General features: G+C 35.3%; 2 protein-coding genes, 1 long non-coding RNA gene and 2 other non-coding genes across 6 annotated transcripts; 2 read left to right on the forward strand and 3 right to left on the reverse strand.

Annotated features, from left to right (window-relative positions):
• Nucleotides 1–332: 332 nt before the first annotated feature.
• Nucleotides 333–290,515, reverse strand: LOC118184774 (uncharacterized). Of its 2 annotated transcripts, XM_085807619.1 has the most exons (13): nt 289,943–290,515; nt 285,249–285,372; nt 182,531–182,700; nt 171,179–171,267; nt 170,985–171,074; nt 142,799–142,901; nt 127,213–127,368; nt 115,330–115,474; nt 108,172–108,278; nt 97,187–97,337; nt 91,395–93,178; nt 50,663–50,741; nt 333–28,769 (listed from the first exon to the last, which is right to left on the reverse strand). In XM_085807619.1, the coding sequence occupies exons 2-13, from the start codon at nt 285,335–285,337 to the stop codon at nt 28,766–28,768; spliced, it is 2,967 nt and encodes a 988-aa protein (XP_085663745.1). In that variant the 5' UTR covers nt 285,338–285,372; nt 289,943–290,515; the 3' UTR covers nt 333–28,765. The 2 variants fall into 2 exon arrangements, with proteins under 2 accessions (XP_085663745.1, XP_085663746.1); XM_085807620.1 differs by lacking the exons at nt 285,249–285,372; nt 289,943–290,515 and adding an exon at nt 228,791–229,153.
• Nucleotides 290,516–550,148: 259,633 nt separating this feature from the next.
• LOC146993485 (uncharacterized) lies at nt 550,149–565,807 on the reverse strand. Its single transcript, XR_015038509.1, has 2 exons — nt 561,729–565,807; nt 550,149–550,319 (listed from the first exon to the last, which is right to left on the reverse strand). It is a non-coding gene; the product is annotated as an uncharacterized LOC146993485 (long non-coding RNA).
• Nucleotides 565,808–565,951: 144 nt separating this feature from the next.
• On the reverse strand, nt 565,952–569,802 carry LOC146993486 (uncharacterized; the record flags this gene model as incomplete). Its single annotated transcript, XM_085808268.1, has 2 exons — nt 565,952–566,204; nt 569,497–569,802. Coding segments are annotated over 2 exons (411 nt in total), but the record flags the coding sequence as incomplete, so codon positions are not given.
• LOC146993487 (5S ribosomal RNA) lies at nt 566,488–566,606 on the forward strand. The gene has a single exon (XR_015038815.1). It is a non-coding gene; the product is annotated as a 5S ribosomal RNA (ribosomal RNA).
• Nucleotides 569,803–575,596: 5,794 nt separating the features above from the next.
• Nucleotides 575,597–575,715, forward strand: LOC146993488 (5S ribosomal RNA). Its single transcript, XR_015038816.1, has one exon. It is a non-coding gene; the product is annotated as a 5S ribosomal RNA (ribosomal RNA).
• The last annotated feature ends 914 nt before the right edge of the window (nt 575,716–576,629 follow it).

Here is a 576,629-nt window from a genome sequence, read left to right on the forward strand (position 1 = left end):
CTCTCAATAGGAGTTTGCAAAAGGAATAATACATTCTCGCGTCTGGAATCTAAAAGAGACTTTATATTTTCAATAGTAAAAAGTGGTGATATTTAGTAAGTTTAGATACGGTCTCACCTCATATAATTTACCAGTATTGTCAATTTGACTATTGTCAAATGCAAATTCTGCTTCATATTCCTGTACTGCAAACGTGATATCAATTCTCGTACAACAGGAACAGAAATGTCCTTATCAAAAGAACAATACATTTTTTCTTGAGGTAAAGAATGATATCCTGTAAGCAGTAATATTCCAATAAATCATCTCATATAGGCTTTAGATGCAATAAATTCTGTTTTTTTTTTTTTTTTTTTTTTTTTTTTTTTTTGCTGAGCGTATATATTTGTCTGTTCAACAAGAAGAGAATAAATGTCTAAACCAAAAAGAAAATCGAAAACCTGTGCACTAGTTTTACCTTCTGTTTTGTCTTTTATAATTTCTATTCTATCTCTTTCTTCATGTTCTTCCTGAGACATAACTAACAGTTCCTTTTTTATCCACTTCAAGATCTAAGTCTTCTGCTTATGAAACTTTTTAGTATGAGTATAACTTCTTTTAGAAGGCTGAAACTTACTTCTTACGTGAATTTCAACTTCCCCAGAAGTATCATTTGGTAAAATATCATTACCATTATTTAAAACATTGCTATTCCTTTCTTCTTCGTCACTAGCCTCTGCAATTTCTGGGGGAACAACAACAATATCAGTTTTATTCTGGTCATTATTAACATTATCATCATCTGTTTCTTCATCAAAAAATCTTTGAAGGGCTTCTTCTAATGTAAGATACCTCGTTCTAGGTATTTTTAAACAACCAGAACATGAAGCAGAATATCGAAAGGAATGAGTGAAACAGGAGATTGACTACCCGTTTCCTGCTGACGTTGCGTCAACCCAACACCTGCTTTCCATTCCTTCCCAACACAAATATAAACATCTGACTGGTGTAATGTTCTGATAAGCGGTGACCTTGATTAAAAATAGATCACTCATAAAGACTGCAATTCGTTCGTTAAATATTTTCAGCAAAAATATCCGGTCGAAAATTTTGCTTAAAGTATGAGATTAATTATTATAAACAAAATGATTGTTGCAGGCAAATATTTTTTACAGAAATAATCTGCATAATATTCCCTACACAAAATCATCTGCTGGTATAAAATATCTTTGGTAGTTATATTTATATACGCATTTATTTTGACCGTTGCGTTAACGCAACACCAGCGGCTAATGGGTTAAGCTTGATAGCTAGAGGGAAAGTGGAACCGGATACGGAGGGTTACTCAGAACTGTAAAAGAACAAAAGCTTTACGACTTGAAAGTGTCACCTAATCTTCGAAGTATTTTCCCGCCTCTTGTTTGCTGAGGAAGGATGACTTTTTCTGATCTTACTTCTAAATTGGAAATCGCACTTTCCGTTCATTCTTTGTTAGTCACGAAATTTTTGGGAAGCTGGAAAGCAATATTTTAAAAATTAATTAGCACTGCTTTTAAGTATAGGTAGTGGTGAAGCGTGAGGGTGCCCGGGCGCCCAGGGCCCCCCCCCCCCGGCTACGCGCCTGCATTACATACGTTTTAACAAAGTGGAAATGCGTAAAACAGCTACAATATCGTCTCTCAGTCACTTAAAACAATCCGACTAAACAAATTTCAGACAACTTGGACAAAATACAAATACATTTTATTTAAGATTACACAACATGTGTTTCACTTTTACAAAAAGCAAAATATAATTCACAAACTGCACTTTTTTATCAGTAATTTCTGAGCAATTAAAGAACAAACAAGTCTAAAATTCAATCAAAATATCTCATCTTCGAAACAACTATACTCCTATATAGTAAGAAATAATACATTTTCCATATAAACAGCTATATTATAGCTAACGTCTCATATAAATACTGGAATTAAGAATGGTTCGCATGTACTACATATTTTAAAAGTTGGTCCTTTGAAAACTGGACAATACATCCATTGATTGTAGCGAAGATGAAGTCTATGAAAATAAGAAAATTAATTAACATGAATATTTTTCCTGGCTACCGTCTCATCTTCGATAATCCAGAAAATGCATCTTGTAACTCTAATGTCAGCAGCGAAAACATCAAATTTTACATCAAATCAAAACATGAAATTTACATACTGACATAAGTAAAATAAGGAACTGCAAGTAATAATTTTCAGGAATAGAAAATAAGCAATTAGCCAAAATAGTATAATAAAAAAAGTAAGATACAATAATATAATAAAACAAGTACAGAAATTAAAGACAGAGAAAGACTCATTACTTTCGGAAGGGATACAACTTTTTTATATAAAATATGAATGCAAGAGATTTGGTTGGAGTTCATTAACATTTTTTATATAAAATTTATAATATAAAAATTAATGTAGGATAACCACATTTATTATAACCTGTGATACTGCTTCATAAGATAATAATCTAATTTTATTATGAAATTTATTACCCCAACTACATCATTTAGTTCCAAATTAATGTAATTAAACTAAAATGCATGTAAAGTTTTTACACTGATCCTCAAAACTAAACAAAAAATTCCAGTTTAATAAGAATACATACTTTATAGCACATTTTAAAGATTAATCAATTAATTTACTTCGTATATTTTCAAGCTTGGTACTGTACATTTAAAATTTAAATTAAAAGCATGACTGGTATGTGCCAAAGACGTTACTGAAATGCAGAACATATGCTTCTACGGTAAAGATGCTGCTAAGTACTTGGAAATGCAAGACCTGAATGTAAATCCAGTTTTTAAGCGATAATAAACTTCAGATGGGCTTTCACTGACAATTATAAATTTATATTTATTAAATGACTGTCATTCATTTAAATAAACAATAATAAAGGAGGTATGCATCTTTATTCTTGTCACTTTTTAGATGGATCACCTAAACTTCATGCAAATATTTTTGGCATGCGATATTTTAAACATTACGTGATTAAAAAAACACAATGATTTCTATTAAAGCCATTTTAAAATTTTTTCACGGTTTAAGCTTAATTTTTCTTGTAACCTCAAAATAAGGTGAAGAAAATCATTATTCCAGAATTTTACACCAAATATTTCTCATACACCTATCTTTTTCTCTTTCATAATTTTAAAATACAGTAATTTTCAGTAAAGCTTAAGTAATGAATGTAATAAGTTACATTTCATTCTTGAAATTTTGGTACAACTGAATATTAAATGTTAATTACTGGTAAAGAACAGTAGTTATGTAACACATGTTGAAATTTTGCATTCTGCTGCAGTGTAAGGTGTTTCTTGGAAGCATTTTATCGCGACTGCAGACACTTCCTTTAAATAACATCCAAGTGTCTGCGATTAGGCAATATAATTTATTTATTTTTAGAGGATGGCAATAAGCCTTTGTGGTAACATTTAATAAACACAACAGATGCTGCAGGTTGCCTTAATATGCAAAATATTTTAGATTGGCAAACACGTGTCCTGGGGCTCTTTTCAACTGATTCCTCAATTAAAAATGTAAATGTGTTGTGAAATAAAAAATTAACAAAATGCAAGAAAAACAAACATTACGGGAAAAAGAGAAAAATAAGAGGGAAACAAGGCTGCCTTCTCAAACTTTTGCACGAGTATGCCCAGACGAGGCATGCATAACTGAGAATTGGACGCAACATGGTTTTGTAAATGAGCAACTTATTATCAATAGATAGAACACTGTTTCGAGCAATTAAGGGGAAGAGTGAAGCTTTACTAGCTCGAAACTTCCTGAAAATATGTGTAACGTGTGGGTTCCATGTAAGAGATTTACTGAGGATCACCCCAAGATAAGGGACCTGCTTGACCCAGGGAATATCCACACCATACATTTGCAGGTGAGCCGGGAAATTCTTCTTAGTAGTAAACAGTATGGCATGTGTCTTGTCGACATTCATTTTGACTTTCCATTTGGTCAGCCAAGTCTCTAGCGAGTGGATGTGGTGTTGTAGTTGGTGAAATTCTTCTTAGTAGTAAACAGTATGGCATGTGTCTTGTCGACATTCATTTTGACTTTCCATTTGGTCAGCCAAGTCTCTAGCGAGTGGATGTGGTGTTGTAGCTGTTGTATTGCTGAACTAACAAATGCACTTTGCGTAAGAATCGCTGTGTTGTCTGCATACATGGCTAGTGTTGTGTTGTGTGTAGTGGGGATGTCGTTCACGTAAATATTGAATAGGGTAGGGCCCAGAAAGGATCCCTGTGGAACACCAGCCCGTATAGGCCGGTTTGTGGATAATGAACCAGAAACATGAACAACAAAGTGTCTACCGATTAGGTAGGATTTAATTATGTTTGTGATGTAGCCTGGGAGTCCCAGGTTGTATAATTTGTATATGAGGGCATCCAGCTATACTCTATCGAAGGCCTTGGCGACATCTAAAAAAAGCCCACCAGTGGCACGATGTTGTTGCATCCCACTGCTTATTAACTCAACAACTCTGTAGAGTTGATGCGTTGTCGAGTGCTTACACCTGAACCCAAACTGATAGGGTTATGAGGATCTTCTGCTCATCCAGAAAGATGTTTAGTCTATGGAGAATAACTGCTTCCACGATTTTGCTAATTGAGCTTAGCAAACTGATTGGTCGGTAACTCTCAGGAGCAGTCGCAGGCTTGTTTGGCTTTAGCAGAGGGACAATCTTGGCAGTTTCCCAACAGGTTGGGAAGTATTGCCATCGTAGTATGATATTCATTAACTTGGTGAAGTAGAGTATTATCTTGACAGGGAAGTGCTTGATCATCTCATTTGTGACCCTGTCTACTCCAGGGCTCTTCCTTTTTGCAATTCGCATGATATAGAGACAGACCTCCGATGGCATGGCTGAGATAATGTTGTCTGTGCATGGCTGTGTTGTAAAATTGGAATGGAAGTCAGCAATAAGCTGTTCAGTGTCTGAGTCTGAAATGTTGTTAATGCAGAACTGAGATTCCAGATGCTGATTAAAAGGGAAGTGGTTTATTAAACCACGAACGGATAAAATAAACTTGAAACATTTCTCAATCAGTGAAGCCCATTATAATAAACCTGATGAAATATGGTTTTCACAAATAAGCCAGATGTAACACATTTCTCACAAAGGAATTTTTATGAATACATCAAATGAAACACATTTGAGTCGAAATTGTTTTTTAATTCCCGGTTTTAAAAACTGGATTTAAACAATTTAATTTCTGAATTAGGTTATTTGTTACTCAGTTATTTTTAATAAAAAAAGGAGTTATTACAAAAATAATCAGATGAATCTTAAAATACTACGATTTTTCATCTTTACATGATATAGCAATATTTATCACAATAGGAAGATAATATTTTGCTAATCAACAATTACACACAGCCATTAAAAGTCTTTCATCGTTTAGATAAAATTTACCCCCAAAATTTTTTAAGCATAATCCCCTCCATACACACTTAATAAGAAGGGGGCTACTTTTCAGAAAAACATTTCAAAATCAAATACTTAGATGAAAACAGAGCTTTAAATTGAATAGTCGACTATAAGATACTATTGCTTATCAATATAATTTTAAAAATTTCTATTATTTCATAACAGCTGTGTGATAAAGTAAGTTAACATGCAGTAAACACTTTAATAGCAATATATAATGACATAAAAAAGCTTTATTCTAAACAATTCTATCATTGAAAATCTGATTATTAATACTTTTCCTAATGCTTTGCACTATCTACCTTTCAATTTTTGTACATAAGATAGACAATTATATTTGAGTTGAAATAACAAGCCTAAACATTTATACTACTAAAATTAGTTTCATACATCATAATTAAAACCTGATTACAAGAAATTTACAGAAATTAATATTTTGGGGTTTTAGTATATTTCCAACCACATTAAAATCTCTCTTCAATACATATTTTATCCAACTTTTCTTTCTGAAAAATTCTTTCCAAAGAAGGGAACAACATATGATTTCATAAATGCAAATAACAGAATGAGACTAACCATTTTTCCCAATGAAGTAAAAAATAAGTAGCCATAGAAAAATATCTTTTCTATTACTTGCCATTTCTTTCACAATATAAATTATCAGTAAACACTTACAACTAATAATATTTAAACATTTAAATTGTAAAAAATAAGAATGCTTTAAAAGCAGACATGTAAAAATACATGTGAATGCATACTCATTTATATTTATAAATATATAAGTATATATATGTGTGTATATATAGACATATTTGCCTGAGAAATTAATTCTACACTTACCCTTGAGAGTTTACCTGAGTTGTCAACTAAATCTTCAAGAAATATTTCACAGCAATATAAATAACAGAAAACGAAACATGTAATAAAAGTCAAATTTATTGTTAATTTTCATTCTCAATTTAAAAATAAAATTAAAAGGAGAATAATTTTGCACTTAAATAATATATTACCTAAATATTTGAAAGTGCAAAAAGAACCTTCTTCAAAATTACCTAAAAAAATACACAACAGATTTGCCTGGATCAAGATTTATGAAAAAATATATTTCCATTATGAGTTGGTAAACTGCTGTTTGTTACATACTGCATTATAAGTTACAATGGAGATCATTATAAACTACATCCAGAGATACAAAACTTAAACATTCCTTTTTTATTACAATTATTAAATGCTTACAGATTCATATGGTCTGTGACACCTACTTTAGTTATTAATGAATAAAATATGCATACGGGATTTCACTACAGTGTATGGCGTGTACATACCAAGACTTTGAACATGTAACGCATTTGATCTTCAGAGCATCTCTGTAGGTAAATTCCCATAATGCATGATCAAATGTTATATGAAACAGCTAACAATGAATAATTCCTATGTACCACTACTGCCAAAACTTCTGAATTCACCAGATTTATCACCCACTGATCATCATATGATTCCATGATCGCACGGCGATTAGCTCGCCAGACACCAGCATTAGTTATCCCAAATAAATTTCTGCATCATGTTGACTTTCATAGACTGGCATACAGTAAACATATTTGACGTCTCTATATATCTGGAGCCGCGTAGCAGTGATTATTGCCACCTACGATGTTCACTTCGTCCTTGCAATTCAAGTTATGTCTTCAACACAAGTTATATGTACCTTTTAAATCTCTTCTTTCCTGATGTTACATTTATAATAACCAGCGTTGTATAAAAAGGATGCCAAACTATTCATAAAAGCAATAGAAACTACACATTAAGTCACTGACCTTTAATCTTACAACTAACTTTCCATTGATCATACTATAGAATTAAAGAGGTATTTCCTGTATTAATTCGCAGAAAAGTAATTGAATATCAAAACTTCAGAAATTTTCAAAATTATTAGCACACACTATAAGGCAATTTTTTTTTCCATTTACAAGGAAAGAAACCCTACAAATTCACATGAATAAATGTTTTCATCCTTTCTATCATAAGTATACATTTGAATTTTAAAATGTGCATATGATTTTATTTTTTAGCAAAGAACACTCCATATTTTGCTAATAATAATTAAAAGATATTTCCTTTCGCATACAACTATGATATATGTTACTGAAATACTTTTGATTGATTTATTATTATTTGTGGGATGATCTTCCTTCCCAAAATTCAACCCTTGATACAATTATTTCATTTCAGTATGAACTTTAAAGTTGCACGTTTAATTTTGTTTTATTTCGAACGATCACTGTGTGCTTCATGATTTATTACATGACTCTTATTGTTATTGTATGCTTTATTCTCATAGCAAATACAATAAAACTGCTGATTTAAAACAGAATATAAGTGTAAATAAACTACAATACATTGAATTATGTACTATTGTAAAGTTTCATTGCATTTTCTTTTAGATCAGGGATTGTCATTAAGAAAATATCTGTTCCTGAATAGTCAATAACTAGACAGGAATATTTTTGGCAAAATATAATAAGTTGATATTTCATGCATAAAAAATTTAAACTTTGAACACTTATCATATTTTTTCCTCATATCTCACTAATCCAAAGAGCCTTTTAATTTCTTTTACTGTTTAATACATCAGTTATAAGCATGAATAAAGAACTTACATATGAGTCACCTTACAAAAATCATGTAGGACTTTTTTAAGGCAACTCAGAACACTAACACAATTAGTTTTAATAATATAATTCAATAGTTCACATCTGTGGATATCCTAAATGCCGACACTAGTGATGTATTTTTTATTCATGCATCCAGTAACTGCCACTTCACAAACTTCCTGGTTAATAAAATGAGTCGTTTATTAAGTTCAAATTTCCAAAAGCCAAAACAAATATATATTAATTGATATAAAAGCCTGTGTTTATGAAACTCCTCTTTGAGGTTTCTTTAACATATATTGGAGGGCGGGGGGATCAATTCTTCAGAGACAAAATATTCTATTAAATCCCCTCAAGGTTGTTTGTAGGTCTTCCATTTAAAAAATGATACACAAATATTCTAGTGTTATCATACACTTTCGCACTTTGATTCGAAACGGAATGGTCAATGTAGGATGAAGAAGGAACACTGAAAACATCGATCATGCCTACACGAAGCAAATCCTATAACTTATAAGAGAAAAGTGCAAACATTTAGCTGGAGAGAAATATGAATGTGGAATGCGAAATTTAATTCAACAGAGAACTAAAACTGATAAAGAACTAATTAAAAATTTAAATAACTTTAAAAAATGTAAAAAGGAATTAAAAACCGATAGACACTGAAGCTGCTCTTCCAGAACGGTTTCAATATATGTGACTGAAATCTCTCTATTAGAGCCCTTAATAGGAAAAACTGAAGAATTCGGTAAAATGCTAATAGAATTTTGATTCCAACAGTTGAACAAAACAAGTTCAAGAATCACAAGATGAAAAGAGAGAAACAACATCATCAGTGTTAAAACTGTATTAATAAAGCATGAATATATGTTTATATATTAATTATTTGAACAGTCATTTATTGTTATATGGATACATAACATTAATGTTGACTTCACAATTTTCAATATACAAATTACTCTCTATTAAACTTAGCCACTAACTAAAATATATTTGGAATATGTATAAGGTGGTACTTTTCCGTTTCACCGGCGCAAATCTCGCCAAGCAGACTTTATTGCCGACAACATACAGTATACACATAAAAAATTTTAACAAATGTTAGTTCTAAGAATTTTTAATTTTGAAGGCATAAACATTTTAATATCGTTTAACATTTGTAAAAAGCCAATAAATAAAGAAAATAAATTTGTAAACTAACATTAGTTTAAGAATTTACTATGCTTTCATAGTTCAACATCCTGATTCACCGGTTCGTATCACGTGACCCCAAGTGATCTCATCTCACGTAAACTACTTAATTTCAAGTTAAATCTTAATTTGGAATACGAGTTTAAATGCAATAATTACTTCAAATTCGTACGAATAGTTTATGTAAAACCGCAGTGCTTTATTTCGCTGGTGCATTCTCATTAGAATTGATGAATTTAACACTTGACTTTGCCTTTTCTATATTTTCGCCTTCGGGTGAGCGGTGTGATGACATCTTAATTGACTTAATTACCGCGAGTGGCTATAGGGCATAAAATTTAACTATCTGGTAAAAATTCTATGTAATTATATGCCAGTATTGAAAGAAACAATGGCTAATCTTTGGAATATGGTAACAGGTAGTTTGGCGACATTTTGGTAAGGCGATAAAGGTTACTAGCTAGGACTTTAGCCGTGTAGATGGATAAAGTCAAGAGTGTGCGCAATGCCATTTTTGTGAAATTCTGGAATGTTTTTTTAAGTGAAAATAGGTCGACATGTACATGGATGATACCGTGTATATGCAATTCTTAAAAACGTGGCAAGCAGTGAGCGATTCTGCCCTTTCTCCCAATTTCGCACCTAATCTTCGTCATGATTAAGCACTTTTGTTCCATAAAAGTTCTAGCATAAGCGTAATTCGGCTAGCAGATTGTTGGAAAAAAATGTTGTGTAAAAGGGGGAAAAAAATGCCTTCGTGAACCAAAAAAAACTAGCAAGTTGCTGTAGCAGGGTTGGTCGCCAAACTTTCGCCAAAAAATCTCCAAGTTACCATAATCTGAAGATTAACCGAAACAATCATTCTGATAAGAAATGACTGCGACTTGTTTTGAAAATAAGGTGTAAAAGGCTAACAGCGAGGATATTCCGTTTGGCATCAGTTGTACCATTATTGGAGACTTTATTGCCTGCGCCGGCAAAATGGAAAAGTAGCTATAAGGTATTTCTCCCGCCTTCCTAGCGTGCCTTCGTGACGTCGTGGTTCTGCACGATGGGCCGATATCCAGAGGTCCGTGGTTAGATTCCCGGCGAAGGCGAATGCTAATTTTTCATCTCTCTGCTTTTCCAATTAACCTAATGTGTCTACATATGATCTGATTTTTATCAAGCAGAGGGCACTCTACAACTAAAGCAAGATCAATAACAATAAATACAATATTCCATTATAACATTACCAATTACACTACATTAGTTTTATGATGACAAGTTTGCCTTTTTTTTTATTTTTTATTTTACTTATTTATTTAATTTTTTTTTTTTTTTTTTTTTTTTTTTTTTTTTGGGAGACAGCTAGTTAAAAGTTATACACCTGTAAAATATTTATAAGCACGTCTTACAAAAAATTCTTATTTTCACCACTTTACATCTATAAAAATGCATGCGTCTGTGTTGGGGGATTTTAATATTTTATTCATAGAAAAAGCACTGTTCATAAACATAAAGCTATGCTGGCTGAAAGAAAATGAAGCATTTTGCTAATCACTATTTTAAAAAAAATCACGCAGAAGTTAGAGATATAAAAAACTTAGCTGATCAAAATAACTGCAATAATTTGTTCTAAGTTAGATTTTTTATTCTTCAACTTATCACCATTTTCCATTAATCAACTAACTTTCTAAGCTAGTTTATTAAATTGCCCTATTCAAATTGCTGATTCATATATTTTATATCCAATGTCTTTACTATAAAATATAAAAGAACACTTTCTTACAGCATGAAGTTCTCATAATTATATATCAAGCAGAAAGAGCAGCAGAAATTATTTTCAGCTGCATCCATATACTAAAACACAATTGAAAATATTTTCATATCATTTCAATCATGCAAACCTATATCATAGAGAAATTATGTTGCCTTAGCGAAATGCACTGCACGACAGAAAAAATTTGCAGTGATTATTTATAAAGGCCTATAAATTATTTCTAACATTAACAGCAAAATATAGAAGACTCATTAATAATTCAAATTAAAATCTTCTCATAAAGCACATATAGATTCCAAGAAAATTAATAACATCAATTAAAGATGAAATTTAATATATGATTTTTTAAAATTCAAGCAGCAAAGCTAAAACTCAACATCAATTTTTTTCAAAAGATTGATTAGCAAAAGTTAAAATTTACAGAAAATTACACAGCTTTTTTTTTTTTTTTTTGTTAATGTCAATTTTCATTTTTTAAAAAAGTATTCATAAAAATTTCAAAATCTGCATTATCTGTCAAGAGGTTTTGCTGGTTTAAAAAAGCACTTCTAAAAATAAGAGAGAGAGAATGAAAAGAATTCTAATTGCTTTCATTATCCATAATCCTTTTATTTGGCTATTTGAATTAAAGGTTAACAATATTCTATTATGAGATACACACGGAAATTTTAACACTGAACAACTGCAGCAAAATAATAAAAATTAAAATTTCTGAATAGTTGTAAACAAGCTGCATACAACACATCTTATGCAAATAGATCTAAACTGAAATCTGACCTTATTTATGTAAGTAAAAATGGTCGCTGTCGAAAATATCGTGGTAAGAAATAAAGTATCTACAAAGCATCGCATGACATTAACATTGCAGACATGCTCTTTTCAGGTTTTAATAATTGTAAATGGATATTCTCATAATGATTTGAAAGCGCAAGATGGAAAGAAGGATAATTTTTACTTTCATATTTTTTACTCACTAATAAATTTTTGCTGATAAAGTAAGAAGGAAACTTAAGCATAGAAAATTAATGCGATTTATAGCACTTAATAGAATTTTAAACCGACATAGTCAACTAAAAAAGGTCATTAATAAATCATTTTTTAAAAAGTTTTTACTGGTAATTTTTCATGAAAAGTATAATCTAAAAAAGATTAGAAAAAGGGGGTGGGTTCCAAATGCGCGAATGGAAAATCCACCCCCCGTCCTGCTATGGTCCAACTGCGCGAATCAGAATTTCGTTCTCCCGTTGCCTACAGGGTTACAACTTAACTTTTCGAAGCCAATTGTAGCTAAGAGGAAAATAAAAATAAAGAAATAGAATTACATATCAACAATCAGAAGAACAAGTAAAGAATATCTAACAAGCAGGCTAATTACTTGAAAAACAGCAATAAATGGGAGAGCTAACAAAGAAAATAAAAGGTATCGGTACGCATACATATTAGCATTACAAGCATCTTTCATTAGTTACAATATTAGAGCAAAGAGTATTATAATAATATCATAAATTAAATAATTATAAAGCATACCAATTATATTTTTTTATAAATTGCATCAATAATAGTCAAGCTGTCTGAACTAGACTGGAAAATTTAATATAGTTCACTTGCGTGCAAAAGATTATTCCGAATCAAAGTGTCTTAAAATGTGCTTGAAATATTTTTCGTTAATTAAAGTAATCATGTAAATGTTTGCAGAAATTAAAAGTTAAATTTAAAAAAAGCTTAGCATGAAATCTATTATAACAACATTACTATGCATTTGGGACACTGACGTATAAATTTAAATTATTATGCTAAGAAATTTTTTCTAAAATTTATCTAGAAGAAAAGAATTAAATAAACAAAACTGCAAATTAATATAATGAATCAGGCATCTCAATAAATGAAAGCTTATTTCTTTAACCAAAAACTAAAAATTGGGATGCAAAAGTTTGTGTAATATACTTGGAAATATCTGAACATATAATTAATTAGAAACGTACAATTAAATAAATAACAAGCTAGTTAACAGTAACATTAAGCTTAATTTCATTCAATCTAAAACAAGCAATTGATCAGGAGCTCCGCATAACTGAAATTTTATTGCTATTTTACGTAGATTTGTGCACTAAATAAATATTTGCACTTGTGAGAGAAGTGAATAATATACTGATAGTCAACAGGAATTAATATACAGTGTTTAAAAATAATATAACTACTTGTCAGAAGGTATGCAAAGTTACCACAGCCACAGAAACTGGATGACTATAGACAACTCATAAAGTTAAGCGCTACAGTGTGAAAAGAAAATTCTGGAATAAGCATGTTAAGAAAATTAGTTTGAGAAACAATCCTTAATTTATTGATATCCATATAAACTCTAAGCTTCTGGAAACGGTTACATATAATTTGGCAACCAGGTATCAATCACCGAATCCGAGTTAATTTCTTTCCTTATTTTTTCTTATTAAAGGGATTTTTTGCAATATTTTTAAAGAATAAATTTAAAAATATTTTTGCTTCATGAACTGAAATTTTTATGATACATTTTTATGCAGTAAATAAGTACAAAAAAAGAAAGAGCTTGGGGATTTCTGGAATTAGAAACTCGGGTCGAACTACCAATGTTTAGTGACTTTTCCACTTGATCATAAGACCTTTTGAAATTAGGTTGAACGTATTGCGTAGCAGCTACAAAGTCCTCTTCCGTAAACTTGTCCTTAAACACAATTTCTTGCCAACATGGATCCAAAATCACATTTCCATAATTGAGCGCATCCACCGAAATATTAAGCATGAGGGCATCCGACGAAACCGGAGCAGTATCCATGACTGTAGGTAGCGGGGGGTATTCATTACCCTCCATAATTACACAGTCGAACTTTGCACGAAACACAACACAATAATTCACTTAAAATCGCAGAAATCAGTTCGCGAAAAACACACCGCACAGATGTCGAAAATACTTCCAATAATCACATCTGAAATGACACAGCAGTCGCAGCAAAATAATAATTAATTCGAGATAATCCATGCACATTCAAAATGGCGGCGAAAATGGCACTACAAGAGCTCAGAAAAAACGTGTCATACTATATTCACGTACACCAGTCGACTTCTCCAATCCTCGATCAGGAACCTGAGGCCGGGATATCGCACACGGCGCGATGTGTCCGGCTCATGAAGCAAGGCCCAGTGGGCACGTGATGATAAAGTTTCCTGACAAGTCGGTAAAGTGATTAAGGTGGTAAAAGGGGGTGACCATGCGTCATAAAGGCATAGAAGAGCCTTAACACAAGATAAGCCAAATTCAGGAGCTGTGAGGTACACTGTGGTGTATGTTTGTATTGATGCAGTGAGGTACACTGTGGTGTATGTTTGCGTTGATGCAGTGAGGGAACAAGGACAAATCAGACAAGTGATACAAGAATAATTTAAGGAATACATGTGAAAGTAGCATAAATAAATACTAAGCTATATACAATAAATGACGTAGTATGCAGAATAACATAAAATACAAGTTCACAATATTAAATGCGTAATAAAAGTACTAACATACAAGGCGGTGAGATAACTAAGTAGAAAAATTTAACTCCCGAGTGTGGTGGGCCGCGAGCGGTTTATAAATGGAGTCCTTCTCTAGAACAATATATTAAGGTCTCCCATGTGCCTACAGTCCTGTGCTGTTTTGAAGAATTTTGCATTCATTCTGTGCAAATACTCCTCTACTGTCTCAAGTTTCCAGTCCCTGTGAAGCGTCTGATTCGATACAAAGTAATGCGCTCTGGTCATCATCCTGAGCAGCTTGTTTTGCGTAACTTGCAATTTATTGAGTTCTCTTTTATGAACAGAAGTCCAGGCAGGTAACGCATAGGCAAACATCTTCAAGGTGCGGCATTAGACTCTGTAGTTTAGTGATTGCGAAATTAGGTGATGCAGACTTGACAGCAAGCGCCGTATCGTCCGCATAACAGCCCATAAAACAGTTATGATCCAAGCTTTCTGTAGGCAAATCAGCCACGTAAACCAAATACAAGATGGGCCCTAAATTGGATCTCTGTGGGACGCCGGTCATCACTTTCTTGTAGTCAGAGGAGTCTTTACCCATGTGCACGAAGAAAGTCCGATCCATAAGAAAGGAGTTAATTATCTGAATCAGCTCTCTACTGAAGTTACGTTCTATTTGGTATTAACAATAAGGAGATTTTTGAAAAATTCCTATCATTTAAAATTTTATTTCGTTTCATTTTTCAGTTAACTCATGTTTGCGTGAGAAAATGACTTTAGGATATTTGTTTATAGTGGATAAATTTTTAGTTTAATAAGCTATCTATATTTTAATAAAATTCAGTTAATTTAATACCATTGTGGCTGCATATAAGACGAAATTTTTAATATCTATGCCTTTCTGAAATCCTGATCAGGCAGCTAAATATTAAAGAATACGTTTAAGAGTATTTTTTTAACTCGTAAAGCAATGGGAGATATTTTAATTTTATCTCAAATCATAAGATTAGACTTTTAATGGCTTTTCTTGTAACTTACTTTGATATATCAAATTTATATACGTGGGCACATCTTATACACAAGCCCCTTTGGTCGTTCTGAAAAATTTTTATAAGACAAACCTATTTTATATATGACACAATTATGTTTTGAGACAATACGGTATTTTATTACATATCTTAGCATATTTAAAAGGAGGAACATTTGAAAACTGATTTGAAAAGAGATTTGCTTTTAAATTCCTAGTCATTTCAATTTTGATCATAACTGACGTATAACATAATTTAAAAAATAATTTATTGTATAACAATAATGTAAATTTAACCTTATAAATTCTTAACAGCAGTTTTTCATTTGCTAAATATAAAGTGGTACATAAATAGAAGTTTAATTTGATAAATATGAAAGGTATTTAGAGAGTTTCATGTCTTTCTGTAATGGATAACACTATAAACATCGGTCTTTTGTTAAAAAAATATATTCTCAAAATATGCTTAGGGTTTTAGACGCATAGCTAAATCGCAAATATTTTTGAAACTATATTAAATATTATTTCTACCTTAGGCGGAAATTTCTGCTAAATTTACAATTTTCTCACTTTCCTAATTTTTTAATGTATACAATGAAGTATTTATTACTTTTTAATTAATTTTTATAACTGCATTAACAGATGGTGCATTATTTGCAAAGTTTTGACATGATATCACCTTTTAACGAAATGAAGGAAAGTAAAATTGTTTATTCTTAAGCTACAAATTTTGAACAAGGCTGAAATATCTACGCTAAATTTTATAAGGGTGCCATAAATATTTTTCATTATTCAACAAAAACTATAAATTTTTATAATTACTTAAAAATCATAAAAAGAGTGGATTATAAAGCAGTGTAAGAATGTCAACTTTTGATTAAAATATAGATTCAAAATATTATTTCCTGACGCACTGCAAAATCTGAAAGTAGCATGGGCTATTTTAAATGAACTTTTCAGGATGCCCTTTTAGATATAAACTGATCTGAGAAATAAGCATTAATATAAGGTGATTATGTAATTCAACAAACAATCTCTATATTGCTTCATAAAATAGATGACTTATGATGGGAGTCTTCTTTTATAAAACACTGTGGTTTAATGTTACAAACGAAGTTTCAGCTTAAGTTTGGAAATTAATATAGAGGAAAAGTTAAAAAAAGTCTTTCAAAACTAACAAGTTAGTATATGAATAGCATGAGGAAAGAATATAAAAAACATTTCAGTATCTATTCGGTATTTATTTCAGAATAAGGAAACATTTTTCACTATATGAGTAGCATGAAGAAAGACTTCAATATATGAATTTCAATATTTTCAATATATGAATGTAAAAAACCTATTTCAGTATATATCCATTACTTATTTCCGTATAAAAAAACCCATATGAGTGTGTGAATAGCATAGGGAAAGAATTTTTCAGCATATGAATATATCGATTTCTTTAAAAATTATTAACATTTAAGAACTAATCAACAGAAAAATACAAATAAACAAAAAGTAAACATATTTAGTTAAAATAAAAATGCATTTTTTATTCACGAGAAATGCCTTTGGCAGGAATTTTTATGTTTGTTATGGAACTTGAAGTGCATCAAAAAAACTTTTGAAATCTGCATTGAGATTGAACTTATTGAGATCTGCAGCTTTCAAAGCTGTATTTATTTTATATGTGAAAAGGTTGGCTTGTGTTAAAAAAAAATATATCTACAATGAGAAAAGATATATATTTTCTTTACTTTTCAAACGGGAATATCGAATGCTCTTCAGTTGCCTGCCTCCTATCTAACCTTTTTCCTATTTTAAATGATTTTTAAAATTTTTTGGACGATTAGTCCAGGAATCACACCTTTTTAGAGTAAGATTGGTCAAGAGTACGCAGTTTGTCTAGTAATGTGATAAAAAAAAAAAAAAAAAAAAAAAAAAGAAAAAGAAAGACATGAAAGAAAAATAAGTTATTTACACCAGTATTTTTTAAAAATAATATTGTAATTATTTGGTAAAATTATATCTTCTTCTATAATGTACATCACATTACTTCATTTTGTTTAAGATGTATATTAATGTTAAATAAAAACTTCAAATTACCCTTGAATGCCACTTCCAGATACTTTAACAGCAGGTAAACAAGAAAACAAAAGGGTAACATTTCTAGTCTTCTCTCCTGCAATTAAGCTCAAACTCTATAAATAATTGTTAATAAATGAAATGAATATTGTAGAAAAACTAGAAATCTTGCTCATTAAAACTGCTGAATTTATTTGTTCTTTGATGCTGGACTGGAGAAAGAAAATCAAAAATTAAGATTTTGTATGTGTCATTCAAAGTGCTAATTTCATACATATGCAAGAAATTCATATTATATTTAATTGTAGGGAGTTATGAAACTAGCATTATTTTCGGTATAAAGACCTACATTCATTTAAGTCATAAATGCAAGGACCTTAAGTCAATCAGATTTTTAAGTCTGCTTTCTAAACATTTGTCAATAAAATAAATATAAAGCAAAAATTTTTTTATACAATTCAGAAAGACCTTACACAAAGATGTAACCAGATATCCATTATCTATATTGTTTAAATGATTTTAAGCATCATAATATTATGCATTTTGTAAGACTTATTTGATAACACTGTAGTTAGCTAGGTCATTAGTGAAATAATCATACATGACTCAATACTAAACAAAAGATTCAAGAATTATGAATACAGATGAGAAAATTCATAATTATCTGATTGTTTAATAATTCTACATTTCCTATGAGCTATAATTTTATAGCAATTTTCAACCATTACAGCATTTGACATTCATTTAAAAGAAATTCAAAACAATTTAGAAAAACTGCTATTTTTTACTTTTATATGTATTAGTTTTCAAATTTCAAATTCAAACAAGAGGATTTCCCAAAACTTTTGGTCCAATATAATGGAAAATTAGAGCATAAAATTCAGTTCATATTTTTCGTGCCAAAATCCTAGCGCTAAATATCCATAAAAAATAATTCAGTATGAAAAACATTCCCCTTCTATGATAAAACTGAAATATTCGAAGTTTATTGCAAAAGTAACCTTCAAGGAGAAAAATGATCGTGTCACAGGATCAATGCGAATTTGTAAATATTACTAAAATGCGTTATTGTAATATGTAATATAATAAGGACTACTAAATACGGACAATATAGAAAATGAATAAGGACTATATAAAAAAATTAGTCATGCTGCAATAATAAAATGAAAAAAAAGTATTTTTTTTTAGCAATCCAGCACTCAAAAAAAAGCATGTGACTCGAGGATAAATATATAGTATTAATCACAACCAACATGCTAACTAAGCCTTACATGAATATTAAAGAGAATGCATATCCCATATAAAAATGGTTAACTCCATGAAGTTATAAATTTATATGTAATATTTTGTTCCTTTTGTTTCATGCAGATGCAATAATGAACATTGTAGTAGAGCTTTTATAGCTGGGAAAAGAGATAGAGAAGCCTTTTTTTCCTCTCTGTAAAGTGAAAGATGAAAATGCCTTGAGGTAAAGAAATCAGACAAGCAATTAGTACATTTGTTCTTTACAGGAATACATCTTTACATGGATAAATTGAATTCTACATTTACCTAATAACACACCTCTCATCGATTTACATAATTCACAGTATTTCTTTGTTTATTATTATGAACTGTGAAACTAAAACTACAATTAATTACAGATGAAGAAAAACTATAAAACTTGTAAAATTATTAAAAGAAAAAGATACTTTTGTTTGATTTAAAACACAAACTATGGAAATTAACATGCTTTCTTTCAAGATATCTTTTTCCAATAGTTTAATGCATAGAAGCCTTAAATACTTTCAATTTATTAAAAAAATATTCTTTCTGGTTACTTAAATTAAAAAATAATCATGCAACGAAGCGAACCCGGATCTTAAAATTTAGTTATGATTGATATTCAAAATCATCTAAAGCATTTAAAATGATACATAAAAATGCTACATTTTCTTATTCCAAACAGTTTGTCATTTAAATGCAAAAAAAAAAAAAAAAAAAAAAAAAAAAAAAAAAATAGTCGCTTCAAAGTTGCTAGGCAAATAATTCCAAGGACAAAGAATCGCCACAAAATAGAATCTCAGAAATATTAATTTTAATTTCACTACATATTTCTGGAGGGCATAAACTAAAATATTCTGAAGACTAAGAAACATGGAAGAAAAACATTAAAAATTGTCTTAGGAAGTTGGCCACTGTAAGTTCAATAATTAACTACGAAATTTTCGAATAAAATGTATATGAAAAATTAAATAATACTTTTAAAGTGCTAATAAGAAATGTCTAAATCTAAAAGTAAATGTAAGCAATCCAATTTAAAGCGACCACTCAAAATTCCATATCTTTTTAATCTTGTGTGGATGTGGTGAACTTGCATAATGATTAAAACCTATTGTTCTCAAAAATATTGTTCGTCTTAGGGAGATAGTCACCAAGAAGTTTCACTACAAGTATACATTATTTCTAAAAAAAAAAAAAAAAAAGGCTGCATGAAGATTTTCCTGAAGTATAATGTGTATATGAACCAGTTCCTGAGAATGTACTCCACAAAGGAATCTCACCCCTTAAGCAGATAGCTGTAGTGTACTTTGGCATAATATAATAAATCAGAATCATCGTTTCAATTATGGCACCAATTACTATGAGTTTTGTCCATTAACTCAGGTGCACCTTCGGCATATCACGTGTAATTTTAAAAATAAACGGGTGTATGAGCACCACTGCCCGCAGGCGATAAAAAAAGGTCAAAAGTGGCTAGTCCATGCGATCCAGCATGCCAAGGCCTCTCTCATGCTGCAAAAGTGCTCTGAAATCAGTTGAACGTTGATTGGAAGGAGCCAGTCACGTGGAAGGTCACCCTCCCAAGAACTGACCCTGTCATATGCTGCTTGAAACAGGCTACCTGTTACGAAGGGAAGAAAAATTTTTTGAAAATGAGTTTGTCCTAATAAGTTCTTCACGAGTGAGTAGGATACTTAATCTTGACATTCTGCAAATTTCATAATATACATGGCTGCCTTAAAGCCAGCAGCAAGTTTTTTGGCAGTGCTTTTAGCTTTCCTGATTTTCTCCATGTGCGCTATACTGTTTTCCATAAAATCCTGAATTTTGGGATCCTGCAACCAGGACATCGTCTCTCTAGCTTCCTCCGGGATTTTAGTAACTTCTTGCTTAACTTTCTCACTGAAAGAAGGTCTACTTTCTTTTCTCACCTCATCCTTCACCTCTCCAGTTAGCTGAGGAAAATCCTCTTTCTTACTGATGAATTCCTTTGCTTTACTCTGAGACGATCTTTTCTCTTGTTTCTCAAATTTTTCTCAAACTTGTAACGTTTCTGTGATCCTCTGCATTCATGACATTTACGAAAATCGCTTTGGATTTCATCTGTGTGTCAAGCTCTTCTTCACAAGTATTTCTCAGCCAGTCTACTTTCTCTCATTGGAAAACAATAGATGGGGGCTTTTCATCAGGGATCACGCCTACTACTTCATCAATATTATCTGCATCCAGGGCATCGAATTTGTTTTCACTCGTTATTTCCATTATAATAAATCCAAACACTACTGAAATATTATATAGCTGACTTTTGTCATAACTAGCTAATCGAGTAACTGACCGCCCGCTGTGCGTAAAAATTTTGCTATGCAAAAAAATTGAAAAACTGGAAAAAAAAAAATGACACTTTAAGAATAAACTGAAACAAAACAGAAAATAATTTTCACTATAAGAGTATTAGATTAACAAAAGTGAAGAAAATAGTCTCATAATTAACTTAGCAATTCTTTTATAGATAAGGTCATGCAGTTTCTTACCTTTCTTTTTTTTTTAATCTTTTTTAGATTATACTTTTTATGAAAAATTACCAGTAGAAACTTTATAAAAAAAATTTGCTAGTGACCTTTGTTAATTAACTATGTCGGTTTAAAATTATATTAAGTGCTATAAGTTGCATTAATTTTCTATGCTTAAGTTTCCTTCTTACTTTATCAGCAAACATTTATTAGTCAATAAAAAATATGAAAGTAAAAATTATCCTTCTTTCCATCTTGCGCTCACAAATCATTCAAGGAATATCCATTTACAATGATGCCTGAAAAATGCATGTCTTCGATGTTATCGTCATGCGATGATTTGTAGATACTTTATTTTTTACCACAATATTTTTGACGGCGATGTTTTTAAAGTGCGAAGTTTTTTAACCGCTTCATTTTCGACGACGATATTTTGTACCATGATGTTTTAGAACTGTGATGTTTTCTCCCAAGATGTTTTGTAGCACAATGTTTTGGCTTGCGTTGTTTTCTCCGCGGTGTTTTTGCCGCGATGTTTTCGGCTGTAACCAGTAAAAATATATATAGATGCAGGTGTGTTAAAATATAGCATGCAAGTTGTAAGCATTAATATTCAGGAATTTAAAAAATAAGCAAGCAGAAGAAAATATACTAATTTCATATTATATAAAATATCAGCTTTGTTTAGTATATTTTGAAATCTTAAATATATTCCATATATAATAATATTTATGGGCAGTGTTAAAGAATTCTGTGTTTTAAAAGCAGTGACTAGAACATGGTCACAGTTGGTTCACATATATGATAATGATGAAAACATGAAAGATCAAACATAATAGCACTTGTGAAAAAAATTATAAATAATTTTATACTTTAAAATACGTGCATAGCAAACAAAAAGAATACAGATTTTCTACATATAATATAAAAAGAGGTAAAAGCAATAATGTGACAATTACATATTTATTGCAACAGCAGACCAATTTATCAGAACATCAGCTGTTAAATAAGTTCATATTTACACCTCACTCCACTAAAGTATAGTTAACAGATAACATTTATAAACTGCACTACCTCATTAAAAAAGAAGGAAAAACCTGCATTTAAAATCTATATACAATAGTCAACACATAAATATAAAACTCTGAACTGCAGATGCAAACTGACTGCAAACAAAATACCAAAATGTTACATAATCTCGTATTACACAATTTAAACAATCAGATCCGCATTTCTAAATATAATGAAAACATATGTATGTAAATAAGTTTATTATGCTGTCAGTTGCAAATACTTTATACCATGAAAGTGAAGTTAAAAAATATTGAAAGGCAGAACAGACATAAATTACAGACTTATGTGCATATGTACTTTTTTCATAATTATATACATACAGCCTACAAATATTTATTATCAGATATTTTACTGAGAGATTTAAAATATGCAAAATTTGCATTGTTCGCCTTTGAATGTTTCTTAAGCTCTCTGTTTATCAATTATTTTTTCATAATACCTCTACATTTCTTGCCAAGAAACAAAGCATTGTAGATGTGTTCCTTAAAAATACTCTATTAAGAAACATGGCAAGAAATATACCAATGGTGATAATTTAAAAGCATGCTCGAATGCAAAAAGAAAATAATGTAGCCAAAAATATCTGAACAGAATAATGCTATACTAAATCTTTATCTATTATTTATTTAACTGAGATATAATTAAATGCATGAAGAAATAAAAATGAATCATCTTCAATACACAAAACTGCTTGGCATGAAATAATAAAATAACAGTCAGTTATTAATACTTTTCCAAAGTTTAATAATTAATTAAGTTTAAATACATTCAAAATTATAGTTTCTAAAGAAATGCACAGTAATCACAACAGAAGAAAAATTGTTCTTGATATAAATAAATCCATTTGTAATCATTCTACCCTCCAAAAAAAAGTTTTGTTTTTTATAAAAAAGGCTTGAAGGTGAGACATACCATAGCAAGAATGATGTTAATGAAGCAGCCAAAGTCATTAGGAAATAAATGCTAAGCCTTTGTCATAATATTTAAGCTTACATTAAAATTAATTATTCTAAGTTGTATTTATTGTTTCTTGCTAATATCTTCAAATTTTCCTATGTTTAGACTAGGTTATTGTTTAAGGCAATCTATTCGCACTACCAAGGTAGTTTCTTAATCCAAGTATTATACGTTTTCGGTGTAGCATTAACTGTTGCAGGATTCCATTCTTAGTTGCTGTGCTTCTAAATTTTATTCCAAGTAGTTAATCAATTAAAATTTCATTGATTACAGTGTTTATATTTAACTCATATTGACCTTTATTTCACTAAAGATAAAGCAAAATTTTGAAATACTGGTAAACAAAATGAAAAAAAAAAAATGAAATAAATAATATCTACAGTTACCTAAATGCATGGATATTAATTGGTTTATTAATTTTAAACTGAAAAAAAATATATAAATTTCCTTATAAGTTTCAAACAAGGATAACTGTCACACAAATGCAAACAGAAAACACTCTGCAAAGATGAGTTAACTAGTTAGTTAACTGCACAGAGATACAAGAACATCAGTTAAAGATCAGAAACGTTTTAAAAATTTGAATATTTAATACTAGAAACATATTTATCACTTTATCATTCACTCCACAAAAAGAAGTCCAAATTTCAAAGGTGCTGCATTATATGCCATTTAAAGTTTTTAATGCACCATCTATGACCTGGCAAATTGCCAGTTCTTAGAGGTACTGCCTCTGATCACAGCATAAAGCTTTCATCCTTCAACGCATCTGATACATTGCTTAAAAAATTGAGTGATTTAAAAGCAATATATTTAACAGCAACAACACTTTAATAATTTATTATCTTTTTAACAATATACTGGGGATGTTTCCAAAGTTCTATTTTTTTATTTTGTCAATTTTCATTAATGTTATAATGCAGTTACTTAAAGTAATCCCCATTTAAATTAATACATTTTTCAATTAGTACACAATGAACTAGGTTCTTTTTAAAGCAACCCTCAAGGAATTTTTCACTCTCTTCAACCTACCTATGGGTGGTATGGTTAAATTCTCAAACTGAAAAACCCCGTAAAGCTCCTCCTCCCTAATGGGGGAACAGAAATGTGAGAGCAGGATATTCCTCACAGATGTTGAACAGTATCTGAAGTTTTCACACTCTCTTTCTACAAAAAGAAAATGACTGCTCTTTATATGTTCCATGGTTGCAAATCCATCAACACTGCATCAGTCACACAACTGAATCGGATTAAAAATGTTGCATGGGATAGCTGCATAAACATGAAAAGGCTTGTCTTTGGATGACAGCATTACCTAAAGTTCTAGGAATCGAACTTCCTACTACAGTTCACTTCCTAGAGCTTTGGAAAACACCCAAAAAATGATAGTTTTAGATGTAATGTTTGATACATTTATATATTTAACCCTCTTTCAGCTATTTACAATATAAGTGGAATTATTACTAATGTACCTCATGTGCAAATTACCTTGGAACAGATAACAGTTTATGTTCTGCCTGACAATAATTTATTTTCTTTTTTTCTGAGAAATACTTTCTCATAAAATTTTATTACAACATTCATAACAAGAATTCTGAAACTTGATTGTCACATTGATAATAAATCAGCTGAAGCAATAATAGCAATCAGAAATGAAGTCTTTGGGCTAAACTTGGTGAATACATCTTCTAAGGCATCATTTTTACATAAAAATAAATTTTGAAATTTTTTTAATTCCAGAGAAATATGCTTCACTGAGCTTAACATCTTTCCCTGGTAAAAGTATTTGCAATCAACATCTAAAAAACAAAATGTTATGAAGTTATAATTAGAAAGTTAGTTAAGAAAAAAAAATAGTCTACCTCTTATTCCTTTTAAGGCATAACAGTGTTTTTCACACTTCAGGCACTTTACTCTACAGTGCACAAAAAGAGAATAAATAATTCTCTACTGTCTATGTTTTCCATCACTAAATATTATAAATTATGTGATCAATCAATCAAAATAACAGCAAAAATCCTTTAAAGAATACTATTCATAAGTTCTCAATGCACTTCAGATCTATTATTTTAAGCTCAAACTTATCAGGTTTAGGAACAGCTGCCTCAAGATAAATGCTACTATTTTATTTGATAGTAAATAGAATACAAATCTATGACCACAAAATATTCTTCATATTTAATTCGACAGTAGATGATTTCCTTTACACACACACGCATATACATATATATATATATATATGGGTATGTATACATATACAGGGTGATTCTAAATTGTTTTTACAAATTAAGAGGGCTTTCAGCTTTTGATTAGGTAACTAACTTGTTGCAATCGTTTGTGAGGTTGAGACATTGTGAACCAAAGATGGGCATTTGAGTGTTTGTCATCAAAGTCTCCCAACACTGCTGCAAGTTCAGATTGGAATTCTAATATTCCTCTTTTCTGCCTCTCAGAGTGGAATGTGACCCTATGTTCTATGATAATTATTGCTCATCTGGATGAATACTATCAACCCTCTTAATTTGTAAAAAAAAAAAAAAAAAATTAAAATCACCCTGTAATACATGTAAACGTATTCCTTTACACACACACACACACACACACACATATATATAATAAATTTACATTTATAATTTTTAATACTTAAATTTTATTGTAAATTTAATACTAATTTCAACTTTTGCTTTTCACAATATGCACCACCTCTAATAAACCTGTAAAAATCTCCCATTTCAATAGCATTTCTTTCTAAGTAATTTATTTATTTCCCAGGAGATAATCATATCGAAATTTATAATTAAAATTTATATATGTGTATATATATATTTCCACAGAGAGAGGAAGAGATAAACAAACATGCACAAATTTTGCAATCAATATATGTAAGAAAGTATATATAAGTATTAAATAACATAGTTAGAGGCAGAAACATAGTACACAACCCCACAAATGATGATATCTGGGGTAAGATTTGACGATGAATATTTCAGATATGCATATTACTTTAGTTAAATCTAAAATTAGAAACTGTGTCTGACATAAACATGTATGTCAGGAGGAAAGGTGAATGACAAAAAAACAATATATAAAATTAGCATAATTAATACACATTCAAATTTTTTATGTATCAAAATTTCAAATTTAAGAATGGCAATTCGAATAAATAGTGTACTTCCACATACATTCTTACATTGATTAAGAGATCACGTAATGCTAACTTTGAAATATAAAAATATAAATAGCATATTAATATTAACAGAACAATTATAACCACAAGAAGGACCCATTTTCACACATAATTAAAAATATTCTTACATGATGTAAATTTTGAAATAAAGACCGTCAATTTCTGTATGCAATGGCCACATTAAGGAAAGTATTTTAATCGTAATACAGGGATTAATTTTCAGACCGATTATGACATGCTTATCAGCAATGGAGTGTTACCATCAGAATATAACACAAGAAGAGAGTTTTTTCTCCACTAGGAACAGTCATGTATGTTATTTCATAAAACCTAAGCACAATTTTCTCCTCTCACAACATAGCTGTTTCCTCACAAAAGCACTTCTGAAGTATATATAAATTTAAATATTTGAAAATATCAAATTACTTTTAAAATTAGTATAACTCAGAGTTGGTATTTACTACCTTAAGAAAGATACCTACAACACAATTTCAATTAGGACTCAAAGAAGGAATCAACTAATTAGTAATTTCAAAATTTAACAATGCCAATTATCTGTTTTTATAACTCAAAACTGTCTTAAATTAAAAAGCATTAAATACATCTCAGCTTCAATTTTCTAAACTGAATTTTTAATTATAATAATTAACACCACACACAATTAAAATTGTGAAAACCAATTCTAACATATATTACTCATAAAGTATTTTGCCAGAAAACTCGTAACTGAACTGCTGCTTTATGCTTAACATTTTAAATTCTAGACTGTAGAAGATAATTGTAATTTTCTATTTTACCTGCAAAAAACTAAAATTAACATGAAGTTTTTAGTAAGAAAAAATTTATTTTCTTTTCCTTCCACTCAATCTGAATACTGCCAGAAATTTTCAGAAGTAGATTTTTCATTAAAAGGTAGTACATACAAATCAAAAAATGGAACTGCTTCATGCAGCAATGTGCTTAAATAGCATATTTAACACTGAAAACTAATTTGTTCACAACTATTGTAAAGGTATTTTTTTAATAAACATCTTTTCTGTTACTTTTTTTTAAAGGAAAATAAAATGAAAGAAAGAAAAAAGAAAACAGGCCAGCCTCTTGTCAGCCATTAGGTTTCTTTTTACATACACGTTTTAAACCATCGTAACAAAATCACAGCAATAACAAAATTTCATATATACATCTATGGACAGTGTCACAACATCGCTGAACAAATAGTATCTGCAGTTATGCTAAGAGTTAAAGACAGCTAGATTTATACCTATAAAAATTTAACCTTACAAAATTTTAAAAACTGCATTCACACACAATGGATACAAAATACGGTATTCATAGTTTCATCATGTTTTCAAAATATTTTTATTATTTTCTTTCTGAAGAGTTACTAAGATAGAACATTTTCAGCACTGTAATATATTCCCTAAGATAGAAACATTCCACTTGTTACAAATGATTTAAACATAATTTCCAGAGAAATAAGTTCTGAATTTTTAACAGAGGAAGAAATAGAAAGCATATATTACTACACAATATTTGTTCCCTAACAAACTCTTCCTCAAAACATTTATATGGAAAAATAATACTTTATGTTTATTAATGAGGTTATTAATGTAGCTTTCATTGCAGTTATGAATTGCAATTACTAGCAATATCTATTTACTCATGAAATGAAATATAAGAAACTTTTACAATGTGTCAATACTCACAAGAATACACTGGCTTAAAACATGTTTTCATGATAAACGAAGACTTGAGAAAGAAGGATGGCAGATGATTAAGTAACAACTTCGATTTTTATTGACAAGAATTCTTTATATGCAAAATGCCTCACAATAAACTTTATAAAATTGTCACAACTTGACTTAAAAAAAAGTTTAATCCACCGGTGCTGTAAGGTAGGTGCTTTTAAAGCTTACAATATTTAAAATATGACTAACATTTGTGCAAATGGGAATAATAATGTGGCTTTTCAAAAGCCAAGTTCAGTACATGCACTTGAACATGCATGAAGCCCACATGTGTGTGTATAAATAAGTATATATATATATATACTTATATATATATATATGCATATATAGGAATTTTACCCATCTATCTATTATAGGAGTTGAAATACTTCATTGTCTTCTATCACCTGGAAAATGAGAAAACAAAATTGTTCAGAATTAAGTAAAATTTTGAAATAAAATGACGATATATGTTTAAGAATATTCTGCTTTAATTAGAGATATTAAAATGGATTTAAGCTTTTAAAAGCACATAAATAAAAAATAATAGTACTTAAATTGCAGCAAAACTTCAGATATTTGAACTAACAGGGACATTAATACATATGAATATTTGTATGTCAAATGTACATTTAATGCAGAAAAAGAAGGTATCCCAGAAAAATTATGGATGTTTGTAAATGTATAATGTATGCCCAGCATGGAAACGCTCTAAATATTATGCGGTGAGCCGGAAGTCCTCTCTAGATGTTGCTGGTAGGGCAAGAGGGGTAGGAGACCATCGGACCCCTCCCCAGAGTGCTCTCCATTAAAATTGGGGGTGGAACTGAGCAAAATCGTATTCTCACCTGTATGGTGCTCAAGGCTCTTGCCAACAACAGGCGAAGTCTCTCTCTCTCCTTGCCACAATATCAAAGTCAGAACACAAAAACAGTACTTTTGATAAATCAGGTCTTCGGCATTTTTCACTAGAAAAGAAATTTCAGTTTGCGAGTTCAGGTATCGGTAGTCCACACATAATCTTACAGTTCAGTCTCTCTTTGACACACAAACCACTGGATGCACATATTCACTTTCTGATTCAACAATTATTCCAAGCTGTAACAGCTCATCTATTTATCGATCTAATTCATTTATTTAGTTTCGGGTATGCAGTATCGCTTTTGCTTCATTTTTATACTTTCAGGCTTACTTTGATGTTATGTTCTTCAATAATGACAATTTTTGGAATAGCAGATCTTAGACTGGCATGCTTTTTTAAAATTCCTCTCTTTCATGCACTGGAACAATTCTTGAAATGTTTACAACTTCTCTGAAATGAATGTCTGTATCATATCTCACACCGACATTACTCACAGCAGTTTTGAACTTTGGGAATAATAATAGCCACCATTTTACAGATATTATATTTAACCTTTTAACTGTCATGCCCGAGATCACTGGTGTTCGAAAATGTCACGCCCGAGTATTGCTCGGGGTAATTTTTTTTGAGTGCATCGTATTGTTATACTCGAATATATATCGGGAGACGTTTATTTCGGCTTCATCTCTTTGTCAAACCCGACTGTATCTCGGGAAAAGTTAATGTCGCTCAATTGAATATCGCTCAATTCAATAGATGACAGCACTTTACTGAAGATTTCAAAAGGTAGAGGTTACAAGTTCTTTGGTTCAAAGTGCACGGGATCTTTTTGTTGTAAAATGGCGTCCAGTTCTTTGAAACGTTATATAGATGATTTAGATTCCTCAACCGAAGCTGAAGGATGTGTGTTTGATGAGCAATATTCATGATACTTCCATGGTCAGCCTCAAAAATAAAAAAATGGAGATATACTCAAGCCGAAGATTGTTTCTAATTAGAGTATATCTATGGGATGTGTAGATCGCTGTAATCAGGAAATATCCTTTCATCCAACAATCCGGAAACGTCAGAAAAAATATTATAAAAAGATATTTTTACATTTACTAGACAAGGTACTCTGGAACTCATATTTGCTCTATAAAAATGTAGTTGGGAAACGTATTACATTTTTAGAATTTCGAATCCAAGTTGTAGAAGAGCTTTTACATAAATATGATGATGCAGCTTCTGGACAAAAGAATGTTGGCAGACCACCTACAATAGATAACCCTGCCCGTCTTACTGAACGACATTTTATATCCCATATTCCTCCTACTCCTGCGAAACGTGAGCCTACAAGACAGTGCAAAGTGTGTTGTTTGAAAAAGGATAAAAATGGGGAAAAGATAAGGAAGGAAACACGATTCAGGTGTAGTGATTATGGAGTTGGTTTGTGCTTGGAAAAGTGTTTCCATTTGTACCACACAAGACTGAATTACTGAACTACTAATAGGTATTCGCCTATATTTATTTATTTTTTAGAAAATAATTAATTTTTTTCATTTTTAGAAAATAATGCTTCACTAGAAGCGAACTTTATAACTGCCATGTTGAGTGGCAACCGCCTCAAGCAAATATGCAGTGGCTACAAAACTTTAAAATTTTACCCATGTACTTCAAAATATCAATTTTTAACTACTTAAGTATATTTTATTTTGTACTAAACATTTGAATTTTCCAATAAAAAAAATTGACAATTTGTGTACCCAAATCATCAAAATAACTTGACAGTTAAAGGGTTAAAATATAGTGTAGACATATTTTCATGAATTGTACTGAATGTTAAGAATGGGAAAAAAATGTTTAAGCAAAGAAATCTTATTCACTATTGTAAGCGAATGTCTTCAGACTGCAGTTAATGCACTTTTTGTCCATCACAGGCTCAAGTCATATTGAATACAGTACAAAGTCCAAAATCCGGACATCCATTATCTGGAATGATCTAAAATCCGGACCTCAAAACCACCAACCTTTTCTCATAGGCTTTATGCACGTGCATTTGATTCCCCCACGCGCATAATAAAACAGCTGCAGAGTCCCGATTCTTAATTTCACTTCGACACTAAAAAAATACCTGTTATTGGCAGACATCTCAAATCGAAACATTCCACATAGATACGAGGCGTATTCGGAAACTAAGTACCGTTTTGAAAAAAAAATAGTAAAACAATTTTTTCGAAACCAATTTTATTTTTACATAAAAATACATGTCTTAAACTATTTTTCAACATAGTTTCCGCGAAAGATCAAACACTTGTCATAGCGGGTGACCAGTTTTTTTTTATACCATCGTCAAAGAAACTTCCCGCCAGTTTCGATAACCACGACTCCACAGCATTTTTCGTGTCATCGTCAGATCCAAAGCGCTTGCCACCAAGCTCGCGCTCCACGTGCAGGAACAAGTGATAGTCGGATGGCGCCAATGGGGCCGAGCATTGTCATGGAGCAACACAATTCCTTTACTGAGCATTCCTCTTCGTTTGTTTTGAATGGCACTCCTTAGTTTTGTTAAAGTCTCACAATATCGTGCCTCATTAATGGTTTCACCTCTGGGAAGAAATTCAGTAAGCAAAATGCCTTTCCTATCTCAGAAGACAGTGCACATGATTTTTTGTGATGACATTGTCACTTTGAACTTTTGTTTTTTCGGAGAATGAGTGTGTTTCCACTCCATCGATTGTTGTTTTGATTCTGGTGTGAAATGACACACCCAAGTTTCATCACCTGTCACAATTTGGTTTAAAAAGTTTTCTCCCTCATCACTGTACCGTGTGAGAAATGTCAGGGCACTACCAAGTCGCTTTGTTTTGTGAACATCAGTGAGCATTTTTGGAACCCATCGGGAACACAGTTTGCGATAATTCAAGTGGTCAGACACAATTTCGAACAAAACAATACGTGAAATTTGTGGAAATTCCTCTGAAAGAGCTGTCATTGTGAAGCGTCTGTTCTCATGAATTGCTTCATCAACTTTCCTTACCAAATCATCGGTGACAACAGAAGGCCGACCACTCCGAGCCTCGGCATGGACATTTGTTCGACCTGCATTAAACATTCTTACCCACTTTTTCACCATTCCATCACTTATCGCGTATTCACCGTAAACATCTGTCACTTGACGATAAATTTCGGCCGGTTTAACATTCCTTGCATTCAAAAATTTAATCACGGCACGAATCTCACAGTCTAATTGTCTTACTAACTAATTGTCTTAAACATTTTGAATGTGCACAGCAAACTGAAAACACAACATAGAGCAACCAAAATGGCGACAATTGAAAGTCAGTGAACAAGAAAGACTAATGCGCATGTGCGGGACGCCTACCACAGCACTGCGACGGCGCTAGAATGAAACGGTACTTAGTTTCCGAATACGCTACATACATCGTTGATCTGACACCAACCTGACGAATCATCATTTATTATACTTTCCTTTCATCACCGCATGTTTATCAAGACATGACAACTTGAGTAATGACTCATGTAGCGATGGCTAAACAATTTTTTTATGTTAGCAATTGAATAATAAAGGAGTATGGTAACTTTTTATGTTGACATTACGCTTGCAATGACTACAGATTTAAGTTAAATGCGCTGAAAAACGTTGACAAGGAAAAATTTACCAAAATTTTCTTTCCATATGCTAAAAAGAGGTTTTGTTAATGATACTCAGAGAGACAACGATTACATTTAGGGCTATTTGAATTAAGAATAACTGATTTGTTATTCACATAACCCGGAACCAGCACTAGGGCTCGTATGGCTGCACCGGGTCACAGAATTTAGGAGCGCTGGCCCTCAATATGGCTTAAGTATATGTGGGAATTTATTTTTCAGAACTCTGATAAGCCTTAAGCATGTGCAAGAAATACACATAAGTATAATAAATGACTAAACTACTACAATTCAAACTTAATTGCCTCAGTGCACAAGATAGAAGCAAGATAAAATTTAACAGAACAACTTGTCGTTAGTCGCCAAGCTCATGATGCATAGCCAAAATATATATAGTGAAGGATAGCTAAATTTGATGATTGTAGCCGCTAATTTTAAAGGTTTTCGGATATTGCAAAACAAAGGTGACATTTTCCAATTAACGGATTTTGTAAAGAAATGTGGAGAAGCAGTAATAAATGAAGATGATATAAAAGAAGTTTTTCATTGTGATGACAATGCTTCTCAATCATCAGTCAATTAATGAATGGCGAAATCTGTAGTATGGTTCTAGATCCAGAAAATACTGCTACGGATAGTGAAGAAAGTGACAGAGAAGTTACTGAAAACGAGAAAATTTCGATTGATAAGTTAGTCAGAATTCTCAAAACAGCATTTACAGAACTTCAACAATGTAACTAAACAAGAAATTATGTCTGTCTACAGAATTAAAGAGAAAGTAATAGCACAAAATCAAAGCAACTTAAACAGCTTACATTGAAAGAAATGTTTAAATAAAAATTAAGCTTTCTTTTGTAAATTTTGATACCCTTTAGATCATAAATACTTCATTATTTCAGAAATCACGATTTCAAATTTTTAATTTTATAATTTCTACATGTCATCTTACTATATTTAAATTGATGATCTAATATCTAGAAAACTCACAAATCCGGAATCACCAAAGTCCGTTAGCTTGTCTGGTGTGGACAGTAGCAAGACGCATAGAGGATCTCGCAACAGGTATAATCAGCAAATTAAAATCAAAATACAAAAAATTTGAGTTTTATTCTAGAGCGATGAATAAATCAACAGATACTGCACAAGTAGCCATTTTTATTCGTGGCGTTGATAGAGACTTCATACTTATACAGGAATTAGCCAGTGTCGTTGCACTCAAAGGTACAAGACAAGGAACAGATTTGTATTCGAGTCTGACACAAACTTTGGATAAACGTTAGTTATACTTCAGTAATATATCTGCTATAACCATGGATGGTGCTAAATCTATGACTGGAGAGAAAATATGATTAACAACATTACTCAAATCTGATGTGAAGGCTAGTGGAAATAATACTATGGTGACTTTCCACTGCATCACCCACCAAGAAATTTCTGCAAGAAGTCCGGCTGATCTTTACAATATGGTAACTGGTAGTTTGGCGACATTTTGGAGGCGATAAAGGTTACTACCTGGGACTTTGGTAATGATGTGAGCAGTACTCAGTTCCGATTACGCATTATTTTGTGTGAGGGAAATGAGAGATCATGTGATATGTCATGTGATATTAATGGACGAATTACGGTTCTTTAATCGGAAAAGGGGGGAAATCTGGAAAAAATCTGGAAATTTTGTATTTGCCTTTATTCTGTGTTGTGTGAAACAGTGTTCGTTAACTTTTGGATCCCATGGCCCTAACTAAAGTGAATTCGAAATGCGTATTTAGTGGGATTGAAAGGGTAACAAGTGTTTCTTTAAGGTTGTGCGAGATAGAAGTAAAGATGTTTTATTAAGTTATTTATTTTACCTGGTACCTTGGTGTGAACTATAAGTATGATTTTAAAGATCCTGAAACAGAAATAAGAAAAGTTTATCGGACACGTAATCAAGATTCTGAAGAAGAATAGGTAAGTTAGTATTTTTAATTATTTTAGGATATTATTTTTATGCATTGTTCTAAATGTAAGGTGGAAGTAAAGTAATTTGCGTAAACGTGCATGGAAATAATTTAAATATTTGACATTAAGTATTTGTAACCATTTGTAATGAAGTAAAGGTATGAATTAGTTAGTGACGTTTGTAATATAATAGATAATGTAGAGGTAAAAGTTTTTGGATATTTTATTTATTTAATACGGGAAATGTTCATATTTGGAAAGGGTATGTACTTTTTCGTGATCAGGTAATTTCATACATGTTCTTTTTACCGGGTTTAAAGATTCAGAAAATTACTAATTCAGAAGTCAAACAACAAAAATCAGCGTTAATTTACAAAATTTTCACAGGACTAGTTTCGATGGTTTTACCGAACCATCATCTTCAGCTGCAAAACCGCAAATGAACAAGATAGGAAATAATGTTTAGATAAGATAAGAAAGCCTGGACAAGAATAAGCAAGTGGCGCCATCTGTTGGCGAAACCAGAACTAAAACGTAATTTCTCTAAAAGCCGAAGGCAAATTTGGATTGGAATTAGGATCGTTAACTAGAACAGAAAGATTTTTATGAATGTGAAATGCCTCTAGAAAATCCAGTTCTCCAATGGAAGATGTTTTTTGAATAATTTTGGTAGCAGAAAAATTGAAAGTGTGATTTTCAGACCAACAATGTTGAGCAACAGAAGACTTCTGTGTTTCCTTTTTTCTAACATATGCCTCATGTTCTTTGATGCGAAATTTTAAGGCTCTCTTAGTTTGGCCAATGTAAATTAAACCGCACTGGCAAGGAATCCTATAAATACCCCAGGAATTCATATCCGGAATGGGGTCCTTGAGTATAGAAGTTGGAATTTTATTGATGGGAGAGTAAACAACCCGAAAGTTAAATTTCTGCAAAATATGTGCAACTTTATAGCTAATTGATGGAAAGAAGGGAATGACAACAGAATTTTTATAATCTCCTAAAATAAGAGTGTGGCTTTTAGTGTGTTGAGATGAGAATTTTTTAACTGCTTGATTAATAATGTTGGGTGAAAAGCCCCTGTCAATAGCTATTGCTTTTAAATAATTTAGTTCTTCATCAAGGGCTAGTTTGGAGGAGCAAACTTGAAGAGCACGGAAAACATAGGAATAAAATGAAGCTAACTTTTGTTTAGTCGGATGACATGATTTAAAGTGTGGTGGAAGGCAAACCGATGAAGGTTTACGGTAAACTGTAGTACTGAAGTTGGATGTGTTACGTGTGACCAGAATGTCAAGAAACGGAAGAGAATTGCAAGTCTCAAGTTCAAAAGTGAACTGAATAGCAGGATCAACAGAATTCATTGTTGAAAGAACTCTATTTAAATCATCTTTATTACCTTCAAACAGGGTAAAAGTATCGTCTACGTAGCGGAACCATGCCGGGAAGTTTAAAGTTTCAAATAATTTTGATTCAAAATAATGCATGTAGATATCAGCCAGGATGGGACTGAGGGGGCTTCCCATGGCTAATCCCTCAGTTTGCTTGTAATATTTATTTTGGAAAACAAAATGTGTTTGTTTCAAACAGAGTTGAGTGAGAGAAATTAGCTCATCAATTTCGATGCAAGAGAAATGAAATTCGCGAAGTCTCGTTTCTAGACATCTTTATGCACCCTCCACTGGGACATTGGTGAATAATGATTTTACATCAAAAGAAACCATGAGTAAATTACGAGGAGAAATGTTTTTAACCTTTTTTACAAACTCTATTGAATTTTTTATGGTGTAAATGTTATTGTCTAATAGAGTGGAAAATCTAGAAACTAAATATTTAGCTAATGGATACGAGGCAGTACCTAAATTTGATACAATAGGGTGGAAAGGAATACCACTTTTCCAAAATAAATATTACAAGCAAACTGAGGGATTAGCCATGGGAAGCCCCCTCAGTCCCATCCTGGCTGATATCTACATGCATTATTTTGAATCAAAATTATTTGAAACTTTAAACTTCCCGGCATGGTTCCGCTACGTAGACGATACTTTTACCCTGTTTGAAGGTAATAAAGATGATTTAAATAGAGTTCTTTCAACAATGAATTCTATTGATCCTGCTATTCAGTTCACTTTTGAACTTGAGACTTGCAATTCTCTTCCATTTCTCGACATTCTGGTCACACGTAACACATCCAACTTCAGTACTACAGTTTACCATAAACCTTCATCGGTTTGCCTTCCACCACACTTTAAATCATGTCATCCGACTAAACAAAAGTTAGCTTCATTTTATTCCTATGTTTTCCGTGCTCTTCAAGTTTGCTCCTCCAAACTAGCCCTTGATGAAGAACTAAATTATTTAAAAGCAATAGCTTTTGACAGGGGCTTTTCACCCAACATTATTAATCAAGCAGTTAAAAAATTCTCATCTCAACACACTAAAAGCCACACTCTTATTTTAGGAGATTATAAAAATTCTGTTGTCATTCCCTTCTTTCCATCAATTAGCTATAAAGTTGCACATATTTTGCAGAAATTTAACTTTCGGGTTGTTTACTCTCCCATCAATAAAATTCCAACTTCTATACTCAAGGACCCCATTCCGGATATGAATTCCTGGGGTATTTATAGGATTCCTTGCCAGTGCGGTTTAATTTACATTGGCCAAACTAAGAGAGCCTTAAAATTTTGCGTCAAAGAACATGAGGCATATGTTAGAAAAAAGGAAACACAGAAGTCTTCTGCTGCTCAACATTGTTGGTCTGAAAATCACACTTTCAATTTTTCTGCTACCAAAATTATTCAAAAAACATCTTCCATTGGAGAACTGGATTTTCTAGAGGCATTTTACATTCATAAAAATCTTTCTGTTCTAGTTAACGATCCTAATTCCAATCCAAATTTGCCTTCGGCTTTTAGAGAAATTATGTTTTAGTTCTGGTTTCGCCAACAGATGGCGCCACTTGCTTATTCTTGTCCAGGCTTTCTTATCTTATCTAAACATTATTTGCTATCTTGTTCATTTGCGGTTTTGCAGCTGAAGATGATGGTTCGGTAAAACCATCGAAACTAGTCCTGTGAAAATTTTGTAAATTAACGCTGATTTTTGTTGTTTGACTTCTGAATTAGTATTTATTCGGCGTGTTATTGTGTCTTAATTATTCAGAAAATTGTTATGCATTTTCGTGAAATTTTTCTAATTTATGAGAAAAAAGCAGTGTACATGGATATAGTGAACAGTGTGCGCAATGCCATTTTTGTGCAATTCTGGGATGTTTTTTTAAGTAAAAATAAGTCGACGTGTACATGGTTTAGAGATATTTTAATTAAATGATAGTTATTTTGTGAATTTTATGTTTGTAGGAATTTGGTATACGTTTAAGTTGAAGTAAACGTGCATGGAAATAATTTAAATATTTGACACTAAGTATTTGTAATGCTTGCGGTATGAATTCGTTGGTGGCATGTATAATATAATAGATGATTTAGAGGTAAAAGTTTTTGGATATTTTATTTATTTTATATGTGGAAATGTTCATATTTGGAAAGGGTATAAACTTTTTCGCGATCAGGTAATTTCATATATGTTCTTTTTACCGGGTTTAAAGATTCAGAAAATTGTAATGTATTTTCGTGAAATTTTTCTAATTTATGAGAAAAAAGCAGTGTACATAAATATAGTGAAGAGTGTGCGCAATGCCATTTTTGTGCAATTCTGGGATGTTTTTTCAAGTAAAAATAAGTCGACGTGAACATGGTTTAGTGATATTTTAATTAAATGACAGTTATTTTGTGAATTTTATGTTTGTAGGAATTTGGTATACGTTTAAGTTGAAGTAAACGTGCATGGAAATAATTTAAATATTTGACACTAAGTATTTGTAATGCTTGCGGTATGAATTCGTTGATGACGTGTATAATATAATAGATGATTTAGAGGTAAAAGTTTTTGGATATTTTATTTATTTTATATGTGGAAATGTTCATACTTGGAAAGGGTATAAACTTTTTCGCGATCAGGTAATTTCATATATGTTCTTTTTACCGGGTTTAAAGATTCAGAAAATTGTCATGTATTTTCGTGAAATTTTTCTAATTTTTGAGAAAAAAGCAGTGTACATGGATATAGTGAAGAGTGTGCGCAATGCCATTTTTGTGTAATTCTGGGATTTTTTTTAAGTAAAAATAAGTCGGCGTGTACATGGTTTATGTGTATGTGTTATTTTTAAAAACGCGTAAGGAGTATGGTATTGTGCACTTTTTCCCAATTTTGCAGTGAATATTTGTCATGATTAAGCAGTTTTGTTAGATAAAATTTCTAGCATAAGTGTAATTCGGCTAGTAGATTGTTGGAAGAAGTGTTCAGTAGATAAAAAGAAAAGAAACATGTCTTTACTTCGTGAAGACAAAATGGCGACGGGAAAAAAAAAATAGAGGGTTGCTGTAGGAGAGTTGGTCGGCAAATTTTCGCCAAAAAAACGGAAAGTTACCATAATGTAAAGATCAACCAGAAGTCCTTCTCAAACTTTGAACATGTGATGAATGTTGTTGTAAAAGTGGTTAATTTCATTCGGTCTAAAGAACTTAATCACAGGCAATTTCAACAGTTCTTGAGTGATTTGGAAGCCGAATATGGTGATGTTGTGTAATACACAGGATTATGTTGGTTGAGCAGATGTTTCAGTGCCTGTTTTCTTTCAAGAGCAAAGTTCAACAATTCATGGAATCTAAAGGGAAATCCATTCATGACTTCAGTGATGAGAAACGGTTGGCAGACTTTGCATTTCTTGTCAATATTACAGGTAATCTCAATGATTTGAACTACTGCTCACTGGGAAAAGATCTACTTGTTCATAATCATTATTATTTTGTGAAAGCTTTTGATATAAAATTAATCCTGTGGGAAAGTAAGTTGCTATATAAGAATTCCACTCACTTTCCAAAATTGATGGAGCGTGTGAAGAACTCTACACGCCATTTTCAGTAGATGTTGGAAGTGTTCCACCTGAACTTCAGTTACAATTTACAGATTTACAGTGTGACTCTGCAGTAAAATGCAAGTTTCTTGAAAATCCTACATTAATTGATTTTTAATCAATTAATGTAGGATATCAATTAATGTATATTGAAGTATGTGACCAGTACAAGTATCCAGGAATTCGTAAACAAACACTCTTCATGTCTTCTATTTTTGGCAGTACCTACATATGTGAACAGATTTTTAGTAAAATGAAAATCCTAAAATCAAAAACAAGAACACGATGGACAAAAACACCCTTGGAGGAAACTTTACAAATTGCAACAACACAGATTAAACCAGATATTGAAGCTTTAATTAAACAAAAACAATGTCAAATATCACAGTAAAACTAAAGTAACTACCATCTCCCGCCAGTAATATAAGTTTTTTTTTTTTTTTTATTGTAAATGCATTTTGTAACATCGTTCTGTACAATCAATCATCTTTACCCTTTTTCTAATAGTTAAAAAAAGTTGCAAAACATTTTAATTCAATTTCCATTTGACTTTTTGGAACAAATTTATATATATACAAATCTGTAACACTATCTCTTCGCTTAGAATCAATTGTAAATTTTCAAAACAAACCTCCCTTTTTTTTATATAAATTTTCTGACTACACTATTTTTTGACAGACATGTGGCCTGCGGATCTTTGTGAATTTATTGATGTTTCCCTCGGGCATGAAAGGTTGAAGACCCCTACTCTAAAGCATGGGTTCTCAAACTTTTTCAGGCTCCTCACCCTTTAAACAATTTTAACATGCTCTCCTCACGCAAAACCTAAAGTAGTTTCTAAAAAACGGTGGGGGGGGGAAGAAAGGAAGTTTTCTATTCAACCTAAAAAGATAGATCAAATTGATTGGAAGAAAAATAACTATAGATAAGTAATATAACAGAAGTATACTCGCAATTTTTTACAAATAGAAGAGAAATCAGCCGGGCGCAAACACAGAATCACCACAGAATGCATTCAGAATGAGCTAGCATATACATACAAAGTTTCAAAGTGTAACTGACGGTAACAATCAGAATCACTACAGAAAGCACTTAGAATTATTGCAAAATGTGACTGATGACATGTTTCCTGCAATCTACACATGTTTTGCACATGCATCAATGCCATGTGTGTAATTTTTAAACAATTATTTAATTTATTTTTTAAAAATTCAATTTTTATCTCACACCCGCTAGATACTCCCACACCCATTTGGAAACCCCCTACTCTAAAAAATCTCACACAATGGAATTTAGCTTCAATAACACTCAATGTTTAATATCCAAGCAAACAGAAAAAATGAAATATTCTCAATATGGAAGCAAACTTTTCAACTGCAACTCTAAGAAGGAAACTACCAGCTATCCAAGTAAGCCATACAGCGCTGGATCTTTGATTTTTCTGATGTGGGACAAAAGCTAAAACTGCCGCCTATATTATTATAAGGGTACACTTTTACCTTTCAGAAACTATTTATTTACAATCTTAGAATGTATAATCACAGAGAACTCCAATACCAGCATAGTTCTATTTTTTATATCCGTGTCCAAAGTGTTGCCAATTACAAGTTACTAAATATTAAATGTTACCATTTACAAATTATTAAATGTTACCATTTACAAATTATTAAACATTACATCTTCCGTTTTTTTAAAGAATTCAAACGTTTTAACAGTCTAAAATCAGTCCAAATTTCTATTTCTTCTCAATACTGATCCACCTGATCTAAGTATATATGATCTAGGCATCTTATGCACTTCTTCTACAACTGCTGGTTTCCAGCGATTATCTTGATATACCCGAACACAATCTCTTTTATTTAGCGATGGTAATGTTTCTGTATGATGATCATAACATGACTTCTGTTTAGTTCTCTCTTGGTTGATTTTTTCTTTTACATTTTTCACAACTTGAGGTTTAAGTAATTCTTCAGATGTAGGAAGAATCGTTCTTGTTCTTCTACTCATAAGTCGTTGAGCTGGTGATCCTAGCATCTCATTAGTTGGAGTGTTCCTATGAGCTAACAATGCTAAATAAGGATCAGCATGATCTGCTTGAGCTTTCTTTAACAATTTCTTCGCTGTTTGTACTGAACGCTCTGCTAATCCGTTCGACTGTGGATGGTATGGACTGCTTGTTATATGTTTAAATTGGTATTTCTTTGCAAACTCTGCAAATTCTTTACTTGCAAACTGAGGTCCATTATCAGATATCACTATTAATGGTATACCGTATCTTGCAAAATGAGATTTCATGTAACTGATCAATGTCTGACTGAGTATCCGGTTGTTTGGAGATTTCAAAAAAGTTGGAATAGTAATTACAATTAATAAATATACATCTTTGTTAATCTCAAATAAATCTGTCGCAACTTTATACCAGTTATTGGGAATTTCATGTGGTATCATAGGCTCTCTTATGTTTTTGTTCTGGTATTCATTACATATAAAACATTTTGAAATTTTATCTTCTATCTGCTTGTTCATAAGTGGCCAAAACAAAACATCTCTAGCTCTTTTCCTACATTTTTCTATACCAAACTGACCCTCATGAATTAAATTTAACATTTCCTTTTGCATAGATAAAGGAATAATTACCCTTCCTCCTTTGAAAAATAAGTCATTTTCCATTGTCAACTCATCTCTGTAGTCCCAAAATACTTTGACTTGAGGTTCTACCTGATGTTTCCTTTCTGGCCAGCCTCTTAGAATAGATTTCTTTAAGCACTGTAGTGTAGCATCACATTCACTTTCTTTCTTCAATTCATAAATTTTGTCATCAGATGCTGGAATCAGTGTACAAATTTCTATATCTTCATCATTATCTTCATCTGTTGTATTCAAATATGCTCTACTCAAAGTGTCTGCTATTAATAAGTCTTTCCCCTTTTTGTATCGTACATCTAGATCATATTTTTGTAAACTTAACAGCATTCTTTGCAATCACTGAGCAGCTTTAAAAAGAGGTTTCTTAGTTATGCTTTCTAATGGTCGATGATCAGTTTCAACAACTGTAATACGTTTGCCATATATATATTGATGAAATTTAGAACATCCAAAAGTAATAGCTAAAAGCTCTTTTTCTATCTGAGCATAATTTTTCTGACTTTTTGTTAGAGCCCTGGAAGCATAAGCAATTGGTTGGTTTTCTTGTAGTAAAACAGCACCTAATTCTTCAGAATTTGCATCTACTGAAAGAGTTGCATCCTTATTAACATCATAGAATTTTAATACGGGTGCTTTTGCAATCAATTCTTTAAGTGTTTCGAAAGCTTTTTGATGCTTTTCAGTCCAGTGCCGCAGTAATAGTAGTTAAGTTAGGAATAAATTTGGCTAAATAATTAATCATTTCCAAAAATCTTTGTAGCGAAGGCACATCTGTAGGTTCTGGCATTTTAACAATTGCTTCCACTTTAGAAAAATCAGGTTTTAGTCCATTTTCACTTAACTCGTGCCCTATATAATTCACACGATTAACTTTTATTTTACATTTAGCCTTATTGAACTTCAAATTTTTTTCTCGTGCTCTCTGGAGTACTTTTTTAAGTCTTAGTTCATGTTCCTTTTCATTAGATCCCCATATTAAGATATCATCTATAATACATTCAGCGCCTTCTAGACCTTCTATTATTTGGCTTAATTTTTTTTGGCAAATTTCTGGAGCTGAACATATGCCAAAAGGTAACCTTTTAAATTTGTATCTGCCAAAAGGTGTATTGAATGTATGCAAATTACTACTTTCTTCGTCAAGCTGGATTTGCCAAAAAGCACTATTAGCATCTAAAACAGAAAATATTTTTGCGTTAGGCATTCTAGTGACAACTTCGTCAATGGTTAACATCGGATAATGTTCTCGTTTTATAGCTTTATTTAAATCTCTAGGATCTAAACATATTCTTATTTTGTTCGGTTTGACAACTGTGACCATTGAATTTACCCATTCAGTTGGTTCTCTTACTTTCTCAATAACATTTAAATTTTCCATTCTTTGTAATTCTTTCTTAACTTTATCACGTATAGCTATGGGTATTTTTCTTGGAAGATGAATGACTGGTGTTACATCTTGTTTTAACTGGATTTTATATTCTCCATTCAAACAACCTAAGCCTTCAAATACATCTTTGTATTCCTCCAGTAAGTCTTCAGTGTAAACAGACATTACTTTCTGAATCAAACCTAGTTGCAAACATGATTTTAATCCTAATATAGAAGGTAATTCTTTGTCAATAACTTGGAATTCCACAACATAATTATTTTTTCCATATTGGCAGTTAAGTACTACTGTTCCTAAAGTATCCATTTTATTCCCAGAGAATGTAACTAATCTTTTAATTTCAGACTTCTGTATCGGAACATTTAGCAATTTCACTTTGCTTTTAGAAATAACACTGCACATTGCTCCAGTATCTATCTAACTGCAAATTTAGTTTACTTTTATTTACATTAATGTCAACAGTCCATTTTTCTTCCTTGTTATCTGAACTAAGGTTTAATGTGCAAACATAAAATTCTAACTCTTCCTCAGAGTCATGATTTATTAATTTAATTTTTTTTATCTTTTTTGTTTACCTGGACTGCTTCATTTTTTATTATATAGCTTTTACACTGATTCGCGAAATGATTTGCCTTTTTACATTTATGACAGATTTTTCCATATGCTGGACACATTCGATACTCATGAGATGTTCCACATTTAGAACAAACTTTTGTCTTTTGTTTATCGGTATTTACCTCTTTGTAGGTATTCTTATTATGTTTACTTAGTTTCTTTTTCACTAAGTTTACAGCAGTTTCCTCTTCTTTTATGATTTTCATTTGATGTGCACTTATTTCAGCAGATCTGCATATATCAAGAGCTTTTTCTAATGTTAATTCTGTTTCATGTAACAATCTTGCTCTCACTACATCATCTTTAATACCACAAACAATTTTATCCTTTATTAAACTATCCGTTAATTGTGCAAACTCGCATGTTCTAGCTTTATTTCGAAGGTCAGTTACGTATTCATCTATGGTTTCTGATGCAGTTTGATTTCTAGTAAAGGTTTGATTTTCTAGTAAAATGTTAGATTAGAAAGTAACAACTCTGTCATCTTGGACAATGGTCAAGTACAGTTCTAGCACCTTGAGTAACAATTCTGTTTGTCTTGGTGCTAGTGACTGCCACATACTTCTGTGGTGAAGGAGTGGCCAACATTCTGATACTACGTGACTGAGCAGCAGATACTGTGATAGTTTAGAAAGCCACTTTTTGGGCCATCTAATTATTTATAGATCTATCAAGGACATCACAGCTGAGTGCACTCATTATGCTGCTAAGGCACTCAGGTGCCAACAAGGCAATCCTCGTTTGCATACTGCAGGACTTCCTTACAATATCTTTGTGGGCATAAAATCCTTTCATTGTCATACCAGCCATTTGGGAATATCACTGATTTAGCTGAGCAGTTGCAAAATTCATAGTAGAATCTTCTGCATAGGAATAAAAAACTTAATTATATACCACATTGAATATTGGGTTGTATAGTTGCCATGAGTTAGATTTATCATGCTATACTTAAAATGCAATCAAATAGTCATGATCATTTCTTAATGAAACTTTTTTTCCCATTCTTCCTCAAAAATTACAATCATTTGCATATTTCCTCAAATGATAACGTTCATGCTAAGTTTAATGACTGTAATTCAGCTTTTTATGAGTGCAAATCTAATCCTCCCAATATATGTGCTGGTGTGCTTATTTTTATTCTGCATTAATTTTTTTAAATTAAACTACCAAATACCCACACGAGTTTATTCTCAAACTTTAGTTCTTTACAGTTTAGAACTACTGGCGGTTATGCACATTGTTTCAATGGTGCAATATTTACAGGGAAACATTGACACTTGAAGTATCTATTCTAAGTGCATTATTCTGAGTACAGTGTATATTTACACATAGTTTCATTCAACACCCATGAATTAGTATTCAAAAATGGAGCTATATCAAGCAGCAATGTAAAAAGGAAGGACTCCATTTCACATTAAATGTTGTTTTTGTAATTCGCTTCTTTAAAGATGCATTGACAAGGGAGGCAAAATTTTACAGTATTCCATACAATTATATATAAAAAACTTTCCTTCCAGTAAAAAATAAAAAAATTATGTGACACCAAAAATAGAACCAGAAACTTTGCTTTACTTTGGAAAGTTAGACACCACCCTAAAAATCATAAAAATATGTGACGGAACAGCATGCACAGCATAAAAACTGCAGTCAAGATACAGAAATAATATTGTTGTGTGTGTGTGCAGGTTCATATTGGTCTGAATGAACACAGAACCAATGAACGCTTGATAGAATTTATTTTCCCAAAAGAAACACTTTACAGTTCCAGAACATTAAACAAAAAAAACCTCATACAGCTTTTCTCAGTATAACAGGTCACAGTCAGTAGTTACCACATTAAACTACTAAGAACATTCAAAGCAATGCTAAGTGCATCTGAAGAGCGAAGCTCGCATAGTGATCTCTCATACTCCGAAGTCTACTCTCAACTGAAAAACTGAGAACTGATGCTCTATCCAGTCTTATGTAGCTTGCACCCCAGCCATTGGGAAAGCCATTGGGAAAATGTGAGTGACTTCCAGTAATTTCCCATTTCTCGAAATTACTGGAAGTCACTCACATTTCTCGAACTTACTATTAATTTCTTTCCCGCTTTCTGGATGGGGAGTTTACAAAGTAACTTCTTGAAATCTTGCCAATCACCAACTTTGTTGATAAAAATTAGTCGCCAAAGCAATTGCCAGTTAGGTGACATCTTGCCAATTTAGCGAGATAGCCGTTTACTTGAATGTTAAATAGACTTGTCCCTGTAACCTTACTTTTCCAGTAGAGTTTCATTTTTCAAGCATTTCACGTTACTTTATAGGAAAGACACTACAATTACATGTATAATTTCATAAAAATTATTTATATATATACAAAATTCATAAAATTCCTCCCTTTCCTAAGTCTGCACACTCTGGGTAGTACAATTCTTGGACAAGAAACCATACTTACAACTAAGGAAAATCAATTCAATACAAAAATAATAATTTCAAAAAATAACACACAACAAATATAATACTATATAAATTCTTGAATTTACAAATAAGACTATGGTCTTAGTATACTATTCACATTCTACAGCCTATGGGGACTACATACTATGGCCATAGTAAGGAGATAGCCAGTTGTAATGATCAACTTCAGACTTAGAATTTGATGACTTATGGATCTGAACAATGGCATCATTCAGCCTGTTTAGAACTGTGTAAGGTCAGTCTCAGGGTGCAAAACTGTACATCACTTCAAACTGTACCTGGAGATCTTCAAAGTACTCCTCAACAGATGAAAGCACATTTGAAGGGCAAAAAAAACAAGAGATCACAAGGCAGATGAAAGTCATGAGTGAAGAGCATCTAGGATGAGGAATAGCCAGTAGTCTCATGGACAGCACTGGGATAGACAAGCAAAAACAGAAGTAACTTCTGGTCAGAGTCCTGTTGGTTTCTGAAAACCATCAGCGACAGGTCATTAATATTGTTTTGGCATATGACTATAAATAGAAATATCAACAGTTCTCCAGACAGGGTAGTGATGTTTCCATGTCATAGCCCTATCTTATGACATATACTTATGTCATATTCATGTAGTCTCTGTATCTGTCAATTTGGCCTTCTAGATTCTTGAAATTTAATACTCAGGTCAACAATACATGATGTGTGCAGAACAGGAATATTCTACCATAGAAAGGTAATGGTGGATAAGCTTTACGGTTAAAAGTATGGCAAGAAACTCTTCCCTGGTAACACATTAATCTCTCTCCAGTTTAGATAGACATTTGCTCCAATATGTCCTGACACGTTCCACGTTCTTTACCATTTACTTCTCGGCGGGAAAGAACACCGATACTCTCATTGCATCCATGTCGAGGATAAATGGTTTGTAGAGCTGAGGATAGGGTAGGATTGTCATAGATGTTAAAGCCTCCTTTGCTTTGTTAAATGCATCCTCACATACGTTTATCCACAAGAACTATTCCTTGCCCTCTGTCAGCTTGTGATGGGGTCTTATGATGGAAGAAAAGTCCATAAATCTCCTATAGTAGCTGCAATGCCCCAAGAAACTTCTCAGCTAACGGCCATTTTAGAGGCGTCTCCAATCATTACTGCCAACACTTTTCTGGATTTGCACATGCACCATTGGCAGAAATGACAGGTTCGAGGTAAGTCACTTCCTGACTGAACAATTTACATTTGGCGAGATTTAAATTAAGATTGGCATTCTTCAACTTCTGAAGCAGCTTTCTAAGATTTTTAAAATGCTGCTTAAAGCTTTTCCTGATAATGACAATTTCATACTGATACCTGTCTATGATGAAACTTTCCTGAAAATGATGATGTCAAACAGGCTTCATAGGAAAGAACTCTCATACACTCTTCTGTTCATGACTTAAATGAACATTTGCTTCTCTCTTGGGGGGGGGGGTTCTTTGCAGTCTCACCCACTGTGTCTAGTTTTTCCCTAGAACAGGATTGCAACTGTGTTTATCAGTTAACTGTATGCTGATTCTAAACAAAGGAGAGGGGAAGTGAATTTTTAGTCCCTTCAAAAGAATGACTCCCATGTTATTAAGCAACCAACAAAAACCACATGCACATTCTCTAATAACTCCAATGTTTCTCAATATCCAGCAACCTCGCTATGCGAGATGGCAACTAATTTTCCCACTTTCTCGATGGGGAGTAGTCTTATTTTCCATGCCTTGGGGTATTCTGCACTTCCTTCGTGCGTGGTCTTCACTACTGCCATACCAGTACTTTAAGAGTTGGTTTGTTGTCACTTTTCTTCCACTTCAAGGCATTGATTTGCCTGGTTTACTTCTTCACAGTAAAATTGCCCAAAATGCCTGAGCTTTATACATTGGCAGGTTGCCTAAATGCTTGACTCCATTATGGTTCATTGGTTTTTGTTGGTTGCTTAATAACATGGGAGTCATTCTTTTGAAGGGACTAAAAATTCACTTCCCCTCTCCTTTGTTTAGAATCAGCATTCAGTTAACTGATAAACACAGTTGCAATCCTGTTCTAGGGGAAAACTAGACACAGTGGGTGAGACTGCAAAGAGCCCCCCAAGAGAGAAGTAAACGCTTCACTTAAGTAGGTTATTTTTAATGCTGTTGCATTCTACTTGTCATGGGGGGATGAAATCCATTCCAACGAAAATTCATATACATGGGCATTTTAGATGCTTTAGAGACTACAAACAGTTAGTTGATTCTCTGGCTCTTGAACACAAACAGCTCTGATTGGATGGCAGTCTTTACGGATAGTCTGATCCCAAAAGAACAACTTTACAGTTCTGCAACTTTCCATAAAGATACTCATACAGCTCTTCTAAGTATAATAAAGCACAATCAGTAGTTTATCACTTCCAACTATTAAGAACGCTAAGAACAATGAAATGCAAATGAGAATGAAGAAAGAAGCTCGCATGGAGACCTCTCAGTATTCTCAAGTCTACTCTGAACTGAAAAACTGAGATGATACTCTCTCTGGTTTTATACAGTTCTCCCCTCATCACCACAATATCTCCAATATCTTCTATTTCTCGAAATTATTGGAAGGCCTATACAATTAACTTATACATTATATATATTAATTTATAAGAGTCGGACACAGTTACAGTTACATAGGGCCCGGACCTTTTGAGGCTTTTGACAATTTCTTGCCAAATTTGGCGACAAAAGATATTTGCCAAAATTACTGGTGCCTTGGCGATATCACGCCTATTTAACGAGACAGCCATTTATCTCAATGTTAAATAGACCTAGCCCCTTTAATCTTAAATCTCTGCCAAAGGTTTGCTTTCTTAAGGCATTTTATGTTACATTACGTAAGACATACTGCGATTTTTATGCACAATTTCACTATTATTCACTATTATGATATTCGTAACAGTATTTAAATGAAGTGTCAACAGAATTTCTGCATAAAAATACAAAAATTAGAAGCATAAAACAATTTACATAATAGTTTAGTTCTTGCCATTAAATCAATGTGTTACCAAACACAAAAATCGCATGTTAGATCCTTTCATTAATTCGTCAGATACAAGCAGATACCTGTCTGTCCGTCTGGTTAACTGAAAATGGCAGAACACTCAAATGCTATCTGTTGCAGGGAAAAGATGCCTACATGAAGTATTTTCTAAAGTAAATTCGTTTGTACTAATGTTACACATGATGAAAAGTACAAAAACAACCAAACAGCTAGACTGTTTGCCACAATTACACACAGGTGCAAATTAAACTACAGTGCAGTTTCTTATGACAACTAGCTATGAAAGTGACCAGTATTTGTAAGAAATCACATAAACATAGGCAGTGCACATAATCATTAGTCATGTTCTCTATGATCACCTTAATGGAAGACCAAAGTTATCTTAAACTACAGGTACTTATCTCAGGCAAGATTCACTGTATGTATGATGTTCGGTAAGATTTTACAGAAATTATTAACGCATTGTGTTATTTTATGGTGAAGTTCTGATACCTACTACTCATTATAATAGCATTGCTAATGCATTTACTTATGGCAAGTTTTTCAACAATTTAACACACCTTTATTTGTGAACATGCAAGTAATTACTACATTACATTACATTACATGCGCTAAATTACAGTTTATAAATAACAATTAAATTACTTATTTATAGCAATATCCCTCTGAATGAATGTTCAACCTAATTTGAAAATATCACTATTAGATACTGCTATAATCCAGTTAGTAAATAAATCACTTACCAGTGGTCCACTGATTTATCTAAAGGAGTGATATCTATTGAAAACTCTTCATCATTATTTAGAGGTACATCAGAATCACCTGAAATAGAATATACAAGCATTCATATCTTAATGACAAAAAATTCTCCCATAATGAATTAAATTAAAAATAACACGACAAACCATATTTACACTGACTGAAAACAAAATTGTACATGCAAATATTTCATGCTTAAATACACCCAAATTTGCTGCTACTCAAATATAGAACACAAATACGGTCTGTAAATACAGCTCTCTGTAAAATAAACAGAATAAAACCTCGCCCTGCATATTTTTACTATAATTTCCTTGCCTAAATGTCTGTTCCATTTCATACTAACATTGCCAATGGTGAAAAACATGATTATGATATTGTAAATTTTCATGCCAATAGTAAAAAACATAATTCTGATATTGTAAATTTTCAATCTCAGAATCACAGATCACTTCGCAGTAAAAAGAAGAGTGGCAAGAAATTAATAATTAATTTAAGAAAAGTGGCAGATTTTATCTGTAGCATGAAAACATGAGGCAAAGAATTTTCCCTAGAAAGTTAAATGTGCCAACATGATATTTCCAGCCATACAACATAAAAACTTTCTAAACATAAGAAATACATTTCTTAGTTACTTCAATAATCAACGAAACAAATAGAACAACCCACTTAAAAACTATTTATTGCCAATACTTACGTTGAAAACAAGAACACTATTATCAGATACAAGAACAAACATTTAAGAGCTGAATCGGCAACACTGGTATACATATATTCCTATGAAAAAAATAGTTTGGTGCATGTTGCCTTATATTGGACAAGAACCAAAGCAACTTTATTTACATGGCTTGCACTTTTATTTAAAAGAATGAACAAATTTCACATTAGCTAATTTAGTTTAGTTATAGTTCAGCAGCAATGAAGAATGTTTGTTTTCTTCTATGGAAATGTAGCTAGACATAAAAATTTTGAAAATGCATGGATTCTTCGTTCTAAATTTTGTTATTCTGTCCTGTCCCATCTTAGAAAAATCATCCAACAGGAAAATGTAACGATGCTTTCTAAAACTTCCTAGATGTTCAAAACCCATGTAAAAAGACCAAGCAAAGTGGCAGCTCTTTGGCCTTTCTGCCAACCCTTTCGTGAAAACAGCTGTCAGCACTGAATGTTCTACCTGCCAACTGAAAGGTCCAGAGGTCAAATCCCAATGAGGGTATCTCAGACCATTTTTTACAATGGACTTTTAATACATTATGGATTTTTACACATTTTTTGTCCTAATTTGAAATATGTATTTGTTCTAGCAAAGCAGGGCCTATCGTTCAAGGACTTAGTATTGCATAAATTCCTTATCGGGACTATACAAAGGGTTAGTTGGTTAATACATTTACCACAGCAAAACCAAAAAAATTATTATAAAGCACTGAACACAAGTTATATCAAATATATTTAGTGACAATCACATAATTAAAAAACCAATGAACTGTTGAATACAAAAAGATTAACATGATGATTAAAACTTAGCGCATGAATAAAATATAAAACCAGGTAAAATCAAAAAACCATGATATTTATTTTAAATATACTAAAATACAATAACCCATACAATTTAAATTAAATAATAATAACCTGTTTCTTTTAGATACTTAAATAGATTAGAAATGAAGTCTTTCCCGATTAATTGGTCAACAGGCAAGTCGTAGACATTAAATTGCTTGAAATGAAGCCCCTTAAAATATGGACAGGCAGTTAGGATATGACATACAGAAAGTTCAGTACTGCATTTTGAACACAAAGGCTCATCTTTCTCAGCTTTCAAAACATAATTATGGGTAGCTCAAGAGGGACTGACTCCTAGGTGAGAAACGACTTTTCTGTGATGTCTGCCTGCTTATTTCCTTTTATTCCAGTACCCCAGCAACCCAGCAGTAAAGAATAGGGTATTCACGTTCCTCAAAGTTAAATTTACTTTTAGAATTTCTACGACAATTGGATTCTGGGTGTTCGAGAAAGTTTTTAAAGCTTTTAGTGGTCTACATGAGTAAAAACAAATTACAAATCTTCTCCACCATAGTTCAGATAAATATACAAGCACATAATATAAAGAAGTTAATTGAGAAGTAAATACCTAGGCAAGTATCAGGAAACCTTTCTTCTATATGATTATCAATTACAAATGTATTTTTTGATTTTTACTTTCACATTTCAAAATTTAGGTTAATTGCAAATAAAATTCACCCATATTTTATGTTTTATTTTTTAAATTTCTATTTTTAAATAATTTTTATAAATTTTTCAAAAAAAATTTTGAATTATAACCTATAAAATTTTTACCATCATCTTAAAGTAGGTGTATTTCTAAGCCTACCTGTAAAAAATTAGTTTTTTATTCAAAATTATTAAGATATACATGAATTCATATATTTTCGCGTTTCGAAATTTGGCATCTTTTTTTTGAGAGATAATAACGCTAAATGTGGTTTATGGATTTTTGTTACAGTGAATTGCCACAGCTATTTTTAACCTTAAATTTCAAATAAATTTTTACAGAGAATTAATTATGTGAAATTTTTTCCCTCAATGATACGTAATACATATTTATTAATACTATGTGAAAAATTATTCTTTTTTAAATTATAGATCATATTATTCAAATTTTTAACTTTTTAAAAAATTTCTTGCTTTCTTCCTTTTTTTAAAAAAATATTTGTAAAGTAAATTTTTATCTTCGGTGTTTTATCGTCTGCTACTTTACTTTAACTTCGTTTAAATCGAATTGTCTAAAACTGAGAACTTTCATTTGATGTTTATTTGAATTTAATGAAAATATTTTATGACATTAACTACATAATTTATTTCTAAACCAGCTGTTGCTTATGAAGTGGCTGAAAGAGCAGCTGATACTATCATCCGTATTTTTAAAGCACAGTATATTTTTATAGAAACATAAGATTAAGAATAATCATTCTTATAAAAGTCAAATTATGATATAAACATACAACCCTCTAGAGACCGAATTAATGGAACTTCAATGGTTATGTAGAAATTATCTGCAGCTACTTAATGCCTCAATAAGTCAGCAGGTTCTGTGGACAAGTAAGAATAATTATATAAATGACACTCAACATTCTAGATTCAATTACCAACGAGGGTACGATGTTTATTAAATGAATTTAAGAAGTTTTTAAACATAAAAAAAATCGACTAATTTTTTTATCCTAAAATGTATTTTTGTGCGTAGCGTATTTTCATTATATCCTTAAAATTCTAATTTAGAATGTAATTGTCAAGAACAGAATTCTAATCATCAGCAATAAGTAATTATTATGGTTATTAATAAATCCTTCTTATAAAGTAATTGCAAATATTTCAAAAACATTTCTGTCTGAATGCAAATATTTTTCTATGCAAATATTTCTAATTTTATATTAATCAAGATTGCACAAGCTATTATTTATTTGCACTTCAATTCTTACCATCAGCTCTAGTAGAAGTTACAAATCAATTCTATTTAATTAAGAAAAGACCATCTCAGTTTTGAAACGGTGTACCGTAACAGCAATTTAATTATTGATGCCGTATCTTTCATGTTACTCCTGATTGGCAAGCTACATGATTTTTAATGAGTATTCGGGTTTCGCTAGTAACTTCACTTGAAAATCGCGCTTAAACTAGGCTAGTTGGTTATTTGAACATAGAAAGAACATGGAAGCTATTTGGTAAAGATGCTTTCATAGAGGACCTTTGTAAAGAGAACCTAGGAAACTACGAAAACCAACCACGCAGCCTGGGTTAGACTTCGCAACAAACAATTAGTATTTAACAATCTTCAAATGCTAGGCAACTGGTAAGGCTCCAATTAAATCTCCAATTTAATATTTTATTTGTAAATATTTACAATATTGTTGTATTCTCAGAACCAAAAGGCAGAATTAAAGTTTTGTTAACTCGTTAGTAAACTACCAAGCCGTAGTTCAAATGAATATTCAATTTCTTTTGCAATAATTGTATTCACTTAATATTCTTGGAATATGAGCTAAAGAAGGAATTTTCTCGGAAGATTAAAGAAGTGTTTAAATTCAGTGATATTAGGTTTGTCTTACAAGCTCAGGTATCAAAACGATTCTGCTATTGCCCGAGTAGTTGATTTGTAAATGGCTGTGAATTAAGCAGATGACTTTTATGTTATTCAGTCAGAAAACGTATTATAAATGTTTTGTATTACATGACAATGCATCTTTTCATTATTCAATAACCAATCGGAGAACCGCTTGTGTTCCGAAAATAAGTATGTGTACTCAATCCTCCTGCATGTTCTTCAAATTCTTCTTGTGATTTGTTTCTTTCGCAAAAACTAAAGTTGCCTCTCAGAGGAAAGTTTCTTGACATTGAAGAGACAAAAGGAGTATGACATCTACTTTTAGAGGCATGTCAAAGACAGATCTCTACAAGCCTTCTCTTCCATTACATGTTGTGCAGTCAGACAAAAAGTTGCATCAGCGTAAATTCTATAATCTATTTTTATTACACTCTGATTACTTTATTAACATACAGTGAATATATACTAAATCTTTTACTTTAGCTTAAGAAATTCGGAATTTTTGACGGAATTGTTGTCGGAACTAGGACTTAGAAGATAAGTCAAATTAAATATTTCGATAACCAACCAGACCTCAACCTCTGTGACTTTTGGCTATGGGGTTATCTCAAAAGCACTGTTTATGGTGATAATCTAAACAATTTGGCAGAAATGAAAAATGTGATACACCGACATGCCAGTAACATTCCTCCTGATATGCTAAGAGCTGCTGTCGAGAATGCAGTAACAGGATTTAACTTGCCTTCGGAAAATGCTGAACACTACATTGAACATGCTTTGTAACACGTTTCGGAAAGGATTAAGCACATTTTAAACCGATATTTTCATGTCTTATTTCATTTAACAATATCACATACAGTGCCATTTTTTCCCTGGTGGTGAGTTTTTGAACTCTTTTTTTTTTTTTTTCACAGGGAAAATAAATTCCCAAAACCTCTTTTACACGATTCCCAAGTTTGATAACATTTGGTCCGGTAGTTTTCCATTTCAAAGTGGAACTTTAATTATAACCACCATGTAAACTTTAAAATTTTGACAGTTTGGTTCAAGTCCCAGCTTTAAATACATATACAGTCAAAAGTCGTTAATTCGGACACCCATAATCCGCAATGATCTATAATCCCGACCTCAAAGCTACAAACTTTCTGCACATGCGTCACGTTGACGCATGCGTGTAAGACCTTTATGGCTGCGAATAGGCGTGTGCGCAAAATACGTTTACGAATGCACGTTTAATGTATAACGGACGGTATAAGCTAAGCTAAAATTATCTAATTCAGTTAATGTTGCAGATTGCGCTGTTCCTTAATCTTCTAATTGGATCCGGCTTATTATTTTTTGCAGACTGTTAGAGCAATTTTATAAAAGTAAGCTTGAACTTTCAATTATGTCAAAAAGAATTTCCGATTCTGGAGCTATCAAAGGATCTACAAAGCGAATGCATTTTCCGATGTCCATCAAACAAAAAGTGGAATTGCTGCAAAAAATGGATAAAGGCATATCCTTTGTTTATCTAAACTTTAACGTTTGTTTATCTTTAACGCCGCAGCGCGCAATGAATTGGAAGTTGATCTGTCAGCACTCTCCTTATCTTCAGGGAAGATGTTTTTATTTTATTTGGCTTATAATTCCTTACTAAATGTATTATTTCATCTCGATGTACTTCGTCTTTAATATGATTTAAATCAAATAAAAAACGAAACAACTTACATTGAAAGAAATGTTTAATAAAGTAAACAAATAAATATTAAGCTTTTTTTTTTTTTTTTTTTGTAAATTTTGATACCCTTTAGATCATAATTGTTCTTTATTTCATAAATTACGGTTTCATATTTTTAATTTTATAATTTCTGCATGCCATCTTACTAGATTTAAACTGATGATCTATAATCCGGAAAAATTGATAATCCGGAATCGCCGAAGTCCCGACGAGTCCGGATTAACGACTTTTGACTGTATATAAATTTTTATATTAATTCTCATACAAAGAATGTTTCAAGAAGCTAATTTTTCTCTCGCATTATAGATTGTATAAAAAAACATGATCTTTAATATGATTTAGATTGTTTCAGCCAATATAAGAATCGGGTCACTCGGTGGTACAGTATAAACACTGCTGGACCGTTTTATTTCCTTGTCATTTAGGAAAATATCTTTTAATTAAAATATTTATCCTTTGGACTTTGCTCTATACTTCGTTTATAAACATTTTATACCATCTAAACCGTCATTTTAAACCGTAAAATGTCTAGAAAATGAAAAGCTGTCTTCAACTGAAACACAGTTGATGCAATAAATATGTTTAAAAAATTGCCAAGAATGCAACATTTATGGAAGTGTAACAATCGAAAAATCTTAATTTTCTTGTGGTGAGCACTGAAAAGAAATGTAGAAGGAAAGAAGAAAATGAGGGAGAAAAGTAAGCAAAAATTTGAAGGCAAATTTGGCTGTCAGACATACCAAGATGTTTGAAAAGGTTGGATGCTTTTGAATATACTTTCAGGATACTTTAAAGAATTTAGGTGTTCAAGGAGAAAACACTTGGACGTGTACACCAGCAAATAACCATCAATTCAGCTTGTGTTAACAGAAAAGACAAAAACGATATCATAGCAGATTAAAATGAAGAGCGACTGGTTTTAGACTATATGGTTCAGTTTTAGACTGGTAGTTCGGTCCGAGGTTCGAATCCCGCGAACAGGCTGGCTGTATGGGCGTTTTGGTGGTTTTCCCCATGTGTAATGTGTATACGAACCAGTTTCCGTTAGAAAATCCTCCACGAAGGCATCCCTCCCCTTAAGCAGATAGCCCTAGTTGCTTTACCATAATTACATTAACCAAAACCTCATGATGAAACCAGCCTTTCTTTTCATCTCATACCTTCAAAATACTAACCTCTAAAGATTGATAGAGGCTCTGCCTTAAATACTGACGAAATGGGCTGAATTGTATTATTAAGATACGGCAAAGCAGGGCTATCTGCCTAAAAGAAAAGATGCCTTTGTGAAGAGCTTTCTAAGGGAAACTAGCTGGCATACACGTTACACCTGAGAAAATCCACGAATGTGCCTATGCAACCAGCCCGTTTACTGGGATTCAAACCCAGGAGTGAACTACCATTGTTCAGTGACTTTACCGCTTTGCCATTTGTAGGCCTTTATGAAATGGAAGGCGATAACTTTATTTAAAATGATTTTTAGAAATCCCAAAATGTTTTGAAAATTTAGATGATTTTTAATATACCGTAATTTCGCACGTATAGTCCGCACCATCGTATAGTCCGCAGACACGATTTTATATAAAAAAAATTTCAAAAATCGTCAGATAGTCCGCACCACCGGATAGTCCGCGGACTATACGTCCGAAATTACGTTTTTTTAATACGGCAATATTCCCATGCTTTTTAAACACATCCTTTTGTTTGCGCCAATTTCTCACTGCTTTCTCGTCCACTTCAAAATAACAGGGTAAAATCCTAGTATACGATGCAGCCTTAGCGCGACTTTGAAAATTATCGCCAACACCAAAAATGATCCAAAGAACGTCTATATATATAATATACACACATAGTAGATGTATATACACACATAATATATATACTATATACTATGTTTAACTATATATTTTCTTTGAATGACCCGTTAACTACTCATCGTATATCTCCCGTTTTCACTGCTCATCATAAAGTCGCCAAAAGTAGCCAAATCCCGTGTGCACCGAATACTAGGATATAAACCAATAACGGCCCGCTTCTCTATTTCCATCTTTGTCAACTACCTTGAGTTTAACTCAGCAGTAAAACTCCGGCGATGTTTCATCAACGTTATCGAAGATGAAAGACAAAATACGAAAACAAAATACTGTGCAACGTGCTATACTCGTGATAAGTGGTAATGAAATGTGACCTTCGACCCCACTCACTCGGTGTTGCCAAACCACGCTATAAGTAAACGAATCACGCTTTTTTTTTTTTCGTACTCCAGGTACTTGCTACTATGGCTCCTAAAAACCGAGTTGACGCATCAATTACTTTTCCCCCTCTCGGCAGTTGCGCTAAAGCAGTGCGAAGGATACTGGGATACAACACTCTGGTTGCGCTAAGTGAGTGCTCATACAAGACTTTCTTTGGCTCATATCTCGGCATCGCTTGATGCGCCAGCCTGGATTTTAGGAGCTCTACTTGCTACTACTTATTCGTTCAGCACTATGCTCTATGGTTTACTATCGATACGATACATACGAATGTTTTCTTGGAATCTCGCGCTTTTTTTATATTTGATCATCGGCAGTTCACGTGTGATTTCAAAAATAAAATATGAATAACAATTTAAGAAACCAAATGTGGGATGATAAAATTGTGTAAAGCAATGGACACAATGATAAAACTGTTTAAAGCAGTGTATGCAAGTCATCCTAAATTAAAATGTCAGTTATAATACATCTCACTTATTTATACATCTTTTCTGAATGGAACATTGAAAGGCGTGTTAAGTGTGCTTTACTGTATTTTCTCTTTTAATATATGCATTTTTCAAATGCACCGTAGTCTGGGTTACAAAGTATTTGTTGGAGACGGTGGATGCAGACAGACGATTACGTAACGGCTGTGCAAAGTCGACAGAAGGAGCGCCGCATTTGATTGGACTATTTTTTATTATTCTTATTCTTTTCTTTAACTGCGGACTAAGCGGGGAAATTCCCTTTTCACTCCATTATATGTATGCACTAGTTAGAGTAATGTAACGTTTTCAGCTTGTGTGAGATATCCATATTAAATCTTTATATAAATAATCCCTGCTGTGATTATTTAATTAGTAACCTGCACGTTGTAGCCCTGAGAATTGCAACGTATTAAATCTAGCATCCGCTACTTTATATTTTTGATGAAATATGGATATAAAAGTTTTGAAAGCAAAACGAACGTTGCTGAGAACAGCGGTTACGGTATGCTGCAACGATATAGTTCAAAAAATCGAAAACAAAAGTTTAATAAGTGACGAAGTCAGTATGTTGTTTAAACAGATTCAAGACAAATTCACACGTTTGGAAACAACTCAAGAAGAACTTTCGAATTTGTTGCTAAGTGATGATGCCCTTCAAGATGAATATTCCGAAGATTTTTTTAAAGCAGAAGAATACCGAGACAAGTTCTGCTTAATTTGTTCGCTGTTAGAAAATTCAAAGAAGGAAAATTCGGTTACGGAAGGAACAACAACTGAGCAAAAAGGGAAATTCAAGCTTCTGAAACTTGAATTGAGGAAATTTAGTGGAGAACCAAAAGACTTTCTTGCTTTTTGGTCCCAGTTTGAAAAAATTCACACGTACACTTCAAGTCGATGAAGACAAATTTCAATATCTTTTACACTGTGTGGTAGCAAATTCTAAAGTGTCAAGACTGGTAACAAGTTTTCCGCCAACTAAAGAAAACTATTCAAAGGTGATTGCACAACTTAAAGAATGCTTTGGGAGAGATGAACTTTTGGTTCAGATTTATGTACGGGATCTACTTTCCATAGTAATGAAAAATGCTGCTGATAGGATTAAAGTAGATTTAGCTGTTCTTCGTGTGTGGGAAAGAAGCCGCTCGATGGAAGATACTGCATCACAGCAAGATAGTGCGTGTTTTTTGGATAAACTTTTGTGCTTACTTCGAAACGAAGTGCAAAGTGAGGAAATGGTTAAGCTCGCTCGTACCGGGTTGGGAGCTTCACGTTCTGCACATTCGCGTCCCCATTGTGACGATCCAGGTTGCTCTACAGCTGCTGCCTTGGTAAATGTTCAAGACAATACAGGTAGGCGAAATTTACGTTGTATTTTTTGTGAGAAATCCCACAATTCTGCCGAATGTTTTTCTGCTCGCAAAATGTCTTTAGAAGATAAATGAAAGCTTTTGGTACAAAAGCGCATCTGTTTTCGCTGCCTACGAGTTGGACATAATTCACGGGCATGCAAAAATAAAGTAAAATAAATAACTTGTGATAAATTTCACTATACTATTATGTGCTCAAATGGCGAACCTGTAAAGCCAAATGAAACTGACAGTACTGTTATTTCAAGCAATGTCTTGTCTAATCAGTCAACTGGTAATGAAAATGTGTATTTGCAAACACTTGTTTTAAAAATAGTATTTGAGGGTAGACAACTTACAGTTCGTACGATTTTGGACAGTGGTTCTCAGAAATCTTATCTCTCAGAAAGGGTTATCGCGTTTTTGCAACTGTGTCCTAAATCGAAACAAACCATTATACACGGTTTGTTTGCGCGCGGGGGGGGGGAGAGACAAGTTCTCATTCCCATTTAGTGTTTGATTAATTTAAAATGATTCCCATTAATTTAAAAATTTTGAGGGCACTTATGACCATAACTTTGAAGTACTTTCTCAAAACAAAATATGTGGATGTGTTCCAAAAGTAGTTGATAACAATACCCTAAAAGAATTAAAAGAAAGGTATATTACCTTGTCTGATTTACAAGCTAAAGAATATGACATTGAATTGCTTTTAGGAGCAGATGCCATTGGGGACATTATTACTGGCAGTTCTCTGAAACTGAACTCGGAAATACTAGAAAATTATTAGAAAATAATTTGTGCAATAATGTAGTTTCGCTGTATTGTGCTAATCTTAGCGCAACCGAACTCTGGAATTTAGATGCCATTGGCATAACAGACTCAACTGAAGATGTTAAACATAAACTTGCTCACTCTGACAACGTTAAGCAATTTTAAATGTTCTTCCTGATGGCCGATATGAATTGCCACTACCCTTTAAATCTGAAATTCTGTTACCTAACAATAAATCTATGACTTTTAAAAGGCATCAAAGAATGTGTCAACGAATTTATGAGGAAAATTAGTTAGATGACTATAAGGTAGTTTTTAAGCAATGGGAAGACCTAAAAATAATAGAAAAGGTTCCTGAAACTGAAATTGATAATTTGAGTTATTATTTGCCCCATACACCTATTATAAGGCATACTAGCCAGACAATGAAGGTAAGGAAGGTGTTTGACGCTTCAGCCCGAGAGAGAAATCAACCATCCCTAAATGACTGTTTAAATACAGGGCCGAACTTAATTGAACTCATACCTGATATAATTGACAGGTTTAGATTGTATCTGTTGTTTTATCATAGGACATAGAAAAAGCATTTCTTCAGCTGAGTATTATCCCAGAACACCAAGATTGAGGTTTTTTTCTTATAACTCTAGAAAAAACTATGATTTACAGACACTGCAGAGTGGTGTTCGGAGTTTGTTCGTCTCCGTTCCAAATCTCTGCATCGATAGAGCATCTCTTGGATAATTCCCCTGCCGAGTTTGGCGATGTGACCTAAAAATTAAAGCATTCGTTTTATGTTGACAATTGTGTCATTGGTGTTCACAACATCAGACAGCAAGAAAATTTTATAGTTATAGCTACAGAAGTAATGGCTCGGGGATGTTTTAACCTACGGGGTTGGGAAAGTAATGTTCCAGGTCATTGTATTTCCCGTAGTTCAGGTATAACTTATCTTCTCGGAATCTTATGGGATTTGGATAACGATACATTAAAATGTAATCTTAATTATTCAATGGATAATGATATAAGTAAACGTAATATTTTGGCTAAGGTACATAAAATTTTTGATCTGCAGGGTTTTTTGTGTCCAACTACCTTGTTACCTAAGTTACTATTATAGGAAGCTTGCACTATGAAATTAAATATCTTGAGCAAATTAGTATTCCGCGATATGTAGAGATAAATGAGAATTCAGAGCTACATCTATTTGTTGATGCATGTAAGAGCTCCTATGGTGCATGTGTCTACATTAGAACTGTAATGGCAGTGGGAGTCAAAATTCGATTGATCAGAGACAAATCCAGGGTAGTGCCGTTCTCTGACAATACCCCGGTTAGAATTGATGGCCTGTTGCATTGGTGCGAGACTGGTTCACTCAGTATACACTGCCTTAGATTTGCCTGATTTGAAAATTATTGCATGGAGTGATTCTATGGTAGCACTATGGTGGTTTAAGAACTGCGGTGATTGGTCAGTGTTCGTTGCGAATAGGGTAAAAGAAATAAACAGTCTGATTCCTTCTCAGTGTTGGCGCCATCTTCCAGGTGATTTAAACCCGGCAAATATGATTTCAAGAGGCTGGTGGGAGAGGTTAGTTTGTGTAGTAAAGGAACAGTTGAGAAGGACACTCAGTAACACGGTTCTTACAACCGAGGAGTTGTACACAGTATTGTGCGAGTCAATAATTAACTCTAGACCTCTTACCTATATGTCGGAAAATCCGGATGATTTAATCCCACTTTCCCCAGCCATGTTTCTCATCGAGAATCGTAGTTTAGGTATTCCTGATGTTGATTTCTGCGATTCGAAAGGTCTTCAAAAAAGGACTAGACATCGTCAAGAACTGCTTAATGATTTAAGGCATAGAATTAGGAAAGAATATTTAGGCCTTCTGGTTCAAAATAAGAAGGATCCATCGTCAGAGCTACGGCTGGGTGAAATTGTCCTAATAGGAGATGAAATAAAAAAACGGATGCATTGGGCTTTAGCTAAGGTCATTCGACTAATTCCTGGGAAAGATGGCAAGGTGAGAACTGTAGAACTGAAGACTCAAGCTGGTACGCTGCTTCGTCCCATTCAGCGAGTCTTTTCATTGGAAGTGCAGTTAACGGACACACACACTGATCCCATACACGATAACTCCTTTACTAATCCCATTTCTTCTATTTCTAGTGATGAGCATTCAGATTCTAATGACTCTTCAAATGACTCTAGTAACATCCTGCAAGGTGCTAAAGTGTCAAGATTTAGACGTGTGATCAAGGTGCCTTAGAAATTGGATCTCTTCGACCAGGTACTGTATGTCTTTGACCCAAGCTGAAGTTGACTCAAAGAGGGGGAGAATGTTGGAGACGGCAGCTGCAGACAGACGATTACGTAACGGCTGTGCAAAGTCGACAGAAGGAGCGCCACATTTGATTGGACTATTTTTTATTATTCTTATTTTTTTCTTTAACTGCGAAGTAAGCGGGGAAATTCCCTTTTCACTCCGTTATATGTATGCACTAGTTAGAGTAATGTAACGTTTTCAGCTTGTGTGAGATATCCATATTAAATCTTTATATTAATAATCCCCACTGTGATTATTTAATTTGTAGCCTGCACGTTGTAGCCCTGAGAATTGCAACAGTATTCTAAACTGTAAATCTAATATACATCCGAAGTCGCACTTGAACATAAAGACATGAAGAACGCAATTTGAATTTCGTGAATCAGCCCAGTAGAACGGGAGATAAAGAACTGTCCCATTTTTTTCTTTTGAGCAGTGTATATGGTGCATATGACCGGCAAGTTAAACTTTTGATTCAATGCTTACCTCCGTGCCTTTATCTTCTTGATTTATGTTAGACTACTACAAATGAAATGGAAACTGGCTATGCTTGATACAAATTTGCTAATATTTGCTAGGATTACAACTTTGATTGACAGCATTGGATACGCTTTTGAATTCTCGAAGATTATCTGCCACAGTTTTTTTTAATTGTGATGAGACAGGCCTTTTCTGAAAAAAGATACCAAAGTAAAGTTATATTAGAGCAGAGGAGAAGGAACTGCAAGCGCTACAAGCCAATGAAAGACTGTCTCAGACTGTTGTTGCTGTCACATGCACCTTCAAGAACTATTGTGTTTTGCTTTGCGCTTGTGGCTTATCCCACCCAATCGACAGTAACATCAGATCAGGTTTCTTATATCAGAGAAGGCCAACATAATTCATCGTGGCAAGGTGTCAAGATTGTGCCTGTCATTGGCAAAAGCCTTGGGCACTATACAGGTGACAGTAAGACTTTGCTCAGTTCTGCTCCCAATTTTGAAGCAGAGCACCCTGGGAAGAACGGGTCCGAGGGTCTCCCACCCTCTTTCCCTACCAGCAACCTCGTGAGAGGACTTTCGACTCACCACATATTAAGAGTGCTCCCACGCAGCACAGACACATACATTTACAAACATCTATGCCTTCTTTGGGATTCGAATCCACACCCTTCAGTACAGCAATCAGCGTTGCTAACCACTATCCTGGTTAGGCAGCTCAAAAACTCAAGAAGTCCAAAAAAAAAGCAGGCTACAGCTCACATGAAGTTCCAACTAAAAGGCTTAGGTGGCATGAGACCTTTTTACAGATTGGATCAATAAAACGTTGCTTTCAGGTAACAGAAAGAACCAATCTCACTCAGTTTTGGAAAGCCCATTTTCACATCATTCACTGCTTCAAGATGATTGACAAGGCATGGAAGGGAATCAAAAAGGAAACCCCTATTTTCACATGGAAGAAAGTCTGGCCTGACAACGTTGTCAAAAATGACTGCAATGGATTTGAGAAAGTGCCTGTGGAGCCTATAAATGACTAGATTGTATCTCTGGCCAGGATTAAGCTAGTGGTGGACAGCAATGACACAGCTAGCAGATGACCATCAAAGAACTTACATAGCTGCAATCTGTATCAAAGGAAGAAATTCTGAAGAAGATTTTGCCTGGGGAGGAGGATATAATAGTATCAGAAAAGGAACAACCTTTAGGTGATATAAGAGAGACACTGAAAGCATGGAAAACTGATGCATCATATGTTGAGCAGCAGCATCCTAAAAAGGCAAAAGCTATGTTAGCTACAAATTTATTTAACAATAATGCTGGGTCTCATCTTTGCCAAATTTTGAAGCATAAGCAAAACCAAATGTCATTACGCAAATTTCTTTCAAAAAAGGATATACTATAAATAATAAGCAACCTTATTATTTATAGTATATCCTTTTTTATTGAGTATATTTTTTGGAATGAAGTGCATTATCCTATTTTACATTGATTTCTAGGCAAAATATTGTTTCACATTACAAGTAAGATTTAGGAGCAAATTATGCTCATTAAGTGAGGTTCTACTGTACATCAGAAGTTCACAAGAAAATTCAACTTATTAAAAAGTAACTTTTATAACACTGTAAAAACAATTATTCTGTAATGGCATTCTGCTGGTTTAAGTTCTTTTGCCAATTCATGCTTCTGGGTAAATTTATAATTTAAATTAAACAAATGAGTAAAAGGAAAGGTCTTTCAAATACAGTAAAATATAAATCCTTCTTGGAGCATAATCTTTTGTAAAAGTATTGTTGAATAATTTTAGTCATTCCAAACATTTCCTTGAATCAGAAAGCATCATCCACATGAAAGAAAAGGTAGAAAATCACTAAGATAACACTTCAGTAAAAAACTAATTCAAAGTTAAAAAGTTAACTGTTAAGTACTGCCTAAGATTATTCTATCTTTTCTTTCTTTTTTCTTATTAAGCTACAAATAAAATTTATGAAAGGCAACTGAAAACAGTTACATAAATTTACATCATTACCATGGATATAATCTGCAAACCAAATGGACAGAAGGATAGTTGCTGCAGGTTATTTGCAGTATGTGGACATATGAAACATCAGTGACTGAATTAACTTATAGTTTCAAAACAGACTATAAACAAATAATATCAAAAGGAAAAAAAGAAAACGGGGAGTTGCAAAATAGAAGTCATGAAAAATGTGGGGTTTCTTTGTCATATTATATTAACTGTACAGAATTTTTTGTAATTCCTACTCGTTTAGTCATTAATTAACTGTTAATAATTACATATACTTATATATTATTAACCTAGGTCTTTCTGATTTTTTTTAGAATAACTATATGCTTATGAATCATGAACAGTAATTATATGCAAGTGAAATTTGATGCTAAACAGACAGGGAGACACTAGATAAAAACACTTCAGGCAGGAACTATTACAAAAAGTTAGCTTTTGCCCACCAAAGCTGTACAGATATCGACCAAAGATAAGTTTAAAGAAATTACACATACTATAACCAAGTTCATGCAATAAGAAAAGGCAATAAAGTCAAATAATATTTTCCTCTTAACAACTATTTCTGTTTTAGCTACTTACAGCCCACATAAATAATCCCTGAAACATACTAGAAAAATAGTAATAAATGTTATAGATATTAAATTAGTTTCTTTCATAACTGGCAGTGATAAGAAGCACTCTATAATACATTAAGAATGTAAGATTTATGTTGTTTTTTATATATGTTGGGTATGTACTCAGTGATGATTACTAAGATATACACAAACATCATTTATTCTACATTGCACATCCACTATTCTATATTACAGTTATGATTAAAGATATTAGATACAGTTACAGTTACATATATAACACCTCCCTTTTTTTATAAAAAATAATAATAGTAGTAAAATTAAACATGTTCTTTTAAATAATAAGGTTTCTTAACAGTCCTACCAGATCAAGTAACATAGTTATGTCCATTTAAAAAATTTGATGATACTATACCTCTTTCACTATTTGGTGACACAACACTTCTGTTAGGTTTTGAACAGGCGCGCAGCTAGAGCTTCCAGCGCCCAGGGACAACTGAACATTTGCGCCCCTTTCTGTGTGCCAAGAATAGAAAACATTTCATCAAAAAATTTCGTAGCATCAATTTGGCGCCCCTTGGATGCTGCGCCCGGGGACAGATGTCCCCCTTGCCCCACCCTAGCTACGCCACTGGTTTTGAAGGACTTACAGGCACATCTAAATTTGTAGTGCTCCTGCTATTCTCAGGTATCTCGGGTTCATCTATAACTTCATTCTCATAGTTGTTTTGTATTCCAAACTCTTTCTGATTAATTCCTTTAAGGTCTCTTCTGTTCCTTTCTACAATTCTTCCATCTGTTCTTATAATCCAATATGAACATGGTCTTTCTGCTTCTTCTATAATTTTCCCTCTTTCATTTAGTTTTTTCCCTTTCTCATTTATGTAAACATGACCTCCTATTTTCAGTGGTTTTAACGGTCTTGCATTCCTATCATACTAACTTTTTTGTAAGGTTTGTCTCTTCAATAAATGTTGTTTATGGTCTTCATATTGTTTACCTTGGACGAAATTCTCTTTTATGGGCATCAATCCATTTACTTTTCTTCCAAACATCAATTCTGAAGGTGACTTAATTTCATCTGTGTGTATTTAATTATGGCAAAGCACACGAGGGCTATCTGCCTAAGGGGAGGGATGCCTTTCGTGGAGGACTTTCTAAGGGAAACTGGCTCGTATACACGTTACACATGGGGAAAACCACGAAAACACCCATGCAGCCAGCCCGTTCGCGGGATTCGAACCTCGGACCGAACTACCAGTGTTCAGCGACTTTACCGCTCGGCCGCTGGTGGGCTAGTTTCATCTGAAATAGGAGAGTTACGACATTCCACTAATACTAAATATGGATCCTTGTTGTCAACTATAGCTTTTTCTAACATTCGCTTGACAGTTTGAATATGTCTTTCAACCATTCCATTAGATTTTGGGTAATTTGGACTTGAAGTTCTGGTTTCAAAATTCCATCTTCTTGCAAAGTCTTTAAATTTTCAGCAATTATATTGTGGACTATTATCCGAATATACTATTTTCGGAATACCATGTCTTGCAAAAATTGATTTCAATTGCTTTATCACTGCTACACTTGACAAATCTTCCAAATGTCCAATTTCAACATATTTGCTAAAATAATCTGTAACTATTAGATAATCACTTCCTTGAAAGTAAAGGAGATCTATTCCCAATACTTCCCATGGACCATTAGGTATTTCTTTAGATATCATTGGTTCTTTAGTATTAGCTTTTTGTAAACTTAAACATGTTTGACAATTCAGTATCATATCTTCAATTTCTTTCAACATTCCTGGCCAATATAATATTTCTCTTGCTTTGATCTTGCATTTTACTACTCCTAAATAACCATAATAAATTCTGCTTAACATATCTTTTCGTAAACTTCTTGGTACAACAACACAGGAATTTTTAAATATGAATCCATTTGCTTCTGATAGTTCTTCTCTGAAGTTAAAATATGGTTTTGCCAGTTCTGGAACCATACATTTTTCATCTGGCCGTCCAGTTTTAATTAATTTTCTTAAAACTTGTAGTTCTTCATCTTTCTCTGTTTCCAGTTGAAAAACTTCCATTTTACCATTAGACATTGGTATACATTCTACAACCAATCCAACATGAGCTTCTATGTCTCCTTCAAAGAAATCAGATCCTTTATCAGTGAATGATCTTGATAATGCATCCGCTATAAAAAGTTCTTTTCCTGGTTTATATTTTATCTCAGACTGATATGGCTGTAATCTTATACGCATTCTTTGTAATCTTACAGGGCATTTATTTAATGGCTATTTGAAAATTTATTCCAGTGGTTTATGGTCACTTTCCACAGTAATATATTTTCCAAATATATACTGGTGAAATTTCTCACACGCAAACACAATAGCTAAAGTTTCCTTTTCAATTTAAGCATAATTCTTCTGTGTATCTGTTAATGCCTTAGATGCATATGCTACTGGTAAATTATTCTGCAGTAAGACTGCTCCTAGTCCTTCTTGAGATGCATCTACAGATAAAACTACTGGCATGTTTATATCATAATATGGTAAAACTGGTTTATTTTTATATGTAATCATTCCTAGGAAAGTTTCTAATTCTTTCACATTTTTTGGTGGTTTTATATCTAGAATAGCCTTAATTTTGTCTTCATCTGGTTTTAAACCATCTTTAGAAAATATATATTCCATATATTTCACTTCATTCAGCCCAAATTTACATTTATTTAAATTAAATTTAACATTCTTTTCTCTGGCTCTGTCCAACAACTTCTTTAATCTTGAATTATGTTCTTTTTCATCTTTACCTCAAACTAATAAGCCATCTATATATATTTGAACTCCTTCTAAATCACTAAAAATTTCAGAAAAACTTCCATGGAAAACTTCTGGTGATGAACTCAGTCCATATGGCAACCTCAAAAAACAATATCTACCAAACGGAGTGTTAAATGTAGTAAATTCACAACTTAAATCTGATAGTTTAATTTGCCAAAATGCTTTGTTTGCATCTAAAATACTAAAGACCTTTGCATTTGTCATTTGAGACGAAATTTCTTCAAAGGTTGGTATGTGATAATGTTCTCTCAGTATATTTTGGTTAAGGTGCTGGGGATCTAAACACAATCTTAAATTACCATCCTTTTTCCTTACTACCACTAATGAATTCACAAATTCTGTTGGTTGGTTAACTTTCTTTATAATACCATCTTTTTCCATTCTTGCTAATTAACTTTTTAATGGATTTAATAAGCTAAGTGGAATTTTCCTACAGGGTTCTATTTTACCAGCAGCTCCTGGTTTTAATATAATATGATATGTATAGCCAGTTAAAGTTAAATGATATGTATATCCAGTCCTGTTTTAATCATATTAATCTTTATTGATCTATAATTAAGTTCATTCCAACACTCTCACATAGCACATTGTTTATTCCAAACCAACATCAACTGACAATTACTTCACTTCAGTTCGACCAGCAACTAGTGTGTTGCCATATATATGTAACATCTCCCCTCTTTTGAGAAACTCATAGGAATGAATGCATTACAAAATTATCATAGTTGGATGGTCGATATACATTACGACCACTTCTTGCTTTATATACACAATCACGATTAATATTATTGCTATTATTTTGATGGTGAGGATCATTATGTATTTTTGGATGTTCACTACTTATATTTTCCTCATTCTCATTACATAGATCATAATAGTCTAATGTCACTAAATTCTGATTTTTAGTTTTTCTTAAATGGAATTTAGTCTGTCTAATTACCCTATTATCTTTTGTTCTATTAGAAACTCAATATAGCAGAGAGTGGTTACTTGCATGCATGAGAATAAATAATACATAACATACCTGTTGGGAGTTTTAGAACACAAGTGAAGTTTTATTGGAGCGCACAGTTATAGAATATAAAAACAGTGGCGCCATCTATGGGCCAAGAACATATTTAAAGCTAACCCTTTTTACACTCCCACTTTAGGTTTAAATATCATCCTAATTAAATACAATGAGAAATTACATCAGCACACATACATATAATAAAACATTAAATTACATTGGTCTTCATTTTAAACCCATCATTTTTGCACACATTTCATGTTTTGCACTGTTTACATTTTTTGTCAAAAAGTCTGCAATCATATCATTAGTAGTCTTATATTGTATGTCAATGTGCTGAAGTTTCACAGCTTCTCGCACGAAATGATGTTGTATATCAATATGCTTTGATCTACCATGATACACACTATTTTTGCTGAGATTAATAGCACTGTTGTTATCGCAGTATAATAATACTGGCTTTACAGTAATAATCCCAAGTTCTTTAACAATTTTATTGAGCCATATGGCTTCTTTAGTAGCTGCAGAAAGAGCCATATATTCGGCTTCTGTTGTACTAGTTGCAATGGTTGGTTGATGCTTCTTACTACACCATGACACTGCACCACCTCCGATGAGGAAAACATATCCAGTGGTTGATCGTCGATCCCCAGCATCACCTCCATAGTTTGAGTTGCTGTAACCAAGGACATCAACACTATAGTCCTTTGAAAAGACAATGTAGCATCTGTAGTGGCTCGAAGATACCGCATGATGCACTTGACAGCATTCCAGTGAACCCTTGCCGGATTGGAGAACTGGCTAAGGAAATTCACAGCATAAGTTATATCTGGCCGTTTTGCTTGAGCTGCATAAAGAAGACTCCCAATGGCAGCCTGATAAGGAACAGGTAGCTTTTGTTCCTCACTAGTTGTTATCTGCAGTTTAGATAACACTTGATTTTGGTCTAATGGTGTTTTTACACCATGAGATTCATGCATATTATATTTGCAAAGCATACTCTCTACATACTGAGTTTGACTAAGGCTAATGGCCCTTTAGTTCTATCTCGTTCAATTTTAATTCCTAAGCAATAATTTGCTGGTCCCAAGTCTTTCATTTCAAATTTTTCTTTAAGTTGTTGTTTTACCCAATTTTTAAGTTCTATGTTATTACTAAAAATCAATGGTTTTCGGTTCAGAATACACACCATTTGTTGCTGCTGCCAAAGCTTTAACAAAGCACATTCGATCTAAATTTGGCATTGGCATTTCTGGCATCCCATGTGTGTCAAAGTCCTGATAACTATTTGGGAATCTAAGTTTTCTGTTTCTAGTCAACATAGGTAGCTCATCAAATACACTATTGTTATCATGGCTATCATTTTGAGCAGTATTATGTTCATCATGATTAGATTTAATACTAGTATTAACTAATTCATGATCAGACTGAGTATTATCATTAACCATCCCTTCCAATTCACCGTTCTGATCATCAGCTATTGCATTCTCAGTATCTGAAAATGTCGTAATCACGCTCCCACTGAATGAGGATTCATCATAGAATTTTGGCTTATTACTTGCCTTTTTGTAGTACATTTCATTTTCCAAAAATTGTACATCTTGTGCATTTATTATTTCATAAGTTTTGGGATCTATTAATCGATACCTTTTCTATCCTGACAGTACCCAACAAGCATTAATTCCTTTGCTTTTATATCCCACTTTTTACGTTTTTGTTTTGGAATGTGAGCAAATGCACGACATCCAAATACTCTCAAGTATTCTAAATTTGGCTTATCCCCATACCATTTTTCATAAGGGGTCATACCTGCAACTGCAATAGTTGGAGATATATTTTTACAGTGATTTGCAGTCTGCACTGCTTCAGCCCAATAATTTTGATCAAGGTGAGCATCCACCAACATTGATCGTGCTCGCTCTACAAGAGTTCTGTTACTACATTCAGCTACACCCATTTGCTCTGATGTAAATGGAATAGATTTTTGATGCTGAATTCCATTTGATGCTAAATAGTTATCCATCTCATTGTTTACATACTCAGTACCATTATCTGAGTGTAAGATTTTGATTGATTTGCCAGTTTGCCTTTCAACAAATGCTTGAAATATTTTGAATTTTTCAAAAACTTCAGATTTATTTTTCAAAAAATAAACAAAAGTCATTCGCGACAAATCATCAATAAAACTAATAAAGTAGCGAGAACCACCAATTGATGTAACATTCATAGGCCCACACAGGTCACTGTGTACTATGCCTAATAACTCTTTTGCACGCTTAGCTTTTTCCTTGGGAAATGGTTGTCTATGCATTTTGCCTTTAATGCATGACACACAATTTAACAATTTTCTGTTAAATGTAAAACCTTCGACCATATCTTTTAATCTGGTCATTCCTCCTTCACTTAAATGGCCCACTCTTTTATGTAATAATTCATTTGAAATATTTTTATCAGTAATTAAAGCCCACTCATTACATAAATCAAGAGAATACAAATTATCTCCCATACCTGTTCCAGTAGCAACTAAATGTTTACCATCATACACAAAACATCTTTCACTTGTAAAAGTACTAACCATTCCAAATACTTTATTTAAATACTTAATGGACAGCAAATTGGCTGTTAACTTCGGAACGTGTAAAACATTACTAAAAGTTACAGACTCCCTTTTTTTATTTCTAGATAAGAGGAAAGTTATTTTACCCTTACCCTCTACTTCTATTACTGAACTTCCTGTTTTTAGTATTTGATGAATACTAGCATCCTGATAATCATCTAATAATTCTTTATGTGGAGTCATGTGGTAAGAAGCACAAGAATCCATGTACCAAATATTGGGATCTGGATTAGAATTAGCTACACTAATTTCCACTACATAAGCTTCTTCCCTTTTTTATGTTTTAATTCAACATTAGGCCTTTTATTAGGCTTGTTTTCATTATATCTATCCTTTTTGAGAGGTGACTTCTGACAATCGGAGCCTTTGTGGCCAAACAAATTGCATTTAAAAATTTTAATTTAAAGTACCTTTTGCCTCCAATATTTTTATGAACAAATGCGTATTCCTTACTTTCATTGACTAGGGGTTTTGAATCTTCGGCTAACAAGCGATTTTTAACATTGTCAACTGTTATTGCCTCACCACAATTTTTCAAAGCCATTATAAGAGGTTCAAACCTATCAGGTAAATTAGCTAAAATTATTCCTGCAATTAGTTCTTCATCAGGTTTAACACCAGTAGATTTTAACTGCTGATAAGCTGAAATGGCCCTATGTAAATAGTCAGACATATCCTTACAATCAGTATAACGGGTATTCACTAATGTTTTAATTATTGAAACCTTTCTTGTGATTCCCTTATCCTCATATGTTTCAGCTAATACTTTCCAAGCTTCCTTTCCACTTGTTAAATTCCTTATATCATTGAAAATAATTTCACTTACCCCTTCAACTATATATGACAGAGCTTTGGTATCCTTTACTGGATCTTCTTTTGTACCCTCTACATAAGGCCATAAATTCAATTTAATAAGATGCATTTTCATGGAAAATTTCCAATCCATGTACTAATTTTCCCTTCCACTCAATTGTTTGTGACTAAATGAACCTCCCCCAGGCATTTTTCCTTTTTTTAACTTTAATCAACAAGAGACAAAAAAATTATAATTTGAGATAAATTCAAATAAATTTTCTATTGAATTAATTTTATTCTCAAAGAAACATTTGCCCAAATAATTAACAGTCAAAAATATTTGTACTAGTTAAGCTTTTGCAACCATGTGCATTGGCTAACCCTAACATAACCATGTGGTCAATTTTGGTTAAAGTAATTCTAAAAATTTACAAATAGAATTAAATAAACAAACTAACTTAACTAGTCATTAGATTATTTATCCTCATTTCTTAATCTGTCCTGGGCCCATAACCTATTAGAAACTCAATATAGCAGAGAGTGGTTACTTGCATGCATGAGAATAAATAATACACAACATACCTGTTGGGAGTTTGGGAACTCAAGTGAAGTTTTATTGGAGTGCACAGCTATAGAAGAATATAAAAACAGTGGCGCCATCTATGGGCCAAGAACATATTTAAAGCTAACCTTTTTTACACGTTCTAATCCAATATGATCTAGAAGTTGAATGCTTTTCTAAAACAATAGCAGGCTCCCATTTATTTTCCCATCTCAACATTACCTTTTCCCCAGGAATAAATTCAGGTCTTTCCCTTGCATGCTTATCATAATACATTTTAGCCTGTTTCTGCTTACTCCTCACCTTTTCTCTATATTGATCTTTTACAGTTGGTTTCAATTCTGTTTGTGTAATTGGTAATCGTGTTCTTAAATTCCTACTTAATAGCATTTGGCTTGGTGATAAATTTATAACTGAAATTGGAGTATTTCTATATTCCAGAAAAGCCTCATTTAATTTCTCTAATCCTGCTTTTCTAAATAAACTCTTAGCTATACCTACCAACTTTTCTGCAAATACATTAGATTTAGGATATCGAGGTCTGCTAGTGATTATTTCAAATCCCCAATACCTTGCGAAACTCGTCATTTTCCAACTATTAAATGGTATGTTATCACAAATTAAAGTTTTGGGTATTTCATGAGTTGCAAATATCGATTTCAATTTACTAGTAACTTCCACTGCACTTTTATTTTTTAGAGGAATTATGTCTACCCATTTAGTTAAGTAACAGCCTATTACTAGATAACTTTCCCCGCATACTCACAGATATCAGCACCAAACTTTTCATAATGTAAGCTGGGAATTTCATGAGAAACAAGAGGTTCTTTTACTGTTTGAGGCCTGAACCTATCACAAATTAGGCATTTAGAAATCATATTCTCAATGTCACTGTTGATTCCTGGCCAAAATAGTACTTGTCAAGCCGTAGCTTTTGATTTTCAATCCCACTGTGAGCTTCATGCAATAATGTTAACATACACTTTTTTAATGCAACAGGTACTACAATTCGATTATTAAAAAAAAAAAACTAAATCTTGTTTAACACTCAACTCATTTTTAAATTTAAAATAAGATCTTGCTTCTTTAAGAACTTTAGCAACTTTGTGTGTGTATCAATAAAGGAACATGACAGTAAATCTGAAATATACATATATTTCCCAGGCAAATATTTAAGTTTTAAGTTATATTTTAAGAGCTTAATTTTTATCCTTTGCAATCTATTTGACAACACATTAGCAATATTTTTGTTCATAATTGAAACTGATGGTTTATGATCAGTAAGCACTTCTACCTCTCTACCATAAATGTAATAGTGAAATTTATTAACAGCAAATAAAATACTAAGAAATTCTTTCTCAATCTGAGCACAGTATTTTTCTGCATGATTTAAACTCCGAGACGAAAAAGCAGTTGGTTGCCCATTCTGCAATAAGCAGCAGCCTAACCCATCTTTAGAACTATCTGCCTGTACAGTTATAGGTTTACTGCTGTCAAATATTCCTAACACAGGTGCATTGGAAATTAAATTTTTTAATTCCCTGAATGCTTTAGAATGTAGCTGTAACCACTACCATTCTACTTTGTTTTTCAAAAGTTCCCTTAATATGGCTGTTTTCTCTGAAAAATGTGGTACAAATTTCCTCAAATAATTACACATTATCAAAACATGCTGTAATTCATGCTTATTCTGAGGTTCCTGTAACTCAGTAATGGCTTTAATTCGATCAGGATCAGGTCGCATGCCTGATGCATTAAATAAATGACCTAAATATTTAACCTCCCTAACCCTATATTGAAGTTTTTGCTTGTTGAATTTAATATTGAGTTCTTTAGCTCTGTTGATGACCTCTATTAAAATTTTATATTCTTGTACAGTGCTAGCAGCAATGAGGATGTCATAAAAAAATTTTTAAAAAAAACCAATACTCCTGGTACATTACCAAAGTTTTCAAGATTGTGTTTCTGAAAAATTTCAGGTGCACAGGAAATACCCATTGGAAGCCTTAAGAATTTATAGCATCCAAATGGTGTGCGAAAAGTACAATCACTACTATTCCCATCTAACGCTATTTGAAAAAACCTATCCTTTAAGTCCAAAACAGAGTAAATTGATTTATTACATAGCTTTGGTAAAATCTCCTCAATTGCTAGAATCAACACATGTTCTCTTTTTATAGCTTTATTAAGATCTTGAGGATCAAGGCATTATTCTTAGGGATCCATTAGCTTTTGAATTATTACTAGATTGCTAACCCAGTTCAAAGGTTGATCAACTTTTGCAATAATGCCCTGTCTCTCTAATTCGCTTAATTTTAATTCAAGTTTAGGTTTTAAACTAAGTGGTACTCTACGTGGTGGTCTCACTACAGGAGCTATCTGATCATCAACCATGATTTTACACAATGCATTAAATTTTCCCACACCTTCAAACACTTCTGAATTATTAATAATAAATTGATCTTCAGATGGAGGTAAAACAATTGTATACTGATTCAACTTACCTTTAATTGATATTCCAACCTTATTTATAAACTGAATTAAATTAAGTTTAACACATGCATCAATTCATAATGGACGTATATGCTTGCTAGAAGCAATTAAAAACTCTAGAGTATGATCCACACCATCTGAGGAACAATATAACATTAATGATCCATCAGGTTTAACCTTGCCCCCCCCCAAATGCTTCTAATACAACATTACACTTGTTTAAAATAAGATTAGAGTTTTTAGCACTCAGTGTTTCTTAAGTTTTCACAGGCAAAACATTCACTTCAGAACCTGTGTCCAACTTAAAAGTCACAGTTGTCCCTTCAACAATTATAGTTTTAGTCCACTCTTTTGTAGACGATGTTGAGCACACACTTTTAGTTCTTTGAACATTTATGGAATTCACAAAGAATTCATCATTAGATTCCCTATATACATTTGCGTTATCATGCTGAGAAACATTTTGGACGTGCTTCAGTCTGCACAGAGTCGAAAAATGATTTAGTTTGCCACAATTAAAGCATTTTTTTCCATATGCCAGACACTGTCCATTAACATGATGTCTGTTGCATTTTTTACATAAAGATGTCTCAGTATTTGAAGCATCATCACGCCATCCTCTGTACTTCCTCACTGCTAAAGCTGCATTGGCTCCTCCTGCAAGATGTTGCTTCACCTTCCCTCTAGTTACACTGTCAACATTGTGTTCTCCTAACGTTTGAGCATGAGCTTTGCTCAATTCAGCTGCTTTCCCTAATTCAATTTCTTTTTCAAACTCAAATTATTTTCTTGCAGCATCCTCTCCTGTAAATTGGCATCTGATACTCCAAGGACAATGTGATCACGTATGACAGAGTCACTCTGCTCACCAAATTCGCAAGTTTTTATAAGTTTTTTCAGGTCAGTCACGAAACAATCAAAAAGTTCCCCTTTTTCTTGTTTTCTCTTATTGAATAAAAATCTCTCCACCACAACATTTGTTCTAGGCGTTGTGAAAGCTTCAAACCTCTCAAGCACTTTTTCACAGTTACCCTGATCTCCTGTTGAAAGATTGAGCATGTTGAACACTTCAACTGCTTCTTCACCAGTGGCATTTAAAAATAAAGCAACTTTCACATCTGAATCTTTTGAAACATTTCCTGAGGCTTTCATATAAATGTGGAACAGCTGCTTGAATCTGCGCCAGTTTTCAGCCACATTGCCGTCGAAACTTAGGCTTTGCAGTGGGCGACAAAATTCCATCTTGCGTCTGCTGAGAGGAAAAACAACCAAAGGGATTGCCTGGCAATTACTTGTAATACTATTCCACACGACTACGCCATGTTTTAATCATATTAATCTTTATTGAACTATAATTAAGTTCATTACAACACTCTCACACAGCACATTGTTTATTCCAAACCAACATCAACTGACAATTACTTCACTTCAGTTTGACCCGCAACTAGTGTGTTGCCACATATATGTAACAGTTCCTTTACACAAATCTTGATATCCTTTTAAAGATTCTGGTAACTTTTCATTGGAATCAGGATTTACTGTACAAACCCTTTGTATTAGGTTTAATTTTTGCAATGTAGGTAAACCTAAAATAGCTGGAACAGATTTATCAAATGCTAAGACTTGAAATTCTACTTCATCCTTGTCCCCTTTCGATGTTTCAAATAATAATTTACATTTTCCGACTACATCACGTGTAGTACCATTGTAATTATTTAAAGTTACTTTTGATTTAGTCAAACATTTAGCTCTTAAACTTAATTCTTTAAATTTAGGCAATGGTAGCACATTACACTGAGCTCCTGTATCCAACTAACAAATAAATATTTAGATATGTTTACTTCTAGTTTTTCAAACCATTCTGTTTTATTTTTAGAAAATGGATTTGTATCTTCTACTGACCCTAAAATATATTCATTACCATTATTATGTAACTCATGCTCTAAATTATTCTGTACAACATTAACATTTTTATAAGTGCACATTTTAGATAATTTTTCTTTTTACAGTACAAGCAAATCTTATTATAAGCAGGACAGTTGTATAACTTATGAAAAGTTCCACATTTTCTACATGGTTTTGGATTATTGTACTGATTTCCTTGATAGTTTGAAGATTTAGTACTTTGTTGCTTTTGTTTTACATGATAGTTTTTCTTACAAGGCTGACCTTTTTCCACTGAAGGTCGAAATTTATTACATTTGATTGCTTCTATTTTACTTTCTTCAGTTAAAGTTTTCAGCTGAAGTTTTGCTAATTCAGAAGCTTTACACATTTTAATACATTTCTCCAATGTTAACTGATCTTCCCTTAATAATCTATCTTTGAGATTTTTATTTAGAATTCCACTTACTATTCTATCCCTTATTAAACTATCTTTTAATTCTGCAAATCCACAGTTGCTACTTAATTTCTTTAAATCGGTTAAGAAATCATCAAACAATTCACCTACATGTTGTGTTCGACAGAAAAATATATGTCTATCAAAACTTTCATTTGCTTTCGGTATGCAAAAATTTTTGAAAGCTTCAATTACTTTGTCAACATCCTTCTTATCTTCTTCACTTAAATTAAAAGTATTAAACCTTTCAAGTGCCTCTTCACCAATAATATGCAATAAAATAGCTACTTTAATTTCAGGTGACTTAGTAATACCACCAGACGCTAACATATAAATTTGGAATTTTTGTTTTCATTTCTTCCAGTTTTCGCTTAAATTACATTCGAAATTTAGATTACTTGGTGGCTTTAATCCATCCATATTTAATTTAAAACTTTAAATAGTTTATATATATGTATTTTTAGCCCCTTCAAATAAAAATAAACAACGCACTTACCAGCAATAGAAGTTTCGATTTCACTGTAAACAACTTCCCATCATGTTTTTGTTTAGAATATCTTTATGGACACTGCATGGTTCTTCAAAAAAAAATTTCTTTTTTAATCTATGACCGACTCGACTGCACCATGTGTTTTTTTTTTTTTTATATATGTTGGGTATGTGCTCAGTGATGATTACTAAGATATACACAAACATCGTTTATTCTACATTGCTCATCCACTATTCTATATTACAGTTATGATTAAAGATAATAATAGATACAGTTACATATATAACAAGATTCTGTACTGTGTACTTTTAAGTTACAGTTGAATGCGAAGAATCTTAAGAACTAGTAAGCAAATAATTGCTTGAGTTCGTGGGATAGGAAACAAAAAGTAAGAAGGGTGAAATAACCCTTTATTATCCCAATAAGGTATAATAGAACTCTGTCTTGAGAGTTGTACAATAAAGCCGACACTTGGGCTTGAACTTAAGAGACTAAGAACTAAACTAAACTAACCTTAACTAAAAAGATATAGCTGAAGCTATCAAACTTCTAACGAAGTTGGCCCCTTAATGCTAATAAACTGCAAAGCTATCAAGGGCCTAAATTACGGCCGAGCATAATAATAGCTTAAGAGAGAGTAGCAGCCTAAAAAGGTGGACGCTTGCTAGCCAGAATCTCTGGTTCTCTTTCACTAAGACAATAGAACTTTGCGGTTAAATATCGCTCTTCCTCATTTGCATTCAAATGTGATTCTAACGTTTGGAGGTTGGAATTCAGAAATAATAGGAAAGGAAGTTCAAACTCAAAATTTAACTGTTAGATAAATTAATGTAATCCTTACAAGATATACACTATATCCACAAAAATGCTTATACAGCCTAATTTGGGCAACGGTTATACTACAAAAATTGATGAAAATATTTAATTTTAAATCTGAGATAATATTCTGTGGTCATCCCCAAATTGAAGAGCAAACTCTTTGCAATTCTACACAACTAAGAATGAAATACTAGTTTAGACAAAGGTTTCTGATATTAAGTGACCAGCATTGTTAAGCAGACTGTCATGAAAAGTATTGATCAATATCATTTTTTTTTTTTTCAAAAAGCATATCTTACAGAATTTTAAACATTTACGCTCTAGAAAACAGCAGCAGAGTTCAGTACTGGCACATAACTAGCCCATAACATTATTTGCATAAATTGAAAATAAAAATATCCCTATCCTTAATGGATTTTTTGCATATTACTAGATTAAGACTCTGAAAAATTAAAACTTCATGGGAATATTAATTTTAGTATTTGAAAACTGTTGTGGAATGAAAACACTTAGGTGAAATTCTTTCTGCTTATCATCTGTAAAAAAATTATAAATTAAATAATGTTACACACTTGTAAATAACAAAAGAATATCATTAAGTGATACTTAAGAAGGAAAATTAACCTCAAAATATTCTAATTTATACACCCTTTTTCAAAAAAATTGAAGCACCAGGAAGGAAGTGGTTGTTCTTGATGAAATTGAATATGTGTATAGCTTATACACACATAGTAAAATGATTAAAAAATCAAGGTCATAGTACCTGTTCACAGCTCACAATCACTCACTGAGTATTCAAATTAGTAGTTGGTTGAACTGTCCCTGGTGGCAATGCATGCTTGAATTCATCGAGACAAGGAGTGGTAGAGGTCCCTAATGTCATCCTGAGAAGCGTTCTGCCAGGCATTCATCAGTTGTTGCTCCTGATCAGCGATATTTTGTGGTGCCCGAATCTGGCATCCTATCATCTCCCAGACATGCTCAATTGGTGAAAGGTCTGGTGACCTTGCTGGCCAAGGAAGAGTATCAACCGCACGTAGACAGTCCACAGCTATGCGAGCGGTATGTGGCGTGGCATTATCTTGTTGGAAAATGGCCCCAGGATGACGTGCCATGAAGGGTAATGCAACCAGCCGCAGGATGGTATCAATATATTGTTGAGCTGTTACAGATGTACGCAGGATGACTTGCAGTCATAAGAAATACCGCCCCACACCATCACACCAGGGGTTGATTTTGAGTGCTGGCCCCATCCTCTGCAGATACGAACACGGTGGTCATCAGCTTCAAGAGTGAAGAGGAATTACAATGACAGCAATTACAATGGCAGCAACAAAAAAGATAAATTTTCCACCATTGTTACTGGTTTTATACTTTGCGAATTGCGCACTAGAAATGCGTGCAATGATCGCAATTCCTGTTCATTTGCGTTGAAACTTTGATCATTTGCATGTTCAATCAAGATGTTTTTGTATACCAAATTTCGTCACAATCGCAAAAGTTCTTGGTGCTTCCATTTTTTTTTTTTTTTTTTTTTTTTTTCCTTTTCGAAAAGAGTGTATTTAATTGTTCCTTCAAAGCAAGCCAAAAATGACATCTAAAATCCCAAATTTTGAAATTACATATCTCTGTCAATTTTAATCACATGGAAGACAAACACTATGGGTTTTATTTTTCATAATGAGCATAAACTTTTTATAACTATTGGGACTAAATTACAGAATAAAAAGGCAGATTTTGTAATTTTTAGAAAACTGAATTTTTTTTTAATTAAAAACTGGCATGATATGAATATTTGCATCATTTAAAATATTTTTGCAACTCTAAGTATATGTCTGCAACTATTTTTTGAGAAAGTAAAGATTGCCAAGAGCAACATAATAGCTGTGTAAATGCTATTAAGTTTTCCTTAAATTATCATTCATGCTTTGACAACACTGTATTTTAGAATTAAAAAAAGACAGGTGGTAATGCACCATATTTTCGTAGTGATGTGGACTGCCTGTTTTATTTTGATTACTTAGGTGGACTGCTTGCATTATTTTGATTACTTATTCCCTTTTTTGTGGTAGTTACTGGAGAACCAACTCAATGAATAAAATTCAGACAGTCTCACAACATGGTGACCAATTTGAAGCGATCATTTTAAAAATAGTTTAGTGAATTACATATTATTTTGAAAATAGAACTGGTAGTTAGAAAGCATACACCTTAAGAGCTCATTTTACGAAGTCCTTTAATGGTTTGAAGGGTTTATTTAAGAGAGATAATGTTAAGGAACAGAGCATTAGATCTAATTTTGCTAGAATGTATTCTAAACTAACTGAAACAAATCATGAAATAAGGTCTTTATTATTAGAAGAAGAAGATAATAAAAAGTATCAAAATGAGTGAGAGATAATAAAAGAATACTGTGATATCTGGCGACTGTTTGGCGATCAACAGAGCATGCTTGGCGCAGGTAGCTCTTCTTCGAGAAGGGTTAATGTATTTATTAGGAGTTGCATGTTAGCCTCGGAAGAGGAAGGTAGTAGATTGTACTATACGGTAGGAGCGACGTACTGCTCTGAGTAACTATTATATTATGCTTTGAATTATATATTTAATAAATGTTTGTTTTGTCTTGCTAAATGGTGCCTTATTAAACCACGAAGTCATCACAACACGCTCTCTTTCGAGAAAACCAGAGAGGTTAGAAGCTTAGAGCGTTGAAAACGGAAGAGGCGTAAAGTTAAGCCTAACTAACGAAAGAAGTGTTCATTTGCAAAAGAGAGTAAAAACGTGAGAATTATTTAATCGAGAGTTTGAAAGGCTTGATTCTAAAGGAAAATAGAAGAAAATGTTCAAAAACGCAAAGAAAGAGGATTTAGTAACAGTTCTATTGGAAATTGGCGAAGAAGCATCCCCAGATTTGAAGCTGGTAGAACTGAAACACAAACTCCAGAATAGCAAGGAATACATCGAAGATGCTGATTTCGTGAAAGAAATTCTGATTACTACAGTGGAGAATAGAAAAAGAAAAGAAGAAATGGAAAGAATGCAAATGGAAGAAGAAAGAATAAGAACAGAAAGAGAACACGAAATAGAACTAGCGAAGATTCGAGCAACTCAAAATGAAGGAAGTAGAAGTCCAACACCTTTAATACAAAACACAGAATGAGAAACCGAAATTTCCCTGGACAAGCTGATCAAAGGAGTAGAAACACTGACTATACCAGTACCGAAGAGAGCAGAAGAATGGAATATATTTTTCGATTCTATCGAAAGAGCATTTAAGCACAAGAAGGTTCCTGAAGAATACAAATCAGAAATATTATTGAAATTAATTGGAGAAAAAGCTTCAAATGTTCTTGTTTATATAAAGGAGGAAGATCTGCAAAATTACGAAAAAGTGAAAACTCTTGTTCTGAAGAAATATCAACCTACTCCTCAAACCTGTTTAGAAAACTTCAGAAAAACTAAACGTTATTCCGGCGAAACGCATATCCAGTTCGCTTCAAGACTAACAGCTACATGGGACTATTACTGCAAATCAAGAGAAGTAAAGGATTTCGAAACACTTAAGGAGTTAATTATTTCCGATAAATTATTCCAAGCATTAGATGAAGAAACAGCTGCACACGTCGCAATACGCCAAGGAAATAAATGGCTGAAGCCTCAAGAATTAGCTACAGAATGTGATATTTCACGGCCAAAGGAAAATCTTTCGACGAAGTTCGAAATGGAATTAAGCGATCACCGAGATTCCTGGATACAACATGTGCACACGACAAATATATTCCACCACCCATGAGAAAAGAATATCCAAAACACGAAAGATTTCACGCGAGAAGAAAAGAATGTTGTATTTGTGGAAATTATCAACACATCGCGACAGATTGTCCAGACAAAAGAAGAAAGAACGAAACTGCAGTAAATAAGAAGGGAAAGGAATGTTCCAAAACTCAAAAAAATTCAAACAGAACATCAAAAGAAGAAGCCATCGTAGCTAAAGTAGACTCATCCCATCTACGATCTGAATTCGCAGAACGCATCGTTCAACCACTGCAAAAAGTAGATATTTTTATTAACTCTGAGAAAATCAAAGCTATCGTAGACTCTGGAACGCAGATAACGATCGTACATTCATCGCTCATTCCAAATTTAGAGGAGAGAGAAGGAGGTAAAATATTGCTAACACCTGCTTTCGGACAACCAATTGAAGCAAAAGTTTGCCGTGTACCTATTTACCATAAAGATCATGGAAGCAATATATTTAATTTTGTGGATACATTAATTGCAGTGACTGATAAGCTAAATGTGCCTTGCCTAATAACTCCAGAAATATACGAACTGTTGATTAATCCTGCGGCAGAAGAACCAAACGCAGAAAGAAATAATTACGGAAGCGAAAACTTACAAACTTTATTCGCCAATGCACAGTCAAACGACAGCGTTGATTCCCCCCCGCTAATGCTTATGGAGGAGAAAAACGAAGAGGAGGAAGGGAAGAAGGCGAGTGTTTATGTAAACACAGACTTATCGTCTGCTGAACGCCTAAGCGAAGAGCAAGTTAACTGTCCCTCGCTGAGAGAAGCATGGAAGCTAGCAATAGAAAAAAAAGGAAATTATTTATTTATTGATCATCTTTTACATCACCAAGAAAAAATATTAGGACAGAATGTTTTTCAGTTAAAGCTTCCACTTAGTAGAAGAGCACAAGTGTTGGAATTAGCACATAGTTCCATTTTCGGTGCACATCTTGGGATAAGAAAAACAAAGGAGCGAATACGATATTCATTTTATTGGCCTGGATTAGCACAAGATGTTGAAACCTTTTGTAAAACGTGCAAAGATTGTCAGTTGAAAAGTCCAGAAAAGCGATCTGACAAGATTCCCATCACACCGGTCAGAAGGCCAGGATTACCTTTCGAAACAGTTAACATCGACATTATTGGACCTATTGAACCTTCCTCTGCTAGGAAACATAAATATGTGTTATGTCTGGTAGATCAACATTCCCGATGGCCAGAAGCCATTCCACTGAGAAGCTTGACAGCAAAAGCCACTTGCGACGCGCTTTTGGAGATTTTCATGAGAACAGGAATCCCTAATACAATAGCTAGTGACAACGGAAGTAACTTCGTTTCAAAATTAACTAAAGAATTCCAGAAAAGACTAGGTTCTCACCCTAGGTTCTCTACACCTGCTTACAGTGCTTCAAATGGATTAGTAGAAAGATGGAACAAGTCCTTCAAGCAAATCTTACATCATGTCATCAGGACTGATCCTTCGAATTGGGATAAGCACATCCCATACCTGCTCTTTGCATACAGAGAAGTACCAAACTGCACCACGGGTGTCTCACCATTTCAGCTGATGTATGGAAGACAACCAAGAGGTCCTTTAGCAGTACTGAAGTCTTCATGATCAGGAGAAATACCTATACCACCTAATCTAAGTGAATCGGCAGTGGATTACTTACAACTTTTAAAAATAAGGTTAGAACAAGCAGCCGAACAAGCCAATTTAATTGCAAGTGATAAACAACAAAAATATGCTGAGTACTTTAATCGGAGAACAATACCAAAAAATTTCAAAATCGGAGAACAAGTTTATTTACTCATACCAGATTCAAATAACAAACTCTATGCACGATGGACTGGTCCAGGAGAAATCGTGAATCATTGCCCACCTCATTCCTATAAAGTAAAACTACCTGATGGAAAGATCAAACATGTTCATGCAAATAAAATTAGAAAATTCCAAGCTAGTGTCAATGCAGTTGGAGTGATATTTGAAAATGAAGAAGAATTTGGAGAAATTATAACTTTACCAGGAAAAGATCTCTCGACCCCCCTGGAAGATTTTAAAATAGATGCAAATCTGAATTTAGAAAATTTGAATCCACAGCAGAGAAGAAAATTGATAGCTCTTATCAACAAACACCGAGCACTATTCACCGGAAAGCTGAAAATAGCTAAAGTTGAAGCTCATAAAATTAGATTAATACCCAATATGGAGAGGAAGAAACCTTACATTTATAGGATTCCTGAAGCATTGAAACCCAAGGTCGATGAAGAAGTAGAAGAATTATTGAAATCGGGACTAATAGAAGAAAGTAATGCAGAAATAGCTCATCCAGTAGTTTGTGTAAGCAAAAAAAATGGAGATATCAGATTGTGCTTAGATTATCGAGCTTTGAATGCAGTGACGAAGCCAGATGACTTTCCTATGCAAAATGCCATTGATTTAATGTACAGTATAGGAAGAGCCAACGTCATAACGACTTTAGATTTGCTGAAAGGATATTGGGCAATTCCCATGGAGGAACAAAGTAAAGAGTACACATCGTTCAAAACTCATCGAGGTCAATATCAGTTTAAAGTGCTACCCTTTGGATTAAGGAACGCAGCAGCAACTTTTCAGAGAGTAATGAATAACGCGCTGAAAGAATTTTAACAATTTTCAAGAGCCTATATTGATGACATAGCTATATTTTCCACGGATTTGACACTCATCTCCGACATCTGGATAAAGTTTTTACCAAACTAGAGTCACTTGGATTTACTATCAATTCGAAGAAATGTTCGTTTGCAAAACCTCAAATTAAATATTTAGGACACATCATTGGATCAGGAAAACATCAACCAGATCCCGAGAAAATAGAGGCAATCAAGAAGCTAGAAACGCCGAAAACGAAAAGAGATCTTAAAAGTATGTTAGGACTATGTAATTATTATCGCGATTATATCCCAGGGTATGCAGAGATCGCCTACCCACTCACAGAACTCACAAAAAATAAACAACCGGAAATACTCGAATGGAAAGAAATTCATGAGTCAACATTTCAACAACTGAAGGAACGATTAGCGATGTCAACGGAGCTGATCACCCCAACACTGCAGGATCCGTTTGTCATTCATTCTGATGCATCCCAAATCGGAATAGGTGCATGTTTGTCACAGCAAAGGGGAGAGAAGCAATTTCCCATCTGCTACGCGAGCAAGAAATTATCGAAACCTCAACAGAGCTGGCCGACGATAGAGCGTGAAGCTTATGCTATAGTATGGGCATTGAAGAAGTTTGAACCTTGGATATTCGGTTCATCGGTGAAAATTGTGACTGATCATAATCCTCTAGCCTTTATAGTGAGAAATGCTCCGCAATCGTCCAAATTACAACGATGGGCCATAGCTTTGCAGAAATATAATCTCGAAATAGAACATTGCCCTGAAAAAAAACTGTCAAACGCGGATGCATTATCCAGACTTCCCACTTGTGAACTTTGAACATTAATTTACTGTTCATCTTCACGAACATTTTGTATAGTTAATAATTAGATAGTTTCTTTGCTTTTCATAATCATTTTACAATTTTGTGCAAATAAGATGTTTATGTAATTTGAAATAGATAGAGAAATTATTGGATAACAAATATTCGAGGTAAGTGGTAAATTTAGATATTTGTCTCCCAAGGATTTAAATCATGCTGCAGCATCATTAATTAAAAGGAATGTTAAGAATATAATTTTATATATATATAAGAAACTTAATAATTTTACTGTCATCATTGGAATAATACTAGGGTATATTTTAACATGTTTATAAAAGAAAATATCAACTTGGTTTCTTTGAATTAAGAATTGATAAATTGTTACAATAATAATAAGGTTCGGAACAAGTGAAGTTAAAAATGATTTATCTATGTTTATATATAAAAATGTGTTATCTATGTTTATGTAGTAAATTGAGGTATGTCTAAAGTAATTGAGATTTGAAAATTAGGAGAGAATGTATAAAAGTATATGTAGTTTTTTTTTTTCTTTTTCACGTTGATCGCAAACAGTTGCTAGATTTTAGTTTCCAGATTGCTGATTGATTTGTAAATAATATCAACAACAATCTTACGACGGGGGTGTGATATCTGGCGACTGTTTGGCGATCAACAGAGCATGCTTGGCGCAGGTAGCTCTTCTTCGAGAAGGGTTAATGTATTTATTAGGAGTTGCATGTTAGCCTCGGAAGAGGAAGGTAGTAGATTGTACTATACGGTAGGAGCGACGTAATGCTCTGAGTAACTATTATATTATGCTTTGAATTATATATTTAATAAATGTTTGTTTCGTCTTGCTAAATGGTGCCTTATTAGACCACGAAGTCATCACAAACACAACGAAAATTTCATAACAAAAGAAATAAATGTAGAAATTTATTTTAACAGAATTTTTAAAGCCGAAAGTTCTGTTAATGCCTTGCCCGTTCAAAAATGAAAGTTAAAATTACTGATGACCAAACTTTTGGATTCTGATGTAAAAATCAAAGACTGGCTTGCTTTTTGATGCCAATTCAAAAGAACACATGAAGACAGTTATTACGACAAATTTCCAATTTAAAAAAAAAAATTGTGAAGAGCATTTGTTTAAAGTTAAAATGTTTATTTTAATTATCATGAGAAACTTTGGATTAGAACTTGTGGCAAAGCTATTAAGCATTAAATATGTTGCTGAGTATCATTAATTTTATTTGTATGAATTTCATGCTTAGAATTTCTTCTTCTTTCATCGAATTATTGATGTTGAATTAGTTGTCGCCCTGAACTTTTTGTAGTGCTTTAAAGTATTCTGAAGAGCTGTGATATAACTTTATCAACCTTTTCCACTGGATTATTTCTGCTGAATTTTGCAAAGCACAGATAGCAGTTACCTTTTGAAGATGCTATAGAAAACTGGAATTTATTCAAGACTGTAAATGAATTTTGTTGAATGTTTCTAATTTTAATTATTTTCAGAAATATATGCAATTGCAAGTGCTAAACTGAAAATTTTTATAATTATTATTGGATTTTATCATCAGACTATTTAAGTCGAAAAGAACATATGGACTTAAAACGGATTCTAAGCATTTGATGCTTCAAGCATTTTATTTTTGATCAAGAATAAGGATCACTGGCAAACATTTGTTAATAAATGATGGAGGAAACACAATGTTTAACATCAAAGAAGCAATGGTAGCATATCCCTGCAAGGTACAATTTTGCTGTCCTCCCTTTTAGAGGTTGTTCTGCGAAAGTTTTGCTCAGATCTACATGGTGAGAGGGCTCACCATGGCTTAAACAAATAGAAGAAAATTAGCTTGTTTCTAAAATTCAATTAGATTCAAAAGAAGTTTCTAAAGAAAGATGAAAAAGGAATAACAGCCTTAGTTACTTCAACTGCTTCAAATAAAAAATAGTAATTGCATCTTTTTTCCTTCTTTTTTTTAACATTTGCAAATTATTCAACTGACAGCTTGGATATTGTGATTCTTTCAAGATTCTAGGAATCCAAATCACAAAACAAGGAAGAACTACCTGCTTAGGAGATAGAAGCAGCTGAGAAAAAGCATTTCTCTGTTGTTTAGAAAGAATTTTTCTTCAAAAATCTAAGTTGCAAATTCTCTGTGTTTTTTCTGATAAAGAAGGTCTAATGAGACTGAAGACAAGAATCCTTCAAAGAGAAGACATAGATAATTTCATGTGCCCTATATTTTTACGTTCTGACCCTCAAGTTGTGAAAAATTGTTTTTGTACTGGGGTATACTGCCTGTTTTATTTTATTGTATAGGTGGACTGCCTGCTTTATTTGATTATTTAAGTGGATTGCCAGCTGCCTGTTTTGTTTCGATTACTTAGGTGGACTGCCTGCTTTATTTAATTACTTAAGTGATTTGCCAGCTGCCTGTTTCATTTCATTACTTAGGTGGATTGACTGTTTTATTTTATCTCTTATGTATATAGGCTGCTTTATTTGATTACTTAGGTGTATTGGCTATTTTATTTGATTATTTAAGTTGGACTGTCAATTGGGTCCAGGTTATTGAACCGTTTCAGAGTCAAGATAATTGTGTTAAATTTGCAAAGGTGAAAACAGCTGCAGGGGAATATATTCCTCCTGCACAATGATTGTATCCTCTAGAAAGAATTGATGATGATAGCTCTTTTTTATCTAAACAAAAACAATTCAATATTCATGCTGGTAAAGATATTAACTTAGGTTTCTTATAAGACAGATAAAATTCAATGTGGTAGGATAGCTGCAAAACTTTCACATTATGACTAGTTTTTTGCATAATTGTATTAAATATACTGTTCTCTAGTCTCATTGTTAAGTGCATTGTACTTTATGTCCCACACAACTTAAATCAAAAGGTAGAAGCTGTCACGTGCAACTCCATAGTTCAGTAAACGCACTTGTTCCTTAAATTATTTTCCATGCTTTGGCAACACTGTATTTTTATCTCATGTCTAAAATATTAAAAAGAAAGGCCGAAATGTACCATGTTTTCATGCTAGGTGGATTGCCTGTTTTATTTTGATTACTAGGGAGAACTGTTTGTTTACTTTGATTACTTATTCCTTTTTTTTTTTTTTTCCTTCAGTCATTTATTGGAGAACTGAATGAATGAATGAAATTTAGAGTCTCACAGTAAAAGCCGTACAAGGACTTTAGTGGACAAGGTACACACTAAAGCAACAACATTTTATGTATCATTCTGGAATTATATTATTCGAAACACAATATATTTAAAACAGAAGGTTTACTTCACATTTATATTACAAAACATGTAAGTTACCTTATTTCTGAATAACATAAAAGCCAAAGAATGTTTAATAATTGTAAAATGTTTAAAAAGTTATTTTATAAGAAAGAGGGGAAAAAGCATACTTAACATGTCTACATCAAGATAGTCAGTCCAACCATTTGCAGTGAGTAAAGATGGGTCATCTAGAGGCAGTGTTGAATCTAATAAAGATGATAAGTCTTCCTGAACTAAATTGGTTTTAACTTCATTTTTGGTGCCTGTATTTATATACTCTGCTTGTATATTACCACTAAAAGTTCCTGAAGATACTGTAGCTTCAGATGTTCCTTCATTCAATATTCCTTTTGGCAGGTTAAATTCTGAGCAGTCTTCTGAAGACCATAATGAATTGTCAAGAAGTATAGCTTCTGCATCACTAGGTTTGAGTAGTGAAAAGTCTGTGGTTATATTGTCTATTTCAAAAATGTTCTCAGGAAGAGACACATGATTCATAGGAATAAATTCACCAGCATTTTCACCTGCATGGCTCACCTGTACTTGAACATCATTCACAGGATCAACATGCATTAGCTGAATAGAACTGAAATCAGTTTTGTTTGAGCTGTAGAAATCTTGCAATTGGAAATGGCACTCAGCAGCAGAAATATGATTATTATCAAAAGATTGTTCATTTACTTTTCCACAGCATTCAATGCTTTTACAGAAGTGATCTTTTGAACACAGTGACTGTATGCTATTTCTGGTCCCCTTCTCATCAGTTTTAAGAAGCTGCTGGCAACTTTCTGGAATAGTTTTTATAGTTTCAGAAGAATTACTGTTGTAAATCACAGTACAATCTAGCAAAGCAAGGCCAGAACTACTACTACAAGCTAGGCTTTCATTAATAGAATACTCTGGTACATTCGAAACTAAATTATCATTTATAGATACGTTATGTTTTTGCATCATATCAGCTTCTTTAGATGCTGAATATGATGCTGTATTACTATTTGAATATACACTGGTTATAGTTTGAAGATTTAGGGATGGATTCATACTCAGTACCTGATTTATATCCACAGATTCATGAGTTGGATTACGAAGATTAAAGGATGGATTAATGCCCCGCATCTGATTGACAGCAGCAGTTTCAGTAGTTGGACAATGTAGATTTAGGGATGGATTAACGTTCAGTATTTGATTGACAGCAACAGAATCATCTTTTGGACTATGAAGATTTAGGGATGGAATAACACCTGCTATTTGACTGCCAGCAGACTCAGTTACAGAACTACAATGATTTAAGTGTACACTAATATCCGATATCTGACTGACAGCAACAGATTCATTTTTTAGAGGATTACAAGCAATAGAATTAATGTTTATTTCTTGGAAATGGTCTGCAAAAACAACTTTTTTTAATTTCTTAGGAATTTTAGATACATTATCTTGAGCACAAACAGAAAATGAAGAGCCTAAATAGTCAAGATTTTTAAGATGTAATGGAAATGTAGGAGGTACACATGATTCATTATCCAGCTTGGCATTAGAAATAGCAAGTAGTTTCTTATCAGAAAACGTATTGCCTTTGCCCGATTCTGACTTGAGATTTCTACGCCTTCTTTTTTTAATATCACATTTGGAAACAGTACCAATGTTGTTGTCATTTGCATTTTTGTTTCTGCTAATTTTTTTAGAATTCTCACTTTTATTGAAATTGTTGTCCACTTGGCATACTTCAGAAATCTGAGTATTTGATGATTTATTCTCAACTCTTGAGGATACTAGAATTCCTTTATCAAGTTCCTTTAAACTCGCTACCTGAAAATTTTTCACAGATTCAAATAATGATGCTGTAGAGCTACCTTTGATATGTGGGATGAAACGATCAACAAAATACTTAAGCTGGGCCCCACCATCAGCATCACTAAAATAAGATAAAAAAAAAGTATTAAAACTATTATTCAAAACACTAATGAGCATGGCTTAAGAATAGACTGAGAACACATGCAAATTCTGATATTCTTAACATAAAATGTATATAGACCTGAAATAATAATAAATTTTAAAAAGACATACTACACTTACATAGCAAATGCTTGCATTTTCATACTGTTAAAACCATTTTCAGTGTATTATACATAAAGCATATGCTATTTTTACTAACTCAAGTGAGCTAAATAGAGTACCTTAATTTAAAATATTCAAATAATTATGTTGGCAAGCAATATGGTTCATGGGCAAAATTACAATAAACAGAAAAACCTTGATTATTGAGGTAACTGAGACCATACCCACATCGAACAATCAAAAACTTAATTAACAAAGAATTATGCTTTTTTCAACATAGGCTTTGTGAAACTGTTTATCTGAAATTCTAAAATATACACAATTAACTTATTAGCATTAAAAAAATATAAAAAAATAAATAAAAAACATTACTGACAGATAAATATTTTATCTTCTTTTAATTAAGCAAATAATACATTTTACATTTGTTTTATGAAAAAAAAATATTCATGATAAACAGGAATAAACTCTATCAAAATCTAGGCGAATTGTAAAATCCAGACAATTTTTTAAGCATTTTTATTAGACATTATTATTATTATTTGAAAAAGTCTGTTACCTTTTTTGTGATAATGCTATAACTAAATCAGCTGCTGCATGAACATGTGATTTTCTGTTCAACAAAAGATTTACAAAAAAATGCATCAAGACGTTGTTCTAAATACTGAAGAACTTTGCTGAGCCTCTGAGCATTGTCAGCATGGCTAATTTTCACACTGTCTATTTTGAAATCACTATCAGCACCATTTTCATATGAGAGATAAGCCCCCCCTTCAGTAGTATCCCTTTGCAGTTTCAGTTATGCCTCAATCTACTAGTTGTACATCAGAGGTGACATTAGAAGGCTAAAAATCTTTGTTATTTTGCCTGACAATGGCACCTTTTGATCTGGATAACATGGGGCTGTTTGCTAATCAATATGGCTTATTCAATCAAATCTAATCTAATTTTATTAAATGCTGTTTAATATGTGGAACAAAATATGAACAGAAGCACCTTTCAAAAACCTTTTCACTCTTCCCAGAAGACGTGCTTTCTGTAGTTAACCGACAGCAATATTCAGTAATGACCTGGAATACTGATGCAGATTTTCTGATTAAAACAACTGCAAAAAAGTGAAACTTGTTTCTTATTTTTTTAATATCTTATATAACCACACACAGCACATTAAGAAAGACATTTAAAGACTCATTAGTGATGAGAAGGTCAAGAGATCAATCACTGATAACAGAAATTGTAAGTGTTGCTGATTTTTGCTGCCCTTTTTCTTATGCAACTATATTTTTCCAATGATTTTTTTTTTAAACAGATTCTCAGATCAGTTAACAGACACCTCGGATGATACATATGATAAATATCCAGTTACTAGAAGTTCCACTGTATACATATACAGATAGATCAAAGTTTATAATTTTAATGTTAAATAAAATAAAAATAAAATATAGCTTATATATATATATATATATATTATTATTATTATTAATGTTTTACAAACCTCTCCTGTGAACTGAATGCAACTGAGGGCTTACCCATGAACCAACTCCGTATTAGGTGGGAGGGCCGGTTGTAAGTCTGCAACACCTCTTTAAGAGGGGAAAAAATGTGTCGCCTTGCTACACTGGGTGCCTCAAATCCCTACAAAGACTTTAAAATGAACCCTCTCTCTCCATCAGTGCTGGAAAGAGGCACTGGGCACTTACACACCTCAGTTCTCAGAGACCACCCCAGAGGGAGGCTCACAACGGACACTGTGTCCACTTGGCAATCTGACTGGTCGTTGGTGTGTCCCCCCTCACCAGTACTATGCAGCTGCTCGTCACTGAGCAACATAAAATATCACTTCTGATAGTGAAGAAAGTTACAGAAATGCTGCTGAGAATTAAAATATTTCAACTGACAATTTAGTGTAATTTCTGGACACAGCAATTACAGGACTTGAAGAATGGAACATAGTACCCTGAATAAGAAATTATGTCTGTCTACAAAATTAAAAAAAGTATTAGCACATAAAATAAAGCAACTTACTGTGAAAGTAGTGTTAAATAAAGCAAAAAAAAAAAATAAATAAATAAAATAAAATAAAATAAACAAAGATCCTTTTTTGAAGATTTTGATTCCCTTAAGGTCCTAAATGCTTCATGATTTCATAAACAACTAGTATTTCATATTTTTAATTTTATAATTTCCACATGTCATCTTACTAGATTTAAACTGATAATCTAAAATCCAGAAAATGCTGAAATTTAAAATTGCAGAAATCCCAATGAACCCGGACCTCGGACTTTGTACTGCACTGCATCTCTAAATTTGAACATGAATTTCCAAGGCTATGTAATTGTAATTATCACGACAATTACCTACTTAATTATGGAACTATGATTACCTGCTGCAATTAATATTACTTGGTAATTTGTATAAAAATGTAGAACACACAGCAATTACAGGACTTGAACAATGAGCATAGTAACTGAATAAGAAATTTTGCCTACCTATAAAATTTTTAAAAAGTATTAGCACGAAAATTGAAACAGCTTACCGTGAAAGTGGTGTTAAATGAAGCAAAAAAATAAATATAGATCCTTTTTTGAAAGTACTGGTTCCCTTAAAGTCCTAAATGCTTCATTATTTCCTATACAACTGTTTCATACCTTTAATTTTATAATTTCTATATGTCATCTTACTAGACTTAAACTGATGATCTAAAATCCGAAAAATGCCGAAATTTGAAGCTGCAGAAGTCCCAATGAGCCCAGATCTCGGGCTCTGTACTGTACTGCATCTCAGTGTAAATTTTAAAGATTTTCCAAGACTATGTAATTGTAATTATCAGGGCAAAAATCTATTTAATTGTGTAACTATAATTACCTGCTGCAATTAAAATTATATAGTAATTGGTATTACAATTGAATTTGCAATTACTATGATTAAATTATATAATTCCAATAACATTGTAATTTTAAGTAGAAAACTCCAATAACTTTTTAAATACAATTTGGATGTAATCGTAATAGTAATTTGATTACACAATTACTTTGTCATTGCGATTACACAGAGCAATAATACTATTACAGTAGTTACAAAGTAATTGTGTAATCTATTACAATTAAAATGTAATTTGAATTATGCAATTTAAATACAATCTGTAACTGCTACTATGCTTTGCCAACTATACTTCAAAGTAATAGCTATTTATTTTCTTTACCTATTTCAACAAAATATTGAATTCAAAATAAACTTATCATTGGTAATTCGTAAAAAAAATAATGCAATGTTAAAAAATAAAAAAATAAATAAACTTCACTGTTTTCCACATGATATACAGTATGAGCTAAAATGTTTAGATCTAGAAATCACAGCCAACAGACTCATAGGTCTCTCGAGCTTTGTTGTGTTCTGGAATCGTCTTCTATATCAACTTTCTGAAGAACTGCATGAGCTATATAATAGTATGACTTTTATAATTACTCGGCAGCTTGGAAATACACATAAAGACCACACATTAACACAGTACTGGTGTTACTACTAACAAAGTTGCTAAGTTTGCAACAAAGCTACCCAAAATTTCTTAGACTGATTTATCATCATTAACTACAATAAAAAAATACATAATGACATTGGATGATAAAACAATTTAAGAAGTTTTACTTGGACATAACCAAACCATTAATGAACTATGCATGCATAAATTAAGGGCTATCTCACTGATTACCCTTTAAAATGTTTGTAGCATTTTTTAAAAAAATGTTGGTGCTATTTTTTTACATTTATAGGCACTAATGTTTCACTTTAATAAATTAAATACATATATATGTGTATTGTCACAATAAATTACTTTAAAGTGAAGCAACAGTAAAAATTCACGAACCTCAGTTGCTGATTGACACAAACAAAGTGATCGACTTTTGTTGATGAACTATTCATTTGAAGACATCCAACACTTTTTAAGTAAACGAATTTATTATCTCTTGTGCGTAGTCTGTACACTATCATGCCAGTTCCATTCTGATTTGAAAACACTTTAAAAAATAGAATTAGCATATAAGTATGAAACCAAAAATATGCAGGTATAATACATAAGAAAACACAGGGTGCTTCACAAGGTCAGACAAACATTACTAGCAAAAAAGGAATACAAAACACTTTATACAGGAATATGTAGCCACAAATGCCACTTGAGTGTGCCAGAAGTATGAAAAGAATTATGATGAAGGGGGAAAAAGGCAACACAATATATTTACAGTAAACATGCAAATATTTAAAGATGGGATTGTTTCTATCTGAGAACTATTCACGGTATAATTATGTCATAGCTTGCTTCCATTTGTTTTTCCATAACCAAAATGTGTATTAGTCATTTCAGTACAATTAAAACAATGTATCTTATACCTGCAAAAGTCAGTACCTGAAAAATAGTACCTGCCCAGCACAATTTCTACAAAATTACACCATGTGATACACGCAGGTCGCATTTGTGGCTACATGTTCCCATGAAAAAGTGATTTATTTTTCTATTGATCTACATTTAAAACTCTTATAAGAGCTTCTGGGTCCAAAAGTAACCAGTAAAAATTTAATAATTTTAAAAATACAGACAGTACCACAACAAGGTTTTTCAAAGAAATACACAGAAAAGCATTTTTTTTTAATAATGAGATATTTTATTGGAAGAATAGCTATTTGGCATTTCATATGGGACTGTAAGACGATTATTCAGGATCATCATCAATGATATATCCATAATTGCCATTCATGAAATATAAAAAATTGGGAGTTTTGTGGGAGATTTTCATGCTGCATGGTAATACATTTCAAAGGAGCTTCAAACTGACCTAAATTCATTTTATGATGTATGGTTTAGGTTACTGAACTAATTATAAAGTAATTTTTGTGTAATATATATCAGTACATTATTAGATATTCAATAATCTTTGGCTAATTTCATTTTGAAATTTTCTCCTTTTTCATACTGAGAAAATCCTGAGAAGGGAAGAAATTTTTATTTATCAAATTACAATTCAATACAATGAAAACAAAATTAATAATTAAGGCACATACTACTGCATTCATAAATTTAGTAATGTGCCATTAACTTATACAAAAAGTTATTTGTCATACTGCAACCTGAATTACAGCTGAATTCTCACTGATGTTAGGCAAAATATCATGCCACCTTGAATGACCATTCTCATGAATGATGGATGTCTTATTCAACATTTGTAATCCTAGCTGCATTGCAAATTACACTACGCTTCTACACGAAATTTTTGCAAAACTGAAGCATCTCCTGTTGATGAAAATTTTAACTATTCCGCCAAGAAAATATTCCATTATTAAAAGAAAATCCCATGTCGTTATGGGAAATTGTGTGAAAAAACACAGCATGCTACCTTCTATACCTTCTGAATTATTTTTTCTGATACTTTTGGATTACCAGCTGAATGCATAAAACATTTCAAAGAAATCAAGAATGAAAATAAAGTAATACAAGTTAATACAATAATATCATAACATAAACAAATTCACCAATGTTCATGGGTCATTTGTTTCATTAGATTTAACAAAGAATCGCAATTTCAATTTGGTTGCATAAGGGAAGAATGTGGTAATCAAAAACCTGAATTTTTTTAAATTTCAGCTTGGATTTTTAGATATGCAGTTTACAAACAAACCATAAGAAGGGTTATTTATATCAATAACACCTGCTTATCAAATGAAGGTACACTTAGTTGATTGTTTTTCCACAGTTATAAAAAAAACTTCAACTGATATATTCCAATGCATGACATAATTTGTTTACTTATATAAAATAAACATTTATGATCTACATTCCTTACGTTAAGTACACAACATCTGAAAGCTAATATGTGATATTTATTCAATGTACTGCTACTTTCAAAACTATAAGTAAGATAGTTACGATTTTGAAAATCCTTTCAAATATTGTCAGATAAATATCCTGAATGTATGACGTTAATGTAAGTTTATGACATATTAATGCATTCGAGAGTTTAAATGGCTGTTAAAATTATTACATATTGTTAAAATTATCAATAAAAAGTTCTTGATGCACACAATTAATAAGTTGAAATTAAGAGTGAAGTGCTTTGAAGATGACCTATTTGCTTCATCAGCCATGAATGATCTTGTCATGTTCACCTCTTTTTAGGATTGATGTACTTTCTGAAATGATTTTCAGGTATACAAAAGTTTTAAAAGTAGTTCTCTTTCATGCAAGACATGATGGTGATTTCAAAAGGCCCTTGAAGAGCAGTATTAATGCATTCTAGGGCTAAAATTATTGTTCTGGTGTGTTCTATTACTTCTAGAACCCTGTACACATTGTATCCACATAACTTCTTAAAGATTCTTTATTTTAATAATCGTTGATCATTGACATACACATCCAAGCACAAAAATGCTTTAAATAATGCAAATATTTATGCTTTGAACTTTTAAATTAAAAAAAAATAAACTTTGTAAAAATTACGAAATATAACATCTCATATAGTCCCCCTCGTCCCAATAGTTATATTTAGAAAAATATTATACTTATTGTAAGAAACAGAACACAAAAGTTTTGGAAATGTCAAAAACTGACAGAGAAATTTAATTTCAAAATTTCGGACTTGTGACGTCATTTCTGAGTTGCCTTGAATGGGTAAGTTAATGAATCATTTAGAATAACTTCAGGTCTATTTCCTCCTTTATATTTCAATGCCATTCAATGAAATTTTTTTTGTGATTTACTAGAATGTAGTATTAAATAACTTATACTTTGGTTACAATTAGTATGTCATAAAATTATCACACAAGTACGTTATAAGTAATGTAGATTCGAAATATGTAATAAAAAATAATGTAATTTTTTAACCTATTTTGATAAAAAAAAGTATGCAGTGAGAGGGTTAATCAATGCTAATAATTTTATGAGTTGGTTATGTGTTGATGTCACTTGCATACGGGTCCGTAATAGAATGAATGCGCACAGAACAGACCATAGTTGGATAAAACTTATTTTAGCAAAAGGAAATCTTTACAGTTCTGAAAGTTTCCAAGTAAATACTCATACAGCTCTTGCTCATTCAGTAGTTACATTGCTCAGTGCTCAATTCAGTAGTTACACTTTAAACTATTATGAACATTAAATACAACACAATGCAATGTGCATCTAAGAGGCAAAGCTCTCACGTACAGGGTGTCTATAAGTAAAGAACCTTATTTCAAAGCTGCATACAAACGAAACCAGTGATCCCAAAATTGTGAAATTTTGTGGTCGACTTAATGAAAAGATGACAATTTTATTCAGGTAAAAAAAAAAAAAAAAATAGTTACAAATAGTGTCACCACAGACTGTTTTACTTTGAAAATCTGTAGTAAAAATGCAAATTTTTGTCAACAGCTGTTATAAAACCTAGAAACCTTCTTGGATACTTGGAGAAGCCAAGAAGGTGTCCAGGGAGTAAGACATTATGACTGTGCTCTTCTTCAACCTCATGCTTCTAGGCTTAATTTGTGTACACGAGCAAGCAATCGTGTTTTTATGGTGATTTTTGTTGAAAGTATTCTACTTCTTGACATTTGATGACAAACGAGGATGTTCCGCCCGCTATTTTGGACAAAACCTTTTCACTTCTCCTGAATGGTGATAGTGCACATAATGTGCATTTGCAACCATGTGAGGATATACCGGGTAATTTTGTTTACAAATACGTGCTAGAATGTTATAGTGATGATTACCGGAACTTGTTTCTTCAAAATTCTTCCAATTTGGATAATGATAAGGAAATTGCATTATATCTTTCTCTTGCTGTGAAAATTGAAAGTGACATAAAATATGCTTTGGACTTGTGTCTTCGGTTAGGCACCGAAGTTTTCAATCATGTGTCGCTTGAAAGTGTGAATAAATAAAAAAGATTTATGAAGCAGAGCAACAACATAAGAGAAATCTACTCCAGTTTGTTAGAAGTAAGTGTGAATTACTTAGAGCTGATAGTGATGAAGTTATTGTTGCATATGAAACAACAACAGTACGTTCCGAGAGCGACATTGATAACTCGATTAATGAATTCACGAATGCTATTATCTTTGCCCATAAAAATTATTTCACGAAAATATTGCAGCCAAAGCCTGCTAGGAGTTGGGAGTTAAAACAACTTGTTAAAAGGAGAAATGCAGCAAGGACTTTTCAAAAGCACCAGACATCCAGATGATAAATCAAGACTCAATGATGCAGTTTGGTCTCTTTCTAATGCACAAGCACAATTCAACTGGGCTAACTACCTCGAATCACTATAAGCAGATGATTATTCTGTTTGGAAAGCAGTTTCTGTACGTAAAAGATGCAATAATAACATTCTGCCCCTCAACCCATTCAGTACAGGCGTGTCATATGTGCATCAGCAGCGAACATTACCTCACGGCCAGGTGTACCACATTTGCCTTTTTAGATAGAACGTTTAATTAATATTTTTTGTTGCCACTAGATGTAGCTGTATGCTTGTTATGGGGAAATATATCGAAAGTTAAGTATGCTTATCTTCATTCCTATGCAATGATTTTTAGCATAGGGCAATGTAATGTCTCTTTAACTACGTCATTTTATATAAACAAATGCACGTGCTCTCGCTGCATTGAGGTAATTTTTATTTTTATTTTTGCGATACAGTGGGATAGACGTTCTATCATTAGAGTATTTTTTATTACTCTTATATTTTTCCTCTTTTTTATTACTCTTAGATTTTTCGTGCTTTGAGATAAATATTTTTAATCATTAGCGAAACGTATCTTTTTTAATGGCAAACGAAAGCAGTATCTAAATGTAGAATATACACAATGACTAATTCGTTAGTTTTGAGTAATGTAATGACTCTTACTGCTTCATTTTATATAAACAAATGAACATGTTCTGGATTTTGTTTAATTTTTTTATTGGTTATAGTGGAATAGATGTTCTATCATTAGAGACTTTTCTGTTTCTCTTAATATTTTGTATCGCTTAGTGACAGGTTTTTTTTTTTTTTTTTTTTAATGGCAAAACGAAAGCACTATCTGACCATAGAACATATACAAATGCTAAATGAGTCAAATTTGCTCAGTAAAATAGCAGCAGATATTATATTCCTGTGACTAATGCAACGTTGAACTTTGTGTACACCCAGGTTTCAAAGAATATCATACACTGTCTCATTTTGAAACATTGCTTACTTTTTGTTGTTTGCTCATTGAATTTTTATGAAAGACAGTTTTAATATCTTTAACTTTTAATTGTCTGTTGTGTTAAATAAAATCTGCGATTGTTTGGATATTTTTCCATATATATTTATTTGTGGGATAAGGGGAAAATTATAATATTCTAGAATGCGTATTTTATAAAATTTTTAAGGAAAATATAATAAAAAAAATTTTAATTCTGACGACTACCTGAATGTTCTCCTCATAATGTACCCAAAATTGGATGACAAATTTCATTTATATGAATTTTTTTGCAAAGTTAGGCTTAGCAGCATAAATTGCCTGTCCCCACAGGACGACACATCAGGTTAATGCGGTGTCCCAAAAGAATGCTTTGGTAACAGAGGTGCCTGTCGCAAACGGGCTAAAGGCCCCAACAGGATCCACTACGCTGAAACTGAGAAAGCAGAACTTTCAGCTATGCACTCGGAATCTCAGTTTTGCATTACCAACATTCACAACCCAATAGAAGAACACACTGCCTCTGACTTTCATGACAGGTATTCAACAAATCCACTCACAAACAACTGAGTTTTAGTCCATCCATCGGAGGTACATGGTTACATAAAAAACTCAAACCCAAGGAAAGTTGTGGTATGAACCAAGTTAGGAATAAGATGTTGAAGCACTTACCACTGAAAACGGTTTTCTTAGTAACAAAAATCTTCAATGTTGCAATACGATGGCAACATTTTCCATCTGACTGGAAGACTGCATCTGTTACACCTATTCTGAAGCCAAATAAACCTGCCTCTAATCCTGAATCGTATCGCCCTATCAGTCTACTACCCTCTCTTAATAAGATTATGGAAGTGGTCATATTGAAAAGAGGATCACCTAGAGAAAAGAGAATCATTATTCCCCAACAATTTCCATTTCAGAGTAATCTGTCTATGATGCATCAGCTCTACAGGGTAGTCAAGCATATTTCTCAGAGACTCTACACCAAGAAGGTTACTGGCGGACTATTCATCGATATAACCAAGGCCTTTGATCATTTCTGGTTGGATGCACTCATCCACAAAATACACAATCTGGGCTTCCCACATTACATAACACACAATTCAATCCTACCTAACAGGTAGAGACTTTGCCATCCACCTTTCTGACACCTACTCTACACGACAAGCTATTTCTGCTGGTGTCCCACAAGGGTCACTTTTAGGTCCCACACTATTTAACATACATGTGAACAACATTCCTTGCACACCCAGCACTACACTAGCAATGTAAGCTGATGATATATTGATCGTTACCCAAAGTGCACCTGATAATCCAGTAATCTAACTACACTGAATGGCAACAGTCATTGTTAGTTTAAATACTGTTCTTACAACGTAACAATTGTTTTATGTGCAATTTTAGTTGATTAAAGCTTCAATTGAGCTTATCTAGAAAAGTCATTTATTATATTTATAACAACATGGAACTGACTCCGTTAGCTCAGATAAACCCGTGTTAGGAGGTCCAATGAATGTTAAAAAAAAAAAAATCCAAATTTAAAAATAATCCCCAAATTTAAAAATAATGGGAATGACTGTTTCCTTTGAGAGGGGCAAAGCAATCATAAAAGATCCAAGGCAACAAGATAAGGTCATCCTCACTGCACATAGGTATCAAAGATTATACAAAATTGAAGAGAAGCAAACACACAAAATATACCTTTCCAGACATGAAATTATACATTGAAGATTAGGACATTTCCACCATGATGCAGTGAAGAAACTTATGAAAAGGCATGATTCGAATATGACGTGCGAAGAAATCCATGAAAAGGACACTGTTTGCTCAACATGTGTTTTGTTGAAAATGAAGACTCCATTTCCCAAGGAAAGAGCTGAACGTTCAACTAGATTACTTCAGTTGATACATAATGACGTAATTGGACCTATCACACCTTCATCAAAAGGTGGATCAAAGTGCATTGTTACCTTTGTTGATGACTATTCAAGGTATGCTGTGGTTAAAACTATGAAATCTAAAGATCAAGTCCTTGAAAAATTCATGGAATATAAAACAAAAGTTGAAAATTTCCATAGACTCAAAATCACTACTCTACAAAGCGACAATGGAGGGGAATATGTCAACAATGAATTTGATGATTTCCTAACTAAAAAATGGAATAACAAGACAACTCACAATTCCATGGACACCACAACAAAACAAAGTTGCAGAAAAAATGAACCATACTCTATTTGATATTACTAGATGTCTTCTAGATCCAAACACTCCATAAGAATTGTGGGCAGATGCTGTGACTACGGCCTGCTATTTGTGCAACAAGTGTCCATCAAAAGCTATTGAAGGAAACATACCTGAAGAACTCTGGACCAAGAAGCCTGTGTAAACTGTCACCTGAGAATATTTGGCTGTTGAGTTTTTGCTCAGACTGATTGAAAACATTGCAGAATGGAAAGCTAGGGAAGCGTGCTCAAGAAAGTGTCCTTATAGGGTATCCCGAAGGAGTAAATGTATACACACTATGGAATACATGAAGATAAGTTTTTAGTGAGCGGAAATGTTAAATTTGATGAGACAGTTTTTCCACTGAGGTGGAGCAAGACAGCTATTCAAGCAAAGAAGGAAAATGAACTGACCTTTAACTTAAATCATGAGTACAATTCTGCCAGTCAAGTAAATGTTGTTCCATTAGAAGTACCCATCAGTTGCACCACCACAAGAGTCAAAGATGTTGAAGCCCCATTAAATGACACAGCAGAAGAAATTAAAGGCACAGAATCAGACATATACATGGTACAACCTGGAGGATTTCAAGAACAAGGTAAAGAGCATCTAGTGTGCCATTAAAAAAAAAAAAAAAAAGGCTTGTATGGCTTAAAGCAATCAGGAAGAAAATGGAATTAATGCTTTGATACTTTCTTGAATTATTGTGGACTGTCACGCTCAAAATGTGATCCATGCATTTATTACCATCCAAACAAAGCAGTGTATCTTGGTATCTGTGTAGATGACATGTTAATTGTTGGGACCCTAAAGGAAATACCCACATTTAAGCATAAGGTTGTGCAAAGATTCAAAGTGAGAGACCTAGGTGAAGCAAATGAAATACTATCTATCAGGATCCAGAAACATATTGATGGCAACTTAACATTAGATCAGACAGCTTACATACGAAATTCTGGAAGAGTTCAAATTAGAATCAGTCAGGGAAGCATCAACACCCATGGATCCCACTGTAAAACAACAAAAGGTGAATGATCAAGAGTGGAGAGATATAAAAGCAGAAAGTGACCAAATTCCATATACGCAAGTAATAGGTAGCCTATTACACCTTGCTTGCGGAACACATCCTGATATTGCATTTAGTGCAACCTATATGAGCCATTTTAATGAGAGGCCATTTGAATTACACTGAAGGAGTGTTAAACATCTTTTCTGCTACCTTAAAGAGACCAAACATCTATCCCTTACATTTAGAAAGACAAGCAGATCCCTTGAAATATTCTCTGATGCTGACAAGGTTGACAGAAAGTCCTTCAGTGGATAAGTTCTGATCTTAGGTGGTGCTGCAATATCTTGGTGCAGTAAGAAGCAGTCTACTGTTGCCTTATTGTCAGCTGAAGGCGAATATGTGGTTGCTGTATTTTCTAATTGCTAATTGCTAAATATTTCTATCAATTTTTTGCCATACATGTGTCAAACATTTTGTAGTTTGTTTTTCACAAGAAGATAAACTGCAATTTACACAAAAATGTCATTTTTATATAAAAAATGCCCTAATATTAATATTTGCATCATTTCAAACATTTTTGTAACTAGAACCATGTATCCTCAATCAATGGCTGTGAAAATAAATGCCTTGTAAGGACCTTTATAGATATGGTATTGTTGCTTTTTTTTTTTTTTTTCTCTGACACCAGTTGCTACGTTATTTTCTTCCTTCACATTCGTACAGGGTTCCTGAGGATTTGGAGTGAATAATAGCAATACTACTTGATGGAGTATCGAAACACACTTAACTTAGCCAGTACTAATCAGGACACCTCCAAAATCACGTTACAGTCATCAAAGAACTACTAAAAACACGCTGACACAACCAGCAACACAGCCTTCAGGTTATCAGGCTATAACGAAGAAGAAAGCTTCACTGCAAATCACCAGAGTACAGCTCCCAGCTCTGGTTGGTCGTTCTCGGAACTCCACATACTCTCTAGACTCTCCATGCTACAACTCGTGATGCACTCGAAGACACACAGAGCACAGCTCCTGACTCTTCGATCCAGTCGTTCCTGGAGCTCAACGTGCTCTCTCGACGATGCACTAACCAGGATACACTAAGAGACTCCTTCGGCGCACTCGATGACCCACTCGGCACTCGCTGCCCAGCTGTCAACTCGATCGACTCTGCACGGACTAACTCGCTAGACGAGACACACACTCAATTGGGATTGGGGATTATTCAATTATGGCAAAGCACACGAGGGCTATCTGCCTAAAGAGAGGGGTGCCTTCGTGGAGGACTTTCTAAGGGAAACTGGCTCGTATACTAGTTACATATTGGAAAACCCACGAAAACGCCCATGCAGCCAGCCCGTTCGCGGGATTTGAACCTTGGACCGAACTACCAGTGTTCAGCGTCTTTACCACTCGGCGACACACACTCGATACTACTGACTGCAAACCAGCAGGGTTTATATATCTTTCGGCTTGTGTTCAAGAACATTCTGTGCTAAACCGGTAAGAATTCGTTCACACAAGGTTCTCTACCCGTCCATGGCTTGTCGCCAAATGGGCGATTCCTCGCCAAATGTGGCAATCCTGCCTCCCTTTGCCATTTTATGGCAACCCTAAACCTGCTTTGCGGGGTAGCTATCTCACAGCGCCTGTACATTGCATAACAGTATATATTCAACTCATTATACTACTTGAAGATAGATTAATATTCGTTTATGCATTAACTTACTGTTTTAGGATGGCCCATGTTGTTGCATTTTTGCAACATTTAGTAAATTAATAAAAAATATTAACAAATCACTGATCACAGCTTATTACAGTATTATATTTTACAGTAAACAATCAAAACATTCTTATGGTTATTTTTATGGCGACATGCATGATTACTTTTATTATACCATGCATGAAAAACATTTTAAATAAGTTTAAAAAAATTCGCAGATTTCAGACATTCATTTAAAAAAGTCTAATTAATTAACTCATCCTAATATATTTTTAAAAAAAAGCACTGAACTGTGCTCTGTGCGAAGCCTTTAGTCTTTGAAACATTCTAACCAAGCAGGCATATATGATTTTTTTATTACTATTAAATTTTGAGAAAAACTATCATCAAAAAGTTCGTTAAAAGAACAGAAAAATCTCATATTTAAAGAGCTAAGAGCATAATTATTTTCTCATACTCATTTAAAAAATGTGGAAGAAATGTAAAACATATTCAAATTTTATTCATCATATATAAAATTTCATCTCATATTTATGCATTCAACTTAACCATAAATGAAACACAAATGCTTGAAATAACTTGAAATATATAATTATTATTTAATGAGAGTTACATTATATAAATTTTGCCTCAAATCCTCTGAAAAAGCCTTTAGTTTAGAAAACTATAAAAACAAAGTTTCAAATAACAAAACTGCATACTCAGATGATGAGCGAATAAAGCAATAGAAATATCTTCGTCAACAATATATTTATATGCAGATTTTCCAAGAACTTCTTGAGGTAGATGCCCAGTAACAGTAGATATTCTAGACAAAAAGAAAAAATGCATATAATACTTTATAAGAATCTTCTAACACATGCTGGGTTTCTGCATTAATCTTAAAAAGAATATTCTCAAACTTACACAGATGTAATGCCCATGAGAATAAAATTATAATATATAAAGGAAATATACATTATAATACATATATAATTACAAAACAAATTTTTTAAAAACAAAATATAAATATGCCATAATATTCTTTATTCAAAATTTTTGTTTTAAAAAGAGTCAGAATTTACTTCAATTTCATTCAATTTATAAAGTAATCTTTTTCTTTGTCAAAATAAAAAACTTTCATTGAATTATCTAAAAGTTTTTCTTTTGGTTTCAAAATTCCATCTTTTGTTCCAAATTTTAGCCTTTTGAGCAATTATTTTCTTGCCAAGATTTTTTAGTTTTGCAAATGAATAAATAAAACTAAAATGGCAAACCTGTACGTCACTACTATAATGATATTATTAGTTTCGATTGTAGTCTATTGAATGTGCTCGAAGTTTTTAATTAATTCTTATGAGTTTTAATTAAGTCTTTTCACCTAAGTTTTATAAAGTTTTAAATTCTTTGGATTATGCATAAGTTTAAAGGTAAAAATTTTGATTTAAATTTTTCACTGAAGTATTTTAGTTTTTCACTTACGTTTTCAATTCCTTAAATAAAATAAATTCACTTTATTTAAGGTTCAGGATTCTAATTAGAATTTACTTTGTTTTTTTGAATTTTCGGGTGAACTATTATAATGTGCAAAAATACTATGCATGTTTATGTTTTGTTTTAAAAAAACCACTTTGTAATTATAATACATATATATTATATAATTTATAAATTATAATATAGAAAGGAAATATTACTTTGTTCATTTCATTTTAAAATTTAGCATGACATAATACAAAATTTTTTAATTTATATTAAAATTCAAAAGGTATATGCGGAAGAGAATTAAAAAATAGGGCATAACAAATCTCTCGATGAAATTATTATTATCATCATTTTAAAATTTTCTGATAAATAACCATCTAAAAAATTGCACTTTATTAACATAGTATTTATAAGAATAAAATATCATATACTATTTACAGAACAGGTGTCAATTACCTTCAAATATCCATTCTTTTCACTGATCATGGAGTTACATGTGTTAAAAATTTAAAAATAATGAAGGAATGCAGTGACATTCAACAATATGAACATATTGCCACTCTTAATTCTGAACATAAAAAATGGCTTCTCCCTTAGGGTATTGTACAACATTATTATTAAACTGAAACTCTTTGAACTTAGTTTTTAATTTTACAGCTATAGTTATTTACATTTTTACAACAACAACTAATGTCTCGCGATTACTCTATTTTATATCTACTCTGAAAAGAATACTAAAATAATATTCTTACTGAAAAAAATGGTGAAATTATTTTAATAGGTAACTATCAAGATTATGAACAAGTTGAATTGGCAATTTTACAAACAGTTGGAAGAAAATTTTCAAAATATTTTCTTTCACATTATTGATTTTTAACAGTTCAAAATTGCAAAATTAAAACACGAAACTGCATAACTGTTATTGTCTGTGATTCGCTCAGACTTCAAATCATAAATATGGATCAATGATTTTACAGCTTTTGCACAAAAACTTTAATAAGATATTTAAAAAAAGTGCAAAATTAAATTCATTTTGAGGAGTGGGAAAATCTCTGATCTAAACAGTACACAAGTAATTAAGAGAATACAGTTGTCAAATACAGATAGTTTCTTCTCCTGTGTAGTTTTGAAAAGAACTGCTCAGCTATACAAGATTTTTTTTCACATACGTTATAAATATGAGGATATAACCTTAGAAAGACCAACATAATGCCATTTCTCCTGAAATCAGATAGTTTGCATATTTATTTGTTTCATACACATTTCATTTTTTTGCAATTTTATTTATTATTTTATTATTATTTGGAACGTCCCACTTAAAATCTGAAGTACAGGGTGGGGGATCATAAAAACTTTAAAAAAACATGTAACATCCAAAAATGATCAAATTTTATAGTAAAATAAAATAAAAAAGTATACTAGGTGGGAATTGATTGGAATTTTTTCCTCGACAATGCCAAAAAAGTTATTAAAAAAAACACTGAAAGGTGGCGCTGAAATTAAAAAGTCAACAATGAATTATACAAAAAAGCTGTTTATTACGCTAGCATTTGACATGAACTCCACTATATGGTAAAATGCATTTTAAATGAGTAACAACACAGCAATAGGAGACTGCAATAAGTCTGAATGTATAGATGACACCTTAGCAAATGGCATTTTTCACCTCCAATAACCAGAAGGACCTGAATGATGCACATGGAATTTCAAATGTTTTTACAAGCAGAAGTGTGTTGGAGTTAAATTTGGAGACGGGCCATGGGAAGGTGAAGTGGATTCTGAGTGATGTCTTCTTTTAAGATCTCCATCAGGAATGCCTTGCCTGGATTTGCAATGGATTGTTTGCCATATTGTGTGCATAAATGTTACTGTAGACAATGTACTTCTTTACTGCAAATAAAAACATTTCATACAGAAGCGTTAAATACTGCTCTGCATTCACTGTAACCTTGTCCAGCTATTTATTAGATTTGACATTCGAAAGTAAAATGATCCTAAAATCAAGGAATCTATAAAACTGGACCACCTTCTCAACTTTTGGGAATGAAATGGTGTCTATGTGTACTTATGGGAAATTGACGTGGACTAGATACAACAGTTAAGGATATTGAAACAGAAAAAATGAGCTTATCCACAGAAATACATATGCCAGTAAATGTTCATGGCATCACAACAATTCGAATGGATACAGATCCAGGTTTCCATGAAAAATATTGCTTCAGACACTTATGCTTCTATTTTACATGAAACAGAATGCAAACAAAACTAAATGGAACATGTTCTTCTGGATCCTGCACAAACTCTATATTTGGGCTTTCATAACTTAAACAGTATGTTTGAAATTTTAATGAAACTACTTTCATTCTTCCCACCAAAGTGACCTTCCACTTTAACTAAATATTTTTGTTACTGAAGATCAGAGACCTATCCCTAATAACCCACAAAATTGACAAAGTTTTATTCAAAATCTAAGCATTACTAAGGTTGCTATTTTGCTAAATTTTAAATATTAAAGGTTATGTATTCTATAAAAATTCAATAATTGATTAAGATTTTTTCCTTTGAGAGTAAAAATGACACTAAATTATCTCATATATTTCCCTGAGTGGTCATTCAGAAACACAAAAGGTTATTCCATACTTCATTGATGTTACGCTGAAAATAAAATGCTGATGTATTATGGTTTAGGAATAGGAAAAATCATTACTATTCCATGATGACTATTTCACAACAAAATGGAGATAAGTCAGAGCATACACCAGCAGTTACCAACCTGAGAGTAAAATGTTCCCTTAACAAGGACTGATAAGGTAGACAACATCAGTAGTTACTAACCTGAGGACAAAATGCACCCTTACCAGGGCTAATGGTGTAAACCTTCTAGAGGCAGAAAGTAGCAGACATGGCAGTTGAACATATTAAGGGACTGTAATTGTTTGTATCTACAGTACTAAAGGTCTTTTTAGAACTACAGATGAATTTTCAACAAATTTCCACTCAATCCTGGTACTTATTTATTTCCCCCCCCCCTTTTTTTTTTTTTTTGTCAAATTGAAAGGAATAACAGTTTTTTTTAATCAATTAAAGTATACAGAAACTATCCACCTATGGGAAAAGGTGACTTTCATGAGAGAGGTGCCTCATATGTATATAACGCATGAGGAAAGCTCAAAAACACCTATGCAGCTAGCCAATTCACCAGAATTCAAACTCAGATCAAATTACCACTGTCAACTGTCTTATCCACATGGATACAGGTGGGCCTATTTCACATACTGAATTCAGGATTATTGATGCTTGCCAGCAAATGAACTAAGATTTACAGTTCACAGAAACAACATTTCCTCTGGAATGATACTACAGTGTACTGAAAAATTAATCCACAGTTTCATAGCTAAAAATCTAAGATACCATTTATATTTAAAGTAACGGCTTATTTATTTATTTTTCTCTCCTCACAGGTTAGAGATAACACTGTTTTGTAAGAAGTCAGAATAATGCTAACTTTTGATAACGATACCAATAGCTATATAAACATTTTCTGAAGCCTTTCACTTGAGGAAGATATTATTTGCTAGTAGTAAGTGATACAACAGAAGGCACAGCAATGGATCAGCACCATTTTTACTATTAAGGCTCCAGCTTTTGTCATAAATAAAGGAAGAGCAGATTTTTTTTTTCAATTTTTCAATTGCAAATAGTAATATCAAATATAAAATAAACATTATTTGTATTGCAATTAAATATAAAGCAGGCTTAATAAAAATACAGACAAAGATATATCATAATTTGTGGTAATATGACAGCTGATATGCTGGTGAAAAATTCAAGCACAATGTACAGGGAATGGACAGTTTAGTTTTATCTTAAATACATATAAAATGCAGGATTTCAATTCAGCAAAATGACGAAAAGTATGCTTGATAATGGAAAAATTAAACAAAATTATAAAGCTATTAATGGCATATATTTAATTAATGAGTGGTTACCTAAGCCATCGAATGCAAGCTAATGGTCAATCGTGTTGCATTTTTGTATTGACCACAAGCTGCCTACATATTGTTCTATAAGATTATTATTTTATACTTTACTGATAAATAACATTACTCACAAAAATGAAACTAGATCATATTCACAAAATGTTTGGGAAGCCGTGATCCAATGAATTACAAATAACACCTACAAGAGTTTAAAGAAATTACTTCTTCACTAGAAGTCAGCCAAGCACGAAGGTATCCAAATGTGCTTATTGCAGAGAATTTATATGATATTGTTATTACTAGTGGCATGTTCCCATAGGAGTTTTTCAAAATTACAACTTGCAGAAACATTCAGTCGGTCTATGAGGCTAATTATTTTAACAGTAACATCTGTAGACAAATAATTGCATTTATAACTGACACAGAAGAATTATTTTAAAATTTTGCCAAAATAGAATCAAAAAATTAATTTTTGTATTTTAAGATGCAATACTTTTCTTTACATACAGGTTACACTGATATACTCATACAAATATATTAGTGTCAATGGATAAAAGCTTCTAAATCTCATTATTTCATACTTTTATAATATTCATATGAGTATGTACCTGTTTGTGTGATAGACAATGTAACAAGATTAAAATTTTCTTTGCTTATAGGCATCAGATACTTTTGTGCCACCCCTGCATCAAGCAAAAGACAGAACTAAGACAATAGAAAAGATCACTGTCTCTAACATGTAAAGTCATAAATAGAGAAGTAATACCTAAGACTTTTAGCTGGGTTGAGCAACAAAATAAAGACACAAAGAGAAGCAAACAAATGAAAGAATGATCTAGAAAAAAAGCTACTACTTTTGCTTACAACAGTGATGACAGTGATAGTTTGGTAGTAAGCTGGTTGACTGTTTAAAAGACACACACACCCCACAAAAAAAAAAAAAAAAAAAAAGCTATCCATTTAAAGAAAAATGCATATAATACTCATATTTACATTACACATGAGGAAAACCATAAAAATCCCACACAACCAGCCTATATATCAGAATTTGAATCTACAGTTGCCAGCATCATATATTCAGGGATGTCTAGGTACATCATCATCTAATATATATGGTTCTAGATTATTTAATATGGTAAAGCTATGAGGGCTATCTGCCAATGAGGAGGATGCTTTCATAGTACTTTCTGAAGGAAGCTGGCTCACATTCACAGTACGTGGGTAAACAACAAAAACTAACCAAGGTGATATGATAAAGGCCTATTAAACAACAAACTATGTTATAATTTTGCATATTATCTGCATAATGATGATTTTTACAAGAAAATGGCTTATAGTCACAAAATTAACTAAGTTAAATACAGTACATACAGTACTTCAAAAGTTCAGATCCTTAATGAATGAAAATTTCTGATCATAGTCTGCTTTCTTGATGAGTGCCATTTTTTCGTTACTAAGTCCCGCCATTTTTGCAGTGTCACTAACTTTCCTAGCTAATTCCTGTAACTTTTTTTTGTTGCTCAATGTATTCCGTTGCAGTTTCTAGAGCCTTAACCTTGTTGTTATGTGAAATTCTGCAACATTTAACAGCTGGTGCTCGATCCTGGCCTTCAATTTTGTTTCCATCTCAATGGACAAGAGTGAGAATTTTTCATGAGTTATTTCATACTGATTCAAACACCACAATATTTGTCACACATACACATAATGCAGGAATAGTAACAGAACATAAGTTGATCTGTATAACAAAATGATCTTTCAGTGATAAACTGCACTGCACTGAATGACAGACATGAGTTGTCATGTTATGAGTCTGCAGTAGCAACAACAACAAAGACTATGTTTACAACTTGCCGTTCTTGCTGCCAACTGATGGTATATTTTTGTGATGGTATGTCGGACAATGCTAAGCATTGGATAAGCAAAGGTCAGAAAAGCAAGACTCTACTGTACCAGTATTCAGTGGTCTTAGCTACTTGGCCATGCTGCGGCTCTTCTAATGGACATAATTATTGCAATTAAAGAACAAACAAAATAAAACTGCTTAACTCCTGTATTTTGATGAATTTCTATGCTAACTACATTAGCATAGATCATAAATTGACTCAAACACATTTTTTTTTTCCCCATTCTGACTTTTGGATGGTGCTAAACATTAATTATACAGTCTCCCCCTTTTTTTTTTTTTTTTTTTTTTTTTTGTGGGGAGCTTAGGGATATCAAATGCTAATGTACCAGCTTTGAAACAATATAAATTATGACGATTCTGACAACTATTATTACATGTAGAGGTAAAAGTAGGAAAGCAAATGGTTATGTAACTAATAAAACCTACTTTTCATATAGAAGGATTTAGTATCAGCTGCAGTAGTGTATAATTAGTTTGTGCAATGAATTTTACATATATCACGTACAAACCTATGATCTGAAAATAGTATTGTTCCATCTAAACTATGTCTTGTTACATATTCATCAGCAGTAGCTTCTTCTAATGAAAGTTGATTGTAAGGATTTGGATCAACAACACGAACAAATGCTTTAAACATATGAGTTACTATGCAACCTGAAATAAATATTACATATTACTTAAGACTTACAAGGCATTTAATATATAAAATTAAACAATAAATATTCAATAAAAAAAGAAAATACTCTAATTAAATGAAAACTAATGCTGAAGCACATGAAAATAAACAACAATTAAACTGTGCCGCAGCTTTACTACACATATTGAACAAGCATATTAAACTATTACACAATGTTTTTAATGTATAATGATCAAAGAAAATTATATTTGAGGAATTATAGTGATCAAAGAAAATAATATTTCAGAGGAATTTGTGAAATTACTCTGTTCCGAATTCTTAATTTCTCAAACACAAGATAAGACAAATTAAATATAGATTAAAATAACTGACCTTACAAAATATTATATAACTTATAATTTAAAAATAAAAGAAGATAGTTTAGAGGAACACAAAATGAGAACACAATGAAAAAAAATCCTACAGCACTTAAAATTCTGGTGATTTTTACTGGTTACAAAGCAAATATTTTAAAACAGGTTCGTTCCACCATTTTAAGTTTCAGATGTTTCAGAGAAATAATTTTCACACTGCAGTAATGAACATTTTCAAAAGTATCAATAACAGTAAAGTTCAATAACAGTAATAGGAATATTTATAAGTAATTTTTACACACATGCTGACACTTTTTTTTGTATATTTTAAATAAAATTAGGCAAGAAAGAAACTTGAGACTAGCATAGATTTTGAGGATGATTTCTAATAGTTCCCTCTTCTTCAGAAGCAAAAATTTTTTGCTGTGGTCAGGAGGATCAAATAAGCAAGTTTATAAGTAAATAAATGGATCGATGAATAAGAAAATTCATGTAACACTATCTGTTATGGAAAACATTAATGAGATGTGAAATTGTTAAGATAACTAAGTTATGATATTAAAACGTTAATCATGTGTTTGCAGCTTAAAAAGTAAGAAATAAGATTTAAGCAACCAATTTACAACAGAAATATCCAAAACGAAGAGAGTTCAAGAAAGAGGCACCAACACTGCACGATTTTACTGTCATGCAGCACACATGTGAAGACACAAGAAAAAAATTTATGTAAATTCATATAAATAATTTCCAATGAAATTAGGTGATTTGGTTTTAGAAATTTATAAGATAACACTATGAAATCATGAAAAGGATGGAAGTTTTATTTTGTTGCAAAATATAGTACACTGGGGTTTATTTAAAAAAAATGTGCATGTTGAAATTTGTAAAGGTGCTGTAATTTTGAGTTATGTGAATATAAGCTTCATATTTACGTTCTGTTTCATTAAAATTATTGTACCCTTTAATTTATATTCCATTAGCACTGCATTATGGTTTTCTACATACTTATAATAAATCTGGTTAAGGTAAATTAACAAATTTTGAAAACTGTTATTTAAAAAAAAAAAGTATTATGTATACAGAGTGTTCTGTTAATGAAGTGACAAACACAAAGGGGTGGCAATAGATGTTGAGAACAATATCTGCCAAGGAACACATTATCACAGGGGTTCTCAATCAGGTGAGATCTTTTCTCTTAGGGCAGATTTCATAGCTTCAGGAGGATGTAGTCAGCCTTTTATTTACCTGTTAAATATTTTAGTTTATGAATATAAAAAATTAATTTCAGTCAAGTTTTGCTGCTAATAAAGCCTTTCTATACTTTTCTTGTTTCATTTATATAACAAATTAAAAAAACAATCATAATTTAAATAAATACATGTGTTGCACACAGCTGTACCAGTTGCAACAATAAATGTATGTACAAGCTTTGGCAGATTTTTTAATGATAAACTAGAGACATGAAGCAATAGATTAATTTTAAAATAACCATTATGCATTAAATTAACATAGATGATAATTGCATAGGAGGAAAAAATCAACGAACCATGGCGATAACGTAACTTGAAGGATTTTGGGGTCTATTTGTTCACTTAGTGTTGCCACAGTACTCCCCCTCTATTGGCAGCGAAATTAAAGGTACCAAAATTGGACCCAAAGTCCAGAACGTGTATGCTGGAGAACACTCGGTTTCGGGGTTCCAAGCTCAGGTGATGATGCAGAGGCAATTGGAGGTGTAGACATTAGTTGTGAAGGTGTATAAATGTTCAACATGCCTTTGAAGATGGTGTGCAAGTCCAGTCTTGACAGCTTCCAGTGTAAAAAGAAAGGCTGATTTAAGATGAGCAATGCTCACCACTGTCTCTATTTCCAACAGTTCTTGGATGTGCCACATAGAACTAGATGTAGGCCTATATAAGTGGGCTCCTATATTTTGTAAGATATTTTTTTTTATCACAACTTAAAAACACATGCAAGGATGTAGTGAGTTTTTTGGGAATAAAAAACCTCTTGAAGTAATAGATAATGTGACCATGGTTTCACATAATTGTCTAGAAATGCATGAGACTTAACATTGTTCGAGTTTTTTGCTGGGTTTATGAAATCTCCAAGTAAACGTAAACTGGCACTGTAACCATTTCAGATATAGAAGAACCCAAGTCCTCTCATAATGTTGTTTTTAATCCTAAAAATACAGTGGGAAGAACATCAACCCGGTAAACAGTATGGCATCTAATGGCCCGTTTAAGAGATCGGTGGAACCTCTCAACGAGTCCACTGTAACTTAGGTGGTACAGTGATGAGGATAAATAACTGGGACTCGAACTGCGGTCCCTGGTAACACAGACTCCAAACTGTGAAATCCAAGCATAAAATATGTTTTGGCCACTGTGTCAGGTGACATATCCACAAAAGGGACAGCCTCTTGTCAACGTACGTATCTGTCGACACACGTAAGAAGGTATGTATAACCTTGTGATGGGGATAAGAATTCAATTAACCAGGGTTCGTACACATTTCCTTACATGAAAATTAAGGACTTTTAAGGACCATCAAAGAAAAAATTAAGGACCTATCAGCAAACAAAAAAATAAATAGAATAAAGCAATTATCCGTACAACCGACTTCATGCTTGTAATTTCAATTACCATAAAACAATTTTGAAAATTAAACTAACTCCCTACATGTTATGAAGTAGATAACATTAAATTAGGAACATAATTTCTTGAAAAACATGTATAAGTGTATTTTACACTAATAACAGTCACTATTTTAGAGATTTACATGATTATTATTTAACTTATTTGATATTTATTTAAACACAGTCAACTACTATTATAATCACAATGTAAGAATATTTTGCAGATTAAAATAACTGATTTGTAAACATACAATTTATTTCCTTGGTTTTTTGAAAGATACTAGAATAATAAACTGTACAATAAAAGATACAAAACATTTGTGCTTTTTTTTTAAAAATCTGAAATCGTTTCAGCTATTTTAACATCTAATTTATTTATGTCTATTTCCTTTTCTTTAACTATTCTTCTAAGTTCATTTGCTTTGATAAACAAATCAATGTTCCTGCTGGTCTCAGCTTCATCTGCTAAAGCATCTACTTCTTCATTAATATCTTTAATGTCCCTTTGAAGAAATTTTTTCTTCTGCTTCATATAATCAATTTCTTCCTCAATAATATTTCTTTTCCTCTTTGAATTTTCAGATTTAGTTAAAGATTTTTGTTCTTCTAAATACTGAACGTTCTTCTAAATACTGAACTTCTAAATAACGAATTCCACTTCTTGCAGAAGCTGCTGCTGATCTCATTTCTTTATTAATTTCGATATTAAGAACACCTCCAGAAAATTTTATGTAATCAAATACTGTGCGTTGAAAAATGTATGATGAGTCACTTAAATTTTCAATTGCTTTATTTACAGAGAAGCCCCTTTCCACAGAGGCCTGTTCATGTGACAAGATAAGAATACTTGTCACAGTGAATACTTGAATAGTGAAAATATACATTTTTACTAGATATATATATATAATTTATTTCCTAAACAATATTGATTAATTGATTATATTATCTCCTAAGTTTAATTAAAGTAGAATTATTTTAAAAGAGTGAATCCATACTGGTAAGTTATATTTTGAAAGATATATATATATATATACAGTACAAAGTCCGAGATCCGGACATCCAATATCTGGAATGATCTAAAATCCGGACCTCAAAGCCACCATCAACCAATTTTTTAGGGCTTTTTTGAAGGGAAGGGGTATGCTTTACGCACACGCATTAGATTTTTTTTTTTTTTCATCATAAAAAAACATGTCGGAAATCTCGATTCTTAATCTCAGTTTGGCGTTAAATAAAAAATATCATTATTGAAGAAATAATTATTTTAGCATAAATTTGTGTGATTAGTAACTTGACTCCATAGCTGTGTATCTGCTTGGCATAATCTCAAACCGAAACATTTGTTAATTTTACACCAACTAATATTTTATATCCTTGATGCCGAAATCGCGAATCATTATTTATTGTATTTTGCTTTCATCACCACATGTTTATCAACGGATGACAACTTGAGTGATGACTCATGCAGCGACGCCAAATAAGAGTATTATCCGATTACAGATTTAAGTTCAATGGGCTAAAATGTTGACAAGGGAAGATTTAGCAGAAATTTCTTTCGTTATGCTAAAAATAGATTTTGTTAATGATACTCATAGGACAAATGATTATATTTAGTGCTATCTGAATGAAGAATAATTGATTTGTTACTCACATAAAGCCAGAACCAGTGCCAGAGCTCGCATGGCCGCACCAGGCGGCAGAATTTAGCGAAGTTAAACAGAAGTTTTTCATTGCGATGACAATGCCCAATCATCAATCAGTTAACGGAGGGCGAAATCTGTAGTATGGTTCTAAATCCAGAAAATACAGCTACCGATAGTGAAGAAAGTAACAGAGAGGTTACTGAACGAGAAAAAATTTTGATTGACAAGTTATTCGGAATTCTCGACACAGCAATTACAGGACTTGAACAATGGAACTCAATAACTGAACAAGAAATTATATATCTATAGTATTAGTCTAAAGTATCAGCAGAGAAAACAAATCAAACAACTCACATTGAAAGAAATGTTTAATAAAGTAAACATATAAATATTAAGCTCTTTTCTTTTGTAAATTTTGATACCCTTGAAATCCTAAATGCTTCATTATCTCATAAATCACGATTTCATATTTTCAATTTTCTAATTTCTAAGTGCCATCTTAGTAGATTTAAAATGATCTAATATCCGGAAAAATCTAAAATCTGGGATCGCCGAAGTCCCGACGAGTCCAGACCTCGGACTTTGTACTGTATATATATATATATAATACGGAATGTATATTTTCAGTTAAACTTCTACCCAATAACTTTAGTAATTCATGAAAGTTAATTTTGCGTCTAGTTAATTCAGGAAAATTAGTTTCAATTAGTTGTTTTCAGCTTTAAAAATATTAAAAATTTTTTAATTAGTTAGTTATTTTCAACTAATAATTGTATCGCCATTAGCAAAAATTATGCATTACTATCAACAACATAGGTTTAAACCAAATACTTAATTGTCTATTGAAGCTTCAAAACGTATTTCCGAACTTCACTTTTTCTCGGCTAGCGTTACCGAATTTGCCCTTGGCGACCTAAAATCGAAATGGAGCAACAGATTTCCCGCGAAATCGATAACAGACCCTCTGCAGAAATAAACTCATAATCCCGATATCCCATACGTATAGTATGTGCAAAAGAGAATAAACTCCGTAGAAAGTGATAAAAAATTAATTTATGGCTTAATTGAAAGAAACACAGAAATTAAGCTAAGCAAAACCATGTAAAAACAAATTGAAATAATAAAATGAAACTTAATTTTCATGTGATTTTCAGCGCTGACTCTCCCATTCTGAAATTTCAATTTGTTTCAGACAAAGACCACATTTAAGGATTGCCATCCATCAATATCCATTCTTTGTAGTCAGCTTGATGAAGCCACAGTTTATTGAAAATGCACTTTCCAGGCATCTCGTTCCTATTGGCGTCGGAAGGGTTGTGGCTTTCCAGGTTGGGATTGCTCTAATTTTGGCAAATATTTTTAGAATCCCCCCCTTTTTTTTTCTCGAGCACCTTCATCATCACTTTCGCCTCTTAAAGAACTTCCGGCTTCACGCTTTCATCACAATCTGTCTAAATTTATGGAGAACACCTGTTTCGAAAGATTGGGTGAATAGCCAATCAGACACCGATACTTTTGTTCGGGTAGCTAATTGTTCTTTTTTTTATCGTTTGCAACGCAAATCCGCAAACAGATTGGTTAAGAGCCGTGTAATTTTAATTCCATATTCATGAGAAATAGTCATTCACACTTAGAATGGCAATCATTAGAAATGATAAGAAATGTCAAATGAGCAAAATTAAGGACCGTTTATTCATTTTGGCCAAAATTAAGGACTTTTAAGGACCAAAAATCATTTTTGAAAAAATTAAGGACTTTTAAGGACCGTACGAACCCTGTTAAACTGATATATACACTGCGAAAAATTCTATACTCTCGTTTTACTGAGCCAACTGAAAAACAATTTTTGTATGAACGAGATAAGATATAATGATATCTTATTTCATTCATCTGCGCTTTTGCAGCTGAGGATGATGGTTCGGTAAAGCCATCGAAACTAATCCTGTGAAAATTTGAAAATATAATGCTGATTTTTGTTGTTTGACTTCTAAATTAATATTTGTTCGGTGTGTTATTGTATCTTAATACACGCATAATGTTCAAAAATAATCTCTTCAAATGATAAAAAGTACCAACTTACCTAATCTTCTTCAGAATCTTGACTGTATGGCTGATATTCTTTGTGTACATTCAACAAAATCATTGAATGATATTTTATGGGAATTTTTCTGCCATTCATGCGCTGCTAAATAAAATGTGCAATTCTGTTTATTGGGGTTTGTTAGAATAGCACTTTTGATGGCACCCCATGTGCCTTTTATCCTATTTCTATGTGCATTTGTCTCAAGATCCTAGAAATTTTATTGATGGTTAAGGCAAGTTGTTGAAAACTTTCATCTTCCAAACAGGCTTATGATTATCAGCAGCTGAATATTATTGTAGTGCCTGGTAGAAAATACTGTTTAATGAAACTTAATAAGCAGACTTTATTTCTGTCTGCCACCAACCTGTCAACAAAATGCTTGTTACTTCCTCTTTCATCCCCACCAAACACTCATTTTCCTTCCACTCTCTGGCACTTGCACTTGCCAAATTTACTTTCATCAGTTTCAACAATTACATCCACACTACCAAGCATACTCGTATTATTCTCGCTAAATTCTATGCACCCTTATCTATAGTAACAGTTCCAATCCGCTGCAGTACTACAGCTAATTCCTAAACCTTAAATCCAGCAGTTAACTTGCAGTCAATTGAGCCAGTAAGAAATGCATAAAATTTCACCTATACTCAAATGACTTTCAGCAAATGAAGTACCCTTCCTTACAATCCATTTCACAAAATGTCCATTTTCACTAGATTTCTTCCATTGCCATTCAGACTGATCTGTAATGTCCTTCCTTTCACACAATGTCATTTCATTCCGTCATGCTGAAGATTTATACTTATTTGAAATCAAAACGGCACTCATGATGCAATCAAGCAAATCTTTTAGATCATTACATAAACGTAGCAAAAATTCACTTTTGAGATGGCCATAGGTTCCAAATGTTTAGCAGTGCTTCACTAGTATTCAATGCAACAGTGCTTCACACAAGATACACAGTAATGTGAAGTACCACACATGTTGTTGCAAATCCCCCCATTTAGACTCAAGAACTGTGATTCGTCAATAAGTGTTCCATGAGATGTCTTCAGATCTCTGATTCATCTATAGCAAAATAAACTCTATTTGGAAATATGTTTTCAGGTTATTGCTGGTGTCCCAGACAGTAACATTTATTGTCTTACAGGCTGTCACGAAAATCGGCAAACTACCTGTTACCATACTCCCAAGATCCAAAGATGTTTTCAAACTCCCAAATTGTGCAAAAGAATTCGATAAAATTTTTATTGGGGTTAGTGTTGTTAACTGTTTCTGAATAAGATTTAAGTTTTAAGGTAAGAATAAATTTGGAATTCCTTCTTAGAAGATGTTATTTTGTTCTGTTCAGGAGGAGGGTTTCTAGGATTGTCCATTTTGTGGCTAGCATTATTATTATTATTTTGAAAATTTATGGATTTGAAGTTTCATTTTGGGATATTTTGGGCAGCCAGAGGTTTTTTAAAGTAAGGTAGAGAACCTGCATTGACTAAGAAAACTTTACAGATATACTGTCAGACGTTTTTGACTTCTTAAAATAGTCTGAATTATAATTTTGAAATAAAATGCTCCAATGAGTTTCCATTCCATTGTTCATAAAATATGATTTTCTGTTACATTCTCATGTCATGACATGGATTTTTAACATAACACTGGCAACTTAAATGTATTTCTAAGATTAAAGAAGTTAGTAACAGTTTCGTGCACAGAATTCACTTTTTTAAATCATACCGCTGTGACAGACTCTCAGATACTGCTGGTGGTTTTGGATCGCATTCATAGATGAATTTCAAATTATGTCTTTGCACTTCTAAAGTTAGTCAATGCCTTTCAACTCAGCTTTTCTCCATGGCATTGCTGTATCATTGAAGCTTTACTTCTTCTCAATGCAAATTCTTTGATGCTAATAACTGAGGTACAGATATAAAGTTTCTGTACAGTTTTTAGATATATGAAATAACACAGGAAACAAATAAGAATTCAAAAGTCTAGTTATAGTCTAGTATTCTTGGGAAGCATTCACTACCAACTCTAAAAGACTGTAGAAGAATTATCTACATGTTTAATGATTACAGAAGCAAAAGTCAGAATAAAGGTGTATAAGACCCTTTTATTTGAACACAAAGAAGTAAAATTGACCCAAATTTGGTTTACACAAGCCAATACTTCTGGCTTAACTTAAATACATAATGCTGAAATAAAATGTAATAGATCAGTCTAACAGCTCACAGGATAAAGTAAGACACAGGAAAGTTCTGGTTTCTAGAAAACCATCTAGACAAGCTTAATGGCTAGAAACACTCAACGCCACAGAACCAAATTACTCTTAAGTCATGGTACAACATGGCCTCAAGTAAGCAAATCATGCTCTAAAGTCAACTTGTGAAGCCTTTGCTTAAATAGCTCTTCTTTCTCCTTCAATCTAAATAAATGCTCGCTATCTCATTTACATTCTGGCATGAAAAGTGTCGGTGAAAAGAAAATGACAGAAAAGAACTTCAACTTAAAATTAACTATTGGTTAAAAATAAATAGATAAATCCTCACAAGTTTAAAGTCTAATGCAAGTCATGTAGTCTGTCATGTTGTATCCGAATGAAGCAGACAAGTTAACTGTTCCACTTCCCTTTTTACTAATAAAAGGGACAATTGCTTTTCAAAGATGTGCAAAGACTGTCATTTTTTTTTACTTTCTTTTTCTGCTTCTTTGGGCCAAAATTAGTATTAATCAAAATTATTGCGTTTAAAATCATTCGCCATTTTGTTTCTTAAAATGACCTTGTACATTCTGATGCCATTTTGTATTTCATTAAACTAGTAAAAAAAATTCCAGGAAGTATACCCCACCTCTATTTAAGATTTCTACATGAATGAACCAAGCTTATTCAACCAAGACCCGTCAAAATGCACAAATGGAAGCACCAATTTTTGTTAGCCTTATGCCATGTACTTGTGCCCCCTATCCCCCTATTCAATGAGAATTTAATAATTAGTGATAGAATTCAGCCAATTTGAGGAACAAGTCTAGATATGTCAAACTTTTTCATCTTCTTTATCCGTTTTATATATCTGTTTCATTTAATGATTTCTGCTTCATATTTTTGCATCTTTTGATTTTAAAGAACCAAAACAGAGCTAAAAAATGCCGCCTAGATGGTATAGCGGTTAGAAGAGCCTGATGGCAATACCGAAGAGCCCACGTTCGAATCCCAGAGAAGGCATGGATTTAAAATTGTCGCAATGTCGTTCTCAACGCTGTATTTCAGGGAAGACTGGTTGTCAGACACTATACAAACATCCATGCTTCCTCCGAGATTCAAACTCGTGCCCTTCGGTACGGCAATCAGAGCCACTATTCCATCTGAATAGCTTGGACAATAATAAGTGAGGGGGAAATTCAATATATAGAGAAGTGGAAATAGCTTATTAGATAGCGTGATGTTCATATTATTATTAGAATGGAAGCAGGGCTTGGGCCACAGCTGGTGCACCCTGTGCAAATTGCACACCAGGTGTCAGAATTTAGGAGCAGAACAACTTTTAGAATTTAGGAACAACTGGACAGCAAAATTTAAAAGTTAAAGGGTTAAATGTTACTTTTAAAAGTTATAGAGCCTTTTCTGCCTACCTCAGTCATAAAATCAGCTTTCAATCCATGATGTAACAAACTGAAAATATTTTACAAGCAAAAATTTCATTTATTTTCTTATTGAAAGAATGTTATTCCTTACATAATTAGTTATACTGACCATGTTTTTCACATACAAAAATATACGAAAGATCTTGATATATTAAAATGCAGCCTTTGAATGGAAAAATATTCCTACTCCTAAAATTAAACCAAAAGTAGAGAATGCTTGGAAGTAGTTATGAGCATTTAAGGGTTTATCTCAGTTTCTATTAATAATATTTACTTTTGGTGTTAATAATGTTATTTTTGGCTAAATTAAACTGTTAATATTTTAATTGATAAGTTTAATATACTGACATAAATTAATTGCCTCTTTAAAAATACATATTTAATTGCAATTTCAAATACATTTTCAAATTTATTTGACTTTATGTCTCCAGAATAAAATTATTCATTACAGAGATTGCATTCATAAAATAATTGCACACCACTGCATCACAGATATCTGATGCACATCAAAAAGTCAATTCACACAAAACCTGCATATAACATCACCTTAAACACACTATGGTAGTGAATAACAACTAATGAAGAGAGAATTGGATTTTATGACTACATAAAACATAATGTAAGACTATATATGTATATTTTACATCTGCTGATAATAATCACTGAACAAAAGAAAATCAGTTCTCAATGAAATAAAATTATATCAGATTTTAAAAATTTTATCCAAGTTCAGAACAAAATGTTCTGCCGCATATGCTAATTTTATTTTTAGCATTATACAAAAGATTTAACTCGAAACTGATTATCTTAGTTGAAGAATTCAATTCCAAATACAATTTCCTTTTTTCCCTCATCTGGCAATAATTAGGATAAAAATGCATTGAAAGAACAAAAAATGCTGGAAAATAAAAGAGCACAAATTTTGTCTCTATAATGCTATAAGAAATCAACATAATTAATTTCTTTCAATAATCTAGATTTGTGATATGTAGATCAAAACTTATTTCAGATCAGAGCCCAAAAATGTGAAATGATCCACAAGATACTGAAGCAATTCATATGTTTTGAAAGTGTTACAATTAATTTAAAATATGACTATAATTTAAGATAGCATTTATTCTTTATGAACACATTCAATCTGAAAAGATATCTGATAATCTGTTATTATACGCTTGTCAAGCTTGTACCATGAGGGTCGCATGCACACTTTGATTCAATTTTGTTCAGCCCTCGGCCAACCCCGAAAAAATAAGAAATTGTAATAATAAATACATTGTTTATCATTAAAATTTATCAAACAAATTTATATATTCTGTTTTTTCAATACAGCCTGCATGTAAATATATACATGCAGTAGTTTCATTATCACAAAAAACTTAACCAGGAGAATACTGACTAGGTTTTGGATGTTTTGCACTATTTTCATCTTCCTCACACAGAGATATATCTCCAGTAAAATGAACAGATTGATAAGTAGCTGCTTCAGAACGAGGTTGAGATTTTTCCTTCATACGGCAATGAAAAGAGCAACGTGGAGGTGGACCTGAATTACCTGGAAAAACATAACCATTTAAATTTAGAGAAATACTTTAAAGAAAGAAATATATATATTCAAATTCAGAATTCAAAAAACATTTAAGTTATTTTTGGAATTAAAACAAAATGTTTCATTATTGCCTTTCAGTTCTTCACAACAGCAAAAGAAAAAGGATTATTTATTTTCAATTTGTACTGCAGTAGAACATATTATACCTTGTTTTTAGGTCCAGGAACTATTTTAGAAGAAATATGACATAATCTGGCAAATAATCATGTAATTCAAGAATGATTACTCACAATCAGAATAAACAAAAATAGCACATTTATACTAGAAGATAATTCACTAAAAAAGATGTGCAGATTTGTTTTATGGGAGTCCACATAAATATAATCAATTCATGCAAAAATTATACAGGACAATTTATAAATGGTATTGGGCTGTGAAGAACAGATACTGTACAAGAGTGGTTCTCAAAATGTAGATCACAAAAAATTTGAAGTATGCTTTTTCTTACTTATAATAGTATGTTACCGCTAAAGTGCGGAAATCAGTTATTCGGCAGATTATCTAGCTAATCTTCAGATTAAATAGAATGATCCCCTAAAGTGTGGAAAATTGCTTCATTTCTTATATTACCTAAATAATCTGCAAATTACCTAGATAATCTGCATATTACTTACTCGGCACTCATTAAAGTGAGAATAAGATCCTTGCTGGAACAACAGCAATGTTTCTGCAAGCTTAAAATAGCTGCCACTTACACTTTTAAATTGTTGATCAGGCACGGTTTCAGAAAGTTACAGCAACTCTAAATTTACCTCAAATAGGTGTGCTTGTCACAAAATCCAACTGCTATGTAATTCAAAAGGTCACCAATCTTTAGATTTCACTAATAAGTGAGCATAATTTTATCATATATTTTGCAAATTCATTTCCTTAATTGTAATAGTATTTTAAATCGTTTTATTCTTTGTATAATAGCATACTTGTCAACCTATGACACTCAAAAATCAGGAGATTTTTCACAATGTTAAAAAGACTTTTTAAATGATAAAAATATAGTTTTTAATAATGAATTAATTTTAAATAGTAACTAATTCTAATTCTTCAACACAAAAATACCTTACACATAAAAAACATTTTTATTATTTGCATCGTTTAAAAAAAAAAAAAAAAAAAACTTTCATCAGTTTTTGAACAAATGTTATAAACAGTAGCAGATTTTGCTTTCTTTAAGAAAGAAACTTCATAATTTTGTTCATAGCAATTGCCACATAGGCCTGGTTCCATCAGCATCTTTCAGTTTTCCAATTAAACTCCATTTGGTGTCAATCCTAGCTGATTTTATAACTTCATCTAAGTTTTCTAATTGTAAACTGCTGTTATGCAGTTGTTGGAACTGTTTCAATTTTTCCTTCCTTTTAGAACTCCTTTCAAGATAATAATAAATATCAACAATGTGTTCATCCACATTTATTGGTAAAGAAGCTGTCCTTTTTTTCAGCTGTTAGCACAGGGGCAGGTTGTGCTCCAATAAAAAGGCAGAGAAGAGACATTCTGCATATATAACTTTTTGGTCCTTTGTTTCCTAAGAAACATTTAATTTTTTGCTTTTTACAAAACAACTCATGTTGTCCTTGTGTTTTTGTGTACGCACATGTTTGAGAACATCCGCCCTTCCACCATGCGAAATCGAAAAACAGCAACGACATGTGGTACACATCGCAAATTTATTACATTTCCTTGAGGAAATAATGGAAGGAAAGTCAACTGTGTACAATTTTTGAAACGTACACTAGTATTTCACCTTTCTCGCAGACATAACAAAAGATGATAATTTCTAAAACTATTTCCCGAAGGCCCGTGTACTCACAGAACTCAGGACAAGATGAACGAAATAACTAAAGAACATCCAAATAACAGCCTTGAGCTTGCTTTGTGCTCATTTGCGAACACATGCCAGATGACACATAGTGGAGCACGATGCCCATTGGAGAACTGGAGAACGATGTTTCTGGTTATGTATATGCTCTCACTCACAAAGCAGAAGTTATCTGATTCGCAAGGTTTTGTTTGATATAATCTAGAGAAATTTCTTTCAATTGCTTTCAGACGTCCAAAATTACTTTTTTTTTTTTTTTTTTTTTTTTGTTCACATAACAAAGTATTAAGCCAAGTTCCATAAAAATCGTGAGAAATTTTAAGAATAAGAAAAAGTCAGGAGAAATATATTGTAAATCGGGTTGGCGGGAGAGCAGTCGAAAATCGGGAGTCTCCCTCTTAAATCCGGACAGTTGGCAACTCTGTAATAGTTTTTAAATTGACTGACAATTGATTCTATCAACTAATCTGTTGAATGCTTGATTGTATTAACTTGACTTTTAAGATATTGAAAAATAAATAAATAACATTACGTTAATTTAAGCGGACAGAAACGCTGCTATTGTTTCAGAAAAGATTTTATTTTCAGTTTAAAAAGGGCTTAGTAGACTATCTGCGGATTAGAGAGTGCCTAGTAGGTAATGGGCAAAGTGGAGGGAGAGGGAAAAGAAATGAGAGAAACAAAGTTTTGAAATTTATTGATATGGAAGCCGTTAATGTTCATATTACCTAGGGGAAATGTGGAAAACTTCCGATTCCGTACTTTAACAGAGCAAATCTGCAGATTAGCTACGCAATGTGCATATTAACGCTTTTTGCTATTTAGCAGTAACACATATATTTACCTGTAGCTATATATGACTTTGATAATGATTTTGATCTTTGTTTGATGTAAACTCTGTGACACAAAATAAAAGTCACTGTCACGTTGCATTGGTTTCATTCGATATCAGTAAACCTTTTGATAGTGTTTACTGGTTCTCCCTCATGGGAACACTGCTTGATCTAACAATCCCACTGGAAATTTTTCAATTATCTCTTTTCACAACAGAAGGCGTTGAAAAATCCCCCAAACAATTTTTGTATCGCCGTTTAGAGGGCGCTCTTCTTCTGAGAACAGAATGTTAGTTTAGTTCAATTTGCGATGTAGTAGATGATAACCATCGATGCACTTCTTATTGTTACTGTAAAATTATTATTTTTGTGAAATGTTGAAGTGTTGGGTTCTATTAGTATTAAGTATGACCAGAGCTCTCTCGATAATGGAAGTCAATATAATACTTTTATTTACATTTCTAGAGATATGGCCCGGGAGGGCCAAATATGCTGTTTTGTGCTTCGAATAAAGAATATAGTATACAAGTGTTGCTAACTCTGGATTAAATATGTGCTGCTATCTTTGGATACATTGTTCCAAGTAAGACTCCTTTTGTTAAGAAATGATTCTTATATAGCAAATTACTTCTGTTTTTATTCGACTGATGACCGAAAAAGTTGCAAATGACTTCTAACTCCTCTTCTTTATGTAATTAAAATAAGAAGAGAAATTTTGTTAAATGAAGATATCAAGTTAATTTGAAAGCATTGTTAAAAAGTGATTTCGAAATGGAAATCGCAAAGGCTAAAAGAGCTACACTTAGATCTCCTACAAGAAGATTAATTTCTAAAATCAAAGCTAGAATTTTTAGAAAATGAAACAGACGAAGAGTTGGAAGAGCTTTCAAAATAGATAAATTTAAGATTTAAACAGTTAAAAAAATAGATTCTGAAATTCAAAGTCAAATTAGGGATGTTAAAGAAATCAAAACCGAAATTATTAAATGTGATGAGTATTATGAACAATTGATTAATTGCTCATGCAAGTTGAAAACTGCTATAAATAAATATAAACCAAGTACACAAAGAACGCAACAACAACCTATTAGCTTGTTAAAATAAGAAAAACAATTTGTTAAATTACCATCGTTAACAGTAAGAAGATTCGATGGCGATCCTGCTGATTGGCAAAGATTTTGGAATCAGTCTGAATCCCTAATACACTGAAATGAAGATTTACTGTATTCAACAGCATATAAGACGCACATTTTTTCCTAATTTTGGTCTCAAAAAAGTTCCCTGCGTCTTATACGTGAAGGACACAGGTTAACTTTCAATACTGAATGCAATTTTTAGCCCAGATAAAGGTCTAGACACACATAACTTTTTCTACACCTGCCATAATTATTTTGCGCATGCATGAAATATCTGTCACCAAAAAGTTCCAAAGCTCGAAGCTGATGTCGAAGTTTGAACAGGTTCGACGGTTACATTACGTCTATGGAGCCTTTCCTTCTTTACATAGACTTTCTTTGACTCAGTCGACACACATGTCGGTATCGGTGCTACTCTGTATAAACGTGTCGGTTCGGTGTTTAAAACTATTTGTTTTAAAAAAATACCCTGGAAAATATGACTACAGGAAACAAGAGATTAAGCTATACAATTCAGTATAAACTAGGAGTGTTAAACTACGCCAAAGCGCATAGAAACAGAGCAGTAGCAATGTATTTTGGTCCACCACCTACCGAAAAAATGATACGTACTTGGCGACTGCAGGAAGATCAACTGAAGACAGCTAAAGAACAAAAATATAACCTTCGATGCCCAGCTCCATCTTGGCCTGAACTTGAAATTTACATTTTAAGTTATTGTGATACCGTGCTATCGCGTGGACTATTGAAACTTTTTTCCTTGTGTGTGGTCTTCTAAATAAGGGTGCATCTTATATGCCAGTGCGTCTTATATGCCGTCAAATACGGTATCTAACGTAGACAAATTTGATTACTTACACTCATGTTTAGCTGGAGTAACTGCAAATGCAATTAAAGGAATTACACTGACAAATAAAAATTACGAAGCAGCAATAAAAACCTTAAACGAAAGATTTGGACAAAAAACTTCGGTCGTAAATTCTCATTTAAATAAACTGTTAAATCTAACACCTGTTAGGAAATCGACAGACGTCTCTCTGCTTAGAGAATTGTTAGATACTTGTCAAACAGAAGTTTGCAATTTAGAAGCCTTAGGTGTAAATTCAGAAACTTGTGGTTTTCTATTATGTCCCATGCTGATTAAATTAATATCGCAAGATATTGTTCTAGAGATCACTAAAAAATGCTAAACAGACAAAGATTGGAAGGTGTCGAAAAAAATTACTATTCTAAAAACGAAAGTTGAATGCAGAGAAAGAAAACCTTATTTTTGACACGCAACAAATATTCAAATGAACACGAAGCAAAATTTCAAACATCGGTGAGAAGCACTAATGATTTGAATGCAAGGCTTCAAAAACCGAAACACGTTCATGAAAGGAATTCATAAAAGTACACCATCAGCATTCAATCAATATGACACAGTCTTCATACATTTTCTATTCTGCACCACATGATTCATTTAAATGTTTAATGTCACCACAAAATAAAATAGAAATTTTAAAGAATACTAAACGTTATTTCAAATGTTTCAAAATGTATCACATTGGTAAAAACTGCTGTCTAATAAACTTTCTTGTTTCAAATGCAAAAGCAAAAGTCATCATAGTTCCATTTGTCTGGGTAATAACCAAAATAATACCGGAAAAATTAATCAAATGAATAATATTGAGAACAAATGTAAAGAATCATTGAATTTAAATTGTAATGCTAAAGATACTCAAAAGTTAAATAATTCTAATTCTGAAACTGTCAGTTCAGTTTCACAGTGTAATGCAAGTATCACATGTTCTAAAAATGTTTATTGACAAACGTGCAGTTGTTGCAAACTCGGAATTTAATTCTAAAGGTACCAGGCCTTCTACTCGAAAGAAGTTTTTGCAGTGAACATTTAGCGAATATGCTCAAGTTAAAACCTATTCGCTATGAATTACAGTCTGTTTATTTTTTTGGAATGCAGAATGCAGCAGAAAAGAAGTATCCAGTAGTAGAATTTGAAATCAAAGCTAGACATAACACGCAGTATTCAATTAATATCGAAACTCGTTATTCCAAACATTACTGCCGCCATAATTTCTCCTCCGGATAAACAAGTGTCAGAATTCATGACTAGTCATAAATTGCTGCTCATTGACTCATGCTGCGGAGATAAGTATTTGGATGTTGAAATTCTAATAGGATCTGATATATTTTGGCAATTTATCTTAGATAAAAAAATCGCAATTAATAAATATTTAGGTGCATTAAAAACTGTCTTTGAATAGGTAATTACAGGTTCAAAATTTGGAAAAGCAGAAGCTTGTTTACAAAATATTACCGTTATGAACAATGTTATGATGAATGACCTAAGAGTATTTTGAGAATTAGACTGAATTGGTATTTCAAAAGAAAACTTACACTTCTCTGTTAAACAAATAATTGATCAATTTGAAAACTCTTTATCCTTCTATAAGGGAAGATATCAAACTAAATTGCTTTGAAAATCCAACCCTGATTAATTAAATAATAATTTTCATATTGCAAAGAAGTGTTTTGAGATTTCGAGAGACTGGATAAGGATGTAGAAATGCGTAAAGAATACACAAAAATAATTGAAGATCAACTTGATGACGGAATTGTTGAAGTATATCAAAATAAAGACTTTGAATCAGGTTATTATATGCCCCATAGAGCAGTGATTAGACCAGATAAAGAAACTTCTCATGTTAGAATTGTTTTTGATGCATCATGTAAAGGACAAAATTCTAAATCCTTAAATGATTTGTAACAAGTTGGCCCTAATATAAATCCTAACATTTTAGATGTCATTCTTAAATTCCGAGAACAAAATATCGCTTTTCCCACCGATATAGAAAAGGCATTTCTAATGATAAGTATTGCCCAGGAAGATTGCAAATATTTAAAATTTCTTTGGTTTCAGAATGACAACAGTGAATCATTCAAAATTATGAACATGACACGTTTACCATTTGGTATTAGTAACAGTCCATTCATTTTAGCAGCCACAATTAGCACCGTAGTAGAAAATACACAACTAAAAAACCTGAAAGTTATGAAATGTTGAATTCATCTTTATATGTCAATGATTTGTATCATGGAGCGAGTACAGTAGAAAAGGCATACCAATTGTCATCTACCAATTGTCAATGCAGTTATGATTTTAAAGCACGTGAGTATGAATCCACGTAAATTTAATTCCAATTCTAAGGAGTTAAAAGACGTGGTTAAAAAACAGTTTATTAATGTATGATTCCTTTGCACAAGCTAAAATTCTAGGTTTTGACTGGGATACAGAAAATGATACTATTAAATTAGATTTAAAATCATCTTGAACTAGTTATGTATTATATACTAAAAGGACAGTATTACAAGTTACTACTAAAATTTATGATCCAACTGGATTTATATCACCATTCGTGACCAGAATTTAAATGATACTACAGCAGATATGGGTAAAGGGTCTTTATTGGGACAAACAGCTTCCAAATTATATTGAAGCTGAATTTAAGAAGTTGCTTGCAGAAATAATTCATTTACAAAAAATATCAATATATGGAAAATACTTTCAAAATGTTGACAAGCAAAATAGTGACATTTCCTTACACATATTCTGTATTGCAAGCAATAATGCATATGGATGTGTAGCACATTTCAGGTATACAAATAAGTTTGGTGAAATCAAAACAGGTTTAATTTTATCAAGAAACAGAGAACCTCTCAAAAGCTTAATATTACCCCGATTAGAATTGACGGGCGCAGTAACGGCAACTAGACCTTGCAAAATATCTAACTATTAATCATATTTGTCAACAGATACATTTATGGACAGATTTGTAAATCGTATTACACTGGATCAAAGGATCTTCTAGCAACTGAAAACCTTTTGTCTCTAATAGGGTTGCAGAAATTCAAGAATTGCAAATACCAATAACTGGACACACTGTAGCGGTAGGAAAAATCCTGCTGATTTACTAACCAGAGGTTTAAATGTAAATTCTCTGAAGACTTGTTCACTCTGCTGGTTTGGACTAGAATGGTTATAAATCCAACATATAAACTGGCTAGTTTCAACCGAATTCTATCAAAAGGAATCATTTGGCCTTCAAAGAATCTTTGGCCAAGCGTCCTGCATATGTTTCGGAAAGCTAACAGAAATTTGGGTGACCGTGTGGCGACTACCACCACTTAAACGCTTCCCAATCATTATCCTGTACCCTACATTCAAGATTGCACTCAAATGTTTTCGGGCAAAACTATATTTTCAACCCTTGATTTAACCCATTCCTTTCATCAGGTACCTGTAAACCCTAACAACATCCAAAAAAATGCTGTCAGAACAGCTTTTGGAATTTTTCAATTTCTCGCCATGCCTTTTGGTTTACATCACTCAGGCCAGACTTTCAAACGTTTCAGACACAAAATTAGCTATATTCCTATTGGAATTTTGCATCCCGTATTTTGAAGACATTCTTATTGCATTGACTAATGAAGAGCATGCAATCACCGTCAGTATTCGATAGTTTGAATAAATATAGTTCAAGATTAAACTCTAACAAATGCGTACTCAGAAAATTATTTGTTTCTTCTTAGGTTGCCTCATCATTGCCTCAGGTGTCCTGAAGAAACAAAAACTATCACAGACTTTCCAAAGCCTACCACTATAGTCAAGCTTAGAAGTTCTCAGCTATAATAATCTTCTATCGTCGCTTCCTACCAAAGGCAGCTGAAACCGAAGCACCATTACATAACCTCCTAAAGTATCTAAGGAAAAATTATAAATGCCAAGTTCCTTAGAAAAATGAACTCTAGGTTCATTCTTATGGTTAAAAGTTGAGTATTATGGTCCATGCTTCTGGCACTTCCATCCAAGCTGTCTTAAATGTTCGACATGCTAACAACTCCCACCAGTAGCATTTTTATTGTGAAAGCTATCTACCACTGAAAAAAATGCAGCACGTATGATAGAAAGTTACTCACTACTTATAAAATATTTCACGCATAATCCCGAAGGTCAGTACTTCACTATATTTACAGACCACTGACCTCTAACTTGTTGGTAATGTGCCACTGATTTTACTTTTATTGCTAATTTGCGAGCTACAGGAGAGAAGTTGAAACATCTCACTCATGACTCAAACTGCTCACTGAAATTTGAGTCATTACAGCTTACTCCAGACCTCTAACTATTGTGTGACTCTTCTAATAACAGACTTTGACCTTATGTACCACTTGACTTTAGAAAAAAAGGTTTTTAACTCATTCCATTAATCCAGTGCTCTGCAACCGGTGTGTCGCGGCACACTGGTGTGCCATGAGTAGGATATAGATGTGCCGCAATCAAATACATGTATTTGACATTTTGCAATTTTTTATCATGTATTTAATACACAATGACAATTTTTCCCCCTTAATAATGTCTATTTTAAATGTTTTTATATATTTCACTGTTGTGTGGTTATGTGTGTGATTGTAAGTGTGTCAGCATTTGAATTTTTTCGCCACTTCCTTGATAACTCGGAACTCTTTGGTGTGCCACGAAATTCCAGAAAGATTTTTTGTGCGTCGCAGGTGAGAAAAGGTTGTGGAGCACTGCATTAATCTATCGCACCCAGGTATTAGGGCTTCCAAAAAGCTCATACAAGAAAGATTTGTCTGGATGCCCATGCTTGCCAATTGCACTCATTCCTGCATCATGTGCCAACGTTCCTAAGTTACCGACACAGTCCTTTGGAAAACGTCTGCACGATTGGGAAGACCTGTGCACTTCAACACCAGATTTTTCGGAATCAGACTCGTCAATTTCACTAATAGTACCAACCACAGAAAGAATATTGACTAATAAATCAACCCAGTGGGCTCACGATGATTTTAAGGATTTAGTGGACGCATGAGCACCGCTGCCACGAGGAATGAAAAAGTGTTGGTCAAAGCCAACATAAATCATCAAAACTAGCTAAGTAAGGGTGATAAGCTGTAGTTCAATAGAGTTCATGCATAAATGCAGTAAATCTTATTACCAGTCCTGCAGGCTCCAAGACCTGAGGTGGATCAGCGATTTCTTACTCTTTAATTTTGGCAATTTTCATCATTAGCACGGCTGCGTTGAACCCTGCAATTAGTTTCTCCGCTGTGGATTTTGCAGCTCTGATCTTTTCTATCTGGGAAATTATGGTCTGAGCTGTTAACTTTCTCCTCTCTTAGTCATTCAGTGGCTTCGCTGGGAACTTTCAGAGGGTGCTTGATTCTTGCTTTCAATTTCTCGCTTTACTGAGACCCTTGAAGTTTCTTCTGCTTAACGTTATCATCAGTTTTGATAAGTTCAGGGAAATCTGCCTCGGTTGGTGGTGTAATAATCTTCTTTGGGGGTAAACTTCTCTTCTCTAACTTTTTTCTATATGCCTTACATCCATGATAACTGCAGACATGGGATTCTCCGTAGAAAATACAAGTTGAAGTCTCTTCTTGTTTCAGAGTGCATTGGTTGCTCCTGTGATTTTTACCGCACTTACAGTAGTGAACCATGTTGTTACGTAAGTCCTGTGAGTGACCTCACTCCTGGCATCTATAGCACTGAGTGGGATGTTTCTACAGAGTGAAATTTTAAATCTTAATGTTCACGCTGAACATACAGTTCAATTTGTGAATAGCGTATCCGGTTTCCTCCAGCTCTAGTAGGAAGATTGGTAGCTTTTCTTGATTATTTTTCTCTGATCGTTGGAATTGCTAACCTTCTTGATTGGGAATTTTCTTGAAAAATCGCATCTTCCGTAATTTTATCTGGTAAATTTTTCAGTACCACCCAAATTGGCTTTTCGAAATTCATTTGGAAAGTATGAAAAGGGATGCCTCTTTTCTGCAACATGAAGTCGTCTAATGATTGTACCTTTACAAAAATTGATTTCGCCTTCATGTCGGCCTCGAATTTGTCTTTGCAAACGTTTAATAGAATTTCTTCCATTTCCATCTAGTCCACTGCTTGGCTCTGGAATATAATAGGTGGGGGCGTCTCATTCTGAACAGCTCTTCCCTCTGGCTCCTCCTCTCTCTGCATTTCAAGTATCTTGAACCTGTTTTCATGCGATTGTGATAATTCCTGCGGTGGGGTACTTTTCATCTTTTTTGCCAACTTTTTCGGTGTAATCCAAACTTTTTTCTCCCTTTCATTGTTTTTACCTTGTGGGACTGGGCCATCTGAGTCCATAGCTGTCTGAGTAACTTCTTCACTGCAGCTAGCGACTGCTTCTTTTGGGGGTTCTTCAGCTATCGATTCCACTTTTTTAAGTTCTTTAGCTTTTCCTGCGCCAATCATTTGCTCATTCCATATCAAGGTCTCTTGAATTTTCTCCGGGCTGAACATGTCTGCCATTAATATCACAAACAACCTCAGACTGGGAGTGACCAGATGTTTCTGAATTGTTTCCCTTCATAACTTTGGTACTCAGGATGGGGAGTACCGTAGAAAACTCTCTAAATAGCTTCCAATTCAAAAGATGGCACTATCAGCTTCGTGCCCTTTGTTTGGTAGGGGGCAGAATTTGGATTGGCTCAACACACTCTCACTGGCAGCCATCGCTGAAAGCCATGGACTTACTTTATTCTGGTCACATGATACTGGCGGACCTTCCTAGCAACTACAGTCAAAAGTCGTTAATTCAGACACCCATAATCCGAAATGATCTATAATCTGGACCTCAAAGCTACAAACTTTCTGCGCATGTGTCGCATGCGCAAGACCTTTATGGCTGCGAATATGCGTGTGCACAGGCCCAAAATACGTTTATGCATGCGCGTTTAATGTATAACGGACGGTATAAGCTAAGCTAAAATTATCTAATTCAGTTAATGTTGCAGATTGCGTTGTTCCTTAATCTTCGAATTGGATCCGGCTTATTATTTTTTGCAGACTGTTAGAGCAATTTTATAAAAGCAAGCTTGAACTTTCGATTATGTCAAATAGAATTTCCGATATATATTTACTAATATGTAAAGGATCAAACATCATATACAAAGCAAAAGTATGTTTTGAAGTCCCTTAAACAAAAAGTGGAATTGCTGCAAAAAATGGATAAATCCTTTGTTTATCTAACCATTCCGAAATCTGTTTATTAATTTCACGCTGCTCTGCGGCAGGGGGGACACCGTGGCACACAATGAATTGGAAGTTGATCTGTCAGCCCTAACTTATCTTCGGGGCAGATGTTTTTATTTTATTTGGCTTATAATTCCTTACTAAATGTAGTATTTCATCTCGATGTACTCCATCTTTGATATGATTTAAATCAAATTCCTTGTCATTATAATTCGCTTCCGATAGCGAAGAAAGTAAAGTAAACAAATAAATATTAAGCTTTTTTTTTATATATAAATTTTGATACCCTTTAGATCATAATTTTTTTTTATTTCATAAATTACGGTTTCATATTTTTAATTTTATAATTTCTGCATGCCATCTTACCAGATTTAAACTGATGATCTATAATCCGGAAAAATAGATAATCCGGAATCGCCGAAGTCCCAATGAGTCCGGATTAACAACTTTTGACTGTAGTATGCTTACTGATAGATCCGTGTTTTCAGAGTTCGTAGGTGCCACTTTTGTGGTCTATTTTTATGGTGTAGAGATAAGTAATACAAGGATTAAATTGCAGATATATAATTCAGTATTTCAGGCTGAAGTACAGGCCATTTTTTATGGCTTGAGATGGATAGAAAGGTAGACATACACCTTTTATATACTTTGACTGCCTTTCTGCACTTCAGGCTCTCTCCTGACCAGATAACTATAATTAAGCCTTCAGTGACATTAAAGATTTATACGCAAAATTAAAAGACCAAAATGATACATTTTTTCATAGGTCAAGACACAAAGATTTCCAAGGCAGCGAGAGAGCAGATGCTTTAACCAGCAAGGCCAAACATGCTGTGGGTGATAATGAGATCGATGTTCTGGGTTCAAGACAAAAGGCAATTTCTATCATGTTTAAAAATATACTGCAATCTTGGAATACATGTTGGATGAAGTCTAACAGAAATAAAGATCTCTTATGTTTATTAAAATAGAACAAGAAAATTAAATTCATGAATGATATCAACTTCACTCAGCTTGTTACGAGCCATGGTTGCTTACCACAATATTTATCAAGCCCTGGTGCCAAGGGCAATCCATTCACTAAAACTTGTAACGTAATAGGTGATAATAGGCACTTTCTGGAATCGTGAAATAACTGCTCATCTCAGAGAAAATTTCGAAATTGCTAGTGAATCTGATTATTACTCTAATAGAAATATAAAAATATATATTGCTTGGCCATTGTAATCAGGACAGCTTACTTGACAATGTTGCTTGAATTAGTAAATGAAAATGCTGCGAAGAGCAACTAATCAACTAACCAATTTCACAAGATACCAAAGGTGGCATCATCTTCAGAGCAGCGGGCTGGTTGTACTGACAGATTTTCTGGCATAAAAACGAAGTGATGAAACTATAAACAATTACTGATTCAAACAAAGGTGTAACAACTTCTCAGGAGGACTGTGCAATAATGGTAGCTGCTGTTATATACATTGGCAGTTTCCTCATCTTTCTCATCTTCTTCACCTGTGAATGTATGGCTTAGTGTTCCTTCAGCCAAAAAAATAATCAAATTTGCAAGGCCTAGTGAAATTACATACATCAAGAAAACTGGTTTAAAAAAAGAAGCTATCAGTGATGTCATTACGAACAGAACAGTTAAGAATCTCCCAAGTAATGTGATTTCACAAGATAACAATATTTATAATTATTGCTTCTTTAACCCCTATTCCCCCGTATGTTGGAAAAAGAGCATATTTTCAATACAGAAATTGGAAAATCACCTGAAACCATCTTGCTGGCCATAGGTAGATAAGCCTTCTTACCTTTCTAGCTACCAGTCATAAAAAATAAAATTGGTTAGGCAAAGTAAAAATAAACCTGCCCTCGCAAAGGAACAATATGGGTTCTGGAAAGGTTTCCTGGTGATTATTCAAGTAGTGAAATTAACAGAATTTACTGATTTTGCCATCACATTAAAATGAATACCATGTTTCTATAAAAGACATAACCAAATGTTCTGACCACAGTTTCCATGACAGAGCTTGATTTACAAATTAATTCATATTAACTTTAAAAAATTGTTTTAATATGCAAGTCTTTTCTAGAAGAAAGGTTGTTTTCCTGCAGGCAAGGTTATTTATTTCTGTTCCAATCCAAGAGTTTTTAATTGCTGATGTCTCACATAGGCCTGATACTGACAAATTACACGTGGCCTCGCTTAAATTGGGTCTAATTTTACTGTGTAAAAACTGTAAGATAAGAACTTTGTCACAGAAAATTAGGCATTATAAGTTCATGGATACCATAGGTAACAAATTCATCCTTTTTGGGTAACAGGTCCCACTTGCAATATGGTTAAAGTATAGGGTGTTAACACTTAACAGGTCTTTTACATGGTGAACAACCTTTCACTGCATCAGGGATAAAACTTATATGATTATGCTCAAATTTTACTCACTTTGCCCAGTAACTCTGGCCTGAGCTTTGCAAGAAGAAAGAAAATATACACCTTCATTAACAAGACTATCATAGTCTAATGCTAAGAAGAGTACGATTAATAAACTGAGATCACTGTAAAATAATTTTCTGGTGCTCATAAGAAGAGCACAGTACTTCATCTATAACAAGAACCTCAATGAAGATCTCAAAACTGACTATGTCAGAGATCACTTAAATAAGATTATAAGGTATTTAGGTATGGCATGGTCCACCCTCTTAGCAAGCCCAAGCTCACCTTATGGCTTTACTAATTTTCTCCATCCCTTCAGCATGCCTTTGTGGTGTAATGATAGCACACTCGGCGCATATTCGAGAGGTCCTGGTTCGAATCCTGGCTAAGGCATTGCACATTTTTCACATCTTCTGCTTCAAAATAACCTAATGACTCTACAAAGTTGATAATAAGCTTTCTAACAAGAATTCCAATAATACTACAGATAAATTTTTCTTGCACCTCAGTTAAGAAATCCTGATGGATAACCACAATATTTCCCCATATGCTTCCTAAACTCCTCAGAAATTTTGATTAGATGGAAGGAGCTTCCTTCCATTTTTAGCAATGTGTAAGTGCTTCTTGGTCATGTTTATTCCAGAGTGCTGGAGAACACAACTACCTTCTCCAGTGGTCTCTTAATTTGCCACATCTTCTTAATATCATGTGCTCCTTTCTTTGGAAGTTTGTTCTAGTGTTTTATGTATCTCCATACCCCTTATAGTACACTGAGTTAGAGATGAATTTTATTATTCCATGGATGTGTGTTTAACGAACCAGATTTCTCTAAAGAAGGACTCTGTGATAAACATGTGAGAAACTTGAAATTTGCCAATGTTAATGGTATGCGACGTGTCTTCGAGAGGTAAGAAATAAAATTTGCATTAATTATTTTAACCTGCAAAACTTTTTTGTGTATGTCTCATATGAAAGTAAATATATTTAATGAATTTTTTTAAGTTTTAATTAGAATTTTCTTAAGTGATAAAATTTAATTTGAATAAAGCATCTATTAAAAATGCTTACCTCTTTTCAATGAAGCCGCCAAGAGTCTTTGCATTTCTGCTTTCACAGAATCTAGATCATCCGGATGAATAAAAATATAAAGAGAGTGCCCAATCATATCAATCTGGAAAAAGGGGGAAAACGTATCTATTACTAAAACATGCTAATAAAAAACTTAGGGTTACCATTCTTCACATTTTACCAAGGACAGTCATGTTTATAAATGAAACGTTTCCATGCACTGAACTTATTCTAAATGTCATGCTGGAGGATGGGTCTATAACACATTTTACTCTTTATTCCAATACTATAACAATTTCCTGATGATTTGTTGCCAAATTCCATCAGAATGTTTTCAGTCGGATAATAATTCTACTTTTCTATCACTAAATGCCGCTAGTGTAAAGGGAGAGTTTACAAGTCACTTTTTCAGATTTGTCTCAATTTCACGTCCTCAAAATCGCTTTTGTTACCTTCAGTTACTTTTGTCTCTGCTATTAGAATGGTGCGTAAATGGTAAATTTGGAAATAAAATTTTACACAAAATTTTTGCCAAAAAGTCCATTAAAAATAAATATACAGTGCAAAGTCCAAAATCCGGATGTCCATTATCCGGAATGATCTAAATACCTGACCTCAAAACCACCAACAAAATTTTTCTCGTAGGCTTTACGGATTACGGAAAACGAGAAAATTTCGATTGAAAAGTTAGTCGGAATTCTCGAAACAGCAGTTACAGGACTTCAACAATATAACTAAACTAGAGATTACCTCTGTCTACAGAATTAAAGAGAAAGTATTAGCACAAAAAAAAGTAACTTAAAACAACTTACATTGAAAGAAATATTTAATAAGTTAAACAGATAAATATTAACCTTTTTTCGTAAATGTTGATATCCTTTAGATCATAAATACTTCATTATTTCATAAATCGCGATTTCATATTATTAATTTTATAATTTCTACATGCCATCTTACTAGATTTAAACTGATGACCTATTACCCGGAAAATTTCCAAATCCAGAATCGCCGAAGTTCCAACAAGTCCGGATTTCGGACTTTGTATTGTGTATATATATATATATATATATATATATATATATGTACAGATAATAGAGTCGATATTTAAGTTCCACCTACAAACACACTTCATTCTATGGTGTTTGTTGTTTGTAACCTTTGTAATAGAGTGATGCTTCATTCCTCTATTTTAAGCTAATAATAAGTAATTCGTCTCATGATTGTAGGATTAAAAATCTTGAATTTAAATACACAGTTCTATAACATTTTTACTGACTATAATATCTATAATATATCTATAATTGTTAATTAAAGTAATATGTGTATTACATTTTTCAAGTCGTGATGAGTATTTTCAATCTAATCTGTTATATGAACTTTTTTCATGTAAAATGTAACTTTTGTCAATATGTGTTAAGATTTTATAAATATTCATGCACTTTATCAGCAAAAAATATGTTTTGAAAGTAAACAAAGTTGAGCATTTGCAATAGACAATTTAAAATTAGTAGTACAAGCTTGATTTTGAACTAATTTCTTTTGTGAAGTTTGTGAGAATGAAATCATTTATTTCTTTAATCATTGGTTAACCAATGAATTGCTCGTTATTGAACAACAAATATTTCAGGGACATAAGTTCGAATTTACTTATTTTTATTAATTTTATTTAAGATATCAATTTTTTATTTCTTCGGGAAGTTCTTCAATTATGCTGATTTGTTCAATTTCAGCTACAATTCTCGCTTGACTGTTATGGTAAGCGCCCATGATACCAATCTTAGGAAAGCTGCCTTTAGATTAGAAAAGTTTATTAACATTTGTTATCCCATTTAGGCTGTATGGCTTCAAGCATAGGGAGCTGCATTTTATTTCTGAGTTTTCATTTGACTATATTTATTCTGCTAAATAACCCTTACACTTCTGTATTTCAGTTGGTAAAATTGACATATTAATTTCAAGTTCTGCAATATTCTGAAAAGGATTTTCTCCACTACCAACAATCTTAAGTACTGATGATATTTCTCCATTACTTGAAATGGATATCATTGCATTGAATTTTAATACTGGAAACTTTTTCTTCATTGGTAGGAGCAAAACGATTTTATAAGGAATGTAGCACAATGTGATGAGTAAAACAGTAATGAAACATAAAGGTAAGATTGGAAAATTACTGTCATTAAGTAAACAAGAAAAATTATTAATGATGTGAAAGCATTCAAAGGATCTCAGTTGATTAAATGAAGAAACTGAAGGGCAATTTTTGCAGATCCCATATTAAAATGTAACTAAATGTCCGTCGTACTTAGCTAACAAATTCTTTTTTTCCTTTCGAAAATTAATTTATATTCCCCGATAGGAAATTTCAAAGCTTTTTTCCAATTTGGCCAATATACACCAAGCAGCACCATATGTATCAAACTATGCAAATTACACAAGAATTAAAAGCACATATGGTACCTTTAAGAATCGAAAAATGAATTTTACTGATAGGTGAAAAAGTACTTAAATATTGAACTTATGTAGAAGTCGAGAAATTTTGTAATTAATAATAATTTTAAATAATTATTGGGTACGTTTCAGCTAAACGTCACTGTCGGCTTAATGTCCGGTTGACTAAATGTCTTGACAGTTAAATGTACCATAGCTAAATGTCCTGACAGCTAACTCTCTGTGTCTGCTAAATGTCCTGTCAGCTAACTGTCTGTATCGGCTAAATGTACTGTCGACTAAATGACCTGTCAGCTAAGTGTCTGTGTCATCTAAATGTTTTGTTGGCTAAGTGTCACAGACCCGAGGAAGATTATATATTTCATAAGAATAATTGAGATCCTTATGTTATGTTTTCAGATGGAACACTGGAAGTGGAAGAGAGCAGACATGCTTTCATGCAAGCGAAGCCAACGGCCTTAGAAATTGCAAAAAAGAGAATCCCACTAACAAGCCTTTGAGGAGTATTGGAAGAACTGTAGTCTTCCAGTTATGTAACAGTGTCCGGCCAGCATTTGTCAAGCCCTAGCTTGATCCCTGAGATGATTCATTACAAAGACTGTGCAAATTATGATGTGAACTATTCGTGTACTATGCTATAATCATGAGGTTACCTAGCCTTAATTTCATACTTTTATCAGCTTTCATATCATCATAATAGTTTAGTCAATAAAGTAGTATAGTTTATACTTTCGCCTTGTGCTCCTGTAATCCATTATAACCCCACATATAATATGCATTTTTTAATGCTATTGTCTTGTAGGATCTAGCTTTCTTGGCTATCATAAAATGTAACTAGATTTACTTAAGTGTTATACTTTGTGAATTCTCACACAGGCATTAAGATGAAAACAACCACGAAAAGGGTGTAAAAGACCATTTTATTTATACAAAAAGTTTAGCAGTTGACACGGACTTACGTGCTTACACAAAACATCGGGCACTCGTGGTGAGAACTTAAAAGATAATGCAATACTAAATTTAAAGGTAAAGAGCAGTTCGAGATTACACAATTCAATTTAAACTAACAGGTTGTCTTAGAAAACCTACACTGGGAAGATACTCACTTGACGGCCAGAATGCATAGCCATTATTAATAGCTGGTATTAACTAACAAATGTGCGATCACAATAGCGAAGTCATGCTCTGTCTGATCTTTTCGCTCCAACAAGTTTAAATACTTTTGTTCACTCTACTTAATTTACATCCTGGCGATGCAACATGAGGGGGAATAAAAGAATTCAGGAAAGGCTCAAAAAAAAAAAAAAAAAAAAAAATAACTGTTAGTAAAAATAAGCAGAACCTACATGTTTCCCAGTCAGAATTTAACAATTGTTATTAAAAGCCTTTAATTAGCCTTAATAAAGATATTTAAATTCTAAATGTAATGTAAACATTTAGAATTTGTTCACAATTTGTTCATTCTTCACAAATTCTTAAGTCTCAAGATTAATTTGCTTTATAGATAATTTTCCTCCTTCAATTCAATTACATATAAAATTTTCTTCTTATAATTGTTTCCTCTGGTCTTTCTTCCATACCGCTGGAAGGAAAATAGCTTAGAAAAAGATTGACTACATTTAATACACTTGCATAACTTTAAAGTTTTAACACAATTACATATCTATTTTCATTTAATATCACATGGGGAAACTTTTATTCGTTACATTCTTTCCAAATTTTAAAACGTTTTCTACACTCTTGTCTAACCGACATTCTACTCGCTAGCACCTAGACATACGAGACTTCAAAATTACATCTTACATTCAAATCTCAGCCTTGAAAAGCTAATTCTAGTGAAAAATTAACTTGGTACTGGCTGGGGAGCATAACTTTAATTTTCTTGCATTCTCAAGCTAGCTTTTACTTTTAACGTAAATTCTACTCTCAGATTGACTGAACACTTTCATCCAATCACATTTATTTTTGTTTACGAGCATGCAAAACTTTTGGCTTTAACATAATTTCACAAAACTTTTCCATTTACAATTACTTTACTTTGACTTTTTACTAGTGTAATGGTAGCACATTCCGCATGTATTTGGAAGGTCCAGGTTCTAGTCCTTGCGAGGACATTGCTCTTTTTTTCACGTTCTACACCATCAAGATAACCTAACAATTCTACAACTTTACTGAAAACAATATCAAATAATTTATATGCAACAAAATTTTCCAGATTAAAGTAAAACGAACTTGCTTCGCTTAATTGAAAACACGCAATCATTTCTAACTCAGTTTCTGAGAATAAAAGCCAATAGCTTGTTCTTATTTAAAAATATACTTCTAGAACTGAAAAAAGCTTCTTGCTCAATACAAAAATAAAACTGTCCTCTATAGAGGCAAGAACTAACTTTGTACTTAGAATTAAAATAAAACTTAGAGTAATTCCCACTTATCTTTTGTTTGTTGAAGTCTGCCATTCTTTTCTGTATGAACTGTTCCCAAGAAAAAAATTTGTTATCTGATGGACCCTTATTCTTTGCTGTGAGCCCCCATTGTTCTCCTTGTCCATCTGCTTCTTACGTTTGTGTCCCATTCTTTTCTCCCAAGGCAGCTTCTTCTGGTGTTGATTTGGGCTTGTAGTTGCTGACTGTTTCTGGGATCTAGTCATTGACACTTCTCGTTTAGTGCCGGAGCTTTTGACCTGGTTCACCAGAGCGTTCTTCTGCCTCCTAAACAATTTGGTTATTGGGAGGTTATTCCTCTAACACCTGCTTCCATCGTGGGTGCTGCTGTATCGTCTGTTCGATGCCCTCCTTTCTCTGTACTTGTAATTTGGATCACAGGTTCCTTGACTGGTGTTTATTGTCCTTCGCATGCTCATTGTATCTTGTAGGTGCTTCCCTTCTACTTCAGATTCTCATCAACTTGTTCCTCTTTCATGCAGGCCCTAGGCTGTCTGTGCTGTTTCCTTTGGGTTCCTGGCAATTGCATCTTTTTACTTCAGTTTTTTCCCCTTTGGCATCCTTTCTTTTCTTCTCTGGAATCTACATCTTTGAAGTAGAAGGCCCACATTTAGTCTTTGGTGTTGGTGCTTTCTTTCTGCTAGAATTTCATTCCTGTAAAACATCTTTGAACAGTTTTATATTAACGTGGTCATAATATTTTCCACTTGATCCACGTTTGCAGTGATATTCTCCATGTTATTTCCTTGGAAGTAACATACAGTACCTCAAATTCTTTATATAATGAACAGCCCTTCTAATTTTGGATAGAATTTAGCTACTTTTTGTTGTGGGGTTCAAGACAATGAATGTTTTAACTTTAGAATCTAATCCCGGTTTTAAAGTCAGAATTATTTCCTTTCCGGTTGTAATGTGTGTTGTTTTGCTCTTGCAATATCTGAATTTTTTACCATTTCATTAATAATTTTCTGAATATCTTTAATTTAAATTATGCCTCCATTTTCTGCACAAAAACAATTTGCCCTATTTCCACCCCCAAAATAGTTCTCACAATGTTTTTCAATAGTGTCGTATTTGGCTGTTTTTAGGGAAAAGACAATTCGTTGATGCAGTCAACCCAGCGTCAAGGGCAAGTTTTTACATAGCTATGAATAATATTCATTATATTTCTGTTTATGCATTCTGGAATATTTGATTGTGGCTGATAAGGAACCATCTCTAAATGGCATGTGCCAAGCCCTGCACATAGATTTTTGAAAATTTTATTAATAAATTGGGGGGCCATTATCTGATATAACGCTATGTGGTGCACCAGATTTTAAGATATATTAATTTAGAAAAAAAAAATCAGATACAGTTTTAGCTGAGGCTCTTTTAAGGAGAAGTATTTCTACCCATTTCGAGAAATGATTGACAATAACAAGTAAATATCTATTTTTGTTACTTTCACTTCATGAGTAAGGAAAAATATTTAAAATTAAGATTTACAGATTCATTTAAATTTATGCCTAGAAGTACATTTGATTTAACAAAATTTTTAAATAATTTTAAAGGTCATGAATATTTGAAATCAGTCTTTAAAGAAACTGCAAAACATTTTTATGAATTCGCTTTAGATTTAATTACGGTTTCGATTTAGTTGACTATGGCAAAGGACATTAGGGCTATCTGCCTAAGGGGAGGGATGCTTTCATGAAGGACAATCTAGAAGGTTTAATAATGACAAAAAGGTCATTATCATTATGATAATATGGATTCCGAAGAAAAATACTAAAAAAAACTAAACTACCCAGGGTTCGTACATATTTCTGCACACTAAAATTAAGTACTTTTAATGACCATTAATGAAAAAAAATTAAGGACCTACGAGAAAATGGGAACTGAATAAATTCAATTAAAAATATTATCTATGCCTGAATTTCACTTTTGTTATACCATCCTAAAAATAAAATAGATCCCTAAGTAGTATGCATTATTACTAAACATGAATTAATTAGCATAATTATTAATAAGTTTAAGAAAAATTAATTTATGCAATTTATCAAGTAGCATTAAATATTTCACACTTATACAGTCAAAAGTCTTTAATCCGGACATCCATAATCTGGAATGATCTATAATCCAGACCTCAAAGCTACAAACTTCCTGCGCATGCGTTAACGCATGTGTTGGAAAATATGACCTATTGTAACCCTTTTTCTGCATCATCTCTCCTCCTTGAAATATTTCTAGCTTTTACATAAGGTTTAGTTCTTATTTTAAAGGGAAATAGTAGTTACTTCGTTTTTCACTGCCACTGTTTGTATTAAGAACGGACTGTTCCAGCCTAATTAAAATGCAAAAACGAAGTTTGATGTTACGTCATCTGGAAAGCTGAGTCGTGCCGATAGCTGATTGGTTGCCGTGAGATGACGTCATGTCTACTTCAGGTATAAGTATCTCGCGTCGCTCTGTTTCATTCCTTCTGGTTCCTGTTTCTTTGCTCCTTGGTGTGCCGTTCCAGCCCCCATTGGAAGACGATGTTGTGATGCGTGCCAACCAGCAACTAGTGCTGTGGTTCCAGTCTACAAGATGACTTTTCCTGGATTCTCAAAAGAGGCTACGATGTGAGCGACTGCCGTGGCCGGCATCCTGTCTTCATGAAGGCGGCATGTTTTTCCCGAATTAGCGGCGATGATTTCCCAAGCTATGACTTCTCATGTGTAACTACGGTGAGCGGCGTTTTGCGGGTTTAAGTGCTCTCAAGGATTTAATTTTAATTTTCCAGGTGCCTTCTTGACCACGAAGCATGGACTTATTGATAGTGTAGCAAATTTCATTAAAACCGCGTAGTTTCTGTTTAGTGATATGTTTTTCGCGTATTGAATGCCAGTATTTGGAGATCAGGTAAAATATTATTTAATAGTGTAACATTCTTTAAAGGAAAAACCCTTGGGGTTAATGGATGATCAATTAAGTGTAATTTTTTTTTATAATGATTATGTTATACTCTTTAAGTTTCTGATATTGATTAAATTTATTCATTGTGTTTTTATTTTTATATATTGTTAATAAATTGGTTAAGTTTAGAACTTTTTGTCTTCAATGTCTGTACAGTACATAACCTTAGGGAGCTTCTATTGCTACTCTTGTTAAAAGTTTAATTTTACAACTTTAAACTTTGTTTTTGCATCAGCATGCACATAATACCTTTACGCATGCGCATATGCGTCTACGCATGCGCATAATACATTTACGCATGCACGTTTAATGTATAATGGACGCTATAAGCTAAGCTAAAATTATCTAATTATCTATTTCAGTTAATGTTGCAGATTGCGTTGTTCTCTAATCATCTAATTGGATCCAGCTTATTATTTTTTGCAGACTGTTAGAGCAATTTTATAAAAGTTAGCTTGAACTTTCGATTATGTCAAAAAGAATTTACGATTCTGGAGCTACCAAAGCATCTACAAAGAGAAGGCATGTTGCGATAAAACAAAAAGTGGAATTGCTGCAAAAAATGGATAAAGTGGCAGAGAGGTGGTTTGTTCTCTAACTATTCCGAAATCTGTTTAACAATTTCACACTGCTCTGCGGGAGGGGGGCGGACGACGCGGCGCGCAATGAACTGGAAGTTGATCTGTCAGCACTAGCCTTGTCTTCAGGGCAGATGTTTTTCTTTTATGCGGCTTATAATTCCTTACTAAATGTAGTATTTCATCTTGATGTACTCCGTCTTTGATAAGATTTAAATCAAATTCCTCATCATTATAAATATCACGAATGCACATCAAATAGTTTTCTGGTTTCAATTTTCTAATTTCGACTATGCATAATGTATGCTTTATGAATGCGCACGTTGAAAGAAATGTTTAATAAAGTAAACAAATAAATATAAAGCTTTTTTTTTTTTTTTTTTTTTGTAAATTTTGATTTTACCTTTAGATGATAATTGCTCTTTATTTAATAAATTACAGTTTAATATTTTTTATTTTATAATTTCTGCATGCCATCTTACCAGATTTAAACTGATGATCTATAATCCAGAACCGCCGAAGTCCCAGCGAGTCCGGATTAAAGACTTTTGACTGTAATAATTGGACAAATTTGAAAGAAGATAAGTGACATAAAAGAAGATAAGAAGATAAGTGACGTTTTACTAACAGTTAGCTTTATCGATTTTTTTTTTATGTCTCATTTTGACACATACTTGGCCAATCTAGAGGTTTAGTAAATAGCAGGTAGATTTTATGTCAAACGGCATAGGTTAAAATGAGAAGTAAGATCATAATCAGCATGATTCATAACAACAGACTGAATATTGACACTGCTGCTTGTCTAGAGAGAGACCTGCTGATTAGAGCAAACCTGAAAGCCCTGATCTAGGCACGACTGGCAAGTGTTGAAAGTTAGTCCGGCTCTGTTTGATGCAGTTAGTGTCGTAGCTTCATGTAGAGTTCCAGGGGTTGTAACCCAGTTTAAGGTTCCAATAAGCCATTAAAGCACCAGAGGTGATAAGTTATTTTGTATCATTTTAAGTCTAAGTAGATGCATAGAATATGTTTTACTTGAATTTTGACATTTTTGTATTTTATCTTGTGACAACATTGAGTATTAATGAAAGGCAATAACTGTTTATGGATTGTAGAGATATTAGGTATTTTTTGGAAGCACACAAGATGAAAAATATGCAACGCCTTTGCCAAGAATCGAACCACGGACCTCTCAATTACGTGCTGAGCATGCAGACCATGACACCACAAAAGGCATGCCAAGAAAGCGAGAGAAATACCTTATATATTACCCCTTTTAAAAGGAGACTGGGGTTTTTAGGGGACCCAATCGCCAAATCCTGTGTGAGGAGAATCATCATCTGACCCCTTTTTAGTTCGGGAGCCCCAGTAGAGAAATTAGGTATTTTTTAGAAGCAGGCACGATGAAAAATATGCAATGCCGTTGCTGGGAATCGAACCACAGATCTCTCAATTACGCGCTGAGCATGCAGACCACCCCACCACGAAGGAATGCCAAAAAATGGGAGAAAAACCTTATAGGATAAGCAGTTAGTTATAAATAATTAAATTAGGTAGTTAGATAATTTTAGTCATTATGGATTTACATGGCCACTATTAAATTTTATTTCTTAACAATATTTGTTAAAAAGTCCTATTAAAATCAAAATCTAATAAAATTTCACAGTTTAAAATACATATAATTTATGACATTGATTCTTGATAATATTAGGATAATTACACATTAAAAGATACAAAGCATTTATCCGTCATTTTAATGTGAAGCCTTCCCAAACATTTTGGCTAGTTTATATAGATTTCCTTTTCTTTAAGAATCTTTTCTAACAATTAGAGATTTGTCTCAATATGTAAACCAATGCTCTTGCTAGTTTCTGTGTGTTTTATCTCCTAACTTGTCAACCTTTCCACAATGTACCTATGAAGATTTACTTGATCTGGTAAAAGTTAAATAGCCCAAAATCCCCCTACACATGTGAAGTAAATTATTGCTGTGTCTGAAAGTAACTATAATGTCACACAAAGGTTTAAATAAGCCTCGTATTTAAAAAAGAACTTGGAACATAAAGGCATGTTCTGATGCTAACAAAATCAATTACAGCTCACAGTGACGTAATTAAACCAGAACAGTCAAATTCAAACTAAAAATGTAGACCAGTAATCAAAGATTATACAATTTAATTTAAATTTAATCTGGCTTATGAGGAAATAGAAACGGGAAATTATAGTAAAGGCTGAAATCGTAAACAATTGGGTAATTTACGTAATAATAACTACACATATCTTTGAACAATAATTTTCTTTATGTATTCAGTTTCTTTCTGCAACATGTTTCCTTTTCATTTTAGAATTTTAGGATTTAATTAAGATTTTTTTATTATACTTAAAAAATAACTAAACCCATTTAGAATGTATAAAAAAAGCTGCTAATTTTATTTCTTTAGTAATATGAACATTCAGAAGTGCCGAGTGGGTAGTCGAGTGCACCGAAAGAGTCTTGTAGTGTATCGCGGTCAGTGCATCATCGAGAGAGCGTGTTGAGCTCAGGGAACGACTGAACCGAAGAGTCGGGAGCTGTGCTCTGTGTGTCGTCGAGTGCATCGCGAGTTGGAGAGTGTGTGGAGAGTCTCGAGAGTACATGGAGTTCTGAGAACAACCAAGCAGTGTCAGGTGCTGTACTCTAGTGCTTTGCCATGAAGCTGTCTCCACCGTGATAGCCGATAACCTGAGGGCTGTGTCGCTGATCATGTCAGCGTGTTTATAACAGTTCGACAACTGTAAACGAGATATTGGAGCTGTCTCGATTAATACCGACCAATAAAGTGTATTTCGATACTTCATGCAGTGTCGTCGTTACTCACTCCAAATCTACGAATCTCGTACGAACGTGAAGGAAGAAAATAACATAACGAACTGGTGTCAGAAAGAAAGAAAAATGGAACAACTGGTGTCAGAAGTGGGATTTGCGAGTGAATGCCAGTGGCCCTCCTGCAGAGGAAAGCTATGGCGGAGGAAACGAAGACTTTGATGGACTTCTTAGCCGAGATCAAAGCCGGACAGGAAGAGATGAAAGCCGAATTCAAAGAGTTAAAAGCTGGAAGTTTCGAGATAAATGCAGGATATGTCGTGATAAAATCTGGATATACAGAGATGACACCTGAGATCAAAGCTGCACTGAAAGAGATGAAAGCGCAACTGGAAGATAAGGAAGCCTGGTGAGAAGAAATAAATGTCAGCCACGAAAAGGTGCGAGAGCAACTCCAACAGATGAAAGTGGAGCTTACAGAAGAAACTGGAGCTATAAAAGACGATGTGAAAATGAGAGATGTGGCTTCTGAAGAATCAAAGGATGAAGAAATGAAGGAAGTAACTAACAAACTGCCTGAGAAAGATCAAGAAATGATGGATGAAGCATCTAATGGGATTAACGAAATAGAACGAAAACATGAAGAAATAAAAGACGGTAAAGAAACTTTTGATTCTCAAGTGCCTGAAACGAAGGCGGAAGAAAGTGAAAATGCGATTGTTAAATTCTTCGAAACTGATAGTGAAGTTATGAAAGCGCAGTCAGCAAGTGTTGAACCATCTGAAAGTTCACGTGATGTGGAGATTGAAGAAGCTGACGTACAGCTGAAGCAGTGGGCTCCAGTATTCCAACAAAATTCACCCACCTCACAAACTGGGTGTATGCCTCATAATGCAGGTGTTGCAGACAAGAACTTGATTCTAAATCTGGACTCTTGTGTTTGTGAAGAACTGGGTTCCTTCATGACTCTGATGCAGAATTTGGAGCTAGTTTCCAGGAAACAGAGGGAAATAAGCATATACCAATTGCTAAAAATACCGAGATGAAATGTACGCATGCTGCGAATGAACTACAGAGTGGGGAACGAACTGTTTTTGACCTTCCTGTGGAAGAAAAGTCTGAAAGGACTATATCTTCAGACTGTGATATGCAAAACAGAAATGCATCGGAGAACTGCAGTGGAAAAGTATTTGACCCGGGTATGAATGAAAAGACTGAGACTGAAATTCATGCAGAACTTTAATTTGTATAATTTGAAATTGTTTTGTGTTTAATTTGTGTATATAACTTGTACATAGTGTAAATATTTGTTTCTTTAGTTATGTCACTTGTTTGTTTTATTACATTTTGTTTGTATCGAATTATGCTTCAGACCAAAGGTTGTACTGCCCAGGACGTGCAGTTCTAGGAAGGTGGCAGTGTTACGAAATGTACAGGCACGGTGAGATAGCTTCCCTGCAAAGCAGTTGCAGGTTTGCCATAAAATGGCAAGGGAAGGCAGAGTTGTCACATTTGGCAAGAAATAGCCCATTTGGCGACAAAATTGGTGATATACCATGGATGGTTGGAGACCTTCTGGAACGAATACTTACTGGTTTAGCCCAGAATGTTCTCGAACACAAGCCGAAAGCTATATAAACCCTGCTGATCTGCAGTCAGTTTAGTTTACCTCGTTGAGAGGGTGAGAGTGTGTGCATCGGCTAGCGAGCTGATAGTTAGTATCAAGTTAGAGTCTCGTCTAGCAAGTCAATCCCTGCGGAGTAGATCGAGTTGACAGCCGGGCAGCAAGTGCCGAGTGGGTCGTCTAGTGCAACGTCGAGAGAGCGTGTTGAGCTACGGGAACGACAGAACCAAAGAGTTTGGGAGCCATGCTCTGTGTGTCGTCGAGTGCATCGCGAGTTGTAGCGTGGAGAGTCTCGAGAGTATGTGGAGTTCCGAGAACGACCAAGCAGAGTCGAATGCTGTACTCTAGTGCTTTGAAGTGAAGTTCATCCAGTGTCTTCGTTATTCACTATAAATCTATGAACCTCGTACAAACGTGAAGGAAGAAAATAACGCAGCGAACTGGTGTAAGAAAGAAAGAAAAACGCAACAATATACTTCCAGTTCTGATTTAAAGCTGAGAAATGCTGATCTAAATCATTTAGTAACGATCAGAAGAATTTTTACTAATGTCAGGAAAGTTGTTTTAGCCCCAATAGAAAGAAATACCCTCAATTCTTGTAATTTCAAAATTTAATCGGCTGATTTTAAATGCTTTTATTTTAACCAAAATGTGTGATGTCACACTTTTTATTACCCTCCTTCCACCTTGTGACAATTGCACAAACCCCCTTCCCCCCTCAGAGCACGACATTATTTTTGGATGGCCCCGTATCATGCACCCTAAGATATAATGAATACTTGCTGAGAAATTTCAAAATGTAATAATCAGAGAAGCATGTCTAATCAAATAATTCTTTAAGGAAATGACATGCAGGATGCTATGTCACAGATTGTATTTCCATTAGTGTCATGAAAATATTGCATCTGTAGGTGTTTTTTTATATCTTTGAGGTGACCATTACATAAAAGTGCTATAAGTTTTGCTAAAACTCGTCTATGTTTGTTTTATTATATTATATTTAATATTTTTATTTTTAATATATTAAAATCTTAATTTTTTTGCTCCCTTCCTCTAGTTGTCTGGAGCTGCAGGGGACTTTATAGACAGACTTGAATGCAGTAATTCAAGAGCTGAATATTCAAAAGACCTCCGAACATTTGCCATGACTTTAAATTTTATTCGGCAAAAGCATATAATTATGTCAGACAAATGTTCGATGACAATCTTCCCCATCCTTCTACCTTAAGAAGATGGCATAGTAAAATTAGTGGTTCTCCTGGATTTATGAAGGAAGCCCTACAATCATTGAAACTTAAAGCAGAAGAAGCTTTAAAGATAAACAAAACCATTTATGGAGCTATTGTCGATGAAATGGCAATAAGACAACATATTGAATGGGACAGAACTCATTTTACTGGATATGTTGACTTCAGTACTGACACAGATGATGATGAGCTGTCTCATGCAAAAGAGGCTTTATGATGAATGCCATTAATGGAAGCTTGAAGGTTCCAGTTTCGTATTTTTTTATAAACAGGTTAAATGCTCTAGAAAGAGCCAATCTTATTAATGAGACCCTTCATTATCTTCACGAGACTGACATTAGGATTATAAGTTTAACATTTGATGGTTGCAGTAGCAATATTGCAACTGCAAATGCATTACGTGCAAATTTACATAGCAATAATTTGATCAATTATTTTCCGCACCCTGTCACCGGAGACAATGTGTATGTCATAATGGATACTTGCCATATGTTGAAGCTTGTTAGAAATTGCTTGGCATCAAAAGGATCCATTTTTGATGGTGACAGTGGCTTTCTTTTGTGGGAGCATACAACCAATTTAGAAAAATTTCAAAAGAAGCAAGGCCTTCATGCTGCAACAAAGTTACAGACATGGCACATAGAATAATATTGCGAAAAAATGAAGGTTAAACTTGCAGCCCAGGTTCTTAGTAATAGTGTTGCTGATGCTCTTTTATATTTAGAAAACGATTTAAAATACCCCAGATTCATTGGTTGTGCTCCAACCATAAAATGTTTAACAATATTCAATAGCCTTTTTGACATCTTAAACAGCAAAAACCTATTAAGTAAAGATTTAAAATTTCCAATTCAGCCCCAAAATAAAGATACTATATTCACTTTCTTAAATACAGCACAAGAATATGTAAATAACTTAAGAACGAGCAAAATTAGAGAATGCATATTGCATAGCAACAGGAAAACAGGATTTTTAGTTTGCATCCATAGTATTAAATCATTATATATTGAGCTGTGTGAAATTTCACCTCACCCATTAAACGTTTTCCTCATATACAAATTATCACAGAGTCACCTTGGTCACCTTGAGTTATTTTTCAGTGCTATACGCACAAAAGGTGGTCACAACAACAACCCTACTGCAAAACAATTTAAAGCAGCATATGTTCGCTTACTGATGCACCATCATATAATGACTTCAGGTAGTGCAAATTGCATTGTTTTAAATGATACAAATATTTTAAATGTAAGCAATTTCACTAATATATACTTGAAGTCAATTAATTTTAACTCCACAGATATCTTTAAAGGTGATTTTGATTTTTCTGAGAATTCTGTTACTGAAGATCATTCTCTTGCATTAACACGCTGTAAACAATTCTCAGACTTTGTTAGTGATGTTGTTGCATACAGTACCGGTAATGTTGTTAAAAAATTGCAAAATGCATTAAAATGTGATACTTGTATACATTCTCTATCTGATGTTGGTTTAAAAGTTGATTATACACAAAGTAAATTAGAAAAAATAGGGGAGGATTAACAGTTCCATCTGGTAGTGTTGTGAAGATATGTAGAGCAGCTGAGAAATCTTTTCGAACCACCCACGCTTCTGGAAAACTTAAATAAAACAAAATTATGGCTTCATTAATTTCAGATAGTGTTAAATGTGTAATAGAAAACTCTCCAAATATATTTTAGACATGCATGAACACATTTTAAATTATGATCCTTTTGATAACCATAGAAGTTCTTTGATAAAAGCCATTCTGTTTGAATACCTGAAAATACGACTGTACTATGCAGATAAAATTGAAACAGAAAAACTTCAGAACAAAAAAGTACACGGTCTTAACACAAAAATTACCCTTTTTAAAGGGACAATAATATTTTAGTAATTTAAGAAAAGGGAGAATCAGATTTATTCAGCATTTTACTAGCAACTTTAAAACTCTTTTATATAACTCACACTGTATCTAAGGGATTATAATTTAAAATATGTTTGGGTCACATTTTATAATTCACTTTTTGCTAATTCAAAATCTATAAATGAGCAGAAAATTTGTATACTAGTGTATCTTAGCTAATAATGCATGAATCAATCCTAATTTTTTTTTTTTTAAGCTAATGCATAAGAATGATCTGATAAAGCAGGAATAAAGTGGCAGTGAATTGAAACTTACCAAACATTATAAGTATAAGGAATAAATGGTATTAACTCCTAATGTCAGACATCAGAATTTTTACTAATTCAGAAGTCAAACAACAAAAATCAGCGTAATATTTGCAAAATTTTCACAGGACTAGTTTCGATGGTTTTACCGAACCACCATCTTCAGCTGCAAAACCGCAAATGAACAAGATAGGAAATAATGATTAGATAAGATAAGAAAGCCTGGACAAGAATAAGCAAGTGGCGCCATCTGTTGGCGAAACCAGAACTAAAACATAATTTCTCTAAAAGCCGAAGGCAAATTTGGATTGGAATTAGTATCGTTAACTAGAACAGAAAGATTTTTATGAATGTGAAATGCCTCTAGAAAATCCAGTTCTCCAATGGAAGATGTTTTTTGAATAATTTTAGCAGCAGAAAAATTGAAAGTGTGATTTTCGGACCAACAATGTTGAGCAACAGAAGACTTCTGTGTTTCCTTTTTTCTAACATATGTCTCATGTTCCTTGATGCGAAATTTTAAGGCTCTCTTAGTTTGGCCAATGTAAATTAAACCACACTGGCAAGGAATCCTATAAATACCCCCAGGAATTCATATCCGGAATGGGGTCTTTGAGTATAGAAGTCCGAATTTTATTGATGGGAGAATAAACAACCCGAAAGTTAAATTTCTGCAAAATATGTGCAACTTTATAGCTAATTGATGGAAAGAAGGGAATGACAACAGAAATTTTATAATCTCCTAAAATAAGAGTGTGGCTTTTAGTGTGTTGAGATAAGAATTTTTTAACTGCTTGATTAATAATGTTGGGTGAAAAGCCCCTGTCAATAGCTATTGCTTTTAAATAATTTAGTTCTTCATCAAGGGCTAGTTTGGAGGAGCAAACTTGAAGAGCACGGAAAACATAGGAATAAAATGAAGCTAACTTTTGTTTAGTCGGATGACATGATTTAAAGTGTGGTGGAAGGCAAACAGATGAAGGTTTACGGTAAACTGTAGTACTGAAATTGGATGTGTTACGTGTGACCAGAATGTCGAGAAACGGAAGAGAATTGCAAGTCTCAAGTTCAAAAGTGAACTGAATAGCAGGATCGATAGAATTCATTGTTGAAAGAACTTTATTTAAATCATCTTTATTACCTTCAAACAGGGTAAAAGTATCGTCTACGTAGCGGAACCATGCCGGGAAGTTTAAAGTTTCAAACAGTTTTGATTCATAATAATGCATGTAGATATCAGCCAGGATGGGACTGAGAGGGCTTCCCATTGCTAATCCCTCAGTTTGCTTGTAATATTTATTTTGGAAAACAAAATGTGTTTGTTTCAAACAGAGTTCAGTGAGAGAAATTAGCTCATCAATTTCGATGCAAGAGAAATGAAATTCGCGAAGTCTGGTTTCTAGACATCTTAATGCACCCTCCACTGGGACATTGGTGAATAATGATTTTACATGAAAAGAAACCATGAGTAAATTACTAGGAGAAATGTTTTTAACCTTTTTTACAAACTCTATTGAATTTTTTATGGTGTAAATGTTATTGTCTAATAGAGTGGAAAATCTAGAAACTAAATATTTACTAATGGATACGAGGCAGTACCTGAATTTGATACAATAGGGCGGAAAGGAACACCACTTTTATGAATTTTGGGAAGAGCATATAATCTGGCACAATTCGCAACAGATGGGATAAGAGAATGTTTTAAGTTGCTTGAAATGATTTGCGAAGATTTGATCGCAGTTTTTATTTTGGACAAGTCCGAAGGTGAAGGATCTTTAGGGATCGGATTATATGGTCCTTCGTTTAAGAGTTTAGTGACACCATCGATGTAAGTGTTCTTATCCATGACGACTACCTGGCCACCTTTGTCGGCCTTTGAAATGATAATATCCGGGTTAGAATGAATTTCGCGCATTGTAGCTCTTTCTCTCGCAGTTAGATTTGGTTTCAAAGGTTTATTATTGAATTTCACATTATGAGCGATAAGATGCCTAATCATTTCTTTCTGTGAATCTGAAACTTTACTGAACTTGAAATCGAAAATCCTATCGAAAATCCTATCGAAAAAGCTTTCAAGTTCAGTAAAGTTTCAGATTCACAGAAAGAAATGATTAGGCATCTTATTGCTCATAATGTGAAATTCAATAATAAACCTTTGAAACCAAATCTAACTGCGAGAGAAAGAGCTACAATGCGCGAAATTCATTCTAACCCGGATATTATCATTTCAAAGGCCGACAAAGGTGGCCAGGTAGTCGTCATGGATAAGAACACTTACATCGATGGTGTCACTAAACTCTTAAACGAAGGACCATATAATCCGATCCCTAAAGATCCTTCACCTTCGGACTTGTCCAAAATAAAAACTGCGATCAAATCTTCGCAAATCATTTCAAGCAACTTAAAACATTCGCTTATCCCATCTGTTGCGAATTGTGCCAGATTATATGCTCTTCCCAAAATTCATAAAAGTGGTGTTCCTTTCCGCCCTATTGTATCAAATTTAGGTACTGCCTCGTATCCATTAGCTAAATATTTAGTTTCTAGATTTTCCACTCTATTAGACAATAACATTTACACCATAAAAAATTCAATAGAGTTTGTAAAAAAGGTTAAAAACATTTCTCCTAGTAATTTACTCATGGTTTCTTTTCATGTAAAATCATTATTCACCAATGTCCCAGTGGAGGGTGCATTAAGATGTCTAGAAACCAGACTTCGCGAATTTCATTTCTCTTGCATCGAAATTGATGAGCTAATTTCTCTCACTGAACTCTGTTTGAAACAAACACATTTTGTTTTCCAAAATAAATATTACAAGCAAACTGAGGGATTAGCAATGGGAAGCCCTCTCAGTCCCATCCTGGCTGATATCTACATGCATTATTATGAATCAAAACTGTTTGAAACTTTAAACTTCCCGGCATGGTTCCGCTACGTAGACGATACTTTTACCCTGTTTGAAGGTAATAAAGATGATTTAAATAAAGTTCTTTCAACAATGAATTCTATCGATCCTGCTATTCAGTTCACTTTTGAACTTGAGACTTGCAATTCTCTTCCGTTTCTCGACATTCTGGTCACACGTAACACATCCAATTTCAGTACTACAGTTTACCGTAAACCTTCATCTGTTTGCCTTCCACCACACTTTAAATCATGTCATCCGACTAAACAAAAGTTAGCTTCATTTTATTCCTATGTTTTCCGTGCTCTTCAAGTTTGCTCCTCCAAACTAGCCCTTGATGAAGAACTAAATTATTTAAAAGCAATAGCTATTGACAGGGGCTTTTCACCCAACATTATTAATCAAGCAGTTAAAAAATTCTCATCTCAACACACTAAAAGCCACACTCTTATTTTAGGAGATTATAAAAATTCTGTTGTCATTCCCTTCTTTCCATCAATTAGCTATAAAGTTGCACATATTTTGCAGAAATTTAACTTTCGGGTTGTTTATTCTCCCATCAATAAAATTCGGACTTCTATACTCAAAGACCCCATTCCGGATATGAATTCCTGGGGTATTTATAGGATTCCTTGCCAGTGTGGTTTAATTTACATTGGCCAAACTAAGAGAGCCTTAAAATTTCGCATCAAGGAACATGAGACATATGTTAGAAAAAAGGAAACACAGAAGTCTTCTGTTGCTCAAAATTGTTGGTCCGAAAATCACACTTTCAATTTTTCTGCTGCTAAAATTATTCAAAAAACATCTTCCATTGGAGAACTGGATTTTCTAGAGGCATTTCACATTCATAAAAATCTTTCTGTTCTAGTTAACGATCCTAATTCCAATCCAAATTTGCCTTCGGCTTTTAGAGAAATTATGTTTTAGTTCTGGTTTCGCCAACAGATGGCGCCACTTGCTTATTCTTGTCCAGGCTTTCTTATCTTATCTAATCATTATTTCCTATCTTGTTCATTTGCGGTTTTGCAGCTGAAGATGGTGGTTCGGTAAAACCATCAAAACTAGTCCTGTGAAAATTTTGCAAATATTACGCTGATTTTTGTTGTTTGACTTCTGAATTAGTATTTATTCGGCGTGTTATTGTGTCTTAATCAGAATTTTTGCTTTCATAGTAATATTTGGTTAAGATTTTTTAAAAATATTTTCCTTTAAAACTATTTTTAGCAACATAAATACATCATAACTATAGAATTTTTTAAATTTATAATGAGGATTAAGTGTGCATTAATATTTTTAGTAGGAGTTAAATTTAAAAAATAATAATAGTCCTTGAAAACAGGCCTTGTTTTTGTTGCATACAAACAGTATAAATATAGAGTTTGTCAAAGAAAACCATCAGAACTATATCTGAGTGAACTTTTGCAGGTTTGAATGAGGCTTTCATCATTATATCTTTACTAGTTTTCACTTCTATTCATAAATGCTCATTTTTTCTTTTCTCTGAAACAGTCAGTTTTATTTAAGCGCTGTATTTGTTAACTTTCTAAAACCGGTCCGAAATTCTCATAATATAGCCTTCAGACCGGCGCAATGTTTATATTTCACTCACTATTTCTAATCAATCTCGTAAATAATTTGTGAATTTTTAACTTTGTTTTCACTCTTCATTTATATTCACGTATTTTTGTATTAGAAATTAGAAAGCGAGAACAAAATTTAACAAAATATAGTAAATTCGAACTAGATTTGTAAGTCTGCAGGCTGGAATGCGATTTTAATAACATATTTTCATTAATAAAATAATGATAATGACTAATTTATTGAAATAATAATAATAATATTTATTACCATTAGATGATTAGAATGAGATTCAATACAATTAGATTTTGAGATGAACTTAAAGCAATAATAAAGCTTTACATAACAATAACAGAGATTTAAATCTGCTTTTTTTTCGATAATTTTGTTATTATAATATAAAAAACAAAATCCGAGATACATTGGTTGCGTTTAATCATTTAACTTTAACAAATATTACATTGGACTCTCAGGCAAAGAAGGTATATCTTTATCGAGAATTTTTCTTTGTAAAATTGGCTTTTGTTTATGTTAGCAAACAAAAAAATCCGTGACCTATACATGCAATCATCAAAAGAATTTTGAGAACAGTTTTAAATGTTCATGAAGAATTAATTCATTTCCTTTCATAGGTAGAAATTTCGTCTAAAACCATCGTTATATCCAAAGGTTGAAGTCTATTTCATGTTAAACGAATATTCTATTTGCACATAATATATTTTCTAATTTATTTTAGAAAGAGTAATCTTTCACGTTTTCAAAAGAATAAGGACATACTGGGTGTTGAAACAATGTAATAAAAATGTAATGTTTCGTCTAAAACCATCGTTATATCCAAAGGTTGAAGTCTATTTCATTTTCAACGAATATTCTATTTGCACATAATATATTTTCTAATTTATTTTAGAAAGAGTAATCTTTCACGTTTCCAAAAGAATAAGGACATACTGGGTGTTGACACAATGTAGTAAATCTGTTTTTCATATTTCTTCCAGTAATGAAAACGATTACCCTGGAATATTTTCAAAGCAAAATTAAGAAAACCGTTTACGCCAAATTTTGCATAAAGTATCTTCTCATGTATTTTTTTATTTAAAGTGTGGAATTTTCTCTTTGAAAATATCAAAAATCATGAACGGAGCAAAATTAATTCATGAGAAATAACTTTGAAATGCAATAATTCCATCGGAATATGAAATAGTGGAGAAAAGTGCAATACAGTTTATTTATTCACAAATAATCCCCCTCATATGCGTAATTTATGTACTGTCGATTGAGAAATATAGGTTAGTAAATTAAACCGTTTATTTCAATCCTTTTCCTTTATCAATATTTTTTACGTGCTCTTCAGTAGAGCGGTAAAGGTGGCTGAACACTTGTACCTCGCTTGGGTTTGAATCCGGGATAAATAGTTGGATTCACGGTTTTTGTGTAACGTAAATGCAAGCCAGCTTCTCTTCTTAGAAAGTCCTCCGCGAAGGCATAACTCCGTTTATACAGGTAACTGTTGTGTGCTTTGATGTAATTCAGTAAGAGAACAAAATTAATCCAATCAAACCCGAAGAACGGGTTGATTACATGTGGAGCTTTCCACCAGGAATGTAAATGCGAGCAATTTTCTCTTAAAAAGGTTTACACGAAAGCATCCATCCCTTTAAGCAGATAGCGTTTGCGTGCTTTTCCGTAATCCAATCCTAATTTTCATACATTTAATAGTAAGTTTACATACACCTTATTACAGACAAAATAACAACCTTATTTTAAGATATTTTTTTATTAACTTGTCTGAATTTCCCTTTATCTCTTGAGGAGTATAAGAATTTCAGCGAATAAAACTGGCCGAAATTTTATACAATGTAACTGACGTTTTGATTCAATTTAGAAGTAACGTGAGCTTTACTGATATTTAAATACTTTTTTGGCAGATCTCATCCTAAAAGAGGGTCTAAAGATAAATTGATTTTATTTAATTTACAATCAATGAAAATCATTGAAAGCAATCACTGAATGAATGAAAATCACAAAAACTATCATGCATACAATTGTCTCTTATTTATCTCCTGATAAATCAGACAAAATTGCCTACATAATAGAAGCACTTTGAAAGAGTTAACAGTTCTTAAGGGTTTTATGGACTCCACAAAAAATGTCAAAATAAAATCTTATTATTCATAAGTATGAAAAGAAAGTAAACGATAAAAGCGGTTTTACCTATTTTATAGAAGGGCATTAAATCTAAAATATTAATCTATTCTTATTTGTTATGATTAAAAAACATTAAATATGGTAAGCTTAAAGAGCGTGCAAAATTGCTGATGCTTTAATCATAGCAAAAGTCAGTACTAAAAAAATTAGCATTAAAATTATGAGACAGATTGAGAAAGAGATGGCCTCTATTTGATTTGCAAGTATATTGGCGCGAGACGAAACCTGCGGTTTTTGCCAAAATGTAGCCAAACTGATAAGAAGAGGGAAATAATGCATAGCCAGCAGCTACTGTGAGCAGCGACAATGGACCACCCAGAGATCTACAGATAGGTGATTCTCTGAAATGGGGAGGGCATGGATGGTACGACAGTTGTACCAATGCCAGCGTCTGAGAAAGTCATTCTCCTGGTACAACTGCTGCACCAGCCGGCTTCAGAAAGTTAAAATAAAAGTATGTATTTTTAATTTGTAGTTTGTATTTTATTTACACTGTTTTATGTATTTATTTTTTAAAAGTAAATATCACATTCTTTGTTCATCTATAAAGATTTCCATGGTTTTACAAGCTAATTTTTTTTTTAAATTTATACCATCTCCCTTCTCCCCCCAAAAAAGATAAGTCAAATTTCCCATATCATAGCCATATATAGGGTACTGTATTTCATAAAGTTATTCATGCAGTATATAATAATACCTAGTTTCTATATTTCGTCCAACTTGTGTGTTTTTGTTTTAAAAAGCTCATTACTTATTCACAAATCAAAAATAGGAAATTTGGAATATTCTTGACTACCATTTTGAGTAGGTGATTTTTGGTACATGTTCCTCGTATACCTTAGAAAAAATAATTTTAATAAATAAAAAAAAGCATTAATCTACTTAAAATAAAAATATACTACTTTGTATGAACACCAAACTTTTAAATATGAGCTTTTCAAATGAAAAGCTTTATTTCTTCATCAGATGCAAGTTGGACCTTTTGCAGCTGGTGAAGCACGAAAGCTTTTTGTTCAAAATGTGCGTCCTGCTTGCATTTAAAAGATTGGTGTTCATTTGTAATTAATCTACTAACTTTATAGTAAATACTATTTTTAAATGCACATTTTCATAACATGTTTATCTAATTGGGATACAGGAATAAAATAGAATATGTATTGTCATGTTTGAATTTATAATTCAAAAAGAAAATTTTATCTTGGAAACGTACATTTTACAGCTGGTCTGCAAAACATGAAATCTTACTAAAGTAAAATATTTTTCTGTAATTTTATTATTAGAACTTAATTTTTCAATGTGTCTTGTCAAAGCATTTCCTTGACATGCTAAAAAACTACAGTTTCACAGACTTTTTTCCAAATATCTGTGGTTTTCATCAATTTCTTTTGAATACTGCTTATCAAGCTTAGCACAGATGGAATCCGATGATAAATTTTCAGTACAATTTACCAAACAACTTGCTGAATTTTTATGAGAAACACAAGACTCATGAGAATCTTTCATAAATTACAGGCAAAATTATAGAACTTACTTGACAATCTTGGGATGGCACAATTTTCAATTCATTATCATCCACTCTCTTTTAAATGAACTTCTTGTGGATTTTCTCCACAGAGTCCAAAGGCACATTAACATTTTCAACCATATTAGGAGTTTTTGCGAAAAAGTTCCCAGTTGTCAAACCATGTTTTTTAGAGTTCATGATTAATGAAGTTGAAGAAAAAAACACTTTTTAACATAATGGATTATTGCAGCAAAATCATGTTTGGCAGCAGCTTTTCTTAAGCAATGGGGAAAGACTCAGCCAATAAGGGTCAAGAGCCTGTTTGCCGCATTCCTTACTAGTAGCTTGGTGAAGTCGTGCACTGTGATGTCACTTCTAACAATAAAGGAAAATTTATCCTTATGATGACATCAGACAGGTGTGCATTCCTGGACTGGTAAAAAAAAGTATAATAAGCCAGGAAGAATAGCTATTGTGACTGAAGGAAGGGTGCCGGTGGAATGCTTGTTAGGCCATTGTGGTATTCTAGCGACTACGTCATATTCAGTCGTATGCTACCGAAAAGGATGGCAGGGTGGCTGGCTGAATGCTTTTGACATTTATTATTCAAATATACAACAATCTTTCAAAGTGAAAATGGAAAATAAGGAGAAGTTGAAATTTCAAAATCATTTTTTCATCTCATATTTTAAATCAATCATTTCTTCATATTAATCACCCAAAAGTTTCAGGTTGTGCCCTGTATTTCCCGCCTATGAGCACTGAAACTTACCCTGTATAAATAAACTAACGCAAAACTAGATAAAAAAAAACGTTATATTTCACATAATATTTGTTGAATTTTTGTCAGTCTCCCAAGAGTAGATTCTTGCCTTTCAGTAAGCCACAGAATTTGTGAATAAGTGAGCCACTACAATTCATGATGCATAGTTCAAACACAAAACTAAAACATTTATTTAAAGACAAGCAACTGATGAAACTCTCATCACACATAAGAGTTTTTTTGCACACTGATCAAAATATTAATCCAATGCTATTTGGCCATAATGCCATCTATGCATAAAAAAACCTTAACATTTATAGTATTTATTTTTATTGAAATGAATTACTTGAGCAATTTGCAATACCTTTTTTTTAACCTACCAAGCTATGCATTTCATAAACTTGTTACGATTTCATTTATTTTTGCTAATAGTTATTACTATGTGTTATTTTACAGTGCTCGGTGAATGTATTAACTTGTGAATTTTTTAATGTTGATGTCTGGGAAATAGATTTTTAATACAGTATTGTTTAATCCCCCCCCGCTTGAATACAGTACGGCTCTTATTAAAATAGCAGAAAATTTTGGTACAGCGAAAAGACAGGTTTCCCCCCCCTCGTTCCCACGAAGCGATCACTTTACAGTCAAGGGTCGGTGGCCAGGCGCCTTTAACTCCTCTTATCTTTCTGAGCTTAACATGTGGTTTACTTGCTTTGAAGGCTAAAATTTCTAGCAGGAGTTGCAACTTGACAGAATTATGGTTGAAAACATTCCTTGTTGTTTGCACGGACGGGAAAGTGTTATGTCACTTTAAAAATAGGGGTCTGATTTTCTTCGAATTTTGGAGGTCAATTATTGCCTTTGTTCTAATTGGTTTGTGTTGGATCAGATAGATATAATCTCATAGATATTTTGAGCCAATGGTGAATATAGAGGTAGTTTGTATTTTGAGCATCACTGAGGTTTTAAAAATAGCCTCTAGGGCCGACAACGACCTGCGAGTTTAGTTTTCAAGCAACCAAAGAATGGGGTGTGGTACTAGTACAGGAAATTTCTTGTTTGCTCAAAATGCTGGAAAAAAATAGCAACATTCTGTCTGACAATTTTGCAAACCAACGACGCTCAATTATAATCTTGCAACCATCTTAAGGACGATCATTTCTAATTTTGTTAACATCTTAAGAATGATCATTTTTAATTTTGTGAATACCATAAGGACGATTATTTCTTTGAGATTCTTGAAGGTGGTGTATTTGGGCCTGCAACATGCACAAATTTCCCATGAGAGAAAAACTCAACACATTACCACCAGCTAAGATTCCACTGAAGAAAGGAAAGAATGATCATTTATCGTACTGTTTTACCTTATTAATCTCGAGGAATGAACGAGCAGCCCAAGCGTATCAGTTCTAGGACCCTCTTTATGTAGATTTGGAAACCACAGTCCTCAGCGGGTGAGATTCCTCAGTCACATTTATGGACCCTTGTTTTCTGAAATCTGGGAGCGATTTATTTTCATTTGCTTTTTTCTTTAATAATTAATTATTATGATTTTGGAATGTTAATTTCTAAAGTATGAGCAGTCATTTTTATGTTAGATGAAAATCTGGATTGTTGCTGGAAGAACGTAACTAATAATTTGGATACAATATTGATCGTTGCTCCGAATGTCAAATGTAAAATTCTGAATAAATTTTAGATAATGTTTTGTAGGGGTAGTCTAGGCAGCTATGAAAAATTATAATTTTTATGGATAAATGTTTTTATTGATTTATTATTGTATATTTTGAGTTCTTCTAGTGGTCTACTGTAGGTCACCCATGTGATCCTTGTTCAAAACCTGGTTATTTCCTTTTCAATTCGAACCTGAGTAACTTAGCAGCTAGTAGGGAAATCAATTTTAAGTTAGTTGTAATTATAAGATTGAATTAATCTATCTGAGCTTGGTGTTTTGATTTCTTACTTATAGGCTTTATTCTTCCCAGGTGTTTTGAGGTGCTCTGTGTTATATTTAAATGGAAAGTGTTTGTGGCTATCTCAAAAGCTGTACTGAAATTTATGTGTTTTCAGGAAAGTCAGTGGACTTAATTTTAGTGAGAGAGAGCATTTTTGATGAATTTATTACTGAAATGCATTTTCACATTTTGCATTTTGTTTGAAAATTACTCTTTTTGGATTTTTGTTATATTTTTTTTTTCCTGCCTGGCACCAGAGAGAAAGTTGTAAGTAAACAGGCAGTTTAAAAGAAAATAATATTAACAGCTTTAAATGTAACATTATTTTAATTTGTTGTCCTTTTCTGTCTACCTTTATTCCCCTCGTGTTTCCTCACCAGGATGTATATTAGTTAGAATGAACGGGTGTATTTAAACTGATGTAGCAAAAACATTAGTCAGAGCGTGGTTTCACTGTCTTGAGCACACGTTGTTAATTCTTCCAGCTGTTAACTTGAACATTGGCTTCGCATTCTTGCCGCCGAATTGTTATCCTGCCAGTGTAAGTTCGGAGTCAATCTGTTAAATTAAGCTAAATTGTGTAGTTTTGCACAACTCTTACCTTTAAATTTAGTGTTACATTATCTTTTAAGTTTTGCACCACAAATGGTTGTTGACTGTAAGCACGTACGTATATGCTGTCTGTAAAGTATTGTGTTAAATAAAAGGATCCTTTACACCCTTCCCCTGTTTTGTTCATCTTCAAGTCTTAGCAAGAAGTTGTAACACTTGAGTAGATCTAGCTACATTGTATATAGCCAAAAGATCTAGATCCCACAACATAACATGTTTTTAATAAGTATAAGAATGCAACTTTATCCCATATGTCAATGCACATAATTCAAAAAAAGGAAAAATGTTAAAAAAAAACTGGCAAAATATCAGTATATATTCCCTTCCCTCAAAAAATTTCAAGAATTAGACAATTTTTTTACTTTCACAAAATATGCATCGGAATTTAATGCAAGAGGGATGACTTACATCTAAATGGCCAAGATATCGCTCCACACTTCGTGATGTAAACAGAATTTTTCCACTTGGTGTAGTTACAATTAAAAAACCATCAACTGACTATATAAAAGAAATATTCGGTATCAAAATGACATATTTAAATGTAGTTAATTTACTAATAAAAACAACTAATCTAAAAATATTTAAAACTGAAAGACACTTGCCTCAAGAATATCACGAACTTGCTCATCAGATAAAAAACTTGGACACCATTTGAAAGATGTTTTCAGCTTCATACTTCCTCCTAATGGGCCTTTTAAAAGAGAAACATTTTCATATAAATGTCGAGAGTTAAATATACTCGATTATCAAGATTTAAAAACCATGTCTTGTAATAAAATTATTCATGCAACAATTTTGACAAGGATAAGAATACAATAACTTAAAAAATATTTCTATTGTAATAATCCCACACTACTATACATTTTTTGTGTTTCACAAACCTATTCAGGGCTTCAGTAGTTATTTGCTGCGAATGTTATTCTTACGTAAACATAAAAACATGCAAGGAGGTTAAAACTGCAGAATGAAATATTTCAATTTCTCAAAATTTTCTATGGAAGATGTTACATTATGCACAATTATACATGTCACTTTCTTCTAGTTTTCAAAAGTTAATTTTAAGTTGTAGAGTCATTAGGATCTTTGATAGCTGGAAATGAGCAATGCCCTCCGCAGAATTTGAACCTGGACCTCTCGAATGCGTACGAAGTGTGTTACTATTATACCACGAAGGCATAAAGAAAGGAGGGAGATAATAACTTATATACTCCCCCTTTTAAAGGGCGACTGGGGATTAGGGAAGTCCTGGAGTAAGTGCTGAAGGCAAAGAATCATCATCCACCACAAATGATATTAGCAAAATCAACAATAAATTTGTGCAGTGCCATGTTTCTTTATTAATCGCTAATTTAATTTCTGATATTATGCATATAAAATTTTGATAGATTCCAAAGTCCACTGCTGGCTTGTTGTCAGAGCAACAATTACATAAAATTACCAATAATTCCGTTTCTGGTAATTGCTATCCCGGTTATGTTACTTTTTAAACAGATAATGGTTATCAGAATACACTAAGGTGAAAATAATCTAAAACACAATGCTAATATTTTTATTTAATTATTCTCCCTAACATTTTTTCTCTCAAGTTAATTTTACTTCAGGCAGTATCTTGCATTCCTGTCTGATCCCACTGTTCACAACAGTTGTGATTCACCAGGAAAATTTGCTATTCATTTCAGGGTACTACTTTTATTCGGTCCTTGAATGGTGTGCGTAACTGCCGAAGGAACCTGTTTTGCATTGCAATAGATATTGAGCTTTTTTAATCAGTGGAAGAATTTTACGAGGATTTTGTTTTTGGTGCAGTGAACCTTCAGCCTGTTACTTGGTTAGTATTTCTTACTTAGTTGTCTCAATTTTCTGTGAAACTGCTTCAAAATTAATTTCCTATCCTTAAGCAAGTCAGGCATTTTTATGCAGTTGCTGCACAGATTTAGCAACCATTCACAATGATATGTTTAATGAACACTTTTCCCACATGAAACTCTTTCATAATAATTTCTTGGTAATCCTAGGTAAAGATCATAATTTATTTCACCAATGGTTGTGGATGCTGAAATATTTGGGGTCAAAATGTTTACTTCCCATTTTATGAAATACTGTTATTCCTGATAGAGATATTTCACCTTAATCATCAGATCTTCATATCAATAATGTTGCATCAAGCAATGAGGGATCAACAGAACACAAATGTCTTTCTTCTCTAAAGTTTTTATCAAAACAGGCATATTGATATTGGTGAAATCTCTATCTTGTGATATTTTCTTGTATTTTTCGATTTCTTGCTTGATGATCTTTCTTTCTACCTCGCACTAGGTTAGAGGCATTTTGCTACATGACATATCTAAAATTTTTCATCTCTTAGTACTGCTGCTCTGCAGCTGCCCCAGCTCTAATGCCAGCATTACACTTCTATTAATGTGTTGATATTTTTTGTCTTCCTAATTTTCGATCCTCATGTACGTCTGACACGTCCTTCATAAAAGCCTAGTATCCAAATGAAATGTTATACAACGATCTACTGCTTGATCACTATAAATTTCAGGTAATAAGGTGAAATTTTGCTCCCATAAACGTTTATTCCGATCTTTTATTTTCCAAAATATCATCTACTTACAGACTCCATTTCAAACTCAATTTGAAATTTATTTTCTGTATACACAGGTTAGGTAACCCAATGGAAAATTATACTATGTAACCGTTAGGCTGAAAATAATTTATTTTAAACTTTTTTCCGAGTTATTTTACTATAAAATTCAAGTTGCAACGTTTCATTTGACCGCCTTTATGGGTCTAACATTTAGAATATGATTGATCCCTACACCTATTTGGCAAGAGTTTAGGAACTAAACTATTGTGCAGATATCTGCCATGTTATAAAAGACCTCCACATCGAACATCTGTGTATGCCCATAGAAATATGAACAGTTTATGTGTTAATCTTATAACTGTATTTGTGAAATACATTCATTATACTAGTGACAGATAGGCCTTTCTTTCAGTTTTGATTTGCCATGCATTTGAAAAACAGCTCAGAATTAAACAGCTATGTTGAAGAGTTCGGATGGTAGACAGAGAGAATATGTGCTCGATGAACTGTTTATATAGCCAGACATGCACGAGAAGAACAGTATCAACATAATATTAATTTTTTTGTGTTTTGTAATAATATATGTATATGTTGTAGAGACATTAGCTTATTTTTAATATGAGAGACATGAAAAATGAGCAATGCCCTAACTGGGAGTCGAACCACAGACCTCTCGAATACGTGCTGAGTGTGTGTATTATCGCCCTGTATTATATTTAAAGAAATTAAATAAGGAAGAATCTGCATAAATGTATGTATGCTTCTCGCATTGTGATAAAACAACGTACCTAGAGTCATCGAATTTTGAATGATATAATCCTCCTACGAATATGGCCATTTGGAAGATCAAATCTGAAATTTGGAATTTGTTTTATTATCGCATTCATATTTTGTAAAACTTCAACGAATTTTTTATTAACAAACTCAAGGATTTCAAAGCGAGCAACGGCAACACTCTACGGGAGGGACCTTTTTATCTCCAGCGTGCAGAACTGTGCATCGAAAATTCTAAAGATATGCTCATTTTTAAATTATTTTGCGACATTGCTATTTTAACTGAATTTTATGGTTTAAGTGCAAAGAACATTATATTTAACAAATAAAAGTAGCATACAAAACGTTAAAAAAAGTCCCTTTAGACGTAATTTAAAATCTGAAACCTTTCAGATTTTTTCTCCCACTTTATTTGAAAGGCAACTAAAAATTTTGAATGTACGTCAAGGAAAATGGGTAGTGTACCTCTTAGATTTGTTATCTAATAACACAGCAAAACTAAGGCTAAAGAATCAGCTAGTGATGCCTAAGATTATGACAGTGTTCGTACACATTTCTGCACATGGAAATTAAGTACTTTTAAGGACTTTTAAGGACCTATGAGCAAATGGAAACTGAATAAATTCAATTGAAAATATTATCTATGCCTGAATTTCCCTTTCGCAATACCATCCTAAAAATAAAATAGATGCCTAAGTAGTACGCATTATTGCTAAACGTGAATTAATTAACATAATTGTTAATAAGTTTGAAAATAAAATAAACTTTATGCAATTTATCAAGTAGCATTAAATATTTTACACTTATAATTGTCGGTCATATTTGAAAGAAGATAAGTGACATTTATGTTTTACTAAAAGTTACTTTACGTCGATTTTTGCTACGTCTCATTTTGTCACACACTTGGTCAGTCTAGAAGTTTAGTAAATAGCAGGTAGATTTTATGTCAAACTGCATAGGTTAAAATGAGAAGTAAGATCATAACCAGCATGACTCATAACCAAAAGACTGAATGTTGTCACCACTGCTGCTTGTCTAGAGAGAGACCGGCTGATTAGAACGAACCTGAAAGGCCTGATGTAGGCAAGGTTGGCAAGTGTTGAAAAGTTAGTCAGGTTCTGTTTCATGCAGTTAGTGTCGTAGCTTCATGTACAGTTCCAGGGGTTATAACCCAGTTAATATAATTTAAGGTTCCAATAAGCCATTAAAGCACCAGAGGTGATAAGTTGTTTTGTATTATTTTAAGTCTAAGTAGATGCATAGAATATGTTTTACTTGAATTTTGACATTTTTATAATTTATCTTGCGACCAAAGTGAGTATTAATGAAAGGCAATAACTCGCTTTAATATGTAGAGATAATTTTTAAGGGTAAGCAGTTATTATAAATAATTAAATTAGGTAGTTTGATAACCATTATGGATTTACATGACCACTATTAAATTTTATTTTTTAACAATATTTATTAAAAAAGCCCTATTTAAATCAAAATCTAATAAAATTTCACAGTTTAAAGTATATGTAATTAAAGTATAAGTTTAAAGTTTCTTAAACAATATTAAGATAATTACGCATTAAAAGCTACAGAACATTTATGTTTTGTAACAACAACAGTCAACAAAATATTTATCCGTCATTTTAATTTGAAGCCTTCCCAGACATTTTGGCTAGTTTATATCGATTTCCTTCTCTTTAAGCATCTTTTCTAACAATTATATGAGGGCTATCCAGAAAGTAGATTACGTTTTGGAATAAAAAAATAAAGTATAGGAAACAAATTTTATTATATACAGATGAAAGCCACACTCAAATACTACTTTTCTACATAGTCACCATACAAATTAAGGCATTTATCGTAGCGATGTACGAGCTTGGAAATTCCTTCGTCGAAAAATTCGGCCGCCTGCGCCTTCAACCACTTCGTTACCTGTTCTTGCAGCTGTGCGTCGTCATCAAAACGCATTGATCGCAATTTCGTTTCACAGTTCACATGTTTCACCCATGTTTCGTCACCAGTAACGATGCGATCGAGTAAAGAGTCACCATCCTTATGGTAAGCGTCCAAAAAGTTCAACGCTGCAGCCATTCGCTGATTTTTGTGGTCCTCTGTCAAGATTTTTGGAATCCATCTTGCACAAAACTTGTGGTAACCAAGCTTTTCGCTGATGATTTCGTGCAACAAACTTCGCGAAATTTGTGGAAAACTCAAAGAAAGTTCCGTTATTGTGAAATTTCGATTTTCACGGACTTTAGCATCGACTTTTTCGAGAAGTTCGGCGGTCACTATGCTGGGTCTCCCACTTCGATCTTCGTCGTGAACACTGGTTCGGCCATTTTGAAATCTTATGACCCACTGACGCACTCCACCTTCAGTGATAATGTTGTCCCCATACACTTCACGAAGCTGCCGATAGATTTCTATCGGTTTACAGTTTTTTGCAGTCAGAAACCTTATTACTGAGCGCACCTCGCAGCTCGCGGGATTTTCAATTAACGCAGACATTTCAAACCGTCACAGTATCTGAACGGAGCACAGCACGAACCTCTCACTAGCACGGCTAGATGCAGACTGAGCTGCGCAACGCTCTGACCCCAAGATGGCCGCGCTAGCCCCGCCCCTAGCGGACACAGACGGAAACGTAATCTACTTCCTGGATGGCCCTCGTAGATTTGTCTCATAGGTACATTGTGCAAATCAATGCTGTCGCTAGTTTCTGCGTCTTTATCTCCTAACTTGTCAACCTCTCCACAATGTACCTATGAGGGTTTAATTGATCTCGTAAAAGTTAAATAGTCCAAAACTCCTGACAGGCGTGAAGCATATTATCACTATGCCTGAAATTAACTACAATAATATTAGAAAAAGGTTATAATGAACCTCTTATTTAAAAAGAGCTTAGAACATAAAGGCATGTTCTGATGCTAACAAAATCAATTACATCTCATGGTGATGTAATTAAACAAGAACAGTCAAATTAAAACTAATAATGTGGACTAGTGGTCAAAGATTATACAATTTAATTTTAATTTAATCTGGCTCAATAACTCTTATCATATGAGGAATAGAAATGGGGAATTATAGTAAAGGTTGAAATCATAAACAATTGGGTAATTTACATAATAATAACTGCACATATCTTTAAAGAATAATTTCCTTTATGTATTCAGTTTCTTTCTTAAACACATTTCCTTTTCCTTTTAGAATTTTTGGATTTAATTAAGGATTTCTGTTATTCTAAAAAACACTAAATGCATTTAGAATGTACAGAAAAAGCAGCTAATTTTATTTCTTTAGTAACATGAACATTCAGAAGCAATATGAAATATATATAGTAAAGGCCAGTTAGAGCTGATGTGGTAGAATTTCTAGAATTTAGTGACACACCGAACAACAAAATCTAGAAATGGCAAAACATTTAGGATTTACAGCAGGCATTGGAAGCAGAATTTAGAAAGGCACTAGGCAACAGAATTTAGGATCCACAGAGATTGCATCAGGTGGGAAACTGCCTAGTGCTAGCTATGTGTATGATGCATTAACCCCTTCGCGCCAACTGTCACGTATACGTGACAGCAACGAATACACTTATCTACCGGCCGACACGCAGGCGTGCCAGAGCATTGTTGCATTTTCTACCGACTGTCACGTATTTGTGCCAATACCTTGGAACGTTTTTCAAACTATAATTTCTGCCACAAGATGGCACTGTATGTCCATATGGTTTCAGATACATGTACATTAGACTTTCTACTCGAAATGAGAGAAGCATGACTCACATACACGTGTTTTTGATTATATAAACAAACGGGGAACTAAATGTTTCCGAATGGCGTGATTTATGATGTCTCTTTAAATCGCACGTGGTAATTGTTTATTGTAAATAGAAGTTTTATATGTGCTAAAGCGTTGAGTATTTCCGTTTACAGTTCAGTTTTTAGAAAATAATTAAGATCTTTTTAGACGTGAATTCTTTCTGTTTTTACCGTTTCAATGTCGAAGCGTCGAAAATGTTTAACAGAGCATGAAATAGCAGAAATGATGCAAAATATTTCAGATATTGATTCTGAAATTCTGATATTGATTCTGAAAGATTAACTGAAAGACATTTTCCAAAACTTTGTTCAGAAGAGACTGATAAGAAAATAAGATGACGATGCTTCGTTTGTTCACATTCCCGGAAAAATCCTCCAAAACGGCAAATGAGTTATTACAAGTTCAAGCAATGTAACGTAGGACTGTGTGTAGATCCCTGTTTTAAAATTCTTCATACAAAAAGAGAATTTTAAGTAATATATTTAGTTTTCAGATGTATAATGTTAAAAGTCATAAAATGGTGAGTAATTAAAATAAAATGTGTAAAATGTGCATTTAAACAAGAAATAAGGTAATTAAAGTATATATATAAAAATATTTATAAAGCATAAGCCGATTAAATACTTTATAGAACATTATTAAGCAATGCGTTGATACTTCGGAAAATTTCATGGATTTAGGCTTAGTAGCAAAAAAGCCCCCGGCCCTGGAGAGACGCTCGCGGAAGACACTGCCGGCCTCCGCGATAAGCGCGCGTTTTCGCTACCCGGCTCAAAGGGGTTAAGAAATATTAGATGAATTTTTTAAATTGTAAGTTTTCAATTTCTTTATTAATAAAAAATCCCTTTCTATAATGCCTGGCCATGTGATAATTTCAGAAGCATTTTTGATATTTTCCATGCATCTGTCTAGTGAAAAGTAGAGAAAATAAAGAGAAGATAAATATGTTAAGATTCTAGTATCAAAAGTAAAACATTTAAATATTACGTTTTCATTGTTCTTCCAGATGTTCTCCAAAAATTAAGAAATTCATTGCAAACCTTCTGTAAAATACAACCATTACGTGTTGATACCATGGAGACATTTTTCATTATGTCATACATTTCTCGAACCTTCTAGAATCGTGGGTCTATAAATCTCGCCTTCAAATCCTTCTAAACTTTCCAAGCTGCAATGTCTAAAATTCTAAAGAAAAATTATCCCTACCAATTCTGTAACAGCAAAAAGACAGAAATATTTTGGGAAAAAAATAGAAGGGAAAAGTATAAAACTAATTTTATAGAGAAAACTGATGCACATTCTGAGAATTTTGAATATTCTGAGACAATTACATGGGAAAAACTCTTACTATGAAAAAATTAAAATGAAGACATTTTTTAATTAATTACATAGCTAATTTTGCATTTGCTAAAAGCTGTTTCGTAAATTATGCTTTATAGCATTATACCTTGTTTATTTTTCAGATTTAAAATATTGTATAATAAGTTGCCAAAATGAAACTTTATAATATTACAGCGAAAAATAAAAATGTCTTATTTCAATGTTATTTTTTAAATATAATTTCAATATATTACCATTACTTTAATGAAATTTATTAATGTTACGATGTTTTAAAAAAAATCGTCGAAAAATTCTCAGAACTAAAAAGTTTCTATAGAAACTAATCTTAAAATCGCCAAAATGTTGAAAAGTCGCCAAATTTAGAACCATTTAATAAAAGAATTGACATCCCCAAAAGCAAAAAGTTGTTTAAGAGCTCTTTACTACAAAAAAAGAATTTCGAAAGGCTTATGTTTCACTTCTTGCTTAGAAACTTGAGTATCCTACCATTCATATTAGAAATAGAAACAAATTATAACTCATGAACCCATTCAAAAGATAATCATATATATGGCAGTGACTCGCCAAAAATATTCCTCAAAATGCTAATTCACTCTCAAAATGACAGTCGTAAAAACAGACAGACATTTCAGATGATAAAAATTAAGGACCTTCTGCTGATTTTGGCCAAAATTAAGGACTTTTAAGGACCAAAATCGATTTCAAAAAATCTAAGGACTTTTAAGGACTCTTAAGGACCGTACGAACTCTGTTATGAGGAAATCAAACAAATCCTCTTAAAAACGCTTCAGATTAAGTACTAAAAAGTTCCGACAGTTATTTTCGCAGTATCGCAAAAGTCCTGATAGTATATGGTGAGATTTTTATTTCAATTTGAGAAATTTCATTGATGGCTGGATCGGAGAATTAAAAGTCAAAACTTTTGAGAAGTTAAAGGGTTTCATGATATTCAGTCAAATTTTAAAAAATCCCAAACAGAGCATTTTGTGGATCACTGGACCAAGCGAACTGACATTCTTCAACTTGCTGATAAATTGGATTTGTATGAAGAAACTAAAAACATAAGAGGTAGAAATGTCAGTAAGGAAACTCCAAAACTTTCTCAAGATAATGGTCCCAAACATTATAAAAATAGCCCTCAAATTGTTAAAAATTCAGTGATAAGGAATTCTGGCATGTCAGAAGACTGACCAACCTGCTCTCCTTCTCTAAATAAAGAATCAGATGACTTCAAAGCTAAAAACTTACGTACATTGTTTGCAGAGACACCTCACAGGACTCTTTTAAGGGTAAAAAATCAATGGATTTACTGGTATTGTGCGTGTTAAACAATTCTCATTAGAAAATCACTGTGGTTACCTGTTCAAAACTCATTACAAAATTACCACAGTAATCTGTTCAAAAATTAACTAGCAAAAAGCAGAGGACAAGTACACTGAAGTGACAAAAGTCATGGAATACCTCCTAATATTTTGTTGGTCCTCCTTTTGCCCGGCGAAGTGCAGCAACTCGACGTGGCATGGACTCAACAAGTCCTTGGAAGTTCCCTGCAGGAATATTGAGCCATGCTGCCTCTATAGACTCCATAATTGAGAAAGTGTTGACGGTGCAGGGTTTTGTGCACGAACTGACCTTTCGATGATGTCCCATAAATGTTCGATGGGATTCATGTTGGGCGATCTAGGTGGCCAGATCATTTGCTGGAACTGTCCAGAATGTTCTTCTAACCAATCGCGAACAATTGTGGCACGGTGACATGGCGCACTGTCATCCATAAAAATCCCATCGTTGTCTGAGTACGTGAAGTCCATGAATGGCTGTAAGTGATCTCCAAGTAGCTGAAAGTATCAATTTCCAGTCAATGATCGGTTCAGTTGCACCAGAGGACCGAGTCCATGCCATGTAAAAACAGCCCAGACCATTATGGAACCACCACCAGCTTGAACAGTGCCTTGTTGACAACTTGGGTCCATGGCTTCGTGGGGTCTGCGCCACACTCGAACCCTACCATCAGCTCTTACCAACTGAAATCGTGACTCATCTGACCAAGCCACGGTTTCCATTCGTTTAGGGACCAACTGATATGCTCACGAGCCCACGAGAGTCGCTGCAGGCGATGGCGTGCTGTCAGTAAAGGCACTCGAGTCGGTTTTCTGCTGGCATAGCAAAAGGAAGACAAATTTCACCGCACTGTCCTATTGGACACGTCTCTCGTACGTCCCACATTAATTTCTGCGGTTATTTGATGCAGTGTTGCTTGTCTGTGAACATTGACAACTCTACACAGACGTCGCTGGTCTCGGTCGTTAAGTGCAGGTGGTCGGCCACTGCGCTGTCCATGGTGGTATGTTATGCCTGAAATTAGATACTCTCGGCACACTCTTAACACTGTGGATCTCGGAATGTTGAATTCCCTAATGATATCCGAAATGGAATGACCCATGCGTCTAGCTCCAACTACCATTCCGCGTTCAAAGTCTGTTAATTCTCGTCGTGCGGCCATAATCACGTCAAAGCCTCTTCACATGAATAACTTGAACACAAAGGAAAGCCCTGCCAAAGCACTTTGCATTTATACATTTTCTACGTGATACTACTGCCATCTGTATATTTGCATACTGCTATCCCATGACTTTTGTCACTTCAATGTATTTCAAGGCAGTGTAAACACCCTTACAGCAAATAGCCCAAAAGTCATGTCGCACATTATTTATAATATTTCAGTAGGTAGAAATAATCATTGCCTCTATATGGCAAGATTCCCGCTGGGGGGGTGTGTTGCGGTGCACCCTTTTTATCTTTGACACCCAGTTTTATATTTAGTTTATGGAATTTTATCATTAACTCCGAATAACTGGTTAAATCCACATTTGACTGTTTTTTTTTAATTAAGAAGTTGATTTAATTTTTGAACTAAGACAAGCAAAAATCTAAACGAAAAAGGTTACAAATGTTCTTATGGCTTTATTCGGAAATCAATCCATTTCCATCATGCCATTAAAAAAAAAAAAAATGTATTCAGTAATATTTTGCTATCAAAGAAATCAATGAAGTTAGTTGTCTACCGAAAAGAATTGGTTGCTTTAGGAAAAATAGGATTTAAACTCACGACTTTGGACTTAACTTGCTTACACTCATAATTTCAACTCTTTTCAGAAACCCTCATGAGTACAAAAAAAGTTTATCTTACCAATTGCAGTTTAGCTAAGAGAGGAGAGAAAAATCAAACTGCAGAGCTATTTCTCAAAGTGGCTTAAACATTGTAAAATATCTGCCCTAGCACAAGTGCATTTATACTGAAATCACAATGCACAAGAACTAAATTATTGATTCAATAAAAGTTGTTTTCCCCCCTAAATGTTAAGAATACAAATTAGCTAGATAACGTTAATTTAACATTTCTTCAAAGAATACTGCTTATAGAGTTTATACATACTTTTGACAAGTCGCAAATGAGCAGCACTCAATCGTAAAATACTGGTTTTGTCCAGCCGTTTAGAAGACATTGAGACCATTGGCACTATATTGGCAAGCTCACTTATGTAGCCATTCAGTTTATCTCTCCGTTGCTTTTCAGCTACATTCCTTTGAATTCTGGTCAGATTGCTGAAAAAGAAACACACATTTCAAAATTCCAGATAAAATATTCTGTATTTTTAAATATTTCATTATAATATTGTACATGTGTACGGTTGGTAATAGACTGAATGCACACCGGTCCAATGTTAGATTGATAAAATTAACTTTATTAAAAGAAACACTTCAGAGTACTGCAAATTTCCAGAAAGTCATCCAATGAATCTCACAGTACAATGAGTAGTTAACAAACGTTAAACAAAGCGCAGCTACAGAACAAAATTTAAACTAGAGACAGTACTTGGAACTCACACAGACCTAAGGGCTAGCAACAACTACTGAGGGCAGATACTTTGATACTTATTTGTTAGGCTGGCAAGAGCGCAATATCTATAGAAAATGGGAACTAAATAAATTCAATTAAAAATATTATATCTATTCCTGAACTTCACATTTTAACACCATCCTAAAAATAAAAGAGATCCGTAAGTAGAATGCATTATTATTAAACATAGCTTAATTAAAATAATTATTAATACATTTAAGAATAAAATAAATATTATGAAATTTATCAAGTAGCATTAAATATTTTACACTTATAATAACTGGACATATTTGAAAGAAGATAAGTGACATTTAAGTTACGTTTTATTAACAGCTTTTTTTTTTTTTATTTTTAATGTCTCATTTTGTCACATACTTGCTCAGTCTAAAAGGTTTAGTAATAGTAAGTAGATTTTATGTCAAGCAGCATTGGTTAAAATGAGCAATAAAATCATAATCAGCATGATTCATAACAACAGACTGGCTGTTGTCACTGCTCCTGCTTGCCCAGAGAAAGACCTGCTGATCAGAACAAACCTGAAAGGCCTGATGTAAGCACAGTTAGTAAGTTTTGAAAGTTAGCTGAGCTGTGTCTGATGCAGTTAGTGTCGTAGCTTCGCGTAGAGTTTCAGGAGTTGTAACTCAGTTAATATACTTTAAGGTTAAATTAAGCCACTAAAGCACTAGATTATTGCCTTTTAACCCTGTGACCACTGTAAAGGTTAATGAAAGGCAATAACTCGCTTTAATATGAAGATGATAATTTCCAAGGGTCACTTAGTTATAAGTAATTAAATTAGGTATTAGATAACCTTAGTCATATAGATTTACATGAACACTATCAAATTAAATTTATTTTTAAACAATATTTGTTAAAAAAAAACCCTATTAATATCACAATCTAATAAAATTTCACAGTTTAAAATACGTGTAATTTATGACATTCATTTTTAAACAATATTAAGATAATTACACATTAAACATTTATATTTTGTAGCAACAAAACTCAAAAAAAATAATTATGCATCTTTTTAACTTGAAGGCCTGCCCAGACATTTTGGCTAATTTATATTGATTTCCTTCTCCTTAAGCATCTTTACTAACAATTAGAAATTTGTCTCAATACACAAAACAACGTTCTCATTAGTTTCTGCCTGTTTTATCTCCTAACTGTCAAACTTTCCACAATGTACCTATGAGGGTTTAATTGATCTGGTAAAAGTTAAATAGTCCAAAACTCCCGACAGGCATGAAGCATATTATCGCTATGTCTGAAATTAACTACAATAATATTACAAGAAAGTTTAAATGAACCTCTTATTTAAAAAGAGCTTAGAACATAAAGGCATGTTCTGATGCTAAGAAAATCAATTACAGCTTATGGTGACATAATTAAACCAGAACAGTCAAATTCAAACTAAAAATGTACACTAGTGGTCAAAGATTATACAATTTAATTTTAATTTAATCTGGCTTCATGAGGAAATAGAAATGGGAAATTATAGTAAAGGCTGAAATCATAAACAATTGGGTAATTTATGTAACAATAACTACACATATCTTTGAATAATAATTTTCTTTATGTATTCATTTCTTTCTTCAACATGTTTCCTATTCATTTTAGAATTTTAGGATTTAATTAAGATTTTTTTTTTTTTTTGTTATACTTAAAAAAAAAAACTAAACCCATTTAGAATGTATAAAAAAAGCTGCTAATTTTATTTCTTTAGTAATATGAACATTCAGAAGTGTCGAATGGGTCGCCGAGTGCACCGAAAGAGTCTTGTAGTGTATCGCGGTCAGTGCATCATCGAGACAGTGTGTTGAGCTCCGGAAACGACTGAACCGAAGAGTTGGGAGCTGTGCTCTGTGTGTCGTCGAGTGCATCGCGAGTTGGAGAGTGTGTGGAGAGTCTCGAGAGTACATGGAGTTCTGAGAACAACCAAGCAGTGTCAGGTGCTGTACTCTAGTGCTTTGCCATGAAGCTGTCTCCACCGTGATAGCCGATAACCTGAGGGCTGTGTCGCTGATCATGTCAGCGTGTTTATAACAGTTCGACAACTGTAAACGAGATATTGGAGCTGTCTCGATTAATACCGACCAATAAAGTGTATTTCGATACTTCATGCAGTGTCGTCGTTACTCACTCCAAATCTACGAATCTCGTACGAACGTGAAGGAAGAAAATAACATAACGAACTGGTGTCAGAAAGAAAGAAAAATGGAACAACTGGTGTCAGAAGTGGGATTTGCGAGTGAATGCCAGTGGCCCTCCTGCAGAGGAAAGCTATGGCGGAGGAAATGAAGACTTTGATGGACTTCTTAGCCGAGATCAAAGCCGGACAGGAAGAGATGAAAGCCGAATTCAAAGAGTTAAAAGCTGGAAGTTTCGAGATAAATGCCGGATATGTCGAGATAAAATCTGGATATAAAGAGATGACACCTGAGATCAAAGCTGCACTGAAAGAGATGAAAGCGCGACTGGAAGATAAGAAAGCCTGGCGAAAAGAAATAAATGTCGGCCACGAAATGGTGCAAGAGCAACTCCAACAGATGAAAGTGGAGCTTACAGAAGAAACTGGAGCTATAAAAGACGATGTGAAAATGAGAGATGTGGCTTCTGAAGAATCAAAGGATGAAGAAATGAAGGAAGTAACTAACAAATTGCCTGAGAAACATCAAGAAATGATGGATGAAGCATCTAACGGGATTAACGAAAACATGAAGAAATAAAAGACGGTAAAGAAACTTTTGATTCTCAAGTGCCTGAAATGAAGGCGGACGAAAGTGAAAATGCGATTGTTAAGTTCTTCGAAACTGATAGTGAAGTTATGAAAGCGCAGTCAACAAGTGTTGAACCATCTGAAAGTTCATGTGATGTGGAGATTGAAAAAGCTGATGTACAGCTGAAGCAGTGGGCTCCAGTACTCCAGCAAAATTCACCCACCTCACAAACTGGGTGTATGCCTCATAATGCATTGTTAAACAAGACGAGTCAAATTCAAACTAAAAATATGGACTAGTGGTCAAAGACAAGTGGTCAATTTAATTTGGTTCAATAACTCTATCATTATAATAAACTCAAATGTTAGCAGCAGTAATGGAAATTATCAGAGCTGATAGTAACTAATACAGGGAGGAAGTGGAGGTCAGAAACACACTCTTGTCTTACACTTCAAAAACTGCAGTTGAAAAACTGTCTCAGTGATTTGCATTCTGGTGAGGAAATAGAAATGGGAAATTATAGTAAAGGCTGAAATTGTTAACAACTGGGTAATTTATATAATAATAACTACATATCTCTGAAAAATAATTTTCTTTACATAGTTAGTTCGTTACTTCAACACATTTCCTTTTCACTTTAGAATTTTTGGATTTATTTAAAGATTTCTGTTATTCTAAAACACAAAATGAATTTAGAATGTATGGAAAAGCTGCTAATTTGATTTCTTTAGTAATACAAACATTCAGAAGAAATATGAAACACATATCGTAAGTTCCGGTCACACAGCCTGGTGTGGCATACTTTTTAGAATTTAGTGATACACCGAGCAAAAAAATCTAAAAATGGCAAAACTTTTAGAATTTAGGGCAGGCATTGGAAGCAGAATTTAGAAAGGCACCAGGCAGCAGAATTTAGGATTAAGACATATTAGATGAATCTTTTCAATTGTCAGTTTTCAATTTCTTTATAAATAAAAAAAATTCCTTTCTATACTGCCTGTCCATATGATAAGATTAGAAGCAATTTTGATATTTTCCATGCTTGTGTCTAGTGAAATGTAGAAAAAGAGAAAACTGATCCATATTCTAAGAATTCTGAGAAATGGGAAAAACTCTTACAATGAAAAAAAATTAAAAAGACGCTTTCAATTAATTACATAGCTATTTTGCTTTTGCTAAAAACTGTTCCATAAATTGTGCTTCATAGCATTATACCTTGCTTATTTTTCGGATTCAAAACATAATATAATAATATGTGGCCAAAATAGAACTTTATAATATGACAGTGAAAAATAAAAATGCTTTATTTTAATGTTATTTCTTAAATATAATTCCAATACATTACCATTATTTTAATGAAATTTATCAGTGTTAGAATGTTCTAAAAAAGTCGCCAAAATTTTCCCAGATTTCAGAATTAAAAATTTTCCATAGAAAACGAACTTAAAATCGCCAAAATGTTGGTAAGTCGCCAAATTTAGAACCATTTAATAAAAGAATTCATATCCCCAAAAGCGGAAAGTTGTTTGAGTGATCTTCATTACAAAAAATGAAATAATTTCGAAATGCTTATGTTTCACTTCTTGCTCAGAAACTCGAGTATCCCACCAGTTATATTACAAATAGGAACAAATTATAACCCCTGAACCCATTCAAAAAATAACCATATTTGTCAGTGAATCGCCAAAAATATTGCTGCAAAATGCTAATTCACACTCAAAATGGCAGTCGTAAAAACAGACAGAAATTTCAGATTATTAAAATTAAGGATCTTCTGCCGATTTTGGCCGAAATTAAGGACTTTTAAGGACTCTTAAGGATTGTACGAACCCTGTCTCTCCGGCCTTATATAGTTTTCACCTGGCCGCCGCAAATTTTCCAGTACTTTATGCTTTTCGGAATTACTGGGAGGATAGCAATACTCTGAGTACATCTAATGTTGCCAAAGGTAGATCTTATGCCTCAGTCACTGATAATTCTACAACTGTCATGCAAAAGAGCAGAAGTATTCAAAACAGAGCAAAATGTACGAATTCTCAATGTGTACCTGAACCTAGTGACTTTACCGATATCATTAAATTCTTTAAAGAAATTGCCAACATGTTCAAAGGACTTTCCTTTACCAATATTATTCGTAAAATTAAAAATCAAACTGCCTGAATTACACACTGCCACAAACAATATTGATAAGTCATTCATTTTATTCAATGTATGTGAGGACATTTTTGGTTCTACTGAAAACTAGAATTGTATTTTACTGTACGACTCCTTGCTCAATCTTGCTTTTTATTATTATTATGTGTATTCTCATCTATATGTATTTTCACTCATTATTACTTGTAATATGTTCACACACACCCTCTTCAGTCCACTAAAGCCCCGTTCACATGCAACGCTCCTTCGCACAGCTGCTGTTAGCAAGGGGAGAAAAAGGAGACATGAAAGAGTTTCGTCTTTAGGACCCGTTCAGAAGACCATCGTCTTCCTTCCCCTTTACACCTAAAGCCTCTGTGAACAATCACATCTCTGAATTGGCAGATTTCTAATACTGTTTACACATTTTTAACATGTTTTAATGTTGTTAATTTTTGTAATCTGTACTTTCGCAACTGGTACCTGAAGTTTCGTAATGGTTCCTGAAAAATATATGCTTTTTAATTATTATTATTATTTTATAAGCTGTTATTTAGTTCACTCTTGGTGCTTGTCGCTATGGTTAAAAGATGGTAATGGCTTTTTAAACTGCTTCCTGATAAGATATAAAACTCAAACTTTGTACATACATTGCTTGTGGATGTGGTGTCACGCTTTTGATTTTTAGAGGATTAGATTTTTTTTTTTTTTTTTTCAAATTTAAAGTTGAAACGACTTTTTTCAAATATTAACAAATAAACTGAGAATCTCAGAATATTATAGTTTGCACCATAACACACTGTGGAAGGGAAAAAAACAAATGAAATTTTTACCATAAATTTTTTTTTAAATATTTTGGGAGAATTTTTGAAAATCATTCATATTTTTAGACTTTTTGACGCCCATTAATTTTAAAATTTCATACCTAAAAATATATCGGTTACAAACTTCCCACATTTTCACAGCTTATAAAACAAACTTTTCGCATTAAAAAAAAAATGATAAAGGAAATTAATTGGATGATTTTTTTACTTTTTTGAAAGATATGCAATGAAGCAGAATGGGAAATATTGGTTCTTCTTGGGCATCAATTCGAAACATCGGTTTCAAAGTAATAATCTCATTATACCACACTATTTTTATGACATTATTTATGCTATATAAGTTGCTATTGTTACCAGTTGTTAGTTCAGCGTGAGATTGGAGATATTTCTGAGTTAACTTTCTCTTAAGATGGGTTTTGCATTCCGTTGTGTTTAACGTTCTTATTAGATTGAAGTGTAACTACTGATTATACTTAGTGATATTCTAAACACTTGTACGAGTATTTCTGTGGAAAATTGCAGAACTTTGAAGTGTTTATGTTGATAAAATAAATTTAATTAAGCTATCATCGGATTTGAGTGCAATGACAATCATTTACGAACTATTATCAATCTATTACAAATCCGTATGCACGCAACAATATTATAATTAATTAATGTATTAAAATTGTTTTGAACGTGTTTTACAAAACAAAAAACAGGTAAAGAAAAATTCTGCTTGCGTTTTATGAGTTTTTGCAATTTTTCCGGCCACATGAGGTTTTAAAAAAAGGTTTGTAATTTATGTTTATATTTACCAATTGAATAAATAGCACTAGGTTTGATTTATATACATATGTGTGTATTGAAATTCAGTAATAAAGTTTTAAAGATCTGAAATGATTAAATGTCTATTTAGACAGTTTGATTCTTTAAACTGCAAATGCAAACTGAGAAACCTTTTGTACTTTTTTCAATAAATTCTTTTACTTAAAGTCCTAAAACATATACAGGTATGGACTAAATCTTTTATTATTTTTACTGCTTTTATAAAATTATATACTTTATAGAAACAAGGATGGGTTTTGCAAAATACTGAAAGGAAAAAATTTTTTGAAATGAAAATGTGACTGAGATCATATTTGTTTTAAAGATTTTAGATAAAAGTGTGTTTTTCCCCCTCAGAAACTAATTCATTAATTGCAAAATCATTCCTTGGAGTTATTAAGAACACTCTAATAAATACAATAAAAAACTGGGGGGAGACATTGAAAATTGTAGAAGAAAGACATTTTAATTGTAAAATTTTTCTTCAAAAATTTAAATTAAAAAAATACTAGCAAAAACTTTTTTTCAGCTTAAAATTGTTTTGTCTCACAAAACCATTTAATAATATTCATAAAAAGTAGATGAAAATGCTTAAATTTTTTTTTAAAAAAAATCATTCAAAAGGTACCGAGTCCCTTTTCGCGTTGAAGCCGATACTTGTCTTAACTTTAGTTTTAATTTGAACGATAATTCTGGAATACTTAGCATCAGATAACCTTGTCTGTATTTGTCTATAATTTCCGTATCTTGTACAGTTCTATCTAATTTTTGGGGGGATGCTACATCCATCAGCGCGATTGTTTCGCTGACAGTCCAGCGAGTAGTAACTAAAATGAAGTGAACAGCACAGTATAGTACGGGAGATCTCCCCATTTGCCCTGCTCCCGAGAGGTAAGGAACATTCAACCAAGTTCTACCTCCAATTCGGCGAGGCAGTTAATGCTTGTCCCATGTGAACGGGACACGTTGGAAGAACCGGTTTTCACTACCGGTCGAATCTGCTCTTGTGAACGGGGCTTAACTGTTATGTACCACCACTTTCTGACACTTTTGTTTGTTAGTAATCTTGGCACTCATATTCTGCAATTTGTATAGTCTTATTGTATAGTGTACTAGAATATATAGTGGAATTATCGGCGCTATTTTTCGCAATCGAGTTTCAACATTCCGTTAGATGGCGCTGTGATCACATGTGCCCCATAAATCCGAGACATTTACTGCAATTTCACTTATGTTTAAAGGTCTAAATTAACATATTTTACACGAAATTTTTCTCATCTTTTTTTTATGAACTATATTTATTTAATTTTATGGCGCCTTTAACAGGTCTACAGAATTTTTTTTTTTTTTTTTTTTTTTTTTTTTGCTTGCATATATTACAGAAATTATATATTTTTAATGCTCATCTTGTATGACCATTTTAAGTTTGCCATTTCCTAAATATTATGTTGCATATTTCTCCTTTAAAATTTGAATTTTGGCTTAAACAAATTTCTTGGCAAAATGGTGCATCTATATTAAAAACTTCATGAATATATCCCAAACACGTTTTTGAAGTAATAAACATTAAAATTTCTTCTATCAAGAAATATTTGATAAATTCTTTATAATTTGCACTATACAAAACTCAATACCTTCTACCTTTTATCAAGTAATATAGCAAATGAATTCAGATAGAACAATGGACTCACACTTTCATTCAAAGCTATTTACATAAATGCTAAAATTTATGGGTTTTTTTTAAATATATATATATATATATAAGCATGTTAATATGAAACTATGATATATCACTTAAAACTGAATGGATCTATAAAAACCATAAAAAGCTAGCAAACAGGCTGGTTGCATGTGATTTTGTATGATTTCCCCCCAAACCTAATGTGAATCTCAGTCAGTTTCCCTTCAAAAGCCTTCTACAAAGGCAAACATAAAACCTCCTCTTAAGCAGATAACTTTCATGTGCTTTGCCTAAATTAAACAACCTAACCTTAATAATTTCTAAGTTATAACGTAAATTATTATATCTCAGATGCTAATTAACTTAAAAGCAAAATAAGTAATGCTAATTTTTATTGTGGAACTGCATTTGAAATGCAGGCAACTTACATATAAATTAAATTTTACAAAAAATGTCAAAGCACTATCGTATGAATGAAATGAAAATGCATGCACAAAATTTATGTATTTGTTATAAAAAATGTATTTTTACCTTAATTTCATGGTTCTTAGAGACTTTTTGATTTTATCATCACTTTAGAATAGAAAGTTTTACATGACTTCTACATCATTATAGCAATGTATATACTTATAAATATTATTAAATCAAACTGAATCATGCAAGTAAGGCAGTTTGATTGAATAATATTTGAGAAATGAATTGGCACCTTAAAATGTACTCAATGAAAAATTATTCTTCTTAGTTTAATTTATGTAGTGCATCATATGTTTTGCCTTAATCAAACAACCTAATTTTCATTTCGAAATGATAATGAAAATTATTAACATCTGATCTGGTTAACTTAAAATCAGCAATGTAAATTTTTTATTGTTTGAATGTAGTCAAATAATGTGCAAATTAGTTTTCAAAACATTATTAAATTAAATATGAATGAAATAAGAGAAATGACAATACACACACACACACACATATATATAAAATCCATTTATTTGGTGAAAAAAATAAAAGAGATACTTTACCTTGATATAACCCTAAATTTATTTTGAAAGTTTTTTTATTGTTAGTTGCATATGTGGACAATAAGATGCCACAAGATAGTCACTGTTTAAAGCTTCTAAATTTTATTCTAATTAATGAAAAAAGAATTTTGAGGGAATACAGAGCTATCAAATCAGGATTCTATGTGCAAACTGCATTTCGAAGAGCATTTTATCGATAAATTTTACAGCCATAGGATTATATGTGCAAACTGCATTTCAAAGAGCATTTTATTGATACATTTTACAGCCATACTGTTAGAGTTGAGGAAACAAAAATTTTATGAGGCAAATCATTACATAAACCTGAAGCAATACTTATCATATTTAACGAATCTTACGCTATTCAGAACTACAATGATCAGCTTTGATCACTGAAATAGTGAAAGATCTTGATCACATTTATTGCATTGATTGTTTGACATTGTCGTACAATAATGGCAAAAATGGTTTGACAAAATATTATTAAACATGCCAATGTGAACTGTCAGTGCAGATGATATTTGCAGTGGGGGGGGGAGTTTTCATTAAAAGGTGATATTTCTTGTATCTTGAAATTCTAGCTTAAATTTAAGTACAGCTTCTTTTCATCGAGTTCTATTAAGTTTTAAAAATTTACCTTTCTGACTTGTGTTTGCTTGCTTGTTTAAAGCTTTTCTGTAAAAATGAAATCGTGAGATAATATAAAATCTTAGAATTTTTTGGTCAGCATTATTTTATGTAAATCACAACCTACATAATGACTTAATTTGAGCGATGATACAAATTATACAACACTGCTTCTTTCTACTATATTTACATTAAAAAAATTCACAAAACACTTCTCAAGATATTCAATCAATGCATATAAACTATTTGAAGGATGTGTAAGATTCTTTTTACTAACTAAAGAAATAAATTCAGAATTTACTGTGCTTTCTAGCCCTACATTTCTTAAAACTTCTGAACATTTCTCCACTTTAATCCTTTAATCCACTTTCTAGCAACATATCCCGCAATGTAATAAATTATACGTGAGTCACTTTGTTGCGATGTGTATGTATGATCAACAACTGTACAATAAAAATCAAATGATGAGCATGCATCAACCAACTGACCTTTTTCAATCAGTTGGTCAATTACATACTCAATATGTTGACTATTTTTTACAGCATGCATTTTATCAATGGAGGGTGCAAGAAGTGCAGTTATAACTTCTTCTGATACATTTCCATGCTTTGGTTACTTGGCGAGATTGTAAAAATGCAGTGTTTCAACAATGTTAAAAAATTCACTACGTGTTGGATGATCATTACAACCTTTATACTGCCTGTTAATACCAAATAAATTTTCTAATGCACCTTGACTTAGTCTTGAAGTTAAAATGTATTTCAAATTTAATTCTTCTGTCATGTAATGAAGTATAAACAATGTTGATTTTAACGTTACACGTAACGATTCAACAGTTGAATGATTAATAAAACCAAGTTTCATATTTTGTTCTTTAGTAAGCTTTTCCCATTCATCCGGAAATAACAAAAAATTTAAAAATGCTGTGTTCTTGTCGGAATTTAAAAATAAAGCTTCTGGAGTATATCTAGATGTCATTATATGAATTAATGAATTTATCTGTTTCAAAAACTGTATTGTACCTTCTAAATTCCCGTACAATTCTTCTATTTCATCATGGAAGAAATTAAGGCCATTGACTACTTCATTTCCAAACAAATGAAATGCTAAATCCACTCGCATCTTCTCAAAATTATTCGGAAAAAGATGCTTTCTATTAATATGTGGCATTGCTTTTAAAGTAACAGCACCACAATCTTTCTTCCATGCACAAATTATATGCTCTGGGCGCACTTCTACATATGGTATGTAAAATCCATGTTTCAAAAAAGCATTTTGCATACATTTTATTAAATGCGGAAAGTCAGATATAAAATTTAACTTGTGCATTTCATCACATGGATGATTTATCTGATATTCAGTTGTATTAACTGATTGAATACCTATACCAAATTTCTTCCACATTACTTTATTCCACGTAGCACTATCACAAGTTATAAAATCTACATACAGACCTGCATTTTCTAACAAAATTGTTGCTTCTATTATCAAGTCAGCAAGCAAGGTTCCTTTAATATTGTTGCATGTGGCAAAAACTGACACAACCTGCTTCCAGTCACCCACAAATGGTTGAAATAGGAATACTAATCTATGATTACTTTGCTGTTTTTCATTTTGAAAATTTCCTAAGTCCACAAATCCTTCAATTTGACCATCTGAACTCACGTGCAAATTTTCAGACAACTTCATTTCATCTATCAATATACCACCATGGAGAAACTATGGTTCCATACTTTGAGTTTTCACTTTGATTGCCTGAAAAACAGAATCACAGAAACCAAATCCACTGCGGTAATTTTTAACATATCTTTGTAGACAGTTCTTTCCAGGCACAATCAGAATTTTATTTTCACAGATATGTTCATAAAGTTTTGGTCTTTTCATTCTCATTATTATACATTCAATTAACCATTTTGGATCATAAATCATACCTTGAGTACTTTTACGTTTGGAGGCATTATTATAAGCATTTATAGCTAAACAACATATCAGTTTGTTTTTTCTATTATTGCTTAATTTTGATTTCAAATAATTATTTTTACAAATTTTTCTTTTCAGTAATCTATTTACATATTTACGATGCACACATGTTGCAGACTCATTAATCTTAATTGTACACTTTGTACTGTACATCTGATCATGCATAATATTTACATATTTATGATAGTGCTGATTATATTCCAAAATGGTTCCAACTCCACTGCAGACAGGTATAGCCTCAATATTATAAAGTAAAATTACAAGCTCGCTCACAGCATTAAAAGTAACAGATTGAGTTTTTTGGCCACACATGAAAACATCTGCAGTGAATTCATTACTTTTTTCAATGATACTGACTAATTTTATAACCAAAGGGTACGGAAAATTTTTATCAGGTTTATTGAAATACTTTGGAGCATTCGGAAATATGCTAGGTATTGCTTCAGGTTTAAGCAGTGGTTTACCTCTTGGAATTTTTATTTCCTCACCGTTAACAATATGATGGTAAAATTTCTCAATAAAATGTTCTTCAAAATGCAGTTCACACACACTGTGGTGGATCGATAGTTCTGTATCTCCTCTGGAGATTCTTTTCGCCCATTCTCGATAAATTTTTCATCTTTGGGAACTTTAAACAGTGATGCTTTTGTGACATTTTAGTGAGCAGATATACAGCCGGGAACAAAACACTTTCGTGAGAGCTTTGCTGACATATCAAATTATGTTTTAGCCGCTCACAACAAAAAAGAATACCCAAGTTTATTTTGTAAAATTATTAGCTCACTTACAACATTAAAAGTAGCAGTAATGATTCAATCTTTAATATATGTCGAATACAGGAAGATAGCAAGTGACAAATGTCTACCGGATTTTGATGGAGCATATGTGCTCACAGCGCCCTCTATTATTTGTACGAAAAAGATTACCATGTTTTAACACAGGGTGTATGCGGTGATAATCCCACTATATCATCTAGTACACTATACTTATTGTATTACACTGTATGTTTTCTCCTTTAAGTTCTTAAGTTGTTAAATTTTGTCTGGATTCAGACTGCTTTTATTTGCATTTACTCTTAAGTGTGTTTGTTTTTAACACCAGCTCGACGGCCTCTGGCGTCACCACCTTAACAGCTTATTACTTTCCCAGCTTTTCCTTAATCATTGAGTACCTTAAATCTTATTTTTTAAAAAAAGTAAATTATTATTTTTAACTGGTTATTTGATACTACCTTTCGTAATTTCAAATTTGTTCTACAAGGGGTAGAGCCTTGGTTCAGGCACCCTGGTGTCGCAAACACCGTTCCACAGGGAGGCGAATTACTGGGAGACATACGAGGGCCGAATTATGGTTACAGCTACACAGAACATCAATTATTCAATTACTATACTTGCTACGATGATACAGGGACCTGACCAAAATGTTGCCAACTTTGGCAACTTTTGTGGATTTCTCATCAAATTTGGCGACAAAAATTATTTGTGAAAACCGCTGTTAGCTCAGCGATGTCTTAGCTTGGGTATTCTAAATTACCGAGATAGTAATTTACTCAATAATAAACACTTTCCCCTGTATTCCTAATTTTTCGGAACAGCTTATCTTGCCAGATTTTTTCATGTTACATTGTTGAAGGTACGCGTGGTTCATTTGTTTACTATCGCAACTTTGCTAATTCGAGACGAGCAGATATGAGATTGGTAACTAAAGACATGTTGCTATTCCATTATATTCTGTCACGTTGCAGAAGTTAAACCTTAATAAGAAACTTGAAGCATTGGACAAGTTAAGCTGTTACTGATTTCTTATATTTAGCGTGATTAGTATGGAAGATAATTTTGTATGTCTGGAATGTTCGAAGACCTATTTTGGATTGTAAACCTTATAAAGATTTTAAACGTAGGAAAAAAAAACAGAAATGGAAACGACGCATTTATATACTATTTCACCGAGAGTGTTTGGAATGTATGTATCTACTTTATATACTTTTTTTTTTGTTATGCCTTTGTGGCTTGGCCTGTCCCCTCATAGCCATATGGCAGGTTTCGCCTGCTAGGTGGGCTGGGGGCCAGTGCTCAGAACTAAGTAACTAACCTATTTTGGATTATCTTTTAGATTACCATTAAGGTAAGATAATGTAATCACGAATACAAAACGAAAGGACCAAAGTATGTTATTTTGCTGAATGCCTGTTAAAAGGTGAACTTTTATGATAACTGTAAATATGAAATAAAAAACAAATTTGTAAAATGAGGTTAAATTAATTGATTATGTTAAGCTCTCAAGAATTATTTGCTTAGGATGAGACATGACTTTGTCGTAAGCATGAATTTGAAAAGAAATTTTATGATAAACAGTAAGTATAAGATGAAATACTAAACAAAAACACATTTGGAAATAAATGTATAACACGGTTAAGTGATTATTGCATGTTACAAAAAACCTATGGTATTAATTTAAGCAGTTCATAAACATCGACACGAGTGAAAAAAATAATAACGTCTATTTCCCCATACGCCTTTTTCAAGTCCCTAGTAAATAAATTCTTGCATATTTGGACACAAAGCTCACCCCATATGCTTTTTTAATCCCCAGTAAATAAATTCTCACATATTTGGACACAAAGCTCACCCCAAATGCTTTTTTAAGTCCCCAGTAAATAATTGCTCGCATAATTGGGCACAAAGTGAACAAATTCATACATTTCGCAGCACTTCACTTATGGATCCCTGAAGACTGAATTGTAACTTCATCACCAAAGCGACAAAGGTTACCATGCTGAAAATATGCCTACTGTGCATGTGTGAATCATAAATCATGCTAAGGCTAGACATCACTTAAAGAGAGAATGTTTCTCCTTTTTGGAGAGCAGGCTATAGACTCTACTTTAATTAGCGTTGTGTAAAGAATTGTGTATCGTGCGATCTCACTACGCTCAACGCCGTAGTTCAACTTCTGATTCGCTGCTAGTACTGCTACAAAAATTCTCTCAGTAACCTTACGCTACTAATAAAAAACAAATTTGAAAAATGAGGTCCAGATTGAACGCTTTAAGCATGAATTTGACAACTGGATGCTTTTTGATTTATTCTACGAACTAATTTCCCTTTTCGCTAATTTTCGTGGGTACAACTTGACTTTGCCACGGACTGATTGCACTTTGTTTCACTGTCACGCAACCGGGTGCGTTGCAGTAGCACCCCAATGATTTTAATACTGCGAATGGCCTTTATAGGCGAATACAGATGAACAGGTTAGAACTCTTAGTAGTTGCACACCTGAGGTGGAAAAGACATAAAACCTTCTTTTCGGATCAAGTCCAATTCCAGGTAGCGGGGGTGAGGGGGAAATTAACAACAAAGAGTACAGCTCCATTGCTGTTGTTATAAATTGCTCCACAATCTCCCACTCAATGAGCTGTTCCGTCCGGAGTAAGATCAATTCCTTTTAACAAAAATTCCCTGTGTCTGGGCAAGGGTTTCGTAAACATGTCTGAATACATCATTTTGCTGTTGCAGTGTTGTAATTTAACAATTCCTTGATTTTGTAGATCACATAAGTAGTGATATTTCACACCGATGTGTTTGGTGCAACTGCTCCCTTTTTCTTTTCTGGAAAGGTTCATGCCTAAATTTTCCATCATCCGAAGAATAATTTTTCCATCAGTTGTCTCATCCAATGTAGCTCCTGCAAGATTAAAGCTAGAGCAATGTATTCGGCTTCTGTTGAAGATACGGCGACACAATTCTGTTTCTTGCTTGTTCGTGATACTGTGCTGTTTGCTATTTGAAATATATATCGACGTGGATTTTCTGTCAGAGGTATGTCCTGCCTTTAAATTTTAGATGTAATTTGTAATTAATTGTAGCTCTCAGATATCGTATGCTTTTAATAATGCCGTTCCAGACCAATTCTGATGGATTTTCTACTTTTCTGCTAAGTATTCCAACAGAATTCAGTATGCCGGTCTTGATTTTTACTGTTGCTAAATATAAAAATGCTCCCACTGCTTTCCTGTATTTCTAATTATCAAAGAAAACATCATCTTGGTTGTTTTGGTTCTTCATAAAATTCGTAGTCAGGGGTGTACAGCTTAGTTTATTTCTGACTCTCCGTCGAATTTTTCGACATACTCCTAATCTTGTTAGCTTAATGAAGTTTAACCGTTCCAGCACGCTACCTTTTAAAGTTGGCGTTTTGATAAAAAAAAAAAAAAAAAGGTAGACAATCTAATTAGGCCTAGAGGAGTACACAAGTAAAATTTTGTGAAGATAGCACTTATCAAATTTAATTCTTTGGGTGTGCCCAAAGTGGGCACACTAACTGAATACAGCTTCCAAAAGAGTGCTGAAACGAGCATTGTTGTCAATGAACTGACTGATGAGATGAGGAGAATCAAAGAATACAGACTCTCAGTTGTCCTAGATTATCGGTGAGCAGGGTCTGGGCACACCTAGGGTTCACCGTTTGATTTTAAGCAAGATTTCAACATAAAAATTTAAAACTAATGCAGAATAAGGAAATTAACATACAGACAAAAAATAACATAGAAATTTTTTTTTCAAACAATTTCTTTTATACCCTAAACAAAATCTGGACGATTTCTTTGAAAAATGAGGGTCTTAAAAAACTAAATATGGCTAAAATATATGGACTGGTTTGTGTTGAGCTGTCATCTACTATAAATAAATAAGGTTCAGAGTAACCTATAAATCCTTTTTCATTCAATTTTTCTGTGCGTACAGAAGGAAATATTTAGGTGTGTACAGACCGGACACACTGTGCCGCAAAGGGTTACAGCTTCCATCTTTTCTCTTTTGATTCCTAGATATTTAGATACGTCTCCAAAATTTCGAATGTCGAAATATTCTTTGAGAATTCGTTCAACTTCTTGAATTGATTCATGCTTGTCGCTCGTGACTAATATGCCATCAACGTATACGATTATATAAGGTTTTGCACTGTTCTTGATTAATGTGAAGGAACATGAATCAGCCTTTCCTTGAACGAATCCTTGTTTACACAGGATTTCAGCTTATCTTGCGATTCCAGTTTCTAGCTGCCTGTTTTAGTCTGTAGATACTTTTATTTAATTTACAGGCTTTGTTTGCTTCTGAAGCAGAGATGTAACCTTCTGGTTGCTTCATATATATATCTTCTTTCAGATCTCCATATAGAAAATCTGTTTTTACATCAAAGGGGTTTACGTGCATCTTCTTTTGAGCTGCCTATTGCCAAGATAGTCTTTATGGTGGTATACTTTACGACTGGTGTGAATGTTTTGTCGTAGTCATGCCCAAATTTTTAGCAATATGCTTTAGCTACTAAACGAGCTTTATATCTGATAACATTTCCTGAAGTGTCAGATTTTGTTTTAAATGTCCATTTGTTTCCAATTGCTTTCTTTCCTTCTGGAAGATCGACTAGTTGTCATGTTTTGTTTCTCTTCAGTGTTTCCATTTCTTCTTTCGTGGATTTTCACCACAGTTCCTTTTCTTTGGTTGGAAATGTTTGCAGTTCTTGCCAGTCTTTAGGAACATTGATTTCTTCATTCTTAGCCATGTATGAAAATCTGTTTCGTGAGATTCCCTTAGTCATTCTCTGAGATCTTCTTGGTAATAGGGGAATTTCTTCTGTTTCAATTCCTCAATTCTGTTCAATGGCCTGCTTACTCCCTGGACCTAAAACCTATATAGCATGCCTGGGATGCCCTCAGCAGACGTGTTTCGCAAAGAACACTCCCTCCCCGAAACATGCAAGAGCTGAAAACCGCCTTGAGAAAGGAGCAGGAGAATATTCCCTAAGCACTCCTTGAAAGTTAATTGGAAAGAATGAAAAACATGCAAAATGTGCACTAGTGTCCGAGGTAATCACACACCTTACTGGGGTACACATATCTGTTCCATTCTGGCAAGAAGACTCATTTTTAGTTGGCTGTTTGGAAATCGTTCAAGAAGCAGCTTTTTTGATTTTAATTTCTTATTTTTCGATATTATTCATATTTATTATTCATATTTTCTTATATTTCGTGGCCATATCTGTACCATTTTGCATAATGATAAATAAATGTGCACTGTAAATATGTACTTAGTTTCATTTCTTCAGTCAATGTCTATTATTAATTACTCCCAAAAATGTAACTGTTCCTTAACAATTCTCAAGCAGTGCATTTACGTCATATACATTATGGGGACTACTTAATATGGCCATGGTAAGAGGCTAGCCTGATGTAATGAATGACTTTACGCTTAGAATTAAATGTCCTCCGATACAAAATACCACGTCATTCACCCTGTTTAGGACTGTGTAAGGACCATCCCAGGGTTACTGTAGTTTAGGACAGAGTCCTTTCTGGTGAATCAGATTCCCCAACCACACCTTTGTCGTAACTCATGTCTTATAGCTCTCGTGTCATATTGTGTCTTCATCTTCAGTAGACACATTCTCATACAAAATTGTGCATCACTTCAAACAGTGCCTGGAGATGTTTGATATACTCGTCAGGTGATGACAACACACTCGGAGGGAGATAGAACTAGAGATCACAAAGCAGACGAAGGTTCCGACTGAAGAGCATCTGCGATGGGGAATAGCCAGTAGTTTCATCGACAGCACTGCGATATGCCACTAAGAACAGTGGTAACTTCTTATCCCATTACAGAATAACTCTGCCACCATGAAGAAATTGCCCGCCATAGTTAGAGACAGAAAATTTCCACTCCGCACAGATCATGCATCGTTGATCCGGCTCTTAAATTTCAAGAATCCCGAAGGTCAAATAGCAAGGTGGGTAAACACACTCCTGAGATATGACATAGCTATCCGTCATCGGAAGGGATCATCAGATGGAAACGCTGATGCCCTGTCTTGAAGACCCTGCAAAGAAAGCTGATGGTATTGTTCCTGGGTCGAAGTGAAATACGAGCTGCTTAGTCCAGTCGCACGCCAAGTTTCGAATTCAACATCATCTGAGTCAGACCCATGGAGTGATGAAGTACTCAAGAAATACCAGGTGGAAGACAGTGACACTAAAACCATAACTAACTTAATAATAGAGTTTTCAAATAGAAAACCTACCTGGGAGGATATTTCTAGCTATAGTCCTACAACAAAATAATATTAGGCTTCCTGGGACTCACTCCATATTCGAAAAGGCGTCTTGTACAGGAAGTTAGAAACGGATGATGGAAAGGCATTCTGATGGCAGTTGATACTTTCAAGATCCCGGCCGTCCTTAAAGAATTACATAGCAGTCCAAAAGGAGGCCACTTCCAAATAATGATGACTGCATAGAGCTCTAGAGTGCTTCTACTGGAGTTAGGCAAGGGCTTATTAAAGTATGTTAATAAAAAATAATAATAATATAATATATAGTTTAGATAAGTTCTGGCAACAGTGAGTGTTGTCGTTATCAGGAGATCGTGCTTTGCGATACTGTCGTTCAAAAAATAGATATACAGTAAACTCTCGCTACAACGATACCCGATACAACAATAACTCCCTCTACTACAATAATGTTTTGTGGTCCCGGTGATTTTGCATATAAACTAATGTTAATCTCCCCTCAATATTGCTATATTCTCTAGAACAATAAACCTCTGTAAAACGATTTTTTCAATCTAAATTTCAGTATTATTTTCTCCCTTTATAATAATATTTTGATTTTCAAATGCTTTTTTTTTTCGTTTTCTTTTGTTATTTTTTCTGTCTATTAAGACTCATTGTGGATATTCAACTTATCCCTGAATAAATAGCTATTGTTCAGATTTCAAAACAGATGAAGACCACCCTTTTGGGAATTGGAGTGGGTGAGGGGGTGAAGTGTAAATGTATGCCTAGTCTCATTTCCCACTAAGCTTTGGAACTCTGATAATGTTTAAGGACATCTAGACCTGTCTGGTCACCTTGTCACAGAACAAGTGCCCTTTGTTAGAGGAACAGGAGGAGATGGAGGCGGGGTGTTGTTAAGTGACGTACTGAAAAGTGAGTTCAAAGGTTGTCTTATAGTCTTTAACGATTTTGAGTTCTACGCGAAACATTTGGTTTAAACTTTTCTTTCTTTCACGCGATATTGTTCCCTAAAAGCATTATCATATTAGATGTTTGTTGCCGGAACAAAACGTTTGCAGCAACAATTCTAAGAAACGGCCTTTGGCGAAATAGGGTTACCATCTTCACTTGGCAAACAGGCTGAAAGCCAAACAAGAATCAGTTATCGCTCAGAGTGGCGAAAGTGAAGTTTCCTTTCAAGTGACATTCGCTTCTTCGTGTTGTTTTGTATCGCTCACACGCTTTTCATTTTAAACGTTATTGTTAGTAATGGAAGATAATAGAAAGGTGATTGCTATCAAGTTAATCACTTTGATCTCCACTCTGGCACTTCATGTAACAGATAAACACACTTCTGGTTATAGCAATCAATTACATCAGTAATAGCCAAATTCTGTATACACTCAAAATAGTTTAAAAACATGTGCTGGATAAGTCTATTTATCACACATCGCTTATGTGTATTTTCTGTTGTCTGCATTTCAATGAAAATATGATGGCTCACTGGAAAATTTGTGACCTGGTGAAAGCATTTTCTGACTAACTTTATGGCTCATAATTACTGTTCTGTCCATTCAAATGACAAAAATCTATATGGCTGATATTTACCTCCTCACAGCCAGCAGATACTATTCAGCAAAATGAAGATCAAATAAAGCATATGAATACATGAGCAATCAAACATGTGCGAGTTGTTTACTGTCCCATAGAACACTCGGTAATATACCTAAAACACATTAATTATACCAACTCTAGAAATTAGGTGTTCACGTCATGAGTTTGTTTTATGGTTTGGTTTATTGAGATTACAGCAAAGCACACTAGGGCTATCTGCCTAAGGGAAGGGATGCCTTCGTGGAGGACTTTCTAAGGAAAACTGGCTCGTATACACGTTACACATGGGAAAAACCATGAAAGCGTCCATGCAGCCAGCCCGTTCGCGGGATTCGAACCTCGGACCAAATTACCAGTGTTCAGCGACTTTACCGCTCGGCCGCTGGTGGGCTCAGTTGGTTTTATGTGATTACCGCAAAGCCCCGAGGGATAACAACAGGAGGGATTCCTTTGTAGAAGATTTTTTAAAACTGGCTCGTATACCAGTTACAAATGGGGCAAACCAAGGAAATGTCATGTAGCCAGCCCATTCGCGGCATTCTAACCTGAGACAGAACTACCAGTGTTCAACGACGCTTCGGCCACTAGTAGGCCCGTGCACTTAATTGGAAAGTGCCATTCATTATGTAAACAGACATGAAGGTGATAATCAGTTGTGCGCTGTTAAGTAATCAAATGTTATAAATCCACAGCTGTTACATTTCTTATTATTTATTAGTCATGTTTTTATTACGTAGATCATACGTATGATATAATTATGAATTAACCCAATAACAAAATGTGTACACTCTTTAGTACTCAAATACTCATCAATTATTTTTCAACTGATTATTACATACCCATAATAATTTGCAAAGAACTGATAACTATAGTTGCTGCCAATTACATAATCGTTATCTGAATTAAAAGTAACTTCAAATAAACTTCTTGGCAATGTTCATTTTTGTATTTATATATATATACACATCTAATAAGTCATATATTTACATACAGATAGAGAGATGTGACGTTTTAGAAGTTGTTAATATATATTTATTAGTATTAATGTAATGAATAAGATTTATATTAATGAATGTATATACAAATGTTTTTCATCATGCATAATAATAAATCCATACATTTCCAATGTTTCAATATGTAGCATTTACAATAAAAGTATAGTTTCTAATGTATTTATAATCCAAAAAGTATTTCATTAATAACATGAAAATAATAGACAAATTTAATGAGTATTCTCATTATTACATAAGCTATGCTTTTCTTTTTTATGCTGTTTAAAATGTGTCACTGATTATGCAGTTAACAATTTAAAAGAAAAGTAATTAGGAGAAAAGCCGCGCATATACAAACTGATTTTAAAAAATTATTCAACTTAAATTCAAGAAATAAAATTCTATTATATAACAGTGTTATAATACACGATCAGCACGAAATACGACAAATTTGGCGAACTTTTGGCTACGAACAATTTGTAAACAAATCCGAACTGCAAGAACTTCGTAAAATACTGTCAACTCTGAAATTTCCACGATTATATATTTAATGAATATATACACATTTAAAAAATGACTCAGGCAGTTGTATTACAACAAAAGAGCAATAATTAAATCGGCCTCTATTTCCACCGTCCATCACTTCACAGTGAGAGCCATCGCCATATTGAAAGTTACCCGTGATCCTTCAGAAGCTGACCTTTCGTCTGATTGGTTGAACGTTCGAGGAACACGTCTCCAGCCGGAACATTTTGGGAAAAGTTTTAAAATGTTGCTCGTAGCCGGGACACGTTCTTCCTAGCTAGACGAAACATTTCTCGGAAGCCTGCCGCTTAAAGCCGTACTACTAGAATCTCGTTTTTCGGAATTGTCCCGGGTAAGCGCGTGCGTCTATAGATGTGATAACAGCATATGATGGCAGGGCGAAAGCAACTATCTTTTCGAGATAAACTGAATGTTATCAATGATATTGATGAGGGAATGAAGCAGATTGATGCGGCTAAGAAACATGGATTATCGCAATCTACAGTTGCAACGTTCCTAAAGAAGAGAAAGCAAATCGAAGATGCTGTAACTTCAAATGAAATTAAACAACTGAAACGACTGAAAGTTGCGACAAATGAAAATATTGATGCTGCTGTTTTAAAATGGTTTCAAGAGATGAGAGCAACAAATGTCCCAATAAATGGAGCTTTATTATGTGCAAAAGCACGGAAATTTGCAGCAATGCTAGGGAACGAAACTTTCAAAGCTAGCAATGGTTGGTTAATGCGTTTTCGAGATCGTCATGGAATAACTTTCCAAGAAGTTCACGGAGAGAAAAGGTCAGCCCTGATAAACGACGCAAATGAATGGCGGCAAAACAAGATGAAAGAAATCTTAGAAAAGTATGCTCCAGAAGACATTTATAATGCAGATGAAGCTGGGCTGTTTTTCCAACTCCTACCCGATCGAACATTGGCATTCAAGGGTGAAAATTGTTATGGAGGGAAGAAATCAAAGCAGAGACTGACTGTTCTTCTGTGTACAAATAGCACAGGAATGCATAGAATACAACCTCTCATCACTGGTAAATCATTGAAGCCAAGGTGCTTTAAGAACGTGAAAAGTCTTCCCGTGGAGTATAAAGCAAATAAGAAGGCTTGGATGATGTCTAAATTTTTTTCCGAATGGTTACAGAAGTTAGACAATGAAATGAAGAGAAAGAAAAAAATCGTTTTGTTGATAGATAACTGCGGTGCTCACACGTCATTTCCAAAGCTACAAAATATTGAAATCGCTTTTTTCCCTGCCAATTGCACTTCAATTTTACAGCCTCTTGATATGGGCATAATTAAGTGCTTCAAAGGATATTACAGAAAACGGTTGGTGGACTCCATACTTGTAAACTTTGAAAATAAAGTAGAAGACCCTTTCAAAGCTGTAAATGTCAAGGAAACGTGTGACAATATTGCTGGAAGTTGGTGGGAAGTAACAGAAAAAACCATTCGGAATTGCTGGAAAAAGGCCGGTCTTTGTGTTATGGAAGATAAGAAATCTGATAATGATGAAAATTCCATAGACAATGATCTCTCAGATGATCAAGAATGTGTTTTGCACATCAAAAAATCCGTATCCCAACTTGAGGAAACAAGCGGTAAAAAGTTTGGAATTAGTATAGAAGACTATTTAACAGCAGATGATGATCTTATGGTTTTCGCAGGAGTTACTGATGAAGATATTCTCTCTGAAATTACTGATGAGATAGGAAACAATGATGAAGATATTGATGATGATGATAATACAGGTCCATCGCAGTCCTTATTGTCATCTCAGGAAGCTCTTCAATCTGTGAATTCTCTACGGACATTTTTTTCAAGCCTTCCGTCGACAAATGAAGAACATTTTCGTGCACTAGACTCAATACATACAGTATTGGTGAACTTAACAGCTATAAAAATCAATAAACAAACAAAAATATTGGATTATTTTCAATAAAAAGTGTTTTCAGGTATGTGAATACTTCTGTGCTTATTTTCTGAATTTATCTTATTTATTTATTTTTTTAGTATTTAAACCACTATTATTAGTATTTTACAAATTAATTTCTTCTAAATATAGACTTAAAAGTAGTATGTTATGCACCTTAAACTAATAATAATAAAAAAAAAGAAAATACTCTTATTAAATGCTCAAAATATGTGGGCCCTCGATATAACAATATGCCTCTCTACAACAATATATTTATTTGGTCCCTAAAATATTGTTGTAACGATGTTTCACTGTAGTTTGTAATTCCAATAAAAAGCATCGTATTTTTGCTCTGCTATTTGTTTTCTCTTTATTTTTAGAAATACCTTTTTAGGTTATATATTTTTAAGAAATACTTTTTCATGTTATGGGTCAAGCAAGTTCCCATATTGCGTCAAATGTTTTCAATTGATGTTTTCTCGAAGAAACGGAACTCGTTAAGCCTAATCAAGTAAGTGTTTTGTTTTCGTTATAGCAATCAAAAGTTGTTTAGAAATCAAAGTATGGAATTATCTAAGGTCCAAGTAAAGCCTTTATCAGGTGAAAGCGATTGGCTTATATGGAAATACAGGATAAAATTTGTTTTAATTTATCATCCTTGTGCTTTAGAAATTGTAGAATGAACTATAGTGAAACCAGAAATTCTTCCTGTAGATGCTCTGACTGCTCAACAAGAGAAATATAATGAAGCTAAGAAGTTTCAAAATGCAAACACTAGTGCTATGATGGTATTAACGAATTCCATGACGGAAAAAACTCTGCAAAAAGTTATGAGATTTCAGACTGCTAGAGAAGTGCAGTTGGAATTACATAAGTTATTTGAAGCATTATCAGAAAATCAATTGTATAATATATGCATGCAATTTTTTTAATTCAAGTGGAATGAAAATGATAATATGGCAGCTCATCTTTCCAAATTAAAAAACTTATGGAATGAGTTGAATTCAGGACTCGAAAAGAAAAATGAAAATAAGTTACCTGACATGCTACTCAATTGCAAGATTTTAGGTCTCACCAGGACAATACCATTTGTTTAAGTCAAGTTGGTTACACTTGGGTGAAGACAAAAGAACAGTTGATGAGTTAACAGCACAGCTTTGCTCTCATGAAAGAGAATTTAAAAGTCATGAGAAAGGCAATACAAATGAACAAGTGGTATTAGTAATGTCAAAATCTGAAAAACAAAAGCAATATAAAAAAGACAAATTCAGAAGAAAACCAAGAAAAGAAGATATTTGCAATTATTGCAAAAAGAAAGGACACTGGGTAAAAGATTGTAAACAGTGGATTGCTGATGGAAGACCACCCAAGAATAGGTTAACGAAAACCAATGAAGGAAATACAGGCAGTGTAATACTGATGTCCATTGACGAAGAGGCTAAGACTGATCAAACATCTTTTTGAATTGATAGTGGAGCTACAAGACATATCATGAATTGTTTTCACATACTTTATTGACTTTATGAAGTTTGATAGTCCCTGTAGCATCAAGGCTGCTGGAAAAGAAACTTTAGTTGCTCTTGGTAAAGGTACAGTATGTGTCAAAACAACTATTGGTAGTAAAATCCAAAGAATTTACCTTAAAGATGTTTGATATGTCCCTGAGAAAAACAGAAATTTATTTTCTTTACTTGCTGCTCAAGATAGAAATCCGAATAGTAAATTTATTTCAACAGTTACAGAATGCTGCTTAAAGGTTAATGGTCAAGTAGTGCTTTTTGGAACTCGCAAAGTATATGGTACTTTATACAAGGCAGCTATCGAACCTATTATGTCTGATAAAATTATAAAGTGCATGCTGCTGAAGCAGACAATTCCTTATTAGAGTTATATCATCAGAGATGGGGACATCAAGATAAACGTCACATTAAGAACATGCTTGAAAAATAATTAGGAATTAAAATCCCATTTGAAAGAAAATTGTGTGAACCATGCATTTTTGGCGAAGCACACCATTTACCATTTGGCATAAGAAAGCCAGCCAGCAAGCCTGGTGAATTAATTTCAGCTGATGTCTGTGGACCTTATGATGAATCTTTCCAGAAGAAAAGATACTTAGTTGTGTTTAAAGATAGCTACACAAAGTTTCGTTATGGGTATTTTATCAAGGAAAAATCTGCTGTTGTAAATATGTTACAATACATGCTTGCACACGCTAAAATTTTAGGACATTCAGTCAAAGAATTTCTCAGCGATAATGGAGGCGAGTTTGACAATGACAAAGTGCGTGCTATTTTGCATTCTGAAGGTATAACTCAAAGACTAACAGCACCTTATTCTCCTGAACAAAATGGCTCTAGTGAAAGAGACATACGTACAATAACCAAAATGGCAAGAACATTTAAGTACTTAAATTCTGAAGCTCATTTTCCTGCAGCAACGTGGGCTGAACTAGTCAACACTGCCATATATGTACTAAACAGAACTGGCAAATCATCAGTAGAAGGCTTGAATCCTTATGAGTTATGGTTTAAAAAGAAACCTCGAATTAAGCATCTTCGTATAGTAGGATCTATGTGTTATGCCCATATTCCTAAACAAAGAAGAAGGAAAATGGATAATAAGGCTAAAAAAGCTTATTTAATTGGTTATGATGGAGACGAAAGATACCGACTATGGATCAAAGAAACCAATAGTGTGACCTGTTCACGTGATATTATATTTAACGAAAAGCTCACAAATTGTGAAGAAAGTGTGCAGTTACCTATTCAAGATCAAGATAGCCTAATTTCTGGCTCTGAACATCAACAAAATTCAGAAAAAGATAAGTCAGAAAAGTTTCTTTGTGAAGAAGATAATTCAGAAAAAGAATACAACAAAGAAATATCTGGAAATATATCAGAAGAACATTTTGAAAGACAAGAATGTGAAGATATTAATTTGCAAAATAATGCACAGTCAAGATACCTAAGAGATAGAGCTGACTTGAGAAAGCCAAAGCGTTCTGAAGATTATATAATGATAAGTGAAGCTTTTATTATTGATTCTGAAGAGTCCAAATCTTATGAAGAAGCGATCAACTGTAAGCAAAGTGTTAATTGGAAAGAAGCTATGGATTCAGAGATGAAATCATTGATAGAGAACGAAACATGGAGTTTAGAAAAATTACCAAAAGATGCTAAAGCTATACCATGCAAGTGGGTTTATAAGATCAAAAGGAATCCTGAATTTCATTATCCAGAAAAAGAGAGAAAGTTTTTGGATTCATCATTATTCATTTTATTTAATTCACCACCTGAGATTCAAACCTACATAATTTCCTTAATTTTGAGAGTTTCGCTAAGTAGTAATTCAAATAAATTTCTTTTGCAGCTTGATAGGATTCTTGCCATTACTTTTTTAATATTACTGACACATGAACAAAACTAAATATTCCTTTCAGGTACGCGTGCTTGCGATTTTGAAAATTTTATATCTTGATTCTAAAGTTGGAAATCGAAGATTTGCTTTTCTGTACGCTCATCAGTGTTCAGTAAACATTTTGATTGGTATTCTGTTATAATTGGTTATTCTATCGTGCTTTTACAAATGATCATGACGATGGTTTTAATAAGTCATTAGTTTGAAGTATAAATGTGATACGTGACATGTAAAAAATTCGATCAGCTACAGCTAGCTATTTCATTTGATGACTGTCTTATCTATAGTTAGTGATAATTTTAATGTTAGATGAAACGATGAAATAGAGCTCATAGCTTCCTGAAAATATTAAAACAGAAAATGTAATTAATGATGTGAGGTTTCTGGTTCTAAGTGTCATTAAACAGGTTCCTAAATTAAAAGACAGCATCGTTTCTCCTTATGTGCACAAAGCATCTTTTTTCATTATGTGCACAATCTCAATATTTCAGCCTAACGAATATTTTCTAGAAGAATATCTTTATTAATATGGTGATATTATATAAGCTTAAGCTGCAGATGTTTTAATGTTAATAATATTGACAGAAAAAAAAAAGAAGAAGCACAAGTACAATAATAAATTAAAAATATGGAGTCAATAAAATTAAAGAGTTTTTTAAACAAGTTAATAAAGGCTTAGTGCGATAACTATTCAAACAATATTGTTCTGTGTGTACGGGTTCGTAACAGATTGAATACACAAGTCTGATAAAAAGTTAATAAAATTTATTCTGATCACAAGAATAAAAAAACGCAGGATTTTTTCAATATCACGCAATATAATCAGTAGCTATATTTTAAACTAAGTTAAACAGAACACAATCCAAAATGCAGAGAATGCTAATCCGATCAAAATTTACAGCAGCTAAGTAAACAACAACAGCTCACTAAAACAACTGAACTGAGACATTTTTCTCCGGTTTTTATAGCTTTTTAATTCGGCCACGCGAGATAATTCTAGCAATTTCTGGAAAGCAAAAGAGTAGAATTACGAGATATCTATTTATTAAATGTGCGTGCTCCTGTATTTTTATTTTCCGGCGTAGCTTTCTCTTAAAATAAGTCTCGTGCTGCATTGCACGGGGATATAAAGCAATTTTAATGATAATTCCACTAAAATAGCAAACTAAATACAAAATCCGTAACAATATTATTATAAATCCTGACTCATTGACTTAAAATTGTAAATTTCATCTAATTAAAGCTGGAAGATTTGCTAATATTTACCAATAAAGCAGAATAAAATAAACTGGACTATAAAATTGACATAAATATTTTCTCTCAAATCTCTTTTAACATTAGCTAAAAAACTGTGGAACATACTCTTGTTAGAAATCAATAGATAACATTAAGATGATGCTTAGATACATGTCTGTTTTAAACCCGGAAAAAAATAAAAATACAGATAAACTCTAATTTTACTGTATTTTGATTTGTATTTTTTATGCAAAATTTTCACAACATTTTAAAAATGCAAACGACAAATTCGAGCTTCAAATGAACGTCCGTTTAGAGACAGATAATGGCCTTTTATAGAAATAATGTTCTTGCTTGGGAATTCACACCCTGACGGAAAAGGGGAGGGAAATGTGAAGGCTTGCATTTCGTAACATTTGCCTTATTTGGATTACCTACAGCTATTAAACTAAGGGATGATAGCCTTTCTTAATTTAAGGTTGTTCAGTCAATAGATACTAATCTTCGGTTTAGATGGTGGGGAAACATTTAACGGGTGTGGAGTTAAAAAAGATATATAACAATGAAAAAATTTTAAGTGTAGTAATTATAGTATTTAACTTACATACGAATTGAAAATTATACTTTTCGTACTAACTGGTACAAAAATGCAACCTACAACGAAATAATAAAGACGGTATTTTGACAACTGTGGACACTAATGGCTACAATGGTTATTCCTCTCTGACACCAGATGTCGCTATCTGCTTCAAAGGACTATCGAGTGCAGCCGAACGGAAAATACCGTATTTAATCGCGCTTTTACTACTTTTATCATATGAAAATCGAGGGGGGAAAGTTATGCGCATAATTTAATTTAGTAAGGACGCGGTTATAGCAAGAAGAAAACAAATAAAATGTAGTCATGAATTAACTACCGGTAACTATCATAATGCTATTAATTTAAAAGATGGGCACGGTCCCAAAAAAACACATAGTAATATTAAAATTACACTAAGATGCTTTCATTTCTACTTCCCTATGTCGTGGAATCTCGCCTGCTCTTGAGGCAAACTGCTAATTTAGTGCTGCAGGAAGTGTTGTCTGTATAGTTTGCAAAGAGTCTCCATCATCACCATTGTCTTCGTCAACGTTCTGCCTGTCTTCCCACAAGCAATAATCTTCATAACCATCAAGAACATTAAATATCTCCGTTTTCCTTGATGCTCTTCACTGTTATTGCTTCGTCAATCAGAGACTTTGCCCCCGAATTCCATGAGAAAATCAGTTAATAAGATGAACACAATCATTTAGTGGAGAAATTAATATTAAAATTTAAAATTCAGAGAAGCTCATCTTCCGAACGTCTAAGGCTCCGGAAGCCTTGTGGCCTGCGGCCACACACAACTACGGAGAAAATTACGTGAAGTCTTTAAAAGTTTTGGGAAAATCGTGTTAATGCTAGGGGGGGTTACTCGAGTAAATATGGTAATTTACCAATGCGGCATGTATTTAAAAAAGGTGTGGTTATTAAATGAAACACATTTTAGTACATATAATTTCATATTTTTATGAATTGAATTCTGAAATGGAAAAATTGAAAGATTAAAGTTTTTAGTGAAATACATTTTACGAGAAATAAATTGGAAAAAGAATTTAGTGCTTTGAGTTAGAATGGGAAAATGCTTTAATTTGCTTATCAAAACAAAGAAATCAACAAATTGTTGGACTTCCTGATAACGCTTTCTATTATCCCAGAATTACCCACGCACCCACTGATTAATACTAAAGTATTGTAATACTAATAGTAATGTAATATTGTTATACTGTTGCAATACTAATAGTATTATCAATATTAATATTCTCGTATACAGAAACGAAATTATTAAACAGGTTATTTTTATATTAACAAACTTTGGGATCGAAATAATAAATAGGACTGGATGGGATTTATTGGATTATTATGAAGCATACTACGGTTATCAGTTTAAGGGATGGGATGCCTTCCTTTAAAGAAAACTCGTTTGTATTCACACTACGCGCAAGGGAAAACATGCTAATGTAATGAAATCAATTTTGACTCTTTGATACAATCAGCAGGAAGGCGTGCAAAATACATTATATCCAATACAATCGAAATCTATTCAGATCTACTTTTTCAAAATTGTCTACACATGTTTGAAATGTGTCACTAAGAGATAGCATATAAGCAATACATTTTGCAGTGACTGTTTTTTGATTATTTATTACACTGAATCAACCTTTCTGAAATAATCTGTACTAGTAATCCACAGAAAGCTCGTCCGTCGGTATTTGAAGCTGGGTTGAATCACCAATGTTTAGCGGCCCTATCCACTCCACCACCAGAAGTGCAATATTAAACAAATAAATCGTTTTTAATGCAATTATTAACATATAGTGTAAATTAATTACATACAAATGTTAGACACATACATATATACGCACTACGAAAAAGTTAGATAGCGTTGAAAGAAAAAGTTCAAACAAGGGAGACTTGCTGCATCAGGAGTTAATAAGTTAGCGAAAGAAACGCTTTCATATATTACACGTAAACGTCTAGGGGTCATGTGTTTTATGTATTAGATTCATTTAAAGTTTATCAAATAGTAATAATAAATAATAATAATAATAAAGGTGAACATTTTAGATATAAATTAATTTTGCATGAAGTGAAATTGAGGATAGATAACATTTCTAGAGTATATTTACATAATCACAGAAACAATCAAATTTTTGCCTGCAATTATTCTTCTCAGAATTGGTATTTATAGGAAGTATCTGCAACTGCAATTTAAAAAAGAAAACATTCCAATGCGCGACGACAACCGGTGAAAAGTTTTCAATCGGAAAGACTCAATTTACTCTTGTCTGCACATCAAGTGTATCGAAAGATTTCCGCAGAAATAAAGCAAAAAGTGGGCCTGCGCACATCAGAAGTCACCGTGAGTAGAATAAAGAAAGAAAGTATGATAGGTCAAATCCCATTCAAGAAATCTTACGCAACAGGTTACGTAACTCCGAAAACCTTGGAGTCACGTGACGACAAATGAACTATGAAAAGAACAAAGATACGAAACCTAGGAAAGGAAAAGACGCGTGAAAGATGGTAGAGCCGGCAAATGCCGCACAATCAGAAATTGAGCAAACTGATTATCATATCACGTATAATAATGATAAACATATTTTGGCAGGCGGATTCTCACACAAGACACCAAGTAACAAAATGTGATCGCGTCTCTTCTTTCAAAGGTGCAGATTTTTAATAACAAATAAATGAATAAGATAAGATCGATAATCAAACAAATGCGAAATATGATTTTATTTACTGTTTTCAATGCATTAAAGAAAACACTCGATTGATCAGACTTATCAGAATGGGTATACGTACTTAGTTTGACGATCATATGATCTTCGTACTGTACAGCATTTCCTTTAAGCAATAATACCAATCAGATGTATAAGGAAATATCTAACATAATTTAAAGCGAGGAATTCAGACTTTTAATCTTGTATCTATAATTTAAAAGAAATAGATAGTGATGGATTAAGTGGATGGCGGCATGACATCATAGGGTCTCTAACCAAGAATTAGACACACATGTCCAATCAAAAGTCATAATGAAAGTTAATTAAATCTTTTCTTTGTGTATGGCAATATTTAAATTTGCCCCGGGGATAACATTCAGTTCCGCATGGTTCGAACCAAAATGGATGTCATCTCGGAGATATATTGTATATGGTAACATCCCCCCCCCCTTTTAACAGGTGATATATTATGAGAAAACATCAACGTGAATAGTGTAATTCAATGATATTTAAACATACAAAACAATATAAAAACATCTTTTGATTTCTTAAAGAAAATATATTGTTTTAAAATCTATGATAAGAATTGAGAATATGAAACAGCACAATCCTGATTAACTCCAAATAAAAACGTAAACTGAATTTCTAAACCAAGATACAATTTTCTATTATTTGTTTTCAAATACTTACAACGGTAATTGAGTACCCAGAAACAATTATGGAAGTTATTTTGCATTTAAAGATTCTACAGAAAAGATTCTACAGAAAAGATCTGGAGGAAGACCTACTTAGTTAGGAATATCTGAATTCAGCTTATCGAGAAAAAAAGAAAATTTCAGCTTTATTTTAGGCTAATAATTCGAAGTATGGAATACCTTGAGTTACAAAACTTCAACTACGAATACCTTGAGTAACACAACTTCAACAACCTGGAAAAAGATAACATACATCAATTACAAATTTCGTCCTTGGGAAACATTTAGTTCAACCTTATTTGCAAACTTCGAAGTACTGAAGTTGAATAATGATCCGGACTAGTCAACTCGACCACCAAACCACAGCACATCACTGTGAATACCTGGGATTGCACTGGATTGAATTACTTGATTTAGAAAAAATACATATTAGGATTATCTTTTACAGTAGAACTTGCTAGAGAAAACTGGCTCTTATGACACACAAGGAGGGAAACCAGGAAATATCCATGAGGGCAACCCGTTCATGGCCAATCGAACGGTTTGTGTTTTGTGATATTACCCGCTTAGACACTAATAGACGACTTTCTTCAGGAAATTATCTCGTATTTACGTTGAACATGATATAAAACTCATGCAGCCACACCATTTTATAATACTTCTGAAAACCAAAACCAGAGAAACTACCACTGTTTCGCAACTCTGGCTACTGAATCGCTGCTAAGTCGAAGAATATCTAAGGACGTCTGGCCCTCAAAACCTGAAAAAAAGATTGAAAAGTATATGGGCAAAGTGCAGAAGGGCTGGATGCTTTCGTGGATGATTTTATAAAGCAAACTGGCTTGTTTTTACGCTACATATGGGGAAAACCACGAAGACTTCCACGCAACCAGCCCATCCGCTGGGATTTTAATCTGGGTCAAATTACCACTGTTCAGCGGTCTTAACTACTTGGCCGACGGTGGGTCCTGTCGCTAAAGGACAGCGTATATCAGTCAAATATACATTTCTGATATTAATTAGACCTTTTTCTATAACATTCGTCTTTTTTAGCCTCATTAAGCAAATTTTCAAAAACTTGTATCCATAAATATTTAAATATACTTTACATAAATTCCAGCAAAATGCCAAGGAGAAACCTAAAAACAAAACACACGTGCGACGTACTTATATTTTGAAGTCAGCCATTCGAAGATTTTTTTCAGGCGTTCAAACAATGGTACACTGAATTTACAAGCGATAAGGGAACAATACGTATGTGTGGGGAATGCTTGAGGAAGTAAATAATTCTGCAAAGAGGGTGAGTTGTATTCAGTGCAGCTATGCGCAAGAATGCCATTCTAGGATTTCGAGTAAATGAGGACAAAATTTGGGTTGCCCTTTCCCACCCGAATGAATTTGCGGAATTAGAAGTTAGATGTTTTCTCTTTCTGTAATCATTTAATGTCACGATTTTGAAGTGAAAATCGAAGGCTTTAATTGACGTACACTTGATCTAGTATTCCTTCCGGTAGTAAATATGGCTTCTGCCAAACGAAACAACACAACGTTGATTTCAGATGGAATGTCATTCAGTTTGCGAAAGAAAATGGAAATCGTGCTGCAAGCAAGGATATTTGGTGTTGGTGCAAGAAGGAACGGATGGTGATTATTTATTTACAGATCAAAGTACCAATGATGGCGAAGATGAAACAGAATTCGATGATGAGCACGAAGATATTTAGGTCGTACAGAAATGAATGATACAAATGCTGCCACAGAGTGGAATACAATTTATTAACAAAAAAAAAAAAAACTGATAGTGCACCCGTTAGAAACAATCCCCGCCCATGTCAATACACTTCTGCCATATGGCTGAGAGGTTCCGAAGGGCTTTGGCAAAACAGTCTGTGGGGGTGTTGGTGCACCACCTATGAACAATTCCATGCAATTCGGCAGAAGATTCAACATGTTGGCTTCTGACTGCGTCCTTTATCTTGTCAAGCAAGGCGTAGTCCGAGGTCTTGCTTCGAGGTCCACCCACTTTGCACACACATTTGTTAACTCCAAATCACCATGCACAATCTCATGCAATGTTCCTTGCGCAAGCCCTGTCTCTTCCTGCATCTTGTTGAACGTTATGCGCCAGTTTGTCATGATCAAATCCGACACGGCTGTCACATTCTCTGCTGTATGCGGTGTTGCTGGTCGTCCCGCGCTGATACTTTTGGCTGTGGTCTCCACTCCACTGCTGAACTTGGCCAATCAACGGGATACAATACGCCTTGAGGGTGCGTTGTTCCCGCACACCGACACCATGCAACGATGGATCTCATTATCCTGTATCCCTTCCTTCCATAGGAACCACGCTGTCTAACGCTGACCGTGATAATCACTGTGAGAGCCATTATGTCAATCAATTCTGTACGATCCAAGTATAACGGATGACGAACTTTTTCATGTTATCCGATAATGAAAATTTGGCTAATCTTTGGAATATGGTAACAGGTAGTTTGGCGACATTTTAGTAAGGCGATAAAGGTTACTAGCTAGGACTTATGCAGTGTACATGGATAAAGTCAAGAGTGTGCGCAATGCCCTTTTTGTGGAATTCTGGTGAAAATAGGTCGATGTGTACATGGATACCGTGTATGTGCAATTCTTAAAAACCTGGCAAGCAGTGGGCGATTCTGCACTTTCTCCCAATTTCGCACCTAATCTTCGTCATGATTAAGCACTTTTGTTCCATAAAAGTTATAGCATAAGCGTAATTCGGCTAGCAGGATTGTTGGAAAAAAATGTTGAGTAAAAAAAAAAAAAAAACACATGCCTTTACTTCGTGAAAACAAAATGGCGTCAAAAAAAAACTAGCAGGTTGCTGTAGCAGGGTTGGTTGCCAAACTTTCGCCAAAAAATCGCGAAGTTACCATAATCCAAAGATTAACGGAAAATTTTAAAGTTCATCAGGTATTAATTTAAAAGTCAAACAACAAAAATCAGCGTTATATTTTCAAATTTTCACGGGACTAGTTTCGATGGTTTTACAGAACCATCATCCTCAGCTGCAAAAGCGCAGAAAAAAAATATTTGTTCGACGTGTTATTGTATCTTATTCATAAGATATGTCAATTCTTTTAAATAAACAGCATTTAAGTAAACGTAAAAGATCTAATTTTTGTATGCTTATTTTTTTTCCTTATTTTTAATTCTTTCATTTCTATATCCGGCATATAATGCGCACCCTCAAGTATCGATATTATTTTTTGTATTAAAAGTGCGTGTCATTCGCCGGCATATACGGTACATATTTCCATAGTATCTTTCGAAAGTTCTAAGGAATTTAGGTATTTTTTTATTTCTTTAATTTTTATCAATATTACAATGCAGTTTTCAACATAATTCCTATTTAATTGAATACATAGATCCCAATAGAAAACTAGGCCCACCAGCGGCCGAGCGGTAAAGTCGCTAAACACTGGTAGTTCGGTCCGAGGTTCGAATCCCGCGAACGGGCTAGCTGCATGGGCGTTTTCGTGGTTTTCCCCATGTGTAACGTGTATACGAGTCACTTCCCCTTAGAAAGTCCTTCACGAAGGCATTCCTTTCCTTAGGCAGATAGCCTTCGTGTCCTTTGCCATAATTAAATAAACCAACCAAACCAAACAACCAGAAAACTAATTTTTTTAAGCCGTCTATAAAGAATTTTTTCGGTATCTCCTCTCTCTATCCTTATGGCATGGTTACTCTCAAATCGAACACCTCGTAATGGTTTTTTTCAAATATGGGTTAAAGAATATTGAAGTTTTCACACCCTCTTTCCACAAAATGAAAATCACTGTTCTTCGCATGTTACATGGTTGCAAAAACAGTGCTATGAAAATGTGACTGTGTCAGTCAAACACCTGAATCGGACTAAACAGTATTCTATAGGATAGCTGTAATGCTGCTAGCCGATAGCTCTGCGTATAAGTCCTAGGAATTGAACAAGATCTCTATTCCTAGAACTCTGGAAACAACCCACGTATTTCTAGTTGCAATTGTAATTCAGCTATCTTTAATTTAAACAAAAGTATAATTTCGTGCAAAAAGCCGCTTATCCGAAGTATTAAGCGAAACCACTTCAGATAACTCAGTCTAGCTGTCGCACACCAGAAAACATTTGTTTTCGCCAATAATGCTATTTTTGAATATACCGTAATTCTTCGATTCAATTACGCAACCCTTATTTTCACGCCCCTTTCTTCCTCAAGAAAGAAAAGATTTTGATTCTAAGAAAATCGAACGAAAGCAATGCTAAATTTAATCTAATAAATACGTTTTAACTAATCGACTTTACTTCATTAACAATAATACTAAAAGCAGTATAATGAAAAATTCTGCTATTCCAAGATCTATTCTGAAGTGCATTCTGTTTTTAGCGACTTTCATTCGGGGGAAAAGTTGCGTAGAAATGCGGTTTTGAATAAACTCCAGAATTTCCTTTTTAAACTTTTATTTCCATTTAAATCATATAAAAGAGGGTTTCTTAAAACTTTTTTCAGTCGCGACCCCTTTCTATGACTGAGATTTTTTCGCGGCCTCCAGAGCACCATAAGCATTGCGCAAATCCGACACAAGCGTGAGTGAAACTGTCAATTTTTTCACTAGTACTGTAATATACTACTGCAGTTTTAGGTCATTAATTTCTAATTTTAAGACTTAGAACAATGTGAAAATTTTAAATAAGTTACAGACGAAATGACAGCGTCAAGTGCAAAGCAAGGAAAATAACCGTTTATATTATTAAAAGAATGCGGCGAAACGCTTTCTTTTTTTTTTTTTTTTTTTTTTTTTTTTTTTTGTCTGTATTGTCTTATCTTTATCTATTTTCAGATACATTGTGTAAAAATATTTGGTAATTGTAAAATTATTATATTAAGTTAAAGAAATATCAAAACTGCTGAAATTTTTGGCGACCCCCTGCTGCAGGTCCTGCGACCCCTTTGGGAGTCGCGATCCACAGGAAAGGAAGTAATATACATCTAAATCTTAAAATATAAAAGAATTTAATTTTTATTATAGTTATCATTTTTACCAATTCTTTAAAATCGAATCAGAAGAGAAACACGCCAAAGTGAAACTTAAAGAAACAACCTTAACAAATTATAAAGTTAGTTCAATTAATCCATAAACAGGACTGGGTTCGATTATTTAGTTACAGCAAAAGCGTACCACGGTGAGGTTAAAAGGTGGGAAACGAACGGAAAAATTTCTTTGCGGGGAAAACTTATGACAAAGCATGCTAGGGCCATCTGCTTAAAGGGAGAAATGCCTCGTTGAGGACCATTTTTGAGAAACTCGAAAACGCCCATGCAACCAGTCGGTTAGCCTAGAATCGAACTACTAGAGTTCAACAATTTTACCGCTTGCCTTTTGGGAAGAAAGATGTCTTCGTAGGGGATATTCTACGAAAAAAAAATCAGCTGTTTATGTTACACATGGTGAAAACAACAAAAATCTCATGCAGTTAGGTGGTATAAACTACTAGTGGAATTAACCAGTGTTTTGCGTCTTTAGCTTTTCAGCAACTAACTGACCACAACTGATAAGTAATACTGCATGTATAAGTTTCTATTTTCAGAAATTCTCTTTTGGAGTATTATCATCACTGATTATTTATTTTAGATTGTGGCAAAGAAAACTAGGGCTATCATCTGAGGAAGAGATGCCGTAATGGAGGCTTTCCTAAGGGTAATTGGCTCGGATTGACGTTACACATACAGAAAACCAAGAAATTCTGATACAACAGCTCGTTCGTCGGGATGTGAACCCTTGGTGAACTACCAGCTTTCAGAAATTTTAGAACTTGCCACTTGTGGTGAGCCTTTGTGTCATCTTGATTGGTCGTCCTCAAACAAATTTCTTTAACCGAGTGGGCTTTGTCGCATTCCAAATAAATTTGGTAGGTTATAGAAACACTTGATTAAGTTACAGATAGTTTATTCATTTTGGGGAAAACTCTTAAAGCAAAGCAAATTCTAACTGAAAGCATCATCGATGGATGTAGAGACATGAAAATCACCTCTTAATCATCTCTTGCAGACATATTTAAAAGCTGTTTCTGCAAACAGTATACTGATATCACTTGTTTACATTAAGAAATATAGATTTACCTCTAAAAAATGAGACGGTGAAAGAAAACTTGATTAAAAAGAAATAAAAACTGTAGCTGCATATAAATGGTTTCCAAACTCCCCAATTGAATATTTTCTCTATTGTTTTAACTAAGCGAAGTTCAATTATGTGGGAATTTAGTGCACATTTGCGACTGGAATGAACTAAACAGAAAAAAAAAAAAAAAAAATTCTTTCTCCATAATATTTTACATATTTAATGATACACCATTTACTTTTTGGGAGGGCTGGAGGTGATTTGTTTTAATGCTTTTAGACGTTTTAAAAAGAAAACATTTTTAACGATATATAACTTTTAATTTTAATCCATAAAAAAGTCTAACGTGAAAATAATGCACAGAAAATTATAAATGAAATTCATATATTTTTTTTAATTATTCTATGATAAATATGATAGCATCAACGGATTTCCCTTTCGTTACAGAAGCCCCACCACCGGCCAAGTAGTTAAGTTGGTGTATTTAATTATGGCAAAGCACACTAGGGCTATCTGCCTAAGGGAAGGGATGCCTTTGTGGAGGACTTTCAAAGGGAAACTGGCTCGTATACACGTTACACATGGGGAAAACCACGAAAACACCCATGCAGCCAGCCCGTCCGCGGGATTCGAACCTCGGACCGAACTACCAGTGTTCAGCGACTTTACCGCTCGGCCGCTGGTGGGCTGCCAAGTAGTTAAGACTGCTGAATACTGGAAGTTCGACCCGACTTCTGTATCAGGCGAACGGGTCGGCTGCAAGGTTGGTTTTCGTAGTTTTCCACATGTGTGAGGTGAAATGCGAGCCAATTTCCCTTAACCGCTTCCTTACAAATTTTTTTGAAAAAAATTGCAAAAAATCATCACATTTTTTTATTTTATTATTAAATACAACAAAACGAAACAAATCAAAATATGTAGGTTTTAAGTTGAATTTTTAATTTTTTGAAGGTGTAAAAGCATTTATTTTTAATATTAGTTTACTATCACGAGTTATCTCGGGCAAACGAAAATAGTTAAATATTAATCTTTGTATGATTGTTTTTGAAACAAGGGACAACACAGAGTGGGGTTACTAGCTTACCGCTGGAATCTCTTCCACGGGAGCACAGAGTACACTGTCTCGTTGAATTTGATTTCCCCTCCCCAACCTCTTCATAATCACTATCTGAAAAATCATCGCTTTCGCTATCTTGCATCATCGTCATTATTTTATTTTTTTCCCAACGCATGCATCCTTTTTTATACATTACTAATCCACAAGCCAACGTATACTATACAATGGGGAAACACGCGACCAGTCCCTCCAAATGAAGCGCGCAACCAACAAAATTTGGCAAACTGCCAATCAAAGCTGAATATTTCCTTTCATTTCCTCCACACCGAGTAAAACCGTGATAAAAGAAATCGTACTAACAAATTCTGCTTCGCCCGAGTTTTCTCGGGATAATAATTAACTGCAATATATACGAACCCGAGATAACTCGTGTTATGTAAATTCTTATGTATTTTAGTTTTGTTGTATATAATTATTGCATGTTATTTTACTGTGCATAATGTATTCTTAGTATTATAATATTTTACTGTGTTTAATGAATTTGTATTGAGCTTATTTTAAAATTGATAATATTTAATATTTAATATTGTTAAACTTTACGGCAAAGCTCCCTTTAAGTTTGGCAGAATTGTGTTACAGTTAAAAGGGCGCGGGTGTATTTCCGTTTCTCACGATTCGGCTTTCTTTGGAGGTTACAGGTCACTGTCCAGCTGCATTTTCCCCTTTTTTCGCGGGGGTTGAAAACACGTGTTTTTCTCGTTCAGAGGCGAAAAGTTCTAAGGGGCAGCGATTTTTTGACAGAGTTATAGGTTGGAAACATTCTTCTGTTGCGTGGGAAAGAAAGGGTCTGTCTTCTTGTAGAAAGTTCTGAATTTCTGAGAATTTCAGTGGCTATTTATTACCTTTCTTCTAGTTGGCGAAAGGGAGTCCAAGTTTCCTTAAGATTGGCTAAATTTTTTAATTTTAGTTTTGTTTGAACCAATAGTAATTTTGAGGCGTTTCTTGGTGTGTGTAAACCGAGGTTTCTTAAGCCGTTGCACGGAAGGCAGAGGGGATCTTCTTTTGGACTTGGAAAAAAAAAAAAGATTTTTTAGAGAAGACTTTTAAGAGGTTTTTGGAGCCTTAGGGGTTTGCTACTTTGACGGCCGGCCGCGGTCAGTGAGGTGCTGAGATGGACAGACAGACAAAGTAGACAGATGTCTTGTTTTGCACCGACGCGGCGGTTCTTCGGTGGTCGACCGCGGTATACAGTTAAGTTTTTATCTCCGAGATTTCTGGGTACGGAGGGTCCGAGACAGTGTGGGTGCTCGACATGTTTGACAGCGGCAATTCTTGCGGCCTATTATTTTCAATTTCGTCGCTGAGATTTCTTTTTTCCATTTGTGGAACAGTCTGAACTGCTCGTTCGTGCAGGAATATCTATTTTGCTTTCGAAAAGATGGAAATATGGCGAGTCGTCATCGTCTGAGGTCTGCTTTGGTCTTTTGTCTCCAGTTTCGACCTCGTTCTCTTATCTTCAGTGGAACTTCGAAAACGGGAAGATGATTGAGTGAAAGTGCTGCTTAACGGAGGAATTTGAAAGCTTTAAACTGGAACTATGAAAAGGCTCCGGTTCCGGAAAACAACGATGAAGATTTGGCAGTTATTGTTTCGGGATTTGTAATTATATCGGGGTAGCTCCCTGAGTCTCTCAAAGGTGGTACGCCGATTTCGTGAGTGACTTTTTAATTTTCATTGGTGTTTTATTTTGATGCATAATCCTTTTAAATTTGGAAATGTTTAATACTAAAGCAAGAGTTGACATGTTAAGTAGATAAAAATTGAATATTTTTCCCAAATTTCTAGCTGAGAAAGTAATTTTTTATTTAATGTTTAATAGTCAGAAGTCAATTGAACTAATTGGAGAAAGTGAATCTTTGTTTTAATGTTTAAGTGCTATGTTCAATATGATTTATTCTAAATTAGTCTTTTTAAATAAATTTAATCTTCTGGGTTTCCTGCTTAAAATGATTAAGAACTGTGACGTGTTTCACGATGATTTTTGTATTAATGGAATAATGTTAAATATGAGATTGATATGAAAAACAAAACTATGAGTAACTTTAAAAGATTTTGTAGGGGTAGTCTGGCCAGCTATCTTAAATTATAATGTGTGGGAATTGTCAATAAATGTGTTTATTATCTTTAATATTGTATTTTTTTTGTGTGTGTGTGTGTGTGTGTATTAATTGTGGTCTATTGTAGGTCACCCATGTGATCCTAACGGAAACATGGTTTTTCAACCGAACCTGGGTAATTATATTGCGGTAGTAGAAAAAAAAATCAATTTTACTGTTGGTGACTATACGATCTGTTTACAGAATTTATTTTGATTTTGTTGAGTAGACTTCTTAATTGTGTGTTTGTATCTTTCCCCGGTGTTTGAAGAGATCTGTGTGGTATTTGAAATGTTAAAGGTTTAAGGCTATCTCTAGATTTTGTACTGAAATTTATGTGCTTTCAGGTTGGAGATATAAATTAGTTTTAATTTAGTGAGAGATAGCCTGTAAAAGATTTTGTTGTGGATGTGCATAATTAATCGTGATTCTACCAAAACACCAGGGAGGATATCTATCTTTGATGTCTCTTTTAGATTTTAAATGTTTTGATTATGTATGTACAAAGTTAGATTTAGTTGTCGCGGCACCAAGCAGTTAGTTTTAAAGAGATAAAAGTTAAATGAAAAATATTATTTTTTTTTTTTTTCTACGTAACACTCGGGATAATCAGGCAAGCGGTTAAAAAGACCTCCAAAAGGCATCATTACCCTTAGGGCAGATAGTCCTAGTTTGCTTTGCCATAATCAAATTACCTAATCTAGCCTTTCCGTTACGGCCCATGTTTCCTGCCCCTCTCTTCTTTTTTAAGAAGTTTTACTTAGAATTGCATTTGTCCTTAACTTCGACTGTTTTTTCTGAGATTGTACAGGGTGTTTATAATTAAAAAACCCTATTTCAAAGTTGCCTACAAGCGAAACTAGTGATAGAAAATTATGAAATTTTGTGGCGGTCTTAATGAACAGCTGGGAATTTCTTTCAGGGGGGAAAAAATTAGTCACAAACAGCGTCACCAAAGGGAGTTTTAACTTTGAAAACTTGTAGCAAAATGGAAATTTGTTTTGACGTCATACAGGAGTTGTTATAAAACCTAGAAACATCTTGAAGACTGTTCAATGTGCTTGTTGCTCACAATGACAATAAGTTTACCAGATCGAGCTTTGTTAATAAAATTGTTTTACCAAAACAGTAATTCCGCAGCAGCTGCTCAACGGAAATTTCGGACTTTGAAGAGGATTCTAAGAGGCCTAATGAATGTTAAAAACCTTCGGAAAATGAAAACGAAATTTGAAGAAAGGATCGTTTTCTGTTCATCTTGGAAGAAGATGAAAACTTAGAAGCAGTACACAAGGTTGCGCTTCAAGTCGTACAAGATACAGCTTCAAACTTCTGGTCTAGTACCAGGGTCCGGCATATAGTAGAGGCGCTGGATCGACCACATTTAATTGTCCATAAGATCTTGCGGAATATCCTCTGTTATTATCCTTACAAACTTTCACTAGTACATCGGTTGCTTTATGATTTTGAAGCTCGACTTCGGTTCTCACTTTAGGTTCTTGCTCACTTTGAGGTCGATTCAGAATGGCCTTGGAATATCCTCTGGACAGACGAAGAGCAGTTCGTTTGGACGGTGCAATGAATACTCACAAGCTCATAATTTGGAAATCAGAAAATCCGCTCCCTGTCTTAGAGGTTCTATTGCATTCACCAAAAGTGACGGTATGGCGTGGATTTTCGGCCCGTACTTCTTCGAGGAGCTAAGTTCCACAGATCCAGCGACATGCTCCATCACCGGGCAGCGGTATGCATCGCTGATAAAGAACGAAATTCTGCAAGCACGTCAGTGCATTGCATGTACAATCTTTATGCAAGATGGAGCTCCTCCACACATTGCACGGTGTTCTACGAATGTTCTTAAATGTCATTTTACAAAAGAACGTGTTATTAGCCGCCACTTCGTAATGTGTGGGCTCCCCGATCCCCAGAGCTCAATCTATACGATTTTTAGCTTTGAGGTCATTTGAAACATTTGTTAAGTCGTGAAAATCCACGAACTTTACCTGATTTTAAAGCCAGCATTTCACGTTACGTGCTGAACATTTCCCAGCATTCACTTCGGTCAGTTGTGGAACATGCCTTCTTGTGATTTCAGATGGTAGCTAAAATTAATGACCGTCATGTGAAGCATGATTTTTTTAAACACAATTTGTACAATTATAAAACTATGGTAAAGGTGTGTCTACATGTATAATTTATTAATGTAATTCCCTCCGGTGACGCTATTTTTAACTTTTTTTCTTTCGTTGAAAGAAATTCTCATCCCTTCATAAAGTCCGCCACAAAATTTCATTTTTCTGATCACAGGTTTCGCTTTGAGGCAGTTTTGAAATAGGGTCCTTTCATTACAGACACCCTGTATATTTAAACAAAAATATAGGTTTTCATAGTTATTATATTATAGTCAGTAAAGACCGTTACAATGCAAATTTCCATGTTAGTTCTTAAAAACGAACACGAGTTTCGAAACAAAATTATAAAATTCTTTGTATATTAATTACTATTGCAGAAGAATGAACAATCTAACAGACGGAAGTATCTCAGAGCATCAGTAAGATAAACGGAATAAACTGCAGAAAAGCAGCGTCAGGGAGGTGGCTAAATAAATATTACTGAATTAGCACACAGAAATCAGTTTAAAAAGATCTACAATGAAATAATGATAAGGACAAGCATCGTATATGACTACAACTGCGCTCTTAAGTAAGATCATAAATCAATAAGCAAAATATTTACTTAATATATCTTCTAAACATTACATAAGAAGTTCATTTAACTCCTTATGTTATCTTCCTTCCTTTGACAGGCGGCCTCCGACGCAACTGCAAAGCCTAAAATGCTGGATCTTTTCTTTTTTTAAAGCAAAGTCGAGTTTTGTTTAGAGAAAACCATTTCGCAATACTTTACTATCAGTGCTAAATTAACTATTCACAACAAATCTGAGTCAAAAACGCGATGAGTAAACATTATTTTAATCGTTAAGGCTGGTCGCTGTCATATTTCAATTTTCAATCTCGTGTCTTTTAAAACCCTGCACTACACAGCCTGTAGTGTGAATGGGTTATGGAGCAGAACAACAGTAAATATTTGCAATCTGCAAATTTTGCATTCATAGTTTATTAAGTTTTTATATGAACGGACTTAAACTGAATACTACGGGAAAAATAAAAGATAAGTTAAAAGAAAATGCCGATTAAATAAAAGCAGTTTTTCTAACTATAACAAAGACCTCGAACTTAATTTTTTTTTTAAATCTAAAAACCCCCAGACTTTCCCAATAGGTAATAATGCGCTTTTCATCAGAACGAAAATAACCTACAATCCACTTTCAGAAATAAATCCTTTGTAAAGCGTGAAAAAAATTACAAAACAAACATAGAATTGGTTTTCCTAGTAGTTCTAGAGTATCGGGATCAGTTTTTCCCCAAAACTAATTTTTATTGTTTCAGACCAAACAGAGAAGAAAATCTTTCGCAACATGAAAAAAAAATAAACTAGAAATTTTAAGAAAAGTTATCATATTTTAGTACTATATCATACTTTTTTGGGGCGGGAAACGAACAATATCTTATATAAGAAATGCATGTGTACTCTAAAAAAAAATATGCAACACACCGTTTGTTTAATTTGAACCATGTTCCTAAATTTGATAGTCTCTTCTTGCAATCGTCAGAATTATAATTTTTTAAAAAATCACGCATGTTGAATGTTAAGTCTTTGGAATTTTGAGATATAAAAATCACACGTGTGGAATTTTCCTGCTCTGTCAAAATGCTTCAATTACAATTCTAAAAGCTGCACTTCTTGCCTCTGATAACGAAAAATGAATAATTCTGACATTGTCTACTATACAAGATAAGAAGTTAATGAATTTATTACCTCGAAACGCTAAAAGACTTACGTGGGAAACTAGTTCAGATACCTTACACCCGAAGGGGGGAATGAAAACATTTCCAAAGATATCAAGCCACTGGCACGCTACTTTGCTAGAAAAAAATACTTATCTTGTGCGAGAACAGAATACTAAATAAAATTACTACTGTTCAATAATTCCATCCATTCAACTACTACACTTCACGACCAGCTAAAACCTGAGAACACATACAAGGCTAGAACGACCTTTTCACCCTGTTCTTCAAGTTATCCATCCACACGCACCAAACCGCCCTCGGAAATTCAATTCCTCCAATTCGCTACACATTTGGCGACTTCTTGCCAAATCCAGCGTATTTTTATGTAAAGCTGCAGTTGAAATTGTTAGTTCATTGTAGTGTAAAATGTAGAGCATGTTATTGGTCTTAATTTATATGAAATTTTTCACTATAATCTAAATATGACGCATACGAATTTGATAACATTTAAAACCCGAACGAAACATTACTTAAAACGGAAGAGCTAACAATGTATTCCTTGTAGTTTGGGTTAAATGGTTTTCCACAAGACCGTTCACTTAATTAAAAGTAAAATATATAAATTTAAAAAATCTGGTAGAAGTTATTTTTTTTTTCTTAATTTTTAAGAGTTTAAGCAATTTGTTGCTTCCGAAACAGTGAACCAGAGAAAAATGTCGATTTTTATTTTCTAAAGGTGTTAATTTGATTTTAATTTCCGATTATTTAAAAACTCTGATCATATTTTGTTTGGTTTGGTTTGGTTTATTTAATTATGGCAAAGCACACTAGCGCTATCTGCCTAAGGGAAGGGATGCCTTCGCGGAGGACTTAAGGGAAACTGGCTCGTATACACGTTACACATGGGGGAAAACCACGAAAACGACCATGCAACCAGCCCGTTCGCGGGATTCGAACCTCGGACCGAACTACCAGTGTTCAGCGACTTTACCGCTCGGCCGCTGGTGGGCCTGGTCATATTTTGTAGCAGACATCAATAAAAATTATATCCTGTGTTGTCTCCTAAGACATACTCTTCCAGTCGGTGGCTTGGCAAATGCGGTCAAGAGCAAGAGACTGACGTTAATTACGGAAGGGGAAAGTAAACGGCTGTGTCAGGGATCATAAGGGGAGATATATTTAAAAAAAAGTGTTTTTAGGTCTCATTCAGTATCAGTATATCAGTTTTTAGGTCTCATTCAGTATCAGTATATCATGATGCACATGGTATCAGAATGGAGACAAATTACATAATTTACGAAAAGTTATATTTATTTGTTTATTAACATTTCATTATTACATTGTTTTCGTTCAGGAATTTCCTTCCACCCCCTCTGAGCAATACATACAGGTACATGTAAGTCGGCTGAAAAGCACTGCTATAAACAAATAATTCAACCCAATTCCAGCTGAACAGCGCTTATTAATACTAATTGCTTACAGAAAGCATCCTAGTTTTTGAAAAGCTTTGTATCATCTAACATAAAATTAATTAATTAATCATCTTAAGAATGATTTTGTGTTGAATATGGCAAAACCTATGAGGGTTGGCTAGGCATGATTTCATGGAGAATTTTCTAAGGAAAATGGGCTCATATTTACATACCTTAAGGAAATCCACGAAAATGCTTACACAAAGTGGTACGTTGCAGTAGGGTTCCTTCAATCCATCTTTTAAATTTGTATCTAATTGTCAAGTGCTCACATCTGTTAAATTTGCATCTAATTGTCAAGTGCTCAATTTTTTTGGCTAGTTTATACATTCAAAGGAAAATACAAGTTACTCACTGAACTTCGCACGTTAGTCTGAATAACCTTTAAACCCGATGAACAGTATATTTCTGTGACAAGGCGAGCTTTCTGACTGTACAATCTGTTTTACATTTAGCGAGCTTGTGCCGAATAAGTTTATTCGCTATTTTATGTAATTTCTGCAATATTTTGTAATTCTTTTATTTTTCCATTTAAATTTTATTTTTTAAAGATAATTCTTTTTATTCACAAATATTTATATTTTCTATTTTTCTAATAAGTGAAACATTTAATTAGATTCTGATATTTTGTTTTCATAAGATAAAGTACGAAACCTTTGTTAAAATTTTCATTGCTCACTGTAGTTCAGTGACCGTATTTTAATGTGCTATTTTATTCACAAGTCCATTCATCCGATTTGAAACTTGGAAATGAATTAACAAATCGATCTTTCCATTCAATTGGTCCTATCGACTTGAATACAGTGAGCCTGAGTAAACGGGAAGTATCTTTCGTAAATATAAAAACCATTATAAGCGCATTTCTAAATAATAATTTTAAAATATAATTTTGACAGCTGTTTGACGCTGCTTTCAAAAGATTTCTTAATTATAAATATAAATATATATACTGAAAATTACGAAGAAAATAACATATACGCATCTGTTATTACGAGAATAAGTATTTCTAATGTATGCAATAGGGCAATTTATTTACTGTATCGATTTATTACTTATTGTAATGGATTGTAATATTTGAATATGAATTAGCTGAATATTTAAGAAAAATATTATGACTGCGAGAATAGGAAAAAAACACATTTTTTGAACATTTACTTTCTTATAGAATGCAGATGAATTCATTTTTACTCAACGAAAATCAAAATTTAGTAGCTAATTAATCTGTCTTGTATCGAGCACTTTAGTTCAGTGATCTGTATTAATGTACGCTTTTTTAAAAAAAATTTAAATGCTTCAAGAATAATTAGAAAAGGGCATAATTCTCTTCTTACCCTTAAATTCTTCAATAAAAAAAAAAAAATGCATTTTCAGCTATAACCAAGTGAAATAATTTTCTAAATATAATTCAAAGCATGAAAAATAAGGTACATAAACAGCTTGGAAATGGAACTAGCATTGAGATTCTCTTTAAGAAATATGGTGAAGCTTAACAAAAAGTCTACGAAGTGAAGTAATTCCGTAGAATATTTTCTCCTTCTTTATGATTAAATTGCACTCAATTATACTTTATAAACGACATGTAAATACTATTTAATGTAATGTGTGGATGTGTGTGTGTGGCTCACTAGCGGCTGAGCTGTAAAATCGTTGAACTGTGGCAGGTCGATCCGGGGTTCGAATCCGGATCGACGGGGATGGCTGTATTGGCGTTTTCGAGGTTTTCCCCACGTGTAACGTGCATAAGAGTCAGTTTTGCTTAGAAAGTTCTCCACGAGGCACCCTTACCTTTAGGCAAATAACCGTCGAATGCTTTGCTATAATCAAACAAACCAGACCAAACAATAGATATATAAATAAGTAGCTTAAAAAACTGCTATATTTTATGTATACTTATCAAGTAGTATTTCAATATATATTGTGGGTATACTTGTGGGTTCTTTGTACTGCGTTCGAGTATTATGACGAGATTGACTCCTGCTTCGGGCACGAAATTTATTATGTGGGCCCTGATTTGATCGATTGTATCTCCGTGAAGCATGAAGACTTGTAGAGAGTTCAGATACTTTTTTGGTCAATTCAGCCACTTGTTGTTCGAGGGATGAACTGGAAGGTGCAGCATTAGCAGCACTGACATAAGCTGGAGTAACAAGTTCATTAATTTTGTCAGCCATTCCTGCTAAACGGGTTAGATCTTCATTGGAAGCAGCAAGAATTATTTGTATGTTATTAGGGAGACGCGAAAGCCATAGTGACTTCAACAAGTCGTCACTAAAATGGCTTCCTGCCAGATCACGCATTCGTGACAGCAAGTATGAAAGTCGCTGATCTCCAAGTTCAAGTCCTTGTAGTAAAGTACGTATTTTTGAAGATTCACTTTCTGAATAGATTTCAATGAGCCGCTGTTTCAGTTTGGAGTATTTATCACAATCAGGTGGTTTGAGAATTAAGTCATGCGCTGAATTCAGAATATCAGACTCAATTGCTGCAACTACATGGTTGAATTTTGTAGAATCCTCACTAATGCGAGCGATAGAAAATTGTGCTTCGATCTGAGCGAACCACAATGAAGGATTATTTTTCCAGAAAGGCGGTTGCTTCACCGCAACGCGTGTGATTTGTGGCTCTGGTGGAATATCGTCGGGCATACTGATAGATAATTTTCACTTTAAATAATAAACACTTAACAGCACAAATATTGTAGCATGAGGATACACTATTGATATTTTACCATGATAACAATAAATATTTTAACCATGCAGAAAAAATTTACGTAACGATACACACACAAATAATACAGGGTCAGCAATTACACACACAAATAATATTTTACCGAAATGCATTTGAAAAGAAACCCTTATTTGAGAAAAAATGATGCGTTAATTTTGTATTGCGCACGCACAAAATCACCACTTCACACTGCTAAGGCACTTTCGAAGGAAAAAGGAAATAAATCACTCCTGTAGCACGTGGGAAAGAAATTCACTACTTTCGAACACTGAGGGAAGAATTTTGCCGTAGCACGTTGCACAAAAGTTACTGATGTAGCACATTTGTCACAAAAGTTGAATGATCAAAGAATTATTGCACGACGGCGAAGTCAGCGGAACGGAACAGATCACATTGATGATTTGCTGAAGCTCCTTGGGATGATATGCACGACTTGAAAAAAACACAAGCAATATATATCGATACTTCTAGAAATAATTGAAGGGGTACGTTGTAGCATAAGTTTAATGTCCATATTCGTTGTTATTTTTAGTCAGTTCTTCAGAATGCCTTGGATGCACGTGGCTTAGGGTCGTTGAAAATCCATTGTCAGTAGCGTGCTCAGTCAAAAGGTCACCACTTTTGGTGGTCGTGTGTGCTTAATGCATGGAATAATTAAAGAAAATAAGAGTAGACAATCTCCTATAACAAAAGAATATATTAAATACTAAATTACAATTTAAATTACATTGCAGAGATCAACACAGAGCTCGGAACGCAGTTCGTGCTAGCGTCGCGTACACTTCTCCGACGAGAAGTCTGAGTGAGTAAAGATGTCGCTTTGCTGCTCCGATTAAGAACTGGATTTTACACGTGGCGCCATCTCATGAATAGAAGTTGAAGTATCTGTCGGAACGCCACATATATAATGATTAAAAGAAAGGAAAAGTCGGATCCTAAATTGATTGTATATAATGTAATCCCTATGAAGGCCCTAGCAATTCTTTCTCACTTAAAGTCGTAACCCAAAAAGAGAATAAATTAAACTTCAGATACGTATACAATACTGAATCTAATACAAAATATAAAAATAAATTATATATGTAAGAAACCTAACTAACTATTTATATTGATATTACGTAAATATACGTATGGTAATGAACATTGTATAATAAAGATATTTTATACCTTGTTCTATATTTGGTTCCATTTATATATACCTATACATACTCGTAGATATATATAATTTAAGGATTCCATTTAAGGATTATAGTAGTAGTTAATACTACTATATATAAAACACAAAAGTGCATCAATAATGTATTTTTCAGTATTATTTAACTTCATTCTTAAGAATTTTCTGCAGTCTAGTTTGCGTTATTTTATTCATAAGTCTCAAATAAAAACAATTATTGTTTATATGTCATTAGAAAATGCAGCGACCACAATATAATTGAGAAACAGTCCTTAGCCGTGAAAAGGTTGAAAGCCATTCGGTTATGACTATTATCTCACATACTCAGCTACTTCGCATACATGGAACATAGCATTTGAAATGAAAAACTCAATATTTACTACAAATTCATTCGTGTAACAAATATCTGTCTTTCTACACCTATGGCTTTAAAAAAAGATGTTATTTATCTTACAGTTTATCGTTAAGTAATACATTTTCATTGTACAAAATTGCATTCATTCGAAGAATTCAATTTGTATTTTCCTCTGTATGAAACTGAATGTAGAGAAGTTAGATGTTTGAACGACCCCCACATTTTTTCCAAGAGCAGGAGCAAGATTATCCACTGCTTTTCAGCCTCCCCCCCCCGTGAAAAAAGGGGTTCTAAATTTACGACCTGACCGCATATGAGGGTATTTCTTCCAGTCACACCCAGACAATCACTCTCCTACAGTATGTCCAATCCTATTTTTTTATTACTGTTTAAAATCAAAAATAAAATAAATATAGTGATCGTATGGTACTGAAATTAGACGCAAGTCACTATATAAACAGAATTATCATTCTAATACAGTGATTCTCAACTTTTTTTTTTTTTTTTTTTTCTTTTTGTCGCGGCACACTTTAAGTGATTTCAAAATTTGGCGGCACAAAAAGAAAAAGATACGTTTAAAAGTTGTTAACTTACCTATAATACACTGTATAAAATAGTTTATGATGATAACTTTGAATGTAAAATAAAATAGTATGTACTACGAAAACAGCAGTACGTTTATTACACGTTAATAATAAGAATACTTTTAATGAGAAATCTGAGCTTGATGTTTTTTAATAATTTCATTTACATTTGGTCGTAAAAATGGCAATGCTACTTTTATATCGCCTTCTACATTTAACAAAAGTCTCGATCTTTTTTTCGTTATGTTGGTTAATACTGAAAATCCGAATTCACACAAATAAGATGTAGAAAACTGTAATAATATTTTTAAAGGTTTTTTTTATCATTATTGGAAATCTGCATCTAATATTAATCCAAAATGAATTAATTGATTCTTCCAAATATTTTTAAATTATATCTCGATTAGTTGAAAGCGAAATTAGTTTTCCCTCTTCATTCAAAGTTAATTCATATACAGAAGTATTCGTTATCACAAATGGATTACGAACTCAGTAAAATTTTTTTATATCTAAATTTGGGAAATAATGAATAATTCTCTCCTCTAATTTTGTCAAATGGCCTATAAGAATTTTATTAATAGTTTTTATAAAATCTTTTGGGACTGACTCAAACGTTTCCAAATTGCCTTCCTGAGCTTTATTCTTCCATAAAGTTATTTGCTTTCGGACCTTGCATACTTGAATTTAAGTTATTAAAAATAACAACAATTCCTGTTAAGTAAGCTAGTTTAGCACACCATATTTTATCTTCCAACAAATAAACAAAATCTTCCCCCCCCTCAAAAAAACACTTTTATTTCGTCTTTTAATTCCAGCACACGAGACGTATGCAGTAACAAAGATTCGTACTTAGCTTCCATAGCTTTGCATAAATTACTAAAAATGCGACTTTTTAATTGTCTTAATTTTATATAATTAACAATTTTAACACACTGTTCCAGAACTATTTTCAATTCTGATTTCAAATATTTTGTAACAAGTCCTCCACGATGCAAAAAACAATGGGTAACTAATATACCCTCATTCAGTTCTTTAACATGTGCTACAAATCCTTTTAGATGTCCAGTCATTGTTGGGATACGTGATGTTTCCACCTTTGAATTCAATTTTTCGCATGAAAGCACGTAAGAGTAAACTGAAAGGAAAAAATTATGAAAGTTTTCATCGTTTTCGAGGATTTATGATGTAATGCATGTTCTTTTTGTTGGTTTAAAAATATTTAAGAAAATAGATGTCTAGTTTTGATATTTGTTATAACTTTTCTTTAAAAATTTGTGCACAGATTAAATATAATAGAAAAAGCTGATCCTGAACTCTTGATATTTTAAGTTGAATAAATAGTTTCTTCGAACACTTTAGATAATCCGGAAACAAACACTGACATATCCCAATGATTCAGGTAAGCGCTGTTTTACTTAACTCCTATCAGAATACTTTCGCCACAGAGAGAGAAAGTACAGATGAAGGAAAAAATAATAGGAACACCTCTGAAATAATGGAAAATCTTTATTAATTTATTAGATTTTAAATAAATTTTCTGTAATTCCATAAAACAGTGTAAATTTTATAGTTATATATCATGATACACGCTGTCAGCCAGCGGCGGTCGACCCGGCCTAAACGGAAAGTCGAGTGTCGGCCACAGATGGCTGACGCGGCCTAAACGGAGCGAGATGTTCAATTGCATCGTCATGCTCTTCGAACCATTCTTGAATACACCTAGCAGTGTGGATAGGGGCGTTGTCGTCTTGAAAAAGCGGTCGCTCCCCAAAGAATACAGTCTAGACGAAAGGATGGACTGTCTAAGCCTAGAATGCTTAGATAGTGATTGGATGTGATCTTGCCATGCAGAATAACAAGTGGCCCAAGACCGCACCAAGATATCGCACCCCATACCATAATGACGCCACCCCCCATGCTTCACAGTCGGCAAGAGCCAGTCAGGATGAAACGCTTCTTTGGGCGTTCTCCAGACATAAACGCGTCCGGTTGTCTGAAATAGGATGAATGACAATTCATCTGACCCTATTACCTGTTGCCACTGCTGTGGGGGGCCAGCCTTTATGATCTTTGCACCATTGGCGTCGCTTGAAAGCATTAGTTGCTGTCACCAAGGATTTACGAATTGCCACTCTAGCATAAATGTTCTCAGCATGAAGTTCCCTTTTGACAGTTTTTGTTGAAATGGGGTCCTGGAGCATGTCGGATGTTATCTCGGATAACGATTGCTTGTGCTTTCTGGCTACTATGCGCTTCAAGACCCGTCTATCCCTATCAGTCAGCTTAGACTTTCGGCCACTGTTGTGCTTTGAAGACGTCGTCTTACCCTCTTTCGTGTACGTTGTCATAACGGCTGATACCATACTCCTTGCACACCCCACAAAGTTTGCTGTTTCCGTAACCGATGCTCCACTTAAACGCACTCCAACTATCATTCCTTTTTAGAACTCTGACAGGTCTGACATTTCAACTTCTCACAGGCAGTTCGATCGAAGCATACAACGCAGGTGACTGCTGTTGAGAGCCTGATACCTTTCTCTTCATGCTCACTAGGTAGCAGACTCCTGTTGCAGGAGGAGCGGCTGAACTGCAGGTGTGAAATACGTCATACTTTTCATAGGTGTTCGCATTATTTTGTCCTCTATCTGTATATTAATATTGCCTTGGGACACAATATTAATTTGGCATTCCTGCCGGGACGCCAGTTGTTTTGAAGCGAAATCTTGTATATTATATTTATTACTAGAATTACTATTTGAGTGTCATGGATCAGTCAAATAAGTTAAGAACACCTCTTAGCGAATTTAATCTTACGGAAAGGGAACTACAAGATCTTCTAAAAAATGATAATTTCTCTCAAGCGGATTTTGATAAAGAATACGAAGGTTTTAGTTTGTATGAAGAGCGACTTGTTAGATTCAGGACAAAAGTGCACAAAGTTTTAAAAATGTTAAAATCGAAAATGATTCTTAAATAGTTAAAAGTTCATTGAAATGGAAGTTTAAGCTTCCTAAAATAAAATTTAAGTTGTTCGGCAGTGATATCAAAGAATTATTGTCATTTTGGGCACAGTTTGAGAAGATACATAACGCTAATGAAATCGCGAATGAGGATAAATATCAGTATTTATTACAAACGACTTTAAAGGGTTCAAGAGCGCGAAAACTTGTTGAATCATTTTTGGCCACAGCTGGTAGTTATGGAAACGTAATACAATGTTTAAAGGAGAGATTTGGCCGAACTGGCATGTTAATCGAAGTGTAGTGGAAGTCCATTCACTGATAATGAATAACGCAATCGGTCCAAGTTCTAAAATGCCCCTTTTTAAATTGTACGGTAAGACTAAAACTTATTTAAGATCTTTAAATATGTTAGGTGTTTCCAGAGCAAATTATTCTTCAATTTTGTATGAGTTGATTGAATCTTGTCTGCTTGCCGACATATTGAGAATTTGGGAAAGAAATTAGAATTCCATATTCCTAACATCTAAAGAAGAATCCGTTGATAATTTAGATAAACCTGATGAAATTTTTAATGTCACGAGATTGAAAGCGAAGAGAAAGTGCGTCTAGCACATACCGGATTTAACGTGAAACCGAAGTCGTTAAGTAAAACTATTTCACCCACGTCAACACGACAGGAAAGATTTACTCCGACAGCTGCAGTTATGTAACTCTTCGAAAATTAAAAGAGAAACTTGTGTATTTTGTTAACAAGGCACATTTAAGTAGCCAGTGTACGTTCGCTGATAATTTGCCTTATGAAGAGAAAAAGCAAATATTATTAAAAAAAGGGGGCCGCATGTTTCAGATGCTTGGCAGTAAGAAAACACCTCGATTTTGTAAAATGAAAGTACCACCCTGTAAGATTTGCGGTAAGGGTCATTTTAAATTAATGTATACTGAAAAATGTAATCTCGAAAATTCGAGCCGATCGCTCCAGGTTGACAGGAAAGAAACCGAAATTAAGGAGTCCGCTCTATCCAACAAAACAGCTACTCGGTAGAGTTCTCTTGCAAACACTTATTGTTGGTCTTAGGAATAAGAATAAAACGAGGGTGTTCAGTAAATCCTATCAAATTTCGTAATAACGGAAATGGGATATGAAAGCATTAGTGAAGAAATTTTGACACATAGTTTATTCAGCGGTATAGAGACGCATAAGAGATATTTGATTCGTCTTAATGTCCTTTCGGATAACTATCGATGTGATTTCGAGATGTTAAATCAAGAATAAATTTGTTTCGCAATCCCGAAAATACCGAGTGGAAAATTTATCAGTGAAATTAAGAAAGCAAAATTGTCCTGTCTGATTTGAATGATGAAGTAGATCTGTTGAATCAATTCTCTCCTGACGAGATTCACGGACTTGTGGGGGCTGATGTAGCAGGTAAACTGTATACCGGAAACATAAAACAGACTCAGGTCTAGTTTCGATGGAAACGCGGCTTGGATGGACACTAATGGGTAAGGCTGATACGATCGAAACTTCGTATAGCACGAATAGTGTTATGTCATTACATGTAAACGATGCAAAAATTTCAGACCTATGGCGACTTGATACACTTGGAATTTTAGATCCTGGATAAAAGGGAAGACGACAAGAGCTTGAGATGGCAGCTGGAGAACACTTTGACATAAGTGTGAAATTAGCTGTTGATGGAAATGTACGTTGTAAGCCTTCCGTAGAAACAAAGCCATCCTCCTTTGCGCACTTGCAGAAATCTTGCAGAACGAAGGCTAAAGGGCTGCAGTGATTCAATGAAGAGTGGAAACTTATAAGCATACGAAGAAGTGTTTAGAGAGTGGCTTTAAGAAGTCGTTATTGAAGAAGTAAAGAACTCCTGTAACGAAGAAAGTGAACAATACCTACCTCTCAGGGCTGTAGTGAAAGAAAATTTCCACTACAAGAGTGCGACCCGTTTTTGATGGATCGGCCAGAGAAAATAAATCATCTCCCATCAACGATTGTCTGGAAAAGTGCCCTAGCACCGTCGAGCTCATTCCAGCAGTCATGAATCGATTTAGATTAAAGAAAATAGGCGTTGTTCCGGACATTCGTAGAGCCTTCCTACAAATTGAACTGAGTGAGAGTGCCATATCTAAAGTTTTTATGGCGGACTGTTGGAATCCTTTTACGTGGATGACTGTTACCAGTGTAGGAAATCCCGAAGAACTTGAGAAATTTATTAAGGAATCCAAACTGGTTCTTAATATTCTTGTATTCTGTGACGCGAGTAAGATAGTTTAAGCTACAAGTGTTTTCTTACAAAGTGAGACCAAAACTTCAACGACCTGTCAGCTTGTTCAAGCACGATGCAGAGTTAAAATGAAAAATGAATAAAATCTATTTCTATTCCGAGAATGGAACTTCTCTCCTGCAACATTGGAGCTAGATTAGCTCAGAGTGTGACTAATGACCTAAAAATGGAAAATGTGCCGAAGTTTTTCTGGGCTGACTCAGCAAACGTTTTGTATTGGATCAAGGGAAACGACAATTCGGCTCCCTCTGTTTTTAAACCAAGTGGAAGAAATTTGCTGAAGATAATTGATTGGGACGTCATTTCCCAATACAGCGGATTTCGAAAGATCATTTGAAAATTTAATCCCCCATCTTCCCCATGGTGGGGTGGGTGGTGGGAAAGTTTGATAGGTATAATAAAAGAAATTCTACGGAAGGTTCTAGGAAGAAGTTCATAAAATTTAGAAAAAATGAACACCGTTATTTGCGGTGTGATTAACCAACGACCTTTAACCTATATTTCAGAAGATGTTGATGATTTATCTCCACTTACACCTTCTATGTTTTTGCATGACCTTAAAGAAGCAAAATCCCAGATCTTGGTGTTTGTTCTAGATTCGTCATCTCTAAATAAAAGACATGTTTACCGACAACACGTGAAACAAGATTTACGAAAACGATTTCATACTCAGTATTTGAGCCATTTACGCCAATCATCGAAATCTCCTAAGAATCAGAAATCCATCCAAATTGTTCTGGTTTATAGTGACAATGTCGAGAAAATGGAATGGCCTCTGGCCAGGGTGATCGAGCTCTATCCTTCTAAAGATGGATAAAAGTTTTAAAGTTCATCTGGTAAAAATAAAAAATGAAAAGCGGAGAATTTCTCCACCCAGTGCTCAGGTTAATACTTATTGAAAAGACTAATAAAAGTGACCCCGTATAACCTGTAACCGAACAGGCTTCCATTCCCATTGAACCGAAGACTGTAGAAGATCGTCCTTCAGAGACCGCTTCTGACAAGCCAGTAGTAGCTCAAAAGCTAACTCCTTTTAAGCAAAGACCTGTTAATGACATTTTCCCAGAGACTGTTCCTGAAAACAAAATCCAGATATAGACGATTAATTAAACCTACAATTAGGGTTTGAGATTCCCTGGTTCGAATCAAGGAAAAAAAAAAAAAAAGGTGAGAAAATGTTCCGATACGTGTTGTTTCCCCCTTTCAATTCAGTTTTTCACACGTAACGGAATAAACTGAAAAGAAAAGATTATGTAAGTTTTCGTCGTTTTCGAGGACTTATGATGTTCTTTTTGTTGGTTTAAAAATATTTAAAAAATAAGATGTCCCGTTTTGATATTTGTTATACTGTTTTCGTAAAACTTGTGCACAAATTAAATATAATAGAAAAAGCTGATCGTGAACTCTTGATGTTTTACGTTGTATAAACAATTTCCTCGAACACTTTAGATAATCCAGAAACAAACACTGACGTATCGCAATGATTCAGGTAAGCGCTGTTTTACTTACCTTCTATCTGAATACTTTGACCACAGAGAAACTATATTGATATTGTCTTGGGACATAATAGTCATAGCTGAAGCACCATCTGTGCAAATGCCAATACAAGGAATTCCACGAAACTTTAATTTCTTCTAAATATGAACTAATTACATCAAAAATATGTTTGCCAGTTGTAAAATTAAAAGTAACTCATGACAACATACAAATTGATTAATTATATCAATTTCGTGAAAATACAGAACGGATGCAATTAATTGAGCTTTTCCCGTAATATCTGTTGTTTCATCGATTTGTAGATCAAAATTTGAATTTGCAAGAGTTTTTGCAGTATTTTGTTCAATATTTTGCGACATATCTTTTATTCTGCGATAGATTGTGTCATTCGAAAGTGGTACTTGAAATGCATTTTTAAACACAGTGAAGCTTTCAAGAAAATCTTGATAAACATTTAATTATAATGACTCGTTTCTAAAATCATAAAAATGTAATGCAGCGTTTATTATCAGTATTAAGTATTCGGCACGGTTAAGCGCAAAATATGTAATTATATTTGCGTTTGTCATCTGTCTTCCACTATATTATAAATTTGTACAACAAATGACATTTTATTTTTAAAGTTTTCCTTTTAAAAAAAGTTACATTTTATCTTATAGTTTTGTTTACTTTCTATATTTCTATGTTGTTTCAACTAAGAACTGTGTTTTATTCATTTAGTGTAAGGAATTTATTTCTTTAGAAGGTAATTCTTGACACCACTCAGATTACGAATTTGGGAATCTCCAATTTAAAAGCAAAACACGTTTTCGAAACTCCTACAGCAACCAAAGGGATGACAGAGCTGAATATCAACTAGATAACAATTTTGTATAACTATGAATACGCAATTAAAATTTCAGACGCATACATTCTAACAAAAATTCATATATCCATTTGTCTCTGCTTTCCTGCTTGCCTTTAGGCTAACCCGTTTGCAGTGAGAGAATGGCAATTAGCAATGAATCTACCTCCCACAAAGTCCACAGCAGCTATAACTACGGTGAATGGTTTATTGATAGACACATCTAAAGGCTGAACTAATGGCGTTAATCCGCCTGGAATGTCTGTATTACACTCTTTTCAACAATTTCTTCGTATAATAAATTAGATGGGATCTGAATATGTCCCAAACTAAAATACTTTATGGGTTCTTTAAGGCAGCAAGATGATTCTGCAAAACATTTCTTATCCGCAATTCCACAACGTTTTCGTGCATCCATCATTTCTCGTAAACACGAATGAAAATACCATATGAGAAAATACAATTCGGCACCGTCTTTTTTTAAAAAGTAACCATGAATTTTTATTTTGTATCATCCGCTGGAGCAGGAAAGCATTATGGTGAAGTGAGATTTTCGTGACCTCTTGTTTTTATGTGAACCGTTTTTGTTCATTTCACGTCAAATATTTTATTTCCTATCCAATCAAACATTACTGGAATTTCATTAAAATTTCCAATATGTGACAGTATTTCCCCCCCCTTCGTAGGTCAATGCCATTACGGAAGCATTTGCGAAACTTTTGTTTGTTCTCGTAGAACTAAATTATTCTGCGCCATAAACCGACTACACCAACTCAAAGTTGCTTTAAAGTTTTCACTTTTATGTGCATTCTTTTTTGCCTACTTAAATAAACGCATGCCCTTTCTTGTCGTAATTAATACCTTCTGGGAATTTCTAGGACCCAGTTCGCAACACTTCCTTCTAGGATAGGCCATTTTGTTACTCCTTAATGCAAAGCATATTTATTTTTTGGCATATTAATTATTGTGATTTCATTTTTTCCCACTCATGTATAGAGCTTTCACTAACCCCAAACACCCTTGCAACAGCACAATTTTCATTCCATCAATTCAATTTTCTTCTACAAATTCTATGACTTTGCATTTGACACCAGCACTGTGTTTTCTTAATTTGGCAGGAACTAACCATATTTACTACTAAAAGGAACACACACGGCTTTAAATGATTATAGAGAGAAAATATCTGACTACTAAATCCGTGAATTCATTCAGATCGAAAGTGCATTCTTATTCCTAAATTATGTCCCCTTTTTCTCGAAACTCTAGAATAACATTCTTGCACACCAGCACTGAATACAACGAATCCTCTTCGCAGAATTATTTATGTCGCAGAATTATTTATGTTCCCCTTGTCGCTTGTCAATTCAGTATACCATTCTTCGAAAGTTTGGGAAAATCTTCGAATGGATGACTTCAAAGGATAACAACATAGCGCATGTATCTTTCAGTTTTCTTTCTAAAAAGAAGGGTGACCGTTATTCGGCGAGTATACCTAAAAATTAAAAAAATTAGTTTAAAATTAGGGGTTTCCGTTAGAGTTAATAGGGGGACCGGAAAGTAATGTCGTTTCTGCGCATGTCGAAAACAAAATGCTAAAAGCAGAAGTGGAAGCAAATCCATGTCAAACACTCTTAACCAACCTCGGTCGACCATCCAAGAACATTTAAAGCAGAATAGAAAAATAAGCAAAGCAGGTGTTTGAGTCCCCCATAATCTGAAAGAACAAAGCCAACCTATCCATCACATGCAACGTATTGCTTCAACGGCACCATACAGAACCGTTTTTTGATCGTCTGATTAGTAGAGACAAAAAAAAAAAAGTCCTATATGATAATCCAAAATTCAAAAGGCAGTTTTAATAGGGGTTAAAAGGATTTACATCCCGAAAAGACGCTTCTGGGTGTTTGGTGGAGTATTCGCGGAATTGTTCATTTTGAATTGCTGAAACCTGGAAAAACTGTTAATGTAGACCTTTATTGTGAACAACTAGATCTAGTGAACCAATCTTTAACCGAAAAATATCCGGCGATTGTCAACGGAAAAGGCGTCATTCTGCAACACGACAATGCAAGACTGCCCTGTGCAAGACGAACACTGGAAAAATATAATGAATTGGGATCGGGAGGTACTGCATCACCCACCATATTCGCCCGATATCGCACCCTCGGATTTCCATTTATTCCGATCCCTACCACATTTTCTTAAAGACAAAAAATTTGAAAATTTGGATGATGTCCAAAATGCCATCTCGAGATATTTTACTCAAAAACCAATTGATTTTTATCGGTCTGGGATTGAAATCTGCATACTATATGGAAACGGTTGCTGATAACGAGGGTGATTATATTATTGATTAAAAATAAAAACTTGTTGCAAATTTATTCGTTTGAATTTAATGTAAAAAAGCGACATTACTTTCCGGTCCCCCTATTAGAATAACAGAGTCGTTTAACTCTACCTTACTGCAATAACAAAAGATGTAGCAAAATACTCAAGTAATGCTTTCAAAAAAATTTTTTTTTTCATATAATACAACATTTTTTAATCTCTTATTTTAGTAGTTCAGAATAAGCATATCTAGTAATAACTGTAGATTTCTCAGCGATCTGGTTATTTATGTCGGCTATGGTAAAGCAGCTGATCAACGAAATAGTCATTTACATAAATATGAAGAACAAGCATCTAAGCATCTTCATGTTTACATTACCTCCGATAAGTAAATGTGAAGGTTAGCGGTTTCAGAACTTGGTTCATTACGGTAGCCATTGTTAATATCTTCAAGATTGGGTATCGAAAGATTAAAAAGTTTGGTCTAATTATGGCAAAATACTCGAGGGCTATCTGCTTAAGGGGACGGATACTTTCATAAACGACTTTCTATGGGAAACCAGCACGTATACACGTTACGCACGGGGAAAACCACGAATACGCCCATGAACCCAGCCCATTCTCCGGGATTCGAACTACTACTGTTAGGCAACTTCATCACTCGGCCGCTGAAGAGTAAAGATAATAGTTATTGGATTAAAATAATGCACACAACAGGTATCTATACGCTTAAGGAATGAATGCTTTCGTGGAGGGCTTCTTAGAATAAACTGGCACGTTATATGCGATACATATGAAGAAACCGTGAAAATTTCAGGAAACCAGCCCGTTCACAGCGATGTGAAGCCAAGTCGAACTACTAGCGTTTAGCGGTCTTATTATGGGTCTCCTGGAGCGAAAACATAAACAGACAGCAAGATGTACATTTTGAATTAATAACTCTTACCTAGGGAAGACTAATTTTAGCATTTTAAGCAAATAAAAGAGCTGTTAAAATACAATGAAGTATATATTTTTTGACACTGAAAATTCCATATTGATAACATTTATAATACTTCAGAAAAATGATGAGGGTCAACACCTGTCGGCACTGGTATCCCTAACGGAGTTGAAGGATTGCCTACTCATATTAGCACCATGTACCAAAGAAGCAATTTTAGAAAAAGACTTCCCAATGTTCATGATTCTCCCAGTAAATATTGTTTTGAAAGCTCATGGAGGATTAGTCTTGCATTAGATCGTCAAAATGTGATGCAAATTGCAGACATTTTTGGAAGGATAATATTCTAAATGTTTCAGTTACTACAAGCCCTTTAAAAACCTCTTCACGATATATTACGGCACACGAGTAATTCTGCGTCTAATATATCGTATACAATCCCACAAGCAAGAGGAAATATTTATTTATTCATTAAGAAATTAAAAATTGAAAATAAAGTAAAAAAAACATAAATCCAATCAGCTGTACATACGTAATATTAGTTCTTGATTTCTAACCGATACCAATAATTTGATTCTATGAAGCCTACAAATAAATCCGTTAAGAGTAATAATGGAAAAGCTCAAATGATAAAAGTCCATGTTATCATGCAGACTGAAGTACGTAGAATGAACTGAGATAACTTCCGGTCAAATTTGCATGCGAGATCTTAGCTTCTTTCTTCCTCTTTATCTCCGCGCTACTGAAATAAGTTAAATGATAACAACATAATACTGCGTAATCCTTTATCAAACCGATGCCCCCTCACACACAGTTCCTCCCTTTTCGAAGTTTACTGACACTGCTCTCTAGGTCAAACCGCGATTATCGCTTAGAAAAATTTTTTCCTTAAGCGAACGTCTTTTCGACACGGAGTAAAGTTTTATCAGCGAAAACGTAAAACAAAGGCAGTAAGAGAGGGTGAGAATCTAAAAAAAGTAATTTGTCTAAACCAGGGGTTCTCAACTGGTGGTACGCAAAGAACCAAAGTATTTAAATTCAAAAATTAAAACCCCAACATCCTGATTGAGTTTTTTCTCTGACACTCGTAAATTTATGCGATCTGAGCTTTGTTCAAGAGTGGCGGTGGTAGTAGTACTTTGTAGTGGTGGTACTAAAGGTTTTCTATTTTTGTGTAGATGGTACGCGTTAGTCAAAAGGTTGAGAACCGCTGGTCAAAAACGATAATCTGTGGTTGCATAAACGAGATGCTTTTTAATTTAGCAGGAACTCGATCATCCAAGGTAATTAGGATCGTAAACTTCGCTTAATCGGATTAGTTAATGCATTAATAGTTAATAATTAATAAATTAATAGAGAAAGTATTTTAAATAAAGCCAATTTTCCTTTCAACAAAGTTTTCCAAAACTTTACTTGAAATTCTAAAAATAAGTGTATAGGATTCTAGCTAAATTAAAGTTACCTGAAGCTAGAATCTACTAGAATTGTGAAGCGACTACTCGGTAAGTTCTATTGTATCAGTATTCACTTAAAAAGAAGAGTAAAAGGACCCTTTTATTCACTCAAGAACAGTTCAAGTTCTCGTGCTTACAAATACCTTATCAACACTTTTGACTGTCACTCAAACACAGAACGTAAAATTAAAACTAAATTTAACCTGAATATTCAGCCGAAGTTAAACAGAGCTATTTAACGCGAAGTTGGCTCTTGGCTAATACCACCGACGCAGATTAACAGGCAATTAATATGCTCGGCCGGTAAAATAGCACGCTTTAACCAGTAGCGAAACAACGTGGTCGAAAGGCAGAACATTCTCTGTGTGAAGTAACTCAGACCTCGACTTAAATAGTAGCTTCCTACCCTATTTTGCATAATGCGCGAAACTGAAATTTCATTCTGGAAAGAAAGTGTGGGTTGGAAAATGAGAGTTTAAAGGAAAGGCTGTTTCCAAAACAAAATTAACTGTTAGGAAAATAAAATAAAACTTCACAACTGTACAAATATTATTATTAATATTTTAACAAATTCTTTCACAAGATAAAATTATTTCCTAAGATCAAACAAGTAATCCCCACAAGATTCTCTTTCATGACAAAAATATTCATGAAAACAACATAATAAATAAATTCCATCAAAAATTTAGCAAACTATACGATTTTGCCCAATTTCTTGCACATATTTTTATGATACTTTTTTTAACAAAGTTAATCACCCATTTTTGTAACAATCCTATAATTCTATCATCTGCCACACAATCACGCCAGTGTTTGATCAACAGAAGATCTACAGGAAAAGTATCAGGGCGTTGTTAAGTACAGAGTTTCTTAAACTGTGGATCGCGACCCCAGTTGGGGTCGTGGGACCTGCAGCAAAGGTCGCCAAAATTTTAGCAATTTTGACATTTATTTAACATATTATAATAATTTTATAATTACCAAATATTTTTACACAGTGTATCTGAAAATAGATGGAGGTTAGAGAATACAAACAAAGAAAAAATGAAAACGAATTTCTCTATAATAGAAGCTTCCATCTTATTTGCTCTGCACGTGACGCTGTCAGTTCGTCAAAGGGCCTGCGTATGCAAGATCCGAGTGTTTTAGTAACAAATGCGCGCTGCGCCGTCTTCGACTTCAACCGCTGCGTTCAGCCGTCTCGCCATGATCAGATGAGGATCGTTTTCACACGTTTGAGCGCCCCTTCACTCCGAACAGTGGCGTAAGTAAGGGTATGCAAGAAATGCCGTGGCATAGGGGCCCGAAGGCTTAAGGGGCCCTTGAATGTCCTGCTGAACGACATTTATATGTCGCAGATAGGGGGTCCTTGTAAGCAGATATAACAGCTGAATTCCGTGTTAAAAAAAGAAATGGCTGTATGCTTTAATTTTGATTCCCCTTTCAAGTCATTAGCTATAACCGAGGCCAGACTGTTACTCGGGTTTATTGTGAGAACAAATTCTGAATTTGCTGAGGCGAGTACGTGACAATGGCTTCAAAAATTAAGATACAAAAAAGTCAGTCCCCCTGAAGTTCACTATAATGCGCAGTAATTCCAGTTTCAGGAAGTGATTTTACACTGCAGCCCCGTGTCAAATTTTGTTGTATAAGAAAAGAGTCAGTTGGCTCAGGTAAAAATGAGTACTGTTCTGGTCATTGTAGACTTCATACCAGTTCTTGTTTTAAAACTTTGTTATACAATTAATTTATTTACATATATCTCATAATAATGGTTCATTTCGGAAGAAAATTAAAAATAAAAAAATAAAATAAAATAAAATAAAAAAAGATAAAAATCTCTCAATAGTTTTTGTGTATATATATAATTTGAGGAAAAAATATCAAAGCCTCTTTGCTTAATTATTTTTTAAACTCACAATAAAATCTTAATCGATATGATTCATATGATATATATTTTATTATTAATATCGAATAATCAATAGATATATTTTTGAAGTCTAAATCAAAGAAGTAACTAGGCATGATTCTGATACTTAATTTGGAATGAACTTTGCAAATTAAAAAAGAAATCGTGGTATATTATTTGCAGTTCTCAATATTCAAAACATATCATTTGGAGTGTTTAATTTTGTTCATATATTTAATCTTGTTACTAGTATTTCCATTATCCAACTCCAGAAAATCCACCCGTGTAGTGACCGGGTGTGAAAGAATAGTCCCAATGTAGCTCATGCATGTCGTAAAAGGCGACTAAAATGGGTACCCAGCGTCTGGGGGTATAACCGGGCACCCTGCCCCTGGGGATTATATCAGGGGACTGGTCCTCCAGGTTGGGGGTTGGGCGTTGGGCTAACTACCCCACCCCGGTTAAGAAATCCAAAGATAGAATTAGCCGGACTGCTTCTACTGGAAAACGACTTGGAAATGGCCTAGGGACTCTCCGTTTTGGAACTTGGAATATCCGAACACTGTACTACAGTAAGGAGCTTTCAATTTCTTATAGAAGAATTTGACAAATATAATATGGATCTACTTGCGATTCAGGAAATGCGACGGCTTGGGGAAGGTACCATTGAGAAAAGAAACTACACGGTTTACTAGAGCTATGATGCGAAAAACCATGTTTTTGGTACTGGTTTCTTATTGAATAAAAGTTTAAAACACTTAGTGATTGATTTTGTTCCTAAATCACCCCGACTTTGCAAAATTCGGCTAAGGGGAAAGTTTTTTAATTATAGTGTTATCAATGAAGATGCACCTACAGAGGACAAGGAAGAGTAGGAGGAGATTTTTACAAGGAACTTTCTATGTTATACAGATCTCATCCCAAGCATGACATTAAAATTGTCATGGGAGGTATGAATGCTAAATTGGGTAAAGAGGATGAATTTAGACCAACAATTGGAAAGCATGGCTTACATGATAGTACTAATGACAATGGACGACGACGACTAGTACTTTTTGCTGCTCAACACAACATCATAATTTCAAGCACTATGTTCAGCCACAAGAGAATACACAAGTTGACTTGGCGTTCACCTGATGGAGAAACCTGGAATCAAATTGATCACGTACTCATCAATTCTAGACATTCTTCGGATATCCAGGATGTTAGAACTTATCGAGGCGCCACAAGTGATTCCGACCATTTGTTGGTTATTGCTAAACTAACTGCTAAAATTTCAAACGCTCGAAAGATACGGGGAGAAAGGCAGAAAAGATTTGATTGTGAAAAGCTGAAAATTGAGGCAATTGAACGAAATTTCCAGTCCTCACTCAGGGGAGACCTAAGATCTAAAAACATGATTGAACTGGAAACCGTGGAAAATAAGTGGAGCTTGCTCAAGGACTCGATCATACGTTCAGCTGACAACACACTGGGATATATGGTAAAACCCAAACCAAGGGATTGGTTTGATAATGACTGCTTCCTCGTTAACTCAGGCAAAAAGAGCTGCTTATAAAAATATGGTCCAAAAGCAACATTCAAGACTCTCTGTTGAGAAATATAAGAGATCTAGAAAACAGGAGAAGATCCACCGGATTAAGAAAAGACTTTTACACGACGACCTATTTAAGGATGTTGAACATCTGAGGGGGTCCAACGAAAGCTGTGCTTTCTATCGTGAAATTAATCTTGGCCACAAAGATTTTAAGCCTAGAACTACTGCCTGTAGAGATAAAAACAACATCATCCTAAATGACAGAAAAGAGGCACTCCACAGGTGGATGAGCACTTTAGTAATTTGTTGAATGACCATACACGGGATGGGTCTTCAACCTACCCAAATAGCTCTGTAAACACCGAGAGTATCCCGCCACCATCTTTGGCAGAAGTTAGAGAAGGAATTAAAAAGCTCGAAAATAACAGGGCCGCAGGCACTGGCTTAATTACTTCAGAACTCATTAAATGTGCTGCAGGTCAAAACATTGAGGAAATACATCCCCTCATCGAATCAGTTTGGAACCAAGAAGTTTTACCCGAAGATTGGAAACTGAGCATCATCTGTCCTATACATAAAAAAGGAGACATTTTGGAATGTACCAACTACAGGGAAATCAGTCTCCTCTGCGTTTTCTACAAAGTATTTTCCAATATACTTTTTAGTAGACTTATACAGAAAATGTTGTGGATGATTACCAATGTGGTTTCCGCAAAGGAAGATCTACAGCAGAACAAATCTTTAACATTAGGCAAATTTTGGGAAAAACTAATGAATATGGCATTGCAACGCACCACCTTTTTGTTGATTTTAAGACTGCCTACGATTCAATAAACAGAAAATGTTTAATTGAAGCTATGAGAGAATTTGCAATACCTGAAAAACTTATAAATTTGGTCACCATTACTCTTATTGAGACAAAACTTAAGAGTTAAAATACAGAATAATCTTTCTGAGCCTATTGTTGTTTCAAATGGGCTCAGACAGGGTGATGCAGAGGGCTGCTTGCTTTTTAACCTTGCCCTCCAAAAAATCATAAAAGACTCCAACATTAATACTCGTGGAACTATAACAAATCTGTTCAGATTTTTGCGTTTGCTGACGATATTGACATAGTCGCACGCAGTCCCGAGTCACTTAGAGAGGCTTTTACATTTCTAGAGGCTGCAGCCAGCAAAATGCATCTAGCAATCAACCAAAATAAAACTAAATACATGCCATGTGGTAATAACAGCAATCATTATTTTGAAATTGGGAATTACAAATTTGAAAATGTTAGCAAATTTAAATATTTAGGATCAGAGGTTAATACTCTCAATGATTTAATGCCCGAGATCCGTAGTAGAGTCACAGATGCTAACCGTTTTTTTTTTTTTTTTTTTTTTTTGGGGGGGGGGGGTCTAAAAAAAATACTTGAAGTCTAACTTCATTAGCAGAAAAACGAAGATTTTTAATTTACAAAAGCTTAATCAGACCCATTCTTACATACTCTGCTGAGACCTGGACGATGACAGTAAAAGATAAAAGTATTATTTCTGTCTTTGAAAGAAACATTTTGAGTTGGTGGCATAAAATGAAGCAATATCTGGAGAAGAACAACTAACTCTGAAATCTATAAATGCTTTAAAGAAATAGATATAATAAAATATATAAGGATTCAGAGAATTAAATGGGCAGGACACCTGTGCAGAATGGATGAAAATCGAGTAACTAAAAAGATCTTCTCGGTTAGACCATTCGGCACCCGAAAAAGAGGGAGACCTAACTTAGGAGGCTCGACTGTTTGGAAACAGACTTAAGAATTTTAAAGATAACCAATTGGATGTCCATGGCTAGGGATAGAAGAGCTTGAAATTCGATTCTGAGGAAGGCAAGGGCCCATCCTGGGCTGTCTGGCCATTGAAGAAGAACTCCAAAAAATCAGTCCTAGTAATAAACTTAAAATTAAATTCATCAATATGAGTGATTCTTACAGTTTAATCTAATACGCATTGCTTTGGTTCACTATAAACGGCGTATCTCTTATCAAATTGTTGCCGTCAAATTTTATCGCCCTGTATTATTTAAAAATAAATAAATAATGAAGATTCTGATTATATGAATGTATATTTCTTGCATTATTAAAAAACTAAGGTACCTAGAGCCTTTAAATTTTGAATATCATAGTCTTTAACCCAAACATGTGCACCTGGAAGCCCGCATTTTTAATTTGAAATTTGTTTTATTATTTATTTTATATTTTGTAAAACTGTAATGAATTTGAAAGGGAGCAGTGGCAATACTGTTCGAAACAGAATACTTTTATCTCAGCACATGAGAGTGCTGCCAATCGTAAAAGATGTAACATATTTATTTATCTTTTAATTTTAATTAATGAAGTCGTCTCTATAAAAGCAATGTGTTACCGCTGCTAGAAGTAAAATTCTTTTACCTTTCTCACGTTAACGTGTTGCTATTCAGTAAAGCCTAAGATACTTTCTTACTTGATCTAGAAGGTCACTGAAAAATAAACTAAGCGTTTAAAAAGCAACAAGCACAGTTCTTCAGAAAATTTTTTTACTACCTCCTGATGTGATTAATTTAAGTAAACATTAATTCAGAAGTCAAACAACAAAAATCAGCGTTATATTTACAAAATTTTCACAGGACTAGTTTCGATGATTTTACCCAACCACCATCTTCAGCTGCAAAACCGCAAATGAACAAGATAGGAAATAATGATTAGATAAGATAAGAAAGCCTGGCCAAGAATAAGCAAGTGGCGCCATCTGTTGGCGAAACCAGAACTAAAACATAATTTCTCTAAAAGCCGAAGGCAAATTTGGATTGGAATTAACTAAAATTGGATTGGAAATTTTTCTGCTGCTAAAATTATTCAAAAAACATCTTCCATTGGAGAACTGGATTTTCTAGAGGCATTTCACATTCACAAAAATCTTTCTGTTCTAGTTAACGATCCTAATTCCAATCCAAATTTGCCTTCGGCTTTTAGAGAAATTATGTTTTAGTTCTGGTTTCGCCAACAGATGGCACCACTTGCTTATTCTTGTCCAGGCTTTCTTATCTTATCTAATCATAATTTCCTATCTTGTTCATTTGCGGTTTTGCAGCTGAAGACGGTGGTTCGGTAAAATCATCGAAACTAGTCCTGTGAAAATTTTGTAAACATAACGCTGATTTTTGTTGTTTGACTTCTGAATTAGTATTTATTCGGCGTGTTATTGTGTCTTAATTAAGTAAACATGTTTAATTAGAAGTATTCAATATTTTTATGAAATTATATTAGCGGACTCATTAAAATCATTACGCACTTTTTCTTTTTTATGATAACTATATTATGCGGCTTGCCGTACGAACAGCTAATTTTAAAAAAATAATATAGCGAATATAAATATGCTGTTTTTAAAAATATTGCGATTTTGCTGTTGAACTGAGTTTTATATGGCGTAAGTTAGATGAACGTAATACTTAATAAATAAACTTGACACATAAAAACTTAATTACGAAAAAAAATTGTTAGCTATCTTACTGAGAAAACTGGATACTGAACGAACTGGGGGGGGGACTAAAAAGAATATAAAAATGTATGCTAACACTTAATACTGCACTAGAGTGCTAAACATATGCTGCTATTCAGCTTTTAAAAAATTTGTGATTTTGATGTTGAACTCTATGTGGCGTAACTGCGAAGAAAACGATGCTTAGTAATAAAGCTAAACAGAGGGGGAAAAAAAAAGGCGCGCTGGAAATAAAAATGCTTTATTCCCTAAAGTGTTGCCATTGCTCACTTTGAAATCGTTCAGTTTCTTACTCAAAAACTCATAAATGCTTTACAAAATATGAAATAGATAATAAAACAATTTCCAAATTCGAGCTTCCACATGCCCATTTTCGGTGGGGATTACGTTATTCAAAATTCGATGGCTCTAGGTACCGTTGTTTTATCACAATGTGACAAACATACATTCATTTATGCAGATTTCTCATTATTTAATTTATTTAAATATAATACAGGGCGATAATATTTGGTGGCTACAATTTGAAAAGTGAATCGGACATTTATAGTGAACCAACGCAAAATGCCAAAACGAAAATAAGAGTCCTTCAGAGCAAATTGCCCCTTTCGACTTAGAAGAAGGAAAAAAAGAAAGAAAAAATTGGTTAAGAGGAATGAGTACAACAGCAGACTGGTAGACTGCGTGCTCAGCGAAAGTGTAAAAAAACCTAAACAAACCCTTTCCTTTTGGTTAACCGTTATAATCTACAACCTTTTAGTTTTTTTTTTTTTTTTTTTTTCCTTTTCTTTTTCCACCTTTTTTTTTTGGGGGGGGGGGAATACTGTACATTTTTTAGGTGCCCCCAAGAAAATGTTTTGCGTAGGGGCCCAAGAGTTCTAGCTAAGCCACTGACTCCGAATGTGTATACGGCAACAATTCTCAACTGGTGGTATGCAAGAGAAAATAGGTTGTATGCAAACAGAGTATTTTTAACTATTAAATTCAAAAATTAAATGCCCCAACATCCTGTTTAAGTGTTTCTATAACACTCGTAAATTTATGAGATCTGACCTTTGTTTAAGGTCAATAGACTTGACAAAGTAATCCGTTTTTATTTTCACAAATATTCTTTTATCCAAAGAATAATAAAATTTGTCACCAATGATGTTTTAAAAATTATTAATAGAAATGAATGTTGCATTTAATAGGAAAAAAATGTAAGTTCCTATAAAAAGCGAATAATATCTCATTCATTCTTTTCAAGTTGATCGACTTCCTAGCACGTCTACACTTTACATTGCCACCATTTCCGGGCTCATACTGCTCTATTTTCAATTAGAATCGTTTTTTAAGTCGATTTGCTGTCTCTAACAGCAAGTATATTGTCTTCTTGTTGCTTTGTATTCCTTAATTTTCTACGCGATTTGAGAATAATGTCGTGTGTTTTTGAAGAATTCGTAATATATTGCGCATTTAAATATTTGTGAAAAGTAATAAAACAAATCTAGATTTTCAAAATGGAAAAATGGCTAGGACTGACTAAGCGGAAAAGTGATGATTTACAGGTGATGGATTCAGGACAATCTACTAGCACTACGAATATTGAAAAGAAATGAAAAATTGCTTTTAGAAAATATAATGAAAGTTATTTATCATTTGGGTTTATATTGTTACGGATTTTGTATTTATTTAGCTATTTTTAGTAGAATTTGTAATTAAAATTGTTTTATATTCCCGTGCAATGCAGCACGAGATTTATCTGAAGAGAAAGGTAGACCGGAAAAATTACAATACAGGAGCGCACATTTAACATTTTAATAAATACATATCTCGTAATTGTACTCTTTTGCTATCGAGAAAATACCAGAATGTTATCTGCCGGATTAAAAAGCTTATAAAAGCGTAACTTAGTGCTATTATTGATTGTGGTCGGATTAGCTTTCTAAGTGTTTTGAATTGAGTTCTATTCAACGTTTTAGTAGTTTAAAATCTAACTACTGTGAGATATTGCGATATTGTACGAATATCTCTGAGGAAGTTTCAGCATTTTATTTTATTTGTTACGATAATAATAAATTTTATTCACGATTCATCGGACTTGCGCATTCAAGTTATTACGAACCCTTACTCATGCAACACTTTTTGGTGTCAGGCGTAGGGTTTTGAATGACAATCACAAGAGCGATGGAAGAACGAATGAGGCAGTTGATGACTGCATTTGCTGCATTCCAAGAAAAGATGGAAGGGGCCGTCAACTCAGCTAGAGGAGATGAAAGCTAGCCAAGCATCTGTTAAAGTAAAAGATGCAAGTTGGCCAAGTAACTTTTAAAGAAGAGATGAATGTTGTTCAGGAATCTGTTACAGAGCAAATGAAAGTCGGTCAAGAGGAAATAAAAAAAGGACATTACCTGTATAATATAAAACAAATTTGAGGCTATGGAAGGCAGAATTGACGCTGTTGAAAATGAAGTTGCACACCCTGAAGAAAAAGTTTCTTCCGTAAAAGAACAAGTAGAAGAAAGAGTTTATTCTGTGAAAGAGCAAATAGAGGAGAGCGTTTCGGCCGTGGAACAACAAATAGGTTACAGAGTTTCTTCTGTCAAAGAAGAAATTGAAGGAAGAGTTTGTGCTGTTCAACAACAAGTTGAAACATGTCACAAAACGGCATATTTTCACGAAAATGTGTCTTGTTTTAATATTTATAGAAGATTTTCGTATCGCTCAGTGACAACAAGTTGATGACAGGGTTTCATCGGTCGCCAAGGAAGTTGATGCCTTAAAGAAATTCGTAGCGAAGACAGGGAGCAATTCTGATGGTTTTAAATTTTTAACCATGCCTGCTCGTCCCTTCCTGAAGCTATCCACATATGATGGGAAGAACCTCTTGGCAAGTGTATAAGACACAATTTGCTCCCTTCAAACTTTAGGGCTGATGAACTAATGTGGATTGTGAAACCATTCGGAATTAATGTGGAAAATATCACTCATTTGCTATTAAAATCATAAGAAGAACTTGCCCAATTATCAAATGATTTGGGGTTGAAAACTGATTTTAATACGAAGTCCTTAGAAGACTTTTGGCTAGGAATCGCAGAAGAATTTCCAACAATTTCTGAAAGTGCGTGAACTTTATTTTACCTTGTCTACGACATATTTGTGCGAAACGACATTTTTGCCTTTAACCATCATAAAATCAAAGTGTCGACCAAATGTACAGAATACTGAAGAAGTACTTCGTCCAGGGGTATCATCTGTTTTGCCAAGATTTGGTAATATAATTAAAAATAAACAAGCACGTCCTTCCCATAGATACTTAATCCTCGCATATGCGCTGTTAAGAAATAAATGGGTATTCTCAGTAGTGATCTTCCAAGCTGCTACACTTAATGGAGAGGGTTAATGTTTGAATTTGCCCAAGTAATTGAATTTACTTTTATTACTGTATTATATTTTTAAGTTTGTTACATATTTAAAATTTTAACATTGTTTTATGGCTTAAAATTAAAAATTAAAGTTAGTGACCTAACACTGCAATAGTATATTACAAAACAAGAGACAAAATTTATAGTTTCACTCACGCGTGTGTCGGATTTACGGAATGCTTAATGGGGGTCCCACAAGATTTTCGTAACTATTATGGGGTCCCCACACCAAAAAGTTTAAGAACAACAACTGGTTCAGGTTTCAGCGCTTACCAGTGGCCGAGCGGTTAAACTTCTGAACACTAGTAGCTCAATCTGGATTCGATGACATAAGAGTTTTTGTGATATTCCTCATGTATAATGTGAATGCGAGCCAGTTTCCCTCAAAAATTCCTCCAAGAAGGCATCCCTACTGTAGGCATAGAAAAATATTCACCCTTTCAATTTCCGTTTCATTGCATTCACAACATTACTGTAGTCTCACGAAATGCAAATTTTTGTCCTCCAGATATACGCAGCGAAAGATTTCGTCTTCGCTCGAAATTTGAAAATTTCATTCCTGTTTTCTACATTTATCTATTCCGCAGCAACGTTTGCAAACCCTTTTAATTATACCTACGAGTTCATTGTAAGTTACAGTTACTTTTACGTTTAATAATTTTTTTTTTTTTTTTCACCGTAATGCACAACAGGAAAGCTGTTGAATTTCTCACTGCTAATTTTCTTTTTTAAATCCAAAAAATCAGTCACTCATTAGAGAAACTGGGGAATGCTATTGACTTTGCTGTAGATTTTCTTGATGTTACTACATTTTTCCAGTGATTTCTTTAAATTAATTGCCGGCTCGATTAACAAAGATCTCAGTTGATAGAAACCTGGTTAATAGAGGTTTTACTGCATATAACAAATGAGGCTTGTCTTTATGTATTTAAGTCAAAGACAAACATCAACCGGCGGGGGCAGGCATTCTGTTAAGATTAGGATACAGATTTTCAAGTATCCCAAATTTCAATCCAAGAGACCCAAAAGAAAAGAAAAGAAAAAAACCGCATAGAAAATGCACTTTCAAACACTGATTTAATTTTTCAACCGCAGCAAATGAAGCACACTTTTCTCACATTCTCCTAACATGTCGCATCTTTCTTACACAACCAAAGGCGAGGTTTTAATTAAACATGAGATATAGCACAATTGTACGAAATAATGTTTTATAAATGGGAACACAAAATATTCAACCGTTAAGTTACTGATGAATGACAGCAGAAAAAAATTATATCTGACTGCTCCTTTTTTGCAATAGCTTAGTTCGAAACATACTGTTATCAGTCCAGGTAAAGACAAGTCAAACAATTACATGAACGGCACATGAAATCGATTTAGTTTTTGAAATCGTGATTTGCTTCGTATAGTAACTTTTCTGGTTTACTCCTAAATTTAAAAAGAATGCATTTAATAATCAGCCAACTGTCTTCCCTTCTTCAGAATTATGAAATTAATTATTTCTATCCAAGTTACAAAAATAACACTGCATGACATATTTAATCATAAAACGCTAGTTCATTGCCTATCACTGATTTTAATTTGCCTTGTCAACATCTTACGTTATTATAAATGAAAAATCTTCCATGCGGTTGAGTCCATTAGCGCTAAAATGTGTGTTACGGAAAGATTCAAAACTAAACTAATTTAATACTTCTTACACATTACTCCGAAAATTCTGCAGGCATTGTACATAACAAATCTCTTATCACAAGCATCGCTTATTTAGTCGCATATTTCCATATACGACAAATAATGTCTGAGAAACCAAAAAAAAAAAAAAAAAAAAAAAAAAAATTACCTGAAACCTTTAAGCATTTCAGTCGGCATTACTTGATTTGGTAGTGTACGAACTCCGCGAAATTTGCTCGAAGATCAACTCCCCACTCTTATCTAATAGACGAACTGCGCGACTTTTTCCTGTTCCCTCTTTCTATGAACTTGAATTCCCAAGAAGATTGGGTGCTACAAAAAGTCATTTATCGCCATTAATGGTTCATTTTATTGAGACCGTAAGCCTCTATTTTCTTTTATCAATACTGTAAAAAATTGTGCATACAAAACAAATATTAATTTAAAGTCTGGCGTCTGCTAAAGTAAAAATGAGTTTCTTTTACACTCATTTTAAAGTTCTATGATGCTTAAAAGAATAATGAGCCAGATCCTTTTTTATTCTCTGTAAGAATTAAAAACTTTCCAAAATTTAGATTTTAGTCGCTGATATACACATCAGTTTTGAATATTTAAATTGATAAGCTAATGACATACACAAAACTGATACATAATCAACATATCACATATCGGACTTGCAGCGCTCCTTAAACAAGTTTCTTGTCTAGATAAATATTAACAAATTTTCTTCCACACCCATTATATTACAAAATAATTATTATTATATACGAAAAAAAAGTGGGAGCCTTCAAAGTTTATGTCACTTCATTCTTAAAATGATTAGAAAATTCTTTCTTAGAATTCAAATTTTTAAACAAAAATTTCTTTGTTAAAAATAATAAAAAAATCAAAAGTATTTAAACAATAATGCAAAAATATATTAATCATGTTAATAACATTCCATAAACAAAATCTTTACTAATCTTGTAAATTCATTATTAAACATAATTATGAAAATCAAATTTTTGATACCATACAATTCTACTCTTCATAAAAGGATGCAACATTTTAAAAATTCTATATAATACGAAAAACACCATATCTATATTTCAAATATAACAGCATTGATTAGCAATTTATATATGATTATAATGTACAAATTCCCAGCTACGTTAATTTACTTTATTCATAAAAGATCTTATATGAAATTTTAGAATCCATAGTACTATTTATTGTCCATTGCAAACGAACCTAAGATAATAAGTTTCAGTTTGCGTTTTACAAATATGCGATTAACAAAACGAAAGTAAATTGCTCATGTTTGCACACTAGTATACTGCTAGTAGTATAAGTAGACTAACGACCCTGGAATTGCTCTAATGCTGAAATAATTTGGAACGTTGATATACTATATCATTAAGAAGACGCACCAAATCACTTTTAATCCAATACGAGAAGAAACAGCAATATGTATTCAGATTTTCAATATAAATCAGAAATTGATGAATAAATCGTTCAAGAAAAATCATTCCCATTTTTCAATTCAGCTTGGACGAGAAAAGCAACTTTGAACTAACTTTCCATGAAGGAGATTGCTGACGCATAAATTTTACACGATGAAATAAATAGCTGTAGTAATAAATTATTCAGAGAAAGAACGATGACCTCGATAATCATTAGATTGCGTTGTTGAAATAAACTCGGAACCTTCGTACACATTAATTCACTTTCATTACTTTATATTAATTTTTAAGAACTAATTTCTTTTCACTTTAAATATTTATACTTGAGGCACAATGATTTTGCTGATGGAAATACTTTTCGACGGCACATTTTTTAATCACAAGAAGACCGTTACTCTTGGTTCCGGAATCAACACATTTCGCTGACATTATTATTATTATTATTATTTCAGGTACTTTATCCATTGGAGTTAAAAGCAGAGATTTATCCTGTCGGTTCTTTAATTTGTCATATTTTGGCAGTAGGGACTTTTGAAGAATCACAAAATCACTTGATATTCCAAATATATCTTTATTACCTGTTGCACTTCAGATTGGATGTCAATTTGCATCCCACAATTTTGATGATGGCACATTACATTTTTAACCAAAGAGAAAAGCAAAAGCCGTCCTTCAGCAAGCATGCACAAGCAGAGAAAGGATGGATTGGATTTTTCAATTATGGCAAAGCACACGAGGGCTATCTGCCTAAAAGGATGGATGCCTTCGTGGAGGCCTTTCTAAGGGAAACTGGCTCGTATACACATTACACATGGGGAAAACCACGAAAACGCCCATGCAGCCAGCCCGTTCACGGGATTCAAACCTCAGACCGAACTACCAGTGTTCAGCGTCTTTACCGCTCGGCAGCTGGTGGGCCCCTTCAAGCAGAGAAAGAGAGTAGGATTGTCACGATATTTATAGTAAAATATTTCCTTAATCTGATTCGCTAACACTTATAGGCAATGCAGTAGTTTCAAGACGACATAATGCGGAATACCGTTTTCAGATATGAAGCAGTTTAGAGAAAGTTATTACTAGAGAAATTAAGACGCATTTTTAATTATAACTTTGATATGCATTTTTTTTAATCTTACAAATATACTTTACGCACCAAACTTTCCGAGCGCCGTAGCGGCGCCGCTCGGTGCAAAGGGTTAATTCCCTAAGAAAATCCTTCATGAAGGCATTTCTGCCCTTAGGCTGGTAGCCTTAGCGTTCTTTGTCGTAATCAAATAATCCAATGATTAACCCAGTGTAAAATATTTATATAAGTTTAAGAAATTATTAACAGTAAAGGATGAGGTTTAAAAAACTAAACTGGCGAAATTCGCTTCATCATGAAAAGCCTACATCATCAGACCTTTTCCGTCCGGTGGAATTCTAGAAAATAGCTTTTCACTAATTTATAATATGGAAACACCTTTAAAAAAACATGTTTCTTTACTTAATATGGTGTGCGAAACCCGTTGGCATCCAAAACAGCTTGCGGTCTTCTCAGAATGGATAAATACAGTTCCTGTATGTTTGCCAAGGGAATATTATACCATTCTTCCTGCAAAACGGTGGCAAGTTCAGATAACGATGTTGGCGGTGGATAACACATCCTCGTGCTCATAAAACCAGTCCTGGACAATGTGAGCTGTGTGAACAGGGGCTTTGTCGTCTTGGAAGACACCATCACCATCGGGAAACAAAGTTTGTACCATGGGATGAACTTGATCGGCCAAAATGTTCACATAAGTCTTGGCAGTCATGTGCCCTGACACAGTTATCATGGGGCTAGCAGAGAACCACGATATGGCTGCCCAAACCATAACAGAACCCCCGCCATGTTTCACTCTTGGCAACAAGCAGTCTGTATTATAGGCTTGAGATGGCGTTCTCCAGACATAAACTCGGCCAGAAGTGGGGAAACAATGTGAAAGAAGACTCGTCAGACCATATTACTCGCTTCCACTGCTTTATAGTCCAGGCTTTATGACTTAAACACCACCTTTTCCTGTTACAGGCATTAGCATCACTGATGAGTGGCTTCTCAGTTGCAGCACGGCCAGCAATTCGTTTATGTGTGTGTGTGATTATGGCAAAGTCTCGAGGGCTATCTGCCTAAAAGGAGGTATGCCTTCGTGGAGGACTTTCTAAGGGAAACTGGTTCGTATACACATTACAAATGGGGAAAACCACGAAAACGCCCATGCAGCCAGCCCGTTCGCGGGATTCGAACCTCGGACCGAACTACCAGTGTTCAGCGACTTTACCGCTCGGCCGCTGGTGGGCCCCCCTGTTTATGAAGCTTCCTTTTAATTGTTTTGGTACTCACAGGGTTCGGTAACACAACATTCATTTCAGCAGTAACTTTTACAGCTGTGGTCTTCTTATTTTTCATCACAATTGCTCTTAATGATCGTCTGTCACGATCACTCAGGACACACTTTCGTCCGCGCTGTGATTTAGCAGATGATGTTTTTCCGCTTTTCGAATATGCGGAATAAATCTTCGATACAGTACCTCTTGAAACACTAAACACCTCGGCTACCTTGCTTACGGAAGCACCTACCATACGTGGTCCAACAATTTGCCCACATTCGAAGTCTGTTAACTCTGACATAATGCAATGACAACCTCACATAACAGTACTCCGACAACAAGTGAACTGTTTAGCACATTTACGAAGTTGTATAGGTGGCGTCAGTAGTCAAAAACGCCAGCGCCACCTACATATTTCATTAAAATCAATCTTTCTTTTCAAACATGCATTTCACAAGGTGTTTCCATATTTTTGTCCACCCACTGTATATACGAATCAATTACCCATAGAAAGTCCTCCAAAAAGGCATCCTTTCCATTAGGCAGATAGCCCTGGTGTGTTTTGCCATCATCAACTAAAACCAAACAAAACCTTAGGCAGCTAGCTCAAGCCGTGACCTTCGAGAAGGAGAACGCCATGATACTTAATAAACATGGCAGAGCTTTCCGTCCGATGTTATCGTCGGAAAGTCATCTGGAGTTTTAAATTTTCGTCGGAAATATAACTTTATCATGTTGCTTAGTTAATTAAAATAGACGAAAGAAAGGAGGCTTTATATACGCACACACTTTTTAAGCTTTTTACAGATATTTTAATTAACTTTGTTCATAAATATAATTGAAAGAACCGAAAAACAAATGAGCATTTTACAAAAATTTAAACGCTGACTGAAAATTGCTACAGTCATGATAAATTGGGAAGGGGTTCTTAAGATAATAATTAATATTTTATCTAGGCTCAAGTATTAATTTATTTGCGTTTCAGAGCAAAATATATAACCATCAACTTCTATATCTCCAGCTTATCCCTGTGATGGGTGTCCAGCAAGAAACATCCGGTCTTTAATAGGGGATATGATCTCCCCTGACTGCTAGGCAGGTTTCACAGCATCTGCCCATGGTGAGAATGAGGGTGTCAATGAGTTGTTGAGGCATTGCTGCCCATTCGTCTTGCAGCGCCAATCGAAGCTCCGGAATCGTTACTGGTGGTAAGGTACGAGCTGCCAAGCGTCTGCCTAGAAAACCCCATACATGCTCGATGGGATTGAGATCCGGAGATCGTGCCGGCCAATCCATACGTTCAATATCCTCACTCTCTAAGAGCTGTTCGGCAGCTACTGTGCAATGACATGGTGCATTGTAGTCCATGAAAAGGAACTGCGGACCCATAGCGCCTCTAAAAAGACGCGCATATGGAAAAAGAATCTCGTTACAATAACGGGTCCCGTTGACTGAACCTGCGTCAAAGATGTGAAGGTCTGTACGACTACCAAGCATGATGCCTCCCCAAACGAGAACACAGCCACCTCCATACTTGTCCCTTTCAATGATGTTCGAGAGATGATTGCGGCTTCCCCGCTCTCTCCAGATGAGTATGCGATGAGAATCGCTACTCAGACTGAATCTGCTCTCATCTGTAAAGAGTACTCGTCCCCATTCATTGTCTCTCCAATTCCGGTGTTCCCGGCACCACAGAGAACGCCTTCTCCGATGGGCAGGCGTTAGAGGTACACACCGTACAGGGCATCGTGCAAACAGACCACCGCCGTGCAGTCTTCTGGCCACGGTAAAACGCCACGGTCATCCAGTCGCCTGTGTCGTGTGTCTAGCCAGGACTTAGAAGAGAAGGGCTAGTTCATAGAGCTTTCCCCCCTGAAGCAGAAAGTGAGAAGTGATGACGTAGCCATGATGACGCTGAGCGCGCCAATATAATTCACAGCTTGGAAATTAGCGCTTTTGAACCAGCGTTTAAAATGAGCTGTGTGTGAAAGATAGCTATAATTTGGAAGAGGTAATGTTACTGCTTTATGAATTTTAGACTGAACCATTAAAAAATTTAATAATGCTTACTCAATTTTAAAATAATAGATAAAATGTGCTACTCTTTTAACATAAAAGTTCCGTGGTTTTTTTAATTTTTATTTGCAGGTTTTTTTATTTAATGCACGTTTATTTCTAATCATTTCTTTATTTGCATGCTAACTGAGAGAATTTTTATGCTGCTTCTAAGATAACTATAATAGCAGCTATTTAAATTTACTCAAAAAACAACTTTACATTGACATAGGTTTAAACATATATGACATATATGGCAACATTTCTGCTAACCTACGTTTGATTCTTTTGCCTAATTGTAAATTTTACATTGTTATAATTCTCTTCCGATTCAATATAATAGATATTTTTTAAATAATTTTGTAATTTATACTTATATCTATATTACAATTAAATAAATGTATATAAGATTGTTACCTTAATTTTGACAAAATAGCTTTATTCAGAGTACCTAAAACAGTTATTTAATTTTTCAAAAGTGCGAGTAAAGGAAGCAGGTCTTTTTATGCCAATTACTTTGATGTTTTATACTTATTATATTTTATCTAGAATGCTAATCTAGCACAAAATCTAATCAATAATTAGTTACAAAGGATACAATAAGAATAACTTTAACAAGTACTTTACAAAATTAGTTTGTTAAATACTTGTTATTCTTGTTGATACTATTTTGGTACTATTCATAATACCGAAGAGGCCCACCAGCGGCCGAGCGGTAAAGTCGCTGAACACTGGTAGTTCGGTCCGAGGTTCGAATCCCACGAACGGGCTGGCTGCATGGGTGTTTTCGTGGTTTTCCCCATGTGGAATGTGTATACGAGCCAGTTTTCCTTAGAAAGTCCTCCACGAAGGCATCCCTCCCCTTAGGCAGATAGCCCTAGTGTGCTTTGCCATAATTAAATACACACATACACATAATACCGAAGATATTATCGATTAACTCATAGAAGTCAGATGCTTTCTGATTTCCTGTGGGGTAGAGTATACCTTTTGTGGTACTTTTTGAAAATAATGTTTCGGGTGAAAGCATCCAGAAAATCCTAACGAAATAAACAGAACCGCCTGTTACCCTTTAATTCACAGGTGCACTTATAAAAAGCTGTGATTTCTCGTTTATTTCTTTCAATAAACCTCCCAAAACCAGAAACTAATGCCAGTATATGAAGGTCAAATGCCGTATAAATTAGCCCATGTGAAAACAATTACCACTTAGCTCCATTTACCGGCTTTTAAAAATTCAAATAAATCGTTCCATTTTAATGTCGCGTGTACGCGATGCTGGGCTGGTACGAACAGAATCATTACGTGGCGTATATGGGACGCTGGGCTGGTAGAAATGGAATCGTTGCGTCGCGTATACGTGACGCTGGTCCTGAACGGGTTAAGAGCCTTACTTCATTTACGTGTTACCTAAATAGCCGACCTTCGATATCCCGGAAATAAAAATTTTTCAGATAATGTGCCCTTATTTCCTCGTGAGAGCTACTATCCTGGCTGTATGAAAGACATCTTTTGTCTTAAAATAACTCTGAAAATCATATTTCCAAGCTTATATTCGCATTTTAACATTCAGAAATTATAGCATGATCATTTGCCTAAACATTTACGTCAACATAAAACGTATTTATTTAGCTTGAAGGTTTCATTCGGTCATTCTCAATGTATGATATTTAGATATTTTAATAAACTACTAAACTTTCTTTCAAAACACCTTACATACCGTGCTTACGCACATAAAAAACTGTTGCATGTAAACACCTTAAAAAAATTATAAAAAAAAAAAAGAGTAGGAAAGGAAAGAAAAAAATTATTTAAAATCGCACGATCTTCTTACATGAGACACGTCTTATATTCACATTAATCCAGCATTCTGAAACTATCCCTAAGTTCTAAGCACATACGATTAAGGAATGATGAAAATTAATCTTTCTAAACCTATTGTCAAAATTTAGGTTAAAACATCAGGCCGAATAATAATAATAGTAGAAATCAAACAAGAGCATTTGCCTTCTGGCAGCTCATAAAGTTGGTTAGGGTTAGGGTTATTCAATTATGGCAAAGCATACGAGGGCTATCTGCCTAAAGGGAGGGATGCCTTCGTGGAGGTCTTTCTTAGGGAAACTGGCTCGTATACACGTTACACTTGGGGAAAACCACGAAAACGCCCATGCAGCCAGCCCGTTCGCGGGATTTGAACCTCGGACCGAACTACCCGTGTTCAGCGTCTTTACCGCTCGACCGCTAGTGGGCTGGAAGTTGGTTTGATAATTAAACTACCGAAACTAGTCCTGGAAAATTTACTAATACAACGCTGATTCTTGTTGTTTTGACTTTTCCAATTATTCTCGTAAAACTATATTATAAACTATATTCTCGTAAAACACTGACTTGACCAACACCAGTCTATGTATCAGAACAATTTTGCACTATACGATTCAGAATTAAAAAATGGAAATAATACGCATTTTGTATTTTACATACAGTATGCCACAAGATACTCCCTTCAAACCTTCTAATTACAATTTTCAATACAATGTCAATATACGTATGTGTATTTTTTACTTCTTTATATTATTTATTTTAATTATTTAATATTGCACTTTCTTTTTTCTTTTCAATTATTCCTAACATCTATTTAAATTATAAATCACAAAAACAACTAAATGTCCTCAATATTTTAGTAAATTTCTCCCCCCCAAATTCCATGACCTTAGTCAGGTCGGGCTAAATGGCTCCCAACATCAAGCTAAACGGAGTCTCTATAAAAGAAGTCACCAACCTTAAAATACCTAGGTATTATAATTAACAGCAGGCTTTCTTGAGTACCTCACATTAAAGAGCTTAAGGAGAAAACAAATCAGCTTAGCAATTCCATGGTTAGAACATCAGGACCTCATTGGGGCACTCCAATCACTATGGTGAAAAGCTGGTACAGAACAATCTCAGAAAAAATCATGTTATACGGGGCTGACATATGGGGAAGAAAGCTTACCACCCATATGAGGAGGCAGCTTCTCACCATCCAAAGAATGCAACTTTTGATAATGCGCAAAAGTTACAGAACATCCCCAACTGCGGCACTGCAAGTGCTGGCAGGTATCCGTCCAATGGACCTTCTAGTGGAGAGAGAATCATTATTAGTAAGGACATTGCGCCAGGAAAATAACGGCTCTCTGTAGCAAAAGACATTCTACCACACAGACTATGAGAAGCGCAAGCCGATCATACTTGGACACCCAGCAAATACAGATTTATCGCACACAGTACACCTGCAATACACCCCGCCAAATGAGAAAGCATTTGCTATATATACAAATGGCTCAAAGACGGAGAAGGGAACAGGCTGCGCCTACTGTGTACTCCAAGAAGGAGAAGTGGTTCAAACTTGGGAAAGACAACTGGCAGACAAAAATACCGTCTTTCAGGCGGAGCTTCTTGCATTAAAAGCAGCCATCAAGTTGGTAAAATATCAATTAGGCATAAAAGTCAATATACATAGCGACTCTACCTCAAGTTTGGAGTCCATCTGAGGGCATAAGACAAGGTGTCCTTTGGTGCAAGATATACAAAAAATTCTTCTAAGGATTCCGCCAGATGACAGACCTATCCTGATCTGGGTTCCAGCTCATGGGGGTATTACTGGCAATGAAGTGGCGGACTTGCTTGCGAAATCTGCAGCCAATGACTCCAGTAGACTGGAAAACGCAGTAAGTGTGCCGCAGTCCTATTTAAAAACAATCGCGCTCAATAGCCTTTAACATGAATGGCAGAAAAGATGGGAAACGGAAAGCACAGGGAGGAGAACCTACAAGTTCTTTCAGAAAGTTACATGCTCAGTTAAAACATGCAGCGGAGCACAAACTCAATCCTACACTGGCCATGGTCCGTTCCCACATTATCTTAAGAGATTCCGCAAACGAGTATCAGAATTGTGGGAAAATGGTGCGGTAGGTGATGCAGATCACTACCTCTTCAACTGCCCACAAACCGATCAATTGCATTTAAAAATACCAAGCGGTGAATACTGGCCGCAATGGGTGGAGAATACCTGCGGCAACAAGCAGCCGAAAACTGTAGGTAACTGTAGAGGAGGTAATCAGGCTATGCTCAGCAAGGTACTAAGAAATTCTCCAACTCCCTTGAGAATTGTGCCTCCGCATCATAATTTCAATAGCAAATGTGGTTGGGAGAGGCCTTACAAAAGTGGAGTACATTGAGCTGATAATTCGCAATTACCGGAGCAGCAGATTAGTGTAGTTGGCTCTTGCAGTAATATCAAAATTTAGTCCCATAACTCCCCACCCAGTTTAAGCAAATTGTACTACAACAACTGAAAATCAACATCAGAAAAATAGCTCAGCCCATTATTGTAAGAGCAAAAACTAGTGTAATGTAAGCTTATTACTATCCATTTTGTATGTACTTGTTAAAAATAATGCTATAAAAGCAGTTAAAAATGACCCCCGACAAAAGGGATGAAGAAGGCCAACTTTGCCCTGCCTGAAACTGAGGTGAACGACCTGACACTGCTTACTATAGACAAGACGCAGTTGTCTGATCTACAGAAGAGAAGTACAGATTTACAACCACTTTTCAACCTAGCTGCATCAGACGATCAAAGTAGCTCTCCGAAAAATGTTTACAAATTAGAAATTTCCCTTTTGGTTTGGCACGAACAAGAAACTGTAGATATGCCAAATGACGTTTTGTACCAACCAGACTCGGTAGGTTTGCAAATGCCTAAAAATTCCACAAGAGAATTGCCCAAGTGTTAATTTACCAAGGAAAATAGAAGAATCCCCTATTCACCATTTATCTAGGTTAGTGCCTGATACTGAAGGGTCAAAAGGGAATAAATATAGCTATTTCATGAATGATGTAAATCCCACTTGTACTGAAGTAGTTTTTTTCTGATGTTAATGCCAAATTAAATGCATATATTTATTTTGTAGTAGCTCTGGACCAGGTGTGGGTTTACTTTTGAAAGATTATCACAAACTGAAAATTAAACATCTGCAAGGTCTCCCTTTTCAGCCTGGCTGGATCCCTAATTAATATTAGGATCCCTAATTAATATTAGACTTAGGATTCTATATTGTATATTACACATTTCAAAAAACTGTACGTTCTTTATCGTATGTGTATGATTATGTTTAGTTCTTATTATTATGTTGTTTATATGTTTATTTCCTGGCCTCATATAAGTTCTTGTTGTGTTTATCCTTGGTACTTAACCCAGCATTGTGAAAAAAAACAGAAATTAGTGTTAACATTTATTAATTAATGTTTATTTTTGAGAACTTGCTGTGGTAAAAGTACGAGGAATTGGAGTTCTGACCCCCCCCCTCGGGGACGAGAAGGGTTGTGACGACATATGCACACCTCGGACACACAGGTGCTTAATGAGAAGAACTTCCTGTTTTGTTCAGAGACTAATTGACAGAGAACTTTGAGGAAAGGTGTAGCAGAAATCCCTTGGTGCGGTTTCCGGACAGTAATTACCCCATTCCAGGTATTTTCAGACAATGCTTGAATAAAACGAAAGAGAGGATCTTTTGTGAGAGCTTTTTATGTAGTAAAAGACTCAGAAGAAGACGCAATCCTGCATCGTGGCTGCATCCAGCAGCCATTGTGTGAGTATTGGCTGTAATGTTTGATTATGTTATTTATTACTAATTTAGAATTTTTTATTAAGTTTATTAAAATAAATAAATATTTAAAAGACAACAGTTCTTTTTCTTCACCCAACATGGGTGTTTTGATGTTGCACCTTCTGCTACCCGATAAATTATCATTGTTCTTTTATACTGCTTAAAGTTAATTCAAAACATAAGTTTAAAATAAAAGTCAGATACAAAGTTACATACTGAAATTTTAAAGTTTTCTGCAGACATGCACAATATGAAAATTTACTATTTATAATGCTAGACCATTGTAATAGTAAACTGTGGCATGCCTACTTTCAAACTGTTATCTTAATTTCTGGTTTATGAGTCATTCTCCCAATTCAGGCACTTTCTTGAAACTCAAGTCTATTAACTGCTCTAGTAACACAATATCCACGTAACAAATTGTATTATGTGGTTTTAGGTGGGTACTAATTAGTCCCCTAAAATTGGAAATTTATTTTATATTGTTTTTGCAAGATAAAAATTCCAAATATGTGAAAAACATCAACTCTGTGGACTGCAACCAGCCCACAGTTTACTTAAACATGTTGACATATTATTAGAACTACATGAAATATAATTTTTAATTTAGTTAAATTAAATACATATGCATTGGAAATATTTCTACCTATTGAAATTATAATAAATATGGTAAATTTAGAAAGTTTTGTACATCTAAAATTTGCAATCAGGTTCAAGCAACATCTTCATGGACAGAGAGATTTTTTTTTTTTTAATTTATCACATGGCAACGCTGCTCATTTCTTACTAGTGGTGCTGAAGAGAGGCAGCTGTTTTGTGTGCATATCCATTGAATACATATATGACTAAAGATTTGTTTGTACACAGGAAAAAAAAGAAAGTTTCAATTCTAGGTGAGTGTGTTTGTTTACTGGCTCTCAACTCCAAGACTTCTATAAAGCTTATAAAATGTGAACTGTTGCATGTTTTTTTTTTTTTTTTTTTTTTTTTTTTTTTTTTTAAATCATGTTAGATGTACATGCATAGACTCTAACCTTCAGCAAACCTTGTCAGTAGTCAACGCGCGAACGACATTTTTACAACTTTGAAAATGTGCGCGTAGCGTATGTTGTAATTAACCATTCATTAATTTTAAATTAATAATTAATTGTAATCAATTTTATTACATTTAAAATCCATATACATATAAAACTGAATAATTAAAAATATACCTTGTAAATTATATGCACATTTAATTAGAAATTTTCTTTTAACTCCTCAAGCATTCACTAATAAAAAGTACTTCAAATCACTACTAATCATAGAAAAAATCAGAAGCTATAAATCATATCTTTATTCTGGATATGATTTCTACAGGGAAATAAAATTTAAATAACCAAGAATGATACATATAAGTATTAAACAAAATACGCATAATTTATGAATGCAAAGATTTATATGTAGCATGCTTAGCAAGCTTAAGTTCTGATTTTGAGAATGTTTTTTTATAACACAGTTCTTCATTTGCCTGCATATTTATTTTTTCAATCAAAACTGCTTCAAGAGTTTTAAGACCTAAATTTGGTCGAAATTCCGTCTTATTTTTTTTAACAATAGAAAAAATTCTTTCGCAAGCTGCATTTGAATGAGGTATTATTAAGACAGCAAGCATTACAGAAGGCAATACTTTGTATTTAATACACCCATTCATATTTTTTAATTTGGCAATTTCTCCCCATGCTATATCAATACGCAAATCTACAATTTCTTTCAAATCATCTACTTGATACATGGAAAATTCAATTTCTACTTGATTAAGACATTTTTCATCAATAATGGATGGAAAAGTATTCATCAAGTAAAGAACAGATGAAAATGAGACTTCAGTTCTCAAGTTGATGTCAGCAACTTCAGCATGTTTTAGAAATGGATCACTCAGTGGAAATTTATCAATTATATATGAACATGCAGTTACAAAAAAAGCTCGCACAGAATTGAAAAATGATTTCACTTGACTTTCATTCAACTTGGCATTTTTTAAATATAGTCTTGTTTCCGCACCAATCACTAAATTTTCATTTTCTTTTTGTTTACTATACTTCTGAAATGGAATAGACGTTAGAGTAACATCTTCATTTTCTTTAGAAATTACTGATGGTTTTACGAATCTAACAAATAAATTCATTAAAAGTTCAAAAAGTTCTCTTCTCAATTTATGTATATAAGGAGCTTGTTGTTGCAAATTAATATTTACTGTTATAAACAAAGGCAAAGTATTTTTCAAAAATAACAAGTACAATTTGGTGGTCGGTGACTGTAAAATTTTTTTAATGTTTTGCAATCTCTTTCCTTCATTCTCACTGTTATCTGGTTTATCTCCAAAAAAATTTATCACAGCATCCCACTGTTCCAAAATCCTTGTTATAGATTCTAAAAGAGACAACCATCTCGTACTGCAATATTTCAAAATTTTATGAGATTTTGCATTCTGTCCCAAAATTTGTTGAGCAACTTTGAAGCTATGCTTCCGTTTCGAACTTTTCTCCAAGTAAAAATATATATCTATTATCAACATTTCAATTTCTGAGCCAATTAATTTTTCAGTAGCTTTTTTTGCAGCTATATGCAAGAGGTGGCACGGACAACCTCGGGTGATTATACTTGGTTGATGCATTTTGAGAAATGATGCTACACCTTTAAACTTTCCAATCATATTACTAGCATTATCTGAAGAAAATGATAAGCAATTTTTCCATTCTAAACCTTTGTTTTTAAAGTTTTCATTTATACAATTAAAAATACCTTCTCCTGTATTATTCGTGCATTCTAAAATAGAAATCAATGAAGTAATTATCACTCCCTTTTCTTTACTGTAGTATGTTATAACCAATGGGTACAGTTTGTTATCATTGTTATCATTACTTCCATCAGTACTTAGAGAAAATGATGTACTGCACACTGATTTTATAATATCAGCAACAGTATTTTCTGCAAGCGTTTTCACAATAGCAGCAGTTTTGGTATGACCGCAGCTAAATTTTTTTGCTATGGCAGAATCCGGAAACATTGCTTTGAAAAGCTCTTTGGAATGATCCGAAACAGAAAGCGGTAGATTATGTTCAATTAAAAAATGAACAAAATAGCATTCGGCTTTTATAGGATCTGTTTCATCATCTTTTATTAAGAAATTTGTTATTTCTTTAGATTTTACGGTGCCAAGTTCTATATGCTTTTGAGAAAACACATGCCGTTTACAGTCATCTTTTCCGCCATGAGCAACTGAGAAGTCTTTGTTGCATACACTGCAGTGTGCGTGATTCACAGAAATTTCGGACGCTTTAATACATGGAAATTCTGAAGAATATGAATCTTTAAACTTCTGCTTTGATAATTTTGGCTTCCTCGTTCGAGGCAGCATTATGATTAAAAATCTTTCACCTGATTCACAGTTCACAAGACACACGCTAAGCTCTCGCCGTAAACTACACAATGCAGCCGAATGCAGCCTAAACACGCATCAGCGAGGAACCTGGGAGACAGACAATTGGGTGGAACTATTGATAAGTCGTTAACGGTTGGAGTTACTGATCTACGATTGGCTAATTCTTCAAAACTAGGAACGCACTCAACACGTGATATATGATAACACGAGTATTCAGCCAATCATCGGATGAATTAGTTGGTTCCGTTTTGCGTACTGGTTCTCCTGCTCTTGTTTCTGTAAAATCCGTAGTTTTTTCCATACTTTTCGTAGCTCGTAGTTTTTCATGAATTTCCGTAGAAACTACGGAGAATCCGTAGTAGTTGGAGTCTATGTGAAAAGACATCAAAAGCTTTAACACCATTTTATATCATTAAAACTGTGCTTACCCTAAAAATGTAATTTCATCATCTCCATAAGCATCGTGTGGACAGCTTTGCCCATGGAGTTGATGATGTGCCCATAAAGTTGCTAGGCCTAACTATGAAGTTAAAATTTCTTTTACAGTAATAAATATATTATGTCAAGTGTACATTTACTGGCACCCAGTTCCTAGGTTTTACATATAAATTAAGTTATATTGCAATTTTTTTGTCTGATACCATTATAAAATATTTAAGCAAACAAAACAGATTTCCATTTCATTGATGTGATTCTACCGTAAATAAATTAACAACAAAAATTTTTTCTAGGTGCTAAACATAGAGATACACCTAAAAATGGCAACAACGAACCATGTTTCAACCAATTAAAAAAAAAAAAATCAGTTATAATGACTAGAGATGTATATAGCTAGCAGTAGGCCTATTTGATTTTAAAGTTACATAGCTAGTAGATAGTTGGTAATGCTATGAAAAGTTTATCAAAAATTAAAGAGTTACATTACACAAATATGATAGTTAAAAACTTTTTTTTAATTTTTGATATAGCTAACCAAGAAAGAATGTGAAAAGTAATATTTAGCAAGGCAGAAACAGAAAGGTGAGAGAAAAAGACGGGATCATATTAAAAGTGACCCCAAATTATATGAAGAACCAAAAAGAAAAGAACGTGAACGGTACCATGTTCGAACAAGAAGGAGGCAAAATAAAATCTATTCATGAAATGATATCAGTCTGAGAGCAAAGAGCCAAGCGAAAAAGTTAGAAAGTATGTTCAAAGAAATACTGTGCAGCCAAAAAAAAAAAAAAAAGACAAGTCACTGATATTAAGTGTGCACAGCCCTCCTTCTTGTCCTGTATTACCTGTAGCCCTAAATGAACCTACAGAACATCAAGACAATTTATCATGCCCACAGTCACAGTGTGCAAGTTCTGAAAAATCTAGAAACAGTTACTCTTCAGGAAAATCTAGAAAAGAAAGTGATACGAAAAAAGTAAAAAACAGCAGGTCAGTTATTTACAGTTAGAACTAAAAACATACAAAGCAAAATGTAGCAAATATAAAAGTAGATATTATAAGGAAAAGAAAAACAGAAGGAAAGATGATACACCGAATCCTAAAGTCAAGAAACTGCAAACAGGTGTGAAGGTATCTTCTCCTATAAAAAGGAGATTAGTTTTTAATGAAGTTGTAGTGGCCCAAGTATTGCATGAGAAATAATTATTTTTTCTTTAATATATTTGTTCATGCGTTTCATTATTTTATAAAATTAACTTTAATATTTTGTTAATATTCATATTTATATTTCTTTTATGCTGAATGGCAACAAGTAGTTCATATTTATATTTAAATTTCTTTATGCTGGATGGCAACTAGTTATTCATGATTGCTTGGTTTTGGTTTCCAAACGTTGCTATTCTAGTAGGGTTGCATTTTGATAGCTGGAAAATAAAAAGCAATAAACTTAGCTATTTGTTTGTAATTCATGCTGTTCCTAATCATAATTTAGTTTTGAACATTAGTAGCCAAGGCCACATCGTGGTGACCCTGATTAATTTTCAAAATGTCAACAGATGACTCTTCTGAAACTGCTACGAAAGATACGATGCAGTCACCAGAGCTTCATAAGGTGAGTGTAAAAATTCCTCCTTTTTGGACTGATAAACTGTAAATATGGTTTTTCCAAGTTGAAGCTCAGTTCAAAATTAGTAATATCGTTTCAGAAGAAACGAAATTTAATTACTTAGTTTCACAGCTTGAACCTAAATTCATCGAAAATATTTGGGACATTGTAACGAACAATAGTGCCACAAAATATTTGGATGCTAAGATTAGGTTATTACATTTATTCAAAGAGAGTGAAAATGTACAGATTAAACGCTTGATTACTGGTATCGAGCTTGGAGACATGAAACCAAGCCAATTCTTGCAGAAGTTGAGATCAGTTGCTACTACAGATGTGTCTGAAAATCTAATCAAAACATTATGGCTAGAGAAGCTACCTGATTCAATAAAAAATATATTAATTAGTGATGAAGAGGTAACCAAGTTAGCAACTATGGCAGATAAAATTAGTGATATAAATCGGAAACCAGAAGTATTTAGTGCTAATGCCACTTCCGTTCCCGTAAATGATTTGTTTCAAAGAATTACCTCTCGAACAAAAAATTGATCAAATAACCATTCGCTCAAGACGCAGGGACTCGGAATTACGTAATTCACGTTCCCGATCTCGTAAACGATATGACCCTACCGGCAAATTTTGTTTCTATCACTTTCGATTTGGAGCAAAATGTATTCCAGAGAAATGCCGCCTCTATGTCCTTGAGTAAACAACAATTCCAAAAACCAGGAAAACTTGAATCTGCAGTAGGTTCAGAGACAAATGCTTCTGCAGAAATTATGAAGCATTGTCACAAATTTCGTTTACTCATTCGTGACCGAAGATCAAATTTGCACTTTCTTATTGATAGTGGAGCTGACGTAAGCATAATTCCTGCTACTTCACAGAATAAATGTAAAACTGAATACAAACTGTATGCAGTTAATGGCACAGATATTTCCACTTATGGCATAAAAATGCTAACTCTTGATTTGGGATTACGACGTGATTTTCAGTTTCCATTCATAGTTACATATATTGATGTCACAAAAGGTATTTTAGAAGCTGAATAAATTCATAAAAATTTTCGATTTACTGTCGAAATATACCGAAATTTCTAAACCTAACCTTTTTCCTACACAAATTAAACATGGTGTTACACATATTATTACGACTGATGGTCAACCCGTTTATTCAAAAGCATGACAGCTCAATCCAAAACGCTTAGCTATAGCTAAACAGGAATTCAAATTTATGCTTGACAATGGAATAATTCGTCCATCAAACTCCCAGTGGTCAAGCCTGTTGCACCTTGTTACGAAAAAAGATGGTTCATATCGTCCTTGCGGGGACTACCCACGATTGAATGCGCAGACGATACCTGATCGATACCCAATTCCTCGCATTGAAGATTTTCATCATATTTTAAGAGGTACAAATATTTTTTATAAAATTGATTTATTCAAAGCTTATTTTCAAATTCCCATTGCAGAAGAAGACAAATGTTAAACGGCCATCATCACTCCTTTCGGTTTATACGAATTTAACGTAATGAGTTTCGGTTTAAAAAATGCTCCTGCAACTTTCCAACATTTTGAAAGATTAAATACAGTTGGGTTAAGAATTAATATTTCAAAATCTGTATTTGCTGTTCAATAAATCGAGTTTCTAGGCTACCTAATTACACCTAAGGGTTATCATCGTTACATAAAAGGTGCAGCGAAGACTCAAGCATTGTTACATGTGTATCTTAAGGGAGCTAAAAAGAGGAACAAATGTAAAATCGAATGGACTGAAGAAGCTGAAAAACAGTTTGAAAAGTGCAAGAATGACCTGGTGAACACGGCACTTCCTAATTCTGAACTACCTCTGGTGTTATTTACAGATGCTTCAGATATGGTGATTGGCTCAATGTTGCAACAATATGAAAACTCCTCGTGGAAACCAATAGCATTTTTTTCTAAAAAATTAAATGATACTCAGCAAAAATATAGCACCTATGATAGAGAACTATTAAGCATATATCTTTCAGTTAGACACTTTAAGTATTATCTAGAAGGAAGGCTCACCAACTTCAATACATCTCCCAGTTTTCGACTGATATCAAATATGTAAAAGGTGAGAATAGTATTGTGGCTGCTACATTATCTAGAGTTAATGAAATTTCATCGATAGATTATGATAAAATAGCTGATGAACAGACTCAAGACAAAGAACTGAAGAGTTTGCAAACCACTACTTCCTTGAATTTCAAGCAATGTTCTCTACCTTCTGGGAAATATTTGTGGTGTGATACATCAACTAAACATATTCGGCCGTATATTCCTCAGGCTTTCAGAAAACACGTCTTTCAGCAAAGCCATGGTTTATCACATCCAGGAATAAAATCGACTATGAAATTAATGACATCAAAATTTATTTCGCCTAACATAAAAAAAAAAAGATGTACAGTTGTGGACAAGAACCTGCATTCCTTGCCAAAAAGCTAAAATCAGTCAGCATACCAAAACAAAATTAGGCGAGTTTGAAGTACCACCAGGAAGATTTCTCTCATCCATATCGATCTCATAGGACCACTTCCCCCATCTAAAGGGAATATTTATTGTCTTACTTGCATAGATAGATTTTCGAATTGGATGGCAGCAATTCCTTTAGAGAATATTTCAGCTGAGAATGTCGCAAGAGCCTTTTATAGCAACTGGATTGCGTGTTTCAGAATGCCAAGTAAACTCATTAGTGATCGTGGATCCCAATTTAAAAGTGATACATTAGGAGCTTTGTCCAAAATCTGTGGCATCAATTTACAACACACTACTGTCTACCACCTCTCGTGTAATGGCAGAGTTGAGCGCCTTCATAGAACATTAAAAAAAGCATTAAAAGCCCACAACAACATATCTTGGACAGACACATTACCAACAGTACTTTTGGGTTTGCGTACTGCTATTCAAGAAGACACAAATCACTCTATTGCATAAGTAGTTTATGGCCAGAGTCTCAGACTTCCTGGAGAGTTTTTCAGCGAACCAAGTATCCAGACAGCATCGCAGACTTTTTCTAATAACCTCCAGAAACAGATGGAAGTTGTTGGACCTAGACTAATTTGTAAAAATTCATCTGAACAGATATTTGTACATAAAGACTTAAAAACTTGTTCTCATTAGTTTCAGCGAATAGATCTAGTAAAAAAAACTTTTGGAACCTCCTTATGAAAGACCATTTCCTTTACTGATTGCAAGAACAAATATTTTATTATTAGCATAAAAGGAAAACATGTTAATGTATCCCTGGATCACTTGAAACCAGCATATATTTTAGCTGAGGAAAATTCCCAGTTGACACAACCTGACTACAGTAACTTGCAGAGACCGGACTCAAATTCAGATGTGAATCAAAAACATTCTCGCACAGGCAGAACTATACGTTTACCTATTAGATTAAAGGACTGACTGTAAATTATTCTTATTAATTAGTGGTTAACACTGCAATCCTAGTTACTACCTATTTCTCCATCTTTGTAACGTAACTTAGTTACTGGTGGGGGAGTAGTGTAGTGGCCCAAGTATTGCACGAGAAATAATTATTTTTTATTTCATATATTTGTTCATGTGTTTAATTATTTTATAAAATTAACTTTAATATTTTGTTAATATTCATATTTATATTTCTTTTATGCTGAATGGCAACAAGTAGTTCATATTTATATTTAAATTTCTTTATGCTGAATGACAACTAGTTCTGATTCATGATTGCTTGGTTTTGGTTTCCAAACGTTGCTATTCTAGTAGCATCGCATTTTGATAGCTGGAAAATAAAAAGCAATAAACTTAGCTATTTGTTTACAATTCATGCTGTTCCTAACCATAATTTAGTTTTGAACATTAGTAGCCAAGGCCACAAAGTAATGATTTCCCAAATGACTAATAATTTTCAGAAAGCATGAAATAAAGAATCTAGAAAATCTTTACTCTGTTAGGTAGCTGGAAAAATTATTAAAAAGTATAAGAGCATGAATGAATTTTAAAAAATACTCAAATCAAAAAATCTTAAAAGTAGAGATGGTGAAGTAAAATCCATGATTCAAGCCAAGTTGGAGCTGATTGAACAAGATATTCAGGATTTTTGGAAGATGATTCTTGCAGCACATTTTGCCCTGGTAAGAAAGACACAATAAGTAGAAAAGGAGTGAAGATTTTCTCCAGTAAGTGTATGCAATATTTTATACATTACAGTACATTTTGCACACTTCAGACATTCTGGTGTGTCCAGAAAAAAGTAGATAAGCAAGACCCATGTTTATGTAGCCTTCATGAGAACATGAAACTCATAGCGAGTGCATTAAAGCAACTGAAGATTATTTTTGAGAGAACCTCAGATGAACTTTATAAAAGTTTGTGCTGTGATACTAGAGACAATATTAAGAAATGTTTAGAGAGGAACTGCTATGAATGTAAAAACAACAAGATTAAGTTCTTATTATATTCAGAAGACATATAGTCAAATGAGAAATAGGTTTTGAAAAAAGTTGATATTGTAGCCAAAGGAATTCCTAAAACAGTTAAAAAGCATGCAAAGGATCAGATTAACTGTTCTGCTGCAGAACTGCAGAAATGGTGCTGGTGTATTGAGAATACGGCAAAGCACACTAGGGCTATCTGCCTAAGGAGAGGGAGCCTTCGTGGAGGACTTTCTAAGGGAAACTGGCTCGTATACACGTTACACATAGGGAAAACCACGAAAATGCCCATGCAGCCAGCCCGTTCGTGGTATTCGAACCTCAGACCGAACTACCAATGTTCAGTGATTTTACTGCTCGGCCGCTGGTGGGCCCTTACTACAGAAATGAATTGTCTACTGCAATACTTACCATATCATTCTGTACATTACCAGAAAATCTGAAACACGATCCTGTTGCTATCTGTACCCACTTGAGTCCAGTACTTAAAAATATGAAAACCATGGTTCCTAGCTTAAACACTATTCATTTTTTCAGCGATGGATTAAGTACACGATATCGCAACCGAAAGACGTTTCATTTAATCCGCCACACACTTTCCATCTGTCCTCTCATCTGTGAAGGAAATAACCTGGAATTACAGTGAAACAGGACATGGAAAAGGTGCACCAGATAAGCTCTCGGGCAGGGGGATTTTGAAGCATACTGCTCCAGGGAGAAAGACATTTTATGCTTCAGTTAACTTGTCTCTGAATTATAGAAAAATATTAAAAATACTGAAATAATACCCATAAAAGAATATGAATTCAGTATACTTCATGAAAGTCTAAAAGAAGAAGTAGAAAATTTTATAGGTTCAATGAATGTGCACCAAGTTTTGTGGGCTATAGCAGAACCTAATGTTTCGTGTTTCAGAAGATTAAGCTGTTTTTAGTGTACGTATGCTAACTGATATTTGTTCACACAAATATGATAAAGGAGTCCAATTGGTATCTCCTGATCATCCTGGATGTCCAGCCTAAATCCTCTTTTGAAAGACTGAAAGTCAGTGATGTCTACTCTGACACAGATGATGAAATTCCTAGCGAAATTCCGAAATTGGATGAATGTAGTACAATGAAATTACCTTTGACAGAAGATAGCTTAATAAATACATATGTGGTTGCAGAATTCACGGGCCCGTAAAAAACTCGTCACTTTGTAGGGACAATTTTAGAATAAGATGACAGTCAGCAGCAGGGCTTAATTTCTAAGATTAGAAGTGCCGGAGCCCTATGGAAGACCGTTAGCAGAGAGGAACAAGAGTAAATAAATAAATAAAATGACTATTAAACTCGTTAATAAATTTAAAATTAAATAGTTAATTATTATCAGATTAATTAATAGCTACTTAATTAATGTTTATTAATTGTTATTTAATCAATAATTATTATATCATTAATTATAATTTAATTGATAATTATTAGATAATTAATTATTATTTACTGAAATAATTAAAGATTGAAGTAATTAACTAATTAAAATTAAATAAAATGTAAAGAGATCTATTGAAATTTAACACGCGATTTTTAATATAATTTTATTGTTAAAATAAAATTTCTACTGAAATTGTTATTCAATTACATAAAAGAAGTGCCGTAGCCTTCTTATTCAGGGCTTCGGTGCGTTCCAGCAAGAATTATGATTTATTACAAAAACTAGAACCGGAAGCAGAGATAGGAGATCTCTGCTCCGGTGGGCCGGAACCCACCGGAGCAGAGATCCGTTGGGTTCCGGCCCAATTTAAGTTCTGATCGTAGGGGGGAAGTTCTTTTTATCATCACAAAAATTAAATAAACTTAAAGTATAGCTGATGAAAATCCCAGGGCGGAAACAGAATGAGGGTACGAGTGGGTGGAAACAAAAAATGAGGGGAATCTTGGTGAGAGAGAACGTTTTCTTTGACCGCGGCTCTCTGTTGATATAATTATAGCCATCAAGCAGATGAGTGTCACAGTCCCCCCCATTAGTGGATACTGTGGGAAGTCGGTGTATAGGACGTGCTTGAGCAGTTTATCTCAGTATTTCACTCTTATTCTACTCGCTGTCACTAAACGCACATTTAAGAACACAAATTTTCTTTCCTGGGAGGATAACTAACTGTAAGCATTGGTTACAATACACTAGATACAATGGCATGACGAGAAATTTAGACATTCCTTCCCCCAAATTTATTGCTTTTCTTAAAGGGAAAGGTTTCCTCATGTGAGTGAGGGGACTTTACTTGAACGTCTCCTGTTCTCATAAGTTCGTATTTCTAGGGAAATAGAGTATTGCAAGGTCTGCTTATTGTTAAACTAAAACGTTAGGAATTCTAAATTTTTTTCCTTTAAATTGTGGTTCAGTTTTAAAAAGAGAAGTACCAGAGCTCCTCTTATTTAGGGCTCCGGTGCGCTCCGGCTAAAATTGTAATTTATCTTAAAAATTGAGAAGCGCCGGAGCCCAAGCACTGGTCAGCAGAGTGGAAGCAAAATGTATCATGGCGACTTAATATCTAAAAATGCAGACAATACCTTTTCATTTCCATCTCAGAGAGACTTATCTTGGGTTTACTCTAGAGATATGAAATAAGTGTTAAATGACCCTGTGCTTATCCGCCGACATACATATTTCTTTAGACTTGGATTTTAAATTTTTCCTTAATTTGGAGTAAACTGTTTTAAAAAGATTTTTTTTTCAAGTGTTTATTTTCTAATTAAATATCTATTCTGTGTTAAAGTTGTACTATATTATTTCTTTATTAAACTCTACAATGTGAATTTTAGTTAACACATTTGGTTACACTGAAGCTGAAGGTGATGTTAAAAAATGCTTAATTTCATATTTCAATCCTAAATTCCAACATAATCTGTTGTATGTCAACTCCATGTCCAGATACGTCAAATCTGTGGGCAGTGAAAACAAATAATTTTTCCTTGAAAAATATTTGTCAGCAATCTCGACCATACACTGGAATGTATTAAGAATCATATGGGAATTATTTTTAAGATATAAAAAATATTTAAAAGATAAAAAATAAAATAAAATTGACATCTAAAAGTACTCTGTTTTTGGAAATGACCCTTATATTTAATAAAGGTTAATTTCACTATCTACTACATATACATTTAGCACTTTAGAACCTACGCTATTTTACGTTACAGGGTGAATGATGACATGCAGCACCTAAATAAATCCCAGCAGCAGAATATCAATAAATTTAAACACTGATGTGCTTTCACGCTTCTTTTTTTTTAATTTTTTGTTAATTCACATACTGCTGGAATAAATGTCTTCAAGGTAAAACAGACACCCTACAGGGGAAAAAAAACTAAAAGGTTTAACCCACAAAAACTAATAAAACTGCTAACAATTATCCTCATTCAAGTACTTCATAAAAAAATATACCCATTAAAAATTATCTAGCTAAATATTTCCAAAAAGATAATACTTATTTTCATGGAGTGGAGATAGACAACGTAAGAATGAAACTTAAACCAATGAATTCGGTTTATCAAGCAGAACTATAAGCATTGACACAGGCTTTGAATTGGATTAATAAAAAATTAACAGTTCGATGTTTTATAAATATTTATACTGATACCCTATCTGCACTTCAGGCACTTGCCTAACCAGATCATAAAAATCAAATGATTAATGAAATCAAAGATTTGTTTACAAAGGCTGAAAGAAAACATATTGTCAAATTACACTGGGTGAAAGCATGCAGTGGAATTGTCGGAAATGAAAGGGTGGACCCGATGCTAAAATGGCAGCACTTGGGGATGAAACCGATAATTCTGATATCCAAGATTCAAGAAAAAAGACCATTGCTGAAATGGAAAACTGGATTTATACAGAATGGAATTTTTGCTGGGAGTCGTCTAATAAGAATAAAGAGTTAATGAATCAATATAAAGTTAAACAAGAAGATGAATATTATAAAGAATGTTGATATAAATCAAGTACTGACTAATCATGGGCATTTCCCAGCTTATTTTAATCAGTTCCATCTACAGAATAATGATAAATGCTTAATATGTGATAGGTTTGGGGACTCGGGCACTTCGCTGATGAATGTGCGCTTACCCGGAGTGCAAGAGATTTTAATTACGATTTTAAAAGATAATGAAGATTATAAACATAAGATGGAATTGGAATTCGGCACTGAGACTCAGATTTTGAACTTGTATGTTTTTCCTTATGTTTGTTTTCTTCTAGCCAGTCCCATTTTTTGATCAAACAGCCAGCTTGTGCAGGCTAGGAGGATCGGGGCTGTACCCTTATAATGATAATGATCAGACACTTGTAAAACTATACATCTAACACTTAATTTAATATATGCATAGAATAAACTGCTTAGAAAAATTAATTCAGTACAGCAAAATATAATATGGAGTAGCATACATCTAAAATACATACTTTACTGCTTTAGACGTTGAAGGCCCAGGTGTGCCTCCTGGTGTAGAAGCAGAAGTACTTGGTACAGCTTGATTACTCTTCCCAGCCATCACCAAGATGACTACTTCAGCTGGCTTCAAAGCACCTATGTCAATAAAAAGAAATACATCTGATAAAAATGTCTCAAAAAGAATTATTACAGCCTTTTATTTTCAAAAGTAAATAACAAGAATTTGGCTCTACTCCCTAAGATCACCAAATGTGGCAATATGTGTTCTGCACTGGTTTTTGGCGTGATTGCATGTTGTATGGCAACCCTTTTGACGTTGAATACTCTTTTGCTGGAGTGTTTTAATTGCTCGTTGGTTCGTGCCGTGCATGTTTTGAAATGGCCTATGTTGCAATGAGACATGGTTGCAAGAGGGTCTGGGAGATTATTTTTAGTGGCTGTGCATGATAGAAGTAAGGAATCGCTGATGCAGTGTATTAAAGAGTGGATTGAGCCGTTGTGCATCTATTTTTTTTTTAATGGCTGGAAATCTTACAAGGATTTAGGAAAAGAAAGTTTTGAACATTTATTTGTGAACCATAGTATGAATTTTCTGGATAGTGTGTCTGGCTGTCATATAAATACGATAGTGATTACGTGGCAGCATGAAGTTAGTATTTCTGCTGTTCGAAAAAGCATTCATTCATCGTAAGTGCATTTTATTTTATTCTTGTTCTTATTTTGTAGAATGCTATCTTCATTGTTTTTTCTAGTATGAATTTCTGTCGTTATTGTTGTTTTTTTGAATTGTTTGAAATTTATTTTGTTGATTAGTGCATAGTGCCTAGATTGTGCAATTCATAGGTATTTTTCAAAGTTGAAACAGAATGCTCTGTACATGCTATTCTTTGAAACTTATTGTTGTTATGTTAATTTATTAGAGGGAGGTGTGTGTAGTTCGTAGATTCTTTCGCTGCCTAGATTGTGCAATTCGTAGATATTTTTTAAAGTTGAAACAGAACACTCTGTACATGGTATTCTTTGAAATTTACTTTTGTTAATTTATTAAAGCGAGGTGTGCATAGTTCGTAGATTCTTTTGCTGCCTAGATTGTGCAATTCATAGATGTTTTTTAAAGTTGAAACAGAATGCTGTGTACATGGTATTCTTTGAAATTTATTGTTGTTATGTTAATTTATTAAAGCGAGGTGTGGGTAGTTCGTAGATTCATTGGTTGCCTAGATTATGCAATTTGTATGTTTTAAATTAAAATATATTACTGTGTACATGGATTCTTGTCAAGTATTTTTGGTTAAAAACTTTATTTTTTTGCTTTTGTTTTAGATTTTTAGCTTAAATTGTGTGTTCAAAATTCATTTTAGGCTTAAAGTTCGAAATGTAGACAAAAAATTTAGATTGTAATATGGCACTATGGAGTTTCTCGCCAAAAATGTTTGGTGAGAAAATTGGCGACTTGAGGGCACATAGAGTAGTTCCGAGAATTTTACAGAAAATTACTCAGAATTTTCATAACATATTCAAATTCTATTAAAAAGCTGCTTGCTTTCGAAATATCTCAGGGTGCTCTATGTATTTCTTCGAAAATCAAAAACCAAATGGACTGATGATCAGATACCATATTCAAATATGGAGAAATAAAATAAAATGAAAAAGAAGCAACCACTATAGTGCCAATCTATCAAGCAAAGCTAAGATCAAAGAGGCTAACATTATGAAACCTTCAAGAAAAGCTTTAAATTTTGTTAGACATGTAGAATTCTGATAGGCTTTTGATAAATGAAATAAATCATATCAAAATAAGTTACTATTGCTACGTTCAAGAAATTAGCACAGAAAATTAAAGAATTTACAAGTCATAACTTACTTCTCTGGATATCATCATATTTACATTTTGATGAATTAAAATTTTAAGACATTACAGAGCAAACAAAAAATAATTTTAATTACTATGGATACTAACTCATAAAACTAACATTAAATTCTAGAAGCACGCGAAAGACACTTGCAACAGGTAAAAAATAAAAGGGAGGGTACAACTCTAATATACGCCCTAATTTCACCAAATGTGGCGATATGTGTTCTGCGCTGGTTTTTGGCTCGATTGCGTGTTCTATGCCAGCCCTGCTGACGTTGAAAAATCTTTCGCTGGAGCTCGTTGGTTCGCCTCTGTGTCTGAGAAGATGGGAGGGAAAGATAAAATGGTAGTTGTTGAATTGAAGTTCGGCAAAAGGAAATATGATTGTGGCTATCCTGTTGAGGGGTAGTGGGTATTTGGAAGTGTGGAAAGAGGGTCTGGGAGATTATTTTTAATGGCAGTGCATGATAGAAGTAGGGGTTTGTGATTTTATTTATTTGTGAACTATAGTATAAATTTTCTGGATAGTGTGTCTGACTGTCATGTAAATACGATAGTGATTACGTCGCGGCATGTTAAAGGCGGTATGAAATTTATATTTCTGCTATTTGAAAACGCATTAATTCATGGTAAGTGCATTTTATTTTATCCTTGTTCTTATTTTGTAGAATGTTATGTTCATTGGTTCTTTAGTATGAATTTCTGTCGTTATTGTTGTTTTTTTAAATTGTTTGAAATTTATTTTAGTTTATTTTGTTGTTTAGTATCTAGACTACAATTCGTAGATGTTTTTTTAATTTGAAACAGAACGCTGTGTACATGGTATTATTTGAAATTTATTGTTGTTATGTTATCTTATTAAAGCGAGGAGTGCGTAGATCGTAGATTCCTTCCTTGCCTAAATTGTGCAATTCGTAGAATTTTTTTTAAGTTCAAACAGGATGCTATGTACATGGTATTCTTTGAAATTTATTGTTGTTATGTTAATATATTAAAGCGAGGTGTGCGTAATTTGTAGATTTGTTCGTTGCCTACATTGTGCAATTTGCAGATGTTTTTTAAAGTTAAAACATGTCGCTGTGTACATGGATTCTTGTCAAATATTTTTGGTTAGAAACTTTACGTTTTTGCTATCTAAATTTTTTGTTTTTGTTTCGGATTTTTAGCTAAATTGTGTGTTCAAAATGTAGTTTTTGCATGTGCGAAAACCGCGTTTTTGGAGACATTTTAGGCTAAAAGTTCAAAATGTAGACAAAAAATTTAGATAGTAATATGGCAGCGTGATTTTTGGCGAGAAATTTGGCGACTTGAGGGCGCATATCAGAGTAGTTCCAAAGGGAGCACTAAACCAAAATATAATACATATTAATGTGAAGCAGATAAATATTTAGGAAGAAACATTCAGATATTTACTGTAAGCTAGAACACATATAATACAAATGCAGACAAACAGGAATTAGATTAAAATTTAGAAGAAATTTTCAGGACTTTTGATATACTACTAAAAGTGCAGAATTTTATGATGCAACTTAGCTTGCATGTTATATAGTTTAACATTAATAAAATATAAAAAATTATTTATATTTATATCAGTTAAACTACTAATATGAAATAGTTAAACTACTAATGTGAAATAATTATAAGTCTAATAGGTATTCATAAATGGTCTCCTTTTTCAATGTTACCTAGTAATTCCTCAATACATGTTACACATTTTGTTTAATCATTCACACACCTTCATATTTTTATTAACAAAATAATTCAGATTACAATAAAAGTTTAACAAACCTATCAAGATTTCTTATACAGATAAGAATCCAAGCTGATTCTTTAAAATATGTAACCTATCACACAGAAGATTCCACTCTATGTCATTTTTATATAAAGGTGGCAACTGCAGTGATCATGTATGTGTATACAATGCCCAGGAAGAAACAATCAGTATTATGTCTACACTAACATTTACTTCTAGACATTTGCAAGGAATAGGTACGAGGTACTTTGTATAAATTTATTATTCAGCAAAATAAAAAGAAGTATACTGCATTTGTAAAATTTAACCATGATTTCTTTACCCTTTAAAGTTATTTTTAAATTTCTTTAAATGGCAACTACAATGAAACAGCTTTATGCAAACCATACTTAATACATGCTTGAACAATATACAGTATGTTCCTAATACAGAATTTTTGTATTTCTCTTTCAAAACACACATTATAATTTACAGCTTGTTTTAAGAAAAGGTTCATAAAAGCTTCCTTCAAAATCTTTTAAGATTCTTATTTATATATAATTAAAAAGCAAAATTACAGACAGAAGGCTGTATCAAATACTATACGTAACAATCATTTCTTAATACTGAAAAATCATTCATCATGTTTTTACGTTTCACTTTTAAAACATAAACTACAATTTAGATCTTGAATCCCAATAATGTTAAATGAAGGTTTTTGTTTTTTAAATATGATTACTGGACATACATTAACAAAGAAAAGTAAATATACTTAATAGCTCAGCTACTAGGTTATAGCTATAACCTAACAAGCTTCAGGAAGGAATTGCATTCTGTATCAAATCATTAAAAACACCAGTTTTCTTTTTAACGTAGCAAAATCTCTGCTTGTATATAACCCAACAACTCAGCTTCAGAACTATATTTTACAACAAATATTCTAAACAACAATATTTTTTTAGCAATGCAAAAACACTTCATCATAAAATTGGCCAATTACTAAAACTACTATTCCAATGTGACAATTACTCCTTAGATTTCAGATAAATGAAATATTTAAATAATTAAACAACTTCCCCAATGTAATTTTTACTTAGTAGATTAAATATCATACTTACTATAAAATTCTTGACAACTGAGCTTCAGGAAATCGTAACCAGATGATCATAAATTGTTCAAAATGAATATTCGTAAATTTGTATTAACAATAAACATCAAAATGCCAAACTATCTACATCACTTAAACCTGTTTACGATGTAAATGCACATAATGCTTATACGTTCAGACACAGAAAATCTAACGGCTAAATTTGATCTTAGTTTTCTCAAATAATGAAACTAATAAAAAGAAAAGTAACTCATCGGTAGATGAAACTTGAAACACGAAGAGAAGGAAAATGAGGGAAAAAGTTCTCTGGTAATCATGAACTTCTGAAATTTAGATCAGGAAATGTCAATAAACTGCTGATCAACAAACGTTTTCCGAAAGCAAATGAAAATACGGCCTCAGTCAATGAACCTCAATTTTATCATTTTACTAGAATTATTCTGCACAATTCTAATGCTGCTCTTAAACACACCAATTTTACTAGAAACCTCACTTTCGCGAAATCTCACGTCTTAACACTACAATCATATTCGAACTGTACAACGATACCAAGGTATTGAAAAGGTGTGGCGCTGATATAGTTTTTCCCTTTTGAAAAATTGTGCTGCCATCTATAGGGAAAACCCATAAACAGAGGACAAATTCTAAAAATTCTGCATGCCGATCAATGCCTTCCCAAAATTCTAAAATTTTGCCATCCTAATTTTTTTCTTACTCGATGCTTCTGTAAATTCTAAAAATTTCGTCTCCTCTTAATTCTGCCTCCTGGTGCTTGTCCACCAGTTCCACCAGCTCTAGCGCCCGCCCTGATTCTAAACATTTTACGGCTCCCTAAATTCTGCTTCCCAGTGCCTCTCCTAAATTCAAACAATTTAAGCATTCCTAAACTTTGCTGCTGGGTGCTTCTCTAAATTCTAAAAATTTTGCCTCCCTGAACTGACGCATCAGCGTCTGTGGAGCCGGCCCGTTTTTTTTTTTTTTTTTTTACGTCATGGAAACTGGAACTGGAATTATGGCATGGTCTAGGTGGCATGTAGCAGCCTCTACTGCTCTGCCCACGAAGTTGAGTGCTTGCCCTAAGGCGTTGGTAAAATTTGTAATAAAGCCGATTAACGACACGCGCATGTTCCTAAAACGTACTCGCTGTACCTCCTGCTGAGAAAATGCTGAATCACTATTGGCTGATCGGCGTGCTACGTAATAACGTCACTTGTTTGGTCACGTGACAAGCCGATTGCATGGATTCTGAAGAAGTGCTATATAAAACGTCCCGTACTAAAATCCCACCCATTACTCTCAGCGAGACTGATTTGAACTGGGAAGAAATTAGTAAAGTTTTTCACAAATAAATTTAAATTTTTTGGTCGGCAAATTCCAGATGGAATTAAAGTTATTGCAGAATCCCCCGATGATTACAGGGGTATGGTAAAAATTTTAAATGATCTAGGAGTTGAACATCACTCATTTAAACTGCCAGAAGAGCGCAACTTAAAAGTTGTAGTGAGAGGATTAACTTACAGAACTCCAATTGAGGATGTTAAAAGAGAAATGCTAGAATTGCACTACAAAGTAGAGGATACTAATTCAGAAGTCAAACAACAAAAATCAGCGTTATATTTACAAAATTTTCACAGGACTAGTTTCGATGGTTTTACCGAACCACCATATTCAGCTGCAAAACCGCAAATGAACAAGATAGAAAATAATGATTAGATAAGATAAGAAAGCCTGGACAAGAATAAGCAAGTGGCGCCATCTGTTGGTGAAACCAGAACTAAAACATAATTTCTTTAAAGGCCGAAGGCAAATTTGGATTGGAATTAGATCGTTAACTAGAACAGAAAGATTTTTATGAATGTGAAATGCCTCTAGAAAATCCAGTTCTCCAATGGAAGATGTTTTTTGAATAATTTTGGCAGCACAAAAACTGAAAGTGTGGTTTTCGGACCAACAATGTTGAGCAACAGAAGACTTCTCTGTTTCCTTTTTTCTAACATATGCCTCATGTTCCTTGACGCGAAATTTTAAGGCTCTCTTAGTTTGGCCAATGTAAATTAGACCACACTGGCAAGGAATCCTATAAATACCCCAGGAATTCATATCCGGAATGGGGTCCTTGAGTATGGAACTCGGAATTTTATTGATGGGAGAATAAACAACCCGAAAGTTAACTTGAATAGAAAGATTTTTATGAATGTGAAATGCCTCTAGAAAATCCAGTTCTCCAATGGAAGATGTTTTTTGAGTAATTTTGGCAGCAGAAAAACTGAAAGTGTTTTTTTCCGACCAACAATGTTGAGCAACAGAAGACTTCTCTGTTTCCTTTTTTCTAACATATGCCTCATGTTCCTTTATGCGAAATTTTAAGGCTCTCTTAGTTTGGCCAATGTAAATTAGACCACACTCGCAAGGAATCCTATAAATACCCCAGAAATTCATATCCGGAATGGGGTCCTTGATTATGGAACTCGGAATTTTATTGATGGGAGAATAAACAACCCGAAAGTTAAATTTCTGCAAAATATGTGCAACTTTATAGCTAATTGATGGAAAGAAAGGGAATGACAACAGAATTTTTATAATCTCCTAAAACAAGAGTGTGCCTTTTAGTGTGTTGAGATGAGAATTTTTTAACTGCTTGATTAATAATGTTGGGTGGAAAGCCCCTGTCAATAGCTATTGCTTTTAAATAATTTAGTTCTTCATCAAGGGCTAGTTTGGAGGAGCAAACTTGAAGAGCACGGAAAACATAGGAATAAAATGAAGCTAACTTTTGTTTAGTCAGATGACATGATTTAAAGTGTGGTGGAAGGCAAACCGATGAAGGTTTACGGTAAACCGTAGTACTGAAGTTGTATGTGCTACGTGTGACCAGAATGTCGAGAAACGGAAGAGAATTGCAAGTCTCAAGTTCAAAAGTGAACTGAATAGCAGGATCAATAGAATTCATTGTTGAAAGAACTTTATTTTCTCAACACACTAAAAGGCACACTCTTGTTTTAGGAGATTATAAAAATTCTGTTGTCATTCCCTTCTTTCCATCAATTAGCTATAAAGTTGCACATATTTTGCAGAAATTTAACTTTTGGGTTGTTTATTCTCCCATCAATAAAATTCCGAGTTCCATACTCAAGGACCCCATTCCGGATATGAATTCCTGTGGTATTTATAGGATTCCTTGCCAGTGTGGTCTAATTTACATTGGCCAAACTAAGAGAGCCTTAAAATTTCGCGTCAAGGAACATGAGGCATATGTTAGAAAAAAGGAAACAGAGAAGTCTTCTGTTGCTCAACATTGTTGGTCCGAAAACCACACTTTCAGTTTTTGTGCTGCCAAAATTATTCAAAAAACATCTTCCATTGGAGAACTGGATTTTCTAGAGGCATTTCACATTCATAAAAATCTTTCTGTTCTAGTTAACGATCCTAATTCCAATCCAAGTTTGCCTTCGGCCTTTAAAGAAATTATGTTTTAGTTCTGGTTTCACCAATAGATGGCGCCACTTGCTTAGTCTTGTCCAGGCTTTCTTATCTTACCTAGGGGCCTAGTCTGGACACCGTCGAGATAGAAGAACGGGTCGTTTTTTGCGATCTACTCGACAGAGAGCGAGTCTGGTGCCATCGTCTCGATCATTACAGAGGTCGACGCGTCGGAAATTTTTCCGTCAGCTGGACAGCTGCCGTTTAAGTTTCTGACTGTCGTTTTAGAGCTAAACTGAGGACGGCGGAGGTCACGGATTGTTTTTGAAAGTGTACGTAATAGATATTTTAATTTCTTAAGATTTGTGAAAAACTCGTGTATTTCGCTATAGAAATAACGCATTTGATGCTGACGATTCTACATTATTTATTTATTCTACATTACCAATACCTTAATTAAATTTTAGTGAAAATAATATATTTGGTGTTTTCCTATTTCACATATAAAGAAGGGGTGCATACTTTCAATTTAAAATTGTAATTTTTAAACTAATGTATATATATCAATGTACTTAATTTCATGTTTTGATGGGTAATTTATAAATTTTTAAATTTTATGTTTTAAATTAAAATGTATTTCTCTCTACTTTTATTTGAATTTGAAGTATATAAAAATGTAATACATTAGATATGCATTAAAGACTATGCAGTATATAATTCAAACTATGCACATCCTAAATTCAACATTTACATTAAATTGCTTTGAGTTAAAAAATTTATATAAGTAGTTTTAACTGTACCGATATCAATGTCAATTTCCAATAGTTTCTAGAATCTCCTGTATAAAACAAGTTAAATTCCTGTATAATTTTCGGTTAAATTCTTGTCAATATTATAATGCAAGATTTATAATTAGTTATCAGATTTTTAATGTGGTCTACTTTTAGATATAACATCAGTTTTGTGTATATTTATTCAGATCTAAAAAGTGCTTAGTTTTGGTTTTATGTAATTACGGCACAGCCTCGAGGGCTATCTGCCTAAAGTGAGGGTTGCCTTCGTGGAGGACATTCTAAGGAAAACTAGCTCGTATACACTTAACACATGGGGAAAACCACGAAAACGTCCATGCTACCAGCCTGTTCGCGGGATTCCAACCTTGGACCGAACTTCTAGTGTTCAGCGATTTTACCGGCCGCTGGTGGAATCGATTTAAAAAGGGTATAAATATATATGTACTGCAATTTCTTTCACTGCATTTGTTAATATATTTATACAGTTAATTATATATATAACTGTATAAATATATATATATAAATAAATTTAAATTTTAAGAAACACGTAAAAAAGGAAAAAAGCAAATTTAAAGCCAAAAAAAATTTTTTTAAATATTTTTAAAAAAATGTGTAAACTTATAAATGATTTACTTCTCGAACTAATCTACAATATTATTTAAATTCAGAAGCATAAGCAAATCAAGGGCATAACCAATGAATGAAAATAAATTCACTAATTTAGCAAATTAAAATTAATCCAAACAACTTTTTAAAAATGCGTAAGTGAATGACTGTTGAGCAGGCAGGAGACAGACTTATCAAGCGGAAGTTGCCTCCAAACCTAACTCTAAAATCATTCAATATATATATACATTTAAAACAGATTTTCTGTGCCTTAAACTTCTATGCTTCTGGAAGTTACCAATGATGTATCTGTGATTACCAATGATATGTTGGTAATGACGCTCACACGTCCAGCCCGTTCACGCGATTCGAACCTCGGACCGCACTACCAGTGTTCGGAGATTTTACCGCTCGGCCACTAGTGGGATCGACTTGAAAAGAGCATAAATAGGAATATGTACTGCAATTTACTTTCACTGCATATATTAATATATTTATAATACATTTATATATACATACAGTTATTTATTTAAAACAGGTTTTGTATGATTTAATTTGTTATGTTTTTGGAAATTACGAGAAATATGTTGGTAATGACAGATATATTGGTTATCAAAGATATGTTGGTAATGCAACAAACCGTTAGCTGTATTTGGACCTCGGACCGAACTACCAATGTTCAGCGATTTTACCACACGGTCACTGGTGGAATCGATTTAAAAAGGGTATAAATAGGAATATGTATTGCAATTTCCTTTCACTGCATATGTTAAAATATATATATATATATATATATGTGTGTGTGTGTGTGTGCAAGATAATATGTTTTATGATTTAACCTATAGTTATTTAATTTTTTTTTATTTTTCTTCCTATTGCTTTTGTTAAAAGTTTGTTATATTTTTACTCATTGCTTATTGGTATCTACGATACACAGTATATTTGTAGCTACATGATAGGTATAATTCCTGAATAAATAAAATTATTGATATAATCATGGGTTGCTAAAAATTAAATTTTTTTTTGATTCAAATTCATTACTAATATTAAACACGCGTACGCGGTGCTATATTTCAATGATTTGACTTATGACGTTATTGCATAACCTTTTCAGACAAAATAATGTATTTTAATCATAAAATCCCTGTTAACAAATAGTTTACAAACGTGTAACCTATTAGAAAATTTCCATTTTGCAAAAGATCATACGTAAAATTATGTTTACGTTTCTTCACACCTGAAGTTTTGAAAAGGCCATTCCTTTCTGCGTTTAAAATATCCATTAACGTTCCCCATTTCATTTTCCCATACTCTTTACTAAATCCAGCACCGTGTTTTTTCGAAAAAATTCACCATTTACTCGAATTCGATTTTTTTTTTCTACCGCCATCCTCAGTAATATGCACGTGCGAAACAGCCCCCTTGACAACAAACAACCCTCTCCCCCTGAGCCTGGAGCAATTTAGAGGTGAGATAGACTGGTTGCTATGCAGTAAACGTCACTTCCGCACGGAATTTCCACTTCACTTTCCGCCGACGGAATTTGAAGGGGCCAGACTCGCTCTCCCTTCTGCTGTCGAGTGGAAAGAGAATGCCGACCGGTTTTCCGATATCGATATCGACCGGTGTCCAGACTAGACCCCCTAATCATTATTTCCTATCTTGTTCATTTGCGGTTTTGCAGCTGAAGATGGTGGTTCGGTAAAACCATCGAAACTAGACCTGTGAAAATTTTGTAAATATAACGCTGATTTTTGTTGTTTGACTTCTGAATTAGTATTTATTCGGCGTGTTATTGTGTCTTAATTATAGAAGCCCCAAACAGGCTTATTTTTTGCTTTCTTTTTTGCACGTGGTGTGGCCGCCATTTTGTGATTGCATGAGTTTCGGTAAGTACTTTTTTGCAATTTTCAAGTTATGTTTATATTTTGTATATTTGGATATTCTGCTTTGCTTGTCTGATTTCATGCATTTTGCTTACAAACGTTTTGTTTTCTATTAATTTCTGTGAGGGATTTTTTTGCTGTTTTATGTGTGCTTTATTATTGTTTAGTTAATTTAGTTTGATTTTCTGTATTGTTTATCATGCCTTCATCCGTTAATCGTTTCACTAAATTACGCCTGAAACGGCAAAAATTCCTGAACCATCTTGGCTTTTTACTTAAATGTAAATGTAAAAAATTGATCCCCAATTTTATTCAAACCAAATCTAATCAAAAACCTTCGAGTCGCGTTTCAAGAATTCTGTTAAATTGCAAGCTTGCCTTACTTCGGTCCGTCATAAGGGATACACGTCAACAATTGTCCAAAATTGAGCGTGAACTCTATAAGCTTCATCTGGAACTCGCTAAATCATATCCAAAATTCACTGCCCTTGAACAAAAGTCTTGGTTTAGAACGGAGAATGCAGTTAACCGTCATAAAAACACCCTTGCAGTTAAATTCGAAAAACTTGTTTTACAATCTTCCAGTTCAAGTAGTTCAAAAAATCTTCCCATTGTAAACATCAAGCCAATAGTTAATATTTCTAATGTTAGTCTTTCAGAAGAACAGGAGTGAATTCTAAAATATAATTTTAACTTCTCACAAACCTGTAAACCCTCGATTCCAAAGATTTTGGCTCCTATCGAAAAAGCTTTCAAGTTCAGTAAAGTTTCAGGTTCACAGAAAGAAATGATTAGGCATCTTATCGCTCATAATGTGAAATTCAATAATAAACATTTGAAACCAAATCTAACTGCGAGAGAAAAAGCTACATTGCGTGAAATTCATTCTAACCCGGATATTATTATTTCAAAGGCCGACAAAGGTGGCCAGATAGTCGTCATGGATAGGAACACTTACATCGATGGTGTCACTAAACTCTTAAACGAAGGACCATATAATCCGATCCCTAAAGATCCTTCACCTTCGGACTTGTCAAAAATAAAATCTGCGATCAAATCTTCGCAAATCATTTCAGGCAACTTAAAACATTCACTTATCCCATCTGTTGCGAATTGTGCCAGATTATATGCTCTTCCCAAAATTCATAAAAGTGGTATTCCTTTCCGCCCTATTGTATCAAATTTAGGTACTGCCTCGTATCCATTAGCTAAATATTTAGTTTCTAGATTTTCAACTCTATTAGACAATAACATTTACACCATAAAAAATTCAATAGAGTTTGTAAAAAAAGTTAAAAACATTTCTCCTAGTAATTTACTCATGGTTTCTTTTGATGTAAAATCATTATTCACCAATGTCCCAGTGGAGGGTGCATTAAGATGTCTAGAAACCAGACTTCGCGAATTTCATTTCTCTTGCATCGAAATTGATGAGCTAATTTCTCTCACTCAACTCTGTTTGAAACAAACACATTTTGTTTTCCAAAATAAATATTACAAGCAAACTGAGGGATTAGCCATGGGAAGCCCCCTCAGTCCCATCCTGGCTGATATCTACATGCATTATTATGAATCAAAATTGTTTGAAACTTTAAACTTCCCGGCATGGTTCCGCTACGTAGACGATACTTTTACTCTGTTTGAAGGTAATAAAGATGATTTAAATAAAGTTCTTTCAACAATGAATTCTATTGATCCTGCTATTCAGTTCACTTTTGAACTTGAGACTTGCAAGTCTCTTCCATTTCTCGACATTCTGGTCACACGTAGCACATACAACTTCAGTACTACGGTTTACCGTAAACCTTCATCGGTTTGCCTTCTACCACACTTTAAATCATGTCATCCGACTAAACAAAAATTAGCTTCATTTTATTCCTATGTTTTCCGTGCTCTTCAAGTTTGCTCCTCCAAACTAGCCCTTGATGAAGAACAAAATTACTTAAAAGCAATAGCTATCGACAGGGGCTTTCCACCCAACATTATTAATCAAGCAGTTAAAAAATTCTCATCTCAACACACTAAAAGGCACAACGGCAAAAATTCTAAAAGGCACACTCTTGTTTTAGGAGATTATAAAAATTCTGTTGTCATTCCCTTCTTTCCATCAATTAGTTATAAAGTTGCACATATTTTGCAGAAATTTAACTTTCGCGTTGTTTATTCTCCCATCAATAAAATTCCGAGTTCCATACTCAAGGACCCCATTCCGGATATGAATTCCTGGGGTATTTATAGGATTCCTTGCCAGTGTGGTCTAATTTACATTGGCCAAACTAAGAGAGCCTTAAAATTTCGCGTCAAGGAACATGAGGCATATGTTAGAAAAAAGGAAACAGAGAAGTCTTCTGTTGCTCAACATGGTTGGTCCGAAAACCACACTTTCAGTTTTTCTGCTGCCAAAATTACTCAAAAAACATCTTCCATTGGAGAACTGCATTTTCTAGAGGCATTTCACATTCATAAAAATCTTTCTATTCTAGTTAACGATCCTAATTCCAATCCAAATTTGCCTTCGGCTTTTAAAGAAATTATGTTTTAGTTCTGGTTTCACCAACAGATGGCGCCACTTGCTCATTCTTGACCAGGCTTTCTTATCTTATCTAATCATTATTTCCTATCTTGTTCATTTGCGGTTTTGCAGCTGAAGATGGTGGTTCGGTAAAACCATCGAAACTAGTCCTGTGAAAATTTTGTAAATATAACGCTGATTTTTGTTGTTTGACTTCTGAATTAGTATTTATTCGGCGTGTATATTGTGTCTTAAAGTAGAAGATGTTAAACAGATGACCCGCCGAAGGGAGGGTATTGTCACAAAACTACCTCTGTTCATTATCACGTTGCCTAAGTCGGAAGACTCAAAGAAGATTTATCATGAGCAATTTCTTTGTGATGTGAAAAATTAAAATCCAAGAGTATAAAAGGCGTCAGGGGCCCTTGCAGTGCTTCCGATGTCAAGGTTTTAATCATACTCAGGAAGGCTGCAAGTATCCTCCAAAATGTGTCCGATGTGCTAAGGATCATTTCTTTCGAGATTGTCCTGATAAAGGAAAACCAGATGTACCATTATGCTGCGTAAACTGCGGAAAAGAACACACCTCAAGTTTTCGCGGATGCGAAAGTTTCCCTAAACCAAAAATAGTCAAGGAGAAAATTTTCAGCAACAGAGTTGTAGAAAATAAATCTTATGCTAAGGCTCTCTCAGCTGGAATCTAGGAAGAACAACTCACCAAGGCTAAAAAAGTCTTCGCTGATCTGGCGGAATTGGTGACCGTCATCAAAAGCGCAGGCTTCCAACTTGCTCAACAGGTCAAACAGTTATCGCAAATAAGTGAAGAGAACATTCCCTCCAAATCTTCTAACAATGAGGAAAAATAGGAATTTAAAAGCGCCTTTAAACGTGATGATATAGAATGCTTGTAGCATTCATCAAAAATTATTGGAACTCACCGATTTTATCCAAAACAATGATGTTGACATTGCTATGGTAACAGAGACACATGCAAATTCTGGTATTAGTATTAACATAATGAATTTTAGATGCTATCGCACAAATAGACTCAGTCACCGTGGTGGGGGGGGGTAGCGATATACGTAAACAACTCTCTCCAACCATGCATGATTAAGCAGTAGAGAAATAATAGACAAGAGTACGTCACTGTCTTCGTGTTTCTTCCAGGTTATGGAAACACTTATTTCACAGCCTTCTCTAACCCACCCAGATACCCTTTAGAAGCTGAATTATTAAAGGACATCTTATTCACAAATATTCTTGTTATATTAGCAGGTGATTTTAATGCGAAACATGAGGAATGGAACTGTCGTAAAACAAACCCAAATGGAGAACAACTCTTTGAATTTATAAACAACGAACTTGTTTATTTCTTTGCACCTGAGGAATACACTTATCTCGCACACGACACGAACAGAGGGGACATTCTTGATCTACTACTTACCTCCGCTTCAATTCTATTATATCTTGAAGTTGTTAATTATCTAAGCTCGGACCATTTACCGGCTCGGATAGCTCGGATAGACTGAATCGTGACATCAAGCAATCAATTCTTCAGCTAAAAAATGACCTTTGGGACGAGAGAAATCATGAATTTTAATGAACCAGACAAAGCTTTCTGGTCATTTGTCAGAAATCTAAAAGGAAACGCTGTAGCGAAGAAACCACTTCACTTCAATAATTGCATGGCTCTCACTAACAAAGAAAAAGCAAACGCCTTTGTGTAACATTTTGAAAATCAGTTTAAACCGAATGAGAGTCCTTGTGACATAGACTCTGATGTAAGATACTGCATTAATGACTGGTTTACTTCACAGGAGGACTTAGAAGACAATCTGGAACTCACCTCTCCACATGAAATCCAAGAAATCATAAGGAAACTAAAAAACAGGAAGGCACCGGGCTATGATGCAATAACCAACCTAGCGATCAAGAACTTACCGAAAAATTGTATTGCAAGGTATGCCAGTATTTTAAATGCTTGCTTAGCTATCAGATACTTTCCGCTTGCCTGGAAAAGAGCCAAAATGATTGCTTTACCTAAAGCCGGCAAGGTTACCACTCGCACACAAGGATTTAGACCTATTAGTTTGCTTCCCGTTTTGGGGAAAATTTTTGAACGCATCATTTATCATAGAATCCATCCATACTTAGAGAAACTACCAGAAGAACAGTTTGATTTCCGGAAAACGCTTTCCACCACGAAACAATTGGTCAGACTTTCTGAGTTCACCGGCAGTAAGTTACGTAACAGACAAAATGTTGCTTTTCTCATGCTAGACGTGGCCAAAGCCTTTGACCGCGTCTGGCATGAGGGTCTAATTTTCAAGCTCCGTTCCCTTGGCTTCACCAAAACTTTAACGTGTCTCATCTACTCATTCCTGAAAGGGCAGAAGTTTTCATGTTTCTATTGGAAATGAGATTTCTGAAGTCAAAAGAATTCACGCCGGCATCCCGCAAGGGTCAATTTTAGGTCCGATCTTATATCTCTTCTTATGACTGACTTCCCTAAAACAAGCTTTAACTACAATTACTTCATTGGCTGTTATGCAGATGATACGGTGCTTGCTGTAAAATCTATGTGTCCTAATCAAGCTGTCAGGAAACTTCAACAAGTCATGCCGCAAATAGAATTTTGGTGTACCAAATGGCGTATTTAAATTAACGCAGATAAATGCAAGCCGCTCATTATCCGAAAGAAGAAATCTGCCACTGAAATCACAGAAAAGCTTAAGCTATTTGACACAGAAGTTCCTAGAGTACGCAAGGCGAATTACCTTGGCGTTATTATTAATGATAAATTTTCCTGGAAGGATCACCTGACTCATGTCAGGGGAAAGACACTAGGAGTCGTTCAGAGTCTTAACCCACTTATTAACGAGCATTGTAAACTGGACTTAAGAAGAAAACGGCACTTATACATCTCTGTTATACGGCCAATCTTCACGTATGCTCCCCTGCGTGGGCATCAGTAAGAAACAGGGACATATCTAAATTACAAATTACACAGAACAAGTTGCTGCGCACCTTCACGAATGCGCATTATTTCGTATCTAATAGGACTTTACGCAAGGATTTGAAAATTAAAACTGTCATAGAGCATCTTCATCGCTTAAACTCCAGCTTTTTCCAGAAAGCAGTTACATGCCCTCACATGACAAAATTACATGTATTTGAATACATTCCACTACCGGAAGATAAAGAGTTACGACCGCTGGCAGCCCACCTAGCCAGAGATCTGAACTTTCCTACATAAAGTAGAACATTCCTGTATATATTTGTACATATTATATATAGCTTTTATGAATACTTTTCTTATTATTTCATCGAAACTTCTATATGATTTCTGATCTTCCAAACTGCATTTTTGTCACTGTGACTCTATATTTGCAAATGTATGCCTTTGAGAGTTTGTATTCTTACAAACTCGTTCTGTCATGTACTATTATACTTTCACAGTATCTTATCTTAAAAACTCATTATTGCTTTACCTTGCACAGCTCCGTCTGCGGCGCGTCTTCTTGTCTGGCCTAATTCCTAGGCTTGCGGCATCTTGCTCGCGTCCCTTCTGCCTCACCTCATTCTCTTAACTCCTACCACGTCAGACTTCCTACCGTCATGTGCCTTCTGGGTCTCCTCATGAGCTGGAAATAGCGCGCTTAGCAAGCTACTCCAGCCATACTTGTTCGGATCGGAATGGATAAAACGTAGGTGATTGTCAGGGACCTTGCGGGAATTTTCGCCAACACATCCGCCTGTTAGGACACTTTTGAGTGGGCCTAATTCCGGGGTGTTGGAATCCTATATTCAGGGCGCAGGATTTTGATATTCGATGCGAAGATGGATGCAGTGCTAGATGCAGTGAAAGCGCAGATTAGCGAGCTCGACCATGTCAAAGAGCAAAATGGAGAATTCACTGACATAGAAGGCAAACTTTACACATTCTTGCATAGTATTGTTGATATGTTGAAAGTGTTTAATGAACAAATTAATCATGAAAATGAAACACTAACAAAAATACTAATACCGTAGTAGATATTAGAAATACGAGTCCAACTTTAGAGGATAATGATAGGGGCAGAAGCCCAGTCAAGATTAATGATTTCTCACACCTAAACTCAGATAATGAAAAAACGCTTGATCAAGAAACTAGTTCAGAAGACGAAACACAAAACAGGCGTAGAGGAGATCAAACTGTAAGGACTAGAAATCACAGAGTGCAGTATAAAAAGCAAAAGACAAGTGATAGTCAAGTTAAAACGTCCAATGTCACCACTGCTTCAGATAAAAATGCACAATCAAGCACAGGTAGCTCAGTTACTAAAATCACAGAGCAAATTAACAAAACTCATATAGATAATCAAGATATGGACACAAATGATGCAGATAGTGTTCAAAATGACACTTCAAATATTTCTAAAACCTCAAATAATAGTGTAAATTCATCTCGTACTAAAATCCCACCCATTTCTCTCAGGGAGACTGATTTGAACTGGGGAGAAATTAGTAAAGTTTTTCACAGAAATAAATTTAAATTTTTTGGTCGACAAAATCCAGATGGAATTAAAGTTATTGCATAATCCCCCGATGATTACAGGAGTATGGTAAAAATCTTAAATGATCTAGGAGTTGAACATCACTCATTTTAAACTGCCAAAAGAGCGCAACTTAAAAGTTGTAGGGAGAGGATTAACTTACAGAACTCCAATTGAGGATATTAAAAGAGATCTTGTAGAATTACACTACAGAGTAGAGGATGTTAACCAGATGACCCGCCGCAGGGAGGGTATTGTCACAAAACTACCTCTGTTCATTATCACGTTGCCTAAGTCGGACGACTCAAAGAAGATTTATCATGAGCAATTTCTTTGTGATGTGAAAAATTAAAATCCAAGAGTATAAAAGGCGTCAGGGGCCCTTGCAGTGCTTCCGATGTCAAGGTTTTAATCATACTCAGGAAGGCTGCAAGTATCCTCCAAAATGTGTCCGATGTGCTAAGGATCATTTCTTTCGAGATTGTCCTGATAAAGGAAAACCAGATGTACCATTATGCTGCGTAAACTGCGGAAAAGAACACACCTCAAGTTTTCGCGGATGCGAAAGTTTCCCTAAACCAAAAATAGTCAAGGAGAAAATTTTCAGCAACAGAGTTGTAGAAAATAAATCTTATGCTAAGGCTCTCTCAGCTGGAATCTAGGAAGAACAACTCACCAAGGCTAAAAAAGTCTTCGCTGATCTGGCGGAATTGGTGACCGTCATCAAAAGCGCAGGCTTCCAACTTGCTCAACAGGTCAAACAGTTATCGCAAATAAGTGAAGAGAACATTCCCTCCAAATCTTCTAACAATGAGGAAAAATAGGAATTTAAAAGCGCCTTTAAACGTGATGATATAGAATGCTTGTAGCATTCATCAAAAATTATTGGAACTCACCGATTTTATCCAAAACAATGATGTTGACATTGCTATGGTAACAGAGACACATGCAAATTCTGGTATTAGTATTAACATAATGAATTTTAGATGCTATCGCACAAATAGACTCAGTCACCGTGGTGGGGGGGTAGCGATATACGTAAACAACTCTCTCCAACCATGCATGATTAAGCAGTAGAGAAATAATAGACAAGAGTACGTCACTGTCTTCGTGTTTCTTCCAGGTTATGGAAACACTTATTTCACAGACTTGTATAACCCACCCAGATACCCTTTAGAAGCTGAATTATTAAAGGACATCTTATTCACAAATATTCCTGTTATATTAGCAGGTGATTTTAGTGCGAAACATGAGGAATGGAACTGTCGTAAAACAAACCCAAATGGAGAACAACTCTTTGAATTTATAAACAACGAAAATGTTTATCTCTTTGCGCCTGAGGAATACACTTATCTTGCACACGACCCGAACAGAGGGGACATTCTTGATCTACTACTTACCTCCGCTTCAATTCCAGTATATCTTGAAGTTGTTAATGATCTAAGCTTGGATCATTTACCTGTAATGGCCACGCTTGGAATCCTAAAAGACAAAATGACGCAGGAGAAAAATATTACAGACTGGAAGCAATATAATCTGATCTTAAGTAACAGTACCTTCCTGAACACAGCTTTAAGAACCGAGCAGGACATAGACTTAGCTGGGCACCTGTTTACTAACAGTATCATTAATGCAGTCAATACTGCCACCAAGAAAATTCCCATAAAACAGATATCTGGAAGATTCCCCCCCCCCACACACATCAAAGATAAAATCAGAGAAAGAAATAGATTAAGGAAAGCCTGGAATCGAACATGGAACCCGAGTACAAAAACGGAAATTAATAGACTGAATCGTGACATCAAGCAATCAATTCATAAACTCAGAAATGACCTTTGGGACGAGAAAATCATGAATTTTAATGAACCAGACAAAGCGTTCTGGTCATTTGTCAGAAATGTAAAAGGAAAGGCTATAGCGAACAAACCACTTCTCTTCAATAATAGCGTGGCTTTTACTAATAAAGAAAAAGCAAACGCCTTTGTGTAACATTTTGAAAATCAGTTTAAACCGAATGAGAGTCCTTGTGACATAGACTTTGATGTAAGATACTGCATTAATGACTGGTTTACTTCACAGGAGGACTTAGAAGACAATCTGGAACTCACCTCTCCACATGAAATCCAAGAAATCATAAGGAAACTAAAAAACAGGAAGGCACCGGGCTATGATGCAATAACCAACCTAGCGATCAAGAACTTACCGAAAAATTGTATTGCAAGGTATGCCAGTATTTTAAATGCTTGCTTAGCTATCAGATACTTTCCTCTTGCCTGGAAAAGAGCCAAAATGATTGCTTTACCTAAAGCCGGCAAGGTTACCACTCGCACACAAGGATTTAGACCTATTAGTTTGCTTCCCGTTTTGGGGAAAATTTTTGAACGCATCATTTATCATAGAATCCATCCATACTTAGAGAAACTACCAGAAGAACAGTTTGGTTTCCGGAAAACGCTTTCCACCACGAAACAATTGGTCAGACTTTCTGAGTTCACCGGCAGTACGTTACGTAACAGACAAAATGTTGCTTTTCTCATGCTAGACGTGGCCAAAGCCTTTGACCGCGTCTGGCATGAGGGTCTAATTTTCAAGCTCCGTTCCCTTGGCTTCACCAAAACTTTAACGTGTCTCATCTACTCATTCCTGAAAGGGCAGAAGTTTTCATGTTTCTATTGGAAATGAGATTTCTGAAGTCAAAAGAATTCACGCCGGCGTCCCGCAAGGGTCAATTTTAGGTCCGATCTTATATCTCTTCTTATGACTGACTTCCCTAAAACAGGCTTTAACTACAATTACTTCATTGGCTGTTATGCAGATGATACGGTGCTTGCTGTAAAATCTATGTGTCCTAATCAAGCTGTCAGGAAACTTCAACAAGTCATGCCGCAAATAGAATTTTGGTGTACCAAATGGCGTATTTAAATTAACGCAGATAAATGCAAGCCGCTCATTATCCGAAAGAAGAAATCTGCCACTGAAATCACAGAAAAGCTTAAGCTATTTGACACAGAAGTTCCTAGAGTACGCAAGGCGAATTTCCTTGGCGTTATTATTAATGATAAATTTTCCTGTAAGGATCACCTGACTCATGTCAGGGGAAAGACACTAGGAGTCGTTCAGAGTCTTAACCCACTTATTAACGAGCACTGTAAACTGGACTTAAGAAGAAAACGGCACTTATACATCTCTGTTATACGGCCAATCTTCACGTATGCTCCCCTGCGTGGGCATCAGTTAGAAACAGGGACATATCTAAATTACAAATTACACAGAACAAGTTGCTGCGCACCTTCACGAATGCGCATTATTTCGTATCTAATAGGACTTTACGCAAGGATTTGAAAATTAAAACTGTCATAGAGCATCTTCATCGCTTAAACTCCAGCTTTTTCCAGAAAGCAGTTACATGCCCTCACATGACAAAATTACATGTATTTGAATACATTCCACTACCGGAAGATAAAGAGTTACGACCGCTGGCAGCCCACCTAGCCAGAGATCTGAACTTTCCTACATAAAGTAGAACATTCCTGTATATATTTGTACATATTGTATATAGCTTTTATGAATACTTTTCTTATTATTTCATCGAAACTTCTATATGATTTCTGATCTTCCAAACTGCATTTTTGTCACTGTGACTCTATATTTGCAAATGTATGCCTTTGAGAGTTTGTATTCTTACAAACTCGTTCTGTCATGTAGTATACTTTCACAGTATCTTATCTTAAAAACTCATTATTGCTTTACCTTGCACAGCTCCGTCTGCGGCGCGTCTTCTTGTCTGGCCTAATTCCTAGGCTTGCGGCATCTTGCTCGCGTCCCTTCTGCCTCACCTCATTCTCTTAACTCCTACCACGTCAGACTTCCTACCGTCATGTGCCTTCTGGGTCTCCTCATGAGCTGGAAATAGCGCGCTTAGCAAGCTACTCCAGCCATACTTGTTCGGATCGGATCGGATAAAACGTAGGTGATAGTCAGGGACCTTGCGGGAATTTTCGCCAACACATCCGCCTGTTAGGACACTATCGAGTGGACCTAACTCCGGGGTGTTGGAATCCTATATTCAGGGCGCAGGATTTTGATATTCGATGCGAAGATGGATGCAGTGCTAGATGCAGTGAAAGCGCAGATTAGCGAGCTCGACCATGTCAAAGAGCAAAATGGAGAATTCACTGACATAGAAGGCAAACTTTACACATTCTTGCATAGTATTGTTGATATGTTGAAAGTGTTTAATGAACAAATTAATCATGAAAATGAAACACTAACAAAAATACTAATACCGTAGTAGATATTAGAAATACGAGTCCAACTTTAGAGGATAATGATAGGGGCAGAAGCCCAGTCAAGATTAATGATTTCTCACACCTAAACTCAGATAATGAAAAAACGCTTGATCAAGAAACTAGTTCAGAAGACGAAACACAAAACAGGCGTAGAGGAGATCAAACTGTAAGGACTAGAAATCACAGAGTGCAGTATAAAAAGCAAAAGACAAGTGATAGTCAAGTTAAAACGTCCAATGTCACCACTGCTTCAGATAAAAATGCACAATCAAGCACAGGTAGCTCAGTTACTAAAATCACAGAGCAAATTAACAAAACTCATATAGATAATCAAGATATGGACACAAATGATGCAGATAGTGTTCAAAATGACACTTCAAATATTTCTAAAACCTCAAATAATAGTGTAAATTCATCTCGTACTAAAATCCCACCCATTTCTCTCAGGGAGACTGATTTGAACTGGGGAGAAATTAGTAAAGTTTTTCACAGAAATAAATTTAAATTTTTTGGTCGACAAAATCCAGATGGAATTAAAGTTATTGCATAATCCCCCGATGATTACAGGAGTATGGTAAAAATCTTAAATGATCTAGGAGTTGAACATCACTCATTTTAAACTGCCAAAAGAGCGCAACTTAAAAGTTGTAGGGAGAGGATTAACTTACAGAACTCCAATTGAGGATATTAAAAGAGATCTTGTAGAATTACACTACAGAGTAGAGGATGTTAACCAGATGACCCGCCGCAGGGAGGGTATTGTCACAAAACTACCTCTGTTCATTATCACGTTGCCTAAGTCGGACGACTCAAAGAAGATTTATCATGAGCAATTTCTTTGTGATGTGAAAAACTAAAATCCAAGAGTATAAAAGGCGTCAGGGGCCCTTGCAGTGCTTCCGATGTCAAGGTTTTAATCATACTCAGGAAGGCTGCAAGTATCCTCCAAAATGTGTCCGATGTGCTAAGGATCATTTCTTTCGAGATTGTCCTGATAAAGGAAAACCAGATGTACCATTATGCTGCGTAAACTGCGGAAAAGAACACACCTCAAGTTTTCGCGGATGCGAAAGTTTCCCTAAACCAAAAATAGTCAAGGAGAAAATTTTCAGCAACAGAGTTGTAGAAAATAAATCTTATGCTAAGGCTCTCTCAGCTGGAATCTAGGAAGAACAACTCACCAAGGCTAAAAAAGTCTTCGCTGATCTGGCGGAATTGGTGACCGTCATCAAAAGCGCAGGCTTCCAACTTGCTCAACAGGTCAAACAGTTATCGCAAATAAGTGAAGAGAACATTCCCTCCAAATCTTCTAACAATGAGGAAAAATAGGAATTTAAAAGCGCCTTTAAACGTGATGATATAGAATGCTTGTAGCATTCATCAAAAATTATTGGAACTCACCGATTTTATCCAAAACAATGATGTTGACATTGCTATGGTAACAGAGACACATGCAAATTCTGGTATTAGTATTAACATAATGAATTTTAGATGCTATCGCACAAATAGACTCAGTCACCGTGGTGGGGGGGGTAGCGATATACGTAAACAACTCTCTCCAACCATGCATGATTAAGCAGTAGAGAAATAATAGACAAGAGTACGTCACTGTCTTCGTGTTTCTTCCAGGTTATGGAAACACTTATTTCACAGACTTGTATAACCCACCCAGATACCCTTTAGAAGCTGAATTATTAAAGGACATCTTATTCACAAATATTCCTGTTATATTAGCAGGTGATTTTAGTGCGAAACATGAGGAATGGAACTGTCGTAAAACAAACCCAAATGGAGAACAACTCTTTGAATTTATAAACAACGAAAATGTTTATCTCTTTGCGCCTGAGGAATACACTTATCTTGCACACGACCCGAACAGAGGGGACATTCTTGATCTACTACTTACCTCCGCTTCAATTCCAGTATATCTTGAAGTTGTTAATGATCTAAGCTTGGATCATTTACCTGTAATGGCCACGCTTGGAATCCTAAAAGACAAAATGACGCAGGAGAAAAATATTACAGACTGGAAGCAATATAATCTGATCTTAAGTAACAGTACCTTCCTGAACACAGCTTTAAGAACCGAGCAGGACATAGACTTAGCTGGGCACCTGTTTACTAACAGTATCATTAATGCAGTCAATACTGCCACCAAGAAAATTCCCATAAAACAGATATCTGGAAGATTCCCCCCACACACACACATCAAAGATAAAATCAGAGAAAGAAATAGATTAAGGAAAGCCTGGAATCGAACATGGAACCCGAGTACAAAAACGGAAATTAATAGACTGAATCGTGACATCAAGCAATCAATTCATAAACTCAGAAATGACCTTTGGGACGAGAAAATCATGAATTTTAATGAACCAGACAAAGCGTTCTGGTCATTTGTCAGAAATGTAAAAGGAAAGGCTGTAGCGAACAAACCACTTCTCTTCAATAATAGCGTGGCTTTTACTAATAAAGAAAAAGCAAACGCCTTTGTGTAACATTTTGAAAATCAGTTTAAACCGAATGAGAGTCCTTGTGACATAGACTTTGATGTAAGATACTGCATTAATGACTGGTTTACTTCACAGGAGGACTTAGAAGACAATCTGGAACTCACCTCTCCACATGAAATCCAAGAAATCATAAGGAAACTAAAAAACAGGAAGGCACCGGGCTATGATGCAATAACCAACCTAGCGATCAAGAACTTACCGAAAAATTGTATTGCAAGGTATGCCAGTATTTTAAATGCTTGCTTAGCTATCAGATACTTTCCTCTTGCCTGGAAAAGAGCCAAAATGATTGCTTTACCTAAAGCCGGCAAGGTTACCACTCGCACACAAGGATTTAGACCTATTAGTTTGCTTCCCGTTTTGGGGAAAATTTTTGAACGCATCATTTATCATAGAATCCATCCATACTTAGAGAAACTACCAGAAGAACAGTTTGGTTTCCGGAAAACGCTTTCCACCACGAAACAATTGGTCAGACTTTCTGAGTTCACCGGCAGTACGTTACGTAACAGACAAAATGTTGCTTTTCTCATGCTAGACGTGGCCAAAGCCTTTGACCGCGTCTGGCATGAGGGTCTAATTTTCAAGCTCCGTTCCCTTGGCTTCACCAAAACTTTAACGTGTCTCATCTACTCATTCCTGAAAGGGCAGAAGTTTTCATGTTTCTATTGGAAATGAGATTTCTGAAGTCAAAAGAATTCACGCCGGCGTCCCGCAAGGGTCAATTTTAGGTCCGATCTTATATCTCTTCTTATGACTGACTTCCCTAAAACAGGCTTTAACTACAATTACTTCATTGGCTGTTATGCAGATGATACGGTGCTTGCTGTAAAATCTATGTGTCCTAATCAAGCTGTCAGGAAACTTCAACAAGTCATGCCGCAAATAGAATTTTGGTGTACCAAATGGCGTATTTAAATTAACGCAGATAAATGCAAGCCGCTCATTATCCGAAAGAAGAAATCTGCCACTGAAATCACAGAAAAGCTTAAGCTATTTGACACAGAAGTTCCTAGAGTACGCAAGGCGAATTTCCTTGGCGTTATTATTAATGATAAATTTTCCTGTAAGGATCACCTGACTCATGTCAGGGGAAAGACACTAGGAGTCGTTCAGAGTCTTAACCCACTTATTAACGAGCACTGTAAACTGGACTTAAGAAGAAAACGGCACTTATACATCTCTGTTATACGGCCAATCTTCACGTATGCTCCCCTGCGTGGGCATCAGTTAGAAACAGGGACATATCTAAATTACAAATTACACAGAACAAGTTGCTGCGCACCTTCACGAATGCGCATTATTTCGTATCTAATAGGACTTTACGCAAGGATTTGAAAATTAAAACTGTCATAGAGCATCTTCATCGCTTAAACTCCAGCTTTTTCCAGAAAGCAGTTACATGCCCTCACATGACAAAATTACATGTATTTGAATACATTCCACTACCGGAAGATAAAGAGTTACGACCGCTGGCAGCCCACCTAGCCAGAGATCTGAACTTTCCTACATAAAGTAGAACATTCCTGTATATATTTGTACATATTGTATATAGCTTTTATGAATACTTTTCTTATTATTTCATCGAAACTTCTATATGATTTCTGATCTTCCAAACTGCATTTTTGTCACTGTGACTCTATATTTGCAAATGTATGCCTTTGAGAGTTTGTATTCTTACAAACTCGTTCTGTCATGTAGTATACTTTCACAGTATCTTATCTTAAAAACTCATTATTGCTTTACCTTGCACAGCTCCGTCTGCGGCGCGTCTTCTTGTCTGGCCTAATTCCTAGGCTTGCGGCATCTTGCTCGCGTCCCTTCTGCCTCACCTCATTCTCTTAACTCCTACCACGTCAGACTTCCTACCGTCATGTGCCTTCTGGGTCTCCTCATGAGCTGGAAATAGCGCGCTTAGCAAGCTACTCCAGCCATACTTGTTCGGATCGGAATGGATAAAACGTAGGTGATTGTCAGGGACCTTGCGGGAATTTTCGCCAACACATCCGCCTGTTAGGACACTTTTGAGTGGGCCTAATTCCGGGGTGTTGGAATCCTATATTCAGGGCGCAGGATTTTGATATTCGATGCGAAGATGGATGCAGTGCTAGATGCAGTGAAAGCGCAGATTAGCGAGCTCGACCATGTCAAAGAGCAAAATGGAGAATTCACTGACATAGAAGGCAAACTTTACACATTCTTGCATAGTCTTGTTGATATGTTGAAAGTGTTTAATGAACAAATTAATCATGAAAATGAAACACTAACAAAAATACTAATACCGTAGTGGATATTAGAAATACGAGTCCAACTTTAGAGGATAATGATAGGGGCAGAAGCCCAGTCAAGATTAATGATTTCTCACACCTAAACTCAGATAATGAAAAAACGCTTGATCAAGAAACTAGTTCAGAAGACGAAACACAAAACAGGCGTAGAGGAGATCAAACTGTAAGGACTAGAAATCACAGAGTGCAGTATAAAAAGCAAAAGACAAGTGATAGTCAAGTTAAAACGTCCAATGTCACCACTGCTTCAGATAAAAATGCACAATCAAGCACAGGTAGCTCAGTTACTAAAATCACAGAGCAAATTAACAAAACTCATATAGATAATCAAGATATGGACACAAATGATGCAGATAGTGTTCAAAATGACACTTCAAATATTTCTAAAACCTCAAATAATAGTGTAAATTCATCTCGTACTAAAATCCCACCCATTTCTCTCAGGGAGACTGATTTGAACTGGGGAGAAATTAGTAAAGTTTTTCACAGAAATAAATTTAAATTTTTTGGTCGACAAAATCCAGATGGAATTAAAGTTATTGCATAATCCCCCGATGATTACAGGGGTATGGTAAAAATCTTAAATGATCTAGGAGTTGAACATCACTCATTGAAACTGCCAGAAGAGCGCAACTTAAAAGTTGTAGGGAGAGGATTAACTTACAGAACTCCAATTGAGGATATTAAAAGAGATCTTGTAGAATTACACTACAGAGTAGAGGATGTTAAACAGATGACCCGCCGCAGGGAGGGTATTGTCACAAAACTACCTCTGTTCATTATCACGTTGCCTAAGTCGGACGACTCAAAGAAGATTTATCATGAGCAATTTCTTTGTGATATGAAAAATTAAAATCCAAGAGTATAAAGGGCGTCAGGGGCCCTTGCAGTGCTTCCGATGTCAAGGTTTTAATCATACTCAGGAAGGCTGCAAGTATCCTCCAAAATGTGTCCGATGTGCTAAGGATCATTTCTTTCGAGATTGTCCTGATAAAGGAAAACCAGATGTACCATTATGCTGCGTAAACTGCGGAAAAGAACACACCTCAAGTTTTCGCGGATGCGAAAGGTTCCCTAAACCAAAAATAGTCAAGGAGAAAGTTTTCAGCAACAGAGTTGTAGAAAATAAATCTTATGCTAAGGCTCTCTCAGCTGGAATCTAGGAAGAACAACTCACCAAGGCTAAAAAAGTCTTCGCTGATCTGGCGGAATTGGTGACCGTCATCAAAAGCGCAGGCTTCCAACTTGCTCAACAGGTCAAACAGTTATCGCAAATAAGTGAAGAGAACATTCCCTCCAAATCTTCTAACAATGAGGAAAAATAGGAATTTAAAAGCGCCTTTAAACGTGATGATATAGAATGCTTGTAGCATTCATCAAAAATTATTGGAACTCACCGATTTTATCCAAAACAATGATGTTGACATTGCTATGGTAACAGAGACACATGCAAATCCTGGTATTAGTATTAACATAATGAATTTCAGATGCTATCGCACAAATAGACTCAGTCACCGTGGTGGGGGGGTAGCGATATACGTAAAGAACTCTCTCCAACCATGCATGATTAAGCACTACAGAAATAATAGACAAGAGTACGTCACTGTCTTCGTGTTTCTTCCAGGTTATGGAAACACTTATTTCACAGCCTTCTCTAACCCACCCAGATACCCTTTAGAAGCTGAATTATTAAAGGACATCTTATTCACAAATATTCTTGTTATATTAGCAGGTGATTTTAATGCGAAACATGAGGAATGGAACTGTCGTAAAACAAACCCAAATGGAGAACAACTCTTTGAATTTATAAACAACGAACTTGTTTATTTCTTTGCACCTGAGGAATACACTTATCTCGCACACGACACGAACAGAGGGGACATTCTTGATCTACTACTTACCTCCGCTTCAATTCTATTATATCTTGAAGTTGTTAATTATCTAAGCTCGGACCATTTACCGGCTCGGATAGCTCGGATAGACTGAATCGTGACATCAAGCAATCAATTCTTCAGCTAAAAAATGACCTTTGGGACGAGAGAAATCATGAATTTTAAAGAACCAGACAAAGCTTTCTGGTCATTTGTCAGAAATCTAAAAGGAAACGCTGTAGCGAAGAAACCACTTCACTTCAATAATTGCATGGCTCTCACTAACAAAGAAAAAGCAAACGCCTTTGTGTAACATTTTGAAAATCAGTTTAAACCGAATGAGAGTCCTTGTGACATAGACTCTGATGTAAGATACTGCATTAATGACTGGTTTACTTCACAGGAGGACTTAGAAGACAATCTGGAACTCACCTCTCCACATGAAATCCAAGAAATCATAAGGAAACTAAAAAACAGGAAGGCACCGGGCTATGATGCAATAACCAACCTAGCGATCAAGAACTTACCGAAAAATTGTATTGCAAGGTATGCCAGTATTTTAAATGCTTGCTTAGCTATCAGATACTTTCCGCTTGCCTGGAAAAGAGCCAAATTGATTGCTTTACCTAAAGCCGGCAAGGTTACCACTCGCACACAAGGATTTAGACCTATTAGTTTGCTTCCCGTTTTGGGGAAAATTTTTGAACGCATCATTTATCATAGAATCCATCCATACTTAGAGAAACTACCAGAAGAACAGTTTGATTTCCGGAAAACGCTTTCCACCACGAAACAATTGGTCAGACTTTCTGAGTTCACCGGCAGTAAGTTACGTAACAGACAAAATGTTGCTTTTCTCATGCTAGACGTGGCCAAAGCCTTTGACCGCGTCTGGCATGAGGGTCTAATTTTCAAGCTCCGTTCCCTTGGCTTCACCAAAACTTTAACGTGTCTCATCTACTCATTCCTGAAAGGGCAGAAGTTTTCATGTTTCTATTGGAAATGAGATTTCTGAAGTCAAAAGAATTCACGCCGGCGTCCCGCAAGGGTCAATTTTAGGTCCGATCTTATATCTCTTCTTATGACTGACTTCCCTAAAACAAGCTTTAACTACAATTACTTCATTGGCTGTTATGCAGATGATACGGTGCTTGCTGTAAAATCTATGTGTCCTAATCAAGCTGTCAGGAAACTTCAACAAGTCATGCCGCAAATAGAATTTTGGTGTACCAAATGGCGTATTTAAATTAACGCAGATAAATGCAAGCCGCTCATTATCCGAAAGAAGAAATCTGCCACTGAAATCACAGAAAAGCTTAAGCTATTTGACACAGAAGTTCCTAGAGTACGCAAGGCGAATTACCTTGGCGTTATTATTAATGATAAATTTTCCTGGAAGGATCACCTGACTCATGTCAGGGGAAAGACACTAGGAGTCGTTCAGAGTCTTAACCCACTTATTAACGAGCATTGTAAACTGGACTTAAGAAGAAAACGGCACTTATACATCTCTGTTATACGGCCAATCTTCACGTATGCTCCCCTGCGTGGGCATCAGTTAGAAACAGGGACATATCTAAATTACAAATTACACAGAACAAGTTGCTGCGCACCTTCACGAATGCGCATTATTTCGTATCTAATAGGACTTTACGCAAGGATTTGAAAATTAAAACTGTCATAGAGCATCTTCATCGCTTAAACTCCAGCTTTTTCCAGAAAGCAGTTACATGCCCTCACATGACAAAATTACATGTATTTGAATACATTCCACTACCGGAAGATAAAGAGTTACGACCGCTGGCAGCCCACCTAGCCAGAGATCTGAACTTTCCTACATAAAGTAGAACATTCCTGTATATATTTGTACATATTGTATATAGCTTTTATGAATACTTTTCTTATTATTTCATCGAAACTTCTATATGATTTCTGATCTTCCAAACTGCATTTTTGTCACTGTGACTCTATATTTGCAAATGTATGCCTTTGAGAGTTTGTATTCTTACAAACTCGTTCTGTCATGTAGTATACTTTCACAGTATCTTATCTTAAAAACTCATTATTGCTTTACCTTGCACAGCTCCGTCTGCGGCGCGTCTTCTTGTCTGGCCTAATTCCTAGGCTTGCGGCATCTTGCTCGCGTCCCTTCTGCCTCACCTCATTCTCTTAACTCCTACCACGTCAGACTTCCTACCGTCATGTGCCTTCTGGGTCTCCTCATGAGCTGGAAATAGCGCGCTTAGCAAGCTACTCCAGCCATACTTGTTCGGATCGGAATGGATAAAACGTAGGTGATTGTCAGGGACCTTGCGGGAATTTTCGCCAACACATCCGCCTGTTAGGACACTTTTGAGTGGGCCTAATTCCGGGGTGTTGGAATCCTATATTCAGGGCGCAGGATTTTGATATTCGATGCGAAGATGGATGCAGTGCTAGATGCAGTGAAAGCGCAGATTAGCGAGCTCGACCATGTCAAAGAGCAAAATGGAGAATTCACTGACATAGAAGGCAAACTTTACACATTCTTGCATAGTCTTGTTGATATGTTGAAAGTGTTTAATGAACAAATTAATCATGAAAATGAAACACTAACAAAAATACTAATACCGTAGTGGATATTAGAAATACGAGTCCAACTTTAGAGGATAATGATAGGGGCAGAAGCCCAGTCAAGATTAATGATTTCTCACACCTAAACTCAGATAATGAAAAAACGCTTGATCAAGAAACTAGTTCAGAAGACGAAACACAAAACAGGCGTAGAGGAGATCAAACTGTAAGGACTAGAAATCACAGAGTGCAGTATAAAAAGCAAAAGACAAGTGATAGTCAAGTTAAAACGTCCAATGTCACCACTGCTTCAGATAAAAATGCACAATCAAGCACAGGTAGCTCAGTTACTAAAATCACAGAGCAAATTAACAAAACTCATATAGATAATCAAGATATGGACACAAATGATGCAGATAGTGTTCAAAATGACACTTCAAATATTTCTAAAACCTCAAATAATAGTGTAAATTCATCTCGTACTAAAATCCCACCCATTTCTCTCAGGGAGACTGATTTGAACTGGGGAGAAATTAGTAAAGTTTTTCACAGAAATAAATTTAAATTTTTTGGTCGACAAAATCCAGATGGAATTAAAGTTATTGCATAATCCCCCGATGATTACAGGAGTATGGTAAAAATCTTAAATGATCTAGGAGTTGAACATCACTCATTTTAAACTGCCAAAAGAGCGCAACTTAAAAGTTGTAGGGAGAGGATTAACTTACAGAACTCCAATTGAGGATATTAAAAGAGATCTTGTAGAATTACACTACAGAGTAGAGGATGTTAACCAGATGACCCGCCGCAGGGAGGGTATTGTCACAAAACTACCTCTGTTCATTATCACGTTGCCTAAGTCGGACGACTCAAAGAAGATTTATCATGAGCAATTTCTTTGTGATGTGAAAAATTAAAATCCAAGAGTATAAAAGGCGTCAGGGGCCCTTGCAGTGCTTCCGATGTCAAGGTTTTAATCATACTCAGGAAGGCTGCAAGTATCCTCCAAAATGTGTCCGATGTGCTAAGGATCATTTCTTTCGAGATTGTCCTGATAAAGGAAAACCAGATGTACCATTATGCTGCGTAAACTGCGGAAAAGAACACACCTCAAGTTTTCGCGGATGCGAAAGTTTCCCTAAACCAAAAATAGTCAAGGAGAAAATTTTCAGCAACAGAGTTGTAGAAAATAAATCTTATGCTAAGGCTCTCTCAGCTGGAATCTAGGAAGAACAACTCACCAAGGCTAAAAAAGTCTTCGCTGATCTGGCGGAATTGGTGACCGTCATCAAAAGCGCAGGCTTCCAACTTGCTCAACAGGTCAAACAGTTATCGCAAATAAGTGAAGAGAACATTCCCTCCAAATCTTCTAACAATGAGGAAAAATAGGAATTTAAAAGCGCCTTTAAACGTGATGATATAGAATGCTTGTAGCATTCATCAAAAATTATTGGAACTCACCGATTTTATCCAAAACAATGATGTTGACATTGCTATGGTAACAGAGACACATGCAAATTCTGGTATTAGTATTAACATAATGAATTTTAGATGCTATCGCACAAATAGACTCAGTCACCGTGGTGGGGGGGTAGCGATATACGTAAACAACTCTCTCCAACCATGCATGATTAAGCAGTAGAGAAATAATAGACAAGAGTACGTCACTGTCTTCGTGTTTCTTCCAGGTTATGGAAACACTTATTTCACAGACTTGTATAACCCACCCAGATACCCTTTAGAAGCTGAATTATTAAAGGACATCTTATTCACAAATATTCCTGTTATATTAGCAGGTGATTTTAGTGCGAAACATGAGGAATGGAACTGTCGTAAAACAAACCCAAATGGAGAACAACTCTTTGAATTTATAAACAACGAAAATGTTTATCTCTTTGCGCCTGAGGAATACACTTATCTTGCACACGACCCGAACAGAGGGGACATTCTTGATCTACTACTTACCTCCGCTTCAATTCCAGTATATCTTGAATTTTGTTAATGATCTAAGCTTGGATCATTTACCTGTAATGGCCACGCTTGGAATCCTAAAAGACAAAATGACGCAGGAGAAAAATATTACAGACTGGAAGCAATATAATCTGATCTTAAGTAACAGTACCTTCCTGAACACAGCTTTAAGAACCGAGCAGGACATAGACTTAGCTGGGCACCTGTTTACTAACAGTATCATTAATGCAGTCAATACTGCCACCAAGAACATTCCCATAAAACAGATATCTGGAAGATTCTCCCCCCCACACACATCAAAGATAAAATCAGAGAAAGAAATAGAGTAAGGAAAGCCTGGAATCGAACATGGAACCCGAGTACAAAAACGGAAATTAATAGACTGAATCGTGACATCAAGCAATCAATTCATAAACTCAGAAATGACCTTTGGGACGAGAAAATCATGAATTTTAATGAACCAGACAAAGCGTTCTGGTCATTTGTCAGAAATGTAAAAGGAAAGGCTGTAGCGAACAAACCACTTCTCTTCAATAATAGCGTGGCTTTTACTAATAAAGAAAAAGCAAACGCCTTTGTGTAACATTTTGAAAATCAGTTTAAACCGAATGAGAGTCCTTGTGACATAGACTTTGATGTAAGATACTGCATTAATGACTGGTTTACTTCACAGGAGGACTTAGAAGACAATCTGGAACTCACCTCTCCACATGAAATCCAAGAAATCATAAGGAAACTAAAAAACAGGAAGGCACCGGGCTATGATGCAATAACCAACCTAGCGATCAAGAACTTACCGAAAAATTGTATTGCAAGGTATGCCAGTATTTTAAATGCTTGCTTAGCTATCAGATACTTTCCGCTTGCCTGGAAAAGAGCCAAAATGATTGCTTTACCTAAAGCCGGCAAGGTTACCACTCGCACACAAGGATTTAGACCTATTAGTTTGCTTCCCGTTTTGGGGAAAATTTTTGAACGCATCATTTATCATAGAATCCATCCATACTTAGAGAAACTACCAGAAGAACAGTTTGGTTTCCGGAAAACGCTTTCCACCACGAAACAATTGGTCAGACTTTCTGAGTTCACCGGCAGTACGTTACGTAACAGACAAAATGTTGCTTTTCTCATGCTAGACGTGGCCAAAGCCTTTGACCGCGTCTGGCATGAGGGTCTAATTTTCAAGCTCCGTTCCCTTGGCTTCACCAAAACTTTAACGTGTCTCATCTACTCATTCCTGAAAGGGCAGAAGTTTTCATGTTTCTATTGGAAATGAGATTTCTGAAGTCAAAAGATTTCACGCCGGCGTCCCGCAAGGGTCAATTTTAGGTCCGATCTTATATCTCTTCTTATGACTGACTTCCCTAAAACAGGCTTTAACTACAATTACTTCATTGGCTGTTATGCAGATGATACGGTGCTTGCTGTAAAATCTATGTGTCCTAATCAAGCTGTCAGGAAACTTCAACAAGTCATGCCGCAGATAGAATTTTGGTGTACCAAATGGCGTATTTAAATTAACGCAGATAAATGCAAGCCGCTCATTCTCCGAAAGAAGAAATCTGCCACTGAAATCACAGAAAAGCTTAAGCTATTTGACACAGAAGTTCCTAGAGTACGCAAGGCGAATTACCTTGGCGTTATTATTAATGATAAATTTTCCTGGAAGGATCACCTGACTCATGTCAGGGGAAAGACACTAGGAGTCGTTCAGAGTCTTAACCCACTTATTAACGAGCATTGTAAACTGGACTTAAGAAGAAAACGGCACTTATACATCTCTGTTATACGGCCAATCTTCACGTATGCTCCCCTGCGTGGGCATCAGTTAGAAACAGGGACATATCTAAATTACAAATTACACAGAACAAGTTGCTGCGCACCTTCACGAATGCGCATTATTTCGTATCTAATAGGACTTTACGCAAGGATTTGAAAATTAAAACTGTCATAGAGCATCTTCATCGCTTAAACTCCAGCTTTTTCCAGAAAGCAGTTACATGCCCTCACATGACAAAATTACATGTATTTGAATACATTCCACTACCGGAAGATAAAGAGTTACGACCGCTGGCAGCCCACCTAGCCAGAGATCTGAACTTTCCTACATAAAGTAGAACATTCCTGTATATATTTGTACATATTGTATATAGCTTTTATGAATACTTTTCTTATTATTTCATCGAAACTTCTATATGATTTCTGATCTTCCAAACTGCATTTTTGTCACTGTGACTCTATATTTGCAAATGTATGCCTTTGAGAGTTTGTATTCTTACAAACTCGTTCTGTCATGTAGTATACTTTCACAGTATCTTATCTTAAAAACTCATTATTGCTTTACCTTGCACAGCTCCGTCTGCGGCGCGTCTTCTTGTCTGGCCTAATTCCTAGGCTTGCGGCATCTTGCTCGCGTCCCTTCTGCCTCACCTCATTCTCTTAACTCCTACCACGTCAGACTTCCTACCGTCATGTGCCTTCTGGGTCTCCTCATGAGCTGGAAATAGCGCGCTTAGCAAGCTACTCCAGCCATACTTGTTCGGATCGGAATGGATAAAACGTAGGTGATTGTCAGGGACCTTGCGGGAATTTTCGCCAACACATCCGCCTGTTAGGACACTTTTGAGTGGGCCTAATTCCGGGGTGTTGGAATCCTATATTCAGGGCGCAGGATTTTGATATTCGATGCGAAGATGGATGCAGTGCTAGATGCAGTGAAAGCGCAGATTAGCGAGCTCGACCATGTCAAAGAGCAAAATGGAGAATTCACTGACATAGAAGGCAAACTTTACACATTCTTGCATAGTATTGTTGATATGTTGAAAGTGTTTAATGAACAAATTAATCATGAAAATGAAACACTAACAAAAATACTAATACCGTAGTAGATATTAGAAATACGAGTCCAACTTTAGAGGATAATGATAGGGGCAGAAGCCCAGTCAAGATTAATGATTTCTCACACCTAAACTCAGATAATGAAAAAACGCTTGATCAAGAAACTAGTTCAGAAGACGAAACACAAAACAGGCGTAGAGGAGATCAAACTGTAAGGACTAGAAATCACAGAGTGCAGTATAAAAAGCAAAAGACAAGTGATAGTCAAGTTAAAACGTCCAATGTCACCACTGCTTCAGATAAAAATGCACAATCAAGCACAGGTAGCTCAGTTACTAAAATCACAGAGCAAATTAACAAAACTCATATAGATAATCAAGATATGGACACAAATGATGCAGATAGTGTTCAAAATGACACTTCAAATATTTCTAAAACCTCAAATAATAGTGTAAATTCATCTCGTACTAAAATCCCACCCATTTCTCTCAGGGAGACTGATTTGAACTGGGGAGAAATTAGTAAAGTTTTTCACAGAAATAAATTTAAATTTTTTGGTCGACAAAATCCAGATGGAATTAAAGTTATTGCATAATCCCCCGATGATTACAGGAGTATGGTAAAAATCTTAAATGATCTAGGAGTTGAACATCACTCATTTTAAACTGCCAAAAGAGCGCAACTTAAAAGTTGTAGGGAGAGGATTAACTTACAGAACTCCAATTGAGGATATTAAAAGAGATCTTGTAGAATTACACTACAGAGTAGAGGATGTTAACCAGATGACCCGCCACAGGGAGGGTATTGTCACAAAACTACCTCTGTTCATTATCACGTTGCCTAAGTCGGACGACTCAAAGAAGATTTATCATGAGCAATTTCTTTGTGATGTGAAAAATTAAAATCCAAGAGTATAAAAGGCGTCAGGGGCCCTTGCAGTGCTTCCGATGTCAAGGTTTTAATCATACTCAGGAAGGCTGCAAGTATCCTCCAAAATGTGTCCGATGTGCTAAGGATCATTTCTTTCGAGATTGTCCTGATAAAGGAAAACCAGATGTACCATTATGCTGCGTAAACTGCGGAAAAGAACACACCTCAAGTTTTCGCGGATGCGAAAGTTTCCCTAAACCAAAAATAGTCAAGGAGAAAGTTTTCAGCAACAGAGTTGTAGAAAATAAATCTTATGCTAAGGCTCTCTCAGCTGGAATCTAGGAAGAACAACTCACCAAGGCTAAAAAAGTCTTCGCTGATCTGGCGGAATTGGTGACCGTCATCAAAAGCGCAGGCTTCCAACTTGCTCAACAGGTCAAACAGTTATCGCAAATAAGTGAAGAGAACATTCCCTCCAAATCTTCTAACAATGAGGAAAAATAGGAATTTAAAAGCGCCTTTAAACGTGATGATATAGAATGCTTGTAGCATTCATCAAAAATTATTGGAACTCACCGATTTTATCCAAAACAATGATGTTGACATTGCTATGGTAACAGAGACACATGCAAATCCTGGTATTAGTATTAACATAATGAATTTCAGATGCTATCGCACAAATAGACTCAGTCACCGTGGTGGGGGGGTAGCGATATACGTAAACAACTCTCTCCAACCATGCATGATTAAGCAGTAGAGAAATAATAGACAAGAGTACGTCACTGTCTTCGTGTTTCTTCCAGGTTATGGAAACACTTATTTCACAGCCTTGTATAACCCACCCAGATAGCCTTTAAAAGCTGAATTATTAAAGGACATCTTATTCACAAATATTCCTGTTATATTAGCAGGTTATTTTAGTGCGAAACATGAGGAATGGGACTGTCGTAAAACAAACCCAAATGGAGAACAACTCTTTGAATTTATAAACAACGAAAATGTTTATCTCTTTGCGCCTGAGGAATACACTTATCTTGCACACGACCCGAACAGAGGGGACATTCTTGATCTACTACTTACCTCCGCTTCAATTCCAGTATATCTTGAAGTTGTTAATGATCTAAGCTTGGATCATTTACCTGTAATGGCCACGCTTGGAATCCTAAAAGACAAAATGACGCAGGAGAAAAATATTACAGACTGGAAGCAATATAATCTGATCTTAAGTAACAGTACCTTCCTGAACACAGCTTTAAGAACCGAGCAGGACATAGACTTAGCTGGGCACCTGTTTACTAACAGTATCATTAATGCAGTCAATACTGCCACCAAGAACATTCCCATAAAACAGATATCTGGAAGACTCCCCCCCCCCACACACATCAAAGATAAAATCAGAGAAAGAAATAGATTAAGGAAAGCCTGGAATCGAACATGGAACCCGAGTACAAAAACGGAAATTAATAGACTGAATCGTGACATCAAGCAATCAATTCATAAACTCAGAAATGACCTTTGGGACGAGAAAATCATGAATTTTAATGAACCAGACAAAGCGTTCTGGTCATTTGTCAGAAATGTAAAAGGAAAGGCTGTAGCGAACAAACCACTTCTCTTCAATAATAGCGTGGCTTTTACTAATAAAGAAAAAGCAAACGCCTTTGTGTAACATTTTGAAAATCAGTTTAAACCGAATGAGAGTCCTTGTGACATAGACTTTGATGTAAGATACTGCATTAATGACTGGTTTACTTCACAGGAGGACTTAGAAGACAATCTGGAACTCACCTCTCCACATGAAATCCAAGAAATCATAAGGAAACTAAAAAACAGGAAGGCACCGGGCTATGATGCAATAACCAACCTAGCGATCAAGAACTTACCGAAAAATTGTATTGCAAGGTATGCCAATATTTTAAATGCTTGCTTAGCTATCAGATACTTTCCGCTTGCCTGGAAAAGAGCCAAAATGATTGCTTTACCTAAAGCCGGCAAGGTTACCACTCGCACACAAGGATTTAGACCTATTAGTTTGCTTCCCGTTTTGGGGAAAATTTTTGAACGCATCATTTATCATAGAATCCATCCATACTTAGAGAAACTACCAGAAGAACAGTTTGGTTTCCGGAAAACGCTTTCCACCACGAAACAATTGGTCAGACTTTCTGAGTTCACCGGCAGTACGTTACGTAACAGACAAAATGTTGCTTTTCTCATGCTAGACGTGGCCAAAGCCTTTGACCGCGTCTGGCATGAGGGTCTAATTTTCAATCTCCGTTCCCTTGGCTTCACCAAAACTTTAACGTGTCTCATCTACTCATTCCTGAAAGGGCAGAAGTTTTCATGTTTCTATTGGAAATGAGATTTCTGAAGTCAAAAGAATTCACGCCGGCGTCCCGCAAGGGTCAATTTTAGGTCCGATCTTATATCTCTTCTTATGACTGACTTCCCTAAAACAGGCTTTAACTACAATTACTTCATTGGCTGTTATGCAGATGATACGGTGCTTGCTGTAAAATCTATGTGTCCTAATCAAGCTGTCAGGAAACTTCAACAAGTCATGCCGCAAATAGAATTTTGGTGTACCAAATAGCGTATTTAAATTAACGCAGATAAATGCAAGCCGCTCATTATCCGAAAGAAGAAATCTGCCACTGAAATCACAGAAAAGCTTAAGCTATTTGACACAGAAGTTCCTAGAGTACGCAAGGCGAATTTCCTTGGCGTTATTATTAATGATAAATTTTCCTGTAAGGATCACCTGACTCATGTCAGGGGAAAGACACTAGGAGTCGTTCAGAGTCTTAACCCACTTATTAACGAGCACTGTAAACTGGACTTAAGAAGAAAACGGCACTTATACATCTCTGTTATACGGCCAATCTTCACGTATGCTCCCCTGCGTGGGCATCAGTTAGAAACAGGGACATATCTAAATTACAAATTACACAGAACAAGTTGCTGCGCACCTTCACGAATGCGCATTATTTCGTATCTAATAGGACTTTACGCAAGGATTTGAAAATTAAAACTGTCATAGAGCATCTTCATCGCTTAAACTCCAGCTTTTTCCAGAAAGCAGTTACATGCCCTCACATGACAAAATTACATGTATTTGAATACATTCCACTACCGGAAGATAAAGAGTTACGACCGCTGGCAGCCCACCTAGCCAGAGATCTGAACTTTCCTACATAAAGTAGAACATTCCTGTATATATTTGTACATATTGTATATAGCTTTTATGAATACTTTTCTTATTATTTCATCGAAACTTCTATATGATTTCTGATCTTCCAAACTGCATTTTTGTCACTGTGACTCTATATTTGCAAATGTATGCCTTTGAGAGTTTGTATTCTTACAAACTCGTTCTGTCATGTAGTATACTTTCACAGTATCTTATCTTAAAAACTCATTATTGCTTTACCTTGCACAGCTCCGTCTGCGGCGCGTCTTCTTGTCTGGCCTAATTCCTAGGCTTGCGGCATCTTGCTCGCGTCCCTTCTGCCTCACCTCATTCTCTTAACTCCTACCACGTCAGACTTCCTACCGTCATGTGCCTTCTGGGTCTCCTCATGAGCTGGAAATAGCGCGCTTAGCAAGCTACTCCAGCCATACTTGTTCGGATCGGATCGGATAAAACGTAGGTGATACTCAGGGACCTTGCGGGAATTTTCGCCAACACATCCGCCTGTTAGGACACTATCGAGTGGGCCTAATTCCGGGGTGTTGGAGTCCTATATTCAGGGCGCAGGATTTTGATATTCGATGCGAAGATGGATGCAGTGCTAGATGCAGTGAAAGCGCAGATTAGCGAGCTCGACCATGTCAAAGAGCAAAATGGAGAATTCACTGACATAGAAGGCAAACTTTACACATTCTTGCATAGTCTTGTTGATATGTTGAAAGTGTTTAATGAACAAATTAATCATGAAAATGAAACACTAACAAAAATACTAATACCGTAGTGGATATTAGAAATACGAGTCCAACTTTAGAGGATAATGATAGGGGCAGAAGCCCAGTCAAGATTAATGATTTCTCACACCTAAACTCAGATAATGAAAAAACGCTTGATTAAGAAACTAGTTCAGAAGACGAAACACAAAACAGGCGTAGAGGAGATCAAACTGTAAGGACTAGAAATCACAGAGTGCAGTATAAAAAGCAAAAGACAAGTGATAGTCAAGTTAAAACGTCCAATGTCACCACTGCTTCAGATAAAAATGCACAATCAAGCACAGGTAGCTCAGTTACTAAAATCACAGAGCAAATTAACAAAACTCATATAGATAATCAAGATATGGACACAAATGATGCAGATAGTGTTCAAAATGACACTTCAAGTATTTCTAAAACCTCAAATAATAGTGTAAATTCATCTCGTACTAAAATCCCACCCATTTCTCTCAGGGAGACTGATTTGAACTGGGGAGAAATTAGTAAAGTTTTTCACAGAAATAAATTAAAATTTTTTGGTCGACAAAATCCAGATGGAATTAAAGTTATTGCATAATCCCCCGATGATTACAGGAGTATGGTAAAAATCTTAAATGATCTAGGAGTTGAACATCACTCATTTTAAACTGCCAAAAGAGCGCAACTTAAAAGTTGTAGGGAGAGGATTAACTTACAGAACTCCAATTGAGGATATTAAAAGAGATCTTGTAGAATTACACTACAGAGTAGAGGATGTTAACCAGATGACCCGCCGCAGGGAGGGTATTGTCACAAAACTACCTCTGTTCATTATCACGTTGCCTAAGTCGGAGGACTCAAAGAAGATTTATCATGAGCAATTTCTTTGTGATGTGAAAAATTAAAATCCAAGAGTATAAAAGGCGTCAGGGGCCCTTGCAGTGCTTCCGATGTCAAGGTTTTAATCATACTCAGGAAGGCTGCAAGTATCCTCCAAAATGTGTCCGATGTGCTAAGGATCATTTCTTTCGAGATTGTCCTGATAAAGGAAAACCAGATGTACCATTATGCTGCGTAAACTGCGGAAAAGAATACACCTCAAGTTTTCGCGGATGCGAAAGTTTCCCTAAACCAAAAATAGTCAAGGAGAAAATTTTCAGCAACAGAGTTGTAGAAAATAAATCTTATGCTAAGGCTCTCTCAGCTGGAATCTAGGAAGAACAACTCACCAAGGCTAAAAAAGTCTTCGCTGATCTGGCGGAATTGGTGACCGTCATCAAAAGCGCAGGCTTCCAACTTGCTCAACAGGTCAAACAGTTATCGCAAATAAGTGAAGAGAACATTCCCTCCAAATCTTCTAACAATGAGGAAAAATAGGAATTTAAAAGCGCCTTTAAACGTGATGATATAGAATGCTTGTAGCATTCATCAAAAATTATTGGAACTCACCGATTTTATCCAAAACAATGATGTTGACATTGCTATGGTAACAGAGACACATGCAAATCCTGGTATTAGTATTAACATAATGAATTTCAGATGCTATCGCACAAATAGACTCAGTCACCGTGGTGGGGGGGTAGCGATATACGTAAACAACTCTCTCCAACCATGCATGATTAAGCAGTAGAGAAATAATAGACAAGAGTACGTCACTGTCTTCGTGTTTCTTCCAGGTTATGGAAACACTTATTTCACAGCCTTGTATAACCCACCCAGATACCCTTTAGAAGCTGAATTATTAAAGGACATCTTATTCACAAATATTCCTGTTATATTAGCAGGTTATTTTAGTGCGAAACATGAGGAATGGAACTGTCGTAAAACAAACCCAAATGGAGAACAACTCTTTGAATTTATAAACAACGAAAATGTTTATCTCTTTGCGCCTGAGGAATACACTTATCTTGCACACGACCCGAACAGAGGGGACATTCTTGATCTACTACTTACCTCCGCTTCAATTCCAGTATATCTTGAAGTTGTTAATGATCTAAGCTTGGATCATTTACCTGTAATGGCCACGCTTGGAATCCTAAAAGACAAAATGACGCAGGAGAAAAATATTACAGACTGGAAGCAATATAATCTGATCTTAAATAACAGTACCTTCCTGAACACAGCTTTAAGAACCGAGCAGGACATAGACTTAGCTGGGCACCTGTTTACTAACAGTATCATTAATGCAGTCAATACTGCCACCAAGAACATTCCCATAAAACAGATATCTGGAAGATTCCCCCCCACACACACATCAAAGATAAAATCAGAGAAAGAAATAGATTAAGGAAAGCCTGGAATCGAACATGGAACCCGAGTACAAAAACGGAAATTAATAGACTGAATCGTGACATCAAGCAATCAATTCATAAACTCAGAAATGACCTTTGGGACGAGAAAATCATGAATTTTAATGAACCAGACAAAGCGTTCTGGTCATTTGTCAGAAATGTAAAAGGAAAGGCTGTAGCGAACAAACCACTTCTCTTCAATAATAGCGTGGCTTTTACTAATAAAGAAAAAGCAAACGCCTTTGTCTAACATTTTGAAAATCAGTTTAAACCGAATGAGAGTCCTTGTGACATAGACTTTGATGTAAGATACTGCATTAATGACTGGTTTACTTCACAGGAGGACTTAGAAGACAATCTGGAACTCACCTCTCCACATGAAATCCAAGAAATCATAAGGAAACTAAAAAACAGGAAGGCACCGGGCTATGATGCAATAACCAACCTAGCGATCAAGAACTTACCGAAAAATTGTATTGCAAGGTATGCCAGTATTTTAAATGCTTGCTTAGCTATCAGATACTTTCCGCTTGCCTGGAAAAGAGCCAAAATGATTGCTTTACCTAAAGCCGGCAAGGTTACCACTCGCACACAAGGATTTAGACCTATTAGTTTGCTTCCCGTTTTGGGGAAAATTTTTGAACGCATCATTTATCATAGAATCCATCCATACTTAGAGAAACTACCAGAAGAACAGTTTGGTTTCCGGAAAACGCTTTCCACCACGAAACAATTGGTCAGACTTTCTGAGTTCACCGGCAGTACGTTACGTAACAGACAAAATGTTGCTTTTCTCATGCTAGACGTGGCCAAAGCCTTTGACCGCGTCTGGCATGAGGGTCTAATTTTCAAGCTCCGTTCCCTTGGCTTCACCAAAACTTTAACGTGTCTCATCTACTCATTCCTGAAAGGGCAGAAGTTTTCATGTTTCTATTGGAAATGAGATTTCTGAAGTCAAAAGAATTCACGCCGGCGTCCCGCAAGGGTCAATTTTAGGTCCGATCTTATATCTCTTCTTATGACTGACTTCCCTAAAACAGGCTTTAACTACAATTACTTCATTGGCTGTTATGCAGATGATACGGTGCATGCTCTAAAATCTATGTGTCCTAATCAAGCTGTCAGGAAACTTCAACAAGTCATGCCGCAAATAGAATTTTGGTGTACCAAATGGCGTATTTAAATTAACGCAGATAAATGCAAGCCGCTCATTATCCGAAAGAAGAAATCTGCCACTGAAATCACAGAAAAGCTTAAGCTATTTGACACAGAAGTTCCTAGAGTACGCAAGGCGAATTTCCTTGGCGTTATTATTAATGATAAATTTTCCTGTAAGGATCACCTGACTCATGTCAGGGGAAAGACACTAGGAGTCGTTCAGAGTCTTAACCCACTTATTAACGAGCACTGTAAACTGGACTTAAGAAGAAAACGGCACTTATACATCTCTGTTATACGGCCAATCTTCACGTATGCTCCCCTGCGTGGGCCTCAGTTAGAAACAGGGACATATCTAAATTACAAATTACACAGAACAAGTTGCTGCGCACCTTCACGAATGCGCATTATTTCGTATCTAATAGGACTTTACGCAAGGATTTGAAAATTAAAACTGTCATAGAGCATCTTCATCGCTTAAACTCCAGCTTTTTCCAGAAAGCAGTTACATGCCCTCACATGACAAAATTACATGTATTTGAATACATTCCACTACCGGAAGATAAAGAGTTACGACCGCTGGCAGCCCACCTAGCCAGAGATCTGAATTTTCCTACATAAAGTAGAACATTCCTGTATATATTTGTACATATTGTATATAGCTTTTATGAATACTTTTCTTATTATTTCATCGAAACTTCTATATGATTTCTGATCTTCCAAACTGCATTTTTGTCACTGTGACTCTATATTTGCAAATGTATGCCTTTGAGAGTTTGTATTCTTACAAACTCGTTCTGTCATGTAGTATACTTTCACAGTATCTTATCTTAAAAACTCATTATTGCTTTACCTTGCACAGCTCCGTCTGCGGCGCGTCTTCTTGTCTGGCCTAATTCCTAGGCTTGCGGCATCTTGCTCGCGTCCCTTCTGCCTCACCTCATTCTCTTAACTCCTACCACATCAGACTTCCTACCGTCATGTGCCTTCTGGGTCTCCTCATGAGCTGGAAATAGCGCGCTTAGCAAGCTACTCCAGCCATACTTGTTCGGATCGGATCGGATAAAACGTAGGTGATAGTCAGGGACCTTGCGGGAATTTTCGCCAACACATCCGCCTGTTAGGACACTATCGAGTGGGCCTAATTCCGGGGTGTTGGAATCCTATATTCAGGGCGCAGGATTTTGATATTCGATGCGAAGATGGATGCAGTGCTAGATGCAGTGAAAGCGCAGATTAGCGAGCTCGACCATGTCAAAGAGCAAAATGGAGAATTCACTGACATAGAAGGCAAACTTTACACATTCTTGCATAGTCTTGTTGATATGTTGAAAGTGTTTAATGAACAAATTAATCATGAAAATGAAACACTAACAAAAATACTAATACCGTAGTGGATATTAGAAATACGAGTCCAACTTTAGAGGATAATGATAGGGGCAGAAGCCCAGTCAAGATTAATGATTTCTCACACCTAAACTCAGATAATGAAAAAACGCTTGATTAAGAAACTAGTTCAGAAGACGAAACACAAAACAGGCGTAGAGGAGATCAAACTGTAAGGACTAGAAATCACAGAGTGCAGTATAAAAAGCAAAAGACAAGTGATAGTCAAGTTAAAACGTCCAATGTCACCACTGCTTCAGATAAAAATGCACAATCAAGCACAGGTAGCTCAGTTACTAAAATCACAGAGCAAATTAACAAAACTCATATAGATAATCAAGATATGGACACAAATGATGCAGATAGTGTTCAAAATGACACTTCAAGTATTTCTAAAACCTCAAATAATAGTGTAAATTCATCTCGTACTAAAATCCCACCCATTTCTCTCAGGGAGACTGATTTGAACTGGGGAGAAATTAGTAAAGTTTTTCACAGAAATAAATTAAAATTTTTTGGTGGACAAAATCCAGATGGAATTAAAGTTATTGCATAATCCCCCGATGATTACAGGAGTATGGTAAAAATCTTAAATGATCTAGGAGTTGAACATCACTCATTTTAAACTGCCAAAAGAGCGCAACTTAAAAGTTGTAGGGAGAGGATTAACTTACAGAACTCCAATTGAGGATATTAAAAGAGATCTTGTAGAATTACACTACAGAGTACAGGATGTTAACCAGATGACCCGCCGCAGGGAGGGTATTGTCACAAAACTACCTCTGTTCATTATCACGTTGCCTAAGTCGGACGACTCAAAGAAGATTTATCATGAGCAATTTCTTTGTGATGTGAAAAATTAAAATCCAAGAGTATAAAAGGCGTCAGGGGCCCTTGCAGTGCTTCCGATGTCAAGGTTTTAATCATACTCAGGAAGGCTGCAAGTATCCTCCAAAATGTGTCCGATGTGCTAAGGATCATTTCTTTCGAGATTGTCCTGATAAAGGAAAACCAGATGTACCATTATGCTGCGTAAACTGCGGAAAAGAACACACCTCAAGTTTTCGCGGATGCGAAAGTTTCCCTAAACCAAAAATAGTCAAGGAGAAAGTTTTCAGCAACAGAGTTGTAGAAAATAAATCTTATGCTAAGGCTCTCTCAGCTGGAATCTAGGAAGAACAACTCACCAAGGCTAAAAAAGTCTTCGCTGATCTGGCGGAATTGGTGACCGTCATCAAAAGCGCAGGCTTCCAACTTGCTCAACAGGTCAAACAGTTATCGCAAATAAGTGAAGAGAACATTCCCTCCAAATCTTCTAACAATGAGGAAAAATAGGAATTTAAAAGCGCCTTTAAACGTGATGATATAGAATGCTTGTAGCATTCATCAAAAATTATTGGAACTCACCGATTTTATCCAAAACAATGATGTTGACATTGCTATGGTAACAGAGACACATGCAAATCCTGGTATTAGTATTAACATAATGAATTTTAGATGCTATCGCACAAATAGACTCAGTCACCGTGGTGGGGGGGTAGCGATATACGTAAACAACTCTCTCCAACCATGCATGATTAAGCAGTAGAGAAATAATAGACAAGAGTACGTCACTGTCTTCGTGTTTCTTCCAGGTTATGGAAACACTTATTTCACAGCCTTGTATAACCCACCCAGATACCCTTTAGAAGCTTAATTATTAAAGGACATCTTATTCACAAATATTCCTGTTATATTAGCAGGTTATTTTAGTGCGAAACATGAGGAATGGAACTGTCGTAAAACAAACCCAAATGGAGAACAACTCTTTGAATTTATAAACAACGAAAATGTTTATCTCTTTGCGCCTGAGGAATACACTTATCTTGCACACGACCCGAACAGAGGGGACATTCTTGATCTACTACTTACCTCCGCTTCAATTCCAGTATATCTTGAAGTTGTTAATGATCTAAGCTTGGATCATTTACCTGTAATGGCCACGCTTGGAATCCTAAAAGACAAAATGACGCAGGAGAAAAATATTACAGACTGGAAGCAATATAATCTGATCTTAAGTAACAGTACCTTCCTGAACACAGCTTTAAGAACCGAGCAGGACATAGACTTAGCTGGGCACCTGTTTACTAACAGTATCATTAATGCAGTCAATACTGCCACCAAGAACATTCCCATAAAACAGATATCTGGAAGACTCCCCCCCCACACACATCAAAGATAAAATCAGAGAAAGAAATAGATTAAGGAAAGCCTGGAATCGAACATGGAACCCGAGTACAAAAACGGAAATTAATAGACTGAATCGTGACATCAAGCAATCAATTCATAAACTCAGAAATGACCTTTGGGACGAGAAAATCATGAATTTTAATGAACCAGACAAAGCGTTCTGGTCATTTGTCAGAAATGTAAAAGGAAAGGCTGTAGCGAACAAACCACTTCTCTTCAATAATAGCGTGGCTTTTACTAATAAAGAAAAAGCAAACGCCTTTGTGTAACATTTTGAAAATCAGTTTAAACCGAATGAGAGTCCTTGTGACATAGACTTTGATGTAAGATACTGCATTAATGACTGGTTTACTTCACAGGAGGACTTAGAAGACAATCTGGAACTCACCTCTCCACATGAAATCCAAGAAATCATAAGGAAACTAAAAAACAGGAAGGCACCGGGCTATGATGCAATAACCAACCTAGCGATCAAGAACTTACCGAAAAATTGTATTGCAAGGTATGCCAGTATTTTAAATGCTTGCTTAGCTATCAGATACTTTCCGCTTGCCTGGAAAAGAGCCAAAATGATTGCTTTACCTAAAGCCGGCAAGGTTACCACTCGCACACAAGGATTTAGACCTATTAGTTTGCTTCCCGTTTTGGGGAAAATTTTTGAACGCATCATTTATCATAGAATCCATCCATACTTAGAGAAACTACCAGAAGAACAGTTTGGTTTCCGGAAAACGCTTTCCACCACGAAACAATTGGTCAGACTTTCTGAGTTCACCGGCAGTACGTTACGTAACAGACAAAATGTTGCTTTTCTCATGCTAGACGTGGCCAAAGCCTTTGACCGCGTCTGGCATGAGGGTCTAATTTTCAAGCTCCGTTCCCTTGGCTTCACCAAAACTTTAACGTGTCTCATCTACTCATTCCTGAAAGGGCAGAAGTTTTCATGTTTCTATTGGAAATGAGATTTCTGAAGTCAAAAGAATTCACGCCGGCGTCCCGCAAGGGTCAATTTTAGGTCCGATCTTATATCTCTTCTTATGACTGACTTCCCTAAAACAGGCTTTAACTACAATTACTTCATTGGCTGTTATGCAGATGATACGGTGCTTGCTGTAAAATCTATGTGTCCTAATCAAGCTGTCAGGAAACTTCAACAAGTCATGCCGCAAATAGAATTTTGGTGTACCAAATGGCGTATTTAAATTAACGCAGATAAATGCAAGCCGCTCATTATCCGAAAGAAGAAATCTGCCACTGAAATCACAGAAAAGCTTAAGCTATTTGACACAGAAGTTCCTAGAGTGCGCAAGGCGAATTTCCTTGGCGTTATTATTAATGATAAATTTTCCTGTAAGGATCACCTGACTCATGTCAGGGGAAAGACACTAGGAGTCGTTCAGAGTCTTAACCCACTTATTAACGAGCACTGTAAACTGGACTTAAGAAGAAAACGGCACTTATACATGTGTGTTATACGGCCAATCTTCACGTATGCTCCCCTGCGTGGGCATCAGTTAGAAACAGGGACATATCTAAATTACAAATTACACAGAACAAGTTGCTGCGCACCTTCACGAATGCGCATTATTTCGTATCTAATAGGACTTTACGCAAGGATTTGAAAATTAAAACTGTCATAGAGCATCTTCATCGCTTAAACTCCAGCTTTTTCCAGAAAGCAGTTACATGCCCTCACATGACAAAATTACATGTATTTGAATACATTCCACTACCGGAAGATAAAGAGTTACGACCGCTGGCAGCCCACCTAGCCAGAGATCTGAACTTTCCTACATAAAGTAGAACATTCCTGTATATATTTGTACATATTGTATATAGCTTTTATGAATACTTTTCTTATTATTTCATCGAAACTTCTATATGATTTCTGATCTTCCAAACTGCATTTTTGTCACTGTGACTCTATATTTGCAAATGTATGCCTTTGAGAGTTTGTATTCTTACAAACTCGTTCTGTCATGTAGTATACTTTCACAGTATCTTATCTTAAAAACTCATTATTGCTTTACCTTGCACAGCTCCGTCTGCGGCGCGTCTTCTTGTCTGGCCTAATTCCTAGGCTTGCGGCATCTTGCTCGCGTCCCTTCTGCCTCACCTCATTCTCTTAACTCCTACCACGTCAGACTTCCTACCGTCATGTGCCTTCTGGGTCTCCTCATGAGCTGGAAATAGCGCGCTTAGCAAGCTACTCCAGCCATACTTGTTCGGATCGGATCGGATAAAACGTAGGTGATAGTCAGGGACCTTGCGGGAATTTTCGCCAACACATCCGCCTGTTAGGACACTATCGAGTGGGCCTAATTCCGGGGTGTTGGAATCCTATATTCAGGGCGCAAGATTTTGATATTCGATGCGAAGATGGATGCAGTGCTAGATGCAGTGAAAGCGCAGATTAGCGAGCTCGACCATGTCAAAGAGCAAAATGGAGAATTCACTGACATAGAAGGCAAACTTTACACATTCTTGCATAGTCTTGTTGATATGTTGAAAGTGTTTAATGAACAAATTAATCATGAAAATGAAACACTAACAAAAATACTAATACCGTAGTGGATATTAGAAATACGAGTCCAACTTTAGAGGATAATGATAGGGGCAGAAGCCCAGTCAAGATTAATGATTTCTCACACCTAAACTCAGATAATGAAAAAACGCTTGATTAAGAAACTAGTTCAGAAGACGAAACACAAAACAGGCGTAGAGGAGATCAAACTGTAAGGACTAGAAATCACAGAGTGCAGTATAAAAAGCAAAAGACAAGTGATAGTCAAGTTAAAACGTCCAATGTCACCACTGCTTCAGATAAAAATGCACAATCAAGCACAGGTAGCTCAGTTACTAAAATCACAGAGCAAATTAACAAAACTCATATAGATAATCAAGATATGGACACAAATGATGCAGATAGTGTTCAAAATGACACTTTAAATATTTCTAAAACCTCAAATAATAGTGTAAATTCATCTCGTACTAAAATCCCACCCATTTCTCTCAGGGAGACTGATTTGAACTGGGGAGAAATTAGTAAAGTTTTTCACAGAAATAAATTTAAATTTTTTGGTCGACAAAATCCAGATGGAATTAAAGTTATTGCATAATCCCCCGATGATTACAGGGGTATGGTAAAAATCTTAAATGATCTAGGAGTTGAACATCACTCATTGAAACTGCCAGAAGAGCGCAACTTAAAAGTTGTAGGGAGAGGATTAACTTACAGAACTTCAGTTGAGGATATTAAAAGAGATCTTGTAGAATTACACTACAGAGTAGAGGATGTTAAAGAGATGACCCGCCGCAGGGAGGGTATTGTCACAAAACTACCTCTGTTCATTATCACGTTGCCTAAGTCGGACGACTCAAAGAAGATTTATCATGAGCAATTTCTTTGTGATATGAAAATTAAAATCCAAGAGTATAAAGGGCGTCAGGGGCCCTTGCAGTGCTTCCGATGTCAAGGTTTTAATCATACTCAGGAAGGCTGCAAGTATCCTCCAAAATGTGTCCGATGTGCTAAGGATCATTTCTTTCGAGATTGTCCTGATAAAGGAAAACCAGATGTACCATTATGCTGCGTAAACTGCGGAAAAGAACACACCTCAAGTTTTCGCGGATGCGAAAGATTCCCTAAACCAAAAATAGTCCAGGAGAAAGTTTTCATCAACAGAGTTGTAGAAAATAAATCTTATGCTAAGGCTCTCTCAGCTGGAATCTAGGAAGAACAACTCACCAAGGCTAAAAAAGTCTTCGCAGATCTGGCGGAATTGGTGACCGTCATCAAAAGCGCAGGCTTCCAACTTGCTCAACAGGTCAAACAGTTATTGCAAATAAGTGAAGAGAACATTCCTTCCAAATCTTCTAACAATGAGGAAAAATAGGAATTTAAAAGCGCCTTTAAACGTGATGATATAGAATGCTTGTAGCATTCATCAAAAATTATTGGAACTCACCGATTTTATCCAAAACAATGATGTTGACATTGCTATGGTAACAGAGACACATGCAAATCCTGGTATTAGTATTAACATAATGAATTTCAGATGCTATCGCACAAATAGACTCAGTCACCGTGGTGGGGGGGTAGCGATATACGTAAAGAACTCTCTCCAACCATGCATGATTAAGCAGTACAGAAATAATAGACAAGAGTACGTCACTGTCTTCGTGTTTCTTCCAGGTTATGGAAACACTTATTTCACAGCCTTCTATAACCCACCCAGATACCCTTTAGAAGCTGAATTATTAAAGGACATCTTATTCACAAATATTCCTGTTATATTAGCAGGTGATTTTAATGCGAAACATGAGGAATGGAACTGTCGTAAAACAAACCCAAATGGAGAACAACTCTTTGAATTTATAAACAACGAAAATGTTTATCTCTTTGCGCCTGAGGAATACACTTATCTTGCACACGACCCGAACAGAGGGGACATTCTTGATCTACTACTTACCTCCGCTTCAATTCCAGTATATCTTGAAGTTGTTAATGATCTAAGCTTGGATCATTTACCTGTAATGGCCACGCTTGGAATCCTAAAAGACAAAATGACGCAGGAGAAAAATATTACAGACTGGAAGCAATATAATCTGATCTTAAGTAACAGTACCTTCCTGAACACAGCTTTAAGAACCGAGCAGGACATAGACTTAGCTGGGCACCTGTTTACTAACAGTATCATTAATGCAGTCAATACTGCCACCAAGAACATTCCCATAAAACAGATATCTGGAAGACTCCCCCCCACACACATCAAAGATAAAATCAGAGAAAGAAATAGATTAAGGAAAGCCTGGAATCGAACATGGAACCCGAGTACAAAAACGGAAATTAATAGACTGAATCGTGACATCAAGCAATCAATTCATAAACTCAGAAATGACCTTTGGGACGAGAAAATCATGAATTTTAACGAACCAGACAAAGCGTTCTGGTCATTTGTCAGAAATGTAAAAGGAAAGGCTGTAGCGAACAAACCACTTCTCTTCAATAATAGCGTGGCTTTTACTAATAAAGAAAAAGCAAACGCCTTTGTGTAACATTTTGAAAATCAGTTTAAACCGAATGAGAGTCCTTGTGACATAGACTTTGATGTAAGATACTGCATTAATGACTGGTTTACTTCACAGGAGGACTTAGAAGACAATCTGGAACTCACCTCTTAACATGAAATCCAAGAAATCATAAGGAAACTAAAAAACAGGAAGGCACCGGGCTATGATGCAATAACCAACCTAGCGATCAAGAACTTACCGAAAAATTGTATTGCAAGGTATGCCAGTATTTTAAATGCTTGCTTAGCTATCAGATACTTTCCGCTTGCCTGGAAAAGAGCCAAAATGATTGCTTTACCTAAAGCCGGCAAGGTTACCACTCGCACACAAGGATTTAGACCTATTAGTTTGCTTCCCGTTTTGGGGAAAATTTTTGAACGCATCATTTATCATAGAATCCATCCATACTTAGAGAAACTACCAGAAGAACAGTTTGGTTTCCGGAAAACGCTTTCCACCACGAAACAATTGGTCAGACTTTCTGAGTTCACCGGCAGTACGTTACGTAACAGACAAAATGTTGCTTTTCTCATGCTAGACGTGGCCAAAGCCTTTGACCGCGTCTGGCATGAGGGTCTAATTTTCAAGCTCCGTTCCCTTGGCTTCACCAAAACTTTAACGTGTCTCATCTACTCATTCCTGAAAGGGCAGAAGTTTTCATGTTTCTATTGGAAATGAGATTTCTGAAGTCAAAAGAATTCACGCCGGCGTCCCGCAAGGGTCAATTTTAGGTCCGATCTTATATCTCTTCTTATGACTGACTTCCCTAAAACAGGCTTTAACTACAATTACTTCATTGGCTGTTATGCAGATGATACGGTGCTTGCTGTAAAATCTATGTGTCCTAATCAAGCTGTCAGGAAACTTCAACAAGTCATGCCGCAAATAGAATTTTGGTGTACCAAATGGCGTATTTAAATTAACGCAGATAAATGCAAGCCGCTCATTATCCGAAAGAAGAAATCTGCCACTGAAATCACAGAAAAGCTTAAGCTATTTGACACAGAAGTTCCTAGAGTGCGCAAGGCGAATTTTCTTGGCGTTATTATTAATGATAAATTTTCCTGGAAGGATCACCTGACTCATGTCAGGGGAAAGACACTAGGAGTCGTTCAGAGTCTTAACCCACTTATTAACGAGCACTGTAAACTGGACTTAAGAAGAAAACGGCACTTATACATCTCTGTTATACGGCCAATCTTCACGTATGCTCCCCTGCGTGGGCATCAGTTAGAAACAGGGACATATCTAAATTACAAATTACACAGAACAAGTTGCTGCGTACGTTCACGAATGCGCATTATTTCGTATCTAATAAGACTTTACGCAAGGATTTGAAAATTAAAACTGTCATAGAGCATCTTCATCGCTTAAACTCCAACTTTTTCCAGAAAGCAGTTACATGCCCTCACATGACAAAATTACATGTATTTGAATACATTCCACTGCCGGAAGATAAAGAGTTACGACCGCTGGCAGCCCACCTAGCCAGAGATCTGAACTTTCCTACATAAAGTAGAACATTCCTGTATATATTTGTACATATTGTATATAGCTTTTATGAATACTTTTCTTATTATTTCATCGAAACTTCTATATGATTTCTGATCTTCCAAACTGCATTTTTGTCACTGTGACTCTATATTTGCAAATGTATGCCTTTGAGAGTTTGTATTCTTACAAACTCGTTCTGTCATGTAGTATACTTTCACAGTATCTTATCTTAAAAACTCATTATTGCTTTACCTTGCACAGCTCCGTCTGCGGCGCGTCTTCTTGTCTGGCCTAATTCCTAGGCTTGCGGCATCTTGCTCGCGTCCCTTCTGCCTCACCTCATTCTCTTAACTCCTACCACGTCAGACTTCCTACCGTCATGTGCCTTCTGGGTCTCCTCATGAGCTGGAAATAGCGCGCTTAGCAAGCTACTCCAGCCATACTTGTTCGGATCGGATCGGATAAAACGTAGGTGATAGTCAGGGACCTTGCGGGAATTTTCGCCAACACATCCGCCTGTTAGGACACTATCGAGTGGGCCTAATTCCGGGGTGTTGGAATCCTATATTCAGGGCGCAGGATTTTGATATTCGATGCGAAGGTGGATGCAGTGCTAGATGCAGTGTAAGCGCAGATTAGCAAGCTCGACCATGTGAAAGAACAAAATGGAGAATTCACTGACATAGAAGGCAAACTTTACACATTCTTGCATAGTCTTGTTGATATGTTGAAAGTGTTTAATGAACAAATTAATCATGAAAATGAAACACTAACAAAAATACTAATACCGTAGTGGATATTAGAAATACGAGTCCAACTTTAGAGGATAATGATAGGGGCAGAAGCCCAGTCAAGATTAATGATTTCTCACACCTAAACTCAGATAATGAAAAAACGCTTGATCAAGAAACTAGTTCAGAAGACGAAACACAAAACAGGCGTAGAGGAGATCAAACTGTAAGGACTAGAAATCACAGAGTGCAGTATAAAAAGCAAAAGACAAGTGATAGTCAAGTTAAAACGTCCAATGTCACCACTGCTTCAGATAAAAATGCACAATCAAGCACAGGTAGCTCAGTTACTAAAATCACAGAGCAAATTAACAAAACTCATATAGATAATCAAGATATGGACACAAATGATGCAGATAGTGTTCAAAATGACACTTCAAATATTTCTAAAACCTCAAATAATAGTGTAAATTCATCTCGTACTAAAATCCCACCCATTTCTCTCAGGGAGACTGATTTGAACTGGGGAGAAATTAGTAAAGTTTTTCACAGAAATAAATTTAAATTTTTTGGTCGACAAAATCCAGATGGAATTAAAGTTATTGCATAATCCCCCGATGATTACAGGAGTATGGTAAAAATCTTAAATGATCTAGGAGTTGAACATCACTCATTTTAAACTGCCAAAAGAGCGCAACTTAAAAGTTGTAGGGAGAGGATTAACTTACAGAACTCCAATTGAGGATATTAAAAGAGATCTTGTAGAATTACACTACAGAGTAGAGGATGTTAACCAGATGACCCGCCGCAGGGAGGGTATTGTCACAAAACTACCTCTGTTCATTATCACGTTGCCTAAGTCGGACGACTCAAAGAAGATTTATCATGAGCAATTTCTTTGTGATATGAAAAATTAAAATCCAAGAGTATAAAGGGCGTCAGGGGCCCTTGCAGTGCTTCCGATGTCAAGGTTTTAATCATACTCAGGAAGGCTGCAAGTATCCTCCAAAATGTGTCCGATGTGCTAAGGATCATTTCTTTCGAGATTGTCCTGATAAAGGAAAACCAGATGTACCATTATGCTGCGTAAACTGCGGAAAAGAACACACCTCAAGTTTTCGCGGATGCGAAAGTTTTCCCTAAACCAAAAATAGTCAAGGAGAAAGTTTTCAGCAACAGAGTTGTAGAAAATAAATCTTATGCTAAGGCTCTCTCAGCTGGAATCTAGGAAGAACAACTCACCAAGGCTAAAAAAGTCTTCGCTGATCTGGCGGAATTGGTGACCGTCATCAAAAGCGCAGGCTTCCAACTTGCTCAACAGGTCAAACAGTTATCGCAAATAAGTGAAGAGAACATTCCATCCAAATCTTCTAACAATGAGGAAAAATAGGAATTTAAAAGCGCCTTTAAACGTGATGATATAGAATGCTTGTTGCATTCATCAAAAATTATTGGAACTCACCGATTTTATCCAAAACAATGATGTTGACATTGCTATGGTAACAGAGACACATGCAAATCCTGGTATTAGTATTAACATAATGAATTTCAGATGCTATCGCACAAATAGACTCAGTCACCGTGGTGGGGGGGTAGCGATATACGTAAAGAACTCTCTCCAACCATGCATGATTAAGCAGTACAGAAATAATAGACAAGAGTACGTCACTGTCTTCGTGTTTCTTCCAGGTTATGGAAACACTTATTTCACAGCCTTCTATAACCCACCCAGATACACTTTAGTAGCTGAATTATTAAAGGACATCTTATTCACAAATATTCCTGTTATATTAGCAGGTGATTTTAATGCGAAACATGAGGAATGGAACTGTCGTAAAACAAACCCAAATGGAGAACAACTCTTTGAATTTATAAACAACGAAAATGTTTATCTCTTTGCGCCTGAGGAATACACTTATCTTGCACACGACCCGAACAGAGGGGACATTCTTGATCTACTACTTACCTCCGCTTCAATTCCAGTATATCTTGAAGTTGTTAATGATCTAAGCTTGGATCATTTACCTGTAATGGCCACGCTTGGAATCCTAAAAGACAAAATGACGCAGGAGAAAAATATTACAGACTGGAAGCAATATAATCTGATCTTAAGTAACAGTACCTTCCTGAACACAGCTTTAAGAACCGAGCAGGACATAGACTTAGCTGGGCACCTGTTTACTAACAGTATCATTAATGCAGTCAATACTGCCACCAAGAACATTCCCATAAAACAGATATCTGGAAGACTCCCCCCCCACACACATCAAAGATAAAATCAGAGAAAGAAATAGATTAAGGAAAGCCTGGAATCGAACATGGAACCCGAGTACAAAAACGGAAATTAATAGACTGAATCGTGACATCAAGCAATCAATTCATAAACTCAGAAATGACCTTTGCGACGAGAAAATTATGAATTTTAATGAACCAGACAAAGCGTTCTGGTCATTTGTCAGAAATGTAAAAGGAAAGGCTGTAGCGAACAAACCACTTCTCTTCAAAAATAGCGTGGCTTTTACTAATAAAGAAAAAGCAAACGCCTTTGTGTAACATTTTGAAAATCAGTTTAAACCGAATGAGAGTCCTTGTGACATAGACTTTGATGTAAGATACTGCATTAATGACTGGTTTACTTCACAGGAGGACTTAGAAGACAATCTGGAACTCACCTCTCCACATGAAATCCAAGAAATCATAAGGAAACTAAAAAACAGGAAGGCACCGGGCTATGATGCAATAACCAACCTAGCTATCAAGAACTTACCGAAAAATTGTATTGCAAGGTATGCCAGTATTTTAAATGCTTGCTTAGCTATCAGATACTTTCCGCTTGCCTGGAAAAGAGCCAAAATGATTGCTTTACCTAAAGCCGGCAAGGTTACCACTCGCACACAAGGATTTAGACCTATTAGTTTGCTTCCCGTTTTGGGTAAAATTTTTGAACGCATCATTTATCATAGAATCCATCCATACTTAGAGAAACTACCAGAAGAACAGTTTGGTTTCCGGAAAACGCTTTCCACCACGAAACAATTGGTCAGACTTTCTGAGTTCACCGGCAGTACGTTACGTAACAGACAAAATGTTGCTTTTCTCATGCTAGACGTGGCCAAAGCCTTTGACCGCGTCTGGCATGAGGGTCTAATTTTCAAGCTCCGTTCCCTTGGCTTCACCAAAACTTTAACGTGTCTCATCTACTCATTCCTGAAAGGGCAGAAGTTTTCATGTTTCTATTGGAAATGAGATTTCTGAAGTCAAAAGAATTCACGCCGGCGTCCCGCAAGGGTCAATTTTAGGTCCGATCTTATATCTCTTCTTATGACTGACTTCCCTAAAACAGGCTTTAACTACAATTACTTCATTGGCTGTTATGCAGATGATACGGTGCTTGCTGTAAAATCTATGTGTCCTAATCAAGCTGTCAGGAAACTTCAACAAGTCATGCCGCAAATAGAATTTTGGTGTACCAAATGGCGTATTTAAATTAACGCAGATAAATGCAAGCCGCTCATTATCCGAAAGAAGAAATCTGCCACTGAAATCACAGAAAAGCTTAAGCTATTTGACACAGAAGTTCCTAGAGTACGCAAGGCGAATTTCCTTGGCGTTATTATTAATGATAAATTTTCCTGGAAGGATCACCTGACTCATGTCAGGGGAAAGACACTAGGAGTTGTTCAGAGTCTTAACCCACTTATTAACGAGCACTGTAAACTGGACTTAAGAAGAAAACGGCACTTATACATCTCTGTTATACGGCCAATCTTCACGTATGCTCCCCTGCGTGGGCATCAGTTAGAAACAGGGACATATCTAAATTACAAATTACACAGAACAAGTTGCTGCGCACCTTCACGAATGCGCATTATTTCGTATCTAATAGGACTTTACGCAAGGATTTGAAAATTAAAACTGTCATAGAGCATCTTCATCGCTTAAACTCCAGCTTTTTCCAGAAAGCAGTTACATGCCCTCACATGACAAAATTACATGTATTTGAATACATTCCACTACCGGAAGATAAAGAGTTACGACCGCTGGCAGCCCACCTAGCCAGAGATCTGAACTTTCCTACATAAAGTAGAACATTCCTGTATATATTTGTACATATTGTATATAGCTTTTATGAATACTTTTCTTATTATTTCATCGAAACTTCTATATGATTTCTGATCTTCCAAACTGCATTTTTGTCACTGTGACTCTATATTTGCAAATGTATGCCTTTGAGAGTTTGTATTCTTACAAACTCGTTCTGTCATGTAGTATACTTTCACAGTATCTTATCTTAAAAACTCATTATTGCTTTACCTTGCACAGCTCCGTCTGCGGCGCGTCTTCTTGTCTGGCCTAATTCCTAGGCTTGCGGCATCTTGCTCGCGTCCCTTCTGCCTCACCTCATTCTCTTAACTCCTACCACGTCAGACTTCCTACCGTCATGTGCCTTCTGGGTCTCCTCATGAGCTGGAAATAGCGCGCTTAGCAAGCTACTCCAGCCATACTTGTTCGGATCGGATCGGATAAAACGTAGGTGATAGTCAGGGACCTTGCGGGAATTTTCGCCAACACATCCGCCTGTTAGGACACTATCGAGTGGACCTAACTCCGGGGTGTTGGAATCCTATATTCAGGGCGGAGGATTTTGATATTCGATGCGAAGATGGATGCAGTGCTAGATGCAGTGAAAGCGCAGATTAGCGAGCTCGACCATGTCAAAGAGCAAAATGGAGAATTCACTGACATAGAAGGCAAACTTTACACATTCTTGCATAGTCTTGTTGATATGTTGAAAGTGTTTAATGAACAAATTAATCATGAAAATGAAACACTAACAAAAATACTAATACCGTAGTGGATATTAGAAATACGAGTCCAACTTTAGAGGATAATGATAGGGGCAGAAGCCCAGTCAAGATTAATGATTTCTCACACCTAAACTCAGATAATGAAAAAACGCTTGATCAAGAAACTAGTTCAGAAGACGAAACACAAAACAGGCGTAGAGGAGATCAAACTGTAAGGACTAGAAATCACAGAGTGCAGTATAAAAAGGAAAAGACAAGTGATAGTCAAGTTAAAACGTCCAATGTCACCACTGCTTCAGATAAAAATGCACAATCAAGCACAGGTAGCTCAGTTACTAAAATCACAGAGCAAATTAACAAAACTCATATAGATAATCAAGATATGGACACAAATGATGCAGATAGTGTTCAAAATGACACTTCAAATATTTCTAAAACCTCAAATAATAGTGTAAATTCATCTCGTACTAAAATCCCACCCATTTCTCTCAGGGAGACTGATTTGAACTGGGGAGAAATTAGTAAAGTTTTTCACAGAAATAAATTTAAATTTTTTGGTCGACAAAATCCAGATGGAATTAAAGTTATTGCATAATCCCCCGATGATTACAGGGGTATGGTAAAAATCTTAAATGATCTAGGAGTTGAACATCACTCATTGAAACTGCCAGAAGAGCGCAACTTAAAAGTTGTAGGGAGAGGATTAACTTACAGAACTCCAATTGAGGATATTAAAAGAGATCTTGTAGAATTACACTACAGAGTAGAGGATGTTAAACAGATGACCCGCCGCAGGGAGGGTATTGTCACAAAACTACCTCTGTTCATTTTCACGTTGCCTAAGTCGGACGACTCAAAGAAGATTTATCATGGGACGGCAATGAGATCCTGCATGCCGTTCAGTATAATCCTCAGCATTCTACACATGTCATATTCGCTTAACAGTGGTTGGATGTCGACTAGTGCAACAGGCGATATCACAGAACGATAATCCACACACTCTATAGGCAACAATCCTGGCTCTATTGAATTCTGACCCTTGCTGGTAAGCATTTCTTCTTATTATTCAAGGCACACCATGATATTCTGAGCACATTCCAACCTTGCAAAGTGCTTCCCGAACGACAAATCCACTACACAACTTTTTGAAATTATTAATTCACCATGCCAAACTTCGCCTAGAAATACCATAATGACTGTTTCCAAGTTTTTGAATGCTTATTTTTTTCCTGTTATTCACATAAATTAGTATGCAACTGAATACCCACATCCAAAACTGAAACAATGTTTTTGATACATTACTTGTGACAATGACAAAGTAGTGTTCTAGTTTGCCTTTTTGTACCTTTTTAACCTCTCGAAGCCGGCTGGTACAGCAGTTGTACCAGGAGAATGACTTTCTCAGACGCCGGCATTGGTACAACTGTCGTACCATCCATGCCCTCCCCATTTTAGAGAATCGTCTATCTGTAGATCTTTGGGTGGTCTATTGTCGCTGCTCAGAGTAGCCGCTGGCTACGCATTATTTCCCTCTTCTTATCAGTTTGGCTACATTTTGGCAAAAACCGCAGGTTTCGTCTCGCGCCAATATACTTGAAAATTAAATAGAGGCCATCTCTTTCTCAATCTGTCTCATAATTTTAATGCTAACTCTTTCAAAGTGCTTCTATTATGCAGTCAATTTTGTCTGATTTATCAGGAGATAAATAAGAGACAATTGTATGCATAATAGTTTTTGTGATTTTCATTCATTCAGTGATTACTTTCAATGATTTTCATTGATTGTAAATTAAATAAAATCAATTTATCTTTAGACCCTCTTTTAGGATGAGATCTGCCAAAAAGTATTTAAATATCAGTAAAGCTCACGTTACTTCTAAATTGAATCAAAACATCAGTTACATTTTATAAAATTTCGGCCAGTTTTATTTTCTGAAATTCTTATACTCCTCAAGAGATAAAGGGAATTCAAACAAGTTGATAAAAAAATATCTTTAAAAAAGGTTGTTATTTTGTCTGTAATAAGGTGTATATCAACTTACTATTAAATGTATGAAAATTAGGATTGGATTACGGAAAAGCACGCGAACGTTATCTGCTTAAGGGGATGAATGCTTTCGTGTAAACCTTTTTAAGAGAAAATTGCTCGCATTTACGTTCCTGGTGGAAAACTCCACATGTAATCAACCCGTTCTTCGGTATTGATTAGATTAATTTTGTTCGCTTACTGAATTACATCAAAGCACACAACAATTACCTGTATAAACGGAGTTATGCCTTCGCGGAGGACTTTCTAAGAAGAGAAGCTGGCTTGCATTTACGTTACACAAAAACCGTGAATCCAACTATTTATCCCGGATTCAAACCCAAGCGAGGTACAAGTGTTCAGCCACCTTTACCGCTCTACTGAAGAGCACGTAAAAAATATTGATAAAGGAAAAGGATTGAAATAAACGGTTTAATTTACTAACCTATAGTTCTCAATCGACAGTACATAAATTACGCATATGAGGGCGATTATTTGTGAATAAATAAACTGTATTGCACTTTTCTCCACTATTTCATATTACGATTGAATTATTGCATTTCAAAGTTATTTCTCATGAATTAATTTTGCTCTTCATGATTTTTGATATTTTCAAAGAGAAAATTCCACACTTTAAATAAAAAAATACACGAGAAGATACTTTATGCAAAATTTGGCGTAAACGGTTTTCTTAATTTTGCTTTGAAAATATTCCAGGGTAATCGTTTTCATTACTGGAAGAAATATGAAAAACAGATTTACTACATTGTGGTAACACCCAATATTTCCTTATTCTTTTGAAAACGTGAAAGATTACTCTTTCTAAAATAAATTAGAAAATATATTATGTGCAAATAGAATATTCGTTGAAAATGAAATAGACTTCAACTTTTAGATATAACAATGGTTTTAGACGAAATTTCTACCTATGAAAAGAAATTGACGTATAATTAATTCTTCATGAACATTTAAAACTGTTCTCAAAATTCTTTTGATGATTGCATGTATAAGTCACATATTTTTTTTTTTTTTTCTCTGCTAACATAAACCAAAGCCAATTTTACAAAGAAAAATTCTCGTTAAAGATATACCTTCTTTGCCTGATAGGTCAATGTAATATTTGTTAAAGTTAAATGATTAAACGCAACCAATGTATCTCGGATTTTGATTTTTTATATTATAATAACAAAATTATCGAAAAAAGCAGATTTAAATCTCTGTTATTGTTATGTAAAGCTTTATTATTGTTGTAAGTTCATCTCAAAATCTAATTGTATTGAATCTCATTCTAATCATCTAATGGTAATAAATATTATTATTATTATTTCATTAAATTAGTCATTACCATTATTTTATTAATGAAAATATGTTATTAAAAATCGCATTCCAGCCTGCAGACTTACAAATCTAGTCCGTATTTACTATATTTTGTTAAATTTTGTTCTCGCTTTCTAATTTCTAATACGAAAATACGCAAGTATAAATGAAGAGTGAAAACAAAGTTAAAAAATTCACAAATTATTTACGAGATTGATTAGAAATAGTGAGTGAAATATAAACATTGCATACATTTTGTTCTAAATAAAGTGTGCACTAGATATGCATCCAGTATTGTACTGCATATTTATTTATGCACTATATATTTAGAACTTCATTTAAATGAAAGCAAAATAATCATCGAAAAAATTGCAAATCTAGCAACCCCTCTACTATGGGACGTAAGCGTGCGACAAACATGTAAATTTTACTTCATCCATGGAGGGGAACTAACGACTTTTCTCATTAGGAAAATGTCAAAGAGGGGGCAAAATTGTTTCGGATCGCGCCGGTCTGAAGGCTATATTATGAGAATTTCGGCCCAGTTTTAGAAGGTTAAAAGACGGACATCATCAGAAGTTGCTCTATATTTTTAAATAATCGAAAACAATATTCTTTTTCAGAATATCGGTTATTACTGCAAATATTAACAGTCCTCCATTTTTAAATTTTAGTTTCAGAAAATATTAACATACCAATGAAATATTAAAAGATTAAACTGTTCTTCTGCCAAAAATTTTCAAAAATACAAAACCAATCTTGATTTATTATAAAATAAATAAAAAATCCCTTCATGCAAAGCTCCAACTCTCTCAAAATTTAATCTCTAATGTTAAATTAAAATTCTCTTACATTATATCACAACCTCTGATATTTGAAAATCTAAAGTACAATAATAGATACTTTTATGCTCCGGTAACGAAATTTCTTTTGCATAATTATATATTTTGTTTGCCGAAATTTGTCTTCCTAGTAAACATATCTTATGCCGTCCAAATAAAATACTTCAAGCGTTATGTCTGAAGAGGTTTGTGTTCTATATCTATATTCTTTACCAGCTGTACCTTTTAGTGGTTTATTATTAATTCAGAATTGTATATGCATACAAAATTTATTACGTCTTATACAACAAACTACAAATTACACTTTCACAACACTTCAGAATCCATGCAAGCGGCTTGTCATGTGACCAAACAAGTGACGTTTTTTACGTAGCAAGTCGGTCAGCCAATAGTGATTCAGCATTGTCACAGCAGGGGGTACGGCGAGTACGTTTTAGGAACATGCTACCGAAACGACCTTGTTCAGCTGCAGCTAGCTCAACGTCTTACCCTTAAAACTTTTCTTAAGAGATCCCGCTATAACCCTGCCCGTTAAATTAGAATTTGGTAGGTTTCCCCAACTCCAATCGGCGACATTATTTGGCGAGACTTTAGAGTTCCTTTTTTTCCGTTCCTTATTTTCCGAGTGACATTTTTTTCCGTTTCTTATTTTCCGGGGACATTCTTTCTGTTTCCCTTTTTTCCGGGTGACATTTTTTCTGCACACCCAAAATTTATATTTTCTTAGATCCAGATTTTCCAACTTGATGGAAATAATGCTTATTCATCATGAGAAGTAAATTTCTGAGAAGAAAAAAAAAAAAAAAAAAAAAAAAAAAAAAAAAATCTTATGCATGCATTTTAATGAAAAATTAATAATAAACACCAAACAGCAATACTAGTTTTTCAGGAAATGCTGAATAAAGTGAAAGAAATATTAATTAGGAAATATGTAAACTTACGTGTACATGTATGTTAAAAAAGTGCATAAAAGCTAACAAGTTAGGTAAAATGTGTAGTAAGTAAAATCAAAGAGTAAAATCTTCTGTTAATGATTTACTATGAATAAATTATTAGTAGATATGTGTACATTTGAGAAAGAGTATGAAAATCATCAGTGCAGCGAATATGTTCTACTGATATTAACACTTAACGCACTTATCATATGACTGTTAATGGACACAAATGTAAAAATTGCCACAGTTAGTTTGCGGAATGAGTGTGGATGAATCTAAACAACATGGGGGCATTTCTTTAGATCAGGGGTTCTCAACCGGTGGTACGCAAAGAAGCAAAGTATTTTTAACTATTAAATTCAAAAACTAAAACCCCAACATCCTGATTTTTTTCTCTAACACTTGTAAATTTATGCAATCTGAGCTTTGTTCAAGAGTGGTGGTACTAAAGGTTTTCAATTTTTGTTTAGATGGTACGCATTAGTCAAAAGGTTGAGAACCTCTGCCTTAGATCAAATATGAGAAGAAAATTATAATTGCAGTTTCTCTAATTTGTATATTTCCACAGACAGTGATTTAATATTTTGGGGGGGTTAACATTAATATAAATAACTGTTGTAATCATAAAACACTGACGGCCATTAAAAGCATAACATTATTGAAGACAGGAGATAAAGCCATATTTATTATACAAATAACTTTTAATACATGGTTTAACTGTACATGTGTAAGCAAATCAGTTAGACTTAAAATACATGGTTTAAAAAACAATTAAACTCGGAATATACCACCTCGTACAGCCATTACATGAAGATAAACAGATCCTGGATGTGTACCTAGAATATGTGAGAAAATGAGATTTCAATTATTACCAGAGTTCAGCTGATATAGCCATGGGTAGACTGTGGTGCTTTAGTTTTTTTTTATAATCATAGGCCTGATATATTCAGTAGATAACAGATCTGATGAAATCATAGATCAAGGGATAAATAGACCAATAAAAAAAAAAAATGGTGGGAATTTAGGAGTTGTTCTCTGTTATGTGCCAGACATTCCTTGTTGATCACTAGTTCTAGACAACCTCTAAAGATAGACAGCAGTGAGCTTCGAAAACATCAGAGTAATAATAAATGATTCATCAGATTTTAAAAACACCGCTTTTTCATTAGTAGTATACATACAATAATCAATTTATGGAAATGAACTAGAAACTAAAAAATTACCTCGGACATTTTATAAACATTTTAGAGACATTTTATAAACATTTTATAAACATTGATCACATAGCACACTTCCAAATGGCTATTGATTTCACATTTTCTGTACCCCAAGTTTCCATACTGCATCATCTATCACATTTGAAGTCTTCCATTAGGCAAACATTAAGGAGTGCATTTTGTATGTAATGTACTATTAATACATTATGTACAAAATGTACCTGGTGCTCACATGGTTTTTTTGTACATAATGTACTTAGTGCTCACATAACATACACAGCAAGAAATTTGTTGTACGTAAAGGAAATCTGGATATTTTCTGCCACTGAAAATCTGGATTTCTCATTCTTTACTTGAATAAAATCATTATACTATGCATAATGTTTTCAATATTAGAATTTTTAAATCTGATAAATCATTTACAGTAGCCCTAAACAATGGCACCTGTTCAACTGCACATTAAACATGGAGGCTGTTTTTTTGGGGGGGGGGGTTAATTTATTTGATTACAGTTTAGTAACTTGGCTAAAGGTAGAGATACTTTCATGGGGTACTTTCAAAGAGAAGTTAGCTTATACATATTTCATATATGCGGAAAACTATGAAAACACATGTGCAGCCAACCTGTTCGCTAGAATGTAAACCCAGGTCGAATTATCAGTATTCAACTACTTTACTGCTTGGCTGCTAGCGAAGCCAGAGCTAGATATTTTATAACCTAATAGAATAACTGCTGCTTGCAAATTATGCCTTCCAGTTCCTGCCAAAATTCTAAAAATTTTGACGCTCCTAAGTCTTGCTGCTCATTGCACTCATACAGGTTGCCCTGGCCACCGATGAGCATTAAACGTGAAGGCAACTGGAATGTAATGGACCATACGATTACACTTGGTTTCAGACCTGTATGGGGATGCATAATGCATGACATAATGTGGCATTTTGTTGATGCACACCATGGATGAGATCCTTGATGGTGTTGATGTATTAAGATTCATCTGGAAAAAATGAATTTATATTATTTATCCTTCTATTTGTAAAGTTCTATGCACAACTATAGCTGTAGTCACTTATAATGCTCTAACGAGGGTTTGGTTAGGTTATTTGAATATGGCAAAGCACCTAAGAGCTGCTTTTTTTCTACCAAACTTAGCTGAAACAATGGTCTTTAAAAAAAAACTACTTTAACTTTTTGCTATGTAGCACCTACTTAGTTCTGAACTGAAGAATAATATAACTGTAACAGCCATACATATAGATTATGTTATCTTAATCAATGAGTCAAACTAGTGAGTTCATAGCTTAAGCATTGACTAGCTTTAGGAAAACCATATCAAGTAGTATAGTGCTTTTTTTTTTCTTTTAACATAATTAAGTATGAGTGTGCTTTAAAAAGGATAATTCAAATTGTGACAAAGGTACCTATTGATTATTTATTACATCTCAGATTTTTAGAGGTAGCTATTTCCCAGCAATGATGTCTGTGCGTTTTCTTTGGTGGTAAAGTGCCAATAAATAGTACTATTTAACTGTAACAGTCATGTATAATCATAACTGACTTCTGATAATAGTGTATGTAATTTTATATTTCATTTTTGTTAGCCATGTTCTCATTTTATAAATATGGGTCTTTTTGATTTGCTAAAAATAATGAAAACAGAAAACTGTTCGTTTTTTCTAGTTTCAGTCTGCTATGTCATGGGATAGTAAAAATCTCATAGAATGAAACAATAATCATTCCAAAAGCATATTGCAATAGTAAAGTCCTGATATATGCAAATAAATCATTATGTGGAAGAAAGGAAATTGGTTTCATATCACAGTTCACAAAGTGTATAACTTACTCAAAATAATTCTAAAATGATGAATTTTGGTACATTCTAATTTTCTGAACCTCACCAGAATGCTATGAAAAAGTATTGATGGTCTAAACCATCTTGCGAAGAAACATTTATGTGGCTACACATGTCACTAAAAATAATTTATGTGGCAACCCAAGTATACACATAGCATTCTCCCAGACAGCACTTCTCCAGATATTTTCACCAGTGTGGTTGCGGATTATGATCCCTCCTATGGGAATTTCAGTACTTCAGCATTGGGGTGGACCATATACTGCAGTTTCTGTTGTCTCTGGTAAAATCTTAGGCGACGTAGCTTTCTGCATGCATACAACATAAAAGGCATCACATGCCTCTCTTTCCTTTCTCATTTTACCATTCTCGTGCCAAAATTTTGTAATTTTCTGATTTTTTTTTATTAAAAAGTTTTATAGGGAGAATAACGGTGGAAAAAAAAAAAAAAAAAAAAAAAAAAAACTAGAATTGTGCGTGTCTTGTATTGAAGAAAAAGAATGTAAAATAATGGGTGGTGGTGGATGCATCGTTGAAATAAATTTAAAGATATGCAAACAAACATCCCTCTCCTAACTCATCAACTAGTTTGCAAATGCTCTTCAAAGTTGCCAATGAATTCATGACTTTTCAGTGCCAATGAGTTCATGACTTACCACATCTGTGGTAAGAATGTAAATTCCATATATTTTATGGCTGTTGTTAAAGATGAAATTAAACACAAGAATTTTAATTTAAATATAGGAATTTTAATTTAATAACTTTTAATTTAATAAGCTATATTGATCTAATCCCCTAAGGACAATCAGAATGTCAACTATCAGCTAGTTCCCAGCCAGGAAATCGGAGCGGGTAAGGAAAAGAGGGCCCATCGGCCATAGTGACAAAGTCCAATCATCAAAATAACTTAACTCTTACCCCTGAGACAAGAGTACCCCTGAGTACCACGAGGAGCAAATGTTTCTCTTCTGTTAAATACCAATGATTGCCGGCCTTGAAACAAAATTTCATCCATCCCTAACTGGAAGCTAACAGTTTGTTCACATTAAAGAGTTGATAAATGACGAATTGTCAGTAAAGACGGCACGCGAAAGCTGCTTGTTTGCAGAACTAAATAGCTTAATAATTTGACAAGCTGTAAAAATTTAAACAGAACTATTCGCGTAGTATAGTCTGTTATTTTTTATTACGGTTTAACGAATCTAGCAATAATATTATATTATGCATTCCTTTATTATTAATCTATGCGTTATATGAAATATAATTTTCTAAATACTAACGATTTATCATCAGTTAATTTATAAAACGACAGATATTTTATAGTGTCAACATTTTTTTCACTTTAATGGTTTGTCATTAGCTTATTTTTTCCCCTCCCTTTCTTTCTTTCTTTCTTTTTTTTTTTTTTTTTAAGTCCAAAGAGACTTTGTTCTTGAAGGATTATTCTTTTCGTTTTGCGATTTTGCGTTGAATCACTATAAACGGCGAATCACTTTTCAAACTGTTGCCACCAAATGTTAGTGTCCTGCATTATATTTGAAGAAATTAAATAATGAAAAATCTGCATAAATGTATGTATATTTCTCGCATTGTGATAAAACAACGGTATATAATCGAATTTTGAATGACGTAATCCTCCTGCGAATATCGGCATCTTTAAGCCCAAATTTGAAATTTGTTTTATTATCTATTTCATATTGTGTAAAACTTTAACGAATTTTTGATTAACAAACTCAACGATTTAAAAGCGAGGAATGGCAACACTATATGAAAAAAAAAATTATCTCCAGCGCTCGAAACTGCGTATCGGAATTTCTAAAGATATGCTCATTTTAAAATTATTTAGCGACATTGCTATTGAACTGAATTTTATGGTTTAAGTGCAAAGAACATAATATTTAATAAATAAAGGTAACACACAATCGTTTTAATGTATTTTCATTTATAGAATAATGCACTTCAGAATGTGAACAGTGAACTTTCTTCTGATGATTATCTTCCTATGATGATCAGTATTTCTGAGAACTTGGACATCGGCGCCGAGAGCTATTTCTTAATTCGCAAAAGCCCAAAATCTTATGAACCTGTGTTCCCTTTCTAAGCATCTTAGAAAGGGTTTACTGTACTTTCCGATTCTAACGGTAGCAATTTATTGGTATGAAAACATTTCGTGTAGTAGAATATAATCCATTCATGCGAGCCCTGTCATAAGAATAATTTAATAAAGAAGCAAAATTATCATTGTATTCAAAATTGCATTTTTCGTGCGAGGTAGTAAGGAGTTCTGACTTTCTTATCGGTTAAATGTTGCTATTTCCGATTTTTAACTTGCTAATTTAACATTTATTTATTTATTTTTAGGCCAAAAGGGCGTTAGACCCAAAGGGCTATTAGTCTCAAAACGACATTTTGCGTGGTTTCACTTTCTGCGTTTATTCACTTTTCAAACTGTTGCTACAAAATATTGCCTTACATTATATTTAAAGAAAAAAAAATAATGAAGATTCTGCATAAATCCATGAATGTTTCTCGCATTTTCCAAAAACAACGGTACCGAGAGCCATCCAATTTTGAATAACGTAGTCCTCCAACCGAACATGAGCACTTGGAATCCCGAATTTGGAATTTGTTTTATTAGCTATTTCCAATTTTGTAAAATTTTAGCGAATTTTTTTTTAACAAACTTATCGATTTAAAAGCGTGCAGTGGGAACACTGTACGAAAAAAAAATGTATCTCCAGCGCTCGAAACTGTGTATCGGAAATTCTTAAATTATGCTCTTTTTAAATATTTTGTGATATTGCTGTTGAATTGAATTTTATGGTTAAGTGCGGAGAACATTATATTTAATCAATAAAGGTACCACACAAAATGTTGCAGAAACATCCTTTTAGGCGTAATATATAATATAAAGCTTTCATATTTTCCTTTATTCTCTCTCTCTCTCTCTTTTTTCATCCAAATATAAACTGTAATATTAACAAAACTGACGTGGGTTCCTACTTACGAAAGGAGTTGAAAATTCATTGATTAATTGGTAGAGGATTTCTGCTTTGGAAAGAATGCTTTTAAGGAGTCTTTATAAAGGAATTCTCGTAATTACTTTGCGTACTTGAAAAGCACGTAAACTCTATGCACTTATATGTATAACTTCCGATTACAGTGTCTAATCAACACATTGAAAGAACGGTAGTGGTACTTACTGGATAAAATTGTATCTCCCATTAAGGCTTTTATTTATGGAATCGACATTCCACATCGATACTGCATATGATCGACAAGGCATAATGTCGACGCACGTAAAGTTAACACTGACATACGAACGATAGTTATCAGCACAAACGACATGGTAAAAAAGAATTTTAATAATGATATAATAATAAGTAAAAGAATTATTGCACATTTTTTACGTGCCCAGAATTTTCACAGGCATACAGTCGACACCACATACAGTTTGCCTATATATAATCGGCATTTTCATAATGGCCAACCGTATGTAACCAAGAAAATAAGAATTTGATAAAATTAGCAATTTCCAGGGTAACTGCATAAGATCGACAACGATGCAAATCGAAACCGGTTATTGAGCTCTTGTTTTGATCGTACACATTACCGATCGTAGGCGCCATTTTCGTCATTACGAAAGAAAGATTTGAAATATTAGAGGTAACTATTATGTGTCCACAAGAGACAACATTTTTCGTTTATTTACCAGTTGTAAAAGTGGGCCACTTGTAACCGAGAGCTCAGCTCTAGTAGTTCAGTCTGAATCAATCCCTGCGAATGAGCTGGTTGTATAGATATTTTCAAGGTTTTGTCTTATGCGCAATGTATACAAGCCAGCTTCTCTCAGAAAGTCCCCCATGATGCAACCCTCCCCTAAAGCAGACTTCTCGCAATTTTCTAATAAACATATTATTATAAAAGTTTTCTCTTTTTTTATATATATATAGTCCAAAGAAGCTTTGTCCCTGAAGGACTATTGTTTTCGTTTTGCGATTTTGTATTGAATCACTATAAATGTCCGTTTCTCTTTTCAAACTGTTGCCACCAAATGTTAGAGTCCTGCATTATATTTAAAGAAATTAAATAATGAAAAATCTGCATAAATGTATGTATATTTTTCGCATTGTGATGAAACAACGGAACATAGAGCCATCGAATTTTGAATGACGTAATCCTCCTACGAATATGGGCATGTGAAAGACCAAATTTGTAAAACTTAACAACAAATTTTTGAGTAACAAACTCAACGATTTAAAAGGGAGGAATAGCAGCACTGTACGGGAAAAAAAAACCTTTTTGTCTCCAGCGCGCGGAACTGAGTATCGGGAATTCTAAAGATGTGCTGCGACATTGCTATTGAACTGAATTTTATGGTTTAAGTGCAAAGAAAATGATATTTAATAAATAAAGGTAACACAGAAAACGTTAAAAAAACGCCCCTTTGGACTTAATTTAAAATCTGAAAACTTTCAGAATTCTCCCCCCCAAATGGGGTGGTAAAATGAATTATTAAAAACGAAGCTGAGCTTCTTAATATCATTTTGCAGCTTTAGAATGATACCGCTAATTTGATTATCCAGAACTAGAAATATTGGATAAATTTGAGTTAAATAAAATTCAAAACTAATGCGAAAGAATTTGTTTTAGCAAATTTCATATGTGTTTTCAGTTATAAACTAAATTTTTTCTTTCTGCGTTTGTTGAGAGTGAAGCAGGTTCTGTTCTGCTGTTCTGTAATTTTTAATTAGGATCGTCACAGAAATGTTTCTTGATGAAGAGGTGAAAACTGTTGAAAACAGTCAATTTTCTATTTATGAGAAAACTTTATTATGACTTTGGAGATTAAAAAGTACATATAAATATTATATTTCTCATTTTTCATATTTTAAATAAGTAGCAAGAAATATGGATTCGAATGCAGCAATTTCGTTAAAATATGCTGCCTGAAACTTTTCGTGGTTACAATACTTCCTTTTTACTTCGTACAAGAAAGTAAAAATGAATGCAAAATTCTATTCTTGTTGTTTTGAGCTCAAGTTCTATCTTTCAAAAGCTTTCAAGTCTGAATTAATTACTTTTCAGACTTAAAATTCCAGTATAACTTTTGTATTTTCAATTTTGTACGCAGTTTCTTAGCAGTTCCAAAACAAATATCATGCAGAATTTTAGCAGTATTACAATAGGACTCAAAAAGAGCTGATAAGGAAACTTCTGCCTATCTTTTGGGTTTTTTAATTGTTGAAGTGTATGGAGTCAAAATTAAAGCAACCAGTTTTGAAACAACCAGTTTTGAAGGTTGTCATTACTTAAAACATTTGTAATTTTTAATAAGCGTCATGTTTATGAGGAAATGACAATTTAGATAATAAGTATAATAACGTCCACTGGTAAGACAAGATTCATGATGCGAAACTTAGCTGAAAATTTCCTAGTCCTATTTATTTTCATGGTTTAAAATTTTAGCCATTTATGCTGGAATATTTTCAATTATAAAGCATTCGTGGCAGTTATTAATTATGAATGAAATAAATCCTAATAAGCAGATTTCGTAGCATTGCCCGCTTTTGTATTTGAATACAAATACGAAAGTGTTGCGTTAGGTAAATATTTGATTAAAGGTATAATTTACAACTAAGTGAGAACCCATGAATCAAAAGTAATGTTATACAATGTCGCTTCTCAGTTGTCTTATACAATGTCGTAAGTAGAACGGAATGATTTCTGAAAATCACATATATTTACAAGTTATTCTGAAAATGTTTTCTACAACCAAATTTACTTGACTGCTGACATAAATGCTGCTTATTATTAAATTGTCATTTTAAGGAATTGGATTAGAATTTCATATTTCTTTTTCATCAGTGGCATTTTGTTGTTCACCTTATGTCATTTGGTGATCAAAATATTTAGACCGAGTTTAGAGTTTTTGACAAATATTCAGTGATTGCCATAAAACTTGGCCAGAGAACGGGAGACCACTAGAGAGGGAAAATAAGCAATGAAAAGAGTCACACTGGCAAAAATTATTATGGAATTCACCCCTTAGAATAATTAGAACTGATTTATATGAATTTAGCAAAACTACGCTACAGTAACATATCATTGATAAAAGTATATCCCAAGAAAAAATATTCATATTATTATATAATGTTCCCTTAAAAAGAATGTAATATTTAGCAATCATACTTAGTATTGCCGATTTTTCAAGAAACACAAAATTCACAAGGTTTTGCAAGCAAATACACCATTGAATACTTTTCAAATGAGTTGCACTTGATGAAACAAACCATAGGCTTATACACAACCGTCCAGCAGTAATTTAGTCAGGTATTTTTTTTAAATGTCAATATGCAAAATATAGAATTAGTACTAAATATGCATACATTTTAGACTTGATTTTATTTTAATTATGTTATAAGATCAAGGACACTTATAACATAATATTCACCTTGACGTGATGCTTTCGTGGTGTAGTGGTCTGTACGCTGGGCGCGTATTCCAGAGCTCCGCGGTTCGATTCCTGGCGAGGGCGTTGCTCATTTTTCAAGTCTCCTGCTTCCATAAAATATCAAATGTCTCTACAATGTAAGTAAAGAAATATTCGACATAACAGACATTTAACTTTTTCTTATAATATAAATTTTGCGTGGGAACAGTTTTACATTGAGCTGGAAATACGTTTATGTATTCTGCAGTAAAAATTTACATTAATTCAATTAATTATTTATATGTACTGAAAATTGTTTTTTCATTTTATGTAAAATTTATCTGGCGAAATTGAATTTATAAATTTTCTGCATTGGTTATAATTTTCTTCCTTCTGCAGAGATTGGTATATAAACGAGACATATTTTGTCGAATGCCGTAGCACAGTGTCCATTTATTTATACCATGTTCCCATTATCGCATTTTTTTGCGATCCTTTTATGTTAATATATTCAAAAATTTAAAGTGCTATTACGTAAATTACAGCTTTATATGTTACATGAAGGGTATTAAATTGAATCCAAATTCAAAATATTTACATGTCTTTTCATTCATATTTCTAGCAATTTTATTTCCATAGGGAAAGTTAAACACTGATGATATAATAAGATTGACAGTCATATTCTTAAGCAGAATACATAATGCAGCTCATCAGCACTCCAGCGGTAGCTTAACACTGATAGTTCGATAAGAGCTTAAATCCCAGCAAACAATCAAGTTTCCTTTTCTCATACTTCAATAAATCATAATACTCATACTTCAATAAATCAAGTTTCCTTTTCTCATACTTCGTGAAAACCCCCACGAAGGCATCCCTTCTCTTAGACAGACAGTTCACGTGCTTTGCCATGATTCAAATAACCAAAGAAGAAATGAGGAGAAAATGCAGTAGATACTAGCTATTCAAGGGATAGAACAATTAATAATAGTTGTAGAAGAGCATTTTTGAAATCATTTGAGTATCAATTCCGGGGAGTTCTAAATCACCGAGAGTTCTTAAATGTAAATAACTTCAGTAGATTTTATTGAGTCTGAAAATTGGAATGACGGAGTTGAATTTTTTGAATTTTAAAACTTGCAATTTGCTAGGAAAGACAAATCTTCTGCTCAAGTGCTTGCAACAATTTTGAAAATTCAAAATTTGCTAATCTATGGGCGACGTGCGTGATTAATTACAAACGATTCTAATAATTGACATAGAAACTCTAAAATTGCGGGGACTGTAAATAATCTAAAGACATTTAGAAATACAATAATATTTGACAGTTTAGGAAAATAGAAAAATACACTAATTATGATAAAAGATGAACAGAAAATAATTATAATGTAAGAAAGAAAAATTTTCTTCTTTCTTTTTGTTTATTTTCACAAATTAAAAAAAATAATATAAATCTAAAATTTGGTTACTCAGGGAAATTACTATAAATTAAGCATAAAACAAATCAGTGCGAGAATGGTTTTGCATACGAACTGAGACTGCAACACATTTCAACCAGTCTTAACCAGCTTCAGATGTTAAAAAGTTCCATAATTAAGATCTTCTTATTGTAAATGCACAAAGTTTAAATCTTGGCATAAAATTAAATAACTTGGGCATTTAAAGCCTGAATATTGGAAAATATCATAATTAAGAATTTTTAAATTTTTGCAATAGCATACGTACAAAATAATGATCAACAATTGATTCAAGGCTTTCATACGAATACAATAATCCGAATGGTATGCAAAAGATTATTACTATTCTAATTTATAGTGAAAATTGTTACACGACCTTGAAAAATCAATATTATAATTTATAAGGGAGACATGTAACTGAAATTATTAAATGCCGCAAAAATGCAAATATAATGAGACTTTTCTAATACGACCACTAACGGCGGCTTCAAGCGATTTAGGTCACTTATATAGATGGTTGCATTAGAAAAGCAAATGTATAAAAGCCTATTTATTTATGTTGTATGAAACACTTTTAGAGTTCGCCGTCATGAGATTCTCTGTACTTATATGTAGAACAATTACAAATAATACGTCTTAGTAAAACGATCTGACATATTTAGGCTTCTAAAATGATGTCAAAAATTTAAAAAAGGAAATCTAACAGAAAAAAATCCTGATTTGGTTAATTTAAAGCAGTTAACACAGTTTATGATAAATAAAATATTAATTAAAGCATCACAATATTCAGTATGATAAAAGATTAGCATGATCATCAAATCAGATTATTTAGGTTATGGCAAAGTACCATAAGATTATCTGCCGAAGTGGATATGCATGCTTTCATGGAGGACTGTTTATACCGAGGCGTTGATACAAAAATTGTTTCATACGTCTGATAGAAACTGACTCGTATTTATGTTACACATGGAGAAATTTCCTGATAAGCAAAACATCCGCCATGGTTTGAACGCCAGTCGAACTACCCATATACCATTTGTAATATGTATACGAGCCGTTTCCCTTAGAAAGTTCTCCACGAAGGCATCCCTCCCTTTAGGTAGATAGCCCTCGTGCGCTTTTCCATAACTGAATAATCCTAATCCATCCATGTTTCTAGTTAATTTTTGGTATTCTGTGAAGATCATCACCCTAGAAAGATGATATTCAGTGCAAGTGTTTGTTTATACCTATAGAAATGTCTATCGCTTTTGGAAAAGATCGTCTTAAGGAGATGGTCGCCAATCGTTTATGAGCTACTAGATAGTCCGGCTCTGAGTAGGTTGCGCATTAGTGCATTGTAAAATGCATTAAATCCTCTCTAAGACGATCATCCCCGTTTCTAATTATTTAGGTCTTTGATGGAAGTGATCGTCTTAAAGAGCTAATGCTCGGTACAAGTATTAATTTCTACTCTGGGAAATTATTTTGGAAGAGGTCGCCATAAGAGGGTTCATTGCATATTAAATGTTTAAATCCAGATAACGTGATTATAGGATCCATTTTCACTGGATTTTAAAATTTTAGTAAAATAAAAAATTTGAAAGGTTTCAGATTTTAAATTACGTCCAAAGGGGCCTTTTTTTAACATTTTGTGTGTTACCTTTATTTATTAAATATCATGTTCTTCGCACTTAAACCATAAAATTCAATTCAAGAGCAGTATCGCAAAATAATATTAAATTGAGCACATTTTTAGAATTTCCTATTCCCAGTCTCGCTGGAGATAAAAATGTTTTTTCTGTACAACGTTGCCATGGCTCGCTTTGAAATTCTTGAGTTTGTTAATCAAAAATTCGTTAACGTTTTACAAAATATAAAGTCGATAACAAAACAAATTTCAAATTTGGGCTTCCAGTTGCCCATATTAGCAGTAGGATTACGTCATTCCAAACTCGATGGTTCTAGGTACCGTTGTTTTATCACAATATTTGGTGGCAACAGTTTGAAAAGTGAAACGGACATTCACATTCGACGCAAAATTGCAAAATGAAAACAATAGTCCCTCAGGGACTAATAATTTTGAAATAAACCTCTTAATTTTAATAACTGTGGTGTTCTTGTTTTCAAACTTAAGTGCAAAATTAAACAATTGTTTCCTGTGCAGATACGTTACTTTTAATTAAAATCAAATGAGAAAAAAAATTATGCGAAAATTAATTAGCTAAAAAATTTAGTACTATTCTTATCGCAAACCGTAACTTGAAATTACATCTACAACTGTTCCTTATACCAAAGATCAGGATGAATTAGTTTTCTGTTGTACGTCAATAAATGTTTCACTAAACCGCAGCTTAAGGCTATAACTACATGCGGTGCGAGGAGAGCAATTACTAAAGACCTGGCAATGACTGACGCTGGACAGCCCGCCTTCCCCGCTGGCTTCCATTGCAAAAGCTTTCCCCGCTAAACACCCCTCTATTTTTACGCAGTGGCTAATCGCACCGACGGTGCGAATAGCTAACAGGCTATTCACACCACCTACGTTCGCGCATGCGCACAAGGAGCCCAGGTACAAGGCAGGCGGTAGTGAGAGCGAAGGTTGTTAACCCTAACTCAGCAATAGAAAGGGTTGTTAATAGTTCAACAGCAAGAGAATAATTTGCAAGTAATAATTATCAGTTACAAAGACGAAGTCAATCTATATACATGATAATGTTCAGGAAATGATTAGATAAAATAGGGATTTAATGATCGTTCTTATTGCAAGCGAGGACGAGTAATAGTTTAAAAAAACTCTAGTGTATTGACAAAAAGGCTACAGAAATTAATTAAATTCTTTTATTTAACAGAGGAATTTTTATGCAAACTTAGACCCTAGTCTTATAGCATTGGACTGTCAGAATTTATTAGTCAATAAGAAAACTTAGTGAAATTTGTAATATTCTTATATATTCATCACTTTTTCAGTATCCACTCATGTTTATAGGTTAAAATGCCATATTCAATACCAAAGTTATTTATGAAATAAAAACCTTATAAAATTTGATAAATCATTTGTGTGTGCAAATTTTTAAATCTAAATCTCTTACATTAAATTATTTCTGTCTTTTAAATTACATCCCATTATTTATTTGAATTCAATTGATTAATGTGTTTGTACCATGGAGGTAGGAAGTAAGATGGAGTCGCCCTAAACAAGTTTCTCCCGTACCCTGCTTTGAAGCACCGGCGATCCCTACGTGGTGACCAAAACATTGGGTCATTTACCATTGAGTTCTATGGGATTTGACGCGTTCGGATGTAAATATTTTGTAATTACGTCGTAAATATACATATAAATGTATATATTTTCTTTTTCTACAACACTTCAGAGTCCTAAGTATGTGAAAACAACATATTTTTAAACAACATTTCATTCTGAACGGAATTAAATGCTATACTTTTCACAGGACAGTTTTCTCAGAATGGTTTAATTTGAATGAAACATTTTCACAAGTTTTCGTTAATTACATTAGAAAAAAAATTAAGGTAATTCGATTTTATTCGGTTAAGGTACAAAAATTAAGATCAAAGTTTATTGTATTATTAATATTAAAATTATGCATTATTTCTTTTCGATTTATAGAGCTTCTTCCTAAAATACTATCTTAAATATGACATGATTTTTTGGCTTCTGAGGCATCTTTTAAATCGAAAAATGTAAGTCAATTTATAATTAATGCTCTATTCGGTTCATTTTAAATTAGAGAATTATTAGGAATTAGCGAAATACTTTAAATAAGTATTTCGCTAATTCCTAATAATTAAATAGGTATTAAATAGTACTTGACTTTCTCTGAACATTTCTGAAAGGGAATAAAATAAGTTTTTTTTTAAAAGTATTATTTAAAACTTGTAACTGAGTTATTATAAAATGTAAGGGGAATAATTCTTTTAATTATACTTATCAGATTTTTTTTAACCCTTCATTTCAACAATACATATTCCAAAACTCTTGTAACGTCGTCAGCTATTTTCCCACGGACTCCCACGAAGTCTGGGAAAAGGAGACTTCAAATGGGCGCCAGATGACCACCCTGATGACACTTACGAATTCTTGAGGTCGAACGTAACCCCCAACAAAGTGCGGAAAGCATATTGTTTTACGAAAGGAGAAAACTTTCATACAAGTTCTCACGGGTTGTGGAGTGTCCATTGTGTGTATGCGATAGACTGTCGCCAACTGCCTGTTTCTCGAAATAATTTAGATAGACCTCCCAAAAAGACATTCTGAATTTTCCCACGGAAACATCTCAGTTTCTCAGGCTGTCAAGACAGTATCTGAGAACAAATCAGCGCCTGTTAACCAATGGAGAGATGCTCCGAAAAAGACGTTTAGCGAATCACTGCAGCAGACGCACAAGACACGCCCAGAAAACCTGGACATAAAAACAGTGAGTGAAAATAATTAGAGAGATTAGTCTGAAGAATACGCAGTCGTTGCGTAGAGAGGAGAGAGCCTTTCTCTTGTATTTTACGGCTCGTCCCGAGTCGCTACTAAGCTCTGTCAAGAGCGAAAAAAGAAACTCTCAAAGAAGCGTAGCCGGACTTTTTCTCCGCTACCTCTGTTTGGACTTTGTTTGAACTCAAGTGATTATCGTTTCCTATTGTAAACGGACTATTTTGCTAAGCAAACTACTTTGTTACGATAAGCAGTTGAACTTACCTTAAAATTCAACTTGTGTAATTTAACACTTATCTTTATTTTATTTACGCTACCCAAAATAAAAATCTGACTGTTCTCAAATCGCTACAGCTAGAAGGTATGTGTTAATTGGTGGCAGCGGTGGGATCGTAAAAACCCAATAGACAAACAAAGACGTGATCGTTTTGGAGAACCGTCCCGGTTCTTATCTTCATTCAGAATCAGCCGATTCTAGCAGTGGAAAAGAATTCTTTCGCAGTAAAGTTTGGAGAATTTAACCAGCAGCTAAAAAGGGATCATCGATGAGAAGCGTTCGTGAAGAATCAACTACTACAAAGACTAGTTCCGGAAGTGCCTGGGAAAGAGTGTGAAGTAAAATTCTCCCTCGGGTGTAAAGACAAAACATAAGAAGTCCAGACAAGAGTGAAGTGTTGTGAATTCGCGTTTGGTGTTTACCACCCTCTGTGCAGTGAAAGTGCTTTTGGTGTTTAGTGAAAGAAGAATCGCCCAGTCGACTATTGTTCAATTGGTTTCCTTCTTCGGTCATTGAATTGCGTGTGCAAATAGAAAAGAAAGGAAAGAACAGCTGTTATTTTTTTTTTGTCTGCAATGGGTAAGTTGATATGGCATTATCTTTTTAAAGAGGCATTTTAATGGAGTTTGTCTTTCGTGTATCGAAATTATATGTTTAAATGGTTACTCGTAAATGTTTTGTTTTTGATGAGTAGAGAATTTTATAATAGTATTTTCAACCTTTAGAAAGCACGCATCAGTTGTAAATTGAGTCAATAAGTATTGCTTTTTGTGACTAATATTCTTTTGCCAATAAGTATTTAGCAATTTTTTTTTATATACTGCATTAAGTATGGTTATGTGTTAAGCTGCAACAGATTATTTAAGAAATGCTTAATTTACTTTAATTTTTTTCCCTATGTTGCTAATGGTACGTATTTTATGTCATACATACCATAAATTGCATTGCTATGTTGTTTTACTGTAGTATTTCTGGATAGTGTGAAACTTTCAGAGTAGACAAACTGGTACCTTTAGTTTTATTTTATTGTATCATTTTAAAATTTTGTCACTGGCAAAATGTCATATCTTGGCAAGGGTAGAAAGCAAAACCTCATAAATTTGTCTGTAGAATTAGGTCTAGAAGTTCCCCCAAATGCAAAAATACAAGATCTTAAAAACCTCATTGTACAGAGCCCTCAGTATGACGAAAAATTCGTCGAGGCAACACTAGAGTCGATTATCGAAGCGCGAATCGAACAACATAGACTCGAAGAAGCCGAAGAGCGTAAACTTGAAAGGGAAAGGGAGAGAGAATTTGAATTAGAACGTCTAAGGTTGACAAACGCCAATAATGGCAGAGAAAATTCTCAAAATAATATTCCGAGATCTATGAGAGATTTGCAAAATTTAATGCAGAGATATAATCCCGAATCATCGGATATTTCGCTTTACTTAGCGATGTTTGAGCGTCAGGCTCGCTAAGCGAAGGTACAGGAAGGAGACTGGGTGTCACATTTGATGGCTCTATTGCCGATGGACATTGTTTCTATTATTCTACGAGAGCCGGAACAGGAGCTAGATAATTACTCCTACGTAAAGAAAATTCTTTTGCAGCGGTTTAAGTTGAACCCAGAGGCGTTCTGCGTCAAATTTGTTCAACACCAGCGTCGTGCGGGTAGTTTATATAAAGACTTTGCTTTTGAGTTAAAAAACTATCTAGATGAATGGTTAAACGGAGTAGACGTACGAGATTTCGATGCGCTAAAAGACTTAATGTTGACGGATCAAATTAAACGTCGAGTAAACAGCGAAATTCGCGAACACTTCGTGGATGAGTGGCCGAGTATAATATCTTCTGCCGAACTAGTGAAGAAATTAGATGAATATGAAGCAGTACGAAAGTCCGTAAAAAAACGAACAGGTTTTACTAAAAATACCGAACAGGATTCAAATATTAAAAAAAGGAAAAAAGGAGAATTTTCAGATCGAGTACGTCGCCATGATAATGTTTTGAAAGAAAAAACTGCGGAGAAATGGAAGTCAAGTGTTTTCGAAAAACGGAGAATACCTAGATGTTATGAATGTAATTCAGATAGTCATCTCCGACCTCAGTGTCCTCGGTTAAAAAGACAAGAGGCCGCTGAAGCTGTAAACAAACTAGGCACTTCAGTATCTCCAGATACATGGCTAGCTCCCTATATGAGTATAGCGAGAGTAAATAATCGAGAAATGCCTGTACTCCGAGATACTGGCTCCACTATCGATCTGATCGGATGGGACCAAGTAACACATCAGATGCTTCTAGGAGAGACAGTGTGGGTTAAGCAGCCGCTAGATTTACATTCCTTGTGTTTACCCTTGGCTCGAATTGAATTAGAGGGAGAGGACTTTGGGAAAGTCATTACTAAAGCCGCAGTGATTAGCTCCGACCTGAATCAAGAATATTATCTGCTGGGAAATCGAACAGCCCGATTGATAGAACAGAATAAAATGCAGCCCCATAAAATCAATGCTGTTATGACTCGCAGTCAAACGAAAGCTTGCAGCAGGAAAGAAAATTCCCCTAGCCAAGGTCCAGAGAACAACGAAGTTGAGCGCCCCGCGGGGCGAATGAATGACGAGGAGGAGGGTGAAATTTCCCCCGTTGGAAGGGTCAGCGCGGGATGCGCAGAAGGAGAAAACTACTTACCCCCCCCCGGTCGAATGACGAGCCGATGAATACTCTATTAGGAGTGACAAAGGAAGATTTTATCAAGGCTCAAGACGAGTGCAATACCTTAAGCGATCTCCGAAGGCAGGCAGGTACAAGAACAAAGGACCGCTGGAAAACGAGAGTTTGTCCGAGAAGACGGTTTGTTTTTTCGAATTTCCGAAGATCACCATGGGAATAAAAGAAAACAGCTAATCATTCCTGAAAAGCTGCGGGAAAAGGTTAAGGTTTTGTGCCATGAAGGAACGGCTGCAGCACATTTAGGGGTTACGAAAACGAAAGATAAACTTTTAAGGTATTTTTATTGGCCAGGTTGCTTTAAAGAGATAGAAGAGCATGTTCGCACGTGTGACCCGTGTCAAAAGGTGGGAAAACCCGGAGAAAAGAAAAAGGCACCTATGAAATTAGTACCCATTATAACTGAGATTTTTTCTAAAATCAATATCGATGCTTGCGGACCCCTACCAGTCACTCCGGACGGAAATAAATATATCATAACTGCCATCTGTATGTCCTCCAAATATCCTGATGCAGTCCCCGTTGCAGATATCAGTTCCGTGACGGTAACGGACGCGTTGATGAAAATTTTTAGCAGAATGGGGTATCCCAAAGAGGTCCAATGTGATCAGGGAACTTCCTTCACGAGCAACCTAACAACCGAGTTTTTCACAAAATTTGGTATCAAAGTGACTCACAGCTCTGTTTATCATCCGCAGTCGAACCCCGTAGAGAGACTTCACCGCACAATCAAGAGACTCTTGCGAGTGCTGTGTTTAGAGGCCGGATCGGAGTGGGAGAAACATCTCCCATCTGTTCTGCTAGCATTGCGTACGGTTACACACGAAAGTATGGGATTTAGTCCCGCCGAATTAGTCCATGGTAAGAACCTAAGGACCCCAGAAACACTATTGTATGAACACTGGGTTGAGCCCCAAGAGGAGAATGTCACTGTTACGGATTATGTTCTCTCGTTAATAAATAGACTGAAAAGGTGCCAGGATCTAGCTTTTGAAAGGTTAGGAGAGTTGCAGGGAAAACGTAAACTCTGGTATGATAAGAAAGCAGTTAAGAGACAATTTAAAGAAGGGGACTGTGTGTTAGTCGTTGCCCCCTCGAAAGCAAATCGATTATCAGTTCAATGGTTCGGCCCTGGTATTATTGAGAGTCAACTCTCAGAGACTAATTACGTAGTGAAATTACCGGGAAAAAAAGAGCGTTCTCAGATATATCATGTTAATATGCTGAAGCCGTACCATCAGCGGCCGGAGACAATTAATCTACTATTGCAAGAGGTTGATGATAAAGGTTTAGAACCGGAAGTTGATATTCCATACTTCACTGCTGATCCAAATGTGTACGACTTTGAAGATATAACTCGGGAGAGTAAACTAGAAGAAAGGTTGAGTTCTGAACAGATAGCTCAGTTGCAGACTTTGCTAAATACATACATGTCAGTGTTCTCTAACGAACCTGGGATAACCAATTTAGTAGTTCACGACATCGAATTAATCAATAATCAGCCCGTGAGATCGAAGCCATACCGCACATCACCTAGGAGAAATGATATTTTAAAGTCAGAAATCCGGAGAATGCTGGATATGAAAATAATCGAAATCGGCGAATCGGATTACACCTCTCCTATGATTTTGGTGGAGGCTCCGAACAAAGACCCCCGGCCTTGTATTGATTACAGACGTCTGAATCAAGTAATTAGGACCGAATTTTTCCCGTTACCGAATATTGAAGAAAGGGTCGAGACGGTAGCTTCGGCTAAATATATTACTATATTAGATTTAGCAAAGGGTTATTGGCAGATTCCGCTCAGCCCCAAGGCCCAGCGTCTTGCCGCGTTTGTAACTTCCTTTGGCACTTACCGTCCGCTAAGAATGCCCTTCGGGCTTAAAAACGCTCCGTATTTCTTCAGCAAATTAATGACACAAATACTTCAGGGATGCGAAACATACGCAATTCCCTATCTAGATGACATCGCCATATTTTCAAATGACTGGAGTGAGCATTTAAAGCACTTAGGCCAAGTGCTACTACGAATATTGCACGCAAATCTTAAAATTAAATCGTCAAAATGCAAGTTTGCACAAAAGCATGTAAAATACTTTGGGCATGTGGTAGGAAACGGTTTCCGAACGCCTACGGAAGTGAAAACAGAAGCGATTCTGCAGTTTCCTCAACCCACAACAAAGACTCAAGTCAGAGCGTTCCTTGGTTTAACAGGATATTACGGACACTACATCCCCAAGTACTCTATAATAGCTGCACTCCTCACAAACTCACTGAAGGGGAAATCTAAGAAAGGAGCTATAGACTGGACTGAAGAATGCGAACTAGCCTTCCGGGAGTTAAAAAGGCTATTAACCGAAAAACCTGTGTTATTCGCACCTGACTATACAAAGGAATTCATTGTACAAACAGACTCCTCCGATGTTAGAATGGGAGTCGTTCTTTCGCAACGGGATGATCTCAACAAAGAGCATCCGATTTTATATTTAAGTAAAACGTTCTTAAAGGCAGAACAAAACTACAGCACTACGGAAAAGGAGTGCGCGAGTATCATTTTTGCCATAAAAAAATTGCATCATTATTTAGATGGGCAAAGGTTCAAAATCGAAACAGATCATAACCCCCTGGTGTGGCTAAACAAAAACGCAAGTTCAAACCCGAGATTAATGAGGTGGTCTCTAGTGTTGCAACCTTATAACTTTTAGGTAGTTTACCGCCCAGGCAAATTGAATAAAAATGCTGATGGGCTGAGTCGTTTCGAATCGGGCGAAACATAGAGTGTAAAGAGGTGATCATGCCAGTTTCTTATCTGAATAAGTATTTTGTATACAGTAAAAGTGTAATATAAGAATATATCATCAGTTATTTTGTCCCTTTGTTAAGAATATTTGTGATGTGTATGTGTATATATATATATATATGTGTGGGATTCTGATTTTAAATATTCCATTAATTTTCGCCTCTAAAGTTAATGCCTGTTAACCAATGGAGAGATGCTCCGAAAAAGACGTTTAGCGAATCACTGCAGCAGACGCACAAGACACGCCCAGAAAACCTGGACATAAAAACAGTGAGTGAAAATAATTAGAGAGATTAGTCTGAAAAATACGCAGTCGTTGCGTAGAGAAGAGAGAGCCTTTCTCTTGTATTTTACGGCTCGTCCCGAGTCGCTACTAAGCTCTGTCAAGAGCGGAAAAAGAAACTCTCAAAGAAGCGTAGCCGGACTTTTTCTCCGCTACCTCTGTTTGGACTTTGTTTGAACTCAAGTGATTATCGTTTCCTATTGTAAACGGACTATTTTGCTAAGCAAACTACTTTGTTATGATAAGCAGTTGAACTTACCTTAAAATTCAACTTGTGTAATTTAACACTTATCTTTATTTTATTTACGCTATCCAAAATAAAAATCTGACTTTTCTCAAATCGCTACACTCTTTATTACGTTCTTAAAAGCGCATCTCATAGCATTTGCTTTACAATACCTTTTAACAGATTGCTTTCCAATACGAACAATTCTTGCTTAAATAGTTTTATAACGTATTTGTCAACAGGATTTCAATTTATGTTTACAATTCAATATTAAGGTTATTATATATTTAGATAACATTTATAATCATTATAAATTAGATACATTTAATAATTAGATTTCTTCACAGTACTTTCACAGTTGTTTATAAGTGAATAAATTCTTCATTTCAAATACATTTATAAATAATTTAATGAATATTCAAGTATTTTGTCAAAGGCAGATACATGCTTTTTGCAAGCACATGCATAAATACCCATACATATTTCCTATTTTTCATTTCCGGCATGTGCAAATTTTTAATTTCTGTGCATTCACTATATTTTTCGTGTAAAGTAATTTACACTAATTTAGCATACACCCGAAAGTTTTACATAAAAAATATATATGAATATAATTTGAATGAAAATTATAAGTATTATTTTTAATACCCACTCAAAGATCAGTTTTTCTTCAAAATTCCTCCGCGATGGCATCTCTCTCTTTAGGCAGATAGCCCTTGCATGCGTTACTCTATTTAATAAAAACTTAATCTGACCTATGTACCTAATTACAAATATTTTAACATACATAATTTTATATTTATAAAACGTCTAAGCCCAAAGTGATTATTTTTCAGATATATAAAATTAAAACGATGGGTTTAAAATGAGCAGCAGTAAAGCCTCTCCTCTAAAAAATTTTAAAAGGTACATGTTACAATAATATATGGATGTGAAAAAAATTTGTTTTATTTAAAACATTTTGACGTTTGGAAAATAAAATAAAAGTAGCGAATACTCTATCAAGGGTATCGAAAGACGTATACAATTTTAAATGTACCGTAAGGTATTTTTCATTCTTTAAGCATAACATTTTTCTTAAAATCTATATTTTTGTAGTGCAACAGCTTATAATTTTATAAAAGAAATTCATAATCAAAATCGCTGTTGTTAGTTATCGAAAAATAACCAAGATGTGATTTTTGCGTAAATGTCACTAAACTATACAAATTGCTATTATCCATCACACTATGAATGTTTCTTTCATGCGAAAGTGTCCCTTTTTCGATTTCTATGGAACTGTCGTGTGTCGAAATACTATCAGAATCTTGTCGAGCGAGCTTCTGAATGTAAACAAAGAACACCCCCTCTGGTGACCCAAGCTTCAAAGCAGTGCTTCACTTTTAGCGCGGGTTGGCCCCTCCTCCCTTTCCTACCTCCATGGTTTGTACTACTATTTCAAAGTTCTTTCAAGCACTTTTTGTGTCCTGAAAATGCCAAGTATTTCTATAAAAAAAAATAAGCAGGCATACAGAATAATTCATTTAATCGTTCATATAATCGCTTTTAATTAATTTCATGTCTAAATTTTCTACACAGAAATCCGCTGTCTAATTTTTAGTATCTTTTATCGGACGAAATTTTTCAAAGAGGAATGAATTAACATTGAGCAAAACACATCTTTAAAGCTAAATGTATTCTAAGACGTACAAAAAATGTCAACACGATTTTGCCCCCCCCTTCAAATCAGTCATTTAAATTATTCAAACCGTTCAGGAAAAGGATAAACATTGCGAACATAAAAATCTGCCCTTTTTTATATATACTTTAATAAAAGGAAATGTGTTCCTTCTTTTTATAATAAAAGGAACCCATTTTCCTTTCTAAGCTTTTGAAAGTCGCCAACGCTTAAAAAATGATAAGCTACGCCAAGGTAGAAACCCGCCTTTGACAACTCAATGCGCATGCGTGATTAATTTTGGTGCGAATAGCTTAAGCGGCTAATCGCACCGGTGGTGCGAATAGCATCGGCCCTATTTTTACCATGGAGGTACTTCCTACCTCCATGATTTTTACCACCAGCCAACACATCTTCTTGCTTCTACTCGCACATGTTTCCGGTAATCCGAAGTTACGGTTGTTGAGATAAAACTTTTATGACCCAGCTTGGCAATCTTTCGCAACATGCCCTATATTTCCCATTGCAAACGAATTGTGACATTCTTTCCGTTCCTTATTTTCCGGGGACATTCTTTCCGTTTCCCTTTTTTCCGGGTGACATTTTTTCCTACAACCAAATTTTGTCCAGTTTTGTCAGACATCATTCTAAATCTCAAAACAAAGCTATAGAACATTATTTCAGAGACAATTTTGATTAAAATCTGTCCAAAATAACATCAACAAGAGAAATTATCCTAGCTGTTTCTAAGCAAATATTCTGTGATACATATTTATGTAGGTATAATATATTTATGATATATTTTATTATAAAGATTAAAAGTTTTACTAAACATGTATCACTATTACGTAGCTCCATAATTAAAGCCTCAAAACATTCGTACGCTAATCTCAGGCAGGTCATGGCTGGCTTGGTCTTTCATGTATTTTTTAATCGGAAAAGCAGATATGAGACAAATATGATTTAGTAAGATAATCTACATGGGAGCATCTCTCAAGCAAAATACTTACCAGAATTAATTACCTTTTAAAGGTACATTAAAAGCATGATGTTATGAAGAACAGAAAAGTTCTACAAAAAAAAAAAAAAAAAAAAAATCTAAAGTACAAATTAGCAGGAAATCTAGCCCTAGTCCTATTTATTATAGCATTATTAAATTTATCGTTTTAAACTCTAATTAATTTACTCAGAAAAAATATTCTATTAAGAAATTTTATATTCTCATGATTAAGGAAAAATATATTGTTTTAATGTTTTTATATGGTTGCTTCATTTTACACAATATATTACTTTACGAAGGCAAGTAATAGATACGCAAGCTTTAGTTAAAAATCAATTGTGTAAACCATGTTTTGAAATTTTAATATATAATTAGGTGCTTTATTAGTGTTACTGATACTAAAGCATTAATTTTATATCATTATGCACAATGGCAAATGGTATGAGGACAACTAACTGATTAGTCAATAAGACAGTGATTATTTCTGGTGCTTTTTATTAAATCAGATCTGAAGATTTTATAAGCATAATAAAATCTGAGATAGAGTTAATAATTCATCACGAATCAACCTTACTGCTTTATATAATCTTAAACAATGCCTGAGACTTATGGAATAGCCACTTAAATGAGGAACTACCGAGTGTCTAATTTTACAGCTGATATCACTCAAAACAGTTTTATGTATCTTATCATGCACATGAAGTATATTATGATGTAAAATTTTTGAACAACAAGATGATAATGTAAATCGAGCCTCCAGCAATGGACACTTCACATTATCAGATATACCCCATTAAATAGACAGTTCCTTATTTCCTTGATTTCGAAGCAGAGAACCATTGTACACATACCTAGTGATCCTGTAACTGTCCAGTATCGGGTGGTTTAACTATACTTCAATTTGTTGTAATGAGCATACATGATGCCATTAATTATATCCTCAACGATATCCCTGCCACTATGATAATGAAAAACTGCAGTTGCTTATCATAGTGTTGAACTTAATTTCCCATCTGTGAAAATATTAATTTGATCCAAGACACTCTGATATTGATAAAACAAAGTATCATGCACATATTTCATGCGAATATAATTATTTTTGCTTTGCACGTATTGCTAATGTTTACTTCAGTACAATCTGGCTATTTTGTAATTGTAAGTCACTTCGTTTTTTAATTGCAATCTACTGGTGAGTGGGAAGAGTATAAAAGAAAATCGGGGAAAGTGCAGAATCACACACTGCTTGGCGCGTTTTTAAGAATTCCAAAAAATCGGTATCCATCAACCTATTTTCACTTAAAAATATTCTCAGGATTGCACAAAAATGGCATTGCGCACTTCCTTGAATTTATCCATGTACACATTGACCTATTTTCATTTAAAAAGTCAAGTAAGTAAGTATTTAAAGTAAAGAAAATTGACAAAAATCCAATTCTAAGTAAAAAGCCAAAGTAATGGACACAATGCTGATAAGTCGAGGCTGATGCAAACGTTGATGCACCATACGAGCAGATAATAGGCGTGCTGCAAACATGCCCATTTTCTGATTAATGGTCCATGATGTGGTTGTCAATTTCACAGGGCTAACCTCACAATATGTCTGTCCACTCGGGCGTTAGTCATAGGTGCATGCCGTTCAGTATAATCCTCAGCATTCCATTGATGCCATATCCGCATAACAGTGGTTGGATGTCGACTAGTGCAACGGGCGATATCACAGAACAATAATCACACTCTCAATAGGCAAAAATCCTGGCTCTATCGAATTCCGACACTTGCTGGTAAGCATTTCAAATTATTATTCAAGGCATAACATGATATTCTGAGCAAATTCCAACTTACAATGTGCTTTCTGAACGACAAATCCACTACAAAACTTTTTGAAATTATTAATTCATCATGCCAAACTCTACCTAGAAATATCATAATGACTGTTTCCAAGTTTTTGAATGCTTATTTTTTTCCTGTTATTCACATAACTTAGTATGCAACTGAATATCCACATCCAAAACTGAAACAATGTTTTTTGATACATTATTGGTGACATAGTAATATTCTAGTTTGTCTTTTTGTACCTTTTTAAAAGGCGGACATCTTCAGAAGTTGCTCTATATTTTTAAATTATCGAAATACTGTTTTTCAGAATATCGGTTATTACTGTAAACATTAACAGTCCTCTATTTTATAATTTTGGTTCTAGAAAATATTAACATACCAATAAAATATTAAAAGATTAAACCGTTCTGCCAAAAATTTTCAAAAATACAAAACCAGTCTTATTTCATTATAAAATAAATAAAAAAATCCCCTTATGTCACCCCCAAAATTAAATCTCTTATCTTAAATCAAAAATCTCTTACATTATCTCACAACTTCTGATATTTGAAAATCTAAAGTACAATAATAAATACTTTTATGCTCCAGTAACGAAAAAATTTTTTTTACATATTTATATATTTCGTTTGACGAAATTTGTCTTCTTAGTAAATATATATTATGCCGTCCAAATAAAATACTTCCAGCATTATGTCTGAAGAGCTTTACGTTCTATATTCTTTACCAGATATGCATACAAAATTTACGTTTTATATCAATTGATCCGAACAAGTATGCAGAGTTGCCAACTCTCCCGATATAGGCGGGAGACTCCCGATTTTCAACCGCTCTCCCGCCAACCCGATTTACAATATATTTCTCCCGACTTTTTCTTATTCTTAAAATTTCTAATGATTTTTATGGAACATGGCTTAATACTTTGTTATATGAACAAGAAAAAAAAATGATTTTGGACGTCTGAAAGCAATTGAATTTTCTCTAGATTATATCTAAGCATCAAGCTCCACTGCGTGTCGTCTGGCATATATTAGCCAATGAGCACAAAGCAAGCTCAAGGCTGTTATTTGGATGTTCGTTAGTTATTTCGTTCATCTCGTTCTGAGTTGTGTTAGTACACGTGCCTTCGAGAAATAGTTTAGAAATTATCTTTTTTTGTTATGTCTGCAAAAAAGGTGAAATACTCCTGTACGTTTCAAAAATAGTACACAGTTGACTTTCCTTCCATTATTTTCTCAAAAAATGTAATTAAATTTGCAATGTGTACCGTCTGTCGTTGCGATTTTTTGATTTCGCATGGTGGAAGGGCGGATGTTCTCAGTCATATGTGTACACAAAAACACAGGGACAACGCAAGTTCTTTTGAAAAAAAAAAAAAAAAAAAAAAGAAACCTTAAATATTTCTTCGGAAACAAAGGACCAAAAAGTTATTAATGCAGAATGTCTGTTATTTGCCTTTTTACTGGAGCACAACCTGCCACTGAATGCATAGGATCAAAATCAATTGCAAGGACAAAAACAGGGGCAATTGTTAAAGAAATGGGTTTAAGAAATAAATTTTCAGTTATTGATTCCATTAAAACAGCTCCGTTCTGCCTCTCTATGGATGGAAGCAATAATACCGATTCAAAACTATATCCAATTGTTGTTTCTTTTTTTTAACCCAGAGTCTTCAGAAATTGAGTTCAGTTTACTTTCTGACCCGACTTTAGAAGGACATTCGACAGGCTTTAATATAGCACAGCTAATTATTAAAACTTTAAAAGAAAATGCAGTCCCTCTGGATAATTGCATAGCACTTGGTGCCGATAATGCACCAGTAATGGTAGGCTTGAAGACTGGTATTGCAGGCATCTTAAGAAAGGAAAATTCAGATTTGCAGGTTATGAGGTGCACCTGTCACCTCTTAAATTTAGCAGATGAAAAAGGTGCAGCTTCTTTATCAATAAATATGGATGAACACATTGTTGATATTTATTATTATCTTGAAATTAATTCTAAAAGGAAGGGAAAAATTGAAACAGTTCCAGCAGCTGCATAATACTGAAATGAGAAAAATTTTTGAAATATGTGTGTACACGCTAGCTCTCTTTAAAGAAGTGCTTATCTAGAATCCTCGATCAATGGAATCTTCTTGCATTTTTAAAGAAGTAAATGCTTCGAGAGTTAACACGTTCCCTGCCAGACCGTTTTTTGAAGACTTCCCGTTCAGGCCGGGTGGGGCATATACGCCCCACACTTTATATTTGTATTATTTTGTTTCTGGCGTATGCCTTACAATAATTAATATAGCTCAAAAATCATAATTATCAAGGAAAGGTTGTACAGTTTAACATGCATAACACAACAAACCAATAAATTTATTTTTATAGGAATTAGTTTAACAAATACCTGGCTGAACATTACTATGCCAAGCAAGTTGCATCCTCACATATATATTTTTTTATCGTACGTATATCAGTTTTAAATAAAACATTTTAGTTAAATTCAAGTTTGTATGCAATTACAAAGGGATGTTACTATGAATTTTATTAAACATGGCAAACATAAGTGTGCTTTATCCACACAACTATCGCAGAATGTCGCAACTTTTACAGTACAGTTTCTTGCCGATTGGGAACTCAAATTTTTAACATTTCTTTCGTAACAAATTTTACAGCGCCTTCTTATCGAATTAAAGTGCCCATCACGCCCACAATTAAATGAGGGCATCAGCAGTAGTATTAAGATGCCCATAATTGAGTGCTAAAAAATTCTTCATTTTACAATGATAATACCAAATGGCTTGAACGGAAAGTTTAGCGTGGGGCGCATACGTCCCACGCGGCAGGGAATGTGTTAAGATAAAAGGCTCTATTGAAAGTTATAAAATACCTAAAGTAAATGGAGGTGTAGTTACTACTTCCATTGTTAAAAACAGGTTTGAGAAAAGTAAAGTAATTTCTGCACCCTTCAGCAATTCAACTGGCAGTTCTCAAAATAATAATCTGCCACTGTTCATAAGATTTGTAAGAAAACTGATTAAAGTTATTATTAATATTATTATTATTACGATGCAAGTAGTAAAAATGTTTTTTATGTGTAAGGTACTTTTGTGTTGCTTGCATTTAAGAGTTAGTAACTATTTAAAGTTAATTTATTATTAAAAACTATATTTTTATCATTTTGCGAAAAATCTCCTGATTTCTTAAAAAAAAAACTCCTGATTTTTGAATGTCATAGGTTGGCAAGTATGAGTATGGCTGGAGTAGCGCGCAAGGCGCGCTGTTTCCAGCTCATGAGGAGAGCCAGTAGGCACATGACGGTAGGAAGTCTGACGTGGTAGGAGTTAAGAGAATGAGGTGAGGCAGAAAAGGGGCGAGCAACATGCCGCAAGCCTAGGAATTAGGCCAGACAAGAAGACGCGCCGCAGACGGAGTAGTGCAAGGTAAAGCAATCATGAGTTTTTATGATAAGCTACTGTGAGAGTATACTATATGACAGAACGAGTTTGTAAGAATATAAACTCTCAAAAGCATACATTTGCAGATATAGAGTTACAGTGACAAAAGTGTAGTTTGGAAGATCAGAAATCATATAGAAGTTTCGATGAAATAATAAGAAAAGTATTCATAAAAGCTATATATAATATGTACAAATATATACAGGAATGTTCTACTTTATGTAGGAAAGTTCAGATCTCTGGCTAGGTGGGCTGCCAGCGGTCGTAACTCTTTATCTTCCGGTAGTGGAATGTATTCAAATACATGTAATTTTGTCATGTGAGGGCATGTAACTGCTTTCTGGAAAAAGCTAGAGTTTAGGCGATGAAGATGCTCTATGACAGTTTCAATTTTCAAATCCTTGCGTAAAGTCCTATTAGATACGAAATAATGCGCATTCGTGAAGGTGCGCAGCAACTTTTTCTTTGTAATTTGTAATTTAGATATGTCCCTGTTTCTAACTGATGCCCACGCAGGGGAGCATACGTGAAGATTGGCCGTATAACAGAGATGTATAAGTGCCGTTTTCTTCTTAAGTCCAGTTTACAGTGCTCGTTAATAAGTGGGTTAAGACTCTGAACGACTCCTAGTGTCTTTTCCCTGACATGAGTCAGGTGATCCTTCCAGGAAAATTTATCATTAATAATAACGCCAAGGTAATTCGCCTTGCGTACTCTAGAAACTTCTGTGTCAAATAGCTTAAGCTTTTCTGGGATTTCAGTGGCAGATTTCTTCTTTCGGATAATGAGCGGCTTGCATTTATCTGCGTTAATTTAAATACGCCATTTGGTACACCAAAATTCTATTTGCGGCATGACTTGTTGAAGTTTCCTGACAGCTTGATTAGGAGACATAGATTTTACAGCAAGCACCGTATCATCTGCATAACAGCCAATGAAGTAATTGTAGTTAAAGCCTGTTTTAGGGAAGTCAGTCATAAGAAGAGATATAAGATCGGACATAAAATTGACCCTTGCGGGACGCCGGCGTGAATTCTTTTGACTTCAGAAATCTCATTTCCAATAGAAACATGAAAACTTCTGCCCTTTCAGGAATGAGTAGATGAGACACGTTAAAGTTTTGGTGAAGCCAAGGGAACGGAGCTTGAAAATTAGACCCTCATGCCAGACGCGGTCAAAGGCTTTGGCCACGTCTAGCATGAGAAAAGCAACATTTTGTCTGTTACGTAACGTACTGCCGGTGAACTCAGAAAGCCTAACCAATTGTTTCGTGGTGGAAAGCGTTTTCCGGAAACCAAACTGTTCTTCTGGTAGTTTCTCTAAGTATGGATGGATTCTATGATAAATGATGCGTTCAAAAATTTTACCCAAAACGGGAAGCAAACTAATAGGTCTAAATCCTTGTGTGGGAGTGGTAACCTTGCCGGCTTTAGGTAAAGCAATCATTTTGGCTCTTTTCCAGGCAAGCGGAAAGTATCTGATAGCTAAGCAAGCATTTAAAATACTGGCATACCTTGCAATACAATTTTTCGGTAAGTTCTTGATCGCTAGGTTGGTTATTGCATCATAGCCCGGTGCCTTCCTGTTTTTTAGTTTCCTTATGATTTCTTGGATTTCATGTGGAGAGGTGAGTTCCAGATTGTCTTCTAAGTCCTCCTGTGAAGTAAACCAGTCATTAATGCAGTATCTTACATCAAAGTCTATGTCACAAGGACTCTCATTCGGTTTAAACTGATTTTCAAAATGTTACACAAAGGCGTTTGCTTTTTCTTTATTAGTAAAAGCCACGCTATTATTGAAGAGAAGTGGTTTGTTCGCTACAGCCTTTCCCTTTACATTTCTGACAAATGACCAGAACGCTTTGTCTGGTTCATTAAAATTCATGATTTTCTCGTCCAAAAGGTCATTTCTGAGTTTATGAATTGATTGTTTGATGTCACGATTCAGTCTATTAATTTCCGTTTTTGTACTCGGGTTCCATGTTCGATTCCAGGCTTTCCTTAATCTATTTCTTTCTCTGATTTTATCTTTGATGTGTGTGTGGGGGGAGTCTTCCAGATATCTGTTTTATGGGAATGTTCTTGGTGGCAGTATTGACTGCATTAATGATACTGTTAGTAAACAGGTGCCCAGCTAAGTCTATGTCCTGCTCGGTCCTTAAAGCTGTGTTCAGGAAGGTACTGTTACTTAAGATCAGATTATATTGCTTCCAGTCTGGAATATTTTTCTCCTGCGTCATTTTGTCTTTTAAATTCCAAGCGTGGCCATTACAGGTAAATGATCCAAGCTTAGATCATTAACAACTTCAAGATATACTGGAATTGAAGCGGAGGTAAGTAGTAGATCAAGAATGTCCCCTCTGTTCGGGTCGTGTGCAAGATAAGTGTATTCCTCAGGCGCAAAGAGATAAACATTTTCGTTGTTTATAAATTCAAAGAGTTGTTCTCCATTTGGATTTGTTTTACGACAGTTCCATTCCTCATGTTTCGCATTAAAATCACCTGCTAATATAACAGGAATATTTGTGAATAAGATGTCCTTTAATAATTCAGCTTCTAAAGGGTATCTGGGTGGGTTATAGAAGGCTGTGAAATAAGTGTTTCCATAACCTGGAAGAAACACGAAGACAGTGACGTACTCTTGTCTATTATTTCTGTACTGCTTAATCATGCATGGTTGGAGAGAGTTCTTTACGTATATCGCTACCCCCCCACCACGGTGACTGAGTCTATTTGTGCGATAGCATCTGAAATTCATTATGTTAATACTAATACCAGGATTTGCATGTGTCTCTGTTACCATAGCAATGTCAACATCATTGTTTTGGATAAAATCGGTGAGTTCCAATAATTTTTGATGAATGCTACAAGCATTCTATATCATCACGTTTAAAGGCGCTTTTAAATTCCTATTTTTCCTCATTGTTAGAAGATTTGGAGGGAATGTTCTCTTCACTTATTTGCGATAACTGTTTGACCTGTTGAGCAAGTTGGAAGCCTGCGCTTTTGATGACGGTCACCAATTCCGCCAGATCAGCGAAGACTTTTTTAGCCTTGGTGAGTTGTTCTTCCTAGATTCCAGCTGAGAGAGCCTTAGCATAAGATTTATTTTCTACAACTCTGTTGCTGAAAACTTTCTCCTTGACTATTTTTGGTTTAGGGAAACTTTCGCATCCGCGAAAACTTGAGGTGTGTTCTTTTCCGCAGTTTACGCAGCATAATGGTACATCTGGTTTTCCTTTATCAGGACAATCTCGAAAGAAATGATCCTTAGCACATCGGACACATTTTGGAGGATACTTGCAGCCTTCCTGAGTATGATTAAAACCTTGACATCGGAAGCACTGCAAGGGCCCCTGACGCCCTTTATACTCTTGGATTTTAATTTTTCATATCACAAAGAAATTGCTCATGATAAATCTTCTTTGAGTCGTCCGACTTAGGCAACGTGATAATGAATAGAGGTAGTTTTGTGACAATACCCTCCCTGCGGCGGGTCATCTGTTTAACATCCTCTAGTCTGTAGTGTAATTCTACAAGATATCTTTTAATATCCTCAATTGGAGTTCTGTAAGTTAATCCTCTCCCTACAACTTTTAAGTTGCGCTCTTCTGGCAGTTTAAATGAGTGATGTTCAACTCCTAGATCATTTAAGATTTTTACCATACCCCTGTAATCATCGGGGGATTATGCAATAACTTTAATTCCATCTGGATTTTGTCGACCAAAAAATTTAAATTTATTTCTGTGAAAAACTTTACTAATTTCTCCCCAGTTCAAATCAGTCTCCCTGAGAGAAATGGGTGGGATTTTAGTACGAGATGAATTTACACTATTATTTGAGGTTTTAGAAATATTTGAAGTGTCATTTTGAACACTATCTGCATCATTTGTGTCCATATCTTGATTATCTATATGAGGTTTGTTAATTTGCTCTGTGATTTTAGTAACTGAGCTACCTGTGCTTGATTGTGCATTTTTATCTGAAGCAGTGGTGACATTGGACGTTTTAACTTGACTATCACTTGTCTTTTGCTTTTTATACTGCACTCTGTGATTTCTAGTCCTTACAGTTTGATCTCCTCTACGCCTGTTTTGTGTTTCGTCTTCTGAACTAGTTTCTTGATCAAGCGTTTTTTCATTATCTGAGTTTAGGTGTGAGAAATCATTAATCTTGATTGGGCTTCTGCCCCTATCATTATCCTCTAAAGTTGGACTCGTATTTCTAATATCCACTACGGTATTAGTATTTTTGTTAGTGTTTCATTTTCATGATTAATTTGTTCATTAAACACTTTCAACATATCAACAAGGCTATGCAAGAATGTGTAAAGTTTGCCTTCTGTGTCAGTGAATTCTCCATTTTGCTCTTTGACATGGTCGAGCTCGCTAATCTGCGCTTTCACTGCATCTAGCACTGCATCCATCTTCGCATCGAATATCAAAATCCTGCGCCCTGAATATAGGAGTCCAACACCCCGGAATTAGGCCCACTCGATAGTGTCCTAACAGGCGGATGTGTTGGCGAAAATTCCCGCAAGGTCCCTGACAATCACCTACGTTTTATCCGATCCGATCCGAACAAGTATGGCTGGAGTAGCTTGCTAAGCGCGCTATTTCCAGCTCATGAGGAGACCCAGAAGGCACATGACGGTAGGAAGTCTGACGTGGTAGGAGTTAAGAGAATGAGGTGAGGCAGAAGGGACGCGAGCAAGATGCCGCAAGCCTAGGAATTAGGCCAGACAAGAAGACGCGCCGCAGACGGAGCTGTGCAAGGTAAAGCAATAATGAGTTTTTAAGATAAGATACTGTGAAAGTATACTACATGACAGAACGAGTTTGTAAGAATACAAACTCTCAAAGGCATACATTTGCAAATATAGAGTCACAGTGACAAAAATGCAGTTTGGAAGATCAGAAATCATATAGAAGTTTCGATGAAATAATAAGAAAAGTATTCATAAAAGCTATATATAATATGTACAAATATATACAGGAATGTTCTACTTTATGTAGGAAAGTTCAGATCTCTGGCTAGGTGGGCTGCCAGCGGTCGTAACTCTTAATCTTCCGGTAGTGGAATGTATTCAAATACATGTAATTTTGTCATGTGAGGGCATGTAACTGCTTTCTGGAAAAAGCTGGAGTTTAAGCGATGAAGATGCTCTATGACAGTTTTAATTTTCAAATCCTTGCGTAAAGTCCTATTAGATACGAAATAATGCGCATTCGTGAAGGTGCGCAGCAACTTGTTCTGTGTAATTTGTAATTTAGATATGTCCCTGTTTCTAACTGATGCCCACGCAGGGGAGCATACGTGAAGATTGGCCGTATAACAGAGATGTATAAGTGCCGTTTTCTTCTTAAGTCCAGTTTACAGTGCTCGTTAATAAGTGGGTTAAGACTCTGAACGACTCCTAGTGTCTTTCCCCTGACATGAGTCAGGTGATCCTTCCAGGAAAATTTATCATTAATAATAACGCCAAGGTAATTCGCCTTGCGTACTCTAGGAACTTCTGTGTCAAATAGCTTAAGCTTTTCTGTGATTTCAGTGGCAGATTTCTTCTTTCGGATAATGAGCGGCTTGCATTTATCTGCGTTAATTTAAATACGCCATTTGGTACACCAAAATTCTATTTGCGGCATGACTTGTTGAAGTTTCCTGACAGCTTGATTAGGACACATAGATTTTACAGCAAGCACCGTATCATCTGCATAACAGCCAATGAAGTAATTGTAGTTAAAGCCTGTTTTAGGGAAGTCAGTCATAAGAAGAGATATAAGATCGGACCTAAAATTGACCCTTGCGGGACGCCGGCGTGAATTCTTTTGACTTCAGAAATCTCATTTCCAATAGAAACATGAAAACTTCTGCCCTTTCAGGAATGAGTAGATGAGACACGTTAAAGTTTTGGTGAAGCCAAGGGAACGGAGCTTGAAAATTAGACCCTCATGCCAGACGCGGTCAAAGGCTTTGGCCACGTCTAGCATGAGAAAAGCAACATTTTGTCTGTTACGTAACGTACTGCCGGTGAACTCAGAAAGTCTGATCAATTGTTTCGTGGTGGAAAGCGTTTTCCGGAAACCAAACTGTTCTTCTGGTAGTTTCTCTAAGTATGGATGGATTCTATGATAAATGATGCGTTCAAAAATTTTCCCCAAAACGGGAAGCAAACTAATAGGTCTAAATCCCTGTGTGCGAGTGGTAACCTTGCCGGCTTTAGGTAAAGCAATCATTTTGGCTCTTTTCCAGGCAAGCGGAAAGTATCTGATAGCTAAGCAAGCATTTAAAATACTGGCATACCTTGCAATACAATTTTTCGGTAAGTTCTTGATCGCTAGGTTGGTTATTGCATCATAGCCCGGTGCCTTCCTGTTTTTTGGTTTCCTTATGATTTCTTGGATTTCATGTGGAGAGGTGAGTTCCAGATTGTCTTCTAAGTCCTCCTGTGAAGTAAACCAGTCATTAATGCAGTATCTTACATCAAAGTCTATGTCACAAGGACTCTCATTCGGTTTAAACTGATTTTCAAAATGTTACACAAAGGCGTTTGCTTTTTCTTTATTAGTAAAAGCCACGCTATTATTGAAGAGAAGTGGTTTGTTCGCTACAGCCTTTCCTTTTACATTTCTGACAAATGACCAGAACGCTTTGTCTGGTTCGTTAAAATTCATGATTTTCTCGTCCCAAAGGTCATTTCCGAGTTTATGAATTGATTGCTTGATGTCACGATTCAGTCTATTAATTTCCGTTTTTGTACTCGGGTTCCATGTTCGATTCCAGGCTTTCCTTAATCTATTTCTTTCTCTGATTTTTCTTTGATGTGTGTGGGGGGGGAGTCTTCCAGATATCTGTTTTATGGGAATGTTCTTGGTGGCAGTATTGACTGCATTAATGATACTGTTAGTAAACAGGTGCCCAGCTAAGTCTATGTCCTGCTCGGTTCTTAAAGCTGTGTTCAGGAAGGTACTGTTACTTAAGATCAGATTATATTGCTTCCAGTCTGTAATATTTTTCTCCTGCGTCATTTTGTCTTTTAGGATTCCAAGCGTGGCCATTACAGGTAAATGATCCAAGCTTAGATCATTAACAACTTCAAGATATACTGGAATTGAAGCGGAGGTAAGTAGTAGATCAAGAATGTCCCCTCTGTTCGGGTCGTGTGCAAGATAAGTGTATTCCTCAGGCGCAAAGAGATAAACATTTTCGTTGTTTATAAATTCAAAGAGTTGTTCTCCATTTGGGTTTGTTTTACGACAGTTCCATTCCTCATGTTTCGCATTAAAATCACCTGCTAATATAACAGGAATATTTGTGAATAAGATGTCCTTTAATAATTCAGCTTCTAAAGGGTATCTGGGTGGGTTATAGAAGGCTGTGAAATAAGTGTTTCCATAACCTGGAAGAAACACGAAGGCAGTGACGTACTCTTGTCTATTATTTCTGTACTGCTTAATCATGCATGGTTGGAGAGAGTTCTTTACGTATATCGCTACCCCCCCCCACCACGGTGACTGAGTCTATTTGTGCGATAGCATCTGAAATTCATTATGTTAATACTAATACCAGGATTTGCATGTGTCTCTGTTACCATAGCAATGTCAACATCATTGTTTTGGATAAAATCGGTGAGTTCCAATAATTTTTGATGAATGCTACAAGCATTCTATATCATCACGTTTAAAGGCGCTTTTAAATTCCTATTTTTCCTCATTGTTAGAAGATTTGGAGGGAATGTTCTCTTCACTTATTTGCGATAACTGTTTGACCTGTTGAGCAAGTTGGAAGCCTGCGCTTTTGATGACGGTCACCAATTCCGCCAGATCAGCGAAGACTTTTTTAGCCTTGGTGAGTTGTTCTTCCTAGATTCCAGCTGAGAGAGCCTTAGCATAAGATTTATTTTCTACAACTCTGTTGCTGAAAACTTTCTCCTTGACTATTTTTGGTTTAGGGAAACTTTCGCATCCGCGAAAACTTGAGGTGTGTTCTTTTCCGCAGTTTACGCAGCATAATGGTACATCTGGTTTTCCTTTATCAGGACAATCTCGAAAGAAATGATCCTTAGCACATCGGACACATTTTGGAGGATACTTGCAGCCTTCCTGAGTATGATTAAAACCTTGACATCGGAAGCACTGCAAGGGCCCCTGACGCCCTTTATACTCTTGGATTTTAATTTTTCATATCACAAAGAAATTGCTCATGATAAATCTTCTTTGAGTCGTCCGACTTAGGTAACGTGATAATGAATAGAGGTAGTTTTGTGACAATACCCTCCCTGCGGCGGGTCATCTGTTTAACATCCTCTAGTCTGTAGTGTAATTCTACAAGATCTCTTATAATATCCTCAATTGGAGTTCTGTAAGTTAATCCTCTCCCTACAACTTTTAAGTTGCGCTCTTCTGGCAGTTTAAATGAGTGATGTTCAACTCCTAGATCATTTAAGATTTTTACCATACCCCTGTAATCATCGGGGGATTATGCAATAACTTTAATTCCATCTGGATTTTGTCGACCAAAAAATTTTAATTTATTTCTGTGAAAAACTTTACTAATTTCTCCCCAGTTCAAATCAGTCTCCCTGAGAGAAATGGGTGGGATTTTAGTACGAGATGAATTTACACTATTATTTGAGGTTTCAGAAATATTTGAAGTGTCATTTTGAACACTATCTGCATCATTTGTGTCCATATCTTGATTATCTATATGAGGTTTGTTAATTTGCTCTGTGATTTTAGTAACTGAGCTACCTGTGCTTGATTGTGCATTTTTATCTGAAGGAGTGGTGACATTGGACGTTTTAACTTGACTATCACTTGTCTTTTGCTTTTTATACTGCACTCTGTGATTTCTAGTCCTTACAGTTTGATCTCCTCTACGCCTGTTTTGTGTTTCGTCTTCTGAACTAGTTTCTTGATCAAGCGTTTTTTCATTATCTGAGTTTAGGTGTGAGAAATCATTAATCTTGATTGGGCTTCTGCCCCTATCATTATCCTCTAAAGTTGGACTCGTATTTCTAATATCCACTACGGTATTAGTATTTTTGTTAGTGTTTCATTTTCATGATTAATTTGTTCATTAAACACTTTCAACATATCAACAAGGCTATGCAAGAATGTGTAAAGTTTGCCTTCTGTGTCAGTGAATTCTCCATTTTGCTCTTTGACATGGTCGAGCTCGCTAATCTGCGCTTTCACTGCATCTAGCACTGCATCCATCTTCGCATCGAATATCAAAATCCTGCGCCCTGAATATAGGAGTCCAACACCCCGGAATTAGGCCCACTCGATAGTGTCCTAACAGGCGGATGTGTTGGCGAAAATTCCCGCAAGGTCCCTGACAATCACCTACGTTTTATCCGATCCGATCCGAACAAGTATGGCTGGAGTAGCTTGCTAAGCGCGCTATTTCCAGCTCATGAGGAGACCCAGAAGGCACATGACGGTAGGAAGTCTGACGTGGTAGGAGTTAAGAGAATGAGGTGAGGCAGAAGGGACGCGAGCAAGATGCCGCAAGCCTAGGAATTAGGCCAGACAAGAAGACGCGCCGCAGACGGAGCTGTGCAAGGTAAAGCAATAATGAGTTTTTAAGATAAGATACTGTGAAAGTATACTACATGACAGAACGAGTTTGTAAGAATACAAACTCTCAAAGGCATACATTTGCAAATATAGAGTCACAGTGACAAAAATGCAGTTTGGAAGATCAGAAATCATATAGAAGTTTCGATGAAATAATAAGAAAAGTATTCATAAAAGCTATATATAATATGTACAAATATATACAGGAATGTTCTACTTTATGTAGGAAAGTTCAGATCTCTGGCTAGGTGGGCTGCCAGCGGTCGTAACTCTTAATCTTCCGGTAGTGGAATGTATTCAAATACATGTAATTTTGTCATGTGAGGGCATGTAACTGCTTTCTGGAAAAAGCTGGAGTTTAAGCGATGAAGATGCTCTATGACAGTTTTAATTTTCAAATCCTTGCGTAAAGTCCTATTAGATACGAAATAATGCGCATTCGTGAAGGTGGCAGCAACTTGTTCTGTGTAATTTGTAATTTAGATATGTCCCTGTTTCTAACTGATGCCCACGCAGGGGAGCATACGTGAAGATTGGCCGTATAACAGAGATGTATAAGTGCCGTTTTCTTCTTAAGTCCAGTTTACAGTGCTCGTTAATAAGTGGGTTAAGACTCTGAACGACTCCTAGTGTCTTTCCCCTGACATGAGTCAGGTGATCCTTCCAGGAAAATTTATCATTAATAATAACGCCAAGGTAATTCGCCTTGCGTACTCTAGGAACTTCTGTGTCAAATAGCTTAAGCTTTTCTGTGATTTCAGTGGCAGATTTCTTCTTTCGGATAATGAGCGGCTTGCATTTATCTGCGTTAATTTAAATACGCCATTTGGTACACCAAAATTCTATTTGCGGCATGACTTGTTGAAGTTTCCTGACAGCTTGATTAGGACACATAGATTTTACAGAAAGCACCGTATCATCTGCATAACAGCCAATGAAGTAATTGTAGTTAAAGCCTGTTTTAGGGAAGTCAGTCATAAGAAGAGATATAAGATCGGACCTAAAATTGACCCTTGCGGGACGCCGGCGTGAATTCTTTTGACTTCAGAAATCTCATTTCCAATAGAAACATGAAAACTTCTGCCCTTTCAGGAATGAGTAGATGAGACACGTTAAAGTTTTGGTGAAGCCAAGGGAACGGAGCTTGAAAATTAGACCCTCATGCCAGACGCGGTCAAAGGCTTTGGCCACGTCTAGCATGAGAAAAGCAACATTTTGTCTGTTACGTAACGTACTGCCGGTGAACTCAGAAAGTCTGATCAATTGTTTCGTGGTGGAAAGCGTTTTCCGGAAACCAAACTGTTCTTCTGGTAGTTTCTCTAAGTATGGATGGATTCTATGATAAATGATGCGTTCAAAAATTTTCCCCAAAACGGGAAGCAAACTAATAGGTCTAAATCCCTGTGTGCGAGTGGTAACCTTGCCGGCTTTAGGTAAAGCAATCATTTTGGCTCTTTTCCAGGCAAGCGGAAAGTATCTGATAGCTAAGCAAGCATTTAAAATACTGGCATACCTTGCAATACAATTTTTCGGTAAGTTCTTGATCGCTAGGTTGGTTATTGCATCATAGCCCGGTGCCTTCCTGTTTTTTGGTTTCCTTATGATTTCTTGGATTTCATGTGGAGAGGTGAGTTCCAGATTGTCTTCTAAGTCCTCCTGTGAAGTAAACCAGTCATTAATGCAGTATCTTACATCAAAGTCTATGTCACAAGGACTCTCATTCGGTTTAAACTGATTTTCAAAATGTTACACAAAGGCGTTTGCTTTTTCTTTATTAGTAAAAGCCACGCTATTATTGAAGAGAAGTGGTTTGTTCGCTACAGCCTTTCCTTTTACATTTCTGACAAATGACCAGAACGCTTTGTCTGGTTCGTTAAAATTCATGATTTTCTCGTCCCAAAGGTCATTTCTGAGTTTATGAATTGATTGCTTGATGTCATGATTCAGTCTATTAATTTCCGTTTTTGTACTCGGGTTCCATGTTCGATTCCAGGCTTTCCTTAATCTATTTCTTTCTCTGATTTTTCTTTGATGTGTGTGGGGGGGGAGTCTTCCAGATATCTGTTTTATGGGAATGTTCTTGGTGGCAGTATTGACTGCATTAATGATACTGTTAGTAAACAGGTGCCCAGCTAAGTCTATGTCCTGCTCGGTTCTTAAAGCTGTGTTCAGGAAGGTACTGTTACTTAAGATCAGATTATATTGCTTCCAGTCTGTAATATTTTTCTCCTGCGTCATTTTGTCTTTTAGGATTCCAAGCGTGGCCATTACAGGTAAATGATCCAAGCTTAGATCATTAACAACTTCAAGATATACTGGAATTGAAGCGGAGGTAAGTAGTAGATCAAGAATGTCCCCTCTGTTCGGGTCGTGTGCAAGATAAGTGTATTCCTCAGGCGCAAAGAGATAAACATTTTCGTTGTTTATAAATTCAAAGAGTTGTTCTCCATTTGGGTTTGTTTTACGACAGTTCCATTCCTCATGTTTCGCATTAAAATCACCTGCTAATATAACAGGAATATTTGTGAATAAGATGTCCTTTAATAATTCAGCTTCTAAAGGGTATCTGGGTGGGTTATAGAAGGCTGTGAAATAAGTGTTTCCATAACCTGGAAGAAACACGAAGACAGTGACGTACTCTTGTCTATTATTTCTCTACTGCTTAATCATGCATGGTTGGAGAGAGTTCTTTACGTATATCGCTACCCCCCCCACCACGGTGACTGAGTCTATTTGTGCGATAGCATCTGAAATTCATTATGTTAATACTAATACCAGGATTTGCATGTGTCTCTGTTACCATAGCAATGTCAACATCATTGTTTTGGATAAAATCGGTGAGTTCCAATAATTTTTGATGAATGCTACAAGCATTCTATATCATCACGTTTAAAGGCGCTTTTAAATTCCTATTTTTCCTCATTGTTAGAAGATTTGGAGGGAATGTTCTCTTCACTTATTTGCGATAACTGTTTGACCTGTTGAGCAAGTTGGAAGCCTGCGCTTTTGATGACGGTCACCAATTCCGCCAGATCAGCGAAGACTTTTTTAGCCTTGGTGAGTTGTTCTTCCTAGATTCCAGCTGAGAGAGCCTTAGCATAAGATTTATTTTCTACAACTCTGTTGCTGAAAACTTTCTCCTTGACTATTTTTGGTTTAGGGAAACTTTCGCATCCGCGAAAACTTGAGGTGTGTTCTTTTCCGCAGTTTACGCAGCATAATGGTACATCTGGTTTTCCTTTATCAGGACAATCTCGAAAGAAATGATCCTTAGCACATCGGACACATTTTGGAGGATACTTGCAGCCTTCCTGAGTATGATTAAAACCTTGACATCGGAAGCACTGCAAGGGCCCCTGACGCCCTTTATACTCTTGGATTTTAATTTTTCATATCACAAAGAAATTGCTCATGATAAATCTTCTTTGAGTCGTCCGACTTAGGTAACGTGATAATGAATAGAGGTAGTTTTGTGACAATACCCTCCCTGCGGCGGGTCATCTGTTTAACATCCTCTAGTCTGTAGTGTAATTCTACAAGATCTCTTATAATATCCTCAATTGGAGTTCTGTAAGTTAATCCTCTCCCTACAACTTTTAAGTTGCGCTCTTCTGGCAGTTTAAATGAGTGATGTTCAACTCCTAGATCATTTAAGATTTTTACCATACCCCTGTAATCATCGGGGGATTATGCAATAACTTTAATTCCATCTGGATTTTGTCGACCAAAAAATTTAAATTTATTTCTGTGAAAAACTTTACTAATTTCTCCCCAGTTCAAATCAGTCTCCCTGAGAGAAATGGGTGGGATTTTAGTACGAGATGAATTTACACTATTATTTGAGGTTTTAGAAATATTTGAAGTGTCATTTTGAACACTATCTGCATCATTTGTGTCCATATCTTGATTATCTATATGAGGTTTGTTAATTTGCTCTGTGATTTTAGTAACTGAGCTACCTGTGCTTGATTGTGCATTTTTATCTGAAGCAGTGGTGACATTGGACGTTTTAACTTGACTATCACTTGTCTTTTGCTTTTTATACTGCACTCTGTGATTTCTAGTCCTTACAGTTTGATCTCCTCTACGCCTGTTTTGTGTTTCGTCTTCTGAACTAGTTTCTTGATCAAGCGTTTTTTCATTATCTGAGTTTAGGTGTGAGAAATCATTAATCTTGATTGGGCTTCTGCCCCTATCATTATCCTCTAAAGTTGGACTCGTATTTCTAATATCCACTACGGTATTAGTATTTTTGTTAGTGTTTCATTTTCATGATTAATTTGTTCATTAAACACTTTCAACATATCAACAAGGCTATGCAAGAATGTGTAAAGTTTGCCTTCTGTGTCAGTGAATTCTCCATTTTGCTCTTTGACATGGTCGAGCTCGCTAATCTGCGCTTTCACTGCATCTAGCACTGCATCCATCTTCGCATCGAATATCAAAATCCTGCGCCCTGAATATAGGAGTCCAACACCCCGGAATTAGGCCCACTCGATAGTGTCCTAACAGGCGGATGTGTTGGCGAAAATTCCCGCAAGGTCCCTGACAATCACCTACGTTTTATCCGATCCGATCCGAACAAGTATGGCTGGAGTAGCTTGCTAAGCGCGCTATTTCCAGCTCATGAGGAGACCCAGAAGGCACATGACGGTAGGAAGTCTGACGTGGTAGGAGTTAAGAGAATGAGGTGAGGCAGAAGGGACGCGAGCAAGATGCCGCAAGCCTAGGAATTAGGCCAGACAAGAAGACGCGCCGCAGACGGAGCTGTGCAAGGTAAAGCAATAATGAGTTTTTAAGATAAGATACTGTGAAAGTATACTACATGACAGAACGAGTTTGTAAGAATACAAACTCTCAAAGGCATACATTTGCAAATATAGAGTCACAGTGACAAAAATGCAGTTTGGAAGATCAGAAATCATATAGAAGTTTCGATGAAATAATAAGAAAAGTATTCATAAAAGCTATATATAATATGTACAAATATATACAGGAATGTTCTACTTTATGTAGGAAAGTTCAGATCTCTGGCTAGGTGGGCTGCCAGCGGTCGTAACTCTTAATCTTCCGGTAGTGGAATGTATTCAAATACATGTAATTTTGTCATGTGAGGGCATGTAACTGCTTTCTGGAAAAAGCTGGAGTTTAAGCGATGAAGATGCTCTATGACAGTTTTAATTTTCAAATCCTTGCGTAAAGTCCTATTAGATACGAAATAATGCGCATTCGTGAAGGTGGCAGCAACTTGTTCTGTGTAATTTGTAATTTAGATATGTCCCTGTTTCTAACTGATGCCCACGCAGGGGAGCATACGTGAAGATTGGCCGTATAACAGAGATGTATAAGTGCCGTTTTCTTCTTAAGTCCAGTTTACAGTGCTCGTTAATAAGTGGGTTAAGACTCTGAACGACTCCTAGTGTCTTTCCCCTGACATGAGTCAGGTGATCCTTCCAGGAAAATTTATCATTAATAATAACGCCAAGGTAATTCGCCTTGCGTACTCTAGGAACTTCTGTGTCAAATAGCTTAAGCTTTTCTGTGATTTCAGTGGCAGATTTCTTCTTTCGGATAATGAGCGGCTTGCATTTATCTGCGTTAATTTAAATACGCCATTTGGTACACCAAAATTCTATTTGCGGCATGACTTGTTGAAGTTTCCTGACAGCTTGATTAGGACACATAGATTTTACAGCAAGCACCGTATCATCTGCATAACAGCCAATGAAGTAATTGTAGTTAAAGCCTGTTTTAGGGAAGTCAGTCATAAGAAGAGATATAAGATCGGACCTAAAATTGACCCTTGCGGGACGCCGGCGTGAATTCTTTTGACTTCAGAAATCTCATTTCCAATAGAAACATGAAAACTTCTGCCCTTTCAGGAATGAGTAGATGAGACACGTTAAAGTTTTGGTGAAGCCAAGGGAACGGAGCTTGAAAATTAGACCCTCATGCCAGACGCGGTCAAAGGCTTTGGCCACGTCTAGCATGAGAAAAGCAACATTTTGTCTGTTACGTAACGTACTGCCGGTGAACTCAGAAAGTCTGATCAATTGTTTCGTGGTGGAAAGCGTTTTCCGGAAACCAAACTGTTCTTCTGGTAGTTTCTCTAAGTATGGATGGATTCTATGATAAATGATGCGTTCAAAAATTTTCCCCAAAACGGGAAGCAAACTAATAGGTCTAAATCCCTGTGTGCGAGTGGTAACCTTGCCGGCTTTAGGTAAAGCAATCATTTTGGCTCTTTTCCAGGCAAGCGGAAAGTATCTGATAGCTAAGCAAGCATTTAAAATACTGGCATACCTTGCAATACAATTTTTCGGTAAGTTCTTGATCGCTAGGTTGGTTATTGCATCATAGCCCGGTGCCTTCCTGTTTTTTGGTTTCCTTATGATTTCTTGGATTTCATGTGGAGAGGTGAGTTCCAGATTGTCTTCTAAGTCCTCCTGTGAAGTAAACCAGTCATTAATGCAGTATCTTACATCAAAGTCTATGTCACAAGGACTCTCATTCGGTTTAAACTGATTTTCAAAATGTTACACAAAGGCGTTTGCTTTTTCTTTATTAGTAAAAGCCACGCTATTATTGAAGAGAAGTGGTTTGTTCGCTACAGCCTTTCCTTTTACATTTCTGACAAATGACCAGAACGCTTTGTCTGGTTCGTTAAAATTCATGATTTTCTCGTCCCAAAGGTCATTTCTGAGTTTATGAATTGATTGCTTGATGTCACGATTCAGTCTATTAATTTCCGTTTTTGTACTCGGGTTCCATGTTCGATTCCAGGCTTTCCTTAATCTATTTCTTTCTCTGATTTTTCTTTGATGTGTGTGGGGGGGGAGTCTTCCAGATATCTGTTTTATGGGAATATTCTTGGTGGCAGTATTGACTGCATTAATGATACTGTTAGTAAACAGGTGCCCAGCTAAGTCTATGTCCTGCTCGGTTCTTAAAGCTGTGTTCAGGAAGGTACTGTTACTTAAGATCAGATTATATTGCTTCCAGTCTGTAATATTTTTCTCCTGCGTCATTTTGTCTTTTAGGATTCCAAGCGTGGCCATTACAGGTAAATGATCCAAGCTTAGATCATTAACAACTTCAAGATATACTGGAATTGAAGCGGAGGTAAGTAGTAGATCAAGAATGTCCCCTCTGTTCGGGTCGTGTGCAAGATAAGTGTATTCCTCAGGCGCAAAGAGATAAACATTTTCGTTGTTTATAAATTCAAAGAGTTGTTCTCCATTTGGGTTTGTTTTACGACAGTTCCATTCCTCATGTTTCGCATTAAAATCACCTGCTAATATAACAGGAATATTTGTGAATAAGATGTCCTTTAATAATTCAGCTTCTAAAGGGTATCTGGGTGGGTTATAGAAGGCTGTGAAATAAGTGTTTCCATAACCTGGAAGAAACACGAAGACAGTGACGTACTCTTGTCTATTATTTCTGTACTGCTTAATCATGCATGGTTGGAGAGAGTTCTTTACGTATATCGCTACCCCCCCACCACGGTGACTGAGTCTATTTGTGCGATAGCATCTGAAATTCATTATGTTAATACTAATACCAGGATTTGCATGTGTCTCTGTTACCATAGCAATGTCAACATCATTGTTTTGGATAAAATCGGTGAGTTCCAATAATTTTTGATGAATGCTACAAGCATTCTATATCATCACGTTTAAAGGCGCTTTTAAATTCCTATTTTTCCTCATTGTTAGAAGATTTGGAGGGAATGTTCTCTTCACTTATTTGCGATAACTGTTTGACCTGTTGAGCAAGTTGGAAGCCTGCGCTTTTGATGACGGTCACCAATTCCGCCAGATCAGCGAAGACATTTTTAGCCTTGGTGAGTTGTTCTTCCTAGATTCCAGCTGAGAGAGCCTTAGCATAAGATTTATTTTCTACAACTCTGTTGATGAAAACTTTCTCCTTGACTATTTTTGGTTTAGGGAACCTTTCGCATCCGCGAAAACTTGAGGTGTGTTCTTTTCCGCAGTTTACGCAGCATAATGGTACATCTGGTTTTCCTTTATCAGGACAATCTCGAAAGAAATAATCCTTAGCACATCGGACACATTTTGGAGGATACTTGCAGCCTTCCTGAGTATGATTAAAACCTTGACATCGGAAGCACTGCAAGGGCCCCTGACGCCCTTTATACTCTTGGATTTTAATTTTTCATATCACAAAGAAATTGCTCATGATAAATCTTCTTTGAGTCGTCCGACTTAGGCAACGTGATAATGAACAGAGGTAGTTTTGTGACAATACCCTCCCTGCGGCGGGTCATCTGTTTAACATCCTCTACTCTGTAGTGTAATTCTACAAGATCTCTTTTAATATCCTCAATTGGAGTTCTGTAAGTTAATCCTCTCCCTACAACTTTTAAGTTGCGCTCTTCTGGCAGTTTAAATGAGTGATGTTCAACTCCTAGATCATTTAAGATTTTTACCATACCTCTGTAATCATCGGGGGATTATGCAATAACTTTAATTCCATCTGGATTTTGTCGACCAAAAAATTTAAATTTATTTCTGTGAAAAACTTTACTAATTTCTCCCCAGTTCAAATCAGTCTCCCTGAGAGAAATGGGTGGGATTTTAGTACGAGATGAATTTACACTATTATTTGAGGTTTTAGAAATATTTGAAGTGTCATTTTGAACACTATCTGCATCATTTGTGTCCATATCTTGATTATCTATATGAGGTTTGTTAATTTGCTCTGTGATTTTAGTAACTGAGCTACCTGTGCTTGATTGTGCATTTTTATCTGAAGCCGTGGTGACATTGGACGTTTTAACTTGACTATCACTTGTCTTTTGCTTTTTATACTGCACTCTGTGATTTCTAGTCCTTACAGTTTGATCTCCTCTACGCCTGTTTTGTGTTTCGTCTTCTGAACTAGTTTCTTGATCAAGCGTTTTTTCATTATCTGAGTTTAGGTGTGAGAAATCATTAATCTTGATTGGGCTTCTGCCCCTATCATTATCCTCTAAAGTTGGACTCGTATTTCTAATATCCACTACGGTATTAGTATTTTTGTTAGTGTTTCATTTTCATGATTAATTTGTTCATTAAACACTTTCAACATATCAACAAGGCTATGCAAGAATGTGTAAAGTTTGCCTTCTGTGTCAGTGAATTCTCCATTTTGCTCTTTGACATGGTCGAGCTCGCTAATCTGCGCTTTCACTGCATCTAGCACTGCATCCATCTTCGCATCGAATATCAAAATCCTGCGCCCTGAATATAGGAGTCCAACACCCCGGAATTAGGCCCACTCGATAGTGTCCTAACAGGCGGATGTGTTGGCGAAAATTCCCGCAAGGTCCCTGACAATCACCTACGTTTTATCCGATCCGATCCGAACAAGTATGGCTGGAGTAGCTTGCTAAGCGCGCTATTTCCAGCTCATGAGGAGACCCAGAAGGCACATGACGGTAGGAAGTCTGACGTGGTAGGAGTTAAGAGAATGAGGTGAGGCAGAAGGGACGCGAGCAAGATGCCGCAAGCCTAGGAATTAGGCCAGACAAGAAGACGCGCCGCAGACGGAGCTGTGCAAGGTAAAGCAATAATGAGTTTTTAAGATAAGATACTGTGAAAGTATACTACATGACAGAACGAGTTTGTAAGAATACAAACTCTCAAAGGCATACATTTGCAAATATAGAGTCACAGTGACAAAAATGCAGTTTGGAAGATCAGAAATCATATAGAAGTTTCGATGAAATAATAAGAAAAGTATTCATAAAAGCTATATATAATATGTACAAATATATACAGGAATGTTCTACTTTATGTAGGAAAGTTCAGATCTCTGGCTAGGTGGGCTACCAGCGGTCGTAACTCTTAATCTTCCGGTAGTGGAATGTATTCAAATACATGTAATTTTGTCATGTGAGGGCATGTAACTGCTTTCTGGAAAAAGCTGGAGTTTAAGCGATGAAGATGCTCTATGACAGTTTTAATTTTCAAATCCTTGCGTAAAGTCCTATTAGATACGAAATAATGCGCATTCGTGAAGGTGGCAGCAACTTGTTCTGTGTAATTTGTAATTTAGATATGTCCCTGTTTCTAACTGATGCCCACGCAGGGGAGCATACGTGAAGATTGGCCGTATAACAGAGATGTATAAGTGCCGTTTTCTTCTTAAGTCCAGTTTACAGTGCTCGTTAATAAGTGGGTTAAGACTCTGAACGACTCCTAGTGTCTTTCCCCTGACATGAGTCAGGTGATCCTTCCAGGAAAATTTATCATTAATAATAACGCCAAGGTAATTCGCCTTGCGTACTCTAGGAACTTCTGTGTCAAATAGCTTAAGCTTTTCTGTGATTTCAGTGGCAGATTTCTTCTTTCGGATAATGAGCGGCTTGCATTTATCTGCGTTAATTTAAATACGCCATTTGGTACACCAAAATTCTATTTGCGGCATGACTTGTTGAAGTTTCCTGACAGCTTGATTAGGACACATAGATTTTACAGCAAGCACCGTATCATCTGCATAACAGCCAATGAAGTAATTGTAGTTAAAGCCTGTTTTAGGGAAGTCAGTCATAAGAAGAGATATAAGATCGGACCTAAAATTGACCCTTGCGGGACGCCGGCGTGAATTCTTTTGACTTCAGAAATCTCATTTCCAATAGAAACATGAAAACTTCTGCCCTTTCAGGAATGAGTAGATGAGACACGTTAAAGTTTTGGTGAAGCCAAGGGAACGGAGCTTGAAAATTAGACCCTCATGCCAGACGCGGTCAAAGGCTTTGGCCACGTCTAGCATGAGAAAAGCAACATTTTGTCTGTTACGTAACGTACTGCCGGTGAACTCAGAAAGTCTGATCAATTGTTTCGTGGTGGAAAGCGTTTTCCGGAAACCAAACTGTTCTTCTGGTAGTTTCTCTAAGTATGGATGGATTCTATGATAAATGATGCGTTCAAAAATTTTCCCCAAAACGGGAAGCAAACTAATAGGTCTAAATCCCTGTGTGCGAGTGGTAACCTTGCCGGCTTTAGGTAAAGCAATCATTTTGGCTCTTTTCCAGGCAAGCGGAAAGTATCTGATAGCTAAGCAAGCATTTAAAATACTGGCATACCTTGCAATACAATTTTTCGGTAAGTTCTTGATCGCTAGGTTGGTTATTGCATCATAGCCCGGTGCCTTCCTGTTTTTTGGTTTCCTTATGATTTCTTGGATTTCATGTGGAGAGGTGAGTTCCAGATTGTCTTCTAAGTCCTCCTGTGAAGTAAACCAGTCATTAATGCAGTATCTTACATCAAAGTCTATGTCACAAGGACTCTCATTCGGTTTAAACTGATTTTCAAAATGTTACACAAAGGCGTTTGCTTTTTCTTTATTAGTAAAAGCCACGCTATTATTGAAGAGAAGTGGTTTGTTCGCTACAGCCTTTCCTTTTACATTTCTGACAAATGACCAGAACGCTTTGTCTGGTTCGTTAAAATTCATGATTTTCTCGTCCCAAAGGTCATTTCTGAGTTTATGAATTGATTGCTTGATGTCACGATTCAGTCTATTAATTTCCGTTTTTGTACTCGGGTTCCATGTTCGATTCCAGGCTTTCCTTAATCTATTTCTTTCTCTGATTTTATCTTTGATGTGTGTGTGGGGGGGAGTCTTCCAGATATCTGTTTTATGGGAATGTTCTTGGTGGCAGTATTGACTGCATTAATGATACTGTTAGTAAACAGGTGCCCAGCTAAGTCTATGTCCTGCTCGGTTCTTAAAGCTGTGTTCAGGAAGGTACTGTTACTTAAGATCAGATTATATTGCTTCCAGTCTGTAATATTTTTCTCCTGCGTCATTTTGTCTTTTAGGATTCCAAGCGTGGCCATTACAGGTAAATGATCCAAGCTTAGATCATTAACAACTTCAAGATATACTGGAATTGAAGCGGAGGTAAGTAGTAGATCAAGAATGTCCCCTCTGTTCGGGTCGTGTGCAAGATAAGTGTATTCCTCAGGCGCAAAGAGATAAACATTTTCGTTGTTTATAAATTCAAAGAGTTGTTCTCCATTTGGGTTTGTTTTACGACAGTTCCATTCCTCATGTTTCGCATTAAAATCACCTGCTAATATAACAGGAATATTTGTGAATAAGATGTCCTTTAATAATTCAGCTTCTAAAGGGTATCTGGGTGGGTTATAGAAGGCTGTGAAATAAGTGTTTCCATAACCTGGAAGAAACACGAAGACAGTGACGTACTCTTGTCTATTATTTCTGTACTGCTTAATCATGCATGGTTGGAGAGAGTTCTTTACGTATATCGCTACCCCCCCACCACGGTGACTGAGTCTATTTGTGCGATAGCATCTGAAATTCATTATGTTAATACTAATACCAGGATTTGCATGTGTCTCTGTTACCATAGCAATGTCAACATCATTGTTTTGGATAAAATCGGTGAGTTCCAATAATTTTTGATGAATGCTACAAGCATTCTATATCATCACGTTTAAAGGCGCTTTTAAATTCCTATTTTTCCTCATTGTTAGAAGATTTGGAGGGAATGTTCTCTTCACTTATTTGCGATAACTGTTTGACCTGTTGAGCAAGTTGGAAGCCTGCGCTTTTGATGACGGTCACCAATTCCGCCAGATCAGCGAAGACATTTTTAGCCTTGGTGAGTTGTTCTTCCTAGATTCCAGCTGAGAGAGCCTTAGCATAAGATTTATTTTCTACAACTCTGTTGATGAAAACTTTCTCCTTGACTATTTTTGGTTTAGGGAACCTTTCGCATCCGCGAAAACTTGAGGTGTGTTCTTTTCCGCAGTTTACGGAGCATAATGGTACATCTGGTTTTCCTTTATCAGGACAATCTCGAAAGAAATAATCCTTAGCACATCGGAAACATTTTGGAGGATACTTGCAGCCTTCCTGAGTATGATTAAAACCTTGACATCGGAAGCACTGCAAGGGCCCCTGACGCCCTTTATACTCTTGGATTTTAATTTTTCATATCACAAAGAAATTGCTCATGATAAATCTTCTTTGAGTCGTCCGACTTAGGCAACGTGATAATGAACAGAGGTAGTTTTGTGACAATACCCTCCCTGCGGCGGGTCATCTGTTTAACATCCTCTACTCTGTAGTGTAATTCTACAAGATCTCTTTTAATATCCTCAATTGGAGTTCTGTAAGTTAATCCTCTCCCTACAACTTTTAAGTTGCGCTCTTCTGGCAGTTTAAATGAGTGATGTTCAACTCCTAGATCATTTAAGATTTTTACCATACCTCTGTAATCATCGGGGGATTATGCAATAACTTTAATTCCATCTGGATTTTGTCGACCAAAAAATTTAAATTTATTTCTGTGAAAAACTTTACTAATTTCTCCCCAGTTCAAATCAGTCTCCCTGAGAGAAATGGGTGGGATTTTAGTACGAGATGAATTTACACTATTATTTGAGGTTTTAGAAATATTTGAAGTGTCATTTTGAACACTATCTGCATCATTTGTGTCCATATCTTGATTATCTATATGAGGTTTGTTAATTTGCTCTGTGATTTTAGTAACTGAGCTACCTGTGCTTGATTGTGCATTTTTATCTGAAGCAGTGGTGACATTGGACGTTTTAACTTGACTATCACTTGTCTTTTGCTTTTTATACTGCACTCTGTGATTTCTAGTCCTTACAGTTTGATCTCCTCTACGCCTGTTTTGTGTTTCGTCTTCTGAACTAGTTTCTTGATCAAGCGTTTTTTCATTATCTGAGTTTAGGTGTGAGAAATCATTAATCTTGATTGGGCTTCTGCCCCTATCATTATCCTCTAAAGTTGGACTCGTATTTCTAATATCCACTACGGTATTAGTATTTTTGTTAGTGTTTCATTTTCATGATTAATTTGTTCATTAAACACTTTCAACATATCAACAAGGCTATGCAAGAATGTGTAAAGTTTGCCTTCTGTGTCAGTGAATTCTCCATTTTGCTCTTTGACATGGTCGAGCTCGCTAATCTGCGCTTTCACTGCATCTAGCACTGCATCCATCTTCGCATCGAATATCAAAATCCTGCGCCCTGAATATAGGAGTCCAACACCCCGGAATTAGGCCCACTCGATAGTGTCCTAACAGGCGGATGTGTTGGCGAAAATTCCCGCAAGGTCCCTGACAATCACCTACGTTTTATCCGATCCGATCCGAACAAGTATGGCTGGAGTAGCTTGCTAAGCGCGCTATTTCCAGCTCATGAGGAGACCCAGAAGGCACATGACGGTAGGAAGTCTGACGTGGTAGGAGTTAAGAGAATGAGGTGAGGCAGAAGGGACGCGAGCAAGATGCCGCAAGCCTAGGAATTAGGCCAGACAAGAAGACGCGCCGCAGACGGAGCTGTGCAAGGTAAAGCAATAATGAGTTTTTAAGATAAGATACTGTGAAAGTATACTACATGACAGAACGAGTTTGTAAGAATACAAACTCTCAAAGGCATACATTTGCAAATATAGAGTCACAGTGACAAAAATGCAGTTTGGAAGATCAGAAATCATATAGAAGTTTCGATGAAATAATAAGAAAAGTATTCATAAAAGCTATATATAATATGTACAAATATATACAGGAATGTTCTACTTTATGTAGGAAAGTTCAGATCTCTGGCTAGGTGGGCTGCCAGCGGTCGTAACTCTTAATCTTCCGGTAGTGGAATGTATTCAAATACATGTAATTTTGTCATGTGAGGGCATGTAACTGCTTTCTGGAAAAAGCTGGAGTTTAAGCGATGAAGATGCTCTATGACAGTTTTAATTTTCAAATCCTTGCGTAAAGTCCTATTAGATACGAAATAATGCGCATTCGTGAAGGTGGCAGCAACTTGTTCTGTGTAATTTGTAATTTAGATATGTCCCTGTTTCTAACTGATGCCCACGCAGGGGAGCATACGTGAAGATTGGCCGTATAACAGAGATGTATAAGTGCCGTTTTCTTCTTAAGTCCAGTTTACAGTGCTCGTTAATAAGTGGGTTAAGACTCTGAACGACTCCTAGTGTCTTTCCCCTGACATGAGTCAGGTGATCCTTCCAGGAAAATTTATCATTAATAATAACGCCAAGGTAATTCGCCTTGCGTACTCTAGGAACTTCTGTGTCAAATAGCTTAAGCTTTTCTGTGATTTCAGTGGCAGATTTCTTCTTTCGGATAATGAGCGGCTTGCATTTATCTGCGTTAATTTAAATACGCCATTTGGTACACCAAAATTCTATTTGCGGCATGACTTGTTGAAGTTTCCTGACAGCTTGATTAGGACACATAGATTTTACAGCAAGCACCGTATCATCTGCATAACAGCCAATGAAGTAATTGTAGTTAAAGCCTGTTTTAGGGAAGTCAGTCATAAGAAGAGATATAAGATCGGACCTAAAATTGACCCTTGCGGGACGCCGGCGTGAATTCTTTTGACTTCAGAAATCTCATTTCCAATAGAAACATGAAAACTTCTGCCCTTTCAGGAATGAGTAGATGAGACACGTTAAAGTTTTGGTGAAGCCAAGGGAACGGAGCTTGAAAATTAGACCCTCATGCCAGACGCGGTCAAAGGCTTTGGCCACGTCTAGCATGAGAAAAGCAACATTTTGTCTGTTACGTAACGTACTGCCGGTGAACTCAGAAAGTCTGATCAATTGTTTCGTGGTGGAAAGCGTTTTCCGGAAACCAAACTGTTCTTCTGGTAGTTTCTCTAAGTATGGATGGATTCTATGATAAATGATGCGTTCAAAAATTTTCCCCAAAACGGGAAGCAAACTAATAGGTCTAAATCCCTGTGTGCGAGTGGTAACCTTGCCGGCTTTAGGTAAAGCAATCATTTTGGCTCTTTTCCAGGCAAGCGGAAAGTATCTGATAGCTAAGCAAGCATTTAAAATACTGGCATACCTTGCAATACAATTTTTCGGTAAGTTCTTGATCGCTAGGTTGGTTATTGCATCATAGCCCGGTGCCTTCCTGTTTTTTGGTTTCCTTATGATTTCTTGGATTTCATGTGGAGAGGTGAGTTCCAGATTGTCTTCTAAGTCCTCCTGTGAAGTAAACCAGTCATTAATGCAGTATCTTACATCAAAGTCTATGTCACAAGGACTCTCATTCGGTTTAAACTGATTTTCAAAATGTTACACAAAGGCGTTTGCTTTTTCTTTATTAGTAAAAGCCACGCTATTATTGAAGAGAAGTGGTTTGTTCGCTACAGCCTTTCCTTTTACATTTCTGACAAATGACCAGAACGCTTTGTCTGGTTCGTTAAAATTCATGATTTTCTCGTCCCAAAGGTCATTTCTGAGTTTATGAATTGATTGCTTGATGTCACGATTCAGTCTATTAATTTCCGTTTTTGTACTCGGGTTCCATGTTCGATTCCAGGCTTTCCTTAATCTATTTCTTTCTCTGATTTTTCTTTGATGTGTGTGGGGGGGGGAGTCTTCCAGATATCTGTTTTATGGGAATATTCTTGGTGGCAGTATTGACTGCATTAATGATACTGTTAGTAAACAGGTGCCCAGCTAAGTCTATGTCCTGCTCGGTTCTTAAAGCTGTGTTCAGGAAGGTACTGTTACTTAAGATCAGATTATATTGCTTCCAGTCTGTAATATTTTTCTCCTGCGTCATTTTGTCTTTTAGGATTCCAAGCGTGGCCATTACAGGTAAATGATCCAAGCTTAGATCATTAACAACTTCAAGATATACTGGAATTGAAGCGGAGGTAAGTAGTAGATCAAGAATGTCCCCTCTGTTCGGGTCGTGTGCAAGATAAGTGTATTCCTCAGGCGCAAAGAGATAAACATTTTCGTTGTTTATAAATTCAAAGAGTTGTTCTCCATTTGGGTTTGTTTTACGACAGTTCCATTCCTCATGTTTCGCATTAAAATCACCTGCTAATATAACAGGAATATTTGTGAATAAGATGTCCTTTAATAATTCAGCTTCTAAAGGGTATCTGGGTGGGTTATAGAAGGCTGTGAAATAAGTGTTTCCATAACCTGGAAGAAACACGAAGACAGTGACGTACTCTTGTCTATTATTTCTGTACTGCTTAATCATGCATGGTTGGAGAGAGTTCTTTACGTATATCGCTACCCCCCCCCACCACGGTGACTGAGTCTATTTGTGCGATAGCATCTGAAATTCATTATGTTAATACTAATACCAGGATTTGCATGTGTCTCTGTTACCATAGCAATGTCAACATCATTGTTTTGGATAAAATCGGTGAGTTCCAATAATTTTTGATGAATGCTACAAGCATTCTATATCATCACGTTTAAAGGCGCTTTTAAATTCCTATTTTTCCTCATTGTTAGAAGATTTGGAGGGAATGTTCTCTTCACTTATTTGCGATAACTGTTTGACCTGTTGAGCAAGTTGGAAGCCTGCGCTTTTGATGACGGTCACCAATTCCGCCAGATCAGCGAAGACATTTTTAGCCTTGGTGAGTTGTTCTTCCTAGATTCCAGCTGAGAGAGCCTTAGCATAAGATTTATTTTCTACAACTCTGTTGATGAAAACTTTCTCCTTGACTATTTTTGGTTTAGGGAACCTTTCGCATCCGCGAAAACTTGAGGTGTGTTCTTTTCCGCAGTTTACGCAGCATAATGGTACATCTGGTTTTCCTTTATCAGGACAATCTCGAAAGAAATAATCCTTAGCACATCGGACACATTTTGGAGGATACTTGCAGCCTTCCTGAGTATGATTAAAACCTTGACATCGGAAGCACTGCAAGGGCCCCTGACGCCCTTTATACTCTTGGATTTTAATTTTTCATATCACAAAGAAATTGCTCATGATAAATCTTCTTTGAGTCGTCCGACTTAGGCAACGTGATAATGAACAGAGGTAGTTTTGTGACAATACCCTCCCTGCGGCGGGTCATCTGTTTAACATCCTCTACTCTGTAGTGTAATTCTACAAGATCTCTTTTAATATCCTCAATTGGAGTTCTGTAAGTTAATCCTCTCCCTACAACTTTTAAGTTGCGCTCTGCTGGCAGTTTAAATGAGTGATGTTCAACTCCTAGATCATTTAAGATTTTTACCATACCTCTGTAATCATCGGGGGATTATGCAATAACTTTAATTCCATCTGGATTTTGTCGACCAAAAAATTTAAATTTATTTCTGTGAAAAACTTTACTAATTTCTCCCCAGTTCAAATCAGTCTCCCTGAGAGAAATGGGTGGGATTTTAGTACGAGATGAATTTACACTATTATTTGAGGTTTTAGAAATATTTGAAGTGTCATTTTGAACACTATCTGCATCATTTGTGTCCATATCTTGATTATCTATATGAGGTTTGTTAATTTGCTCTGTGATTTTAGTAACTGAGCTACCTGTGCTTGATTGTGCATTTTTATCTGAAGCAGTGGTGACATTGGACGTTTTAACTTGACTATCACTTGTCTTTTGCTTTTTATACTGCACTCTGTGATTTCTAGTCCTTACAGTTTGATCTCCTCTACGCCTGTTTTGTGTTTCGTCTTCTGAAATAGTTTCTTGATCAAGCGTTTTTTCATTATCTGAGTTTAGGTGTGAGAAATCATTAATCTTGATTGGGCTTCTGCCCCTATCATTATCCTCTAAAGTTGGACTCGTATTTCTAATATCCACTACGGTATTAGTATTTTTGTTAGTGTTTCATTTTCATGATTAATTTGTTCATTAAACACTTTCAACATATCAACAAGGCTATGCAAGAATGTGTAAAGTTTGCCTTCTGTGTCAGTGAATTCTCCATTTTGCTCTTTGACATGGTCGAGCTCGCTAATCTGCGCTTTCACTGCATCTAGCACTGCATCCATCTTCGCATCGAATATCAAAATCCTGCGCCCTGAATATAGGAGTCCAACACCCCGGAATTAGGCCCACTCGATAGTGTCCTAACAGGCGGATGTGTTGGCGAAAATTCCCGCAAGGTCCCTGACAATCACCTACGTTTTATCCGATCCGATCCGAACAAGTATGGCTGGAGTAGCTTGCTAAGCGCGCTATTTCCAGCTCATGAGGAGACCCAGAAGGCACATGACGGTAGGAAGTCTGACGTGGTAGGAGTTAAGAGAATGAGGTGAGGCAGAAGGGACGCGAGCAAGATGCCGCAAGCCTAGGAATTAGGCCAGACAAGAAGACGCGCCGCAGACGGAGCTGTGCAAGGTAAAGCAATAATGAGTTTTTAAGATAAGATACTGTGAAAGTATACTACATGACAGAACGAGTTTGTAAGAATACAAACTCTCAAAGGCATACATTTGCAAATATAGAGTCACAGTGACAAAAATGCAGTTTGGAAGATCAGAAATCATATAGAAGTTTCGATGAAATAATAAGAAAAGTATTCATAAAAGCTATATATAATATGTACAAATATATACAGGAATGTTCTACTTTATGTAGGAAAGTTCAGATCTCTGGCTAGGTGGGCTGCCAGCGGTCGTAACTCTTAATCTTCCGGTAGTGGAATGTATTCAAATACATGTAATTTTGTCATGTGAGGGCATGTAACTGCTTTCTGGAAAAAGCTGGAGTTTAAGCGATGAAGATGCTCTATGACAGTTTTAATTTTCAAATCCTTGCGTAAAGTCCTATTAGATACGAAATAATGCGCATTCGTGAAGGTGGCAGCAACTTGTTCTGTGTAATTTGTAATTTAGATATGTCCCTGTTTCTAACTGATGCCCACGCAGGGGAGCATACGTGAAGATTGGCCGTATAACAGAGATGTATAAGTGCCGTTTTCTTCTTAAGTCCAGTTTACAGTGCTCGTTAATAAGTGGGTTAAGACTCTGAACGACTCCTAGTGTCTTTCCCCTGACATGAGTCAGGTGATCCTTCCAGGAAAATTTATCATTAATAATAACGCCAAGGTAATTCGCCTTGCGTACTCTAGGAACTTCTGTGTCAAATAGCTTAAGCTTTTCTGTGATTTCAGTGGCAGATTTCTTCTTTCGGATAATGAGCGGCTTGCATTTATCTGCGTTAATTTAAATACGCCATTTGGTACACCAAAATTCTATTTGCGGCATGACTTGTTGAAGTTTCCTGACAGCTTGATTAGGACACATAGATTTTACAGCAAGCACCGTATCATCTGCATAACAGCCAATGAAGTAATTGTAGTTAAAGCCTGTTTTAGGGAAGTCAGTCATAAGAAGAGATATAAGATCGGACCTAAAATTGACCCTTGCGGGACGCCGGCGTGAATTCTTTTGACTTCAGAAATCTCATTTCCAATAGAAACATGAAAACTTCTGCCCTTTCAGGAATGAGTAGATGAGACACGTTAAAGTTTTGGTGAAGCCAAGGGAACGGAGCTTGAAAATTAGACCCTCATGCCAGACGCGGTCAAAGGCTTTGGCCACGTCTAGCATGAGAAAAGCAACATTTTGTCTGTTACGTAACGTACTGCCGGTGAACTCAGAAAGTCTGATCAATTGTTTCGTGGTGGAAAGCGTTTTCCGGAAACCAAACTGTTCTTCTGGTAGTTTCTCTAAGTATGGATGGATTCTATGATAAATGATGCGTTCAAAAATTTTCCCCAAAACGGGAAGCAAACTAATAGGTCTAAATCCCTGTGTGCGAGTGGTAACCTTGCCGGCTTTAGGTAAAGCAATCATTTTGGCTCTTTTCCAGGCAAGCGGAAAGTATCTGATAGCTAAGCAAGCATTTAAAATACTGGCATACCTTGCAATACAATTTTTCGGTAAGTTCTTGATCGCTAGGTTGGTTATTGCATCATAGCCCGGTGCCTTCCTGTTTTTTGGTTTCCTTATGATTTCTTGGATTTCATGTGGAGAGGTGAGTTCCAGATTGTCTTCTAAGTCCTCCTGTGAAGTAAACCAGTCATTAATGCAGTATCTTACATCAAAGTCTATGTCACAAGGACTCTCATTCGGTTTAAACTGATTTTCAAAATGTTACACAAAGGCGTTTGCTTTTTCTTTATTAGTAAAAGCCACGCTATTATTGAAGAGAAGTGGTTTGTTCGCTACAGCCTTTCCTTTTACATTTCTGACAAATGACCAGAACGCTTTGTCTGGTTCGTTAAAATTCATGATTTTCTCGTCCCAAAGGTCATTTCTGAGTTTATGAATTGATTGCTTGATGTCACGATTCAGTCTATTAATTTCCGTTTTTGTACTCGGGTTCCATGTTCGATTCCAGGCTTTCCTTAATCTATTTCTTTCTCTGATTTTTCTTTGATGTGTGTGGGGGGGGGGAGTCTTCCAGATATCTGTTTTATGGGAATATTCTTGGTGGCAGTATTGACTGCATTAATGATACTGTTAGTAAACAGGTGCCCAGCTAAGTCTATGTCCTGCTCGGTTCTTAAAGCTGTGTTCAGGAAGGTACTGTTACTTAAGATCAGATTATATTGCTTCCAGTCTGTAATATTTTTCTCCTGCGTCATTTTGTCTTTTAGGATTCCAAGCGTGGCCATTACAGGTAAATGATCCAAGCTTAGATCATTAACAACTTCAAGATATACTGGAATTGAAGCGGAGGTAAGTAGTAGATCAAGAATGTCCCCTCTGTTCGGGTCGTGTGCAAGATAAGTGTATTCCTCAGGCGCAAAGAGATAAACATTTTCGTTGTTTATAAATTCAAAGAGTTGTTCTCCATTTGGGTTTGTTTTACGACAGTTCCATTCCTCATGTTTCGCATTAAAATCACCTGCTAATATAACAGGAATATTTGTGAATAAGATGTCCTTTAATAATTCAGCTTCTAAAGGGTATCTGGGTGGGTTATAGAAGGCTGTGAAATAAGTGTTTCCATAACCTGGAAGAAACACGAAGACAGTGACGTACTCTTGTCTATTATTTCTGTACTGCTTAATCATGCATGGTTGGAGAGAGTTCTTTACGTATATCGCTACCCCCCCCACCACGGTGACTGAGTCTATTTGTGCGATAGCATCTGAAATTCATTATGTTAATACTAATACCAGGATTTGCATGTGTCTCTGTTACCATAGCAATGTCAACATCATTGTTTTGGATAAAATCGGTGAGTTCCAATAATTTTTGATGAATGCTACAAGCATTCTATATCATCACGTTTAAAGGCGCTTTTAAATTCCTATTTTTCCTCATTGTTAGAAGATTTGGAGGGAATGTTCTCTTCACTTATTTGCGATAACTGTTTGACCTGTTGAGCAAGTTGGAAGCCTGCGCTTTTGATGACGGTCACCAATTCCGCCAGATCAGCGAAGACATTTTTAGCCTTGGTGAGTTGTTCTTCCTAGATTCCAGCTGAGAGAGCCTTAGCATAAGATTTATTTTCTACAACTCTGTTGATGAAAACTTTCTCCTTGACTATTTTTGGTTTAGGGAACCTTTCGCATCCGCGAAAACTTGAGGTGTGTTCTTTTCCGCAGTTTACGCAGCATAATGGTACATCTGGTTTTCCTTTATCAGGACAATCTCGAAAGAAATAATCCTTAGCACATCGGACACATTTTGGAGGATACTTGCAGCCTTCCTGAGTATGATTAAAACCTTGACATCGGAAGCACTGCAAGGGCCCCTGACGCCCTTTATACTCTTGGATTTTAATTTTTCATATCACAAAGAAATTGCTCATGATAAATCTTCTTTGAGTCGTCCGACTTAGGCAACGTGATAATGAACAGAGGTAGTTTTGTGACAATACCCTCCCTGCGGCGGGTCATCTGTTTAACATCCTCTACTCTGTAGTGTAATTCTACAAGATCTCTTTTAATATCCTCAATTGGAGTTCTGTAAGTTAATCCTCTCCCTACAACTTTTAAGTTGCGCTCTGCTGGCAGTTTAAATGAGTGATGTTCAACTCCTAGATCATTTAAGATTTTTACCATACCTCTGTAATCATCGGGGGATTATGCAATAACTTTAATTCCATCTGGATTTTGTCGACCAAAAAATTTAAATTTATTTCTGTGAAAAACTTTACTAATTTCTCCCCAGTTCAAATCAGTCTCCCTGAGAGAAATGGGTGGGATTTTAGTACGAGATGAATTTACACTATTATTTGAGGTTTTAGAAATATTTGAAGTGTCATTTTGAACACTATCTGCATCATTTGTGTCCATATCTTGATTATCTATATGAGGTTTGTTAATTTGCTCTGTGATTTTAGTAACTGAGCTACCTGTGCTTGATTGTGCATTTTTATCTGAAGCAGTGGTGACATTGGACGTTTTAACTTGACTATCACTTGTCTTTTGCTTTTTATACTGCACTCTGTGATTTCTAGTCCTTACAGTTTGATCTCCTCTACGCCTGTTTTGTGTTTCGTCTTCTGAAATAGTTTCTTGATCAAGCGTTTTTTCATTATCTGAGTTTAGGTGTGAGAAATCATTAATCTTGATTGGGCTTCTGCCCCTATCATTATCCTCTAAAGTTGGACTCGTATTTCTAATATCCACTACGGTATTAGTATTTTTGTTAGTGTTTCATTTTCATGATTAATTTGTTCATTAAACACTTTCAACATATCAACAAGACTATGCAAGAATGTGTAAAGTTTGCCTTCTGTGTCAGTGAATTCTCCATTTTGCTCTTTGACATGGTCGAGCTCGCTAATCTGCGCTTTCACTGCATCTAGCACTGCATCCATCTTCGCATCGAATATCAAAATCCTGCGCCCTGAATATAGGAGTCCAACACCCCGGAATTAGGCCCACTCGATAGTGTCCTAACAGGCGGATGTGTTGGCGAAAATTCCCGCAAGGTCCCTGACAATCACCTACGTTTTATCCGATCCGATCCGAACAAGTATGGCTGGAGTAGCTTGCTAAGCGCGCTATTTCCAGCTCATGAGGAGACCCAGAAGGCACATGACGGTAGGAAGTCTGACGTGGTAGGAGTTAAGAGAATGAGGTGAGGCAGAAGGGACGCGAGCAAGATGCCGCAAGCCTAGGAATTAGGCCAGACAAGAAGACGCGCCGCAGACGGAGCTGTGCAAGGTAAAGCAATAATGAGTTTTTAAGATAAGATACTGTGAAAGTATACTACATGACAGAACGAGTTTGTAAGAATACAAACTCTCAAAGGCATACATTTGCAAATATAGAGTCACAGTGACAAAAATGCAGTTTGGAAGATCAGAAATCATATAGAAGTTTCGATGAAATAATAAGAAAAGTATTCATAAAAGCTATATATAATATGTACAAATATATACAGGAATGTTCTACTTTATGTAGGAAAGTTCAGATCTCTGGCTAGGTGGGCTGCCAGCGGTCGTAACTCTTAATCTTCCGGTAGTGGAATGTATTCAAATACATGTAATTTTGTCATGTGAGGGCATGTAACTGCTTTCTGGAAAAAGCTGGAGTTTAAGCGATGAAGATGCTCTATGACAGTTTTAATTTTCAAATCCTTGCGTAAAGTCCTATTAGATACGAAATAATGCGCATTCGTGAAGGTGCGCAGCAACTTGTTCTGTGTAATTTGTAATTTAGATATGTCCCTGTTTCTAACTGATGCCCACGCAGGGGAGCATACGTGAAGATTGGCCGTATAACAGAGATGTATAAGTGCCGTTTTCTTCTTAAGTCCAGTTTACAGTGCTCGTTAATAAGTGGGTTAAGACTCTGAACGACTCCTAGTGTCTTTCCCCTGACATGAGTCAGGTGATCCTTCCAGGAAAATTTATCATTAATAATAACGCCAAGGTAATTCGCCTTGCGTACTCTAGGAACTTCTGTGTCAAATAGCTTAAGCTTTTCTGTGATTTCAGTGGCAGATTTCTTCTTTCGGATAATGAGCGGCTTGCATTTATCTGCGTTAATTTAAATACGCCATTTGGTACACCAAAATTCTATTTGCGGCATGACTTGTTGAAGTTTCCTGACAGCTTGATTAGGACACATAGATTTTACAGCAAGCACCGTATCATCTGCATAACAGCCAATGAAGTAATTGTAGTTAAAGCCTGTTTTAGGGAAGTCAGTCATAAGAAGAGATATAAGATCGGACCTAAAATTGACCCTTGCGGGACGCCGGCGTGAATTCTTTTGACTTCAGAAATCTCATTTCCAATAGAAACATGAAAACTTCTGCCCTTTCAGGAATGAGTAGATGAGACACGTTAAAGTTTTGGTGAAGCCAAGGGAACGGAGCTTGAAAATTAGACCCTCATGCCAGACGCGGTCAAAGGCTTTGGCCACGTCTAGCATGAGAAAAGCAACATTTTGTCTGTTACGTAACGTACTGCCGGTGAACTCAGAAAGTCTGATCAATTGTTTCGTGGTGGAAAGCGTTTTCCGGAAACCAAACTGTTCTTCTGGTAGTTTCTCTAAGTATGGATGGATTCTATGATAAATGATGCGTTCAAAAATTTTCCCCAAAACGGGAAGCAAACTAATAGGTCTAAATCCCTGTGTGCGAGTGGTAACCTTGCCGGCTTTAGGTAAAGCAATCATTTTGGCTCTTTTCCAAGCAAGCGGAAAGTATCTGATAGCTAAGCAAGCATTTAAAATACTGGCATACCTTGCAATACAATTTTTCGGTAAGTTCTTGATCGCTAGGTTGGTTATTGCATCATAGCCCGGTGCCTTCCTGTTTTTTGGTTTCCTTATGATTTCTTGGATTTCATGTGGAGAGGTGAGTTCCAGATTGTCTTCTAAGTCCTCCTGTGAAGTAAACCAGTCATTAATGCAGTATCTTACATCAAAGTCTATGTCACAAGGACTCTCATTCGGTTTAAACTGATTTTCAAAATGTTACACAAAGGCGTTTGCTTTTTCTTTATTAGTAAAAGCCACGCTATTATTGAAGAGAAGTGGTTTGTTCGCTACAGCCTTTCCTTTTACATTTCTGACAAATGACCAGAACGCTTTGTCTGGTTCGTTAAAATTCATGATTTTCTCGTCCCAAAGGTCATTTCTGAGTCTATGAATTGATTGCTTGATGTCACGATTCAGTCTATTAATTTCCGTTTTTGTACTCGGGTTCCATGTTCGATTCCAGGCTTTCCTTAATCTATTTCTTTCTCTGATTTTATCTTTGATGTGTGTGGGGGGGGAGTCTTCCAGATATCTGTTTTATGGGAATGTTCTTGGTGGCAGTATTGACTGCATTAATGATACTGTTAGTAAACAGGTGCCCAGCTAAGTCTATGTCCTGCTCGGTTCTTAAAGCTGTGTTCAGGAAGGTACTGTTACTTAAGATCAGATTATATTGCTTCCAGTCTGTAATATTTTTCTCCTGCGTCATTTTGTCTTTTAGGATTCCAAGCGTGGCCATTACAGGTAAATGATCCAAGCTTAGATCATTAACAACTTCAAGATATACTGGAATTGAAGCGGAGGTAAGTAGTAGATCAAGAATGTCCCCTCTGTTCGGGTCGTGTGCAAGATAAGTGTATTCCTCAGGCGCAAAGAGATAAACATTTTCGTTGTTTATAAATTCAAAGAGTTGTTCTCCATTTGGGTTTGTTTTACGACAGTTCCATTCCTCATGTTTCGCATTAAAATCACCTGCTAATATAACAGGAATATTTGTGAATAAGATGTCCTTTAATAATTCAGCTTCTAAAGGGTATCTGGGTGGGTTATAGAAGGCTGTGAAATAAGTGTTTCCATAACCTGGAAGAAACACGAAGACAGTGACGTACTCTTGTCTATTATTTCTGTACTGCTTAATCATGCATGGTTGGAGAGAGTTCTTTACGTATATCGCTACCCCCCCCCACCACGGTGACTGAGTCTATTTGTGCGATAGCATCTGAAATTCATTATGTTAATACTAATACCAGGATTTGCATGTGTCTCTGTTACCATAGCAATGTCAACATCATTGTTTTGGATAAAATCGGTGAGTTCCAATAATTTTTGATGAATGCTACAAGCATTCTATATCATCACGTTTAAAGGCGCTTTTAAATTCCTATTTTTCCTCATTGTTAGAAGATTTGGAGGGAATGTTCTCTTCACTTATTTGCGATAACTGTTTGACCTGTTGAGCAAGTTGGAAGCCTGCGCTTTTGATGACGGTCACCAATTCCGCCAGATCAGCGAAGACATTTTTAGCCTTGGTGAGTTGTTCTTCCTAGATTCCAGCTGAGAGAGCCTTAGCATAAGATTTATTTTCTACAACTCTGTTGATGAAAACTTTCTCCTTGACTATTTTTGGTTTAGGGAACCTTTCGCATCCGCGAAAACTTGAGGTGTGTTCTTTTCCGCAGTTTACGCAGCATAATGGTACATCTGGTTTTCCTTTATCAGGACAATCTCGAAAGAAATAATCCTTAGCACATCGGACACATTTTGGAGGATACTTGCAGCCTTCCTGAGTATGATTAAAACCTTGACATCGGAAGCACTGCAAGGGCCCCTGACGCCCTTTATACTCTTGGATTTTAATTTTTCATATCACAAAGAAATTGCTCATGATAAATCTTCTTTGAGTCGTCCGACTTAGGCAACGTGATAATGAACAGAGGTAGTTTTGTGACAATACCCTCCCTGCGGCGGGTCATCTGTTTAACATCCTCTACTCTGTAGTGTAATTCTACAAGATCTCTTTTAATATCCTCAATTGGAGTTCTGTAAGTTAATCCTCTCCCTACAACTTTTAAGTTGCGCTCTGCTGGCAGTTTAAATGAGTGATGTTCAACTCCTAGATCATTTAAGATTTTTACCATACCTCTGTAATCATCGGGGGATTATGCAATAACTTTAATTCCATCTGGATTTTGTCGACCAAAAAATTTAAATTTATTTCTGTGAAAAACTTTACTAATTTCTCCCCAGTTCAAATCAGTCTCCCTGAGAGAAATGGGTGGGATTTTAGTACGAGATGAATTTACACTATTATTTGAGGTTTTAGAAATATTTGAAGTGTCATTTTGAACACTATCTGCATCATTTGTGTCCATATCTTGATTATCTATATGAGGTTTGTTAATTTGCTCTGTGATTTTAGTAACTGAGCTACCTGTGCTTGATTGTGCATTTTTATCTGAAGCAGTGGTGACATTGGACGTTTTAACTTGACTATCACTTGTCTTTTGCTTTTTATACTGCACTCTGTGATTTCTAGTCCTTACAGTTTGATCTCCTCTACGCCTGTTTTGTGTTTCGTCTTCTGAAATAGTTTCTTGATCAAGCGTTTTTTCATTATCTGAGTTTAGGTGTGAGAAATCATTAATCTTGATTGGGCTTCTGCCCCTATCATTATCCTCTAAAGTTGGACTCGTATTTCTAATATCCACTACGGTATTAGTATTTTTGTTAGTGTTTCATTTTCATGATTAATTTGTTCATTAAACACTTTCAACATATCAACAAGACTATGCAAGAATGTGTAAAGTTTGCCTTCTGTGTCAGTGAATTCTCCATTTTGCTCTTTGACATGGTCGAGCTCGCTAATCTGCGCTTTCACTGCATCTAGCACTGCATCCATCTTCGCATCGAATATCAAAATCCTGCGCCCTGAATATAGGAGTCCAACACCCCGGAATTAGGCCCACTCGATAGTGTCCTAACAGGCGGATGTGTTGGCGAAAATTCCCGCAAGGTCCCTGACAATCACCTACGTTTTATCCGATCCGATCCGAACAAGTATGGCTGGAGCAGCTTGCTAAGCGCGCTATTTCCAGCTCATGAGGAGACCCAGAAGGCACATGACGGTAGGAAGTCTGACGTGGTAGGAGTTAAGAGAATGAGGTGAGGCAGAAGGGACGCGAGCAAGATGCCGCAAGCCTAGGAATTAGGCCAGACAAGAAGACGCGCCGCAGACGGAGCTGTGCAAGGTAAAGCAATAATGAGTTTTTAAGATAAGATACTGTGAAAGTATACTACATGACAGAACGAGTTTGTAAGAATACAAACTCTCAAAGGCATACATTTGCAAATATAGAGTCACAGTGACAAAAATGCAGTTTGGAAGATCAGAAATCATATAGAAGTTTCGATGAAATAATAAGAAAAGTATTCATAAAAGCTATATATAATATGTACAAATATATACAGGAATGTTCTACTTTATGTAGGAAAGTTCAGATCTCTGGCTAGGTGGGCTGCCAGCGGTCGTAACTCTTAATCTTCCGGTAGTGGAATGTATTCAAATACATGTAATTTTGTCATGTGAGGGCATGTAACTGCTTTCTGGAAAAAGCTGGAGTTTAAGCGATGAAGATGCTCTATGACAGTTTTAATTTTCAAATCCTTGCGTAAAGTCCTATTAGATACGAAATAATGCGCATTCGTGAAGGTGCGCAGCAACTTGTTCTGTGTAATTTGTAATTTAGATATGTCCCTGTTTCTAACTGATGCCCACGCAGGGCAGCATACGTGAAGATTGGCCGTATAACAGAGATGTATAAGTGCCGTTTTCTTCTTAAGTCCAGTTTACAGTGCTCGTTAATAAGTGGGTTAAGACTCTGAACGACTCCTAGTGTCTTTCCCCTGACATGAGTCAGGTGATCCTTCCAGGAAAATTTATCATTAATAATAACGCCAAGGTAATTCGCCTTGCGTACTCTAGGAACTTCTGTGTCAAATAGCTTAAGCTTTTCTGTGATTTCAGTGGCAGATTTCTTCTTTCGGATAATGAGCGGCTTGCATTTATCTGCGTTAATTTAAATACGCCATTTGGTACACCAAAATTCTATTTGCGGCATGACTTGTTGAAGTTTCCTGACAGCTTGATTAGGACACATAGATTTTACAGCAAGCACCGTATCATCTGCATAACAGCCAATGAAGTAATTGTAGTTAAAGCCTGTTTTAGGGAAGTCAGTCATAAGAAGAGATATAAGATCGGACCTAAAATTGACCCTTGCGGGACGCCGGCGTGAATTCTTTTGACTTCAGAAATCTCATTTCCAATAGAAACATGAAAACTTCTGCCCTTTCAGGAATGAGTAGATGAGACACGTTAAAGTTTTGGTGAAGCCAAGGGAACGGAGCTTGAAAATTAGACCCTCATGCCAGACGCGGTCAAAGGCTTTGGCCACGTCTAGCATGAGAAAAGCAACATTTTGTCTGTTACGTAACGTACTGCCGGTGAACTCAGAAAGTCTGATCAATTGTTTCGTGGTGGAAAGCGTTTTCCGGAAACCAAACTGTTCTTCTGGTAGTTTCTCTAAGTATGGATGGATTCTATGATAAATGATGCGTTCAAAAATTTTCCCCAAAACGGGAAGCAAACTAATAGGTCTAAATCCCTGTGTGCGAGTGGTAACCTTGCCGGCTTTAGGTAAAGCAATCATTTTGGCTCTTTTCCAGGCAAGCGGAAAGTATCTGATAGCTAAGCAAGCATTTAAAATACTGGCATACCTTGCAATACAATTTTTCGGTAAGTTCTTGATCGCTAGGTTGGTTATTGCATCATAGCCCGGTGCCTTCCTGTTTTTTGGTTTCCTTATGATTTCTTGGATTTCATGTGGAGAGGTGAGTTCCAGATTGTCTTCTAAGTCCTCCTGTGAAGTAAACCAGTCATTAATGCAGTATCTTACATCAAAGTCTATGTCACAAGGACTCTCATTCGGTTTAAACTGATTTTCAAAATGTTACACAAAGGCGTTTGCTTTTTCTTTATTAGTAAAAGCCACGCTATTATTGAAGAGAAGTGGTTTGTTCGCTACAGCCTTTCCTTTTACATTTCTGACAAATGACCAGAACGCTTTGTCTGGTTCGTTAAAATTCATGATTTTCTCGTCCCAAAGGTCATTTCTGAGTCTATGAATTGATTGCTTGATGTCACGATTCAGTCTATTAATTTCCGTTTTTGTACTCGGGTTCCATGTTCGATTCCAGGCTTTCCTTAATCTATTTCTTTCTCTGATTTTATCTTTGATGTGTGTGGGGGGGGGAGTCTTCCAGATATCTGTTTTATGGGAATGTTCTTGGTGGCAGTATTGACTGCATTAATGATACTGTTAGTAAACAGGTGCCCAGCTAAGTCTATGTCCTGCTCGGTTCTTAAAGCTGTGTTCAGGAAGGTACTGTTACTTAAGATCAGATTATATTGCTTCCAGTCTGTAATATTTTTCTCCTGCGTCATTTTGTCTTTTAGGATTCCAAGCGTGGCCATTACAGGTAAATGATCCAAGCTTAGATCATTAACAACTTCAAGATATACTGGAATTGAAGCGGAGGTAAGTAGTAGATCAAGAATGTCCCCTCTGTTCGGGTCGTGTGCAAGATAAGTGTATTCCTCAGGCGCAAAGAGATAAACATTTTCGTTGTTTATAAATTCAAAGAGTTGTTCTCCATTTGGGTTTGTTTTACGACAGTTCCATTCCTCATGTTTCGCATTAAAATCACCTGCTAATATAACAGGAATATTTGTGAATAAGATGTCCTTTAATAATTCAGCTTCTAAAGGGTATCTGGGTGGGTTATAGAAGGCTGTGAAATAAGTGTTTCCATAACCTGGAAGAAACACGAAGACAGTGACGTACTCTTGTCTATTATTTCTGTACTGCTTAATCATGCATGGTTGGAGAGAGTTCTTTACGTATATCGCTACCCCCCCACCACGGTGACTGAGTCTATTTGTGCGATAGCATCTGAAATTCATTATGTTAATACTAATACCAGGATTTGCATGTGTCTCTGTTACCATAGCAATGTCAACATCATTGTTTTGGATAAAATCGGTGAGTTCCAATAATTTTTGATGAATGCTACAAGCATTCTATATCATCACGTTTAAAGGCGCTTTTAAATTCCTATTTTTCCTCATTGTTAGAAGATTTGGAGGGAATGTTCTCTTCACTTATTTGCGATAACTGTTTGACCTGTTGAGCAAGTTGGAAGCCTGCGCTTTTGATGACGGTCACCAATTCCGCCAGATCAGCGAAGACATTTTTAGCCTTGGTGAGTTGTTCTTCCTAGATTCCAGCTGAGAGAGCCTTAGCATAAGATTTATTTTCTACAACTCTGTTGATGAAAACTTTCTCCTTGACTATTTTTGGTTTAGGGAACCTTTCGCATCCGCGAAAACTTGAGGTGTGTTCTTTTCCGCAGTTTACGCAGCATAATGGTACATCTGGTTTTCCTTTATCAGGACAATCTCGAAAGAAATAATCCTTAGCACATCGGACACATTTTGGAGGATACTTGCAGCCTTCCTGAGTATGATTAAAACCTTGACATCGGAAGCACTGCAAGGGCCCCTGACGCCCTTTATACTCTTGGATTTTAATTTTTCATATCACAAAGAAATTGCTCATGATAAATCTTCTTTGAGTCGTCCGACTTAGGCAACGTGATAATGAACAGAGGTAGTTTTGTGACAATACCCTCCCTGCGGCGGGTCATCTGTTTAACATCCTCTACTCTGTAGTGTAATTCTACAAGATCTCTTTTAATATCCTCAATTGGAGTTCTGTAAGTTAATCCTCTCCCTACAACTTTTAAGTTGCGCTCTTCTGGCAGTTTAAATGAGTGATGTTCAACTCCTAGATCATTTAAGATTTTTACCATACCTCTGTAATCATCGGGGGATTATGCAATAACTTTAATTCCATCTGGATTTTGTCGACCAAAAAATTTAAATTTATTTCTGTGAAAAACTTTACTAATTTCTCCCCAGTTCAAATCAGTCTCCCTGAGAGAAATGGGTGGGATTTTAGTACGAGATGAATTTACACTATTATTTGAGGTTTTAGAAATATTTGAAGTGTCATTTTGAACACTATCTGCATCATTTGTGTCCATATCTTGATTATCTATATGAGGTTTGTTAATTTGCTCTGTGATTTTAGTAACTGAGCTACCTGTGCTTGATTGTGCATTTTTATCTGAAGGAGTGGTGACATTGGACGTTTTAACTTGACTATCACTTGTCTTTTGCTTTTTATACTGCACTCTGTGATTTCTAGTCCTTACAGTTTGATCTCCTCTACGCCTGTTTTGTGTTTCGTCTTCTGAACTAGTTTCTTGATCAAGCGTTTTTTCATTATCTGAGTTTAGGTGTGAGAAATCATTAATCTTGATTGGGCTTCTGCCCCTATCATTATCCTCTAAAGTTGGACTCGTATTTCTAATATCCACTACGGTATTAGTATTTTTGTTAGTGTTTCATTTTCATGATTAATTTGTTCATTAAACACTTTCAACATATCAACAAGACTATGCAAGAATGTGTAAAGTTTGCCTTCTGTGTCAGTGAATTCTCCATTTTGCTCTTTGACATGGTCGAGCTCGCTAATCTGCGCTTTCACTGCATCTAGCACTGCATCCATCTTCGCATCGAATATCAAAATCCTGCGCCCTGAATATAGGAGTCCAACACCCCGGAATTAGGCCCACTCGATAGTGTCCTAACAGGCGGATGTGTTGGCGAAAATTCCCGCAAGGTCCCTGACAATCACCTACGTTTTATCCGATCCGATCCGAACAAGTATGGCTGGAGTAGCTTGCTAAGCGCGCTATTTCCAGCTTATGAGGAGACCCAGAAGGCACATGACGGTAGGAAGTCTGACGTGGTAGGAGTTAAGAGAATGAGGTGAGGCAGAAGGGACGCGAGCAAGATGCCGCAAGCCTAGGAATTAGGCCAGACAAGAAGACGCGCCGCAGACGGAGCTGTGCAAGGTAAAGCAATAATGAGTTTTTAAGATAAGATACTGTGAAAGTATACTACATGACAGAACGAGTTTGTAAGAATACAAACTCTCAAAGGCATACATTTGCAAATATAGAGTCACAGTGACAAAAATGCAGTTTGGAAGATCAGAAATCATATAGAAGTTTCGATGAAATAATAAGAAAAGTATTCATAAAAGCTATATATAATATGTACAAATATATACAGGAATGTTCTACTTTATGTAGGAAAGTTCAGATCTCTGGCTAGGTGGGCTGCCAGCGGTCGTAACTCTTAATCTTCCGGTAGTGGAATGTATTCAAATACATGTAATTTTGTCATGTGAGGGCATGTAACTGCTTTCTGGAAAATGCTGGAGTTTAAGCGATGAAGATGCTCTATGACAGTTTTAATTTTCAAATCCTTGCGTAAAGTCCTATTAGATACGAAATAATGCGCATTCGTGAAGGTGCGCAGCAACTTGTTCTGTGTAATTTGTAATTTAGATATGTCCCTGTTTCTAACTGATGCCCACGCAGGGGAGCATACGTGAAGATTGGCCGTATAACAGAGATGTATAAGTGCCGTTTTCTTCTTAAGTCCAGTTTACAGTGCTCGTTAATAAGTGGGTTAAGACTCTGAACGACTCCTAGTGTCTTTCCCCTGACATGAGTCAGGTGATCCTTCCAGGAAAATTTATCATTAATAATAACGCCAAGGAAATTCGCCTTGCGTACTCTAGGAACTTCTGTGTCAAATAGCTTAAGCTTTTCTGTGATTTCAGTGGCAGATTTCTTCTTTCGGATAATGAGCGGCTTGCATTTATCTGCGTTAATTTAAATACGCCATTTGGTACACCAAAATTCTATTTGCGGCATGACTTGTTGAAGTTTCCTGACAGCTTGATTAGGACACATAGATTTTACAGCAAGCACCGTATCATCTGCATAACAGCCAATGAAGTAATTGTAGTTAAAGCCTGTTTTAGGGAAGTCAGTCATAAGAAGAGATATAAGATCGGACCTAAAATTGACCCTTGCGGGACGCCGGCGTGAATTCTTTTGACTTCAGAAATCTCATTTCCAATAGAAACATGAAAACTTCTGCCCTTTCAGGAATGAGTAGATGAGACACGTTAAAGTTTTGGTGAAGCCAAGGGAACGGAGCTTGAAAATTAGACCCTCATGCCAGACGCGGTCAAAGGCTTTGGCCACGTCTAGCATGAGAAAAGCAACATTTTGTCTGTTACGTAACGTACTGCCGGTGAACTCAGAAAGTCTGATCAATTGTTTCGTGGTGGAAAGCGTTTTCCGGAAACCAAACTGTTCTTCTGGTAGTTTCTCTAAGTATGGATGGATTCTATGATAAATGATGCGTTCAAAAATTTTCCCCAAAACGGGAAGCAAACTAATAGGTCTAAATCCCTGTGTGCGAGTGGTAACCTTGCCGGCTTTAGGTAAAGCAATCATTTTGGCTCTTTTCCAGGCAAGCGGAAAGTATCTGATAGCTAAGCAAGCATTTAAAATACTGGCATACCTTGCAATACAATTTTTCGGTAAGTTCTTGATCGCTAGGTTGGTTATTGCATCATAGCCCGGTGCCTTCCTGTTTTTTGGTTTCCTTATGATTTCTTGGATTTCATGTGGAGAGGTGAGTTCCAGATTGTCTTCTAAGTCCTCCTGTGAAGTAAACCAGTCATTAATGCAGTATCTTACATCAAAGTCTATGTCACAAGGACTCTCATTCGGTTTAAACTGATTTTCAAAATGTTACACAAAGGCGTTTGCTTTTTCTTTATTAGTAAAAGCCACGCTATTATTGAAGAGAAGTGGTTTGTTCGCTACAGCCTTTCCTTTTACATTTCTGACAAATGACCAGAACGCTTTGTCTGGTTCGTTAAAATTCATGATTTTCTCGTCCCAAAGGTCATTTCTGAGTCTATGAATTGATTGCTTGATGTCACGATTCAGTCTATTAATTTCCGTTTTTGTACTCGGGTTCCATGTTCGATTCCAGGCTTTCCTTAATCTATTTCTTTCTCTGATTTTATCTTTGATGTGTGTGGGGGGGGGGAGTCTTCCAGATATCTGTTTTATGGGAATGTTCTTGGTGGCAGTATTGACTGCATTAATGATACTGTTAGTAAACAGGTGCCCAGCTAAGTCTATGTCCTGCTCGGTTCTTAAAGCTGTGTTCAGGAAGGTACTGTTACTTAAGATCAGATTATATTGCTTCCAGTCTGTAATATTTTTCTCCTGCGTCATTTTGTCTTTTAGGATTCCAAGCGTGGCCATTACAGGTAAATGATCCAAGCTTAGATCATTAACAACTTCAAGATATACTGGAATTGAAGCGGAGGTAAGTAGTAGATCAAGAATGTCCCCTCTGTTCGGGTCGTGTGCAAGATAAGTGTATTCCTCAGGCGCAAAGAGATAAACATTTTCGTTGTTTATAAATTCAAAGAGTTGTTCTCCATTTGGGTTTGTTTTACGACAGTTCCATTCCTCATGTTTCGCATTAAAATCACCTGCTAATATAACAGGAATATTTGTGAATAAGATGTCCTTTAATAATTCAGCTTCTAAAGGGTATCTGGGTGGGTTATAGAAGGCTGTGAAATAAGTGTTTCCATAACCTGGAAGAAACACGAAGACAGTGACGTACTCTTGTCTATTATTTCTGTACTGCTTAATCATGCATGGTTGGAGAGAGTTCTTTACGTATATCGCTACCCCCCCACCACGGTGACTGAGTCTATTTGTGCGATAGCATCTGAAATTCATTATGTTAATACTAATACCAGGATTTGCATGTGTCTCTGTTACCATAGCAATGTCAACATCATTGTTTTGGATAAAATCGGTGAGTTCCAATAATTTTTGATGAATGCTACAAGCATTCTATATCATCACGTTTAAAGGCGCTTTTAAATTCCTATTTTTCCTCATTGTTAGAAGATTTGGAGGGAATGTTCTCTTCACTTATTTGCGATAACTGTTTGACCTGTTGAGCAAGTTGGAAGCCTGCGCTTTTGATGACGGTCACCAATTCCGCCAGATCAGCGAAGACATTTTTAGCCTTGGTGAGTTGTTCTTCCTAGATTCCAGCTGAGAGAGCCTTAGCATAAGATTTATTTTCTACAACTCTGTTGATGAAAACTTTCTCCTTGACTATTTTTGGTTTAGGGAACCTTTCGCATCCGCGAAAACTTGAGGTGTGTTCTTTTCCGCAGTTTACGCAGCATAATGGTACATCTGGTTTTCCTTTATCAGGACAATCTCGAAAGAAATAATCCTTAGCACATCGGACACATTTTGGAGGATACTTGCAGCCTTCCTGAGTATGATTAAAACCTTGACATCGGAAGCACTGCAAGGGCCCCTGACGCCCTTTATACTCTTGGATTTTAATTTTTCATATCACAAAGAAATTGCTCATGATAAATCTTCTTTGAGTCGTCCGACTTAGGCAACGTGATAATGAACAGAGGTAGTTTTGTGACAATACCCTCCCTGCGGCGGGTCATCTGTTTAACATCCTCTACTCTGTAGTGTAATTCTACAAGATCTCTTTTAATATCCTCAATTGGAGTTCTGTAAGTTAATCCTCTCCCTACAACTTTTAAGTTGCGCTCTTCTGGCAGTTTAAATGAGTGATGTTCAACTCCTAGATCATTTAAGATTTTTACCATACCTCTGTAATCATCGGGGGATTATGCAATAACTTTAATTCCATCAGGATTTTGTCGACCAAAAAATTTAAATTTATTTCTGTGAAAAACTTTACTAATTTCTCCCCAGTTCAAATCAGTCTCCCTGAGAGAAATGGGTGGGATTTTAGTACGAGATGAATTTACACTATTATTTGAGGTTTTAGAAATATTTGAAGTGTCATTTTGAACACTATCTGCATCATTTGTGTCCATATCTTGATTATCTATATGAGGTTTGTTAATTTGCTCTGTGATTTTAGTAACTGAGCTACCTGTGCTTGATTGTGCATTTTTATCTGAAGGAGTGGTGACATTGGACGTTTTAACTTGACTATCACTTGTCTTTTGCTTTTTATACTGCACTCTGTGATTTCTAGTCCTTACAGTTTGATCTCCTCTACGCCTGTTTTGTGTTTCGTCTTCTGAACTAGTTTCTTGATCAAGCGTTTTTTCATTATCTGAGTTTAGGTGTGAGAAATCATTAATCTTGATTGGGCTTCTGCCCCTATCATTATCCTCTAAAGTTGGACTCGTATTTCTAATATCCACTACGGTATTAGTATTTTTGTTAGTGTTTCATTTTCATGATTAATTTGTTCATTAAACACTTTCAACATATCAACAAGACTATGCAAGAATGTGTAAAGTTTGCCTTCTGTGTCAGTGAATTCTCCATTTTGCTCTTTGACATGGTCGAGCTCGCTAATCTGCGCTTTCACTGCATCTAGCACTGCATCCATCTTCGCATCGAATATCAAAATCCTGCGCCCTGAATATAGGAGTCCAACACCCCGGAATTAGGGCCACTCGATAGTGTCCTAACAGGCGGATGTGTTGGCGAAAATTCCCGCAAGGTCCCTGACAATCACCTACGTTTTATCCGATCCGATCCGAACAAGTATGGCTGGAGCAGCTTGCTAAGCGCGCTATTTCCAGCTCATGAGGAGACCCAGAAGGCACATGACGGTAGGAAGTCTGACGTGGTAGGAGTTAAGAGAATGAGGTGAGGCAGAAGGGACGCGAGCAAGATGCCGCAAGCCTAGGAATTAGGCCAGACAAGAAGACGCGCCGCAGACGGAGCTGTGCAAGGTAAAGCAATAATGAGTTTTTAAGATAAGATACTGTGAAAGTATTCTACATGACAGAACGAGTTTGTAAGAATACAAACTCTCAAAGGCATACATTTGCAAATATAGAGTCACAGTGACAAAAATGCAGTTTGGAAGATCAGAAATCATATAGAAGTTTCGATGAAATAATAAGAAAAGTATTCATAAAAGCTATATATAATATGTACAAATATATACAGGAATGTTCTACTTTATGTAGGAAAGTTCAGATCTCTGGCTAGGTGGGCTGCCAGCGGTCGTAACTCTTTATCTTCCGGTAGTGGAATGTATTCAAATACATGTAATTTTGTCATGTGAGGGCATGTAACTGCTTTCTGGAAAATGCTGGAGTTTAAGCGATGAAGATGCTCTATGACAGTTTTAATTTTCAAATCCTTGCGTAAAGTCCTATTAGATACGAAATAATGCGCATTCGTGAAGGTGCGCAGCAACTTGTTCTGTGTAATTTGTAATTTAGATATGTCCCTGTTTCTAACTGATGCCCACGCAGGGGAGCATACGTGAAGATTGGCCGTATAACAGAGATGTATAAGTGCCGTTTTCTTCTTAAGTCCAGTTTACAGTGCTCGTTAATAAGTGGGTTAAGACTCTGAACGACTCCTAGTGTCTTTCCCCTGACATGAGTCAGGTGATCCTTCCAGGAAAATTTATCATTAATAATAACGCCAAGGTAATTCGCCTTGCGTACTCTAGGAACTTCTGTGTCAAATAGCTTAAGCTTTTCTGTGATTTCAGTGGCAGATTTCTTCTTTCGGATAATGAGCGGCTTGCATTTATCTGCGTTAATTTAAATACGCCATTTGGTACACCAAAATTCTATTTGCGGCATGACTTGTTGAAGTTTTCTGACAGCTTGATTAGGACACATAGATTTTACAGCAAGCACCGTATCATCTGCATAACAGCCAATGAAGTAATTGTAGTTAAAGCCTGTTTTAGGAAAGTCAGTCATAAGAAGAGATATAAGATCGGACCTAAAATTGACCCTTGCGGGACGCCGGCGTGAATTCTTTTGACTTCAGAAATCTCATTTCCAATAGAAACATGAAAACTTCTGCCCTTTCAGGAATGAGTAGATGAGACACGTTAAAGTTTTGGTGAAGCCAAGGGAACGGAGCTTGAAAATTAGACCCTCATGCCAGACGCGGTCAAAGGCTTTGGCCACGTCTAGCATGAGAAAAGCAACATTTTGTCTGTTACGTAACGTACTGCCGGTGAACTCAGAAAGTCTGATCAATTGTTTCGTGGTGGAAAGCGTTTTCCGGAAACCAAACTGTTCTTCTGGTAGTTTCTCTAAGTATGGATGGATTCTATGATAAATGATGCGTTCAAAAATTTTCCCCAAAACGGGAAGCAAACTAATAGGTCTAAATCCCTGTGTGCGAGTGGTAACCTTGCCGGCTTTAGGTAAAGCAATCATTTTGGCTCTTTTCCAGGCAAGCGGAAAGTATCTGATAGCTAAGCAAGCATTTAAAATACTGGCATACCTTGCAATACAATTTTTCGGTAAGTTCTTGATCGCTAGGTTGGTTATTGCATCATAGCCCGGTGCCTTCCTGTTTTTTGGTTTCCTTATGATTTCTTGGATTTCATGTGGAGAGGTGAGTTCCAGATTGTCTTCTAAGTCCTCCTGTGAAGTAAACCAGTCATTAATGCAGTATCTTACATCAAAGTCTATGTCACAAGGACTCTCATTCGGTTTAAACTGATTTTCAAAATGTTACACAAAGGCGTTTGCTTTTTCTTTATTAGTAAAAGCCACGCTATTATTGAAGAGAAGTGGTTTGTTCGCTACAGCCTTTCCTTTTACATTTCTGACAAATGACCAGAACGCTTTGTCTGGTTAGTTAAAATTCATGATTTTCTCGTCCCAAAGGTCATTTCTGAGTTTATGAATTGATTCCTTGATGTCACGATTCAGTCTATTAATTTCCGTTTTTGTACTCGGGTTCCATGTTCGATTCCAGGCTTTCCTTAATCTATTTCTTTCTCTGATTTTATCTTTGATGTGTGTGTGGGGGGGGGAGTCTTCCAGATATCTGTTTTATGGGAATGTTCTTGGTGGCAGTATTGACTGCATTAATGATACTGTTAGTAAACAGGTGCCCAGCTAAGTCTATGTCCTGCTCGGTTCTTAAAGCTGTGTTCAGGAAGGTACTGTTACTTAAGATCAGATTATATTGCTTCCAGTCTGTAATATTTTTCTCCTGCGTCATTTTGTCTTTTAGGATTCCAAGCGTGGCCATTACAGGTAAATGATCCAAGCTTAGATCATTAACAACTTCAAGATATACTGGAATTGAAGCGGAGGTAAGTAGTAGATCAAGAATGTCCCCTCTGTTCGGGTCGTGTGCAAGATAAGTGTATTCCTCAGGCGCAAAGAGATAAACATTTTCGTTGTTTATAAATTCAAAGAGTTGTTCTCCATTTGGGTTTGTTTTACGACAGTTCCATTCCTCATGTTTCGCATTAAAATCACCTGCTAATATAACAGGAATATTTGTGAATAAGATGTCCTTTAATAATTCAGCTTCTAAAGGGTATCTGGGTGGGTTATAGAAGGCTGTGAAATAAGTGTTTCCATAACCTGGAAGAAACACGAAGACAGTGACGTACTCTTGTCTATTATTTCTGTACTGCTTAATCATGCATGGTTGGAGAGAGTTCTTTACGTATATCGCTACCCCCCCCCACCACGGTGACTGAGTCTATTTGTGCGATAGCATCTGAAATTCATTATGTTAATACTAATACCAGGATTTGCATGTGTCTCTGTTACCATAGCAATGTCAACATCATTGTTTTGGATAAAATCGGTGAGTTCCAATAATTTTTGATGAATGCTACAAGCATTCTATATCATCACGTTTAAAGGCGCTTTTAAATTCCTATTTTTCCTCATTGTTAGAAGATTTGGAGGGAATGTTCTCTTCACTTATTTGCGATAACTGTTTGACCTGTTGAGCAAGTTGGAAGCCTGCGCTTTTGATGACGGTCACCAATTCCGCCAGATCAGCGAAGACATTTTTAGCCTTGGTGAGTTGTTCTTCCTAGATTCCAGCTGAGAGAGCCTTAGCATAAGATTTATTTTCTACAACTCTGTTGATGAAAACTTTCTCCTTGACTATTTTTGGTTTAGGGAACCTTTCGCATCCGCGAAAACTTGAGGTGTGTTCTTTTCCGCAGTTTACGCAGCATAATGGTACATCTGGTTTTCCTTTATCAGGACAATCTCGAAAGAAATAATCCTTAGCACATCGGACACATTTTGGAGGATACTTGCAGCCTTCCTGAGTATGATTAAAACCTTGACATCGGAAGCACTGCAAGGGCCCCTGACGCCCTTTATACTCTTGGATTTTAATTTTTCATATCACAAAGAAATTGCTCATGATAAATCTTCTTTGAGTCGTCCGACTTAGGCAACGTGATAATGAACAGAGGTAGTTTTGTGACAATACCCTCCCTGCGGCGGGTCATCTGTTTAACATCCTCTACTCTGTAGTGTAATTCTACAAGATCTCTTTTAATATCCTCAATTGGAGTTCTGTAAGTTAATCCTCTCCCTACAACTTTTAAGTTGCGCTCTTCTGGCAGTTTAAATGAGTGATGTTCAACTCCTAGATCATTTAAGATTTTTACCATACCTCTGTAATCATCGGGGGATTATGCAATAACTTTAATTCCATCTGGATTTTGTCGACCAAAAAGTTTAAATTTATTTCTGTGAAAAACTTTACTAATTTCTCCCCAGTTCAAATCAGTCTCCCTGAGAGAAATGGGTGGGATTTTAGTACGAGATGAATTTACACTATTATTTGAGGTTTTAGAAATATTTGAAGTGTCATTTTGAACACTATCTGCATCATTTGTGTCCATATCTTGATTATCTATATGAGGTTTGTTAATTTGCTCTGTGATTTTAGTAACTGAGCTACCTGTGCTTGATTGTGCATTTTTATCTGAAGGAGTGGTGACATTGGACGTTTTAACTTGACTATCACTTGTCTTTTGCTTTTTATACTGCACTCTGTGATTTCTAGTCCTTACAGTTTGATCTCCTCTACGCCTGTTTTGTGTTTCGTCTTCTGAACTAGTTTCTTGATCAAGCGTTTTTTCATTATCTGAGTTTAGGTGTGAGAAATCATTAATCTTGATTGGGCTTCTGCCCCTATCATTATCCTCTAAAGTTGGACTCGTATTTCTAATATCCACTACGGTATTAGTATTTTTGTTAGTGTTTCATTTTCATGATTAATTTGTTCATTAAACACTTTCAACATATCAACAAGACTATGCAAGAATGTGTAAAGTTTGCCTTCTGTGTCAGTGAATTCTCCATTTTGCTCTTTGACATGGTCGAGCTCGCTAATCTGCGCTTTCACTGCATCTAGCACTGCATCCATCTTCGCATCGAATATCAAAATCCTGCGCCCTGAATATAGGAGTCCAACACCCCGGAATTAGGCCCACTCGATAGTGTCCTAACAGGCGGATGTGTTGGCGAAAATTCCCGCAAGGTCCCTGACAATCACCTACGTTTTATCCGATCCGATCCGAACAAGTATGGCTGGAGTAGCTTGCTAAGCGCGCTATTTCCAGCTCATGAGGAGACCCAGAAGGCACATGACGGTAGGAAGTCTGACGTGGTAGGAGTTAAGAGAATGAGGTGAGGCAGAAGGGACGCGAGCAAGATGCCGCAAGCCTAGGAATTAGGCCAGACAAGAAGACGCGCCGCAGACGGAGCTGTGCAAGGTAAAGCAATAATGAGTTTTTAAGATAAGATACTGTGAAAGTATACTACATGACAGAACGAGTTTGTAAGAATACAAACTCTCAAAGGCATACATTTGCAAATATAGAGTCACAGTGACAAAAATGCAGTTTGGAAGATCAGAAATCATATAGAAGTTTCGATGAAATAATAAGAAAAGTATTCATAAAAGCTATATATAATATGTACAAATATATACAGGAATGTTCTACTTTATGTAGGAAAGTTCAGATCTCTGGCTAGGTGGGCTGCCAGCGGTCGTAACTCTTAATCTTCCGGTAGTGGAATGTATTCAAATACATGTAATTTTGTCATGTGAGGGCATGTAACTGCTTTCTGGAAAAAGCTGGAGTTTAAGCGATGAAGATGCTCTATGACAGTTTTAATTTTCAAATCCTTGCGTAAAGTCCTATTAGATACGAAATAATGCGCATTCGTGAAGGTGCGCAGCAACTTGTTCTGTGTAATTTGTAATTTAGATATGTCCCTGTTTCTAACTGATGCCCACGCAGGGGAGCATACGTGAAGATTGGCCGTATAACAGAGATGTATAAGTGCCGTTTTCTTCTTAAGTCCAGTTTACAGTGCTCGTTAATAAGTGGGTTAAGACTCTGAACCACTCCTAGTGTCTTTCCCCTGACATGAGTCAGGTGATCCTTCCAGGAAAATTTATCATTAATAATAACGCCAAGGTAATTCGCCTTGCGTACTCTAGGAACTTCTGTGTCAAATAGCTTAAGCTTTTCTGTGATTTCAGTGGCAGATTTCTTCTTTCGGATAATGAGCGGCTTGCATTTATCTGCGTTAATTTAAATACGCCATTTGGTACACCAAAATTCTATTTGCGGCATGACTTGTTGAAGTTTCCTGACAGCTTGATTAGGACACATAGATTTTACAGCAAGCACCGTATCATCTGCATAACAGCCAATGAAGTAATTGTAGTTAAAGCCTGTTTTAGGGAAGTCAGTCATAAGAAGAGATATAAGATCGGACCTAAAATTGACCCTTGCGGGACGCCGGCGTGAATTCTTTTGACTTCAGAAATCTCATTTCCAATAGAAACATGAAAACTTCTGCCCTTTCAGGAATGAGTAGATGAGACACGTTAAAGTTTTGGTGAAGCCAAGGGAACGGAGCTTGAAAATTAGACCCTCATGCCAGACGCGGTCAAAGGCTTTGGCCACGTCTAGCATGAGAAAAGCAACATTTTGTCTGTTACGTAACGTACTGCCGGTGAACTCAGAAAGTCTGATCAATTGTTTCGTGGTGGAAAGCGTTTTCCGGAAACCAAACTGTTCTTCTGGTAGTTTCTCTAAGTATGGATGGATTCTATGATAAATGATGCGTTCAAAAATTTTCCCCAAAACGGGAAGCAAACTAATAGGTCTAAATCCCTGTGTGCGAGTGGTAACCTTGCCGGCTTTAGGTAAAGCAATCATTTTGGCTCTTTTCCAGGCAAGCGGAAAGTATCTGATAGCTAAGCAAGCATTTAAAATACTGGCATACCTTGCAATACAATTTTTCGGTAAGTTCTTGATCGCTAGGTTGGTTATTGCATCATAGCGCGGTGCCTTCCTGTTTTTTGGTTTCCTTATGATTTCTTGGATTTCATGTGGAGAGGTGAGTTCCAGATTGTCTTCTAAGTCCTCCTGTGAAGTAAACCAGTCATTAATGCAGTATCTTACATCAAAGTCTATGTCACAAGGACTCTCATTCGGTTTAAACTGATTTTCAAAATGTTACACAAAGGCGTTTGCTTTTTCTTTATTAGTAAAAGCCACGCTATTATTGAAGAGAAGTGGTTTGTTCGCTACAGCCTTTCCTTTTACATTTCTGACAAATGACCAGAACGCTTTGTCTGGTTCGTTAAAATTCATGATTTTCTCGTCCCAAAGGTCATTTCTGAGTTTATGAATTGATTCCTTGATGTCACGATTCAGTCTATTAATTTCCGTTTTTGTACTCGGGTTCCATGTTCGATTCCAGGCTTTCCTTAATCTATTTCTTTCTCTGATTTTATCTTTGATGTGTGTGTGGGGGGGGGAGTCTTCCAGATATCTGTTTTATGGGAATGTTCTTGGTGGCAGTATTGACTGCATTAATGATACTGTTAGTAAACAGGTGCCCAGCTAAGTCTATGTCCTGCTCGGTTCTTAAAGCTGTGTTCAGGAAGGTACTGTTACTTAAGATCAGATTATATTGCTTCCAGTCTGTAATATTTTTCTCCTGCGTCATTTTGTCTTTTAGGATTCCAAGCGTGGCCATTACAGGTAAATGATCCAAGCTTAGATCATTAACAACTTCAAGATATACTGGAATTGAAGCGGAGGTAAGTAGTAGATCAAGAATGTCCCCTCTGTTCGGGTCGTGTGCAAGATAAGTGTATTCCTCAGGCGCAAAGAGATAAACATTTTCGTTGTTTATAAATTCAAAGAGTTGTTCTCCATTTGGGTTTGTTTTACGACAGTTCCATTCCTCATGTTTCGCATTAAAATCACCTGCTAATATAACAGGAATATTTGTGAATAAGATGTCCTTTAATAATTCAGCTTCTAAAGGGTATCTGGGTGGGTTATAGAAGGCTGTGAAATAAGTGTTTCCATAACGTGGAAGAAACACGAAGACAGTGACGTACTCTTGTCTATTATTTCTGTACTGCTTAATCATGCATGGTTGGAGAGAGTTCTTTACGTATATCGCTACCCCCCCCCACCACGGTGACTGAGTCTATTTGTGCGATAGCATCTGAAATTCATTATGTTAATACTAATACCAGGATTTGCATGTGTCTCTGTTACCATAGCAATGTCAACATCATTGTTTTGGATAAAATCGGTGAGTTCCAATAATTTTTGATGAATGCTACAAGCATTCTATATCATCACGTTTAAAGGCGCTTTTAAATTCCTATTTTTCCTCATTGTTAGAAGATTTGGAGGGAATGTTCTCTTCACTTATTTGCGATAACTGTTTGACCTGTTGAGCAAGTTGGAAGCCTGCGCTTTTGATGACGGTCACCAATTCCGCCAGATCAGCGAAGACATTTTTAGCCTTGGTGAGTTGTTCTTCCTAGATTCCAGCTGAGAGAGCCTTAGCATAAGATTTATTTTCTACAACTCTGTTGATGAAAACTTTCTCCTTGACTATTTTTGGTTTAGGGAACCTTTCGCATCCGCGAAAACTTGAGGTGTGTTCTTTTCCGCAGTTTACGCAGCATAATGGTACATCTGGTTTTCCTTTATCAGGACAATCTCGAAAGAAATAATCCTTAGCACATCGGACATATTTTGGAGGATACTTGCAGCCTTCCTGAGTATGATTAAAACCTTGACATCGGAAGCACTGCAAGGGCCCCTGACGCCCTTTATACTCTTGGATTTTAATTTTTCATATCACAAAGAAATTGCTCATGATAAATCTTCTTTGAGTCGTCCAACTTAGGCAACGTGATAATGAACAGAGGTAGTTTTGTGACAATACCCTCCCTGCGGCGGGTCATCTGTTTAACATCCTCTACTCTGTAGTGTAATTCTACAAGATCTCTTTTAATATCCTCAATTGGAGTTCTGTAAGTTAATCCTCTCCCTACAACTTTTAAGTTGCGCTCTTCTGGCAGTTTAAATGAGTGATGTTCAACTCCTAGATCATTTAAGATTTTTACCATACCCCTGTAATCATCGGGGGATTATGCAATAACTTTAATTCCATCTGGATTTTGTCGACTAAAAAATTTTAATTTATTTCTGTGAAAAACTTTACTAATTTCTGCCCAGTTCAAATCAGTCTCCCTGAGAGAAATGGGTGGGATTTTAGTACGAGATGAATTTACACTATTATTTGAGGTTTTAGAAATATTTGAAGTGTCATTTTGAACACTATCTGCATCATTTGTGTCCATATCTTGATTATCTATATGAGTTTTGTTAATTTGCTCTGTGATTTTAGTAACTGAGCTACCTGTGCTTGATTGTGCATTTTTATCTGAAGCAGTGGTGACATTGGACGTTTTAACTTGACTATCACTTGTCTTTTGCTTTTTATACTGCACTCTGTGATTTCTAGTCCTTACAGTTTGATCTCCTCTACGCCTGTTTTGTGTTTCGTCTTCTGAACTAGTTTCTTGATCAAGCATTTTTTCATTATCTGAGTTTAGGTGTGAGAAATCATTAATCTTGATTGGGCTTCTGCCCCTATCATTATCCTCTAAAGTTGGACTCGTATTTCTAATATCCACTACGGTATTAGTATTTTTTTAGTGTTTCATTTTCATGATTAATTTGTTCATTAAACACTTCCAACATATCAACAAGACTATGCAAGAATGTGTAAAGTTTGCCTTCTATGTCAGTGAATTCTCCATTTTGCTCTTTGACATGGTCGAGCTCGCTAATCTGCGCTTTCACTGCATCTAGCACTGCATCCATCTTCGCATCGAATATCAAAATCCTGCGCCCTGAATATAGGAGTCCAACACCCCGGAATTAGGCCCACTCGATAGTGTCCTAACAGGCGGATGTGTTGGCGAAAATTCCCGCAAAGTCCCTGACTATCACCTACGTTTTATCCGATCCGATCCGAACAAGTATGGCTGGAGTAGCTTGCTAAGCGCGCTATTTCCAGCTCATGAGGAGACCCAGAAGGCACATGACGGTAGGAAGTCTGACGTGGTAGGAGTTAAGAGAATGAGGTGAGGCAGAAGGGACGCGAGCAAGATGCCGCAAGCCTAGGAATTAGGCCAGACAAGAAGACGCGCCGCAGACGGAGCTGTGCAAGGTAAAGCAATAATGAGTTTTTAAGATAAGATACTGTGAAAGTATACTACATGACAGAACGAGTTTGTAAGAATACAAACTCTCAAAGGCATACATTTGCAAATATAGAGTCACAGTGACAAAAATGCAGTTTGGAAGATCAGAAATCATATAGAAGTTTCGATGAAATAATAAGAAAAGTATTCATAAAAGCTATATACAATATGTACAAATATATACAGGAATGTTCTACTTTATGTAGGAAAGTTCAGATCTCTGGCTAGGTGGGCTGCCAGCGGTCGTAACTCTTAATCTTCCGGTAGTGGAATGTATTCAAATACATGTAATTTTGTCATGTGAGGGCATGTAACTGCTTTCTGGAAAATGCTGGAGTTTAAGCGATGAAGATGCTCTATGACAGTTTTAATTTTCAAATCCTTGCGTAAAGTCCTATTAGATACGAAATAATGCGCATTCGTGAAGGTGCGCAGCAACTTGTTCTGTGTAATTTGTAATTTAGATATGTCCCTGTTTCTAACTGATGCCCACGCAGGGGAGCATACGTGAAGATTGGCCGTATAACAGAGATGTATAAGTGCCGTTTTCTTCTTAAGTCCAGTTTACAGTGCTCGTTAATAAGTGGGTTAAGACTCTGAACGACTCCTAGTGTCTTTCCCCTGACATGAGTCAGGTGATCCTTCCAGGAAAATTTATCATTAATAATAACGCCAAGGAAATTCGCCTTGCGTACTCTAGGAACTTCTGTGTCAAATAGCTTAAGCTTTTCTGTGATTTCAGTGGCAGATTTCTTCTTTCGGATAATGAGCGGCTTGCATTTATCTGCGTTAATTTAAATACGCCATTTGGTACACCAAAATTCTATTTGCGGCATGACTTGTTGAAGTTTCCTGACAGCTTGATTAGGACACATAGATTTTACAGCAAGCACCGTATCATCTGCATAACAGCCAATGAAGTAATTGTAGTTAAAGCCTGTTTTAGGGAAGTCAGTCATAAGAAGAGATATAAGATCGGACCTAAAATTGACCCTTGCGGGACGCCGGCGTGAATTCTTTTGACTTCAGAAATCTCATTTCCAATAGAAACATGAAAACTTCTGCCCTTTCAGGAATGAGTAGATGAGACACGTTAAAGTTTTGGTGAAGCCAAGGGAACGGAGCTTGAAAATTAGACCCTCATGCCAGACGCGGTCAAAGGCTTTGGCCACGTCTAGCATGAGAAAAGCAACATTTTGTCTGTTACGTAACGTACTGCCGGTGAACTCAGAAAGTCTGATCAATTGTTTCGTGGTGGAAAGCGTTTTCCGGAAACCAAACTGTTCTTCTGGTAGTTTCTCTAAGTATGGATGGATTCTATGATAAATGATGCGTTCAAAAATTTTCCCCAAAACGGGAAGCAAACTAACAGGTCTAAATCCCTGTGTGCGAGTGGTAACCTTGCCGGCTTTAGGTAAAGCAATCATTTTGGCTCTTTTCCAGGCAAGCGGAAAGTATCTGATAGCTAAGCAAGCATTTAAAATACTGGCATACCTTGCAATACAATTTTTCGGTAAGTTCTTGATCGCTAGGTTGGTTATTGCATCATAGCCCGGTGCCTTCCTGTTTTTTGGTTTCCTTATGATTTCTTGGATTTCATGTGGAGAGGTGAGTTCCAGATTGTCTTCTAAGTCCTCCTGTGAAGTAAACCAGTCATTAATGCAGTATCTTACATCAAAGTCTATGTCACAAGGACTCTCATTCGGTTTAAACTGATTTTCAAAATGTTACACAAAGGCGTTTGCTTTTTCTTTATTAGTAAAAGCCACGCTATTATTGAAGAGAAGTGGTTTGTTCGCTACAGCCTTTCCTTTTACATTTCTGACAAATGACCAGAACGCTTTGTCTGGTTCGTTAAAATTCATGATTTTCTCGTCCCAAAGGTCATTTCTGAGTTTATGAATTGATTCCTTGATGTCACGATTCAGTCTATTAATTTCCGTTTTTGTACTCGGGTTCCATGTTCGATTCCAGGCTTTCCTTAATCTATTTCTTTCTCTGATTTTATCTTTGATGTGTGTGTGGGGGGGGGAGTCTTCCAGATATCTGTTTTATGGGAATGTTCTTGGTGGCAGTATTGACTGCATTAATGATACTGTTAGTAAACAGGTGCCCAGCTAAGTCTATGTCCTGCTCGGTTCTTAAAGCTGTGTTCAGGAAGGTACTGTTACTTAAGATCAGATTATATTGCTTCCAGTCTGTAATATTTTTCTCCTGCGTCATTTTGTCTTTTAGGATTCCAAGCGTGGCCATTACAGGTAAATGATCCAAGCTTAGATCATTAACAACTTCAAGATATACTGGAATTGAAGCGGAGGTAAGTAGTAGATCAAGAATGTCCCCTCTGTTCGGGTCGTGTGCAAGATAAGTGTATTCCTCAGGCGCAAAGAGATAAACATTTTCGTTGTTTATAAATTCAAAGAGTTGTTCTCCATTTGGGTTTGTTTTACGACAGTTCCATTCCTCATGTTTCGCATTAAAATCACCTGCTAATATAACAGGAATATTTGTGAATAAGATGTCCTTTAATAATTCAGCTTCTAAAGGGTATCTGGGTGGGTTATAGAAGGCTGTGAAATAAGTGTTTCCATAACCTGGAAGAAACACGAAGACAGTGACGTACTCTTGTCTATTATTTCTGTACTGCTTAATCATGCATGGTTGGAGAGAGTTCTTTACGTATATCGCTACCCCCCCCCACCACGGTGACTGAGTCTATTTGTGCGATAGCATCTGAAATTCATTATGTTAATACTAATACCAGGATTTGCATGTGTCTCTGTTACCATAGCAATGTCAACATCATTGTTTTGGATAAAATCGGTGAGTTCCAATAATTTTTGATGAATGCTACAAGCATTCTATATCATCACGTTTAAAGGCGCTTTTAAATTCCTATTTTTCCTCATTGTTAGAAGATTTGGAGGGAATGTTCTCTTCACTTATTTGCGATAACTGTTTGACCTGTTGAGCAAGTTGGAAGCCTGCGCTTTTGATGACGGTCACCAATTCCGCCAGATCAGCGAAGACATTTTTAGCCTTGGTGAGTTGTTCTTCCTAGATTCCAGCTGAGAGAGCCTTAGCATAAGATTTATTTTCTACAACTCTGTTGATGAAAACTTTCTCCTTGACTATTTTTGGTTTAGGGAACCTTTCGCATCCGCGAAAACTTGAGGTGTGTTCTTTTCCGCAGTTTACGCAGCATAATGGTACATCTGGTTTTCCTTTATCAGGACAATCTCGAAAGAAATAATCCTTAGCACATCGGACATATTTTGGAGGATACTTGCAGCCTTCCTGAGTATGATTAAAACCTTGACATCGGAAGCACTGCAAGGGCCCCTGACGCCCTTTATACTCTTGGATTTTAATTTTTCATATCACAAAGAAATTGCTCATGATAAATCTTCTTTGAGTCGTCCAACTTAGGCAACGTGATAATGAACAGAGGTAGTTTTGTGACAATACCCTCCCTGCGGCGGGTCATCTGTTTAACATCCTCTACTCTGTAGTGTAATTCTACAAGATCTCTTTTAATATCCTCAATTGGAGTTCTGTAAGTTAATCCTCTCCCTACAACTTTTAAGTTGCGCTCTTCTGGCAGTTTAAATGAGTGATGTTCAACTCCTAGATCATTTAAGATTTTTACCATACCCCTGTAATCATCGGGGGATTATGCAATAACTTTAATTCCATCTGGATTTTGTCGACTAAAAAATTTTAATTTATTTCTGTGAAAAACTTTACTAATTTCTGCCCAGTTCAAATCAGTCTCCCTGAGAGAAATGGGTGGGATTTTAGTACGAGATGAATTTACACTATTATTTGAGGTTTTAGAAATATTTGAAGTGTCATTTTGAACACTATCTGCATCATTTGTGTCCATATCTTGATTATCTATATGAGTTTTGTTAATTTGCTCTGTGATTTTAGTAACTGAGCTACCTGTGCTTGATTTTGCATTTTTATCTGAAGCAGTGGTGACATTGGACGTTTTAACTTGACTATCACTTGTCTTTTGCTTTTTATACTGCACTCTGTGATTTCTAGTCCTTACAGTTTGATCTCCTCTACGCCTGTTTTGTGTTTCGTCTTCTGAACTAGTTTCTTGATCAAGCATTTTTTCATTATCTGAGTTTAGGTGTGAGAAATCATTAATCTTGATTGGGCTTCTGCCCCTATCATTATCCTCTAAAGTTGGACTCGTATTTCTAATATCCACTACGGTATTAGTATTTTTGTTAGTGTTTCATTTTCATGATTAATTTGTTCATTAAACACTTCCAACATATCAACAAGACTATGCAAGAATGTGTAAAGTTTGCCTTCTATGTCAGTGAATTCTCCATTTTGCTCTTTGACATGGTCGAGCTCGCTAATCTGCGCTTTCACTGCATCTAGCACTGCATCCATCTTCGCATCGAATATCAAAATCCTGCGCCCTGAATATAGGAGTCCAACACCCCGGAATTAGGCCCACTCGATAGTGTCCTAACAGGCGGATGTGTTGGCGAAAATTCCCGCAAAGTCCCTGACTATCACCTACGTTTTATCCGATCCGATCCGAACAAGTATGGCTGGAGTAGCTTGCTAAGCGCGCTATTTCCAGCTCATGAGGAGACCCAGAAGGCACATGACGGTAGGAAGTCTGACGTGGTAGGAGTTAAGAGAATGAGGTGAGGCAGAAGGGACGCGAGCAAGATGCCGCAAGCCTAGGAATTAGGCCAGACAAGAAGACGCGCCGCAGACGGAGCTGTGCAAGGTAAAGCAATAATGAGTTTTTAAGATAAGATACTGTGAAAGTATACTACATGACAGAACGAGTTTGTAAGAATACAAACTCTCAAAGGCATACATTTGCAAATATAGAGTCACAGTGACAAAAATGCAGTTTGGAAGATCAGAAATCATATAGAAGTTTCGATGAAATAATAAGAAAAGTATTCATAAAAGCTATATACAATATGTACAAATATATACAGGAATGTTCTACTTTATGTAGGAAAGTTCAGATCTCTGGCTAGGTGGGCTGCCAGCGGTCGTAACTCTTTATCTTCCGGTAGTGGAATGTATTCAAATACATGTAATTTTGTCATGTGAGGGCATGTAACTGCTTTCTGGAAAAAGCTGGAGTTTAAGCGATGAAGATGCTCTATGACAGTTTTAATTTTCAAATCCTTGCGTAAAGTCCTATTAGATACGAAATAATGCGCATTCGTGAAGGTGCGCAGCAACTTGTTCTGTGTAATTTGTAATTTAGATATGTCCCTGTTTCTAACTGATGCCCACGCAGGGGAGCATACGTGAAGATTGGCCGTATAACAGAGATGTATAAGTGCCGTTTTCTTCTTAAGTCCAGTTTACAGTGCTCGTTAATAAGTGGGTTAAGACTCTGAACGACTCCTAGTGTCTTTCCCCTGACATGAGTCAGGTGATCCTTCCAGGAAAATTTATCATTAATAATAACGCCAAGGAAATTCGCCTTGCGTACTCTAGGAACTTCTGTGTCAAATAGCTTAAGCTTTTCTGTGATTTCAGTGGCAGATTTCTTCTTTCGGATAATGAGCGGCTTGCATTTATCTGCGTTAATTTAAATACGCCATTTGGTACACCAAAATTCTATTTGCGGCATGACTTGTTGAAGTTTCCTGACAGCTTGATTAGGACACATAGATTTTACAGCAAGCACCGTATCATCTGCATAACAGCCAATGAAGTAATTGTAGTTAAAGCCTGTTTTAGGGAAGTCAGTCATAAGAAGAGATATAAGATCGGACCTAAAATTGACCCTTGCGGGACGCCGGCGTGAATTCTTTTGACTTCAGAAATCTCATTTCCAATAGAAACATGAAAACTTCTGCCCTTTCAGGAATGAGTAGATGAGACACGTTAAAGTTTTGGTGAAGCCAAGGGAACGGAGCTTGAAAATTAGACCCTCATGCCAGACGCGGTCAAAGGCTTTGGCCACGTCTAGCATGAGAAAAGCAACATTTTGTCTGTTACGTAACGTACTGCCGGTGAACTCAGAAAGTCTGACCAATTGTTTCGTGGTGGAAAGCGTTTTCCGGAAACCAAACTGTTCTTCTGGTAGTTTCTCTAAGTATGGATGGATTCTATGATAAATGATGCGTTCAAAAATTTTCCCCAAAACGGGAAGCAAATTAATAGGTCTAAATCCCTGTGTGCGAGTGGTAACCTTGCCGGCTTTAGGTAAAGCAATCATTTTGGCTCTTTTCCAGGCAAGCGGAAAGTATCTGATAGCTAAGCAAGCATTTAAAATACTGGCATACCTTGCAATACAATTTTTCGGTAAGTTCTTGATCGCTAGGTTGGTTATTGCATCATAGCCCGGTGCCTTCCTGTTTTTTGGTTTCCTTATGATTTCTTGGATTTCATGTGGAGAGGTGAGTTCCAGATTGTCTTCTAAGTCCTCCTGTGAAGTAAACCAGTCATTAATGCAGTATCTTACATCAAAGTCTATGTCACAAGGACTCTCATTCGGTTTAAACTGATTTTCAAAATGTTACACAAAGGCGTTTGCTTTTTCTTTATTAGTAAAAGCCACGCTATTATTGAAGAGAAGTGGTTTGTTCGCTACAGCCTTTCCTTTTACATTTCTGACAAATGACCAGAACGCTTTGTCTGGTTCGTTAAAATTCATGATTTTCTCGTCCCAAAGGTCATTTCTGAGTTTATGAATTGATTGCTTGATGTCACGATTCAGTCTATTAATTTCCGTTTTTGTACTCGGGTTCCATGTTCGATTCCAGGCTTTCCTTAATCTATTTCTTTCTCTGATTTTATCTTTGATGTGTGTGGGGGGGGAGTCTTCCAGATATCTGTTTTATGGGAATGTTCTTGGTGGCAGTATTGACTGCATTAATGATACTGTTAGTAAACAGGTGCCCAGCTAAGTCTATGTCCTGCTCGGTTCTTAAAGCTGTGTTCAGGAAGGTACTGTTACTTAAGATCAGATTATATTGCTTCCAGTCTGTAATATTTTTCTCCTGCGTCATTTTGTCTTTTAGGATTCCAAGCGTGGCCATTACAGGTAAATGATCCAAGCTTAGATCATTAACAACTTCAAGATATACTGGAATTGAAGCGGAGGTAAGTAGTAGATCAAGAATGTCCCCTCTGTTCGGGTCGTGTGCAAGATAAGTGTATTCCTCAGGCGCAAAGAGATAAACATTTTCGTTGTTTATAAATTCAAAGAGTTGTTCTCCATTTGGGTTTGTTTTACGACAGTTCCATTCCTCATGTTTCGCATTAAAATCACCTGCTAATATAACAGGAATATTTGTGAATAAGATGTCCTTTAATAATTCAGCTTCTAAAGGGTATCTGGGTGGGTTATAGAAGGCTGTGAAATAAGTGTTTCCATAACCTGGAAGAAACACGAAGACAGTGACGTACTCTTGTCTATTATTTCTGTACTGCTTAATCATGCATGGTTGGAGAGAGTTCTTTACGTATATCGCTACCCCCCCACCACGGTGACTGAGTCTATTTGTGCGATAGCATCTGAAATTCATTATGTTAATACTAATACCAGGATTTGCATGTGTCTCTGTTACCATAGCAATGTCAACATCATTGTTTTGGATAAAATCGGTGAGTTCCAATAATTTTTGATGAATGCTACAAGCATTCTATATCATCACGTTTAAAGGCGCTTTTAAATTCCTATTTTTCCTCATTGTTAGAAGATTTGGAGGGAATGTTCTCTTCACTTATTTGCGATAACTGTTTGACCTGTTGAGCAAGTTGGAAGCCTGCGCTTTTGATGACGGTCACCAATTCCGCCAGATCAGCGAAGACATTTTTAGCCTTGGTGAGTTGTTCTTCCTAGATTCCAGCTGAGAGAGCCTTAGCATAAGATTTATTTTCTACAACTCTGTTGATGAAAACTTTCTCCTTGACTATTTTTGGTTTAGGGAACCTTTCGCATCCGCGAAAACTTGAGGTGTGTTCTTTTCCGCAGTTTACGCAGCATAATGGTACATCTGGTTTTCCTTTATCAGGACAATCTCGAAAGAAATAATCCTTAGCACATCGGACACATTTTGGAGGATACTTGCAGCCTTCCTGAGTATGATTAAAACCTTGACATCGGAAGCACTGCAAGGGCCCCTGACGCCCTTTATACTCTTGGATTTTAATTTGTCATATCACAAAGAAATTGCTCATGATAAATCTTCTTTGAGTCGTCCGACTTAGGCAACGTGATAATGAACAGAGGTAGTTTTGTGACAATACCCTCCCTGCGGCGGGTCATCTGTTTAACATCCTCTACTCTGTAGTGTAATTCTACAAGATCTCTTTTAATATCCTCAATTGGAGTTCTGTAAGTTAATCCTCTCCCTACAACTTTTAAGTTGCGCTCTTCTGGCAGTTTAAATGAGTGATGTTCAACTCCTAGATCATTTAAGATTTTTACCATACCTCTGTAATCATCGGGGGATTATGCAATAACTTTAATTCCATCTGGATTTTGTCGACCAAAAAATTTAAATTTATTTCTGTGAAAAACTTTACTAATTTCTCCCCAGTTCAAATCAGTCTCCCTGAGAGAAATGGGTGGGATTTTAGTACGAGATGAATTTACACTATTATTTGAGGTTTTAGAAATATTTGAAGTGTCATTTTGAACACTATCTGCATCATTTGTGTCCATATCTTGATTATCTATATGAGGTTTGTTAATTTGCTCTGTGATTTTAGTAACTGAGCTACCTGTGCTTGATTGTGCATTTTTATCTGAAGGAGTGGTGACATTGGACGTTTTAACTTGACTATCACTTGTCTTTTGCTTTTTATACTGCACTCTGTGATTTCTAGTCCTTACAGTTTGATCTCCTCTACGCCTGTTTTGTGTTTCGTCTTCTGAACTAGTTTCTTGATCAAGCGTTTTTTCATTATCTGAGTTTAGGTGTGAGAAATCATTAATCTTGATTGGGCTTCTGCCCCTATCATTATCCTCTAAAGTTGGACTCGTATTTCTAATATCCACTACGGTATTAGTATTTTTGTTAGTGTTTCATTTTCATGATTAATTTGTTCATTAAACACTTTCAACATATCAACAAGACTATGCAAGAATGTGTAAAGTTTGCCTTCGGTGTCAGTGAATTCTCCATTTTGCTCTTTGACATGGTCGAGCTCGCTAATCTGCGCTTTCACTGCATCTAGCACTGCATCCATCTTCGCATCGAATATCAAAATCCTGCGCCCTGAATATAGGAGTCCAACACCCCGGAATTAGGCCCACTCGATAGTGTCCTAACAGGCGGATGTGTTGGCGAAAATTCCCGCAAGGTCCCTGACAATCACCTACGTTTTATCCGATCCGATCCGAACAAGTATGGCTGGAGTAGCTTGCTAAGCGCGCTATTTCCAGCTCATGAGGAGACCCAGAAGGCACATGACGGTAGGAAGTCTGACGTGGTAGGAGTTAAGAGAATGAGGTGAGGCAGAAGGGACGCGAGCAAGATGCCGCAAGCCTAGGAATTAGGCCAGACAAGAAGACGCGCCGCAGACGGAGCTGTGCAAGGTAAAGCAATAATGAGTTTTTAAGATAAGATACTGTGAAAGTATACTACATGACAGAACGAGTTTGTAAGAATACAAACTCTCAAAGGCATACATTTGCAAATATAGAGTCACAGTGACAAAAATGCAGTTTGGAAGATCAGAAATCATATAGAAGTTTCGATGAAATAATAAGAAAAGTATTCATAAAAGCTATATATAATATGTACAAATATATACAGGAATGTTCTACTTTATGTAGGAAAGTTCAGATCTCTGGCTAGGTGGGCTGCCAGCGGTCGTAACTCTTAATCTTCCGGTAGTGGAATGTATTCAAATACATGTAATTTTGTCATGTGAGGGCATGTAACTGCTTTCTGGAAAATGCTGGAGTTTAAGCGATGAAGATGCTCTATGACAGTTTTAATTTTCAAATCCTTGCGTAAAGTCCTATTAGATACGAAATAATGCGCATTCGTGAAGGTGCGCAGCAACTTGTTCTGTGTAATTTGTAATTTAGATATGTCCCTGTTTCTAACTGATGCCCACGCAGGGGAGCATACGTGAAGATTGGCCGTATAACAGAGATGTATAAGTGCCGTTTTCTTCTTAAGTCCAGTTTACAGTGCTCGTTAATAAGTGGGTTAAGACTCTGAACGACTCCTAGTGTCTTTCCCCTGACATGAGTCAGGTGATCCTTCCAGGAAAATTTATCATTAATAATAACGCCAAGGTAATTCGCCTTGCGTACTCTAGGAACTTCTGTGTCAAATAGCTTAAGCTTTTCTGTGATTTCAGTGGCAGATTTCTTCTTTCGGATAATGAGCGGCTTGCATTTATCTGCGTTAATTTAAATACGCCATTTGGTACACCAAAATTCTATTTGCGGCATGACTTGTTGAAGTTTCCTGACAGCTTGATTAGGACACATAGATTTTACAGCAAGCACCGTATCATCTGCATAACAGCCAATGAAGTAATTGTAGTTAAAGCCTGTTTTAGGGAAGTCAGTCATAAGAAGAGATATAAGATCGGACCTAAAATTGACCCTTGCGGGACGCCGGCGTGAATTCTTTTGACTTCAGAAATCTCATTTCCAATAGAAACATGAAAACTTCTGCCCTTTCAGGAATGAGTAGATGAGACACGTTAAAGTTTTGGTGAAGCCAAGGGAACGGAGCTTGAAAATTAGACCCTCATGCCAGACGCGGTCAAAGGCTTTGGCCACGTCTAGCATGAGAAAAGCAACATTTTGTCTGTTACGTAACGTACTGCCGGTGAACTCAGAAAGTCTGATCAATTGTTTCGTGGTGGAAAGCGTTTTCCGGAAACCAAACTGTTCTTCTGGTAGTTTCTCTAAGTATGGATGGATTCTATGATAAATGATGCGTTCAAAAATTTTCCCCAAAACGGGAAGCAAACTAATAGGTCTAAATCCCTGTGTGCGAGTGGTAACCTTGCCGGCTTTAGGTAAAGCAATCATTTTGGCTCTTTTCCAGGCAAGCGGAAAGTATCTGATAGCTAAGCAAGCATTTAAAATACTGGCATACCTTGCAATACAATTTTTCGGTAAGTTCTTGATCGCTAGGTTGGTTATTGCATCATAGCCCGGTGCCTTCCTGTTTTTTGGTTTCCTTATGATTTCTTGGATTTCATGTGGAGAGGTGAGTTCCAGATTGTCTTCTAAGTCCTCCTGTGAAGTAAACCAGTCATTAATGCAGTATCTTACATCAAAGTCTATGTCACAAGGACTCTCATTCGGTTTAAACTGATTTTCAAAATGTTACACAAAGGCGTTTGCTTTTTCTTTATTAGTAAAAGCCACGCTATTATTGAAGAGAAGTGGTTTGTTCGCTACAGCCTTTCCTTTTACATTTCTGACAAATGACCAGAACGCTTTGTCTGGTTCGTTAAAATTCATGATTTTCTCGTCCCAAAGGTCATTTCTGAGTTTATGAATTGATTGCTTGATGTCACGATTCAGTCTATTAATTTCCGTTTTTGTACTCGGGTTCCATGTTCGATTCCAGGCTTTCCTTAATCTATTTCTTTCTCTGATTTTATCTTTGATGTGTGTGGGGGGGGAGTCTTCCAGATATCTGTTTTATGGGAATGTTCTTGGTGGCAGTATTGACTGCATTAATGATACTGTTAGTAAACAGGTGCCCAGCTAAGTCTATGTCCTGCTCGGTTCTTAAAGCTGTGTTCAGGAAGGTACTGTTACTTAAGATCAGATTATATTGCTTCCAGTCTGTAATATTTTTCTCCTGCGTCATTTTGTCTTTTAGGATTCCAAGCGTGGCCATTACAGGTAAATGATCCAAGCTTAGATCATTAACAACTTCAAGATATACTGGAATTGAAGCGGAGGTAAGTAGTAGATCAAGAATGTCCCCTCTGTTCGGGTCGTGTGCAAGATAAGTGTATTCCTCAGGCGCAAAGAGATAAACATTTTCGTTGTTTATAAATTCAAAGAGTTGTTCTCCATTTGGGTTTGTTTTACGACAGTTCCATTCCTCATGTTTCGCATTAAAATCACCTGCTAATATAACAGGAATATTTGTGAATAAGATGTCCTTTAATAATTCAGCTTCTAAAGGGTATCTGGGTGGGTTATAGAAGGCTGTGAAATAAGTGTTTCCATAACCTGGAAGAAACACGAAGACAGTGACGTACTCTTGTCTATTATTTCTGTACTGCTTAATCATGCATGGTTGGAGAGAGTTCTTTACGTATATCGCTACCCCCCCACCACGGTGACTGAGTCTATTTGTGCGATAGCATCTGAAATTCATTATGTTAATACTAATACCAGGATTTGCATGTGTCTCTGTTACCATAGCAATGTCAACATCATTGTTTTGGATAAAATCGGTGAGTTCCAATAATTTTTGATGAATGCTACAAGCATTCTATATCATCACGTTTAAAGGCGCTTTTAAATTCCTATTTTTCCTCATTGTTAGAAGATTTGGAGGGAATGTTCTCTTCACTTATTTGCGATAACTGTTTGACCTGTTGAGCAAGTTGGAAGCCTGCGCTTTTGATGACGGTCACCAATTCCGCCAGATCAGCGAAGACATTTTTAGCCTTGGTGAGTTGTTCTTCCTAGATTCCAGCTGAGAGAGCCTTAGCATAAGATTTATTTTCTACAACTCTGTTGATGAAAACTTTCTCCTTGACTATTTTTGGTTTAGGGAACCTTTCGCATCCGCGAAAACTTGAGGTGTGTTCTTTTCCGCAGTTTACGCAGCATAATGGTACATCTGGTTTTCCTTTATCAGGACAATCTCGAAAGAAATAATCCTTAGCACATCGGACACATTTTGGAGGATACTTGCAGCCTTCCTGAGTATGATTAAAACCTTGACATCGGAAGCACTGCAAGGGCCCCTGACGCCCTTTATACTCTTGGATTTTAATTTGTCATATCACAAAGAAATTGCTCATGATAAATCTTCTTTGAGTCGTCCGACTTAGGCAACGTGATAATGAACAGAGGTAGTTTTGTGACAATACCCTCCCTGCGGCGGGTCATCTGTTTAACATCCTCTACTCTGTAGTGTAATTCTACAAGATCTCTTTTAATATCCTCAATTGCAGTTCTGTAAGTTAATCCTCTCCCTACAACTTTTAAGTTGCGCTCTGCTGGCAGTTTAAATGAGTGATGTTCAACTCCTAGATCATTTAAGATTTTTACCATACCTCTGTAATCATCGGGGGATTATGCAATAACTTTAATTCCATCTGGATTTTGTCGACCAAAAAATTTAAATTTATTTCTGTGAAAAACTTTACTAATTTCTCCCCAGTTCAAATCAGTCTCCCTGAGAGAAATGGGTGGGATTTTAGTACGAGATGAATTTACACTATTATTTGAGGTTTTAGAAATATTTGAAGTGTCATTTTGAACACTATCTGCATCATTTGTGTCCATATCTTGATTATCTATATGAGGTTTGTTAATTTGCTCTGTGATTTTAGTAACTGAGCTACCTGTGCTTGATTGTGCATTTTTATCTGAAGGAGTGGTGACATTGGACGTTTTAACTTGACTATCACTTGTCTTTTGCTTTTTATACTGCACTCTGTGATTTCTAGTCCTTACAGTTTGATCTCCTCTACGCCTGTTTTGTGTTTCGTCTTCTGAACTAGTTTCTTGATCAAGCGTTTTTTCATTATCTGAGTTTAGGTGTGAGAAATCATTAATCTTGATTGGGCTTCTGCCCCTATCATTATCCTCTAAAGTTGGACTCGTATTTCTAATATCCACTACGGTATTAGTATTTTTGTTAGTGTTTCATTTTCATGATTAATTTGTTCATTAAACACTTTCAACATATCAACAAGACTATGCAAGAATGTGTAAAGTTTGCCTTCTGTGTCAGTGAATTCTCCATTTTGCTCTTTGACATGGTCGAGCTCGCTAATCTGCGCTTTCACTGCATCTAGCACTGCATCCATCTTCGCATCGAATATCAAAATCCTGCGCCCTGAATATAGGAGTCCAACACCCCGGAATTAGGCCCACTCGATAGTGTCCTAACAGGCGGATGTGTTGGCGAAAATTCCCGCAAGGTCCCTGACAATCACCTACGTTTTATCCGATCCGATCCGAACAAGTATGGCTGGAGTAGCTTGCTAAGCGCGCTATTTCCAGCTCATGAGGAGACCCAGAAGGCACATGACGGTAGGAAGTCTGACGTGGTAGGAGTTAAGAGAATGAGGTGAGGCAGAAGGGACGCGAGCAAGATGCCGCAAGCCTAGGAATTAGGCCAGACAAGAAGACGCGCCGCAGACGGAGCTGTGCAAGGTAAAGCAATAATGAGTTTTTAAGATAAGATACTGTGAAAGTATACTACATGACAGAACGAGTTTGTAAGAATACAAACTCTCAAAGGCATACATTTGCAAATATAGAGTCACAGTGACAAAAATGCAGTTTGGAAGATCAGAAATCATATAGAAGTTTCGATGAAATAATAAGAAAAGTATTCATAAAAGCTATATATAATATGTACAAATATATACAGGAATGTTCTACTTTATGTAGGAAAGTTCAGATCTCTGGCTAGGTGGGCTGCCAGCGGTCGTAACTCTTAATCTTCCGGTAGTGGAATGTATTCAAATACATGTAATTTTGTCATGTGAGGGCATGTAACTGCTTTCTGGAAAATGCTGGAGTTTAAGCGATGAAGATGCTCTATGACAGTTTTAATTTTCAAATCCTTGCGTAAAGTCCTATTAGATACGAAATAATGCGCATTCGTGAAGGTGCGCAGCAACTTGTTCTGTGTAATTTGTAATTTAGATATGTCCCTGTTTCTAACTGATGCCCACGCAGGGGAGCATACGTGAAGATTGGCCGTATAACAGAGATGTATAAGTGCCGTTTTCTTCTTAAGTCCAGTTTACAGTGCTCGTTAATAAGTGGGTTAAGACTCTGAACGACTCCTAGTGTCTTTCCCCTGACATGAGTCAGGTGATCCTTCCAGGAAAATTTATCATTAATAATAACGCCAAGGTAATTCGCCTTGCGTACTCTAGGAACTTCTGTGTCAAATAGCTTAAGCTTTTCTGTGATTTCAGTGGCAGATTTCTTCTTTCGGATAATGAGCGGCTTGCATTTATCTGCGTTAATTTAAATACGCCATTTGGTACACCAAAATTCTATTTGCGGCATGACTTGTTGAAGTTTCCTGACAGCTTGATTAGGACACATAGATTTTACAGCAAGCACCGTATCATCTGCATAACAGCCAATGAAGTAATTGTAGTTAAAGCCTGTTTTAGGGAAGTCAGTCATAAGAAGAGATATAAGATCGGACCTAAAATTGACCCTTGCGGGACGCCGGCGTGAATTCTTTTGACTTCAGAAATCTCATTTCCAATAGAAACATGAAAACTTCTGCCCTTTCAGGAATGAGTAGATGAGACACGTTAAAGTTTTGGTGAAGCCAAGGGAACGGAGCTTGAAAATTAGACCCTCATGCCAGACGCGGTCAAAGGCTTTGGCCACGTCTAGCATGAGAAAAGCAACATTTTGTCTGTTACGTAACGTACTGCCGGTGAACTCAGAAAGTCTGATCAATTGTTTCGTGGTGGAAAGCGTTTTCCGGAAACCAAACTGTTCTTCTGGTAGTTTCTCTAAGTATGGATGGATTCTATGATAAATGATGCGTTCAAAAATTTTCCCCAAAACGGGAAGCAAACTAATAGGTCTAAATCCCTGTGTGCGAGTGGTAACCTTGCCGGCTTTAGGTAAAGCAATCATTTTGGCTCTTTTCCAGGCAAGCGGAAAGTATCTGATAGCTAAGCAAGCATTTAAAATACTGGCATACCTTGCAATACAATTTTTCGGTAAGTTCTTGATCGCTAGGTTGGTTATTGCATCATAGCCCGGTGCCTTCCTGTTTTTTGGTTTCCTTATGATTTCTTGGATTTCATGTGGAGAGGTGAGTTCCAGATTGTCTTCTAAGTCCTCCTGTGAAGTAAACCAGTCATTAATGCAGTATCTTACATCAAAGTCTATGTCACAAGGACTCTCATTCGGTTTAAACTGATTTTCAAAATGTTACACAAAGGCGTTTGCTTTTTCTTTATTAGTAAAAGCCACGCTATTACTGAAGAGAAGTGGTTTGTTCGCTACAGCCTTTCCTTTTACATTTCTGACAAATGACCAGAACGCTTTGTCTGGTTCGTTAAAATTCATGATTTTCTCGTCCCAAAGGTCATTTCTGAGTTTATGAATTGATTCCTTGATGTCACGATTCAGTCTATTAATTTCCGTTTTTGTACTCGGGTTCCATGTTCGATTCCAGGCTTTCCTTAATCTATTTCTTTCTCTGATTTTATCTTTGATGTGTGTGTGGGGGGGGGAGTCTTCCAGATATCTGTTTTATGGGAATGTTCTTGGTGGCAGTATTGACTGCATTAATGATACTGTTAGTAAACAGGTGCCCAGCTAAGTCTATGTCCTGCTCGGTTCTTAAAGCTGTGTTCAGGAAGGTACTGTTACTTAAGATCAGATTATATTGCTTCCAGTCTGTAATATTTTTCTCCTGCGTCATTTTGTCTTTTAGGATTCCAAGCGTGGCCATTACAGGTAAATGATCCAAGCTTAGATCATTAACAACTTCAAGATATACTGGAATTGAAGCGGAGGTAAGTAGTAGATCAAGAATGTCCCCTCTGTTCGGGTCGTGTGCAAGATAAGTGTATTCCTCAGGCGCAAAGAGATAAACATTTTCGTTGTTTATAAATTCAAAGAGTTGTTCTCCATTTGGGTTTGTTTTACGACAGTTCCATTCCTCATGTTTCGCATTAAAATCACCTGCTAATATAACAGGAATATTTGTGAATAAGATGTCCTTTAATAATTCAGCTTCTAAAGGGTATCTGGGTGGGTTATAGAAGGCTGTGAAATAAGTGTTTCCATAACCTGGAAGAAACACGAAGACAGTGACGTACTCTTGTCTATTATTTCTGTACTGCTTAATCATGCATGGTTGGAGAGAGTTCTTTACGTATATCGCTACCCCCCCCACCACGGTGACTGAGTCTATTTGTGCGATAGCATCTGAAATTCATTATGTTAATACTAATACCAGGATTTGCATGTGTCTCTGTTACCATAGCAATGTCAACATCATTGTTTTGGATAAAATCGGTGAGTTCCAATAATTTTTGATGAATGCTACAAGCATTCTATATCATCACGTTTAAAGGCGCTTTTAAATTCCTATTTTTCCTCATTGTTAGAAGATTTGGAGGGAATGTTCTCTTCACTTATTTGCGATAACTGTTTGACCTGTTGAGCAAGTTGGAAGCCTGCGCTTTTGATGACGGTCACCAATTCCGCCAGATCAGCGAAGACATTTTTAGCCTTGGTGAGTTGTTCTTCCTAGATTCCAGCTGAGAGAGCCTTAGCATAAGATTTATTTTCTACAACTCTGTTGATGAAAACTTTCTCCTTGACTATTTTTGGTTTAGGGAACCTTTCGCATCCGCGAAAACTTGAGGTGTGTTCTTTTCCGCAGTTTACGCAGCATAATGGTACATCTGGTTTTCCTTTATCAGGACAATCTCGAAAGAAATAATCCTTAGCACATCGGACACATTTTGGAGGATACTTGCAGCCTTCCTGAGTATGATTAAAACCTTGACATCGGAAGCACTGCAAGGGCCCCTGACGCCCTTTATACTCTTGGATTTTAATTTTTCATATCACAAAGAAATTGCTCATGATAAATCTTCTTTGAGTCGTCCGACTTAGGCAACGTGATAATGAACAGAGGTAGTTTTGTGACAATACCCTCCCTGCGGCGGGTCATCTGTTTAACATCCTCTACTCTGTAGTGTAATTCTACAAGATCTCTTTTAATATCCTCAATTGGAGTTCTGTAAGTTAATCCTCTCCCTACAACTTTTAAGTTGCGCTCTTCTGGCAGTTTAAATGAGTGATGTTCAACTCCTAGATCATTTAAGATTTTTACCATACCTCTGTAATCATCGGGGGATTATGCAATAACTTTAATTCCATCAGGATTTTGTCGACCAAAAAATTTAAATTTATTTCTGTGAAAAACTTTACTAATTTCTCCCCAGTTCAAATCAGTCTCCCTGAGAGAAATGGGTGGGATTTTAGTACGAGATGAATTTACACTATTATTTGAGGTTTTAGAAATATTTGAAGTGTCATTTTGAACACTATCTGCATCATTTGTGTCCATATCTTGATTATCTATATGAGGTTTGTTAATTTGCTCTGTGATTTTAGTAACTGAGCTACCTGTGCTTGATTGTGCATTTTTATCTGAAGGAGTGGTGACATTGGACGTTTTAACTTGACTATCACTTGTCTTTTGCTTTTTATACTGCACTCTGTGATTTCTAGTCCTTACAGTTTGATCTCCTCTACGCCTGTTTTGTGTTTCGTCTTCTGAACTAGTTTCTTGATCAAGCGTTTTTTCATTATCTGAGTTTAGGTGTGAGAAATCATTAATCTTGATTGGGCTTCTGCCCCTATCATTATCCTCTAAAGTTGGACTCGTATTTCTAATATCCACTACGGTATTAGTATTTTTGTTAGTGTTTCATTTTCATGATTAATTTGTTCATTAAACACTTTCAACATATCAACAAGACTATGCAAGAATGTGTAAAGTTTGCCTTCTGTGTCAGTGAATTCTCCATTTTGCTCTTTGACATGGTCGAGCTCGCTAATCTGCGCTTTCACTGCATCTAGCACTGCATCCATCTTCGCATCGAATATCAAAATCCTGCGCCCTGAATATAGGAGTCCAACACCCCGGAATTAGGCCCACTCGATAGTGTCCTAACAGGCGGATGTGTTGGCGAAAATTCCCGCAAGGTCCCTGACAATCACCTACGTTTTATCCGATCCGATCCGAACAAGTATGGCTGGAGCAGCTTGCTAAGCGCGCTATTTCCAGCTCATGAGGAGACCCAGAAGGCACATGACGGTAGGAAGTCTGACGTGGTAGGAGTTAAGAGAATGAGGTGAGGCAGAAGGGACGCGAGCAAGATGCCGCAAGCCTAGGAATTAGGCCAGACAAGAAGACGCGCCGCAGACGGAGCTGTGCAAGGTAAAGCAATAATGAGTTTTTAAGATAAGATACTGTGAAAGTATACTACATGACAGAACGAGTTTGTAAGAATACAAACTCTCAAAGGCATACATTTGCAAATATAGAGTCACAGTGACAAAAATGCAGTTTGGAAGATCAGAAATCATATAGAAGTTTCGATGAAATAATAAGAAAAGTATTCATAAAAGCTATATATAATATGTACAAATATATACAGGAATGTTCTACTTTATGTAGGAAAGTTCAGATCTCTGGCTAGGTGGGCTGCCAGCGGTCGTAACTCTTTATCTTCCGGTAGTGGAATGTATTCAAATACATGTAATTTTGTCATGTGAGGGCATGTAACTGCTTTCTGGAAAATGCTGGAGTTTAAGCGATGAAGATGCTCTATGACAGTTTTAATTTTCAAATCCTTGCGTAAAGTCCTATTAGATACGAAATAATGCGCATTCGTGAAGGTGCGCAGCAACTTGTTCTGTGTAATTTGTAATTTAGATATGTCCCTGTTTCTAACTGATGCCCACGCAGGGGAGCATACGTGAAGATTGGCCGTATAACAGAGATGTATAAGTGCCGTTTTCTTCTTAAGTCCAGTTTACAGTGCTCGTTAATAAGTGGGTTAAGACTCTGAACGACTCCTAGTGTCTTTCCCCTGACATGAGTCAGGTGATCCTTCCAGGAAAATTTATCATTAATAATAACGCCAAGGTAATTCGCCTTGCGTACTCTAGGAACTTCTGTGTCAAATAGCTTAAGCTTTTCTGTGATTTCAGTGGCAGATTTCTTCTTTCGGATAATGAGCGGCTTGCATTTATCTGCGTTAATTTAAATACGCCATTTGGTACACCAAAATTCTATTTGCGGCATGACTTGTTGAAGTTTCCTGACAGCTTGATTAGGACACATAGATTTTACAGCAAGCACCGTATCATCTGCATAACAGCCAATGAAGTAATTGTAGTTAAAGCCTGTTTTAGGGAAGTCAGTCATAAGAAGAGATATAAGATCGGACCTAAAATTGACCCTTGCGGGACGCCGGCGTGAATTCTTTTGACTTCAGAAATCTCATTTCCAATAGAAACATGAAAACTTCTGCCCTTTCAGGAATGAGTAGATGAGACACGTTAAAGTTTTGGTGAAGCCAAGGGAACGGAGCTTGAAAATTAGACCCTCATGCCAGACGCGGTCAAAGGCTTTGGCCACGTCTAGCATGAGAAAAGCAACATTTTGTCTGTTACGTAACGTACTGCCGGTGAACTCAGAAAGTCTGATCAATTGTTTCGTGGTGGAAAGCGTTTTCCGGAAACCAAACTGTTCTTCTGGTAGTTTCTCTAAGTATGGATGGATTCTATGATAAATGATGCGTTCAAAAATTTTCCCCAAAACGGGAAGCAAACTAATAGGTCTAAATCCCTGTGTGCGAGTGGTAACCTTGCCGGCTTTAGGTAAAGCAATCATTTTGGCTCTTTTCCAGGCAAGCGGAAAGTATCTGATAGCTAAGCAAGCATTTAAAATACTGGCATACCTTGCAATACAATTTTTCGGTAAGTTCTTGATCGCTAGGTTGGTTATTGCATCATAGCCCGGTGCCTTCCTGTTTTTTGGTTTCCTTATGATTTCTTGGATTTCATGTGGAGAGGTGAGTTCCAGATTGTCTTCTAAGTCCTCCTGTGAAGTAAACCAGTCATTAATGCAGTATCTTACATCAAAGTCTATGTCACAAGGACTCTCATTCGGTTTAAACTGATTTTCAAAATGTTACACAAAGGCGTTTGCTTTTTCTTTATTAGTAAAAGCCACGCTATTATTGAAGAGAAGTGGTTTGTTCGCTACAGCCTTTCCTTTTACATTTCTGACAAATGACCAGAACGCTTTGTCTGGTTCGTTAAAATTCATGATTTTCTCGTCCCAAAGGTCATTTCTGAGTTTATGAATTGATTCCTTGATGTCACGATTCAGTCTATTAATTTCCGTTTTTGTACTCGGGTTCCATGTTCGATTCCAGGCTTTCCTTAATCTATTTCTTTCTCTGATTTTATCTTTGATGTGTGTGTGGGGGGGGGAGTCTTCCAGATATCTGTTTTATGGGAATGTTCTTGGTGGCAGTATTGACTGCATTAATGATACTGTTAGTAAACAGGTGCCCAGCTAAGTCTATGTCCTGCTCGGTTCTTAAAGCTGTGTTCAGGAAGGTACTGTTACTTAAGATCAGATTATATTGCTTCCAGTCTGTAATATTTTTCTCCTGCGTCATTTTGTCTTTTAGGATTCCAAGCGTGGCCATTACAGGTAAATGATCCAAGCTTAGATCATTAACAACTTCAAGATATACTGGAATTGAAGCGGAGGTAAGTAGTAGATCAAGAATGTCCCCTCTGTTCGGGTCGTGTGCAAGATAAGTGTATTCCTCAGGCGCAAAGAGATAAACATTTTCGTTGTTTATAAATTCAAAGAGTTGTTCTCCATTTGGGTTTGTTTTACGACAGTTCCATTCCTCATGTTTCGCATTAAAATCACCTGCTAATATAACAGGAATATTTGTGAATAAGATGTCCTTTAATAATTCAGCTTCTAAAGGGTATCTGGGTGGGTTATAGAAGGCTGTGAAATAAGTGTTTCCATAACCTGGAAGAAACACGAAGACAGTGACGTACTCTTGTCTATTATTTCTGTACTGCTTAATCATGCATGGTTGGAGAGAGTTCTTTACGTATATCGCTACCCCCCCCACCACGGTGACTGAGTCTATTTGTGCGATAGCATCTGAAATTCATTATGTTAATACTAATACCAGGATTTGCATGTGTCTCTGTTACCATAGCAATGTCAACATCATTGTTTTGGATAAAATCGGTGAGTTCCAATAATTTTTGATGAATGCTACAAGCATTCTATATCATCACGTTTAAAGGCGCTTTTAAATTCCTATTTTTCCTCATTGTTAGAAGATTTGGAGGGAATGTTCTCTTCACTTATTTGCGATAACTGTTTGACCTGTTGAGCAAGTTGGAAGCCTGCGCTTTTGATGACGGTCACCAATTCCGCCAGATCAGCGAAGACATTTTTAGCCTTGGTGAGTTGTTCTTCCTAGATTCCAGCTGAGAGAGCCTTAGCATAAGATTTATTTTCTACAACTCTGTTGATGAAAACTTTCTCCTTGACTATTTTTGGTTTAGGGAACCTTTCGCATCCGCGAAAACTTGAGGTGTGTTCTTTTCCGCAGTTTACGCAGCATAATGGTACATCTGGTTTTCCTTTATCAGGACAATCTCGAAAGAAATAATCCTTAGCACATCGGACATATTTTGGAGGATACTTGCAGCCTTCCTGAGTATGATTAAAACCTTGACATCGGAAGCACTGCAAGGGCCCCTGACGCCCTTTATACTCTTGGATTTTAATTTTTCATATCACAAAGAAATTGCTCATGATAAATCTTCTTTGAGTCGTCCAACTTAGGCAACGTGATAATGAACAGAGGTAGTTTTGTGACAATACCCTCCCTGCGGCGGGTCATCTGTTTAACATCCTCTACTCTGTAGTGTAATTCTACAAGATCTCTTTTAATATCCTCAATTGGAGTTCTGTAAGTTAATCCTCTCCCTACAACTTTTAAGTTGCGCTCTTCTGGCAGTTTAAATGAGTGATGTTCAACTCCTAGATCATTTAAGATTTTTACCATACCCCTGTAATCATCGGGGGATTATGCAATAACTTTAATTCCATCTGGATTTTGTCGACTAAAAAATTTTAATTTATTTCTGTGAAAAACTTTACTAATTTCTGCCCAGTTCAAATCAGTCTCCCTGAGAGAAATGGGTGGGATTTTAGTACGAGATGAATTTACACTATTATTTGAGGTTTTAGAAATATTTGAAGTGTCATTTTGAACACTATCTGCATCATTTGTGTCCATATCTTGATTATCTATATGAGTTTTGTTAATTTGCTCTGTGATTTTAGTAACTGAGCTACCTGTGCTTGATTGTGCATTTTTATCTGAAGCAGTGGTGACATTGGACGTTTTAACTTGACTATCACTTGTCTTTTGCTTTTTATACTGCACTCTGTGATTTCTAGTCCTTACAGTTTGATCTCCTCTACGCCTGTTTTGTGTTTCGTCTTCTGAACTAGTTTCTTGATCAAGCATTTTTTCATTATCTGAGTTTAGGTGTGAGAAATCATTAATCTTGATTGGGCTTCTGCCCCTATCATTATCCTCTAAAGTTGGACTCGTATTTCTAATATCCACTACGGTATTAGTATTTTTGTTAGTGTTTCATTTTCATGATTAATTTGTTCATTAAACACTTCCAACATATCAACAAGACTATGCAAGAATGTGTAAAGTTTGCCTTCTATGTCAGTGAATTCTCCATTTTGCTCTTTGACATGGTCGAGCTCGCTAATCTGCGCTTTCACTGCATCTAGCACTGCATCCATCTTCGCATCGAATATCAAAATCCTGCGCCCTGAATATAGGAGTCCAACACCCCGGAATTAGGCCCACTCGATAGTGTCCTAACAGGCGGATGTGTTGGCGAAAATTCCCGCAAAGTCCCTGACTATCACCTACGTTTTATCCGATCCGATCCGAACAAGTATGGCTGGAGTAGCTTGCTAAGCGCGCTATTTCCAGCTCATGAGGAGACCCAGAAGGCACATGACGGTAGGAAGTCTGACGTGGTAGGAGTTAAGAGAATGAGGTGAGGCAGAAGGGACGCGAGCAAGATGCCGCAAGCCTAGGAATTAGGCCAGACAAGAAGACGCGCCGCAGACGGAGCTGTGCAAGGTAAAGCAATAATGAGTTTTTAAGATAAGATACTGTGAAAGTATACTACATGACAGAACGAGTTTGTAAGAATACAAACTCTCAAAGGCATACATTTGCAAATATAGAGTCACAGTGACAAAAATGCAGTTTGGAAGATCAGAAATCATATAGAAGTTTCGATGAAATAATAAGAAAAGTATTCATAAAAGCTATATACAATATGTACAAATATATACAGGAATGTTCTACTTTATGTAGGAAAGTTCAGATCTCTGGCTAGGTGGGCTGCCAGCGGTCGTAACTCTTTATCTTCCGGTAGTGGAATGTATTCAAATACATGTAATTTTGTCATGTGAGGGCATGTAACTGCTTTCTGGAAAAAGCTGGAGTTTAAGCGATGAAGATGCTCTATGACAGTTTTAATTTTCAAATCCTTGCGTAAAGTCCTATTAGATACGAAATAATGCGCATTCGTGAAGGTGCGCAGCAACTTGTTCTGTGTAATTTGTAATTTAGATATGTCCCTGTTTCTAACTGATGCCCACGCAGGGGAGCATACGTGAAGATTGGCCGTATAACAGAGATGTATAAGTGCCGTTTTCTTCTTAAGTCCAGTTTACAGTGCTCGTTAATAAGTGGGTTAAGACTCTGAACGACTCCTAGTGTCTTTCCCCTGACATGAGTCAGGTGATCCTTCCAGGAAAATTTATCATTAATAATAACGCCAAGGAAATTCGCCTTGCGTACTCTAGGAACTTCTGTGTCAAATAGCTTAAGCTTTTCTGTGATTTCAGTGGCAGATTTCTTCTTTCGGATAATGAGCGGCTTGCATTTATCTGCGTTAATTTAAATACGCCATTTGGTACACCAAAATTCTATTTGCGGCATGACTTGTTGAAGTTTCCTGACAGCTTGATTAGGACACATAGATTTTACAGCAAGCACCGTATCATCTGCATAACAGCCAATGAAGTAATTGTAGTTAAAGCCTGTTTTAGGGAAGTCAGTCATAAGAAGAGATATAAGATCGGACCTAAAATTGACCCTTGCGGGACGCCGGCGTGAATTCTTTTGACTTCAGAAATCTCATTTCCAATAGAAACATGAAAACTTCTGCCCTTTCAGGAATGAGTAGATGAGACACGTTAAAGTTTTGGTGAAGCCAAGGGAACGGAGCTTGAAAATTAGACCCTCATGCCAGACGCGGTCAAAGGCTTTGGCCACGTCTAGCATGAGAAAAGCAACATTTTGTCTGTTACGTAACGTACTGCCGGTGAACTCAGAAAGTCTGATCAATTGTTTCGTGGTGGAAAGCGTTTTCCGGAAACCAAACTGTTCTTCTGGTAGTTTCTCTAAGTATGGATGGATTCTATGATAAATGATGCGTTCAAAAATTTTCCCCAAAACGGGAAGCAAACTAATAGGTCTAAATCCCTGTGTGCGAGTGGTAACCTTGCCGGCTTTAGGTAAAGCAATCATTTTGGCTCTTTTCCAGGCAAGCGGAAAGTATCTGATAGCTAAGCAAGCATTTAAAATACTGGCATACCTTGCAATACAATTTTTCGGTAAGTTCTTGATCGCTAGGTTGGTTATTGCATCATAGCCCGGTGCCTTCCTGTTTTTTGGTTTCCTTATGATTTCTTGGATTTCATGTGGAGAGGTGAGTTCCAGATTGTCTTCTAAGTCCTCCTGTGAAGTAAACCAGTCATTAATGCAGTATCTTACATCAAAGTCTATGTCACAAGGACTCTCATTCGGTTTAAACTGATTTTCAAAATGTTACACAAAGGCGTTTGCTTTTTCTTTATTAGTAAAAGCCACGCTATTATTGAAGAGAAGTGGTTTGTTCGCTACAGCCTTTCCTTTTACATTTCTGACAAATGACCAGAACGCTTTGTCTGGTTCGTTAAAATTCATGATTTTCTCGTCCCAAAGGTCATTTCTGAGTTTATGAATTGATTGCTTGATGTCACGATTCAGTCTATTAATTTCCGTTTTTGTACTCGGGTTCCATGTTCGATTCCAGGCTTTCCTTAATCTATTTCTTTCTCTGATTTTATCTTTGATGTGTGTGGGGGGGGGAGTCTTCCAGATATCTGTTTTATGGGAATGTTCTTGGTGGCAGTATTGACTGCATTAATGATACTGTTAGTAAACAGGTGCCCAGCTAAGTCTATGTCCTGCTCGGTTCTTAAAGCTGTGTTCAGGAAGGTACTGTTACTTAAGATCAGATTATATTGCTTCCAGTCTGTAATATTTTTCTCCTGCGTCATTTTGTCTTTTAGGATTCCAAGCGTGGCCATTACAGGTAAATGATCCAAGCTTAGATCATTAACAACTTCAAGATATACTGGAATTGAAGCGGAGGTAAGTAGTAGATCAAGAATGTCCCCTCTGTTCGGGTCGTGTGCAAGATAAGTGTATTCCTCAGGCGCAAAGAGATAAACATTTTCGTTGTTTATAAATTCAAAGAGTTGTTCTCCATTTGGGTTTGTTTTACGACAGTTCCATTCCTCATGTTTCGCATTAAAATCACCTGCTAATATAACAGGAATATTTGTGAATAAGATGTCCTTTAATAATTCAGCTTCTAAAGGGTATCTGGGTGGGTTATAGAAGGCTGTGAAATAAGTGTTTCCATAACCTGGAAGAAACACGAAGACAGTGACGTACTCTTGTCTATTATTTCTGTACTGCTTAATCATGCATGGTTGGAGAGAGTTCTTTACGTATATCGCTACCCCCCCACCACGGTGACTGAGTCTATTTGTGCGATAGCATCTGAAATTCATTATGTTAATACTAATACCAGGATTTGCATGTGTCTCTGTTACCATAGCAATGTCAACATCATTGTTTTGGATAAAATCGGTGAGTTCCAATAATTTTTGATGAATGCTACAAGCATTCTATATCATCACGTTTAAAGGCGCTTTTAAATTCCTATTTTTCCTCATTGTTAGAAGATTTGGAGGGAATGTTCTCTTCACTTATTTGCGATAACTGTTTGACCTGTTGAGCAAGTTGGAAGCCTGCGCTTTTGATGACGGTCACCAATTCCGCCAGATCAGCGAAGACATTTTTAGCCTTGGTGAGTTGTTCTTCCTAGATTCCAGCTGAGAGAGCCTTAGCATAAGATTTATTTTCTACAACTCTGTTGATGAAAACTTTCTCCTTGACTATTTTTGGTTTAGGGAACCTTTCGCATCCGCGAAAACTTGAGGTGTGTTCTTTTCCGCAGTTTACGCAGCATAATGGTACATCTGGTTTTCCTTTATCAGGACAATCTCGAAAGAAATAATCCTTAGCACATCGGACACATTTTGGAGGATACTTGCAGCCTTCCTGAGTATGATTAAAACCTTGACATCGGAAGCACTGCAAGGGCCCCTGACGCCCTTTATACTCTTGGATTTTAATTTGTCATATCACAAAGAAATTGCTCATGATAAATCTTCTTTGAGTCGTCCGACTTAGGCAACGTGATAATGAACAGAGGTAGTTTTGTGACAATACCCTCCCTGCGGCGGGTCATCTGTTTAACATCCTCTACTCTGTAGTGTAATTCTACAAGATCTCTTTTAATATCCTCAATTGGAGTTCTGTAAGTTAATCCTCTCCCTACAACTTTTAAGTTGCGCTCTTCTGGCAGTTTAAATGAGTGATGTTCAACTCCTAGATCATTTAAGATTTTTACCATACCTCTGTAATCATCGGGGGATTATGCAATAACTTTAATTCCATCTGGATTTTGTCGACCAAAAAATTTAAATTTATTTCTGTGAAAAACTTTACTAATTTCTCCCCAGTTCAAATCAGTCTCCCTGAGAGAAATGGGTGGGATTTTAGTACGAGATGAATTTACACTATTATTTGAGGTTTTAGAAATATTTGAAGTGTCATTTTGAACACTATCTGCATCATTTGTGTCCATATCTTGATTATCTATATGAGGTTTGTTAATTTGCTCTGTGATTTTAGTAACTGAGCTACCTGTGCTTGATTGTGCATTTTTATCTGAAGGAGTGGTGACATTGGACGTTTTAACTTGACTATCACTTGTCTTTTGCTTTTTATACTGCACTCTGTGATTTCTAGTCCTTACAGTTTGATCTCCTCTACGCCTGTTTTGTGTTTCGTCTTCTGAACTAGTTTCTTGATCAAGCGTTTTTTCATTATCTGAGTTTAGGTGTGAGAAATCATTAATCTTGATTGGGCTTCTGCCCCTATCATTATCCTCTAAAGTTGGACTCGTATTTCTAATATCCACTACGGTATTAGTATTTTTGTTAGTGTTTCATTTTCATGATTAATTTGTTCATTAAACACTTTCAACATATCAACAATACTATGCAAGAATGTGTAAAGTTTGCCTTCTATGTCAGTGAATTCTCCATTTTGCTCTTTGACATGGTCGAGCTCGCTAATCTGCGCTTTCACTGCATCTAGCACTGCATCCATCTTCGCATCGAATATCAAAATCCTGCGCCCTGAATATAGGAGTCCAACACCCCGGAATTAGGCCCACTCGATAGTGTCCTAACAGGCGGATGTGTTGGCGAATATTCCCGCAAGGTCCCTGACAATCACCTACGTTTTATCCGATCCGATCCGAACAAGTATGGCTGGAGTAGCTTGCTAAGCGCGCTATTTCCAGCTCATGAGGAGACCCAGAAGGCACATGACGGTAGGAAGTCTGACGTGGTAGGAGTTAAGAGAATGAGGTGAGGCAGAAGGGACGCGAGCAAGATGCCGCAAGCCTAGGAATTAGGCCAGACAAGAAGACGCGCCGCAGACGGAGCTGTGCAAGGTAAAGCAATAATGAGTTTTTAAGATAAGATACTGTGAAAGTATACTACATGACAGAACGAGTTTGTAAGAATACAAACTCTCAAAGGCATACATTTGCAAATATAGAGTCACAGTGACAAAAATGCAGTTTGGAAGATCAGAAATCATATAGAAGTTTCGATGAAATAATAAGAAAAGTATTCATAAAAGCTATATATAATATGTACAAATATATACAGGAATGTTCTACTTTATGTAGGAAAGTTCAGATCTCTGGCTAGGTGGGCTGCCAGCGGTCGTAACTCTTAATCTTCCGGTAGTGGAATGTATTCAAATACATGTAATTTTGTCATGTGAGGGCATGTAACTGCTTTCTGGAAAATGCTGGAGTTTAAGCGATGAAGATGCTCTATGACAGTTTTAATTTTCAAATCCTTGCGTAAAGTCCTATTAGATACGAAATAATGCGCATTCGTGAAGGTGCGCAGCAACTTGTTCTGTGTAATTTGTAATTTAGATATGTCCCTGTTTCTAACTGATGCCCACGCAGGGGAGCATACGTGAAGATTGGCCGTATAACAGAGATGTATAAGTGCCGTTTTCTTCTTAAGTCCAGTTTACAGTGCTCGTTAATAAGTGGGTTAAGACTCTGAACGACTCCTAGTGTCTTTCCCCTGACATGAGTCAGGTGATCCTTCCAGGAAAATTTATCATTAATAATAACGCCAAGGAAATTCGCCTTGCGTACTCTAGGAACTTCTGTGTCAAATAGCTTAAGCTTTTCTGTGATTTCAGTGGCAGATTTCTTCTTTCGGATAATGAGCGGCTTGCATTTATCTGCGTTAATTTAAATACGCCATTTGGTACACCAAAATTCTATTTGCGGCATGACTTGTTGAAGTTTCCTGACAGCTTGATTAGGACACATAGATTTTACAGCAAGCACCGTATCATCTGCATAACAGCCAATGAAGTAATTGTAGTTAAAGCTTGTTTTAGGGAAGTCAGTCATAAGAAGAGATATAAGATCGGACCTAAAATTGACCCTTGCGGGACGCCGGCGTGAATTCTTTTGACTTCAGAAATCTCATTTCCAATAGAAACATGAAAACTTCTGCCCTTTCAGGAATGAGTAGATGAGACACGTTAAAGTTTTGGTGAAGCCAAGGGAACGGAGCTTGAAAATTAGACCCTCATGCCAGACGCGGTCAAAGGCTTTGGCCACGTCTAGCATGAGAAAAGCAACATTTTGTCTGTTACGTAACTTACTGCCGGTGAACTCAGAAAGTCTGACCAATTGTTTCGTGGTGGAAAGCGTTTTCCGGAAATCAAACTGTTCTTCTGGTAGTTTCTCTAAGTATGGATGGATTCTATGATAAATGATGCGTTCAAAAATTTTCCCCAAAACGGGAAGCAAACTAATAGGTCTAAATCCTTGTGTGCGAGTGGTAACCTTGCCGGCTTTAGGTAAAGCAATCAATTTGGCTCTTTTCCAGGCAAGCGGAAAGTATCTGATAGCTAAGCAAGCATTTAAAATACTGGCATACCTTGCAATACAATTTTTCGGTAAGTTCTTGATCGCTAGGTTGGTTATTGCATCATAGCCCGGTGCCTTCCTGTTTTTTAGTTTCCTTATGATTTCTTGGATTTCATGTGGAGAGGTGAGTTCCAGATTGTCTTCTAAGTCCTCCTGTGAAGTAAACCAGTCATTAATGCAGTATCTTACATCAGAGTCTATGTCACAAGGACTCTCATTCGGTTTAAACTGATTTTCAAAATGTTACACAAAGGCGTTTGCTTTTTCTTTGTTAGTGAGAGCCATGCAATTATTGAAGTGAAGTGGTTTCTTCGCTACAGCGTTTCCTTTTAGATTTCTGACAAATGACCAGAAAGCTTTGTCTGGTTCGTTAAAATTCATGATTTTCTCGTCCCAAAGGTCATTTCTGAGTTTATGAATTGATTGCTTGATGTCACGATTCAGTCTATTAATTTCCGTTTTTGTACTCGGGTTCCATGTTCGATTCCAGGCTTTCCTTAATCTATTTCTTTCTCTGATTTTATCTTTGATGTGTGTGTGGGGGGGGGGGGAGTCTTCCAGATATCTGTTTTATGGGAATGTTCTTGGTGGCAGTATTGACTGCATTAATGATACTGTTAGTAAACAGGTGCCCAGCTAAGTCTATGTCCTGCTCGGTTCTTAAAGCTGTGTTCAGGAAGGTACTGTTACTTAAGATCAGATTATATTGCTTCCAGTCTGTAATATTTTTCTCCTGCGTCATTTTGTCTTTTAGGATTCCAAGCGTGGCCATTACAGGTAAATGATCCAAGCTTAGATCATTAACAACTTCAAGATATACTGGAATTGAAGCGGAGGTAAGTAGTAGATCAAGAATGTCCCCTCTGTTCGGGTCGTGTGCAAGATAAGTGTATTCCTCAGGCGCAAAGAGATAAACATTTTCGTTGTTTATAAATTCAAAGAGTTGTTCTCCATTTGGGTTTGTTTTACGACAGTTCCATTCCTCATGTTTCGCATTAAAATCACCTGCTAATATAACAGGAATATTTGTGAATAAGATGTCCTTTAATAATTCAGCTTCTAAAGGGTATCTGGGTGGGTTATAGAAGGCTGTGAAATAAGTGTTTCCATAACCTGGAAGAAACACGAAGACAGTGACGTACTCTTGTCTATTATTTCTGTACTGCTTAATCATGCATGGTTGGAGAGAGTTCTTTACGTATATCGCTACCCCCCCCACCACGGTGACTGAGTCTATTTGTGCGATAGCATCTGAAATTCATTATGTTAATACTAATACCAGGATTTGCATGTGTCTCTGTTACCATAGCAATGTCAACATCATTGTTTTGGATAAAATCGGTGAGTTCCAATAATTTTTGATGAATGCTACAAGCATTCTATATCATCACGTTTAAAGGCGCTTTTAAATTCCTATTTTTCCTCATTGTTAGAAGATTTGGAGGGAATGTTCTCTTCACTTATTTGCGATAACTGTTTGACCTGTTGAGCAAGTTGGAAGCCTGCGCTTTTGATGACGGTCACCAATTCCGCCAGATCAGCGAAGACATTTTTAGCCTTGGTGAGTTGTTCTTCCTAGATTCCAGCTGAGAGAGCCTTAGCATAAGATTTATTTTCTACAACTCTGTTGATGAAAACTTTCTCCTTGACTATTTTTGGTTTAGGGAACCTTTCGCATCCGCGAAAACTTGAGGTGTGTTCTTTTCCGCAGTTTACGCAGCATAATGGTACATCTGGTTTTCCTTTATCAGGACAATCTCGAAAGAAATAATCCTTAGCACATCGGACATATTTTGGAGGATACTTGCAGCCTTCCTGAGTATGATTAAAACCTTGACATCGGAAGCACTGCAAGGGCCCCTGACGCGCTTTATACTCTTGGATTTTAATTTTTCATATCACAAAGAAATTGCTCATGATAAATCTTCTTTGAGTCGTCCAACTTAGGCAACGTGATAATGAACAGAGGTAGTTTTGTGACAATACCCTCCCTGCGGCGGGTCATCTGTTTAACATCCTCTACTCTGTAGTGTAATTCTACAAGATCTCTTTTAATATCCTCAATTGGAGTTCTGTAAGTTAATCCTCTCCCTACAACTTTTAAGTTGCGCTCTTCTGGCAGTTTAAATGAGTGATGTTCAACTCCTAGATCATTTAAGATTTTTACCATACCCCTGTAATCATCGGGGGATTATGCAATAACTTTAATTCCATCTGGATTTTGTCGACTAAAAAATTTAAATTTATTTCTGTGAAAAACTTTACTAATTTCTGCCCAGTTCAAATCAGTCTCCCTGAGAGAAATGGGTGGGATTTTAGTACGAGATGAATTTACACTATTATTTGAGGTTTTAGAAATATTTGAAGTGTCATTTTGAACACTATCTGCATCATTTGTGTCCATATCTTGATTATCTATATGAGTTTTGTTAATTTGCTCTGTGATTTTAGTAACTGAGCTACCTGTGCTTGATTTTGCATTTTTATCTGAAGCAGTGGTGACATTGGACGTTTTAACTTGACTATCACTTGTCTTTTGCTTTTTATACTGCACTCTGTGATTTCTAGTCCTTACAGTTTGATCTCCTCTACGCCTGTTTTGTGTTTCGTCTTCTGAACTAGTTTCTTGATCAAGCATTTTTTCATTATCTGAGTTTAGGTGTGAGAAATCATTAATCTTGATTGGGCTTCTGCCCCTATCATTATCCTCTAAAGTTGGACTCGTATTTCTAATATCCACTACGGTATTAGTATTTTTGTTAGTGTTTCATTTTCATGATTAATTTGTTCATTAAACACTTCCAACATATCAACAAGACTATGCAAGAATGTGTAAAGTTTGCCTTCTATGTCAGTGAATTCTCCATTTTGCTCTTTGACATGGTCGAGCTCGCTAATCTGCGCTTTCACTGCATCTAGCACTGCATCCATCTTCGCATCGAATATCAAAATCCTGCGCCCTGAATATAGGAGTCCAACACCCCGGAATTAGGCCCACTCGATAGTGTCCTAACAGGCGGATGTGTTGGCGAAAATTCCCGCAAAGTCCCTGACTATCACCTACGTTTTATCCGATCCGATCCGAACAAGTATGGCTGGAGTAGCTTGCTAAGCGCGCTATTTCCAGCTCATGAGGAGACCCAGAAGGCACATGACGGTAGGAAGTCTGACGTGGTAGGAGTTAAGAGAATGAGGTGAGGCAGAAGGGACGCGAGCAAGATGCCGCAAGCCTAGGAATTAGGCCAGACAAGAAGACGCGCCGCAGACGGAGCTGTGCAAGGTAAAGCAATAATGAGTTTTTAAGATAAGATACTGTGAAAGTATACTACATGACAGAACGAGTTTGTAAGAATACAAACTCTCAAAGGCATACATTTGCAAATATAGAGTCACAGTGACAAAAATGCAGTTTGGAAGATCAGAAATCATATAGAAGTTTCGATGAAATAATAAGAAAAGTATTCATAAAAGCTATATACAATATGTACAAATATATACAGGAATGTTCTGCTTTATGTAGGAAAGTTCAGATCTCTGGCTAGATGGGCTGCCAGCGGTCGTAACTCTTTATCTTCCGGTAGTGGAATGTATTCAAATACATGTAATTTTGTCATGTGAGGGCATGTAACTGCTTTCTGGAAAAAGCTGGAGTTTAAGCGATGAAGATGCTCTATGACAGTTTTAATTTTCAAATCCTTGCGTAAAGTCCTATTAGATACGAAATAATGCGCATTCGTGAAGGTGCGCAGCAACTTGTTCTGTGTAATTTGTAATTTAGATATGTCCCTGTTTCTAACTGATGCCCACGCAGGGGAGCATACGTGAAGATTGGCCGTATAACAGAGATGTATAAGTGCCGTTTTCTTCTTAAGTCCAGTTTACAGTGCTCGTTAATAAGTGGGTTAAGACTCTGAACGACTCCTAGTGTCTTTCCCCTGACATGAGTCAGGTGATCCTTCCAGGAAAATTTATCATTAATAATAACGCCAAGGAAATTCGCCTTGCGTACTCTAGGAACTTCTGTGTCAAATAGCTTAAGCTTTTCTGTGATTTCAGTGGCAGATTTCTTCTTTCGGATAATGAGCGGCTTGCATTTATCTGCGTTAATTTAAATACGCCATTTGGTACACCAAAATTCTATTTGCGGCATGACTTGTTGAAGTTTCCTGACAGCTTGATTAGGACACATAGATTTTACAGCAAGCACCGTATCATCTGCATAACAGCCAATGAAGTAATTGTAGTTAAAGCCTGTTTTAGGGAAGTCAGTCATAAGAAGAGATATAAGATCGGACCTAAAATTGACCCTTGCGGGACGCCGGCGTGAATTCTTTTGACTTCAGAAATCTCATTTCCAATAGAAACATGAAAACTTCTGCCCTTTCAGGAATGAGTAGATGAGACACGTTAAAGTTTTGGTGAAGCCAAGGGAACGGAGCTTGAAAATTAGACCCTCATGCCAGACGCGGTCAAAGGCTTTGGCCACGTCTAGCATGAGAAAAGCAACATTTTGTCTGTTACGTAACGTACTGCCGGTGAACTCAGAAAGTCTGATCAATTGTTTCGTGGTGGAAAGCGTTTTCCGGAAAACAAACTGTTCTTCTGGTAGTTTCTCTAAGTATGGATGGATTCTATGATAAATGATGCGTTCAAAAATTTTCCCCAAAACGGGAAGCAAACTAATAGGTCTAAATCCCTGTGTGCGAGTGGTAACCTTGCCGGCTTTAGGTAAAGCAATCATTTTGGCTCTTTTCCAGGCAAGCGGAAAGTATCTGATAGCTAAGCAAGCATTTAAAATACTGGCATACCTTGCAATACAATTTTTCGGTAAGTTCTTGATCGCTAGGTTGGTTATTGCATCATAGCCCGGTGCCTTCCTGTTTTTTGGTTTCCTTATGATTTCTTGGATTTCATGTGGAGAGGTGAGTTCCAGATTGTCTTCTAAGTCCTCCTGTGAAGTAAACCAGTCATTAATGCAGTATCTTACATCAAAGTCTATGTCACAAGGACTCTCATTCGGTTTAAACTGATTTTCAAAATGTTACACAAAGGCGTTTGCTTTTTCTTTATTAGTAAAAGCCACGCTATTATTGAAGAGAAGTGGTTTGTTCGCTACAGCCTTTCCTTTTACATTTCTGACAAATGACCAGAACGCTTTGTCTGGTTCGTTAAAATTCATGATTTTCTCGTCCCAAAGGTCATTTCTGAGTTTATGAATTGATTGCTTGATGTCACGATTCAGTCTATTAATTTCCGTTTTTGTACTCGGGTTCCATGTTCGATTCCAGGCTTTCCTTAATCTATTTCTTTCTCTGATTTTATCTTTGATGTGTGTGGGGGGGGAGTCTTCCAGATATCTGTTTTATGGGAATGTTCTTGGTGGCAGTATTGACTGCATTAATGATACTGTTAGTAAACAGGTGCCCAGCTAAGTCTATGTCCTGCTCGGTTCTTAAAGCTGTGTTCAGGAAGGTACTGTTACTTAAGATCAGATTATATTGCTTCCAGTCTGTAATATTTTTCTCCTGCGTCATTTTGTCTTTTAGGATTCCAAGCGTGGCCATTACAGGTAAATGATCCAAGCTTAGATCATTAACAACTTCAAGATATACTGGAATTGAAGCGGAGGTAAGTAGTAGATCAAGAATGTCCCCTCTGTTCGGGTCGTGTGCAAGATAAGTGTATTCCTCAGGCGCAAAGAGATAAACATTTTCGTTGTTTATAAATTCAAAGAGTTGTTCTCCATTTGGGTTTGTTTTACGACAGTTCCATTCCTCATGTTTCGCATTAAAATCACCTGCTAATATAACAGGAATATTTGTGAATAAGATGTCCTTTAATAATTCAGCTTCTAAAGGGTATCTGGGTGGGTTATAGAAGGCTGTGAAATAAGTGTTTCCATAACCTGGAAGAAACACGAAGACAGTGACGTACTCTTGTCTATTATTTCTGTACTGCTTAATCATGCATGGTTGGAGAGAGTTCTTTACGTATATCGCTACCCCCCCCACCACGGTGACTGAGTCTATTTGTGCGATAGCATCTGAAATTCATTATGTTAATACTAATACCAGGATTTGCATGTGTCTCTGTTACCATAGCAATGTCAACATCATTGTTTTGGATAAAATCGGTGAGTTCCAATAATTTTTGATGAATGCTACAAGCATTCTATATCATCACGTTTAAAGGCGCTTTTAAATTCCTATTTTTCCTCATTGTTAGAAGATTTGGAGGGAATGTTCTCTTCACTTATTTGCGATAACTGTTTGACCTGTTGAGCAAGTTGGAAGCCTGCGCTTTTGATGACGGTCACCAATTCCGCCAGATCAGCGAAGACATTTTTAGCCTTGGTGAGTTGTTCTTCCTAGATTCCAGCTGAGAGAGCCTTAGCATAAGATTTATTTTCTACAACTCTGTTGATGAAAACTTTCTCCTTGACTATTTTTGGTTTAGGGAACCTTTCGCATCCGCGAAAACTTGAGGTGTGTTCTTTTCCGCAGTTTACGCAGCATAATGGTACATCTGGTTTTCCTTTATCAGGACAATCTCGAAAGAAATAATCCTTAGCACATCGGACACATTTTGGAGGATACTTGCAGCCTTCCTGAGTATGATTAAAACCTTGACATCGGAAGCACTGCAAGGGCCCCTGACGCCCTTTATACTCTTGGATTTTAATTTGTCATATCACAAAGAAATTGCTCATGATAAATCTTCTTTGAGTCGTCCGACTTAGGCAACGTGATAATGAACAGAGGTAGTTTTGTGACAATACCCTCCCTGCGGCGGGTCATCTGTTTAACATCCTCTACTCTGTAGTGTAATTCTACAAGATCTCTTTTAATATCCTCAATTGGAGTTCTGTAAGTTAATCCTCTCCCTACAACTTTTAATTTGCGCTCTTCTGGCAGTTTAAATGAGTGATGTTCAACTCCTAGATCATTTAAGATTTTTACCATACCTCTGTAATCATCGGGGGATTATGCAATAACTTTAATTCCATCTGGATTTTGTCGACCAAAAAATTTAAATTTATTTCTGTGAAAAACTTTACTAATTTCTCCCCAGTTCAAATCAGTCTCCCTGAGAGAAATGGGTGGGATTTTAGTACGAGATGAATTTACACTATTATTTGAGGTTTTAGAAATATTTGAAGTGTCATTTTGAACACTATCTGCATCATTTGTGTCCATATCTTGATTATCTATATGAGGTTTGTTAATTTGCTCTGTGATTTTAGTAACTGAGCTACCTGTGCTTGATTGTGCATTTTTATCTGAAGGAGTGGTGACATTGGACGTTTTAACTTGACTATCACTTGTCTTTTGCTTTTTATACTGCACTCTGTGATTTCTAGTCCTTACAGTTTGATCTCCTCTACGCCTGTTTTGTGTTTCGTCTTCTGAACTAGTTTCTTGATCAAGCGTTTTTTCATTATCTGAGTTTAGGTGTGAGAAATCATTAATCTTGATTGGGCTTCTGCCCCTATCATTATCCTCTAAAGTTGGACTCGTATTTCTAATATCCACTACGGTATTAGTATTTTTGTTAGTGTTTCATTTTCATGATTAATTTGTTCATTAAACACTTTCAACATATCAACAAGACTATGCAAGAATGTGTAAAGTTTGCCTTCTGTGTCAGTGAATTCTCCATTTTGCTCTTTGACATGGTCGAGCTCGCTAATCTGCGCTTTCACTGCATCTAGCACTGCATCCATCTTCGCATCGAATATCAAAATCCTGCGCCCTGAATATAGGAGTCCAACACCCCGGAATTAGGCCCACTCGATAGTGTCCTAACAGGCGGATGTGTTGGCGAAAATTCCCGCAAAGTCCCTGACAATCACCTACGTTTTATCCGATCCGATCCGAACAAGTATGGCTGGAGTAGCTTGCTAAGCGCGCTATTTCCAGCTCATGAGGAGACCCAGAAGGCACATGACGGTAGGAAGTCTGACGTGGTAGGAGTTAAGAGAATGAGGTGAGGCAGAAGGGACGCGAGCAAGATGCCGCAAGCCTAGGAATTAGGCCAGACAAGAAGACGCGCCGCAGACGGAGCTGTGCAAGGTAAAGCAATAATGAGTTTTTAAGATAAGATACTGTGAAAGTATACTACATGACAGAACGAGTTTGTAAGAATACAAACTCTCAAAGGCATACATTTGCAAATATAGAGTCACAGTGACAAAAATGCAGTTTGGAAGATCAGAAATCATATAGAAGTTTCGATGAAATAATAAGAAAAGTATTCATAAAAGCTATATATAATATGTACAAATATATACAGGAATGTTCTACTTTATGTAGGAAAGTTCAGATCTCTGGCTAGGTGGGCTGCCAGCGGTCGTAACTCTTAATCTTCCGGTAGTGGAATGTATTCAAATACATGTAATTTTGTCATGTGAGGGCATGTAACTGCTTTCTGGAAAATGCTGGAGTTTAAGCGATGAAGATGCTCTATGACAGTTTTAATTTTCAAATCCTTGCGTAAAGTCCTATTAGATACGAAATAATGCGCATTCGTGAAGGTGCGCAGCAACTTGTTCTGTGTAATTTGTAATTTAGATATGTCCCTGTTTCTAACTGATGCCCACGCAGGGGAGCATACGTGAAGATTGGCCGTATAACAGAGATGTATAAGTGCCGTTTTCTTCTTAAGTCCAGTTTACAGTGCTCGTTAATAAGTGGGTTAAGACTCTGAACGACTCCTAGTGTCTTTCCCCTGACATGAGTCAGGTGATCCTTCCAGGAAAATTTATCATTAATAATAACGCCAAGGTAATTCGCCTTGCGTACTCTAGGAACTTCTGTGTCAAATAGCTTAAGCTTTTCTGTGATTTCAGTGGCAGATTTCTTCTTTCGGATAATGAGCGGCTTGCATTTATCTGCGTTAATTTAAATACGCCATTTGGTACACCAAAATTCTATTTGCGGCATGACTTGTTGAAGTTTCCTGACAGCTTGATTAGGACACATAGATTTTACAGCAAGCACCGTATCATCTGCATAACAGCCAATGAAGTAATTGTAGTTAAAGCCTGTTTTAGGGAAGTCAGTCATAAGAAGAGATATAAGATCGGACCTAAAATTGACCCTTGCGGGACGCCGGCGTGAATTCTTTTGACTTCAGAAATCTCATTTCCAATAGAAACATGAAAACTTCTGCCCTTTCAGGAATGAGTAGATGAGACACGTTAAAGTTTTGGTGAAGCCAAGGGAACGGAGCTTGAAAATTAGACCCTCATGCCAGACGCGGTCAAAGGCTTTGGCCACGTCTAGCATGAGAAAAGCAACATTTTGTCTGTTACGTAACGTACTGCCGGTGAACTCAGAAAGTCTGATCAATTGTTTCGTGGTGGAAAGCGTTTTCCGGAAACCAAACTGTTCTTCTGGTAGTTTCTCTAAGTATGGATGGATTCTATGATAAATGATGCGTTCAAAAATTTTCCCCAAAACGGGAAGCAAACTAATAGGTCTAAATCCCTGTGTGCGAGTGGTAACCTTGCCGGCTTTAGGTAAAGCAATCATTTTGGCTCTTTTCCAGGCAAGCGGAAAGTATCTGATAGCTAAGCAAGCATTTAAAATACTGGCATACCTTGCAATACAATTTTTCGGTAAGTTCTTGATCGCTAGGTTGGTTATTGCATCATAGCCCGGTGCCTTCCTGTTTTTTGGTTTCCTTATGATTTCTTGGATTTCATGTGGAGAGGTGAGTTCCAGATTGTCTTCTAAGTCCTCCTGTGAAGTAAACCAGTCATTAATGCAGTATCTTACATCAAAGTCTATGTCACAAGGACTCTCATTCGGTTTAAACTGATTTTCAAAATGTTACACAAAGGCGTTTGCTTTTTCTTTATTAGTAAAAGCCACGCTATTATTGAAGAGAAGTGGTTTGTTCGCTACAGCCTTTCCTTTTACATTTCTGACAAATGACCAGAACGCTTTGTCTGGTTCGTTAAAATTCATGATTTTCTCGTCCCAAAGGTCATTTCTGAGTTTATGAATTGATTGCTTGATGTCACGATTCAGTCTATTAATTTCCGTTTTTGTACTCGGGTTCCATGTTCGATTCCAGGCTTTCCTTAATCTATTTCTTTCTCTGATTTTATCTTTGATGTGTGTGGGGGGGGAGTCTTCCAGATATCTGTTTTATGGGAATGTTCTTGGTGGCAGTATTGACTGCATTAATGATACTGTTAGTAAACAGGTGCCCAGCTAAGTCTATGTCCTGCTCGGTTCTTAAAGCTGTGTTCAGGAAGGTACTGTTACTTAAGATCAGATTATATTGCTTCCAGTCTGTAATATTTTTCTCCTGCGTCATTTTGTCTTTTAGGATTCCAAGCGTGGCCATTACAGGTAAATGATCCAAGCTTAGATCATTAACAACTTCAAGATATACTGGAATTGAAGCGGAGGTAAGTAGTAGATCAAGAATGTCCCCTCTGTTCGGGTCGTGTGCAAGATAAGTGTATTCCTCAGGCGCAAAGAGATAAACATTTTCGTTGTTTATAAATTCAAAGAGTTGTTCTCCATTTGGGTTTGTTTTACGACAGTTCCATTCCTCATGTTTCGCATTAAAATCACCTGCTAATATAACAGGAATATTTGTGAATAAGATGTCCTTTAATAATTCAGCTTCTAAAGGGTATCTGGGTGGGTTATAGAAGGCTGTGAAATAAGTGTTTCCATAACCTGGAAGAAACACGAAGACAGTGACGTACTCTTGTCTATTATTTCTGTACTGCTTAATCATGCATGGTTGGAGAGAGTTCTTTACGTATATCGCTACCCCCCCCCACCACGGTGACTGAGTCTATTTGTGCGATAGCATCTGAAATTCATTATGTTAATACTAATACCAGGATTTGCATGTGTCTCTGTTACCATAGCAATGTCAACATCATTGTTTTGGATAAAATCGGTGAGTTCCAATAATTTTTGATGAATGCTACAAGCATTCTATATCATCACGTTTAAAGGCGCTTTTAAATTCCTATTTTTCCTCATTGTTAGAAGATTTGGAGGGAATGTTCTCTTCACTTATTTGCGATAACTGTTTGACCTGTTGAGCAAGTTGGAAGCCTGCGCTTTTGATGACGGTCACCAATTCCGCCAGATCAGCGAAGACATTTTTAGCCTTGGTGAGTTGTTCTTCCTAGATTCCAGCTGAGAGAGCCTTAGCATAAGATTTATTTTCTACAACTCTGTTGATGAAAACTTTCTCCTTGACTATTTTTGGTTTAGGGAACCTTTCGCATCCGCGAAAACTTGAGGTGTGTTCTTTTCCGCAGTTTACGCAGCATAATGGTACATCTGGTTTTCCTTTATCAGGACAATCTCGAAAGAAATAATCCTTAGCACATCGGACACATTTTGGAGGATACTTGCAGCCTTCCTGAGTATGATTAAAACCTTGACATCGGAAGCACTGCAAGGGCCCCTGACGCCCTTTATACTCTTGGATTTTAATTTGTCATATCACAAAGAAATTGCTCATGATAAATCTTCTTTGAGTCGTCCGACTTAGGCAACGTGATAATGAACAGAGGTAGTTTTGTGACAATACCCTCCCTGCGGCGGGTCATCTGTTTAACATCCTCTACTCTGTAGTGTAATTCTACAAGATCTCTTTTAATATCCTCAATTGGAGTTCTGTAAGTTAATCCTCTCCCTACAACTTTTAATTTGCGCTCTTCTGGCAGTTTAAATGAGTGATGTTCAACTCCTAGATCATTTAAGATTTTTACCATACCTCTGTAATCATCGGGGGATTATGCAATAACTTTAATTCCATCTGGATTTTGTCGACCAAAAAATTTAAATTTATTTCTGTGAAAAACTTTACTAATTTCTCCCCAGTTCAAATCAGTCTCCCTGAGAGAAATGGGTGGGATTTTAGTACGAGATGAATTTACACTATTATTTGAGGTTTTAGAAATATTTGAAGTGTCATTTTGAACACTATCTGCATCATTTGTGTCCATATCTTGATTATCTATATGAGGTTTGTTAATTTGCTCTGTGATTTTAGTAACTGAGCTACCTGTGCTTGATTGTGCATTTTTATCTGAAGGAGTGGTGACATTGGACGTTTTAACTTGACTATCACTTGTCTTTTGCTTTTTATACTGCACTCTGTGATTTCTAGTCCTTACAGTTTGATCTCCTCTACGCCTGTTTTGTGTTTCGTCTTCTGAACTAGTTTCTTGATCAAGCGTTTTTTCATTATCTGAGTTTAGGTGTGAGAAATCATTAATCTTGATTGGGCTTCTGCCCCTATCATTATCCTCTAAAGTTGGACTCGTATTTCTAATATCCACTACGGTATTAGTATTTTTGTTAGTGTTTCATTTTCATGATTAATTTGTTCATTAAACACTTTCAACATATCAACAAGACTATGCAAGAATGTGTAAAGTTTGCCTTCTGTGTCAGTGAATTCTCCATTTTGCTCTTTGACATGGTCGAGCTCGCTAATCTGCGCTTTCACTGCATCTAGCACTGCATCCATCTTCGCATCGAATATCAAAATCCTGCGCCCTGAATATAGGAGTCCAACACCCCGGAATTAGGCCCACTCGATAGTGTCCTAACAGGCGGATGTGTTGGCGAAAATTCCCGCAAGGTCCCTGACAATCACCTACGTTTTATCCGATCCGATCCGAACAAGTATGGCTGGAGTAGCTTGCTAAGCGCGCTATTTCCAGCTCATGAGGAGACCCAGAAGGCACATGACGGTAGGAAGTCTGACGTGGTAGGAGTTAAGAGAATGAGGTGAGGCAGAAGGGACGCGAGCAAGATGCCGCAAGCCTAGGAATTAGGCCAGACAAGAAGACGCGCCGCAGACGGAGCTGTGCAAGGTAAAGCAATAATGAGTTTTTAAGATAAGATACTGTGAAAGTATACTACATGACAGAACGAGTTTGTAAGAATACAAACTCTCAAAGGCATACATTTGCAAATATAGAGTCACAGTGACAAAAATGCAGTTTGGAAGATCAGAAATCATATAGAAGTTTCGATGAAATAATAAGAAAAGTATTCATAAAAGCTATATACAATATGTACAAATATATACAGGAATGTTCTACTTTATGTAGGAAAGTTCAGATCTCTGGCTAGGTGGGCTGCCAGCGGTCGTAACTCTTAATCTTCCGGTAGTGGAATGTATTCAAATACATGTAATTTTGTCATGTGAGGGCATGTAACTGCTTTCTGGAAAATGCTGGAGTTTAAGCGATGAAGATGCTCTATGACAGTTTTAATTTTCAAATCCTTGCGTAAAGTCCTATTAGATACGAAATAATGCGCATTCGTGAAGGTGCGCAGCAACTTGTTCTGTGTAATTTGTAATTTAGATATGTCCCTGTTTCTAACTGATGCCCACGCAGGGGAGCATACGTGAAGATTGGCCGTATAACAGAGATGTATAAGTGCCGTTTTCTTCTTAAGTCCAGTTTACAGTGCTCGTTAATAAGTGGGTTAAGACTCTGAACGACTCCTAGTGTCTTTCCCCTGACATGAGTCAGGTGATCCTTCCAGGAAAATTTATCATTAATAATAACGCCAAGGTAATTCGCCTTGCGTACTCTAGGAACTTCTGTGTCAAATAGCTTAAGCTTTTCTGTGATTTCAGTGGCAGATTTCTTCTTTCGGATAATGAGCGGCTTGCATTTATCTGCGTTAATTTAAATACGCCATTTGGTACACCAAAATTCTATTTGCGGCATGACTTGTTGAAGTTTCCTGACAGCTTGATTAGGACACATAGATTTTACAGCAAGCACCGTATCATCTGCATAACAGCCAATGAAGTAATTGTAGTTAAAGCCTGTTTTAGGGAAGTCAGTCATAAGAAGAGATATAAGATCGGACCTAAAATTGACCCTTGCGGGACGCCGGCGTGAATTCTTTTGACTTCAGAAATCTCATTTCCAATAGAAACATGAAAACTTCTGCCCTTTCAGGAATGAGTAGATGAGACACGTTAAAGTTTTGGTGAAGCCAAGGGAACGGAGCTTGAAAATTAGACCCTCATGCCAGACGCGGTCAAAGGCTTTGGCCACGTCTAGCATGAGAAAAGCAACATTTTGTCTGTTACGTAACGTACTGCCGGTGAACTCAGAAAGTCTGATCAATTGTTTCGTGGTGGAAAGCGTTTTCCGGAAACCAAACTGTTCTTCTGGTAGTTTCTCTATGTATGGATGGATTCTATGATAAATGATGCGTTCAAAAATTTTCCCCAAAACGGGAAGCAAACTAATAGGTCTAAATCCCTGTGTGCGAGTGGTAACCTTGCCGGCTTTAGGTAAAGCAATCATTTTGGCTCTTTTCCAGGCAAGCGGAAAGTATCTGATAGCTAAGCAAGCATTTAAAATACTGGCATACCTTGCAATACAATTTTTCGGTAAGTTCTTGATCGCTAGGTTGGTTATTGCATCATAGCCCGGTGCCTTCCTGTTTTTTGGTTTCCTTATGATTTCTTGGATTTCATGTGGAGAGGTGAGTTCCAGATTGTCTTCTAAGTCCTCCTGTGAAGTAAACCAGTCATTAATGCAGTATCTTACATCAAAGTCTATGTCACAAGGACTCTCATTCGGTTTAAACTGATTTTCAAAATGTTACACAAAGGCGTTTGCTTTTTCTTTATTAGTAAAAGCCACGCTATTACTGAAGAGAAGTGGTTTGTTCGCTACAGCCTTTCCTTTTACATTTCTGACAAATGACCAGAACGCTTTGTCTGGTTCGTTAAAATTCATGATTTTCTCGTCCCAAAGGTCATTTCTGAGTTTATGAATTGATTGCTTGATGTCACGATTCAGTCTATTAATTTCCGTTTTTGTACTCGGGTTCCATGTTCGATTCCAGGCTTTCCTTAATCTATTTCTTTCTCTGATTTTATCTTTGATGTGTGTGGGGGGGGGGAGTCTTCCAGATATCTGTTTTATGGGAATGTTCTTGGTGGCAGTATTGACTGCATTAATGATACTGTTAGTAAACAGGTGCCCAGCTAAGTCTATGTCCTGCTCGGTTGTTAAAGCTGTGTTCAGGAAGGTACTGTTACTTAAGATCAGATTATATTGCTTCCAGTCTGTAATATTTTTCTCCTGCGTCATTTTGTCTTTTAGGATTCCAAGCGTGGCCATTACAGGTAAATGATCCAAGCTTAGATCATTAACAACTTCAAGATATACTGGAATTGAAGCGGAGGTAAGTAGTAGATCAAGAATGTCCCCTCTGTTCGGGTCGTGTGCAAGATAAGTGTATTCCTCAGGCGCAAAGAGATAAACATTTTCGTTGTTTATAAATTCAAAGAGTTGTTCTCCATTTGGGTTTGTTTTACGACAGTTCCATTCCTCATGTTTCGCATTAAAATCACCTGCTAATATAACAGGAATATTTGTGAATAAGATGTCCTTTAATAATTCAGCTTCTAAAGGGTATCTGTGTGGGTTATAGAAGGCTGTGAAATAAGTGTTTCCATAACCTGGAAGAAACACGAAGACAGTGACGTACTCTTGTCTATTATTTCTGTACTGCTTAATCATGCATGGTTGGAGAGAGTTCTTTACGTATATCGCTACCCCCCCCCACCACGGTGACTGAGTCTATTTGTGCGATAGCATCTGAAATTCATTATGTTAATACTAATACCAGGATTTGCATGTGTCTCTGTTACCATAGCAATGTCAACATCATTGTTTTGGATAAAATCGGTGAGTTCCAATAATTTTTGATGAATGCTACAAGCATTCTATATCATCACGTTTAAAGGCGCTTTTAAATTCCTATTTTTCCTCATTGTTAGAAGATTTGGAGGGAATGTTCTCTTCACTTATTTGCGATAACTGTTTGACCTGTTGAGCAAGTTGGAAGCCTGCGCTTTTGATGACGGTCACCAATTCCGCCAGATCAGCGAAGACATTTTTAGCCTTGGTGAGTTGTTCTTCCTAGATTCCAGCTGAGAGAGCCTTAGCATAAGATTTATTTTCTACAACTCTGTTGATGAAAACTTTCTCCTTGACTATTTTTGGTTTAGGGAACCTTTCGCATCCGCGAAAACTTGAGGTGTGTTCTTTTCCGCAGTTTACGCAGCATAATGGTACATCTGGTTTTCCTTTATCAGGACAATCTCGAAAGAAATAATCCTTAGCACATCGGACATATTTTGGAGGATACTTGCAGCCTTCCTGAGTATGATTAAAACCTTGACATCGGAAGCACTGCAAGGGCCCCTGACGCCCTTTATACTCTTGGATTTTAATTTTTCATATCACAAAGAAATTGCTCATGATAAATCTTCTTTGAGTCGTCCAACTTAGGCAACGTGATAATGAACAGAGGTAGTTTTGTGACAATACCCTCCCTGCGGCGGGTCATCTGTTTAACATCCTCTACTCTGTAGTGTAATTCTACAAGATCTCTTTTAATATCCTCAATTGGAGTTCTGTAAGTTAATCCTCTCCCTACAACTTTTAAGTTGCGCTCTTCTGGCAGTTTAAATGAGTGATGTTCAACTCCTAGATCATTTAAGATTTTTACCATACCCCTGTAATCATCGGGGGATTATGCAATAACTTTAATTCCATCTGGATTTTGTCGACTAAAAAATTTTAATTTATTTCTGTGAAAAACTTTACTAATTTCTGCCCAGTTCAAATCAGTCTCCCTGAGAGAAATGGGTGGGATTTTAGTACGAGATGAATTTACACTATTATTTGAGGTTTTAGAAATATTTGAAGTGTCATTTTGAACACTATCTGCATCATTTGTGTCCATATCTTGATTATCTATATGAGTTTTGTTAATTTGCTCTGCGATTTTAGTAACTGAGCTACCTGTGCTTGATTGTGCATTTTTATCTGAAGCAGTGGTGACATTGGACGTTTTAACTTGACTATCACTTGTCTTTTGCTTTTTATACTGCACTCTGTGATTTCTAGTCCTTACAGTTTGATCTCCTCTACGCCTGTTTTGTGTTTCGTCTTCTGAACTAGTTTCTTGATCAAGCGTTTTTTCATTATCTGAGTTTAGGTGTGAGAAATCATTAATCTTGATTGGGCTTCTGCCCCTATCATTATCCTCTAAAGTTGGACTCGTATTTCTAATATCCACTACGGTATTAGTATTTTTGTTAGTGTTTCATTTTCATGATTAATTTGTTCATTAAACACTTCCAACATATCAACAAGACTATGCAAGAATGTGTAAAGTTTGCCTTCTATGTCAGTGAATTCTCCATTTTGCTCTTTGACATGGTCGAGCTCGCTAATCTGCGCTTTCACTGCATCTAGCACTGCATCCATCTTCGCATCGAATATCAAAATCCTGCGCCCTGAATATAGGAGTCCAACACCCCGGAATTAGGCCCACTCGATAGTGTCCTAACAGGCGGATGTGTTGGCGAAAATTCCCGCAAAGTCCCTGACTATCACCTACGTTTTATCCGATCCGATCCGAACAAGTATGGCTGGAGTAGCTTGCTAAGCGCGCTATTTCCAGCTCATGAGGAGACCCAGAAGGCACATGACGGTAGGAAGTCTGACGTGGTAGGAGTTAAGAGAATGAGGTGAGGCAGAAGGGACGCGAGCAAGATGCCGCAAGCCTAGGAATTAGGCCAGACAAGAAGACGCGCCGCAGACGGAGCTGTGCAAGGTAAAGCAATAATGAGTTTTTAAGATAAGATACTGTGAAAGTATACTACATGACAGAACGAGTTTGTAAGAATACAAACTCTCAAAGGCATACATTTGCAAATATAGAGTCACAGTGACAAAAATGCAGTTTGGAAGATCAGAAATCATATAGAAGTTTCGATGAAATAATAAGAAAAGTATTCATAAAAGCTATATACAATATGTACAAATATATACAGGAATGTTCTACTTTATGTAGGAAAGTTCAGATCTCTGGCTAGGTGGGCTGCCAGCGGTCGTAACTCTTTATCTTCCGGTAGTGGAATGTATTCAAATACATGTAATTTTGTCATGTGAGGGCATGTAACTGCTTTCTGGAAAAAGCTGGAGTTTAAGCGATGAAGATGCTCTATGACAGTTTTAATTTTCAAATCCTTGCGTAAAGTCCTATTAGATACGAAATAATGCGCATTCGTGAAGGTGCGCAGCAACTTGTTCTGTGTAATTTGTAATTTAGATATGTCCCTGTTTCTAACTGATGCCCACGCAGGGGAGCATACGTGAAGATTGGCCGTATAACAGAGATGTATAAGTGCCGTTTTCTTCTTAAGTCCAGTTTACAGTGCTCGTTAATAAGTGGGTTAAGACTCTGAACGACTCCTAGTGTCTTTCCCCTGACATGAGTCAGGTGATCCTTCCAGGAAAATTTATCATTAATAATAACGCCAAGGAAATTCGCCTTGCGTACTCTAGGAACTTCTGTGTCAAATAGCTTAAGCTTTTCTGTGATTTCAGTGGCAGATTTCTTCTTTCGGATAATGAGCGGCTTGCATTTATCTGCGTTAATTTAAATACGCCATTTGGTACACCAAAATTCTATTTGCGGCATGACTTGTTGAAGTTTCCTGACAGCTTGATTAGGACACATAGATTTTACAGCAAGCACCGTATCATCTGCATAACAGCCAATGAAGTAATTGTAGTTAAAGCCTGTTTTAGGGAAGTCAGTCATAAGAAGAGATATAAGATCGGACCTAAAATTGACCCTTGCGGGACGCCGGCGTGAATTCTTTTGACTTCAGAAATCTCATTTCCAATAGAAACATGAAAACTTCTGCCCTTTCAGGAATGAGTAGATGAGACACGTTAAAGTTTTGGTGAAGCCAAGGGAACGGAGCTTGAAAATTAGACCCTCATGCCAGACGCGGTCAAAGGCTTTGGCCACGTCTGGCATGAGAAAAGCAACATTTTGTCTGTTATGTAACGTACTGCCGGTGAACACAGAAAGTCTGACCAATTGTTTCGTGGTGGAAAGCGTTTTCCGGAAACCAAACTGTTCTTCTGGTAGTTTCTCTAAGTATGGATGGATTCTATGATAAATGATGCGTTCAAAAATTTTCCCCAAAACGGGAAGCAAACTAATAGGTCTAAATCCTTGTGTGCGAGTGGTAACCTTGCCGGCTTTAGGTAAAGCAATCATTTTGGCTCTTTTCCAGGCAAGCGGAAAGTATCTGATAGCTAAGCAAGCATTTAAAATACTGGCATACCTTGCAATACAATTTTTCGGTAAGTTCTTGATCGCTAGGTTGGTTATTGCATCATAGCCCGGTGCCTTCCTGTTTTTTAGTTTCCTTATGATTTCTTGGATTTCATGTGGAGAGGTGAGTTCCAGATTGTCTTCTAAGTCCTCCTGTGAAGTAAACCAGTCATTAATGCAGTATCTTACATCAAAGTCTATGTCACAAGGACTCTCATTCGGTTTAAACTGATTTTCAAAATGTTACACAAAGGCGTTTGCTTTTTCTTTATTAGTAAAAGCCACGCTATTATTGAAGAGAAGTGGTTTGTTCGCTACAGCCTTTCCTTTTACATTTCTGACAAATGACCAGAACGCTTTGTCTGGTTCGTTAAAATTCATGATTTTCTCGTCCCAAAACCCATTTCTGAGTTTATGAATTGATTGCTTGATGTCACGATTCAGTCTATTAATTTCCGTTTTTGTACTCGGGTTCCATGTTCGATTCCAGGCTTTCCTTAATCTATTTCTTTCTCTGATTTTATCTTTGATGTGTGTGGGGGTGGAGTCTTCCAGATATCTGTTTTATGGGAATGTTCTTGGTGGCAGTATTGACTGCATTAATGATACTGTTAGTAAACAGGTGCCCAGCTAAGTCTATGTCCTGCTCGGTTGTTAAAGCTGTGTTCAGGAAGGTACTGTTACTTAAGATCAGATTATATTGCTTCCAGTCTGTAATATTTTTCTCCTGCGTCATTTTGTCTTTTAGGATTCCAAGCGTGGCCATTACAGGTAAATGATCCAAGCTTAGATCATTAACAACTTCAAGATATACTGGAATTGAAGCGGAGGTAAGTAGTAGATCAAGAATGTCCCCTCTGTTCGGGTCGTGTGCAAGATAAGTGTATTCCTCAGGCGCAAAGAGATAAACATTTTCGTTGTTTATAAATTCAAAGAGTTGTTCTCCATTTGGGTTTGTTTTACGACAGTTCCATTCCTCATGTTTCGCATTAAAATCACCTGCTAATATAACAGGAATATTTGTGAATAAGATGTCCTTTAATAATTCAGCTTCTGAAGGGTATCTGGGTGGGTTATAGAAGGCTGTGAAATAAGTGTTTCCATAACCTGGAAGAAACACGAAGACAGTGACGTACTCTTGTCTATTATTTCTGTACTGCTTAATCATGCATGGTTGGAGAGAGTTCTTTACGTATATCGCTACCCCCCCCCACCACGGTGACTGAGTCTATTTGTGCGATAGCATCTGAAATTCATTATGTTAATACTAATAGCAGGATTTGCATGTGTCTCTGTTACCATAGCAATGTCAACATCATTGTTTTGGATAAAATCGGTGAGTTCCAATAATTTTTGATGAATGCTACAAGCATTCTATATCATCACGTTTAAAGGCGCTTTTAAATTCCTATTTTTCCTCATTGTTAGAAGATTTGGAGGGAATGTTCTCTTCACTTATTTGCGATAACTGTTTGACCTGTTGAGCAAGTTGGAAGCCTGCGCTTTTGATGACGGTCACCAATTCCGCCAGATCAGCGAAGACTTTTTTAGCCTTGGTGAGTTGTTCTTCCTAGATTCCAGCTGAGAGAGCCTTAGCATAAGATTTATTTTCTACAACTCTGTTGCTGAAAACTTTCTCCTTGACTATTTTTGGTTTAGGGAACCTTTCGAATCCGCGAAAACTTGAGGTGTGTTCTTTTCCGCAGTTTACGCAGCATAATGGTACATCTGGTTTTCCTTTATCAGGACAATCTCGAAAGAAATGATCCTTAGCACATCGGACACATTTTGGAGGATACTTGCAGCCTTCCTGAGTATGATTAAAACCTTGACATCGGAAGCACTGCAAGGGCCCCTGACGCCCTTTATACTCTTGGATTTTAATTTTTCATATCACAAAGAAATTGCTCATGATAAATCTTCTTTGAGTCGTCCAACTTAGGCAACGTGATAATGAACAGAGGTAGTTTTGTGACAATACCCTCCCTGCGGCGGGTCATCTGTTTAACATCCTCTACTCTGTAGTGTAATTCTACAAGATCTCTTTTAATATCCTCAATTGGAGTTCTGTAAGTTAATCCTCTCCCTACAACTTTTAAGTTGCGCTCTTCTGGCAGTTTCAATGAGTGATGTTCAACTCCTAGATCATTTAAGATTTTTACCATACCCCTGTAATCATCGGGGGATTATGCAATAACTTTAATTCCATCTGGATTTTGTCGACTAAAAAATTTAAATTTATTTCTGTGAAAAACTTTACTAATTTCTGCCCAGTTCAAATCAGTCTCCCTGAGAGAAATGGGTGGGATTTTAGTACGAGATGAATTTACACTATTATTTGAGGTTTTATAAATATTTGAAGTTTCATTTTTAACACTATCTGCATCATTTGAGTCCATATCTTGATTATCTATATGAGTTTTATTAATTTGCTCTGTGATTTTAGTAACTGAGCTACCTGTGCTTGATTGTGCATTTTTATCTGAAGCAGTGGTGACATTGGACGTTTTAACTTGACTATCACTTGTCTTTTGCTTTTTATACTGCACTCTGTGATTTCTAGTCCTTACAGTTTGATCTCCTCTACGCCTGTTTTGTGTTTCGTCTTCTGAACTAGTTTCTTGATCAAGCGTTTTTTCATTATCTGAGTTTAGGTGTGAGAAATCATTAATCTTGATTGGGCTTCTGCCCCTATCATTATCCTCTAAAGTTGGACTCGTATTTCTAATATCCACTACGGTATTAGTATTTTTGTTAGTGTTTCATTTTCATGATTAATTTGTTCATTAAACACTTCCAACATATCAACAAGACTATGCAAGAATGTGTAAAGTTTGCCTTCTATGTCAGTGAATTCTCCATTTTGCTCTTTGACATGGTCGAGCTCGCTAATCTGCGCTTTCACTGCATCTAGCACTGCATCCATCTTCGCATCGAATATCAAAATCCTGCGCCCTGAATATAGGAGTCCAACACCCCGGAATTAGGCCCACTCGATAGTGTCCTAACAGGCGGATGTGTTGGCGAAAATTCCCGCAAGGTCCCTGACTATCACCTACGTTTTATCCGATCCGATCCGAAGAAGTATGGCTGGAGTAGCTTGCTAAGCGCGCTATTTCCAGCTCATGAGGAGACCCAGAAGGCACATGACGGTAGGAAGTCTGACGTGGTAGGAGTTAAGAGAATGAGGTGAGGCAGAAGGGACGCGAGCAAGATGCCGCAAGCCTAGGAATTAGGCCAGACAAGAAGACGCGCCGCAGACGGAGCTGTGCAAGGTAAAGCAATAGGGAGTTTTTAAGATAAGATACTGTGAAAGTATACTACATGACAGAACGAGTTTGTAAGAATACAAACTCTCAAAGGCATACATTTGCAAATATAGAGTCACAGTTCTACAGGAATGTTCTACTTTATGTAGGAAAGTTCAGATCTCTGGCTAGGTGGGCTGCCAGCGGTCGTAACTCTTTATCTTCCGGTAGTGGAATGTATTCAAATACATGTAATTTTGTCATGTGAGGGCATGTAACTGCTTTCTGGAAAAAGCTGGAGTTTAAGCGATGAAGATGCTCTATGACAGTTTTAATTTTCAAATCCTTGCGTAAAGTCCTATTAGATACGAAATAATGCGCATTCGTGAAGGTGCGCAGCAACTTGTTCTGTGTAATTTGTAATTTAGATATGTCCCTATTTCTAACTGATGCCCACGCAGGGGAGCATACGTGAAGATTGGCCGTATAACAGAGATGTATAAGTGCCGTTTTCTTCTTAAGTCCAGTTTACAGTGCTCGTTAATAAGTGGGTTAAGACTCTGAACGACTCCTAGTGTCTTTCCCCTGACATGAGTCAGGTGATCCTTCCAGGAAAATTTATCATTAATAATAACGCCAAGGAAATTCGCCTTGCGTACTCTAGGAACTTCTGTGTCAAATAGCTTAAGCTTTTCTGTGATTTCAGTGGCAGATTTCTTCTTTCGGATAATGAGCGGCTTGCATTTATCTGCGTTAATTTAAATACGCCATTTGGTACACCAAAATTCTATTTGCGGCATGACTTGTTGAAGTTTCCTGACAGCTTGATTAGGACACATAGATTTTACAGCAAGCACCGTATCATCTGCATAACAGCCAATGAAGTAATTGTAGTTAAAGCCTGTTTTAGGGAAGTCAGTCATAAGAAGAGATATAAGATCGGACCTAAAATTGACCCTTGCGGGACGCCGGCGTGAATTCTTTTGACTTCAGAAATCTCATTTCCAATAGAAACATGAAAACTTCTGCCCTTTCAGGAATGAGTAGATGAGACACGTTAAAGTTTTGGTGAAGCCAAGGGAACGGAGCTTGAAAATTAGACCCTCATGCCAAACGCGGTCAAAGGCTTTGGCCACGTCTAGCATGAGAAAAGCAACATTTTGTCTGTTACGTAACGTACTGCCGGTGAACTCAGAAAGTCTGACCAATTGTTTCGTGGTGGAAAGCGTTTTCCGGAAACCAAACTGTTCTTCTGGTAGTTTCTCTAAGTATGGATGGATTCTATGATAAATGATGCGTTCAAAAATTTTCCCCAAAACGGGAAGCAAACTAATAGGTCTAAATCCTTGTGTGCGAGTGGTAACCTTGCCGGCTTTAGATAAAGCAATCATTTTGGCTCTTTTCCAGGCAAGCGGAAAGTATCTGATAGCTAAGCAAGCATTTAAAATACTGGCATACCTTGCAATACAATTTTTCGGTAAGTTCTTGATCGCTAGGTTGGTTATTGCATCATAGCCCGGTGCCTTCCTGTTTTTTAGTTTCCTTATGATTTCTTGGATTTCATGTGGAGAGGTGAGTTCCAGATTGTCTTCTAAGTCCTCCTGTGAAGTAAACCAGTCATTAATGCAGTATCTTACATCAAAGTCTATGTCACAAGGACTCTCATTCGGTTTAAACTGATTTTCAAAATGTTACACAAAGGCGTTTGCTTTTCCTTTATTAGTAAAAGCCACGCTATTATTGAAGAGAAGTGGTTTGTTCGCTACAGCCTTTCCTTTTACATTTCTGACAAATGACCAGAACGCTTTGTCTGGTTCGTTAAAATTCATGATTTTCTCGTCCCAAAACCCATTTCTGAGTTTATGAATTGATTGCTTGATGTCACGATTCAGTCTATTAATTTCCGTTTTTGTACTCGGGTTCCATGTTCGATTCCAGGCTTTCCTTAATCTATTTCTTTCTCTGATTTTATCTTTGATGTGTGTGGGGGGGGAGTCTTCCAGATATCTGTTTTATGGGAATGTTCTTGGTGGCAGTATTGACTGCATTAATGATACTGTTAGTAAACAGGTGCCCAGCTAAGTCTATGTCCTGCTCGGTTGTTAAAGCTGTGTTCAGGAAGGTACTGTTACTTAAGATCAGATTATATTGCTTCCAGTCTGTAATATTTTTCTCCTGCGTCATTTTGTCTTTTAGGATTCCAAGCGTGGCCATTACAGGTAAATGATCCAAGCTTAGATCATTAACAACTTCAAGATATACTGGAATTGAAGCGGAGGTAAGTAGTAGATCAAGAATGTCCCCTCTGTTCGGGTCGTGTGCAAGATAAGTGTATTCCTCAGGCGCAAAGAGATAAACATTTTCGTTGTTTATAAATTCAAAGAGTTGTTCTCCATTTGGGTTTGTTTTACGACAGTTCCATTCCTCATGTTTCGCATTAAAATCACCTGCTAATATAACAGGAATATTTGTGAATAAGATGTCCTTTAATAATTCAGCTTCTAAAGGGTATCTGGGTGGGTTATAGAAGGCTGTGAAATAAGTGTTTCCATAACCTGGAAGAAACACGAAGACAGTGACGTACTCTTGTCTATTATTTCTGTACTGCTTAATCATGCATGGTTGGAGAGAGTTCTTTACGTATATCGCTACCCCCCCACCACGGTGACTGAGTCTATTTGTGCGATAGCATCTGAAATTCATTATGTTAATACTAATAGCAGGATTTGCATGTGTCTCTGTTACCATAGCAATGTCAACATCATTGTTTTGGATAAAATCGGTGAGTTCCAATAATTTTTGATGAATGCTACAAGCATTCTATATCATCACGTTTAAAGGCGCTTTTAAATTCCTATTTTTCCTCATTGTTAGAAGATTTGGAGGGAATGTTCTCTTCACTTATTTGCGATAACTGTTTGACCTGTTGAGCAAGTTGGAAGCCTGCGCTTTTGATGACGGTCACCAATTCCGCCAGATCAGCGAAGACTTTTTTAGCCTTGGTGAGTTGTTCTTCCTAGATTCCAGCTGAGAGAGCCTTAGCATAAGATTTATTTTCTACAACTCTGTTGCTGAAAACTTTCTCCTTGACTATTTTTGGTTTAGGGAACCTTTCGCATCCGCGAAAACTTGAGGTGTGTTCTTTTCCGCAGTTTACGCAGCATAATGGTACATCTGGTTTTCCTTTATCAGGACAATCTCGAAAGAAATGATCCTTAGCACATCGGACACATTTTGGAGGATACTTGCAGCCTTCCTGAGTATGATTAAAACCTTGACATCGGAAGCACTGCAAGGGCCCCTGACGCCCTTTATACTCTTGGATTTTAATTTTTCATATCACAAAGAAATTGCTCATGATAAATCTTCTTTGAGTCGTCCAACTTAGGCAACGTGATAATGAACAGAGGTAGTTTTGTGACAATACCTTCCCTGCGGCGGGTCATCTGTTTAACATCCTCTACTCTGTAGTGTAATTCTACAAGATCTCTTTTAATATCCTCAGTTGGAGTTCTGTAAGTTAATCCTCTCCCTACAACTTTTAAGTTGCGCTCTTCTGGCAGTTTAAATGAGTGATGTTCAACTCCTAGATCATTTAAGATTTTCACCATACCCCTCTAATCATCGGGGGATTATGCAATAACTTTAATTCCATCTGGATTTTGTCGACTAAAAAATTTAAATTTATTTCTGTGAAAAACTTTACTAATTTCTGCCCAGTTCAAATCAGTCTCCCTAAGAGAAATGGGTGGGATTTTAGTACGAGATGAATTTACACTATTATTTGAGGTTTTATAAATATTTGAAGTTTCATTTTTAACACTATCTGCATCATTTGAGTCCATATCTTGATTATCTATATGAGTTTTATTAATTTGCTCTGTGATTTTGGTAACTGAGCTACCTGTGCTTGATTGTGCATTTTTATCTGAAGCAGTGGTGACATTGGACGTTTTAACTTGACTATCACTTGTCTTTTGCTTTTTATACTGCACTCTGTGATTTCTAGTCCTTACAGTTTGATCTCCTCTACGCCTGTTTTGTGTTTCGTCTTCTGAACTAGTTTCTTGATCAAGCGTTTTTTCATTATCTGAGTTTAGGTGTGAGAAATCATTAATCTTGATTGGGCTTCTGCCCCTATCATTATCCTCTAAAGTTGGACTCGTATTTCTAATATCCACTACGGTATTAGTATTTTTGTTAGTGTTTCATTTTCATGATTAATTTGTTCATTAAACACTTCCAACATATCAACAAGACTATGCAAGAATGTGTAAAGTTTGCCTTCTATGTCAGTGAATTCTCCATTTTGCTCTTTGACATGGTCGAGCTCGCTAATCTGCGCTTTCACTGCATCTAGCACTGCATCCATCTTCGCATCGAATATCAAAATCCTGCGCCCTGAATATAGGAGTCCAACACCCCGGAATTAGGCCCACTCGATAGTGTCCTAACAGGCGGATGTGTTGGCGAAAATTCCCGCAAGGTCCCTGACTATCACCTACGTTTTATCCGATCCGATCCGAACAAGTATGGCTGGAGTAGCTTGCTAAGCGCGCTATTTCCAGCTCATGAGGAGACCCAGAAGGCACATGACGGTAGGAAGTCTGACGTGGTAGGAGTTAAGAGAATGAGGTGAGGCAGAAGGGACGCGAGCAAGATGCCGCAAGCCTAGGAATTAGGCCAGACAAGAAGACGCGCCGCAGACGGAGCTGTGCAAGGTAAAGCAATAATGAGTTTTTAAGATAAGATACTGTGAAAGTATACTACATGACAGAACGAGTTTGTAAGAATACAAACTCTCAAAGGCATACATTTGCAAATATAGAGTCACAGTTCTACAGGAATGTTCTACTTTATGTAGGAAAGTTCAGATCTCTGGCTAGGTGGGCTGCCAGCGGTCGTAACTCTTTATCTTCCGGTAGTGGAATGTATTCAAATACATGTAATTTTGTCATGTGAGGGCATGTAACTGCTTTCTGGAAAAAGCTGGAGTTTAAGCGATGAAGATGCTCTATGACAGTTTTAATTTTCAAATCCTTGCGTAAAGTCCTATTAGATACGAAATAATGCGCATTCGTGAAGGTGCGCAGCAACTTGTTCTGTGTAATTTGTAATTTAGATATGTCCCTATTTCTAACTGATGCCCACGCAGGGGAGCATACGTGAAGATTGGCCGTATAACAGAGATGTATAAGTGCCGTTTTCTTCTTAAGTCCAGTTTACAGTGCTCGTTAATAAGTGGGTTAAGACTCTGAACGACTCCTAGTGTCTTTCCCCTGACATGAGTCAGGTGATCCTTCCAGGAAAATTTATCATTAATAATAACGCCAAGGAAATTCGCCTTGCGTACTCTAGGAACTTCTGTGTCAAATAGCTTAAACTTTTCTGTGATTTCAGTGGCAGATTTCTTCTTTCGGATAATGAGCGGCTTGCATTTATCTGCGTTAATTTAAATACGCCATTTGGTACACCAAAATTCTATTTGCGGCATGACTTGTTGAAGTTTCCTGACAGCTTGATTAGGACACATAGATTTTACAGCAAGCACCGTATCATCTGCATAACAGCCAATGAAGTAATTGTAGTTAAAGCCTGTTTTAGGGAAGTCAGTCATAAGAAGAGATATAAGATCGGACCTAAAATTGACCCTTGCGGGACGCCGGCGTGAATTCTTTTGACTTCAGAAATCTCATTTCCAATAGAAACATGAAAACTTCTGCCCTTTCAGGAATGAGTAGATGAGACACGTTAAAGTTTTGGTGAAGCCAAGGGAACGGAGCTTGAAAATTATACCCTCATGCCAGACGCGGTCAAAGGCTTTGGCCACGTCTAGCATGAGAAAAGCAACATTTTGTCTGTTACGTAACGTACTGCCGGTGAACTCAGAAAGTCTGACCAATTGTTTCGTGGTGGAAAGCGTTTTCCGGAAACCAAACTGTTCTTCTGGTAGTTTCTCTAAGTATGGATGGATTCTATGATAAATGATGCGTTCAAAAATTTTCCCCAAAACGGGAAGCAAACTAATAGGTCTAAATCCTTGTGTGCGAGTGGTAACCTTGCCGGCTTTAGATAAAGCAATCATTTTGGCTCTTTTCCAGGCAAGCGGAAAGTATCTGATAGCTAAGCAAGCATTTAAAATACTGGCATACCTTGCAATACAATTTTTCGGTAAGTTCTTGATCGCTAGGTTGGTTATTGCATCATAGCCCGGTGCCTTCCTGTTTTTTAGTTTCCTTATGATTTCTTGGATTTCATGTGGAGAGGTGAGTTCTAGATTGTCTTCTAAGTCCTTCTGTGAAGTAAACCAGTCATTAATGCAGTATCTTACATCAAAGTCTATGTCACAAGGACTCTCATTCGGTTTAAACTGATTTTCAAAATGTTACACAAAGGCGTTTGCTTTTCCTTTATTAGTAAAAGCCACGCTATTATTGAAGAGAAGTGGTTTGTTCGCTACAGCCTTTCCTTTTACATTTCTGACAAATGACCAGAACGCTTTGTCTGGTTCGTTAAAATTCATGATTTTCTCGTCCCAAAGGTCATTACTGAGTTTATGAATTGATTGCTTGATGTCACGATTCAGTCTATTAATTTCCGTTTTTGTACTCGGGTTCCATGTTCGATTCCAGGCTTTCCTTAATCTATTTCTTTCTCTGATTTTATCTTTGATGTGTGTGGGGGGGGGAGTCTTCCAGATATCTGTTTTATGGGAATGTTCTTGGTGGCAGTATTGACTGCATTAATGATACTGTTAGTAAACAGGTGCCCAGCTAAGTCTATGTCCTGCTCGGTTCTTAAAGCTGTGTTCAGGAAGGTACTGTTACTTAAGATCAGATTATATTGCTTCCAGTCTGTAATATTTTTCTCCTGCGTCATTTTGTCTTTTAGGATTCCAAGCGTGGCCATTACAGGTAAATGATCCAAGCTTAGATCATTAACAACTTCAAGATATACTGGAATTGAAGCGGAGGTAAGTAGTAGATCAAGAATGTCCCCTCTGTTCAGGTCGTGTGCAAGATAAGTGTATTCCTCAGGCGCAAAGAGATAAACATTTTCGTTGTTTATAAATTCAAAGAGTTGTTCTCCATTTGGGTTTGTTTTACGACAGTTCCATTCCTCATGTTTCGCATTAAAATCACCTGCTAATATAACAGGAATATTTGTGAATAAGATGTCCTTTAATAATTCAGCTTCTAAAGGGTATCTGGGTGGGTTATAGAAGGCTGTGAAATAAGTGTTTCCATAACCTGGAAGAAACACGAAGACAGTGACGTACTCTTGTCTATTATTTCTGTACTGCTTAATCATGCATGGTTGGAGAGAGTTCTTTACGTATATCGCTACCCCCCCCCAGCACGGCGACTGAGTCTATTTGTGCGATAGCATCTGAAATTCATTATGTTAATACTAATACCAGGATTTGCATGTGTCTCTGTTACCATAGCAATGTCAACATCATTGTTTTGGATAAAATCGGTGAGTTCCAATAATTTTTGATGAATGCTTCAAGCATTCTATATCATCACGTTTAAAGGCGCTTTTAAATTCCTATTTTTCCTCATTGTTAGAAGATTTGGAAGGAATGTTCTCTTCACTTATTTGCGATAACTGTTTGACCTGTTGAGCAAGTTGGAAGCCTGCGCTTTTGATGACGGTCACCAATTCCGCCAGATAAGCGAAGACTTTTTTAGCCTTGGTGAGTTGTTCTTCCTAGATTCCAGCTGAGAGAGCCTTAGCATAAGATTTATTTTCTACAACTCTGTTGATGAAAACTTTCTCCTTGACTATTTTTGGTTTAGGGAACCTTTCGCATCCGCGAAAACTTGAGGTGTGTTCTTTTCCGCAGTTTACGCAGCATAATGGTACATCTAGTTTTCCTTTATCAGGACAATCTCGAAAGAAATGATCCTTAGCACATCGGACACATTTTGGAGGATACTTGCAGCCTTCCTGAGTATGATTAAAACCTTGACATCGGAAGCACTGCAAGGGCCCCTGACGCCCTTTATACTCTTGGATTTTAATTTTTCATATCACAAAGAAATTGCTCATGATAAATCTTCTTTGAGTCGTCCGACTTAGGCAACGTGATAATGAACAGAGGTAGTTTTGTGACAATACCCTCCCTGCGGCGGGTCATCTGTTTAACATCCTCTACTCTGTAGTGTAATTCTACAAGATCTCTTTTAATATCCTCAATTGGAGTTCTGTAAGTTAATCCTCTCCCTACAACTTTTAAGTTGCGCTCTTCTGGCAGTTTCAATGAGTGATGTTCAACTCCTAGATCATTTAAGATTTTTACCATACCCCTGTAATCATCGGGGGATTATGCAATAACTTTAATTCCATCTGGATTTTGTCGACCAAAAAATTTAAATTTATTTCTGTGAAAAACTTTACTAATTTCTCCCCAGTTCAAATCAGTCTCCCTGAGAGAAATGGGTGGGATTTTAGTACGAGATGAATTTACACTATTATTTGAGGTTTTAGAAATATTTGAAGTGTCATTTTGAACACTATCTGCATCATTTGTGTCCATATCTTGATTATCTATATGAGTTTTGTTAATTTGCTCTGTGATTTTAGTAACTGAGCTACCTGTGCTTGATTGTGCATTTTTATCTGAAGCAGTGGTGACATTGGACGTTTTAACTTGACTATCACTTGTCTTTTGCTTTTTATACTGCACTCTGTGATTTCTAGTCCTTACAGTTTGATCTCCTCTACGCCTGTTTTGTGTTTCGTCTTCTGAACTAGTTTCTTGATCAAGCGTTTTTTCATTATCTGAGTTTAGGTGTGAGAAATCATTAATCTTGACTGGGCTTCTGCCCCTATCATTATCCTCTAAAGTTGGACTCGTATTTCTAATATCCACTACGGTATTAGTATTTTTGTTAGTGTTTCATTTTCATGATTAATTTGTTCATTAAACACTTTCAACATATCAACAAGACTATGCAAGAATGTGTAAAGTTTGCCTTCTATGTCAGTGAATTCTCCATTTTGCTCTTTGACATGGTCGAGCTCGCTAATCTGCGCTTTCACTGCATCTAGCACTGCATCCATCTTCGCATCGAATATCAAAATCCTCCGCCCTGAATATAGGATTCCAACACCCCGGAGTTAGGCCCACTCGATAGTGTCCTAACAGGCGGATGTGTTGGCGAAAATTCCCGCAAGGTCCCTGACTATCACCTACGTTTTATCCGATCCGATCCGAACAAGTATGGCTGGAGTAGCGCGCTATTTCCAGCTCATGAGGAGACCCAGAAGGCACATGACGGTAGGAAGTCTGACGTGGTAGGAGTTAAGAGAATGAGGTGAGGCAGAAGGGACGCGAGCAAGATGCCGCAAGCCTAGGAATTAGGCCAGACAAGAAGACGCGCCGCAGACGGAGCTGTGCAAGGTAAAGCAATAATGAGTTTTTAAGATAAGATACTGTGAAAGTATACTACATGACAGAACGAGTTTGTAAGAATACAAACTCTCAAAGGCATACATTTGCAAATATAGAGTCACAGTGACAAAAATGCAGTTTGGAAGATCAGAAATCATATAGAAGTTTCGATGAAATAATAAGAAAAGTATTCATAAAAGCTATATACAATATGTACAAATATATACAGGAATGTTCTACTTTATGTACGAAAGTTCAGATCTCTGGCTAGGTGGGCTGCCAGCGGTCGTAACTCTTTATCTTCCGGTAGTGGAATGTATTCAAATACATGTAATTTTGTCATGTGAGGGCATGTAACTGCTTTCTGGAAAAAGCTGGAGTTTAAGCGATGAAGATGCTCTATGACAGTTTTAATTTTCAAATCCTTGCGTAAAGTCCTATTAGATACGAAATAATGCGCATTCGTGAAGGTGCGCAGCAACTTGTTCTGTGTAATTTGTAATTTAGATATGTCCCTGTTTCTAACTGATGCCCACGCAGATGAGCATACGTGAAGATTGGCCGTATAACAGAGATGTATAAGTGCCGTTTTCTTCTTAAGTCCAGTTTACAGTGCTCGTTAATAAGTGGGTTAAGACTCTGAACGACTCCTAGTGTCTTTCCCCTGACATGAGTCAGGTGATCCTTCCAGGAAAATTTATCATTAATAATAACGCCAAGGAAATTCGCCTTGCGTACTCTAGGAACTTCTGTGTCAAATAGCTTAAACTTTTCTGTGATTTCAGTGGCAGATTTCTTCTTTCGGATAATGAGCGGCTTGCATTTATCTGCGTTAATTTAAATACGCCATTTGGTACACCAAAATTCTATTTGCGGCATGACTTGTTGAAGTTTCCTGACAGCTTGATTAGGACACATAGATTTTACAGCAAGCACCGTATCATCTGCATAACAGCCAATGAAGTAATTGTAGTTAAAGCCTGTTTTAGGGAAGTCAGTCATAAGAAGAGATATAAGATCGGACCTAAAATTGACCCTTGCGGGACGCCGGCGTGAATTCTTTTTACTTCAGAAATCTCATTTCCAATAGAAACATGAAAACTTCTGCCCTTTCAGGAATGAGTAGATGAGACACGTTAAAGTTTTGGTGAAGCCAAGGGAACGGAGCTTGAAAATTAGACCCTCATGCCAGACGCGGTCAAAGGCTTTGGCCACGTCTAGCATGAGAAAAGCAACATTTTGTCTGTTACGTAACGTACTGCCGGTGAACTCAGAAAGTCTGACCAATTGTTTCGTGGTGGAAAGCGTTTTCCGGAAACCAAACTGTTCTTCTGGTAGTTTCTCTAAGTATGGATGGATTCTATGATAAATGATGCGTTCAAAAATTTTCCCCAAAACGGGAAGCAAACTAATAGGTCTAAATCCTTGTGTGCGAGTGGTAACCTTGCCGGCTTTAGGTAAAGCAATCATTTTGGCTCTTTTCCAGGCAAGCGGAAAGTATCTGATAGCTAAGCAAGCATTTAAAATACTGGCATACCTTGCAATACAATTTTTCGGTAAGTTCTTGATCGCTAGGTTGGTTATTGCATCATAGCCCGGTGCCTTCCTGTTTTTTAGTTTCCTTATGATTTCTTGGATTTCATGTGGAGAGGTGAGTTCCAGATTGTCTTCTAAGTCCTCCTGTGAAGTAAACCAGTCATTAATGCAGTATCTTACATCAAAGTCTATGTCACAAGGACTCTCATTCGGTTTAAACTGATTTTCAAAATGTTACACAAAGGCGTTTGCTTTTTCTTTATTAGTAAAAGCCACGCTATTATTGAAGAGAAGTGGTTTGTTCGCTACAGCCTTTCCTTTTACATTTCTGACAAATGACCAGAACGCTTTGTCTGGTTCATTAAAATTCATGATTTTCTCGTCCCAAAGGATCTAAACCATTAGTCAGAAAATGGGCATATTTGCAGCATGCCCAGTATCTGCTCATACGGTGTGTCAACGTTTGCATCAACATGGACTATCAGCACAGTGTCCATTACTTTAGCTTTCCTTGACAATGCAGCACAGAGAGAGATGGCTACTGTGGTGTGTCCAACAACAAAGCTGGATATAGGAGGGGTACAATGTCGTCTTTTCAGACGAGTCCCGTTTCTGTGTGCATCATTCTGATGATCGTATAAGTGTCTAGAGGCTCCAAGGAGACCGCACATCGCCTGGTTGCATTCAGTATCGGCATAGGAACCCTAATGTGATGGTATAGGCAGCCACTGTGCATATGGCACACACATCTTTAGTTTGGATCGATGGTAATTTGAATGCCAGATCGGTACATTTGTGACATCTTACATCCAGGGGTTGTACCCTATCTTTGAGGCCTGCCAAATGCAATCTTCCAACAGGATAATTCAAGACCACATGTTGCACATTGAGTTCTGACCTTCCTCGGTATGCAGTGTATTTGATTGCTGCCCTGGCCTGTACGGTCTCCAGATCTGTCACCCACTGAAAATACCTGCTCATGGTTTGCTGAGGACTGGCCTAGCAACCCTCTCCATCTAATACGATTGATGAAGTGTGGCATAGACTTGAATCAGAATGGAATGAGATGCCGATTTCTGTCATTCAAGTGAAATTCTACTCAGTGCCTAACTGGATAAGAGCCATTTTAGCTGCCTGGTGGAGCAGTTGTTTCGACTGATTTCGCACCCTTGTAAACCCCCAAGCTGCTTACAAATTTAATCATTTTGTCTTCATGCCATACTATTTACGCACAACAAATATTTTTTTTATTTGCTTTCCTTCATGCTATAGCAATTTGAATGGCTATTAGTGTATCATTGATTAACAGTTATCTAAGAGACTTCAAGGGTAAGTATTTTACATAGTTTATAAAACTATTGCATATTTCTGTATAAAAAATTATTGATGCAGGATAGATAGCGCCTAAAGACTTCATGCAGCAATCAATGGAGTTGACAACACATTCATATTAGATGATTTTCTTTTATACTTTTCCCAACCACCAGTAGATTGCAAATAAAAAACAAAGTGACTTACAATTACAACATAGCCAAACTGTGAAGTAAACATTAACAATATATACAAAGCCAAAATAATTATATTTGCATAATATGTGCATGATACTTTGTTACTAATAAATATCAGAGTGTCTTGGATCAGATTAATATTTGAACAGATGAAAAATTAAGTTTGACACTATCATAAGAAACTGCAGTTTTTCATTATCATAGTGGCAGGATATCTTTGAAGACATAATTAATAGCATCATTACAACAAGGTAAAGTATAGTAAAACCACCCGCTACTAGACAGTTACAGGATTGCTATATATGTGTACAGTGGTTCTCTGCTTCGAAATCAGAAACTCTCTATTAATGGGGTATATCTGATAATGTGAAGTGTGCATTGCTGGAAGCTCGACTTACATTATCATCATGTGGGAAAATATTTTGCATCATGACATAATTTATGTGCATGATAAGATACATAAAACTGTTTTGAGTGATATCAGCTGTAAATTTAGAAAGACACTTGGTACACTCCCTTATTAAAGTGGCTTTGGCTCATTTCGGATACCCGGCTCTTGGCTGAATTTGGCAATTTTTTGCCGCCATCTTGGATTTCAAAAATGCGCTAAGAGGCGCATTTGAAATCCAAGATGGCGGCCAAAATTGTTATCCCTGTCCGAGAGAAATCGGAAAGGGAAAACAATTCTGAACTACCAAACATGCAACATGCAAAGAACAAGACAAAATTTAACTTACCCCAATTTATTCCGACTTTTTGACGATACTCATCGCTGTTCTGCTAATTATGAGGAAAACTGCAAATTATAAGAAAAAAAAAACTATAATATTTTTTGCTGAGCACAAGTTTATGAAATATAATTTAAATTACTTAAATTGCATTCAATGCGATTAATTTAATGTGGATGATCAAAATAAACTAAACATTCAAATTTTAATATTCTTGTTTTTTCCATTATTAGTAATTCTTAATTGATCTACATGACTATAATATATGTAATATTTGATTTAAAAATATTTTAAGCCTGAAATCACTTTAGACTTAAGTTTCATTAAGTATAGTTCTTATGTTTAAATGTTAAGATCGAAATACAGAAAGTGCAAAAAATTAGAATTGTCTGCAAATCGCATATTTGAAAACAGCATTAAGAAATACAGTTTCATACATTAAAACTAAAAGAAATATTATTAAGGTCTTATCTGTACAGTTCATAATTAATAATACTGCTGTTTAATTTGATTAAAATAAAATAAAAATAAAAGAAGTTCAAACAGAATGATACAGGTTATTTCGCTCCAAACAGTTTGCCATCGGGAACGTATTTGCCGTTCTACTTATGTAAAGTTGTAAGGATCTTAAGTTTTACTAACGTTTCTTTTTATTTTAAATCTTTACTATCACTTCTTATTTTCTCCTTCCGGCCAGAATTAAAAGCTTTAACTTATTTATGCAAATTTGTCTGGCGAACGCCAAGTACTTAAGTTGTGGCTTTTTGCCAAGCGAGAGAGAGGAAGGAGTTAGTCGAAGCAGGCCGCTTGCCTTAGCAGTTTTACTCGGTTGCTGGTTGCCTTCCAGGCCAGAGGTTTAATCCTCTTGATAATTTTAAACGTATTGTAGTGTTAACAGTTCTCTGTACTACATACGGCTTCCTGTTAATATACGGCCAATCTTCCACGTAGGCCCTTGTTTATTTTCCAAATTTAACTTAGAGTTTAGTTAATATTTTTATATTCTTACGTTCAGACCACAAGTAGTTGGTCTCTGTATTCCGAAGTACGGAAATTATTGTAAAGAGTGAAAAATAAAGGGTTTCGTATACCCTTCCTGTGTATCTTGTCTACTTCCCACATTTATTGGACACAGCTTTAGTAAGCTCCCTGTTCCGAGTCAGATCTTTGCATGTTCCCAAAGAAAGTAAGGCGGAACATTGAACCTGATAGTGGCGCCCAACGAAGAAGAATAACCATGGCCGAGTTTCAAGAAGAACCTGTGCTGCCTGCAGAAGCGGCTCAGAATCTAGAAATGCCAGCTGCCGCCCTGGAAGGATTTGGTTACATCATCCAGACCATGCGCGCAGCGATGAAACCAGAAGCAACATTTAATGGAAACTCACCGGTAACCAGTTTTTTGGAAAAATTGGAGGACCACTTCATGATGTATCCCGTGCACGAGTTCCAGAAAGTTACCTTAGCTACCAGCGCTCTGAGGGGCCAAGCGCTTAATTGGTTCAAATGTATAGGCAGAAGTCTCTTGGGTCAAGCAGGAAGTCCCACCTATACTTACGAAAATTTCAAGACTGCCCTAGAAAAAGCCTTCCCTGTCGTAAGGGATCGTGCGAAATTAGAAACGGAACTTTTCAGCATATATCAGCAAAGAATCGAAAATCTTTCCACCTTTATTTTAAGAAAAATTCACGTCTTCAAACTCTTGTATGGAAACCGTCCGGATCCTGAGATAATTCAAGTGATTTGCCGAGGTTATTTCCCTAAGTGCAAGACTTTATTGAATTAAGGAATCCGACTACACTGGAAAAGTTATTTGAGCTAGCAATCCAGTTTGAAAGTAGAAGAACGGCGGACATTGAAAGAAGACTCCAATATCAACAACGAAACCAATTTGGTGAGCCAAGACCACAGCAAAGTCAAGCACACGGCTACGGAAGCAAAGCGAATCAGTGGGCAAGGAAACCCGAGCATCCATAAACAGCCGGCGAACGTCGACAGTTCAATAGCAATTCAGGAAAAAAGTCTCAAGGCCAGTGGAAAAAGAAGGAAAGCATGGAAAGAAAAAAGGATTTAAACTAAAACGGATTTCTGCTGACGGGAGGGTGCGGAAATCCGAAGGCCAAGAAAACCCCTCTTCCTTCAAGTTAAATACAGTAATGGTGAAAATTTTGACTCTTCCGAAGATTGAAGTGTTGGTGAATAACATCCCAGCCACCGCACTCCTGGATACAGGCGCGCAGTGTTCCTGTGTGGCAGAAGACTTTTTTAGGAAGTATTTTCGTAAATATCGCATATATACTTCGGATAATACGACAGTGTTAGCTGCGCAAGGAGAAAGATGTAAGTGCATAGGTAAATTACCGCTATACCTTCGTATCAAGGACGAACAAGAAAAATTATGTTTTTTATAGTAAAGAATCTGCAAGCACATATCATCTTAGGAATAGATTTTTTTCAGAGGCAGAAGCAACGCTGGATTTTAATGAAGGTTCCCTTAAGCTGACGATGAAACCAGTTCGAGAAGAAAAATCGGATGTTAACCTTGATCACCTGCCTAAGGAAGAGCAACAAAGAATCCGACAAGTGGTAAGTGAATTTGCTTCGTTATTTAGTGATATTCCAGGATTTACTCAAGTTGCTAACCATAGTATTGACACCGGAGATTCAATGCCAGTTCGCCACAAAGCATACCGGTATGATAAGAATAAAGAAAAAATTATAGAATGGCACATTAGCGATATGCTACGTAAAAAGATCATAACGCCCATCTCAAGTAGTTATGCTAGCCCGGTGGTTTTATGTAAGAAAAACAATGACTACCCATTAACACATCCAAAAAGGTGGCGTTTCGCGATTGACTATCGTAAATTAAACTCCATAACTAAATATCCGGTATATCCGTTACCTATTATTGAAGAAATTCTAAGGAACATAACGTCTACCAAATACATGACGACTTTAGACTTAACGACTGGTTATTTTCAAATAGGGGTTAAACCGGAGGACGTGCCTAAGACTGCTTTTATAACCAAGTCTAGCACTTATGCATTCCTGCGTATGCCGTTTGGCCTTTCAGGGGCACCGGCAACATTTCAGCGATGTGTGGACATTGTGCTAAGGCCTGTTCTTGGAAAGTCCACATTTATCTATTTAGACGATATCATTATTACTAGTGATAATCTGGACCAACATGTACAAGATTTAAGACAGGTATTTTCATTATTAAATGAGGCCGGTCTAAAAGTTAATGTCGAAAAGTGCAAATTTGCAGCCCCTGAATTAAAATATTTAGGTTACAAAATATCTCAGAAAGGAATCGAGACAGACGAATCAAAAATAATCGCTGTGCAAAAGTATCCGCCGCCAAATACGGCGAAGAAGCTTTCTTCTTTCCTAGGACTTTGTTCATATTATAGGTCCTTTATAAAAGATTTTGCAGCTATTGCTGAACCATTGTTAAAATTAAAAAGGAAAAAGGCAAGATTCTCGTGGACGGCCGAAGCCAATAGTGCTTTCGAAAAATTAAAGCAAGCATTAACGCAAGCCCCTGGGTTGAAATTTCCTGAAAAGGATGAGAATTTAGAAATTTCAGCGGATGCTTCGGATTATGCGGTAGGAGCGGTACTTTCGCAAAATCAGCAGCCCGTGGCATTTTTAGTCGAACTTTAAATCAAACACAAAGAAATTATTCCGCGACCGAGAGAGAGGCACTTGCAGTTCTGTTAGCAGTGCAAAAGTTCCGAGTCTATTTTGGAAGGGCGCCAATAACAGTGTATTCTGATCATGCGGCGGTAACTAGATTGTACTCGGGGAAAAACTTATCCCCAAGGTTAATAAGATGGGCACTCAAGCTACAAGAATATAATCTGGTAATCAAGCATACCCCCGGAAAGGAAAATATCGTAGCAGATGCCCTATCCAGAATAAAAATAGATGAAGAAGGTAATACTATAAAGGTGGCAATGCTCACAGCATGTACAATAAATTCCCGAGAAACTGTAATAACCGAACTGGGTAAGGATCCTGAGTTTGGAAACATTTATGAGTATTTAAAGGATCCTGAAAATTTTAGCCACCAAGATATTGTGGCGATAAGAAATAGGGCGGCCCATTACGAACTAATAGATGGTCTATTATTTTATACAAAAACTACAAATTCCAACAACGAATTTCGACCTGTTATCCCAGCTAGTCTTAGATTAAATATCCTGCAGGAGTTACACGACAGCCCATTAGTTTCTCATGCTGGTATTCGAAAAACTATCCAACGCGTACGCGAGGCAGTCTATTTTCCTGAACTGCAAAAGTTAACAAGGGCGTATGTCCAGTCCTGCCCAACATGTCAAGCAGTTAATTATTAATTTCCGCCCGGCCGGGTTTCTAAATAGTATTAAATCCGAATTTCCAAATGAAATAATTGGCATCGATTTATTGGGCCCTTTCCCAAAAAGTCAATTAAATAAAAGTCGGTATCTCCTTGTTATGGTTGATCATTTTAGTAAGTGGACCGAAATTGTTCCCTTGAAACGAGCCTCCGCGAAATTAGTTACTGATTCTATTTTAAATAAATATATTTTAAAATACGGGGCGCCCCTAAAAGTTATATCGGATAATGGTCCTCAATTTGTAAGTAATATATTTGAAGACATGTGCCAAAAACTGGGCATACGTCATTTAAAAATGGTCCCGTATCGGCCGAAATCAAATATAGCGGAACGGGTCAATAGAAATTTAGTGAAAATTATCCGTAGTTATGTTAAAAAATTTCATAAAAGCTGGGATAACTATGTCAATGAATTTGCTTTCGCCCTTAGGACCGCAAAACACGATACAACGGGCAAAACTCCTGCTGAGTTATTTTTAGGCAGAAAGATTATAACGCCGTTAGATAAATTATTTTATGTTCAACAAAGAGCCCCAGAATTTAAAATGGGTGATATAGAAAAATTAATTAAAGAAGCAAAAAAGAACACTGAAGTAGCACAAAGAAAACAGAAGCTCTATTATGATTTGAAACGACGGGGAGTAACTTATAAAGTAGGAGATGAAGTATTAAAAATTAAGCATTCACTCTCTTCAGCACCAGAAGATAAAACCGCCAAATTGTTTCCACGATTTGAAGGACCATATGTCATAGAAAAAATAACTCAGGCTGTAGTGGTGTTAAAAGCCAGGAATGGTGAAACATGCTCCGCAAACATTGACCAAATAAAACCATACTATGACCGTAATAAAATGCAAATATTTACAGATCTTTTGCAGGATCCGGCACTGCAGGCACAAGCTCCAGAGGTGGAACAACGTCAAGCACAAGGACAAGCCATTAGGAGGCAGGAGCAATTGAAAAGAAAGTTTCCCCGTTGGAAAATTGAAGGTAACAAGAAAAAGAAGCCGTCCCACCGACCACAAAAGAGAGCACACGACCACCCCCAGAATGAAGAAAGGAGAAGTACGACGAATGCAAAGAGAGCCAGGAGAAATAACGGCAACTATAACCCGGCTCCCAAACGGAAGATCTACTCATCGGACAGGACTCTCCGCAGCAAATGTCGCCGAACTGCGGAAGGGCCACCAGCGGCGAAGGAAAAGATACAAGGAAAATTTGAACGGCCAGCAACGAGGTCCAAGCAGGAACGAGAGAGAAGTGTCCCGGTTCCGCCAAGGCCAGCGGCCATCAAACGACCAGGACCACAGGCAGAGGTGAAAAAGAAGGTATTCAAGGGTGACCGAACTGGAGGGGGAAAAAAGCTTCTAGAGGAAGGAACTGAAGGGCGAGCCCGCACAAGAAGGAGGATAAATCAAACAACAATCTGCACTACCTTCCAGGACTGGGCTGAGAAAAGAATGTCCGAATATCACAAAGATAAGTAAAATTTTATGTTACTTTGCAAACTTAAGTTAATCTTTCATTCTTACTGCAAGTGGCAGATTTCAAGAAGTTTTACCTCATGCGAGGTCTACCTTTATCGCCAAAAGGGTGAGAAAGGAGTTGTTACCGATTTTGGTATTATGTTTTTCAATTACTCGCGCGTAAAACTAAAGTTGATGTATAATAGCGTTGTGTAAAGACTTAAATATTGTAAAAAGTTATTGTATAAATATTATTTAAAACATTCTGGCAAGAAAGAAATTTTAGTCTGAAAGACTTTTTGAAATGTATTATTTCAATATAGAAAGAATTGGCACTTGCTTTGAAAAGAATAGAAGTTAACAATGTACTACTAATGTATGTTTTCAAATGTATAAAATTAACGGCATGTTAATATGTTCTTATATACAATGTGAACTGTTATTTTAAATGTTAAGAAATACCGTGATATGGTAAAAGTGAAAGTAATGTTAAAATTTTTTTTTATTCGTGTGACTAAAAAGACTAAATCATGGTGAATATGTGAATGATGTAGTTAGGTTCTCTGACGCTACACTTCAGAGTTAGCCACTTTCAGAATAGTACCTCAGGGTTTAGAGTTGAAATTAGGGTGTGTTACGAGGTCTTGGTATGTTGAATTTTAACACGTTAGTGTTTTGATTGTAGGAGGCAGTGTTGAACACGTATACATAAACACATTTGTGTTTGGTGTTCTTTTACAACACATGTCAGAGAGCACGGGGAGAGATAATTAAAATAGTCATGAATGAAATAAGAATGTTAAGAAAAATATAAATATGCATGTTACTTGCCATTTCATTGTGTAACATTTCATTAAACTAGCTCTGGAAGGAACCAGATTTGAATAAAAGCTCCTGTTTAGATGCAGTACAGATGAAAAATTGGGTGTCCATGGAGCTGCTATTGTAAAAACAATTTTTTTTTTAAATTTCTAGTTTCTAGTAAGAAATGTTTGTAAAAGATTGGCCTCGCGTTAGATTCTAGAGCTAAAAGTTTTCAACAAGGTTGTTTTAGACCTCAGTTTCAAGCTAATTAACTCTGGCGGGAAGTATGTAAGGATCTTAAGTTTTACTAACGTTTATTTTTATTTTAAATCTTTACTATCATTTCTTATTTTCTACTTCCGGCCAGAATTAAAAGCTTTAACTTATTTATGCAAATTTGTCTGGCGAACGCCAAGTACTTAAGTTGTGGCTTTTTGCCAAGCGAGAGAGAGGAAGGAGTTAGTCGAAGCAGGCCGCTTGCCTTGGCAGTTTTACTCGGTTGCTGGTTGCCTTCCAGGCCAGAGGTTTAATCCTCTTGATAATTTTAAACGTATTGTAGTGTTAACAGTTCTCTGTACTACATACGGCTTCCTGTTAATATACGGCCAATCTTCCACGTAGGCCCTTGTTTATTATTCCAAATTTAAGTTAGAGTTTAGTTAATATTTTTATATTTTTACGTTCAGACCACAAGTAGTTGGTCTCTGTATTCCGAAGTACGGAAATTATTGTAAAGAGTGAAAAATAAAGGGTTTCGTATACCCTTCCTGTGTATCTTGTCTACTTCCCACATTTATTGGACACAGCTTTAGTAAGCTCCCTGTTCCGAGTCAGGTCTTTGCATGTTCCCAAAGAAAGTAAGGCGGAACATTGAACCTGATAAAGTGCCCAATAGCATTATATTATAAAGCAGGGCACTTCGCGTAATGCGCAGTAATCGCGACGATACTTTTAAGTAGATACCTTTCGCAGTTGAGAATTTTGCTCCGATAAGTTATTAATCAACAATGTGTTTGTCTGTCGGCCTATTTGTAATTCCAAATTATAATTTTGGAATAAAAAATTTTAATTTTGAAAGTTTAAAATCTTTTTTAAGGAAAATGTAATTTTTTTTAAGTTGCAGTTTACTTATCAATATTACATCTGTCTCATATTTATCACAGTATAAATGGAGTCTTGGCCCAATTAAATAAATCTAAGATGATCAATTAAGAAAACTTATAGATATATATAATAGTAAAGTTGTAGTGTCCAGGTGGGTTTACTTCTATCTGTATATTGGAGTATCAGGAAACTACACAGAAAAAGTGTTCAAACCCTTTATTAACTCTTTAAAATTTACAATGCGTCAGCATCAACTCGACGCTAACAAACTTTGCCTCTACTTGGGTGATAACTGAAAGTCAGGTAATTGAAATTAAAAGTTGAAATGTTTAACAAGTAATAAACTAGCCTACAGGGCTCAGCAAGATCCCGAACTTCAACCCCCTTCCTTCCAAGCTAGCGGCAGCAAAGCAATGCATTTAAGCCACTTGAGCCAGCAGTAAGCAAACGTACCTACGGCAGAGACATAAGTAGACTTTAAATTATTAGTTAAAATAAATATAAATCCCTACAAGGTTTTAAAAGTGATGTTTAAAATTTCAGCTAATTTTCAGTAATGCATCCCCGGGCTCAACTCCACATGAATTGCCAAATATTTTAAGGCACTTTCAATTTCGTATATAAATAGTAGCAACTTTTGAGGTTCTAACATCAAGCCCTACATTAGAAACAACAGGCATTTAATACACATTGTCTCAAGTGTCTATGAGAACTTCGACACCGGTTCACCATGTCCCTATCCAGCACTTCACAAAAGGTTCACTAAATACTCGCATGTGTGATGAAATGGGCTGGAGTCCCTTGGGAGTGGAATCGCAAACAGTGGAGTCATGGGATCATCTGTCATGTAAAATCTCGCCTGCAAAAATCTTATTCTTCCGAATATCTAATTTGCATAGTAGTAGGAATAGACTCATTAAACAGTTTCTTCCGAGTACCTAGTTTGGGTAGTAGTAGGTATAGACTCATTAGACAGTCATGAGCTTACATATTAAATGGTGAAGCGGTGTTAAGTAGCATGTGACTGAGTAGCAGTGCGTTCTTCTGGACCCATAGCCTGCGCTGGGATCGCGAAGACCTCTTTACAACAAAAGGAACTTCATAAATACATCTTCAAAATTCTAGATCATAAGTGTTCTGGAAAAAGAATCAAGACTGTTTGATAACTAGTCTAACATAAAGGAACTTGCACCCATGTGCAGATCGGCGGCTGCTTGAAAAGGCCTTGTTAGGAATGTCCCTGCCTGAAGATATACGTCCCTGATGAGTATCATTTTCTAACTTCAGAAAAGCGTCCTTCATAAACACAGATCGTATTTTATTCTCGAGTGCATCCTTATGTAAGTTCAATTTTTGTTTTCATTAATTAATTAAGCAGGGAATGAAATAAATCTCTGATCGTTATGCAAATTCACTCCACTGGATTTGTATAAATATACCCTTTGCAGAAATGTGTGACGGACGCTTTTGTAGAAAGATCTTATTTTTCATAAAGGTGCCGAAAATTAATTTCATCTCCTGCGTCGTCAATCTATAATGCAAATGAAAACCACATTTGCAAATGTGGTTTTCATTTGCATAAATAGCCCTGCCTTAAGTGTTTGCATCCTTTTGGAGGTTCCATCAATAATGTGCTAAGATTTAACGGTTTGGCAGTCCTTTGCATTAAAAATAAATACAGTAGCTAAAAACATTAATGAATTTTTGACGAAGCTATAAACAAATTTTCAGAAGTCAAAACTCACTAAAAACAGTTATAGCTTTTTTTTTTATTATTCGCAGAAAATTTAACATTTTTTAAATCATAAAAAATGGCTGATTAATAAGACTTTTTTTTAATATAAATGGTTTTTTTTCCTTAATCTTAAGACTTTTGTTTTCCAAATGAATTCAAATATTTAATTTTATTTAAATAAATGTTAATTATATATTTGTGTTGACAATTTGTATGGTGATTATTATAATAAGGGGGGAAGGGCTAGTGACATTTCCATCCTGAGCCTCTATAACTAGGTCTGCTACTGCAGATAGGATTTTGCATGTTTGACATATTTCTTGCTTTGATAAACCTAATGATTTTAGAAAATTACATTTTATGTTTGTACAGCTCTTCCATCCTTAAAACGGTCAATCTACTAAGAATAAAAACCTATCTCAAACATTCTGTGTATGTATATTTTTATATGTTATGTAAGCTAATAGAAAATATTTAATTATGGAAATTTCCCTCGTTCAGAGTCAGTTTACAATCCACAAAAGGCAATAGGAAATATATAAATAATGTACATAAAGAAAAATGCGTAACATATTCTAAAAAATTGCGCAGGAAATTGCAGATATGTGAATGTTGAAATAAATATCGATAAACAAAACAACAGTAAACACAAATTTATGCTTATTTTAAAATCGAATGATAGAATTAAAAAAAAATATTATCTCTAAAGAGTAAGATTACTTATACTACATTAAAAGGCACCATTAGCTTTATTTATGACTTTGCACTCACAAAAAAAATTAGAATTTTATTATCGGGTAAAGAAGCTAACAGAAAAGTTAACTTGTTACATCCAATATATTGTTACTAATTTGGTATTTGTGATCTCTTATTTGGATATTCTATGATGCCGTAGCGGAAATTTCTGTTTTCGGCTATGGATCCAGGAAGTAAAATTTCTGTTCTTGCCGGTATTGTGATTTTCTCTGTGCAGGTAGAAAAGGACCGAAAAAACGTAGCCGGGGCAAGCTGCAACGTTACAACGTAGGTGCGCCTTTTGAACGTATCGCTTTTGACATCTTAGGACCTCTGCCACGAACTGATGATAGCAACAAATACATACTCGTTGTCATTGATACTTCACCAAGTAGCCTGAAGCGTATTCTATTCCTGATCAAGAGGCTGTTACAGTAGCTGAGGTGATGATACAGCACTGGATTTCCAGGTTCGGAGTGCCTCTTCAGTTACATTCAGATCAGGGAAGGAATTTTACCTTGGCAGTAATTAAAGAACTATGTAAACTACTCTCCATTGACAAAACCCAAACGACGCCATTACATCCCCAGTCGGACGGCATGGTAGAGAGGTTCAATCGAACCATCCTTAATAACCTCTCATTAGTGGTTTCCAGAAACCAACAGGACTGGGACAAGAAATTACCACTGTTTTTACTGGCTTACCGCAGTGCTGTCCACGAGACTACCGTCTATTCCCCATCGCAGATGCTCTTCGGTTGTGACCTTCGTCTGCCTTGTGATCTCTTGTTTGGCCGCCCTCCGGATGCTCCTTCATCGTCTGAGGAATATATTCAAGATCTCCAGGCCCGGTTTGAAGTGATGCACAACTTTGCACGAGAGCGAGTCAACTTGGCGACGGAGAAGATGAAGACCCGCTACGACACAAGAGCTACTGAACGTCAGTTTCACGAAGGAGACAAGGTGTGGTTGTGGAATCCGACTCGACGGAAAGGACTTTGTCCGAAATTACAGTCACCTTGGGATGGCCCGTATACAGTCCTAAAAAGGCTGAATGACGTCGTGGTTCGGATTCGTAAGTCTTCGAACTCTAAACCTAAAGTCGTTCATTACGACAGGTTAGCTCATTACTATGGCCATAGTACGTAATGTAAATAATTGTAAATAGTATCAGACCATGATCCTTTTTGTTTTTAAATGTGTATTTGATTTGATTTGTATTTAGTATTTGATTTGTATTTGATTTGTATTTGACTTGTATTTGATAGCATTTGATTTGTTTTATTTATTGCATTTATTGTTCATGTTGCTTATTACTGTAATGTAATGCTTATTAATGCATTTACGCCACAGTTGTAAGTTTGGCTTCCTGTCCAGGGATTGTACTGCACGGGACGTGCAGTCCTTGAAAATCTTCTAAACTTGCGATATAATCATTAAATGAATAGGAAACTGTAAAAGGCGAAAATGAGGTCATGTAGCTCACTAGGGCTAATGAGTGAGAGTAAGCACTTGGTGTTACCATGAACTTTGATGTTACCACGAACTTTGATTTTAAAACACACGATACGAAATAGTAAAAATAAAAAGTAAAAGTAAAAATCTTGGTTAAATAAGTAGTAAAACGAAGAATTCATCGATGAAAAATAAAGTCCTAATTTTGCAAAGTTCATCTTTCTTGAATAGTAACTGCAAAGGAATAGTAATTTTTTTTTCTTACATTATATACACTACCACCACTTAGAATTGTGGTGGATCGCTCGAGGTCTTTTCACTACGTTCTCAATAGTAGGGTCATAGTCTGTAAGCGATTTAATAGCTTCATAGGGAGAATTTCTCATATCTTTAAAGAAGTTGTGTGCAGAAATTAGGATTTGGTCGTGAATTGGGTTGATATCCAGGTCTTTGTGAATTTGAGAATTTCGCACGAACCAGGGTGCGTTCACTATGCTACGTAAGATTTTGTTTTGAAGTACATTTAATTTTTGTCTGTCTATTTTTCGGGCAGTAGCCCAGGCTGGAACTGCATAGAGGATTATTGGGCGAATAAGTGAGATGTAGATATTTTTCTTGGTACGGAGGTTTAACTTAGAGTTTCTTCCAATTAATGAGTAGAGAGCAATGAAAGCAGCGTTAGCCTTATTTGTAACATATTGAATATGATCTTTGAAATTTAGGGTTTTGTCAATATAGACACCTAAGTATTTATAGGAGTTGGCAACAGGAATATCTTGGTTATTGAGTCGGATATTTATATTCACTGGGATATTTTTTCTGTATCTGCGAAAGAGAACTACGCAGCATTTATCAGTATTTAGTTTGATTTTCCAGTCTTGACAAAATTTATTAATAATGTTGACTTGGAGCTGAAGTTTTTCTAAAGCATTATTTGGACTTCGTGAACTGGTGAGGATAACTGTGTCGTCGGCATATTTGAGTATATTAGAATGAAAAGGTAGAGGCATATCATTTATGAATATTGTAAAAAGCTTCGGTCCTAAAACACTGCCTTGAGCTACTCCACTGTAAATCACTTTTTTTGAAGAGATTGCTTCACCACAGCGCACTTAAAAAGTATGATGTTTAAAATAAGAATGCATAAGCTTAATAAAGCTGTTTGGTAAAAGGAAGTTAGATAGCTTATGAAGTAAGCCAGTATGCCACACTTGATCGAAAGCTTTCTCGAAATCGAGGAAGCATGCCGCTACTCCGTTCTTTTTTGTAAATTCTTGGGCAATAAGTTCAACTAAATTTAATATTTGATGTGTGGTATTGTGGCCTTTGCGGAATCCAAATTGATGCTTGTCTATTAGATTAAGGCGTTCTAGATGATTGGTGAGCCGAGCACTAAGTACTCGTTCGAAAACTTTTCCAAGCGCTGGCAAAAGACTGATGGGTCTGTAATTTTTTGCTAGATTTGGATCTTTTCCTGGTTTCGGGATCGTAACAATGATTGAGTGTTTCCACTGCGATGGAAAGTAGCTGAGTCTAATACAAGCATTAAAAATATTTGTAATTAAGACTATGCATCTTCTAGGTAAAGCTTGCAACGCTTCATTAGAAATCATGTCATATCCTTTAGCTTTGCGCTTCTTTAATTTTTTAATAATTTGCTGAACTTCGTTTGGAGATGCAGGCGTAAAAAAATTAATGCTGGGACTGTTGAGGATGCTATTGACAGAGTAATTAATATCTTTTTCGTGAATTTGATTGGGTGAAAGATTTCTGAGTGATTTAGCTACTTTCCAAACAGAGTTAGGTTAAAGATCCATGTTTTCTAGGACATTATCCCACGAATTTCATCGATGGGTGGCGATGTCTTCTTTTATTTTTCTGTTTAAATAATTAATATGACGTTTTTCAGTAGGATTGCGAGTAATATGCCATCTTTTAAGTCTATTTCTTTCTTGTATAAGGAATTTAATTTCTTCTGGGATGCCATAGGGATTTTTATTCTTGACTGTATAGGTAGCATTATTGATAGCGTTTTGAATTTTGGAGTTTAATCTGGTGATTTCCAGCTCAATATCGCAGTCATAACGAAGTGTGGCTCTGCTGTTTACAGAATTTAGCTGTTTGGTAACCATATACCAATTAACTTTTGTATGAGCTTAAGGGAGAGGGGGATAAAATCCATAGAAGTTGAAGACTATAGGGAGATGGTCAGACGAAAGTTCTGGGAGAACATCAAGATTAGGAATATTAGGAAGGTTTTTCATCAAAACTATATCTAAAATATCCCCTAGTCCGTTGTGCGTATAGTGCGTTGGGTGATTGAGAGCAATGAGATTGATGTTACTATTGTGGATGAAGTTGCTTAAATTTTCTCCATTTCTATTTGTGACTCTACAGTTCCAAGAGGAATGTTTAGCATTTAAATCACCTGCTATTAAGGTGGGGTAGTTATTTTCAGTAAGTAGTTTCAGATTATTGAGATCAAGAGTACTGGAGGGGGGGATTGTAGACGGAGATAAAAAGAAAAGGTTCTCTAAAACCACTATAGATAAGTACTGCAGCATTTTCTATAGTACAAGCAGGATTTAAATCACATTTGGCTGTTTTGATATGGTTTTTAATGTGAATTGCGTTTCCTCCTCCTCTATTACGTCTTCTGTCTTTTCTGTAAATGCGGTAGCCTTATATTTTAAATTTGTCGCAAGAGCGGAGATGGGTTTCATTTACTAGGATAACATCAATGTTATGTCTAGTAAGAAAATTTGAAATTTCCACTTGTTGGTATCTGATGCCGTTTGCATTCTAGTAACAAATCTTTAAGAAGCTATTTGTAGCTGAGATAAAATTTATTTGACTATGAGTTTGATTAAAATTCATAGTTTAGATTTGAGAAATATTCGGAGGCCGCCATGCCGACCTCTAGTTTGTCAAATATTGTTTTTGCTGTTTTAAATTTCTGGAAGAATTCTTTAACTTGAGTGAATTGGATTTTTATCCAGTTAAAAAAGCCAAGTGGGTTTGAGTTTGTGTCTTCTGTTTTACTAGTGTTTTCATTTTCCTTGCATATTCCATGCATTTTTTGGTTTGTTCTCAGGGAGTGAAGGAAAATCCTTTTTGTTAAATTTAAATTGTTCTTTTTTCTTTTCTTCTTTTAAAGCTTTAAATTCTTCAATTTGCTTCTGAACATTATGAGGATGTTTACTGCAACCTTTGAAGGAAGAAACGTGATTTTGCCCACAGAGGGCACAGACAGGGAGTTTGTTGTCATTTTTTGTTTGTTTACAAGTGAATGTTTCATGAGGCTCTGCACATTTTAAACAGCGAGGTTTATAGTGACATTTGTCCCGTGTGTGCCCGTACCTTTGGCACTTATGGCACTGCACGGGTCCAGGGCGAGCTTTAAAAGGCTCGATGCCCACATAGCACAAAAACATCGTTGGGATATCCCGAGGATGTTGCTCGCGGGATATGCGCACATCCTCAGGACATCCCGGAATATCCCGCGAACCTCCTGAACACCTCCTCCCGAGTGCTTAATGTCACATCCCAGGATATCCTAAGGACATCCTAACTAAGTCCCATTGACAGCGTGCGGGATGTTATTAGGATATGAACTCCTACTTACTACATCCTCAGGACATCCCGGGATAACCCACTAACCTCCTAAACACATCCCATTATATCCTAAAAATATCCTATCTATGTCCCATCGACAGCGTATGGGATGTTACTAGGATTTAAAGTCCTACTTACTACATCCTCAGGACATCCCGTAGTAACCCAGTTTCCTCCTAAACTCATCCTACCTAGTGCTTAATGTCACATCCCAGTATATCCTTAGGACATCCTATCTAGGTCCCACCGACAGCGTATGGGATGTTATCAGGATTTGAAATATTAGTTACAATATCCCTTTAACCTTTTAAATACATATTCTTAACTGCTTAATGTTACATCCCAGTATATCCCCAGAAATCTTCTTTATATTCCAGTGAAAGTGTGTGAATGTGTTGTGATAACTGAAACTTGCTTATTTTCCACAGACAGTCTCATGTCCTCCATCTGTGGTTACTATGGAAAAATAAGAAATGTTAAGAATATTTATACAATTTATTTTCTAATTTGAATTTCAATTTATTTAATAATTTGTAAATATATCTAAAACTGAGCAAGAGGCTTGAAATGAATTATTAATACAAAATATTCTAAGAGAAAATTTTGCTTTAAAGTATTAAAAATCTTTCGATTATTTTTAACCATTCAATAGCCCAAAACTGAATTCTTCGATATCTTCATAATTAAATTATTCTACAAATTCAGTTCTGACTTCAGTTAATTTGTATTCAAAATTCAATAATAAAATTAAGCATTTAATAACCTTATAACGTTGCGCGCCTCCAACTTGCACGCAACCAAGAGGTGACTGTGAAAACTTGTATAAAAGATAGAGCCTTGTGAAGGGTTTAAGTCCCTTTTTATTCAACGTAATAAATTACTATTGCGTGCTCTTGACGCTCACAGACTGTGCCAACTTGGCAGTCAAATAAAAATAATAACCTGAAAAGAAAGTAAAGACAAGATTCTAACTACGAGGCTCTCTAAAATAACTAACTCACCGCGTTTTACAATACCGCTGCTAATTCAGCAGACTTGAAGCTCACTGGAACGATTACCACTACTTCCCGCCAAGCACATAGGCCGCAACGCGGGGTTCTTCAATTCTCGCTAACTACCTCCGCGCTCGTGCAGTAAGAAATATCACACCGAACTCGTTTCCTTCTATTTAAATCAGAATACTTCCGCTTATAATTTGAATCCTTGCGCGTTCTACTCAAATTTACATATTCTGGCATTGGCAGTTCCAGGGGAAAGTAAGGCTTGACAGGAAAGATAGTTTAAACTTAAAATAAATGTTAGTTAAAATAAATATAAACCCTACATTTGCCGCTGCCAGAATTTGGAAAACTTGGAAGCAGGTCCTACAAACGACCTGTTGTAAGTTTCTCTAATTCTAAACTAACTGGCGAGAACCTCGTTTACACAAAAAAAAATCTTATGTAACAATTTGTATCCTAAAATTCTGTTGCTCGTTATAACTTTCTTCTTACAGCAACTTTTCCTGGACTTCATCAATCAATCTTGGTCTTTCCTTCCAGCATCTGGAAGGAATAAGTATCAGTATCTTTCTACATACATTATAATTTACACTTTCTTGACACAATAAATTTTTGTTTTTAACGATTCGTTTTTCTTAGTTATTGCTTAATTCACATTCCTTCAATTTTTCAAGCATTAATTTAACTTTACCCTGGCTCTCCACCGTGTGTGGTGTCAAACGGGAATATTCGTGTTTTAGTCTTACAACACTTTCCCTAACCACCATGATTTGTTAGAATTCAACGACCAAATAGACACACCTTACTCGACATTCTACAACTCAATGAGCTACTTTAATAGTCTTCAAAATTCAAATGTAGGTGGAGAACCCTACAAAACACATTCATTCTAACTTCCCCCTCATTCATCTTTAAACATGCAGGCTTTCGCTCTAAAGCATGACTTTATCTACAATTTACTACTTAAATTTTGACTTAATTGCTTTTAAGCATTCACTTTTAGCATCTACAATTTTATGCTTCTAGACTAAATTCTACTTTTACATACCCTTCAAGTATTTACGTACATTTACAAAATTTTAATACATATGATTTTTACAATTTACCATAAAATGAATAAGAGAAAATAAATTTTTACTTTACTCATTCTTCGCCAGGCTGGCGGCACTGAAACTAAAATTCTTATTAATACAAGAATACGAAGTTATTTTTATCTTCGGCCAAATTTTGGCTTTAACATAACAGAATTAGTCTTTCGACCAACAGAAAATGCTTGTTTTTAGCTTTTACACTTAAAGAAAATAATACTTTTGCCTTAGCTAGATAAAGTAAAACAAAACTAAGTCTCAACCGAGACATATTGACTTCCGTCAAAACATAGAACTTCGTACTTATGCATAACATTTCGGAACAAAAGAGAAAAAAAATTTATAGAAGGTTTTAACTTATCTTTGAGTTTTAGATGCTTGAAACTCCGTCATTCGTTTTTGGCAGAATTGGTCCCAAGTTAGAGGTTTCATGGATGTTAATCTTCTCCTTACTGCCCTCCGAGTGTCGTCCACCTGATTTTTTCTTTTGCGTCCTCTACATGCTGGCCTCTTGACGGAGTAATCGTCTGGTTGTTGGCCTTTCCGTTTCTCCCGAGGACGGCTGGTCTTGACGTCCTCCGGTCTGGAGTCCTTCTTGAATTTCTTCTGTTCCTCGTATTTTTGTGCCTCCTGTTGGCGTTTCAGTTTCCGGAACGGCGGCCTTGCTGGCACCTGACTCTGTGGCCGTGTGCGCGTTCTCCTTGATGTGTAATTTCTCCTGCTATCCTTTGTAGGTGGTGTTTTTCTCTTTACCACGGTTTCTTTACCCGGTGCATCTGTATTTTTGTTTTTCTTAAACGCCGGAGTTTGAAAATTATTTTTTCTTTTTGATACCGACGTCCGGGTTGTAGAAGTGCTAGGTCTCTCTTCAGTTCTCTGTTTCTTGGGTGGTGGAATAGTTGTTGTAGTCTCTGGACCTTCTATATCGTTTAGACTTGAGTCCTGCAAGAAACTTTTAAGGATTTCAAAATTATTTGGATTATAGTATTTTTTCACCTGGTCGGGACTTGCTTTACAGATTTCCCCTCTCTCGTTCTTAAGATATAAGACTACTCCTTTGATTTCCTGAATTACATAGGGGCCTTCAAACTTTGGAGCTAGCTTTGCCATAAAATTGTCTGGGGCACTTGATAAAGAAAATTTCCGCTTCAATACTTTATCCCCAACTTTAAAATCTGCTTCACGGCGTTTTCTATCGTAATATAGTTTCTGCCTATTTCTTGCCGTATCCGAGGTTTTAAGCGCCTGATCAATCAACTTTTGCACATCTTTTTGTTTAAACTCCTGCTCTCTTTGTTGCACAAAGAATAATTTATCTAAAGGCGTAATTAACTTTCTGCCTAAAAATAATTCTGCTGGAGTTTTTCCCGTAGTATCATGATGTGCCGTTCTTAAAGCATAAGCTAATTCATTTATGTAGCCATCCCAGCGCTTGTGATGTGTGCTCACGTAACTGCGAATTATTTTTACTATATTTTTATTAACTCTTTCTGCTATGTTAGCCTGTGGTCTATACGGAACCATTTTGATATGGCGTATGCCAAGTCCATTGCATATGTTTTCAAATATTTGACTAATGAATTGTTTTCCGTTATCGCTAATGACTTTTATCGGTGCACCGTATTTTAAAATGTATCTGTGTAAGAATGCATCTGCGACTGTTTTGGCTGACGCGCGTTTAAGAGGAACAATTTCTATCCATTTTGAAAAATGATCTACTATTACTAAAAGAAAACGATTTTTATTTAACTCGCTCTGGGGGAAGGGACCAAGAAGATCTATGCCTAAAATTTCATTCGGAAATGTAGCGCGAATGCTATTTAAGTACCCGGCCGGGCTGTAATTAATATCATTTATTAACTGACATTGATTGCAGGACCTGACATACGCCGTTACTATTTTGTATACTTGCGGGAAATATACCGCCTCGCGTACCCTTTTTATAGTCTTTCTGACCCCGAGGTGGCCCGCTGTTTTTTCTTCGTGCAACTCCTTCAAAATGCTTAATCGAAGCGAGGCTGGAATGACTGGCTTATACTCAAGATTTTCGTTTGTTGTTTTCGTATAGAATAATAAATTATCTATTATTTCATAGTTTTTTGCTCTATTTCTTATCGCATCGATATCTGTATGCTCAAAGATTTCGGGGTCTTTCAAATAAGCATAGATATTTCCAAATTCAGGATCAGCTTTCAGTTCAGTAATAACCGTATCTCTAGAATCTAAAATTTTTGAAGTCAACACAGCGCATTTAATTTCATTTTCTTCATCGTCCAGTTTTATACGAGAAAGTGCGTCAGCTACATTGTTTTCCTTACCCGGTTTATATTTTATTGTGATATTATATTCTTGGAGTTTTAAAGCCCATCTTATTAACCTGGGCGTTAGGTTTTTTCCCGAGTAAAGTCTACCAACAGCCGCATGATCCGAAAAGACTGTTACTGGCGATTTGCCGAAATAAACTCGAAATTTGTGTACAGCCATTAATACGGCTAATGTTTCTCTTTCTGTAGCTGTATAATTCCTTTGTGTGTGATTCAACGTTTTACTAAAAAATGCCAGCGGATGGTTATTTTGCATAAGAACCGCACCCACCGCATAGTCTGACGCATCTGCTGCAATTTCCAGGTTTTCGTCCCCCTCAGGGAATTTTAAAACAGGGGCATTAATAAGCGCTTCTTTTAATCTTTCAAAAGCTGTGTTAGCTTCCGCTGTCCACGTAAATTTAGCCCTTTTTCTTTTGATTACTAAGAGTGGTTCAACAATATTAGCGAAATCTTTTATGAAAGATCGATAGTAAGAACATAACCCAAGGAAGGATGAAAGTTTCTTGGCGGTGTTGGGCGGTGGGAAATTCTTAATAGCTTTTATTTTTGAATCTTGCGTTTCTATACCCTTTTGCGAAATTTTATAACCGAGATATTTAAGTTCTTTAGTTGCGAACTTGCATTTTGAGGCGTTAATTGTAAGACCGGCCTCTTTTAATAATTTAAAAACTTGTTTGAGGTCATTAATGTGTTGTTTGAACGTACTACTCGTTATAATTATATCATCTAGATAAATTAAATTTGATTTTCCTAGGACAGGCTTTAGAACAATGTCCATAGCTCTCTGGAATGTTGATGGGGCCCCACACAACCCAAAGGACATGCGTAAAAATGCATAAGTGCCCGATTTTGTTATAAACGCGGTTTTATGTATATCATCGGGTCTCATAGCTATTTGATAGTAGCCAGACGTTAAGTCCAAAGTAGACATATATCCTGTCGATTTGATCTGTCTAATGATCTCGTCTATAACCGGCAAAGGGTAAACTGGAAATTTGGTAATACTATTAATTTTCTGTAATCAATAGCAAATCTCCAAGCCCTTTTATCCGAAGGAGGAAACTCGTTCTTTTTCCTACATAGTACGACTGGACTCGCGTACTCACTATTTATGGGCGTTATTATTTTATTCTTTAACATCTCCTGAATATGTTCTTCGATGATTAGGTCTTTTTGTTTATCATAACGATACGGTTTAGTCCTACAAGGTTTTTCGGCATTTAATTGAATCTTGTGAGTCACGATTTGGCAGTTTCCTGGTTTTTCTGAAAACAAATGAGAAAAATTACTCACCACTTGCTGTATTGCTTTACTTTCACGGTCATTCAGATGGCTAAGGTCCACTTCAGGTGTCTCCACAGGTTCCACCACCCTCTGGTCCATCTCCAACGGAACTATCTTGAAAATTTAATTTGGCCCTCGCGGCCCTTAAAAAGTCCATACCTAAAATAAGAGAGTGTTGCAGATCCTTCACCACAAAAATTAATACTTTGAGACTTTCCTCTTTTACCTGTAGGTTTAATGATAATTTCCCGATGCAGTGACATGTTTTTCCTTGCGCAGCTATAATTTCCGTATTTCTGGTTTTAAATAAACGTATCCTATAAAAATTCTTTTTGAAGAAATTTTCACTCATAAAATTTCCTTCTGCTCCTGTATCGATGAGGGCTTCTACTGGTACATCGCCAACCAGGACTTGTATAATTGGTAGCTGTGAGTTTTTTACGATGACCGTGTTTAAATGTCTATTTGAGGGTTTTTTTAAAACTTCCGGGGTCTGGAACCTCCCTTTCACAGGCCCCTCTACTCGTTTAAAGCTTTCCTTTCAATCTGTGTCTTCTGGGTACGCGGATGTTTATTTTCAAATTTTCTTTTTGGGCCTTGACCTTCGAGTTTCGATGCGTTAGCTTGATAGTTCTTTCCCCCATAAGAGCGATTTCCATTTCTGGTTTCCTCCTTCCTTCGGGTACTTTGAGAATATGTTTCCTCTCTCGCTTTTTCCGCTATTCTGCGATTTTGAAACTTCACCGCCAATTCGAAAAGTTCCTGCAATGTGCTTGGGTTTCTAATTTCAAAGTAGTCTTGGACAGCGGGTAACAATCTTGGTAATATTATTTCAATTATCTCCGCATCGGGTTTTTTTCCATACAGCAAGTCCGTCAATTCTGCTGTATCCCGTTGATAGAAACTATATAGCTCGGCTTCCAGCCGTGCGCGATCTTTCACTATGGGGAAGGCCTTTACTAACGATTTTTTGAAATTTTCAAATGTTTACGTCGGGCTTCCAAATTCACCTAGTAGAAAATTTACTATGTTTTTCCACCATAGCGCGGCCTGTCCTCTTAGTGCTGATGTGGCGATGGCAACTTTTTGTCTTTCAGGCACAGGGTAGAGCTGAAAGTGATTTTCTAGACCTTCGAGAAATACCGACACCGAATTTTTTCCGTCGAAATAGACGTTTGGCTTGATTGACGCTCTCAAAGTCTGGACCAGGTATCCAAATCCTTCTAACTGACTTGTCATTTCTTGGTGTTGTCCAGCGGCTTCCATCCAATTTTCGGCCATTTCAGTTTGATAAGTGTTCGGGCGCCAATATAACGTTGCGCGCCTCCAACTTGCACGCAACCAAGAGGTGACTGTGAAAACTTGTATAAAAGATAGAGCCTTGTGAAGGGTTTAAGTCCCTTTTTATTCAACGTAATAAATTACAATTGCGTGCTCTTGACGCTCACAGACTGTGCCAACTTGGCAGTCAAATAAAAATAATAACCTGAAAAGAAAGTAAAGACAAGATTCTAACTACGAGGCTCTCTAAAATAACTAACTCACCGCGTTTTACAATACCGCTGCTAATTCAGCAGACTTGAAGCTCACTGGAACGATTACCACTACTTCCCGCCAAGCACATAGGCCGCAACGCGGGGTTCTTTAATTCTCGCTAACTACCTCCGCGCTCGTGCAGTAAGAAATATCACACCGAACTCGTTTCCTTCTATTTAAATCAGAATACTTCCGCTGATAATTTGAATCCTTGCGCGTTCTACTCAAATTTACATATTCTGGCATTGGCAGTTCCAGGGGAAAGTAAGGCTTGGCAGGAAAGATAGTTTAAACTTAAAATAAATGTTAGTTAAAATAAATATAAACCCTACAACCTTTAAGTAGTGGACCAAATGTGTGTAAATTTTGAAATTCTGAACTTAAGTCGGTTATGTTGATTGAATCATTATTCATGGCTACAATATGATTAAACAGTTCATGAGTTCGTCTTGCTATTTGCTGTAATGGAGCGGAAGATTTTCTAATCAATTTTTTAATAGAAGATATATAGCTTTCAAATTTAAATGCACTGTAATTATCTAACGGCCCAAACATTTTTACATCTTTGCAAATATGCAGTAGGGCCTGAACATTATAAGCAATATACTGTTTTTCATAATAAAGCCCAAAATTTACTACGAAGAGTTTTAATAGAGACTGTGCGTATTCATCAATTGCCGTTTGATTCTGTATTTTACATAAGAGTCTAATTGAAATATGAAGTAGTAAAAAATGATCATGTAGCTTTTTGTTAAATTAAAAAAAAAAAAAAAGTAAGTGGGCTAGTGTACAGTAAAAAATGACGGTATTCTGTAGCTTTCCAGTGTTTCAATTCTTTTAGAGTTGGTTCCTTGGTTTTCTTGCAAATTCAATTGGTACATAAGGCTTTAAAAACTGGTCATTTAAAAAAAAAAAATTAGTTCAACATTTTTATGTGGTAATCGTGCTTGTAAGGTGCCTCCGCCTATCCTAATAGTAATCATTTTTTTTGTACTACTCCTAAGCACACAAGGGACATAAAGTCTAACGGAATATTTATTAGTCCTATATTTGGAATATTCCTTAAAATGGGATAATCGTTTTGGTAATCGTCATCAGTCAGTTCTTCATGAGACATAAAAGTTCGTATTCCGAATCACAGTTTGAAATGGAACTTAAAGAATATTTGCTAGCGCGAAAATTCGACACAGTCCTTTTTCATAATTAAATACTACTTCATCTTCTGACGAATCCGATAATATACGTTGATTTATTCTGCTGTAAATCCGTCTTTTAGATATCTGAGATAATTTTTTTTTAGTTTTGATCATTTTTGTAGAATAAAGGAAACATTTAGAAACTTACTTTTCACACTCTGTCAATGTAACGCTTGCAAGCGTCAGCAAGTCAGTTCGTAACTGAAAGAGAATTTGGAACGACGGCTATTAACGTTTAGCAGAATAGCTGAATTCTGGAAATCAGAAAGTAAGTACGTGTACTTTCCACTTTCTGGGGTTTTTCAAGGATATCACTATTACGGAGCAATTAAAACCGTTGGGGGGCGGTTTGCGACTTTGTTGTGAAGGGGGAAGGGATGTGAAGGGATGTTTCCCTTGTAGGGGGATACAAAAGAAGGGAAGGTCTGACACATAAATCTGCCACGTTAACAAAAGAGAAATCTTCTTGGGGCATCGGCTACAGAAAAAGTGCTCAGAGGTGTTACATTCTGAGCGGAGCTCGGTTTCTTAAAAGCAAAGAAAATTTGAGAAGCAGTTTTACGACCAATGATAATGATGATCAAAACTTTAAGATTTTCAACTTCAATTGTCATTTATAGTATAAAATAAAGTAATAAAACTGCTGAGTTTAAAGAAAGCGTTTAATTTAAAAATTAAATTATTTTAATTTAAAGTTTGAACATCTATTTAATCCGTTATCTAATTTTGAGTTTTCATAACAACATTTAACTTTGTGTTATATACCTTGAAGAAACGTGTTTACTGTATTTTCTTACAAATAAATTAATAAAGCAGCAATTATTGTTAAATTATGAGGAGTCATGTAGCATTGTCGGCATAACGTATAAGGCTGCAGAGCGCTGGATATTTTTTTCGCGCTTTGTTTAGCAAAGACCGAATATTTGTATGGTTAAAGAGGTAGCAAAGTGAGGTTTGAGGAGAGTAAGAACTTAATGTTAGTTCTTCCCGTTCTCAAACCTTATTTTCCTATTACAGAGAGGTAAAAAATAAGTTACTTCTTACATTAGTCGCTTTGAAAAACTAATTCTCATTATTAAAGAACTTACCAGAAAATGAACGAAGAAACTGCAATGAATTTTTTAGCCCAATAAAATTATTCTTCTGTTTATAAATTCAAATTAAAGCAAGTTAAACCTCGTACAGACTAGTTTTTAACTGCGTCTGTAAACTAAAATTTCGTTTGTTAAAAAAATATATTGTTACTTATTACTGCGTAGCACTAAACATCATTCATTACTAATATAATAGTGTAACAGATCAAAAAGTTTTTTTTTTTTTTTTCTTTTGCAGTTTCAAAGTATAGTTATTTCTATGCTAAGAACTATCGATGAATTTAATAGAATACTTTTATAACTTGATATTTCTGATTAGTGCCTCAGAGACGGGTAAGTGATTATATTGACCGATTGCCGTACAGAAGGGCTCAAGTTCGAATGCCATATAAGGCATGGATGCACATCATGCCCATCTGTTCATAAGATAAATGTCTTCGTAAAAGATTTTCTGAGTTAACCTGTAACGTACATAATATTTGTGTTCAAAGATATTAGAAAAGTATCTAAAATAATGTTTACAAAATATATTATGTAGCAATTAGAATTTAATCGTAAACACACTTTCAATATGAAACTCAAAAACGAATGAAAACACGTGCCTATAACTTGTAAGAAAGTTCTCTGATTAATAGGCACTGTGAAACAACAACAAAAATTTGAAAATATTATTACTTAATATTTACAGCCAACATATACAAGACGAAATCCAGTGTAAGCATAACAATTAAATTTTCATATGCAGAATAGGTAATCCATAGAGTAAGATTTCGATTCTTATAACATGACTTGCGTGTGGTACAAGGTTACTTTAATATTTTCAGATATGAGCTTCCATAAAAAGTAAGTACTGAAGATATCTGAGAAACAACATTCTCAGGAGATCTTCATATATCCCGGGACATTACGACTTGAACAGGACATCCTTAAGATGTTGATTTACGATGTCCTCAGGATATCTGAAAATCAACATCCTGAGGAGATCTTCATATATCCCGGGACATTGAGACTTGAATAGGATATCCTCAGGATGTTGACTTAAGAAGTCCTCAGGATATGTGAAAATCAACATCCTCAGGATATCCTAACTGCTTCCCGGGAGATTGCGACTTAAATAGGATATCCTGAGGATGTCTTGTGTTATGGGGGTGAAGACATCCAGACCTCTTGAGTTTCTTTAGATCATATATTCTTTTACCTTCTTTATTTCCAGTACATTCTGCTATAAAAACAGGAAGATGAACTTTCTTTCCTTCAATAGTGTGAATTACTTGTCGAATTTTTTGAATTGAGATACCTTCTTGGGCAATTTCGTTTATGATTAGTTCCATATTAGCTGTTTTTGAAGTTTTTTAATTATTGCCTTGATAGGCTTTTCACTGTTGAGTTTAAAAGTATGAAAAGGAATAAGTAGTTTAGTTAGGTATTCAGTAACTGTGCGGTAGTGGTCTGAGTTATAAACTCTTATGGTCAGTGTACCTCCACTTAGGTTTCCACGATATTTTTTGATATTTAATTGCTCTTCAAAATCTTCTTTCATCTTATCCCAATCCCCCGTGAAGTCTGCTAAGACTATAGGGGAAATGTGTCCTGCTTTTTTGTTGGGTGTAATAAATTCACCTTCCTCTGCTTCCATATTGTCTTCAGGGTTTAGTTCCTCGAATTTATTTTTTTGAGCTGGTTCTTCAATTTCGGAATTTGATAGAGTTCTTTTATGAGTTTTTCTAGGGGTTATGTATCCTTCTTTATCTATTGTGGTTTTCTTTTTTATTTTAGATTTTTGACTAGCAGTAATATCAGATTGATTTGTTTCCTCTGTTGGATTATTTAGGGTTTCTTTTTGTTTCATTTCATTAATGTATAATTTTAAGATTTGTATATCCTTTTCCATAGCATTGACGTGGGCTAAGTGAACTTCAGTCGCATTATTTGGATTAAATGAATTTTGATAAGCATGAAACTCTGAAAGCATAAGTTGCTTAAGTTTTTCTAAGTTATCGCAGGTAACTTCCAGATTTCTGTGATCACACACAGATTTGATACGGTTTTCGATCGCCTCCTTGTCCATGATATGCATGAATCCTAACTTGTAACCTAATGGCGAAAAGAATGAAGAAAACATACTTATCGTGAACATCAAGAAGAGACGACAGCAACTCAGGATCAGCTTCAGTAGTGAGAGCAATGTCGTTCCCTTACTTCACAAAATCGCAGGAATAAAGGAACGCCGTAGACAGAAAGAACAATTTCTCTAATCAACAGCAACACCTCATGCCAGCACTAAGAAAGGTAGAATAAATATAATATAGCTTTATTTTTTCAATTTCAATTAACTCCCAATAACGATTTGCGAAAATATGAACTAATTATGATTTGCGATTTTCCAACTTTTATTTTGTCTTACCGTAACGTTCCGTAAATAGAATAGAGCTTTATTTTTATTTTTTCAACGATTTGCGAAAATATTAACTAATTATGATTTTCGATTATCCGGTATCCCCGATAACGTTTTGCGAAAATATTAACTAATTATGATTTCCGATTTTCCAACTTTTATTTTGTCTTACCGTCACGTTCCGTAAATCTATGTAAACAGAAAATATCCCTATTCGTCCTTCAGAAAAATTCCCTGTGTGAGATGCAGGGTTGCAACGCTTGTCAGGGTTACCATAATCTAACGCACATGCACTCTCTTTTGATAAGTCAACAAATCGCCAAGAGCCGGTTATCCGAAAACTGCCCTGCCGTGGCTTTTCCATAGGACTTAGGCATTGTTTAAGATTACATATCTATCTCAGATTTTATTGTACTTATGAAAGCTACAGATCGTGTTTAATAAAAAGCACCAGAAATAATCACTGTCTTATTGACTAGCCATTTAGTCGCTCTCATACCATTTGCCATTGTGCATAATGATATAAAACTAATGCCTTAGTAGCATTACTCAGTCAACATCATGATACTCGTGAAATTTTCTAAGGGATAAATTAAATAAAAATGTAAGCAAAAGTCTTCTAAAAGATTATCTTCTCTAGAAAATACTAGCCAGATTTAAGACAAAAATACAGCATGTCTTCTGAGAAGAAAATAATTTCTTACAAAATCATGTTTCCAACACTAATAAAGCACCTAATTATATATTAAAATTTCAAAAGATCTACACAATTGATATTTAACTAAGTCTTGCATATCTATTATTTGGCTTCATAAAGTAATATGTTGTCTAAAATGAAGTAGTCATATAAAAACATATTAAAAACAATATATTTTTCTTAATGATGGTTATATAAAATTTCTTAATAGAATGGTTTTTCTGAGTAAATGAATTAGAGTTTAAAACAATAAATATAATAGTGCTATAATAAAGCTTTGTAGGACTAAGGCTGGATTTCCTGCTAATTTGTACTTTAGATTTTTTTCCTGCTTTGTGGAACTTTTCTCTTCTTCATAACATCATGCTTTTAATGTACCTTTAAAAGCTAATTAATTAATTTTGACAAGTATTTTGCTTTAGAGATGCTCTCATGGAAGCTACTAAATGATATTTGTCTCATACCTGCTTTTCTGATTAGAGAATACATGAAAGACCAAGCCAGCTATGACCTGCCTGAGATTCAGTGTAAAAATGTTTTGTGTCTTTAAATATGAAGCTAGGTTAAGTGATGTATGTTTAGTAAAACTCTTAATCTTTATAATAAAATATATCATAAATATATTATACCTACATAAATATGTATCACAGAACGTTTGCTTAGATACAGCTAGGATAACTTCTCTTGTTAATGTTATTTTGCACAGATTTTTTAATAAAAATTGTCTCTAAAGTAATGTGCTATAGATTTGTTTTGAAATTTAGAATGATGTCAGACAAAACTGGACAAACTTTATATTTTCCTAGATCCAAATTTTCCAGCTTGATGGAAATAATGCTTATTCATCACATGAAGTAAAATTCTGAGAACGAAAAAAAAACTTATGAAAGCATTTTAATGAAAAATTAATAACAAACAGCAATACCAGTTTCTAGGAAATGATGATTTAAGTGAAAGAAATATTAATTAGAAAATATATAAACTGACATTTAACATGTATGTTACAAAAGTGCATAAAAGATAAGTTAAGTAAAATGTGTTTCATCAAAGAGTAAAATCTTCTATTAATGATTTACTATGAATAAATAATTAGTAGTTATGTCTACATTTGAGAAAGGGTATGAAAATCATCAGTACAGCGAATATGTTCTACTGATATTATCACTTAACGCAGTTACCATTTGACTGTTAATAGACAAAAATATAAAAAATTTCCAATTTATTTGCAGAATGAGTGTGGATGAATATAAACAACATAGGAACATTTTTTAGATCAGGGGTTCTCAACAGGTGGTATGCAAAGAAGCAAAGTATTTCTAACTATTAAATTAAAAAAATAAAACCCAACATCCTGATTGAGTTTTTTTTTAACACTCGTAAATTTATGTGATTTGAGCTTTGTTCAGGAGTGGTGGTGGTATTAAAGATTTTAAATTTTTGTTTAGTCGGTACGCGTTAGTCAAAAGGTTGAGAACCGTTGCTTTAGATTAAATATTAGAAGAAAATGTTAATTGCAGTTTGTCTAATTTGTAGATTTCCACAATGATTTAATATTTTGGAGGGTTAACATTAATATAAATAACTGTTGTAATCTTAAAACACTGATGGCCCTTAAAAGCATAACATTATTGAAGACAGGAGATAAAGCCATATTTATAATACAAATAAATTTGGTACTACAGTCAAAAGTCGTTAATTCGGACACCCATAATCCGGAATGATCTATAATCCGGACCTCAAAGCTAAAATCTTTCTGCGCATGCGCCGCGTTGACGCATGCGCATATGCGTTTTACGCGTGCGCGCAAGACATTTACGACTGCGCATATGCGTTTGCGCAAGCGCAGAATAAGTTTTCGCGTGCGCGTTTAATGCATAACGGACGGTATAAGCTCTAATTATCTATTTCAGTTAATGTTGATGATTGCGTTGTTCCGTAATCTTCGAATTGGATCCGGCTTATTATCTTTTGCAGACTGTAAGAGCAATTTTATAAAAAGTAAGCTTGAACTTTCGATTATGTCAAATAGAATTTTCAATGCTGGAGCTCCCAAAGGATCTAGAAAACGAAAGTATGTTTCGATGTCCATCAAACAAAATACGAATTGCTACAAAAAATGGATAAAGCCATATCCTTTGTTTATCTAACCGTTCCGAAATCTGTTTATCAATTTCAAGCTGCTCTGTGCGCGGGGGGGGACGTCGCGGCGCGCAATGAACTGGAAGTTGATCTGTCAGCACTATCGTTATCTTCAGGGCAGATGTTTTTATTTTATTCGGCTTATAATTCCTTACTAAATGTAGTATTTAATCTCGATGTCTCCATCTTTGATATGATTTAAATCAAATTCCTCGTCATTGTAAATATCACGAATACAAATCAAATAGTTTTTTGGTTGCAATTTTCTAATTTCGGCTATGCGTAAGGTATGCTTTACGCATGCGCGCGTTGAAAGAAATGTTTAATAAAGTAAACAAATAAATATTAAGCTTCCTTTTTTGTAAATTTTGATACCCTTTAGATCATAATTGCTCATTATTTTATAAATTACGGTTTCATATTCTTAATTTTATAATTTCTGCATGCCATCTTACCAGATTTAAACTGATGATCTATAATCCGGAAAAATCGATAATCCGGAATCGTCGAAGTCCCGACGAGTCCGGATTAAAGACTTTTGACTGTATTCGGTTTCGAGGGCCGTAAAAAATCGCCAAACTATTGTTGATGCCAGTGCTGCCAAAAGTAATTGCGGCAACCCTAACGCAAGAAAAAAAGTATAATAGTAAGCAACTATCTAAATATTGATGTTTTAATTTAGATGAGAGTTTAATTTCATATAATATTTCGCTACCGAGACTTAAAGTACATGGTTTAAAAAACAGTTAAACTTGGAGTATACCACCTCGTACAGCCATTGCATGAAGATAAACAGATACTGGATGTGCACCTAGAATATGTGAGGAAAATAGATTTCAGTTATTACCAGTGCTCAGCTGATGTAGCCATGGGTAGACTGTGGTACGTTAGTTGTTTTATAATCATAGCCCTGATATATTCAGTAGATAACAGATCTGATGAAATCATAGATCAAGGGATTAATAGATCAATAAAAAAATGGTGGGAATTTAGGAGTTGTTCTCTGTTATGTGCCAGACATTCCTTGTTGATCACTAGTTCTAGACAACCTCTAAAGATAGACAGCAGTGAGCTTCGAAAACCTCAGAGTAATAATAAATGATTCATCAGATTTTAAAAACACTGCCTTTTCATAAAGAGTATACATACAATAATCAATTTATGGAAAGGAACTAGAAAGTAAAAATTACCTCGCATGCTACGTACATTTTATGAACATTGATCACATAGCACACTTCCAAATGGCTATTGATTTCACATTTTTTGTACGAGTTTCCATACTGCATCATCTATCACATATGAAGTCTTCCATTGGGCAAACATTAAGGAGTGCATTTTTGTACATAATGTACAGTTAATACATTATGTACAAAATGCACCTGGTACTCACATGGTATTTTTGTACATAATGTAGCTGGTGCTCACATAACATACACAGCAAAACATTTGTTGTACGTAAAGAAAATTTGGATAATATCTCATTCTTTACTTGCATTCAATCATTATAATATGCATAATATTTTCAATATTAGAATTTTTAAATCTGATAAATCATTTACAGTAGCCCTAAACAATGCCGCCTGTTCAACTGCACATTAAACATGGAGGCTGTTTTTTTGGGGGGGGTTAATTTATTTGATTACAGTTTAGTAACTTGGCTAAAGGTAGAGATACTTTCATGGGGTACTTTCAAAGAGAAGTTAGCTTATACATATTTCATATATGCGGAAAACTATGAAAACACATGTGCAGCCAACCTGTTCGCTAGAATGTAAACCCAGGTCGAATTATCAGTATTCAACTACTTTACTGCTTGGCTGCTAGCGAAGCCAGAGCTAGATATTTTATAACCTAATAGAATAACTGCTGCTTGCAAATTATGCCTTCCAGTTCCTGCCAAAATTCTAAAAATTTTGACGCTCCTAAGTCTTGCTGCTCATTGCACTCATACAGGTTGCCCTGGCCACCGATGAGCATTAAACGTGAAGGCAACTGGAATGTAATGGACCATACGATTACACTTGGTTTCAGACCTGTATGGGGATACATAATGCATGACATAATGTGGCATTTTTTTGATGCAGACCATGGATGTGATCCTTGATGGTGTTGATGTATTAAGATTCATCTGGAAAAATGAATTTATATTATTTATCCTTCTATTTGCAAAGTTCTATGCACAACTATAGCTGTAGTCACTTATAACGTTCTAACGAGGGTTTGGTTAGGTTACTTGAACATGGCAAAGCATCTAAGGGCTGCTTATTTTTTCTACCAACGTTAGCTGAAACAATGGTTACTTTTAAAAAAACTACTTTAACTTTTTGCTATGTAGCACCTACTTAGTTCTGAACTGAAGAATAATATAACTGTAACAGCCATACATACAGATTATGTTATCTTAATCAATGAGTCAAACTAGTAAGTTCATTCATCAGCTCAGGTAGGAAAACCATATCAAGTAGGATAGTGCTTTTTTTTTTTTTCCTTTCTTTTAACATAATTAAGTATCAATGTGCTTTAAAAATGATAATTCAAATTGTGATAAAGGTACCTATTTATTATTAATACATCTCAGATTTTTAGAGGTAGTTATTTCCCAGCAATGATGTCTGTGCGTTTTCTTTGGTGGTAAAGTAAAAATCTCATAGATTGAAATAATAATCATTCCATATTGCAATAGTAAAGTTCTGATATATGCAAATAAATCATTATGTGGAAGAAAGGAAATTGGTTTGAGGAAAGCACTGCTTATTAATTTTTGTTCATCACAGTTCACAAAGTGTATAACTTACTCAAAATAATTCTAAAATGATGAATTTTGGTACTTTCTAATTTTCTGAATCTCACCAGAATGCTGTGAAAAAGTATTGATGGTCTAAACCATGATGCGAAGAAAAATTTATGTGGCTACACATGTCACTAAAAATCATTTATATGGCAACCCAAGTATACACATAGCATTCTCCCAGACAGCACTTCTCCAGACATTTTCACCAGTGTGGTTGCAGCTTATGATCCCTCCTATGGGAATTTCAGTACTTCAGCATTCGAGTGGACCACATACCGCAGTTTCTGTTGTCTCTGGTAAAATCTTTGGCAATGTTGCTTTCTGTATGCATACAACATAAAAGGCATCCCATGGCTCTCTTTCCTTTCTGATTTTAGGATTCTGGTGCCAAAATTTTGCAATTTTTGATTTTTTTTTTTATTGAAAAGATTTATAGGGAAAACAACGGTTAAAAAAGCCTAGAATTTTGCGTGTCTTGTATTGAAGAAGAATGTAGAACAATAGGTGGTGGTGGATGCATCGTTGAGATAAATTTAAAGATATGCAAACAAACATCCCTCTTCTAACTCACCAACAAGTTTGCAAATGCTCTTCAAAGTTGCCAATGAGTTCATGACTTACTACATCTGTGGTAAGAATGTAAATTCCATATATTTTATGGCTCTTGTTAAAGATGGAATTAAACACAGGAATTTTAATTTAATAACTTACATTTTAACTTATATTATTATATTTGTTTCCCTTAATGGGAGAGCAAACATAAATATTGGTGCAAAATGTAGTTTAAGATATTAATGGTAAATTTAAAATACATTTAAAATGCAATTTGTCACACTAGATCATCCCCATCTTAAAAAAAAAAAATAAAAATAAAAAAAATAAAAATAAATAAAAGGTAATGAAGTAAAAATAGATAATGGAAATGACATTGTGTATTTTAAAATATAAATGAAAATTTAGGATAATCCAAGCAATGTTTATGTGTCTAAAAAGTATATTCCTTACTACCTAATGCATACTAAAGGTTATTGATAGAATTAACTGACAATAGTTACTTTTAAAACAAGAATAATATTAAGAGCAATTCAAAGGTTATATTTAATTTAATGGACAGTAGGCAATGTAGGCATATATATTTTGCTGTAAATTGACTGGCAAATGTTATTCAGTAAAGGAAAAGATTCCACGTGTGCTTTCTCTATATAACTACTTTGACCTAGTCCATCATTAACAATATTTTTCCTGGGATTCCATCTCAGAGTGAAAACTGAGATAAATTTAGGTGTATAATTGTAAACTTTGTAATCTTGTTCTTAAAAATGTGGTTGTATCACGATAAAAGATTAATAAACTATGTTAAATATTGTTTTTCCAACATTCCATTAGCAAAATGCAATATGGATATAACCCTCTCAAGCAAATAACCCATTTTCCTTCCTTTGTAATGATCCAGTATTTCTCAAGTGTGTATTGCATAAAGTGAAAATATATATTAACATATGAATTAATTCAGTTGTACATAAAATCACCTCTGACTTCTCAACTGATTTTTTAAAGGATTAAAACATAACTGCTGTACGCGATCCGATCCGAACAAACATGGCTGGAGTACGAGGAGCTTTACCACGTGACAAAACAAATGACGTCGAAAGTTCTATGTTACGTCTAAATTCTTCTAACCAATAGCAGCGAAGCAGCTATCACAGCAGGAGGTTGTTACCAATCTTTGGTTGTTACAGCGAGTACGTTTTAGGAACATGCGTTCCTGGGCGCTGAAAACTCTAGCTACGACTCTGCATCTAACCACACTCTTATTCACGGGAAATTACCCTTTCAATCACGGAAAAGACTCCATTTCCACTTGATCATTCCATTCGGTCCTTGATCCTTGAACGTGAAGGTGCGCATCATGAGCGCTCCGACGGAGATGGGCTCTACTGCCGAAGTTACTACACGGATGGACGTTAGCGTCCCGCCTGAGACACTGCCACCACGGAGAGTTGTGTTGGACTTCCCCAGCAACCTCAATCGGATATTAACGAAAACCTGGATTATTATACGGAAAAGCTAATGGACTTGGAAAAGGAAATTGATGCTGTTAAGACCGCTATTAAAGCATGTCAACGACTACGCGCGGATTCTTACCCGGATACCACTACAGATATCATGACGAAGAACTTACGCATGCTCCAGGCTCAAGCAGCAGAAATAAGAGGTAAGTGCAATTTATCTTGCTCTTCAGGCATTGTCCCCCCTGTTATTTCTAGTATGAAAAGGAAAAATGAGGAAGTTAAAGCTAAGAGAAAAATTAGTCATGGCAACATAATTATAGATAATGATGGTTTTAAGTTACCCGTAAAAACTGCTAAGCAGCAAAAATTAGATAAAGTTCCATTAAATTTAGAAACTGTTAATCGATACTCTGTATTAAATGAAAATTCTAGTAATGAGGAAAATGTTAATGCTGGTAATAACCCAGACGGACAGGCCGTGCAGCAGCAGCCGACCAACAGCCAATCACAGGCTATTCCCCCCATAATGGTTAATCCTGGAAAACTGACTCACGAGGCTTTTCTCAAGGAATTAGCTCTGCAAACTGAAGCCAAATTTTTGGGAAAGGTTAATGGTGAACTTTTGAAAGTCCTACCACGCACTGCAGACGACCACAGAATCCTGACATCTCTTTTCCTGGAAAAAAAAAGTTGAGCACTACGTCATCAACGCAAATTACGCTCGCCCAATCAAAGTGGTTCTCAGAGGACTGTCTATAACCACAAAACCGGATGATATAGCCACTGCCTTATTGGACAAGGGGTTCGGAATAAGTAAAGTCACACAACTTACAAGACGAAGAATCAAAGCTCCCATGCCTTTATTCCTTGTCCAAATCATCGAAAATGAAAAAGCAGACGAGATATATCAAGTCACCGACCTCCTTCTCTTTGCTGTTTCAGTAGAGAAATATATTTCAAAGAATCAGGTGCCACAGTGCTATAACTGCCAAAAGTGGCACCACTCTTCTGAAAATTGCCACTTTGCACCACGATGCGTTAAGTGCTCACTGGAACACAAAACCATGGATTGCCCGACCAAAGGAAGGATGGAAGAGCCCAAGTGCGCCAATTGCCTCGAAAACCACGTAGCCTCATACCGTGGGTGTGAAAAATTCCCACGAAATAGACCTACCCAGCAAAAAAAGGACAGCGTTCTCAGAAAAGGCATCTCCTACGCAGATATGGCAAAAAAACATAACAATATGCTTAATGGAAATGCTAATTTTTATCCCACAGAATCGGCTACTGCTGCACAAAATATGCACTCAATGACAAATGAAAATATTAAGCTCAGTGATATAAGCAATGCTTTAAAAAATCTAAATATGACTAATAGTGATAACCCCAATAGTAAAAGAAAAGAAAATGTTATGGATAGCCAGGAGAAGCCACAAGGCTCTGAATTCCTTAATTTCATGAAAAACATCGCCGAATTTAACAGTATTCTAGGAATCAATAATATTAGATTGATGAATAATATCTTTAAAAATTATTTACCTAAAATGAAAACTTTGTCTGACCCTGTAGATAAGCTATTTATGTTCTACGAAATTGTTAGTGAGATCAAAAATCATGTTTCAGAACAACCCTAATATGCCTCTCACTCTTGTCACGTGGAACGTAAATGGATTGCTCCAAAAAGCCTATGAGCTTAAGGAGTTTTTACATGAAGTTTCCCCCGATATTTTACTCCTACAAGAACACATGCTTGGTACCCAAAATTATTTCAGAGCTTCCAATTATATTACGCATCGATGGAACAGGCCTACCGAAGGTAGATTTGCACCAAGAGGAAATGCACGAGGAGGTCTGCTAATCTTAGTTAAGCGCTCCATCCCTCATCATGTCACTCCACTACCACAGCTTTTAGCGGTCGAAGCCCTAGCTATTACACTCACGCCAAACACATCGCGACCAATCACTATTATCTCCACCTATTTTCCTATACACTCACCTACAAATTCTGTCAGGACAGATTTGCAAACACTTTTAAATACTAACAATCGAGTCATCATAGGTGGAGATTTCAACGCACACCACCGCGAGTGGAACTGCTGGGATATCAATCAACACGGACGAGTCATACACGACATTGCCCTAGCGGCCAATATTCACCTGGCAGTACCAGATAAACCAACACACTGTGGGATAGGTAGACCATCAATTATGGATTTTTTCATTTTAAAAAACATCAACCCCCCCCCCCCCGAGTTATGTCGAAAGTCTGACAGAATTGTCTTCAGACCACAATCCGGTGATGATGGAAATATCTACCGACTCCTACAGTACACCACACAAAAGAGCCCTTCTCACAAACTGGGCAGGTTATGCCAAAGCTCTAAACAACACTCAGTACCCCACCACCACGATACACTCAAGGGATGCGTTAGACGCTTACACTGAAGAATTTACAGATGAGCTTCAAGATGCCTTACTCAAAAACAGCAAAGCAATGAGAGCTGATAGAAGATTCAAGAACAGTGCCATCCGGGAGATGATCCGAAACAGAAACCGCATACGAAAGCAATGGCAGCGTTTCAGATGTCCCACGGACAAAATTCTACTTAATCAATTAAACCAACAAGTCAGGACTCTACTGAAAAAACATGCACAACTTGACTGGGCCAGACACTTAGAAGCATTATCCACAGATGATAACTCACTGTGGAGTGCTGTATCTAAATTTAAAAGACGCAACACTAATATTCCGCCCATTAATGGCCCCAACGGGATCGCATACACCGATTTTGAGAAAGCTGAGTCTATTGCAGATCACTATGCATCTCAATTTCGCACTCACAACATTTCTAACCCTCATACAGAACACTCGGTTTAGGCACTCATCACACAATTCCAAACAAAAACACACACAAACAACACACCCTTAATTATGCCATCAGAGGTTATTAGATATATCGAGAAGAGAAAGAACCGAAAAAGCCCTGGTATTGACAAGATCAGTAACAAGATGATTAAGGAAATGGGAGCAAAAATGCTATGTAAATTCTCCAAATTATTGAACGCTATGCTCCGCCTACATCACTTTCCAACCAATTGGAAAACTGCAATCATCGCACCGATCCTAAAACCCGGAAAAGACCCTACGCTGGCTTCCTCCTATAGGCCGATCAGTTTACTGTCGACCTTAAGCAAAATCGCCGAAGCAGTCATTCTAAATAGGATCCAAGAATTCCTCGAAGAAAATCAAATTCTCATCCCACAGCAATACGGATTCCGAAGCAAACACTCAACAACTCATCAATTGTACAGAGTCACAGAAATGATTGCTGAAGGATTCCAAAAAAGACACATCACTGGAGCACGCTTTCTCGATATTTCGAAAGCCTTTGATTGTGTATGGTTACAGGGCCTCACATACAAGCTAATCACTCTGGGTTTCCCAGATTACATCATTAACATCATTAATTCCTATCTATACGATAGACACTTTGTCGTTCGTTATAACAACACTCACTCTACACGGAAAGTAACCCTTGCGGGCTTACCGCAAGGAAGTTTACTTTCGCCCACATTATTTTCTATTTATACGAACGACATCCCTCACAACCCTCTCACCACACTAGCACTCTATGCAGACGACACTGCGATCCTCTACCAAGCTGCGTCTATGGCCACAGTCGTACAGGCACTACAATAACACATCCATGCATTAGAGCCCTGGATGATTAAGTGGAAAATCAAGATAAATGTTGAAAAGTCGGAAGCTGTTTATTTCACGAAGAAAAGGATTTTTGACTTAAGTATCACTCTCAAAATGTACGACATCAGCATTCCCTGGGCCAAGCAAGCCAAATACCTCGGTGTCATTTTAGACCAAAAACTCACTTAGGCCCCACACATAACATTTGTTTTGAACAAGTTTCGGGGTACTAAAGCTTTACTCAACCCCCTAATTGCCCGAAACTCCGTTTTATCTATACAAAACAAACTTCATGTATATAGATCCATGCTGCGACCTATTATCACCTATGCCTGCCCAGTCTGGGGTTATGTGTGCAAAACTCACATGCTGAAAACTCAGCAAAGTCAAAATGTTATGCTGAGGATTATATCCAATAGTCCTTGGTTCTTCAGGAACGAGGCTATTAAGAACGAGTTAAATATTGAAAGCATTAGCATACACATAGCAAAAATAGCACGGAAATTCTTCAACAACATCGAAAAGATCAACAACAGCTCTATCCCAAGACTAAATTATGATTATACCAACGAAACTAACAAAAAAAGACCCGGAGCAGTTCTCCGGCACTTAATTTAATTTTTTCTACTGTTTTAAGTACTGCTTTTATGCATTTCCATTTTTGCTTTATGTTTGCATACCTTCACCGTACATATGCAACTCTTAAAAGCACACGCTCATGTGTCGCCATCTGTCTTGCAGAATAAGAATTACTAATTCATTTCACCAACACCTTGTATGTTACAATCTATCTTATTTTAATACTTAGTCCAGAACGCATTAATATTATGCCAACTTATTTCAGTCCAGGATCCCTTTACTTCTCATTATTGTATTGTATCTTGATAACTTTCCTTTTATTATATCAAATAAATGTACTCAAGATTTCAACCAAGTTTAAACTTTATAATTTTCCCCCACCAATGCCCGTCGAGCAAGAAAATGCACTCTCTTTCCAGGACTCCCATTGGATCACATGACCAGTAGCTCCTCCCATCCAGCCATGGACCTGCCCTGTTAGCTGTTTTTCACTCATTTGAGCGCCGGATGTCGAAGCAGTAGCTGTTACGCCTATCTCTCTTGACGGACGTTCTGACTTTACGATTTGTAGGTACGCAAGGCTCATGAATTGACTATCGCTCGGAATTGCTTATCTTTACCTATGCCATAATACAACAACCACTGAATTCTCATGAGGAAAAATTATTCTTCCTCTGTTATACTCTCCAATATGTTATGCCAGGAAAGATATGCCTATCTACAATGAATTCTGCACAGGATATGGCTGTCCCAGCCGAGGAGCCTGCTGAAGTGCCCAGCACCTGAGCCTTCCACTTGTTTTACAATTCTGAAAACATAGCTACAACTGCACATGTTTTCATGATTCAGAGTATGCTGTCTAATTTTAAAGAAGTCATTCAGATAATCCCTGTAAAAAATATAACTGCTGAAATTCTTTTTAATTTCATGCGTAGAGCTATCTTAAGTTTAGAAAAACTTAGTTTCTCAGTTATCTGTATTTTCAGTGACAATAATGCTATTAATAGGAAAACTATGTCTTTTTTTACATCTCCTCCAAAATTAAGCATAGTGTATCCACATCCATCGATGCCACTCGGTCACTATTCTTTATTATTGATTCTGTTCATATATTTAAATGCATACGGAACAATTGGCTCAATCAAAAAAGTGCTGATCAGACATTTTATTATCCAGATTTCAAAACTTTAAATTCAGATTTCTTAATGGCATCCTTTTCTACTTTAAGACAACTTCATAGCATAGAAAGCATAAATTTAGTCAAATATGCTTATGGATTGAATTTGAAAGCATTGTGTCCATCAAATTTTGAAAGAATGTTTAAACTTGTATTGGATATATTTAATCCATATGTGATTCAAGCACTTTTGAAATTAGGCAATGAACACCAACTAAAAAATTATAAATCCACAGTGAATTTTATTGACATTATATACAAATGGTGGTGCATCATGAACGTGAAAACGGCTTTCAAATGAGATCGTTTCCGAGATGAATTTCAGAGACCTATTTCTGATTAAGTGTCATATAAATTCTGAGTTTCTAGAAAAATTTGTCCTTTGGCTCAATTACTGGAAAGAAACTTCTTCAACAGGCACTCTTACAAAGGATACACTATTGGCTATCAGTCATACAACTCATGGTATAATGGAGATGTCAAAATATTGCATTCATGAGCTGAAGTTTAAGTACTTTCTTCCAGGAAAAATTCAAACTGATGCCCTGGAAGCCAGATTTGGGAAATACAGGCCTTTAGCCGGATCACAATATTTAGTATCTGTAAGACAAGTCTATGAAGCAGAAACAAAATTACGTCTCCAGAACTTTTTACCCCTTACTCTCAATTCGAGCACATATGGAAAAATAAAAGTTAGCAGCACTGACAACAGAATCGAAGTGGATGAAATTGAAGAAGAGTTTACAGAGTTTGACATAAGTATTACAGAAAAGGATTTTGAAGATGCTGAAACTTTTTTACCAGTATTAACATACCTGTCAGGTTATTGTGCAAGAGCTGCTCTAAAAAAACTTAAATGCAATTCCTGTTTAAAACTTTTAATTACGGATAAAGTATTGGAAAATAATCAAAATTATTCCTTAATTAAAAATATGAGCCGAGGAGGTTTGTTATGCCCTCGAGCCGATGTTGTTACTGTAATTATGTATAATTACATTACAGTTCAAAAACTTCTATCAGTGTACAATGAACAAAAATTTTTAAAAAGCAAAATTCAAAGGCAAATAACAGTCAAATCAACTTTACAAAATTTGAAAGACTGTGTATTTATAAATGCATGTGAAATCGGTCATTCGGCTGATATTATAATAAAATATTTAGTAATGGCAGCAACAAATTCTTTATTGAATAATTATTGCAAAAAAATGAATGATTTGCCTAAGCCTGTAGTTAAAAGGCGCAAAATACAAACTATTCAAACCAAAATATGAATTTTTACCTGCTACAGGAAATGTTTGCATTTCTATATATCTGCACGCATTAAAATTTACAAAATTTGAGTTTCATTTATTTTTTGTCAAAGGTATTCATTATGTATTCCCTCTTCATTTACTTGTATAGTGCAATATCATTGGAACTTTTATATGTGTATATGTTAAAGTTCATGAAATTTTTTTATTATGTTTTAATTTTTAAATTTAATTACTTCATATATATATATATGTTAAAAATCCTAAAATTCTCTTTCTTCGCCCCAAATATATTATTTAAAATTTTATATTTTGTATAGCAGTATGTCGAAGCAATTTTTTTTTTTTTTTTTTTTTTTTTTTTGCAAAGAAATTGAATATATTGTCATACATATATACGCATGCATATACATACATATGAATTTGATGAAATGCAGTATGTGATTAAAAAAAAAAAAAAGCAATATTTATCTTTCCCCATTTACAGACAGTTTTGAATAATTCTGAATTGACTGCAAAGACAATTTCGATGTATTGGAACAATCATTCCTCTTTTTAGTTGACTGATTGAAAATAAGCATATACATATTATCTAAAATATTTCTGTATAAATTGTTTCGAATTGTAATATATAATTTAGTGCATCCTAAGGGCATTATATGTTAGTAATTTTATTCGGCAGTAATAATGCAATGATAATTGTGTTTTTCATTTGTTGTGTTCAATATCGCAGTTTAGTATTTGTTACATTTGCCTTCCACATAATACTGCTAAACCATGTTATAAAATTTCCCTAGAAAGATCAGAGGTTAGCTATTTAGATCTATATCAGACCTCTATCAGAGGTTTGATATTTGCCATTTAAAATGCAAAATAATATGTAATTCTCTCTGTGCACTTAATGTCTCAAATAATTATAAAACTTATTTAAATCGTTGCATGCTTAGCGTTATTTTTTGCAAACATGAGTATTTATTATTATTCGGCAACATATGTCAAAAATAAGTTATATTACTTATACTTATCAAAGTTGTTTATTAGTCAAGGCATAAATTGTTGTAAGTATAATTAATACCACCCTTGACCAATAAATGTCTCTGATTAATTATATTTGTTTTCAACTAATGATTTTATGTTGCTACATGATTCCAGGTAAAATAGCTTCATAATTTAAATCAGAATTTATCTCAATTTTTTAGGATATATATCCTGCCTTCATGTCTTAAATTGTCTTTCTGTTTAATTATTACATACAAATAAAATTCCTTAAATTGTCTTTCTGTTTAATTATTACATACAAATAAAATTCTGATTCATTAAGTGTGAAATTTCTTTCATTAACAAGAGTTTCTCAGCGATTAAATTTGGTAAAATCAGTAATAACTTTTAATGGAATTAAAATTCTAGTTATTCGTATCGAAAACATTCTAAAAATAAAAATCTCGGTGTAACTAATCTAATGTAGTAAGATCATGAAATCTATAATCAATACATATTAGAAACTCGAATAGAAACCTTTTTAAGGAGTCATTGTTTCAGTTGAAATTCAATGTTCTCAATTGAATTTGACAAATTGACAAATTTTAAATAATTATGTTCCAAATTTAATATTATTTGGAATTGCGACAAAGAACTTTAGGGTTATTGTGAGTGAAGACATTCCCTCTTAGAAAGTCCTCCACGAAGGCATATCTCCTCTTAAGTAGATAACCCTCGAGCGATTTGCTATTTATTATTAAACAAATCATCAATTAATTATATGTATTTCGAATTAATGAAATTTCAACAATCGTGGCATTTCTTTAATGAACTGTTTTACTGAATGTTTCTCAAAATTCATCGAATTTGACAAATGGAATATTCTATGTCTAAGAAAATGTACCAGTTTCTTTAAAAGATTTATTTATTTGGTTTTTTGGTTTGGTTTATTTAATTATGGCAAAGCACACTGGTGCTATCTGCCTAAGAGGAGGGATGCCTTCGTGGAGTACTTTATAAGAAAAACTGGCTCGTATACACGTTTCAGATGGAGAAAACCACAAAAACACCCACGCAGCCAGCCCATTTGCGGGATTCGAACCTCAGACCGAACTACTGGTGTTCAGCGACTTTACTGCTCAGCCGCTGGTGGGCTTCTTAAAAGGATAATATTCCGGTTTAAAATATGTAAGTATATATAAATAAATCCAAATTAGAATACGTAAAACAAAGCACGCAAAAAAGTAGAATTCTCTTTTTTGTTTAAAGTACTTTGGAGGAAAAATATAGCATAGCATATAGGATATTTTAAATTAGATAATTATTCACTTTGTCAGTGGATTTCTTTTAACATTCTGATATTATTTCTTCGTGCATATCTTTTCTTTTATTGAATTGTTTTAAGTCGCCTTAAAAATTTTGAACTGCCTTTATTTGTATTGAACATGTACCAGCTGGTTTTTGCAACATCTTTCTGGACTGGGACCAGGAATTTGTATCTCCAGCTGTGGCCATTCTAATGAGGTAAAGGAAAGGACAGAAGAGGGTGGGTAATTGTTTCCTCACATTCAAGGTCGTTGGGGGGAAAATGGAGCTTTTGAAGGGAGTTCCTGTGATAAGCATCAGGATAGTAGCATTTCATGTAGACATCAGTGAGTAGGAGTTGTGTAGGCAAAGAATTTTTGATTATAGTTAGTAGAGTGGTCAGCACACTGAACTGCAAGTGAAAAAACTGTAAAGGAAACACTGGACTTCAGTATTTGAAAGGTAAGTGCTTTTCCTTTGGTTCATTTGTAAGACCTATGAAAAAATATTATGTGGATTGATTATTTTATATTGCTTATTATATATTGCTTTTACTTTCATGATGATTTAAAAACATGTAAATTTTAAACTGTTTAAAAATCAAAGTTAAATTAATTATGCTTATGCATGACAGATGGTGTCATTTACTGATTTGATAAATTTTAAGTCAAATTAATTTTAAATACATTTACTTTAAATTAATTTATAGTAATAGCTGTAAAGTTGATACTCCGTTTGTGACATAAAACACAATTAATTTATGATAAATATAACACTTTTTTAACGTAGTATTTTTTTTTTTTACCAAATTACATTAGCAGCTGTAATAAGAATAATAGTTCTTTAGATAATCTAAATACCTATAACTTCAATACTTCGTCCAGAGCTTGACAGATTAGGAAAGTTTTTTAAATTCTAAAAAATTATATTTTTCATTTCTGATGAAATCGCATGTTTCTTCTGTTGATACCAAATTTTATAATTAATAGGTTGGTTAAATTTTATCTCTGCATTACAAAAGGATGCTTCTGATGACAAATTTTCTCTGTGAATATAAACTTAAACTTAAGAAATCTGTCATTAATTTCAATTAATTCTGCTGTTGTTTAGTAATGAGTTAACTGTACAATTCAAGTTATGCATGAGAAATGTGAATTCTGCAAAATTTGAGCATCTCTTCTGAATGCACCTCTAAATTCTTATGTAGTTTGATAATAATTAAAACAAACTTTCATACTAAATTAAAACATTACTAAAACAATTTTTTAAAAGCAATGCATTGGAATTATGGGAGCATAAAGCAAGCAAAATGTATCTACATTTCATCTAGAAGTAACAAGCTGGTGTAAGGAACTAATTATTACTAACGTGAATTAAAAGCATTAGATTTTCAATAAGTAATGGCATTTTAAGCATTCAGACATAATATTTATTACACGGTAAGCAAAGCATGAATATTATGTATGCAAAAGTAAAATTTTCATGTATAAATAGTTTTTGGAAAATAAGTAAAAAATTGCTAAATGCCTATAATTTAAAAGGTGATTGATTGTTCATTGGTTTAATTTAGTGGTTTGCAAAGTGTGAGGCATGATCCATTAGTGGGTCATTAAGAAATTTTCATGGATAATATAAATTAATTACTAAACATGCTTTGCAATTTAATTTCCCTAGTTCATTCAATCTTCAATGACCTTATTTACTTTTGTATTAATTATTAGCATTACTAATTAAGTTATCTTTGTTTCTTCAGTGTGGAGTAATAATTTATCAATATTAATTCAGAATAAGGATTTAACTGAACAATACTTTACATACTAAGTAACGATGCTAAATTACCTCCTGCTTTTGACCTAAATTTTGATTTAAATTAAAAGAAATATTCTTAATGTTACAGACAGGCAAAATTGTATAACTATATAAATCCATACCCCCCAATATAAAAAATGTCACCCTGAAATTTTTTATGTATTCTTACTTGATCATCAGCCATATCATGCAATATCTAGAAAATTAACCAGTTTTATGACTATGAGTGGATGGAATTTGCATTCAAACAGCAGTTTCTCCAAATCAAACAAGATGTAATTTAAATTACAGAATTCATTATTACTCTTAATTATTATATTTTTTGAAATATTGTTAAAATTCTCATCACTACTATCATCACTAATTTTGTTCAAATTCCTCATCACTACCATTTTATATAGAGCAAATTTGTTGAAAGGTCAAAATACATGTCTTGAAACAATTTTAAACAAATATTTATTTGCATATTGATTGATAATTTGTATTTTTAAAAAAAGAACTTATTTGGAACATAATTATTTAAAACATTAGATCTTTGGTCAGAAATAAAACTCTAAATAACTCGAAATCGCAGCTAAACTTTCTTGATAGCTGCTCTTCCACTGCACCTAAAATTATAAATATATTTTGAATAAAAATCGCATTCTGAACATTAAACAACATTTTGTGCTATATCATTATTAACAGTGTTAGAATAAAAGGAATACTCAGACAAAATAATCATTTAATCTACAAAGTATTAGGACTATGTTGTTTTATAATTGAAAGTTTGAAGACTGAAATATTTTCTTCTTATCTTTCAATATATCCGTTTAAGCTTACAGAACATTTGACATGTTTGTACAGAATTTTGAAAATATTGCTTGGTTAATCAATACCACTACTAAATTTCTTTTGGAATAGTGTAAGTTGTGGTTATGGTTTTCCTTTTTAAGTATTGTCAGTGCAATTACAATAACGGCATTTGAGGTGAAGCCTTTCTCTAGCTTTCAAGCACTAATAGTAATAAAACATTTTACTACTTTTCTCTGCCAGAAGCTTGTTTTGATGACTGTGGAAATGTCTGATGGCACAGTGTTGTGCCATTATTTGATTGAGCTTTTTCAAGCCTACGCTGAATTATAGTCAGAAATCAGTCCTTTATGTTTATTTTTAATATGCAGTTCACTGTCAATTCTTGTGAATTACCACTAACATGGTCTTAAGATTTTTTAAAGATTACTCAAGGTTTTCTGGAAGAACAACAGAGAAACCTCCTTATTTTAGAGCTTTTTTTTTTTTTTTTTTTTTTTTTTTTTTTTGAATTTTGAAATTAGTGATAGCAAATGTTCACTGCATCAAAGGAAATGATTTACTGAACAGAAAATTTTGCCCATCGACAGATTTGGGCTAATGTTTGTTTGCATTAAAAATATTTAAAATCAGCCTGTCTTTAGCAATTTCGCGTGCTGGGGATAAAAATGTTTTTTTCCGTTCAGTGTTGCCACTGCTCGCTTTGAAACCATTGAGTTTGTTAATAAAAATTCGTTGTAAAATATGATATATATTAAAATTACTAATAAATAAGAAATTAATTAAATTAAAATAATACTAAAATATGAAATATATTTCATTAGAAAATATGAAATACACAATAAAACATACACAATTCAACAATATTGAGGTTTCCATATTCGGGTGGAGGACTACGTTGAAAAACATGCAGAGATTCATGCAAATTCTTCATTATTTAAATTCTTTAAATATAATATAGGGCGATAATATTTTGCGGAAACAATTTGAAAAGTGATTCAGTCTTTTATAGAGATTGAACGCAAAATCCCGTTTTGAGATTTAGTTACAAATTATTTCTTCTGGTTTTAATTAATTATTACTTCTGGCTCATCCTGCTAACTCATGTTGTAACTTCTTTAGTTTGTATTCTATCCATCATTTAACTTAGTTAAATATAACCGTATTTACTATTAATTTCATTAATATACGGATAACACAAGATTATCAAACGAATTGCTTTATCTTAAAGAAATGTGAATTTTTAGGGCAGTGTTGAACATTTAATTTTTTAATGTGGGCAGTAAACCAAAAAAGTTAAACATTTTTTACTTTCCACATAATATTATTGTGTAAAATGAAATATTTAAAGGAAGAATACACTGTTTTGCATGCATGTATGTATGTATAAATATGTACACCCAACTAAAATCCGTTGCAGATATAAATATTTGAAATAATAATTTTAAGTCATAAGCAGGGAAAAAGTTTTAATGATATGAAAGATGAACATAAAAAATTACAGAAAAGAAAAATTCCAAAGTAAAAATTAATATATAACTTTTCCTGAAGAATGGATAAAAATTTGATAATTTGTAACATTTTGTTAACTTTGTCAGATAAATATAAGTATTTCATTGATGCTTTAGAATCATTGTTAACTGTAGACAAAGACTTTTTAAAAAAATGTGTAAGAAAAATATAATCATAATGATAAAGATTGTTTTCATTGCAAAGATAACAGTGAAGTTAGGTCTAATAATCAACAAGTACAGTAATAAAATCACTGCTTATTAAAACCAAAACCCAAGGAACAAATTCAAGTTTTCATTGCAAAGATAACAATGAAGTTATGTCTAATAATCAACAAGTACAGTAATAACATCACTGCTTATTAAAAACAAAACCCAAGGAACAAATTCAAATGAATACAATATCATTATAAAATAATTGCTTCATAAAATCAATGCTTTCATAAAAATAAAAAATGAAATCGCTTTTAAAATTTTAAAGTCAAAACCCATTCCAGAAATTCACTGCATATTTGGCGATTTCCTGCATTCCTGGTTCCACTTATACTGAGATTAGCTTGCATTTTTTAAAGCTGTATTCTGGTTGTCTTGAATTAGTTGCCCTCATGGCGAAGCATTCTGCATTTTCCTTAATTTGTGGCTTTGAAAAGAGCACCCTGTATTTTTAATTAATGGCCTTAGCCTTTTTTTTTTTTTTTTTTTTTTTTTTTAACTGAGTTATTCAATCACTAAGATTATCATCTGACGAATCTGAGCTACCTGACTCATTGATGTTAAATTTCATGCACCCAACAGTGTTCTCCAGCAAACAATTTAATTTTCACATTTTTCTCTTCTTTATTTATGTGCCTCATGCATTTAGCCCATTGTATAGAAGTCACCAAATTAATCAATTTGCAGTTTTTTTTCCTTTCAAATTTTATTTTCAAGATGCTACACACACTTTCACAATTCAAATTGGGATGGGTTCAGTTTGAAATGATATAGTGGTAAATATAGCTCAGTATGCATGCCTTTCTTCTTGTTTTCTATCAACCTATGTTGAATGTCCATTTTACTTGTACTTGAAGAATGCTTTCAGACAAAATGCTGTGATACGATGTATTGTGCAAGATTATTATATTGTTCAGTTGAGGGCTAGGTAGCTAGTTTTTTTTTAAACTAATTTTCATAATATTCTGCATTCATTTTCCTGTGATAATCTTTTTTTTTTTTTTTTTTTTTAAATCTCTGAATATATCACATGCTTCAGGAATAAATCTGCTTCTGTTACCAGCATGAACAAATATGCAATGTGAGCCTATTCCTGAGGCAGCAATTAAACCTTTGAAAGGCCAGTGAAAAAGGCTCTCTTAGCGCATTTTATAGTCGCATCCTCCCAAATTCTGTGCTTAAAAATTCACCCAAGTTTCATCACTAATAAAGTGTCCTACCTTGTGCACGATACTTTTTTTACATATCTTAGATATCTGTGCATGCCTCCAGCACAAACTATCATCACATTCAATGGTTCAATGAAAACTGACTGCCATTTTCCTTTTCTAAATGCAAATGCTAAATCATCCATCATTCGTCCTACTGTGCCAATGGCATTTCCAACATACTGGGCAAATCAACTTTATCATTTGTAGCTTTAGTCCTTTTTGCACAGCAGGAATTTCAAAGCCAGTTAAATTAGCAGCAAAAGTAACAATTTCACTTTCAGATTTATTAGGAAAATGCTTCCGTAATTTGACAAAAAACTTTCATAACAATATTTTTAGGTTTAGGAATGGGAAGATGGGCATCATACCTTTACCATTTGGTTAATTTGTTTAGCGCCCTCTCCCCACTACGTGACCCAGCCATTTATTGATATTAACAAAATAGATACATGATTTGGAATGAATACATAATTTGGAATCATACATAGTTTGGAACATAATACAATATTATGTATAAAAACATAATGCTCCAAATTTTAAAATTTAACATAATAATAAATGTACAGAGTTTTGAATATAATACAAAAATTTTAAACATAATATATGACAACTCTTTAATATACGTACGCAATTTTGAACAAAACATGTGACGAAAAGAAATAGTAGTAATGAAGAGTAGTTTACGAAACATACTGATATGATATGATGTTCATAGGTAATATATCGTAAGAAATATATGTACATCATCTACACTTCAAAGTCTATTCAAAACCCACAATTCAAAGTCCACAGTTCAAAATCTATAGTTCATATTTCAAAATGTTCATGTATATAGTTCAAATAGCTCATATATGTAGTTCAGGTAGTTCTAATAAAGAGTTTAGATATATCAAAGATATATAAAAAAATTGAAGTTCAGATAAATTAAAAAATTGAAGTTTCTAAAATATAAATAATTCTAAAGTTTAAATAAATCGTAGTTTATCATACTGTTCAGAGTTTATCTGTAAAATAAAGTTTTGATAGTTCAAAGATAATGACTCTCATTCAGTAGATCAAAATATGTGTTATGTTAATAGTTCATAATTGTAAACTCATGAGAAGTTCCTAACAAAATAAAACAGTTCATATTTTCATAAGATATGATGCTTGACAGATGTCTAAACAAATGTCGAATAACTTTTGCATAGTTTTGCAAACTGAATTTGCAAGGTGTTTTTGGCAGATCATGAATTTGCAGAAAGCTTGGGTATTGGAAGATGGAATTTTGATGAGGGAGCTTTCAGTTAGTGGACCAGGGAATGGGCCATGTCCAGAAATGTAACGAACCAAATGTGGATCGACTATTAGGCGACTGCTATTGACCTAATAGAGGTGACAGTATGTTCTTTGGCCAGTGATATTATCATCCCATTCTTCTTGCTATATGCTGTGAGCTTTTAATTGGAGTTGTCGTTTTAGATATGATATTGGCCAGGGTATTTAGAGAATATCGGCATTAATATTTCGGGCAGCATCCCTAGCAATAGAATCAGCCGACTCATTGCCAGTGTTTCCAGAGTGTGCTTTTATTCATGAGAGTCGGGTACATAGTTGGTTATTATTTTGGAGGATTGTTTGTATGGATTTAATGATAGGAGATTTATGGAGAGGATCCAGTATGGCATGGAGTGTTGATAAGCTATCTGTTTTTATAATGGTGAGTTTCAGGTTATTGTGCTCGATATAGGGAAGTGCATGTTTTATTGCGGAAGCTTCGCCTTGGGAAAACACTTTTGTTGGGAGTGTAGATGTCCCTCCCATTCATGGATCCAATGATTATTGTGGAGAACAACAAACATTTTCATTGAGTTTGGAGGCATCTGTGTAGTTTGTGGCTTTGAGATCCAGATTATAGATCATTTCAGATAATGGATGTCCAGATTACGGACTTTGTACTGTATTGTGAAATGCTGCTGGCATACGCAGGAGTTAAGCATTTTGTGCTATTTCTTCTTGTTCCCCTTTTATGTGGAGTGGTAGTAAGCCTGCAAGGACTTGGAGAGAGCTATTGGAGGTAGTGCGATAGACTTTGGTTATATTTAAAATGAATGGTCTTTGAATACTTAGGAGATGCCTGATTTTATGTCCTTGCATAGGCTCAGCCCAATAGCTGCAGCAGATGTGACTATTTTTTCTGCGACTGTCGTATAAAGGTGTTGGTGTACTTAATTATGGCAAAGCACATGAGGGCTATCTGCCTAAGGGAAGGGACGCCTTCGTGGAGGACTTTCTAAGGGAAACTGGCTCTTATACACGTTACACACGGGGAAAACCACGAAAACGCCCATGCAGCCATCCCGTTCGCGGGATTCGAACCTCGGACCGAACTACCGGTGTTCAGCGACTTTACTGCTCAGCTGTTGGTCGGCTCTGTCGTATAAAGGATATTTTGAAGATGGATTGATGCACCAATTTCGTCTTTGCATAGATTTTAGATTTTTAGCTATTATATATGTGCATTTTTTAAGATCCAGAATATGATTAATCCAGTTTAATTTATAGTTAAAAATGACTCCAAAGTATTTTAAGTTTTTTTAACTATTTTAATACGATTTCCGTTAACGGTAATATGAGGCTGTCGTGTAAGGGATCTGTCTTTCTTAGGAATCAATAAGATTTGAGATTTGTGATGGGCTATTTCAAATTTGAGCTTAGAACATCATTGGTATAAAAGGTGATAAAGCTCATTTGAGTTTTGTTGTAATTCTTTCCACATATTTCCTGAAATGAGGAGAGCTACATCATCTGTATATGCTAGAATTTTTATTTGACTGGGCCAGGGAGTTTTAAGTATATTGTTGAAAGTGATCTTCCATAATATGGATCCTGCACAGGAACCCTGCAGGTAGCTGTTTGCTTGTTTTTGTAAATAGTTCCATTATTATTATTATAAAGAAGAAGAAGGTGACGATATGAGAGGTAATTTTTGAATATATTGTATAAAATGATAGGACACTTTGCTTTCTTAAGAGCTTAGATAATAGCCACCCACCATAAGCTATGAAATGCATTCTTGAGGTCAACACTGATAAATGCTGTATGTTGGCCATTCATTCTATTGTTTAATAAAGTTTTCTTAATATTAGATAATGCATTCAGTGTAGATCTTCCAGTTTGAGGTGGTTGACTAATAATTTTTTCAAAATTTTTTCCTAGAGAAGACAGGAAGGACGGTATCAGCATTATATTTTCAAATTTTCACAGGCCTAGTTTCGATGGTTTTACCAAACCACCACCCTCAGCTGCAAAAGCGCAAATGAACGAGATAGGATATAATGATCAATAAGATAAGAAAGCCTGGACAGAAAATGAGCTAGTGGTGCCATCTGTTGATGAAACCAGAACTAAAACATAATTTCTTTAAAGGCTGAAGGCAAAGATGGATTGAAATTAGGATTGTTATTATTTGTTCAGCCTGTTATTGTGTCTTAATGTATAAATAGTTAGTTTGTATAAATAGTTGGTTGTGTAATGTTGTAAATAGTTGGTGTGCTGAAGTATGTATGCTTGTAGATGCAAATCTGATTGTATATTGTTCAGAAGCATCATCGCGTGGGTTATAAGTTCCAAAAATTCTGGTTTTAAGAATTTGATGCAATAAATTATTTATATCACTTGGTTGATGGTCCGGTCCAGTTTGTAGGTGCAGTTGAGCTAATTTATATAGGTGGTTAGTAGTTATTTTATGATGAATGCCATATATTTCATTATTTCCTGGACAATATTTTCGCCATGACGTTATTTTCGCTTGAACAATCATACGTTTGTATCTGGCTCTTCTGTAGTGATAAATTTTCAAGATTTGTGTATGTATACCAAGGTCATCGATTTTGCTTAAGTTTTCAATGACGGTATGACATTGTGGAACGTGCTTTGCAAGTACTATGGATTTTTATTACTTCTTGGTAAGATTGACAATAAGGAGTATATGCAGGATGATTACAATAATAATGCAACTGGAATATTTATTATTTATGGCGCAGTTATACAATTTGGTTTATTGGCAGGACATTACACTTCTCTGTGCTTTTCGCCGTAGTAAGTGCAGTGACAGTGATATAGGCAATTATTTGTTCTTGTCAAAAGCCTGACAGTTGGCACATTGTCTGGCACCTATGAATTAGGAGATACAGGAAATATGCCAACCGTACTGGATTGTTTAGGTAATAGGTGTACATTCGATAATTCATTTAATTGTATTATTTCGATCTCAAAGTTGAAATAAGTGATTGAATTCTGGTAGATTATGGTTTGCAACTCTTGAAAGAATATTTACAACGGCTTCTCCTGTTGCATTCCAGTATGTACGATATTGTGTGCATTTTTAAATTGAGTTAGTTATTTAATTCTTCAACATCTTCTTTGGTCTTTCAGTGTATGGCAATTCCTTGTGTTCCATTATTGGTGTAGAAACACGGATTTTCTCTCTTTCATGTGGGGCAGGTATTATGCAACTTGCTGAACTAGAATTCTGGTGGAGTTGGAATTTTTGTGGTGCTGAAGTGATAGAGTCACTGGTTGTAGAAACAGTAATTTGACATAGAGCTCTGACATTGAATTAAAATGGATTTTGTCATCCATGGGAAAAAATAATAAAAGTTTTATTAAAAAGTGTATATTTAACTTACATATTAAGCAGTATATAAAAAAAAAGAATATTAATCTCAACAGCCGGGCTGTATGCAAGGAGAGAGAGGTTCAGTTATGTACAGAATTTATTCAGAAAAACTTCTTGAAATATTGTATAAAATAAGTATTTTTATAATTTTGTATCTCCCCCCTCACCCCCCAAAAAATATATAACCTTCTATCCTTAACATAAACGAAATCTTGCATGGCTGCATATAAAACTCAATCACTTTATAGAATCAAATTGTATTACTATTATTTTATATTACTCATTATACAATTTTTTATTTATTTTAATTTAATATTTATATAATTGTTAAGTATAAATGAAGTAATAATAATTATAAAAGCAGTGTAGTTAGTGAGGTTGTTAATTTAGATCTGATAATCATATCATATCATATTATATCATATCATATCATATTTCAGCCAAGCTAGGTCATAACATATTAAACCTAGCTTGGCATCAGCCTAAGCAGCTATCACATACATGCCTACACACATTGATGTACAGAAAATAAACACTATGTACTCCCTAATAGATGAAAAATCTTGGATTAAATCATTGTGAAATTAAATAAATAACTTATGCAGTGAAATCTGGAATACAGTGAGTAATAAAATTGCAGAAAAGGGGGCCCACAGGGGCTAGAGTGTGTAGTGGGAGAATACAGATTTTTAGCTTTTTTTTTTTTTTTTTTTTTTAAAGCTCCAAACGGATTTTAAAAATAAAGTAGGTCTTTTATATATTTGCAAAACAATGATCATTCCTGAGAAGTTTTCAATTGTTATTTTATGAAACAGGTGCAAATGCGCTTGTAAATGTTACTTTGATTGTTTTTTGTTTGATGTGTATATATGTTTTGCACATTTATTATAGCAACCACTAATTCCTAAAGCCATTAAGTGGGAGTGAGAAATGACAGAAACTGTGCACAGTTGAACTACACATTTATATATGTGTGCAAAGAAGCAACCCTAAATTATGTAGGTCTTGTCTACATTAGCCAATTTTTGTTTGATGGATTGTCTTCAAATGAGTTAATATTTATTGGAAGCCAGAACTGTAAAATTTAAAAAAAAAAAAAAAATGACTAAAAGTCTTATTTTGTGATATTTTGTGCATATTGATGCATGTGGACCTACGATGAAGTATTTTATAACTTTTCTTGGTGACTACACTCATTTTGTAATTGTTTATTTGAAGTATAAGTGTGGAACATTAGTGAAAATTAGTTTGGAAATTTTCAGAAATTAATTCTCCACAATTATCATAAAATTGCTTTGGATTATACTTTTTCCTGTGCAATTAAATGGAAAAGAAGAACGAATGAATCATGCAAACAACAAATGAAGAAATTCTTAGAAGAAAAGTTAAGTGGATAATAGTGAAAGAATGAATAAATAAAGAAAATAAAACATGTCCAAATTTAACATTCACTTTTAAAGAAAGTAGATGTAGAAAATGCATCTGTAGAACATGTTGAAAATGTAATATTATAATTATTGTTTATTTTGAGGGTTATGCTGTGCAATGTGACAAATGCAATGCTTAAACAAAAATAAAAATATACTTAAGAGTTACTTTAGTTTCACCCTTATTTGACTTGGAAAATTTCTGTCTCGGATTATACTAAGAAATTTTGATTTTCATATTTTTTGTCTCTACTGTGATTCTGGCCTTCCTTAAAAAAAAAAAAAAAAAAAAAAAAAAAAAAAAAGAATAGTAGTAAATTTCTGACAGTAAACGAAATCAAATAGTTCAAATGGGTATGTCTCATTTGAAAAATACCAACTTATTACACACAAATTTTGGTGATAAATTAAATAATGCAGTTTCCAAACCACATTATACTTAACAAGTGTTAATGTTAAAATATTTTTCATTTTTTTTTTATGCTGAGGTGATAATGGCAAGATTCTGTTATAAAATTTTCTGATTAGTACAGATTTTTAAACTTCAGATACTAAGTGTTTATTAAATATAACAGGTATAAATTACCTCTGTTCTAATTAGGAAGTGACAGGAAATTATATGAAACTAATTATGAAATAAAACAATCATGAAATTATATAATATAAAATAAAGAATGTTTAAACTGGATAAAATTAGCTACTGTTGGATGAAGTAGGTAGCATTGGGTAAAATTTGTTTAAAGCGGATACTTAGATAATGTGTACTACTTAGCTAATACCTCTCATTAATAATATTTAAATACTGAAGGATGCTGAATTTGGGGCTTATTTATTTGGTGAGTCTTTTGGGGGGAGAGGGGGGCATGTTTTTTAATTCTATGAAACCTAAAATAATTTCTTAAAGAAAAATAAAACCATTTCACTTGGACTAGCATTTAATTCTGGAATGTTTTTTCATAGAAATTGTTATAGATAGACATGCATTTCTTTATTTTTGCAGTTACATGTTATTTATTACCTTTCTGAAAGGAATTAAAGAGCTTGCAAGAATAATAATTTGATACAGTGAATAATAGCAATTTATAATATGAAGTAAATCTGATATTGTGGCTATATGACACAGTGAAAAATGCAATGAATCACCATTAAATTAATATATAATAATATTGAAACATATTATATATATATATATATATATTGAAACAGATTAGTTGATATCTCTCAAAATTGAATAAAAATGGAATACAAATTTAAAAGGGCTCATAACTAATGTCATTATCTTATCTTTTTAATTATATGTCTATCACTCAAAGTTTTTTACACGCATGCCATGCTTCAAGTAATGTTCATTAAGGATTCAAAAACAATATGCTTAAAACACCTTCGTGAATAACTTTATGCTGTACATTATTTCGAATTTCTGGTATTCTAAATAATATTAAAAATATGGCTCCATTTTGTTTAGTCTTAAATTGCTTCATAAATATATTTATAAAATGAGGAATTATTTCTAGAAATTAGGGTTATGCTGTGAAAACTGAGACATATGGTTATTTTACAGCAGTTTAGGGTATATATTTGCATATTATTAGGGTAGGATAGCATTAGGATGTATTTGCATTAAGGATTTATCTGCATTAAGGCACTGTAAAATAAATGATCTTTTACTTAACATGTTTCTGTGCATATTTATTGACTAGCTCTCTATCAGAATCAAAAACAAGACTGGATTTTTTATAGTAGACTTATATATTTAGTGAAGTATGAATAAGATCGTTACAAAATTAAAGGCAGTTTTAATATGAATGGCTAATATTGGAAAGAAATATATATGTAGCTGTTTTATGTAAAATTACTCAATAACATTTAATAATGAATGAAATATAAGTAACAGCTTCTAAAAGTCAAATATGAAAAAAAAATTTGTAAAAAGGCTACATGTGTAACTATTCATTTGTTAATCACTGTGGCAAATGAATAGTTAGAGTGTTTAGTAAATGCTAGTGATTATTAAATACTCTACGTATTTATTTGCATTACAAATTAGAGATTTTATAAAGTATATGAAATTGAAAAATTTTTAAACACATAACTAATATATGTTAGTTACATGACGTTGGATTAAATATATGGCAGTAGAATTGACAAAGCACACCCACGCAAAGTTAGTTTCTTTTATATTAAAACACAAAAGAGGACTTACTCAAGTTAGCCATAAGCATGAAACCTGATCGTATTAAAGAAATATAAAATTCAATCCGAAACTTGGGCTGTACAAGTTCATCTTAAAACGAATACGCAAGAAATCCTAATATATCCATGTTCCATATTTCACTTTACGCCGCGATTAGCACGTAAGATAACGTGCTGTGTTCCGGCATTCATAAGATAGTTGCTTCGAGGAGCGCTGAGAGTAAAGAATTACATCAGCTGGGCGGTGCAGGATTGTACTAATATATCAATCGGAAGAAATATCTTCTGTATGTAATTTAAATATGTTAATGTAGTGATCACTCCCAAAATTTTTAACTCCACCCATTTATCCGAATTTAATGGTTTTTAGATTTGAAATCAAGCATTCTGATTGGCTAGAATTTTTAAATTGTTATTTTTTTTTTTTTTATTTCCCGGCCGTTTGCGGCGAGCCCCCTTCCTTAGAAGTACAACGAGGTTCTCTTCTGCCGCGCGTTAGCGCGGCCGCTCCGCGGTTTTTTTTTATTTTTATTTTTATTTCTAGGCGTGGTTAAGGGCGGGGCTATTATATTTCAGCCAATCCAATCTGTCTGAAAATGATTGACATCTATTTGTCAAGCGTCTTGCAGAACAAGCCAGGAACGTTTTTCTTTTACTTCGCAGGTGTAATAATTACACGAGATCAGTCAGCTATGGAACATGTAGATGGATAGAACTCAAGAATATTTTTTCTACTTATATGCGCCCTGTTGGGACACACACTTCATCTCTGTTAATCGCCTTAAATGGATAAAAGTAGGTCAAGTAATATATTTTCATTAATACGACACTTGAAGTTCAAAGGTATGACCTGACCTGCCCGTATCGTTTTATAGTAGCATAGTAAAAGTGCCGATGCGGAAAAAAAAAGTTTTCCTTTTGAAATAGTTCGTAGTGATTTAGAATAGCGAAGTATTAGCCGATTATTGTGGTGTGAGTTGGATGTGATAGTAGTTATTGTCAAAGTATGGAAGAAAAGTCGACAATTGAAGAAGTGGATGCTACTGATGGGAAATGAACCGCTATTCATTTGGCCAACCGCTTAAACTAAAACTGGAGTGCTTTTCTGTGTTACAATGACTCTGCATTAGTGCTTTCAGTTTTTATTTCTACTATGCTGTTTACGAAGATGTAATATTTATTGTGTGTTTTCTCATCGTTCTCTCTCGTTCGTGTCGTAGTGAATTAATAGTAGTAAATATTGGAATAGTTGTGTTATCGTGTTCTTTAAAGACAAGGATTCCTTTCATCATGTATATTCTTCAGTTCTACGTCTTAACTTTCCAGTATGTGTGCAGTATATAGCGAATAATATACGCCGTTCTCTCTTTTAGATATTGTGTTGATGTTGGTTTCTATTGCTCACTTTCAACTTCGCGATATACTTCATGTTTTTTAAAAATCTGCACAATGTATATGCTCAAAATAAAAATATTTTGATATGGATTTATATTTCTTTATGCAAAATGTATTAGTGCATAAAAAAACAGTGAAGGTATGCATATTGAAAGGTAAATGTTTATTCTTTGTAATAAATGTTTTGAAAAATTGTGTATATGAGAAGAAGTGTACATGAAAATTTCATCTTGCATGACCAGAATATATAAGAGCACTATGTTTATACCAAAAATAGCTGCTGTAGAAAATTCTGCACATGAATGAATATATTGTGAAGCAAAAGAGAAATTAAGAACTGCGATTTATTCGGTCAAATCAAACACCAGTCAGTTACAACCAAATCCCTAAGGCTGTAAGTGCTGTTACATACGGAAAACGTAGTTCATGTCGGGACATTTTTAACAGTTATTGAGCATAGTATTCAGTATAAAAGAAAACATAATGCAACCTTTTTATTTTATTGTTTTTTCCATCCTCTTTAATTGCTTTCAGTTTCTGCCTTGCAGTGAGGTAGTTTGGCACAATTCATTTATATTAAATATATTAATTTTATTGATTGCCTGAACTCAGTAGTTCCTAATTTCATATCACACATGCCTAGTGCTATTTTCACGCATGAAGCTGCTGAAAAATTATCAGTAAAGACATAAAGTAATTTAGATCAAATTTTTCACAAAGACAAAAAAATGAAATTAATACTTCATATATTTTAAATAATCCTGTAAATGCAATAACGTTTTTCAGACAAGCAATACCCTACTTTATATATATATAGAGAGAGAGAGAGAAGAAATGCTATGCTGGAGCAGATCTGCATATATATTTAAATTCTCTAAACATAAATAACTATCCAGGTAAGTTGATCTAGGTATGGCTTTCTTTTATTGGAAATATTTAATTACGTAAATGGGAAAAGGAAACAAAGAAGTTTTATAAATTTTATTTCTACACTAAATAATGTCACACAGAATCAAAACACATTGCAGGAAAGTACTGGAATCATTCAGTGAGGCAATACAACTGTTGCCACTTACACTGTATGTAAATAGCTATTGAAATGCAAAGTAACCCTCGATATCTATTTCAGAGTGGGGCAGATGCAATAGAATTCATTGTTCAAAAGAGTTATGTTGTGCTGAAGTGATCACTTAACTTATAAAGTGGTCAGATCAAGTTGCATCCTGTATAGCAAGATGGTACATGTTTAGGGTAAAGAATGCTCAAGCACTTAGCATTGTCCAACTAAATCTGTAATATATATCAATAGGAATGTAGTTTTTATTGAAAGGTAAGTTTATTCCATAAGTAATCGGAAAATTTGTAGGATAAAAGCATTTTTTAAAATTCCATATTTTTCTTCTGAGTTTTTCTTTCTGGTGTATAAATGTTTATTTCTTATAATAATTGTTTTGGAAAAAAGAAGAAGGATATCCCATAATTCTAAATGCTTGATGAAGGCTTCCACTTATCATAGTGGATCTTCATGTGAATACTTTACTATGTATTTGAAATTTTCATCATGCATGTGCTTTGATTACGTTTTACCCTTTTATGTTGTATATAAAATTGGAAATTCTATGAGTATTTATTGTGTTTATGATATATTTTTTAAAAAGAAAAATATTCTGTAATTCCAAATACTTGGTCTATCATATGAAAATAGTTTTTTTCAAACTTATTAATCATATTACATACATGTTCTGAGCTGGAAAGTTGGAAGAGTGTTCTTGCTGTATATTAGAAATGCTTACTGACATAGCACTCTTAATTTAGAGAGTATTCCTTGATGGATACCGAATTTATTGCACTTTATATTGAGTGACATAATCAGATTTAAACATGAATGCAGTATCAGTTCTCATTTGAGTAGTCAGTATCGCTTTCTGATGAGGTAGAAAAAATAAATAAGCAGTTGCTGACATACCGAAAAACAGCTATGTTCATTGTTGTACCTGATAATTAGAATCTTGTTATCATCATTGAACTAGTAGTACAATATTTAGAACTACTTCCATTTAAGCATATTTGAAAAATTTACATGAAAGTGAGGTAATACCTTGTGTTTAGAAACAAGAAGTCATCTTCACTTTAATTAGGTCATTTAATGCAAATGGAATATCATCTCACACAGCTGAAATCTGATGGTTATGAGATGCAACATTAATTCACTTTGTGAAAGGAAAGGACTTTCATCGAATTTGTTGTTACTACTAACAAAATCAAATGTTTTATATTCGATAAGTGCACAGAACCAGAAGTTCAAACGATTCGTGATGCATACACCTGAAAGCAACAACACTGATATGAAGACATTTTGCTGAATTTGATAAATAGCAAACTTATGAAAAAACAACTGCATTGAAAGCTATTAAGGCTGATGTCAGCCAATGAATTTTGATACCAAGGAATCATGAAAGGCAAAGCATAGAATTATTTCACCTCTCATTATTGTGCGTATATAGGATTAGATCCATATTTTGAAAGAAAGAAATTGGATGCAGAGCAACAAGGATAAAGATGAGCTGAGATGTCAACTTGCAAAGTTGAAGTATATCATTAAATTCTTTTGCAAAGAGTAAGTGTGAATTCCTTTAAGAATGCCTATGTGAAATGAGTGATATGTGGCATAGAATTTAAGGATAAGCAGGCAACAGCTAATATTTATCATTAGGGCCGTTTTTTATATAGAAAGCTTTGAAAATTTCTTTAGAGCTGGTGTACTTGGTGATAGCTTTGGTACCTTCCCCAACAGCATGTTTTGCCAGTTCATCAGGCAACAACAATCGTACTGCAGTTTGAGTTTCTTGCCTAGTGATAGTACTCCTCTTATTGTAATGAGCTAAACGAAAAGATTCTGCTGCAATTCTCTCAAAGATGTCGTTAACGAAGGAATTCATGATGGACATTGCTTTGCTGGAAATACCAATGTCGGGATGAACCTGTTTCAAAACCTTGTAGATATAAATAGCGAAAGATTCCTTCCTGCGCTTCTTCCTCTTTTTCTTGTCACCAGCTCGTTCTCATCCATCTGCTTTAATTTCCATCCAACCTATCTTGGAGAGAAAAAGTTCATTATAGTATATGCATATTCAAATTATTTTTATTACAGTTGACTATTACACATATTGTGGGTTGTAGTTATTATTACCTTCTAATTTATTGTTCTCCACCCAGCTATAAAAAAAAATCTGTTTCCCAATGAGAAATGCTTCATAACCTTTATGATTAATAAAAAAAAAAATATCACAGATGTGTCACATCAAGTAAAGGAATACTTTTGAACTCAGAGTTTTGGGTTACTTACATGTTATTTATTTCTGTATATTGTAAAGGTCAACGGCCATACTATGCTGAAAGTACCGGTTCTCCTCCGATCACCGAAGTCAAGCAGCATCGGGCGCAGTCAGTACTTGGGAGGGTGACCACCTGGGAACACTGCGTGCTGTTGACATATTTTGGTCTTGTTAAAAATTTTTATGCTTCCATAGTAATAATTATTATTTAAAACACCATTTTTTGTGTGTACTATAGGAAACCTATACTATTCAATAAAATTAATCAGTGGGTGGAAATGCCAAAGCATCTATCGAGCTGATGACATGAAATACTGCAAGAGATCTTAATGAAAACATGAAGGAAAGTATAAGCATTTGGTGAATTTTTATTTATTTAAGATGAATTTAATTACAATATGACACTGGTAAGAAAGTAAATTAATAAGTAAACACTGGCATTCTCAAAAGTGATTAATAATATAAACTAAAAAGGGAACCATGAGCCAGCCTAAAGGTAGAAAGCTTTTTAAAATAAGATAAGCATATCATATAAAAATAAAAGCTCAGCATAAGTAAGTCATAATATATATATATTTAATTATAAAATTTATATACAGATGGTCTCATTATAGGAGATAATATTTGGGAAGAAAGAGTTCATCTATTGAGTTTCCTGCATATTGTATTTCAGGTAACTTGGTACTGATTTTCTGAAGAATTTTGGCTATTGAAAGACCCTTAAATAGATTACCTATTTCCTTTAGAAGCTTGTAAACTTCTCCTAGGGAGCTTTAAGTTGAGGCTACTGGTATTAGTACTGTTTACATCAATACAACTTGTATTGACTGGGTGTCTAACGTAATCGTATTTCCACTTGTTACATTTGCATAAGATAACTCATTAGTACTACGGGATCTATTACATATTATCGGTTTTCCAGTAGAATTTACATAGGTCTGGAGTTAGTTTTGTTGGGTTTTGGAAATTTAGGACAACCCCTAAAATTGGCGGTGTGTCCTACTTTGAGGCAGTTGCAACACCTAACTACTTCTAACCTTTTAGTATATGCATTTGTGCAATTTTCCTAACTTTGAACCCAACCCCATGTTACTTAATTCTTGTTTAATTTCATCTATCGAACAGTCTATGAGAAGGCCTCTGGCTAGTACTTTAATTAGTCGGTCATATTTTTTGGTAATGAGATAATAATCAATTTTACATCTGGCGAGATAATTGGTTATACCTCCATGAGCATCTTCTGTTTTGGGAAAGATTTTCAAAAAAATCACCCCCAAACCTTGCCCGCGAAATTTAATCCCGTATCTTGCTTCATATTTTTCTTGAAATCTGAATACATAATTGGTGGTTGGGCTTAGGCAACATTTTCAACATCCATATTATTTTCATTGCTGTCCGAAACATCTTTGAGTAATTCATCAAATTTATTACTGAGGGGAATTTCAACATTATTCTTTATCAATTTAGATGGTCTGGCCGTTTTTTTTACTCGATTTTTTGACGGCCGTTTAAGCTTAGAAGTCATAAGAGAATTATTATCAGAAGTATTAACATTACGGGTATGAATATCCTCCATAATCATAACACAGTCACTATTAGTTTTCACCTGATTAGGGGTATCAATAACATCAACATTGCAAACAGCACTAGAATTTTCATTAACATTATATTTATCACGCAAATTAAGAACCAGTCCACCATAATAAAGTTTAACAATATTATGATATAATTCACAAAATGCTTTGCACTTATCTTGAAATAAAATCGTTAGCCCTTCACAAATAGTCCTAATTTTCTGGTATTGTTCTATGCCAGGCGACATTGTTTTCTGTGTAAAGAGAGCGTGGCGAATTTTTACGTAATCCTTGAGGTCAATCGGTTCTTTCAATAATAAGTCGTTACATTCACTATTCAGTTTTTAATGAGCGTGTTTAACAAGTTCATCCGGCAAACCCGACACGAGGTGACGAGCAACAGCTTTCGCATCGTCGAAAGTTAATGGGGGTGAAAATCATTTCCCGCCATCTTAATTTCACAAACATAATTCAACGGAAACAGTTAGAAGTTCATCACAGTTCAAAATAAAATCATCAATAATTAGCGCACATCAAAATATGTATAGAGATAAAAGAAGAGCACGAGGGTCGCGTGAAAATGGCGATCCATACAGAAGAGGAGCACTAACAAATAACGTCACATAAGCTCAGCATTGAATCCATATGCTACATTTATGATGACAGCAGTAGTTAACTAATTAATCTTTGTCTCTACTTAAATATAATTTTTTTAATATCTGTATAGTGAACTCAAATTCTTTATTTCTTAATTAACACAGTGATTGAATAGCGTTCCGTACGGCTTCGACAACGACCGAAAATTATATTCATTTTTCTTTTCCTGTTTCCGGATGCGAAGTCAGTTTATTTTACAGGAATAAAATTTCTTGTACTCCAGAACTCTTTTCATTCATTCAATTAGTATTGCTATTGAAATGCAACCTGATCTTTTCGATTTTAAATTACATTAATTGTTTGTAATTCTATCACCTTCCTAATAATTTCTCCTTATTGGGCGAACCGACACTTTTTTCGTTTAAAGCATAAAAATGCGCGTCTGGGTCTGCGAGGCAGGTACTCCGTAATTTGAAATAATTGGCATTGGCGCGCGGACACTTATCTGAAGTTTTTTTTTAGGCTGTCATATAATTTCACCTCATTTTTTTTAGTCAAATTAAAATTAGCATTTAATTTTCTTTTTATATATCTGAATTGTAACACAATAATGTTAAAGTTCCAATTTCGTTTTGACGTGTATTCTCTATATTTCATAAATTTTTGGGATGACCTATAAAGTAATTGCTATTATGTCTGTAAATTTGAACAAAAACTGCTTTTATTTAAAATTCCTTTGCATGAACTGTAAATTAATTGCTATTATGTATATCTAAAGCGCTCACACATAGGACTCTCTTCTTCAGGAGCAATGAAGTCTTTTGGAGTCAGGTTTCGCTGCCTTTACAGCTTTCTTCGGGCTTTTTGCTTTACTCACCTTTTTAACACTAACTTTCTCAGCAGCCGGTTTCTTTTTCTCTTCTTTAGTCTTAGCTGGTTTCTTAGCAGCTGGTTTAGCTTTCTTGGCTGATGATGCAGCTGCTTTCTTAGGCTTCTTTTCCTGATTTCCTGACTCTTTACTCTTCTGACTGGATGCGCTAACTTTAAATGAACCAGTAGATCCTTTTCCTTTTGTCTGAACCAGGCTTCCACCCGCCACACGCGACGTTACCAGCTCTGCTGAAATAATGCCGCGAGAGCGGCAATTGAGATTGTAATCTGCGTGAAGGGTATTGTGGTCTGGTCAGGTCAGTTATCTGATTTAGACAGCATTTATCGGATCTTTTTCTGTTCCGTGCGAAAATGTTATATAATAATGGTAGGTGGGGTTTAGAAATCTTACCTCTACAATACGTATTTTTAGTCACATGATCTGAAACTAAATTCACAAAAAGGCCAGGGCTAAAAATCATTTTTTCCCAATTCTGATACCTCCTATCACTCGGTCCAGTAACTGATATGTCATATGCCCTTCGGGCATACTTGTCATGAGCCGGACACGTTGCATCTAATGCAATATTTCGGCATAATTAGTAACGAATGAATGAAAAAAAAAAAATCATTTTTAACTTACTTCCCCAAGCCATGTTTTTGGGTCATTTTCTTTCTTTTGAATGCTGATATCCCATCTTTGGATCTACTTATGTAAACCTCATCACCATGCCCATTCTGGAAACATCTCAGGTTGCAGTGAAGTACTGCTGCCGCAGTAGAAACCCTGCATAATCACGTTCGTATCAAAGTATGAAGTAATTTTTAATCATTGGCATTTGCAAAGGGCATATCTTTTCGTTTTAACGAAAGCGTTACTTTTTGTCATACCTCGTACTAAGCAGACTGCAAGGAAAAGTACCGGAGGTAAAGCTCCTAGGAAGCAGCTGGCCACCAAAGCTGCATATAAAAGCACACTAGCAACCGGAGGTGTTAAAGGTAAAAAAAAAAAAAAGGCCATTTTCAGGGCTGTACAAATAATTCAATAAGATTCAATATAATTGCTATCATTTATTCCCTCTTTTTTTTTTTTTTTTTTTTTTTTTTTTTTTTTTTTTTTTTGGTACATTAGATTTTTTTTCGTGGGCCCACCAGCGGCCCAGCGGTAAAGTCGCTGAACACTGGTAGTTCGGTCCGAGGTTCGAATCCCGCGAACGGGCTGGCTGTATGGGCGTTTCCGTGGTTTTCCCCATGTGTAACGTGTATACGAGCCAGTTTCCCTTAGAAAGTCCTCCACGAAGGCATCCATCCTCTTAGGCAGATAGCCCTCGAGGCTTTGCCATACTGACACGCACACATTTTTTCGTATTTACATTAGAAGGCACTCTTTGAAAAAGATTTCTTGTGATAGCAATTATTCTAACTAATAAAATTATTTGTAATTCTTGTAAAAGGGTTTAAAAACACCAAACTATGTGTTGTAATGACTTTCGAAATTCAAGATTCGAACTCCTTTTTAGTACAAATGTATATGGCAAGATGGCGCCACTTCTAAGATGCGCTTTAAACTCCGTTCACCTATAGTTTCCCGCAGAAGTTTACTGATAAGTTATTGTTTTAAAATGTACTTGAAAACTTAAACGAATGTGTCCAGAATTACAGAATATTATTCTTATTAAAAGTTATCTTATGAATATTAATTAACACTACTTCTCATTCTCATAAGTGGATGACAGAAACGTGAAGAGAAAAACCTGTTGCTAAATTCAGCTTTCTTCCTTATTGCTTCTCTTTCAACTGGTGCAATGTTTCATTATACAAGCTTGTGCTATATAGTTTCACTATTTATATATATATATATGTACTCATATTATGAGTACATAAGTAGAGTGAGTAACTAGTTTATACAATTAAAATTAAAAATATACTCTTGAATGTAAATATACTTACTGTACAAAAATAATTAGATATATGAATGTATACACATGCATACTCATTGAACATTTCTTCTCCAGAATATATAAGAGCACTATGTTTATACCAAAAATAGCTGCTGTAGAAAATTCTGCACATGAATGAATATATTGTTGGGACACACACTTCATCTCTGTTAATCGCCTTAAATGGATAAAAGTAGGTCAAGTAATATATTTTCATTAATACGACACTTGAAGTTCAAAGGTATGACCTGACCTGCCCGTATCGTTTTATAGTAGCATAGTAAAAGTGCCGATGCGGAAAAAAAAAGTTTTCCTTTTGAAATAGTTCGTAGTGATTTAGAATAGCGAAGTATTAGCCGATTATTGTGGTGTGAGTTGGATGTGATAGTAGTTATTGTCAAAGTATGGAAGAAAAGTCGACAATTGAAGAAGTGGATGCTACTGATGGGAAATGAACCGCTATTCATTTGGCCAACCGCTTAAACTAAAACTGGAGTGCTTTTCTGTGTTACAATGACTCTGCATTAGTGCTTTCAGTTTTTATTTCTACTATGCTGTTTACGAAGATGTAATATTTATTGTGTGTTTTCTCATCGTTCTCTCTCGTTCGTGTCGTAGTGAATTAATAGTAGTAAATATTGGAATAGTTGTGTTATCGTGTTCTTTAAAGACAAGGATTCCTTTCATCATGTATATTCTTCAGTTCTACGTCTTAACTTTCCAGTATGTGTGCAGTATATAGCGAATAATATACGCCGTTCTCTCTTTTAGATATTGTGTTGATGTTGGTTTCTATTGCTCACTTTCAACTTCGCGATATACTTCATGTTTTTTAAAAATCTGCACAATGTATATGCTCAAAATAAAAATATTTTGATATGGATTTATATTTCTTTATGCAAAATGTATTAGTGCATAAAAAAACAGTGAAGGTATGCATATTGAAAGGTAAATGTTTATTCTTTGTAATAAATGTTTTGAAAAATTGTGTATATGAGAAGAAGTGTACATGAAAATTTCATCTTGCATGACCAGAATATATAAGAGCACTATGTTTATACCAAAAATAGCTGCTGTAGAAAATTCTGCACATGAATGAATATATTGTGAAGCAAAAGAGAAATTAAGAACTGCGATTTATTCGGTCAAATCAAACACCAGTCAGTTACAACCAAATCCCTAAGGCTGTAAGTGCTGTTACATACGGAAAACGTAGTTCATGTCGGGACATTTTTAACAGTTATTGAGCATAGTATTCAGTATAAAAGAAAACATAATGCAACCTTTTTATTTTATTGTTTTTTCCATCCTCTTTAATTGCTTTCAGTTTCTGCCTTGCAGTGAGGTAGTTTGGCACAATTCATTTATATTAAATATATTAATTTTATTGATTGCCTGAACTCAGTAGTTCCTAATTTCATATCACACATGCCTAGTGCTATTTTCACGCATGAAGCTGCTGAAAAATTATCAGTAAAGACATAAAGTAATTTAGATCAAATTTTTCACAAAGACAAAAAAATGAAATTAATACTTCATATATTTTAAATAATCCTGTAAATGCAATAACGTTTTTCAGACAAGCAATACCCTACTTTATATATATATAGAGAGAGAGAGAGAAGAAATGCTATGCTGGAGCAGATCTGCATATATATTTAAATTCTCTAAACATAAATAACTATCCAGGTAAGTTGATCTAGGTATGGCTTTCTTTTATTGGAAATATTTAATTACGTAAATGGGAAAAGGAAACAAAGAAGTTTTATAAATTTTATTTCTACACTAAATAATGTCACACAGAATCAAAACACATTGCAGGAAAGTACTGGAATCATTCAGTGAGGCAATACAACTGTTGCCACTTACACTGTATGTAAATAGCTATTGAAATGCAAAGTAACCCTCGATATCTATTTCAGAGTGGGGCAGATGCAATAGAATTCATTGTTCAAAAGAGTTATGTTGTGCTGAAGTGATCACTTAACTTATAAAGTGGTCAGATCAAGTTGCATCCTGTATAGCAAGATGGTACATGTTTAGGGTAAAGAATGCTCAAGCACTTAGCATTGTCCAACTAAATCTGTAATATATATCAATAGGAATGTAGTTTTTATTGAAAGGTAAGTTTATTCCATAAGTAATCGGAAAATTTGTAGGATAAAAGCATTTTTTAAAATTCCATATTTTTCTTCTGAGTTTTTCTTTCTGGTGTATAAATGTTTATTTCTTATAATAATTGTTTTGGAAAAAAGAAGAAGGATATCCCATAATTCTAAATGCTTGATGAAGGCTTCCACTTATCATAGTGGATCTTCATGTGAATACTTTACTATGTATTTGAAATTTTCATCATGCATGTGCTTTGATTACGTTTTACCCTTTTATGTTGTATATAAAATTGGAAATTCTATGAGTATTTATTGTGTTTATGATATATTTTTTAAAAAGAAAAATATTCTGTAATTCCAAATACTTGGTCTATCATATGAAAATAGTTTTTTTCAAACTTATTAATCATATTACATACATGTTCTGAGCTGGAAAGTTGGAAGAGTGTTCTTGCTGTATATTAGAAATGCTTACTGACATAGCACTCTTAATTTAGAGAGTATTCCTTGATGGATACCGAATTTATTGCACTTTATATTGAGTGACATAATCAGATTTAAACATGAATGCAGTATCAGTTCTCATTTGAGTAGTCAGTATCGCTTTCTGATGAGGTAGAAAAAATAAATAAGCAGTTGCTGACATACCGAAAAACAGCTATGTTCATTGTTGTACCTGATAATTAGAATCTTGTTATCATCATTGAACTAGTAGTACAATATTTAGAACTACTTCCATTTAAGCATATTTGAAAAATTTACATGAAAGTGAGGTAATACCTTGTGTTTAGAAACAAGAAGTCATCTTCACTTTAATTAGGTCATTTAATGCAAATGGAATATCATCTCACACAGCTGAAATCTGATGGTTATGAGATGCAACATTAATTCACTTTGTGAAAGGAAAGGACTTTCATCGAATTTGTTGTTACTACTAACAAAATCAAATGTTTTATATTCGATAAGTGCACAGAACCAGAAGTTCAAACGATTCGTGATGCATACACCTGAAAGCAACAACACTGATATGAAGACATTTTGCTGAATTTGATAAATAGCAAACTTATGAAAAAACAACTGCATTGAAAGCTATTAAGGCTGATGTCAGCCAATGAATTTTGATACCAAGGAATCATGAAAGGCAAAGCATAGAATTATTTCACCTCTCATTATTGTGCGTATATAGGATTAGATCCATATTTTGAAAGAAAGAAATTGGATGCAGAGCAACAAGGATAAAGATGAGCTGAGATGTCAACTTGCAAAGTTGAAGTATATCATTAAATTCTTTTGCAAAGAGTAAGTGTGAATTCCTTTAAGAATGCCTATGTGAAATGAGTGATATGTGGCATAGAATTTAAGGATAAGCAGGCAACAGCTAATATTTATCATTAGGGCCGTTTTTTATATAGAAAGCTTTGAAAATTTCTTTAGAGCTGGTGTACTTGGTGATAGCTTTGGTACCTTCCCCAACAGCATGTTTTGCCAGTTCATCAGGCAACAACAATCGTACTGCAGTTTGAGTTTCTTGCCTAGTGATAGTACTCCTCTTATTGTAATGAGCTAAACGAAAAGATTCTGCTGCAATTCTCTCAAAGATGTCGTTAACGAAGGAATTCATGATGGACATTGCTTTGCTGGAAATACCAATGTCGGGATGAACCTGTTTCAAAACCTTGTAGATATAAATAGCGAAAGATTCCTTCCTGCGCTTCTTCCTCTTTTTCTTGTCACCAGCTCGTTCTCATCCATCTGCTTTAATTTCCATCCAACCTATCTTGGAGAGAAAAAGTTCATTATAGTATATGCATATTCAAATTATTTTTATTACAGTTGACTATTACACATATTGTGGGTTGTAGTTATTATTACCTTCTAATTTATTGTTCTCCACCCAGCTATAAAAAAAAATCTGTTTCCCAATGAGAAATGCTTCATAACCTTTATGATTAATAAAAAAAAAAATATCACAGATGTGTCACATCAAGTAAAGGAATACTTTTGAACTCAGAGTTTTGGGTTACTTACATGTTATTTATTTCTGTATATTGTAAAGGTCAACGGCCATACTATGCTGAAAGTACCGGTTCTCCTCCGATCACCGAAGTCAAGCAGCATCGGGCGCAGTCAGTACTTGGGAGGGTGACCACCTGGGAACACTGCGTGCTGTTGACATATTTTGGTCTTGTTAAAAATTTTTATGCTTCCATAGTAATAATTATTATTTAAAACACCATTTTTTGTGTGTACTATAGGAAACCTATACTATTCAATAAAATTAATCAGTGGGTGGAAATGCCAAAGCATCTATCGAGCTGATGACATGAAATACTGCAAGAGATCTTAATGAAAACATGAAGGAAAGTATAAGCATTTGGTGAATTTTTATTTATTTAAGATGAATTTAATTACAATATGACACTGGTAAGAAAGTAAATTAATAAGTAAACACTGGCATTCTCAAAAGTGATTAATAATATAAACTAAAAAGGGAACCATGAGCCAGCCTAAAGGTAGAAAGCTTTTTAAAATAAGATAAGCATATCATATAAAAATAAAAGCTCAGCATAAGTAAGTCATAATATATATATATTTAATTATAAAATTTATATACAGATGGTCTCATTATAGGAGATAATATTTGGGAAGAAAGAGTTCATCTATTGAGTTTCCTGCATATTGTATTTCAGGTAACTTGGTACTGATTTTCTGAAGAATTTTGGCTATTGAAAGACCCTTAAATAGATTACCTATTTCCTTTAGAAGCTTGTAAACTTCTCCTAGGGAGCTTTAAGTTGAGGCTACTGGTATTAGTACTGTTTACATCAATACAACTTGTATTGACTGGGTGTCTAACGTAATCGTATTTCCACTTGTTACATTTGCATAAGATAACTCATTAGTACTACGGGATCTATTACATATTATCGGTTTTCCAGTAGAATTTACATAGGTCTGGAGTTAGTTTTGTTGGGTTTTGGAAATTTAGGACAACCCCTAAAATTGGCGGTGTGTCCTACTTTGAGGCAGTTGCAACACCTAACTACTTCTAACCTTTTAGTATATGCATTTGTGCAATTTTCCTAACT

This window comes from Stegodyphus dumicola, chromosome X1 (assembly GCF_044657685.1).
Source record: "Stegodyphus dumicola isolate Sdum_Otavi_A_Nest chromosome X1, ASM4465768v1".
NCBI classification, from domain to species: domain Eukaryota; kingdom Metazoa; phylum Arthropoda; class Arachnida; order Araneae; family Eresidae; genus Stegodyphus; species Stegodyphus dumicola.

Coding starts and splice junctions, on each gene's coding strand:
- LOC118184774 (XM_085807619.1), bottom strand. CDS start 285,337: ATGGCTGGGAAGAGTAATCAAGCTGTACCAAGTACTTCTGCTTCTACA. Junction 171,268..182,530: donor TCATTTGCGACTTGTCAAAA/GTATGTATAAAC, acceptor CTCTTTTAAAAG/GCCCATTAGGAGGAAGTATG. Junction 108,279..115,329: donor ATACTATTTTCAGATCATAG/GTTTGTACGTGA, acceptor CTTTTTGTCTAG/AATATCTACTGTTACTGGGC.